The sequence below is a fragment of the Cervus elaphus genome, chromosome 11 (assembly GCF_910594005.1).
Source record: "Cervus elaphus chromosome 11, mCerEla1.1, whole genome shotgun sequence".
In the NCBI taxonomy this organism is placed as follows: domain Eukaryota; kingdom Metazoa; phylum Chordata; class Mammalia; order Artiodactyla; family Cervidae; genus Cervus; species Cervus elaphus.
The window spans coordinates 13,490,318-13,981,778 of NC_057825.1; the positions used below are offsets into that span (position 1 = coordinate 13,490,318).

Sequence of the window (491,461 nt, forward strand, 5' to 3'; positions counted from 1 at the left end):
AAGAGAAGAGACAAGGATCATCACTCATTTGTTCATTCAACAAATGGTAACCTCCTCTCTGCAGAAGCAACCCTTCTCCGTCTAATGCTAAGGGTTTCAACACCAAACCAGCTTTTGTTAACACTGCACTGAAAGAAAAAAAAGTAAGTGGGTTCTACTAAACCTAACAGTATTATCAATAAATATAAATGAGTTTAAGTCATCTATTGAAAGGAATCTCATACATACAGACAATAGAACATTTTTCAGCATTAAAAAGGAAAGCTATTCTGACACACGCTACATTATGCTAAGTGAAATAAGCTAGTCACAACAAGACAAATGCTGTGTGATTCCATTTATATGAGGTACTTAGCGCAGTTAAATTCACAGAGACAGAAAGTAAATGGTGGCTGCCAGGGGCTGGGAGAGGGAGGGATGGGAGTTGTTTAAGGGGCTGAGTTTCAGTTCTACAAGGTGAAGAGTTTTGGAAACTGGTTGCACAGCCATGTGAAGGTACTTGACACTCCTAACTCTATATTTAAGAATGGTTAAAATGGCAAATTTTATGCAATATGTGTTCTACTACAATGAAAAATAAAGACAAAAACTTAAAAAGAGTTTTAGAAGGGTTCACAGGACAAAATCTAACTCTATAAAAGACATACACCTAGCACACTGATTCAAAAAGCCTAAAAATAAACAGACGGGAAAGATACACCAAGCAAATGTAAACAAAAAGAATGCAAGGGCTGCGATCTTGATCTATGACAAGATAGAATTCAGACTCCTGGCACTGAATGAGATGGAGAAGGTGTGACTCAAGCCATCTCTGCAGCAAACAACACACCAGCACTTTCACAGAGCAGAAATTACAGGAAATGCAGAGAGAAATAGAAATGCTAGTAACAGGAGACTGAAACACACCACTTTCAGTCCAACTCTCATCAAAATACAGAAAACATAAACAATGTAATCTATGAAATATATTTTCCATATATATATGGATATATATAGATATATATATCCATGTATAGTGTCCATTTCAAAACTTGCACCCCTAAAAATAGAGAATGTACCTGTTTACACACATAATGAAAACTGACCCTTATTAGGGCAAAAGAACTTGCAAAGCTTCACCCAGTGGTTCCAATGGGATAAAGGATGTATTGATAGAACTTTGAAAATGAAAAAGCACCGAGCCAAATATTAGTTACTGATGCTGTCAATACTATTACTGTGGTTATTATCAGCATTCACTTCTGGGTGGTCTTTCCGCTCACTCCCTGATTCTCCCATAGGTTCTAGAGGAGGAATAAATATGTAATCTTGACTATCTCCATAAGAGCTACCATTTCTTCACTGTTGTCTATGTGCCAGCCACCGGACTGTTCTGCATGCAGCCCTTTGCTAGAAAGAGTTTTCTAATCATTTTATAAAAGTGAGCTCTCTGCTTCCCTCATATCACCCTCAGGGCCCAGAAACTGCTGGGCGCATTCTGAGTCAGTACTTAATGAACACTTAAAAAACTGAAGCGCATTGATCAGGGGCCCCACTTAAAAGTTAGATCCGAGTCTCAAACTTCACTCCAGCACTTACTATTAAGAGCTGTGTGTAGCCTTTCTGAACCTTGGTTTTCTAATATGTAATCCCAGATAGGAGTCTTACCTATACCCACTAGGACTGTTTGGACACTTAAATGTAGTAACACATGTAAAGTTTTCAGCATGTACCTGGTTTACCGGAGGGATTTAATAAATGGTAGTCTGAGGCTGACTAGGGCCTCAAAAGAGATCAATTTAGATGAGGGGTTCTTTTTTCTCAAAATAAATAAATAAATAGAAACATCTTCCAATGCAGTTGAAATTATTTTTTAAAATACCATGGGAGTGATAATAAGTTATATTACATCCTTATTATGGAATACTGTAAGGCAATGAAAAAGGGGCTAGAGGGCCATGATATGTTGAGTTTAAAAAAAAAAGTCCAGTTTCAAAACAGAAACAGAATGGTGCACATCCCTGTTTTTCAAAAAATCACACACACATAGGGAAAAGTCTGGAAGTACATACATCTAATTGTTAAAGGGGAGTATGCAATTCAGGATTTGTAAGAGATGCTTAACTTTTTACCTTCCAGTTTCTTCTGTAATTTCTAACACACACACATACACATACACAAGAAGAAAAAATAAACATATAAAGAAGTTCCCAAATTCTCTTTGGCCTGTATTTTTCATGGGACTTTGAAAGCCGTTGAACTGAGTAGAGGACGTGGTTAATTTTTCTGGCAAGTGTCAGAATTTCCATACCTGGGTTTTCTTTGTGAAAGAGAGACTCGAGAAGGGAGGATGAATGGCTCCAGCATTGCTCACTCCTCAGCACATCCACACAGGTAGTTTCCCTCTCGTCCCTGCCACCACGGCAGGCCTGACATGCAGGGTAGCAGAGAAACCCTTTGATAAATGTCAACCGAAATAGAGCAATCAGCTGAAAGCCATTTGCTGAGCCGTCTGACTGCCCTGGGCTCGAGGTTTTCCTTTATTCATTTATCATGATATACGGCTTTGGCCAACATACACACAGGAGAGAAATTGTTGACATGTGGAACCCAAGTACAGAAAATCTTTCATTTTCCCCCCCGTCTGTTCACCAAATAAGTTTTTGTTTATTTAAAGACTACAGAGGATTTGGCTGTTAAGAACCAAATGCCTTTGGAGTGGAGTTACAACATAATTTATCATTTCCTCTGTTTATTAAAAAATCCTGCATCTTTGAGCAGCACATTTGTAGTGAGTGGGGGATTTCGGCCACTCACGAAAGACTGTTGCAAAGCCCCTGCCATGTGGCTTACCCCCTAAAAAATATCTCCCTTGATTGCTGTTTCTTTCCCTGTCCCTCCCCCTGGCTGACTTCTGACCGTGCAATGGTTACTCGGGGCTGGTGAATGCAGCTGGACTGAGGACAGGTAAGCAGGGCTGGAGACTGTGTTCCCTTCTTTCATCTTTGACCTAACTCTGACCTTGAATCCCACTGGCTGTTGTGCAGCGTGTTCTGCCAGTACAAGCAGAGGGAGAAGCGCAACCTTTATTACCTCTCACAGGGGACAGAGTCTGAGGGGAAGCAAACAGCAGAGAGAATGTGGATGCTACTTGGCAGGAATGTACAGGCCCTGCTGCCTCCAGAGAGGGTTCTGTTCTAAAGGCAGACATCTGGCAGAACTAGAATAGACCTTCTACTTTCCAGCCAAGAGACCATAGACAGCAACACAGTCCAGTGACCATGCACCTCTCAAAGACAGGGGCCGTGTCTCCCCCTCTTTGCAGTCCCAGCACGGAGCATAGTACCTGGAGCAAAGTGGGCGCTCCACCGTTTGTGAAGGCAGCAGGATGCGGTGGGCAGAGCACAGGACTGAGATCAGGCCTCACTGTGACGCCCAGGTCTGCCCGTTGGTAGCTGTGTAATCCCGGGCAAGAGACTGAACCTCTCTGTAAAATGAGGCTGACAATGAAACCCTCTAACACTTTGGGCAAATTATCTGATATCGTCATGTCTTAGTTTTCCTACTTGCAAAATGGGGATAATCTACATCTTGTGAGTTTACTGTGAGGATTAAAAAGATTACCTAGAAGCGTTATGAATCTAGCTCATGACGGCTAGATTATGAATGAATGACTGAATAAATGAACAAACAAAGGGAAAAGAATTACTGGGGGGACAACATAACTTAACCTAGTACACAAAGATGTGCCACAATAAACAACTTGTCCATCAGTAACAGACAGGCCCTGGGGACAGAGATCTCATTACTGAATAAATGCTGAGGACAGAGGCAAGGGTGAAAAATGACAGAAGAACCGTGTTCAGAGTGCAAAGAAAGGAAAAGCAGCCAGCATTTGTTGAGCAGCTTCTATGTGCCATTCATTCACAACACACTGAATACTCACTATGTTCCAGACATTATGCCAACGTGTAAGGAAACTAAAAATATACAGACTAATTATCAAAAAGAATATTAAGGTTCAGATAAAAAAAAGCAGTGGACAGTGCTAGGAGAGCCAACAACAGGCATCCTAGGTTGGGGCAGGGGGGAAAGGACACGCTATCCAAGCTGAGACCCAAGGGTGAACAGGACCGGCCAGCAAGGAGTGGGAGGATGGTAAGGGAAAAGAGCAAGAGCACTGTTCTGGATGCTTTACACACTGTCCTCGGAGATCATGAATCCAGACCGATCCCATCGTTTCCTTTGTGCTTGTTATTCTTTCCAATTTATTTAGGTTTTACTGTTTGGCGAAAATGGGCCTCTAGCAAAGGTATCCAACACGGGTGAAGGCTCACACTGGCTCAAGCAGAGTTCAAAAGTGGGGACAGGGCCTGACTAATTGTCTGAAAAGGAGGCTCCCGAGATGAGGAGCAGACAGTGGCAAGCCTGCCAATGGTCCTGACAGCTTGGTGACGTCACGGTCAAGACAAATCGCCCAAGTGAAGGCCTTCTGTCAGCAACAGAGTGTCTCTAAGGACCACCCATGCCAGAAGGGCCAGAGCAGATACGGTGGTCAGAGGACAGGAGGAAGAGAATAAACAGTGTCCCACTGGAGGGCGGTCAGTCACCAGGACTGACAGCTGCGAGGTGACAACCTTCCGTATGGATGGAATAGAGAAGTGCCGATTTGCCACCCGTGTGGATGGAATAAAGACGTGCCGATCTGCCACCCGTGGGATCCACTGGGAACTGGGCTCTGGAGCACTGCTGCCCCTGCTGGGCTTTCATCCAAGGAGTTCTTTGGTTTTCACGGCCAGATGCCTGTCTAGCTCTGCAACTGTGTCGTCGGCCATTTGGCTGATCTGCAGAAAAACAAAATGAGACAACCTGGTAACTGGGGCTGAGAAGTGGAGGGGGAGAAATGTTTTGGAACTGTGAAGGTTATCTGGGAAATAATAATGGTGACAAAAGCTCATGTGAATTGCATCCCAGCCAGGCACTGAACTAAGAACTTTGTATATATGCTCTTACTGACTCTGGACAGAAGAAATAGACACCATGAGACAGTGTTATGTCCCCATTTCACAGATGAGGAAACTGAGGCAGTTAAAATCATTTGTTCAGGATCCATAGCTGTAAAGTAGCAATGACAAGAATTTAATCCTGGGTAGTCTGACTGCAGAGGCCCCAAACAGTTAACAATTATAACAGTACAGAGAAGTCAGTCTAATCTGTCCCTTAATGAAACTCTATAATTTCCTACACTTCAGACACTCTGCTATATAAGGCCCTCATACCAATTGATAAGGAGAATATTAAGATCCCAATAAACAAGCAGAAAAAAAAAATCTTGAAAAAAGATGAAGTACATCTGGTTAACAAACATGGAAAATTCAATAGACACTGAAGAAATGCAAATTAAACCAAGATATAATTTTGTTATCACAGTTAACAAAATTTGATGTTGCGGTTTTTAATTATAATAGTCAATACCAGAGCTGTGGTGAAATGGATGAACTCACATATCATGGATAGGAATTCAAATTGATGCAAGTGTTCATATCATTTTTAACCCCAAATTCTCTCAACTGGGAAATTATCACATGAATAGAATCTGAGAAAATGTCCTTAAGGTCTACATACGAAGATATTTATCAAAGCTTATAATCAAAAATAAGAAAATTTTAAATGATAGTATATGTAATTGAATACATATAGTCATTAAAAAGGGTTAAGACTGTCTACTTCTCATGGAGAGGGTAAAAATACAAATAACATTCCAGTATACATTTCTGACATGTCTGTTTTATAACAAGCATGGATTGCTTTTGTAATCAGAGAAAAAGAAATAATGTTTCAAGATATTATTTATAACATCATGGAAACATGCCCATGTTACCCTTGAATTCAAGAAAAAAGAGAATACAAAATGTGTATATACATAGTAGAAATCATCTCAAATATATTTAAAATATGCATATTTTTAAAAACTGGAAGAAAACGTGTCAAAATATTACTAGTGATTATCTTTTAGTGATGGGAAGACAGGAAATGTATTATTCATGTTGGTATCTGTCACATTCAGCATAAAACTTAGTCCATAGCAAGAGCTCAGGAAATATTTCCTAAATGAATAATTATTAGTTTTCTGTGCTTTTCTGTATCCTCCACATTTTCTGTAGGAAACATAAACTCCCTCTAAGAACGAAAAAAGAAACAGTACAACTGAGTGAGTGTTGCAAGCCTGCAGTCCCATGTCTAAGAGGCCTCAGGCAGGAAGCTCTGAAGGCGGCAGTGTGGTCCCCAGTTCTGTGTGCTCAGCGCAGCGGCTGTTTGACATCTTTATTTGCAGACCACAGGCCTTGGCCAGGAACCGGGAAATAAATGCCCTGGAAAGGATAGCAACTAAAAAGGATTTGGAGCAATTGGTCCCAGGCAGGGAGACAGCCAGACTCTTGCCATAGCAACAGCTGCACATTTTGGAGGAGGGGAGAGCAAAGCTCTGGGGCTGCCGGGCACTCCGAACAGGACCAGCTCCCAGTGCCTGCCTGGGATCCTCACTCAGCTGGCACAAGCCCCCGAGAGGCTTCCTGTGCCCCCACCCCAAGCAGCCTCCTTGTGTGGGGTGTGGCGTGGTGCCCAGCAGCACTCCGGCACCCGCATGCTGGTAGCCTGAGACAGCCAGGAACGAGGGCTGCAAGGCTCCTCGGGAAAGATGGTGTCTGAGGACAGAGACTGGGACTAAGGGGCGGAAGGGTACCTGGAGGAACCGGCTGGTAACATGGTTCTGGCTTCAGTTCTCAGTGGGGTGACAGGATGCCAGTCATTTCCCCACCCTGAGTCTCAGTTTCCTTATCTCTCCAATGGGGATGTGAGTCCCTCCCTCAGAAAGGAATTGTGAGGGTTAAATAAGATCATGAATATGCAAGTATGTTTAAACTGGTTATTTGCTATGCAAATATTGCTTGTGTTACTCTGATTTTTACTATCACTTTCTGACTTCTTTTTAAATTAATCAATTAATGAAAATATTTACTAACTCTCTGCCATATTACAGGCACAGAGTGCCCTTGGGGACAGTCCACCTTCAAGTTCTTTTCCATCTTAAAATAACAATGATTAACAACAAGGATACAAACAACATCATCTATTTACTAAGGGCCAAACACTGGGCTAAAAACTTTACATGCATCACTTCACATCATGTTCAAAATACAGAAAATACTATTATTATCTCCCTTTGTTGTTGTTCAGTCGCTCAGTCCTGTCCCATTCTTTGCAACCTGATGGACTGCAGCACACCAGGCTTCCCTGTCCTTCACCACATCTCGAAACTTGCTCAAACTCATGCCCATTGAGTCAGTGATGCCATCCAACCATCTCGTCCTCTGTTGCCCACTTCTCCTCCCACCTTCAATCTTTCCCAGCATCAGGCTCTTTTCCAATGAGTCGGCTCTTCCCATCAGGTGGCCAAAGTATTGCAGCTTCAGCATCAGTCCTTCCAATGAATATTCAGGACTGATTACCTTTAGGATTGACTGGTTTGATCTCCTTTTAATATTATTTCACCTGATAGTTGCACAACAGTTCACACTACGCAGAAGTGTTTTGTCCTCTGTGACTTCATTCAGATCCAACAACCTCACATACCTATACCATAAGGCAGATGGGACAGATACTATCTCCATTTTACAGGATAGTAGACCACGGCATGGGATTTTAACTGACCTGCCCAAGATCACATAAAAAGTCAGTGATGTGACTGAGCCAAGAACTCACCCACCCTGGACTGCCAGTGTGGTGCTCCTACTCCCCTCAGGGAGCCCACAGCACCTGGCCTAGCCCTTCTTCAGTCAAAGGAGGCTGTGCTGGACTCATTAAAACCATCCATCCCCATCCCACAGTGAAAGTCACAAGGTTGGGAGAGGAGCAGGATGGACAAATAGGACAAATGACTACTGAAGACCAGCCAGCACACTAGCTGCTTTTAAGTATTCTGTGTCATTTGGTCCTCTTGCCAAATCCTGTGAGACAGGCATTACTGTTTCCCCTTTACAGATGAAGAAACAGGCGCAGGAAGGTGAAGCCATTTGCTGACCTTAAAAGCGGAGACATGAAAGAGCTAGGATTTGAACTCAGGCCAGTCTCCACAGCAGGAGCTCTTTCTATTAGGACCCGCTGCCTCATGAAGATGATAACATCATCAGTGCCATCACTGTCATGGTCATGACTGTCATCAACACTGGCTCCTTATACGTTCAGGACAATGAGAGGCGGAGACTGAAAAGGGGGATGGTAAGAGCCCACCAGACACCCGTAGGGCAGACCTGGGGAGCAGAGCTCAGCACACCCGCAGTGCCGTGGGGTGTGTCTCCCGCCCACTGCCGTGCTCAGCCCAGCCTACCTGCCTGCCTGCCGGCACAGGAGCCCTTCACCCCACGAGCACCCAGCTTCACTTCAGAATGGCTGTGTCTCAGGAAAAGGGAGCAGTGAAAGGATCTTGGCTAGGTTTACTGGGGGTTTCTGCCAAGTGCTTTAATGTTCAGCAGACCCACTTGTAGCAAACTGAAGCAAAGGTGAAACAGCAGGCTGGCAGATGTCAAGAGTCCCAAGTGGGAAGACTCTGGTCCTTCTTCAGCAGAGCTGGCCTGGGTTGGGGGTTGGGAAGGCTGTGGGGGAAGCGATAGGGGTCAGACATGACTGTGTGGAGAGAACATACCACTGAACCCTTTTATTCTTGTATACAAAAGACGAAACACTTTTATAATACAGCTTTTTAAAAAAATCTGACCGCAAAAGAATTTTGGAAAAAAATTTTAAAAAGAAATTTCACTAAGAAAAAAATTACAATTGTTCATAATCCAAGTGACCACCATTAATATTTTGAAGTAAATAAGCTGCCAAACTTTTCACATACATGAAACTTAATAAAAGTGTTTTTGCATCTTACCTTAAAAAGAAAACTCACTGTGGCTGCAAAGTGTTTTTATGTCTATATAAAGAGTCCAGTGAATGGATGTAAAACAAGCTATTTTCCTACTATCAGAAATTTAGACAGTTTTCAGGTTGTTTTTTTCTCTTCCAGCTGCGCCACGCGGCATGTGTGATCTTAGTTCCCTGACCAGGGATGGAACTTTTGTCCCCTGCAGGGGAAGCATGGAGCCCTAACCACTGGACCGCCAGGGAATTCTCCCCAGCTTTCATACATAATACATCAATGGACAACTCTGTAGATAAGATTCTTGATAACTTATTTTGGATAAATCCCTAAGTTGATAAATCAGAAATACATAGGTATATTATCATCTAGAAAGGTTTATGGATTTATAGAAAGAATAAATCTTTTCTGTGGAATGTGGAAGTAAAAGCAATACTTCCAAGGTAAGCAACACTTTAAGTTCACATCAAAAATGCTAGGTTCAAATGTCAAGGATTAGAAAAGGCCAAGAATTTTTAAAATACACATATTCTAAACACCCTGCTAGTGATTTAGACAGTACAAAACAAGAACCTTAAAAATATGCATTTCCCTTGTGCTATAATTCCACACATGAGACTCTATCCTAGGGAAGTCATCTCAACAAAGATCTATGTATAAAAACATTCACTGCAACCTTATTTATAATAACAAAAAAGTTTAAACAAACTAAATGTCCAAAAAGAGGGCTTATGAAAGTGAATTACAGTATAACCACAAGATGGACTATTTTGCAACCATCAGAGTGTGGCTGTTTTTACAAAGAGTTTTTTAAGAAGAAAATGCTAATAATCTTAATGCTAAACAGAAAATAAAAAACTGGATAGAAAGTTGTTTGATCATTTTAAAAACTATGTAGTTAAGTTCCCAAGTTTCCCTGGCAGTCCAGAGGTTAAGACTCGGCACTGCCAATGTAGGGGGTGTGGGTTTGATCCCTGGTCAGGGAACTAAGATATCACATGCTGATCAGCAGGGTCAAACAACTGAAAAATAAATATAACAAATAAAGGATATATTAATAAATAAACTACCAAATATTTTTTAAAAACTAAGTAGTTAAAAAAGGGGGAAAAGGAGAAATATCCCCAAATCCAGGACTATAGGGTGAATTTTCCCCATTTTTAAAGTCTTCTGAAATCTCTACATTTTCTACAATGAACCTACACTGCTTTGATAATCAGAAACAAAATTTAAAAATACATTATAAAAGCTTTTTGATAAAGCAGAAATTAGTTCCTGTCTTGCTTAAACAAATTAATAAATAACAATAAATAAGCACACCCAAAACTCCAGATTGATGCCTTCTATTGGGGAAACAAGAAAAAAATGAAGTGTGCACATGACTCTCTCCTGAATATTTTCTTACCCAAACTTTTAACCATATGACAATAATTAAAGTTATTAACAACAATGGTTAAGAGCTAACATTTAAGTGATAATATCTTAAATAATAAAGATTAATGCACTGGATGTATCATGTAATACTACATATAGCATGACCTTTTTTCTTGTAATATTCCATATATGTTTACAGAGATAACCTGAAGGCCTACACCGAAAATGTGAGGGGAGTGCAAAAGGGTTAAAGGAGGGGTCAATGTGTATGGTGATGGATGGAAACTAAACTTCTGGTGATGAACATACTGTAGTGTATACAGAAGTTGAAAAAGAATGTTGTAGAATAATGTATACATGAAATATACAGTGTTATAAATTAACATTATTTGAATAATATTTTTTCTTAAAGTACAAGAAGACATTTTAAAAAAACAAGTGCAGGTTATGTGATCGTTCTTCCTTTTCCAAGGAGCATGGGCTCTAGTCCCTGAGGCAGAGGCCCAGACTTGCTGAGAGAGTGCCTGAAGGGCATCAGAGGTTACAGGCTCACCACCGGAAAGCAACGAAAAGGCCAAGTGTCTGCTACAGTGATGAAATCCCCTGGGAGATGGATAAGGAGCTGGCCCAGCTGGACTCTTACAAGGCCTAGTGAGTGCTCAGAAGAGGCCAGGCAAGTCTACGAGTCTCTGTGAGCCAATGCAGAGAAAAAGGAGGCCACAGGGCGGGCAGGAGGCGAACCCTGAGGGGCTCAATGTCAGATGCTCGCACTGTGCTTCCAGCATCCCCAGCGCATCCCTTCACAGCGGGAATTCCAAGCCCCTTTTCACAGAAGAAACAGGCTCCAAGAACTTGCCCAAGGTCCCGTGACAGTGAGTGTAGAACCCCTCGCTAACCCGGTGCCACGACAGGGGTGCACTGCCATGCTTCCGCGTCACTACCTCTGCCGTGTTTCCTTGTCTGGGGAGCCTTCCAAAAATACACATTCCTGCGCAGACCTACTCAATCAGAAAACGTAGGAGGCCCAGACATTCATCTAAAATTCTTCCCTGAGTAACTGTTGGGCCTGCTCTATGACTAGCATTCTGTTAGTCTAAGAGGAAGGAATAGTCAATTGAAGGGGTCCTCATGACCCCCTAACGACTCTCCTGGCCTCCCCATCTTCCCTCTTTATGCCCTATCCTGCCCACACTCCTGTTCAATCTTCGTAACATAATGCTTTTATTGTGGATGATGGAGGCTTTGGGAAAGCCCCTTATAATGCTTATAAGCTAAACATTCTGTCTCCCCAATACTGGTAAATCATTTTTCTGTCTTTTTTTTTTTTTAATCTTTCTCTCTTAATTACACTGGTATCACACAAGTTCAGGCCATCATCATTTCCTGGCTGGATTCCTGCAGCAGCCTCCCAACTTCCAGTTATGCCCCTTACAATCTGGTTTCCACCCAGCCACCACAGTCAACCTTCAAACACAAGTGTGATGCTCTGCTGAAAAATAATGCTCTGAAAAAATAATCATTCAAGGGAGTCACTGCATCAGAATCACCTGGGGAGCATTTTAAAATGCAGAACCCTAGGCCCCACCCCTGACTCGCTGACTGAATCTCTGGGAGCAGGGGCCCCATATAACCATATTTTTATTAGCTCCTCAAGTGACTCTAATGCCGCGACAGATTAGATTATTGCTCAAGAAGTATTTACCCCGTCCCCCAGACCTCCATGAACATATATACTTCCCTTCCACAGTGATACTGGGTTTGGCACATGAGATTTGCCTGGCCAGTGGAATGTGAAAAGAGCAGGTGCTTAAAATGTACTTGAGTAGCTTACGCTCTTGCCATCTGCTGTTGCCGTGAAAAGATGCCCTGGGAAGCTTGTTGACTCCAGAAGATTGAGAGAGATGTAGAGCTGACTTTAAGCCCCAAGATCTGAGAAGGTGCATGCTAAGTCACTTCAGTTGTGTCCGACTCTGTGCGATGCTATGGACTGTAGCTCGCCAGCTGTCCATGGGATTCTCCAGGCAAGAATACTGGAGTGTGTTGCCATTTCCTTCTCCAGGGGATCTCCCCGACCCAGGGCTCAAACCTGCATCTCTTACATCTCCTGCATTGGCAGGCGGGTTCTTTACCACTAGAGCCACCTGGGAAGTCCCGATGGCTGAGCCACATCGAGCTCAGCCTAGAAGAGCTACCTCCCAGCTGACCCACAGAGACAGGAATAAGAAAATGCTTGAAATACACATCACTGAATTTCGAGGTAGTATGTTATGCAGCATCAGTGTGGCCACGAATGACCAATAAAGATGCAGAGCCAACACGGGAACCTCTGGACATGTTAAAGTTCAAACTCCTCAGCCTGGTACAGGAGACCCGCAACGAGCTGGCCACTGTCACCTCTGTCCTTTCCCTATGTCATCCTGGGTCCAAGACACAGTCATCTCACTGAACAGTGCCCTTTTCCATCACCACACCTTTGTACATGCTGTTACCCGTTCCCCTTCGTCTCCATTTCGCTCCAGTCGCTCCTTTAAGACTTGTTCAAGTGCCCTCACTCAGCACACTAAAAACAGGGGCAGGTCCTCACTTCTCAGCACCCAGACAACCACGCACAGACAGGAGAGCCCTGGAGTACAGGCCCTGAGAACAGTCTGCTGGTTTGGGTCCTACGGCTACCACTGACCAGCAGGGTGACCTTGGGCAAGTGACCTCCCTCCTGTGAACCTCAGTTTCCTCACCACCCACCCACCTCACTTTGCAGTGACGGGGATAAATTAAGTGTTGTCAAGTGCTCAGGTGAGAGCCTGGAACACAGTAAGGTCAGCAGCTTCCTCTCCCCTCCTCTGTATTCCCAGGGTCCAGCACAGGGCCAGGCCCAGGATAGACTCGGCCAATGCCAATCATGTCAGTGAAAGAACTGGGGGTACTCTGCTTTCGTTTTCTTCACTTCAGATGTGAACAATGATTTTCTGGGTCAGATATGTAAATATGACATCTGTTGGCAACAGTACCTGTTTCTCTATGAGCCTAATGGTGTCCTCAGAGGCCTTGTCCTTTGATTTCTTCACCTTATTTATTGCGTTGGTACGAACCTTCCGTAAAGAGTCTTTGGCCTTGTTCGTGTTCTGTTTAGCCAGCTTCACCAGCATTTCTCTGTGCTCCCGGGTTACTCTGATAAAAGACAAAAAAAAAAGTTCAATAAAATCATCCCATGTACGAACTGCCTGCCAAGAATTCAACATCACTTTATGCACTAGCTCAGCAGTTTGTAACAGTACTCTCCGTCGGTAGAAGATCTTCACATTCCTGACACACGCCCAGGAGGATGCTCAGGGTCAAGGAAGGTTCCTGGTGAGATAACTGAGGACAGCCAGTAAGCGTGCTGCTTAAAATCATGAGCCAGAGAGTCTAGGCAGCCCTGAAGTTAAATCCTGGCCATGCCTCTTACTGGATGCATAACTGACTTCCCTTCCTCAGGGTTCCCATCTGTATAATGGGATTGTCAGTACCTGACTTAAAGGGGTGGTGTGAAGATTATAGGATGGTCTGTGTAACTTGTTTAACATTGACCCTGGCACATTTTAAAACAAAGCAACTATCAGCTGTAATTCCACCCCTTTCTCCCCGACTAAAGAATAAAATGCCAATGAATGAGATGCTACAGAAACAGCATCATCTCTATACCTCTAAATCATCCAAAACAAATAAGTAGTAACCTTCAGAATCTTAACTATTATTATGACAAATTACTTGTGAATCACTTTAGCACTGACCCAGACACAACACATGAGAATACTGTACCATTTAACTTCCTTAAAGTACCCATGAGAGTGTCTGGCATATTAAACATGCTTAATAAATGTCAGTTATTTTAACTACTAATGTCCTTATCATAATAACAACCGTGAGCACACTGAAGGCCTATTATAAATCCCTGGGGCAGGCACTCTAGAACTTTTTGTAAGCTGGCCCTTACAATTGTATGAAGCAGTGATTATTCCTATTTTACACTTAATCATCGCAAAAGCCAACATGTTTGTCCTGTCTTGGCTTCTTGCTCGTGCGCACACTACCACCTGTCAGGACCAGAATGCTGGTTGTACGCCAAGCGTGCCACGATGAAGGTGACAGACCTCTGTCCTGCTCTGAGGGAGCTTAGGTAGGCCGAGAACTAAGTAAAGAGACTTTTACAATAGAGCGTGTCTGTGTTTGGGGAGCGGTCAGTTGGGGGAGGGAAGACTTTCCTGAGGAAACAATATCTGAGTGTGGCTGTCATTAGGTTTGTTCACTGGTATTCTGATTCTTATTCCTTCCGGGAGGAATGCACTTCCTGTCCCCTCTGAAGTTTGGTGTGGCTGCACAACTTGCTTTGGCCAATGAGATGTGAGCAGAATGGGTGTCACCATTATGAGCTCGCATGCACCCTACCACATTTGTTCCTGCTGGCTGCAGTGCAAGTCGAGAGGGAACTTCCATCAGTTTGGGTCCCAGAGAGACAATGGTGAACGGTGCCCCACTTGGCATGAACAAGAAATGTTTCTGTTGTTTGAGCCATGGAAATTTGGGGGACTACTTGTTACCACAGTACTGCTCATCCTATCCTGACTAATAGCTCACAAGGATCTAAAGAATACATGCAAGTTGCCAGTATTGGTAGGGATTTCCAGGAGGAAGAAAAAGCATGCACAAAGGCTTTAGGTTACCAGGAGATTGTGGTCATATGAAGAACCAAATGGAGCAGAGATAACAAAGAAGGGAGTAACAGGAAAAGAGGCTGGCAAGCCGTATCATAGAGGGTCTTTTAAGATCATAAACTCCATTTTAGGGATGGAAAAGTTTGGTATCTTACACAAAGCCAAACCTATGTTGGCCTGCTTCAAAAGCCAATGGTGTCAGTATGAACAAAGTCTCTGCCTCCTGAATTCTGAACTGGACATCACTGGCATATGGTTCCTGACCTTTAAGTCAACATGGTTCTGTCTTGTGAAGGATAATCCCAAATCCTGGGTATAAGTGTTCCATGTGAAACAGTGACAAATAGGAGTTACAGATTTAGTGGCATTTACCTAGTACTTTTTCTCTGATAGGATGAGAAAAAAATGAAAGAATTTTGAGACAGGACAAGCTGTGAAGATAAAGTGGACAGCTGAGTGATAAATAAATTCTTCTGGATCCAGCTATTTGAATTCACAAAAATTCTCAAATTCTCAAAATATTCTCAAAATGAATATAATCCTGACTCCTACCAGTATTAAACCCCTCAATGCTAGGTGAGTGCTTTATGCCCTCACTGAACCTCACAACTCATCAAACCAGATTCTAAAACCCCCATTTTCCAATGAGGAAACTGAGGTACACAGGCATTAAGTAACTAGCCTGTGGGCTTGAGTGACAGAATTGAGATTCAAATCCAGATCTTTGCAGGCTGCATTCTTCCCCCTACTCCAGGCTGCCTACCCTTGCAGTCTATTTCAAATAAATTATGTGCTGCTGCCATTACTTCTGCTTCCAGGCAGAAAGCTTTTTTCAAAGTCAGTAATATGAATCTTGGGACTGAAAAGGACAAAACCACCATGTCAGGAGTTTAGGGATTTGGATCACATCTTGTTACTTTTATGGTTTTTAATTCATTGAACAAAAATCATGCTGACATGTTTAGGTCTCTTTTTTGTTCTGCCAAAGCATATGTCAGTATAAGGAAGGAACAGGAAAATTAAAACTTGATCCGCTGATTCAAAAAACTTAATCCTGCTGAAACACTAGGAGGGGCAGAAAATAAATGAATCTAAGTCTGTAAGAAACCTCTTAAACTTCTTTACAGAGAAGTATTTCAATCTAACATTTCACATATAATTTGAAATAGCTTGCTTTTTAGACAATCTTTAAAAAAATTAAAAAATGTATTTTACTACACTGTTATATTTTACATGGAGGAAAAAAAAAATCCCATGTTCAAAATTATACAAATTGGGACTCAAAAAATCTTGAGAGTAAATGGCTACATAAAGAAAACAAAATCATAATATATGTAATTTGGTCTTAATAAAGTATTTTTTTATATTTATTAATGAAAATGTGACACTATGACACTATTGTCACCAGTTTCCACATATTGTAGTATTTAATTATTGACATTGACAAAAATATGTCAGTTTCAGGATGCAAATACAGAGGCAATAATCTAAGAAAGTGGGGGGGGTACAGTGAGGGTGTGGGGGGGTACAGTGAGGGTGTGGGGGGGTACAGTCAGGGTGCGGGGGAGAAGGGAGGAGAGGGAGGGGATGCCAGGCACAGGAAGTGCTGAGAGGAAGAGAGGCATCTGCATGCTGGTTCAGGGTGATGCTGAGCTGAACGAATCCAAAATACAAGATTGGAAGCAGTCAGGCTCGATTCTGAAGTGCAGTCAGACCTGTTTTATTCCTGTATCTGTCACTCAGAAGCTGACTGTCCTCGGGCAAGCTACTTAATCTCTCTCCACCTCAGTTTCTTCATCTCTGAAGTGAAGATAATGAAAACACCTTGTCCGGGGGGTTGGGAGAAGCAGACACGACGTATGTAAAGTACCAGTAAAGACAGCAGCATATAGTAGTAGCCTTGAATAAATGATAGCATCTATGAATGTTTTAATCAAACACACTTAATTACTTCCTCATGAAACTACGAGGGCACATCTGTTTTAGAAAAGAAACATACTCTATTATGGAAATATTGTAATGCCTTTCCAAACCAGTGATTAATACATCTGATCATCTCCATCTCGCATTCACGGGGTTCTGTGAGCTCAGGCTAGTTGTATTTCAGGCTCTGGGCTCAGTCAGTTGGTTCTGAGCACCCGCTCTGCACTTGGCCTGCATTCACTCATCAAGCATTGGCGGGAGCCCCAGTGCTCGCTGCCAGATCCCGGGCCGGGCTGAGGAGCGCCAGAGACGAGGGAGGCCTGGTCCAACTTCTCCACAGGCTCAGCCCAGCAGTGCAGACAGACTCATAACCACTGCTGAGGAAGGGTACTGCTGGGATGGAGAGACAGGCTTTCTGCAGGAGGAAGGAGGACGTGGAGAGCACAGCTCATCCTGCCGTGAGGTCTGGGAAGTGCCCTAGAGACGCATAGTGACTCACTGGCTGCAGAATAAAGGACAGGCCACTCCAGGCAGAAGCATGGTAGGAGATATGCTGGCAGGAAGGCGTGAGGCTGAAAAGGAGGCATCAAATTCGTTCTGAAGACCTGAGGTTTTCACATTCTTCTTTAGCCATAAAACTCTGGATTCAAAGAAAACCAAGGCAAACACCCCATTTATAAAAGAGAGAGAAACTGAGTTCTCTCCATTAATGAGGGGAAGGGCGCTAGCAGAGAGGAAGGTGCTCCATCCCGCCCTGACATCCCTCCACTTCTGCACCTGCCATGTACGGGCTGAGTAACCTTAGGCAAGTGATTTAAACTCTCTGAGCCCTGGTCCTCTCATCTGGAAATAGGGACTGGAAATAAACAAACAGAAAGCCCCAGCCTCTACCTTTCATAGTGCTTGTGAAGATAAGATAAGATAATATATGGAAAGTGAACAGTACAAAGCATGGTAGGAAATAAACAATCAGACAAGGTAAGCTGCCTTTGTGGCTACTGTTGTTCATGTTTGGTAACTATAGTGTGTATGTGCATGCTCAGTCATGTCTGACTTTTCGTGACCCCATGGACTACCGCCCACCAGGCATCTCTATCCATGGGATTTTCTAGGCAAGAATACTGGAGTGGGTTGCCATTTCCTCCTCCAGAGGATCTTCCCAACCCAGGGATGGAACCTGCATCTCCTGCATTGGCAGTTGAAGTCTTTACCACTGAGCCCCCACGGGAAGCCTGATGGTAACTACAGAAGTATCTTCAAATAATGAAGAGTTTATTCAAGTTTTTATCAAATGAGAAATGACAGGGCAAATAATCGAGGCTCCAGCAAGATGATTTTTTTGAGATCTGATTAGTAATTTAACATTTCATTTTCTGGTATTCATTCATTCACTTAGTTTACAGTTTCATTTAGCACCTATTTACTGGGCACCTGTTGTGTTCCATCCACTATGTCAGAGTGGGTTTACAGTCTGGCAAGGAAGGCAGTCATTAAACAAACACATACACAGTTAATCAATAAGTTACAGTGGTAAGAACCATGATAAAGACATGAAGAGCTCTATGAAAATAGTAAGCAGGGGGCCGACCACACTCTCCCGCGGGACTCCAGAAGAAAATGTGAAGATATTCATGTTAAGGGATATTTAAGTTCAGATGAGTAAGAGTGGAGAAGCTAGGCGAAGGTCATTCCCACCAGAGCAAATGGTCCAAGTAAAATAAAGGCCTTTTTCCAGGTGAGGAGGGTCCCGCTCTTGGGGAACTGAAAAAAGGCAGTGTGGCTGCAGCACAGAAAGCAGAGGAGAAGGACTATACCAGAGAGGAGGCTGGTGAGCCTGGCAAGGGCAAGACTAGCACGCAGGCCCTTCAATGCTGCATTCTGGCTTAGCAGATCCACTGACGGATGAATGGACATGTACACTGGGTAGAAACACACAGTGGAATATGATTCAGCCTTAAAAAGGCAAGAGAATTCTGCTATAACATGTATAAACCTTGAAAAAATTATGCTAAATGAAATAAGCTAGACGCAACAGAACAAATATTATATGATTCTACTTATATGATGTACCTGGTATAGTTAAATTCACAGACACAGGAAGTAACACAGAGATTACCAGGGACCTGGGGGATCTGGGAATGGGGACTATTGCTTTTAATGGGTATAAAGTTTCAGTTTCACAAGATGAAAAGAGTTCTGGAGATTGTACAGTAGTGTAAATGTACTTAATATCACTGAACTGTACATTTAAAAATAACTGAAATGGCAGATTTTTTTTTCCATTTATTTTTATTAGTTGGAGGCTAACTACTTTACAATATTGTAGTGGTTTTTACCATACATTGACATGAATCAGCCATGGATTTACATGTGTTCCCCATCCTGGACCCCCCTCCCACCTCCCTCCCCATCCTATCCCTCTGGGTCATCCCAGTGCACCAGCCCCGAGCACTTGTCTCATGCATCCAACCTGGACTGGCGATCTGTGAAACAGCAGATTTTTAAGGCAAGAATACTGGAGTGGATTGCCATTCCCTTCTCCAGAGGATCTTCCCGACCCAGGGATTGAACCCTGGTCTCCTGCACTGTAGGCAGATTCTTCACCACTTGAGCTATAGGGGAGTCCTATGTATATCTCACCACAATTAAAAAAAAAAAAAAAAGAGCAGACTGCTTCTAAGACCAACAGAGAATATCACAGATGTCTGAGCGAAGCAGAAGTGAGATCAGACTTGGATTTTGTGCAGAAACCAAGGTACCAACCAGTCTAAGCGTAAGGCAAGAGTCTGCCCAGAAGCCTCTTGGCAGACGGACAGAGAGCTCACGACTAGCCTGCAGCAGCCTCCCAGGTGACTGATGAAGAGAGCAGCCTTTTCCGCTGGGGTCAGAGATCCTCCCGGCTTAAGGCAGGGCTTCAGCTGAGCTGGCAGGGTCACACTTTGTTTGTACAAACCCCACCAGGCGGGTCTTCCAGGAACATCCTGGATGGGGGCCTTCCTGCAGAACTCCTTGAGTGTGTTCCCATGAACAATAAGCTGAGGGCCATGCCCCGCCAGCAACTCACACAGCAGATACTGAAATGATACTTCCAATGGCTTCAACGAGAACGGGACATGTGCAAAGACACTCACCAGGGGTACATCAGAGGGAGCTACGCTCGGCGTGGCAACTGTGGTAAAAACCAGTTATAAGATGTCAGACTTCAAAAGGCTCCTTGGTCACTTAGAGGGAACTTAAAAAGGGAGAAAGGATGTGCTTCAGAGCCAGGAAGACCTAAGCTGGCATCCCTGCTTTGCCACTTAATTGTTAGCTTCAGAACCGTGAGCATGCTGTTGGACTTCTCTAGACCCAGTCTCCTCGCATGTAGAGGAGGAGTAAGAATATTACTAAGAGGGCGGGAGCAAGGAGTACATGAGATGACGGTGGCACGGGCTCAGCACACCGCCGGTGTGCACACGCTCAGCACACGCAGCGCAGCCGCTTTCCCATTCCAACTGCAGAATCTCTGCGGCTGGGGGACCACAGGATGTGCGCAGTCGGGGAGAAAGCGGTCAGAGAGGACTGAGTCACTGAGCAGCTGGTGAGTGAGCTGCCGGGGGGCAGGATGGGAAGAGAGGAGAGTGGGCATGGGGGCCGCGGGAGACGGGAGCTGGGCGTCAGAGAAGCACGGGACAGGCTAAGGGAGAAGAAGGGAGACGCACTTCCAGGGAACAAACAGCCCACGTAAACACATCTCTGATGGCTCCACGGAGAGAACCCCTGATGCCCGCCTCCGCGATGGGCTGCCTCCCCACACAGCAGCATCAGCCCGCAATCAGCAGCAGTCGCAGGCCCTGTTTTATTGTTCGCTGGTGGGCGCTGCCCGATGCCGTGGGGCTGCTGGCCCTGAAGGAAATGTTTTTGTTTGTGTAGTACTGCCAGACTTCCTACACTCCTAGGGACACGATTCTCCCTCCCCTCTCTCCTAGCCAGCCCCCAATGCATACTGCACCCCGCCCACAGCTCACCAGCCAGTCTAACAGGCACTAATGTGTCTCATAAAGACATGCGGTGTCCTTCTAGCCCAAAGAAAATCGTACACACACTTTGGAAGGACTTCTACCATCAGCAGTACCATCGATTTTCTCTGGGGAAATATAACTAGGCACCTGCTTTCAAAGGCCTGTCCTGTGACTGAGGCTTGGCTTAGCAGATATGCCACCCTGAAATACAGCCCAGCAGGATGAAAAGAGGGAGGATTTGAGGTCAGGGGCCACAGCTCCACATTCCCAGATGAGTGATCAAGATGCAGTCACTCATTTTTTCCTTCCCTGTCACCCAAAGGTTGGAAACCCAAGTTCAGGGATTCATGGAGGTAACTCTCCCTTCTGCTCTCATGTACAGGATAACACAGCTGTGGTGGCCAAGGCTGACTGATTTCCACCTCCAGCTCTGCCACTTCGAGGCTGGGTAGCTGTGCACGATTAGCTTTTCCTCCCCAGATCACAAGGAAGCATTCACAAAAAACAGTCTCTGAAGCCACACAACCAGAGTTTGAGGCCCCAGATCTATCACTGCTTAGCCATATGGCCCTGGGCAAGTCATTTCACTCCTTTGCCTCAGTGTTCCCATCTGTCAAATGTGTATAATACCACTAAGTTAATGACACTGTTGCAAGGATTAAGAGAGTTACTAAATGTGCTAGTCACGGGGACATGCCCAATAAACACTATCTGTTGTTTTCTTACCTGTAAATGGGGGTGGGGTGGGAGGAGTAATAAAAATGTTATTATTCTTCCACAGTCAGGACCAAATGAGAGATGATGGTTGAAGAATTCTGCATACATGGGTACCGACCATTTTAAAAGCTGTTTGTCACATTAGTAATAAAAATAACAGTGAAGTTTCCTACTGAGAGATCAGAGCAAGTGGCTACAGGTCCAGGGTCTGAGAAAGATGCCCGTCCTTCCCCTCACTCACCATGTGACACTGGGCACAGACAACTCCCTTCCCCTGTGACCCGGCATCCTCAGGTGTGAGTAGGGGAAATAACACACCTACCTCTGAAGACTGTTATGAATGTCGTAGTTCATATACAAATAGCACCCGGGCACAGCAGCGGGCACCCTGGGCCATTACTGTCCTTACTACATCCTAGGTCCTGTCCCCCGAGCTAGGGATACAGCAAGGGACAGAACAGATGAAGCACCCCCAAGTCACACTCGAGTGAAGGAGAGAGAGAGGGCGCCTGCAACTCTGTAAGCCGACACTTAGGTGCTACGAAGAAAAGAAAGCAGGACCAGGAGAGAAGGTGGAGCCTTACTGTGAGGACAGTAGGGGCTCACCCATAACTGCCGCGCCCTCTGGCTGCAGTCCATCTGCTCCCCTTCTACCAGAGTAACAGTGACAAAAACTTGCCACGCTCTTTCCACGTGCCAGGCTCTGAGGGGACGCGTGAGGGGACGCTCACTGAGTGAACATTTGCATCAATCCTGTGATATTACTGGTCTTATTACCTGGTTTCTGAAGATTAGAAAAACGGAGGCTCAGACAGATCAAGTAACCTGCCCAAGGCCACACAGGTTCCTGGAAGACCTGGGATCTGAGCCCAGTGCAGCCTGACTCAAGAATCCCAGGCCCCCCTGCTGGGCTAGACAAACCTAAGCCACTCTTCTCACCAGCAGCAGTGACGCGGACACTCCTTCACCAAGACCTGCTTAGACGGAGTTCACTGCTACTCCTCCAGCTCCTCTCTGAGCCCAAACACAGTGGGGAGAAAGGAGGAGGGGGTCCCTAGAGGTCGGCCATGGCACGGTGATCTGACCTCGGGCGGCCAACTGCCGGGTCTTGTCAGCAGGCGCAGGACACAAAGAGTGGACAACAGAAGGGCGGGGGAGAAGGAACCTGTCCTTTCAGGCGCAGCTCCCGCATAGGTGTTGATGGCGCTTTCTGCTCAGCGCATGCTCCGCTCGATTCCTGACTGCACTTTCTGATGTGTTTCAAACGGAACATCTGTGCAAGGAGGGAGCTCCCATTCCACACACTCGGGGTCTGAATAGTAGAAGGCGCTCCTAAAGAGTCACAGGCTGGGAGAGGAGAAAGGGCGCATCCTATAACTGCACGGAGGCTCGCCAGGCCTGGAAGGGGAGACAAACAATGGACTGGACGTCCACCAGCCGAATAAAGGAATGAGCGGCCCTGCAGAGCAGCAATGCAAGCAGGCGGTGGGCACGAAAAGGGCCAGGGAAGCAGCTGCGGTTGCTCAAGTGTAGCTGATGGCTGCTCCCGCCCAAGTGAGGTCATTCAGGCGGTCTCTTCTGATTTTTTTTTTTTCTTTCACCATCACTAAAGGTCTGTATGTGTGTGAGCTATGTGAGAAAAGGGTATTATCAATATGTCCAAGAATGTGCACATGAGACACAATCTCCCTGGTTCAAGAGCCACAGAGTGATACAGCAGCTAGCGAGAGGGGCTGCAGAGCGAGGAGGAGGGAGGAGGGTCCTGGTCAGCAGCCCGGAAAGCAAGGCGATAGCGCGGCAAGAACAGGGCCGTGGAGACAGACTCGATGTGAGCCGTGACCCTGCTGCTTACTGATCTGTGACCCTGAGCAAGTTACGTAACTTTCCGATCCCCAGTTTCCTCATCTGTGTTACACCCGTCTCAACATGGTGTTTCTCTGAATGCACAGAAACAATGAGATCACCATGAAAAGATGTACAGAAGGTTCTCTTGAGCCGAAAATAAATAAATAAGCAAGTTGTGGCACTGAAGATGGCAGAAACGTAATCTCACTTATGTAAACTAAATACGTGTGTGTGTGTGCACCTTTTAAAATCTGGTACGATATATATTAAACTTACCAACAAGTTACTTCAGGGAAGAATACTTGAGGAGCAATAAAAGAACTTTTTACTTTTCTGTAGGATTTGAATCTTTACATTAATGTGTACTATTTTTATAATTAAAGAGATGAAAGTCATATAGCTAATAAAAGTCTAGTATTCAGAACATATAAAGATTTCCTACACCTCAACATAAAAGTACAAACACAATTTAAAAATGAGCATAAGACCTGAATAGACGTTTTTCTAAAGATGTACAAATGGCAAACAGGCACACAAAAAAATACTCAACATCACTAACATCAGGGAAATGCAAGTCAAAACTACAATGAGACATTACTTCCTACCCACTTAGATGGTAATAATAACAATGACAACAACAACAAGTACTGGCAAAGAGATGGAGCAATTAGAGTCCTTCAATATTACTGAAAAGAATGTGAAATGTGCAGTCCCTGTGGAAAAGTTTGGCAGATTGTCAAAAAGTTAAAGTTATTACTTTAGCAATTGCTAAAGTTATGACTCTAGCAATTCCACTCATGTTTATACCCAAAAGAACTAAAAGCACACTCACAGCAGCATTATTCATAATAGCCAAAAAGTGGAAACAACTCAAATATTCCTCAGCCTGTGAATGGAAAAATAACATGTGGCATATCCACTCAGTGGAATATTATTTGGCAATAAAAAAGAATGAAGTACTGATATGTGCTACAACATGGATGAACCTTGAAAATATTATGCAAGTGAAAAAAGCAAGTCAGAAGAGACCACATACTGTGTGAATTCATTCATATGAAACATTCAGAATAGGGAAATCTATGGAGACAGACTGGTAGTTGCCTAGAGCAATCCTTATGAGGGTGATTTGGGATAAAGTAGGGAGTGATTAGGCTCAGGGTATCTTTGTGAGGTGATGAAAATGTCCTAAAATGAATGTGGTGAAGCTTGCATAACTCTGACTATACTAAAAATCTCTGTAGTATACACTCTATGTGGGTGAATTAGACTGCAATAAAGCTGTTAAAAATGCTGCATGCCTACCTGGTTCTCGTCACTGAACAGTACTTGTCTCCCAGGTGGAAGGCTCAGGGGCAGATAGCATGCCTTGGTCTCCTCAGCTGGGGGACAGCAGTACTGTCAATTCTCATTGAGTGGATTTCTTTCCTTTCTTCACTGGTATCAGACCTGCATCATGAGCTAAAGACTCTCCTTGTCTACCTGCTCCTTCTCCCCTTTATCCTTTCATAAGAGTTTCTCCAAATACCCCTCCAGAAAAGTAAATTTTGCTACTACCCCATTTTACAGATGAGGAAACTGAGACTCAATGAGTTGAAATAACTAGCCTACGGTCACACAACTCATTTTACTGATTCTCTTCTTCAAGTTGTTCTGACCTTGGCTCCTCCAGGTATCAATTCCACTCTCCCTGGATACACAGCAGTTAACTCCTATTAACTCAGCCTAGGGACCCTGCCTCCCTGCCTTATGACCTTGCTCTCCCTACAAAAACTTGGGAATCATCCATGAGAGACTGTACATCAGCATAAGCTGCAAAAAAAAAAAAAAACAAACACTTCAGAAAGAAAATCCAGGCTAGGAGAACCACAACCCAGCGCTTGTAACTGTTACCTGGTGAAACTGCCTGGTCCAGTCGCAAGGAGAACTCTCCTCAATGCTGTCACCTTGGGATAAAGTCTGAGGGAGGAGCCTGGCCTAGGCATAACATTTATCACTGCTGTCAAGGTCAGGAGGAAAAGGAGAAGCCAACTGTGAGGACTCGGGAAGCAGTTCAGTGGGCAGGGGCTGTCAAGAAGAGTCGAAGCCCCTTGGCCTTTCTAGAAACACTAAGCAAGTCTCATACCACAGGCAGGACTAGTCATTGGATTTTCTTCTTTTGGATATACCTTCCAGGAGGTCTTGTTCACCATAATTCATATTCAAAGAACAAACCAAGTGCTCATTAACAATCAAACTACAGTGTTCCTGAGCAACTTAAATTTCAAGATAATTACAACATAATGACTCAACTCCTCCCACCCCTAAAAATGGAGGAAAAGACAGGGAAAAAAAAAAAAAAGAACATGGGGCTGGGGGAGGGGGTTAGTGAGGAAGAAAGGGAAAGAGACTGTTAAAGACTAAAAGAGTAATCAGCAAACAGAAAGAAAGTATCATTGGTTTTGCTCCCAAATAATCAGAAAAGAATGTTTTCAATAACTCCTTAACCAGGAGAATTAGATAACAAATAGTATAAGAAAAGGGAATTAAAGTTTATGACACATAATATTCCATATAATATCCCATTACTCTTCAAAAAATCATAGAAATGATGCCCGTTCTACAAATAAGGAGGCTGAAGCTTCCAACAATTAAATGACTTGCCCAAGATCACTACAGTGGGCACGTTTCAGGGGCACTGTCGGCCAATGGTAGAGAGTCTCCTTTAACGGGCAATCTTTGCCCAGGAATATCCCATCAGTCCGGCAGAAGTCCTCAGAAATGCACTGCAGTGCGTCATCTTCTACGCAATCCTCCTTTTTTCCATTCTTCACCAGTGGCAGACCTGCACCCTCTTTCACAGGATTCTGCCCATAAATTTCTCGCACATATAATTCTGCCCTGGTGTCTGCTTTCAGAGGACCCAAGCAGATAAACCCAGAGAATGACAGAACAGGAACTTGAACCTACGTCTAAGCCCAAACCCCTTGTGCTTCCTTTCCTTTATACCCAGAGATTAACCGATAAATAAATCACGCTGTGAAATCCAACGACTGATTCTCAGGTTTTCTCTTCCGAGATCCATCAGCAACATTCAGTGCAGCTGATGCGTCCTTCCTCGAAGACACTTCCTTTGGTTTCCAGGATCCCACACTCCTCCAGAATTCTCTGGCCACTTATTCTGTCTCTTTGGCTGGTTCCTCCTCACCATCTTGACCCACAAACCTTGATGTGTACTGTGCAGGGCTGTTTCCAAACCCTTCTCTTCACTATCTACATTTATTCTCTAAAATAATCTCATTTAATCTCAAGGCTTCTTCTACATGTTCGTGCCTCCCAGATGTCTCTCTCGAGCCACACCCGTTGTCTGAACTCTCAACTTACATAGCTAACAGCCTACTTGACCTCTCCACTTGGATGTCTATTAGTATTGCAAACTAAACACAGGATAAAACCTGGTCTTCTCTCACACCCAGTCTGTCCTCCCACATCTGCCCTATCTCAGTAAACGGCAACTCTGTCCTTCCAGTTGCTCAGGTCAAAAACCTTGAAGTCATCTTTGAGTTCTTTCTTCCAAATTTACAACCAAGCTGTCAGCAAATCCTGGTAGCTTTTCCTTAAAATATGCCCAGAATCTAACCACTTCTAACCAATCCCATTGCCATACTAGTCCAGGCACCATACCGGGATTACTACAATAGCTCCCAACTGGTCCCTGTCACCCTCACCGTGAGACAGTGTAATTCTCAAAATGGCAGCCAGAACGATCCTTTCAAAACCTAAGTCAGATCATGTCCCTCCCTAGCTCAAAACCCTCCAATGACTTCCCATTTCACTCCAAACAGAAACCAAAATCTTTATAAGGGTCTACAAGAACTATGATGGCTAATTTTATTTATTTATTTTAATTTTTATTGGGGTATAGTTGATTTACAATGCTCTATTAGTTTCAGGTATACAACAGATGGTTAATTTTTTGCATCACAGTGGTCCCAGATAGTTGGTCAAACATTATGCTGAGTGTTTCTCTGAGGATGTCCTGGACGAGTGGAACATTCAAATCTTTAGACTAAGTAAAGCTGACTGCCCTTCCTAGTGTGGGTGGGCCTTACTCAATCACTTGAAGACCTGCAAAAAACAAAAATAATACGGAATTCCCCTAAATAAGAAGGAATTCCTTCTGCCCAACTGCCTTCCAACTGCAACAACGGTTTTTTACCCCCGCCTTTGACTCACACTGAAACGTCAGCACTTCCTGGGTCTCCAGCCCCTGGGCCTTCAGACTGGTAACCACACTGTCAGCTCTCCGGAGCCTCTGTCTCCCAAGACTGCAGATCTTGGGACCTGGTGGCATCGATAATCGCATGGGCCAATTCTTTATAATAAGTCTCTTTATATATAGACCCTTTGGTTCTGCTTCTCTGGAGAACACTGACTAGTAAAGACTTTACGTGATACTGGCCTCCCCACTTCACTCTGGTCTCAGCTCCGACTTCCCTCCCCTCCCGTGTTCTGCTACCACCACTGAGCACTCTTACTGTCTTACTATCTTACACCACCTCAAGGTCTTTGCACTTGCTGCTTCCTCTGCCTTAGTGCTGAATATAAGCATAGTCTGCTCTCTCATGTCCTCAGTTCTCTGCTAAATTATCACCTTTCCCCTGAAGCCTTCAGTGAATACACCACTTAAAACTGCACCAGCCCACTACCACCATCTATAATGTCCTTTATTGCTTTTCATTGCTTTATTTTTCTCCACAGAGAGAAAAATGTGGCCAGCTGACACACACATTGTATGTGTGTGTTACTGTCCATTTTCTCAGTGAAAAATTAAAGTCACTCAATCGTGTCCGACTCTTTGCAACCCCATGGACTATACATTCCATGGAATTCTCCAGGCCAGAATACTGGAGTGGGAAGCCTTTCCCTTCTCCAGGAGATCTTCCCAACCCTGGGACAGAACCCAGTAGAGGTTCCACAAAGGCAGAGGTTGTGTCTGGCTTGCTCACTGCTATAAATCTCTATGTCTAGAACTATGCCTGACACATAGTAGGTGCTCAATAAATATCTGCTGAATAAATTTATAAATATCCTAGAAGTTTCATATTTCAGCATAATGATTTTATATGATCATAAGAGCAGTTAAGAGGTCACCTGGTGCCAGAGGAGGATAGGGACTGACTCGCAACGGGGCACTGGGAACTTTCAGGATGACTGAGCTGGTCTACAGGCTGACTAAGATAGTGGTTACAGGGACACATATTTGTCAAAATTCATTATCATGTACACTTGAAATGGGTCCATTTTTTTGTATGAAAGATATACCTCAATATAGTTGACTAAAAAAAAAAAAAAAAAAAAATCCCCAAATTGTTTATATTCCAGACTGCCTCCACACCAAAAAGTGGTGTACAAATTCACTTTTAGATTATGCATCCTGGTTTGAGCTCTGGCAATTATGCTCCACATGGTGTGGGCTGGTATATAATTAAACTTTAAAATACTAATTGCTGCCCCTTATTACAAAAAGAAAAAGTGCTCTCAGAGGTCCACAGATGTTAAGAATAGACTTTAAAATCAAGCAGACCCATATTTAAATCCTGCACAGCTCTATCTTTATTAGCTAGATGAACTTGAACAAGTTATTCAACCTCTCTTGGGCTTACTTAGCTCATGTACCAAAAAAAAAGGAAATAACAAAATGACCTAAATAATGTAGCATAAGGCCTAGAGTATAGTCTGCACTCAGTTAAGCAGTCACTTTGCTTAGTATTATTATCACCAAGCAGTGAGACAGGAGAGCCACTGAAATATCAATGGGGTTTCCTAAGAGAGTGACATCAAGTTTCGGTCTGTGGGCCATTGGAGGGGTCACTCAGGTGTGTTGCAGATGTTCGCCTGGCCCTGAAGTGCCCATGTCTCCAGGAAGCTCAGCAATATGCAGCACACTAGTGCAAATAAGCACTGTCACAATCAAGGAGCAAAACCTACACCAAGGCGCCACACATTCTGTTCACATCTCCCCCAGTTACAGTCCCCCATCCACCACTTCCCACCTCTAGCAGAAGAACAGGAAGATCCTTAGAAGGTCATTACAATACTGTTAGCAAAAAGGAAAACAATTTAAACCACCAAGATATTCAACAACTGGCAACTATTTAGTGCTATAGATAACAGGCAAACACTATGCAACCCTTAAAAAGAGTAAGAAAGAACTCTCACCAGAGAGCAAATGACACATTAAGTTACAAAAGCAAAGTGCAGAAGAGTGTGTATAATATAATCCCATGTCATCACAAGAAAAATGGAGAAGGATATTTAGACATGTATCTGAAGTTGCATAGAAAAAGTCTGGAACAAGGTGCTAAAAGTTGTGCTCTATGCCAGGGGAGTAGGGGGGAGAATGGATACATGTATATGTATGGCTGAGTCCCTGAAACGATCACAACATTGTTTTTTTATTATTAATTTATTTATTTTTACTTGGAGGGTAACTGCCTTACAATACTGTGTTGGTTTCTGCCATACATCAAAATGATTTAGCCATAGGTTTACATATGCCCCCTCCCTCTTGAACCCCGCTCCCAGCTCCCGCCCCACCTCATCCCTCCAGGTTGTCACAGAGCGCCAGGCTTGAGCTCCCTGCATCATGCAGCAGATTCCCACTGGCTATCTATTCTACATGTGGTAATACACATGTGTCAATGCTCCTCTCTCAGTGCCTCCCACCCTCCCCCCCAGTGGCCACAGGCTGCTCTCTACGACTGCATCTCCACCGCTGCCCTGCAAACAGGTTCATCAGCACCATCTCTCTAGATTCTATCACAACACTGTTGATTGGCTATACTCCAAAACAAAATTTAAAAATAAAAGTGGCCCCCTCTGGAGAACAGAATGGAAGTATTTTAATTTTCTATTTAATCCTACTTAAAGTAAAACCAATGCAGAAACTGACATGAAATAATAAAAGAGGAGGACAATCCAGGAAGGAGGCAGCTTCACCGAGGAATGAGTCGACCCCAGGTACTTTAATCTCTTCGGTGAATTCATGATTCCTAACATTTTTTAAATTTTTTTAAATTTTTTTTATTTTTTGTCTTATTTAAAGTCAGAGATGAACTCAGTGCTCTCAAAGCAAAACAGCTTCATTCTACTTTGTGTGGTTTTCTCATCAATATTTGGTAAAACAACTAGTAAGAGAGTATTTGTTTGGGGGCATAAAGAAGATGTGAATGGGCTAGGGGCCTGACCAAAACAAACTCCTGCTCAAAACTTTTCAGGGTCCCTGATTAAGAAATGAAAAACTGACACACCAAAACAAGCTGCTACCAGGAGGCAAGAACAGGGGAAAAGGTAGTAAGTCAGTCTTGAGTTCCATCCTAGGCAGCCCTATGACAGTGGGCACTGATTCCTGGGAGTTTCGGGTCTCCTATCAGGCAAGTGGGCATAAGAACCATCTCCTGACCTCAGAGTGGTATTATGAGAATGCAGGGAGAAACCCTGAGGCATTCAGCACAGTATCTCCAGGCATTAAATCTGTAGTGTAGGTGGTTAATAAATAGGACCCAGAACTTGATGACATAAAGAACAAAAAGAGAAGAGACTACTTCAGCGAATCTTGATTAACAGGAATGTTCAAAGAATCCATCCAGTTGATTGACTTCTCTAAATGCAAGAAGACCAGCCAGAGAAGAAAACAAAAGCCATATACATTGTCAGTGGGGACGGATGTAACCCAGAGCCTGCGAGGCCCAAGGTCATCTTACTGAAGACAGCCAGGAGGAAAACTTGTACACAGTCACACACAGCTGGATTTGCAAAGGCCATAAAAAGAAAGCTTGGTGATAGGAACCACCCAGGCTCCAAGTCTGACCTGTTATTGCTTTAGGATTTATCTTCTGTCTTCTTCCCAAAAGGATCAGAGGCAGATTGTAGGAAGAGTCAGGTACTCAGCAGACTCATTTAAATAAGAATATGAGAATCAGAGGAGAGTATAGAGGGTGAGGTACCAGCTGAGATCCGTTGCAACTGAAAATAAAACTTAGCTCTGGGCATCCAGACTGAAGGCAGAAAAGCAAACCGGTAGACTGTCATTAGGGGAAGAATCAGATTCAACTGGGAAGATACATTTTTACAGAATTAAACTTGAAACGTTATCATCAGAAACTGATCCTGGGACTTCATGCATTTGATTACCTCCCACCTCCCAGACTCCTAAAATAAGCTTTAGTGTGCTGTTCTCCTCCTCACAGGTTTGCTGTGTGACCTGGAGCCAATGCCTCACCTCTGAGTGTCTCAAAGGGAGGGATGCGCCTGCCTATTTACGAAAAGGAATGAAGGAACCTTTGTCAGCATTAACTGAGTGCTTACTAAACTTCAAAAGCCTTGTGTACATTATCTTACTGAAATCTCCCAACAACTATAAAAGGCAAGCCCTATAAATACGTTACAGATGAGCTCTCTGAGATTCAGAGAGGTAGAAACAGCTGATACTGTCACAAAGCTAAAAAGTAGAAGAATCAGAACTCCATTCCAGGTTTTCATGTTACCAAGGTGCAAATTTAACTGTTAGACTTTTGCACTTCTTTTGTGTATCTCAAGCACCTAACAGGTTCCTAGCATATAGTAGGTAATCAGCATTCTTGTTCCCTTCCTCACTCCTTCCTTTTCTCCTGAAGTAAAATTATGTATGTAAGGAAAATTGTATGTCTACTGAAATATTATTAGTATCTTATATTTATAGAGCTTCTTTTCCTCTAAGGAGATCACACTACTTAATTTGTTTTCTCTACTAATTTCACCAAAGATCTAGCTATCATTGTGTATTATATCATTTATTTTACAAATGAGGAATTAGACGGCAACAATCTGCTAGGGTGATGTGCCCAGAGTCATATGGAAGTCACTGCCAGAACCAAATAAAAACCTTGGTTCTCTTTACATCTAAATCAGCCTTTATCCTCTCACATGACACAACCTCCATAATAAAGAACAGATCATTCATTTTTTATCTGGAAAACTACCAAACGAATAATTCAGTAAGGGGCCCCATGACCTTACCACCTTGTCAAAGGGAAGAAAGTATATAAAAAATGAGGTTTGCAGGAGCAGACGGTTTTGGTCCGTCAACTTTCTCTTGGATTACACCCATTAACCAACATAAAATACTGCAAAATATAATGTAACAGATCCCCATGTCTTTGGAAATTCAAGTTAAACTCACTGATCTTTCAAAACTTATATACAATGCACAAGGGCAGCCATTAACTCGAGTGCTGCAGAGATGCACATGACGTCAGCGAGTTCTTTGAAAGAAACACATGATCCACAGTTGGGCCACTCTAGAAGAATCCAAGTCAGCGACGAACACTTAGGGGCATCAATTCACAGCATCACAACATTCTGGAGCTCCAGAAGGGACCTGGCAGGCCACTGAGAACAACGCCTTCATCTTGTACGTGAAGAACCCGAGGCTCGGGGTGGGGCTTTGCCAAGATTTCACAGACATGAGAGCAAGAACGAAAAAATTAAGCTGCTGACTATATCCATCCCACTTGCGAGTCATGCTTCTGATGGCCGTGAGTACACCTAGCACTTTCCAGAATTACCCACCTATACACTGAGCGCAGAAGAGCGAGCCTGAAATATGGTAACAGAAAAACTCAGAATTCAAATTCTGGCCATGTGATCTTGAGGAAGTCCCTTAACTTCTCTGAATTTTAACTTTTTTCATCTATAAACTGTAGGTAATAGTAAACTCCACAAGTAAGCTGCCAGTAATATAAACAAGGGGCCTGCACAGCCCTGAGTTACACAAAGGCCAACATTAGGTCCACATAAAACCCGAACACCCAGCACAGAGGCTGGCACATAATACATTTGTAGGAAATCTGCTAAGCGAATCAATGAACTAACCAAGCAAACAAGTACCGGACTTGAACTCGGGTCTATTTGCTTCTTACATAGCTCCCAATTCATACGATTTCAAAGCAGAGTGTTATTTCTGACTTACAGAGGCCATTTTCTGGCAAAAAAGCAGGAAAAAAAAAATCTCTGCAGGGAAGTTCTTGGACTCTTCAATGTTGGTATTAATTCTTGATGCTAGCATAGGTACATCATGAGGCTCTAGAATCAACTAAACCTGAGCTTCAGCATAAGCTGTATGACCTCAAAGACACACATTCTCTGAGCCTGAATTTCCACACCTGGGAAAAAAATCTACTTTACAGAGGTTGTGTGACAAATGCAGCAATCTATATAAAGGAATACAGAATGATGTGTGGCACATGATGACAAGTTCACATTCCACTTCCCTTCTAGTTATTGGGAAGCTTCATTCATTCATTTCACTTAGATACCTGCTCTGATGTCACTTCCTTCTTGAACCTGCCTACCTACAAATAAAAGCCACAACACTCACTATCCCCTTAGCCTGCTTATTTTTCTTCATAGTTCTTACCATCCCCCGACATTACGTGTTTGTTTGTTTACTGTGCCTGTTGTTGTTCAGACACTAAGTTGTGTCAGACGTTGTGATCCCACGGACTGCAACACACTAGGCTTCCCTGTCCTCCACCATCTCCTGAAGTGGGCTCAAACTCATGTCCACTAAGTCAGTGATGCTATTCAACCATCTCACCCTCTGACGCCCCTTGCTCTTCCTGCCCTCAGTCTTTCCCAGCATCAGGAAATCTTTTCCAGTGAGTTGGCTCTTCCCATTGGGTAGCCAAGGTACTGGAGCTTCAGCTTCAGCATCAGTCCTTCCAATGAATATTCAGGGTTGATTTCCTTTAGGATTGACTGGATGGATCTCCCTGCAGTCCAATGGACTCTCAAGAGTCTTCTCCAGCACCACAATTCAAAACCATCCATTCTATGAGGCTCAGCCATCTTTATGGTCCAATTCTCATATCCACAGAGAACTACTGGAAAAACCATAGTTTTGACTATACAGACCTTTGTTGGCAAAGTGATATCTCTGCTATTTAACACATTGTTCAGGTTTGCCATAGCTTTCCTTCCAAGGAGCATGTGTCTTTTAAAATCATGACTGCAGTGACCATCCACAGTGATTCTGGAGCCCAAGAAAATAAAATCTGTCACTGGTCAAACCCAGGTCTCCTGCATTGTAGGCAGATTCTTTACCATCTGAGTCACGGGTTTCTTTACTGTGCCTACTTGACTATAAAATAAGCCCCAGGAGGGTGGGGACTTTCTCTTGTTGGTGCTATTTAATGTTCTATCTCAACAAACAGGAAACAGCCTGGCATGTAGTTAAGGCTTAATAAATATTTGTTGAGTGACTGAATGAATTCAACATTTACTTGGGGCTTGCTGGGCTTCCCAAGTGGCGCTAGTCGTAAAGAACCCACCTGCCAAAGCAGGAGATGTAAGAGACGTGGGTTCTATCCCTGGGTGAGGAAGATCCCCTGGAGGAGGGCATGGCAACCCACTCTAGTATTCCTGTCTCAAGAATCCCATGGACAGAGGAGCCTGGTGGGCTATGGTCCATAGGGTCGCAGAGTTGGACACGACTGAAGCAACTTAGCACACACCAAGTCCTGGAATTAGGCTACTGCAGTGGCCTCCCAATGATACTCTCTGGGTCCACTCTGTCCCCCTACATTTCACCTGTTAATCAGCAGCCAGAGAGCTCCTGAAAAGTCAACATCAGATCACTCCTCTGCTGAAGGGCCTCCAATGGCTACCCACCATAACGACAGCACAGCCCACGCTACTCATCAGGGCCTGTAATGCCTAGAGCATGGGCCTCTCACCAATCCAACCCCCACACCACCACTGAGGCACAATGGCTTTCTCGTCATCAAATATGCCGAGGTCTTATTATTTCTTTTCTTTTTTAATTTCAAAATAAACATACACTTTATGCCTTTGAAACTCTTAAGTTCTATATATTTACATAACTAACAATATTCTGTTCTTTCTTATACCTAAAATTCTTCAACAAGTGAGGACTAGTGGGAAAATGACTCTTCCAGAAATCTGGGTTAGAGATTACAAGTGTCGAGGTCCTTTCAGACTCAGGGCCTTTGGACTGTCTGTTCCCTCTGCCAGGGAAGTTCTTCCCCTAGGCTGCCTTGTCCTCATCATTCAACTCTCAGCAGAAATGTGACCTCCTTGTGAAGCTGTCCCTGCCACCATCACTCTCAGCAAGTCACTCTCTATTGGAACACACTGTCCTTTCTTTGCTCACAGCATTTCATTATCTGGAATGACTTTATTTGAGTCCTATCTTCCCACCGGAATGTAAAATACATGAGGACAAGAACTCTGTCAGGCCTACTGCTGCATCTGAATCAATAAACTGGATCCCAAAAGATGCTGGAGCCGGCCAGGATGAGAGATACAGGTAAAGGACGCCATCAGGCTAACAGCATCATGGAGTGTTGGTTTTCTTCCAAAGAGAGCTGCCCCATTACATCAAAATATGTGAATGTCAGCCAGACTTACTTGGGAATGGGTACCCGAATTAGCGTCCCCTCCACTTCTGGGTTCAGATTCATTCCACTTTCTCTTATAGCCTTGATAGCTGCAGCTGTACACTGAAAACCAGATCAAAAGGTAAACAGAATTAGTAAATAATTATTACCAGATGCAAGCCCTCTGTCGATAACTGGCAACCCATCTTGGCAGAACATGGAAACATTTAGTTCTGTTACCAGTAAGATCAGGAAGTTACATTGGTGTAGAGTGCTTTGATCAAGCTGAATAGCAAACTATGTCCACTCCTGGTACCAGTGTATTGCAGGAGGGAAAAAAAAAGCATAGAGGAAAAAATAAAAAGAAAACAGCTCTGCTTCTTTGAAAAGATTTCAATGGTTTGAGGCAACGCAGATCAAAACCACAATAAATCCTCAAGGGAGGGGGGCTGGTCTGTGCAAAGATTGGTGTAAAGACAGCTGAAAGATTTTATACATTAAAAATTCCAGTTGACATTTTACACTCAAAATATACCAGTGCCGACTGGAATGAGTAAATAAATTTAACTCACTCGCATCTATGCTCATACCAACCTCACTCGTGTTTTGGCATGAGCAATGAATCTCTGCTGGTATGCGTGCCAAGAAAGGAAGTATGGAAGATCTCAGTTCAAATCCCCACTCTGCTAACCATGTGACCCTGGGCAACAAGCTTGACCTCTCTGAGCCTCCATGTAGTAATCTGAGACCCTGCAGTACTGTACCTCAGAAAGGATTAAATGAGCTAACATGAGCCATGCATCTTCCTCTGTGTCTGGGTGCCTGTAACACCTGGGCAAGGGGCGCTATTATATAAACATATTCAATAAAGATAACAATGCACAAACCCCCAAAGAATGATGAGCTGATGTCATCACTTAACCAATGCACTGCTGTCTTTTTTTTTTTTTTTTTTTGTGCCTATACCATGAGGAATGTGGATGTCACATCTTAGTTCCCCTGAACAGGGATTGAACCCATGCCCCCTGCAGCGGAAGTGCAAAGTCTTAACCACGGGACTGCCATTAAAGTTCCTCTTTGTTTAAAAAAAATTTATTTCATTGAAATATAGCTCTTTTACAATGTTAACTTCTGCTGTACAGCAACATGACTCCGTCATACATAAAGATCTTCTTTCTCATGTTCTTCTCCACCACGGTTTCTCACAGAACACGGAGGATCATTCTCTGATGCACTGCTGTCCTGACGTCCATCAGGGTCTCTTCTGACACAGCCTTCTCTCTGTTTGGCAAGGTGGCATGCTGGTACACTGACGTCCCAAATTGCCTCATCTCAACCTTAAGCAACATTATAACCACACCTGGTTCACAATCCTACCGCATAAGAGAAGGCAGTGTGGAAAAGAGAACTCCATTGGCATGACAATGTGCCATTCATGAAAACAAGGCCCCTGATTTTCAAAAGAATTTTAGGTTTGACCAGAGCCAATCCACATCGCTCGGCTTCAAGGAGCCAATTCCCAGCCTTGAGTTCCTCCCTAGACTTTCCAGTTTAAATAAATGGGGTTTGTTGCACACCTATTTTATTTTTCCAGGTTGGGTTTTGTTTCAAGGGCGTGCCTAAAAAGCTCATCCATTTCATGGTAAAATGACCTGAATTCTACAGGGACATAAGATGTTATTGTTAGGTCAAAAAGACAAACCAGCATTCCACAAGAAGACAAATCATGCCCTTGGGCTACAGAATTTAACTCTGCAGCCACTGCTTAAAATGATAAATTCTTAAAATGTACCTCTGACCATAGACTACTGGAGCTGGAAGGGATCTCAGACAGAACCAGTACAGTCCCCTCCATCTGGTAAAGGTCACACCCCTACACAGAGACACAGTCCCTGAAAGTCAAGAGCAACAAGTGAAGACCTCGCTCATCACACTTCTGGCTACTGACAGTGTTAAAGAGGAGGCTCAGCTCCTCAACTCTCCATCCAGTGACGTTACTTAGTCTCTATTACCTCCCAGATCCACTAGTTCAATGTATTCAGTAACTATGGCACAGGGAATTTGATTCTTTTTTTTAATAGCCAAAAAGAATTTGGAACTAGGTCTGGTGTATAAAGCATATGGCCAAGGTAAATAAAAGAGCTGGATAAAGAAATGAAATTTTCCTCTACAAGAGAACTACCAACTTCCTTAATAAAAATGAAACACAGATTTCTAAAGTTAAACATAAAGGGAGGGGCTTCCCTGGCAGTCCAGAGGTTTGGACTCTGCACTTCCAATGCAGGAGGCACAGTTTCTATCCCTGGTCGGGAGAACTAAGATCCCACATGCCTCTCTGTGTGGCCAAAATATAAATAAATAGACTAATTAATTAATTAAAAAACAAAAAAAAATTTTTTTAAGGGAGAATCACCACTTTGAAGGACTGACCTGATTTCAAGTCTCCTAACTTTTTCTGAAGCTTTTCATTGAGGGAAAGACTGGTAACTTGGCTGGACCACCCCACCACCACCACCACCACCTCCACTTTCCCTTCATAGTCTGACCCAAGTGTTGCCACACAGCCTTCCTAGGCAAGCATGGGAGCACCCACTGCTGCTTCCAAGCTAGGCAGGAGCTACAGCTCAATATTTACACCTTCCCTGTCCAAGGCTCAGTGCCAAGGATGCAGCGAGTGCTCAGTAAAAGCTTGCTGAATAAGTAGATTAATATGTATATTAAAGCACCAGCTCAAACCTGTTAGAAACATTCTTCATGTTTATACCTTCTCCCAAAAGCCTTATTTTGTACCATTTTATACCTGTTCTGTGTCCTTTTGCATGCAGAAAAAATGTGAACCAAGAGTGATTTCATTTGCAAAAAAAAAACCTACTGAAAGACGTAGTTCTTCTGAAATACTTTAAACATGTACATTTTAGTTTGATACGGAAGAATACAGAAACTCAGGGAATTATAGTCATTTTCCCAACATGACTTCTGACCTACTCATGGTTCAGACAAGAAGGCATGCATTTCTATCACATTTCCATCTCCTAGCCTTTACCCCTCACTGAAGAGATGCCCACCAGCGCCCCAGTGCAAACAGATGCTCTCCAATGGCAACAAGGACTCACTGCTTGTGGCTGCTTGGAGTACTGTGTTGAGAAAGATCACAGATCCCATGTGGTGTTAGGCAGGACCGAGCGCTGTGATCAATTAGCAATGTCTGCTATTACTGCGTGCGTACATGCTCACTCAGTAGTGTTTGACTCTTTGGGACCCCAGGGACTATAGCCTGCCACACTCCTCTGTCCATGGGATTTTTCAGGCAAGAATACTGGAGTGGGTCGCCTTTCCTCCTCCAGGGATTCTTAAACTAATAAATCCAATTCATTCATGTCTACACTCACATCTATATCTATGTGCATGTGTATGCTACAGGACAAAAGATGATGAAATTTTTGTAGACAGGTGAACAAGTCCTTGACAATCTGGGTTCAAGTCAACAGCTGATTTGCAGAGACTCAACAAAAATACTTGTGGAATTAAGGAACAGATGGTGAAAGGAGCACAGGATGTAGAGTCAAACAGACAGACATAAGCTCAAGTCCTGGCTGTAGGGCCACAGTATCAATCTGTGGAAGAATTCTACTTTTCTGAGCCTCAGATGCCTCCTCTAGAAAACGGACTTAAGTCTAACTTCAAAGAATAGCTGTGCTGATCACATGAAACAAAATACAAGAAAGCAATGCCTAGCAGCCCTGTAGACACTCAACACACCTTTCTTCCTTTCACAAGAGCAATAAAGGAGCCTGCAGAATTTTTTTTTTTTTTTTTCATTTGCCTTACTCAAATCATGCTGTGGTCTGTTTTTGTTTTTTTTTTTTAAAAAACTCCCTTCTTTCCCATCATTAACTCTAGCTGCAGGCAAGTTTATGGAAGGTAGTAACTTGTGTGTATCATTTATCAAGTGGGACACATGCTAAACAAATGCAATGCAGTTTTCTGTCCTCAATGCATTTAAAAAGATTATGCATGTAAATCTGCATCATGTCTCTACGGCATGACCCAGAAATGCCCAGGTTTGAAAAGAAAGCCAGCCGCATGTGAAACAGAAAGGAAGTCTATAAACACAGAGAGGATTAGCTCAGCATTTTGAAGCTATAAACCTGGGTGCTCCATGGACAGCGTCGAAGCCAGAGGAAGGAAATGTTTAGTTAGAGCTGTTTGTTTAATATATACACCAGATGAGATAAAGGAATTCAAAAGACAATGTAACTCACACTTCCTCACTCTGTCCTTGTAAGAAGCCTCTCTACTAAGGTTAACTGTAGATGTGGTTTGTTTTTTTTTTTTTTTTCAAAACTCACAGAATTTCAACTTGGAGAAATGGCAAAGATGCCTTGCTTGGAAAATGAAGATATATTCCAATTTCCTAAGAAAAAATTAAGCTGTTAATACCTCCTCCTGCCTCCTAAGATGCTCTGGTGGCCAATCAGGTGCTTCTTCTGTGAATGCCATTTGCTATTTAATAACAGAAGTGGCTGGCTCTGAAAAGCAATCTGCCTGATGAGGTCTTCAAGCTGTGTAATTAGGAGGCTGTTCCCTAAATTGGCCCGCGGTGCCTGTGGGATCAGATGAACAAGGCGGAGAGGCCTCAGTGGTTCAGAGGGGCCAGAAGGGGAAAGAGCTAACAGTTCCCTTTCTGTCCATTTCTCTGCTCCTCAGGAACACCACGAATGAGTGCCTCCCTTCCATCAACCTAATGACAAGTATTCACCCATTTGAAGGAAATTTACTGGGTGCATCCATGTGTCAGGCATGGTGTTTGGTGCTGGACAGAATGAGCAAGTTGGATATGATTCCTACATTCCAAGCTTACGATCTAGTGAAAGGGAGATGGAAAACTAAGGTGTAGATTAGTGCATAACTACTAATAAGCACAATGAAGAAAAAGAACTGTGCTGTATAAAAGTGGTTAATATAGAGGAATAATTGAGATTTTGCGTAGACTAGGAAAGACTTCTCTGAGAAAGTAATATGAAAGCTGTGGTCCAAAATATGGATAGTAATTAGCCAGATGAGAGTGATCCAAGCAAAGGAAACAGCATATGCAAAGGCCCTGAGGATACTAAGGTTTGAGGAACTGAAAGGCTAGTGGGCAGAGCAGTGTGCAAGCGTGACAGCGGCAGGAGACTGGAGAGTCTGCAAGAGACAGGCAGGGGCCATTTCACACAAAGCCTTCTAGGCCACAGTCACCTTCTTCTCAAAGATTACTTGAAGCCACTGATAAACTCAGTGCCCGGGAGTGACATAATCCAATAGATATTAGTGTCTTTACAAGTTCACTCTCGCTAAAGTACGGAGAACACAACAGGGGAGAAGTGAGTAATACCCCCACAAATATGGGCACATCGGCTGCAAGAGCCCCCTGATTTGAAACAGTTTGTTCATAGCAAGGGCTTACTCTTATCTCTAACCCAGTTTTGTCAAATCCAGCAGGTTCAACTTTGGTCTCTGTCTTTGGGCTAGAATTACTGAAAGAGACCATGGGAATAGACAGAGACTTCAGATTCCTTCACCTCACGTGAAGAGATGAGGAAATGGAGACCCAGAGAGTGATGCAACCTACATAGACAGTTGGCAAGAGGTGGGACCAGATTCCAGGTCCTCAGGAGTCCCAATCCAGGTCACTTCTTACTGGATCAGTAAGGAAAAGCCGATTTATCTTCCCCAACCAGACTTAAAATCACAGCCTCCAGGTTGCAACGATCTAATGCAATCCACCTTCCAGCCCTGGAAGCACTGTGCTCTGGGCAATATTCTGCAATGGCCAGTTGAGTCTGAAAGGAATGTGAATTCCTGGAAGGTCTGCTCCAAATAGGGCTTCCCTGGTGGCTCAGACGGTAAAGAACTCACCTGGGTTGGGAAGATCCCCTGGAGGAGGGCATGGCAACCCACTCCAGTATCCCTGCCTGGAGAATCCCCGTGGACAGAGGAGCCTGGCAGGCAACAACAGTCCATGGGGTCACAAAGAGTCAGACACCACTGAGTGAGCAAGCACACACAGCACAGCGCTTCTCCAAATAACAGTGCAAAAGTCACAAACCAGTGGCCCACGGGCCAAACATGGCCCATCAATATATTTTGTCATAGACTTAAAACACACCAATAAAGGGAATTAGTTATCAACATTTAGCAAAGATCTTACATAGAAATTGGGGCTATTGGCTTCTTCTGTAAATAAAAATCTTAGTATCTGGTAGTATCTGATTACCAGGCCAACATTTCTGCCTGGGAAGGATCAGCAGCAACTGGGCAAAAGCTGCTCCTTTCAGACAGGGCACAGGTTCTACAGTTTACCCTTGCCCTTCCAATTACCCCACTGTCGCTATTGTCTGTCTTAGATGGGGCCTGTGTCAGTATTCAAATTACTTGCCTGGGCTCTATAGTGTTTGAGTAAAATAGAAAAGGAATTTAGAAACAGGAAGAGAGCTTTTCGTATCCTTAAATTCCCTTTGTTATACCTTGTCTGTTGTTTCACCCCAAAGTGAAGAGAATACTTCCTCCTGACTTGCTGTAGTCTCCTGCATTACAAGGGAGACCATGGAGAGGGAGCCCTTGAGCAAGGCCACCTTACCTCTGGGAAGCTGGCCATATTCACCAGTATCAGCTGTGGAGACTTCATGGAGATCTGGCCGATCTGGTTGAGAGCAAGCTTCCCATCGGCAGTCACCACAGTGATACTATCAAGGGATCCTAAAAGGAAAATTAAAGAAAGGGTCTTAGAATTCAGAAGGACTTTTAGTAACCTCGCATCTAAGTCTCTATCAATTCAGATTCAACTAATGTTTAGAGAAATATCAATAACCTCAGATATGCAGATGACACCACCCTTATGGCAGAAAGCGAAGAGGAACTAAAGAGCCTCTTGATGAAGGTGAAAGAGGAGAGTGAAAAAGCTGGCTTAAAACTCAACATTCAAAAAACAAAGATCATGGCACCTGGTCCCATCACTTCATGGCAAACAGACGGGGAAACACTGGAAACAGTGACAGACTTCATTTTCTTGGACTCCAGACTTTAAAGAAGCAGTGGTGTCGTGTGATGGGAAGAGCTTTGAAATGTTGACAAAACTAGGTTTAAATTCCTTACCAGCACCAGAGCAGCCAACGATCCTGATTTGCCTGGTCCTGCATGGTTTCCTGTGACACAGGACTTTGACAGCTGGAACTGGAAAGTGTTGGTCACCCTTCCAGCTATGTCACCACTTACTAACATGAAACCTCAGGCAAGTTCATCACAGTCATCTTCTCAGTACCTTGGTTTCCAACTCAATTAAAAAATACTTTACAGGACTAAAGTATAGATTACAACTCAATATAAATAAGCAAATATACAATAGACTCACACAAAAAATAAACATAAAAATAGGTACCTCTTACTAGCCCTTTTCACAACTAGTCTGTAACATTGTATCACTATATCCACTTTACACCAGAGAAGGAAACTTAGGGAAGTAAAATGAGCCAAATCACAGAGCTAACAAAAGGAAAACCCAGCAAGAACCCAGCCCCAACTCAGGTGTGCTTCCGACCAACTCCAATCAAGGCTCTTTCCCTTATCAGCGGAATTTAACTTGAGCTAAACCTTCAGAAATCTCCAGGGAGCTATTAAATTTAGATTCCTGGGTCCCACTCCCCAGAGATCCTGATTCTGTAGCGGCTCAGGAGCCTGTGATCTTGGGGGCACTTGTAGTTTTCTTTCAAGATGACCACATGATTCAGACATGCAGCCAGGTTTGGAACTGTTACCTCGTACCACCTCGATTTTGGCACTTAGACTCCCTTTAGGAACTAAAAAAAAAAAAAAAAAAAACCCACCAATTATTACTACTTCACTGATACCCTGGATCTGATCTTTGTCTATATCTGAATTAGGGGAAACCTTGGGCAAAATTTTCTTGTCAAGAAGGCAAGTATATTGTTACAAGACAATATAAGGGGCATTACTCAAACTCCCTGATTTCCTATGCAAATGAGAACTAGAAGAAAACTTTACCATTCATTTTAAGAATCACTCGAGAATAGCTCATTCTGACACACCAAGTGTGAGAGAGAGAGAGAGAGAGAGTGTGTGTGTGTGTGTGTGTGTGTGTGTTTGGTGGGAAAGGTGTCAGTCTTTTCAACAAATTGGGAGCTGTCCTAGCAAATTGTTAGGCTAATGTAGTTCCACACTATGACCCTAAGATCTGATTTGAAGCACAGTATTCAACTCAATTCAATGCCATCACAAGCTAGAAGGCTGTTGACACCATTGGCTTCAGTCTGGAAAAGTCCATGATTCTGAAGACCAATGACCTGGGTTCAAATACCAACCCTGCCACTTCCTGAACTGTATGACTTTAGGAAGGTCTCCTGAACCATTTGGGCGTCTGTTTCCTGATTTCTAAATGGGGCATTAAAATCATACTTATCTCACTGGGTTGTTATGAGAGTTAAAAGAGTTTATGGAAAGCCCTTATACTGTCCTGGCATATACAAGGGCCCAATACATGCTATTATCATTATGTCTCAACTTTCTCCTATATTTTAACCAAACTAACCTACTTAGAGTTTCTTTAATAACAGTCCGTTCTCTCTTGCCTCAGGATCCTCAGCATATATTTTTCCTTCTACTAAGGATACCCTTCTATTCTCAGATAATTTCTGTTCACTCTTGAACACTCAGCTATGACTGCATCTAATCTCAGAAATCCTGTCTGACCTCTTAGGCTGGATTACAAATTCTTTATGAGCTCCAGGATCCTACACACAAATCTGTAATAATGATGACCCATCTTTACCAAACACTTTCTAGGGCAAGACATGGTTCTAAATGCTTTCTATACTTTATTTGCTTTTATTATCACAATAAACCTGTGAGACAGTTCCATCATTTTACAGATGTGGAAACTGGGGCACAGAAAATAACTGGTCCAAGGTCACAAGAGCCCTTAATGGGGCCTGAATTCAAACCTAGACCTGATCAACTCCAAAGTCATGGTCGTCACCACTCTGCTTTGCTATGTGGTTTTACACGTTGGTTTACTTGTCTATCCCTACACACTAGGATCTAGACTCTTGGAAGATGGGGACAATGTCTTTTCTCTCTGAATCTACAGCACCTATTAAACAGCACAGAATAAGTACTTAATAATACATTGATGAAGAAATAAATGTATGTATGAATGAATGAATGAGAGGACATGAATGAAGAAACAAATAAACCTGTATTTTAGACAACTATTAAAAGCAATCAATTCTGTCTTCAATCTTGGAGACAGAAATTGCTGGTAGACAGACAGAGGTATAAGGGGAAAAATGTCTGCTGGTTCAGGTAGTATTGAAAAGTATTGAAAGTATTGAAAAGTATTGAAAGTATTCCATATCATATGGAATAATGGAATATGGAATAATCTGGCAAAAAAAAAGTAAAATAAAATGAAAGACTGGCTAAGTTCAGCCTGTTTCACCCAGTCTCTTCATGGCCCCAAGTTCTACACAGAACGCTGTACAAACATAACCCTGAAGAGAAAGAAGCAAAGAGGAAATACCAGCGGGAGGCCTTTTGAAAATGGATCTTAATTCAGCCTTCCTGATTTGCCATAAGATCCTCTGCCACAGAAGTCCCAACATGGGCTTTTCACCATGCAATTGTGGTGGTTCCCATTCCCCAAATCCGTATCGACATAATGCATCAAATCCTTTTCCCTCAATCTGTCCCCAGCGAGCATCTCCCTCAGCCTCATTCCTGCCCCTCATTTTTGCAGAGGTTAACATTTAACAAATTACACTCCCAACCTCTTTCCAGGCCCATCATCTTTTTAAGTTCAACAAGAGTGGAGCTTGCTGGCCAATTTGAAGTATCACATTTCTCCCCGAGCTCCTCTCAAACTGCTCTCTGGTTTCGGCTGCAGAATGTTAACAGGCCAGAAAGCACAGGGGAGACAAAGCACTTTATCAGCTTCATACCTAAAATAATAAGCAAGTTTAAAATAAACAGTTGGGAGAGATTGAATGGCACGCTCTACTGTCAGCAAAGGCAGAAATGCCCCAGTCCAGGGTTGACAAATGATAGAATGGTCTTCTGGTTTCACACTGGATCTCATCTCTGATGTTTCTGCTGGTGTTTATAGATGGAGCTGTAGATTTTTCACTTGGTTTTCTTAAGAACAAGTTCATGAAATATTTTCTAGCTTTCTTATGAACTATCCCAACCAAGATGTGAGCGGGAGCAACCCAAGCTCCCACAGATATTTTCCGAGGGGGTCCCGGGCTTGACTCTAGGATGATGACAATTTCCAAAAGGCCAATTTAATAGCAATTGGATTTTTCCTGCCTGCCTGCACCATTAGCTGACAACTCACTTCTTCCATCACATCTGCAAACAGTTCTCCTAGACAGTTCTGACATTTCCCACTTAGAAAAGCCATTTTCAGGAAGTTATTAACCCAAACGGAATCTTCCTGGTCAAGCCCAGGGGTACAGAAATGCCTCAGGTGGGCATGTCTGCAGCCAGTTGGTCCCCAGTAAGGGATAAGAATGGCCAAATTGGACAAAAAATGGACAAATCAGACCAAAGATGTCAGTTACTATGAGACTAAATACCTACAAGTTTTTAGAATACAGTAATAATGAAAGTCCCATTTTCTGACAGTATGATTCCATGAGAGCAAAGATCATGCCTATTTTTGTTTACCGGGAACCAGCACAATGACCAGTTCATAGCAGACAAGTATGTGCTAAATGGATAAATGCAGTGTTAATACATGCTGGGCACTGTACCAGAATCATTACACATGTTACCTCACTTATTTTCATCCCCATCCCAAAGCTAGAAGGCGGGAATTAGACAAGGAAACTGAACACCAGAGAAGTAAAGTAACTGCCAGTGGTCACCAAATAATACGTGAAATCCAGTTCTGCCAAAGCAATGTTCTTGCCACTGTGCCCCTCTCCAAAACACAGGTTCACTCACTAACCTGGGGAGGTCCTTATATTGACAGTCTTATTGAAATTATCCTTGAGTGCTTCTATCACAGATTTCATTTCTTCATCCACTTCTTCCAAGTTGATGATATCCTCAACCAAGGCAGCGTTAAGATTCATTCTAGTTTGGGACTGTCCTTTCCCTTTGGCTAGAAAGTCAACATTCAATGAATTTAAAAGAAAAAACAAAAGCATAAATAGAGACAATAAACAATGAGTTAAGAAAAAGAGAGACACAGAAAATATATTAATTCATTTAAAAATGAATCCTAAAACAAGGCCATGCAAAGTATCTGATGGCTGGTACAGACAGAAAGAACAGCAGTAATTAGCAACATGAAATATCACCAGTGGTAGTGACAATGGCTTATATTTTAGAAAACCAACAATACTGAGAACTGAGTAAAATTCTAGTTTGTATCTAAACCATCATAGTGATGTTTCATAAGCATCTATAATATATATATGCATAGCTCACTCTCGTGAGTAATACAAATATTCTTGCATTCCATTATGTAGGGTGTGGGAAGACGGAAAAGAATAAAAACCTTTAAACAGTACTATCCTATACTTGTTTATTTATTAAATATTCAACATTTATTGAGATCATTCACAACAAGTTTCATTAAACATCTACAATAAGTTAGATCCTGTGCCATCTGTATACCATAATACAATTTGCAATGCAATTTCAAGTACATTCTTCTATTAGAATTCAAAGCAGCCCTCTGACATAGGAAGAACAGATTATTATTGTTCCCATTTTACAGATAAGGAATCTGAGGAACAGCTATTTAAATGTTTTGCCCAAAGTAACCAACCAGTAAGCAGCAGAGTGATTTTTTTTTTGAACATTTATTTGCTTGTGTCATCATCTTGCTTGAAAGCTCTGAAGTTAACAGGCTAACGGCTTAGAATTTTCAGAACTGATGAAAGAGCTGAATTTTCAGATTTAGAAACAGTTTCAAACAGGATAGTAAAAGCAAATTCATACCTAGACATTTTGTGAATGCAGAAAACCAAGGACAAAGAGGCTGGGAAAACAGCCAAAGAGAAAAGACAAATTACCCATAAAGGAACTTATGCTCATCAGTATCAGAAAGTTATATTAAGACTAATTCACAAAAATTCACAAAAATTCAAAAGCCCTAAGTTAATATTAGCAAACCAAATTCAGCAACATACAGATTATGGATCAAGCAATGTATATGCACATCACATATAAGAACAAGGAGGGCTTATACCAAGAATGGAACAGTGGTTTAATATCAGAAAAGGCTATTAATGTTGAGCCACCACATTCATAGATTGAAAAAATTTTTTAAATGCTCGCTCAATAAATGCAGCAAGAGCACCAATAAAAAAAATTAATACCCATTCAAAACAAAAACTCTTAGCAAAACAGGGAGAGAAGATACTTGCTTAAAAGAGAGACTACCAAAAAACAGAGCAAACATAATTCTTGATGTTAACACATAAGAAGTGTTCACTATAAAATCAGGACTAAAGCAAGATGACTACTATCAATAATCACTTTTATTCACATATAGCTGACTGACTTTGTTGTACGGCAGAAACTATCATAATATTGTAAAGCAATTATACTCCAATAAAAAATCACTTTTATTAGAATTATAATAGAATTCCTAGACAATGTAGTTGGAAGGAAAGGAGAGGAGGAGGGAAGAGGGATGGAGGAAGAGAAAAAAGGAATAAAAGGTATGTGGTATATAGATTGGGGAAAGCTATCTTTAAATATAGGTATTTTAATTATCTACATAGAAAATCCAAAAGAATACACAAACAACGGTTCTAATAAAAGAGTTCAGCAGAGTTGCAATATACAAAATCAATGTATAATTATCAAAAGTATTCCTATTCACCAGCAACTAAATAGAACACATAATTTCTAAAAGACATAAACTTAAAGCAATGACTCTTACAAAAAAATAATATAGAATATATTTTTTACCTTAAGGCAGGGGAAAATTTCTTAAACAGGAAAAAAAGAGCACTACTAATAAAAGAAAAATGGCAAACTGGACTACATTAAAATTAAGAACTTCTGTTCATCAGGAAAAAAACACCATGAAAAGGTAATCATTATCAGCAATACATATATATGCAAAAGTCTTGTCTTTAGAATACATTAAAATTCTTAGAAGTCAATTTTTAAAAATCAGGTCAATTTTTTTTAATGGGCAAAAGACTGGAAACAAAGAAGATATCCAAATAACCAGTAAACAAATGAAAGGTGCTCACCATCACTATTCATCAGTGAAAAACAAATTAAAACCATAATGAGATATAACAGCACATTCATTAGAATGACTAAAATTAAAAAGGCTGACCATACCAAGTGTTCACAAGTAGATAGTGGGTAATTAGCAAATAAAAAGCTAAAACACCCTGGGGAGGACAGTAACCTGACATGACCACTCTGGAAAACTGTATGTTCTGAAACTGAACTGAAATTTATACATACATAACCCAAGGCTCAGTAATCCTTCCTCTTGGTACACATCCAGTAGAAAGGCAAACTTATGGGCACCCAAATGCAAGTTCACAGCAGCATTATTTATTTTAGCTCAAAACTGGAAGCAACTCAAATATCCATCGACTATAGAAAACATACATAAATCATGGTACACACATTCATTGGGATACTATAAAAAAAATTAAAATGTACCAACAACTACTACAGACAACAACAAGGACAAATTTCACATGTAGGTTGTTATCAAAAGAAGCCAGGCATGGAAAGAATTCACTCTGAGTTCAAAAACGGCAAAACGAAATCTGTAGTGGTAAAGCCAACAGAGGGGGCTGTCTTTTGAAGGGGGAGACCTGAAAAGGACAATAGCAAAGTTTCCAAAGTACAAGCGACGCTCTATATCTTAATCTGGGTGACAGTTACATAGCTGTGTTCACTTTGTGAAAATTCACTGAGTACTTACAATTTATGTACATACTTTTTCTGTATATATAACTCAAAAGTGGGCTTTAAAAAACATCATATACCAAAAAAAAAAAAAAAAAAACATCATATACCAAAGTGACAAAAAATGATGATAGTCTAGATATAAACCTAATTGAAGAACTGTGTAAGATCTGTATGGAGAAAACCTGACAATATGATTATAGATGTCACAGAGAAGAGAAAAGGCCAAGAAGAAGAAGAAGAAAAAAAAGCTAGTGTATTCTGAAGGGAAAGATCTGTACCACCAGATTTAAGACTTTATGACAGTGATTCAGGCATTAGGGAATTTAGTGCAGGGAGAGATGAGCAGTTCAACACATCAAGAGCTCAGAAACAAACCATATGTATGAAGAAACATAACATATGACAGAGGAGGCATTACAGGTCTGGGAGTCGAGTTTTCCCTCAATGAGGTTAACTTCCTTGGTGGTCCAGTGGTTAAGAGTCTACCTGTCAATGCAGGGGACACAGGTTTGATCCCCGGTCCAGGAAGATCCCGCGTGCCGAGGGGCAACTAAGCCTGTTCCCCACAAATACTGAGACCCTGCTCCCCAATAAGAGAAGCCTCTGCAATGAGAAGCCTGTGCCTCACACTAGAGAGGAGCCCCCAGTCGCCGCCAACTAGAGAAAACCCACTGGAGCAACAAGGACCTAGCACAGCCAAAAATGAATAGATTTTAAAATATTTTCCTTTTTGAAAAAATAAGTGAGGTTGACACACTTATTACTCATTTCAAAAAGAAATATTATTAGATTCCCTATCTCATATCATATTCAGAAATAAATTCCGTTACGGATTAAAGACCCAAATATGAAAAGTAAAAGCCTGCCAAATATTTAGGAGAAAATACGGAAGAAGAGATTGATGACTTTTGGATAGATGAGGGTATGTTAAATAAGACCAAAAAAGCACAAATGATAAAGGAAAGAACTGGAAAATATGACGGCATTAAAACTGATGTTCAATGAAAGACATTATCAAGTAAAAAGGCAAAGTAGATACCCGTAACATATACATATTGACAAAGGATCAGCATTCTTAATATAGAAAGAATCCAATAAATCTAAAGGAAAAAGTCAAACAACCAACTTTTTAAAGAGGCAACCCAAGAAGATAAAATCTGAATATGCAATTAAATATGAAAAGATGCTGCTTGCGGGCTGCAGCTACCATCTGGTCCACTAGACCACTGCAGGGCTGTGGGCACAGGGCCCCGGATTTCAGCTCTGCCACTAACTGGATATGATCATGGGCAAAGGTCTTACACATCAATCTCAGTTTCCTCACTTGCAAAATGGTGAGATACATAGTTCACTGGGTATTTAGAAGAATTTCTTCACTGGGTAATTATAATTCTTTCAATGGGTAATTTATCAGATCAAATTAAATTATTAAATGTACGTGAATTAAAAATATATATACAAAGCAACCTACAGATCAAAAGTTATTACCATTATCACTGTTAACTGAATATAAGTTTTCTATGCATTAATGCTTTTCTGGCAACTTGTTAATTTTCCTGTTAATAGGAAAGGAGAAGGTCTGCGTGAAACCATAAAAGAAAAGCAGTGGGAAAAAATATTCAGCAGCGTATTTCAAGCACCGTCCTTGCACGTGAATTCCCTGACCCACAACTGCAAGTGTTAACAGCAGGTCTGTTTGACAATGTTCTGTCACTCATTCATTCCTTCAACAAAACTTTTTAATATATACTATGTGTCAGGCCCTGTTAGCTCCTAAACGAAAAACATAGATTGAAAAGAAAAAAAAAAAGAGATGGGAGTTTTTCCTTACAGGGTCCAGTATGGAAGACATAACAAACAATAATCAATCCTACAATTAATTAATTAATTAATTAATGAGTGCTTTGCTAAGTACATCAAAGATAAAATAACAGTGTGCACAAGTGCATGTAACAAGGGGACTGACCCAGCCCAAGAGGTCAGGGAAGGCTTTCCTGAGGAAGCGACGTTTAAGCTGAGACCTGAGTTATATCAAAGTCTCATTCTTGGATGACACAAGCCATTAAGATCATCCATCTAAATCCTCGGCTCTCATACGTCCTCACCCAACAAACTTCTGCTTTTAATTTTACTTCCAACACAGATCTTCCTGGGAGGAGAAAATACATTGATTCCTGTCCCAAGTATTCTGGCTTGCTTGGCACTTACACTTCTAATTCTAAATCTAAAACAAAACAGTCGTTTTCTGAGCTGTGGCAACATATGGGGCAGTATGGAAGTGAGAAAACAGACCCCCAGTTCTAATACCGTATCTGTCCCTATGACCTTTCAAGCCTATCAACTGAACCACCTGGGACACCACTTCGTGAGGCACGGGGAGAAATTCAGAACATCTCTGAGATCCCTTCCAGCTCTGATCATTCAAAGGGCTAAATATAAGACAGGGGCGAGGAGGTCACATCTCTACCTTTGGCTTTCTTGGTAGCAAAATGACGGACTGGTACGGCGGCATAGGCCATGTATTGCCCACGGTCATCCTGTCTTCCTCTCACTGTCTGCAGCGTGACTTCTGAAACAGGTCTGGTCAAGGCTGCAAGGGAGCTGCAAAGGGCAGGGTGGACCAAGCGGAAGCACCTTAAACCCAAGGCCATGACTGAAGACAATCCTTGTGAACATCCACTAAAAAGAACAAGACAAAAAGGAGATCTAAGTAAAACAGACTCTACTGTTAGTGCAACTTCAGAAAATAATCTGTACCAGTTAGCAAGCAAATCCTATCAGCAGAGCCTATCGATCCGTTTTGACCTCTGTGCTAGGTCAGGGGTTCCCAACCCGTACCAGTTCGTGGCCTGTTAGGAACTGGCGGCAGGGCAGGAGGTGGGCAGCAGGTGAGCCAGCAGAAGCTTCATCTATATTAACAGCCGCTCCCCAGCCCTCACATTGCCGCCTGAGCTCCGCCTCCTGTCCGATGAACTGCAGCGGTAGATTCTCACAGGAGCATAATAAATGTAATGCGCTTGAATTAACCTGAAACCAACCCCACCCCCTGCCCAGCTCCGGTCAGTGGGAAAACTGTCTTCCACGCAACCAGGCCCTGGTGCCAATAAAGGCTGGGGACCGCTGTACTAGATAACTTAAATACATTATCTCCAGCCCTCCTCCTAACAGCTGTACAAAGATGTATGATTAGCCCCATTTTATAGGACAAAGAAACTAAGGCTCACAGAGATTTAAATATCCAGCTCACAGTCTGTAGGACGCCAAATCGCCACGCTCTTTCCACTACAGCAAATGCCAATTAGTACACAGGGAAGAGAGTTAAGTAAATGCATAGCAGCCTAAATCCTTAATGATGGTAATTAAACCCTTACAGGAAAAAAAAAGCACAAAATCTTGATAAAGTTACACTATAAAGAGTAACGGCAGAGCACTGGAAGAGAATTTTACATGAAATCATTTCAACAGGCATAAAATGACTGGAAAATTCACACAACAGCATTTAATTAAAATTTTCTTTGGTTCCTTATGCACTGATTACCAATTAGAATGCACTTTAATGTGAGTCTGAAGCATAGCTGAGGTTTGAGGTCTTCCATGTTATAGAACTAAAGCTCTGGAAAATGCCACCCTCCTCGGTGTTAACACAAGTTACACACGATCCTTCTGAGGTTTTTGACCGTGGAAAGACGCTAAAGCCTACAGCTACTCCTGTGATAGAACAACAGTTCTAGCTTACGGGCAAATCCGGGCCTTCCCCGTTGGCTCAGTGGTAAAGAATCCGCCTGCTAATGCAGGAGACACAACTTTGATCCCTGGTCTGGGAAGATCCCCTGGAGAAGGAAATGGCAACTCACTCCAGTATTCTTGCCTGGGAAATTCTATGGACAGAGAAACCTGCTGGGTTCCAGTCCATGAGGTTGCAAAGGCTCAGACACAACTGATCAACTAACATATATACACACTTTACAGTCTGAGTAAGAGCATGGGTTTTGCAGCCAGAAGATCTAGAATCCAAGCCCATCTCCACCACTACCCAAATGCCTCTGAACGTCACTGCACCTTGACTTCCTCAACTGTAATAAAATGGAGACAATTATAGTTATTTCTTAGGGTTGGGAAAAATAAATTAATGTAAGTAAAACACATGGCACAGTGTCTAACAGACAACAGGAGTCCCCCCCTAAAGAGCATCTATTGACAGCTATCACCTTTCCTTTCAAAAACTTCCATGCCAGAGTCAGACACAACAAAGAAATCTTTCATGTCATTACTAAAGTACAAGGAAGCCAAGAGTCAGTCATATCTGGATATGAATTTCAACTTGTGGCTATTCATTTCACTTTCTGGGCATCATTTTCCTCATTTGTAAAGTGAGGAAAAAAAAAATCCTGTTTTAAAATAAAATGAAGTAATGAGTGTATTTAACAACCAAGTACAGTGCTGGGAATATGGCACCTGCTGTAATTATTACTTTTTTTTTTTAAGTAAAGCAAATGAGTTGCACAAAGGCAAATAATTTCTCCTGATGGAATTTTTAATAGCAAGAGATGCTAGATTTCAATGATCGGTGTATGTCAGTAAAAACAGATCTATATAAAAAAATAAAAAATGTTTCCTCTTTTAAATCATTATCAATAGCTACTGTTAACAGAGGTCAGGCCCGGCCTGCTTGCTTTACCCATAGTATTCATTTAATCCTCTCAAAAATGCTACAAAGAAAAGTATAATAATCTCCTCTTTATAGATGTAGGAACTCAGGCTCTAAGAGACTGTCATTGACCAAGAGGCTGGAGCTAATACTTTGCTCTGTAGCAGCAGCACTGTTCGCAGATTTTGCCTCTAAGTGAGGTTTCTATATCTAGGTTTTTGCCTAATATAGCCAATGCCTAACCCATACTTATATCCAAATATGGCTGTATAATAAGGTGCTTTTTTTTTTTAATCTACAGGGTCTCAATCTGGCTGTTCCATTTAAGACAGGTTTCCTGGTGTTCCTGTTGCAGGTCATAATACCAATCCACAAAGCAACAGGAAATCAAAATGGGTTAGAAATAAACAACCTTTGACAGAAAACTCAACACCCAAAAGCGGACCCAGTACACGTGAACCGGAAGACGACTCTATAAATAAACCACATTGCTAAAATGCTTAAGACATAGATTTTAAACGGCACAGAAGTCAGGAAACTTCAAAGTGGAAATTCAATAAAGGCAGCCCCTTGGACTCTTTACCTTACGAATATTCATAGCAGCACTCAGTTCAGCACAGAAGTAAAGACAAGGAAAGGAATCACCATGCAAGCCCAAGTATTCTACAACAAAATTAACCTACAGTCGGAAAAAAATGCAGCAGGAAACATCTGACCTTTGGATGAAGTCTTGAACTGAAATGTCAGTTTGCCCACTTACTAGCAGTGTGAACTTGAGGAGATCAACCTCTCTGAGCTACAGTTTCCACTGCACCTTTTTCATGGTGATATTAATGAGCCTTTAAAAAGGTAATTATAACATAATGAAACAATAGCTTATAATTTTATAGTAATAACTATGTGCCAGAAACAGTTCTAAGTGCTGTATTGCATACATTAACTCATTTGAGCCTCATAATAACCCTAGGAGATAAGTACTTATTATTATACCCATTTTATGGATAAAAACACAGAGGCAAAGATAAACAATTTGCTCAAGATTTTAATCCAGGCACTTTTGCTCCACAGTCTGTGCTCTTAAGCACTATCCTATACTGTGTACATAAAACAGTGCAATTACTGGCATTATTTTTCAAACTGTTACATATTAAAAAAAAAAAAAAAAAAAAAACCTGAGGCATGTATTCTTTATCCAAAGCTGAGATTCTCAAAACTTGAATTTTCCCACTTTTCATAGAAGGTGCATTTTAACTTTGGAAAGAACTAGATGAGGAAGACAAAGTCCTGGTTTATCCACCATCCCAGCAACCCCTACAAATTCAGTTGTATATTAGTTTATAACATGTAGATTCTTATAATATGGTTGTGCACACACAGGTTCTTGTTGTATATAAAATACTTTCACATGTATTACCTGATTCCCACAATAACCAGGCAACATGATTCCCACAATAACCAGGCAACATTGTACAAATTGGTAAACTGGTCTTTCATTTCCTGCACCAGGGTCTTCAAAAATACTGTTGAATCTGCTTGGAATGATATTCCCTCACCTCGTTAATGAACTTTTCTTTCAGACTTCAGCTGAAGCACCACTTCCTCAGAGGATGCCTTCCTTGGCTGTTTTCTCTAGCCCAACAGGTCAAATGTCCTATAACCCCCTTTCTTAGTACCATGTGCTTTTTCATGGCACTTACTTTAACAATATCAGTTAATATTTGTGTAATTATTTGATCGGGCATCCTTGGTGGCTCGGTGGTAAAGAATCCGCCTGCCAATGCAGGAAATGCAGGTTTAATCCCTGGGCTGGGAAGATCCCCCAGAGAAGGAAGTGGCAACCCCCTCCAGTATTCTTGCCTGGGCAATCCCATGGACAGAGGAACCTGGCGGGCCACAAGCCATGGAAGTCACAAAAGAGTCGGACATGACTTAGCGACTAAACAATAATTACGGGATCACTGTCTTATTCCCGCCATAAGAACTGACTATAAGTACTACAAGGATTAAACTATGGTTGTCTTGTTCAAGGCTGCATCCCCAGTCCCTGGCACAGTTCTGAACACAGGAGACACTGAATAAATGTGAAGACTACATGAGTGAAAGTCTAGATTGTCCTTCCTCAAAGTCATATTGCTAGCACCAAAACAGAAATCAAAGCCTCAGACAGTAGGTCCTGGGTTCCACTCCCCAACACTGCTTCCATGATCTCTTGGTTAGCCAGATTTTTCACTTAGAGATAAGAGGTCAAGTTCTTCTCTAAATTCAGCAACAAGTGAAGGCATTTACAGTATATGACTATAGGCAGGATCATGTCCCTGGCACAGCCAAAGGATGGGACACTTGAACAGGTGGAGAAACAGCTTTTGTCTAAGGAGGCCTGGTTTCCGATATACCTATCTCATTATTCCCTGCCCATCATCCTTTTTAGGTTCATAACTACAGTGAGTCCCCTACATACAAACTCTGTTCCGAATGTTTGTTCATAAGCCCGATTTTTTAGTAAGTCCAACAAAGTTAGCCTAGGTACCCACCTAACACAACTATATACTACTATACTGCAATAGGTTTATAATACATTCCCATCTTTGAAAGTTCACAACTTGAAGGTTTGTATGCAGGTAACTTACTGTACTTTGTATTCAAAAAGCATCCAGTGGAAGCTGACCTGAGACTTCTATTAAGTCATTTCTTCTACCCAGGTTTCCTTTCCTCAACTATAATACAGAGGATCAGACCAGGTTTTCATTCTAAGTACAAAGCTCCCCAAGATTCTGAGAATGCAATAGGGTGAGTGAAAGAAAAAATGCAACAAACTTAGAGACGACCTGGGAAAGAGCGCTGGTTCCAGCACTTCATAGGTATGTAACCTTAGATAGGTCAACATCTCTGGGCCCCAACCTCACCTGCAGATGACAATACTATTCATCAGGGTTAGAGGGGCGATTCAATGAGCCAAGAGTTGCAGAAGCACTTTATAAACACAAAAGGGCAATTGAAATGACAACTGTCTTGCCACCGGACAGCACAGAGTAATGGTTAAATGGTGAGACTTTTAAATTTGGGCGCCATCACTCAATCCGCCTGTAATGCGGGAGGCCTGGGTTCGATCCCGGGCTTGAGAAGATCCCCTGGAGCAGGGAAAGACTACCCACTCCAGTATTTTGGCCTGGAGAATTCCATGGACTGTATAGTCCGTACAGTCCGTGGGGTCGCAAAGAGTCGGACACGACTGGGCGACTTTCACTTTCACTTCACTCATAGCGACACGACCCTGATTTTATTTCTCCGAGTTTCCATTTCTCCAGCATACCGGATTTAAAAAAAAAAAAAAAAACCTATTCCCACAAGATTGTTCTGAAAATTAAATGTCCCTGCCAGTTAGCAGGCTACTAAATAGCTGCTGCTATTTAGTAAGCCCGGCTCTCATTCTGAAGGTCCCTAGGTGATGAAATGAGCCCCGCCCCCAACCCGTGAGACTCGCTCGGAACGACAGGTCCCGCCCTCAGCCGTAAAGGTCAAGCCGGATTTTAATGGAACGCGTCGGGGACCGTGTTTAGGCCCCCTTAATGTATCCCAGAGATCCCTGAGTAGAGGTCTCCGGGACCCGGACCCCGCGCGCGCCTCCAGGCCGTGCTGAGGCCACTCACCAACTAGCGCCCAGGTTACTAGGAAAAGACTCGCGCGACCACTGCGACGGCTGCGGCAGCGGCGGCGCGGGCGTCGTGACGTCATGGGGCGGCGCAGGCGTAGTGCGTCACGGGCGGCCTGGCAGCTTGCGGCGTTGAGGCGTATACGCCTTGAGAGGGCCGTCGGGCCGCGGAGTCGGGACCTGCTACGGGGGCATGAACAGAGGGGACGACGCCGAGATCGCGAGGTGAGTCTGGCCGGGGCAAGGCCCCGGCACGTAAGCGCCAGCCACGCGAGGGGTTCCCTAGAGGAGGCTGCGGTAACGAGACTGCTTTTCAGGCCCCGCCCCGGATTGTCCCGCCGCTGGCCCGGAAATAACAAGCCGAGTAATGACCCACCGCATCTGGGAATTTCGGGCGAGGAATTGGGAAGCAGGGATTCCAGGCTTGAGCCCACCGTTACCATTAGCTTTTTAAGTACAAGCGCCTTTGCTTCTCTGCTCTTTAGTTTCCCCAGATGACTGTTCGTGGCTTCCAGGATAGTTGTAGGTCAGCGTGGTGCGGAGCAGGGGCGGGGGACTAGGGGAGGTAGGTGAAAAAGCGTTTTGTGAACTCTTAATATAAGAGGTTGTCGCCATTACAAACCCAAAGGATTTTGATTGTCGTATGCCATCCTGATCGCTTACCATACTTAACCGTTCCTAGGAAAGTCCTGTGCTGAGCTGTCACGTATGTTGTCATATTTAAACCTCGTAAAAAACTCTTAAGTTAGGGATAATTCTGCCCCTTGTAGGAAGAAAGAAGAATCTGAGGCTCCGAGTGGAGAAGTGGCTTGCTTCATTCATTCATTCGGTAGCTACTGAGCATCAGCCAGGAGCCAGGCAATGTGCTGAGTGCCGGAGATGGAATCCTCAAAATAGGCAAGGCCCTGCCCTCTAGTAGCTTACATTCTAGTGAGGGAAGGGAAAAGTGAAACAGTGTATTTCACATGTAACTAGTATTGTATGGAAAGAACAAGGTAGTTGTCATAGAGACTAACAAGATGCTCTGCTCTATGAGGGAAAACTTTTCTAAGGGGGGTACATTTATGGGGTGATCATGACTTACTAAAGTCACAGAATAACTGGGTGCAAAAGCCAGGATTTGAGTGCCTATCTTTTGGCCCTATATCCTGCACTCTTCCCACTAAAAATGGTTGCCTGGTGTGATATTAACCCCTGTTGGTATTGTTCCTGTTTTTAGACATGAGAATATCAGAAGGTTCTATTATTCAAGTTTCATCTCAAATGTCATCTCCCATAGAGGTCTTCCCTTTCCGCTAATTCTAAAGTAGTCCTTTCCTAGTCTCCTTGTCAAATCCCCCTGCTTAACTGTGTTTGGAGCACTTAGCACAAGTTACATCTTGACTACTTATTTTGCTTTTGTCTTATCCTGCTCCTCTTTCAAATATAAGCATCTAGAGGGCTTTGTCCCTAGTACCAAGGCACTGCCTGGAAAATAGAGGGTCTGTAAAAAATTTTTTTGAATGAATGATCTGTAAGAAAGGAAAAGGAAAGCAGGGAGAAGACAAAATGTTTCTCCTCTCCAGTTTTCACACCTGGGACTCTATTTATGCCTGTTTTACCTTTCTCCGAGGAAGGAACAAGAACTGTGGCCTGTTCATTTCTATGTTTTCATAGCCGAGGGTTTAGCAGTTAGTAGTGACTTGACAGACAGAACAGAACGGATTGAACATGTGAGTGAGAGAAGAAGAAAAATACCCTCACGTGTAGGTGTATGTGTGTGTTAGTCATGTCCAGCTCCTTTAAGACCCCATGGACTGTAGCCCACCATGCTCCTCTGTCCATGAAATTCTCCAGGCAAGAATACTGGAGCGGGTTGCCATTCCCTTCTCCAGGGGATCTTCCTGACCCTGGGATCAAACTCCAGGTCTCTCATATTACAGATGGATTCTTTACCATCTGAGCCACCAGGGAACCCCTGTGTGGGGGTAGATAGACACATTTAACAAACAATTACCTGAAGGTTACTGTGGACTTACTGTGTGCTAGCCTGTATAAGCTGTACTGAGATAAAAGGTAATGGCAATGTTTGATATGTCAGCTGCTGTTACTAAGATGCAGCACTGATCTCAGAGGCACTCCTAGTTTTATATGACACATTTTCTCTAGCAGGGAGTTCTAAAGTCTGACACAACCTGCCATCTTCCCAGTCCTTTTATTTTTTCTTTCTCTGCCACATTATACATTAAAGCTTGATTTTACATCTGTGGTCTCATTTTTGGTCTTCTCAAGAGTTCTTAAGTTATAAGCAGGACAAGGTGTATTATGTAGAGATGAGGAGACTGAAGCTAAGAGAGAAGTGGCTTCCAATGGAAAAGCCAAAAGTTGAAACCTGGCTTTCTGAGCTCAAGGTTCTTGCTCTTTCCATTACTGTCTCCATCATAACCCTCATCCTCCTTTTGTGACTGTGTGATGAGACATTTCAGGAACTAAACGTGGTAATAATTTAAGGTAAAATTAATTGAATGTTTGTCTAAGTGCCATGCCATGTTCTTAATGTTCTTGGTGTACCACCTCAGTGAATTGGCACAGCTCTTAATTATCCCAATTTTACAGATGAGGAAACTTAGACATCAAGCGGCTAAAACAACTTGCCCAAGGTTGCAGAACTAGTAAATGGGGGGACTGGAGTAACTAAGGAGAAAGTTAGTCTCTTCTTCCCAGTGTCTCCCAAAATATGAAACATTATAAGAGCTAATTGATTACTTACTGTTGTTCTTCCATACCCATACTCTTAAGTGTCAGAAAGACTCTCTTTCTGGTGGTTTCCAAGGCTTATTTTGGGTGACAGTTGTTGAGCTGGTGTATCATGTAGTAACAGAGACTTTGGCCCCCTGCCCAGTCAACCTCTGGCTTCAGAAGAGAAAAACTCATTTCTGCACACAGAACCACGCCTCTTTCACCTAAAATGGAAGCTTTTGCTCTCTAGCTGCTGGAGGAGCTGTCCCAAGGGAACTGGTGCTGGGGCCCTGGTTGTGAAATAACTGAGGGCTTTGAAGGGCTGCCCAGGACGTGCCCTCCTTGAGTAAATGTTTGTTGAATTGAGTTTGAAGCCTCATGTTCACAAAGCATTGCTCCTTTCCTGTCTGAATGTTCACGTTTCCTTTAGTATTTCATAGGGATTGATGGAAGCAGAAACCAAAACTCTTCCCCTGGAGAATGCATCCATCCTTTCAGAGGGCTCCCTACAGGAAGGGCACCGGTTATGGATTGGCAACTTGGACCCCAAAATCACAGAGTAAGTCTAAGATATTTTAACTCATTGCCTACAGAATTGGGATGCTCATGGTGATGATGTTCAGAAGAATTTTCAAGGGCTATTGCATATATTTTGACCCTGATAGTTATGTTTTAATTATCTTTAAAGGGAATGTGATGCTGTTTTAGCCTGTTAACTTGTCATTTTTCTTACATTTGGACTCTTCTACTGCAAAGGCACAAACTTGAATACCCTTTAAACCATATATTACTTCTTTTTCCTGCTTGCCTAAAGATGTTCCCTTAGTTTCAACTATTTTGAATCTTTGTACCCAGTGACGAGGAAGTTATATCCTAAAACCAGCCATGGGCGTACTTTGGTCACCTCAAATGAAGGAACAAGCAGAAATCTCAGTATTTTCACAAAAAGGCAGAGAGATACAATTTGACTCTTAATTCATGTTAAGCAGCCATGGAACCAAGGAAATTCATTAGGGATCTTAGAAATACCCCAGTCCCTTTGGTGTTCATTCATTCATTCATTGAATGATTTGAGTGCCCACTGTGTGCCAAGTGCCATCCTAGGCAATTTTCAAAGTTTTTAAATCTGAGGAGCCACGGCTTGTTAAAGTACAGAACCTATTTGTAGAAGAAAAGCTCGAGAGCTGCTCTGATTAAAGGGAGGACAAGGTGCTCCCAGTGCCTTTTGACAACAGCCACCCTTTCTTGGGCAGTCACTTACAGGGCTCCGTGGACAACTCTTGAAAAACCTCTGGTCTGTTCCATCTCTTTTATCCCACAGCATGATGAAACTGAGGCCCAAGAAACAGAAGTGCCTTGTCCATGGTGACAAAACTGATTGACTTGTTTCAACTCCCCACTCTTTCCATTGTAGATATTGTAGTGGAAAGGAGTCTCTTAGCAGAGAGAATTGAGAGATTTTTCCTTAAGTAGGGACTGGTGGTGGTTGGTGGCAGGAGATCAAAGGGTAAGTGGATTGAGCTGTACAGGGTCAGTGCTTAAAGCAAGCATGAGGTATATCCTCAGTGCTGGAAGTCACTTCCTTGGGAATGGTGTTAAAAGCATAGGGAGAAGAGACAAGGAGTTGTCTCTGCTTGTTTGAGTCTGGGGGTCAGGGGAGGTATATAACAGGGTTGGGATTATGAGAGAGGAAAGAGATGTAAACTGATGCATAAGGATAATGACAGTGTTCGGTTTCTTAAACCTGCTCAAGCTCAAATTGGTTCAGTGTAGGTGTTGTCAGGTCCCTCTAGGAAATATGATGGTATTTAAGATGTGTTGCCCCCTAATTATGGTACCTTGGTCACCAGGGCCCTTCAATACAGACTGTGCATTTATTTTGGCTCTCTTTATGGCTTGCAGCCTTGAGGATGAGTGTGTGAACCTGCCCAAGCTCTCAGTTAATGAGGAAATTAAACAGAGAAGCCGTTTCCATCATCTAAAACCCAAGCTGTGAGAGGACGCTCCCAAGAGTGGTTTCCATTCCCACCTCTGCTTGTCTGAATGGAAATCTGGAGCATGGAAACAATGTCCATTGTTTTGGCTGCGATTCCCTGTAATGATACTCTAGTTCTAATTGTATCCTGCTGCTTGTCAGGAAGGTTCAAATGGGCAACTACCACCTCAGTTTATGTCATAAGTGGGAGTATATGAGTGTTTTCTTTAGTAGGAGCATGAACAGGAACACTGCATCAAAAACTCTTCCCCTGATATCTCTGCTCTTTTTATATCCATTATTCAAGATATCAAGGACCAGACAACAAATCAGGGCCTTGCTGGCTTCTCTTGTGGCTTCCTACCTCTGTATCACCAGAGATCATTTCTACTATCTTTCATCTATGGATTCCTTATCTTAAAACATTTTCTCAATTAAACAAACTGATCTGTTAAAATTTCTTCTTAAAGATGTAACTACCAGTTGTAACTTATCAAATGCTTAGTGTTGCTTCATTGGGTTTACTTAATTACATCAAAGAAACCTAACATGGTAGTAAGGTAGGTCTTATCTTGTAGAAATACGTGATTTTCTTCCAAGTTTTTGAAGTACGTAAACTTCCAGATCCTGTTCCTTTCAAGGTGGGTGATTTTGGACCTAGCCTAATTATTAAAGTACAGTCATTCCCAAACATTGAAGAATGTTGAAACTTGTGTGAGCATGTGGTACCCATCTTATAGTTCAGTCTCTGAAAATATTATTTGAATCCAAATCTCTAAAAATTCTAACGACTCTCGACAATTTTTCAAAGCAGCCTCCAGTTTTTGTAATTAATGGGACACCACCACAGGTCTGTCCTAGCTCCTGCTGTTTTCCCTCTTGACAGACCCTTCTTATCTCTCTCTCCTACACAAGTCCCTACTCTGTCTCATCCCTCTTCCTTCTATCATATACACTGACTTGAATATCCCTCCTACACAAATGTTCTCTCACTTCTTGTTAGAAGACAAGTGATGCTATGTATTTACTGTTATGAGTGGTTGGCAGTTAAGGCAAAAAACCTTTTCCACTCAAGTTTTTCAAAGTTTACTTTGTAATAATTCTGTTTATCCTGCATATGTGTGCCCGGTATTATTTTGCGTCCTGTTCAGGTTACAGTAGGATGTCCATCAGCCTCTTCTCAATAGAAGGTGCATTGCTGACTGACTGAGCACTCTGACATTCTGTTTGCACTGTAGCCACAATACCGACCGCTTTAGGAGCTCGTCCACGCCAGCAGTGTCCGTGTGACGATCTGGACTTACGGGAATGATGACACACTCTTAGTTTTGGAGGTAGCAGGTTGCATGCCTCTGTTCTTTCCACTCCATTCTGATTCCTCTCAACTATACTATGTCTGATCGTTCTTAACCTGTAAAGTGAGAGTGAGGCTGTTCAACTGAATGATCTGAAAATGTCTCCCAGCTCTAATATTTCATTAGTTTCTCTTATTTAAGCTTGTAGAAATCTTGTGATGCAAGTGGAACAGATAAATGTTTCCCTGTTTTGTAAGTAAAGAAAGGTTAGGAGTTGACTCAGTTCACTAAAGCAGTTAGTGATAGAACTAATTTCCCAGCACCTAATTTAGTTCGCTTTGCACAAATATTCCACCAGTCCACATAACTGGACACTCATAACCTAAAGCATCCTATTCTAAGTTTTTCAGTGTAAGGACTTCTTTTAAATGTTATGGGGCACAGTTTAACCGTAAGAGTAAAAATAACAACTTTAAACATCACTACTAGTGCCTTCAGTAGAGAAACTGAACAAGTTAGTCTTTAGACATTATCTATTTTCCATACCATGGTTTCTTCTGAAAGGGTTTATACTGCTTTCTTTTTCAAATACCAAACGTGCTGTATAGAAAGCCAAATTAATAGCCACTGCATTATGCATAAGAAGTATGAAAGAACAAAGACAGCTGAAATTGTAAAAGAAAGAACATTCCTGATGGAGGGTGTATCATAAAAGAATACCAGTAGTGGGTGAGGAGAACATCAGGAAGACCTTTTTGACTAAGACCTTTTGTTAGTCATTCATATTCAACTCTTTGCAACCCCATGGACTATATATAGCCCGCCAGGCTGCTCTGACCATGGAATTCTCCAGGCAAGAATACTGGGGTGGGTAGCTAACCATTCCCTTCTCCAGGGGATCATCCCAACCCAGGGATTGAACCTGGGTCTCCTGCATTGCAGTAGGCATTTTCTTTACCATCTGAGCCACTAGCAAAAGGGGAATTTGAATACTAAATGATAGTGAAAATAGTAGTTGGAGAGAGAGAATGCCATCAGATTGATACAGGATCTGTAAAATTTATTCAGACAAGTTTGAATTTCATGCATCAATGGAAGAGACTCATGTTGGTGTTTGGCAGGAGACTGACATCGTGAAAGAGATGTTTTAATAGGAAAATCAGACACCAGTGGTAGGATGAACAGGAGGGGCAAAAGCAAAGATGCTGATTAGCTACAGACCTTCTATTAATATCACCCAGATAGAGACTGTGACCTTGGAGACCAATGGGTGGAGTCTGAGAGATGAGGGAAGGGACTGAAGAGGAGCTAAGAGCTGAAGACGATCACATTGTTTCTTGCCTGAGAAATGGAAAAGAATCATGTCCACATTGGCCAGTGGAATAGCTGGAGAGGGGCATAGTTTGTGAGGAGGAAGAGGTCAGCCTGGGGTATATTAAGTAAACTTAAAAGCAGAGGAGAGGCACCTGGGTGGAAGTGTCCTTCTGATGCAGACTTTCAGAGCTAAATGCGAGGGATCATAAGTTTACGAGCGTGTAAGAACCGTACTTCCCCCTAAACATACCCCTGATTATCTCAGCTCTTTCCTTATATTTCCTCTGTGACCCATGCTGCTTCTTATGGTTTGGTTTGCATGAAACAGCCTTTACTATTTGCTTATTCAAATTGGAAACAGAGTAAGACCATTTAATAACATAGGGCATAGACTATAGATACCCACCACATAATAATTTCTACAAGTTCGTAGTTTTCTGTAAAACAAATTGGGCATTAAAATCAATCTTCAGTGTCATTTCGTTGACTTCCCAGTACCTACAGCATTGCATTAAATTCCCTCACTTACATGTCTCTCACAACCTGTCCCCCTGCCTGCCTGTCAGCCTCCTCTCTTACTATATAAGAGCTCATACCCTCTGCCGTTGGATTGGTCTCTCTTGCTGTTGTGTCTTCGTGCGGGGTATTCTCTAACCACCACCTTCCCTGTGCAGCAGGTCCTCTCCATCTGTGTGCTCACATACCTGCCTCTGTGTGCAGGCTTCATGCTGTTTTAAAATTGTTTGACTATATATCTCTCTCCTCGAACCAGAATGTCAGGTCTTTGAAGACAGAGACCTAGCTGTGTCCATCTGGATAGTTAGTCCAAGTGCCTAGTACAGTTCTTGACACATTAGAGGTGTCTATCTTAATCCAATTCATACAGATTAATTCCCTCCGTGCCATCAGGCAGGAAGGCCATTTTAAAAACCCATTTCAGACAACACTAATTGCAGTGCAGAAGTATCTGTGGGGCTGGTGTACCAGTTCTTCAGCTCCTGAGGCTGCAGGGCCCACATTTCATTAAGTGAAGCAGGGCTCTGATGAACAGCGGGCCCTCCTGTGCTCCGATAGCAGATGAAAGTGCTTGCAGATGTGAAAGCAAGAGTCTTCAGGCTTTTTTCACTATCAGAGCTTGCAGCCCCCATCTCCAGGAAGCAAAATAGTAAACACTTCATTCCTTTTGTTTCGGTGTTCCGATAATTTCAAGAAATTATCAAACAAGAAAAGAAATCCCGGAGAAGTTGAAAGACACGAACCTAAGCAGATGTTCCTGGAATCTTAAGGTCGCTCTTCTCGGGCAGAACGCATTTGTTAGCTTTTCAAAGAATAATCTGTCAGAGGTTTGTTGGTTTTTTTTTTTCCCTGAGTAAATTAAAATTCATTTCCTAGGAAATGCCGATCGCCTTACCTTCCTGCTATTAAGCAGAATGGAGCTAATGAAAAGATGACTAGCCCACAGTGGCCTTAGGTTGTTTGAAAAAAGAAACAGGTTTGACCCACCATTCATGGCAACTGGTGCTGCATTAAGGTTTGAATGGGTGTAGTAAGTGGAAGATGCAGCTGTGAATGAAAGACCCTGAGAGATTCTCCCAGCCCATCTGTCTGAGCATTTGAGAGATTCACCCTTGCTGTAAGCATGTTCAGAAAATCAAATAAAACCAGAAATTTGCACTTTAGGTGTCTCCCTTGCCCCTAAAGAATCACCTCGTATATTCTCACTGGCAGTATCAAGGTATCGAGATGGGAATTAAGAATTTGGAAACTAGAGGGTTACAGTTCTTTTCTCTTTCAAAACAGGTCTAAAGACCAGATTAACATCCACAATATGCCTTGGGATCCTTGCATCCTGTCCCAAAATAAGACCTGTATTATGTCTTCCCTGCTCCACTGTGTCAGGCACCTGATCCAGGATAATGGGCTTGCTTATTGGTGTGCATTAGTCTCAAATTTAGTGTAGCTTATGATCCATTTCATATCTTTCTGCCTCCCAAAGGAGATTCTTACTCAAGAATAAAATCTTGATGAGTTTCTCCTAGAAAACAATGTGGATATAAATGCGGCTGTAACGACAGCTTTACTGACTCCCTGTGGGGTAGAATTCCCAGTAATAACAGATTTAGCATGTGGGCTGATACCTTTTTAGTATCACAGGGACAGCATTGTTTAGAGAAAGCCTTGACTCCATTTGAATAGCGCGGAGGATGCCAGGAGGAAGGCCAAAGGAAAAGGAAACGGGAGAGCGGTTGGTTTGTCTCACCCTCACATCAGATGACAGGAAGTCGGAATTGAGATTGGCCACAGCAACCTGTTAAGGCCACATCTGTTTGAATAACTTAAAAGCTCTATAGAAACCAAATAAGTTTTAGGGAAAGGAATCCAAGAAGAGGGTGAGGGGCAGAGTGGCAGTCGAGAGCTTGGGGTGTACCTCCTGCCAGGAGTAAATGTCTTCCTTGGCCATATATATTTTCTATTCGGCCACAGATGAATTGTGTTAAAGCAGCAGAGGTTGGGGAGTTACTCACAGTGGGATGATCTATAGGACCGGCCAGATTCCAGGCCTTCCCTGGTAGCTCAGCTGGTAAAGAATCCGCCTGCAGTGCAGGAGAACCCAGTTAGATTCCTGGATCGGGAAGATCTCCTGGAGAAGGGATAGGCTACCCACTCTAGTATTCCTGGGCTTTCCTGGTGGCTCAGACAGTAAAGAATCTGCCTGCAGTTTGGGAGACCTGTGTTGGATCCCTGGGTTGAGAAGATCCCCTGGAGGAGGGCATGGCAACCCACTCCAGTATTCTGGCCTGGAGGATTCCCATGGACAGAGGAACATGGCAGGCTACAGTCCATGGGGGCGCAAAGAATAGGACGCAACTGAGCGACTAGGCACAGGTTCCACTGCTCATGTGAGACTGGCCTCCATCATGTTGCAGTCTCACATGGTCCTGTCGTTCAGTTGCATCAGGGGTGGAAGCTCTTGGCCTCCATCATGTTGTGGTTCTACATGGTCCTTTCATTGAGTCGCATCAGAGGTAGAGACTCTCAAGCACTTATGGAACTGCCACTAGCTGTGGTTTGGTTTTTGGCAGAGTTTGTCTCAAGTGCAAGTAGGAACTCATGATTAACTGTGAGATCCAACGGGGAAGTCTTCGGAATTGTTTTCTTGTTTGTGTGTATGTGTAAGTGTTACTTTGTTTATTTTTGAGGTGGGGTTGGCTTTGGCTTTGGGAGTGTGTGTGTGTGTTTCTGATGGAGTTACAGTTATTCACAGATACTGTGTCATTGCCAAGAAATTAAAAATAAATAAATCAACACTATTTTTGAACTTTTCTCCTAAAAAAAAAAGAAAACAAATGGTGCTTGTGGGCCAGACAGCTGTTTGTTAGGTGTGGTTTTTTTTGTTTGTTTGTTTGGTATTTTTGTGCTGGACAGACGCAGAGCCATGACAATTCTAGTTCCCATTCCAAATAGAGGCAAACAACTCTGGTTGCCAGATAAACTAGCGGTGCAGTTTGGAGGAGAGCCGGCAAGGAGGGGGAGGGGGGTGTGAGGTTTTTGTCCCTGGGGTAAATTATCTCCTGCTTTTATCTCACACTCAGGCTGAGTGGCCGACCAAACTCCCAGAGCGTCTCAGGGGCTGTTCTTTGTCCACAGATACCATCTCCTCAGGCTGCTGCAGAAGTTTGGCACGGTGAAGCAGTTCGACTTCCTCTTCCACAAGTCAGGTGCTCTGGAGGGACAGCCTCGAGGGTACTGTTTCGTCAACTTTGAGACTAAGCAGGTAACTGAACTTCTCCCCCTTTCCCAGTACGTATCCTCTCGTAGTTAATCTGCGCGTCTCTCCTGCTGCTAGAATAGCAGTTCCTTGTGGGCAGGAGCCGTGTCTGACTCACCCCCGTGTGCCGTGCTCTGAGTCCTAAAGGAGACCCTCAGTCAGCCACTGAGTTAGTGACCAGCTCTCAAAGTCTGCGCCTCACCGGCTGGCCGGCTGCAGCGGCTGACCTACTTTTCTGACCACATGCTTTGGGGTGCCCACATTAAGCACATGGATGGCCGCCTCCCTGTTCTCTTTTGTCTTCCTTTCGTGGCTGGCCAACAGAGCCGCCTTTTCTTTCAGAGTTCGGCCCCGTGGTGCAGAAACCCTCCCTGGCTGTGGTGAGCCACCCACAAACTCTCTTTTATTTTGATTTCTTAAAAATGTATCCTCCTCCTCAACGTCTCAGAATAAATGTGGACAAGTTTGAATATATACAAAGAGAGCACCAGCTTCAACCGTGGTGTGTCCATGGAACTACTATTCAAATGTAGTCCTTATAGTGGACATGCGTTGATAAAGGACTTGAATTTGAATGTTACTAAATATAGAGACACTGTTTATAGTTCTGTGACTTTATTCGTCATGTGTGAGAATGTTGCCTAGTTTCTGTTTTTTAAATAATAATTGTATTCGGGTATTTTTCCTATAAAAGTAATACTTGTTTCTTACAGATGAAATATAGATAAATAATTCCATATATCAGTCTAAAACCCAGAAATAATCAGTTTTCAATATTTAGTTGTATATTTTTCTAGTCTCTTCTTTCTTCACATTCACACACACATACGCATAAAATGACAAAAACACATGTGCACAATTTCAAAGAACACATGTACAGCGTTTAACACACATATAGGATTGTGTATCCTATTTACCACTGAAAGTAAATTAAAATTTTTTCCATCATCTAATACATATCAGTATAACATTCTGTATCATATTGTGGTTTCACTGGTATAGCTGTAGATAGATGTAAAAATTCACTGATCTATAATACATTTTATTATTTAGACCTCAGTTTAAAAATTAACCAGCCTCATCTTTGATAACTGCATAATATTTTATTTTGTGAACATGTGATAAGTTACATATCTAACCTCCAAATGTGTAAGCAATGTGGTGAACATCTCTAGCTCTATGTGAATATTTACTGTATTCGTGGAAATGGAGTGGTGTCAACAAAGGCCACGAATTTTTTCCTTAATATGACTGCCAAATTGCCTTCAAGAAATAATGTGTCAGTATGTTCTGAGACTATCTGAGAATGTCATTTGTCCCTACCAGTGCTTTATTAACTTTGGGCAAGTCTAACTTATTTTGACCTCAGTTTTCATCTAAAAATGGAAATTAAAAATACACACTCTCCTTACCTTTTAGGAAGTTGAGTGAGTAGGTGAGGGTTCATATGAAAGCATATTTGGCATTTAATAATACTGTTGGATACATGAATTTTGGAACAAGTTAGAAAGATAGGAAATTATTTTTAAAACTATTTATCACCTGCTGGCATCTTGACTATTGATGCCCCAGAATTGATATTGTCATGTAAATTCTAGCTCACCAAGTGAAACTTAGAAGAAGAATAAAATATCTCCTCTGTCCCTCTAACTTTGTGTGCCATAGTGAGGCACAGATGCCAGTGAGTACCCGTAGTGGGTACTCAGATATCTGTTGAGTGTCATACTGGCAAGACCCAGAGGAATAAGAGAATCACCGGTAAAACCAGACTAGAATGTCTTATGCTGAGGCCTCGGACTCCCCTTGTTCCTCTTCCTGTTCCTTAACGGCCTCTTCACTCCCAGTAAATGTGGGTAACACTTGGCCAAATGCCTCCTGGATACAAATGGAGCAGAGGAGGCTTGGCAGGATGGAAAAGTACAGCCAGGCTTCCTGGGAATGTCCTCGAGTGCCTATTATCCAGCCTCAGGAATTCCTTTCAACCTCGTTGCTCCCGTATCTGATGGGGAAAGGGTCAGGGAACTTCTGGCTCTGAAAGCCAGGTGCAGAGATTGGCTCACACAGATACCTTGCTCATAGCCTCTTTGACTCACTCCTGCTTTTTCCGGCCTGGTTTCCTTCACTCCCATATCCTTTGAAGCCATTACTGTAGCTCACTTTGGATTCAGGGTGTATCAGCCCTGGTCCAGGATATAGTGTCAGAGTTCCTAGGAAGAGTACACTTTCTTGACATAGTAGGTGTTACTCTAACTTACAGAACTGTGTAGAAAGATATCACCCAGTAGAAACAACACTGTTAGTTGACATTGGTTGAGTGCATACCACGTGCTCCATTCTTTACATGTGCTCGTCTACTCCTCTGACCACTGCGGAACAAGCAGTATCCATATTTTGCAGGTGAAAAAGCTAATATCCAGAGAGATTAAATGAGCTGTTAAATATTATACTGTCAGTCAGTGGCAGAGGCAGGATTTAAATTTTTGTTTGACTGAGTTGACAAAGTCTCAGACCCTTTTTATTATTCTGCCTTTTTTTTCCCCCTTGTAATTCCTTTGCCACCTGTTTACCAAAACAGTAAGAAATTCAGCCATCAAAGCTAGTGAGGCATTTGAGTCTTCTACTGACATTAATCCCTTTCCTGAACAGGAAGCAGAACAGGCCATCCAGTGTCTCAATGGCAAGCTGGCCCTGTCTAAGAAGCTGGTGGTGCGCTGGGCACATGCTCAAGTGAAGGTGAGTCTCACAGGCTAGAAAGACCGCATCAGCTCGTCCTAAATGAGTCTTTCAAAAGACAGTTGTCCACTCGCCCATTTGCATCCCAGCCTCTGCACATCTGGAACAACCACACGCTGGTCTCTTCCTTGTATTCACCATGTGTGTTGCCAGATTTTTCTTTTGAGAAACATCTCAGGAGGGATTAAGTTCCTTTGCCATTTCCCTCCACATACCCACAGATTCTGTTTTTGATTGATTTTTCCATGTGACTGATGTGTCTACTCAGACCTCTATCATTTATTTATTTATTTTTTTGGTAGGGGTTGTCCTTTAGAGGAAAAAAATGTATTTATTTTTTAAATTAGTTGCTTTAGGCATTATTAGACTCTTCCCAGCCTCTCAGTTCTGTGGCAAGTTTGAATTGTTTATTCTAAATGCTTGAGAAATGGGTAGTTTGTAAGAGTGCTTAAAGCACTGGTATTTCCTTACTCGAGAGCTTTTGAGAATTATTGGGATTTGCAATGCCTGTATTGACTCCAAGGCCCAAGCAGTGGCGAATTGCCATGTTCATCTCCTAGTTATTCTCTTGGGAAAATATGCTGGAAAAGCTACAACCATTAAAAAAGAAAAAAGAAGAATGGTATTCTGTTTCAGCCAGCACAGGTGAAGCATGCGTTTGCACTGGAGCAATCTACAAAGTTGATTCTCTTCCTCCTGCACTGTAGTCTTAACAGACCTGCCTGCAAAGGTTTGTGACAACCAGATTTGAAGCCTCAGTCTTTATAAATGACCATAATGTTTGATCAGAGACTCCATCCAGCAAGCTCACCAGTAAACAGTCACCGAAATAAAGACATTTGAGTTTAGTTTCGAAGCTCAAAAACAGATCTCAGACACTTTGGATCTTTATGAGTATTTCAGGTAATCACAGAGCCTTCTCAATTTACAACAAGGAGAATTTCTAAATGCTTTTTTATTCAAAAGAAAATCAAGTCTCATTTGCCAGACTGGCTGTCATCTTCTCATCCTGCATCTCATTGAAAAGACATGCAGGAGAAATAAATCATCTTTCATTCTGTCTTTCATTTGAGAATCTCTGTGCCCTGCATGTATTTCTGACCAGAGACTCCTGATTGCTCTTTAACATTGTATTTACCTTTTAAAAGAAGTATATAATTATCTGACATCAAATAAACTGCACTTTTCCTGGAGAATGTTTCTGTATCAGGGCTGAAAGCCGTTACTACTTCTCTTCTCCACATAAACCTGTGAAGAGTTGACTGTTATGGTTATAACTTTGCAGCAATCGAGCAAAACTTTAAAGTGCTTGAAATAAAGTGAAATAACTGTTGGGAGAACTGATATGTGACAGAATCAGAATGTGAGAGGGCATTCCTGCTGTGTAGCTGTACTATCTGTGAATTTAAAGGTTGAAATTCTTTCTCCACCAAATAAGGAGGATTAGTGGGTAGATGAGAAGCCTCATCTAAATTTCTTTTTCTAAGTTTATAACCTTTATGCTAAGCTGTCTGGACTCCTGCATTAATTCTGAATGCAAAGCAGACCTAAGATTGTCTAGAAATAATCTAACAATGGGCTTCCCTGGTGGCTCAGTGGTAAAGAATCTACCTGCCAATGCAGAAGACTCGGATTTGATTCCCTGGGTCGGGAAGATCCCCTGGAGGAGGAAATGGCAACCCTCTCCAGTATTCTTGCCTGGGGACAACCCATGGACAGAGGAGCGTGGTAGGCTATAGTCCATGTGGTCACAAAGAGTCAGACATGACTGAGAGACCTGAACACACATGCTATCAAACGATGCACTGGTGAGATTAGGGTTTCTGAACACATGCATTACAGTAAAGGGCTGGTTTCTGCCTGGGTGGGGTAATTTGCCTTTTTTCTTACTTTCAGAGATACGATCATAACAAGAATGATAAGATCCTTCCAATTAGTCTTGAGCCGTCCTCAAGCACTGAGCCTGCACAGTCTAACCTAAGGTAAGAAGGTGTCCTGTAGGGAGACACAAGTATTGCACGAGCTGGAGCCATCTCTTCATTCTGGCGCTAGAAACCCTTCAGACCCTTTAGAGCGGAGTCTACTAACTTTTGGCATGCTGAGAGATGTCCAGTTAGTCTCCAGAATGTATACATGTCACCTCCTTCCATACCCCCAAGAGTGTGTACCAGCTATTTACACAGTTCATACACACACAAGAGGCTGGGTATACCTACCACATACCAGCTATTATACTTGGCACTGGGAACACAGAGGTAAATCAGATACAGTCCTTGCTATAAAACAAGCATTTTAATAAGACCTTGATTATCTTCAACATTTGTCATTATACACTAATTCCTCCCCAACTATGAGTTCCTTTATACAGAATTTGGGTTTGCAGCACTTTAATTTTATCTACCATTTCAGCAAATGTAACAGTTTTGGTTCCAACATGTACAAATTGTCAGTTACTTCCTTGGAGTTAATTCAAAACAGAAGGAGTTGAGGGTTGAGTAAAGAAGGGGACGTTAGGGGTGAGCAGCAGTAGAGGGCTGACTTTGCACGTAGCCTAGGGAGAGATGTTAACAGGAACAAAAGCTGGGATTTATGGGGCTTACTGCGAAGCAGGCTCTGTGCTAAACACTTCACATGCTGTATGTCACTGAAGTATAAGAATTCTGGTGAAAGTACTTTTGTATTCACTTTATAAAGGAAGAAACTGAACTTTAAGGAGGTATCTTGGCCAACATCACGCAGGTCAAAAATAGCAGAGTACAGATTCAAAGCCAGGTTTACTGAACTTGAGAATTCAGTCTTTCAGTTACTGCTTCCAAGAAGCTCCAGGCTGTCAGTGCAGGACTGCAGTTCTAACACCTGCTCCAAGAAAGGGCAAGACGTGTGAAAGAGCACCAGCCTCTCATATGCATCCAAAGTCAACACGTCATAGAGTCAGGAAAGTGATACCTGTTTGGATATAGGGCTAGGGGAAAAAAAATAAAACTTTTCTGTATATTATCTGCACCAAACAGAAGAGATTTACAAGCATCTCATTAAACTGCAAGGAAGGGTGATCCTGAAATGTTTCCAGGAGTGATAAAATTGATGAAGTTAATTTTATAGTTACCAATTTGTCTAATATCATTGATATTTTCTTAATTTTGTGCTGCTTTATTTTGTACTCCCCCAATTTTCTTAAATTAATAACTTCAATAAGTTCACTAGGAGCTTATTTCAGCTTTCCTATTTTCCCCTTAAGATTAAACCTCCTCAGTTACTATGGTTTCATGAAGGTTTTCATAAATCTTAACTCCTCTTGGGAACAGATGACTGCATTGATGCTTGGTGATCTCCACGGTACTGTGAATGTGTCTTTCATTTTTTTCACTCTTTGTTCTTTTTACTAAATAATCTAGCCTGGTGTTTTCCATTTATCTTTTAATCCAGAGAATCTCAGCTTATGTGTTTTGATTAACATCTATGCCTAATTAGAAAAGGTTGTTTTCCCTGGGACTCATACAGAACAAATGGCTGGCTGTTAATTTTCCATTAATGGAAAAGGTGTGGATTGCATCTCAGTGAGACCTCAGGGTTCTTTTTTATGGCAACTAAGTTTTTAAATTTTATGTTGCCCACGTAAAATCTTGAGTACGTGCAGATGTATGCTTTTTGAGGATTTCCTAAAGGCTATGTGTACGTTTCCCTCCCAAGTTTCTATCCCTGAGTGTAGACTGTTGACAGCGTCAAAGTGGAAACTAAAGGAAGCCATAAGCCAAAAAATACTCTAGTTGAGTGTGTTGCATGCTGACCTAGGGATAGTGGTGTGCTTGATCGGAAGAAAATTCTTCATAGCTTCTGGAGTGTCTCCTCTCCCCTCCTCTCTAATACATGGCTACTCAGCTCCCAGCCTAATGAAGAGGATAAAGCAAGGGCTTTGATGATAAACTGGGCTTGAATCCTGGCTCCACGGTTTGTTAGCTGTGTGAACCTTGGGTGAATCACTACCCCTCTGCATTTGTTTATCTATAAAAAATGGTCAGTATAGTCAAAAGTTAACAGTTTTTCCAGTAGTCATATGTGAGAGTTGAACCATAAAGAAGGCTGAGCACCAAAGAGTTGACATTTTTGAACTGTGGTGCTGGAGAAGACTCTTGAGAGTCCCTTGGACTGCACGGAGATCCAACCAGTCCATCCTAAAGGAAATCAACCCTGAATATTCATTGGAAGGACTGATGGTGTAGCTGAAGCTCCAGTACTTTGGCCACCTGATGGGAAGAACTGACTCATTGGAAAAGACCCTGATGCTGGGGAAAATTTGAGGGCAAGAGGAGAAGGGGTCGATAGAAGATGAGATGGTTGGATAGCATCACTGACTCAGTGGACATGAGTTTGATCAAACTCAGGGAGATAATGATGGAGAGAGAAGTCTGGTGTGCTGAAGTTCATGGGGTCGTAGAGTCAGACACGACTTAGCGACTGAACAACAACAACAAAAATGTGGTTGATAACCCTTGAAATATTGTTGCAAAGGATTAGAAACAGTATAAGTAAAATGCTGGGCACACTTCCTGGCTCATTGTAAGTGCTCTGTAAATGATAGCCTAAACACACATTTGTCAGTAAAAAGGGACTTCGTAGGATTTCCGGGATGTTTTTTCCATTATTATTCAGTGATTCAGAAGGTGGTACTGTATAAGAAAGAGTTCATAGTATGGCTCTGGAGTCCAGCTGTATTCAAATCTCAGCTCTGCCACTTACTAGCTATGGGCACTAACCTTTCTATGCCTTTTTTTCTTTGTCTGCATCTGCAAAATGAAGACTATAACCTACATGAATTATTTCTTCCATTTTTTATTGTGGTAAAATAATATAGCATTTACGCATAATATAGTATTTACCATCTTAACCATTTTTAAGTGTACAGTTCAGTGGTATTAAGTACATTCATAAAGTACATTCATAATCACCACCATCCATCTCCATAATTCTTTCCCTATCGTAACACTGAAGCTCTATACCCATTAAACAATCATTCCCCATTCCCACCTCCCCCAAGTTCCTGGCAACTGTCATTCCACTTTCTGTCTCTGATTTTGACTGCTCTCTCAAGTATTTCATGTAAGTAGAATCATACAATATTTGTCTTTTTTGTGACTGGTTTGTTTCACTTAGCATGGAGTCCTCCAGGTTCTTCCATATTGTAGCATATGTGTACAGCACATTTTGCTTATCTAGTCTTACTTCAGTGGACACTTGGGTTGCTTCCACAGTTTATGTTGTGAATAATGCTACCATGAGCATGGGAGTACACATCTGTCTGTCAGACTCTGCTTTCAATCGCTATACAAATTATCTGAGTGCCTACTGTCTGCAGGTACTAAGGTACTGAACAGTGTTGGTGTCTGAGGTTTAAGTGTAACGGTATACAAAGTATTCCTAACAGTGTCTTACAGAAAAAGCTTAATAGATATTTCACCCTTGATCTCTTTCCTATAATAAGAACAATTATTTTTATGGGTTTTTTTTTCCCCTCCTAAATAAAACTGTATTCCTTTTGTGGTTCTTATTTATTTATTTATTGGCTGCACCCAGCTGCCTGTGGGATTTTCCCTGATCAGGATTGAAACCTGGGCCACTGCAGTGAGAGCCTAGCATCCTAGCCACTAGGTCAGCAGGGAAGTCCTGTTTTCTCTGAAATGTGTGTGTGTCTGTGTTTGAGTGTCTTGTTGCTTCTCTGATACGCCTGAGAGCCACAGAGAAGGTGAAGTACGCAGGTGCCCCCGAGTGCACGCAGGCCCACTCATGCTCTGCTGTCCTTTTTCCAGTGTCACTGCAAAGATCAAAGCCATCGAAGCAAAGCTGAAAATGATGGCAGAAAATCCTGATGCAGAGTATCCAGCAGCGCCTGTTCATTCCTACTTCAAGCCACCAGATAAAAAAAGGACTACTCCTTATTCTCGAACAGCTTGGAAATCTCGAAGATGATGGTTATGAATGACTGCTCTCCACACCTGAGACCCTCTGCCTTTGTACTTGTAGCTGTGAACAGTACTGCCCGACAGAACACAGTCACATGTTAGCGTTTGGTAACATAACATTTTTGGATGTCCTTCTTATGGATGTTTCTTCCCTGAAGTATGTGTGGAATTGAGCATCATCCAGAATAAATAGGATTTTATCCAAAACTGTGACTTGAATGCTGGGATGCTCTAGTTGGCTCGTTTGTTTGGATTTGTAACTCCAGAAACATTATATAGTGTGCCAGAAAGAAAGGCAAACACAAAGAACGTTATCATTCAAATCAGGAAACTTAATTTATTAAGAGCTGTCTTTAAAAAAAAAAAACACACATTTTTCTGTGCTCAGTTGTCTTTACAACATAAAGAAAAAGTAAAAAAACAAGGGAGGGAAGTAAGAAATTTTGAATCATGCTCGAAACTGCTGTTCCAGAATTTTCTATGGAAATCCCTCCAACTGGACTGAAAAGAAAAAGTTCTTGGCAAAAAGAGCTGGTTCTTTGAGCAAATGTTGTGGTAATCTGTTTAAGAATTATGCTTATTGTTTCAAAATCCCAATTAGGAAAACATGGTGTATATCTTTAAAAAGTGTTTGCGTCGACAAAACTGTAGACCAAAATTTAGCATTTTGTACCACAGCGGAAGTCCTGTTTGAAAATCCAACTTGTATTCTATCGTGATCATTTTTTTAAAAAATCTAAATAATCCTGCCTTCTATAATACCAAATGTCATTATTAGTGTGGGACTTTTAAAGTTGCATTTATTGCATGAGATTGTTTTTAATAGCATGAGAATGTTCTGTTTGGAATTATATCATGGTCAATCTAAATAGAAAAGCAGATATCTTTGAAAACTTAAACATTGCTATATTGATTCTCTATCAAACTTATACCTTTATTAATAATTGTGTAGGGGTCTGAGTAGAAGAAATTGTCTTGTGTGGGGTGCGATGGGGACACACAGTGGACACGGAAAGTCAGTGGGCAGATACTGCTCTGGCACCAAGATTGTAATGACCTCATGTTTTATGTGGTTTATAAAGGCTTGAAAGATTGCATGACTTTTAAACAATTCTTCACTTGTAGAACCTACTTCGCCTCAGATATTTTTTGCCACTTTGAACATTTTGAACATAACAACAGAGGAAGAAAAACAACCGATCTGAGAGTCTGTTCCTGTGAGCAGTGTTGGTTGGTCATTTTGGTGCTGGGTGGATAGACTGTTTCGCTGGGCAGCACCACTGCTTCTTTAGCATGTAAATCATTTGTTACTCAAGGTGCCACTCTTAGTGATTGCAACTGTTTACTGTCATTATTCCCAGCAAGAGGAGGCTCTCATTGTAGGAGTTTAAGTCTTCCTATGAGCAGAAATGAATTTAAGACATTTGAACCAAAACTTCAGCATAGCGAAGTGTTATAATTCACAGAAGTGGTTCAGAGAAATTCCTATCACCTCTCCCAAGGCAAAACTTTTCAGATATCTTTCAATGTTATTCTTCCTGCATTTATGAACTCAGTGTAAGATGCAAGTAACTCTCCTTCTGTTTGGGGGATAGTTCAGGGAGGTGGGAGCAATATCTCCCATTTTTCTGGTGACTTCTCTAAGAATATAGAATTCACTGTTTACCCTTGAGGTCCTCGAAGAGTTATGGTGGAATAGGACTTAATGCAAAATAAAATAGTCTTCTATTTTTAATAGGAACTTAGAAAATACCTAACTTTGGATTATCTAGAGTTGTTTCCTTTAGAAACCAGAGCTATTTATTTGTATTTAAAGCAATGTTTATTATTTGTACCGATTCTTACTCCTTTGTGTGAATAAATGCAAGACAGTGTCTGTGGTTGTGTCTTCTTTCGTCCATCTCCTGCACTAAAGACTGCAGCTTTCCGGGAGGCTTGTTCCTCCTGCGGCCATGGGCCAAGGTGTCCAGGCAAGGTGCTGTTTCTGAGTGCCTTCTCTGACCCCAGAGGCAGGTCTCTGCACCCTTTCTGCCTGTCTCCTGTTAGAGATGAGTAAAGAGACTAGCTGTTCTCACTGTACGTCTAATTGTTCCCAAAAAAGTTGTTAACGGAAGGCCCCTGAAGTCGGAAAATGTGTTTGGTCCCTCTTTCAAAGTAGGGTTTCAGAAGAATAAAGGTACGTGTTACAAATATGCTGAAAGCAGTTTGGTTGAAGGTTTGTTAAATATGAGTGTTAACTTGGTAAACTCCTTGTTGTGAGGTTATCAGTACTTTAAAATTATTTTTTGGCTTACTGTTTTGCTAAAATTATGTCACAGTTTTGATTTTTACGAGAGTGAAGAATTGAGGGAAATAATCTCCTTAATCTTAGCTCTTCTTTATCCCTTACAAAATGTAACCCTAATCAGTAGACTTTCTGTAACTGGAATCTCAATATTAGGAGAAAAAAAATCACATGAAAGATTTTTCAAAGCATATCAAAAATCAACAGCAGCAGTTTTGTAAAACCAGATACTCTAGAGCTGTTCCCTTGGCTATTAAGGCAGGTACAGATACTTTCTAAATCACCAAGTATATCTACGTTTTTAATACTACTGTATAAAAGAATAAGATTAATTATTACCTTACAAGTTAATGTTAAATAGTTCCTTTATGTAATTATTATGTTCCTAAAAATGATTTGATTCTACCATATTTATCCTTGATTTCTCTTTTTCTCTCCTGTTCCTTCTACCCAGTCCTTTAACAAATCCTGTCAACTCCACATTGAAAATACTTCTTGAAAAAACTTTAAAAATACACCTCATCTTAAGTCCAATCATTTCACTATTACAGTACCTGCCTAATTATCTCCCTGCTTCCACCCAGTGCCTCCACTTTAACCAAAGCAATCCTTTCCCCATCTGAGCATGTCATTCCCTTCCATGGGCTTTCTGTCACACCTAGAATAAAATCCAAAGACCTAAATGATTTGTCCCTGACAACCTGCCTGACCCTGTAAGCCTCTTATCCCTCTTCTTCACTGTGCTCCAGCCTCAATGGCTTGGCTATTCCTTGAGTACTAGGAGGTCCTACCATGAGGCCTTGGCATTGGATGTTCACAGAGTCCATTCCCTTATTTGTTCAAGTCCCTGTTCAAAGGACCGTGTTCAAGAGACCTCCCTATCTAAAATCAGCCCTGTCACTTCTAACCACTCCCCCTTCATTTTCTAAATAGTCCTTGTCACTACCTAACATCATATACAAAGTTATTTTCTCTCTCTCTTTTTTTTAATTAGAAGGTAAGTTCCCTGGGAGCAGGAACTTCTATTCACTGCTATGTCCCAACATTGAAAACCAGGCCAGGTAGGGACTTACCTGAAGTCCAGTGATTGGGACTTTCAAGTTCCCAATGCAGGGAGCACAAGTTCAGTCACTGGTCAGGGAACTAAGATCCCATATGCCACACGGTGAGGCCAAAAAAAAAAGAAAACAATGCCAGGTATGTAATAGATGCTTAATAAATATTTGTTGATGAAAAATCAGAATCATGGTACTTGAGAACTGAAGGGCCTTGAGAGGCCCTCCCACACAACCCCCTCACTGTCCAGATGGGAAAAGCTCAAACAGATAGACCAAGCAACTTGGCCAGGATCGCGTTGTTAGTGGGAGAGCATCAGATAGAAGCCTGGCCCAGTGTTTGTTGCGTCAGCAAACTGGCCTGTGCCCTCTTTTCGTACAGCCCACAGAGCTAAGAATGGCTTTTACATTTTTAAATGGTTGAGGAAAAAGTCAAGAATACTATTCTGTGACACATGAAAATTAGATGAATTCTGAATTTCAGTGTCCATAAATAAACTTGTATTGGAACATAGCCATGTCTATTCATTTACATATTGTCCGTGGTGATTTTCCCACTACAATTACAGAGTTTAGTGCAACAAAGACTGTATGGCTCACAGAGCCTAAAATATTTACCATCTGGCCCTTCATGGAAAAAATTTGCCAACCCCTGCTCTGAAGTTTATTCCATTCATGGAAATGTCTTTCTAAACCTTTTTGGTGTCAACAGTTCCGGTGTTAAAAGCAAATCAAAGCAGCACAGAGGCAATAAAATGGTGTCAGTTCCTTATCACATCTCTGGACCCATTTACTTCTCATCTTCTGGGATGGAGAACTAGCTGTCCAAGCCTAATAGCATCACTGTACTGGAAAAAAAACTATACAACTGTGGGCTAAATTCCCTCATCCTACAGGTGAGAAAACTAAGCCTCAAAAAGCTTTGGCATTCAGTATGGGCTAAGCAGGTGGCTGGTAAAGAATCCACCTGGCAGTCCAGGAGATGCAGTTTCCATCCCTGGGTCAGGAAGATCCCCTGGAGAAGGAAATGGCAACCCACTCCAGTGTTCTTGCCTGGAAAATCCCGTGGCCAGAAAAGCCTAGTGGGCTACAGTGCATGGCATCGCAGAGAGTCAGATGCGACTGAGCAAAAACACACACATAAGCCTGACTTAGACCTCTAGCCCCAGCTATGCGAGCAGGTTAGTTGGGACTCAGTTCAAGTAACAAAAACCCTACTCCAGCTACCTTCTGGTAGGAAATTTATTGGCTCACGGAACTAAGAAGTCCAGGTGTTCAAATGATATGGTCAGGAATCTGTCTGTCTCTTGATTGTGTTTTCCTTCGGGTTGGTTTCATTCTCAGGCAGGCTCTCCTTAATGGTCTCTGGAGAGAGACTTGAATCCCAAGTTAAAAAACACAGACCTGTCAGAATTTCTTTCTCTCAGGACATGGGGCTACAGCGTCCTTCCTCTGCTTTCAGTCTGACTTGGCTAGGATTCCTGATGCTACAGAATGGCTTATTTTTAATATGCCCTGTGACCTTTCTAAGGTAGAAACAGAATTTAAAATTTTACCTTGAAAAACAAAATTAAGTTTTCCTCCTCTGAAAACAGGCCTCTCTCCCTGCTGAAAAGCTTTCTGGCCGGCAACCTCATCAAAAGGAAAGTGGGTCATTCCTCAAGCATCTACACGTGGCAGGTGGGGAAGGTGTATGGATGGGGAGGCGCGGTCCCATACACCACTGTGTGCCTTGATAAAGGGAAGATTTGGGAGCCGCAGGAGTGCAGAAGGTGGGTTCTTACTCAAGCTGGAAACGGAAGCGGGCTCAGAGATGACTTCCCAGAAGAAGCAACAGCTGAACAGAGCTCTGAAGGCTGCCTACACACAAACCAGGCAGAAGATGTGAGAGAAGTGTTGAAGGAACAACAAAGCCCAGTGAAGTGATCGCTAGAGCTAATCATAAAAGGAATTGAGACACCCGAATATTCAGTGGCTATTCACTGGAAGGACCGAAGCTGAAGCTCCAATTCTTTGGCTACCTGATGCAAAGATCTGACTCATTGGAAAAGACCTGACTCATTGGAAAAGACCTTGATGCTGGGAAAGACTGAGGGCAGGAGGAGAAGGGGGTGACAGAGGATAAGATGGTTGGATGGCATTACTGACTCAATGGACATGAGTTTGGGTGAACTCCAGTATTCTTGCCGGGAAAATCCCATGGACAGAGGAGCCTGGTGGTCTACAGTCCATGGGGTTGCAGAGTCAGTCACGACAGATCATACATGCATGCATGCACATAGAATCATATATAACTTATATGATGGGATATATGATTCTATAAATATACAGCTTAAATATGTAAAGATTATTTAGGAAACTGGATGTGTTGTATTATATATATATAGTAATAAATGTATATAATATATGATCATATATAATATAACAAAGTGACATAATGATTAATAAAGCAACATATAATAATTAACTTTACATTACATGCCCTCTTTCCATCCTTCTTGTCCGTGAAGCTGCCTCAGCACCTCTCCCTTAGATCATTCCAATGTCGTCAGGACTCAGGGAAGGACTCACACCCTTCAGATCTATCCTCAAGCCATTGCTGAAGTCATCTTTCCAAACCCCCAATTTGACCATGTCATCCATATGCTGAAAAGATACGGATGGCCCTTCACAGTTTATGTGCTGAAGTTGAAATGCCTTTGCATATTATACAAGGCTTATCCCAGTCTAGCCTATTTTTAAGCCTTATCTACCTTCTGCTGGAAAAAGATTAGTAAGAGAGATTCATTTCAAGCAGTGTGGCCAGGGAAGAATTCTCTGAGACGATCTCTAGCCCTCTGAGGACACCCTCAAACAGGTTCTCTTTTCTGTTAACTCCTATCTGGTGGTTGAGGAGACTCAGGCTCTATAGAGTTTCTCTCCGACTTTAGGTCTTGCAACCAGTGCGTAACAGACTCCGGTATTAACTGAGGTTACCTGGCTCCAACCCATATTCCCTAACCACTGCACCATGCTGCATCTGCAGGGAAGGATGCTACTTCCCATACAACTGTTGACTCATAGACCCGTAGCTTTGGAGAGGAATCCCAACTCTTCCACTCAGCCTCAGTCCTCTGCAATCTGGATCCTACCCACCTCCCAACATTGCCTCCAGCAAAACACTCACTGGGCACCCATCCTCCATCCTGATCCAACCACTCTTAGTCCTAGCCTGCCTCAGACTTATCCCTTAGGACGCCACTGAAAAGCTACTTCCTCTGGCATGCCATTTCTAATCCCTACCCGCTAAGCCAAATTCAACGTCCCACCTCCTTGCTTCCCTGGCACCTGTGCTCCCCTTTGTGTAGCACCTGTCCTACACTGCAAGTGCTGTCTCTCTTCTTGCCCTGCTGACTGGGCGTGTTATGGTTGACTCTGTTTCCTGTGCCCTGCTGGGAGCCTGGCATCTACTGATGCTAATTTACCCAGTGGACGTCAGAACCAGAAGAGGACTGAGAGACTTTGTGATCACAGCTGCTCACGTGTGCAATACACCCTGAAGTCTCAAATCTCTTCCACACCGATCATCTCATTGACCCACCTGAGGTTATTGTCCCCATAGTCTAGGAAACTGAGGTTCAGATCAGTGAATTGTCCAAGTTCACCCAGCCGGGAAGTAGCTGGGCTGGGATCTGACCTCAGGTCTATCTGACTCCAAGGCTATTGGTGTTTCCATCACTCCCACAATCATGGGATTCAAAGAACACACCCTTCACCAATGAGGACACCAAGGCCAGGAGAGATACATAGGATCATGTGGTCCATACCCCATTCTGTGCTCTTTCCTCAAATAGGAAGTGCCCAGGAAGGTGATGAGGTGAGGATGGGGGCCTGAGCCAGGGAGGGCAGTCCCGCCTATGTCTTTTCCCGTTGCCCCTTCCCATTTATCACAACCTGTATGTTTAAATTTTGTATTTAGTATTTACTCTGAAATGCCTTTCATCTGATTTTTCCCCCCTTACTCACCAATTTAGCTGTCAGAGTAAATAAATGTGAAGTTGGGTCTCCAGCCTCCCCCAGCTCACATTACCTTCCTAGAATTACTCCCCGGCGGGGCGGAACCGCTGCTGGGGGCGCTCCCACAGAATCATCCAGTTACTAATGAAGTCTCTCTTTAAACCCAAATCTTGGACCACGACTCAGGTGGAGGAGGACGGCAAAACTCACCCCTGGGGATGGGATGACCACATCCTGTTTCATGACCAGGAGAAGGACTGAGGTGAGAAGCAGAATTCATTATACACCTAAGATGCTTCTTACAGTGTACATGTAGGATGCTTAGGACATTATACACGAGGGTTACTTACAACATTATACATGTAAGGCGCTTCTACAGGGCCAGGAATAGAGGAAACACTTTCAAAATATTCGTGTTTATTATATGGTTAATTGTCACTAAAATCCTGAGAGGTAAATACTGTTATCTCCCTTTGGCAAGTAAGGAAACTGTGGCTCAGAGAAGCTCAGTGACCTGCTCACAGTCTCCCATAGGAAGGACTTGAGGATCCTGATAGAATGTACTGACTTTGCTCATCCTGATTTTGCCAAGGTCAGTCCTATCCGGACTCTCTTTCCTGCTGGAGTCAGTTGTTGGAGGAGATTTCTCTTCCAAATTAATTTCATTTCTGTCTTCTATGAAGTCAGGCAAGCTCTGGGTTGAAATAATGGTTCTGCAGTTATTCAGGAGAATATTTGATTCTTTGGCTGACTTACACTCTGCCTTTTTCCATAAAAAAATTTTTTGATGTGGCACCTATTAGAATAACAACTGAAAAATGCAGCCAGTCCATAGTTAATGATGGTGGTGATTTAGTCACTAAGTTGTGTCCGACTCTTTGCGACCTCATGGACTGTAGCCTGCCAGGGTCCTCTGTTCATGGGATTCTCCAGGCTAGAATACTAGAGTGGGTTTCCTTCTCTAGGGGATCTTCCTGACCCAGGAATTGAACCGGGGTCTCCTACATTGCAGGCAGATTCTTTACCAACTGAGCTACAAGGGACTATAGTTAAGGATGGCTATTATTTATTGGTTGCTTTCTGTGTGCTAGGCATGATTCTGACACTTTTGCATGGATCATTTGCTTAATTTTCCCAAGTATAAGAAGTGGACTCTGCTATCATCCCCACTTTATGGATGAGAAACTGAGGCTGAAGAGTGGCTGAATAACTTGTCCAGAGTCCTTTAGGTAACAAGGAGCAAGGCCAAGATTGGCACCATGACAGTCTGGCTCTAGAGTATTTGTGTTTCCCTACTGATTTCAATGCCTCTTATTCCAGTTTTGATTTTCTAAGCACCATATCAGAATTACAGAATAGGTAAGTGTCTGAATTCTGGAGTCTGAGTGCTAGAGCCTGAAATGAGGCTCCTGTAAGCTTGTTTCCTCAACTACAAAATAAATAAAATAATATAACCTCCATGCAGGGTTGCTGCAAGGGGTCAAAAGGATAATGCATGTAAAACAGTGCTTGGCACATAAATGCTCTATAAACAGTGTTATTATATTATCACTCAAGGAGCGTGTGTTTCACATTCCTTCTCTTAGGACTGCAACAGCTTGTTTGTCTAGCCTCTGAGTCTTAGCATTCATCCCTCTACCTGGAATATTTTCTTCTCTCCCCTGAATTCATTTCTATTTCATCTACCCTTTCATTTTTTCGTTTTAGCTCAAGTCTCCTCCATACCTCTCCCAACCTCTTGCCTGAAGAGCTAGTGCCATCCTCGTGGCCTCTTCTTTCCCGGAGTCCCTCTGCACTCACACATCTGTACAGCTTTGTATAACTGTCAATGACCTTCTGCTTCCCACAGCTGCCCAGAAAGGGAAGAGAAGGAGACAAAGTTTGCCCAATTATTATTCCCATTTTGCAGATGACAAAGCAAGCTTAGCCCATAACTGGTGACGCCAGGAATCACATCCAGGGCTTTTGGTGGATAAAATGGAAAAGGTGTGTGTGTGCATGTGTGTGCATGTGTGCATGTGTCTGTGCATATATGCATAGAGTGGACATGATCAGGTATGTAGCCTAGAAATTAAGAATATAAGCTCTGATGTCAGATGAATCTGGGTTTTGAGTTCTTGGCCCTGGCCATTTTAGCCATGTGGCACCACTGTGGACATATCACATGATCTCTCTGAACCTCAGTTTCTTCATCAATGAAATGGGTACAATAAGAGACACTACCTAATGGGGTTATTGTGAAAAAAATAGCATGATTGTAAAATGCCTGCCCTGGATTAAAGTACAGAGGAGTAGCAACTGGGTTTATTATGTTCAAAAGAAGATAGTTTAGGAGGAGGTTGTTCGTCTCTGGTCATCTCTGGTTCATCTCTGGTGGATGTTGGAGGGTGCATGAATGTGCACACAGCTCACCAGCTTTCACACTGCAATTGTACTCTCAGTAGAAAAGATTACGGTCCAAAATAGGAACTTTCCACTCTGTATATCTGTATCTGAGAGCAATAAATGGCTGAAAACGCAGCAAGTGGGAGATGCTATTGGCTGGGGTTGGAGCCATTTCTGTGTACCTTGGTGTGTATAAAGGAACAGATATTTGTCTCTTTTGAGACTACAAGAGGTGTGAGTCTGTAGTATTACCCTGGGGAGCAAATGCCTCATCTGCCTGTGCCTATTAGGATGTGTCTGTGTTTTCATGACTGAAGCTGTGCCTACCAGGAATCCTGTGTCTTCAGAGGTGTGTGGTCTGTCTCTGACTATAAATAGTTATCTCACCATCTGTAGGGATACGTGTGTATGTCTGAGAGTATCTGAGTAGAGGACACGGGGTGTCACATGGGTTTGAAGCTCTCGGTGAGAATCTGCCCTCTTAACTATAGATGTGTGTACACGTCTAAGAACAGTTGTGTGGGGTGTTTACATTTGTAAATGAAGACAATTAGGGAAGTGATGGCATGTGCCACTGCTTGGAGGTGGGCTGTGTGGTGCCTGTAGGGCTGGATCTAAGTGTGCATATTTGTTTTTAGAAGATGATGTCTATTTATATGTCCTTCTGAGCTCAATTTGTGTGTAGAGAAAGGGGCCAAGGCTGTGAGTGTCCACTTAATGTGTGTGTACATTGCATGTTAATGTGTGTAAGGCTGTTTTTAAGTCTTTTGTGTCCGGGTCATTGGAGGCTGTGTCTCCTCTCTCAGTGCCAGGGCCTCCTGGCCTCCCCCACCTCTCTCACTATCAGTAGACCCCTAGAGAAGGTGAGATGGGCATTAGACTACTTAGCAAATTCTGCAGGGGAGGGGGATGTCTCAGGCAATCCCTCCCTGGAGAATTCAGGGGAACAACACCCCCTCAACCTCTCCCACCCAACCCAATCCTATTTAGGATGGGATGTAGCCCAAGCCCTTAGGCACTGGTGTGCCCTCTGTTTGTTATGGAGCAGAGCCAGTGTGCAGGTGTATGAGTTATGTGTGCATGTCTTGTGCTCGTGTAAATGAGGCGAACAGGTAATCATTTGCATCAGCATGTACACAAACGTGCCAGGCATGGGATTGCATCAACAGAGTCTGATGTGTGACTTTATATGAAACCCATCTGGGCCCAAGGTGTGAGCATGAGTCCCTCTTGTACCTGTAAGTGGGGTTGTGGCCGAGAGAGCCGTGGGTGCCCCGTCAAGGGGCGCAGGGGGCGGTGATGAGAGCTGGGAGTCTGTGCGCCTGCCGGTGCCTTTTGTATGTCAGCGCGTCCCTCAGTCTCTCCGTCGGCGGTTCAGAGTTTCTGCGTGTCTGTCGGTCTGTGTGTGTGTCTCTGGGTCGCCGCCTCGCTGTGTGTGTCTCGCTCTCCCTTGGCGGGGAGGGGATTGGTCACGCATGACTCATCTTGAACCGAGCGGGGCTCCAGCGGCAGGGCGGCCGCCGCCGCAGCTGGAAGGGGAGGAGGACCAGGAGGAGGGAGAGGAGGAGGAGGAGGAGGAGGGGGCGGGGGCCTCTCCAAGTTTGTCGGGACCTTCTTCCGAGGCAGCGGCGGCGGCAGCCAGGGAGGCCGGGGCTGCGCGCGGGCCGGGGGAGGGGGCTGGGGCCGGGCCCTGGGCGGCGGGGCCGGCGCCTCCGCTCTCCTCCTGCTCGTGGTTCAGCCGTTGCTCCTACTGCGGCCGTGGCCCCTCTCGGCACGGCTCTCCGAGCCGCGCGCCCGCCGAGCCCGCCGCTCCCCGGCCCATGTACTGGAAGCATGAGAACGCCGCCCCGGCGCTGCCCGAGGGCTGCCGGCTGCCGGCCGAGGGCGGCCCCGCCACCGACCAGGTGAGCGAGCGAGCGAGTGGGTGAGCCGCCCGGGCCGGGGTCGGACAGGGACCGGGACCCAGCCGGGCCGGGCCGGGCGACGGGCGGCCGCGGGGAGGAGGGGTGCGGGGGTGCGCCTGGGAGTGTGTGTCTGTGAGTGTGTGAGCGCGCGCGAGCACGAGGAGGGGGGGTCGCGGAAAGCGGGAACACATTATGCAAATGTTGGAGGAATTTCTCAAAAAGCGATTTAGCAAAGACACAGGCGAATCAAGAGGAGGCGAAGCGGGTATTGTCCGTCTGAATAGGCGCTGATAGCGCCGATGCGCCGGGGGTTGGGCCGGCGCAACGCTGAGAATCGCGGCGCGGGGCCGGTCCCGGGAGATCCGAGGGGCTGGAGGGTGCTCTTTCCTCTTCTTGGACGCCTCTCTTTTCTCTTTTGGGCCCCGTTTCGTCCCCGATCTCGCCCCCGTTTTACTCTGTGTTTCCCTCGGACTGGCCCTCGGCAAGCGCCTGAGTCCGCGTCAGCATCGCCGCATCAATTTCGCCGCGCGCGCGGGGCGGACGGGCGGATGCTCCCAGCGCTCAGGGTTTTATTTTCCTCAAGCGCCCCTCCCCAGTCTCTTTTTTATTTTCTTTCTTTCTCTCTTTTCTCCTTTTTGCATTTTGCGCCGAGAGCAGGAGAAGGGAGCGAGGAAGGAGGGTGGGTGGAGGGAGAAAAAATTCGATTTTTAATTACTACCATTAAAAAATCAAATTTGCAATTCTTTGGGCGGCCTGATGGATCTCACTGATTGACAGTTGGAATTGACACTCTGGCTACCTCTTATCTTGGGCATTCACGACAATTTCTAATTGCAGGTAGTTTGTGTGTGTGCGCGTGTTTTTTTTCCCCCTCAGAGGCTTGGATTGCAAGGGAACTAAGCGATTACTTCAAGAGCCACGGGTTAAGTGCAGGGAGAGGGGGAGAGAGAGGGAAAAAATCCAATCCAAATTCAAATTGCTTCATTAGAGAGACACCGCTTTTGTGGGGAAGGGCTTTAAATGCCCACTACAAAGTTAGGACTCATTGTTCCGCGCCGGTTTATATAACAGGCGCGGGGAGGCGCTGGGCTCAGGCTGCGCGGAGCCACAGTGCTGCAGCCGCCGCCGCTTGCGTTCCCTCCCCCCTCCCCCAGGTGATGGCCCAGCCAGGGTCCGGCTGCAAAGCGACCACCCGCTGCCTTGAAGGGACCGCGCCACCCGCCATGGTGAGTTCGTTCGGCCCTGCCTTCGGTCCCCGGTCCCCTGGCGGCCGGGCCCGGGGGAGCTAACGCGGCTTTCCGGCCCCGAACAGCTGCCCCGTGCGTTGGGGGACTGCCGCAGGGCGCCGCCCCTCTCTGAGCTCGGTTTTCTGGCCGGGAAGGCGAGCTTTGACCGCTCCTGGCACCTAGGACGCGCGTGCTAAAAGTTGGAGCCGTCCTTTCCTCTCCAGTAGGCCCTTCCATTCCTGTCCGGTAGCCTGTGGCTTGTCGTTTGGGGAGGATTTCGTTGTGGGTTGGTTCGCTGAGGCCGGGGTCTGTCTCCGAGGCAGCAGCAACGCTGGGCATCCGACTCGGCCCGCAGCTCAGAGTGCGGCTCTCGCTCTCCCCCCACCGCAGGCTCAGTCGGACGCTGAGGCCCTGGCCGGCGCTCTGGACAAGGACGAGGGCCGGGCTTCTCCCTGTACGCCCAGCACGCCTTCCGTCTGCTCACCTCCCTCTGCCGCCTCCTCCGTGCCGTCCGCCGGCAAGAACATCTGCTCCAGCTGCGGCCTGGAGATCCTGGACCGCTATCTGCTCAAGGTGAGACAGGGGCGGGGTGCTGCGTGTGTGTTGGCGGGGTGTGGGCTGTGACCCCGAGGACTGCAGGGGGAGCCACGCCGGCGCCGGGTCCCCTCAATTCGAATCCTTGCTCAGCCCCGGCCAGACTCCAGCGTCTTCGGGCAGATCTTAGCGTCTCTCTGCGCCCCCGGGTTCCCGTCTGAAAAATGGGCAGAGTTGATTTCTACCTCCCTGCGCCTCCATGTTACAGAAGAAAAGTGGGGGAAGTCACATGTTCCTTCAGATCTCCGGCGCCTGTGTCTGCTAAGGGGGCCGGGGAGGCTGGAGCCGGGCGCGCGCAGAGGTCCGCGCTCAGCCGCCCCCCATCTCCGCCCCCTCCCCAGGTCAACAACCTCATCTGGCACGTTCGTTGCCTCGAGTGCTCCGTGTGTCGCACGTCGCTGAGGCAGCAGAACAGCTGCTACATCAAGAACAAGGAAATCTTCTGCAAGATGGACTACTTCAGGTAGGCTGCGCCGCAGGGCCAGCAGTGTCGCCGGGGGCGCGCAGAGGCCGTTTGTCAGCTGCGCTCGGTCTCTGCCTCCGGAGGCCCCCGCGTCCCGAATGCCCCGGCGCCGAGCCGCGCGGGGACCCAGCCCGCCGGCTCTCAGCGCCAAGCACCAGGAGCTCCAGGCCGCGCGCCGGTGCTGGCAGGGGTTCGGGCCGGTGATCCGCCTCCGGTTGCTGAGGCCCACTCGGTTTTGGTCGCGTCTCTGGCTCCCTCTCGGTTCCTGCCTGAACCTCAGGCTCCTGTTCCGACTCCCAGCGCGTCGGTCGAGCTCCGAGGCCCCCGGCCCTGGGTTGTAACCCTACTTCCACTCCAGCAAAGCCGGCGTCTCTATCCGGCAGGACCCTGAGCTGGGTTCCAGACTCTTGTCTCGGCTCTGGTCCCGGCACTTACCCCGGCCGGGTTCGAGGCTGGATTCAGCTCCGGTTCGGCCTCAAGCACTAGCCTCGCATGGGTCTAGGATCCGAACCCACGTTCAAGCTTTCGATCTAACCCCCGACCTCGGTCTCCGGCTCCGCCTCAACTCAGGCCCCGGCATCGCTCGAGTGTAGGATTTCGTGTCTGGGATCCTGCCTGCGCCCTGGGCGCGGGTTCCAGTCCCAGCTCCGTCGCCGTTTCGGCCCCGGCTTCAGCCTCTCCTGGGTCTAGGCTCTGACTTTGGGCTGCCGGGACAGGAAGGAGGAGTGGGGCGCCGCAGCCAGGGCCCCGGAGTAGGATCACCCTGGCCTGCGCCCTCCGCCCCGCGGTGCCGCGTCCGGCAGCTCTCCACAGCAGCCCAACTGGTCCTCCTGCCGCCTCTCCGCCGCTTGCGCGCGCCTGGCTCCTCACCTCGCCTGGCTCGGCCCTGCCCGGGTCATGGTGTCGAGGTCACGGCGAGGTCAGAGGAGCAGCGACTGCCGGCCCGATCCCTAGGGGAAGCGTGAAGCAGGCCTGAACTCGGGTCTATAGAGTCCAGAGAGAGTGGAGTGGGATTGGTTCCTGGGCAGGACGCCTGTTCCCAAGAGCTTTCTTAGGAAGTGGAGAAAGCTACTGCCCTACAACAAGCAGCCCCCATCCCTCCGACATCCTTCCCATCCCTGCCTCGGGAGAGGAGAGGTCACTGATGCAGCCTTCCTGGGAATACCTCAGCCCCAGAAAGATCCTCTAAGTCAGGGGATGCTATGTAAGGCAATGCCGCTTCCCCTGGCCCCTGGATTTGAGTCTCTGGGAACTTGGAAAGAGAGGACCTTGAATCTAGGGGGAGGCTTGTAGTATTTGGGGCTGGGGTGCTCTAAGGACACCTTAGGAAGCCTGGCTGGAGAAATGGACTTTTCTCCATCGGTGCATGGGTGTGAGTGGAAGCGCAGCTAGGGTGTACATGGGCAAGGGCGGCTCTACCAGCTGGCCTGGGACTCCAAGTGCGAGGATGCAGCGTGTCTGTCTGTCCGGATCTGTGCAGTGGCCTGGGTGAATGTGTCAGCTGAGGAGGGCGAGGGGCGTGTGGACAGCGTGGGTGTACCTTTATAGCAAGCACTTGTCTGTCAGTTCATGTGTGAGTGGAGAGTGTGTGTCTCTGTGAATGCTTAGACCGTGCGTGCGCGTGTGTGGGGGTGTGTGTGTTGTCAAGTTGGTCAGGACAAGCTTCCTTCTGGCCTGGGGTCTGGAGGTGAGAGGCTGAAATCCCGTCATTCCCCACCCCACCACACACCCCTCCTCTGAGGGGCATTTCTCCTTTCGGCCTTAATCCAGGCACTGAGGGCTCAAGGGTGTGGAGTGACTGTGGATTTGTGGGTATGGGCTGCAGCCTGTGTGTATGTGAGGGCAGGGTTGTCATTCATTGGTGTGTAACCAGAGTGTGACCTCCCCCTCCACTGTCCTGACTCTTAGCTGGCCAGGGCAGGAAGCAGAGGTTAGGGTCCCTGCTCTAGGCCTGACTCCAGTTGGTAAAGAAACAAGCCAGCTGCCCTTTCAGGGCTCCGTGTGTTCATCAGTGGGCCAGGACGGCCTGGGGAACCCAGCTGGCCTCTTCCCGCAGAGTGAAGCAGGCCTGGCCCCCTCTCCTGGTTCTCCTGGTGGCAGCGGACCCGCCACCCACCCTGTGAGCCACTTTGCCCATGTGTCTGTGCTGCTTCTCCAGCCCCAGCTCATGCCCAAGGCTGGACCAAGCCTCCTTGGTTGATGTGCTTTCCTAGATCTTCAAGGATTAGTCAAAACTCAGATCTTGACCCTACTGTTCAAAGCCTCCATTGCCTTCTTTCCCACGGTAGTGGGACAAAGCATGAAATGTCCAGCTATCATGGAGACACAGAGACCAGACTCCATGAGGCCAACCCTGAATCACTGTGTGACCTCAGGCAAATCACTGCATCTCTCTGCCCTCAGTGTCCTACCAGGGTATCTCTCTGAGCTGCCAAGAAGGCTAGTGAAGGGAGGAAGGCTCAGCAGAGGCTCCCTAAAGGGTAGGTGCTATGGGTGTCACCACTGGCAGGGTGGCAGGGGCATCCTGCCCTGGTGGCATTTCCTCAGACAGCTTGGGGAGCAAGAATGGGGCTGGGCCATTTCTGGGCTGCAGGTTCTGAGCACTAATCCTTTTCTAGTGACAATAGCCCCCAAAGCAAAACTAAAACAGATTTTTGGTTAAGAAAATAGAGCGAATAAAGGCTCACATTCCCTGGGATGAGAGAAGAATTGTGGCTTTTCTGATGATTTCTCCCCCAGCCAGGTCTCCCTGCAGGCATAACTCATCCCTGGCAGCCCCACCTGTAACAAAAATAATGAAACCCACAAAAAGGGAAAGAAAAAAGGCGGAGCACCAGGCAGGGACTATTGTCTGCTCTGAGCAGCAGCCCGGGCTCTGGGTGGCTGCTGCAAGAGAGCTCTTCCTGGAGAGAGCATGGTGGCGTGGAAGGCAGAGCCCCCTCTCTAGATTGGGGCTCAGGGAAGGGCCTAGCACTCAGATTCTCTGGCCGTCTGTTTCCTGAAACCCAAGATCAAGGGTCTGATGGGAAATGGGCTGGAGCACTCACCCCAAAGAGAGGCCAAGACTTCTGAACAGGATGCAGGGAGGGAGGAAGTGGCCAAGACCCCACTGGTAGCTTCCGAGGTCCTCTGACTTCTGGTCTTATTCCCCAGGGAAGGGCTTCCTCTCGGTTCTGTCTGCTATCTTGCCCTTCCCTGACACTGGTCTGTAGACTTCTCTTCTATCTTCTTTGGCAGAGCTGGTAGCACTAGGGGCTCAGGAAGCTAGATGTTAGGAAAGCACTCCAAGCTCACCGGGGCAAAACGCAGGTGGCTGTGCCTGGGTGGGGTAGAGTCTGGAGGGTCATTGCTGCTCCTGGCTTTGTTGGAGGAGATTGGCTTTCCACTGACTATGTGCACTCTCTGAAATCACTGGACCTCTCTGCCTCAGTTTCTCCAACTCACCGTCCAAACAGGGACCTCACCAGCCCTTGTGGCTTCAGTCAGATTCCCACCTCCCCTCACTCCCTGAGTCCTAGAAGAAAAAAAAAATTTTTTTTTCCATTAGGAAAATGTGTGATGCTTTTAACGTCTTCACTTTTTGGGTTAAGACCGTTTTGCTTTCTATTTGCTTCCAAGAAGTAGGGGGGAAAAAGTCCTGTGTGTGTGTGTGTGTTGGGGGGGTGGGAAGATAGTGTTCCTTTCTGGGGGATTCATGTCTCAACAATCAAAACCCCAGACAGGTGACTTCTCTGGTGGTCCAGAGGCTAAGACTCCATGCTTCGAATGCAGGGGACCTGGGTTAGATCCCTGGTCAGGGAGCTAGATCCCACATGCTGCAATTAAGACCCGGTGCAGTCAAATAAATAAATATTTCTTAAAAAATAAACCAACCAGACAGCTTCCTCCCACCCACCAATCTGTGGCTGCTGCCCCACATTGACTGATCTGAAATGCCCCTCTGGCCCCTCCCCTCCTGAAGTGTCATACCAATTGTAGACTGGGGGAGACAATGTCCCGAGAGAATAAAGAATGCGTCCCACCAGTGAGAGAGCAGAAGAGGACAGGACCGAGGATGCTGTCCCAAGACTGTACAGAGCGCTTCTCTAAGCTGGGAACTGTGTTAACCCTTTACATCTCATTGCTTTATCTTATTGAATCCTCCCATCCACCCTGTGAGTAGGTAATTGTCATAACCCCTACATTAATAGGATGGGAAGCAGAGGCCCTGAGTGGTGAGGTCACACAGCTAATAAGTGGCAGAACTTGGATAACCCTCACGGCTGCCTGACTTACCATCCTTATGTCTCAATATTTGGCACTCTTCTTCTGTAGCTGAGACACTCAGCAACCTGCTGCCTCTGCAAGGTGGGGCCCATGGGATGGCAAAGACCACACCCACCCAGCCACCCCTGCTGGCCCTAAGACTCCCTACCCTGGCTGGCTGGCTTCCCTCTGTGCTCTGACTGACTGTCCCTGGGTGGGCCCTGAGAGCACTTGAGCAGGAGTGAACTTCTCAGAGTCCCAGTGACTGGAGGTTCAGGTCACAGGGTCCTTAGCCCTCTTGCCTCCTGACCACGGGCATGGGGCGTAAAGGGTTAACTACCTCTCCTCGCGTTGATGGGGGTGGTGTTCAGAGAGTGCCCGGGGCTGGGCCTGGGAAGGGGGGCTGCCCACCACGGTTCCTGTCCCCCACTTGGCCCTAGTGACTTAGGGCAAGCCTGCCGGCTTCTCTTCCTCGTTTCACCTTGAACCCAAGCTCCGACCACATACTCCAGCGGGGGAATCCCACCCCCTCCCCCGGACCCCGAGGGTCCCCGGGGAGGCTCAGAGCTGGGAAGCGGCCCCCCACCGCGGCTGAGAGCAACCCAGCGGCCGCCAGCTGTTGGGGGACAGATGTTGGGGGAGCTGAGAGAGGCGTTCGGGGAGGGGCTTGGGCTGGGACCTCCGAGGAGCGGGGCGTTTTAACCTCTTAAATGCTGGTTCTGTTGTTTTCGGCTTCTTCTCCCGTGGGTTTGCAAAGCAGGGAAGAAGCAGAAGGCATAGGACCACTCCCCCGCAACTTGTTTGCCTCATAGAATCTCTTCTCTAAGGCCCTCAAGTGAGCGTCCCGAACGCAAAACAAGAGAACACTGGTTTTGAGTGTCAGCGCCTTGTCTCACTAGCTTCTTAACAGTGTCCCCCCGCCCCGCCCTCTGAGCTCCGGTTTCCAGAAAAGGGGTAGCGTAGCAATGGGGACAGGAGTCGTAGTGAAATTCCGATGGGCTCTTCAGTTGAGGCTCATTCACGCAACAAATAACTGCTGGGCTCCTACTCGGTATCCAGGAAAGACAGGCGGAGAGAGCTAGCCTGCTTCCGTCCCTGGCGCACAGTTCCCTCCGCAAAGCCACGAGTACCCAGATGTCTGCGTTCCCCGCTGGCGTGGAGAGAGGGCAAGGCGGTGCGCGGCGCCCACTCCACTCCTTGCAGCAGCTGCCAGGCTGTGCTTCCTACCTCCGACACCTCTCCATTCCCAAAGCGCCTCTGTGCTTTGCGCCTTTGCCCCGCGGCGCGCGCGGGGACCCAGGGAGGGGCGCGCACAACGCAGAGGGGAGGCGGGCAGTGGCCGCGCCCCCTAATCCCTTCGGCGCTCCCTTCGCAGCTCCCTTTCACCCCTTTCTTGAAGTTTCGTTGTCTCTGCCGCCGATTTCGCTGCTTCCGGAATTCGGCGGCACGGGCCTCGCTGTCCGCCTGGGAAAGGAGTCTGTCGGTTTGTCAGAGCCTGGATCCGCAAGCCTCCTGGTGCCCCTTGTTTATGCTACCTTCCACCGGTTGGGGACACGCTTCAGGAGCGGCCCGAAACGCATCCCAAACTGCAAAATGACCCCCATCCCCATCTAGGATTTAAACGCGAGGATGGTTTCATTGACTGGGCGGAGACACGGCGCGCGCAGGGAGATCCTAGAGCTGGGACAGCTCCCGGCATTTGGGGTGATATGAGGAGGGCGATAAAGTTGCTGAAAGGTCGCCTGCGGTTCCCGCCTCAGAGCAAGGGGGTGAGGGCTCTGCGAGCGGCCAACTGAGGCGCAGAACGCGCGCGGCGTCGCGGACTCGTGGAGCGGGAAGATCAGGGATGCTCGAGGAGTCTTGGATGCGTCTTGGCGGAAAACGACGAACCCTGCAGAGGCAAGCGCCAGGATCCGGGAATTTGAACTCTGGTTCTGCGCACCGATCCCGAAACACGGAAACCGCTTCCTAGAGACGGCAATAGCTCTCGCCTGCATCTCAAGGCCGGGGCCTTCCTGTACTGACTCTTTAAGGCTCCCTCTACTCGAGACTGCGGAGGCCCCAGGCCCTGCGCGAGGGAGTTTCCCGGACCTAAGGCTCGGAGTGGGGATGCGACGCAGTCAAACCAGGCCCCTTTCCTGTTCATACCACCGGGTTTCAACTCTACCCATCTCCAGTCCCACTGCTTCCGCAGGTTCTAGGAGATTTTTTTTGCACGTCGGAAGGGACCTCAACCCGTGTTCCACGCTCCGTGTCGTCTTGGACAAGTCACTTGTCTGCCTTGAACCTCTGATTCCACGTGTGCAAATTGGGTGTCAGAGCCCCCACTTCACATGGCTGCGGCGAGGAAAAACCTGGAGCGTAGCGGGGGTTCTGCACCCGGCTGGCCCTTCCTTCTTCCTTTCAGAGGCCAGGAAATTCTCACAGTCCCGAGACGGGCAGCGGAATTCGGAATCGCCCCTTGGGCGGGAGCAGACTAAAAATGGGCAAAACGATTTCCTCTCCTCTTTACTGAAGGATTGGAAACGGAGACCGCGGACTGTGCTGGGGAAGCCGAATTTCCGGGGTGGGAATCCGCTTCTGTCTGTTTGAGGTACTGTTGACTAGGCCCAGGCGCGCAAAGCGGCCTGAGCGAACCCCGCGGCCGCCGACAGGGTCCCCTAGAACACCTTGTCCAAGAGAGCGGCATGGCACTGGGGGGACGTCTATAGTCGGCACTGGCCGAGGCCTCCGCTCCTGTACTCAGTTCAACCCGAGACCGTTTATTCAACCGGCAGTTGCTTGTGTTTGCCAAGGCAGGCGAGGCTATAACCAGAGTGCATTTGCTGGGCTGGTTCCTGCGCGCTCTCAAGGCGCTTCCCAGTGCTCTTTTGGGTGGAATTGTGCCTCTGGGGACACAGAGGCAAATCTTCTAGAGCTTTTCCCAGGAATGCCGGGGTGGAAGGGAGAGCCAAGAAACCCGTCTTTTACAAGTCGATGTGTTCAGTGCTGAGAAGGTGGTGCTGGGAGCCATGGAGCTAGGAGTGGGAGGTCCGCGGTGGGAAGAGGAAACAGTCAGTGCTTAAGCCTGGGGAGTGGGGAGTGCTTCAGAGGGATCATAAGACCTGGGACCACCTTGCTTCGTGGCTGACTCAGGCTCATGCTTGGGTGTGGGGTGAGGGATCTTGAGAAAGGTTAGGGAGGAGATGAGCCAAGAGAGGATGTGGTCTGTTGAGCCCGGTCACCTCCAAGGATCTTGGACCAGATCCTGAGCGTAGAGTGGCGCCACCAGAGGATTTTAAGCTGAGTAGGGTACAGCATAAAGCATCCGTGCTGGCAACTTCCCTGTAGCCACTTTGTGGAGGCTGAGTTGGCCAGGGTGACGCTGGAAACAGACGTAAAGATGGGCAGTGAGAGGTGCATGATGGGAGCAAGGCTAGGAAGGCAGCGCAGGCTGTGGAGAGGAAGAGATGGGTCCCAGAGATACTTAGGAAATGGAACCTACAGTGTCTGATGATTTGTTGGTTGCTGGGTTGAGGAGAAGAAGTGGTTGATTTAGGTTTCTAAGCTTGAGGGGCTGGATAAGTGGGGTCACCATTCCCTAAAAAAGAGTGTGCACCAGAGGGTCAGCGCAGGGTCACTGGGTGAGTCATCTACTTCAAGAAAAGACTTTCCTGGTGCTCCCGGGACAGGCCTTGGGCTGACTTCTAGGACAGGGTAAACCAGACTCTGCTGCTTCTTGGAGGGGCTCCCAGTCCGGTGGCGGTGGAGGCAGCCACACCACAAAGTGGGAGGGTGAAGGGGAAGCAGCAGAATCAAGAAAACTTTGAGAGAGAGTGAGGCATTTGATCTGGGCTTTTCTCTCTTGTTAGGATGACACAGGGCTCCGGAGTCTGAGACTGTAGCTGCTTACTAAACCAATAGCACTAACCATTGCTGTTGTCACCTCGTTCAGCTCAGGGCAAGAAAATGAGAACTCAGAGAAGCTAAACATTGTGTCCAGGGTCACAAAGCCAGTGAGTGCATACCTGTCTATGCTTTCAAGACACTCTCGAATTTCTCTACAACTGGGTTACAGTTTATTCTTCTCAAGAGTCACACTGGCTAGGGCTTCTCTCCTTGCAAGCTGTGTGACCTTGTGCCCATTACTTTACCTCTCTGGTCCCCATTTTCCTCATTTGCAAAAATGAAGATTAATTGGGACAATCAACATAAAACACTTAAAATCTTGCTGGGCAAGTGGTAAGTGCTCATAAATTTGCCAGATTATTACTATTATTACATTTCCCCTATATTTTATTGAGCAGAGTAATGTTATATACAGATTCAGTGATCATGGTAGACTATTTGGAAAACTCAGAAAAGCACCAAGAAGAAAGTAAGAAACCACCCACCAGCTCACCTTCCAGGTGGGACCTGGCTGCAGGGGATGGTGAATCCAGACAAAGGGAAATGCACGCGTGAAGTCCCTCGGGAACCGGGAACCAGGCGTGGCGGAGACTCAGGGGTTTGGATGGCTGGTCTGAGCCTCGCCATCCCTTTTTTCCCCTCCCCCGCCATGTCCCACAGCCGATTCGGAACCAAGTGCGCCCGGTGTGGCCGACAGATCTACGCCAGCGACTGGGTCCGGCGGGCGCGCGGCAATGCCTACCACCTGGCCTGTTTCGCCTGCTTCTCGTGCAAGCGCCAGCTATCCACAGGCGAGGAGTTTGGCTTGGTCGAGGAGAAGGTGCTCTGCCGTATTCACTATGACACCATGATCGAGAACCTCAAGAGGGCCGCGGAGAACGGTACCCAACCCGCCCCTACCCCTCCCCACCCCCAGCCCTCTCTGACCCCCACGCCACCTCAGCACCCCAGGGACTGCTGGCAATTCTCTAGATCCTGGCGCTCCCTTTATCACCTGGGGGCAGCATGGGGGTGGGGCTGCGCACGGACCTTGCCCTTCTGGCTCCACCATTTGTTTGCAAGTCTGAAGTCACACTGCTGGTCCTTGCAAATTGTTTCCTACTCTGTAAAATGGGGCTAACGAAAAGACACGTCAGAGATAGATGAGGCTGGTGTTCTGAAAAGCCGAGAGGCACTCAATGAACCCTAGCGGTGACTCTCATCTCGGGCAGCCTCCTCTGCCTTTGGATAGCTCTGGGTGGCCTGGAGGTTCATCCCCTCTCCTTTGCCAGAACCAGGCTTGGGCCAGTCAGCCAGAGTTGATGCAACCCTCTCCTCCCAACTCCCACCCCAGCAGCTATGAGCCAGTGGTTTGGGGGTGGGGTTTTCCTTCTGGGCTGTAAGGAGAAAAGCCTTTGAGTCTAGAGACCCCAACTTCAGTTTTGCTTTTGGCAGGTTGCCCTGCCATACAAAGTTGCCTTTTCTTTCTGGGCCTCACTCTCCCTAGTGGAAAACGGTTATTGGACTACTGAAAGTGAAAGTTGTTCTGTGTGTCCGACTCTTTGCGACTCCACAGATAGTCCATGGAATTCTCCAGGCCAGAATACTGGAGTGGGTAGCCTTTCCCTTTTCCAGGGGATCTTGGACTAGGAAGATCCCTAAATCTCTTCTGTCTTTGATACTGAGATTTCTGAAGACACTTAGGCTCAGGTCTAAAACCCAGGTCTTCCCGGGTTTGTCGGGGCTAAGTCATAAAGTGTCTGCCCCATTCCCAGTGCCTCTCAGGAAATATGGACCACCCCGCCTCAGTCTCCAGTCAGAGGACTAGTTAGGAATCCCCAGAGTGCTGTTTGCCATGGTCACAGCTCCAGTCAGTCGCTCAGTCATGTCTGACTCTGAGACCACGTGGACTGTAGCCCACCAGGCTTGGTTATCCATGGAATTTTCCAGGCAAGAATACTGGAGTAGATTGCCATTTCCTACTCCAGGGGATCTTCCTGACCCAGGGGTCAAACCCACATCTCCTGCTTTGGCAGGTGTATTCCTTACCACTGCGCCACCTGGGAAGGCTTGGCCACAGCAGGGCCATCACTTTCTCCTGCCAGGATCAGGGCTGAGTGGGTCTGGGTGGGAAGCAAGTGAAGCTGGGGTGCTCTGAATTTACCTTCAAGTAAACTGGGCAAGTCAGTTGTGGAGCTGGGATGGAAGTCCAGGAGTCAGCGTTTCCACCACACCATCAGTCACTCCAGGCTCCTTCCATACCTGGACCAACCAGGACCACTGCTAGCCACAGCCTTGCCAGTTACACTCCAGCTCTCATAGCCAGGCTGACTCCAGACTCCTACCATGCTGGGAACTTGAAAGCTTATGACCTCAGATCTCCTTTACTGACCAGCCTTCAGTTTGGGCTATTGCTTTACTTGTAAAACTTAAACACTCATGTGTCCATTATAGAAAATTTGGAAAGGATGGTTACGCAAAAAGAAGAAAATAAAGACCACTCCAAATGCCACCACCCCTCACATTTTAGTGTATATCTTCCCAGATTTTGTTCTATGTATGTATGTCAGAGTGTTTGTTTTGTTCTTTCTTTCTTTCAACACAGTGTTCCTAGTTAAAAAATTATGAATAGTGGTGGAGTTTCTGGAGATTTCAATTTTCTTCTTTGTGCTTATCTGAATTTTCTGATAAGGAGCATGTACTACCTTTGCATTCAGAAAAATGAGATATTAAAAGAAAGGAATATATTTAGTGTGATTAAAAAAGTAATGTTAAGTGGAAAGAGAATAACACGTTCAGTTAACAAAATTAAACCTTAGAGAAGGTGATGACATGTGATTGTTGGAAAAAACTTCAGAAGCTGCAGAAACATTGAGTCTTCATAATTGCACTGCCTCTTCCTAAGCCTTTGGTGTATATCCTTCCAACCTTTTTGCTTCCATCTTTTTTTTTTTTTCAATTACAAAATTAGGATCACAGTTCTGTAACCTGCCTGCTTCCCATCTCCATCAGTCTTTGGTTTCCCCAGTATGTCAAGGAGGGAGCCCAAACTGGGATGCTAGAGTCAGCCAGCTTTCAGAATACTAGTCGAAAGGTCCAGAGCTGGGACTTCCTTCTCTCTGAACCTCAGTATCCTCCGCCGTACGTAACACGGGGATAATGACACCAATCCTCAGGGTTGTGAGAAGTACAGGGCACCCCCAAAGAGAAGCGTCTGGTACTGAGCAGATGCTCAGAAGTAGAAGCCCCTTCCCCAAAGACAGTTCAAGGGCTTAGAACCCTGGGATCCCCGCTCCCAGCCAACTCCGCTCCTGACACTTCCAGGGACCAGCTCCCCCCACCCCCGTCCTTTCCAGGCTGCCACTAGAAGAGATGGGGACGCGTGGTCAGCCACTTCTGTCGCCCCCAGGGAACGGCCTCACGTTGGAGGGGGCAGTGCCCTCGGAACAGGACAGTCAGCCCAAGCCGGCTAAGCGCGCCCGGACATCGTTCACCGCCGAGCAGTTGCAGGTACAGGGGCTGGCCGCAAGTGGCCGGGAGTGGGCGGGGCCTCGGAGTGGGCGGGGCTTAGAGGACCTCCTGACTCCTCCCCTCTGCCCGACCCGCGGGGGGCGGGGAGGGGCTGTAGCTGCCGGGGGGCGTGGCCTCCGGGCCGGAGCCTCTGATTGGGCCGGGGCCTTGGCGACCTCGGCGGGCTCGTGCCTCACCGCCCCGCGGCGCCTGGCAGGTTATGCAGGCGCAGTTCGCGCAGGACAACAACCCAGACGCGCAGACGCTGCAGAAGCTTGCGGACATGACGGGCCTCAGCCGAAGGGTCATCCAGGTGGGGCCGGGGTGGGCGGGGCCTTCGGGTCTGGGGCGGGGCCTAGGGGCCTGGGGGCGGGCCCTCGAGCGCGTAGCCTGGCTGCTGAGCAGTGGAGTGGGTCGGGGAGCACACGTGGCCGCCCTTCCTCAGGCGGCGACGAGTCAGTCCCGCCTGGGGTCCCCCGGCGGCGCGTCCAGCCTTTTCCCGCGAGGCTGAGGCTGCTGAGGCTGTCGTTCCAGGTGTGGTTTCAAAACTGCCGAGCGCGTCATAAAAAGCACACACCGCAGCATCCCGTGCCACCCTCCGGGGCGCCGCCGTCCCGCCTCCCCTCCGCCCTGTCCGACGACATCCACTACTCCCCGTTCAGCAGCCCCGAGCGGGCTCGCATGGTCACCCTGCACGGCTACATCGAGAGTAAGTGACCGCGACACCCCGGTCGCCCGGCTTGTGGGAGAGCGGGTATAGACGAGCGCTCGTGGGTGGCGGAGGCGTGAGGAGGCCTTGCTGCACCTCGTGAGTGCAGCTGAGGGTTTCTCAGTCACTGGGACCTAGAGGTGGGAGAGAGGAGTTAAGTTCCCCAACTCTGCCGCAGTGGAGCTGGACTCCTCCGTAGAGGCAAGCCATTCAAAAAGTACTATCTCAACACCCACTCTGTGCCAGGGACCGAGGACTAGAAAAAGAACAAGAAGGGTGAAGTCCCTTCCCTGGGGGAGCCTGCATTCTGGTGGGAGAGTCAGGAAATAATACCAGAGAGATGAGCTGTTTGGTTTTCATCGTGGTGATTCCTGTAGTCAGGATTCTGGATGGGAGTGTGTGGAGATGTTGCCTCTCCTCCGGCTGAGAGCAGAAGGGTGGTAGGAGTGAGTGAGACACGAGGAGAGGGGAAATAGGAGTGCAGGCAGCAGAGGAACCGAGTGTAGGCAGAAAGTGCCCTGGCATGAAGGCGTTTGGGTCACAGAAGTGAGCCAGGGTGACAGGAGTACCCACAGCTGAGGCGGAGGGCAAATCACCTGACTTCCTGGAACCTGTTTCCTCATCTGTACGCTGGGACATTAATGATGCTACCTCACAGGGTGGTGATCCGCTCATGTGTTCAGTAAGTGTTTTTTGAGTGCTTTCTGTGCCCTAAGCACTGGGATGCCTGTGTGCTAAGTCTCATCAGTTGTGTCCAACTCTTTGCAACCCCATGGACTGTATTCTGCCAGGCTCCTCTGTCCACGGGACTCTCCAGGCAAGAATACTGGAATGGGTTGCTACTTCCTTTTCCAGGGGATCTTCCTGACCCAGAGATCGAACCCACATGTCTTGTGTCTCCTGCATTGGTAGCTGGGTTCTTTACTCCTAGCTCCACCCTGGGGGACTCCAAGCACTGAGATACAACAGACCAAAGCCTGTGCTCTCCTGAGGCTCAGGTGGCAGGATGGGGAGGAGGGGAGACAATAAACAAAGGAGGGAGGAGAGGTGTGTCAGTGGGGACTGAGCACTGTGGGTGAGGGGTGGCAGGTCATGGTGAAGTGTTCAAAGAGTGGAAATCTGGGGGAGAGACAGAGAGAGGAGCCTTGTGCATGTCTGGAGGATGGACATTTAATGAATTTGCTATTGAGCGGGTGCTTGTCACAGATTTTCTTTCCCTTTGGGGTTGTTTCTATTGATTGTTTCCTCAAAGCTGGGCATGGCCAGAAAGATAGATGGTGACAACATACCCACAAGCTCAAACCCTCTCTTCTCTGGGTTCAAGTAAAAGAGAAAGAGAAGGGAGGTCAGAGAGAGCACAGCTGTGTTGCAAGTCCCTGCCACGTGCCAGGAGCTATCTTGACAGATGTTTCTAAACATCACTGTTCTACTGCACAGATGAGGAAACCAATGGTCCACAGTAAGTTAGTGGGAGCCAGGATTCTTTAATAATGAAATGTGGGCTTTAGTGTCATACTGTGGGGCTTCAGAGCCCATCTCTGTCACTTACAAGCTGTGAGACATTGGGCAAGTGTCTTATTATCCTGGAATACCAGTTTCCTCATCTGTAAAAATGAAGACAATAAGAATCCAATCTCTTTTTTAAAAAGGAGAATACCTATCTCAAAGCAGTATTGTGAGCATCAGATGAGATCATTGACTTAATGTCTTCAGTATTTAGTAAGTCTGGAAAAGTATTAGCTGCTCTTGTGATGGTGGTGGTGGTTCTGGCTTGCAGAGCTGCGAATGCAGAATCCTGCCTTCTGCACCAGGCTGCCAGTTGGAAGTGGCAGTGTCTGCCAGTGTCTCTTTGTTCTGTTCCATTTCTGAACCATCTACTCAGTAGGAGGGACTCTTTTCCCGCTTTCTTTTCTAAACAATGATGTGTTCAAGCTGTAAAGAGCTCACTGACAATCTAGTTCATCTGTTAAAGGTGCCAAGCACCAGGGGCTCTCTAGGTACCAGGAGTCTGGGCCACCAGCCAACATTTGCTGGGAAGTTGGTAACGGATCTAGGTGACCCCATGGAGAGTGGGGCCATGGTCTCCGGAGCTATGTCAGGACTCTGTCCACATAGTTTGTTGGCCAAGCCTAGGGACACCTAGAGAAAGGACTGAAGTGCCCTTTCCTCTTCCCCTCAAGGTGAACCCAGCTTGGGGCAGGAGGCGTCAAGGGTGTTTCAATGTGCTGCCTCCTGCTGCGAGACTGAAGGTCTCCTTAGAAATTTTCTTTGCCATTCACTGAATTCACAGGTTCCTGCATTTCCCAGAGCCTTCAAGCTTGGGCTTCCCTTCTAGCTCAGTTGGTAAAGAATCTGCCTGCAGTGCAGGAGACCCGGGTTTGATTCCTGGGTTGGGAAGATCCCCTGGAGAAGGAAATGGCAACCCACTCCAGTATCCTTGCCTGGAAAATCTCACGGACAGAGGAGCCTGGTGGGCTGCAGTCTGTGGGGTCGCAAAGAGTCAGACACCACTGAGGGACTAATACTTACTTACTTCAAGCTTGGAATCTCATAAAAAAGCTTTGGAACTAGACTCCAGAAATGCAAACATATGCACATAGTTCTCCACATAATCTCAGGCTGTTCATGGGCCCTAAGAACACCCCATATTAAGAATTCCTCCATCTTCCTCAGATGAGGGAACTGTAGCTCAAAAAGGCACAGTGACTTGCCCTGTTACATATTAATCGCAGGTCTCTGTACAGGGCTCCTTCCCCTGCATCCAAAGAGGATGAAGTTCAGAGAAGAGTGAGGCCCTAGGCGTCACTGTGGTGGTAAAGAGGTGGAAGCATGAGAGATTTGGGTCAGACCAAGGATGGCCTTACCCCTCACTGTTTTAGATCTTGGAACAGGGTATAGAGATTCATCCAGCAAAATTTTAAAGAGTATCTACTAGATGTCATACCTTATTCTAGGTCCTGGAAATCCACAAAGATCTAGAATCTAGAAACAATAAAAAATTCCTGCCCTCATTAGAGGTTGCAGTCTAGCTGGCAAAGACTGATAATATCAAATAAACAATAAAAATATACAGTAAGTCAGATGATGGTAAGTGCTAAGGAGGAAAAATAAAGCTGAGAAAACAGGCAGGGAGGGTAGGGGGGAGGTGTTGGTGTTGGGTGGCAGTTGTGAATAGGGTAGTCAGGGAGAGCATCCTAGAGAAGGTGACATATGAGTGCAGAGTCCTCTATGGGAGGGGGGTAAAACCCTGGTGATAGCTGGGAGATAAGAAGGTACAACGCACCAAGGAAGGACTCGAATGGATGGGGTAGAGCCTTGAATTTAGGAATGTACAGCCTTGAATGTATATATTCATTTCTTTCTCTCTCTTTTTAAAACTTTATAACTGTAATATAGTTGATTTACAATTTATGATTTACAATTATAATTTCTGCTGTACAGCAAAATGATTCTATTATATATATATATATATATATATATATATATATATATACACATTGTTTTTTAATATTCTTTCCCATTATGATTTGTCAGAGAATGTTGAATATAGTTCCCTGTGCTATACAGTAGGACCTTGTTTATCCATTCTGTATCTAATAGTTTGCATGTGCTAACCCCAAATTCCCACTCCATTCCTCTCCCACCTCCCTGCTTGGCAACCACAAATCTGTTCTCTATATCTATGAGTCTGTTTCTATTTCATAAAAGTTCATTTGTGTCGTATTTTAGATTCCACACATAAGTGATATCATATGGTGTTTGTCTTTTTCTTTCTGACTTATTATAAGGCTCTCTAGGTTTATTCGTGTTGCTGCAAATGGCATTATTTCCTTCCTTTTTATGGCTGAGTAGTATTCCATTATATATGTGTACCACATTTTCTTTATCCATTAATCTCTTGATGGGCATTTAGGTTGTTTACATGGCTTGGCTATTGTGAACATAGGGGTGCATGTACATATTCATTTATGAGTGTTTATCAGTGAGTTAGACAGTTATCATCAACTACGCTTCCCAGGTGGCACAGTTGGTAAAGAATCTATCTGCTAACGCAGGAGACACAAGAGATGCAGGTTCGATCTCTGGGTCAGGAAGATGCCCCCAGAGAAGGAAATGGCAACTCCAGTATTCTTGTCTGGAAAATTCTATGGAGAGAGAAGCCTCGTGAGCTATAGTCTGTGGGGTCGCAAAGAGTAGGACACAACTGAGCACACACACAATAGGCAGTTATCACACACGGCTTCATTGCTCATGAAGACTTCCAGGGACTTCCCTGGTGGTCCAGTGGTTAGGACTCTGCGCTTCCATTGCAGAGGGCATGGGTTTAATCCCTGATCAGGGAACTAAGATCCCAGAAGCCAAAAGACTTTCACATAGGGTATTGCAACCAACCCTACTGAAATTTTGCCCAGGGGCATCCCACTGGTAAGTGACAGAGGTGAAAATGGCCCCAGGGATCCAGCCTACCGAGCCCAGGGCTGGTGGGATGCTGCACGGAGACTGTGGGATGGGCTCCAAGGCATCCTCTCGTCCACAGGTCAGGTACAGTGCGGGCAGGTGCACTGCCGGCTGCCTTACACCGCGCCCCCGGTCCACCTCAAAGCCGATATGGATGGACCACTCTCCAGCCGGGGGGAGAAGGTAAATGGAGCCTGGCTGGGTGGGGTGGGTCAGAGCCACCCCGCCGGGATTGGGTTTCCGGCAGGATTCTTGTCACTGAGCAGGCACCCTCTGCCCGGCACTCAGGCCCCCCTGTGCCCCACCACACAGTGCCTTGATCTGGTGCCAGTGTGTTCGGCATGTACGGCCAGCCCCCTGGTGGCTCCCCACCATGGCTGGCCTTCTCTTTTTCAGATTTACGGACTTAGTAACTCCGCTCAAACGTTGCAGCTCTGAGCAGGGCTTATATCACACACCACCCTGCCTCCCACCATCTCACAGGTTCCTCCTCCTGCTTCCTCCTTTGTGTTTCTATCTGTTGCGAGTGAATATCCTGAGCTGGTGGGGCCCAGGGACAGCAGGCCAGCTGTAGTGGCCCTTGGTCAACTGGTAAGGCCTCCTTTGTGGAACCCGATCTCTGGTTGTCTCAAGCAGTAGGACTGGACGCCCAGAAGGGTGCTTGGACGTCACCCAGTCCAGTGGCTGAAAGCTCTGTTCTTACTCCCAGGAAGCCATTTGTTTGTTCTTTCTCATAATGAAGGATGGAGATGAAACGGGGTCGGTGGGGAGCCACTCTGGATGAAACTGCAGAGGGAGTAGAGCCCCCACCTCCCCCTCAGCTCCAGGATAGCTCGCAGTGAGCCTTGAAAGCCACTGCTCTCAGACAACCCCTTCTTTTAGAAAATGAGGCCCAGGTAGCTCAAGATCACAGAGCCGGAATGAGAACTTGTGCCTTTGTTCGTTCACAAAATCGGTTCTTCAACCGACATTTGCTAGGTACAGGCTGTGCCCAGGAGCCCCGAGTCAGTTGCCAGGAGCACAGAGATGAAGGAAATGTAGTTCCTGCCCTCGAGGAGGCCAATGGTTAGGACACAGTATGATTCAACTGTGATGCTGGGCCCAAGGGAGCTGGGGGTGGGGGCGCAGCTCAGGAGAGACACAGGAAGGCTTCCTGGAGGAAGGCATGCCTGAGCCTCAGGGTTCGGTAGGGAAGGCATGAGCCGCCACGGCTCTCGGGGAACCCAGAGCGATTCAGAGCTGCTGGCACACAAGCTTGGGAGGAATAAGAGTGAGGGGTGGAGCCCTCAGGTTGCCAGGTGGAGGCGCATGGACCGTGGTGGGCCCTGGAGGTCTCTTTTAGAAGTATCACTGTAGTGGTCCTCGGAAAGACAGGGAGCCCTGGGAGTCAGAGGATGTGCTGGGCTTGGGGAGAAACAGGGCCAGGCCTGAGCGCAGTCTTCTATGCCTCAGCATCATTTGGGCAGCTCCTAGTGAGGCAGATTCCCCAGCCTCACCTGTGGGGAGCTGGGGCAGGCCCCAGGGTGTCATACCCAGCCCCATGATTCTGCAGGCAGCCAGGAGTGGGACCGCCTTTCCAGGACAGCCCCTCTTACTCCACCTCCTGATTAAGCACCTACCTGTGGGGCTGGGCTGAGGGCTGGGCACCATGGGGAAAGTAGATGATGCAGAGGTACAGCCAGCCCGTAGGACCAGTAGGTTTATAAGTAAATAGTAGGACACATGCAGTCCCAAATTCTGGAGACCCCAGTGGTGGGTGACTCCACCCCAGGAACATCCCCTCTGAGACTGTCATACTCACAGGAAGGGCTGCCTTGGGTAAACAGCTTCTTTGTTCATGGCAGGCACTTTACATATGTTGTCTGATGCCCCCGATCACCCTGTGGATATGAGGATGGCATCCTCATGGTAAAGATAAGGCAACAGAGGCTCAGAGAGGTGACCTGACTTGTCCAGGGATGCAGCTAGCCCCTCGGATCTGAAGTCCACCTGGTTCAGTAATCATGTGCTTCCGAGCCGCGCTTCACAGTCTGCACGATGCTCTCTTTGACCTCATCCTTCACAGCCTCCCTGGGAGGATGATTGTGGTTGACTCCAACTCACCCCTGCATGCACGGGCTCAGCCAGAGCAGCAGCTCACCCAGAGACACACAGCAAGTGTGGGTACAGCTGGCCTTGACCCTAGGGCTAGTTGCCCCCCCGGCCTGCAGGAGAGCATTCGTCCTGTCACACCTACACCGGGACTCAGAGGCAAGCTGGCACGGTCCCTGTCCTCAGGGTAGCTTAGAGCAGGAGGTGGGCAGCTACACCCCAGGGCAGTTGAGGATAAGGGATGAACGTGGATCTTTGAGGACCCAGAAGACAGAATGGCCAGCTCCAGGGGAGAGGCAGGGGACGTGAGGAGTCCCTTCCAAGGCATAGAGGTTTGGAAGAACTGGGGGTACAGCAGAGGGCTTAGTGTGGCGGGGGCCCAGGAAAGTGGGGGGAGCCATCAGGGGGGGTTACGTAATGAGGGCCCTGTACCTTCAAGCAAAGGGCCTGGGCATTATCTGGGGTCAGAGGGGATCTTTGGAAGGAATTAGCTCAGGGCTCAGCACTTGGAGATGAGCCCTTGTCTCCTGGTTTCTCAGCTAAGCCTGTGGTTATGTCTGGTTCAGCCTGAAGGATGAGCCAGTCTGGGGGTCTGGCAGCTTTTGGATGGGGAAGGTTTCTGGTCCCTGGGATTGGCTGCCGTGCCACAGTTCTCTCTTGCTGGCCCAGAGCCCCAGCTTCACGTCCAGCAACTCTACAGAAAAACATTTCCCCCTCCTCATGACCTTCCGCCCTCTCACTGTCAGACCTTCCTGCCAGCTCCCAGGAACCTTTTCTGTCCACATCTTGCCAAACCCCTGGGGCCTGGCAGACTGTGTGTGTCCAGGCAGTGCAAAACCCTGTGGGCTTTCTTCCAAATCCCTCCGGGCCTGATCCAGCCTGGTGAGGAGGAGATTCAGGGCCCCCTGGGGCAGCCCCCCCAAACCCACTCATCAAGACCAGCACTGGCCTGGCCCAGAGAACAGTATTCTGAGCATCGGGGTAGCATCCTGTGCCTCTGCCATGTTGTCATTGGATTGCTCATCCCTGTGAGTTTCCAGAACCAACATTTCTTCCCAGTCACGGCTCCTGATCCCACACAGAGCTGGGAAAATTCTTAGAAATCAGGGCCCAGCCGTCATTGTTCAGATAGAGAGATGGAAGCTCATGGACAGGCAGGGTCCTCCCTCTGGAGAGAGCTTCTATTAGGAAGAGCCCAAAGTCAGGTAGGCAACCCAGAGACTAGAGGAGAGCAGTCTAAGGTGGGGGTGAGGTCCAGAGTCAGGCAGACCAAACCCCAGCTCGGCCACCTTCTCCCTTTGGGACTTGGGAACACGGTTTCTCTGAGCCTCAGTTCCAGCATCCACAAAATGGGGGCAATAATTGTTCCTACCATGCAAGGTTGTTGCTGAAAGCAAATGCGATCACATATGTACAGGGCCTAACATGACACCCGGTGTGCAGAAAGTGCTCCATGTGTGTTGGTTATTATTACGATGGCTCTTATGGCGAGCATCACCATTGCTTTCTTCCATCTCCTCCTCATGGAAACCGACCTGGGCCGTTAGCATTCTTGATCGAAAAATGGAACAGCCATATGGCCACGCCCACTGGACGTCCTCTGCCCACCTGAAACCTCCTCCTGGCACCGGACTGTCGAAAGGCAGATCCCATTGGCCAGATAGCCAATAATCCTTGACCTGAAGCTTCGGGGTTGTGTTGGTGGCAGTAGAGGTCAGCCAGGCATCTTAGGTGGGAGACGGGGAGAGGAGGCAGTCTGTCCCTGACCACCCTGTGTGTGTCAGGCACCTGGCGTATCTCAGCCACCTGCCTCTCCAAGTGCTTGGACACATGAAGGGCTTGGCCCATCACCTGGTACTTGGTAGGCACCGTTGGTAACTTTCAGGGTGGTCTGGAGAGAAAGAGGCAGTGGGTCTAATGAGCAGAGCTTATTCTAGAGCCAGGCTGGGGTTGCCGTGCTGGGTCCACCTCTTCTGGGCTGGGTGATCCCAGGCTGTTGAATTTTCACCTCTCTGGCCCCATTGCCTCCCCTGTAAAAAAGAGATGGTGTCAGGGCACCCTGGTGGGGTTAAGGCCAGGCTCTGTGAAATCATGTCCATGTGCACTATACCCAGTGCCAGGAAGTTTGCCCAGGAGGTGCTAGCTGCTGCTCTTGAATCTTGAATTCTGCTCTTGGATCTTCGTGATTCCTCCCCATCTGAGAGAGAGTGGGAGAGAGGTGTGCTCATCCCTGTTTGACAGATGAGGAAACAGGTTCAGAGAGGTGAAGTGAGTTGCCCAAGGTTGCACAGCAAGCAAGTGACTGAGCCAGGATTTGAACTCAGATGTGGGCCCCGGGTCCCCCTCCTTCTCCAGGCCTTTGAGGACCTCTGGGGGGCTGCCAGCTGGTGCCGACCCTGGCTCAGCCCCTTCCCACGTCCTCCTCTTGCAGGTCATCCTTTTTCAGTACTGACGCTGCCGGCACTTCCGCATCTGTCCATGGGCGACCTGCAGCTGTCCCTCAGCCTCTGAAACCCGGAGTCCGAGCCGCTGCCAGGGATCACCCGCTCTGCGTCCACCCCTCGTCTGCCATCCTGCCCGCCGCCAGCTGGGCCCCTGGGCCTGGCCTCCCCGTCTCCTGCTGAGAACCAGAACCTCCACCAGGAGCATGCGGAGCCCTCCTCCAGGAAAGCTAGAGCTCCCTGATACTTGGAGCCAGGGTGAAAACAACAGCCCGTGTTTCCCATTTAGTCAGGAGTCGTCCTCTTCAACTTAAGCTGATCACAATAGCAAAAGGCCGAATTGAATTGCGCGACGCCAACAGCCTTCCAATTTACAGGTTTTCTTTCCTCCCGTGTTGGCCTTTACTACTTCCTTGGAACCATCTCCAAATTCTGAATAGTCAACAACCCCCAGGGTTATCCACTCTGTTGCTTTTGTCTGGAAAACTCTACAGTGTTTATGGGATGTCCCTAAAGGAAAGCTATGTTCTAATTTTATCATTTCCATCTGTCTGGTTATGTCAAGTTAATTCAGAGAGAGAAGAGACACTGACCAACCCTGAGAGGCCCAATAGGGCAAAGATGGAGGCCTGCCCAGACCAAGAGGCAGGGGGATAAGGAGAGGGTGGGGGGAACAAAGACCCCCATTAGTTTGGAGGCCCAGGAGGAGTTGGCATGCTGGGCTGGGAGGGGCAGGAGCCATTTTAAGGAGAGGAAAGAAGAAACTTGGGGTGTGTGTGTTGGGGGCCCCACTTTCCCCATTATCCAGCGTATGTGCGGGTGACGTAGCAGAGGTGGTTTTTGATCTGTGTGGCGACATTTCTGAATGTCTGGACAGGTTACACTTGGGGACGCTTCTTGGCTACTTGTTGACTCCCGATGGGTGGGGGTGCTTGGGCCACATCTTTTTTTTTGGTGGGGGGGCATCTCCTGAAGGGACTGGGGAATGGAGCCCAGGGAAAGGGCAGTCAGAGCATTCATTCTGGACCTATCTCTGCATAGAAGGAGGGTCCCGATGCTAAGTGAGTGTGCCAAGCCCAGGGTTCTAGCTGGCACTTCTGGGCTTCTCCAGCAACCCTGCCCAGAGCCAGCCCCACCTGCTTCTGAGAATGCGGACCAGACAGCTGTGCTCACACCCACCCCGTCCTGCTACTCTTCCCCCCCAAAAACAAAAGGGCTCATGCTACACAAGACCATGATGTATGTTTTCAGGGGACACCCATTTGTCCCAAGCGTATCCTGTAATTTTAGAATTACTTTGTGTCCTGATGCATTTCCCACTAGAGGCTGCTAGTAAGCATGTTTCAGCCCAAGTCATCCTTCCTCCTTTGGTTCACCTGGTATGTTGCTTTGGGAAGGAGACTCTAGGACAGGGAAAGCAAGCTCATGGTACACAGGTATCTGCTGTCTCTGGTTTCACCCGTGGCAGACATCGATAATCGATTGCAGCACTATCTCGCTGAGTCTGGATAAGGGTTCGGAATCCCAATGCTTGAAGCTGGCACTTAAGATGAAAACTTATATGCCATTCTCGCTCTGGGATCTGGAGGAAGGCTGGGCCCGGGTGCAGCCCCTGAAGGGAACCTACTTCTTTTCGCTTTCAAAGACAGTTCCAGCTGATTCAGGGCAAAGAGAAGGCACCCCTCTGAATGTGGGTGGTGCAGCTCAGTTCAGAACTCACCTAGTGAATAATGTGTGCTTAGCCCTGTGCTCGGAGCTGACATTAACAGGAGCAGCTGGGCCCGATCCCTGGTGATTGGGGAACTCTAATCTTTCCTTTGATTTCTGCTCCCAGTGATCGCAGTCCCAAGCACCATCAGGTGGTGAGTGGCCAGCCGAGTCCTGCCCAGGGTCACCTAGTACCCACTCTGCCTTGAGCCTCCCCCCAGGGTCTGTTCCTTGCGTGGATCACGTGGTTGTAGCATGTTGCGGTTCAGACATGTCTCCACTAGCCTGATAGAGCAGCCTGAGAACCTACAGGCCATCAGGACTATTTATTTAAATACAAAGCAAAAGGGGGAAAATACACACACACACACACACACACACACACGGAAAAAAAAAATTGTAAGCACTTTTTTGTAAAACCAATGTCTGTTTTGTTACATACCTTTCATGTTGTGCTTTGTAAATGTCTTATTTGTGTAATAAATAAAGTTAATGCAAGTAGAAGTGCTGGCACTGACCTCCGGAGCACAACACGATTCCATTTCTTTCCTGTTCTCTGGTGAAGGGCTCAGGCTCAGGCCTGGCCCCCAGAGTAGCAGGGCTGCTAGCCAGTGAAACCCCTTTCCAGAAGGTTGGTTCTGTTTCCCAGCTAGGAGGCTGAGCAGGGTAAAGGCATCATGGTGGGTTTCTTCTCTACTCTGTGCTGTGCCGGGAATCAGGCTGGCTGGTGTCCCCCCTCACTCCCGACCACCCTCTGCTGGGCCCCGTGCTGACCTTGCAGGCTCAGAAAAGGGCCCAGGAAAAGCCCTCAGTCAGGCAAATGCTGTAGACAGACGGATCCCTCCCCATGTGCTGTCTGGACTCGGGGAGGGGGGCACTTGAGCTGTATCCTTAGATGAGAAGTTCACGGAGTAAGTTCACAAGAGGAGATGCTGGGAGGCCAGAGACAGAAGCCTAGAGGAGCCTGACTGGGAAATGGGGTGGAGTGAAGGGAATACGGACTGGAGACGGGGGTGACAACTGGCCTGGTCGGGTTCCAGAGCCACCGTGTAATCCGGGGAGCAGGCATCTTGCTGCTGGTTGCTGAATTTTCTTTTAATGGCAGACCGTTTGTGGAAGCCCAGGCTTACCAGGAAGGGAGTGGACTGGCTCTGCCCAGCAGGCCCGCCCCACCCTTGCCCCACCCCCACCTCGTGGCCTGGAACTCATAAGCCTCGGCTCAGGGTGGCCGTGGTCCTCGCCCCTGCAGGGCCGCTCTGTTTAGTTGTTGCATACTCCACCCCTGACCCCACCCCTTCCCTCCCTCTTCACTCCTCCAATCCATTTATCAAATGTTGATTTAGATATATGTGTATCTTTGAACATAGTTTAAGTTTGTGTGTCTTTCTTTACTTGAATGTACTTTCTATTTTCAAAACACACTTTGGAATCCCCTGGTGGCCATCCATCCTATCTCCTGAGGTGACTGTTGCCTTGGAGGGGATAGGTGATCTCTTCCTGTCCCCCCCACCCCTCCATGGCTTAGCTGAACATGCCTAGACCTCCCTTGACCTCCAGCTCTGCACCAGCATGCCACTCATGGGTCCCCAATTCAAACAGCTAGGTTCTTGTCCCTGTAGACCTTGGCAGAGCCCTCCTAGGCCTGACTCCCCTCTCCTGGGCAGCCCCTGGTGAGCCAGGGGGCAAGGCGCAGAGGTGCAGGAGCCAGCAGCCTCTAAGGTGGGAAAGCTAGGCAAAGATCCAGGATGCCTGTGGCCCAAGGATAGCCCTGGAACATGTTACCACTTCCTCTGCTGGTTTTCAGGTGACACATAAGATCCCTGGGGGTGATTCTGAAGAATAATTACTCCGTACACACAGCTAACAAATTAGTTTTTTAAAGCAAGCACATCCCGAATTCCTGCTAAGTGCCAGCTCCTTGTATTGTTTCATTCAATCCACATAGCTACCCTATGTGTTTAAGCATCATCATACCCATTTTACAGATGAGGAATCTGAAACTCAAGAGATGTGAAGTGACTTGCCCAAGGTTGTATGATACCTGTGAGTGAGCTGGGATCCAAACCCAGGTGTGTATGATGCCAACACTGGATTCTTTCTGGGGCACCGTACTGATTCTGTGCTTAGGGCATAAGACCCAGCTAGGGAAGCTTCAGAGAGGGAGCAGCTGTTGTGGGCAACCATTTCTGTGCTTACAAGATACCAGCTATGAACCTGGGCACAGTCATCCTGTCCTACTGCTCTGTGAAATCAAGATTGATCAGGCAGGCTTCTTGTGGCTAAAAAAAAAAAAAAGTAATAAAGCTGGGCTTTATCTTCAGAGGGACTCAGATTCAAATGCTATATGACCGAAGGCAGGTCAAATCTCCCTGAACCTCAAATTCCCTCTCTGTAAAGGTGATGTTAAGCTCTCTTGTACAAATAAGGCTATTAGGAGGAGCTGAGGTAACATACCCATTCTGCCTGCACTTATGAATTGCTCATTCGATTACATGTATCTATCATTACAAGGCAATGACTCTCAAACTTCCATACATGTAAGAGATAGCTGAGAATGCAAATTGCTGGGCCCCAGTCTCAGCGATTCTGATTAGCAGGTACTAGGGTGGGGCTGAGCATCACTAGTTCACAATTTTGCCGAGGTGATTCTGACACAAGCGGAATGAGGGTCCCGTCTCAAGGAATAGTCTAAGGAAATCAGGGCCACTGACTGCAGAAAACCTTTATTCCTAGAGTCAAAAGTCAGGTCCTAGAACTATAGCCTGCCCACCTCTGAGCTAGCCAGGGCCGGGTGCGCAGAAGGAAGCCTGTGATGGAAGAGGCGACAGCACTCACGACTTGGGCTCGGGACCCACGGTCTCATCCCAGCCCTTCCGACACGTCCGGACGATCCACTCGTGCTCGTCATCATCTGTAAGGGAGGAGGGGGAGCCAGTCATGCCTCGCCCTGGGAGCCCCCCAGGCAGGGTTTCAGGACTGGGGTGGTGTCAGAGGTGGACGTTGCTGACCGGATGGAGGCAGGCGCGCATCGTTGGGCTGTTCTGAGCTGGGCCCCTCCCCAGTATGACATCCACTTAGGGCGCCCCTGCGACAGCTGGTCCAGGCCTTATTCTCTGGGTTTTTCATTCTGGACCCTTCAGAGAACCCATGGTTCCTCCAGAGGGCCGACGCTTTCTCTTTGCTCGGGTCCTTTCAGTGGGGAGTGGAGAGGAGAAGCTGGGGGCCCTGCAGGCCCACACGTGTTTATCTCCCTCAACTCAATCCTCGGGATCATGCCTTTCTGTGGACAAACCAACAGGCTCGGAGGACCAGTCGTCTGTCCACAGTCATGGGGTAAGCACGTGGGAGAGCCTAGAACTTGAGCCCTGGGAACTTATCTGCATACAAGGCCTGCGCTGTTTTGAAACCTCAGAGAGAGAGGGAGAGAGAAAGTGGAGGAGGGACCTTAGCACACCACCAGCATCTCTCTGTGCCAGGCCCCTCTGCAGACTGACTCTATTTTCATTTTTCCCCTTTATCCTCTAAACCCACACCCAGCCCCTCCTCTCACCACGACTAGAGACCCACTCCAATGGTGGGATATGTACCCCTAAAAACGCACGTAACTCTGTAAAATATATCCTGCTGTTTTGTGTGCGAATGTGGTTTTAATTTACACAAATGGCATTGTACTGTGAGTTTCATTGTGTCTCACTTTTTTTTTTGTTTTCACTCAACACGACATTTTCAAGATCTGTTGTCGTTGCGATGTGGACATCTCGTTCTTTGCTCCTGACCACTGCCTAATATTCCATGGTGGGCTTCTGGCTACTCATTCTCCCTGGGTGGGCACGAAGGATGCCTCCACCTCTCATACCAGGAATGATGCTGGGACAGATGCTGTGTTCTTGGGCACTTCCCTTGGTGGGTCTGTGGAGACTTTCTCTGGGGCTATATTCCAGGAGGAGGGTCACGGAGTCGTGCACATAACTCCATTCACCAGGACTCTCAGCAAAGCCCGTGTTTGTTTGTTTTTTTTTTCCCCAGCACCGCATTGCCTACCAGTGGTCCCTCCCTTGTTCCTGCCTGCTTCCTGGGGACAAAGAGGACCGGCCCCAATCCCTGACTTCCTGTCTTGCCTCCTGTCCTCACCCTGTGTCTAGCTCAGTGCTTCCCACCTAAGAGATGGGAGGATGGAATTACTCATCCTCCTTGGGTGAGAATCCCATGGACAGAGGAGCCTGGTGGGTTATGGTCCATGGGGTGGCAAAGAGTCGGACACGACTGAGCAACACTTGGGTGACGAATGGCAGAAGCTGGAGATAAAAGACACTCCTTGAGAGCTAAAACGTGGGAAATCCCGCAGAAATCCTGCCCTCCATACTACAGCCTCCTGCCAGGAACTCCCTTCCTCTTCTGATCCAGGACCCAGGGAAACAAGACTTTTTAATCAGCTTACTGTGTGCTCCGAGCTTTACAAATGCCGGGTCTCACTGAGTCTTTTGTGAGACCCCAGTAGGGTACGAGGCTTCCCAGGTGGCGCTAGTGGTAAAAAACCAGCCTGCCAATGCGGGAGACCAAAGAGACATGGGTTAGATCCCTGGGTAGGGAAGAACCCCTGGAGGAAAGCATGGCAACCCACTCCAGTATTCTTGCATGGAAAATCTCACGGACAGAAGAGCCTGATGGGCTACAGTCTATAGACTTGCAAAGATTCGGAGACGACTAAACAACTTAGCTAGGGGAGATTGCCCCATTTTATAAAGAGGACAAGCCTTGCCTTGTATCCACGGCCAGTGGAATTTAAGCCAAGACTCATCAGACCCTGAAGCCTGACTTTCCACCCCAGGGCAGGCCTGAAGGTGCCAGAAGGCGAGTCTGCCCCCGTGGAGCAAGCCTCCTCTGTTCCCCACTCCCACTAGATCTCTGTCTGTGGCCTCAGGACAAAGGCTCGCCGCCTGCAAGCTCTGGCCTGGGAAGACTGCCCTCGACAGCCAGCGGGTCTGTTTCCCCTGGGGAGGCTGCCGGGGAATCCGCGCGTGGCTGCCAACCCCCCGGGGGTGGGGGCGGAGAGAGCGCGGCACACAAGGAGTTAAGCGCTGGTGAAGCCCACTTTTGCCACACCGCAAGCAGCCTGGTTGATAATTACAGTTCTGAAGTCTCCAGGCTATTCGAATCAGCGCAGCTGCAACCTCTTCAGCGGTAACCCTGAAACCAGACCAACGGGGTTTATTGTGCTGAACCAGTCCTCCGGCCCCTCCCTGATCGTTACACATTGACAGCAATGGACTTAACAGCCCTCTTCACTACCCCTTTCACTCTCTACCTGGCCGCTCAGCCACCAATTTGAATCACAGAAGCCTCTCCTCCCAGCAGCTGCTCCCCAACCCTCCCTCCACCTCCCTGGCGCCTCGAGGCGGCTCCCCTGGCCCTGCCACACCAGGGTGAGGCTGCCGAAGCACATTTCATCAATATTTAAAATGGAATTAAACCTGCAGCTTTGATTAATGCCTCCCCGATGCCGGGAGTTGTGATTACTATTTTGCAAATTGCGATTGTTGGAATATGTTAATATGATTGTCTGAGAACATCTTCACCTTCTCGGATAATTTCCACCCCCCCTTTTTTTTTGGTAGGAGGTGAGGGGGAGAGGAGGGGAAAGAAAGATGGGGAAAAAACACCCCACAAACTCTTTAATCAATTGTAAATTATTACCCTCGGCACAATTGCTGGTGGTTCAGAGGAAGGAGAGGGAGATTTCTGGTTTGGTGCATTTATCTTGAAAAGTTTTGGCCCCCACTGGCCCAGTAATTCCACTCTGGGATGTTATCCTAAGGGAATAATCTATTTGTCCCAGTACTATTTAGAATCAAGAAAACTGAAATAAACCACGCTTCTAAAACAAGAGGATGATTATTTTGTTGTACATTCATTCATTTAACAAGTAATTTCTAAACACTGACTATATGCCAGGGATACAGCTATAGTTTGTTGGGGTGGGGGGGGACACCAAGAGCCACATGAGGGGATATTTAGCAGCTACTGAAAAAAATATGATTATGAAGTCCATATAGCAATGTAGGAGAAATGTTTTTGATATGATAAGAAGCAAAAAGAAAAAGGTGGAAGGAGGTAAGAAACAAAATTACATAGTATAATCTGTGTACAAATTATACACAGAGGAAAAATTAAAAATAATAAATTGAATGGGAATAATGGTCAGCTCCTAGCAGTAGGGCTAGAGAGGTTCTTCTGTTTTGGATATTTCCCAAATCTTTTGTTAATATATATCCACAATAGAAAAAACAAAAATAATCACTGGCTTTTTTCCTACCCTTTAATTTAATGCTTTCATAATTTCATGCATCTTAGTAAATGAAGTAAGATATTCCTGCTGCTGCTGCTGCTGCTGCTAAGTCGCTTCAGTCGTGTCCGACTCTGTGCGACCCCATAGACGGAAGCCCACCAGGCTCCTCCGTCCCTGGGATTCTCCAGGCAAGAACACTGGAGTGGGTTGCCATTTCCTTCTCCAATGCATGAAAGTGAAAAGTGAAAGGGAAGTCGCTCAGTCGTGTCCGACTCAGCGATCCCATGGATTGCAGCCTACCAGGCTCCTCCATCCATGGGATTTTCCAGGCAAGAGTACTGAAGTGGGGTGCCATTGCCTTCTCCGAAGATATTCCTAGGTTTCCAGAAACACCAATAGGGTTCTTGAATTTGTAAAAAGTAAAAAGACCCAGCATAAAAATATTGGTAAAAATGCATAACATTTGGCAAATAGGCAAATCTCCTGTGCAGAAGACTTCCAAATAATTTAGGTGGATATTCTGCCCTTGAGGAGACTGGGCATGACTTATTCCCTAGATGTGGCCTGCCTCCAAAAAAGGACTTCCTAAATAGTGACTTCCTCCTAAAAAGGACAGTATAGGAAGGGGGTGGGAGAAAAAAAGGAGTAACTTTTCAGTGAAGAAACCTGACAAACACAACTCATTCAAGTGATCAAGGTCAGTGTCAGCAGTGATGTTGTGTGGATAATGTGTAGCCTTGATTTGATGATGATGGCATTTACCTCCTCCCCTAAACCCATAACCCCAGTCGAACGATGTGAAGCCCATCAGATAAATTCCAGTCACGGGGAATTTTAAAAACACTCCTCAAAAATGTCATCAAAAACAAGGAAAGTCTGAGAGACGTTCACTGTCAAGAGGAACCTAAGGTGATGTGACAACTAAACGTAATGTAGTGTCATGAGCGGGATCCTGGAACAGAATAGAGGCATCACGGAAAGACGGAGGAAATAAGGAGGAAGTATGTTGTTACTAATATATCAACGCGTGCTCAGTCACTCAGTTGTGTCCTACTCTTTGCAACTGCATGGACTGTAGCCTGCCAGGCTCCTCTGTCATGGGATTCTCCAGGCAAGAATACTCCAGTGGGTTGCCATTTCCTCCTCCAAATATGTCAATGTTAGCTCATTAATTGTGATATGTGCACGGTACAATGTAAGATGTTAGTAATAGGGAAACTGGATGTGGGGTATAGTGGGAACACTCTGTACTATTGCTTCAGTAAATTCTGTATATCTGCAATTGTTCTAAAATAAAACGCTTATTTAAAAAAAAATGCCTGAAAATCCAGCATGCTCTGTAAAAGTTGCAATTATTGCATTTTCCAAGAGGAGTGGAAGTCTTTTCACACACCCAACCATCTGGAATAAAGTCCTTCACACCTTTTTCTCTTTCCTGGGTCCTGCACATCACAATTTATGAGCCTACACAAATATGAACAACCAACTAGTGGTTACCAGTGGAGACAGGGAAGGGGGGAGGTGCGATACAGGGGTTAGTGGGGAAGGGTTAGTGTGGGATTATATGAAATCATGTATGAAACCTGAAAATTGTAAAGAATTTAAAGCATCTTTCATTCAATTAAAAAACTGTATGAGTCTATGCTTATTGGCATATTTCCTTATGTATTTTTCCCTCCCACTAGGCATAAACCCAATGCAGGTATATGTCTTATTGACCACTGCACCCAGCATACAGTCGGCAGCCAATATATGCTTTGCCAGGTGAAGTCTCAAGTCAGTCTGTTGCCTTCTGATTTGTCTTTGATTGCTATCAACAAACATTCCTGACACCTATTTCCTGGCATCCAGGTCTCAGCTCAAATGTTGCTTCTCAGTGATCCCTGATCCAGCCACCTTCACTCCCAGTCACTCTATCTCAAGGCTTGCATTCTATCTCCTTCATGGTGTACGGCTCTTGCTGCAATTTTCTTGTTTATTTATGTGTTGTCTGTCTCCCCATCCACACCGTGAGTTCCAGTGAAACCAGGGCCTTATTCACTGTGGCATCGTCAGACCAGTATCTGGCTCACAAGAGTGCTCAGCCCACATCTGTTGGACGAAGGAATGAATGAATCAAAAGCCCAATCCTGTGGCCTGTCGTGTGCCTAGCGCTGGGGACAAGGGGATTGAGACTCAAAGGCTTGATCTAGGCACTCTACTGGTTTAATCTGTCTGCTCTTGGGGCACAAAGATATCTTTCCTTTTCTCCCATTTTTTTAACTGGAGTATAGTGTGTTAGTTTCTGCTGGACAGCAAAGGGAATCAACCAGACATGTACATGTATCTCTTCTTTTTGAATTTCCTTCCCAGTTAGGTGACCACAGAATTCTGGGTAGAGTTCCCTGTGCCGTGCAGTGGGTTCTAATCAGTCATCTACTATATACGTGTGTGACTCTGTCTGTCAGTCTCTCAGTCATGTCTGATTCTTTGCGACCCCATGAACTGTAGCCTGCCAGGCTCCTCTGTCCATGCAATTCTCCAGGCAAGAATACTGGAGTGGGTTGCCATTCCCTTCTCCAGGGGATCTTCCCAAAACCATGTCTCCTGCATTGCAGGCAGATTCTTTACCATCTGAGCCACCAGGGAAGCCCATTACATACATACATAGTAGAGTGTGTATATATATATGTCAATCCCAGTCTCTCAATTTATTCCACCTCTTGGGCCACAAAGATTTCTTTATTCTGGTTCTCAAACTTTGGAAGTGACCCCACTGTTCCCCACATCCCCTCCCCTGCCTGACCCAATGAGTCTCACCCATCACCAGGAGAAAGAGGCATCTTATAGAGACGAAAAGGGGCTGGGAAGAGAGACTCCACATCCGACCATGGGATTCCCTGCTGAGAAGTCTTCCCTGCAAAGGCTCCCCACTCCTTCACCCGGACATTGAGACCTTTCCAGCCAGCCTCCCAGGCCCGCCTCACTCTGTGAAATGCAGCTACCCTGTTGCTCGCAGTTGACGACAGGCATATGCTCAGTGCCCCGTGCCTTTGTACATGCCGTTCCGGGGAGGGGGGACACGCGTCCTTTTGGGAGAGAGAGGCCCAGGGCATGTCCCATTTCTGGACCTTTCTGGATGTAAAAGTGAAGGAAGATCTCAACATGAGTAATAACAATTGTAATATATTTTAAACACAATCACTTAACAAATTAATGCTTTTAACACAAAGAACCAAGTGTAACATAAATGTGCTAGTCTAGAATTTCCATCAAAGAAATAGAAATCCACAGTGCATTAAGGACAGTATGGTCAGGAAATGGAGCTGCCCGCATAAACATGGTTTTCTTTCAGGCCTCACACAGCCCTGACTTCAGACCCTGAAGAACGTGTGTCCTCCAAGGCCTCTTCCCTTGCCCCCTGGGCCCTGCCTAGAGGTCACTTTCTCTGATCCAGGTCGAGGTCATGGTATTGGTCACGGTCACCCCCGCCAGCCAAGGGGAGCCATGATCAATTCACTTCTGGTCTTCAGAACCCAATGCAGGTCAAGCACTTAAGAAGTATTTAATAAATACAGGGTGAATGAATGAATAAAGAAATGTAAATTTGAGGACATAAAAGTAAGAATCACCCTGTGGGATTGAGACAAAGGGGAAAGAATTTCTTCCCCACCCTCAGCAAACGGAGCTGAGCGGGCAAAGCAGACATGCCAAGTGCAGGGCTCAGGCCGCTGGCTCCTTTTCCTTCTCTGTCTGGAGGCCATGGACGGGGCAGCCCCACCGCACGGGGAAGGTGGGTTGTCTGGGCTCATACCTGGGCGCCAGCCACGCTCAGGAAGCGCAAAGCCCTGACTGGCCCGGGGCCGACCTCACAGTGAGGGCAGGCCTGCACAGGCCACCGAGTGCGGCCCAGGTCACCAAGGGTGGCATTCATGCAGCCTGCAGGTCGGTGCAGGGCTAGGGGAAGAAGTGATCGAACAGCAAATGCAAGGCCATCTTGGCTCCCCTGATGGCTGGCAGGGAGACACTCTGGCACCGTGGGTTAGGGGCATGAGCTTGGGACCGCGGCAGCCACTAGCTTGGAGATCTTGGGCAAGTGGCCTCACATCTGGGTGCCATTTCCTCATCTGCAGAGGTGCCTGCCTGGAACGGTCCATGGAGATCATTTCCAAAAAGTGCTTAGTATGTTGCCTATAGGAAATGCCCCCAAACCAAAGACGGCCAGAAACTGTCATTGCAAGGTGGGACTTCAGGCACCTGAGACCGCATAGCATAGGCTGGAAGGAGTCCTGGGTCCTATGTGAGCCCAGTTGCCAGCCTGCTGGGTGATCTTAGGCAAGTCACTGCCCCTTTATGAGTGGGTTTGTCCATACAGGGGGTTTCACCAGACTTCTGGGCAAAGGGCAGAGTGAGGACTGGCTGGGCTGAACAGCCCTAGGTGGGCGCCCAGGAGGTATGGGCTAGGATCATCATTTTGATAGGTCCTTAATTCCCAAACTGGGTACCTTCAAGGGAGCGTTCTTAAGGAACTCAGCACCCCTGGGACTTCTGGTTCCCTACAAGGGGTGCAGGGAGGAATCGGGGAGGAGGTCTTTACACAAGGATCAGCATCATAAGGATCAAGAGCTGCAGCTCAGCTAATGATTCTGTTCAAAGCGAGGGGCAGGCCGGGGCAGGCGGGCCCAGAGAAGGCAAAGGGGTGGATTCAGGTCACCAGGTACCCACAAGCCAGATGTTGCCAGCTCTCGGCACGCCTTTGGGCCAACTGCACTTGCGGTCACCACCGCTCTGCAGCACCCACCTGGTGTGCAGGGGCCTCGGGTGGGGATTGGGAAAGGGAAGAGACCAGGATGAATCAAGGTGTCCAGTCTCGGGAAAGGAGATGAGGGTCACAGTGGCTGAACACCCAGGAGGTGCAGGGCTCTGTGGGAAGAGGGTCACACCTGTCCCCTCCTCAGTGAGTAAACGGGGTTGTCCCCAGTTAGGACGAGGACATGGAGGCTTAGGTGGCGGTGAAAACATTTCCCCACTTCATTCTACCAGCCTGGAGGGGAAAGGCTCAGCATGCTGGTGTGAGCGTCACCCTCACTGAGGCTGGCACAAGCAGAGTGCTTCCCTCACAAGTGTGAGCATCTACCCCAGTGTGAGCGTAAATGTGTTCAAGCATGCATCGGCGTGTGCTGAATGTATAGGTGGCTGTGTCTGAGATGCCTGGTGACAAGAAGAGAGTGCGCCCCTTCGGGGATCCTCAGCCTGTGTGTGGCACGTGGCATGTGCGTGGCAGGCGGTGTCTGAGTACCTGAGTCTGCGGTGTGTGGTCAGACGCTGAGGGAGGCGGGTACATCCCACCCATAGTGACAGCCCAGCATACATCTAGAACACCAGGCCAGGCTCTGGGGCCGGAGCTGGGCCGTGAGAACTGCCCTCTTTCCCCAGGGTCAAGGCCAGTGCATGCTCAGATGTGTTTTGTGAACCGTGGCTTCGGGCTGGGGTGGGAGCCGCATGGCAGACCTGGCGCCCCAGCCGGAGGAGGGGTGCAGGAGCCGAACCCAGAGCCCCAAAGTTCAGCCACACCCTCTGCGCAAACAGGGCTTTGGGAGCTGGAGGGCAGGGCTAGGCCACCGCTGAGCCAGTGCCCGCAATTAAGGCGGTCACCAGTGCCTGACAAGAAAGAGGCTTTGAACTTGGCTGGCAGTGGTGTGGCCAGAGGCCAAGGCCACTGCGTGACCAATATTGACTGAGGGATCGCTGCCCAGGCAGAGCCTGCTACTGGGCAGGAAGGGAGGCCCAGGCCGCTCTTGCTTCCCAGGAAAGGAGCATCTTCTGGGATGGGTGGGTGGAGGTCTTGGGGGTGGGGGTGGGGGCGCGGGTGAGGCCAGGCTGCTTCACCCACTGGGAATAGAGGGGCAGAGCCCGGCACCCACAGGCTCGTCAAGGCCTATTCAAGTGTAAGACACATGGGGAACTTGACTGACTCGGGAACTTGAAAAGGGAAACTGCGACACTGAAATTAATAAATGTGATAATTAATGCATTAGGCCTGAATTAATGATTAAATTTAAAAACCCAAACAATGTTATTACACTTGAAATCAATTTGTGGGCTTGGTTTCCTCAGTTTTCAAGAATTCTCCAGTGTGCACACAAGCTTTCAAGAAATCACAGCCAATTGTTAAAGTCTTGCAGTCAACCAATCCACCAAGCAAAATTTTCAAAATCCTTTTGGGGTTTTAACAGCAAAAAATGATATTTAATGTGGGGGTGTGGATATGTTCTGAAATCATTGGGGTGAGACCTCCAGGGTCAGACCTGGGGCTGGATCAGGCTGTAACTCGGGGGGAGAGTGAATCTGGACAACCGATATGGTGGCCTGGTATCGGGAAGCACGTCTGTGTGCCGGGCACACGCATGCACTCTGCGTGCCTGAGCTCATGTGATCCTCATCCCAGCTTTGTTGCGTATATAGTTGGCGACGGCTCAGGTGGTGTTTCCGCTGCTCCAGTTGGTGGGTAAGGTGGCGCTAGTGGTAAAGAACCGGCCTACCAATGCAGGAGACATGAGACGTGCGTTCAACCCCCGGGTCAGGAAGATCCCTGGAGAAGGGACTGGCAACCCACTCCAGTATTCTTGACTGGAGAATCCCATGGACAGAGAAGCCTCGCAGGCTACAGTCCATGGGTCTGTACGGACACAACTGAAGCGACTTAGCACACACAGAACACTCACAACACAGTCGGTGGGTAAAGGGGAAAAGTGCTCACAGTCATCATGACCCTTGAGAATCTCCAAGGAAGGCCCCAGCCTGGAGAAGGACATCTCACGAAGATGTCACATGTGATTCTGACACAGTTGGGACAGAGTTATTCCTGCTGTTGCGGTCCTGATGGGTAGCTGGCCCGAGTTTATGGGCCATATTGGTAAAAACAAAAATACACATCCTTAAATACTAGCATCAAAAAAAAAAAAAAAAAAAGAAAAAACTAGCCTCAGCCCGTGTGTGGCAGGTGTGCCCAGAACAGGAGACCACTAACTCACATCTTCCCACTCACTCCAGAGCACATGCGTGCTAAGCGGAGGAGGGCGCTAAGTCACAACATCATTTATATTGCCATTCTTCTTGCTTCCGAGCCCCACTTTTATTTTTCAAGCACTCATAATGGCATCTGCATTTACTAAACATGTTAGTGATGTCCAGCTGCTGTGCACGGGCAGTGCTGGGAAGCCAAGGGCAGGGCCCAAGGTCACCGGTCGGCCCTCACTCTGCCCCTCTGTTCCCTTCCACCCCTGCTCTCCAGCTGCGTGTGGACAATGGACTGATGGGGACAGGCCTGGTGGTTGGCCCTGTCCTCCAAGTGGCAGATGCTGAGGGCGGAATTAAGGCTGGGACAGCAGAGATGGCCAGGGGGAATGTTAGGATAAGGATCTACTGAACTCAGCAACAGACGTGAACTCAGTCCTCACGGCAATCTTGCAAAGGCAGTGTTTTTATCCTGATTCAGAGGGGGAAGGTTTGAGGCTCAGAGAGGTGGGGTTATATGTCCAAGCTGACTCTGCTAATGAGGGGCACAGGCTCACACCCAAGTCTATCGCTTGAGCTGCAGCCTTCAGCCACTACACACTCTCCTGGAAAATCCTTGTGCAACTGCCACAGCTTTACTCCTCACTCTCTGAAGGTTGAAGCTCAGCTCCCTGACCTGGCATTCAAGGCTCTCTCCCACCCTGAGTCCCTCTGCTTTGAACGCCCAGCTCAGACGCACTCCTACACACCCGTCAAAGCCCACTCTGTCCATCACTGCCTAAGGGAGGTCCCCCTCGACTACTCCTCTGTACAACACAGTATCTGGTCTCAGGTACTCCGTCTTGAGTACCTGGGCCCCTGCATTTCTCCAAGCCTTTGCTTATGTTTTTCCTTCCCTTCCATGCAGCAAAACCCACCTCTCAAGCTTCAAAGCCTAGCCAAACACCACCTTTTTTAGAACATCAACTTGACTACACGTGGGACACCCCTGCCCTTTGCTCTCTGCTCCCCCAGCACACTGTGCTTCTGGCTCCTGGCACCAGCAAAGCAGGGGCACTCCCAGTTTTTTGCAGAAAGAATCTCGTATCTGATATTCCACATTAAACATGAATATAAACATCATGGAAAATATAGAATTATGTTGGACTTCCATACACTTATTTTTATAGTTTCTGTTATTTTAATTTCTGACCTATATTTTGAGGGGTGGGAGGTTCACTGCAACCTTTTAAACACTTGAGTTCTAGGCTTCTGTCCAGAGAGTGCCCATCCTGGGTCCTAGGATCAACTACTTATGCATCTGCTCCCCACTCCCCTACCCTGCTACCCCTACTCCCCTCCTTGGCATGGAGCCTTAGGGGGACGTGATAGACACTTAGCTGGCCCCCAGGCGGGACCAGTATCTGTAGGGGATCAGTTAAGGCCCGTGTCTGAGGGGATCTTAGACGGTCTGAGGCTTCAGATGAATCAGAAATGATGAGGGTGATGGAACACATCCAAAACATTACCAAAAGCAAGCTAGAGAGATTAGGGACTTCAGGCCTCCAGCCCAGTTTTGAAATTGGCATCAAACGCAGGTGGGAGGAGGCCAGAGGGCACCTTGCCAAGGTCACTCCGGCTCCTCCCTTTGGGGCATGGGGTTAAGGAGACCCTGCCTCTCAACCAGCACCAGCCCCTGGGGTAGAAACCCCAACTGCAATCTCCAGCATACATGAAGCTCCTCATCACGGGCCCCCACATCATCTCAATAAATACCACAACCCTGGAAGGAAGGCCCTAGTTCTACCCCCGTCTTTCCTATGAGGCAACCGGGAGCTCAGAGAAGTGAAGTGACTAGCTCGAGGCCACACAGCGGGACAACGGCAGAGTCAGGGTCTGAGGACAGAGCTGGCAGGCTCCCCAGACCGGCCCGCAGCCCTGCAACGCCTCTCCTGGACCTGAGGTTGAGCAAGGCTTGCAGCCAACTGTCCAGGGCTCCAGCGCGTGGGCTGAGGAAGTGAGATGAGGCTCCTGTCCCCTGGGCTCTGGCCTTGCAGCCACTTCTATTAAAGGAGACAAAACAAACCAGGCTGGTGCTGGCCCCGGGGCGGACTCCGGCCACGGAAGGGGAAGCTGTGTCCTCTGGATGCTTCCAGGAGGCTGCTGCGGGCGGGGGAGGCGGGGGGTAGGGAAAGGGGGGCGGAGGCGGGGGATGTATTGTTGTCAAGAGTCCTGTGGGCACAACGGCTGGAAGGGGAATTTCCAGGGCCTTTGGAATCCCGGTGGGCAGAGAGGAGGGCAGGGAGCGATTCCCGCAGGTCAGGGAGGGGCAGCGGGCTGTCATTCCTAGAGCGAGGCCCGTCACAGGGGGCCGGATCCCACCCTCTGGTGAGGGTGGGGGTGGGGAGGTTCTAGTGTTTTCCTCGGGGGAGAAGGCCCACAGCTTTGCCAGACTCTTGGAGAAGCTCATATTGGTTCAGAGCGTGGCCTCTGGTATCAGGCACACCTGGTTCAAATCCCGACCCCTCCCTTTACTAACCGCACCCATCAGTAAGTAACTTACTCCCTAAGCCTCAGTTTCCCCCTCTGCCAAATCGGGATAGCGATGCATTCCTCAAAGGACCAGGGTTTGGTGAGTCCCTGGCGCAGTGAAGGCATCTGACAACCCAGAATTCCCTTCCTACCCCTTCAGCTGAAAGCAGATGCCGGGATCTGGGGCCCGCGTGGGCATTTTATTTGGCAGTTTCGAGGGTGATATTATCCCTCCACAAAGCCTTCATTATGGTGCCGCTAACAATACCGCAGATAAGGCAGGCACGGCCCTGCGTGCCAGCCTGCAGGTGATTATAACATTTGGGTAAATTGCCTTTTGTCTCGCGGAGAGATACACAGCGGGAGGGGGTGGGGAAGGAGACTCGCTCAGCCGTTTTGCAGAAACCACGGGGGCGGGAAGCAGGGTGTGTGGGGGGGTGGGCAGCCTGGGTTTGCAGGAGCAGCCCCGGCTGGCGGTGGGAAGGTGGGTCCATCCGCAGACAGGCTGTGTGGGGTCGAGTACCTCATCCCCCCCTTGCTGGGTCTCAGCTTTCTCACCTGTCTGGTGGAGGCAGAGGCTTTAAGATGAGAAGAGTCTTGGTTTATTGGTGGCATTGAGAGACTCTTGTTCTTTGGCCAGGTTTTGAGCAATAAAGTGGACAGAGAACTATCTAGCGGAAAAGAGCCACTACTACCATCTTACACTCCTTGGATATTTTAAAATCTCTGGGCCACCAGGAAGGCCCTCGGTTCTTTCTTTCACTAGTAAACTCCAGCTCCTCATTCAGAACCAGCTCAAAGGTCATCCTTAGCCTTGAGTCAGCTAGTCCTGGGTTCAAATTCCAGCCCTGCCACCTGTTACCTGAGTAACAAAGCATTTCACCTCATTTCAGTTCCATCATCTGTAAAATGGAAATAATAAAGACAACTATTTTACAGGGTTACTGTGAGGGTTCAGTGCAGCTCAGTCGCTCAGTCGTGTCTGACTCTGCGACCCCATGAATCGCAGCAGGCCAGGCCTCCCTGTCCATCACAAACTCCCGGAGTTTACTCAAACTCACGTCCATCGAGTTGATGATGCCATCCAGCCATCTCATCTTCTGTCATCCTCCTGCCCCCAATCCCTCCCAGAATCAGGGTCTTTTCCAATGAGTCAACTCTTCGCATGAGGTGGCCAAAGTATTGGAGTTTCAGCTTCAGCATCAGTCCTTCCAATGAACACCCAGGACTGATCTCCTTTAGGATGCACTGGTTAGATCTCCTTGCAGTCCCAGGGACTCTCAAGAGTCTTCTCCAACAAGTTCAAAAGCATCAATTTTTTGGCACTCAGCTTTCTTCACAGTCCAACTCTCACATCCATACATGACCACTGGGAAAACCATGGCCTTGACTAGATGGACCTTTGTTGGCAAAGTAACATCTCTGCTTTTTAATATGCTATCTAGGTTGGTCATAACTTTCCTTCCAAGGAGTGTCTTTTAATTTCATGGCTGCAATCACCATCTGCAGTGATTTTGGAGCCCCCAAAAATAAAGTCTGACACTGTTTCCCCATCTATTTCCCATGAAGTGATGGGACCAGATGCCATGATCTTAGTTTTCTGAATGTTGAGCTTTAAGCCAACCTTTTCACTCTCCTCTTTCACTTTCATCAAGAGGCTTTTTAGTTGCTGTTCACTTTCTGCCATAAGGGTGGTGTCATCTGCATATCTGAGGTTATTGATATTTCTCCCGGCAATCTTGACTCCAGCTTATGCTTCCTCCAGCTCAGCGTTTCTCATGATGTACTCTGCATATAAGTTAAATAAGCAGGGTGACAATATACAGCCTTGACATACTCCTTTTCCTATTTGGAACCAGTCTGATGTTCCATGTCCAGTTTTAACTGTTGCTTCCTGACCTGCACATAGGTTTCTCAAGAGGCAGGTCAGGTGGTCTGGTATTCCCATCTCTTTTAGAATTTTCCACAACTGTGAGAGTTAAGTAAAAGAAAATCAGTTATTGAAAGTGCTCAAACCAGTGCTTGGAACATCATAAGCACTTAGTCATTGATGGTTATTATTATCACTTTGCTTTTCACCTGGACTATGGATACCTTTTTATATCAATATAGCCATTCCTTCACTGCCATTTTGATTGCTGCATTCTATTTTATTGTAAGGATATATTGTTTTTTATTTAATGAATTCCCTCCTGTTGGACATCTGGGATGTTTCTGGTTTTCAACTGTTAATAATAACTGGAGAAACTTTAGAAGACCAAGTGGTCTTTCACTTCCAGGTGCTCACTACACAGCTTTTTAAAAGTTAGGGTGAAAGTGAAAGTCACTCAGTCGTGTCTGACTCTTTGCAACCCCATGGACTATACAGTCCATGGAATTCTCCAGGCCAGAATACTGGAGTGGGTAGCTTTTCCCTTCTCCAGGGGATCTTCCCAACCCAGGGATTAAACTCAGGTCTCCCGGATTGCAGGCAGATTCTTTACCAGCTGAGCCACAAGGGAAGCCCAAGAATACTGGAGTGGGTAACCTATCCCTTCTCCAGCGGATTGTCCAGACCCAGGAATCGAACTGGGGTCTCCTGCATTGCCAGCGAATTCTTTACCAACTGAGCTATCAGGGAAGTCCAAAAATTAGGTTAGGAGCAGATAAACACCAGTCTTTGGGAGCTCCATGCTCAGGACAGAGAGTTTTGGAGTTGGTCAGGCAAAGCGGAAAGAGGCAGAGCTCTGAAGACAGATGAGCCCAAGTGTGAATCCCAAGTCCTGCCAAATTCCCTGGAGAAATTCTTTAGCCACATGGAACCTCACTTTCCTCATTTGTCAAAGAGGGTTCATGCGAATACGCCCCTCTCCTGGAGTTGAGTGTCTGGTGCAGGGTCAACGCTCAGTCAAGGCCAGCTGAGTCACCTCCCTCCGATCTTTATCCTCTCCATCCTCATTCTGGTAGAGCCAGCCATCACCTCCCAAAGTCTCTGAATCACCCATGTGAGGTCACTCTCTGGACCACCACTCACACCCCTTCTTCCCATTGTCCGTTTCACGCAGCAGACATTCCAACGAGGCTTGTGATCTTGATTTTAAATTCTGTCTGGAACCCACAGGTTCAAACGCAAAGGGGCTCTATCTGCAAATAATCGCTGGTATGCGATATTTTTAAGAAGCCCAAGCCATTGTTTCTGATTGAAGGAAAGTTGGTGCTATTTTGAAGAGCAGCACGATTAAGCAGTGGCGTTCTCTCTTTAACTGTTGGGAATTATACGCTGTTTGAAAGATTTGTGAGCTCTAGGACATTTGCCAGATGTGCTTGATTCGACATTTCAGACAACAAAGGGGATAATGTTGGCGGGAATCTTGACGGCATTTCTGATGATCAGGATATTCTCTGAAGATGGTACTGAGACCTTTCGGGGGAAGAATTTCAGCTTTCACATAAACTAATTTGGGATGCTCACTCTCTGTCTTCCACAAAGCAAATTTAGTTCATTGTTAGTTGTATATGTTAAAATGGTTACGAGGGTTTTTTTCCTTTGAATATTAATAATGTGCCTTTCATCTGAGACACGCGCATGGGGTGTCATTAATTGCAGGGAGGGAGGAAGGCTTAGTGGTGCAGTTATTTTGCAAATGATTCCTGCTAGTAACATCGAGGCAGGCAACGGCTCCATGAAGAGACACATGTACACAGCGCCAGCACGACTGGGACGCATCCTTCCAGAGAGGAATGCCGGGGGGCGGGGTGCAGTGGGGGGTCTGCCCACAGTCTGCAAAGGACCCTTTATAAAAAAAGGTAGCATCTCCTTTGGTGACTGTGGTGGTTTTGTCTCCAGACTATCACATGGACCTTTTCATTCATTTAGAGCATCGCTGAGCTCCCACTGGTGCCAGGAACTGTGCTTGGAGCAGGAGCACCTGTGAATGAGATGCGGTCCTGTCTGGGAGCAGAGGTGTTGAGTAAAGAATAAGCTAGGATGGGGACTTCCCTGGTGGTCCAGTGGTTAAGACTTCATGCTCCCAGTGCAAGGGGCCCGGGTTAGATCCCTGATCAGGAAAGTAGGTACCACATGCCACAGCTAGAGATCCCGCATGCCGCAACGAGGATCGAAGATCCCGAGTGCCACAGCCAAATAAACTAATATTAAAGAAAAGAATGAGCTAGGACACAAAGCTGGCAAGCAGAGGAAAAGGATAGGGTTTGGGTAGAGTCGGGTTAGACTCTTGACTCTGTCACCAGCTATGTAACTGGGAGCAAGTTATTAACCTATTTGAGACCTGATCATCTCATTGCAAACTGTGGCTCCGGAAGAATTTCTCCCTTGGGATGGCGTGAAAAGCAGAGAAGATAAACAGGAAAGGTGCCAAGTGAGGGCCTGGCGAGGCGCCTCCATGTCCCGCGTTCCTGCCCGGCGTCGTGGCCCTGAGCTGTGGGTACACAGCTGAAGCTCCGTGCCATTCTTCCAGGGCCACAGGCAAAGACTTCATGGCCTTCTGTTGTGTGCTGAGTATGCAGAGATGAGGACTGTGATGGGGGAGGAGAGGGGGAAGGGCATCTTCGGCTGGGGGAACAGACGAGGTGAGCACAGAGCCGTGTTGATCAGTGGAGGGCAGCTAGTCAGCTTGGCTGGAACACGGGGAGGGGAGAGACAGGAGGGCAGAAGGTAGACTGGGGCGCCGAACAACATAACCAAGAGTCTGCAGACCCCAGAGTTTCAGCTGGATTTAATTTCCCAAGCAAAACCCCCCAAGGAGGCAGAAAGACTTAGAGTATCCAATCACATGTCTTCCCAGTGCCTTCTTTACTCTTAAACACCTAGAGGAATCTTAGCAAACCCCTGGGCACACTCTCTTCTCTCTCCCACAGCCTGGGCCAGTAATCAGTAGAATGATATCAGTCACAACTACCAATCGCTGGACATGTGTCTTGAACTGGGTGCTAAGTACCTTTCATACTTAATCCCATCTTTTCTAACCCCAATTCCAGATTAAGTACTACTATAATGCCCATTTTACAGATGAGGAAACTGAAGCTCCAAGAGGAGACAAGAAGTAAGCTACCCATGGTCACCCAGCTGGCCAGTGGTAGATCCAGGACCAGAGGAAAACCAGAGATGTGGATCCAGACCCTGGGCATTTCTCTACCATCTCTCTGACCTCTTCCTGCTCTCAAGCCTCCTGCAGTAGGGAGCTTCTATCTCGGTCTCTGCTTTATGTCTGCTGCGTTGATTGGAATATTGCCTACACTGAGTTGCTGTCTTTTATGCTTTTATGGTCCCAACAGAAGCAGCATCAGGATGGAGTGAAAAGACCACAGGACTTGTAGGAAGAGAGGAGTGGGTTAGAGTTTCAGCTTCACCATCACTGGTCTATCATTCATCATTCCCTGACCTAGATTCCTAATCTCAGGACACACCCATTCCTGGCTCATTGGATGCATGGGAAGTTCCCAGGAGACGCAGGGCTCAAAAGCTTATGGGCTTTATGGCTGCTGCTGCTACTGCTAAATTGTGTCCGACTCTGTGCGACCCCATAGCTGGCAGCCTACTAGGCTCCTCCATCCCTGGGATTCTCCAGGCAAGAACACTGGAGTGGGTTGCCTTTTCCTTCTCCAATGCAAGAAAGTGAAACGTGAAAGTGAAGTTGCTCAGTCGTGTCAGACTCTTAGCGACCCCATGGACTGCAGCCTAAGACGCTGGGAATTCCCTGGCAGTCCAGCAGTTAGGACTTGGCGCTTTCACTACTGTAAGCTTGGGTTCAGTCCCTGGTGAGGGAACTAAAATTCCTGCAGCTGTGCTCAAACCCGTGCAATTTCAAGCATGGGGCCAGCCAAACAAAAACTCAGGCCTGAGAGCCACTGATTTGAGATCCTGAACGCTTAAGCTTTTACGCTTTTCAAACTTGGCAGTGCAGAAAAATATAATGGCCTGCTTTTTAAAATATTTGTTTATGTATTTGGCTGCTCCAGATCTTAGTTGGGGCATGTGGGATCTAGTTCCCTGACCAGGGATGGAACCTGGGCCCCCTGCATTGGGAGTGAGGAGCCTTAGCCACTGGACCATCAGGGAAATCCCTGTAATGACTTATTTTTATTATTCAAAATAATAATCTGTCTATATGTCCCAGGTGATTGAATTGCATATAATCTTTTGAAGAATCTGAGCGACTTGTAGGCAGGTCCTCTGCCCACCTGTCTGCTTTTCTTTCACAAACATTGAATCACCTCCAACTAGTGGGACCTGTATGAGGCGCAGGGGACATGGTGCTGAATCAGACATGATACATGGTCCCCACACTCAAGAAGCTCCCAGTCCAGTGGGGGAGCCAGGCAAAGAGAGATACTTCTGCTGTTGTGCGCTGAGTGCTGCAAGGCTTGTGGAGGTCCGAGGAGGACATCATACCCAGACAGGGTGGAGGGAGGGGTTGGTCAGGGAAGGCTGCCTGGAACAATGGTTCTGACTCTTAAGGAGGTTGTGAAATCAATTTAGTGCATAGCAACCAGCATTAAAAAAAAATTGAACAGAGAATATCACTGCACATCTCATGTACAAAGAATACATATGTGAGTGTGAGTTTGTGTGCGTTCTGGATCATGATGCAGATCACTCCGGAACCGAGCCAGGGTCCAAAGGTTTGAGAGCCACAGTTGGAGAGAATTCTTGCCTGCCGTGCTCCCCAAAGCCTGGTGCACTGCGGCACTCAAAGACTTTTGGATGAATGGGAGGAGGGATTTAAATTCTAACCTCAATCCAGCAGTTGGGACCGTCCTTTCCAGTTAAGAAAGACACACTCATTGGACTTCCCTGGCAATCCAGTGCTTAAAGATGCCACTTTCCAATGCAGGGGGGGGTGCAGGTTCGATCCCTGGTCAGGGAACTAGGGTCCCACATGCCATGGGGTGTGGTCAAAAATTAAAAGAAAAAGAAGTGCACACTGAGAAAGCCAAGTCTAGCAAACCTGGATCTGTCACGTGTGCTCACAGCCTAGCAGTCGGCAGCTCAGCTGTCCAGGGTTTCCTCTCTGCCTGCGTAGCAGTGGTGGGGAAGTCAGCCCAAGATGGGGGAGGAGCAAGGCAGTTCAGAGCTGCCTGGAGGAGAGTGGAAGGCGACCCTTCTGCTGGTCCCCCAGCCTGTGACCGCCTAGGAAACTGTCCTTGGGTCTGACCCACCCAGGTGGCATGTGCCCCATAATGGCAGTGGCTCAGGCCACTGTTTACTCTGGGATGGCCGCAGTCATGCATCGCAGGCCCACGTGGCCAGCAGTCCTGTGCCCCCAGAATGCCAACAGGAAGCACCGTTTAAGGGGCAGATTGGACTCAAGGGAGAAAGCGCCCCGGGGGGAAGCAGAAGATGGGCAGAAGGTCACCGCAGTCCCCGGCAGGGTGAGGTGAGTTAAGGGTAATGACCAGGTCGCCACCAACAGAGACTCCCTCTTAGTGGTTTCCAGGATACTCCAAACTTGATCCATCCTATAATATCAGGACCAAAATACCCCTTGGCTACCTTTCTCCTCCATCATAGACCATTAAGGTTGGAAGCACCCTAGAAATTATCCAGCCCAACCATCTCATTTTACAGATGAAGAGAAAGGGGCTCAGAGAGGGAAGGTACTGGCCCAGAGTCAGCCAGCAGGTGACCCAGGGAGCTGGGGCCAGAACTCAGAAGCCAAATCTCCAGCCCACCACCCTGGAGACGTGGCTCTGGGGATGCCCCTCTCTACCATCTTGCTGGAAGGATCTCCTATCTCCTCTCCTTTGGCCCCTTTTCTGTATGTAACCAGAAAACTCTAATGGATACATCAATGACTGTTTTGCTTGACCCTAAACTTCCCTGCACCCCAAAAGCCCCCAGAGGAAAAGACCCCTGTGATCTTCCCTCCTGCCCTCTTGGGCCTCCTCTCCTGTTCGTCTTCCCCTGACGCACTGGCGTCTCACGCTCCTGAAGGACCTGCAGCCTCTTCGCTGTGCATCGGTCTCCCCATCTCTAACCCTTCGCACATGCTGTTCTCTCTGTCTTTAACACTCTTCCCAACCCCGCTGCACCTGTCTGCTCTTCTTTAGGTTTCCCATGGGTGGCGGTGGTTCAGTTGCTAAGTCATGTCTGACTCTTGCGACCCCATGGACTGTAGCCTGCCAGGCTCCTCTGTCCATGGGACTTTTCCAGGTAAGAACAGTGGAGTGGGTTGCCATTTCCTTCTGCAGGGAATCTTCCCAACCCAGGGATCGAGCCCGAGCCTCCTACATTGGCAGGCAGACTCTACCAGGATAAAGGACTCTGGGAACCACAATTTCTGTTTCCCAGTCACATCACGCATTTTTATGCCTCTGTGTCTTCGCCCATGCTGTTCCCTCGGCCTGGAATGCCCTTCCCCAACAGTCTTGTTTATGACACTCCTACTCGTTCTTTAGGACCCATCACTTCTGGGACCTTTTTCCTGACTAACACCTCCCCCCATCTGGGCCAGGTGATCAATTCCTCCCTCCCATCCGCCGCCACCATCCCCTCCAGCCGGGCACACATCACATTCTACTGTGATGAGATGTTTCTGTGTCTGTCTCCTCCACTAGTCCGTGTACCAGTTGTATTGTACCACAACTGAAGAAAGATTATGCTAACAGAATTCCCCAGAACCCTGGTTCTAGAGAATGTCTCCCTACTGCCCCATCTCCCAACTACTTTTACAATTAGTCAAACAATTTTGGGAAATGATATACCTATATCTCCCTGGTAGAGACTGACAGTACACATTCTTTCCTTGATTTATCTGTTTCGTACACAGTTAATGAGCACCTACTATGTGCCTGGGTCTGTGTGTGGTGCCAGGGCTGTATCAGTATGCCAGGTTTTAAGGAGATTTTTTTGCTTACTTTTTCCTGTAACTTTGAATCTTATTGATCCAAAGGTTTTTGTTCTCAAGAAGAAATGGCCTCACCAAGTGATACAATGATGGTTCAACTGAATTGGAAGTGGGAACAGCCACCTGGCCACTTTGCTCCTAATGCCACTGAAACAACAGGCAAAGAAGGGGAATACATTTCTGGCTGGAGTGATGGATCTCGATTGCCAGGGGGAACTGGGTTGCTGCTATACAGTTGGGGAAAGGGGATGCTGTATGGAACCCAAGGGGGTTCTCTAGGGCAATTCTTAGTTCTTCCACTGCCAGTAGTAAAAATGAGTGAAAACTAAACCAACCAACTAAACAAGCAAAAAAGGCAGGGCCAGTAGGGATTCAGAACCCTCAAGAATGAAGGTTTGGGTTGCCTTACCAGTTAGAACACCAGATCGACTGAAATGCGGGCGGAGAGCAAATGGAATGTGGAATTTATAATAGAAAAAGGAATTTGTAAATTTGTAACTACAGCCTCATGACCAGTTGAGCTTCCCAGGTGACGCTAGTAGTAAAAAACCCACCAGCTTGCCAATGCCTGAGACGTAAGAGATGCGGGTTTGATCCCTGGGTTGGGAAGATCCCCTGGAGGCAGGCATGGCAACCCACTCCAGTATTCTTGCCTGGAGAATCTTATGGACAGAGGAGCCTGGCAGGCTACAGTCCATAGGGTCACAAAGAATCGGACATGACTGAATTGACTCAGCATGCATGCATGACCAGTTATGGAAAGAGGACTGTATCAACAGTATAGCTTTTCTTCCTTGCTTGTATGTTTATGTGTATCTATATCACTTATTCATCTATGGATTTGCTTTTATTAACTAATTTATTTCTTTCCTCTTTTTTCCTTAATATTTTATAGAAAGATTCTTGGCAATGATGTGTAGGCTGTAGATTAGGCAGGACTGTCAAAGGATAATATCAACCAAAGACAGACACAGTGTCTACTGGGTTTCAGGTCTCCTCTTTTAGAGGAGAAGGTGGGAGTCTCTTTGTATGAATAGGAAGAGTGGTTGGAACTTCTCACACAAAAAAGCACAAACGTGTTATCTTTGCAGCAGAGTAAAGTGTGTCTGGATGCTGAGCAACAAAAAGCAGTGGATGGTGCCAGTTATGAAGCTACTGACTCTCAGCTCCAAACCTACCTCTCCACACCCTGTTTGGCGATGCTGGGACTGGGACCCCATAGAGGTCATGTCTCCTTTGCCAGCTGGTCCCCATCAGGTGCAGCAAGGCAGACGGAGGGGAAGGGAACATGCTCTTTCCTGTTTTGCCTGCTGTTCCGGTCAGTGTCTCAGCAATGGCCTTTCACATCAAATTTCCAGCTCTCCCCACACTCCTAGAATCGGCATTATCACTTTCTCTCCAGAGACCCCACTGGGCAGTGCCCCCTCCTCAGAGGTCTGAATTAGAGCTCCTGGTGGGGGGTGCCTCCAGCAACCTATATTCTAACAACCCAATCTCTTGCCCTGCCCCCCAGTTTTGAGGTGGTAGCTGCTTCTTGCAACTACCTTCTCATACCCCAGTGTCTTTCTTTTGCTTTTTAATTCTCCAATACTTACTTAATCAATTTTTTTTTAATGTTAAATTCTTTGTTTTCTGACTGGACTCTGACTAGGAAAAGTGGAGACAAGAAGACAGGGTCCCTGCTCTCGGGGATCTTAGCCTCTAGCTGGAGAGACAGACGGTAAGCAATTCATGACATAAGTAAGAGTATTTCATTACAATTGAAGTAAGTGTCTAGTGAAGTTGCTCAGTCGTGTCTGACTCTTTGCGACCCCATGGACTGCAGCCTACCAGGCTCCTCCATCCATGGAATTTTCCAGGAAAGAATACTGGAGTGGGTTGCCATTTCCTTCTCCAGGGGATCTTTCCAATCCAGGGATCAAACCCAGGTCTCCTGCACTGCAGGCAGATTCTTTACCATCTAAGCCAGCAGGGAAGCCCAAGTGTCTGGAAGGACAACTACAAAGTGTACCAGCATATTACAGGCCCCGAGAAGCCCTTCAGTAAGTACAACTGTTGAGTTCTACTTAACCCAGCATCTCCTTATTTGATTTCATCAAGAAACTTCAGGAGAGCCTAGTAACATCCAGCAGAATTAGTGTTCTACACAGTATACTCATCCCCTGGAGGAAGAAATGGCAACCCACTCCAGTATTCTTTCTAGAAAATCCCATGAACAGAGGAGACTGGTGGGCTACAGTCCATGGGGTCACAAAGAGTCGGACGTGACTGAGCACGCATGCAGGCATGCACATAATACACTCTGTTCATGGAGGATGGAAGTATTAGAGAAAAGTGCCAGGGACTTGGAGTGCAAGCATTTGCCATGGTCCCCAGGAGCACCCAGTGGGTGAGGGGTATCTCAGGTCCAGGATTCGGCCACAACATCAGCTGACAATTCCCTTTGTACTTATTTCAGCACTGCAAAGTAAATTTTTTATTGTCATTGAATTGTTCTTGTTCAGCTGCTAAGTTGTGTCCGACTCTTTGTGACCCCATGGACTGCAGCACTCCAGGCTTCCCTGTCCTTCACTATCTCCCAGAGTTTTCTCAAACCCATCTCCATTGAGTTGGTGATGCCATCCAAGCATTTCATTGAATTACTGAATAAACATCCCTGTGGGAAGTGGAGACCTTCATCAGCCAACCCAGGCCTTCTGGTCTACCTGGCAGTTTCTTTCACATTACACAGTAGGTTTCTAGACCAGGGTATTTACAGGAACCATCAACCCCTTAAAACTATGTGCAAAATGGTGTGTATGTGTGTGTGTACACATGTATATTTGTGTGTGTGCATATGTGGGCACTTTTCTAGGGGGAGGATTCATAGATTTTGTTATTCCTAGTGGAACTGTGACTCTAGAAAAGAGAAAGGTTAGGAATCATGGTGTTAAAGGAAAATATTCTCATTCTTATTTGTACACTGATCTCCTACAAGTTTGGTCACTGTAAGTCAGTCCTTCTCAGTCTGATCAGCTTGTGTTCACTCACCAAACCGAGGTTCTGGATCCTCCAAGGTACTCCCTTGCTTGAGGAGCAGGCTTCTTGGACCACATGGCATCACTCACTTTCCAGGCCTGTACCTGTGCTGCTCCTCTGGCTGGAAACCGTCTCCCCACACCTTGGGGTCAATGCCCCAACATTTTTTGGATCTCAAGTTGGCTGTTTCCTTCTTGAATCCTTCTCAGGATGTCTGGTTCTGGATTAGGTACCACTTATTTGTGCTCCCACAGCATCACTTCCATCTCTCTGGCACCCCAGCCCCTTCTTTTCTACCCTTACCCTTCATCAAGGGCCACTTTTTCCCATTCATTGTGCTTATTCCATGATGCAATTAACTGTTTATAGTACTTGTCTGCTCTTTGCCAAACAAAGAGTTGAACACAACTGGGTAACTGAACAACAAGAAGCTCCATGAGAAAGGGGTTTGTGACTAGTTTTGCCCTGCTTTGGTGCCCAGACTAAGCAGAGTGTCTGGCATACAGCAGGCACTCATTAGCTGCAGGGAAACATGTAAAGATGGGTACTTGAATCCATTCAGTGCTACATTTACGTGCTGTCACAGTTAGACCTCTAACATCCTCTGCCCTACTCTATGACTAGGTATAGACTTGTCAGCCATGAGAATTCCAAAGAGTGAAACACTCACACGATCAAGTTTTGTTTTTCATCGGCAAAAGCTTCTTTCCCACTAAATGCATGTATGTGTGTGCACACGTGTGCACAAACCTATGTGTGATGAGAGAGGAGAAAACATATGCCACAGGGTTTGGAATAAACATACCTGCATTTCTCAGAAAGCGATAATTATAGTCCTTGACTATCCTCGTGTTTGGGTTATAGAAGCCGTCTCCGCAGTCGTAACAGCCTGGAGGGATCTTTCTAGGTGGGTCCATATTGGTGAGTTGAGAGATACCTTGAAAGGATATCAGGCGGTGGGATGAATTAGGAGACTGGGATTGATATATATATATGTGTGTGTATATATATATATATATTACTATATATACACACTATTGTATATAAAACTCTACCCCTATAAATTAAGCTGCTAACATCAGGGGAGAAGAGGACCCGGGCATTGTCTCCCAGGACTGGGGACACTGGAACTACCAGGAGGAAAAGAAGTCAGTGCACCTTTATGGTCATGACTCCTGCGTGTCATCTCTCTTGGAAGCTGAAGCCTGAGAAAAGGGGATAAGGTTGGAAGAAGGAACTTCCTGGTTTCCTCTTATTCGTGGTCTCTGTAACTCCCTGTCCTCTGGACTGAGGGGGATGCTCCGAGCACAGCGCCATGCTCACGGCTCAGGGTCCCGCCCAGAGCTGTGCTCTGAGGTTGGTTAACCATGATGAGCCGGGACACACGGGTTGAGGGTTACACTCCACGCTGAGCACTTCACAGCCATTCTTTCCCTGAGCCTCCTGCCAAAGCCCATCTCATAGATGCCCAGAGAGGGGAAGGGTAGCCTTAACCCTCCCCACCTCCAACAAAGCCTGCCCCCGAGGCTCAGAGGGGGCCTTCAGAGAGGTATGCAGAGTGACTTTGGAAGGAAGTGGGTATTTAGACAAAGCTTCTTTGCTGGGGCCCCTGAAGGAGAAGGCGAGGCTGCGGGAAATCTGTGCACTGCCTCGAGACAGAGGCCCGGTTTAGCAAAACCTGTGCTGTGTGAGTGCTGAGGGCCCAAAGCCAGGAGCCCTTGGCCTTCAGGTTTCAGTTAGGGTGAAGAGCCTGTGACCAAGTCATCACTACCCCACGAGGAATCATTTACAAGGTTCTGCAGTGGCATCAGACAGGCAGCTCTCTGAAGGCGCAGGCTGTGTCCTCATAGCCCTCTTTCCCCCAGGATCCAGCCGGTGGCTGCCACAGGGCGTGTGCTCAGGAAACGTCTGTGAAGGTCATTGCTTACCTACCCTAAGCGCACCCCATCACCTCCCACTGCGATGTCAGTACTCTTATTCCTGTCTGATAATAACTCTTCACTGAACACCTACTATGCGCCAGACAATGTGCTCGGACACTAGGAACACAGCGCCTTTGCCCTCCAGGAGCTCACAGCCAGCTCGGGAAGACAGACACCTGTGACAGAGCTCAGGTAAGGGATCATGGCTGCTCTGTGATTCGTCACAGGGAGGCCTCACCTGGTCTGGGAATTCAAGGAAGAGCCCCGAGAAAGGGGCATTAAGCTCAGACCTGAAGGATGGGAAGGAGGTATCTGGGTGAAGCGAGAGAGTTAGAGCATTCCAGGCAGGAGGGGGACTGGCAGGGAAGAGCCTGGTCTCTTTGAGGAACAAAGAGCAAGCATCACCAGCGAGGGAGCAGAGAGAACATTCAAGAAGGGCAGTGAGCGAGGGGTGAGGCTGGGGACCTCACGGGAGCTGGAGAATGCTGGTCGTTTTAAAAGCATGGAGCCTCATCTTCGGGATAGTGAGGAGGCACTAGAAGCTGTGTAGGGGAGGGGGGCAGGCGGCCATCAGATCCATGGTTTTCAGAGACGGAAGTGAGCACAGAGGGGAGAATGGCCCAGAGGGGGGCCAGTGTGGATCTCAGGAGTTCAGGTAAAGAAGGGGAGAGGGTGAAGGTCTGGAATAGTGCAGAGAGATAGGATGGCCACCTGACGTGAACAGCCGACTCACTGGAAAAGACCCTGATGCTGGGAAAGATTGAGGGCAGGTGGAGAAGGGGGCGACAGAGGATGAGATGGTTGGGTGGCATCACCAGCTCAATGGACTTGAGTTTGAACAAACTCTGGGAGTTGGTGATGGACAGCGAAGCCTAATGTGCTGCAGTCCATGGGGTTGCAAAGAGTCAGACATGACTTAGCAACTGACCAATAACAACAAAAGAGGATGAAGAAGCTCAGCTTGGCCCATGGAGATGCTCAGTAAGTATCTGTTTAATGAACAAATGAATGGATATATTTTAGAGGCAGAATCCACAGGACCAGGTGATGGATTGCACACTTATGGAGGAAGGAGGAGTCAGGATTAGGCTTATGCGGGGGTGGGGGTGGGGTGGGAGTGATGGTCTCCAGGGCAGCAGTCCTGGGGGTCAGTGGGCTGGTGGGCAGGGTAACGAATTCAGTGCAGACAAGTTGAGAGATGACCCAGTGGAGGTGTTGGGGAAACAGGATGCAGGAATCTGAGACTCACGGATTTTGATTTCAATTAAATGAAGGCAAAAGGAGAAGAGGACAACAGAGGATGGGATGGTTGGATGGCATCACCAACTCAGTGGACACGAGTCTGAGCAAACTCAGGGAGACAGTGAGGGACAGGGAGGCCTGGCATGCTGCTATCCATGGGACCTCGAAGAGTCGGACATGACTGGGCAACTGAAAAACAATAAATGAAGGCTTAAATGTGAATCAACTTGTAGGGAGAAGATTCAGAACGAAAACAGAAGAGGGCCTAAGCCAGAGAGTCATGGCAAACCCCAGAATTAATAACGGGGGAGGGGGAGCTGGCAAAGGAGATGGGATAGGAAGAAAGTGGGAGGGTGAGGTGTCAGGAAAGCCAAGAGAGAGGAGGCGGCTCACCTGGTCACAAAGCCAGGGTCTGCACTCAGGATGTCTGGACCCCAATCCCAAGTGCTTTCTGGAGGTTTCTGTCCTTGGGGACGTTGAGCTCCCCAGGCTCATCCAGCTATTGAGGGGAATGCCCGGACTCCAACCCCGATCTTCCAGCTCTCTGCTCTGTCAGTGCCGCCATACTACCTCTAAGTCAGGATTTTTTTTTTACAGTTTACAAGTCACTTCCCGGTATTTGGCTATATTGTCTGGGCTGTGCCTAAATCTTGCCTCTTGAGGTTCAGCTGACCTCACACGAGTCTCAGAAACACAGAGGACCCCTGAAGCTGCCATTCTCTGGACACAGACTCTAGGCCCCAGTGTCCCCTTCTGTGATGGAACTCAATTTTCCCAGGGAGGCAATGTGATGTAGGGACCTCAGAGAGGAAGACATGGGCTCCGATGCGAGCTCTGCCACTCGAAACATGCTTGAGCTCCACGGTCTCAGCTCCTTCCTCTGTGACATGGGACTAGGAAGCTGACAATGCAGGGTCACCTGGGGATTCAGTGCGACAGAGAGGACAGAAAGCCTCACCCGGCCCCCGGTACACAGAGCACATGGTCCATGACTGCTGCCCCTCGTCAGTGTTGCAGCTGATCTGATAAATAATGGCAGCTGAGGTGTCCCACGCACCTACTGTGCGTGCAAGACACTGCTGCAAACACTTTACACGTGTGATCTTATTTCTAAGACTTGTAAGGTCAATGAAGCTATTGTCCCATTTTACAGGGGGAGAAACTGAGGCTCAGAGAGGTGAATGCCCTGCCCTTGTTCCCTGGCTTGTACAGGGGATCTGAGATTTGAGGACTGGTCTTTCTGGCTCTAGAACTTGGTCACATCCTGTGGTCCTGCTCCTCTCTCCTCTCCTTTGGGGTGGGTTACTTCAAAGGGACTCAACCCACTTCTTTAGACCCATCTTTTATCTCCCTCTCCGTCTGAGTGTGAAGGGAAGTGAGGATGCCTGGGTACCTGCAGGCTTCAAGCCGTGGCAGATCTCGGTGTAAAACCTCCGATCGTAGCTGTCACAGTAATGCCAGTTCTCAGGGTCATACTGCAGGCCGTCTGAGAAGGTGTACGTGCCCTGGAAGATGAGGTGCACACACGTGGGTCTGGGGAAGCCACAGCCCACTTGCCAAGAAGGATGGAAGTCAAGGGAAGGGGTGGTGTTTTCATTGAAGTGATCACTATCACAGCTACTCAAAGCCGTGGTGATTGGGAGGCATGATTCTAAGTCCTGAGTTGTGTGTCTGGTTCACTATGTGACGTTGGGCAGATGACCTCCCCTTGGTGGCCCTCGGTTTCCTCCTCCATCCACTTGGAAAATCATGCTGTATGCTTAACAGAACTGATTCAATGAGATTCAGTGAGATAGTGCATGAAGAGCATTTAGCGTAGGGCTGGCATATAGTAAACACTCAATAAATGTTACTATTATTCTTTTATTATTATCATGGCTAGAAAGGTCAGGGCCCTCAGTCACGGCTCTTTGTCCAAACAAGTACATTCATCTTTTGCTGCCTTGGTGCTAAAGGAAGCCTCAGGATGTACACATTGCATTGGCCTGGGCATCAGGAAACATGGGTGGAAATTCCAATACTATTAATTCACAGGGTGACCTTGGGTAAGTCACATCCCTTTCCTGGGGCTTAGATTCTCCAAGCTAAAAAGCAAGGAGTGTTTCTTAACCTTTTTTTAGGTTATGAGCCAGCCCCTGTACCCACCCATAAGGAAACCCATGAAAGTTATAGATCCTTTCTCTGGGGAAATTTGAGTCCCATATGCACAGAGGCTTTTGTATATAAATCAGGAGATTTCACTGACACCGTGAATTCTATTTGTGGCCCACAAATCCCAGGCTAAGAACTCTTGACTTAGATGACTGATAAGTCATCTGATTGTAATGGTGGAGTTAGCACTTACTGAGTGCTAGGTACTTACTGTGTGCCAGGTACTGAGTAGAGTACTCACACACACTGCCTCATTTATTCTCATAACCAGCCTAAGGAGAAGCCTCATACTCTTGTGGCTGGCAGACTTGCGGTCCCCCAAAGGTGTCCACGTCTAATCATTGAGCCTATGAATGTTAATCTTACATGGCAAAAGAGACTCTGCAGGTGGGATTAAGTTAAGGATCTTGAAGTGGGGAGATTATCCTGGATTATCTATATGGGTCCAGTGTAATCATAGGGGTTCTCTTAAGAGGGAGGCAAGAGGGTCAGAGTGATAGAAGACGAGACGATGACAAAAGCAGAGGGAGAAGAGATGTGATGACGGAAGTGAAGGTCAGAGGGATGCATGGCCATGAGCCAAGGAATGCATGCAGCTTCCACGAGCTGGAAAAGTCAAGGAAATGGTTCCTCCCACATAGCCTCCAGAAGGAAGACGCACTGCTGGCCTGTTTTAGACTTCTGATGTCCAGAACTAAAAGATATCAAGTTTCTGTCATTTGAAGGCACTGAGTTGACAGTAATTTGTTACAGCAGCAATATGATACTAAGACAACTATTGTCCCCAGTGTACAGATAAGAAACAGGAGTCTCAGAAAGGGTAGGTCATGGGCCCAAGGTCACACAGTTGGTTGCATAAGAGGAGTCAGACTCATGATGGCTTCTCCAGGGGCCTTCTGGATAGAGAGGGAGAAGATTCAAGAGCCCTGGAGATCAAGAGGTGGGAGAGGAGGGCAGCAGAGGGGAGGGCAGGGTGCCCGTCGGGGGCTCTTCCCGTCTAAGGCTTTCCCCTCCCCACCTGATTACCTTCACAACCAACCCTTTCTCCCAAACCGCATCAAATCGGCTCCCATTGGGGAAGTACAAGGTTCCTTGGCCATGAAACATGCCATCCTTCATTTCCCCAATGTATTTTGTTTCAGTTGGGAGGATGTATTCGGCATCACCCTCCATCCTGTAAGGACAAAAAGAAGTCACTGAACCCTCATGGCAACTGGAGGATCAGAGGCAGGGGTACAGGACAGCCAGCACCTCAGGGTCCCCAGATGTTATTGTCCCTGCACTATTCTGTTCAGAAACAAAAATGCTCCCCTTAGAGCTCAAAAGTAAGAGGGGCTGTGTGTTGAAGGAAATGCAAGATTTGGTCTGTTTGTTTTCCCTTGCTCTCAAGTAGGGGCTGTCCTGGAGTTCATGCTGCCCATGGAAGACCCCCTCTGGAGGCCCAGAGAGGGGAACAATGTGCTCAAAGCCACACAGCAAGCACTGTGAAGCAGAGACAGGGACCAGGCTTTCTGGGAGCTGATTCCGGGTCTTCTCCACTCCCCACAACCAGCCCACCCCTGCCCACTGCACCCCAAGTAGGAAACCGGGGAAAGTATGCACCTGAGGAAACAAGAATCTGAGTCTCATTTCATCATATGCTAGATGTACCATCTTGGAGACTTACCTAAGCCTCTGTTTTCCTTCCTTCCTTTATTCCAACAAATATTTATAGAACATCCACTATATGCCAGGTGCCTTGCTAAGTCTACTCTTTGGATACAATAACAGTGTATCCAAACACTGTTTGTATACACACAACAGTGATCGAGGTAGATGCAGTCCTTGTCCTTGAGGGGCTCACAGTCTAGTAAGGGACACAGCTGAACAATTACACAATGCGTGACCAGTGCCCTGCAAGGGAAGATAGGCCCCTATGGGAGCAAGGGGCAGGGTACCGCCTGGACCAGATGACCACTTGCTTCATAGGGGAAATGGCTGAGATTAATGCCCAAGATGAATCCAGATACTAATAACAGTTTTCCTAGTAAAGGGCCTGATATATAGTGAGAACTTAAGAAACAAGCTTTCAGTCATTCATTTGTGCCTTCTTTGTTTCTCCCCACTGGCTGGAAATCATCTTTCCTAACTCTAAACTTATTTTTGGTTTTGTTTGTACCCCTGTTGGATGCCTAGCACTTTCTTCCTTGTATCATAATTGTATATTTCATCTCTCCTATGTAATCAAGCCTCTTGAGAGGAAGACCTCGGTATTCTTAGCTTCTAGAAACATGTTTCTTGTTAAACAGGTGCTACTAAGTAAAGAATGAAGGAAACAGAAGAACTAGTGAACTTACTGAGTGGATGACAGAAATTGCCACCGTACACAGGCCCCAAACAGGAGAGCACTGTGGTTAAGCACAGCTTCTGAGCCAGGGAGACCTGGAGTCCAGGCCTGGCTCCACCTCTCTATGCCTTGTATGACCTCTACCTCTCTAAGCCTGAGTTTCTCATCTGTAAAATAGGATAATGACACTTCAGAAAAATTATTGCACTAATGGCTATGAAACTATAGCAGAAGAGCTTAAAAACTAATTTGCTTTTATTTTGCTGCAAGACATAGGAGGAGAGAGAACTCGTCTTCATATCTCTACCTCTTTGCTTAAGATTATATCTGTTATTTCTAAACACAGTCTCCATCTAAACCCATCTCTGAAATTTGGCATCTCCCCTCTTTTTTTTAAATGTAACTTAGATGTATTCTTCATCGACAGATATCTCCAGCCCATCCCAAACAGAATTCATCCTCTCCTCCCCCAGAGCGGCTCCTCCTCAGTGTTCTCAGTCTCCAGGCTCAAAGCCTGGAGCTGGGCTCTGGGCTGGACTGAAAGCATTCTCTGAGTGGGACCAGGAGCCAATCAGTTGCCAGGTCCTGGCAATGAAACCCCCAAACTTCTGCATTTTTTTTTCTCTCCCGCAGCCATATTGCTTCTGCCTTGGCTCAGGGTCCTGCTGCCTTTTACTGGGACAACAGCAATGGGCTCTGATCTGCTCTCCCTACCTCCACTCTCCCTCACTCCCTCCCTCTTCCTTCTCCCCTTCCATTTTTCTTTTATCATTCAAGGCAAAAAGTCTTGGAATTCCCTAGCAGTCCAGTGGTTAGGATTCTGAGCTCTCACTCCTGAGGGTCCAGGATCAATCTCTGGTTGGGGAACTAAGATCCCACAAGCCATGTGGCATAGCCAAAAAAAAAAAAAAGCTAATAAGCCTTCATCTTAAATTCAAAGTAAATTTAAAAGAACAAAAAGAGCTCCTTTATAATAAAGATATCAATCCTTAACAAGGGTATGATGACCATATGTCAAATATTATTCACTCACTCATTCATTCTCTTATTCATTCATGTGGCTAATATTTACTGAGTGCCTACCAGACATGCACTATGAGGAGGGATACAGAGATGAAATAAATTAGACTTCCTAATGTCCAGCACTAGCAAGTGTCTATCCATGGCTCCTCCCACCCACAGAATTGTACAGAGTATTCAAATCTCTCTACACCAGAACACAGACTCCACCCTGTCCAGCTTGGGTTCCCACTCTCCCCTAGACACATCCTACACTCCAGCCAAACTGAACTGCTTGCTCTCTCCTTCACATGTAAGCCCTCTGAGCTATTGCTCATGCTGTTCCCTCTGCCTGTAAACATTCTTCATTTTGCATCTCCACCCACCTAGATCCTACCCAACCTTCAGGGCCCATTTCAAATATTATCTCCTCCACGAAGTCTTCTAGGATTGTTTCAACTAGATGCATCCTCTGCAGGGGCTCAACAGCAAGACTCTATAATAGAAAGATCATGGGCTCTGGAGGCAGACCAAGTTTTCATCTCTACTCTGTCAAATGCCAGCTAGGTGACTTCAGGCATGTTATGGAACTACTTTGTACCTCACTTTTTCAATCTGGATAATGGGGGTATCTATCTCATATGGTTGCTGTGAGGAGGGAAGATTCATGCAAAGCCACCATCTGAAATTATCTTCTCTGTTTGTTGGCAATACGCTAACTAGACGATAAGCTGCATGAGAGCAAGGATCTTGACAGTTTTTATATTCTTATCTTATTTATATTCTTATCTCTGTACCTAATACTGGCAAATAGCAGACACACATATATACATGGAATGGATGTATCTCAGCTCTGCTGTTAATTAGAATATGCGCCCTTGAACAAGTTACTTCACTTCTCGGGATCTCATTTACCTGAACTGTAAAATGGGAATACATTCCTACCTAAAAGAGTTTTCCTTAAGTTTAAACGGGAAACAATTTGAGAAAGTGTCTGATACAAAACTCTTTGCAGGGACAAAAAGACCGCCGTCTTTTTCCAGTCACGGACGTTCAAGGACGTAGTGAATCAAACGAACCCCTTACCTGCCATCTACAAATTCCCCAACATATTGGCTCCCCGTGTACTCCATGGCGCCTGTCTCTAGCTTCCAGTCTTTGGGACACCAGAGTCTCAGTGTATCCTGCCTCACCATGACAACCAGGAGGGATGGGCGGGGCCGAGGAGAAGCCCCGCCCCCAGGCTCCGGGAGCGTCCTGGCTTTGCGCAGGCTCCATGGCTCGCGGTTGGGTAGAGCAGTGCGCTTGCGTGCTGCCGCCGCTGCGCATGCGCAGACGCTAGGTGGCCCTCGGCGGTCGGAAGGGGAGTTCAAGGAGACGGGGGAGACGCGGCAGCGGGCACCTCTTCGGGGTCGCGGCTGCAGCCATCATGCCGGGGATAGTGGAGCTGCCCACTCTGGAGGATCTGAAAGTGCAGGAGGTGAGACTCGTCTGGAGGAAGGCAAGCGGGGCACAGGGCTGCAGCTTCCCTGGCCTAGGCCCAGCCGGGCTTGCACCCAGCGGACCCTGGCCCCGGACCCCGCATCCCAACCCCATGCCCTCAACTTGTACACAGGTTGACCCTCGGGACGTCTCGGGGAGACCCATCCTTCAGTAGCTCGAGAACTCTCCGCTTCCTGGCAGCAACCTGCTTCTCCTTTACGTGAATAATAGTGGTATTTCTTATTAAGCACCAATCAGGGTCCTTTTACTTCATGTCACTTGGTACTCAAACGTCTCTACGAAGTGAGTGTACAGCCCCGGGTGCTAACAGTCGAGGGAGAGAGACAGTCACCTTAAAGTAGCATTGTCGCTGCAGAGTGCATTGGAGTGGAGCTCGAAAGCCGCAGAAAAAGGAGATAGTATTGGAGGCGAATTTGCTAACAGCCTGGGAAAGTGTTTGGTAAAAGAACATTTAAAGCATTCATTTACTCAAGAGCTGTCATGTGAATAATTACCATATGCATATACACTGGAAAACGAGATAGACTCTGACCTCATAGAGTTTATAATCTAATAGGGAAACAGACAGTACAGTTACCGTACAGTGTCGTTAGAGCTATATGAGAAGTGAAGACCGATAATACTAATTATGGCAAACACTAGACTCACACAGGATGCTAACAACAGACATTAATTCATAGACTCCTCCCAGCCAGGTGAGGATATAATTGATCTCTCCATGTTATAGATAAGGTCCTGAGAGAAGTGATTTGCCCATGGTCACACCTCACACCGTAGAGCTACAATATGAACCCAGGTCTGAATTTTAAAGCCATACTTTTAAATGACCATGTTAGGGGCAAAAGCTCAGAAGATCGAGAAGGCTTAGCAGAATTTTGTGTTTTCTGTTTGATGTGACTCTTGGTGGAAAGCAACAATGGCCGAGCCTGGAGAGGTACCTGGGGCTGAGGTAGGGCTGGGTAGCAACTTTGACAGACTGAGCAATTTGGACTTTGGATCCCGTAGGTGAGGTGATGGGGAGATGTGGAAGATTTTTAGGCAAGGAAGTGTCAGAGCAGGACTGGATAATCAGGCTACATTGGAGGAGAAAGAGGAAGATGAAAAATTGCATGCCAAAAATTGTATCACAGGTCCAGTATTAAGTATTTTACCCAGATTACTTCATTTCATCCTATATGCCGGTAAGAATGGCAACTATTATTTTCCTTGGATGAAAGGATTTTTAGCTGTGTTTGGAGACTTTTAAATAAAGTGGGTACTGCCAGCAGTCTGTTTGTTCCTTACCCCATTGTGAATCTGGGTTAAGACTTTGAGTTTCTGTTTCTTCATTGGCACTCTAATTTGGTTCAACAGTCATCTGAGGTTCTGTTTCTTGGACGTGTTCTATTTCTGGAATAAATTTGCCATTAGAGTTCACACAGTTGAATTGAGAAACAGATAATTGCATAAATAATTAAAATGCAGGACATATGATTAAATGCTATGGACGAGGGCAAATATGATTTAAGAAGAGAGTAGGGGACTTCCTGGTGGTCCACTGGTTAGAACTCTGCACTTCCACTACAAAGGTCTTGGGTTCCATCCTTGGTTGGGGAACTGAGATCCCGCCTGCTGGAAGGCAGGGCCAAAAAAAAAAAAAGAGGATTTGAAGTTGTATTTAAATTCTAGGCCTAGCCATTCAGTTACCTTGATTAATCAGTTTTCGCGTTTGCAGACACAGTTATTTTATTTGTTAAATGAAGTGCTTCCAGCTGTCTAATCCTCTGAGGCAGTGAAGGGAACAGAAAACTTCTTGGGCATAATGTGAAACTTGGCTAAATGGCATTTGCAGGATGGTATTTCTAGGCAGAGATGGAGAGAAGAGCTTTCTAAATGAGACAGGATCTGAAAGGTAGGCAGGTGGGACCAAAAGACAGGTCTGGGAACAGTGAGTTCCGGGTGCTAGAGAACAGCCAGTACTTTTTTGAAGTCTGGTGCGTTGAGAAGGCAGAAGGATAGTTGGGATCCAGAAGTCTTTGAATACCTTGTGAGAAACTTAGGCTTTAGTCTGCTGTTCAGCGTGAATCCTTCAAGTGTTTTGTTGCAGATTTAATAGCAGAGTAACATAAGAATTGTCTTTTAGGACAGCAGTTCTGTGAAGAATGATTGAAAGAGAGGAATAAGAAGAGCAAGGGGACCAGTCTTGGTGGCTGTTGAAATAACTGAGGAAGATATTATTGACCCCAATATGATTGGTGACTGTGCTTACAGAGAGGAAAGAACACGTTTATCTAGGATTGATCAGACTTAGCAATGACTTAGATAGCAGAGGCAAGAAAGGTTGAGGAATCAATGTCACATTTGCACCCTGACAATAGGACTGAGGGAGCCAGAAGCGGTGGGTTTGAGAAGCAAGTTAAACCTGTTTTGGACCTCATTGACCTTGGAGTTAATGACACATGCCTATGGTCAACTATTCAGAAGCTTTGGGCAGGAAACTCTTTGGTCACATTGACCATTTTGAATCAAAATAACAGTCAGTATTTATGATGTCTCCTGAGAAATATGGATGCAGGTCAGGAAGCAACAGTTAGAACTAGACATGGAACAGCAGACTAGTTCCAAATTGGGAAAGGAATATGTCAAGGCTGTATATTGTCATCCTGCTTACATGCAGAGTACATCATGTGAAATGCCAGGCTGGATGAAACACAAGATGGAATCAAGATTGCCGGGAGAAATATCAATAACCTCAGATACGTAGCTGACACCACCGTTATGGCAGAAAGCAAAGAAATAAAGAGTCTCTTGATGAAAGTGAAAGAGGAGAGTGAAAAGGTTGGCTTAAAACGCAACATTCAGAAAACTAAGATCATGGTATCCAGTCCCATCACTTCATGGCAAATAGATGGGGAAACAGTGGAAACAGTGAGAGACTTTATTTTGGGGGGCTCCAAAATCACTGCAGATGGTGACTGCAGCCATGAAATTAAAAGATGCTTGCTCCTTGGAAGAAAAGCTATGACCAACCTAGACAGCATATTAAAAAGCAGAGACATTACTTTGCCTTCAAAGGTCCATCTGGTCAAAGCTATGGTTTTTCCAGTAGTCATGTATGGATGTGACAGTTGGGCCGTAAAGAAAGCTGAGTGCCGAAGAATTCATGCTTTTGAACTGTGGTGCTGGAGAATACTCTTGAGAGTCTCTTGGACTACAAGGAGATCCAGCCAGTCAATCCTAAAGGAAATTAGTCCTAAGAATTCATTGGAAGGACTGATGCTGAAGCTGAGACTCTAATACTTTGGCCACCTGATATGGAGGACTGACTCATTGGAAAAGACCCTGATGCTGGGCAAGATTGAGGGCAGGAGGAGAAGAGGACGACAGAGGATGAGATGGTTGCATGGCATCACCGACTCGATGGACATGAGTTTGATCAAGCTCTGGGAGATGGTAAAGGACAGGGAAGCCTGGTGTGCTGCAATCCATGGGGTCGCAAAGAGCCGGACACGACTAAGCGACTGAACTAAACTTATTTACGATGTACTTCTACGCGCTAGGCACTTCATAATATTTTTATGTGTATTGACTCACTTAAGCCTCACAGCAGTTCCATCAGCTGAGTACTGTCATCCTCCATTTTATGTAAAATAAGCAAAATACAAAGCCTAGTATAAATTAAGTACTCCAAAAAGAAAAAAAAGGGTGCAGATAGGGTGTAAGAAAGAGAGAATAGGGCTAGAAGGTTGCTTGTAGATCATGGGACTTGTTCTGCCCCCCTTTCCACACCTGCAGACTGTATAAACCTGGTGTGCAGTGAGGCTGTTGCGGGGATAGATAAGGAAGGGCGTTGAAATTTTGTGTTCTTTTGAGACAAAGGGAGCTGAATGGATCTGAGAGGGTATTCACCGTAAGCAGCTGTGCAGGGATGTGGTTTCTGCTGGAACTCAAATCAGTCTTAGTGAAGAAGCAGGTGAGGGCTGTTGGCGACATCAGTGGTCGTGATGCAGTGGCACGTGGCCTGGTGGGAGGTCGCAGTCTCTTGCCAGCTCTGTGCTTGCCACTGACGTGCCGTGCCATCTTGAGCACGTGGGTCCTCTTCCTCAGGAAATGAGTTCAGTGAGTTCTCAGCCCTGATTTCCCTGTGACGGGGCATCTATTACGTGCTCAGCAGCATGGGCATACCTAGACTGGGATAAGACATTTGTAAGGAAGTAAAGCAAAGAAAGCCATAGACTTTTGGTGGCATGGTAGCTGTGGAAGCATCGGAGTAATTAAATCAGCCGTTTAAAGATGTTCTAAGGCATTCAACAAGGAAATCAGTATAGCTAACTTAATTTAGAAAATATATTAGGCTTTAAAAATAGTTTGTCTTGATTTTTAGTCTCCCAGCTCTCTATAGGTAATATAGCAAGCAAGCATGTACCACTCAACTAACTGAAATAAACTGTCATCAAAAACTGGAATACAAAATTTTAACAGATGTGCAAATGAGCTTATTAGAATTGTCATGGCAAATTTCACTTCCATCCTAAATTCATCTCTGCTTTGATAATTTTAACGGTTGTAATATTAGTGTAGTGTTAGTCGCCCGCTCAGTCATGTCTGACTCTTGGACCTCATAGGCTGTAGCCCTCCAGACTCCTCTGTCCATGGAATTCTCCAGGCAAGAATACTGGAGTGGGTAGCCATTCTCTTCTCCAGGGGATCTTCCCAACCCAGGGATCAAACCCAGGTCTCTTGCATTGCAGGCAGAGTCTTTACCATCTGAGCCACCGGGAAAGCCCATGTAATAGTAGTCACAACCATAACTTTATTCTCTTCCTATAGTGTTTAGATGAATTATCTTTTCTTGTCTTTGGTCTTATTAAAAATAGTAATAACCTAGGCTGTGTGAAATTTGTAAAAAAATGAAATAAAAATTTTATTATTATAAATATTATAAAATATTCTCATGCAAAAATTCTTGATAAATATTTACAAATCAAATCCAGTGGTATCTTAAGGCATAATGCATGAGGACAGACTAGATTTTATTCTAGTACACTGGATCAATTTTAGAAAATCTGTTAATGCTCTACATGACATGTATAGATTAATGAAAAAGAAATCTGAAAATTTCAGTCTTTCCTGGTGGAGGAATCAGCAGTGAAACAAAGCCAGTCATGATTAGAAAGAAACTTCCCTAATGAGGAACATGTAGGCAAGTATATCCCAGACACCAACAGCCCTTATCATACCAAACTATCTAAAAGTTGGGAACAAAGCGGGGAAGCCTGCCGTCATTGCTGTTTGTCTGTATCATTCTGGAAGTTCTGGTCAGAGCATTAAGAGAGGAAAAGAGAAGAGGAAGGAAAAGAAGTGTCAGAGAGGAGGGCTTCCCTGGGGGCTCAGACCGTAAAGAATCCAACTGCAATGTGGGAGACCTGGGTTCGATCCCTGGGTGGGAAAGATCTCCCGGAGGAGGGCATGGCAACCCACTCCAGTATTCTTGCCTGGAGAATCCCCATGGACAGAGGAGCCTGGCAGGCTATGGTCACAAAGAGTCAGACATGACTGAGCGACTAAGCACATCAGAGAAGAAGGGTGGCAGTTTTTATTTGTACATGGAAGCTTTTCTGTTAATCCCCTTGAATTTCCTATCAGAACTGAAGAGAGTTAGTGAACTATGGCTGTAGAGAAGATACATTGTACAGACTAGCAATAACTAACTTGAAAATGTAAGGGAAATATAACCTATCTAGAGAGTATCCAAAATATGAGAACATTGAGAAATAAATAAGAAATATGCAAGATTCCTGTATGGGAAACTAATTTTAACCGAGGGAAATGAGGATGAGCTAACTGGAGAGACATACTGATAACTATGTTCTGGATGAGAAGGCATTGTCCAGATAGTCTTAACCTCTCCTGTAACTATTACATCCCTTGCTGGGGTGAGTGCTATGCACCAGGTGTAAAAGCCAGCGGTGCCCTCAGAGAGCCCCTTCCACACAACCAGCCCCCTGGCTGCACCAGCCTCATCTCCCCACTCCTGGTCCACACTTCCTCCTTCAGCCACACAAACCCAGTCTCTCCATCCCATCCTCTCCAGGCCTCTGTGTCAGGGGTTTCCTTCCCATGGCCAGAAAACCTGCCCCCCGCCCCCCAGTTTCTCTTTCTGCTCTCGTTCGCCAGCTGCCATCACAAGCCAAGTATTTAATGCCTCGTTTTACCCTGTCTTGTTCTCATTTGTGACAGCTCCTTCTGCTTAGCACTGTTTTCAGTGCTTGGTGGACCATGGTAAATATCACCTTAATTAGAATTTAGGGAGGATGGACATCTTTACAGTAGTGGACCTCTGTTGAAAACAAAACCCCTGCCTTCTTGAAGCTTACCTTCCAGTGGTCACAGATCGAGTGACTGCCGGGGCTAGCTTATCTAAGGTGATCAGGGAGAGACTCTCTGGGGAGATAAAATGTGAGCAGAGACCCAGTATTGTAAAAGTGCCCTTTCCAGTCTAATTTGATATATAACTAGACTTAGCACGATTGCAATGCAAACTATCTGGGGAGGGGTGTTCATCTGTAAGAACAGCTGGACCAGTTTTGTAAAGGAGGGCTGGTGAGGAGGAGGGTCTTCCCAGACAACAAACAGTAATTAAAACTGCCGTGGTACTGGTACCGGAAGAGGTGGTACGGAAAAGAGGCCAGCGGGACCCCCTCTGCAGCAGCTGCTAGGCAGGCTCTGGGCTGTATGGTGAGCTGGCTGCGGCTACTCTGTGCTTCTCGAGAAACTGCTGGGCTGCGAGTGAGAAGACTGGGCTAGCTGTGGGAATGGCTGCCTTGAATACACTCTAAACTTCACAAAGTCCACAAATGCAGTACTTTATTCTTAATAATAACTTGCTGGACTATAGGCTCTTACTGGCCTCTTGCGGTCTCTAATCTGTGATTCTGTCATCTTCTGGAAATTTTACATGTCTTTCCACTTTTATTCTTGGAAAGGAGACTCATCCAACGCTCCTCAGGGTTAGTTCCTTCCCTTACATCCCCAAAGCCTCCATCTCCCTGCAGAGTTCCGCTTTCTGTCTCACAAAGGTCTAAGGATTCTTTGGGGGCTGCCGTTCCCTTATGTCTAAAGTGGGAGTTGTTGATATCAGCCTGATGAGATTATCACAAAGGTGTGAAAATCACACGCATGAAAGAGCTCTGTGGTCTTGGAAGTGCCATGGATCCTAAGGGATTGTTACGGGAGTCCCTATCTTTAGTTTTCTGGGCCAAGTCAGAACAAGGCTACCTTCCTGTTCCTTCTGTCTTGATCTCAAGGTGAGGCTGAGGACCTGGTGTTCTGGTCACGAATCTGTGGCCCTTCTCCCCGTCCCTCTCCCCAGGTGAAAGTCAGTTCGTCTGTGCTGAAGGCTGCGGCCCATCACTATGGCGCTCAGTGCGACAAGCCCAACAAGGAGTTCATGCTGTGCCGGTGGGAAGAGAAGGACCCCCGGCGGTGCCTAGAGGAAGGCAAGCTTGTCAACCAGTGTGCCCTGGAGTTCTTCAGGTACGATCTTTTCACCTAAGTGCTGGTGGGTTGAAACATCAAGGTGTGTGTTATCTTGGTGAACTTCCAGCTCAGTTAGGTGGAAGGATAGTTTTACTAATTCTGGTAGGAAATAGAAGGCTTTGCAATCAGATAGACCACTGTAAAGCTCACAATAAATGATACTTATTTTTGTTATTTGTTTGTATTATTTGTTATTATATGTTCTTTTTCTTTTTTAATTTTTTTTGAAGTTGAGTTGATTTACACTGTTAATGTGACATTATACAGTGTTACTGATTTCTGCCGTCCAGCACAGTTATACATATGTGTTCTTTTTTTAATATTCTTTTCTGTTATAGTTTATCACAGAATATTGACTATAGTTCCCTGTGCTGTACAGTAGTATCTTGTTTTTTATCCATCCCATATATAATAACTTGCATTTCTATATCTGTGAGTCTGTTTCATAGATGTGTTCATTTGTGGACACATCTAAAACACTGTATTTCAGATCCTGCATATAAGTGATATCACACAGTATTTGTCTCTGTCTGTCTGACGTCACTTAGTTTAATCTCTAGGTCTCTCTTTGTGTTATTGCAAATGGCATTATTTCATTCTCTTTTATGACTGAGTAGGATTCCATTGTCATCCCACTCCAGTGTTCTTGCCTGGAGAATCCCAGGGATGGCGGAGCCTGGTGGGCTGCCGTCTGTGGGGTCGCACAGAGTCGGACACGACTGAAGTGACTTAGCAGCAGCAGCAGTAGGATTCCATTGTACGGGCTTCCCCGGTGGTACTAGTGGTAAAGCACCCACCTGTCATCGCAGGAGACATAAGGGATGCGGTTCAATCCCTGGGTCTGGAAGATCCCCTGGAAGAGGGCATGGCAGCACACTCCCGCATTCTTGCTTGGAGAATCCCATGGACAGAGGAGCCTGATGAGCTGCAGTCCATGGGGTCACAAAGAGTCGGACACAACTGAAGCAACTTAGCATGCAGGATTCCATTGTATATACACACATACACACTCACGCACCCCACATCTTTATCTGTTCATCTGTTGATGGACATTTAGGTTGTTTTCCATGTCGTGTCTATTGTGAATATTAGCACCTTCTTTAATCTCTGTGAATCACAATTTCCAAACTAGAGTAATACCTGTCATATATGATTGTTGTGAGAAATTTGAAAAGGCACATAAAAGCAACCTAGAACACTGCTTGCTAGCTATCAGGCATTCACTAGTTTGTTATCATTATTATAAGTGCAGGACACACAGTTATGATGGAAAGGAAGGTGTGTTTAGAGTCAAATGTTTAGATAGGCCACTATACTTAGTACTATAAGTAGAAAAATTCCAAATTGTAATTGTAGAAAAATGTTTTAACAACCATATTAGCCAAAACTCAAAGGGACAGAAACTGAATTCATAGGGAGTTGACTCAAGTGTCAAGTCCAGAAATAGGATTGGCATCAGGCAGGGCTGGATCCAAGGGCTTAAATAATTTCATAACTACTTGGTGTCTTTTTGCGTCACCTCTTCTCCCCTCAGTTTCTTAGTTCTGCTATTCTCTATCAAACTCATTTTGAGAGACTTCCTTGCTGTAGCAGAAATGGCCTCCAGCCACTCCAAGCTTCTAGGCTCCTTACTTAGCAGACCCAGATGGAGTGCCAACCAGTAGCATGAGCTGGGGTCCGTGGAACTGAGTCTCGTTGTCCTGGCTGATCAACTTCATGTACGTGTCTCTGAATCAGTTAGGTTTTGAGAGATAAAATACTGTGACTGGTCAGGCCTTGCCTTAAGTGGGGAGTAGACTGACTCATCTGAATCACATTGCCAAGCCATAGGGAGGGGTTGTTCCCCAAAGGAGAATTCGAAGGATGTTCCAGAAGAATGGGGAATGACTGCTGGCTAGACAAACGAACAGATGTCCCCTACAGTGACGTAAGAACTGTTCACACAATAGCTGTTTTCCTTCTTTCTTGCTTTTGCTATCTTTGTCCACATGCAGAGATATCTTTGTACTTAAAGTCATAGTGTGTGTATTCATTGGAAATACTCATTTTTCTCTTGAAACTATTGGAAACATTCTTTCAAGTTGCTCCCTCTTTGTGATCATCATTTTTAATGGCTGTCTAATATTCCACTGATAGATAAACCAGCCATAATGTACCTCATGATTCTGGTTACTAAACATCATTGTCGATTTCCGTTTTTGATTGTTTTGGATAAATCTGCAGTGGTTACATTTGTATAGAGATCATTTTCATTTTTTAATTGATTCATTGGCATATATTTCCCAGCAATGAGATTATTCTTTTAAAGGCTTTGAACATGTTTTATGGCTCTTGAATTACAGTTGCCCTGTCTTTTGAAGTTGGATCAGTTTATGCTGTACTCAGCACTGTACTCTGGTATCCTTCATCAGCATTGCATTTGATTTAAATATTAGATAGGTACAAAATGGTATTTTACTCCTGTTTGAATTTGTATTCATTTGATTGCTAATAAGGTAGAATGTGTATTTATTTGAAAGCTTTTTATTTTCTAAGAACTTTGGCAAAGCATTTTTCCTTTGCCTCAAAGACAGTATATATAAGTGAGAAATGTTTGGATTTCACGAGCTTCCAGTATGCTGAAGTTGCCTGCTGTTACGAGCTAATAGATAATTATCTGTTCATGTAGGTGCCAGGGTAGCAGAATCCAGATCACAGCCCTCAGTACCAGAGTGATGGTTTACACCCTTCTTGGCCTCCCTGGTAGCTCAGACGGTAAAGCGTCTGCCTACAATGCGGGAGACCCGGGTTCGATCCCTGGGTCGGGAAGATCTCCTGGAGAAGGAAATGGCAACCCACTCCAGTATTCTTGCCTGGAAAATCCCATGGACTGAGGATCCTGGTAGGCTACAGTCCATGGGGTCGCAAAGAGTCGGACACGACTGAGCGACTTCACTTTAACTTTCTGCCACAGCATATTGGAGGAGTCCAAAGTTCCAACTGGTCATGCCAGCTCACTACCAAGCGTGATTCTCAAGTCCAGGTTTTGTTCAGTTGCTCAGTCGTGTCTGACTCTTTGCAACCCCATGGACTGCATGCAGCACGCCAGGCTTCCCTGTCCATCACCATCTCCCAGAGCTTACTCAAACTCATGTCCATTATTCAGTGATGCCATCCAGCCATTTCATCCTCTGTCGTCCCCTTCTCCTCCTGCCTTCAGTCTTTCCCAGCATCAGGGTCTTTTCCAGTGAGTCGGCTCTTGGCATCAGGTGGCCAAAGTATTGGAGCTTCAGCTTCAGCATCAGTCCTTGCTGTGAATATTCAGGGTTGATTTCCTTTAGGATGGGCTGGTTTGATCTTTCTGTCCAAGGGACTCTCAAGAGTCTTCTCCAGCACCACAGCTCAAAGGCATCAATTCTTTGGTGCTCAGCCTTTTTTATTATCCTGCTCTCACATCCATATGTGACTACTGGAAAAACCATGGCTTTGATTCTGTGGACCTTTGTAGGCAAAGTAATGTCTCTACTTTTTAATATGCTGTCTAGGTTTGTCATTACTTTTCTTCCAAGGAGCAAGCAGCTCCTTTGATTTCCTGGCTGCAGTCACTGTCCACAGTGATTTTGGAGCCCAGGTAAATAGTGTGTCCCTGTTTCCATTGTTTCCCATCTGTTTGCCATGAAGTGATGGGATCAGATGCCATGATCTTCGTTTTTTGAATGTTGAGTTTTAAGCCAGCTTTTTTATTATCCTCTGTCACCTTCATCAAGAGGCTCTTTAGTTCCTGGTTCCTTTAGTCAAGGTTAGTGGGGTGCAGTTTTGTGTACCGTAGAAGTCTAGGTTAGTGAGACTACAGATAACCCCAAAAAGCTCCCTAGGCTTTGACATTCCTTCTTCCTTCCTGTTATACCTCTTGTCACCCTCCAAAGAGGATTCTCAAAACACCTGGAAGAGTGTAAGAAACTGATATCCATTGGTTGCCTTACAGGAGTGGGACTGAGCAGCGATGAAAAGCCAGTTTTTCTTTTGTATTTTCTTCAGCCACTGCTGAAGTTCTTATATTAAATATGATTCCTGCGTTCACTGTAGCTAGGTTCTTGGAAAATGATGAGTAAGTTCTTCATTATTATTCCAACAGGGGAAGGAGGCACTCTATGCTTCTTCCACTGCCTCAGATAGATAGCCTTTTACATAAAATAACAGTATTTTATCCTTGCCTGAATTTGCATTTATTTGATTACTAGCAACGCTGAATGGTAAGAGAAGGGGAATTTTGCAAAATAATGAAGGCTTATCCCTTTCATACACAAGTTACTTTTTCTTCAACCACTTTTGGTGACCACAAAATGAATTATATTCTATGTTGCTTCTTAAGAGAGCAAATATAGTTTAACTTTCTTATTAATGATAAGAATTAATCTCTGTTTTTTGTTCAGTGCACAAATAGAATGACGTCCTTGAGCTTTGGAGGTGTGGAGGGTGGTCTGCCTCCACACTGATTGACCCCCAGGATCAGAAGATCCTTGTCAATTTGTGAATTTGCTTTTTATAATTCTATCTCCTCCTTTGTCATTGTCTGTCACCTCTGACTTCTGTGAGCACCACGTCTCTGAGTATGCCTCCCTCTCTTCTAAAATTTCAAAGCTGGTAAACTTTAGAATTAGATCTAAGGGGAATAAATAGGTCCCAAGTGAGGAGTTATCTGAGGAAAATATATACACCTTAGACCTTTTTTGGTTTTAAAAATATTTATTTATTAATGTATTTAGCTGTGTCGGGTCTTAGTTGCAGCACGTTGGATCTAGTTCTGAATCCGGGCCCCCTGCATTGGGAGCGTGGAGTCTTAGCCACTAGACTACAGGGGAGTCCCAGGTGACAGTCTTTTGGCAATTCTTTTCATTTGTTTTTGCTGTACAAAGAAATTAGGTCGTATGCCTCAGATCTTTTTTTACGTATTGGTCCTCAACCTGAGGATCTCCAGGTTGCCTTGCAGGTGAGGTAAGAGTACTCTCATACCTTTCAGAAAGCAAGGCTGTGTGTTTGCGGTCTGTATCAAATTTTTCCCCACTTTTTTGTTTTTCATGGTTCTGCAAAGAGCTGCCCCTAACCAAGGGCTTCCCAGCTGGCGCAGTGGAAAAGAAAATGCGTGTCAGTGCAGGAGACCCAGGAGATGCGGGTTTGATCCCTGGGTCAGGAATAGGAAATGGCAACCCTCTCCAGTATTCTTGCCTGGAAAATTCCAATGGACGGAGGAGCCTGGCAGGCTGTGGTCCACGAGGTCGCAAAGAATCAGACATGACTGGGTGCACGCATGCATGTGTGCACGCGCGCGCGCGCACACACACACAAACACACACACGCACACACCTAACCAAGCCCACACACACACACACACACACGCACGCACACGCACACACACACACACACACACTCCTAACCAAGTCCACACACGCACGCACGCACGCACACGCACACACACACACACACACTCCTAACCAAGCCCTCTTTTCCAGGCAGATAAAGCGGCACTGTGCGGAGCCTTTTACGGAGTACTGGACCTGCATTGATTACTCCGGCCTGCAGCTATTTCGTCGCTGTCGCAAACAGCAGGCACAGTTTGACGAGTGTGTGCTGGATAAACTGGGCTGGGTGCGGCCGGACCTGGGGGAGCTGTCAAAGGTAACATGGTTTCCTGCTGGTCTCTCTCTCACTGAGGGTGGGGAAAGGCAGGAGGAGGTCCAGAAAGGGTCTTCTGTGAGTTCAAGTCTGATGTGACAGATCCAAACTGACCAGTCAGCTCAGCTAGGGAGTGATTACCCACAGCCAAGTTTACTTAACAGAAATGCTCCTTTCCATAGATCTGTCAGCATGTGCAGGTTTTTTTTTTTGGTTAATTACTAATAGCTAACTGAAGAACAGAAGGGAGTAGATGAGGATAAAGTGTTTAAGGGGCTCGGTCAGTTGAAAACATTGAGGTTATTATGGGGAAATGGGTTTGAGGTTATGCCTGATTTTTCAGGAGCATACCTGAGATTTTTTTTTTTTTAAGTCATGCCTGTAGTTTTAAAAGCGTGTTTTCCTACTTTCTCCTTTATTTCCTGTCTCAGCTGTGACACCACCATCTGTTGAAACCTCAGAGCTAGGAGAAACCTGAACATCTCTTTTCTTCACTTTGCCCTCTGTCTTCCTTTATCCAGTCCTCAATTCTTTAGATCAGCATCTCCTTGAATATTATTTTGAATCCTCACACTGTCCTTATTTCTTGAATGGGAGTGCTTAGCTGGGCTACAGGAGCTTGTGGGAGGGCAGGGTGGATGACTGTAGGCATGATCTGTGTGGAAAATAAATATGACTTTCCATTAAAAAAAAACCACAACTTTTCACAGGGGCTTCCTATTTGCTCATAAAACTGAGCATCCCCTCTGTATCCTGAGACGCAAGGCCCTTTGTGATCTGAACCATCCCTGCTTCTTAAGCATTGTCTCCCCCATTCCTTCTGGGAAGCATAGGTGGCAAGGCATGGCAGGAAAGACTGGTTTGAAAGGAGACTGAAAGTAGGTTTGAATCTTAGTTTCATGACTTCATTGCTCTGGGATCTTGAGCGAATTGCTAAACATCTCCTCTCCTACCACAGTTATAAGATGGGACCAGTATTAGTCCCTGTTTTTCTGTGGGGATTAAGCTAAGGAGGCTATGTGAAGCCCCAGCATAGTGTCGGCACACAGGCCCATAATTATTAATGTTCGTTCCCTTCCCTTTGTGTGTGGCATCTGTGGATGATAGTTGGGTCTTACGCTTGTTGCCAGAAGTAGAGGAATGGTTTAGCAATTCTATTTTTTTGGTATGTGGCAAATCTTTACTTCAGGTACCTTCTTTTACTTCAGTGAACAACTTATTTATTTTTACTTTGAAAAATTTTTATTGAAATATAGTTGATTTACAGTGCTGGATTAGTTTCAGGCATACAGTAAAGTGATTCAGTTATACATGTATATTAATATATATATTCTTTTTTTAAAAAACATTCTCATCATTATATGCTGTTATAGTGTACTGAGTATAATTCCCTGTGCTAAGCAATAGGTCCTTGTTGGTTGTCTGTTTTATGTATAGTAGTGTATATATTCTGATCCAAAGTGAGCAAATTATTTTTATTTATTTTTTTAAGAAATATATATTTTTATTTACTATTTATTTACTTTGGTTGCGCTGAGTCTTGGTAATGTGGCACATGGGATCTTCCATCGTCTTTCCTGTACACAAGATCGTTTAGTTACGGCACGCAGGATCTAGTTCCCTGACCAGGGATTGGACCTGGGCCCCGGCCTTGGGAGCTCAGAGTATTTTTTTTTTTTTTAGCTTTGACGCCTCCACTGATTTTTTTTTTCCATTTATTTTTATTTGTTGGAGGCTAATTACTTTACAATATTGTAGTGGTTTTTGTCATACATTGACATGAATCAGCCATGGAGTTACATGTATTCCCCATCCCGATCCCCCCTCCCACCTCCCTCTCCACCCGATCCCTCTGGGTCTTCCCAGTGCACCAGGCCTGAGCACTTGTCTCATGCATCCAACCTGGGCTGGTGATCTGTTTCACCCTTGATAGTATACTTGTTTCAATGCTGTTCTCTCAGATCATCCCACCCTCACCTTCTCCCACAGAGTCCAAAAGTCTGTTCTGTATTTCTGTGTCTCTTTTTCTGTTTTGCATATAGGGTTATCGTTACCATCTTTCTAAATTCCATATATATGTGTTAGTATACAGTATTGGTCTTTTTCTTTCTGGCTTACTTCACTCTGTATAATGGGCTCCAGTTTCATCCATCTCATTAGAACTGATTCAAATGAATTCTTTTTAATGGCTGAGTAATATTCCATGGTGTATATGTACCACAGCTTCCTTATCCATTTGTCTGCTGATGGGCATCTAGGTTGCTTCCATGTCCTGGCTATTATAAACAGTGCTGCGATGAACATTGGGGTGCACGTGTCTTTTTCAGATCTGGTTTCCTTGGTGTGTATGCCCAGCAGTGGGATTGATGGGTCATATGGCAGTTCTATTTCCAGTTTTTTAAGAAATCTCCACTCTGTTCTCCATAGCGGCTGTATTAGTTTGCATTCCCACCAACAGTGTAAGAGGGTTCCCTTTTCTCCACACCCTCTCCAGCATTTATTGCTTGTAGACTTTTGGATAGCAGCCATCCTGACTGGCATGTAATGGTACCTCATGGGAGCTCCGAGTCTTATACACTGGACCACCAGGGAAGTCTCCCAAGTTATTTTGAATAGTTGATAATTTTAAGTTGGAAAGTGGTAGAACTTTTACATCTAATAAAGAAAACTGCCTTTTCTCATTTCTGTCTCATGAAAGAATTTACAAATCATGCTGTTAAGAAAGTATATTTATTCCTGAATCTTTGTATTAAATACCTTTTAAAGAAAGCCTTGAAAAGAAAAAGGTATTGTTATCTGAACTCTTTCCAAAGTGTATTTCATTAAGAGGATTACTAGCTTTAGTTATACTTCAGTTCAGTCTCTAGGAAGGGTCATAACGCTGAACAAAGTCTGTACTTCAGCATCACTCACTCATGCGTCTGGGTCCCTGCCCTCCCGCGTGCTCCCAGTGAATTCCTCATCCAATCTCAGCTCAGGGGTCGGGTCTATCTGTGAAGTTTCTGGCTTTCCTAGGTAGGGTTGCGCGCTCTCGCCCATAATTCATCGCCCTGATAATATTAATTTTGAAAATAACTAATGGAGCATCTGCTCCAAACATCAGGCAGTTCACGTGTGTTATTCTAATAACCCTGGGAGCTACTGTTGGCCCCGTTTACAGATGGGAAATTGAAAGTTCAGTCAGATCCCCAAGGTCGTTTACCTAGTAATTAGTTTGACCACGTGCTTCTGCTCCTTCTGTTTTGAGTCTGGTGCAGAAGAGGAAGTTGTTTCATTGTCCTTTCCACAGTAATTTGTCCTTTAAAGGGGCCCTTTTATTTTCTCTAGTTTTATTTCACAGACATCTTGAATTCCTTAAAGGAGCTTCAAATGCCAGCTGGAGGCATTTGGAATACTCTTTCAAGCAACAAGGAACCATTAGTGATCTCTAATTATAGCGGAGAGATGAGAAAACTGTTTTAAAAGCAAATGAAAAACTATTCTGGACTTGTAGTCAGAAAACTGGAGTTCTAGCTCCAGCTCTGACATTTACAGTGTCCTGATCTTAGACAAGCCAGCATCTCTGCTCCTCTTCTATGGACTGGAGATAATTATACCTCGGAGGGTGGTTATAATAAGAATTGTGAGACTGTGTCCATGAAAGCTTTGTTCACAACAAATGGTGTTTGAATTTGTACATCTGTGAAGATTGATCTGGTTGTATCACACGGGGCGGCTTGGGAGACCACTAGATAGTAAGACCGTTAATAACCGTGGCCTTCCGTCTTTCTGCTTCTCTGGGCCCGTTTCCTTATCTTTATAGTGAGAACAGCTTCTCCTGGGTTTCTGATGGAGACTTGTGTGGGCTAATGTGGGTATAAAATTCTGTCCTCCTCTCCCCTTGGACCCCAGTTCTGTGCTCTGCCCTCACCCGGCCTGTGGGCTCAGCACCCCCAGTCTCGCTTTTGCACGCTCTGTCCTGGCCTGCAGACGTGATTAAGTTCTTCCTTGCTCCAGTAACATTTGTTGCCACTGGATTAAAATTCAAACATCTTTGCATATTGTTCATCGCCCTTCATCATCTGGCCCCTGCCTCCCAGCGTCCTGCGACATGTAAAAAGCACAGGCCCTGGAGCAGGCAGATCTGGCTTCAAATCCTGGTGCTTCCAGTGTTGGCCTGGTGACCCCAGGGAGCCTGCAGGTCGACTCTGAGGAGTGTCAGCCTGAGCTGGAATAATGTCGTCTTCAACAACAGGACCAGGCGCACCGCCTGTCCTTCGGCTGTTCTAAGGACGTGCGTCCCTCCCTCTTTGTACTCTTGGTTTACTTGGAAGGTCTTTTCCTTTCTGCCTTCCTGATTGGTTCCTACTCACCCTTCAAGATGGAGCTAAATACTCCCCCTTCAGAAATAGTTGGGGCCCCTGCAGGACAGCAGGTGGGTGGAGGTCCTGCTCCTCCCGCCCCCGCCCCCCTCCCCCATGACTTGCCTGGGAAGCCCCTGGGGATGGCCTGTCTGGCTCCTGCATCGAGGACTGTGTGAATCTTGTTCCCTTTTGTATCCTAACTTCTTCCACATGGAATGGCGCAAAGTAGGCATGCTTCAGTATGTATTCAGGGTGAAGTGTGATGTGCTTAGGGCTTCTATGAGGAGTGGCTGGGGCCACCGGGGCAGAGAGGAGACCCGGAGACCCGGGAGGTGTGTTTGTGGTCACAGCTGCTGCACCTGACTCTCAGCTTCCCTTTTCCTCTTCCTCCCTCCGCAGGTCACCAAAGTGAAAACAGACCGGCCCTTACCAGAGAATCCCTATCACTCAAGAGCAAGGCCAGAGCCCAACCCCGAGGTGGAAGGTGATCTGAAGCCCGCCAGGCACGGCAGCCGTCTCTTTTTCTGGACCATGTGAAGATGGGTCCGTGGCCCCACACCCAGGCACGCACCCAGGCAGCAGGCAGTGAAAACTCTCCCGCCGTTTGCATCAACCGATAGAGGGCTTTTTCCGGGATCACAAACATTAACCAAAACATTAATTTATGTGACTTGGCAGTTATTCTATACCATTTCCTGCCCATTAAAAATTTTAAAGGAAACAGTTGTATTTTATTATGTTTTCTATAACCTTCTGGCCTTTAAAGATGACTTCCCCTTGCTTTTTCTCCTTGTGGTCCTGCCTGTTCCCCCCATCTCTCTCTTTGTTTTAAGTAGGCATCTGCCAGTGCAGTAGGGGAGCCTCGTGGGATCACGGACAGGTGAACGTGTAAAGGAAAGGCTTTGTTACCGCGATGGTGCCTCACGACCTATCTGTGTTCACACATTTTGAAGTCTCCACTTTCTTCCCATCCAACATCTCAGACAAATAGAGTTCCCTGAAGGTCATACAAGGGAAGCGTCCAGGATAGAAGAAGCACAGAAACATTTGCGCTTGTGACTCAGGCCATGGGCGGGGCGCCTGGCTGGGTCTTCTGCAGTCTCGCTCAAAGTTCCTTAAAGAACCAAACTTCCACCACTTCCCCTCGATATCCCATCCTCAAGCGTTATAACCCAGATGTTTTTCCTGATAGACAAGGGAGTTGGAGGCTGAACTCCCAGCTCCAAAGCCAGGAAGTCGGGAGGTCTGAGTGTCAGTTCCAGCCTTGGGTGTGTTTCTTAACCTCTTACAAGAGGTTGAATTTGAGGACAAACTAAAGGGAACATGCTTATCTACCTCCTGGGCAGGTTAGAGCCACAAGTATTTTAAAAGCTCTTTGGTTCAAAGCCGTATTAATGTCTTTATTTTCCCTTTCATTCAATTCCTTTTTCACGACTAGGCTATTTCCTCTCCATCTGACCGAGGGTCACTTTACATCTTCTGCTCATGGCCTTAAATTGCACGTGACTGTGTGTAAGTCTCAGCTCCCCAGGCCTTGCTTTCCCATTTGCAGAGCTCTGGGAAGCAGAACTCCAAGCATTGCGTGATCTGCCTTGCCCCTGCCCCCAGCCCACCGTGACCCTACAGTTGGGATCATTTTATGTAAACCTCACTCTCACCCATTCTGCGAAAGCTCCTTGCCAGCCACTTTTACCTCATTCTCCAATTTAAGAAGAAAAACAATAGGTTCTTATGTTTTTTACAACAGCAAAGGCAACACCCATTAACCTCTTGGAGGCCAAGTTGTTGGAAGTCAGCCTTGGTGGGGGAAGCACCACCATCATGACCACAGACCAACTACAAACCACATGTTGCTTCCTAGGTTCTTTCTGCAAAGGAAGCTGGGACTTGTATAAACAATAACAAATACTCTTTGAGCACTGTGCATCGTGGCCACATGTGTCAATTCCTTCAATGCCCAGAACCCTTTAAAAGAGTTTCTAACATGTGCCATTTCATGGGTGGAGGAGCTCAAGCTTAGGGAAACTTAAGTCCTCATATGTGAAACAGTAGAAGTGGAATACACATGAAGATTGGTTCCAACGGCCACACCCTTGTCCTTCAAAGTCATCAGTGGCTGTCCACCTTGGTTGCACACTGGAATCCCCTGGAGGCCTTTAAATTCTGATATCATGATCCTACCTGGGAGAGATGCTGATTTAGTTGGTCTGCAGTATGCCCAGGCCATGGTGGTTTTGGAAAGCTTTCTAGTTCTAAGGTAAAACCAAAGTCTAGGGCCACTGATTGGTTTTATACATGAAGCAGGTTCAAGAGATTTGGTAGTTAAACGGCTAAACTGAGATTTAAAGCCAGATACATCTGATTCCAAATCCCATACTCCTCTCTTTTTTTTGGTCTGTTCTGGGCTTAATAGCACAGGCAAAGTAGTTGCCTCGTGGGCTTAGTAGGCCTGCAGCATGTAGGATCTTATTCCTCCAACCAGGGACCTCATTCTCTGCATTGGGAGGCAGATTTTTAAACACTGAACCACCAGGGAAATCCCCAAAGCCTATATTTTTAATCTGTATGACTGCATGTACATCACCTGAGGTCTTATTAAATGAAGATTCTAATTCCATAGGCCTGGAGTGGCACCTGAGATTTCTAGTAAGTTTCCTAATGCTAACACTGCTGGTTCATGGACCACACTGGGTAACGAGAGAATAAACCACGCTGTGGAAAGCATCTATGATTAATCTATCTAGCCACAAGGTCTAACACAAGGCCCTCCCTGAAAGTTAATCACCTCTTTATAGAGTCCAGAGCAACAAGTCTTGAACTGTTAATGGCTTCAAATTCAATTCAAGGATGTTTTAACTTTTGCCCAAGTTGGACAGAAGCTCACCATCCCCCTACCTTGCTTTGAATTCCTTGAACAAAGCGACTCACTTCTGGCTTTCCTGTATTCTTGATGGAATTACACCACATCACAGACTTCTAGGACCGAAGAGTCATAATTAAGTAAAGGCAGAATTCCTAAAATCTCGTGCCACAGATGGATTCACAATTTCAGTAAGTAAAAGGTCATGGAACAATTTGAAAGCAGTTGGTGTGAAGACTCTCTGAGCGGGGCTTCAAATAATAGTCAGAAAATCTTCCTGCTGGCTTGGCTTAAGAATAATGAGATGGACTCCTTATACTCCCAAAGGAAATTTATCTGCCCCCTTTGCTCCGCCAGGCCTGTTCCTGTCTTCCCTATCGGAGGGAATGGTGTCTCCATCCTTCCAGTGTCAAAACATGGGCCGCTCCTGTGGCTCCTTCCGCTCACTGCTCTCCGTGTTCCAATCCCACACCAAGTCCTTCTATAACCTCTCGCGTCTGTTACTTCCTCTTTTATCTCCCTGTCACTGTTCCTAGCCTGTTTTTGTTCCCCAGGCTTGGATTATTAACACTGCTGCCAAATTGGTCTCCTGCCACCCTCTCGCTCTCCAGACCACGCTCCAACTTGTGCTGTGCCCCTGCCATTTGAAAACCTTCAATGCTGGGACTTCCCTGGTGGTCCAGTGGCTAAGACTGTATGCTCCCAAAACAGAGGGCCCTGGTTCAATCCCTGGTCAAGGAACTAGATCCCATATGTCATAGCTAAGACCCAGCGCAGCCAAATTAACTAATTAGAAGAAAGAAAACCTTCAGTGCCTCCTAAATGGCTATTAACCAAAACGCAGATCCTTACTGGCATCCTGACATAATCTGGCCTCCATAATCTGGCCCATGTCCCTCACTACTAGCTTATTTCTCCTTATCAGGGACCCTACAGTCTCCCAAATGCCTTTGTTCAAGAGTGTTTTCCTACTTCCAAATATCCACTAATGTTGCCGCCGTGCACTTGCTGGGAAACAGTCCTGCCCCCATCTCTGCCTCTTGAAAGTCGACCCATCTCTCAAGGCGAACACTCACACTGTCTTCCCCAGGAAGTGTCTCTTCCTACAGGCACGAGTGCTCTTTCCTGCCCCTTTGTTCTCAAGACACAATATGGCCTGAGGTTTGAGCGCAAGGCCTCTGAAGCTGGGCTGTCTGGATCTGAATCCAGGCTCTGTTGTCTGATAGTTGTGTGACCCTAGGCAAGTTCCTCAACCTTTCGGTACTTTTCTTTCCTCATCTGTAAAATGGGAGAGACCAGGATAGTACCCACGTCCTGGGATGACTATGAGCATTTAAAGAGGTTTATACGTGGAATGCTTTGTGTTACAGTGTTGGCCAATGTTTGCAATTGTTGGGGCTTCCCTGGCAGCCCAGGGGTTGACTTTGCCTTCAGAGCAGGGGGTGCAGGTTCAATCCCTGACTGGGGGCCAAGATCTCTCATGCCTCCAAGCCAAAAAACTAAAACATAAAACAAACAATATTGTAACAAATTCAATAAAGCTTTTGTAAATGGAAAAAATTTAAGGATCCTTCAAGATTAAAAACTCCTTCTCAAGTAAATGAAAGTCATCATCACAGCACGCTATTTGAGTAACATCTGTTATAGCAGAGTGTATCTTGTTTCTCTTGGTCTTACTACTATAAGATCTGGACTTTTATTTATATTTCCATATTCTAGTGCCCAGCACATGAAAGACATCCCTTGTGGCTCAGCTGGTAAAGAATCTGCCTGCAGTGTAGGAGACCTGGCTTTGATCCCTGGGTTGGGAAGATCCCCTCCAGTATTCTGGCTTGGAGAATTCCATGGACTGTATAGCCCACGGTGTCGCAAAGAGTCGGACACAACTGAGCGACTTTCACTTTCAAGTTTATCTTTCCAAAGAACTTGTAAAGTCCCTCCATGGTATAGAACAATACACACGTGAAGTGTGCAGTGTGTACCCACCGGGCACCTTTGTCCATGAAGTTTTCCAGGCAAGAATACTGGAGAGGGTAGCCATTCCTTCTCCAGGGGATCTTCCCAACCCAGGGATTGAACCTGAGTCTTGTGTCTCCTGCATTGGCAGGCAGGTTCTTTAACACTACGCCACCTGGGAAGCCCCTTAACTTTGTAGAGATAGGAGTAAATCTTTTGAGATTAAATTACCATCTTTGTAGGTATCAAATCCTAACTGATGAGTTGGGTATAATCAAAGATGTATTCTTAGGTTTCAAAATGGATTATGACATATTTGGGCTTTAAATATACCAGTTGTCAGGATTTCCCTGGTAGTCCAGTCCCTGGTAGTTCTGTGGTGTGGCCTGGGCATACAGATTTTGTAACAAATAATATCATTCTTGCTCATTTACACTCAAATATACATCTCTGAGTTGGGAAGATCCCCTGGAGGAGTGGCAACCCACCGCAGTATTCTTGTCTGGAGAATCCCAGGGACAGAGGAGCCTGGTGGGCTACAGTCCATGGGGTCACAAAGAGTGGGACAAGACTGAAGTGACTTAGCACACACATACACATACTTTCTTCAATGGGAGGGAAGGGGTGTAGTAGCAGGTAGAACCCTGGAAATGCATTCATTCATTCTTTAATTCATTCAACACATATTTTACATCTTGTTTTGTGCTAGTTACCATTCTAGGCACGAATGATGAGCTGCGTACACAGGGGCCCTGCTGCCATGGGGCTTCCAAGCCAGTGTGGGAGACAATAAACAGGTAAACACAGGAACAGGTGACTACAGATTGTGATGAGTCCTGTGAGGAACCAATGTGAAGGGTCAACGTGACCAGGAATAGCTCCGGGGTGAGGATTGTTTGGGAAGAGAGGCCATGGAGGGTCTCTCAAAGGAAGTGGTGTTTGAGCTTCCTCCTCCAGGAGCAGCCAGTTGGAGGGCTGATGGAAGTGCGTCCCAACCTTGGGGGACCGCAGGACGGGGCTCCGTGTATTTTAGGAACAGTCTGCCCAGAGTGTGGTTTTGTGGGAATGAGCCCAGTGCAATCACAACTCCCCGCCTCTGCCTTTAATGCAACGGGGACTCTTCCTGTCCTTGGTGTCCCCACAAACTGCAAGACAGAATCCACACTCCTCAAAGTGACAGCTGGTCTGATGTCTGACTCAGAACTTGCCAGCTTTGTCTCCCACCATTGTCCCCCTGCGCTGGATCCACGCCATCTCAGACGTATGCATTGTTCCCCGTGCTGCATCCTCTGCCCCAAGGGTCTCCTCCGCCTCTTCTTGGTGAACCTTTCCCTCAAAATGCAGCTCAAACCTGTCTCCTTGGTGAAGCATCCTTCAAGTTCCCCCAGAGTGAATCACACCTTCCTCCGTGTTCAGATGCATCTTCTGTACATCAGCTGCTGTGCATTTTGGGAGTGAGCCATCTCTCTTGTTTTCCACGTGGCTACCCCTTCAGGCAAAGAGCCTGGTGAATGTCAGTGCCTGATTGTTGAATGAATCTTGCATAGCCATTGGCCTCTCCGAAAAGGAGTAGCCTAGTTAATCCTTAACTGTGTACCCTTCTATGTAAACAGGAGGGTGTTTTCTATTCTAAGAGAGGCTCACGGTTCTACCATAATGATTAGCACCGTTGGAGACAGAAGGCAACACTCGGGTTTTTTGCTTTTGTTTTTATTTTTCAAAAAGAGCCCAGAAATCCCCGTCATGGTGGCAGTAAAAAGTGCCGTCTGTGAACTACAGAGAGGAGGATGCATAAAAGGTCAGATTAGGCTATGGTAATAAGAAATATAATTGCATGCCAGTATTCCCTTAATTTAAGGGTTGAATGCAAATTAAGCAGGCATGCCCTTTTCTGGAAGCCTTGTTTTAATCAATTCTGCTGCTCTGGTGGAAGAGTTGAAGCTAAAAAGAAAATGATAATAATGTCTCTTTCACTTGCCATCTGAAACTAGGGTATTACGTGATTAGACAGTCATTTGATGTACAGGTTTGTTTTATTGTCTGTGGAGCACACAGTACCTTTATGTTGCTGGGTTCCAAGAAGCTGAACTCAAACTAAAGAACTTTAAGAATATCCCCTGGACTCTTTTCTTCCATATCAGTTTGAAGGGGAGCAGGCTGGCTGGAGGAGGTGCCTGGGATGCTGTTCCCGTGCTATCTCTGACCTTGCTCTGCAGCCTTGGCAAAGCACCTTCCCCTCTGAGCCAGTTTCTTTAACTAAAAAATGAAGTCATGGACTAAGATGATATCTGGGCTCTCTTCCATGCCAAGAATTATATGAAACATAGTTTTTCCAGTAGCCAATTTGTTGGGAAAGATGGAGGTGTTTTTTTGTTTTTTGTTTTGTTTTTTGAGATGGAGGTATTTCGATGATAGTCTTAAGGTGGATCTAATGACCTGCACAGTCCATGCTGGACATTTCATTAAAATGAGAAGGGCATTTTGGGCCTTGGTCTTAGATAAATCACGCACTCTCGCCTTTTGAAGAAGATGAGATGGGAGAGATTTGGGGATTTTTGTCATCCACTTCAAAATTGTTTCGTGCAACTTTCTTGTTAATTGAAGCTGAGTTTGTTCAGAGGATTATTACAAAGACTTTGATCTTAGAAATTAAAGGAGGAAACCTTTGGGGATCATCTTCTACTTGAATTGCCTTCTGATTGGGCTAAGCCTGGTGTGAAACCCTCTGCTGTTGTGGGTTCAGGCTGGCTGACATGGAGCTTGCTTGCACCATGGAGGGCTGAGGGCAGGGGAAATAGTTCACCTGTGGGAGTGGGCTGAAGCACTCGGAATATGAGAGTGGACCTGAGCACTGGATGCCAAAAGGGTAGAAATGGGATAAACAGGCAGCACCAAGTCGGAGAGCAGTTGGGAGACATAGAAACATCTGCAAAAAGCGGAACCAGTACTTTGCAGAAGAGAACATCAGAATGGTCAATCAACGGGTAAAAAGATGTTTAACCTCCAAAGTAGTCAGAACAATGCTCATTAAAGTCACATGAGATGCCATTTTATTAGCAAAAATTAGTCGATGATAATATCAAGTATTGACCGAGATGTGGGAAATGGGACCCCACAGGAGTAGAACTGATCCATTGATATATTATGTTTGGAGGACAATTTGCTGCATCTATCAGAGTGTGTGTACTATTCCACACCTGTCAGCATTCATACTCCAGAAGTGCTGACTGAAGTACTCTAAGATGTGTACAAGAATGTTTAAGAATGTTCACTGTGGCGGTGTTTGTAACAATGGACACAGAGAGAGGAACCGCCTACATCAGTAGTAGCAGAGCAGTAGAATGAGAGGCATTAGAATCCTACTATGCAGTCCCGGTAGCCAACAAAAAGATGAAGTGATTCTCCACCGGCCCTGGAAGATTGCTACAAGCTGTGACTCCTTGCAGGGCCTCCCTCACGGCTCAATGGTGAAGAATCCACTTGCCAATGCAGGAGATGCAGGAAACGTGGGTTTGATCCCTGGGTTGGGAAGATCTCCTGGGGAAGGAAATGGCAACCCATGACAGTATTCTTGCCTGGGAAATTCCATGGACAGAGGAGCCTGGCAGGCTACAGTCCATGGGGTCACAATGAGTCAGACATGACTGAAAAACAAACAGCAACATGGCTCCTTGTATGTCAGATTACATGGTGATTATTCGCCTACTGATCTACCTTCCTTTTTGGACTTGAACTCAAAAACCAGAAACTAGGTGTATTTTATGTCTGGCGGAAGCAGAATTATCACCTGGGCCTGACTGGCTCCAGAACCTGGAGTTCTTTACTCTGCTCCATGCTGAGCTATCAGTTTGGAGTTGGTGAATCAGACGATGGAGGTTCAAGGAGGGACAGGAGAGAAAATGCAGAAGGAAGCGACCTCTCCAGAGCCACACTGCTCTGTGCTCATTTGACAAACAGGATCCCAAAGGCTGCTCTAGAGTCTGCTGATCATGAGATGACTCAGTCCCAGTGGGACGGAGAGAAATGAGGATGACAATGATGCCCCCCTTCTGGGCTGGTCTCGTTGACTGGGTAACAAGATGACGGCATCGCCGGCACCATGTCGGTGTCCGGTCACCGTGACCCTCTCAGGTGGCCAGAGGCACCCGGGGCGGGTGTAGGGCAAATTGGAGGGGCAATGGGCCAAGGGTTTCCAGAGGAGAAGGAGAGGGCTGAGGGAACACGGTGCCCCCGAAGCCGGCCCCCAGCGTGGTGCTCCCTGTGAGTCAGCTTTGGGCTATTTGGTGGACCATGGGGCTAATGAAAAGGCCATGTCGCTGGACAAAGGCACCCACCCAGCTCCTGAGCCTGTGGACAGCTTGAACCAGCTGTGTGGCTCTCATCTCCTGGGGAGGGGTCCTGGCTGCTGGTGAACTGGGGACACGGGCACCTTCTCGTGCTGGCTCAGTGGCAGGTCCAGTGACCGGGGATGTAACTGGGGACTGGGCTGCCTCCTGGAGCATCAGAATTGAGGGGAACTTAGAAACCAGCTTCCAGATGGGGCAACGGAGCCCCATAGGTGGGAAGGGCTCAGGGCAAAGTTAGCACTTCTGATGTCCCCACCCTGGATTACCCGTGGGGCAGCAACTGGACACTTCAGATTTGTACAGAGGTGGAGGCGTGGACAGCAGACAGGAAGGGCTCGTAGGCTGGGGCCACAATGTGAGCAAACATAGGAAAAGAGGCCCTTGGTGGAAAGAGTAAGAAGAGGGGTTAACACCTCCTGGGTGCCTACTTTACCGGGCTTGACATTTCTTGGCCTATTTATTTCTCATTTGGTGCCACAAAATAGGGATTCTTGTAATTCCTATTTACTTGTTTATTCTTTCTCATTTTTAAAAAATACTTATTTATTTGGCTGTGCCGGATCTTTAGTTATGGCATTCAAGAGTTAGTTCCCTGACCAGGGATGGAACACAGGCCCCCAGCATTGGGAGCTAGGAGTCTTAGCCATTGAACCATCAGGGGAGTCCCTATTTGTTTATTCTTAAAAAAACAAAACAAAACTGGAGCTCAGAAAGGCCATGACACTGTCCCAAGCCTCACAGTTCATAATTGGCAGAAAATGTTAGTTGCTCAGTCGCGTCTGACTCTTTCTAACCCCATGGACTGTCGCTCTCCAGGTTCCTTTGTCCATGGGGTTTCCCAGGCAAGAATACTGGAGTGGGTTGCTTTTCCCTTCTTCAGGAGATTGTTCCCACCCAGAGATCGAACCCAGGTCTCCTGCATTGCAGGCAGATTCTTTGCCATCAGAGTCACCAGGGACTTTATCCAATTTTGTCTGACTCCAAAACTGTAGGCCTTCACACATGGTACATAGATAAAGCACGTGGAGATGCTTGATGCTTAGTAGACTTGAAAATGTGACTTGACTGTTTCCCGGATTCAGAGCCAAAGTCACATTTTCAAACGCCTACAAAGTACCAAGCACTTCCTGATATATTGTCTACGTACAGGGTATTCACCGGTACTGTTGCTACTATCACCATCGTTCTTATCTCCTCCGATCAGTGGGCAGGGTGAGGATAGGATACCTAAGTTTCAGATGGGGAACTGAGGCCCAGAGAAGTTAGGTGACCGGCCCACAGGAACACAGCCGGCTGGTGACAGAGTGAGGCCTCAGACTCTAAGAGATAAGCAGAAAGGATGGCCCGGCCAGGTCTCAGGAGGTGGGGAGGGATGGGGCAGGGCCAGGCGCAGGGCAGCAGCCCCTTCCTGGCTTCCTGACAGCGCTATTGTTTGAAGCCGGTTCTTGGACATCCAGGAAATGGGCGACATCACTCCCAACAAAGGAGAGGAAGCTGCTTGAATGTTTCAGCTCCACCTCGTGCGCTCGCCCTGGGGCTGGAGATGGGAGCCCCGCCAAGGCTGCCTGACCCCTCAGTTCAGCCAGGCCACCCAACCCCCCCACCCTCGTGTCTGGCCAGCTCCCCCTACTCTCTGCTGATCCAAATCCAAACCCTTCTACCCTCCATCAGCAGACCTGCCTGCTAGACGGCATCATCTGAGAGCTCCACCAGCACCCCTGAGTCCTGTTGGATGGGACATCTTCCCCCACATCCCATGTGGGAGATAGGAGTCTGTGCCTTTAATCCTGGGTCCAGGCCTGGCCCTCCCTCACAGAGCCCCAGCTTCCATCTCGTATGGAGGCAGAACAGGTCAGGTCTGGCTGTATGGGTCACCTCAAAGGGCGGCTTCACCCCTGATGCTCTGGAATTCTGAGTCTAAGCATCTTTCCTGCCTGGACAAGGAGGAAGGGGTGTTGTAGGTGGCACCTGGGGCCCCAGGAGGGGGAGGAAGATCTCCAGGGAGCAGAGCTGTCACTGAGGGTGGGACAAGGCAGCTGGGTGGAGTGGAAATCAAGGATGGTCTTTCTACGGGGCTCTGGGATCAGATGGGCCTGGGTTCTAATGCCAGTTCTGCTACTTCCTGGTGGTGTGACTTTGAGTCAGTCACTCCACCTCTCTGAGCCTTTGTTGCCTCACCCATGAAATGCACACAGTAAAACCTACTCTGTAGAGTGGGTGCAAGAATTAAATGGGGTCACAGGCATACAAGGGGGACCACAGGGCACCAGGCAAGTGCATGATGCCCTTCCCCTCACTTTGATGACTTCTCTGGCAGGCGTTGGAGTGAGAGGGAGAAACAGACACTGCAGCAGTCTAATTAGGAAACTCAAGGCTCTGGTGGAGCTGGGAGAACAAAGACACTGTTCTGTTGCCCAACCTTACAGAGGGTGTGTGAAGCCAGGCCCCTCAGTTGGCAGGGGAGGTCCATGCCTGGCATTTGACAAACCCATAGGTTGGTGTCGCCCAGGGTGGTAATGCCGCTTGAACTTGTCCTGCTATAGAATAGAAACCACAGATTGTATGAGTGAGTGCCCTTGGGGTCATCTGGTTTACCTTACAATCGAGAGTCAGAAGATGACAAGTGCCTCCCTCTCCCCAAGATCACAGAGACAGTCGAGGCTGGACCCCAGGCTTCCCACATCAGGGTTCTGACCCCTGAGATTGGAGTGACAGTGAAAGTGTTAGTTGATCAGTCATGTCTGACTTTTTGCGACCCCATGGATTGTAGCTGGCCAGGCTCCTCTGATCATGAGATTCTCCAGGCAGTAATAGTGGAGTGGGTTGCCATGCCTTCCTCCAGGGGATCTTCTCAACCCAGTAATTGAACCTGTGTCTCATATTTACCTGCATTGGCAAGTGGGTTCTTTACCACTAGCACCACCTGGGAAGCCCCTCCCATGTAGTGGCTTCCTGGAGACCAAAATCCCAGTCCCTGCTTTCAGTTCAAGGGAGCCCTCTCTCAAATACTCTCTGTCCCATCCTGACAGCCCTGTCACACTGAGGGCGGGGGAGGGGAGGACAGAAGAAGATGGGGGGAGCGGTTAGGAGCCCCCCTGCCCAGCCTCCCATTATAGGGAACAAATCTCCAGGAAGCCCAGCGGGTGGCCAGGTCCCAGCGCTGATTGCAGGAGATGGAACAAGGACTCGCTGGTTGCCATGGCGACTTCCTGAATCGCATGGCCTGTTCCTGCTGAGGCTCTGGGAAGTCGAGACATACCTGGGCAGCCCCTGCGCCCAGCTGGGCCTCTCTGAGGGGGAAGACGCCTGGGCATGTGGCACGCTGGCACACATAGAATCTGAACAACATATTTGATGTTCTTTTCTTGGTAGCAAAAAAAAAGACATGAGTTGGAGCAAGCCTGGCGTTGTGCAGTCCGTGGGGGTCACAAAGAGTCGGACATAAATGAGCGATTGAACACCAACCACCTTGAAAACCAGGGTGTATCCCACACTGACAGCCCACCTCCATTTGGACTAGTCACGTGTCAAGAGCTCGGAAGCCACACATGGCCAGCGGCTACTGCCTTGGACAGCACAGCTCTAGACCCTGGAGCCCACACACCGGAAGTGAGTTTCTGGGTCGGGGGTGCTGAGTGTGTAGAGGCACTCAGGGATACCACCTGATGGGGGCTGGGGCAGGGAGAAGGGAACTATAAGGGTCAATGCCCAGGCTTTTTCCGTTGCTCTCTTCGGGTTCAGCCCTTCTCATTCACTGGCTCGGGTGACAGAATTTTATTGAGCACTTACTATGTGTGAGGCTCTGGGCTAGGTATGAGTGAGACGGCCATGGGGTAGTAACTGAGGCACATCCCTGAGCCCACATCACATGGGCCACCTGGATGCAAATCATAGATGCAAATAAAGCCCCCAGGATGGAGGAGGTGGAGGTACAGGTAGGATCTACAGATGGTCTTCCCCAAGGAGACGCAGGCCTTTGGGCTCCACGCCTCCCTGGAGAGGTGCCTCCTTCCCCTGTTCCTCAGCCCCTCGCCCCCCACCACCTAGCTCTGATGCCCTGAGCCTTGGAGCCACTCTTTCCTGATGAATCTCCATTTAGGCCTCCTTCTTACTGGGTTCTACTCCCTAGCAACCCTGTCAAAGGGGCAGTGACTGGTGTCCACTGCTGACCTGCTGGCTGCAGAGGCTGGGCTGGGGCCAGCCTGATGTCTGCAGTCTGAAGGAAGGCCCATCTCTCACCTGGCAGCAGAAAGGTGGGAGCAGGGGCAAGGGAGGCACTATTTTTAGTGGGTTCAAGTCTGGACTCCAGTTGTACCAGCTGGTGACCTTGGGGAAGAGGCTTTGGCCCTCGAGTCTCTTTGGGTTTTGCCTCCATAAATGAGCAAAGTAGTCTATCCTCCAGCATAAGGCGACACAATGGCTCTGAAAACACATGGTCTCAAAGAAGTGTCACACAGGGGCTTCCCTGTTCGTGCAGTGGTTAAGTAGTTAACGGCCACTTCCAATACAGGGGTTCAATCCCCAGTTGGGGAACTAAGATCCCACGTGCTGCAGTGTAGACAAAAAAAAAAAAATGGGTCACGCAGGTCTTGGAAAGGGACCGTTTTTCAAGAAAGACCAACTTGTGTGAGTTTTGCTTAGAAACCCTGACTGAGTTGCCTCCAGCAGCTGGGTACTTGGCAAGGGCTCCTCACAAGTGAAAGCTCTGAAACATGTCTGGAGTAGGGACTTGGGGAGATGAATCTGGCCCAAGGTGAGGGTCTCTTCCTTCACGCTCTCTTCACCCCGTCAATACCGAGCACCAAGGGGCACAGGGATTCAGAGGAGGTTAAATAGCTCTTCTTTACAGAGGGGGAAACCAAGGTCTCCCAGCCAGGAAGCCACAGGGCTGGATGTTACCCCTTGGCCTTCTCATTCAAAGCCATTCCCTCTGGCCACTGCCCAGCATGTCGAGGTGCCCACTGGCTGTTCCGGGAGCCGCTCATGGCAGCAGCTTCGGGGAGAGCCTGGGTTCCCCAGGGCTGGGGTCAGCCCTGCAACTAGACACGCAGGCGGCAGGGGCAGGGAGGCTGGGAGGGAGGGCGCGGCCGGATCCACAGGTTGAAGCCTGTTCCTCGGGGCTTCCGGACTTCGTGCCTTCCCCGCAGCCCCTTCCCCGGCCGCCTCCCTTCCTGGCCTGGTCCTGGGGGTGACCGGTGGGTGGGGAGGGGTATCCGGGCTGCTGTGAAGAGAGTGTCTGCACAGACTGATGGCCTGTCAGCTGGCTGCTGGGACATCCTCAGAGCCTTTGTGTGCAGAGGGGTGGGTGTGGGGTGCTGCAGAAGAGGAGGGGGTGGGGTGGCGAGCAGGGGGTGGGGGGGAGTGGGGTATCTCTGTGGCCTGCTGTCCAGTCCTGGGCCTCTGTTACCCCATCAGTGCAATGGGTCTGTCCAGCTTGGACATGCTGTCATCTCTGTAAACCTCTTTGGGGTTGCAAAGAGTCCGACAGGTCTTAGCGACTGAACAACAACAGTGTAAAGCTGAGCTGATGAGAGCATTTGGATCTGAAATTCTGGAGGCCCTGGGGTTCTCCTGATGGACGGGGGCTGAGTCCCAGTGCTGTCTGAAGGAGGCAATAAGGCCTGGACAGGTGAACCCCTCCAAGCTACAGGGCCTGTCCAGACGGCAAGCACTGCCCTCTCTCTGGTCTGTGCAGGGGAAGTGAAGCTGATGAAAGGGCCGTCAGGGAGGGCAGAAGTTGTCATCTGTCCTGAAAGAAACAGCACCTGCCCCATGCTTGAGTCACACACACACACACACACACACACACACACAATCCTTCTGGGTCATGGCTCCAGAGGGCCCACATCCACAAACAGACACACACCCAGAGTCACACAGACCCGCACCTACAGCCTCCCCTCAGCCACACGGCCACACTCAGCCTCTGTCCCTTAGCCTCGGCGGGCAGCCACACTCAGCTCCGTGATCTCACAGCTCTGCGATCTCACAGGGAACCAAGCAACCACACACACACACACACACACACACACACACGCATGTATGATCACAGCCCGCCGCACTCAGCAGGTGTATCTGCAGATGGACGGGTGCACACACACTCACATACACACACTCATACACGAATAGACAACCACACAGGCGCAGAGCTGACTTGCACAGTCTCGGGTGACCCGGGGGGTGGCCAGCTCCTTGGAGAACCACTCTTCACAGACACACACAACGCGACAGGAGCCTGCTCTGGGTGGGGCCTGGGACGATGAGGAGCCCTCTGTGGGACCCAGATCCCCTCTTTTAAAAAAGGAGCTCCGTGGCCCCTCCCCCATTCTCCGGCACCCCCAGCCCCAGCATCCAAAGCACCGGGCATCCTTTCTCTCAGCGGATACCCGTCTTGCTGAGCGAGGGGGTACAGTTAGCGCCTCCCCCAGGGGAGCAAGCAGAGGCTACGAGGAGGAGGAGCCCGACGGTCCAAGGTCAAAGCCAGGAGATAGCAGAAGCGCGATTCGAACCCGCGGCTCTGGGCTCCCCAAGCCCGCGCTCTCCTCCGCCGCCCGCTCCTCAATCCGCTCGGCCCGGGGCCCTGCCGCGGGCTCCGTGTCCCCCCAACCCCAGCACCCAAGGGCCGCCGGGCCCAAAGCCACGCAGCGCCGCTCGAGGGGGCGCGCGTGGGAGCGCGCGCGGGGGCCCGCGCCTCCGGCCAAGATGTTCCCTCTCGGCGTGATTGACAGGCTCGAGTGCCGAGAAACAAAATTGTTTATGCGCTAATGAATAAGGCCCTGATTGCAAGATCCTGTTTGGAAAATTATAGTGCGGCGGCGGCGGCGGCGGCCACGGCGGCCCAATTACAGCCCGCGCTGCATATTCATTTCGTGTCTCCTTTGCATCGAGATGAACGGGCGGCCCCGCGCCCTGCAAAGGCAGCGCCAAATTTAGTCCCAGGTTCCGCACTCCTCCGCGCCATTGTCTGCCCCGACCACCTGCCTCCTGCCGGCCTGATTGCCGGCCACGCGCCCGCCCCGGAGGCGCGAGGAGGGAGGCCCAGAAAGTTCGCCCAGCCACCCCCAGCCTCGCACCCCTCTCTTCGTCCTCTCTCCTGCGTTCCTCGCCCTCCCCATCTCTCACTCTCTCCTTTTCTCCCTTCCTGTCTATTCTCTCCCCCGGATGCTCTGCCTCTTTCCTCTCTTCCTTCTCTGCCTGTCCGACACATATTCTTGGATTCTAAGTCTCTAACTCTGTGTCTGCGAATCTCATGGACTCTTTTCAGCCCTGTCGCCCCTCCCCCTTCAGTTGCAGAAATTCCCTGGGTTCCTGGGTCCTTAGGAACAATGGAGGCCCTGGAGGTAGGAGGAGCAGCCCACCCGGCCTTGGCTTTGAGGATGGGGTGGCTTGGCCCACCCCAAACCAGGTGCCTGAGGATAGGTACCTCCTGTGCTGTATCTTCGATCTCCCCGGAACATCACCTGCACACAACCCGCAGTGAGGGCACCTGGCCTGGTCAGGCTCTGCACTCACACCTCAGTGCTGCCTTCCTGTCCGACTCTTTGCGACCCTAGGGACTGTAGGCCGCCAGGCTCCTCTGTCCCTGACTTTCTCTAGGTGAGAATACTGGAGTGGGTTGCCATGCTCTCCTCCAGGGAGTCTTCCTGACCCAGGGATGGAATGGAGGCCTCCTGCATTGCAGGAAGATTCTTTACCATCTGAGCCACCAGGCAAGCCCCAGTGCCTTTGCATATGCTGCTCTCTTGCTTGCTCTCCCTCTTGTCCTCCAAGAGTCATCTCAAGTATGGTCATAAGAAGCCTCCTTCTTATCACCATAGGCAACAGGACAGCTCCCTCCCCCAGGCACCCTCATTTCCAGGCCTGTCCCTCTGTTATAGCCGTGGGAAGAGTTACACCTGCATCCTTCTCTGGGGGCTTGACCTCTGCGGCCTGGGGACAAGGGTTGAGGCTTCCTGGTGCCCTAGTGGGTAGCTCAGGGCTGACACTGACCAGACTAACACATCTTTTCTGTAATATGGGTGTATAGTGGGCAAATGTAGGGTGTCAGTGGGCAAATGTAGAGGCTGGGAGGGAGGGCCTGGGGGCTCCAAGCCCACGTGGACCCCACAGGTCACGATCTGCTCTGTCTCAAAGCCCTGGACCTCCAGTCAGCATCAGGCCTGTTTACCCCTTCTCACTGACTAGGGTCATTGCCCCAGTCTGATAAGTGCCTGAGGCTCAGGTGTGGCAGCGAGTCTCGTGATGATGGTGACGGTGGCAGGGGTCTTTGCAGAGGGTGAGGACTGCGTGGGGTGAGGCTGTGCTCCCCATGTCTGTTCCTGGGGTTCCTAGTGACCAACATACTCTTTGATGAGGTGGGAACTGGGGGACTAAGATGTGAGCAAAAATGGACAACCGCATACAAACTGGCCTGGATAAATAATCTCATTGAAGATGCACAAAGTAACACACACACACACACACACACACACACACACACACACTCCCTGAAAAACCTACACCATTTGAGACACAAAGACAGACTGGTCCCAGGGGCTGTGTGTGGGGCAGCACTGCCCTCTGGTGGCCTTTACGATCACGTCTCTGTAAGACCCAGACTGACTTTCTAGAGGCACAGCCGAGCTGTTATGGGGGTCACCCAGACCCAAGGAACTGGGACTCCCAGGGAGGAAGAAGCATTTAAATGCCCCTGAGGGTGAGGGGTTTATTCAGCTCCAGTTCCCTGCTCCTGTCCCCATGTACTCCAGGAGCAGAGCTTGCTAACACAGGACCTATCCAGCAAGGTGAAGAGTAAGGGAGCTCCCCATCATGGGAGGTGTACAAGCTGAGCTAGAGCCCCCAGAAGATTGGTGACCCGATGGCGGCCTTAAGTGGCAGAATGGACAACTTTGGAAGTCATCACCAGCTTGGGATGATATGTCCAGGCTTTTCCCACCCCCACCCAGTCCAGACACCCTCCTGTTCCAGTTATTCAGTAGCTATTAAACTTTGAGAACCCCTCAGCACCCAGAGCAGCAATGTGAGATCATGGATGACTGGGGATGAGGTCACAGGGGTGGCAAGACCACATCTTGGGGAGCTTCAAGGCCAGTTTTGAGAGCATTAGAGGTATCAGTGCTTTGTTTGGGGGCACCAGGGATCCAGGGACAGGCTCAGACAAGGAAGCAACATGATCAGATGGGCATGTGAGAACCAGCTAATGAGACGAAGCTGGGGTGGGAGAGCCAGCTGGTAGGCACAGTGGTGGCCTGGACCAGGGCAGGGGCAGCTGTGGGGTGGTGAGAAGGATGAAGCTGCCAGAGCTGATGAGGAGATTGAGCCAGCAGGTTTTGGTGAGGGATTGGCTGTGGTGGGAGGGAACCGGAGGAAGTGAGCATGATGGTGGAATCACCTTGGGGGATATCAGCACTGGTTGAGGGGTTGGGGGAGAGACGATGAGAATGGTTTGGATCTGGTGAGCCTGAGAGCCTGGGGACATTTAAGTGAGAAGCCCGGGAGGCAGTTGGAATCTGCCACGTCTGGTGACATCCTGGGAGCTGGAAGGTTGTTGACAGGTGGTTGAAAGTAACAAATAGATGAGGTCACTCAGATGGGGCCTTCGTCCTATCTCCATTAGTCAAAAAGAAGGATGCTAAATTGTAAAACATAGCACTTACAGGTATTATAAAATTTTCATCATCACCAAATGGATGCGTTCACAGAAACAGACATTTTCCTCCTGGTCTTCCTTTTGGGGGCTGCTGGTCTGCTGGCACCCTGAGGCTGTCTACCTACCTGCCTGTCTTCTGGGTGGTCCAGCTCCAAGTCCAGGTAAGAGATGGGAGGTCAGAGGCTCAGGGACAGAGGGGAGCAAGAGTCCCCCCCCCCCCAATCCAAGAGGGAACAGTTGGGGAGGTGGGAAGAAAACCAGGAGAGCCTCTCTCCATCAGGGCCAAGGAGACAGAATTCAAGAAAGAGTGTGTGATCAGAGGAGGCGAAGAGGTGAGGACTGAGGACGTGCCCCAGACGTGGCAATGGGGCTTTCACATGGGCTCTGTTGCAATCCCTCACTCAGCAACAAGGCCCCCTCTAGGGGGTCCCTACCCAAGGGAGCCAGCCTGGCATGGGGAAACAGGGGTGCTCTTTGACCTCAAGTCTCCTCCAGACTGAGAAACAGGGTGTAGATGGTGTCCCAGGGTGGGGTTTGATGGGAGCTGCCCTGGGAGGGAGAAAAGTAGACCAATAAATCGGTGGGCCCATTGCAGGCGCGGAGCTGAGCGGCTGAGCAACTGGCTGCAGTCCCTCTTCTGACCGCGAGGGGGCAGCATGAGAACAGGTCACTCCTTGGCCCAGCGTTCGGCATTAAGGACTGTATTTCCCAGATCCTGCAGGGCGATCTGGAGCTCCCCGGGTCTCGGTTTCTTTCCCTGCAAAATGGGGCAGTTGGGCATTATTGGAATGTGAACAGGGATGCAGAGTGCCAAGCCACAAGTGTGCAAATAGGCAGGAGCGTGGGCTTCCTGTCTCAATGCATGAGCAGGTCACTATGTCAGTGCTTAGCTGGGGTCAAGGAGCTGACCTCAGGGGCCACGGCCAGTCAGGCCTGAGTCAGTAGGATGCTACCCACCCACCCTGCTCATCTGCCCACTAGCTACTGTCACCCGCGCCTCAGTCTTCTGCATCTGCTGCTGTGCCCGCTAGACAGGAGAGAGGCAGGTGCTGGGAGAGGCTCAGGTGGGAGGAGGGTTGTGAACTCCATGCTCTTCAGACCGGAAGTACCTCCTTATCCCTATGCCTATACACCACCCACCTGTGGGCAGCCTCCCAGCTGCACCTACACACCTGCCTTGAGTACCTTGAGGCAGTTGGAGCCAACAGCTTGCCTGGGCCCTCCAGGATCTGGAACCCCCTGGAGCCTGGGAGCAGTGCTGGTCTTGTTGGTGATGGTGATGCTGGAGTTGTGTGTGTTTGAACATCCATGGCATGTCTCTGGTCCGGTCTGCCACGTGCAGTGGGTGCTGGTGAGGGCTGGCAGGCTCCGTACAGATAGAATAGACTGTGTACACCGATGTGGGGGCAGGCCTCAGGAGCACAGCCCTTTAGGCTGAGACAAGTGTAAACAGCGGGGCTACAGGAGTGCAGACACACACACACAGGCCTAGATCAGCAAACACGAAACTGTGGACATTGGTAGGTCTGTATAGGCCTAGGGGAGGGAGCATCATCTTTTTCTTGGAAGCCATGATGATGGAGGGTGTCTTGAGGAACATCTTGGGTGATATAGTCAAACATCTCCAGGTCCAGGGAGTCGTGGCACACATAGAAAATTCCGGAGAATGGGAAGATGCAAAGCATGAGCTACACCTGGCAGCCATCAGGCCAATCAGGAGCTGAGCCCAAGCAGGTCAGGGGCTGAGGCTGAGCTGAGGGGTCTCCAGACCTGTGGATGGGATCGTGCAGCCTTAGGGCCGAGCTCTCATCCTTTGGCAGCTCTGGCCTCTACTGAGAGATGGGAGATGTGGGAAGGGCCAGCCCATGCCCTGGGCTAAGAGTTGTGAGGTCTCAGCCTCCCATGCAGGAAATGAACAGACCCAGGCCCAGCGCAGAGAGGGCAGGATCATTAGGGGGTACCTGAGTTCTCCATGGGAATGGGGGCTCCTCGGGACACGCGGGCAGCTGTGACCTTCTGGGAAGCTGGCCAGCCCTGCCCTGCACACGGTCCTTGACCAGAGCCAAGACTGGCTGTGGCCTTGGCCTCCAAAGGTAAAAAGACTCCAGCCAGATCCTGACCACACCGAATTCTAGGAGGGAAGAAATCCAGGCAAAAGGTCAGAAGCCCCCACCGCCCGGTTCCAAGAAGGGGGCTAAGCCAGCTGTGGCCGGGGTCCTTGGAATGTCCCCATTTGGAGCTTGGTGCTTTGTAGCCCATTTCTCACTTGATCCCATCAAACCTCATACCAGGCGAGCCTTGGCACTCCCCATTTGGAACATTAGAAATTGAGACAGAATTCACCTACCATAAAACTCAGCATTTTAAAGTACACAATCTGGTGCTTTTTAGTATATTTGCAGGGTTATGCGAGTTCTTTCTGGTTCTGTCTGGTTCCCGAACATTTTCACTACCCCGTAAGAAACCCTGTACCCTTGACAGTCACTCCCCATCCCCCAGCCCTGGGCAATCACTCATCTAACCATCTTGATGGATTTGCCTTTTCAGGACATCGTGCTCTGAGGGAACCATACCCTGTGTCTGGCTTCTTTCAGTTTTCCAGGCTCTGTGCTTCTGTTTATAAAAGGGGAAACTGTGGCCCAGACAGACACAGTGACCATCCAAAGTCACTTGGCAACCAAGAGTCAGGCCCCTAGACAGTGCCCTTTTAAGGGCCTCAGCTTGGGGGTTGTGGTGTGGGGAGCTGCAGGTAATGGAAAATTTCACACCCCATCTGATGGGCACCATAATTCAGCAGTGACTGTTTTTTGCTGCCTTGAGTGAGGGAGAATGTGGAGTCAGCATTGCCTGATACTAACGCTAGCAAACAATGGTAAAAACAATAACAGCTAACATCTTGAATGCTTCTTTTGTGTCTAGAGATTTTTCTTTTTGGGGAGGGGGGCGGGGTGCACTGCATGGCTTGTGGGATCCTAGTTCTCTGACCGGGAATTGAACATGGATCCCAGCAGTGAAAGCACCGAGTCCTAATCACTGAACCGCCAGGGAATTCCTGAGAAGAGTGAAAGTGAAGTCACTCAGTCGTGTCTGACTCTCTGCAACCCCATGGACTGTAGCCTGCCAGACTCCTCCATCCATGGGATTTTCCAGGCAAGAATACTGGAGTGGGTTGCCATTTCCTTCTCCAGGGGATCTTCCCGACCCAGGGATTGACGCTTTACCCTCTGAGCCATCAGGGAAGCCTAGGGAATTCCTAGAGCTGCCCTAAAGAAGAGATATGTAAGCATCTTCTCCTGTAGTCTTCATGACAGTCCCGAGGCAGGCACTATCGTAATCCCCATTATACAGATGAAGAAACCGCGGCACAGGGAGGTTAAGTAATTCAAGGACACACAGCAAGTTAGTGGCGGAGGTGGGATCGGAATCCACACAGTCTAACTTCACAGCACCTGCTCTTATTACGTGTACTGGTGATCTACCTCTTACAATCTTTTCAGAGAAAAGCGGTAAATACAGATTTTAATGTGACATCTCAACATTTTGAAGGATTCTGAATGTTGGTGACTAACCACAGCTGGTTTTCAATACTGTACAGCCTGGAAAGTTTGGTTTAACACAAAGGGAGGGGAGGGCAGGCACGGCTCTGGCCGAGGCAGGGAGAGCCTGTCCCGGGCATCCTGGGTCCAGCCAGTGGCCACGCTGAGGCAGGCTGCCCTGCACCTGGCCATGTGACCCTGGCCCACACCCTGCCCCTCTCTGAGTCTCCACTTGCCCTCAGCAACCTGGAGAGAGAATGTTCTTTCTCACAGGATGAAGAGCGATAACTCAGCACAGACTCGTGACTCAGTAACTCTTAGCTGTCTCAGAATCAACTGGAGATACCGCAGGCCAGTAATAGCATTTACTGAGAGCTCAGACATTCCAGATATAGTGCAACGTTTTCTCCACGCATTACCTGGTTCAGCCTGAAATTTGTCCTGCTGGTTACAAGCCCAGGGTTGCAAGTCAGGCAGCCTTGCTCAGATCTGTCACTTCTTAGCTATACGACCCTGGGTGGGGGGCTGTTACTCAACCTCTGAATGCCTTTATTTCCTTTCCTGTAAGATGGGGAGAATAAAGCCCACCCTTAAGGCTGCAGTGAGGATTCAGTGAATTAAAACCTAAAACTCATAGTAACTTTGAACATATTTAGTGAGCACTTAATGCAAGTTAGCTTTTCTCCTGGACTACTGTTAATTCCCCTGTTACGTATCGGGAAACAGAGGACAAAGGAAATGGAGAGACTTGTCCAGGGCAGACGTTCTCAGCCAGGGGCCGTTTTACTCTTGGGGGACGTCAGTTAGTATTTGGAGACATTCATGGTTGTCACATCTCAGGGGGTGCTACAGGGATGCTGCTAAACACCCTACGAAGCAGAAGACAGTCCCCCCCAACCTGGTCTTATCCATGAGGGTGTGACCTCTGTCCTTACCCAGGTCAGGCCTCCACAGGGGAAGGGTAGGGGGTCCACCATCCATCCCCTGATGGCAAGAAGGTTGAGGCTGAGAGGCTTAGTCTGATTTCAGTTCAGTTCAATTCAGTCATTCAGTTGTATCCGATTCTCTGCAACCCCATGGATTGCAGCATGCCAGGCCTCCCTGTCCATCACCAACTCCCGGAGTTTACTCAAACTCATGTCCACTGAGTCGGTGATGCCATCCAACTACCTCATCCTCTGTCATCCCCTTCTCCTCCTGCCTTCAATCTTTCCCAGCATCAGGGTCTTTGCAAATGAGTCAGTTCTTCCCATCAGGTGGCCAAAGTATTGGAGTTTCAGTTTCAATATCAGTCCTTCCAATGAATATTCAGGACTGATTTCCTTTAGTCTGATGTAGTAACCCCACTAAAAAGTGGCACCATCAGGGTCTGAGCCCAAGCCTGGAGGGAGGGGGGTGGTGCAAGGTGGTGGCCATGACTATCCTGCTCTGCTGCCCCTCGGGGCATCCTGTCTGAGTCCTGGACAAGAGCGGGCTCCAAAACAAGAGGGTCATGCAACCCAAGGTCAGGAACTGCAGGCCCGGGTCCCAGGTTTGAGGCCTCCCGGCCCTACTTTTGCCCCACAGCCCCTGCCCCTTTGAGATGGCCAGCCGGCAGTCACCACCAAGAGGCAAGGCTCACATGATGCATGGGGGAGCCCCACCCTCAGCAACCCTACCCACTCCAGCCTGCACCTCTGACCCTATCATTTGAAGGTTGATGCCCTGCACAAGAGTGGTATTTTGCCCCCAGAGACTTCCCTGGTGGCTCAGAGGGTAAAGCGTCTACCTGCAATGTGGGAGACCTGGGTTCGATCCCTGGGTCAGGAAGATTCCGTGGAGAAGGAAATGGCAACCCAGGCAAGTATTCTTGCCTAGAGAATCCCATGGATGGAGGAGCCTGGTAGGCTATAGTCCATGGGGTCGCGAAGAGTCGGACACGACTGAGCGACTTCACTTTCTTTCTTTCATTGGTACAAGATGTCTGTAGGGTCTCCAAGGACAGTTCTGAAGAGGCTGGGACTGCTACTGGCCAAAGATCAGCCCTTGAGGTCCCTGGCTGGGCAGCTGCCGGGGAGAAGATGTCCTTGTCTCTCGGGGAGTCTGGCTAGGTGCCCCAGGAGGCTGGCCTGAAGCCTCTGTCCTTGGCTGGCTGGCAGGGGTGGGGGGCTGCAGACAGACCCCTGCAGGATCTGGTGGGCTCATCTGCCGGCCTGAGCCGCTTTCCTGCGCGGCCCCAGAAATGAGGAGCTGCTGGGAGGCAGACCAGGAGACGAGGCAGAGGGCTCAAGGTCATGTGGAAGGATGGCCAGGGTTGGCAGAGCACAGAGTCTAGAATGACCCATTTGTTTGCTGAGGAAAGGCCATTGGAGCTGGGCTTTGAGGGCCAAGAAATGGCAGGAAGACCAGTAGAAAATCTGGAAAATGCCAAGACAAGAATGGGAGAGGGGAATAACCTGTCTGGGGAGCCTGGCTTCTCCTGGTGGGAGCCCTCTGTGGCCGCGGAGGATGGGTAGCCTGGGAGGCAGACACTGCAGAAGGTCCTCAGTTCAGAGACCTAGGGATTATCTGAAAGGGGATGAGGACCCAGGGCAAGGGCAGGAAGAGGGGACCTGAGTTCAAGTCCACAGGACTTCATAATCCAACACATGGCTAGTTCACATGGTGTCAGGCACACGGCAGCCGTGTAGGAAGCTGTCTTATCCAGGAGGGCACGGCCTCTGTTCTGATCCAGGCCCGGCCTCCACAGCCTAGGGGTAGAGGGGTGGTCCACCCTCCACCCAACATTAGAGATGCCGCCGGGGCCGGGACATTGGGAGTGGAACACGTTGGACATAGGGGCCATTTTCCAATCCTTAGACTCGGGCAGTTTCTGTCTCTGATGGAACAGGTGACAAAAAGCAAAAGTGGAAACATGAGAAACAGATCCTGTGGCAGAAAAAAGGCAGAAAGAGACATGCAGAGAGACACAGAGCAAGGGAGAGATGTGGACAGGACCGTTGCAAAGCAGGCAGAGACAGGAGACAGACACAAAGAGAGATGTGGAGGGGGTGGGCCATGGGGACACACCCGAGGAGGGGGCGGAGATGGAAATGGGCGGGCAAGGGAAGCCCTGCAGACAGAGGCAGAGCAGCGTGGGCTGGGTTGCATCCCTGGCCCAGCTGAGCTGTGGACCACGCCTAGGATGCTGGCCCCAGCAGGGTCAAGTCAAGACACTGCAGAGGGCCTTTGCTCGTGTCTTGGGGGTGATGGAGGCTGTCCTCTTCTGTCTGTAGTGCTAAGCCAGCCCCGCCCTCTCTCCACACCTCTTCCCCATCAGGGCTGTCTCTCGCCAGGACAGCCCCCCGCTGAGATTTGAAGATGGAGACAGCCATTGAGTTCCCCGTCTCTTCCACTATGCGTGTACTGAGCATGTGTGCGCTAAGTGGCTTCAGCTGTGTTAGACCCTTTGTGACCCTATGGACGGTACCTCGCCAGGCTCTTCTGTCCATGGGATTCTCTAGGCAAGAATGTTGGGGTGGCTTGCCACCCCCTTCTCTCAGGGGATCTTCCCGACCCAGGAATCGAACCCACGTCTCTTGTGTCTCCTATACTGGCTGGTGGATCCTTTACCTAACTAGTGCCACCTGGGAAGCCCCTTTCTGAGCACCTACGGTTTGTGTTGGAGTCCTGGAGAAGACTTGAGAGTCCCTTGGACAGCAAGGAGATCAAACCTGTCAATCCTAAAGGAAATCAACTGTTTGGAAGGACAGACGCTGAAACTGAAGCACCAAAACTTAGGCCACCTGATGTGAAGAGTCGACTCATTAGAAAAGACCCTGATGCTGGGAAAGACTGAAGGCAAAAGGAGGATGAGATAGTTAGATAGCGTCGCCGACTCCATAGACACGAGTTTGAGCAAACTCTGGGAGATAGTGGAGGAGAGAAGAGCTTCGCGGGCTATAGTCCATGGGGTGGAAAGAGTTAGATGTGACTTAGTGACTCAACAAGGACAACTGTTTGCCACCCACGGTGCCATCATTGTCTCCCCAAACCTCTCAACCACTCTGCCAGGTATGTGAGGCTCAGAGGGGTTAGGCTGCTGCCCTGAGGTCACACAGGAAATGTGCCCTGAGAGAAAATTCAGGTCTGTCTGTCTGATGAGCCAAGGATTTTTTTTTTCCCCACTGGCTTCTTCATCCTCCAACTCTGGGGTTTTAAACACCTCTGCCTCAGAATGTGCTTTAGTTTATTTCCGTATTTTTAGGAATTCTTTTTCCTCCCCTTCTCCCACCTTTGGTTAGAAAGGGAGGGAGCGTGGAGGGGTCAGAGGTGGGTTCAGAAGGGTCTCCTCTGCCTCCCAAGTTTCATCTGGACCCTTTCCTTGAAGCCTGGCCTCTCCCCAGGCACCCTCCTCCCTCCCTGCAATCCCCTGGCCTCTTAGGAAGCTGGAGGAACAATTGCTAATCAGTTTCCGAGAGCTCCAATGGGGGGCGGGAATAAACGGAGGAGCCACATGCACTGGATTGCACTGGATCGCTGAGAGCTGGTCCCCTCCCCACAGGTAGTCCTAACCCTGGCGCCTCGCTCCCCTTCTCAATTCCAGTTTTTCCTCCTTCTGCCCAGTTCTCTCTGGTCTCTTCAGGGTTCGTCCTCGACTTGATGAAGCCACAGGGGTTGAGAGAGGCTCCCCTTCCTTCACTCACCTCCCCAGGATGAGGCCCTCAAAGTGCTCATCACACTTACATCTCCCAGCCTTTGCACACCTTACCCTCCATGGACAGCCCTCCTCTGGCTGGCAAACTCCTACCCATCTTCTAAGATCTAGCTTACGCGTCACCTCCTCTAGGAAGCCCTCCTAGGCCTAGGGCCTGGCCAGGTGGGCAGTCAGTGCTGCTGCGTGATACCTGGGAAGAGCACGGGAAGCGGAGTCCAGTGGGTCTGGTCGTGGCTCTGATTCGTGCGGAGGTGAATACTGACCTGAGCTGCCTCTCGGCCTGCCTTTTTGTCTCCTAGTCCTCCTCCTCCACGTCTCAGCTTCTCTGTTGCCTGCTTGTGCAGACTTCTCTGACCCCTCTGTGCTAAGAATGACTCCCTCAGTGTCCCTGGGCTCCTCTCAGGGCAGGGGCCCTGCCTGCCTGGTAGCCACTATGTCCACATGCTTGTTGCACGACGCCCTCCTGCCTTCACCATGACGTGAACGAATGAATGATTCATGAGGACCTCGGGATGCTCGTCTGTAGGAGAGAGAGAGGAGTTCTGCCCTCCTGGGACAGCTGTGAGCATTGGCTCAGTTCAAAGTTTGCTTTTCCCTGGCTCTCAGTACTCAGCTCTACTATGATTGTAAATATCGACTGGGGGGAATCCATTTCCCCCGAGGCTGTTCTAAGGGGATTCCAGCAGGCCCAGCACCTGAAGGCTGCCTCGGAGAAACCCGAGCGCTGGGGGGAGGATGTGAGGGGGCTGGCAGTGCTCCCCAACCCTTTTGGCACAAGGAACCGGTTTCAGGAAAGACAATTTTTCCATGGATGGGTAGGGGAGGGATGGCTTCGGGATGATTCAAGTGTATTACATGTACTGTGCACTTAATTTTATTGTTATTCCATCAGCTCCGCCTCAGATCATCAGGCATCAGATCCTGTGGGTTGGGGACCCCTGTGCTGAAGGATTGATAGAGTCAGACTGGGGGTACAGGCCCCAGAGCCAGACTGATAACTCTCCCCTCACGGCCCCACATGCCAGATGGAGCCCCAAGTCACAGCTGCCGATGAAGCAAGAGTGGGGTGGAGGGGGCCGTGTGGGGCCAGCAGAAGGGCTGGACGGGGGCCTGTACTCGCTGGTAGAGCAGCCAGTGTGCCCTGCCCCGGGCATCACGCAGAGCCCCTCTGTCTCTCTCCTGTGTTCTGTCTCCCCAGCTAGCCTGTGAGCCGCAGAGCAGACTTAAGGAAAGAGAACGGAGACTTTGGGGAGGCCTATTCAACTCCAGGCTGGGGAGAATCTTATAGAGCCAGGAAGGAGGGGAGAGGGAGCCAGGGTTGGGGGGAGGCTGAGAGCAGAGGAGGGAAGCCCCCTCCCCGCTGACTGCGACAGACAGAGGCAGCCTGGGGCGCATCCCAGTCTGCCGGGGTCCAGCCTCAGCAGGATCCAGGGGGTACCCTCAGGATGAATGACGTCGGAGAGAGAAGACACGTGAGACCCGCCTTGATAGGGCCAAGTCTGCGAGGGAGAGAGAGAGAGAGAGAGTGACCAGATGGGGGTGCAGCAGAGTCTGGCAAATCTTTATTTTTTACCGTAGCTTTTATATTCTAAGTTAGTACATTTTTAAGGGGAAGATAGTTTAATATTACATCAGCTTGTCCTACATGAAACCAGGGTGTTTTCTGCATACTTCTTTGTTTATGAGAGTCTTGTACATTATTTTCTGGCCTTGGGGCCTATTGACATCTTATGACCTAGGTGAATGCAAAACTGTTTTCCTGTAATCTATTCTTTAATGAACACAAAGGTCAGTCCTTTTGCAGAAGTTATCAGTAAAATTTATCTAAAAGGTTTACCACCCAAAGACTCTGCAGCTCCGGTGAGGCAGCCCCTGTTTAGCATTCCTGGTTAAAATTAACAATTCTAAACTCTTATTTTTCTAAATCTTTAACTATAACCACTTTTAGAATAATATTTTTGTGTTCTCTAATAGGGCTTCCTCACCCCCGAAGGGCTCTGTGCCTATTAGGGCCTTTTGTGTGATCAGGTTCTTTATGCTGTTTATGATTAAGGTGTCTTTAGCAGTCATGTGCATTAGCATGCATTTGCCAAGCAGGCTAGAATGCCAGCAAAGGGGTCTAAATTGAAACACTCCTTTCATCCTGGATAATCTTATAGGATACCGCCGTCTGGGGGACATATTGATTAAAGTTCTAAGTTGATTCTGTTTGGAGAGAGATCGGGGAAAGCCTTCTGCCTGTGTCACAGAAATTAGGGAGTAGTCTAATACAGCAAGCATCAGAGAGACAGAGATCATCTTTAAGGTGAGCGCCGGGGCAGCTTTTTGAAATCCCTGAGGTCCTGACCTGCCTTGCCTGTCAGGTCTTCTCCTCATGACCTTGTCATGGGTGGGATCTTGTATGCTGGCTCCCAGCACCAGTCAGCTCTGCATCACTGGCCCCAGTCTTGAGGTCCACGGACCCAGCTGAGTCAGGTACCACCCCACAGGGTCCCCATACCTGATAAGCCTTCTCTCTTTCTCCTGTGGAGGAGGGCGGGGGGCTGAGTCCAGTGGGACAGAAGGAAGAAGGGCTTGGCTGGAGGACTCCAGTTCACACCACTTCCCAGAGATCACACTCCAGGTCTCCTGGGACGCCTCCACCCACCCTTCAAGGCTGAGCTTCAAGGCTGCTACCTCCAGGAAGCCCACCCTGCCCACCCATCCTCTTCTCTCTCTCCTTCCATCAAGTCAGAAGCCTGGGCCCTCATCTCCTCTTCTACCTGATCTCAGGTTTATTCCAGGAGGGGCAGCTTCCCCTGCAGAGGCTGTGAACCCCTGAGAGCAGACCCCTGTCTGAGTCACAGCAACAGGTGATGTGTTTGAGTGCCTCCCACGGCCCCAGTGCCATGAGAACAAGGGCACCCACTCTGCGTCTCTGGATCTCCCCCTCTGGCCTTGTGAAATGGGCAGTGAGGCCATCCCCGCTTTGCCAATAGGAAAACTAAGCTACTTACCCGACAGGTGTCTCAGAGCTAGGCACGGGAGCAGCAAGAATCTTACCTGCCTCACCCTCCAAAATTAAGGCGTGAGTATTCAGAGTTTATAAATGACCTTATAACAAAGTTGCTTAAAATAATGGAAATTGACTGTTTTTCCTGGTCAGAGAACTGACTGAGCTCTGCTGGGATGTTCTTCTGCTCCATGCAGTGTAGCTGAGGACCCTCAGTGGCTGCATTTGGCTGGGAGCCCGGCTGGGGCTTCTCACCCTTGAGGGTCTCTACACATGACCTCTCATCACTCTGCAGTCTTGCCTGAGCACCTTTACAGCGTGGTGCTGGCGTCCATCAGGGGCCATGCCAAGGAGACTAGTTCTAGTGTGGAAGACGCTCTTGGACGTTTGCTCGCATCATCCTTCCTGATGTTTCATTGGCCAGAGTAAGCCATATGTCCGTTACTTGATCTGTTCATTGGGATCACCTGTGTAACTGTCCACCACGGTCGTGTCTCCTTTTGTAGAAATGGCACTAGCTACCACTGTGGATCCTCTCTACCTGTCAGGTCAAGGCAAGCTGAGTTCGTCAAAAGCAGTTTGAAGTGACTTCTGATCCCCTTGCTCTGAACCTAAGACCCAGCCAGAATTGGGACCTGTCTGATGAATGGAATCTGCAGGTGGAACTGTCAAGGAGACACCCAACTCCAACCTCTGTGTGGAGCATCCATGTTACCCCTGGGAGCCTGGGCCTTTGAGAAAAAGACCCCTCCTGAGGGACACCTGTTGCTAAATCAGTGGATGATGGAGTGGTACCTTTTCTTTCCTACCAGGAGTGTAACAGCAGGGGTTTCCCCTCAATGGAGGGCTTTGCTGCTTGGAGAAGGCAGGTGAGAAGAATCTCCCCCTTTTTCCCCACTCCCCATTTGTCCCTTCCTCTTTCTCTTTCCCCATTTCTGATTCAGGAATTTAGGCTAAATGACCTTTAAGATGTTTATTCTTCCATCAGCATCCCTTTGGGACCAGGTTAGGCTTTATTTACTGAATGCCTAGTAGGTAGCAATGGCAACCCACTCCAGTACTCTTGCCTGGAAAATCCCATGGACCGAGGAGCCTGGTAGGCTACAGTCCATGCAGTCGCAAAGAGTCAGACGCGACCGAGCGACTTCACTTAGCAGGTACCTGGGCACTTTATCTGCTCTCTCCCTAGAAGCTCCCTGGATTTCATAGATTGTCCTTTGAGGCTTGGTTCCTGGTCCCTCTCTGAGGTGCATGGTGGTTGTCAGCAGACAGTTCACTGGACATCTCTGGTTTCCCCCCTTAGCATGTGGGAGCCTGCCTATCTTCCCTTGCTCTCATGTTATGCTTACTCTGGTCAAATCTGCATGAGCAGGGCTGCCATGCGTCGCTTCCAAGTGAGGCTTTACAAGTCAATGTGTAAGTCCCCACATTGCCTTTCTTCCCATCTGTAGTGGTCATAGAAGCAACATGTTGAAATGGAGCTTCTGATAGACTATGATCTGGAGTGATTATTAGGTCCAGAGCCCCTGCCCTGGATATGTGGTGAAGTGGGAAATGGACTTTTCTGTTAGGTCACTGAGATTTGGGAAATGTCTGTCACTGCAGCTTAATATAAAGCCTCTGCTGACTGATATACACACTGGGGTTCAATACAAGAGACCATAGGGCTGCTGGAACCACCTAACTAGTTCTCATAACCAACCTTTCAGAAAAATGGCAAGCTCTTTCAAAATCCATTTGATAAATTCCACAGAAGTCAATATGGGTCTTGGTGGCTAATTGGTTATGGAGGCGTATGGGAAATGAAGGAGCCAGTCTCCAAAACCAGAAGGCAATTCCCTCCCTTAATTCACCCCTGAACCAACCAGGAGGAGGATTTCTTCCATTCCAAGCCACTGGGAATATTAGGGATTTATTTTCCCCCTCCCTCTCTTCCTCTCTCTCTTTCCTATCTTCCTCCTTCCCTTCTTTTCCCCTCCTCTCTTTCCTTCCTTTCTTCCTTTTTTAAGCACTGCTTTCCAAAGTTGTGTTAAGCTAGAACTGTTGTTAGTGCGTTCTTCCCCTAGTACAACTCCACTGAAACATTTCAGCAGGCCCCACTTTCTGACCTGGGGAGCCACCTCTCTTGATTGCATACCGATGATTGCTTTATAAAATATTTTTAAACCCTGACAGCTCTCCAGTAGTGAAGCCTGTTGTTAGAAGAGTGCAGTGGCTTTCAACTTCTCTTGACCTTTAAGGAAAAGTATTTTGAAATGTGTTGTTTATTCTCTGTCTCCACCAAGCATGTGGAGAATGCAAGGTGGCATCATGTTGTCACTTACATTTTTTCTGGCTTAGAGCTTCACAGACCTGGCCATGATTCTATTACCTGCAGGTAGAGGGCTGTGCATCTCCTCGTCTCCAAGGGCTGGTATGAGAGTCCAGCCAGGGAAGTAGGAAATCCACCTCTAGGCTTACTGCTGATGGCCCAGATGCATGGTGCATGGAGCCGGGAGCTCAAGACCCAGCATTTCCACGCCATCTTCTTCACCAGTTTATTAAAATGTCATCCTTTTTATGAGCATCCTGGCCAACTTCATCACTTGGCATGAGGCAAAAAGGAGCCCAGAGGGCACAAGGCCAGGCCAGGGCCTCTCAGTGGGTTCGGACCTACCTGGAGGTGATCGCACAAAGACAGGTGGAATGGAAAGAGCTTGGGCTTAGCCCTGGTCACACTGAACTTTGGACTTCAGTTCTGTTACTTAGTCAATGACTTCCTCTTGGTCAGCTTCAGCTCCCTCACCCCTAAAATGGGAGCTATAATGATCATCAACATTCATAGGCCACTAAATGCAAGTTCTCTATTTCAGCTCACTTTTTACAACAGCGCTCTGAGATAATTACTATTATCATCAGCCCAATTTTCAGATGAGGGAAGTGAAGGACCGAGGAGTCATAAGATTTGCCTGAGGTCACAAGGAACAAACTCCAACCCAGTCATGTCGGGGAACACGGTACTTTCCTCCCTGGAGAGTTGCTTGGGAGGATTAAAGTGCTAGAATACACAAGAGGGCTTGATATGCAGGTGTGCTCAGTGAAGATGGCTATTGTTGTCATTCAAAAAGAAACCACCTATTCTAGAAGCAGTTAACCCAGAACTGCACACGAAGCCTTGTGCCCACTCGTTAGGATTGCTCACTCCCCCTTCCAGGAACTCGGGTGCTCCCAAGTGCTCTATCACACCTTGTCTAGGAGGAGGTGGAGACTTTGGATCTGAGCCTTAGGAATAAACACCTCACTTAGCAGACAGGAAGCCGTTGGGAGGATGCACCAGGCAGAGCTAGCAACACTGGCAAAAGCCTAGAGGTGCAAAAGTGTGTGTTTGCAAGTAGAGGCCGGCCGGGGTGGGGGTGGAGGGGTGGTGGTGATGGGGGTGCTGTTGGATTTGATTCAGATGCTTGTTGCTAGGGGATCTTCTCTGCCCCTCTTCCTCCTTCAGCCTCTTCAAAAACCGGACCTCAGGCGCCACCTGGTGGCAGCCTCAGATACCAACAGGGCAGAAACCACCAATGGGAGAAAATGCTACTCACACTTCTGTCCCCTGAACTATCCCTTCCTGCCTCTCTCCTCGGAAATGGACTTGCTATAAAAGCGATAGAACAATCATCAAGGAATTTTTATTTAAGGATTACATTTTCCAGTTATCACAACAAAGCATGGTCATTGTAGAAATATATTTTCCCAAATATACAAAAGTTTAATCAAGAGGGAAATAGTTCCCCTTAGTTCTATTGCTCAGAGTAACCACTATTAAGACACTGACATCTTTTTTTAAAATTTGTTATCCAAACTTTTTATTGAAATATACATAACCTACAGAAAAGCCCAACTCATACAAGTTGATGAATTATAACACAAAGTGAAAATATCAGTGAGACCATCACTAGGTCCAGAAATAGAGCAATACCAGAATCGTAGAAGTCTCTTTTTGTCCCTTTCCAACCACATCCACCAACCTCCTTCCCAACTGTAGCAACTAAGCTGACTTTCAATATCACAAAGTTCTGGAAATTTATGTAAAAATAAAAATACTGCTTTATGGCCAGCTTCTTTTGCCAAAGGATGTGCTGGTGTTGTCAGTCTTTTCCACTCACGTATCGTGGCTCAAATGATCAATTCCCTGCTGCTGCATGAAGTGTCTCAATTCTTTATGTTCATTGGATATTCTTCTATTTGGATATCTTCTTTTGTGAATGACTATCTGTGTCTTTTCCCATTTTTGATCATCTCTTTGTTATATAAAGAATTCTTTATATTTTCAAGATACAAGTCTTGTGGATTTTATATATATTGACTAAGATACTGACACCTTTGAATCCAGAGATTTTTCTCTGCATGTAATTTTCATGTAATCCACATACACTGAGGATTAGTGTGTGTGTGTGTATGTGTGTGTGTGTGTGCATGCACTGTGAGCTAAGTTGCTTCAGTTGTGTCTCTTTGTGACCCTGTGGACCATAGCCCACTAGGCTCCTCTGTCCATGGGACTCTCCAGGGAAGAATACTGGAGTGGGTTGCCATGCCCTCCTCCAGGGGATCGTCTCAACCCAGGGATCGAACCTGCATTTCTTATGTCTCCTGCATTGACAGGCAGGTTCTTTACCACTAGCACAACCTGGGAAGCATATATATTAGGTATAAATACATATACATATATATGGGGCAGTTATGTTTAAACATATGTGGCTTATGTTTTGTGAACAAAGGCTTGGTGTGGGGGTTAGTGTGGGTTTGGGAGCTGGGTGTAAGTATCAGATAATCCTGAGTTTGAATCGTATCTTTGCCTTTACGAGCTGTGTGACTTAGGCAAATAACTTCTCTGGGCAGCAATTTCCTTCACCATCTGTAAAATATGCTGAATAAGGGGACTTATCCCAGGGCTGCTGTGAAGCTTAAATGACACAACATATGCAAAATGCTTAGTACAGGTGCTCAGGCCAGAGAGGTGTCTCACTGATACTAGGTTACCATGGAAAACTTAGCCTGCCTTTCTGATTCATAGCAGAAACCTCTAGAAATGGGAGGAATTTCTGGAACCAGGGGTAGGAAGAGCCTCCAGGTGGATAGAGTTTGCCAAAACTGAGAGGAAAATTTCAACCAAGATCTCATGACTCCAGCATCACAGCTGTTCTCACTTGTCTCTAGCTTCTTGCGGGCCCTGTTTACTCGGAACAGTCTTTAAGCATTGTGATTACCAGGCTTGCACCAGGTTGCTTGATGTTACATCACCAGGATAATGTTTATCCTATATGGCTAAACCTGTGGTTGACATTTGCCATAATTTACCTAAGTATTTTCTTATCGTCAAATGTCTTAGCGGTTTTTCTTTCATTCATTCGTTTGGCTCATTCATTCATTAGTTCATTCATTCATTAATCAATCAAAAAAATAGTTGTTGAATGCCTACTGTCTGCCAGGCACTGACTGGGTGCTGGGATATGGTAAACGAGGGCAGGACACCCTTACCTGTGGCACTGGGACTCTGGTCAGTGAGACAGTCCATCATAAGTAAACAAACAAATAAAACTCTGACTCTAAGACGTGGTGAGTGTGTGAAGGAAAGAGGGGTATTTCTTGATGTATTCGTGTGTTTGGGGAGGTATTTCTGGTCCCCGAGTCTCCGCTGCTCTTTTCTCCTCAGCAGCCATAACTGAAGCTTCTCTGTGAGGGGACCCCAAAGGGCTTGGATTTTCAACCAACACATTTTAGAATTTCCTGAGAAGTCAGAGGTCACCACAGCATTCAGAGCCCTGCCTGGGAGCTCTAATGGGATTTGCCTCTAAGACTTGTGTCTCCACAATTCTAGTCTATTCCCTGGCCCCCTGAAAAGGCTTATGACTTTGGTTGCTATTCAGTCACTCAGTCGTGTCTGACTCTTTGCAACCCCATGGACTGCAGCATGCCAGGCTTCCCTGTCCATCACTAACTCCCAGAGCTTGCTCAAACTCATCTCCAATGAGTCGGTGATGCCATCCTCTGTCTTCCCCTGTTCCTCCTGCCTTCAATCTTTCTCAGCATCAGGGTCTTTTCCAATGAGTCAGTTCTTTGCATGAGGTGGCCAAAATACTGGAGCTTCAAGCTTCAGCATCAGTCCTTCCACTGAATATTAAGGGTTGATTTCCTTTAGGATCCACCAGTTTGATCTCCTTGCAGTCCAGGGGACTCTCACGAGTTTTCTCCAGCACCATAATTTGAAAGCATCAATTATCCCCTCTCCCCACTTTTTTTTTTACAGGATTAATAAATTTTATTTTTTCTTCCAGTTTTATTGTGATATAATTGACATAAGCAGTGTGTAAGTTTGTGTACAACATAATGATCTGATTTACATATATCACAAAGTGATGAGCACAATAATTTACTGAACATCCATCATCCCAGATAGGTACAAAATTAAAGGAACAAAAAAATGTTTTCTTGTGATGAGAACTCAGGATTTACTCTAACAATGTTTATATATAGCATACAATGGTGTTAATTCTATTTAACATGTAATAGGCTACATTCCTAGTACTTATCTACCTTATGACTGGAAGTTTGTACCTTTGACTGCCTTAATCCAGCCTTCCCTCCCCCAAACCCTTTGCCTCCCCAACTCTGTGTTCTGTGCTTAGCGCTCAGTCCTGTCTGACTCTTTGCTACGCCATGGACTGTAGCCTGCCAGGCTCCTCTGTCCATGTGGTAACCACACATCTGTCCTCTTTTCCTCCGAATTTGTTTTTGAAGAATAATTGAGTTACAATTCTATGTTAGTTCCTGGTACACAACACAGTGATTTGATATTTCTATACATTTCAAGCTGATCACCATAACCATTCCCTTCTTAAATTCACTTGTCCTGCACCTTTACCCAGCTCCCTCTCAGTACAGGGCCTCCATTAGCCCTGGGAGCCTTTGAACCCATCAGCAAAGGTGCCCCTTTCTGTGGAACAAAGCCTCAATGGGTGAGGCTTGGTGGGCAGAGAGCAAGTTGGATTTCAACCCCCTTGAGGCCCTCTGGGTGATCTGCATGACTGTACACAGCTGCCATGTCCAGAGCCTCTGGAATGACTACCCCCACCTGCTTTCTTTTTATTTATGTATGTATTTATTTGACTCTGGGTCTTAGTTGTGGTGTGCAGGAGTTTTGATCTTTGTTATGGCCTGTGGGATCTTTAGTTGCAGCATGTGGAATCTAATTACCTGACCAGGGATCAAACCCGGGCCCCCAGCATCAGGAGCTTAGAGTCTTAGCCACTGGACCAACAAGGAAATCCCTTTCCTTCTCTCTACCTGATTCTTACTCTATCTTGAAGACTCAGTTTATATTCCATCTTTTATATGAAGTTTTATCTAACTTTCTAATTCACAGTAAATTCTCCATTCTTTGAACTCCTAAATAATTTTTTTAACTCTTTGGCTCATTTGGCACTTAATTACATACTTCTTTGTGATTTCTCTTCTTTTCCTCTCGTGTCATAATTTCATCTGCAAAGTGCGGCAAAGTTTACTGGTGGGGGCTGTCACAGCCACTGTCCTCAGTATGAGGTGCTATCCCTTCCCAACCCCATTCCCTGAAAAAATGAAATGTGGTTCCCAAAGGTGAGATGGGAAGGTCCTCTCCTTGGATTGGCTTTAAAAATACATGGCAACCCCAAAGGAATTGAGTGCAGGGAGTGGACTAGGTATTTGTGTATTCATGTTCAGATCAGCATCATTCACAATAGACAACATATGGAAACAACCCAAATGTCCACTGTCGGATGAATGGATAAACACGATGTGGTCTATCCATACTATGGAACACTTCTGCCTTACAAAGGTGTGAAATTCTGATAATATTACAACATGGATGAACCCCAAAGGCATTATGCTGAGTGAATAAGCTAGACACGAAGGGATAAATGTTGGATGATTCCACTTATATGAGGCAGTTTATCAAATTCATATAGACAGAAAGGAGAATGGAGGTCCGGGGGCTGTGAGTTAAGAGTTTAATGGGTACAGAGTTTCAGTTGGAGAAGATGAAAAAGTTCAGGAGATAAATGGCGATGTTTGCACAATGTGAATGTGTTAACGCCCTTGGATATACCTAAAAAAAATGGTTAAAATGACACATTTTATGTGTATTTTATTGATACCAAATTTCTTTTTTAATGATATAATATGAAAAGGGGTTAGCTGATGTCCTCAACTAAAACGCGAATATGCAGGTTTCCCCATGGCCTCCCCATTCCATTGCGAGCTCCCTAAGAACAGGGAAAGGTATCCCCCCTCTCAAGTCTGGGGGCTCTCCCAGAACGAGAAAGCGATTTCCTCAAATGAGCAGCTGCTCTTTGAGGGCCTGGACTTGTTATCTCCACCATCAGGCTGAGATTCTTTCTGAGGGTGGAAGTGCTTAGAATGGGTGAGGTTGTGCCTCCTCCATCGGACCAGGAGTTATCCCAGTGAGTGCGTGTGGGGTGGAGGAAAGTGGGTTTCCTGTTTGAAATTATGGTCTCTCCGACCCAGTCCCGGAGCCCTGCAAGCTCCCATAGCTGTTCCATCCTCAAGCTCATCTCCAGCCGGTCGGCTCCAAGTTCTGCGAGCTCAGCTACCCAGCGTGTTCTCCGAGGGGGCGGGCCAAGGCCGCTTCCGCCCTCTTCCAAGATGTCCACCGCCGCCTCTGTGACAGACCTGACCACGTGAGCAGCCTCGCCTATGAGGTCGCCGGGGCTGTGACGGCGATTGTCCCTTCTCGGGCCCCGTCCAGTGGGCGACTGCCCTTGTCAACCGGAGCCTGAGCGATCATGGCAACCGGTTCGGGAGGGGAGCGCGCGGCAGCGGCGGCAGCGACGGCAGTTTGGTCGGGGGCCGGGGCGGCGGAGCGGCGGCGGCGGCGGCTCCGTCACTGGCGTTGGCACCAGCCCTGAGGGCCATGCTGCGGGGCAGTCCCGAGAGGGAGTTGGCGGCCTGGTGGGAGGCGGAGGCCGTGGCCGCGACCAAAGCGCAGGCGGCGAAGGAGCAGGTCCGCGTGGACCCGGGCGCGGCCGGGGAACCGGAGCGCAAGGCGAGGGAGGAGCAGCCCAAGGAGCCGGTCCCGGCGCCACCCTGCGCGGCCGAGGAAGGTGACGCCCGCATTCTTCCGCGGCCGCCGCCAACGCTGCCCGTGTCCCTGACGAAGCCGGAGCCGGCGTCTGGTCTCTGCCCGCACGGGAAGTCTAGGATCAAGGGCCGCAGCTGCAAGCGGAGCTCGGGCCAGTCCGACGAGTACTGCTCTCTGCGGCCGGTCACCGTGGACAGCTCCAAGGCCAGGACCTCCCTGGACGCCCTGAAGATCAGCATCCGCCAGCTCAAGTGGAAGGAGGTGAGGCCCGGCCCGGCCGCGTGGGCACAGGGGGGTGGACTGGAAGACCTCAGAGGAGCCTGCTGGCTCAGACCAGGTCTCAGGGCCAAGCTCCTGCTGTGCGCCACCCTTGGCAGCCTCTAACTGCTGCTCCTTCAAAGCCTAGCCCCCAAGTCACTTCCTCAAGACTGCTCTAGATCCCTCCAGGTCCGGTTAGTTTGTCCTTCCTTCTAGCTCCCCTGCAGCTACCCTTGGCTCCCTGATCTCCAGCATCAGCACTCGCCTCCCCCACATTGTAGATACTTGTTTATATGTCTGCCTCCTCCAGCAGCTTGTGAGTCCCTGAAGCCCTCGATCCCCTCTCTCTTTCATTTCTTCCCTAAGTTTTATTTGTTTAGCATTCACTGGGTGGCCCCTTGCGGAGGCTGAACCGTTTGTACTTTGGAGGCAGATAGACTAGGGTCTCAGCATCCAGTCACTTAGCAGTGTGACCTTGAGCAACTTGCCTCACTTCTTTAGCCTACTTCTTCCTCTGTAAAGTCAGGCTAAGTGTACCTATCTCATAGTTTTCTTAGTATTAGAAGACTCACTCTGTATTATAATAAACCCAAGTCTGCAATAAATGGAAACTCATCTTACCACCCACTCTTCTCTTCCACCATCACCATCACATAACCGTCAGTATTATTGACGACAGTGTAGGTGCTGGGTTTTATGTCTCAAGGCTTGGCATGTAAACAGGCATCAGGAACTGGTGGGCAAAAGGGTGAGTGAAGGAATGGGTTATTTGTCCTTGAACTTATTTTAGATCTGGAAGGGGTTGGGATGAAGTACCAGTGACATCCAGAGATAATCTGTTGTAGTTGACCGAGTGGATAAAGCCATGTGACTTTATTTGCAGCGCCTAATGTTATTTAATGTGCTTTTGGGAGTGTCAGGATGTGGTTTAGGGTAGTGGAACCTGGAGGCTTGGACCCACGTGGTCTGCTGATGGAACAGAATCTGTAATAGGCGACTCAAGGATGTGGGTCCTTAGCAGCCCTGGGCCTTGGCTAGAGAAGACATTCAGGAATGGTATAATGAAGCTGGAACATGCAGAGAGATGGCCACAGACAGGATTAATGAGGTCAGAGGGTTGATGTCCCAGCAGTAGGAGTCATGTGGTTTGGAAGGGAGTTGAGAGTCAGGCAGGGCAGATTTCCAGATAGGGAGGGGTTAGCCATTGACTAGTCTGATTCCAGGTGTCAGGCACCACCCCCCCCCCCCCCCCCCCCCCCCGCCAGCCTTGGGGCTTGGGGATCAGGGGAGGGCTTTTATGCCCATGAAACCTGGAGAAAGTGATGAAGGCTCCCAGTATACTAGCTAGGTGTCTGGGTTTTGGGGTTTTGGGACAGGAAGGTGTGAGATAGGAAGACCAAAAGGAGATAGACATGGAGAGCTTGTCAGTACCATAGTCCTGATGAAGGGAGGATCCAGGGACTGAGACCAGGCCACAGAATGAAGGCAGGCTGATTGGCCCAAGCGTGGCCTGTACTTAGCTTAGCCCTGGGGCGAGGGTCGGAGAGAGAGACACAAAACTGGCCAGATCTCAAGAAATGGAGCCATACAGACTCAGAAGTCAGCAGCCACACATGCTGGTCCAGCTTCAGTCACTCATTCTGTAAGTGTCCCCTGTGGATGCTGGGCCCTGTGAGGCAAAGGTGCTCAAGATGTAACCCTTGCCTTCAAGGACTTCCAAGTTCAGTAAGCGATAAGACACAAGTAAGTAATCACTGCAGTAGTTACAGGGCCTCTGCTGCTGCTCCTGAAATGCTCCTTTCCCAGCTGTTGGCATGGCTTCCTCTATCACTTCAGATCTCTGATCAAATGCCAGCCCCTCAGAGAGGCCTTCACCTGTAGCTCCCCCCGCCCCCCAACTGATGCTTGCTCTTCTTTATTGGTTTTTTCATAGCACTGAACTCTGGTGACACTGGATTTTGTATTGGCTATTGTCTGTTTCCCTCACTAGAATGTAAGCTCCATGAGGGCAAGGGCCTTGTTTTATGTACTGCTGTTTCCTCAGGTGCTCGGCACACAGAAGGTGCTCAATAAATATGTGTTGAATGGATGAACACCTTATGTGATGAGTGTTTCTGTGTCTGTGTAAAGGTGTACCTGCTCTAGGAGGTAGAGGAGCATCATGTCAGGGCCATGTCCTGGAGGAGAGAGCCCTGAGCTGAGTTCTGGGATTTATTATTATTTATTATTGTTATTATTAGGGATCGTTGACTTTGGATCCCTGGCAAAGGGAGTGGGACCGACAGAGCAGCGGTGCATTTGGGGCCTCACACTTAATTCGGTAGGGGCTGGGTCACAGAGTGGGCAGCAGAATGGTGAGAGAGGAGGCAGGAGGGGTGGGCAGGGGTCAGATCATGTGCCACACTATGGGATGTGGACTTTTTTGGAAGCCTGTGTGAGCCACTACCAAACCTTAAGCATCTTCCGTTTATCTACTGTGTGACTTTGGCAAGTGAGTTAAATTCTTTAAGCCTCAGTTTGCCTGTCTGTCAAATGGGAGTGGGTCCAGCTAGGTCCGTGGTTCCCAGTCTCTCTGCTGCTGCAGCCACATAATGGTAATGTTTACTCTGTGTGAGGCGCTCGTGCAGGTGAACGCGATGGGGTGAACGGTTTCCAAGGTGCTACCTGTTACTGTCTCCTCCAGCCCCTACTTTGCCTGTTCTCCTGCTCAGAAAGCATACTGGGGTGTAAGTGGAGATGCTCATTCTAGGATGTTTTAACATAATTTACTCCCAACAGGACTTTACTTTTAGAGGTGTGATTATTTACCTGCCATCACGCTTCCCTGTTTGCCTGTAAGGTCCTGAGGGCAGGAGTGGTTTCTGACTTGTGTCCCTGATGCCCAGCAGGTGGTGGGCGATCCATAAATGAATGAATGGCTGACTTAACCCCAGAGCTGACATCTCATCTTCACACCATAGAATGTGGAGTTCGAAAAGTGCCAGGCTAGGAAAACTTTCAAGTTCCTTCCAGGTTTAAACGATAATTACGGTATTCTTAGTACCTGCAGCAAAGTTGGCTTCATGATAGGTAGCATATATATATATGTATGCTACCTATACCTATATATATATATATAAACTGGATACTAACAAAGTGCAAACACAACCTCCCCAGGCTTGTCTCCCCATCTGTTACAGGGGCGCTGTTGGAAGAGTCCGCCTCTAATGTTCAGCACCGATGTGCTAGGAGCAGGAGCCCTGCTGGGGGCTGGGTTGCGAGGAACTGAACTGCAGTGTCCTTTGTATGTCACGCTGTGCTGTCGCTGCAGGCTGTGGAGTCCCCAGCCAGCTGGCTCTGGCAGGGGTCAGGTGGGCAGCCCAGGCGAGAAACAAGGACGTGAGTACCACCCAGAGTGAAAGGCCTGTGTCTGCTTTGCGAGTAAGTGGTGAGGGCTCCGCCACTGGGCTGCTCAGCAGGGCGGCCCCGAGCCGGTGAGGGCGTTCAGCATTCGCCTGGCTTCAGGGCACAATCCCCTTTCTTCTTCCACTTTTCTCTATTAACAGACACTTAACAACAGCAACCAATAGTGACAGTAATAATGAACAACTATGATGAATCCTTCCACAGCCCTTCCCCTCTGCCAGGCACTCTTCTGGGTACATCACATACAGCCAAGGATTTGATTCTCCCAACAACCCTTTGGGTACAGCGCATGCCATACAGAGGAGCAGCCAAGGCAGGGAGATTTGGTTTTATACACAGGATGGGGTAATGGCGGCTTAGAGAGCAGAGAGAGATGAAGAAGGAGCCAGGTTGGAGGACACTGATGGCCATGCCAAGAAGCTTGTGCTTCTGGCTGAGTATGATCACAGATTCCTGCCTTTTATAGACCATGCTTCCCTTGCCCACACTGTCAGTCTCAAGGGAACCACACCAACTCTTTGAAATGATTCAGTTTTCAGTTGTATCCACTCTGGTCAGGTCTAATGCAATGGTGCCCACCGTGTTTCTCAAAGGACAGTTCATAAATGTTAGCTCTGTACACTTGTAGGTAAGATGAAAGTTTATTTTAAAAGCGCAAAATCATGTTTATAGAGTTACTGTGAAGTTGAGACATGAAAGAGAGACATGGTTCCTCACTCATAGTAGAAGCTCAATAAATATTTACAAAAACACGTGGTTCTCTTCTAATCATGTGAGCTTCTCTCTGCCTCTCCTGTATATTCTTTTTGCAGTTTGGACACCCTCATTAAAGAAAACCTTAGGGAAAAGACACCGTGGGGAATAGATGCCACTGTTTTTGCGAGCTGCCCTCCTTGGAGATGTCAGTTGTGTATATGTATGCGGTGGTGTCATGGACACCAGCTAACGTGAACAAGGGTGCTGAGAGATTTGATAGAGGGACCTTTGTTGATAATAGCTGGCGTAAGCCCTATCCCAAGATCTATTAGGTTTCCCCTGGTGGCACAGTTGGTAACGAATCCGCCTGCAATGTGGGAAACCTGGGTTCAATTCCTGGGTTGGGATAATCCCTGGAGAAGGGAACAGCTACCCACTCCAGTATTCTGGCCTGGAGGATTTCACGAACAGAGGAGCCTGACAGGCTACAGTCTATGGGGTCGCAAAGAGTCGGACACAAGTGAGTGACTTTCACAAGATCTATTACAGTGTGAGCTGTTTGCTTCAAGAGTGTCCAAATCATGCGTTGTTTTTGGAAATGTATTCAGCCTTTCTTTGAAGCATGTATATACTTAGGATATCATCCTACTTACAACTTGTGTGATGTTAGTTACTGTCTATGAAATACCATATTACGTGCTAGGCTTTATGTTCTAAGTGCTTTATGCTCATTAAAACTTGAATAGAACACTTATTATGTATTATTTTATTTAATCCTCACAGCAGCCCTCTGAGTTGGATCCCATTATTTCCTTTTTATTTTCCCCATTGTTTCCAATTTACAGATGAGGAAACCAAGGTTGAGAGGAGGTTAGTTCAGGGGTAGCCCAAGGCCACACAGGTAACAGGTGTCTGAGCCATCCAGGGCCTGTGCTTATAGCCAGTACACAACCCTCTACTGTCTTCTTTGCTAATCCTTTGCTGAAATCCACCCTGCAAGGAGTTATTCTATTATTACTATTCCCAGATAACATTTTTTTTTGGCGGCACCATAAGGCTTGTGGGATGTTAGTTCCCTGACCAGGGATTGAACTTGGGTCCTTGGCAGTGAGAGCATGGAGTCCTAACCATTGGACCGCCAGGTCCTAACCAGTCCTAACCAGTATGCCCCCAAGATAACAACTGAAGAAATAGAATTGGGCGCAGAAGTGGGAGAGTCAGGGTTCAAACAGTCTGCCTTGTTCCCAAGCCCACTTTTCAGTGTGTTGTGTAATCCTCCACTTCTGAACCCTCCTGTTCCTCATCTGACTCATAACTCTCGAATGGCAATAGTGACACTTAGAACCAGGAGGCTGACGTTGCAAATAGGACTTAAAATAAAACACGCTGAAATATATCCTGCCTGGCAGAGGGAGCCTTTGGTGCCTGCACTTTCCAAATCCTATCTCATGGCTGCCCACGGGGGGAAAGAGATTCTGGTGCATTGAGCAGCCAAGTGGCCTTGCTCCTCTGCGGGACCCGAGCCTGCTGCATGAACCGCCGTGTCGCAGACTCTTGGTGGAAGAAGGCAGATTAGAAAATGAAAAATTGGATAGTTTAACCTTCCCCCCCTTCCTCATTTTAATGATAGTCATTGCAATTTACTTTCCGGTTTTTGAAAACAGCCTTATGTTTAAGGACAGTTTATAGCTTACTCCATCCAATGTTCTCCTTCAACAGACATGTTATTTTAATGCCTAGTGCACTAGAATTTTTTTCCTTTGCAAGTTAAACTTGTCACGCCATAAAAATCACAATTCACTACCACTCCTTCTTGAACAATACAATATGTAAAAAAGCCTCATGAATCCACAGTAATGCCTCTCATTTAAAAGACAGTGTATTCCAGGAGCTCATATTCCAGTTCTATAACTAGTACAAATTAAAATTTTAGTTTTTAAGCAGGTATTACAATTGTTAGAGCAGTTTTCTGTGTTACAGAAATATGCTCTCTATTGTAAATAGCCTCGATTTTGGAGGTATTCTGGATTCTGGTTTTCTGTCAGAAGTTGAATGCAAAAATTCAATTATATATTTTCTTTTAAATCTATCCCTTGAAAAGAACATATTATAAAAGTAATCAGCTACTCTTTAAGTGGCTTCTCTAGAGGGAAAGTAGTATGTCCTGGAGCTAGCAGGGACTTTGAAATTCGCACAGATGAGTTAAAACCCTTGCTTACTAATTCCTTGTGTGACCAACCAGGTTGGGTCCTGCATACAGAACCACTCTGAGTATCACATTCTTCAGCTGTGTCAATGGGCCATAGTGATTCTTGCTGAGTTTTTGTGAGATTAAATGAGGGGAAGTATGTAAATTGCCTTAACCCAATGCTTGGCACATTGTTTGTATTCAGTTAATGGTACTTTTCCTTTTATTGGGTAACTATAGACATTGGTCATTTGATTTTATATATGTATTTTAAACTAGAAGACAACTAGTATTGCATTTCATCTTCATATATACGTTACTGGTTAAACACACTTCACAGCTCATTTGAATCATTTAACAAATACTCTGAGACCTACATTGTGCCAGGCTATATTTGAGTTCTTGGGATCTAGCAGATAACAAACACATGCAGAGACCTCTGTGTGGTAAGGGGCAGGTACATTTTGCACGAATATCAATGTGATGTAGTTTAGGTTTAAAAAAAATTTTTTTTAAGTTTTTTTTTTTTTGATGTGGACCATTTTTTAAAGTCATTATTGAGTTTATTACAGACTTTAAGTTTGTTAAAACGTCTATTTTATGGTTTGGCTTTTTGGTCACGAGGCCTGTGGGATGCTGGCTCCCTGACCAGGGATCAGACATGCACCCCCTGGATTGGAAGGCAAAATCTGAACCCCTGGACCACCAGGGAGGTCCCTAAAATTTTTTAGTTAACACTGATTTAAAATTCTTTTCCTTTGAAGTCAGTTGTACTTTTAAAGTTTCATGGGTTTAACTGAATATTTTAAGGCTTCCATTTTGAATCTGGTGCCAGCCTCATACTCTGGTATATTAACCATGTATGTCAACACTGGAAACCTATTTTAGCTATTTGAGTGACATCAGTGCTTAACTTTTGTGGTCATAAAACAAATAAGGAGGTTGTTGATTGAACAGAGAAGCAAATTCCCTGGGCTAATGTCTTTACTTCTTCCTTCCGTCCCTAAGCAGCCCTCCCCACTGACCCTGGAAAGACCGTGCCAGACATGGGCTTGAATCTTGGCTCTGTGACCCTGGACGAGTTCCTTTGCCTCTCTGAGCCAGAGGTTCCTCATCTCTAAGAAAGAGCATAAAATATGTGGTAGGCTTGTGAGGATTAATTCTGAAAATCTTGAAAGTGCCTGGGACTTTCAAATAAGAGTACCTGTTAATTGGCTTTCCCTCTGATGAATTTCCATGACATTTTAATTCAGTTTGATAATACAAAATTGATGGCGTCAACAGGCGGATAACCCTGGTATTGTTTGATTCATTTTGAACCCTCCTTTCCACTGGGTTGCTCCTCTGCAGCCCAGTCATTCCCTGAGATCCCTCCACAAAGGCTGTGGTTTTGCCAGAGAGAACGATGATGTTGTTTCTCTGCTCCAGATGGACTGACATCTCTCATTCTGCATCACGTCATATCGGGTCCTGCCTTCACAGCTGCCTTGGCCACCATTTGTGTGCATGTTTGTTTCTCTGGGTGTTTGGGAGCCGTCATTCAGTAATTTTTATAAATGCTTCCTAAGTCCTAGCTAGCAGCCATTTGCCGATGGCTCCTTCTTGTCACCCATCTGCTTCTGTGTCATCTGAGTAAAACCTTCGCATCCTTAATGGAGCTGAACAAATAGGGTGGTTTGTCTAGTGTGCATCCCTAAGTACAGTGTTACTTTTCAAAGGAGCCCTTCAGTCCCTCTGCCTACAACTCTTGCAGAGGCCAGTTTTCGTATTCTGTTCTTTATGATCACAGGGAGATTTTATTTCTCTTTGTGTTAGAACTGTGATTATTGGAATTTTTAAAAGCAACAATCTAAAAACTTCTGGACATCTTCCATTATTTGCAAGTACCTTGTGTTCAAATTCTAAAAACAGTATGTACTTATGAAAATTTATATAATTTCCAAGTATATAAAGTAAAACCCCCAAGTGCTCCCCGCCCCCATTTCCTGCCCTTTCTGTCTCCCATCCTGTCTCTTCTCCTTAGGGTAACATCAAGATTATAGTCTGCTATGCATTTTTCCAGATATTTTTTCATATTCCTCTGTGTATCAGGACCACTCAATTGTGCTGGAGAATCAACTGAAGTACAACAGAAGTTTCCTTCTTGCTCATACTTAGGGGTTCGATGTGGTTTGGTGGGGATGTGGGGACAAGGGTCTCCTGCCATCCTGGTTATCCAGAGACCTGGGCTTCCAGCTCAGCACCTGCTTCAGTGAGTCACTGATAGGAAGGGAACAAGATAAATGCTGCACCAGCTTTTAAGCCTTCCACTTGGAAGTGATTGCACTCATTTGTCAAAGCAAAATCCATAGCCTGGTGAACTTCAGTGGGGCTGGGATGTACAGTCCTACCATGAGTGCAAAGAGGAGAATCAGAACATCCTGCTAATGACCACCAACTAGACATCATATGTAGAGACACAAGTATTTTATATATATATATAAACAATTTTCATGTTATTTTAAATGCCACCGTCATACAGTGTGTATGTTATCTGGCAAGTGCTTCTTCAGCAGTACTTTGTGGACATCATTCTCTGTTAGTACATACGGGTTCATTTCATTTTGCTAACAACCAAAGAGCCCATCTGATGGATGTACCAGCATCAAATGTATTGATGGATGTGTTTCTATGTTTTGTTTGCTATTACAAAGGATGGTGCAGTAAACATCCCTCTTCAGACATCAAGTGTTTACTTGTGCAAATGCTTCTGTAGGACTTGTTGGGTCAAAGGTTATGTGCACTTTGTATTTTGATAGTTACTGTCAAGTTGCCACCAGTCGTGTTTGAGAGTGCTTGTCTTCTTGTATTGTCTCCAATGCTGTATCTGTTAATCTGCTAATTTTTGCCAAATTAATAGGTAAAAATGTGAGTTTTTAATTTACATTTTTGTGATTGTCATCAGGGTTGGGATTTTTGTGTAAAGTTTTTAGTCATTTGTACTGTTTCATCTGTGAAATACCTACATGTATATTTTTTGTTCATTTATCTTTTGGGTTGTTTATGTTGATATTTTGTATGTTTATGTTTTTCTTATTGGTTTGTAAATATTATGAGTAGTTACTTTTTTTCTCATTTGTATTGTAAATATTTCCCCTCCTGTTGACATTTAGACATCTAATACTCATTTGCCTTGCATGATTTACATTATTATAATTTAAAACATTTTTGTCTCGCTATTCACTAAAAGCAATTTCTATTGGTGACTTGTTAGCTTAAGAAGGCAGAGGAAACACACTATTTCATCCTCAAGTGCTATTAAGTTCCTAGAGAATTGGGAGGCAGTGTGGAGGGCGTTAAGAGTCTTACCTTTCTTGAAACTAGATATTTTGGGGGGAACTGTCACATACATTTATCTCAGTTGAATTTTACTTTGTGCAATAAGCATGGTAGACTCCTTATTTCTGTTTCACAGATGTCAGTGTGGGGTGGAGTTAGGTTTGAGTTTGAATCCCCACCACTATTAGTCTGTCACACAGGGCACTGTGATACTTGTCCCATTTTAATAACGTACGTAACCATATTCCAAAGTCAGTATGCAGTAAGTATGTCATCTGTTTCAGCTCTCCCCTTCTTCAAGGTGTTAAGTCACACCTGCTCGGAATTCGAGGGCAGAGTCCTGGCTCTGAGGCCAGGTCTTGTCAGTGGATCATACTGTTTCTCTAAGTGGAGTATGATTTCCTGGCCCTTGGAAGCAAGACCACTGAAAGTTAGTGTTTACTGAAATCGTTCAGTGCAGGACTGGGCTTTGAGCCTGGTTGTTAGTTTTATTTAAAACCACATTTATCACTTATGTAAATCATCCTTGTACATGGCTTAAAATATTAAAAATTTGCAAAAAATAGGAAAAAACCCATTTATCATCCCACTACTGAGATGCAATGACTTTTTATTTTGAAGAATTTGACTCCAGTATTTCTCCCAGGCATACATTTTTATATTTTATAAAGCTGATAAAATTATGTTAATGTTTGACAAAGCTAATATTATTTTATGTTAGTATTAATACCCACATTATAAACATTTTTCACAGTATACAAACTTGTCATAAATGTCATTTTAATTGTATAAAATATCTCATTCAGTGAAATGTATTTCATTATTTATTTCCATATTATTAAATGTTTAGATTGATTTTTCTGTGAAAAAATTTATGGTTTAGTTTTTTCCCCTTTATTTCACATTATTTTAAGACAACTTTCCAGAAATGAAATAATTAGGTTAAAAGGCATATACATCTTAAGGCCTTTGGAATGTATTGCCAAACTGCTTTCCAAAAAAGTTGTAGCAGTTAATACTCAATAGTGTATGAGAGTTCCTATAAGTGCTCAAGTTTGAAGAATATAATGACAAATATTGGGGAAAGAGTGAAATAAATGAATCTTCTCTTTGTCTTTACCAAATCTAATTCTAATAATCAGTGCCTAGCTCAAAGCAGGGCATTTTGACATGGCTCTTTTGGTGTAGTCATTATGTCTAAATCAAAATAGCCATATCAAAATATAAGCCACTTTTAACTTTTCAAATAATGTATTCAGCGGACATGCTTGATTTTCTACCCATCACTGACTCTCTCCTTGATCTGATTTTTTATCCCATCCCTGTTCTTCTACCCGTGAGGTAAGGCTTGAACATTTCATGTACAGTTGGGCAGTGAAACTGCTGGAAGTCTCCTTAGGCATTTCTTAGGTTTTGTCAAAAATATCTCTTGTGTGAAAAAAGGCTATATTAAGAGACAGTTAAAATGTCATGTCATCATTAGCCATTAGGAAAGTGAATATCAAAACCCAATGAAATACCACTTTGTATGCACTAGTACGTCTGTAATAAAAAAGACAGAATAAGTGTTGGTGAGAAGGTGGAGAAATTAGAACCTTTGTACACTGCTCGTGGGAAAGTAAAATGATGCAGTCATTTGAAGAACAATTTTGCAGTTCCTCAAAGTGTTAAACATGAAATTGCCCCATGCTAGCAATTCACTCCTAGGTGTACACCCAAGAGAACTGATAACATAGGTCCACGCAAACACTTGTACACTAATGTTCATAGCATCATTATTCACAACAGACAAAAAGTGGAAACAACCAAAGGTCCGTCAGCTGAAGGATAAATAAAATGTGAAATATCCATACAGTGAAATAGTATTTGACCATAAAAAGGAATGAAATACTGATACATGCCACAGCATGGATAAGCTTTATAAACATGTTAGGTGAATGAAGTCAGTCACAGAAGGTCATATATACATGATTCCATTTGTATGAATGTTGAGAATAGGGAAAGTAGATTGGTGACTGCCTAGAGCTGAGGATGAGGGAGGCTTTTGGTGGGAGGAGTGAGGAGTGACTTAGGGGGTACAGGATTTCTTTTGGGGGTGATGAAAATGTCCTTAAATGTGTTGACTGATGGTTGCACGACTATGACTATACTGAAAAGTGTTGAATTGTACAGTTTAAATGAGTGAACTGTATGCTCTGTGAATTATATTTCAATAAAGCTGTTGAAAAAATGCTGTGTGCTGATCCAGTTCTCATCATTGAACAGTACTTGTCTTCTCAGTAGTGAATGGAAATATGCTTCAGGAACTCAATTTGGTCCAGTGCCTCCTGTTGTTAATTCCACATGTTAGTTCTGTGTTGCAATGTTGCCTATTAATAGTACATGGACTCCTTGGATACCTGTATCTGGCAGAATCCTGCCCTGGTGACATAAAGTAGTGGCAGTTGTAACAGCACCCCAGACTTTCATCATAGGAAGGAGTTTTGTTTTTTGGGGGATTTCAAACATTGGCCTGAAGAATACAGTTTGGTCTGCTTATGGAGGCTCCGTTATGAAGCCTTTCAGTGATGTAGTATTGCATGGCAATTAAAAGTATGGGCTTTCGAGCCACATTGTTACTGTTTTGAACAACTGTGTTCAGTAACTGTTGTTATTGTTTTGTTACACTGTGTAACCCTGGAAAAATTTTACTCTGAGCCTCAGTTTATCTGTGGAATATGCATAATACAGTCACGCCTCAGGGAGTTGTTTGTTGCCAGAGTAAAAAGATATAATCATGTAAAGTAAGTAAGTGAAGTTGCTCAGTCATTCCTGACTCTTGCAACCCCATGGACTGTAGCCTGCCAGGCTCTTCTGTCCATGGGATTTTCCAGGCAAGAATACTGGAGTGGGTTGCCGTTTCCTTCTCTAAGGAATCATGTAAAGTACTTCGCCTATAAATACCTGGTACAGTTGACTATTTTTAGTTCACATTTGGCCCTAAGCTTCTCTAGACTCACTTCACATATCCCATGCCTTGAACTTTATCTTCTACCAACACCATACTGATGACATCTTGAACTTTCATGCTGGGCCATTTCCCTTTGTTCGTATTTTTCCTTTTCCTTAGAATGTCCCTGTCCTTTCTTTGGCTAACTCTTATACATTCTTCAAGTATCTCATTGTACCTTAGTTTTCTATTTCATGGCTTTCTGCTGTTTCTTTCTTTTCTTTGACTTTTTGAAGTTTATTCTGTTGTTTTTTTTTTTCCCCCCGACATTAGGTTAGATGCTTATCCTACCATCTTCTAATAAAAGCATTCAAGACTACAAACTTGCCTTTAAGTGCTACTTTAGCTGCACCCACAAGTTTTGCTATGTAGCATTAAAAAAAATCACCCTTTAGTTCTGTATATTTTAAATTTTCATGAAAATTTTTTCTTTGACCCAACGGGTTATTTGGATTGTGGCTTTCTGAGTTTCTAACATATGAGGTTATTTCTTCTTACTTTATTATTAATTTCTAACTTAATGGCAGTATGGTTAAAGGATGTTCTTTCTTTTTTCTTTCTTTCCTCCCTCTTCATGTCTTCTATCTTTACTTTTTTGTTTTACTTTTTTTTCCTTTATAGCCTAATACATGGTTATGGTCTATATGTGATTAAAAGGAGTGTGTATTCTTTAGTTACTAAATGCAGTATTTTATATATGTACATTACATTAGCTTGTGTATTGCGCTGTACAAATTTTGTAGCCTTAATATTTTTGTCTGACCTATTAATTAGTTGAAGAGTTATGTTATTAATAACATTTCCCTCTGTGATTATAGATTGCATATCTTTTTAAATTCATTTTTTTTCTTTTTCCATTTCCCCCCCATACTAGTCTGGAAGTTATACAATCTGTTTTTATTCTTCTAGGGGTTATCTTAGAAAGCTTAATATGTGTATAATTTTGCAAAGTAACTTTACTCTCCTTTTAATAACACAGGGATCTTAGGATGCTTTCATTGTGGTTGCATTTCTCCTGACTTATGTGCTTTTATTGCCCAATATTTTACTTCTATTATACTGTCTTTTTTTTTAACTTCACAAAGTAGACATTAACCTTATTTTACCTAGTCTCAGTGTATGTTAAACCCACACATTTACCATTTTCTTTGTTTATTATTCTATTTTACAACTCAGACCTTCTGGGATTATTTTCTTTCTCCTGAAGGTAATCTTTTAGAAGTTCTTTTAGTGAGGGACTGGGCTTCCCTGGTGGCTCAGCTGGTAAAGAATCTGCCTGCAATGTGGGAGACCTGGGTTTGATCCCTGGGTTGGGAAGATCCCCTGGAGAATGGAATGGCTATCCACTCCGGTATTCTGGCCTGGGGAATTCCATGAACTGTATAATCAATGGGGTTGCAAAGAGTCTGACACGACTGAGTGACTTTCACTCACTTAGTGAGGGACTATTTGTAATAGACCAACATTTTTTGTTTGTTCAAAATTACATCTTCATTTTGCCCTCACTCGAGAGAGCGTTGCTGCACACGCATTGCTAAGGTGATATTTATATGACCTCAGCCTTTTGAGGATATGCCACTGTTCTGTTGATTAGTTCCTAAGTTGTGTCTGACTCTTCTGAGACCCCATGGACTAGAGCCTGCCAGGTTCCTCTGTCCATGGGATTTCCCAGGCAAGAATACTGGAGTGGTTTGCCATTTGCTTCCTCAGGGGATTTTCCTGACTCAGGGATCGAACCTGCGTCTCCTACATTGGTAGGTGGTTTCTTCACCACTTAGCCACCAGGGAAGTCCACATGCCATTGTTAATCATTTCCATTTTTGCTGTTGAGAAGTCACCCCTCAGTCCGTTTTTTTGTTTGTTTTGTTCGTAAAGTCTCTTTTTCTTTCTGCCTTCTTCTAAAATCCTCTTTCTGTCTTTGGTGTCTTCAGCGTCATTAAGACTTCTTAGGACTTATTTTTTGGGATTTATTGAGATTCTAGTTTATTTGTTGAGATTCTTGTTTCTGAGGTTTATTATCTTTTATTAATTCTAGAAAATTCTCATCTGTTTTCTCAGTTGGTATTGTCTCTCACCCAGTCTTTCTCTTCTTTCTTCCTGGAGTTCTGAGTTAGGTATTTGTTAGACCTTTTATTTATTTATTCATTTTAATGGTGAGCTCGGGCTTCCCAGGTTACACAGTGGTAAAGAATTTGCCTGCCGATGCAGGAGACACAAGAGGCGTGGGTCTGATCCCTGGGTCGGGAAGATCCCCTGGAGTAGGAAATGGCAATCCACTCCAGTATTCTTGCCTGGAAAATCCCATGGACAGAGGAGCCTGGTGGACTCCAGTCCCTGGGGTCACAAAGAGTTGGACACGACTGAGCATGCACACACACGAATGTTCCTTGGAATTTTAATCTCTGATAATTCTTTGAGGTTTGGGTTGAAAGTGAGGATTTCCATCTTTTGCAGCTGCCCCAAAGGGCTCTACTAACCTAGAACACTTAAAACCAAAGTTCAAGTCTTAGGTTTTTCCAGTTATCAGTGTAATTGAGTTCTGACTGCAGGCTTGCATGAGGAAGGTGTTATAGTGGCAGTCTGAGAGGAGACTTCTGTCCTTCTGTTTCCCCTTCCCCCAGCCACAGCTAAGACAAGGCAGGCCTTCTTCTAGTTAATCCTCTGAGGATACAGCCTTTCAGAAGGTCTGGCTTGATATGGAGTTTCCAATGTGACCCCCATCTTGCCAGCAGATATTCAGGGGCCAGACCACATGCGGAGGTTAGACCATTGCCTATTGCCTAAATACAGGGGAGAACATAATTCCACTTATGTTTTTAAAAGTTCATTCTGGCTGCCCTACAGAGAATGGGTTAGAATTCCAGAGTGGAGGCAGAGGCCAGTTCGGATGCTATTGTAGACCACAGGGAAGAGACAGTGCTACCTGGGCCTGGATGGTATCAGGGGTAGGGGGGTGGGGGGGGTGGTTATTGATTGAGATGGTCTGTCTCTTCCCCTAGACTGTAAGACATTCAGTAACATGGAGCATGTCTTATTCATCTTCGAGTCCTTCATGCCTGGCACAGAGAAGGCATTCAGCAACAGTTAACTGAATTGAACTGTGTAATCAGGAAGGATTCTAGTTCTGTTTTTTTGGACTGCCTTCTCTAAAGGGTGACTACCTTCTTTAAAGAGAAATGACATAAAGGCATTACAGGCAGTGAACTCGTCCTGTCTCTGGCATTGTGAAGCTCAAGTCAGAAATAGAGAGCCAGCTATTTGTAAGCCCCTGCCAGTCATCAGTTTTGGCCGGGTTTTCTTTCCATGATAGCATGGTTTTCTTTTAGCCTCTGCACTTGTTCTTTCTTAAGGAATCTCAGAGTCTCATTGAAACTACCTACATAAAGCCTTACCATCTTACAGATTTTTTTTTTTCCTAGGCATGTTGCAAATATGTTTCTCAAATGGTATATTATAACTGTGAAGCCTTCTGACTCCTAAGATGTTCTTTCTGGGAAAAAGTGTTCTAAGGAACAAAAGTGTATCTAAGGAACAAAAGGAGAGGCAACTGGTCCCTGCTGGGCGACAGTTTCATAAGCTTCAGCTGGCCACTTAGGCCCTGGTGTTCTCAGAGTTTAGGCATTACCATTCCATTAGAAGGGCTTCCCAGGGGGTGCTAGTGGTAAAGAATCTGCCTGCCAATACAGGAGACAAAAGAGACGCAGCTTCGATCCCTGGGTTGGGAAGATTCCCTGGAGAAGGGCTTGGCAACCCACTCTAGTATTCTTGCCCGGAGAATCCCATGATCGGAGAAGCCTGGTGAGCTACTGTCCATGGGGTCACAAAGAGTCAGACACGTGCAGCACACACGCATTCCATTAGATTTCTAGAAAGTACAGTGAAATAAAGCATACGTATATGATTTTAAATTCTGAGACCTTGAGGATTTTCATTTAAACAAGTATATGTTGTCTGTTTGCTGAGCCTCAAGCCCTGTGCAAGGTACTGGCTCTAAAAACAGAAACACCATCCCAGACCTGGAACCAGGATCGCTTCTGGCCCACAAAGTACCTTTTGTGTGAATTAGAGAAAGGTGCCCTCTCCTCAAGAAAAAAACATATTAGTCAATATATTACATCTGTTTCAACAACACATTTGTTGTTGAAAATCCAGCAAATGGATTATTAAGGACAAGTGGATATTATCTATTAAATAGTATGTACATGGTATCATAATGAAGTACTTACCAATTTAAACTTAGGATTCAGAAATGAAGTGAAAGTGAAAGTCGCTCAGTCGTGTCCAACTCTTGGTCCATGGAATTCCCCAGGGCTAAATACTGGAGTGGGTAGCCTTTCCCTACTCCAGGGGATCTTTCCAACCCAGGGATTGAACCCAGGTCTCCCACATTGCAGGCAGATTCTTTACCAGCTGAGCCATAAGGGAAGCTGGCACAGTACACATCAGATGATTGAACTACAATATGAAATTTCAGATGTAGCTAGTGTGCTAATACCAGTGAGGGACCTTTTTTAAAAGTTGAAAGTAGGGACTTCCCCAGTGGTCCAGTGATGAGGACTCTGCTTCCACTGCATGGGGCCAGGCTTCTCTTCCTGGTTGGGGAAGCAAGACCCCACGTGCCATGTGCCATGACCAAAAAGAATTTTAAAGGTGAAAGGAATCACCACTTATACATTAGAAGTAAAAACAGATCTTATTTAGAAGTACAGTCTGTTGTAGGTTTTATTAGATCAACAAAGTATTTTGATAATCTAGTTTGTCAAAGGGAAAACGGTATACATTGTCTTGTTAACATGAGACGCTTGACGATCACATGCCAGAAAATTCTCATCATAAATATAAATTGGCCCAAACTAAATCATCAGATTTAGTCTGTCTGTTTACCAAACCAGAATATTTCTGAATTTCGAGTTTAAATCAACAGATAGTTTCATTACAATAAAATGTAAGTATTATAGCTTATAGTTGTTATCAATAGTCCATTTGTTGTAAATATAAAATGTGAAAAGTACTGTATTCCGGATACTAAAGATGCCTGCCTGTGGACAGCATCACCACATCCTTGGGCACGGCTTAGATGCCGCACATGGTGGCCTTGGGAGGCCCAGTCTTGGGGATGCAGACATAGCCAATGATTCCAACGCGAGACGCTAAGAGTTCTGTTAGAAGTGTGCACAAAGGTGCTGGGAGACAGAGGGAGGCGGGATGAGGTGAAATGGGAGGTATTGGCAAAGGCCGCTGTGTGTGAGAGGCACTCAGGTGAGTAAGGGGCTTAGTCTTTTGGACATATTTTGACTGTTAGAAGCCTCGCAGCCTTCTTTCTGGGTTCCTGCTACATTCCGTTTAGGTGAGGTAGCCTAGCCAAGCTCCAGATTGGCGAGGCGTTTCTCTTTTTAGATGCACTGTGTTCACCTCTCCTCTTGCCTAGTGTCTCCTCCGGGCTTCTGTCTCCAGGTCTCTGCTTTCACAGCACGAATCAACTTTATTTTATGACTTGTTAAATTTTCTTTCTTTCCCACCATATTTTAAATTCAACTAGTGAAAGGGCTTCCCTTGTAGCTCAGTCAGTAAAGACTCTGCCTGCAGTGCAGGAGACCTGGGTTCGATCCCTGGGTCAGGAAGATCCCTTGCAGAAGGAAACGGCACCCCACTCCAGTATTCTTGCCTGGAAAATCCCATGGACAGAGGTGCCTGGTGGGCTGCAGTGCATGGAGTCACAAAGAGTCGGGAACGACTGAACGACTAACACTTAACTTTCTTAGTGAAAGGGCCATATCTGTCCTGTTTGTTATTGGGTCCTCACACTCCAGTGCACAATGCCCAGAAAATAAGCTTTTCATAGACATTGGCTGAAATGATTTTTTTCACCCATTCCTCAAACATTGTTTGAACTCTTTATTTTGTGCCGTGGACTCCATTGAGCCCTGGGTGAGCAAAGAAATGACCCCCCATGGGCCCCTCCTGTCAGGGAGCTCACTGTCTGGTTACTGCGCCCCCGTGGAGGAAGAGCAGTGTGAATGGGGGTGGGGGGCACAGCTGACTCAGATGCAGGGTCGGCCAGGGTCTCCCAGAGCAGGGGTCTCTGAGCTGAGTCTGGAGGGAAGAGAGGGGTGAGCAAGGTTTTGGGGGTGGAGGCGGGCTGAGGGTTCAGCCTGCACGGTGGCAGGCGAGAACACTTCACAGCAAACATCTCACTCGGGCTGGAATACAGGATCTGAGGAAGGGAGGGCAAAGGACGCTGTGACCTGAGAGGTAGGCGGGAGCCACGTCCTCATGGTCCCATCTGCACGCTGAGAGCTGGGAGCTGGGAGCCACTGGAGGGCCTTCAGCATGTCTGTGTGAGAGAGAGAGACAAAAGCTACGAGTCTAGCCAAGTCTAGATCAGAGCCCTCTGGTGTGGACGGCATATTTAGGTGTGGTGAACTGGAAGCCGGGAAAACCTCCCCAGGGGCAGAGAGAGGCGCTTCCTGGTTAAGTCGCAGCCTCTGGTGAGGGGCCGGGGCCTGGTCGGCGGCTGAGGAACTGTGTGACTGGCCAGCCCGGCCCTCACCGCAGGGTGACAGCAGAATTACCGCCGTGCTTTAGGGGGCCTCCCAGCCGCCCCCTGAGGCCAGTCAGGGAGACGTCATTAGCTCCACTTTACAGATGAGGAAGCTGAGGCCGCGACCCACACCCAGGTCTCTGTGGACTCCAAGGCCAGTGCGCTGTTCTGCGCCCCAGGCCAGGGGGTGTCAGGGGGAGCCGACAGCCATGCTGGAAGAGGATTGGCTCCCTGGAGCCTCCCTCCCCTGGGGACCACCGCCCTCCTTACAGGGGTGGGGGCTCAGGCGTTCAGCCACGGGGACATCTCCGGTGACCCTCCAGGCAACGGTGCCCGCTCCAGGCAGCGAGAGTTGGAGGCGCCCTGGGACCCGCGGAGCTGTCTTCACCAAAGCAGTGGGGAGAGATTTGTGGGCTCCTCACACCTCAGCGCCTGGGTACCACGCTGCTATTTAATAAAGGCCTCGTTGCTTGATGGGCCATTGAGTAAACAGTGATATATTTCAACCTCGTTGAGGAGGAAGATGCAGCATTAAATCAAATTCAGGCCGTGTGGAGATAAAGGAAGAGGCGACACCCAGGCATGGCTCTCCTGAGGAGAAAGGGAAGCGGACAAGCGTCATCCAGGGTCCGCCCGGGGCCAGGCGCCCAGTGGGAGCTGCCTTACCGGAAGCAGCGGGCAAGTGGACCTCGAGGTGGCTCTGGAACCCCAGCCCTGGTCTGACCTGAGGCGACTGCTCCTCCCACTGCACCCGCCTCCACCAGACAAGCACTGATCCACTTTTGTGCAAAGGACGAACAGTGTGGAGGTCAGAAGCCTCTACCCGTGTACACCTGCACCACCCAAAGGCAGGAGCTTGTCTGTTCACCCTGGCACACACGGCCCGGGGAGTCTGGCGTGTCCTTGCCACCCGGGGCAGGGTGTCCCTGGCCTTTCCACACCCTCCCTCTGCCCTCCCTTTTGTCTGGCCCTGCCAGAGGTCCCTTGTTTTATTATTTATTTGTTATTTATTAACAAACATTTGCTAAGGCTGAGCCAGACAGACCACCACTCTATTAAGTCACGTATTCCTCAGAATAACTCCACAGAGAGTGTGTTATTAGCTCCCAAAGCAGCCAGGTAAAATGAGGCTCAGAGAAGTTCATGACCTTGTCCATCTCATAAGTGGTAAGGCCTGGAATTTGAACTCAAGTGTTTGGATTCTGAATCCATAACCCCTCCCAGATGAAAGCCAAGGCTTGTGGTTTCTTACTGTCTTGCTGCTTCGGCTCTTCTTATTCAACTCCTTATTGATGACACCAAATTAGCAGCATTTTACTGAGCCTTCTGGTGTGGAGATGGATCTTGTTTTGACAGCAGTCACAAAATTTATGCTGAGAAGACACTACTTAAATCCAGAAGGAAGAGCTGGTAGAAATCCGTAGAAAATCTGGAAGAGAGGGAGACCATTTTATTTGGCTGACTGATGGATCTCTAGAGAGTTTTTATTTACTTTTTATCCATCTGTTTTCTTTTTGAAAGGCTAAATTACTTCCAGGAGCTCCACCCAGTTCCTAAAAATGTCCAGAAGATTGCAATTTGTAAACTGCCAGCATGTTGGGTTTTTGGTTTTCCAAAGCCATGACTCAGCGTTATCTCAAGCTCCGCCTGACCGAACGAAGCACCTGGGGCATTGTTAACCTTTGATTTCCCAGTAGGGGTAGGACTGGGGTGAATCTTTTTTTTTTAAACAAGCCCCTGTGGACTGATTCTTCTGATCAGACTAGACTAGCCTGGGAAACACTGAGTATCATTGCTGGGAACTAGCTCCCTCTGTGGACTGTCCCTTTTAGATTTGAAGCACAGCTGGTCACATTGTATTTACAGTGAAAAGAACGTGAATTTTGGAGTCAGAAAGCACAGGATTCAAAACCCCAGTCTGATCCACTGATAAATTGTGTTGTCTCGGGCACTTAACTGAACATTCGCCCCTTGGGATATCTGTTGCTTCTTCTGCCTGGAAACAGGAGATTGTTTCCCTTTTTCTCCCACCTCTTTTCAACTCCTGTCCTCTTATTCTTTTTTTTCCCCCAATGTACACACACACACACACACACACACACACACACACACACACACATTTAATTTATTTCTTATTGGAGTGTAGTTGATTTACAATGTTGTGTTAGTTTCTGCTGTATAACAAAGTGGATCATTTATACATCTATCCACTCTTTTTTAGATTCTTTCTCATTTAGATCATTACAGAGTATTGAGAAGAGTTCCCTGTGTAGGTCCTTATTAGTTATCTGTTTTATTTTTTAATTTAAAAATGTATTTATTTATTGACTGTGCTGGGTCTTTGCTGCTGCGAGGGCTTTCCTCTAGTTGTGGCGAGCAGGGGCTGCTCTTTCGTTGTGGCGCATGGGATTCTCACTGCCGCGGCCTCTCTTACTGTGGCGCTCAGACTCCAGGGCAGGCGAGCTTCAGTAGTTGCAGCACGTGGGCTCAGTAGTTGTGGCTCTTAGGCTCTAGAACACAGACTCAATAGTTGTGGGGCACAGGCCTGGTTGCTCTGCAGTGTGTTGGATCTTCCTGGACCAGGGATTGAACCCATGTCTCCTGCATTGACAGGCAGATTCTTTACCACTGAGCCACCAGGGAAGCCCTATCTATTTTATATATAGTAGAATATATGTGTCAGCCTCCATCTCCCATTTTATCCCTCCCCCTACTTTCTCCACTGGTAACCATAAGTTTGTTTTCTATGACTATTTTTGTTTTGTAAATAACTTCACTTGCACCATTTTTTTACATTCCACACACAAATGATATCATATGATATTTGTCTTTCTCCCTCTGATTTACTTTACTCAGTATGACAATCTCTAGGTGCGTGCATGTTGCTGCATATGGCATTATGTCATTCTTTTTTTAATGGCTGAGTGATATTCTATTGTATATGTGTACCACATCTTTATGCATTCCTGTCAATGGACATTTAGATTGCTTCCATGTCTTGGCTTTTGTAAACAGTGCTGCAATGAACATAGGGATGCATGTATCTTTTTAAGTTATGGTTTTCTTTGAATGTATGCCTAGGAGTGGGATTCCAGGATTATGTTGTTTAGTCTAAGCTGTGTCCTACTCTTTGCAACCCCATGGACTTAGCCCACCAGGCTCCTCAGTCCATGGAATTCTCCAGGCAAGAATACTGGAGTGGGTTGCCATTTCTTTCTCCGTTGCAGGATTATATGGTAGCTCTTATTTTTAGTTTTTTTTTTTTTAATTTTATTTTAAGGAAACTCCATACTGTTCTCTATAGCTGCTGCACCAATTTACATTTCCACCAACAGTGTAGGAGGTTTCCCTTTTCTTCACATCCTCTCCAGCATTTATTGTTTGTAGATTTTTTAAAATCATGGCCATTTGTCCTCTTATTCATCAGCTCTCCAGCACATGCCTTGATTTTCCTCTGTGCTGGGTCACTCATAATTATTTTTGTAATAATTTTTAAGTGTCTAGCATTGCCCATTTGACCCTAAGGTCCGTGAAAGCAGGAACCACAACTTTCATGTTTATTAATTGTGAATATCATGTTTGCTATTTATCATTTTATTTTTATGACTCTCATGTTTATCATTGCACAGCACCTAGCATAGGGTGGTGTGAATGCTTTCCTGTTCTGTGAAAATGGAAAAATATGATCTCTCCACTGGGGTATTACGAGATTAAAATGAAATAGTGAGCATGAGAGCAACTGGCATACAGTAGGCATCTCATAAATGTTAGTCTTTGCCTTCCTTTGGAGAGCCCAGTTAGGATTACCATACTGAATACAACAGATTATAACCAAGGCTTTAGAGCTGTTTGCTTGACACTCTGTCCTAAAAAGTCTCTAGTATTCTTATTTTTAAGGTTTTTAGAATCTAGTCTTCTTTCCCCACAAAGTCCAAAGACGCTTCCACCAGACTTTGTTCTGGTGCCCCGTTTCAAGGTCTCTAATAATTTCACCTGATTTCCTGTGGGTAGCGTATCTTTAAGGTTTCTTTATTCAGCTCAGTGCTGAGAATGAGAATGATATGGTGGTAGATAGAATTGGATATTTTAAAAGGATCGTGGGTGGTAGCATGGGTTTCAAAGGCGGCCCTATGGAATCTCTTTTCTTGGAATTCTTTAGACAAGAATTAAGAGCATTGACTTGTGAAGGTTACTCCTAACCCTTTGGCTGTGAAATCCGGGCTGGTATTATTAGGTGAACCACATGCAGAATTTTATTTTTTTCCCTACCCGTAAGGGATAATCCTCATATTCTAATACTTTCAAGTATTGGAATAAAGTATTAATAAAGTATTCCAATACTTTAAAGCACAGGAGAAGGGCTTTCTACTATCAGGCCTTCCTCCCACGCACTGGCCAGTGCTGGGATGACCAGCTGGTCTGCTTGCCTGGGAATAAGAGGGCTTCAGGGTGATGGACTTCCGTGTTTAAAGTCAGGATAGTCCTGGGAAAGCTGGGATGAGCTGGTTGGCTCTCCACCTCAGTGCAGAGGAGCTTGCTGATGGAGTAACAGCGAGGTAAGCATTAGCATGCCTTCCTGTTGTTTTAGAAAATACAGGTGCCACAAGAAGTTAAAACTGCCTTTTGAAAATTTTTGTGAAAGTTTTTGAAAGTTTAACTTTTAAAGCTACTAAACTAGATATAGGTGGTCTTATATCATAGTAATATTATGTGGTATTAATATTAATAAATAATAATAATAATTTAAAAACTCAGTGACAATCATTTAGAAACAAATGGTGTGTGTGTGTGTATTGTACTATAAAACCCAATCCTGGGAGGGAGGGATAAATTGGGAGATTGGATTGACATACAAGCACTAACATACATAAAATAGATAACTAATAAGGATCTACTGTATAGCACAGGAAACTCTACTCAATACTCTGTAATGGCCTAGATGGGAAAAGAATAAATGAGTGGATATATGTGTATGTATAACTGATTCACTTTTCTGGACAGCTGAAACCAACACAACATTGTAAATCAACTATACTCCAATAAAAATTAAAAACAAAAAAACAAACAAAAACCCAGTCCTGTATGTTTTGCACCTGAATTTCAGGCTACAGCTTTGAAATGCTGCCATTTTCTAGTCTTGATCATCTTCGTTGGCGTTTTGTGAATAGTTCATCTTTGAGCTATTTTTTTCAGGTTAATCTCAACAGTAGAACTGATATTATCTTTGGTGAATCTTGAAAATAGTTCCACTTTAAAAGAAAGGCCTTAACTCACATAAATGTATTTGTTGTTGTTTAGTTGCTAAGTCATGTCTGACTCTTTGCAGCCCCATGGACTGTAGCCCGCCAAGCTCCTCTGTCCATGGGATTTTCCCAGCAAGAATACTGGAGTGGGTTGCCATTCACTTCTCCAGGGAATCTTCCCAACCCAGAGATCGAACCTGCTCCTGCTGCATTGGCAGATGGATTCTTTACCACTGTATGACCAGGGAAGCCTCGATAAAGCAGTTACCACCATTAATACGGTGCTTCTTCCCTGGGAGGGACTTCCCAGGTGGCTCAGTGGTAAAGAATCTGCCTGCCAATGCAGGAGGTGCAGGTTCAATCTCTGGGTCAGGAAAATCCCCTGGAGAAAGATATGGAAACCCACTCTAATATTTCTTGCCTGAAAAACCTCAGAGACAGTGGAGCCTGGCAGGCCACAATCCTCAAGTCAGACATGACTGAGCAACTGAGCACGCGTGTACCTTCCCTGTGTCTGGGCTTCAGGCTCCTGGTGTGCTTTTCAGCATTCAGATTTCTAGGAGCTCACCTCTGCTAAATCATCATCTCTTTTGAGAAGATCCTGCATAATCCTGATATGGAACCACTTATTTAGAGTTCAAAAAAAATATTCAAAGAGGAAACACAAATGTCCAGTAAATGTTTGCAAAAATATTCGATCTCACTAGTATAATCATGAAGATGAGATACCATTTCACATCAATTAGACTGGCAAAAATATTTAGCAGTAGCTTACAGAATTGAAAATGTGTTCACTCTGTGATCAAAACAATTCCACTTCTAGAGAAATTCTTGTTCATGTACACAAAGAGATGCAATGAGGATGTTTACTGCAGTGTTCTTTGTAATAAGGAAAAATTGGAAATCACCTCTATTCCATCAACTGTGGGATCCATAAATCAATTTGTGATGAGGGTTGAATTGTGTCCCCCTCAAAAGATATGTCCAAGTTCTAACTGGTATCTGTGAATATGACCTTATTTGGGAATAGAGTCTTTGAAGATCTAATTAAATTAAGGATCCTGAGATGAGATGATCTCGGATTAATGGGGCCTAAATTCAATGATGAGTGTCCTTGCAAGAAACAGAAGAGAAAAAGACACAGAGACACATGGTGAAGGCCATATGGAGACAAAGGCAGGACCTGGAGTGATGCATGTGCAGAGCAAGGGACCCCAGGGGTTGCCAGATCCTCCAGGAGCGGGAGGGAGACATGGGGCAGCCTCTCTCTCAGAGTCCTGTGCACGGACCAACCGTGCCAGCACTTTGATTATGGGCTTCCGGGAACCAGGACGGTGAGAATATGAATTTCTCTTGCTTAAGCTGTGTTGGCCCTGGGAGAATAATGAAATGGAAAGGTTTCCCCAACCACAGGGATACCTGGATGAAGGGTATAGTTAGAGTTTCTCCCTCAACCAGGAGAATGGAATCAAGGAGTCAGTAATCTTCCACTGTGCAGCTGAAGTATTTCTGTCCTGATCTGAGGCTGAAAGAGCCCTTGGAAACCGAGTAGCCCAACTCCCCCCATTTTAAACGTGAGGCTGCACAGACAGAGGAAGTGACTTTCCCAGGATCCTGGAGCTCATAAGGGGCAGAACTTGGATTTGAACCCAGGTCTGTCTGACTCCAAATCCTGTGTTCTTTCTGCTTCAGTTGTTCCCAGGCCTCTCACATCATCCTGCCAATACGGGCTTGGAATGGATGTCCATTCCAAGACATCCATTGGAATGGATTCAAGACTGTTGCTAGAATCAAAGGACTGGCACTACGGCGTTGGTCTCCCAGGCTCTACCAGCATGGCAGGGGGAAGGTTAACTCCTCTGACCCTCAGATTCCTCTTTCTGACAGACAGTGAGACTAACCTTGCTCCCAGAGCACCTAAATCTCTGCATTGTAGGGCTCAAATAAGATAAAATATGTGAAATTGATAAATGTAAATCACTACATAAGTAGTAGATAGCACTGTTGTCTAGCCTCAGACTAGGAAAGCAAAAACAGAAAATTTAAAAAAAAAAAAAAAAAACAGAAAATGTGATAGGCAGAATCCTAAAATAGCCCCTAAGGATTTTCCCACATGTATAGTCTTCTCCCCTTTGAGTGTGGGCAGGACCTGTGTAGGCTGAGTGCAGAAGAATTGATGCTTTTGAACTGCAGTGTTGGAGAAGACTCTTGAGAGTCCCTTGGACTGCAAGGAGATCAAACTAGTCAATCCTAAAGGAAATCAACCTTGAATATTCATTTGAAGGACTGATGCTGAGGCTGAAGTTCAAGTATTTTGTTTGGCCACCTGATGTGAAGAGCTGGCTCATTGGAAAAGCACCCTGATGCTGGGAAAGACTGAAGGCAGGAGGAGAAGGGGAATGACAGAGGATGAGATGGTTGGATGGCATCACTGACATAATGGACATGAGTTTGAGCAAATTCGGGGAGATAGTGAAGGACAGGGAAGCCTGGTGTGCTGCAGTCCATGGGGTCACAAAGAGTTGGACACAACTTAGTGACTGAGCAGCAACAACAGGGCCTGCGTAGATGATGAGATATCACTTCCATGATTATGTGACATTATACAGCAAAAGGAAATTGTCCCTTGGTGGGCCTGACCTAATCAGGTGAGCCCTTGAAAGAGACAGTTTTCTCTGGCTGGTTGCAGAAGAGGAATCAGACAGATGTGATTTGGCTTGTTTGAAGAAATTGAACAAGCACATTCTTGGCTGCCTGTGAGGGGCATTATGGCAAAAAGACTGTGGGCAGTCACCAGTGCTGAATGTGGTCCCTCAGTAACAGCTAGAAGGAAAATGAGGACCTCTGCCCTCCAGTTGCAATGAGATGAATTCTTCCAGTGAGCATGGAAAACAACCCTGAGCCAAGACAAGAATCACCAACCCTGGCCACACCTTGATTTTAGCCTGTGATGACCCAGGCAGAGGATCCAGTTAAAGTCACGGTGGACCTCTGACCTACAGAACTCTGAGCCAATAAATGACTATGGTATGAAGTCACTAGGATTGTATTTGTATTTTTGTGCAGCAATAAAAAACTAGTAAGGGAGAGGAAAAGATTTTCCCTGAGTCATAGAGCCATTGAGTGCACATGTCTATGTATCCCTCCAGGAAACTCTGAGCTCCTCTAAGATTGATACTATATCTTGTCTCTGGAGTCAGACTGGCTGGGTTTGGTACCTGGCCCTGCCACTTGTGAGGCTGAAAACAGAAGTAAGTTGTTTTACTTCTCTGTGCCTCATTGTCTGCATCTGTAAAATGGGTGTGATAATAGTACTTGTGCCCCAAGGTTGTAAGGTGTGTTAAATGACTCTGTGAAGTGTAGAACCATCCCTGGCACACAGAAAATACTCAGCACATGTAGTGGTGATGGTTTTGTTAGACCCAAGAAGAGCCGACTCATTGAAAAAGACCCTGATGCTGGAAAAGATTGAATGCAAGAGGAGAAGGGGATGACAGAGAATGAGATGGCTGGATGGCATCACCGACTCAACAGACATGAATTTGAGCAAACTCCGGGAGATGGTGAAGGACAGGGAAGCCTAGCGCGCTGCAGTCCATGAGGTCACAAAGAGTGAGACATGACCTAGGACCTGAGTGACAACATTAACAACACAGCACTTAGCCCAGTAGCTAGCATGTAATAGGCACTAAATTAATGTTTGTTGAGTAGATGGATGGATAAATTAGAATCTCAGTCTCCTGATCTTAATCTAATAATATTTCTACTAATCATTATTTGCAATAAGATACAAAGCTAATTTTACTGGCCCAGTTTCTTCAGAGTGCACTGAGAAAGCACTTGTTTCATAACACTGTGAAAATACAGAGGTGTTTAAACTGGTACCAGAGTGCTTAAAAACCTGTGCTCTGCTGAAGCCGACTGAGAGCCATAAGTAGGCTGGCTTTGTCTTAATAGACCTTGTCGCTTGATCGGGGTGACATGCACTTAATGCAATTGCCTAATTATCTGGTCATCAGGGAAATAGCAGCTGTCACTGCCAACTTATCTGGGCCATCAATCAGTTTGTTCTGAGTTCATTAAGTAAATTAAAAGGTATGGCTTAAATACTTAAGGAGAGGAATAACAACTTTCATCTCTAGGAGCTAGTGAAAGCAGGACTTTTTTGCCACCACTATTGGCCATGTTGAGCTGTGAAAAATGAGATTTGGAAGCTGACAATACAACTCAACATTCAGAAGCAAAAGAAGATAACCAAAATTTGATACAAGATCCTCAGATATCCCCCTACCCATTACATTTGGATTGTAATTGTTGATAATTCCTTTTTAAAGAAATTGATTTATTTTTGGCTGCACTGGGTCTCTGTTGCTCTGCACAGTCTGTCTCTAGCTGTGGCGAGCGGGGGCTACTCTCCAGCTGCTATGTGTGGGTTTCTCATTGCGGTGGCTTCTCTTGTAGCAGAGCACAGGCTCTAGGGTGCGTGGGCTTCAGTAGTTGAGGCGCAGGGGCCTAGCTGTCCCCCGGCGTGTGGGATCTTCCCGGACCAGCGATCAAACCCGTGTCCCCTGCACTGACAGGCAGATTCTTAACCACTGGACCACCAGGAAAGTCCTGATAATTCCTTTTAAAATTCTAATCATAAGGTAGACTCTAGCTGTGAGCTAGCGCATCATTCTTGAACTGGCCACTTTGAGGGTGTACATTTCCGCCCCTGTTTACTTGCAGAGAGATAGGCATGTCAGTTAGTATTAAGCCCTGGGCTGGAGAAATGAATGACCAAAGTCTGCCTGCACCTGCTATAGGCTGAGCAGTTTCACATCAAAATTCGTTCTGAGGCTTATAGATTCTGGTTCCATTTAATTTCCCTTCTGTTGTTAAGACTCCATAGTCATACTTTATTCCTCCACACTCAACTTCATGCCATCTGTTCCTCCAGCATCTGTTATTTGCCACTCCCTCCCAGGCACTGGGCTCGGCACCCAGAATTCAGAGAAAATTAAGTTGTTGTTCCCGACCTGGAGAGACTTCTAACCATGCTCTGCTTTTGCACACAGGGCTCCTTTTCCAGCCTAGACTATGTTCCTGGCTTCTTGGCTTGACAAATTCCAGCTCATCTTTTAATAACTCACACCTTGCTTCATGCTCCCATAGCCCTTTGACCCAAATGGGGAAACAGCCATCTGCTGGAATGTTTGCCACTTTGCATTGTGATGTATTTACAAGTCTCCATCCCAAGGAGAGAGACTGTGCCTCATTCTTCTCAGAATTCCCAATGCTTGACATTGAGTTGATGCATAAATTGCACTGGTACTTGAATGAAAGACTAAGTTAATAAAAGAGGATAACTAGTCTTATGAAAGGTGTATAGAAGAGGAGAAGTAGAGATGGAGCTAGAGAATAAACGTGCTTTTCTAATATCTCTTTTGCCAGTAGGGGGAGAGATGTGCTTATAATAAATATCCCGTCATGTAAGCCTTTAGGATCTGTGATTCTGAAAGGCCAAAGAGAGGCTTTCTAGGTGATCTCTCAAATTTATAAGGAGGTATTTTATTTCATGTAAGAGTGGATATGACCTTGATTAATTTGAATCATGTGACCATATGGCAGTTTATTTTCTATTTTTCCCTTGAATACTTTGTCATTCTCTCTTCCTTTTTCAGGGAGTGTGGGGAGGAGGGGTTGAGGGTATTGGCAATTATTTATTCACAGATTCAAACCTACAGGCCACACAGTTCCGCCCCCTCTGAACACCTTTTAATGAACTATCAGGGCTGAGGGTCTAGTTATTTGTCCCTGTGCCCCTGTGGAGGCCTGCGGGGAGGGGTCCCCTTCCCGATCTGCTTCTGGCCCTTTGCTCCCCTTTCTCAGCATCCACTCCAGAAGCGCACTCAGTCTTTCTCCAGTACTGTCTTCTCTAACCCACAAGTCTGAGCCTCTTGCTTTGACTTCCGTCCACCCCTGCTCCTGTATTTCTAATCCCTTGTTGTGTTCCAGTGAGGTGTCCCGTCATCCCCTCAAGCTCGCTAATTCTAAAAGCTAGCTGTTTCTCTCCCGGGTGTTCTCCCATTCCCACTCACTCTATTTCATCAGTGCCCTATTAGACGCTGAAACCAGGAGGTGAGGGTTAGGACAGGCACGGGTGCCCAGGCGGCAGGCGCTGTGAATCAGGACTTTGGCAGAGGCAGGTCAGCACCCTGGAGAGCTCCCAGTGGGGCCCGCTGCCAGACCCTGGTACCGCCCCTGCGCCTTCCCTGCGTACATCCGCCTCGTATATACTTCCTAGTCACTGGAATCCTGTGCTTGTTAGAGGAACCTTATTCATTTCTTCCAGGCTTAATTCTCTGGGGACTGACGACTTAAAGGGGCTGGGTCCTGTCCTTGCTCTATCGCTTACTGGATGCCGTGCCAGAGACTGAGTTGTCTAATTGCTCTGAGCCTCAGTTTCCGCGTCTGTAAAGTAGAATGGCAATGTAGCTACCTACTTCAGAGTGCTGTTGTGAGGGTGAATTGAGACAGCACATATAAAGTACACAGCACATAATATAAACTCAAGGAATAATAGTGATGATGTTTATTATTATAGAAATTATTGGAAACATTGTGTTCTTTTTAGTAAGGTGTTTGTTAGTTCACTTAGTTGTGTCTGACTCTTTGTGATCCCATGAATCACAGCACGCCATGCCTCCCTGTCCATCACAAACTCCTGGAGTTTACCCAAACTCACATCCATCAAGTCGGTGATGCCATCCAGTCATCTCATCCTCTGTCGTCCCCTTCTCCTCCTGCCCCCAATCCCTTCCAGCATCAGGGTCTTTTCCAATGAGTCAACTCTTCGCATGACGTGGCCAAAGTATTGGAGTTTCAGCTTCAGCATCAGTCCTTCCAATGAATACCCAGGACTGATCTCCTCTAGGATGGACTGGTTGGATCGCCTTGCAGTCCAAGGGACTCTCAAGAGTCTTCTCCAACACCACAGTTCAAAAGCATCAATTTTTCGGCGCTCAGCTTTCTTCACAGTCCAACTCTCACATTCCTACATGACCACTGGAAAAACCATAGCCTTGACTAGACGGACCTTTGTTGGCAAAGTAATGTCTCTGCTTTTTAATATGCTATCTAGGTTGGTCATAACTTTCCTTCCAAGGAGTAAGCATCTTTTAATTTCATGGCTGCAATCACCACCTGCAGTGATTTTGGAGCCCCCAAAATAAAGTCTGACACTGTTTGCACTGTTTCCCCATCTATTTCCCATGAAGTGATGGGACCAGATGCCATGATCTTAGTTTTCTGAATGTTGAGCTTTAAGCCAACTTTTTCACTCTCCTCTTTCACTCTGATCAAGAGGTTTTTTAGTTCCTCTTTACGTTCTGCCATAAGGATGGTGTCATCTGCATATCTGAGTAGTGGTATGATTTGAGGTTCTCATGGCAGTGGTATGTCTAAGAGAATTGACAGACTGGTTTTGTGGGTCAGGAGGAGCAGATGCGTTTAGTGGGGCAAGTCCTCTGGGAAACTTCTTCTTTGTCCCTTGGGTACTTTATTAAGGCAGCACTGGGTACTTCAGGGTTGGCCCAAGTCATAGTCAGTTGTTGGAAAAGAAGAGCAGACCCTTGCAGATCTCCATAATAGGTAATACCCTGCTTGTGCCAAGTGGGGAAACAGGCCCAAGAGATCCAGTGATGCCCAAGCGGCCACAGACAGGATCTCCCAGGCTGTCGGTTGCTCTTCACCAGGTCTTTGCATACCGTGTTGCTTCCTCCCATGGGAAGTCCTTTCCCTGTCTCGTCTTCTTGCCAACTTCTCTCTTTCTCACCGAGAGTCAGCTCTCTGAACCTCAGTGACCTCTTCCGTGACTTGGGGTGCACTGCTGTTCACCAGGTTGTGTGGAGACGGATGCTGACAACTTGGGGACAGAGCTTGGCTCTGACACAGGCGCACAGTAGATGCGTAAGATGAGGCCGCAGGCATCACAGCAATCTGTTCACGTGTGTGACTCAGCTTCTGTACTACAAGCTCCCTGAAGGTGAGGACTGCATCCTTTGTCCTCTTTTTTCACCTCTCCAGCTCTGTCTCCTGACATTAACCCTCTGCCCCTATAATGTGGGATCTCTCAGCATTCCTTGAACATGCCACCCGCCTCAAAGGCATGACTTGCTTGTATGTTGAATGAATTGGTGTTGCAGCTAAACATGGTGCATTTAGACCGAATTTCTGGAGGGCATTGCCATCATGGAAACCATTCACCTGGCCTGGGTAGCAGGTCAACTAGGGATGAGCTGTCAGGAATGACTTCGGGAAAAGTTGTTTGGTATCCCTAGTTGGGGGGACTTTCCCAGTGGCTCAGCAGTAAAGAATATGTCTGCAATACAGGAGATGAAGGTTCGATTCCTGATTCAGGAAGATCCCTTGGAAAAGGAAATGGCAACCCACTCCATTATTCTTGCCTGGGAAATCCCATGGACAGAGGAGCCTGGCAGGCTACAGTCCATGGGGTCACAAAGGAGTCAGACACACCTTAGCTATTAAACAACAACAATCCCCAGTAGGAGGAAGGGCTGCTGAAACAGAAACCTGATTCGCTTTGTTTCCATTCCAGTTAATAAGCCCATTTGAAGTTTTGATGTGGGAGAGACTGGGTAATTTGAGGCCTTGTGGTGAATTGAGATCATTTACTCACAGTGAGGGAGGGAGTAGAGAGCAGGGAGATTACTGTTGAGATTTTTGCAAAGCATAATGGAGTTAATTTATAATTTATAATTGATATTAGAGCTCTTTTCCATAGGCTGAATTATGATGGGATGGAGTAAGAGTCGTTAAATGTGTTATTTTGTTGTTTGTGTCACCCTGATGAATTGGAAAGTGGGAAAAAAACATAGTGCTAAATTGGTATCTAATCTTTTCAGAGCTATTTGCTAAATAAACTGGAATTTTAATTAAAACTGCAAGCCAAGAGGTAAATCACTTTAGAAGTTTGCAAAGTTTTTCTTTTCCCTTTGCCTAATATAATTACCACTAATAAAGCTTCTTTACGGGTGGGAAATCAGACACCAGAATAAATAACTGAAGGAGGTTGCTACAGGGCACAGAAATTATGAAAGGGGCAAGGTTATCTTCCCCACCTGCTAACATGGGCTTTTTTTTTTCTGTGGTTAAATTATTTGGTAACCATTTTGATCTCATTAAAAGTAGTAAGATCAGAAACAGACGCAAAGGTGGACGACAGCTCTTGCTGCAGTTCTTCCAGCTTTAATTCATATGAGCCAATTATAATGAATGGATTTAATAAAAAATACAACATGCTTTGGCGATTAACTCAGCAAATAACGCACTGCACGCTTATCAGGAGTATCGTATTTGCAACAACAAAGAAGTGAACAGGAAAAGAAACTCCATAGATCACAAGAATTGCTCCTTTCCAGCAAAAGGTTGTTAATTACTTGCCCTCTCACTATATTTATTGGCTCTATTAGAAGATGAGGAATTACTGTCTTCCTGGGAAATCCACTGGAGCCAGGTGGCGCCTTTGCTACAGGGGAAGTCTCCTTAGAATGCTGCTTATCCCTGCAGGATCCTCTCCAGTCTCCAGTGACCAGAAACTCGGAGGGAGTGGATAGAAGAGTCAGCCCACATGCACAGAAGACATGGCTCCTTCAAAGTGCGGGGGCTGGGACTTCCCTGGTGGTCCAGCAGTTAGGACTTCGCCTTCCAATGCTGGAGCTGTGGGTTCGATCTCCCTTCAGGGAACTAAGATCCCGCATGCCTCACAGTCCAAAAACAAAAACACAAAACAGAAACAGTATTGTAGTAAATTCAATAAAGACTTTAAAAATGGTTCACGTCAAAAAAACAAAAAAGCAAAGTGAAGGGGGCTGTCAGAGCAGTTCTTTCTCTTCAGCTACTGAGGGGCTTTCCCCTTCCTCCTCTTCTCCCCCTCCCTCCTGTGCCCTCCCCCTGTGCCTACTCCCAGCATATCCTTTTTCTCTTTGCCAGGTCATTTCCCACCCTTTCCCCCTCCCTGTCCACCACTCCAGCCCCTTTCTCCCAGCCTTGGCTGCTTCTTGGGTCTGGCTTCCTCCAGTTCCTGTCTTCCCTCCATTCGGATTTTAGCCGGTCCACACAGCCTTGCTTAAGCACGTCCCTGGTTCTCTTCCACCTGCAGAATCAACTTCAAGCTCCTCTGCCTGTTCTGTGAGCCCCTCACCATCCATCGGACCACGTGGATGCCTCTAGCTTAGTCTGTCTACTGACCCTGGGCTGCGGGCACCCCTTGCTCTTCCAGGAGCCCTGCCTGGCCCGCACTCTCCCCTCAGCCCATTTCTTTCTCTTCATCTCTTCTTGGCAGACACCGGCTTCACATCCAGCTCAAATGACCCCTCCTTGGCTAAACTTCCCTCACCTGGAGCTGGAGCAGTGGCTCTCCTGGCCTTGGACATAGCATGTTGTCACACAGAACTGTTCATCTGTTAAGGATCTGCCTCTACCCCTAGGCTGGCTCCCTACATCCCTGAAGCTATGTCTGATTCACTATTGTTTTTCAAGAAGTGCATTTATGCAGGGCCAGCCTCTGCTTTCTCTACCATCCGGGGAAAAAAATCTGGGACCATTCCTCTCTGCCCTTCTCGCTGAGGGACTTCATTAGGTGAAGAACAATCTAAGATGCCCTCTCTCAATATTCTAAATTGGACTAATTTAGCTCCTACTATGTGCCAGGCTGTTCACGAACATCCTTTCACTTGTGGGGTTGTGTTTCATCTTTCCAACACCTTCTGAGAGAGGGAGGGTTTGCTAGTCCTCTTTTTTCAGATGATGAAACTAAGGCACTTGGTAGTTGCCAGGCCTGTGATTTGAATCCAGGTTCCTCAACTTGAGTCAAGCAGCTTTTGTGCATGTATAGGTTTGCCATAATGGCACCCCACTCCAGTACTCTTGCCTGGAAAATCCCATGGACGGAGGAGCCTGGTAGGCTGCAGTCCATGGTGTTTCAAAGAGTCAGACAAGACTGAGCGACTTCACTTTCACTTTTCACTTTCATGCATTGGAGAAGGAAATGGCAACCCACTCCAGTGTTCTTGCCTGGAGAATCCCAGGGATGGGGGAGCCTGGTGGGCTGCCGTCTATGGGGTCGCACAGAGTCAGACACGACTGAAGCGACTTAGCAGCAGCAGGTTTGCCCTAGAGCTAGATGCACACACAGGAAGACCTGCATGGCTGTCACTGCCCTGAGCTAACTTCTGCACGTTCAACCTTGGGCTCATCCTAGAGAACACCCTCGTCCACCAGCTCCTTGGGTGATATCTTACCAGTCCATAGGTGATGGGAGGCAAAGGGTGATGGGAGAGAATGGAAGAAAAGAAAGAAACTAGTTTTTATTTTTTAAACATGTGTGTGTGCACCAGGCATTGTGTGCCAGTGAGTGTGTGCTCAGTCAGTCATACGTGTCCGACTCTTTGTGACCCTATGGACTGTGGCCTGCCAGGCTCTTCTGTCCATGGGCTTCTCTGGGCAAGAATACTGGAGTGGATTGCCATTTATTCCTCCAAGGGATCTTTCTGACCCAGGGATCTGACACACATCTCCTGCACTGCAGGCGAATTCTTTACTATTGAGCCACCTGGGAAGCCCCATTGTGTGTGAGGCACAGTGCTAAACACATTATTAATCCATCTAATAACCCAATCATGTTCCCATGATTGTTCCCACTGAAGAAACACGCTTGGAATTGCCCCACCTGCAGATTTTCCCTGCAGCCCATCCCAGGATGCTGCCTTAAGGAAGCTCGCAGGTCCCTCACCAGCATGGGGAGGCCTTTTCTCATGAACCACGTTTTCCACTGGCCAGAGGAAGCCTGGAACAGATTTCGGTGAGGCAGCAGTGAGAGGTGACGTGAAGCAAGATCTTAATTCCCTGACCAGGAATTGAACCTGGATAGCCTGGATGAAAACCAGGAATCCTAGCCACCAAAGTGGCAAGGGCTAGAGGCTAGAAGCTAATTTTCCCTGGATCTTTGCCCCCACTGAAAAATGTATCACAGAGGCAGAAACTGTAAACACAGGTACAAAGTTTATTACTAGAGACGTAGCACAACAAGTGGGAGAGCACATAAGAGAGACAGTTTGTTCAGTTGAGATAGAAGCAAGGCAGAGAGGTACACCCGGAGAGAAAGTGTGTGGGCGTCCCCCCTAGTGGGGAGAAGCACAGCAAAGCGGTGGTTACGTCATTTATATAAGTCAGTTCTTCCGGGTCTTTGTCTTCCTTCAGGACAATTATCTGGTTTTTTTTTCCACACCTGACCTACTCTGGGACCCTCCCCTGGGCTGCGCACACACCCTTCAGCCACAGTGGATCTCCAAGTGAAGGTATCTCGAAGGAGCAAGACTCATTATAGCCTGGAGTTATCCCCTAACTTTTGACTCCAAGGAGCCTTTGTGCACATGTGTAGTGTCTCCTTTATCCTTTACTCAGGGTTTTTCCTCTTTTGTTCTTGATTATTCCCTTGAACTGTTTACAGGAGACAAAAACTGACTATTTACCCTGTTTCTGTTGTTACTTCCATTTCTGAGAGCAAACAGGGGGCTGGTTGTAAATTCCTCAACTGGAGCCCACCTAGCTCTCGCCTCAGGAAGTGCAAAGAGGAGGCTGGCTGATTGTACGTGTCCAACCTGGAGGTATCTCAGAACCTCCTGGGGGCCCCTCAGTGGGTGGCCCCTCAGCTGGGTCTCTTCTTGTCTGTCTGGGAGGAGAATGATGCTGCTAGCTGGGATTCCAGCAGTAGGGAAGAAGGGTGAACCAGCCTCCTTCTCCCACGCTCAAGAGGGGCTCCCCTTCTTTAGATTCACTCACAGATAGAATTGTATTCCATCTGGGCACACCCTTCAAATTTGGTGGATTTCCACCAGAGTTATCTATGTCACCTTGCTTTCTCCATTGAAGAAAAGAGTGCTGGGTTTTCAGCCCATCCTTGAAGGGCAGTTGCTCAGTCCTTTCCTTGTCTTTGGGGCTTCCCTGATACCTGAGTAGATAAAGAATTTGCCTGCAAAGCAGGAGACCCCAGTTCAATTCCTGAGTTGGAAAAATCCCCTGGAGAAGGGATAGACTACCCACTCCAGTATTCTTGGGCTTCCCTGGTGGCTCAGCTGGTAAAGAATCCACCTGCAATGCAGGACATCTGGGTTTGATCCCTGGGTTGGGAAGATCGCCGGGAGAAGGGAATGGCAACCCACTCCAGTATTCTGACCTGGAGAATTCCATGGACTAATAGTCCATGGGGTCATAAAGAGTCAGACACGACTGAGCAACTTTCACTTCACTTCACTTCCTTGTCTTTGTCTGATTCTTTGCGACCCCATGGTCTGTGGCCTGGCAGGCGGCTCCTCTGTCCATGGGATTCTCCAGGCCAGAATACTGGAGTGGGTTGCCCTTCCCTTCTCCAGGGGATCTTCCCAACCCAGGGATCAAACCCAGGTCTCCTGCATTGCAGGCAAATTCCTTACTGGCTGAGACACCAGGGAAGCCCTCATGCTCACTTTCCTGATCCTCACTGGCCTTCTGTGGACTCCTCTGTGCTCCATCCTTCCGTGAAGTGTCAGCCACACTCGTTCACTAGCAGACGTGTGTGCTCATTTGTTTGTTTTGGCTGTGCCAGGCAGTTTGCAGGATCTTAGTTCCCCAACCAGGGATTCAACCCAGGCCTATGCCAAGTGAAAGTACTGAGTCCTAACCACTGGATTGCCAGGGAATCCCCCTAATTTTTCATAGTTAATCCATCTATCCAACCATCCAACTTAGTGGAGTGAAAAGAGCACAATCCTTGGAAATAGACCCAACATGGCTGTAAATTCTGGGACTGAATTTTTTTAAAATTAGCAATAGGATTGTGTTTTTTCATGTAAAAATGGAGGTATATATGTAAGATGCCTGGCACATAACTAAGCGTTCAATAAATAGCATTATATTCATTTTAAGGGTATATGAGCCTTAAATCACTTCATTCTCAGAATGCTTTCTTTCTCTTGGACCCTGTTCTAGAACTGGCATAGTATATCCATCGTCTACTGCTGTGTAACCAGTTTCCCCTCAGTTCAGCAGCTTACCACAGCAGCTTCTGAGGGTTAAGAATCCTAGCATGGCTCAGCTGGGGGTTCTGGCTCAGAGCCTCTCAGGAAGCTGTGGTCAAGCTGTTGGCCAGGACCACAGTCTCTGAAGACTTGACTGAGGTGGAAAGATCCATTTCCAAGCTCACTCTCGTGGCCGTTGGCGGGGGGCTTTGACCCTTACCTCTCCCTGGGCCTTCTCAAAGTGAGTGATAATGAGAGAAAAGGATAGGAGAGAGAGGAAGAGAGAGGGAGACAGAGACAGACTGAGAGAGAGAGGAGGGCACAGTCTTTATATTGAGATGCCCTTCAGAAGTTTCATTCCCTTACTTCCTCTGTCTCTGTCGGTCTCACAGATCAAGCCTGTGACAGTGTGAGTGGAGACGACACAGGGTATGAATTCCAGGAGGCAGGGATTCGTGGAGACCATCTTAGAGGCTGCCTCCCACCGATGGGTAGGTAGGGGAGAGAGTAGAAAGAATAGAAGTCTCTACCCTGAAGCCTCCTGTCTCACGGGGAGGCAGTCACGTAGACATAAACACCCTGCAAGGCAGCGGCTGGACCACAGGCATCCACGGAGCACAGACGAATCTATCAACTCTGTCTGAGGGCGTCGTGGAAGGTTTCCCAAGTGCCAAGTCCACCGCGGTGTTGGTGTTCTTATCCAAGAGCTGTCCTAATGATGCTTGATATTTGGTGGGCCTCTCTTTTAATTGAAGTTGCTCATCGGGGTGATTTCCTTGGACATTAAAAATAATAACTATCCCATATAACAGCAATTGCCTGTTTACAGAGTGCTTTCCCATGCATTACCTCAGTCTACATAATAGCCCTGAGAGGCAGACAGGTTTTATTGCAGCCGTTTTCCTCCATTGTAGACGAGCTGCTGAGGCTTAGAGAGGCAAGATCAGTGTGTCAAGGTCTCTGGGAGGGTTGTGATGGGTCAGGACTTGAGCCAGGGTCTTCCTAGTACGAGCGTGTTGCTCTGGCTGCTATACCTTCCTTGTATCACCCTTCTCCAAATGCTTGGGGCCCCTCTTTTTTTTTTAAGATTTTTTTTATGTGGACCATTTTAAAAGTCTTTATTGAATTTGTTGCAATATTTATGTCTTTTTATTTGGCCCCGAGGCATGTGGGATCTCTGACCAAGCTCTCTGACCAAGGATCAAACCTGCACCCCCTGCACTGGAAGGTGAAGTCTTAACCGCTGAACTGCCAGGGAAGTCCCGGGACCCCTCATTTTAAAGCAGCAGTTTGGGTCATTTCCTTCGAAGATGCTTTTTACACATATGCTTGCCCATATCAAAGCTTATTTGGTACTTTTATGTCCAGTCCCTTGAAAGGTTTTCTGTTCATGAAGAGGCTTTATGGAGAAAATCATTCACAAAGTATAGAAACATGAATTGTGCTTTCATCAGCAGTCTCTGTGAAATTTCAATTTTACAGAATCCCTCGGGGGGCTTGAACTTCCTCTCTGGGCCATTAGAAGATTGACCGGAACATCAGTCCCTCAAATGCAAATATGCTCAAAGGACATAACGGTTTCAGTTCTTATTAGAACCTGGCTATTTTGCAAGCATTTTTTTTTTAAAGCCCTTCTGGGCAAAAGGGTAAAGGATTTGGGTCCACACAGGCATATGCACTGAGGGAGGAACTTCCCTTATGGCAAAGACGGTAGCATGTGGGCTGAGAGTAGGTTAGTTACTATAGTCCACGACTGACTAGTTACCACCACAGCGATCAGCTCAAGACCAGTTGTGTGCAGTGGTTAAGAGCCTGGGCCTTGCGATCAGGCAGGACTGGATTTGCTCCTGACTCTGCCTCTAGTTGGAGAAGGAAATGGCAACCCACTAGAGTACTCTTATCTGGGAAATCCCATGGACAGAGGAGCCTGGCAGGCTATGCTCCATACGTTCGCAAAAGAGCCGGACATGACTGAGAGACTGAACAACCACAATAGCAACTGGTCCTACTAGCCCTTGTCCGTGGGAGAGTTATTTAATCTCTCCAAGCTTTGGTTTCTTCATCTGTAAGTAGGATTTATAGGAGCCCCCTTCTCATGAGGTTGTTGTGAGGATTAAATGAGGTGATGTATGTAAAGACTCTTAACATAGACTTGGAAATAAGCCTCACATAACAGCTCTCTTTCATGATGATGGTGATGACAGAGTCTTTGAGTAGCTGCTGTTCACAAGTCCTTTTATTCACGTGTTCATTCATGAAACGAGCTGCAGATGTTGCTAACAATGGTGTCTGTGAACAAACAGGGGTTTCAAGGAGTCTTTAAATTCTCCTAAAATCACATGGAAAATTTTGTGCCTGTGTGTGTTTTTCTAGAGAGAATCTCAAAGTGCTCCTTGACCCCACAAAAGTTAAAAATAGTCTCAGGCTTGGTCCAGTGGTTAAGACTCTGAGCTTCCAACGCAGGGGGGCGCAGGTTTGATCCCTGGTCGGGGAGCTAAGATCCCACAAGCTTCGTGGTGTGGCCAAATTAAAAAAAAAAAGAGATACACCAGATTAGAAAGGTGCTTTCATCTTCAAAGAGTCCACAGAATGTGAAGGCAGACAGACTTAACAGGCAAGCTGCTGCTGAATGACCTGTGAAGGGTGTAAGTGATGGAGGCCACACAGAGGGGAGAGCAGGTGAGACAGCTTCCTGGAGGGTCAAGCTGAGTCAGAAGATCCCAAGCAGAAACTCAGGCCACAAAACAGAAAAGTGCTGTATGTTGTTGTTCAATTGCTAAGTTGTGTGCAACTTTGTGACCCCATGGACTGCAGCATGCCAGGCTTTTATCCTTCACTATCTATCTCCTGGAGTTTGCTCAAATTCATGTCCACTGAATCAGTGATGCCATCTAACCATCTCATCCTCTGTCGCCCCCTTCTCCTTTTGCCTGCAATCTTTCTCAGCATCAGGGTCTTTTCCAGTGAGTCAGGTGGCCAAAGTATTGGAGCTTCAGCTTCAGCATCAGTCTTTCCAATGAATATTCAGGGTTGATTTCCTGTAGGATTGACTGGTTTGATCTCCTTGCTGTCCAAGGGCCTCTCAAGTCTTCTCCAGTGCCACAATTTGAAAGCATCAATTCTTCAGGGCTTAGCCTTCTTTATGGTACAACTTTCACATCCGCACAGGACTACCGTGAGAACCCCACGAACAGCATGAAAAGGAAAAAGTGCCACATACTTAAAGTCAAAGTCTGGCACGAACAGTGCAAATGCCCAAGGTGTATGTGGCCCAACTTGAGGCAAGCAAGTTGGCAGAGGGGAGTTTGGACAGCATCTTTGAGTCCAGGCTTGGAGCTTAGGCGTGGGAAGAGTTGTAAGCAAAGGGGTGACATGGTCAGAGCTAAAAAAAAAAATCCCTCTGTGTGTCAGGCAGACCTCTCAGGAGAGAGGAGGTCTTGGTGGGAGTGGGGAGGGAGGAAGGTTAGGGAGGAGGCCAGTGTAGCCCTCATCCTGGTGTGAAAGAAGGCCCTGAAGTAAGGCAGTGGGGATTAAAGGAGAGGAAACGTAAATAAATGAGGAGAGGGACTTCCCTGGTGGTCCAGTGGCTAAGACTCTGTGCTCCCAATGAAGGGGATCTGGGTTCAATCCCTGGTTGGAGAACTAGATTCTGCATGCTGCAACTGAGACCCATTGCCGCCAAATGAATAAATAAATATTTTAAAAAGATAAATGAGATAAACATGAAGACTTGCTGACCGGTGGGATTTGGGGGAGGCAGAGGGCATTGAGAGGGTTTTCAGAATTATGCTTCTCATTTTTCTGTGGGCCTAGGGTCCACTGGACGCCTGGTTAGACATCACTGGAGACCTGAGAGAATATGTCCCATTGTTCTGGTGCTAGAAACTCACAGTGTTATGCGGGGGTCAGGGTTACACATGAAATACTTAACAAGGCAGACCAGTTATAAGCATCAGTTCAGTTCAGTTGCTCAGTCGTGTCCGACTCTTTGCGACCCCATGGACCACAGCATGCCAGGCCTCCCTGTCCATCACCAACTCCTGGAGTTTACCCAAACTCATGTCCATTGAGTCGGTGATGCCATCCAACCATCTCATCCTCTGTCGTCCCGTTCTCCTCCTGCCTTCATTCTTTCCCAGCATCAGGGTCTTTTCACATGAGTCAGCTCTTCACATCAGGTGGCCAAAGTACTGGAGCTTCAGCTTCAACAGCAGTCCTTCCATTGTAAGCATGGTGCCTGCTGAATCCATCAGCATGGAGATCATTGCGGGCTGATGTGTCTCTGAAGCTCTCCATGTTATCACGTCCAAGTTCCCATCTTGGTTGACCTCCCAGCCACATTCACACTGTTCCCCTTAGCTGTTTAGGTCTCATGCTCGCTCGCTCTCTCTCTCTCAGGCCCTCTTACTTACTCTGCTCAGCGGGTTCATCCTCCTCCCCCAGGACCTCCCTCCTGCTCCACTGCGCCCTGGCGTCCAGGCCCACGTGGGTGGCCTCTGCCCCAGTCTTCAGCCTGGCCTCACACGCCTTTCCTCTCGCCCTCTGTGCTCCAGCCACACTCACCTTCCCGCAGACTTTCCAGTGTCCTGCCCTAGGCTTTCACACACTTGTCCTCTCTGCCTGGAACGCTCTTCCTCCCCATCCTCTAACCGATCTTCCTCCCAGCCTCAGCTCTAATAGCCCTGTCTCAGGAATAGGACAACCATTTAATTTGTTGCTCAAACTGAGATATACCTGAAAGCAAAAAGAGGTGCTATTAATGATGACACTCGGTCAGCCAGGCGTTGGCTGGTGGACACGGGGCCTCCCGACTCAGGGTGCGCGTCTCCAGCTCCCCAGATCTGCTCAGTCCCCTGTGCTCTCTTGCTCTCTAGGGATCATCTCGAAGCCTTGAGCAGAGTTTGTAGCGATACACTGGTGTGACTTTGATTCAGCCCTTCCACTGCAGTTTTCTTGTCTGGAGAATCCCACGGACAGAGGAGCCTGGCAGACTGCAGTCCATGGGGTTGAGAAGAGTCGGACACGACTGAGCGACTAACACTTTCAAAAACACTTTCTCCCCACGGACTGACTGTGTGCCTGAGGAAGACAGACGTGTTCCTGTGTGTGTTTGGCATCTGAGGCACTTTGTGCCACTAAGTAGGTGCTTAACACTTAGTGGGTAAAACAACTAATGATGAACTCAGATTTGTATTGTTCTGTGGTGCCTACAAGCGTTTTCGTTTCCATTATCTTGTTTAGTCCCTGTTGGGACCTGGTGGTTTTCTCGTCTCCGTCTCCCAGGGACACAGAACAGAGGTCCTGGTTGCTTAAGCTCTTACAGTTGGTAAGTGAGCAGAGACAAGTCTAGGCTTCTCAGGCTTTCTGACCCCCCAAATCCACTGCTTTTTCCAAAAGGGTTTGAAGAAGAGAAAAGGGAAGATAATTCCCAGGTTTAGAACCCAGATAACCTGGAGGATGGTGATGAACTTGAGAAAAATGGGGAGTGGGGAGTCTGAGAAGCGCTTGTCAGTTTTCCTTTGCCTGTGACGATCCACGCAGCGTTCCAGGCTCCAGAGAGTCCTAGTAGAGCTACGAATGGCCCCTTAGCCTGGGGTGCATAGGGTGGGGCGTAAGCAGATGATTTTGTTGTCATTTTATTATAAAATATACATAACATAAAACTGACCATCCTGAGCACCTTTCAGTGTACAGTCCAGTGGTGTTAAATACATTCACAGTGTTCTTCATTCATCACTACCAGCCAGCTCCATGACTCTTTTCATCTTCCCAAATTGAAACTCTGTACACATCGAGCAATAATTCCCATTTTTCCCTCCCCCTAGCTCATGTGATGGGCTTGCCTGGTGGCTCAGTGATAAAGAATCTGCCTACAGTGCAGGAGACTCAGGTTCGATCTCTGGGTCAGTTAGATCCCCCGGAGAAGGAAATGGCATTCCAGTATTCTTGCCTGGAGAATCCCATGGACAGAGGAGCCTGGTGGGCTACAGTCCACAGGGTTCCCAAAAAAGCTGGACATGACTTAGCGACTAAACAACAACAAAGCTCCTGGAAACTACCCTTCTACTTTCTGCTGCTGTGAATTTGACTGCTCTAGCTGCCTCACTACCCTAAAGAAAATCAACCCTGAATATTCACTGGAAGGACTGATGCTGAAGCTGAAGCTCCAATACTTTGGCCACCTGATGCAAAGAGCCAACTCATTGGAAAAGACCCTGATGTTGGGAAAGATTGAAGGCAGGAGGAGACGGGGACGAAAGAGGATGAGATGGTTGGATGGCATCACTGACTCAGTGGATGTGAGTTTGAGCAAACTCCTGGAGGTGGTGAAGGACAGGGAAGCCTGGCGTGCTACAGTCCATGGGGTCGCACAGAGTCAGACACGACTGAGCGACTGAGCAACAACAAGCTACCTCACAAAAGTGGAGTCAAGCAGTGTTTGTCCTTTTGCGTTTGGCTCGCTTGACAGTGTAATGTCTTCAGGGTTCATCCATGTTGTAGCAAGTGTCAAAACTTCATTCCTTCTCAAGGCTGAGTAATATTACAGTGTGCCTGTATTCCACACTGTGTTTATCCACTGATGGATAGTTAATGGACACTTGGGCTGTTTCTACTTTTTGATTGTTTGAATAGTGTTGCTATCACATTTGCTGTACCAATATCTGTTTGAGTCCCTGATTTCAATTCTTTTTGGGTATATATTCAGAAGAGAAATTGCTGAATCATGCGGTAATTTTTGTTTCCCCAGCCGTTTTTTACATTCCCACTGTGCAAGGGTTTCAATTTCTCTACATCCTCATCAACACGTATTTCCTTTGTATTATTATTTTTATAATAGTCTTCCTAATGGGTGTGAAGTGGTTTTGATTTGCATTTTCCTAATAATTAGTGATGTTGAACATCTTTTCATGTGCTTATTTGCCATCTGTATATCTTCTCTTGAATAGACATAGAGAAATGTCTATTCAGGTCCTTTGCCCGTTTTTTAAATTGGGTTGTTTGTGTTGAGTTGTAGGAGTCTTTAAAAATATATTCTAAATATTAATCCCTTACCAGATTTATGATTTTCAAATATTTTCTCCCATTCCACGGGCTGCCCTTTTATTCTGTTGACAGTGTCCTTTGATGCAAAAGTTTTAATTTTGATGAAGTTAAGTCTTCTCTGATGGCTCAGACAGTAAAGAATCTTCCTGCAATGCTGGAGACCTGGGTTCGATCCCTGGGTTGGGAAGATCCCCTGGAGGGGGAAATGGCAACCCACTCCAGTATTCTTGCCTGGAGAATCACATGGACAGAGGAGCCTGGCGATCTACAGTCCATGGGATAGCAGAGTTGGACATGACTGAGCGACTAACATTTTTTTTCACTTTTCACTTTATTTATTTTTTCTTTTGTTGCCTATGCTTTTATTTATTTATTTATTTTTCATTTATTTTTATTAGTTGGAGGCTAATTACTTTACAATATTGTAGTGGTTTTTGCCATACATTGACATGAATCAGCCATGGATTTACATGTGTTCCCCATCCCAATCCCCCCTCCCGCCTCCCTCCCCATCCCATCCCTCTGGGTCTTCCCAGTGCACCAGCCCTGAGCACTAGTCTCATGCATCCAACCTGGGCTGGTGATCTGTTTCACCCTTGATAGTATACTTGTTTCAATGCTATTCTCTCAGAACATCCCACCCTCACCTTCTCCCACAGAGTCCAAAAGTCTGTTTTATACATCTGTGTTTCTTTTTCTGTTTTGCATATAGGTTTATCATTACCATCTTTTTAAATTCCATATATATGCGTTAGTATACTGTATTGGTGTTTATCTTTCTGGCTTACTTCACTCTGTATAATGGGCTCCAGTTTCATCCATCTCATTAGAACTGATTTGAATGAATTCTTTTTAATGGCTGAGTAATATTCCATGGTGTATATGTACCATAATTTCCTTATCCATTCATCTGCTGATGGGCATCTAGGTTGCTTCCATGTCCTGGCTATTATAAACAGTGCTGTGATGAACATTGGGGTGCACAGGTCTCTTTCAAATCTGGTTTCCTCGGTGTGTATGCCCAGGAGTGGGATTGCTGGGTCATATGGCAGGTCTATTTCCAGTTTTTTAAGGAATCTCCACACTGTTCTCCATAGTGGCTGTACTAGTTTGCATTCCCACCAACAGTGTAAGAGGGTTCCCTTTTCTCCACACCCTCTCCAGCATTTATTGCTTGTAGACTTTTGGAGAGCAGCCATCCTGACTGGCGTGTAATGGTACCTCATTGTGGTTTTGATTTGCATTTCTCTGATAATGAGTGATGTTGAGCATCTTTTCATGTGTTTGTTAGCCATCTGTATGTCTTCTTTGGAGAAATGTCTGTTTAGTTCTTTGGCCCATTTTTTGATTGGGTCATTTATTTTTCTGGAATTGAGCTGCAGGAGTTGCTTGTATATTTTTGAGATTAATCCTTTGTTGCTTCGTTTGCTATTGCCTATGCTTTTAGTGTCATGTCTAAGAAATCATTCCCAAGTCCAATGTCATGAAACTTATCACCTCTATTTTCTTCTAAGAGTTTCATTTCTTTAGCTCTTATGATTAGGTCTTTGATCCACTTTGAGTTTAATTTTTATCTATGGTGTAAGATAAGGGTCCAACTTCACCTTTTTGTATGTAGATATCTGGCTTTCCCAACACCAATTCTTGAAAAGACTCTCCTTCTGCAAATAAATAGTCTAGTCATCTTTGTCAAAAATCATTTCACCGTATATGGGAGGGTTTTTTCCTGGGTTCTCTGTCTTATTCCATTGGTCTATATGCCTGTCTTTATGCTAGTACCACACTGTTTTTAATTTACTTTTATTATTTTTAGTTTAGAGATGCTTTAGGTTCACAGCAAAACTGAGCATTTACCCATATAATCACTGCCCTCACGTATGCACTATCAAAATCCCACACCAAAGCGATAGGTTTGTTAAAATCAATGAACCTTTGTTGCAGATCATTATCACCCGAAGTCCATAGTTTATGTTAATGTTCACTTGTGGTGATGTACATTCTGTGGCTTTAGACAAAGGTATGGTGGCGTGAATGTACCATTATGGTATGAGATAGTGTAGTTTCACTGCCCTAAAAATCTTCTGTGCTTTAGTTATTCATCCCTCCCAAGACTAACCCCTGGCAACCACTGATCCTTTTACTGTCTCCGTAGTTGTGCCTTTTCCAGAAAGTCATATAACTGGAATCATACTGTATATAGCCTTTCCAGATGGGCTTCTTTCACTTAATAATATGCATTTAAGGGTCCTCCATGTCTTTTAATGGCTCAATAGCTCATTTCTTTTTAGCAGTGAAGAAAAGTCCATTGCCTGACTGTACCATGGCTTATTTATCCACTTACTTACTGAAGGACACCTTGGTTGTTTCCAGGCCTTAGCAATTATGAATTAAGCTGCTATAAACACTTACATGGAGGGCTTTTTTGTGGACATAATTTTTCAACTAACTTGAATAATACCAAGGAGCATAATGGCTGGATCATACAATAAGAGTATGTTTAGGTTTGTAAGAAAATTCCAAACTGTCTTCCAAAGTGGCTGTACCATTTTGCATTCCTATCAGCAATGGATGAGTGTTCCTGTTGCTCCTCACCCCTGTCAGCACTTGGTGTTGTAGTGTTTTGGATTTTGGGCATTTTAAGGTGTGCAGTTTTATCTCTTTGTTTTATGTGCTGTTTTGATCACTATAGCTCTGTTGTAAGTTTTGGCATCAGAAAGTGTGATACCTCCAAAATTGTTTTGGCTATTTGTGATTCCTTGATATTTCATGTGAATTTTAAGATGGCTTTTTCTATTTCTGCAAAAAAAAAAGTCACTGGAATTTTGGTAGGGATTTCATTGAATCTGAGGATCACGTTGAGTAGTGTTGACATCTTAATAATATGAAGATTATTATTTCATATATTTCATATTTCATTATTATTTCATATTATTTCATCCTTGAACATGGGATATCTTTCCACTTATCTGTGTCTGCCATTTCTTTTGGCAACATTTTGTAGTTTTTAGTGTACAAGTCTCTGCTTACTTGGTTAATATCTAATTATTTTATTCTTTTTGATGCTGTTGTAAATTGAATTGTTTTCTTAATTTTCTTTTTGGATTGTTCATGGTCAGTATATAGAAAAACAACTGATTTTTTGTGTATTGATTTTGTATCTAGTAACTTTGTTGAGTTCATTTATTGTGTGTGTGTATGTGTGTGTATGTATATGAAATCTTTAGGATTTTCTACATATAAGATCATATCATCTGCAAACAGATAATTTTACTTCTTCCCTTCCAATTTGGATGTCTCATTTCTTTTTCTTGCCTATTGCTCTGGTTAGAATTTCCAATACCATGTTGAATAGAAAGTGGCAAAAGTGAGTCTCCTTGTCTCCTTCCTGATATCAGAAGAAAAAAGCTTTCAGTTTCACCATTGAGCATGATGTTAGCTGTTTAAGCAGTTTTTTAAAGGATCTTAAAAAGACATGGGATTATGAGATGCTGGTTTGGTGGTTTAGTTGCTAAGTCGTGTCAGACTCTTGCAACCCCATGGACTGTAGCCCACCAGGCTCCTCTGTCCATGAGATTCTCCAGGCAAGAATACTGGAGTGGGTTGCGATTTTCTTCTCCAGGGGATCTTCTAGACCCAGGGACTGAACACAGGTCTCCTGCACTGCAGGCAGATTCTTTACCAACTGAGCTACCAGGGAAGCCTGAGAGATGAGATGCTGGGACCTACTTAATATTGTGTTTCTCTGTTTTCTCAGCACTGAGCAAAGTGCCTGGCACATAGAAGTTATTGAATAAATTTATTTAGAAAAAGACAGTTTCTCAAAACTTAATGAGCTAAGGGGTCTCTGAATGAAAGGTTGAACTTAGAAATCATGACAGTGTCAAGGATTGAAAGGCGATCCTAAGGGTGATAAGGATTCCTAGGTTATCCACTGATGCGGAGCAGGTGTTGATCCCACAGGGTGGGCAGCAAAGCCATTTGGATCTTAGTAAATGTTGCTTGGATAGTATGCTTTATAGAGGAACCTCCTCGTTAAGTTATTTTTCCCTCTTCTATATTAGTACTTAACAGTTGGAAGACAATAACATATGTTGTATCTCCTTGTATTTATGACTGCTGAATTAATAACTTCAATTCACTGGATACAAAGAAAATGAGTGAAATGCTATAAATTATAGATGGAAGTTGTTAATGCTAATAGAGTGTGTAACATATGCCTCACTTTGGCACAGTTTTGAGACAATGTGAATGATGTAAAGGGCTTGAGTCTGTTTGCCTTCATTTTAATTTGGAATCATTGGGAGGCATTGAGTCACTGCCATTTCACTGGTAACACCATGTTCTTTCACTGGAGCTTCACCCTCTTAGCTTTGAGCGGATAAAAGTTCTGATTAACTATAGTCTTAGGACGGGAAAATTGGATGATTTTACTTAATATGCTGATATTTCTCTTCATTTGGACTTCTAACAAGTAGGTTCTAAATATGAACTAACATCTCCTCGCTCTTTTCCCTTAAGGAGGGTCGAGTGATACATTTAAAAAATGCATTGTGTAAATGCAGAGCTTGTTGTTAACTGGGGGAGGAAATAAGGTGTAGAAAGAGCAGACCCTTTGTTCTTAGCAAGGGATTTTCTGGTTGCAAGTAATTGAAACCCTCTAGCTTGCGCAAAGGGGATGCATTCTAAGGGTATGAGACTGCCTCACAGAATCCAAGGACAGAAGGGACAGTGGGGCTCAGAAGGGCCTAGGCCCAGGATCTAGAAGCCCTGGGAACTGAGGCCACTCGGTCTGTGTCGCCAGGGCCACATGGCCTCGTCTCTGCTTTTCTCTTTGCACCTGCTTCTTTCTCCTCTCTTCGTAGACTGGCTGCCTTTGCTTCTCTGAACACGGCCACGCACAGCTGCCCGGCTGTGGCATTTGATCACTTTCAGTTCAAGGGCCGGCAGGGGCTGCTGGGCATCTCTGATTTCCATATTCCTGGAAGAGAGAATCTGGTTATCTCATCGTGAGTCAGAGGACTATTCCTGGTTTGTTCATTTATTCATTCAAAAAGTCTTTGTTGAATGCCAGGAACAGTTTTAGGCACCCGGGAATACATCCTGCCCTTGGGGACTGTGTATGTGTGTGTGTTGAGAAACAGAGAGAGAGAGAGGTTGTGGGAACTTGTTTTAGGGGCACCAGTTTGCACATTGCAGCTTTCAGTGAAAGGGAAGTATGGTTTGGAATTCAGATAGACCTGGATTCGGATCCTCCTATTACCAAGCTCTGTGCAGCCTTGAGCATGTTACCTTACCTCTCCCAGCCCCGATTTTCTCATCAGTGAAATGGTATCATCCTTTCTAGAATGGTTATGGGGATTCTAATGAATGGGTACCTGTAAAATCACTTGCAGAGTGCTGGCCATGCTGAATCAGAACCCTGCCTCTCAATGGTCATGACCCTGAGAAATTTGCTTAGCCAGACTGAGTCTGTTCCCTCTCCTGTAAGACGGGAAAGAACATCAGCAACTTCACAGGCTTGTTACAAGGATTCAATCATGTGATGTGCGCCAGGGCACGGGGCATCAGTACAGAAGAGACACTCAGGGCGGTAGTTAATCACATTTCCCCTCTTTCTTCCAGTTCCCATTTGGCCGACGCTTGCCTTGTGACATCTACTGGCACGGAGTTTCATTTCACGACAATGACATATTCTCCGGTCAAGTGAACAAGTTTCCAGGTATCTACTGTTATTGCTGGCATTTAAAAATGTGTCTAGGGCTGAGCCTCAGGGTACACTCTTGGACAAAAATATGCCAGTGTTTTGACATCAAACTGGAGGGCTCTTAATTGGGAATGGCTGCCACTGTGCTGTGATCTTGGGAGGGAAGATGATCAGGACTTAACCCACCAAGGGCTTAAAGACTGGAAGTTCCAAAATGTGAAGAGATCGGCTCTTCTGGTCTAATTCCACTGGTGGAAGAACGTGACTTTCACTTTGGGGTTTTTGATATAACATGGGTGTGCCATGAAGGGATGATATTTTCAAAATGAAAAAAAAAAAAAAAAAACCATCTCTAAACTCACCATAGTTTCTGGAACATTTCAATGACTCGGTGAATGTGGACTCTGAATACCTCTATATGTGTGGCTTTCCCTGGTAGATCATGAGCTCCTGGGAGGGGCCATGACTCCCATACCTCTGTAGATGCCCGTGGCTCCTGCAGCCTTTCTAGACACACCTGAGGTGCTCTGTAACTGCTTTCTCACTGACTGATTGAAACTCAGAGGCAGCCCCAGTTTTATGCCCATCGCAGGGAACGAGAAAGCCTGACATTAAAGCAGTAAAATGAACCATTTCCCCTACAGAGTTAGTCTAACATTAATAAAAGCTTCATGTTGCACTAAAATACATAAACAAACCCATTTAAATTTCTAATTAATTTGCAGGAGACAGAGGTACTAAAATTCTGGGACTTTGTCCCAGAAATGGGATTCACATTTGCCATTTCCTTTAAGTGTCACGTTTGGAGGTACTGTTTTAAAATCGAAATGCAGCATCTCCATACTGGGAACAGGAGGTTTGGACAGCCTCTGTCTTTATACCCTGAGGGCATTATCTAGTGAGATGATTATCTAGTGAAACTGCACGGGAGACTTGGTGCTAGACAAGTGTCACGGCCGACACTCTTAAGAGACCTCCCCACTCCATTCCCAGCCACCCTATCATATAACTTTTCCTTTTCCTTTTAATCTCTACCACCTTTTTCTGCCCTGATTACTATTCATTATTTCCATTGGTTAAGTGAAGAGGGAGGGGTTAAGGTAAGTGGGAGTGTGTAAGGAGAAATGAACATTTGGTTAATCAGCGTATGATTTCAGCGAAAGAGGTGCCACTCATTTTCAGAAATTTTTACATAAGACACAAACCATACAGAATATGATAACAGATAAATTTTTAAAAGAACAGGGACTTGACTGGCAGCCCAGTGATTAAGACTTTGCCTTCTAATGCAAGGCGTGCGGGTTAGATCCCTGGTTGGGGAGCTAAGATTCTCACATGCCTCACAACCAAAAAAACCAAAACATAAAAACATAAGCAATACTGTAATAAATTCAATAAAGACTTTTAAAATGGTTCATATTAAAAAAACAAAAAAGAAGAGAGAGAACATCACCCTGAATCCCATTCCTCATTGAACGAAACCATGAGGTGAATATTTCCATTTATTGTTGTTTAGTTGCTAAATTGTGTCTGACTCTTTTCTATATTTATTTCCTCCCAAACCTTAATCATGTTTGTGTATCATTTTTACATAGTTGCCTGACTATAAGATGTTTGCTCTAGTGTTTCATTTATGCTTATTTTTAAGAGGAGAATCAACTGATCTTTTTCTTCGGCAGTCCATGCCACATTGTTAAGAAAACACCTCTCATCCCAACATCTATACGTTATACAGTGGCAAGTTATGCTATGTCCACTGGGGAGGGTTTCAACTAAGCCAACAGACTATTATAGGCCCCTTGGCTCAGATTCACTTGGAAGGACACAGGACAGGAAGCACAGCTTGCCAGCCAGTCAATGTCATGCATTTCCTTTTAGTTGAGTCTTTACAAGGGTTCCAGAGCTAAGTCTTTGGCTCCTCCTGTGAAAGCTCAGGTGCAAGGAGACACGATCCATGTTGGTGGCTGTGGATCTGCTTTGACTCAGAAACCCTGTAGGAGCCAGTAGCCCACGCGGCTCCTCCATAGCATAGGTTCCAAGGTCCCCGCCAGGGTCACGCTAAGTTACAAGATTCATTACACTCAGGAAAGCCCGGAGCTATGGCTCCTGACCAGGTATTTATGCGAGATGCCAGTAAATGATCATTTTAACCATATGCTCTGTTGTCTAGTCACAGAGCTAACTTTCCCCCTTTATCAGTTTTCTGGGGAACAGAGCTAGAAAATTAACTCCAGATCAGATCGGTTCTTGTAGGAGACAGGGTTTTGTCCGAGGACGAGGAGGACTCTTGCAGCCAGGGTTGTTACACGGTTTTAATGGGATAGCTATTATTTTCTCTGGCTGGCTGCTCATAAAAGATGACTTTTGGGGGACTTCCCTGGTGGTCCAGTGGTTAAGAATCCTTCCAATTCGGGGGATGAAGGTTCAATCCCTGGTTGGGGAACTAAGATCCCACATGCCATGGGGTAACTGAGCCCGTGCAGTCTAGAGCCCATGTCGCACAAGAGAGAAGCCCATGAGCTGTGATAAAGAGGCTACATGCTGCACCCGGCACAGCCAAATAAAATAAATAAATAGATAAATATTTTTTTGAAAAAAAGATGACACTTTAATGCCACTACCAGGACTTAACTGTGATATTGGGAGAACAAAATTTGGAAGAAAGCAACTCTTTGAATGAGGGCAGAGTTCCCAAGACATGAATCATCAGATGAGCTTCATTGACATTTTGCCCATTTGCTCTTGCTTCGTCTGATGGCTGAGAGCAGGAAGGAAGGAGTCGCTATAGCTTGACATTTCGGATGCAGATAGAAATACAGGAAAAATTGCCTTCAGAGGACGAGTTTCATTAAAGGTGATATAAGAACATTCATTCTAAAGAAGCACGCTCGCCCCATCTCATATTCCAAGTGCCAGTGATAGGAACATACAATTATCCTCTTTACTAACGCCAGCTAATTAGCTTTAATGACAAAGAAGGCTCTGGAACCTCTAGGCAGCGAACCAGTGCTGCCACACCCTCTGCCCTGTGAAAGACAGCATCCTTAGCGACGATTCCAGAACTGTACTTGAGTTGGTGTCCACACTTATCTTCCGTCTCTGATACATCCCATTATTCCAAAGCTGCATTTCATATGCACTGTGTATTACTTAGAGCAAGTTCCAGTGGACGTGCCAGGCAAGGATAAGCACTTCACATGCTGAACAAACTGAAAACTTTTGGATACACATATGGAAGTAATTTATTTTGTTCATGTCAGCACGTTAGATTTTAGCCACTTTTCTATGGGCAATTTCCTTCAAGATATGTTACTGTATCTTAACTGATGAATTAAGACTTTCACTAAAAATAATCTGATTTAGATAGATCTTTGCCTTAAGAAAGCCCAGAACTGTCAATTCTCGACTTTACAAGCAACGGGTTTTGTTTTTTCTTTTGCTGAGTTGCCGGCTCTGGAACATGTGACAGCACATGGCAGGTGGCGCCTGAGAGCCCACCATGAGGAGGGGACTTTGTCAGAGAGGGAGGGGGCCCGAGGGAGGGATCTCTGGGGCAGCCATCTGCTAATTTCTGGTCTGGGCTAGGGATATAAAGATAAGGACAAAAGCGCTTAAAGAGAGAAGTCAAATACAAGATAAGCGCTATGCCAGAGGAAGCTTGGGGTGCTGTGAGAATAAGGAGCAAGGGCACATGACCTGACCCAGATTTGCCTGGGGGGCAGGTGGGGCAAGAGATCCTGGAGAAGAGGATTGCAAGTGTGAACATGAACCTCTAGGGCTGGATGGGCCTGACCCCCATGCTAGACAAGGGCGCAGAGGTGGTGCAAAGGTATAGAGTGATTTGCACATTGCTCGTGCAGTGAAGGGCAAGCGGCCCGTGGTCGTTAGAAAGGGTCAAGTGTGATGGGGCAGTGGGGAGGTGAGAGGCAGGGACCAAGGTCACGGGGAGTCACTGAGAAATTTCCAAGCTAGAGAGTGACATGGGCCGGTGTGCAGTTGGAAAGATATTCCAGAGGGGATGCACTGGAGGTGGGGGTGGCAGGGTCGGGGCATGGGGAGGCTGAGAGGAAACAGCTAAGAGGCTACTGTATTTTTCAGAATCTGAAAGTGTTGTTTGCTGCTTGATGGTTATAGTGTGTTTTTGCCAAGAATTATTGTTATAAACAATACTTGGATTGAGTAGTACTCCCAACATAGCTCACATTATGTTTTGTTTTTAATTTGAGTTAACTAGATCCATGTAGACAGGCTGGAGGATCAGACTGTTACACTTCTGTGTAGCTCCAGTGGGCAGAGACCCCCCACCCCCCACTCCCACCGCCCCAGGCTGTGAGACTGCAGTGATGCAGACAGCAGAACCCAGGCTCAGAAGCAATGGCAGGAGGCAAGCTTTTGGGTGAGAAGCTCTAGCCTGAGTGAGGGGTATTTCTCACCTGGTAGGGGAATGGCTACAACAAGGACATCTAAGAACAGACCTTCCTGAGAAGCCCAGGTGGACAGTCAGCCTCAAGAGAACCTGGTAGGACAGCAGGAGCCCAGTCCCAGGGCTCAAGTCACAGGAGGACTTCAGCCTTTGCAGCGGAGGTTTAGGGGCAACATGGGAGGAGGAACATGGGAGACATTGGGCAAAGGCATCGCTGAGGCAGCCCCTCAGTCACCAGGAGCCAAGAACAGGTGACCAACACTTGAGGACAAGCAATGTACCTCAGAGAAATAGCTAAAATCCTCCTTATGTGGCCCTCCCTGGTGGTACAGTGGTTAAGAATCTGCCTGCCAATGCAGGGGACACGGTTTCTATCCCTGGTCTGGGAAGATTCCACATGCCTCGAGCAACTAAGCCCATGCACCACAACTCCTGAAGCCTGTGCACCTAGAACCCATGCTCCACAAGAGAAGTCACTTGAATGAGAAGCCCAGGGACCACAACAAAGAGTGGCCCCCACTCGCCATAACTAGAGAAAGCCCGTGAGCAGCAACAAAGACCCAGCACAACCAAAATGAATGAATAAGTAAATTAACTAATTAAAAAATATCTTCCTTATCTAGTTGGAGTACGAAGGAAGGGTCCCAGTGTTAGCAAAGGGGAGCTGGTGGTGAGACCCAGAGCTTCTACCTCAGGTCGGAATGGGTCCCCGCGCCTTGGGCAGGGGTCATAGGTAGGGATCAGGTGCTACAGCTGCCTAGAGAAGGGAGGCAGAGTCTGGAGCCAGTAGGGTCTGGCAATGACCTCCCTCTGTACATGTTTACTCTGGGAACATACGCTCTGGCCCAGCTAGAAACCCAGCTACTCTTGTCAGCATCTTCCTGAGCGAAGGCAGAGCCTGTATCTGACTCTGAGCTGCGGCCCCAGGTAGGGTCGCTAGCAGCTTCCTCCTGGGGCCTAGCGGGGGCTCAGAGACACTTTCCCAAAGCACCGGGTGGAAACGCAGCTTAGAGATGGCAGAGGACCAAAGGGGTCAGCGGTAAGTGGATTGAGGGAGTCTACACTGCTCTCTTCTGGAGACAGGCATTCAGGCAGGGTGAGCCGTCTACAGCCTGCGGGTCAGAAGCATCTGGGAAAAGTAACATCCATGGCTTGTTGGGATGGCTTCTTAAGTTGGATGTTGTTTAGAGAACTACCTGGAGACAGATCCAAGTGTAAACTCAGAAAACGGATATGTTAGCTGGTGTGGGGGGTAGGCGATCCACATGACAAAAGGAGCCATCACAGATTTCAAATGAGTGTTTGTTCAGTTTGCTGGACACTGATTTTCATAAAACTTCTCTGGAGCATTTGAACCATACTCCTGTACTCACAGCCTTCCTATTTGTGTTGTGTGAGTCCTTCCACAGGCTAAGGGATTTCTGCAAGCAGACATTCCCTGCTGTCACATGGCCATTAAAATGGGGAAAACACCCCAGCACTATTTGGCCCATCATGTATTTGCTGTAAGGCGCTGTATTATAGGCAGCTTCCCAGGTGGGAAACCCCCGTGCCAATGCAGGAGACGTAGAGACATGGGTTTGATTCCTGGGTTGGGAAGATCTGGTGGACCAGGGCACGGCAACCCACTCCAGTACTCTTGCCTGGAGAATCTCATGGACAGAGGAGCCTGGAGGGTTACAGTCCACAGGGTCACAAAGAGTCAAACACAACTGAAACGACTTAGCACATATGCACACTGTATTACAGTCTGTTATAAAGGTTTTTAGTTTAAAACTAAAACTTGAAATCCAACTATAAAATGCCTCCAAAGAAGTAGGAATTTCGTGTACTTTGTGTTCAGCTCCCATGTTTATAACTCAAAACTTCTAATTTTGTGGGGGAAATAAAAGGAAATAGCTCTAATTTTCTGAACTCATACTGATCTCTTAAGAAGTTCCGAAAGTATCCTCAGTGTTTTCTCTAATATCAGAGAATCCATGTCAGGCACAGTTTATTAGTACCTTTAAAGCTCCTTTATTTCTTATTTAATCCTTCCCTATCTCCTTCTAAACAAGAAGTAAGAACCTGACATCTTCAAGCTGTGCTCTTTTAGATTTTTATTGCTCTTTTTAATATGCTAAGGGAAGCAAGAAGTAGATTATTAAAACCTTCATTCTCAAGCATTCACCCTTGGCTTCCTGAACATGGGAGTTTAGAGAAACCTCATGCATTCTGACTTTGCCCATTGGAATGTAGTAATTTGGACATGCCAAGTTGACGTGGAACTTTGTACTTTCTAGTAAAAATTACTTTGCTGGCAAATTTCAAGTCATTAATGGAATTGTGTAGCCTCTTTTGGGGTGAAGGCCATTTTTAGTGTCCTTTATTTTTTTTTGAGCAGTGATATTTGCTTTAGGAAGTAAGCATGCTAAAGTTTAATTTTTACCTATTTGCCTAAAATTTGCTAAGATATATACTAAGTTCCTTTTCTTGTCAGCATTTCTAAAGATGTTACAAGGAAAAAAAATCTACCATTCTTTTAAAATGTTTTATAAGTGAGACTTTTCTATTCCCTCTGGGCAAATTAATGAGATCTGATCAATGTCAGTGTCAGTACTTAAATAACTGAAGAACTCCTACGGTTTCCATTTTTTCCCCTTAAATTATGCTGTAATATCCTCTCTACTTCCTGTCCTTATTTCAAGGAGACAGATTTTCTGCTGAAAGGTGTATATATTTTTCTACTTTATGCCTTTAATACTCATGAAAGATTAAAACAAAGCAACTTAATTAAGCTTCTCATAATGTAGCCAGAGTCCACTAGATAATATTCTCCAGGGTATAAGATGGAAAGAATCTCAGAGGTATGTGTGGTGGCCCCAAATTAAAGAGGATATTAAGTTTTAAGTGCAAGATATAAATTCTTCTCTTTATTCGTTATCTAGGGGGCTGGCAAAGAATGGAATAATAAACTAGGTGGAAACTCATTCTTTCAAATTGATGCTTCATTTTTACAAGGAGAAAAAAAAGATCTGTCTATTCCCTCAAGTTTTTCATTAATTTGGCAGGTCTTTCCAAACCATGAATCACCACTGTGGGGAACTACTCATACCTTTTTTTAAAATCCCGTCTGAAAAAGTGAATGTGTCGGGTGGGTGGTTTTAAAAGTCCCCAGTAATGGCTGTTTTATAGCTAGTGGCCCACTGTTGTTGAAACCCCACAACTTCTCTTCTCCCCAGGCATGACGGAGATGGTGCGGAAAATTACACTGAGCAGAGCTGTGAGAATCATGCAGAATCTCTTTCCAGAGGAGTACAACTTCTACCCTCGCTCATGGATTCTGCCTGACGAGTTCCAGCTCTTTGTGGCTCAGGTAGGTAGTACCCCATCCCCATGACCTGTGAATTCTATGACGGCTGCAACTGGATCCTGGGTCACGTGTGCTGGGAGCTGGGGCCAGGGATCCCTAGGAAGCTGAGACTGGCCCGGGGCGGGGGTGGTGTTTTAACAGGACATAGCAGATATTGCAGCGATCAGGGCAGCTTGCAGAGTTGAATGGATAGGATGACAGGTAAACTGAAGAAGTGGGTCCTGACACCAGGAGAAAGGCCTGAGGATGGTTATCAGGAGCTAAATCATGGAGTCAGGGCATTTGAAGAGCCAGGGAGACATAGCGGAAGCAGGCAGGTGAGCCTACAAGCGGACTGGGACTGTTTGGGTGAATCCCAAAAGTGTGGTCTCCCCAGCAGCTCGTGGCGTGAAACATGGGAGGTCAGGCTCTGTTTCAAGGCCAGGGACTAGGTCTGACCAATGGAGGGGGAAACCTTTTAAATGTCCTGCTTTAATCTTGTTCCAGAATCAATTTTCCTGTGACCCATCCCATATCCAAACACTAAAAAAAAAAACCAACTTGAAGTGGTAATTTTGAAAAAGAAGGTTTCCATGGAATGGTGGTTACAGGGGTTTGTAGACATTTCTTAAAATTCTTCAAATTATTAACTTAAAATAGGAGCGTTTGTTGTATGCAAATTAAATTGCGGTTAATTAAGAAATTAAATTTTGGGTGGTCCCCATCCTCACCCCTAAATTTCCCACTTCTGTTGATCTGCTCAGACAATTGTCACTATGTGGAATACCTTTCTGTCCCATTTCTACAACTCTGTATTTAAGTATTCTGCAAGGCTGAGTTTAAATGAGATACCAACTATGTCTTCAAAACCAGATAAGTGAGAGGAGCATTGCTGTCACCCCCAAAAGTCCCTCTTTGTCTTTTTTCCGTTAATCCCCCAAACCCCTAGTCCAGGTAACCACTGATCTGCATTCTAGGTTAGTATTGCCTGTTCAAGAAATTTATATAAATGGGATCATACAGTATGTACTATTTTTTTTGTTGAGAATTATGTTTTTGAGATTCATCCATGTTTGTTGTATCAGTAGTTAGTATTTTTTATTGCTGAATAGTGTTACATGATGAATATAGACCAACTTGTTTATCTATTCACCAATGAATGTTCATCTGGGTTTTTTCCAGTTTGGAGATATTATAAATAAAGCTGCCATGACTAATCATATACAAGTCATTGTGTGGATTTATGTTTTCATTTCCCTTGGGTAAAACCTAAGAGTGGAATTACTGGATCATATGGTATGTGTGTGTTTAACTTTGTGAGAAATTGCAAAATTATTTTCCAAAGTGGCTGGACCACTCTACACTCTCTCAAGCAGTGTGTGAATTCCATTTGTTCTGTGTCATTGCCTGTACTTGGTATAGTTAGTCTTTTGAATTTTAGACACTCAGGTACATGTATAATTGTATCTCTTTATGGTTTTAATTTACACCTCCCCAATGACTAGATATTGACCATCTTTGTGCTGTGCTTTTGGGCCATGTGAATTATCTTCCTTTTTAGGTGTGTATTCAAACTTCTGCTCATTTTGTTAGCATTTTATTTTTAAATTGTAGGTTCTTTCCATACAATTATTTTTGTATATGTATTGTGATGTGTATTAATATGTTGTGAATATTTTCTCACACTTGGCTTTTCAGTCTTAACCTTGAATTTTCTCTTTTTACTTCTGTCTTTGGAAAAGCAAATGTTAATTTTTAAAATTTATTTATTTTTAATTGGAGGATAATTACGTTACAATATTGTATTGGTTTCTGCCAAACATCAACACAAATCAACCATAGGTATACATATCTCCGGGTTTCCCAGGTGGCTCAGTGGTAAAGAATCCACCTGCCAATGCAGGAGACGCAGGAGTTGTGGGTTCAATCCCTGGGTCGAGAAGATCCCCTGGAGGAGGAAATGGCAACCCGCTCCAATATCCTTGCTGGGAGAGTCCCATGGTCTGAGGAGCCCGGCAGGCTGCAGTCCATGCGGTCACGAGGAGTCAGGCATGACTGAGCAGACAGGCAGTTGCATATGGCCCCTCCCTTCTGAACCTCCCTCCCAACTCCCACTCCATTCCATCCCTCTAGGTTGTCACAGAGCACTGGATTTGAGCTCCCTGTTTTTAATTTTTGTAACACAGAATGTATCAGTTCTTTTCTTCTATAGTTTGTGCTTCTTGTGTGATGCCTAAGACACTCTTGCCTAACTAAAGGTTGTGAAAACTTTATGTTTTGTTTTTTCTAGAAGCTTTATACTTTTAATCTTACATTTATGCCTGTGATCCATTTCAAGTTAGTTTTTGCATACAGCATGAGATTAAAATTGAAGTTTACTTTTCCCATATGGATATTCAATTGCTTCATCATTCTTTGCTGAAAGGATTGTCATTTTCCACATTGAATTAGCATCTCTGTAGTGGTATGACCTTCTCAGTACAGTCTGCCGGGAGACACAGGATGTCAAGATGTCTTAATTCTGGTGATGTTAATTTTGGTCACTTAGTTAAGGTAGTATCTACTAAGTTTCTCTCTTGTACAGTTACTATTTTTCCTTTGTAATCATTAAGTATCTTGTGGGCAGATATTTTGAGACTGTGCAGATAGCCTATTTGTCTCATACTTAAAAAAAAAACAGCCCTAATTAAGGTACAGTTAAACTGCAAATATTTAAAGTGTGCAGTTTGATATGTTTTGATATATGTAAAAATGTGTAAAACCATCATCACAACCAAGATAATGAACACATCCATCACCCCAAACTGTTTTGTCATGTCCTATTGTAATCCTTTCGTTCTTCTCCTCCCTGCCCTCTACCTCCCATCACCAGGCAACCGTGGGTGTGTTTTCCGTCAAGATTAGTTTGTACTTTCTAGAATTTTCTATAAATGGAATCATACAGAGATACTTTTCTGTATGTGTTTTGGGGGTGGGAGGATCTGGCTTTTTTTCACTCAGCCTAATTAGTTTGAGATTCATCCTGTTATAGTTTCATCAATAATTAATTCCTTCTTATTAATCGAAAGTGAAAGTGTTAGGCCTTCGGTCATATCTGACTCTTTGCAACCCCATGAATGGTAGCCCACCAGGCTCTCTGTCCATGGGATTCTCCAGGCAAGAATACTGGAGTGGGTAGCTGTTCCCTTCTCCAGGAGATCTTCCTGACCCAGGGATCAAACCTGGCTCTCCTGCAATGCAGGCAGATCCTTTACCATCTGAGCCACCAGGGAAGCCCTCTTGTTAGTAAAGAGTATTCTATTAAATGTATTTACCACAGTTTGTTTATACCTTCAATTGCTGCTGAATATTTTTATTGATTCTAGGTGTTGGATGTTACAGAATGTTACAAATAAATATAGTATGAACATTCCTGTATAAGTGTTTGTGTAGACATATGTTTTAATTTCTTTTGAATAAAAGGTTAGGAATAGAATGTCTGGATCACAGAGTAGGTGTCCATTTAATTTGAAAGAAATTACCCATTGTTTTCTAAAGAAGATTGTGCCATTTTGTATTCCCAACAGCAACATATGATAATTCTAATTCTTCCACGTCCTTGCAAACACTTGGTAATAGTCAGTCTTTTTAATTTCAGCCGCCTTGACAGGTGTGCATTGGTTTCTCATTAGTTTTAATTTGTATTTCCCTAATTATTAATGATTCTGTGCATGTGTTCATGTGCTTATTTGTAATCCAAATATATACTTTGATGAAATATCTATTCACATCTTTCACTCATTTTAAGAACTGAGTTATTTTTACTATTAAATTTTGAGAGTTCTTTGTATATTTTGAACACATGTGTTTATCAGCTTTACCAATTACAAGTACTTTCTCTCAGTTTGTGCCTTGTCTTTTCATCCTTTTAACAGCATCTTTTGAAAAGCAAGTTCTAAAATCTGATGAATCAGTTGATTGACTTTTTCCCTTATGGATCATACTTTTGGTGTCATGTATCAGGAATCTTTATCTAACCCAAGTTCACAAAGATATTCTCTTATGTTTTGTCTCCAAGTTTATAGTTTTAAGTTTAGGTCTATGATTTGTTTCGAGTTAGTTTTTTAATATGATGTGAGATATGTATTCACTTTTTTTTTTAACATGAAATATCCAACAGCTTCAGAAACATTTGATGAAAATACTAACCTTTCCCCCCATTGCTTTTGTACGTAGGTTGAAAAGTTGCTCAAGTATGTGTGGCTATATTTCCAAATTCTCTATTCTGTTCTATCAATGTGTTTGTCGATCTTTAAAGCCAATACCTCACTGTCAAACAAAGATGTTGCAAAAAAGAAAAAATAAAACTACAGACCAATATTCCTCATGAATATAGATTCAGACATACCAAATGAAATTTCAATAAGTCAGAGTCAATCATATATAAAAAGGATAATATGTCATGACGAAGTAGAATTTGCCTTAGGAATGCACGCTTTGTTTAACATTTACAAATCAATTTCTTTAACAGACATAGACTATTCATATTATCTACTCTTGAATAAGCATTGACAGTTTGTATCTTTCAAGGAATTTGTCCTTTTTTTCTGTTTTCGCTTTTATTGTCATAAAGTCATCATCATATTACCTTTTATCCTTTTACTGTCTGCAGAATTTTTACTGATGTTAGTTCTAATTCCTAACATTTGTAATCTATGTTCTTTCTTTTTCCTCATCAGTGTGGGTAGAAATATATCAGTTTTATTTACTTCCTTTGTTAGCTTGTAGTTTTAATTCTTTTTTTTTTTTATTTTGGTGGTTCCTTTAGGATTTATGGTATATATCTTTAACTTATGACAATCTATTTTTTAAGTGATACTATGTCATTTTACTTATAGTATGAGAACATTATAATACTATACTCCCACCTTCCCATTCCTGGCTTTTATGCTTTAATGTCATACATTTTACCTTTACATATATTATGGACCCAACAATAAATTATTATTATTTTTGTTTTAACAATCTATTGTATTTTAAAGAGATTTAAAAAACAACAAGAAAAAAATCATATATGTACTCATATGGTTACCATTTCCAGTGGTTTTTATTCCTTTATGTTCAGTTCAGTTCAGTCACTCAGTCGTGTCCAACTCTTTGTGACCCCATGGACTGCAGCACGCCAGGCCTCCCTGTCCATCACCAACTCCTGGAGTTTACTCAAATTCATGTCCACTGAGTCGGTGATGCCATCCAGCCATCTCATCCTCTGTCATCCCCTTTTCCTCCTGCCTTCAATCTTTCCCAGCATCAGGGTCTTTTCAAATGGGTCAGTTCTTTGCATCAGGTGGCCAAAGTATTGGTGTTTGTAGATTCACATTTCTGTTTGGTATAATTTTTCTTTAGTCTAAAGAGTTTCCCTTAGTACTTTTTGTGTTAAGGAATCTTTTGGTGATGAATCCTTACAATATTTGTGTTTGTTAAAGTTTATTTTGCTTTTGACTTTGAGAGATATTTTCTCTAGGTATAGAATTCTTGGTTGACATTTTATTCTTTCAGTGCTTCTGTCTTCTTGCTTGTATTGCTTCTGACAAGAAATCTTTTTTCATTTTTATCTTTGATCTTCTGTATATAATGTGTCCTTTTTCTCTGGTTTTCATTGGTTTTTCTCTGCATTATGACTCACACTTCCTTGCCTTTTTTTGTGCCTGATAACTTTTAGCTGGATGCCAGATGTGGTGAATCTTACCTTATTGGGATGTTGGATATTTTTGTATTCTCATAAATATTCTTGAACTTTGTTGCGGGATCCAGTTAAGTTACATGGAAATAGGTTTGGCGTCTTGTTTTCAAAGTTTGCTAGGCAGGACTGGAGTAGTGCTCCATCTCAGGCTAGTTATTCCTCATCACTGAGGCAAGAATCCTATGTGGACTCCACTCAGTACTCTGTGCATCATGGTGTTTTCCAGTCTGGTCAGTAGAAACAGACACTATTCCAGGTTCTGTGTGGTTCCAGGCACTGTTACCTCGAATCCTCTCTCCCTGGCCTCAGGTGGTTTCCACTCTTGCAGGCACTGATCTGTATTCAGCTAAATACACAAGGGAGACCCTTGGTGGATCCCCAGATCTCGGTGGATCTCTCTTTGTGCAGAAGTCTCTCCAGTACTCTTCCTTGAGAACTCTGGCTGCCTTAACTTCCCTGACTCATAGTTTCATTTCCTCAACTCAGACTGTCTGCTGGACTCCACTGGAGTTCTCTCTCTTTGTGCTACAGCTCAGAATCTCTCACAAGACAGTAAACTGAGACAATCACATCGTTTGACGCCCATCTCTCAGGAATCTTCTTTGTTGCTTGGTTTCCCAGTGCCTTGAAAATCATTGTTTAATGTATTTTCTCCTTTTTTTTTTTTTTTTTTTTGGTTGTTTCAGGTGGAAGAAGCTAAAGGTGCTTAGAAGAGGATAGTTCTCTAAAATAAAGGAGGATTTCTTTGTCTTCTAAAATAACACAGATTTAGAATCTGCTGATTTGGGGTCTGGCACAGGCAGAGTAAGACTATAACAGCCGCCCCCGGCCCCACACACACCATTGCTGTTTAATGGAAAGCCCTGCCCCATGGTCACTTATTCCTCACACGGTCCCAGGCAAGTCCCTCCTCTTTTCAGTCCCATTTCTCCATCTGCTGCTGTGTGGGGAAGTGCCTCTATAACTTCGGAATGATGATGGCATTCAGTGAATATTTGATGATGAAATGCTTTTTTGGTGGCAAACCTGGTAAAACTCCTAGCATTCTTATCTTAAAATCGCATTTGTTTTAACACAAAGCAATGTATTCATATTAAGAATTCAAATAATATAGGATATATAAAAGTGGAAAAATGTCCCTCCCCTTAGAAATTACTGGACATGTAGTCTGTAACCTTCCAGCTTTTCCTGTGTATAAACACACGCTGTAACACACACAGCCTTGTTTCTGTAACACGTGGGATTGCAGTATATATTCTCTTCTCTAGCCTGCCTTTTCCCCACTGAATATGTTTGAGGCATCTTCCCATGTTACTACCACATAGTATTCCATTGTACGAATGCACCCTAACTTTTAAAAGCATTCCCCTGTTGATGAATGTGATGTAGTTCTCATATTTTTGGGTTCAACCTGAGGGAAACACCCTCCTACAGGTATTTTTATACACCTGCACCAGCATTTCCTTCAAATAGAAATCTCAAAATGGTATTGCTGTGTTAAAGGGTATGTACACTGACATTTTGAGTACATCATGAGAAACGCTGGGCTGGAAGAAGCACAAGCTGGAATCAAGATTGCCGGGAGAAATATCAATAACCTCAGATATGCAGACGACACCACCCTTATGGCAGAAAGTGAAGAGGAACTAAAAAAGCCTCTTGATGAAAGTGAAAGAGGAGAGAGAAAAAGTTGGCTTAAAGCTTAACATTCAGAAAACAAAGATCATGGCATCTGGTCCCATCACTTCATGGGAAGTAGATGGGGAGACAGTGGAAACAGTGTCAGACTTTATTTTTTTGGGCTTCAAAATCACTGCAGATGGTGACTGCAGCCATGAAATTAAAAGACGCTTACTCCTTGGAAGGAAAGTTATGACCAATCTAGATAGTATATTAAAAAGCAGAGACATTACTTTGCCAACAAAGGTCCATCTAGTCAAGGCTATGGTTTTTCCAGTGGTCATGTATGGATGTGAGAATTGAACTGTGAAGAAAGCTGAGTGCTGAAAAATTGATGCTTTCGAACTGTGGTGTTGGAGAAGACTCTTGAGAGTCCCTTGGACTGCAAGGAGATCAAACTAGTCCATCCTAAAGGAGATCAGTCCTGGGTGTTCATTGGAAGGACTGATGCTGAAGCTGAAACTCCAATACTTTGGCCACGTCATGCGAAGAGTTGACTCATTGGAAAAGACCCTGTTGCTGGGAGGGATTGGGGGCAGGAGGAGAAGGGGATGACAGAGGATGAGATGGCTGGATGGCATCACCGACTCGATGGACATGAGTTTGAGTAAACTCCGGGAGTTTGTGATGGACAGGGAGGCCTGGTGTGCTGCGATTCATGGGGTCGCAAAGAGTCGGACACGACTGAGCGGCTGAACTCAACTGAACACTGACATCTGGGGCTTCCCAGGTGGCTCTATGGTTAAGAACCCGCCTACCAATGCAGGAGACCTGTGTTCAATCCCTTGGTCAGGAAGATCCCCTGGAGGAGGGTGTGGCAACCCACTCAGTATTCTTGCCTGGAGAATCCCATGGACAGAGGAGCCTGGCGGGCTACAGTCTATGAGGTCACAGAGATTCGGACATGCCTGAAGTGACTTAGCATGCATGCACGCACACTTACATCTGTGACGTGTAGAGTCAAACATGAGGCTTCATTAACTGCACACTTAATTGTGAGTGTAAACAGTGTCTTCCCAGTGCCTAGGAAGTGAGTCGTGAGAGGTGTGATTGTGTGCGGGGTGTTGCTTTGGGATTCCTGCCAACAACAGGAAGAGGTGTGCGTAGTTGTAAAGCCTTCTAAAACCTGGCAATTTGTGGGTATTTTATTTCTCCCACTAATTAGGGTTAAATTAACTTTGTTCATGAGAGGGGTGAGATCCATACCTCCCCCTCCCCAGCCTTGCCCTGCAATCCGTTTGCAAAACCAGTACCCAAATACCATCAGCAAGCGGCACTAGGCAGAAGAAAGTAGGATTCTAAGTGGAAATTTTTGGGAAATCTAGAGGAGGATGCTGGCTTTCTTTCCAATTTGCGCAGATGGCCAATAAAAAAAAAAAATCCTTGGAGTTTATTTTGCATATGGTCTTCCATCTGGGTATTTGAGAAAAGTACAGTTTTGTTATCACAACAGCATTTATTATGGCAAAGGAGTTTGCATTTCGCCGCAGAAGAATTTTTCAGCAAATCAAGCCCCCAAACCTGTTCAATAGTGTTTTGCAGTTTCTTGGAGGGAGCCAGAGAATATGGGGTCCTTCCATTTTCCTCTCTGGCTCCATCCTCAGTTAGCTTTTATTGATTCAGCTCCTCGAGGCAGAATGAAATGCATTCTTTGCAAAAAAATCCCCCAGAGAACAATGTTCTCCGTTGGGTTTAGGAACTCAGAAAATGTGGAGTTGTAAGTGGGTCAGAGTCAAGGCGGAAAGAAAACCTGCAATGTGGAGCTTATATTCCTTGTCCTGATTCCATGCTTATCAAAGAAACTTCTGGTGAGTTGATGACTTGAATCATTTTTCTTCATACACACGAGATGCTGATATGGCTGACTTTGGGCCACCTGATGGTTTACCCAAAGGATGAAGCTTGAACTCCGGCACCTGCCGTGTAGAGCCCCTCCCACCTCTGCCTCCTTAGCTTGCCCCATTTCTGACCTCTTCCTCGGTCTCCTTCCATATTTGACTTTAAAACAAAAATTACTTATTTATTTTTGACTGCGCTGGGTCTTTGTTGCTAAACGCAGGCTTTCTCTAGATACGGTGAGCAGGGGCTACTCTCTAGTTGTGGTGTGTGGGCTTCTCATTGCAGTGGCTTCTCTTCTTGCTCGGGCTGTTGCAAGCTGACTTAAGTGGTTGTGGTGCACTAGCTTAATTGCCCTGCAGCGTGTGGAATCTTCCTGGACCGGGGGTGGAACCTGTGTCTCCTGCATTGGCAGGCAGATTCCTAACCACTGGACCATCAGGGAAGTCCCATATTCAACTTGTGTGGGCCCTCAGCAGCACCCTAGCCTCAGCTTTCTCTGTCCTCCCTGCGCCTGGAACACTTGCTCCCACCTCCAAGGCTGCCTTCTTTCACTGACATGTTTTGCTAAATCTTCAGACCCCTGCTTACCTTTTACCTTCTCTATAAAGCCTACTCCGTGCCCCCCCGCCCCCACAGCTGTGGGTATACTTTTGTTTTCCTCCTTTTTATGGTCCTTACGCCTGTCACGCTGCTTAGTGACCACACGTCTAATTATCTTTATCTCCTGCTCTAAGGACCACAGGAGCGACGAGTAACTGGATTCATCTTATTTACATTTGTGTCCCTGTTGCCTGTCCCAGGGCCTGCGCACAGCTGGAACTCAAGTATATTTGCTAAATTGAACTGCAGATTAATGTGCAGACACTCTGGTTTAAAAGTTTTGTCTCTTGTGACTTTAGTCATCAAAAGTTAGCTTCTCTGCAGCCAAGGGTATCAGCATGACCCAGCCTGTCAACTTCACAGGAGGGCAGGCCTGACTTGAGCCGTGAAGAACTCACCAAAATGATGCCAGCCAGTGAGGGCGTCGGGTGGTCGGTGATGCCCCTGTGATGTCCCAACCTCCACCCACATCCAGAGCTCTCACGTATCCTTAACAAGCTTGAGAGCTGACACGGAGGCCAGAATGCCTTCTGCTGGTGCAGCACGGCATCCTGGGAGGCTGAAGCAGTGGCCCAGGGTCATGTGTAACCAGTGAAAGATGAAAGACGGAAGCCAGGGGACTCCAGCTGTCAGAAGAAGGCAGATGATTCAGGGCTGCTAGCAGAGACTCTGTAGGAGCCTTGTCTTCACCTCCCCATCTGCTTCAAGTTTTATTTTCTTTGTTGCCCAGAATAGAACTTCACCTCCTGCTTAGATCTGTCCTGCTGTTCTTGTGCCCCCTCACTTAACAGCTCAATTTGTTTATTGGAGAAATGGTATCATCCGAAACTCAAGATGCTGCTCCTCTCTGGACGAACATCCTCAGGTCCTGCTCACCAGGAAGTCCTTGTGAACAGCCCAGGGGACAACTGGCATCTGTGCAGGGCTTTGCTGTTTACCAAGTGCCTTTTATAGACTTGATCTTTTTTCCTCCTCACTAAATTTGGGGAGGTATTGCTACCTCCGATTTACAGATAGGAAATAGAGATTCAAAATTGAAGGTACTTGCTCATGGCTGTACCACGACTCTACAATTGTTAGTACCCTCAGATCTCTGACTTGGTTTAGTTCAAACATTTCCTGAGACCGGCTAGGTATGCTGGGAATACAAAACAAGTTAGATGTATCCTTGCCTTTGTGATTTCTGGTATAGGAGGGTGATCACTCATTCATTCATTCAGACATTTTTGGGGGTCCAGATCTCATTTTCTTTCCACTGCATCATGTTCTTACTCATCATCTTATTGATGAGGGAGCTGAAAATCAGGGGGTAGGTAAGTTGCTCAGAGTCACATGGCCTACAGGTATGTGTAGCCATGACTGAGACCTATGTCTTCTGACTGTCCCAGTTTCCTTTAATGAACAAATATTTAATGATTCTCTTTTATGGGTCCAGCACTGATGGACTGGAGAGTCAAAGCTGAAAACTGAGGGTCTCTGCTTAAAAGGGAGGGTTCTGCTTAACAGAAGAGATAGATGGTCCAAGCTGATAAAGACTGTGATGGAATTAAGTGCAAGGTGTTATGGGAACCAGAGTAACACGCAGTGGGAAAGATGGGGAAATGGAGGACATCAGGAAACGCTCCTATGTGATCTCTTAATGTGGGATGAAATGCTGGACCAGAGTCAGGACACCTGGGCTCAATTCTTGGCTCCCCTCTTTATTTTTCTTCCCCCTTCCAGCTTTATTGAGATGTAATTGACATATAACATTGTGTAAGTTTAAGATGTACGACACGATGATTTGGTTCACATATATATTGTGAAATGATGGCCACAATAAGGTTAGTTAGCATATCCATCACCTCCCATAATTACAATTTTTTTTTTGTGGTAAGAATATTTAACATCTACTCTCTTAGCAATTTTCAGGTATATAATACAGTACTGTTAACTATAGTCACCACTCTGTACATTAGCTCCCCAGAACTTTCTCATCTTATAACTGGAAGTTTGCACCTTTTGACCAACATCTGCCCATTTTCCTCATCCCCCAGCCCCTGGCAACCATTATTTTATTCTCTGTTTCTATAAATTTGACTTTTTAAAATACTCCACATTTAAGTGCCATCATCCAATATTTGTCTTTCTCGCTATCCAAATGAGATAACACAGTATTTGTGTTATCTCACTTAGCATAATGCCCTCAAGGTCCATCCAGGTTGTTGCAAATGGAAGGATTTCCTTCTTTTTCGTGGCTGAACAATATTCCTCTGTGTGTTTGGGGGTGTGTGTGCGTGTGTATGTACAAAACTCTAACAAGGATACATATCTATACCTATATATCAGATTTTCTTTATCTGTTCACTTATTGAGTGACATTTAAGGCTGTTTTCATATGTTGGTTATTGTGACTAATGCTACAGTGAGCATGGTGATGCATATAACCTTTCGAGATACTGATTCTAATTCATTCAGATATATACTCAGGAGTTGGGATAGCTGAATCATATGGTAGTTCTTTTTTTTAATTTTTTGAGGAACCTCTAAAAAAATCAACTTACATTCTTACCCAGAGGTGTGAGGTGGCCTCTCATTGTGGTTTCGATTTATATTTCCTTGATGATTAGTGATGCTGAGCAGCTTCTCATATTCCTTTTGGCCACATGTATGACATTTGTTTGGAAAAATGTCTGTTCAAATCCTCTGTCCTTTTAAAAATTGGATTATTTGGGTTTTTTGGGTTTTTTTGCTATTGAGTTCTATGAGTTCCTTATGTAATTTGGATATTCACCCCTCATCTGATATATGGCATGCAAATGTTTCCTCCCGTTTCCTAGGCTGCCTTTTCATTTTATTATTCTTCTCTGCTGTGCGGAAGCATTCTAGTTTGCTATATTTCCACTTGTTGATTTTTGCTTCTGGTACTTGTGCTTTTGGTGTCATATCCTGGGGCCACCCCTTAACTGGTTCTGGGAATCTGGCCAAATCATCTGTCTCCTCGTCTCCGAGGCTTCTGTGCTTCCTCTGCAAGAGGAGATGTCAGCATCTCTGGGTCCCTTCCAGTTTGAATCTTCTCTGATTCAGTGAGTGTGGCTTTCCTGGACATCCATGAAACTCCCTGCTGGAGTTAACATTCTGCACAAATTTTTGCTGCCCGGGTTTCAGTTGGCCTTATGTAGTCAGTCATCTTCTCGCTAATGCCGGCTCATTGTAGCCTGGGGTGTGAAGTGCAGCTGATGAAGGTGGACCTACAGTTGCTTCTGGACCTGCCCTTCAAGGCTGGCTGAGCCCCGCCCCTGGCCCCCAGCCCCTGGCCCCCAGCCCCCGGCCCCCAGGGCAGTGACAGTCCCCTTACCTGCACCCACCTCCTCCTAGGAGAGTGACTGAAGCTGTGTCTGCACCTTCCTTCCAGAGTCATCCTGTGGTCTGGGCAAATATTGGCTAAGCCAAGACATCCTTCCTTTTGGTTCCCTCCAATGCCCATTCAGAAAGATTCACACCCACCCAGGCTCTCCGCCATCGTGGGTATTTCTTTGGCTGGGGATTCCCTTCTTAAGCTTGTCTACTTGACAAATTCTTACTGAGTTTCCCTGTGTCAGAGGTGATGTCAACAAATCTATGAAGACTTTTTCTGCTAAATCCTTTCCCCCTCCCTTCCCCCTTCCCTGCTGCTCTGACCCGGGGACCGTCCCTCTGAGCCTTAATTCTACCTCAGTGTTGGGACCCCAAACTCAGCATTTTCTTTCAGTGATCCTGGTTGAGAGTGAGGCAAAGGTTTGGGGTCAGTATGGAACTAGGTTAAAACTCTTCTTTCATCACTTTCTCCATATACACCTTGGATAAGTCAGTCCCTCTGAGCCTCGGTTTCCTCGCCTTGGTGGACCAGAGGAATGCTATGAGAACGCTGTACCCCTCGGTGAATGGACCTTGACTTATCTGCTGCCCCTGTTAGACTGGGGGCCCCGGGGAGCTGGAACCTGGTTACGTTCATCTCCATCTCCCCAAAATCCAGCACAAAGAGGACCTGCAGGCATTTGAAATGAATGAATGCTGAAAAAGGTTTTGCAGTCTTCAGATGGAAATTTAAGCTGGAACCAGGAATGCTTAGTTAGATAAAGCATTCTGGCTGTTTCTGGCTTATGGGAACTGTGGAAATGGACTTATTTTAATTTTTAATGAAAAATCTAGTCTTGAGACTAATTATCTCATTATTCAATGATAGATCATTTAGGAGAGGGAAAGAGCTAAGATTTCTCTCTGACAGAATGGCATCCCAGCTTGGCTTAACTTTCTTTTTCCCTTTAGCTTCCCCACCACCCCTCCCCCTCCCAAGACAGCCCTGTGCATTAATACTGTTTAAGAGTAGAAGCTCTATTTAATTTTCTAAACTTCAATCAGGCCCCCAGTGCATTTAGTGTTTTAAATCACAACTGTTATAATCTTGCTGCTTTGCAATACTGATCCATTATGTGAGATTTTGCAATGCGTATGATCATTTGCTCGCCATTGCCTTAATGTGTTTTATTTTCCCCCTCTAATGGCAAGCTTTACAGAAAGAAAAAAAAAAAAAAAAAGTGAAAGAGGTAAACATTTTTCCGGGAGTCTATTTTAAAGGTCAAGAAAACCCTGCTTCCCAAAGCGAGTAAAAGGTCATCTCTCACCCTTCAATTTCTGTCCTTTCATTTCTTTCTGCAAAAGTTCTGGGTGATGTCCCCTTCATCACTTGAGCCGAGTCTAATTTTCTACAAGAAAGTGGTGGAGTCAGTCTTGACTTCAGAGCCTGTTTCGAAGGGAAATTATGAAAATTGCTCTTGCCTGTACCTTCTTTCCTCATCTCCAAAGAAATGAAAAAAAAAAAAAAATCTCTCCTGCTCTTTTGCTCCACTTCGTTTCTGTATAATTGCTTCTTGGAGGAGCCCTAATGAAAGGAGAGGCAAAGGAGAGATTCGCCTTTAAAGGGGCTGTAATCGAATTCTCTGGCCTTGTTAATAAAATCACTCTTGTCCTTTCCTGTCACCCAAACATGCCCCCCTGCTTCCCCTCTCCTTCTGAAATTACCCCCTACATTTTCTAGGAGCATCAGAAGAGTAAGATACAAGCATTTCTTTGGCTGAGATGGATCTAACAACAGTGTTTCTCTATCCTCTTGGACCTAATGGCACCTTTCTATTTTTGTTTAATGTCTTATTTTGATCAATTTCAGGCTTACTAGGAAATTGTAAGAATGATACAAAGAATTTTCATACATCCTTCACTCGACCCCAAATGTTAACATTTTCCCACATTTACTTTCCCTCTCTCTCCCTCTCCTCTTTGAGAAGAAGTTGCATATCTGATGTCGCTTTATCTCTAAACTCTTGTGCGTGACTTTCCTCGATAAAAGAGTGTTTTCTTACATGACCTCAGTGTAACTATCAACACTATGAAATGAACATTAAACCGACACTATCAGCTAGTCTAATCACATCCAGAATTTATGCGGGTTTGGACCATCATCCCACTGATGTGTAGCACCAGAAAGTCCCTCATCACACGTTCCATCTCTCTGTTGTATCTGGTTGGCCTCCCGAAAGCTGGAAGAGCTTCTTTGTGTCTCTGTGTGTTTCATGACATGGGCATTTTTGACGAGTACAGGTTAGTTACTGAGCAGGCTGCCCCTCCATCTGGGTTTGTCTGGGGCTTCCTCGTGGTTACACTGGGGATGTGCATGTTCAGCAGGGCCAGTGCAGAAGCAGTGCTGTGTTTTTGCAGGGGTGTCCTCTCTGGGGGTGCATGATGTCAGCATGTCTTATTACTGGTGATGTTAACTTCAATCATTTGGTTAAGGCGGTGTCTGCCAGATTTCCACTGAAAATTTACTCTTTTCCCCCTTTCTAATAATGTAAGTATCTTGTGGGAAGATGCTTTAAGACTACCTACGATGCTATTACTCCTCAAACTTTCACATCTAGTTTTAACCTCTGTTAATGATCCTTACTTGAATCAGTTACTGTGATTGTTGCCAGATGGTGATTATCTAATTCCATCATTCCTTCAACACTTGTTAGTGGAGTTCCTACTGTAGGGAAGAACTTGACCTTCTCATTTATTCAGCTACGTATGCAGCCTATTAGTGTGGACTTGTGGAGTCTTATTTTATTGAATGGATTGCAGTCCTTTACTATTGTTGTTTATTTCGATGTTCAAATTATCCAAGATTTGGCCAGTGGACTCCTGTGTCCTTTCAGCAGTCCCTGTGACTCCCTCTCTCTCTTTTTTGGGGGGTTGTGCTGAGTCTTTATTGCAGCACGCAGGCTTCTCTAGTTGCAGTGCGCAGGCTTAGTTGCCCTGCAGCATGTCAAATCTTAGTTCCCCGTCCAGGGATTGAACCTGCATCTGCTGCATTGGAAGGTGGATTCTTTACCACTGCCCCACCAGGGAAGTCCCTTCCTGTGGCTCTTTTGAGCACTTTTTAACTGTTGCCCCAAAAAGATGTTCTAGGCTTTCCTTCTATTTCCCCTACAGCAGTCTTGAAATCATCCAGATCTCCGAGAAGCCAGCCCTAGTTTCTTCTGGTGGGTGCTAAGTGTGCTTGCTGTTACAGCGTAGTTATTCCAACACCATTTTCTTTTTATAAAAAATATTTTGTGACATTCCCTTTAGTATCCTGAAATGAAATATAATCAACCTACACACATAGAAAAAAACCAATCAAACTCCCCCTAAATAATTCTCTAAAACAGAAAATAAGGAAAAGTTCTAGATGGCATACATTTTAATAAGTAAATACTTTGGCACCATTACACTGAACGACATAATGAAGTGATCAAATGCTTGGATCTACCTGTAATGAATACATTTGGATATAAGAAAAGAAGACAATTTGATTAAACATACCTGCTCTCTCCCCCGCTGTCCCTCTGTGTTTGTATATATATACACACATATATATCAGTTCAATTTAGTCGCTCAGTCGTATCTGACTCTTTGTGACCCCATGGACTCGCTCTCTCTCTCTCTCATATATATATATGTATATATATAATGTATATATACGTATATATGGGACTTCCCAGATGGCACAGTGGTAAAGAATCTGCCTGCCAATGCAGGAGACACAGGACACTTGGGTTCGATTCCTGAGTCAGGAAGATCCCCTGGAGTAGGAAATGGCAACCCACTCCAGTGATTCCAGTATTCTTGCCTGGAGAATCCCACGGACAGAGAAGCTTGGTGGGCCACAATCCACAGGGTCGCAAAGAGCTGGACACAACTGAGTGACCAAGCACACAAACATGCATATGTATATTTGAGATTTCCTATTTTTTGACATTTCAAGCTATTTTTCATATGGAATCATTGCACATTGTGTGGGTAACTCAGATACCATAAGCCACCATGTCATCAATAAATAATGAACAACCCTTGACAAAATCCCAGGGGAAAGAATAAAAGAGGGCAAAGTATAATTTTCCCTTTGTTTGCATGAACGTTGCATCCCTGGAAAATTCTGATGCTCCATTTAAATCGTGTGGGAAATTCTCTGGGTTTGATGTGACCTGGGGCAGGGGTCTCAGCTCTCTTCGTGTTCGCTGTAAACAGACCTTTCCCTTCCCAACTGCCGGTGCACTGCAGTGGGCCTGCCCCTGCCCACTGTATGCCCGCAACACTCTGCACTCCCTGTGATAAGCAAACACGCTCCTGGAAATTCCCCAAACCCTCCCCAGGTGGCAGCACCAGCCTCATCGAGAACTGTGGATCCGTCTCTGTGGAACAGAGACACTTTCATCCCTCTTCCTTCAAACACAAATCCTGTTATATAGCTTGAAGGTGTTTAATTTTTTGAACAGTTTCCAGAATTACATCTACATTACCGTTTTCCTGATTCCCAGCTTGAAATGAGGATGACCCTGATCGGATCCTCTGCCTGGGTAGGGAAGCGGCCTCAGCTCACTGCCTCGGGCAGCCAGATCCAGCATGCAGGAGGGTGTCAGTGGGCGGGAGGAGGGTCTGTGCCCTCTGCGGGCACAGCCCCGTCCTGCTGGCAGTCTCGTCATAACTCTTGTTCATCAGAGAGTGCGGAGGGAGAATGCTGGTAGCCCCCAGGCAGACAGAGACCTCCCTTGTACAGGTGAGGAAACAGGCCCAGAGAGGGAAAGCGACTTGGCCAAGTCACACAGCACGTCAGAGATACTGGTTAGGCCTAGAGTTGAAGAAACTGGTACCAAAGAACCACAGGGATCGGAAAGGACCTGAGAAAACATTGCCGCTGCACCTGTCTGGGTGAATCCCCTCCGTGCCTGGACAGGTTATCATCTTCAGAAATGGGCTATTTGATATTTTTCTAGGCGGTTCATGCCACCTTGTGACTGTTCTAGGTTTTAAAACATTCCTAAATTTAGACCTTTTCTTTTTAATAAGTATTAAAGGATTATTTCCAGTTTTGTTTTACTTCTGGAGCGTCTTTCTTTCTTTGGTTGCATCAGGCCTTAGTTGCAGCAACTCGGTAGCTATGGCACACGGGCTTAGTTGCCCGTGGGATCTTCCAGGATCAGGGGTCAAACTCATGTCCCCTTCATCAGAAGGTGTATTCTTAACCACTGGACCACCAGAGAAGTCTCGTGAGTTGAGACTTTTCTACCTCCCTGCCCCCACTGGATGCAGTTTGCCCCTCGTGATCCCATGGAACACGTATGTTCCCCGTAGACCCTATGACAGCCTTTCTGAAATTTCAAAATGGTACCCTTGTCTCCTGAGCTCTCGGTCTCTGGCGTTGTACTCAGCACTGAGATTATTGTGGTGAACATGCTGGATGTAGTTCTTGTCCTCACGTCACTTTTAGTGTAGTAGGAAAGCAGTCCCTACACAAGTAGGGACAGACGGACTGAGGCTGAATACCCCCGCTCCCCTTTCCAAAGTGGTCTCGTGGAAGAGCTTGCATTCTGGAGCTGGCCACACCTGCAGTGATACCGTTCACAGCTACACGTGTGGCCTTGAATTATTTCCATGAGATTCAGCCAATGACTGCCCTGGAGGGCTATTGGTCGATGAACACGAGATAGAGGGTTAAATAAGAATGCCGCACGGCACCTGGGAGCAGATGCTCGAGAAATGGTCACTTCTTTCTCTTATTCTTTCCCTTCCCACTGTGTGACATGCTTGAAGCAACTTCTAGATCTTTAGACAGGGCTTAATGCTTGGAATAAAATGACTTATCAGAGTAAAGCCACTCAGACTTATCTCTGCTGCTCCTGACCTTTATTAGATAACCGTGGGGTACTTCCAGAATGATACGGGCAAAACACTGACCAAGAGATGATGCCTATTTGGATTCAAGTTGAAGGGAAAAAAGCAGATGGACACTCAGATTAACTGTTGTATGTTTAATGTTATAATACTTACTGACTCATGTCACCCTTGATTAATGTCCCCACATCACCATATCTTATACATTGAAATTATAGTCAGGGGACTTCCCTGGTGGTCCATTGGCTAAGACTCCACACTTCCAATGCAGGAGACCGGGTTTCCATCCCTGGTCAGGGAACTAGATGCCACATGCCACAACTAGGACCTGGTGCAGCCAAATAATAATAATAAAAAAAGTACAGTCCGTCCATATTATTAATCTGAATATATGTGAGCTGCTCCGGTGTTCTCCAAGTACGCTATAATTTTTAAAGTGTTCCCTGGTCACCAGAGTCTGGGAAATCCTGGACCAGAGAGGCTTATTCTAATCCCCATTTGATGGATGAAGATATTTATGCTCTAGTGTTAGAAACCCTACTATTTCTTAGACATAACTCTCTGGGCTGTTTAGTTTATGGGATTGTATCCCGAGATCCTGAAAAGCTGTTGTGTTGAGGTTGCAGGGTAGCTGTCCTGACTTCATGGGTCATAGGTGAGGCCTCCCCTGGAGAGGGCAGTCTTTCCAAGGTCAACGTCAGGGGATCTGTTGACCGAGCCTCCGAGGAACCTGGCTGTGCTCCTGGGTCACGAGAAGACGTTGTCTTCTGCCAGCTGAGGGCCCGTGGAAGAGCCCTGTCATGCTGGGATGAGTGTCTGTAAACAGAATGATCTGGGAGCTCATCTCTGTGTTTATTTCCCTCCTGCTCTCCCCGACTCATTAATAAAGTCTTTGAGAGGCTGGTGGCATCTGGGCTTCAGGGGAGCTGAGGAGGGTTAGAGCCCACGCTTGGTTCAGAGCACCAAGGGGGATCAAACTCCCCTCCTGTCCGTGGTGGGGTCGGTGACTTGTGAGATATCCCCAAGGGGAAGGTGGATTTGGGGGAACAGTCAGGGGAGCTTGTTCTTGCCTCCACCACCCCTCTATGGCTCATGAAGGAAGCAGGGAAGTTTCCCACCCAGGTCAGGAAGGGGGCCAACAGTGCCGGGAGCCCATCCAAGAGCTTAGCCAAAGGTCCTATCATCCAGGCCATCTGCTATACACTGAAGTAAAGCGGGGAGGGAAATGGTATTTGTTTAAGGAAGAGTGGCCTGCAGAGCTGGCCTCCAGGGGCACAGTAGGAGTTTCTTTGTAAAACTCCGCCCAGCTTGCCTTCCAACTATCAGGCTCACTTAGAATGCCACAGCGCTGCAGAGTGATCAAAGGTGTGTAAAAGTAATTCCTTACTTGTCAACACCTTCACACCTCTCCTTGAAATTTAAACCCGTGGCTGAAATCCTGGGGCTTGCAGGGAGGTCTCCTTCTCACTCTCCTGGTGTGAATGATTGGGCCTTCCTGGGCAGGCACTTGGCTGCCGGGCCAAGTTTTCAGAGGAAACTGGTTTCTTGGTTGGTGGGTTTCCATTCAGCACCCTTCCAGTGGAGATCAGAGCCGTCACCTGGCAGCATCAGCCCCACACTGCTGTCCGTGTCCAACCGGTCACCCCGGGCCTGTTGGACCCAGAGACAGACTGTGCTGTTGGGACTTCGGGAAGCAAGCGCCAGGCTCATGGCCCTGGTCCCTGGAGGCTTCTCAGGCTTCCCTGCCTCCCCACCCTTGCTGTTTACTGTTTTTCCCTCCTGATGTTTTGACATCACTTCCTGACTGTGATTCACAGGGCACTTGACTTCTCTGAACCGCAGACCTTTTATTTAGCAATACACAATCATGCATGTACACAAAAGATACTAAAGACTAAAACAAACAAACAAAAAATATTTGGGGTGAAATGGGTGAAGGTGGTCAAAAGTACAAGCTTCCAGTTGTGAAATAAGTTAGTCCCAGGGATATAATGTACAGCATGGTGACTGCAGTGAATAATACTGTATTTTATACTTATTTTTTAATGTATTTTTTAAACTTTTTATTTTGTATTGGCGTGTAGCCGATTAACAAACATATGTTGTGACAGTTTCAGATGAATGGTGAAGGGACTCAGCCATGTATTGTATATTTAGAAGTTGCTGAGAGAGTATATCTTAAAAGTTTCATCCCAAGGGGGAAAAATTTTTTAATTATGTAAGGTGGAAGGTGTTAGCTAGACTTATTGTGGTGATCATCTTGCAATATATGCAAATATCAAGTCATTGTGTGGTGGCTCAGACAGTAAAGAATCTGCCTGCAATGCAAGAGACCTGGGTTCAGTCCCTGGGTTGGGAAGATCCCCTAGAGGAGGGCATGGCAACCCACTCCAGTATTCTTGCCTGGAAAATTCCATGGACAGAGGAGCCTGGCAGGGTTTAGTCCATGGGGTGGCAAAGTGTCGGATACCACTGAATGACTAACACTTAACTTATGCTGTACTACCTGGAAGCTAACACACTGTTGTGCGTGCGTGCTAAGTCGCTTCAGTCGTGTGAGTTCATTACCACTAGCACCACCTGGGAAGCCCAATATAATGTTGCATGTGATTATATTTTAATTTTTAAAAAGCTTATAACCTATGGTGTTTCCAGTAGTCATGTATGGATGTAAGAGTTGGACTGTAAGAAAACTGAGTGCTGAATAATTGATGCTTTTGAACTGTGATATTGGAGAAGACTCTTGAGAGTCTTTTGGACTGCAAGGAGATCCAACCAGTCCATCCTAAAGGAAACCAGTCCTGAATATTCATTGGAAGGACTGATGCTGAAGCTGAAACTCCAATACTTTGGCCACCTGATGCAAAGAACTGACCCATTGGAAAAGACCCTGATGCTGGGAAAGATTGAAGGCAGGAGGAGAAGGGGATGACAGAGGTTGAGATTGTTGGATAGCATCACCGACATGATGGACTTGAGTTTGAGTAGGCTCTGGGAGTTGGTGATGGACAGGGAGGCCTGGCATGCTGCAGTCTATGGGGTCACAAACAGTCAGACACGACTGAGCGACTGAACTGAACTGAAGAAGTGATAGCTCATAAACTGGAAATTTGATCGTCCTACCCTCTTAAAAATAGTAATAGCGAATACTTGCATAGCACTTAGGGCTTCTTCGGTGGCATAGTGGTAGAGAATCTGCCTGCAGTGCAGGAGACTCAGGAGATGTGAGTTTGATCCATGGGTCAGGAAGATCCCCTGGAGGAGGGAATGGCAACCCCCTCCAGTATTCTTGCCAGGAAAATCCAGTAGACAGAGGAGCCTGGCAGTGTGCTGTCCATGGAGTCACAAAAAGTCAGACACAATTGAGCCCGCACATGCATTTGGCACTTAGTATATGCCCAGCATCGTATTTTAAGACACCTTTACATACATGAACTCATTCAGTCCTCAAGACATCCCCATGATATGGATGGGGTCAATATATTATCCCCATCATATTCTTGAGGCAAATAAGGCAGAGAACTTAGATGTTTTGCCCAAGAACACAAAGAAAAAGATAAAAAAATAAACCAAAAATAAAAATCAATATCCATAGATTTCTCATAGCACTGTTGTGAATTAGGTAAAATAATTGATGTAAGGCATATAGTAAGTGCTCATAAATGGTCGTTTGTTGTTGTTCTTTAGTTGCTAAGTCATGTCCAACTCTTTGCAACCCCATGGACTATAGCCCACCAGGCTTCTCTGTCCATGGGATTCTCCAGGCAAGAATACTGGAGTGGGTTGCCACTTCCTTCTCCAGGGGATCTTCCCAACCCAGGGATTGAAACCGTGTCTCCTGCACTGCAGGCAGATTCTTTACCACTGAGCCACCTGGAAAGCCCAATATGGTAGTCATTCATATATTATTATTAATTATATTTTAAAATGTTAAGTGGCGAGCTTTCCTCTAGGAACTGATATATGAATCCTGCAAGATGGTACAGTTTAGCAGAAAGAAGTATAGCCTTTGGAGATGTGAACCCATACCTGGGTTAAGATCCTGACCCCCCCCCCCCCCCAGGGTATAACCTCTTTGACTTTGGGGAAATAACTTACCCTTCCAGTCCGAGTTTCCTCACCTGCAGTAGGGAGGCGACAATAGCATTAGTATTAGTTTGGACCGTATGAAATTGCCGCTATCCTAATATGGCTGTTTTTGACCTATAAAAATAGCGATTTCCTTACCCCTTAATGCCTGACTCATGGGGTTGCTTGTAAGGATTGAAAAGCATAGACGGGACCACTCAGGACGGAGCCTGGATTGCCGGGCCTCAGGTGACTTAGGAAGCTTTTCCAGTATCACAGGTGAGGAATGCAAGAGGCGTTGAGGTCTGAATGATGTGTAAAGGAGTCAGAGTTGGGGGACTGCATGGGATGGGCAATGTGGTGGAAGGCAGGTGCTAGGGTGACTCCCAGGTTTCCGGCTTGGGGACATGGTACCACTTACTGATGCAGGAAGCACAGGAGGCGTAGATGTGAGGAGAGACACAAAGGGTTAGTATTGGCCACATGGAATTTGTGATGCCTGTGGAGATGTCTAATTCTATGGGGCTGGAGCCCAGGGACAGAGAGCCAGGAGTCCCCCGCATCCAGGGCACAGCGGAGATCACCCAGGGTGAGCATTTGAAGTTCTGTTTCCTGTGATCCCGGACCAGACAGAATAGCACTGAACAAAGTGAGAAGGTGAGTCGGGTTCCAAAGAGCTTCTCTTCTGGGTGGGGACAGGATAGGAAAACCTAGAGAGGCAGGAGTCACGTTCTCTGCCCTGGAGGAATGAACGGTTGAGTTAACTCAGCCTCTTTTTTGAGGGTCTTGAAGTGTGTAGGGGAGACCTCTGGTTACAAAATCTAAAAGTGAAAATACCATTGCCCATTTGTAGGATTGGATCTCAGGGATACATCCTGATGAGTCTGGCCTGAAGCTTGGCGCTAATCAGTCCTGCAAACAGCAGTGCTGTTTTAGCCTGAAGAGCTGAAACATCGGAGGGAGGGCATCTGGCCTCAGTGTTGCAAAAGGTGTCATTGATCTTCTTGTATTTTTTTAAAGTTCAGTGTAAAGCGTGGGGAGAATGCCAGGGGCAGACATAAGGACTGTGGCGCTGGGAAGAGGAAAAGCTAGGGCTGGTGGCCTGAGGCACTTCTGACGATAACCTTGTCCCGTCTGTATCTGGAAGTAAGCTCAAGATTATTCAGTCCATTCATTAGCAGGAAACCCTCAGTACTGGAGAAATGTGTTTAGCTTGCAGGGGGCGCTTACTCAGCAACCCAGGGTGGTGTGTTCCAGGTGGGACCAGCTGGAATGCTTCTGGAATCGCAGGAGGAAACTGTGGGGAAGAGAGGAAATGGGGAGGGGTGAGGCTAGTGAGGCCAGGGGTGGCCCACACAGCAGCATGGGAATGTGAGGCTGCTGTCCAAGGGGACCAGCCAACGGCTGAGGGCAGAGACAGGTCACCAGGGGCAGCGCAGTGCACAGCGCAGGCAATCGTTCAGACTCCAGCCCCGGAGGTCAGGGATGAGTCCGGAATCAGAAGGGTCATCCGAAAAGGGAGGCAGAAAAATAACATCGAAGTCAAGTGAAATAACAAAAAATGATACTGTGTTAAGTGCAAAGGCGAGACACTGTTTAATTCTTCCAGTAGTCGTAGGATGCAGGCCCTATTCTTCCAGGTTTACGGGTAAGGATGCTGGATGCAGACAGGTTGAGGAGCTCGGCCAGGGCTGTCCAGCTCAGCGGTGGCTCGGAGACGGGAGCCGCCTGGCTCTGTCACTCCCCACAGACACTCCCCATAGATCTGGGCTCTGCCGCCCCCCACAGACACTCAAGCCCCAGGGACCCAGCGGAGGTGAAGGTCAGCTGTAGCCTGGGGGCCCCTGTGGGCTCAGGGACCCCCAAGTCCCATAGGCTCATCCTCAGCCAGCCTGGTTAGAGGTCCCTGTGCTGGGGGGATGAGTGTGGCGGGGAGCTGGTGGGGAGGCCAGGCAGTGAGCCGGCTGTCCTCGTGTTCACCCCCACTGCCCCCCACTCAGCTCCAGCAGTAAGGAGTAGGATGTTGAGGGCAGACCCGAGAGGAAAACGGTCAGTTTCATGAAATGACTGGTTCCTTTCTATTAAGCAGGTTTTATAGTCCCAGGTGTGTTCTATCCAGAGTGGCTTTCTGATTGCTCGCTAATGATGGATAGATTACGGCCCACATAAAGTTGCTGTTCACTAAAAGTGGGATCCATTAAATTGTGTTGACAACAAACTGGGTTTGGGGCAAAGCTGATGGAGAGGCTCCTGTCTTGTGAGCAGAAGTGCTATATCCTCCTTTGCAGCCTGGGGATGCTGTGTCTGCCTCCCAGGTAAATGGGACACCATCCTCAGAAGAAAGGGCAGGGAAGCCAGGGCTGCTGTCTCTGCCTTCCCGCTGGGCGACTGCTGGCTTCGGGCTTGACTCTCTGGTCCCCAATTTTCTCGTTCTCCCCAGGATGGAGATCTGAGGAGGCTTCAATAAGGTGATCTCTCTGGAAAGCACTGAAATTTATTATTACACCAAACAAACGTGATGTTACTATTCAGAGCAAAGAGAGAAGACTTACTCCTAAGGTCTCTCTCTCTCTTTTTTTGACTTTTTATTTTGTTTTGGAGTATGGCCAATTAATAAACAACCTTGGGATAGTTTCAGGTAAACAGCGAAGGGACTCAGCCACACATATACCCAAGGTCCCTTCTGCAAGACCTCATCAGGTGCTGAATCCATTAGGGTAGAAAGAACTTTGGGTTGAAATTTGGAGGCTTTCTGTTTTAGTTCTGCCTCAAGCACTAGCTGTGTGGCCTGGGGCAAGTCTCTGATTTCTTTGCTTGTAAAGTGTGTGTGTGTGTGTGTGTGTGTGAGATGGTTCCTCTCTCGGGGTGGAGGCTGGGTGTGAAGGCTCAAGGGGCCTCTGGGCTGTGGAAAAGGCCTCTTCTTACCATGGGGGCCCCAGCAAGGCCCTGTCAGCTGGGCTGACACTTTGTCAATGACACACAATGTTACTCTGCATTCCCAAAACTCTCTCTTTCCTCACTCTACCTATTAAACCAAACATTGAACTGCTTGGAGTTTTCCCAAAGAATGGGGTTGTCACGGAAAGATCTCAGACTTTAGACTTGGCTGTGTGACGCTGGCCCTGGGTCTCCACCTCTCTGAGCCTCTGTTTCCTTGCAGGCTGTGAGGATTCAGGAGATCTTGGCTATAAGCGCAGAGCACAGGGCATGGGTTCTATAAATGGTTGTTTTCTCTTTTTTTTCTTTCTTTCTTACTAGAATAATCTTGTTTCTACCAGGAGAAGTTGGTTTATCTGGCAATCTGTCAACTAGATACCTATTAACTAATGTCCCTGGGGCTCATAAATGCCACTGTAATCAAGCTTCCTAGTAATTTCACTTCAGAAAATGTTTACTGAGCACCCACTGTGCTACATTCTGGGAATAGTGAGGAAAATAAGGCTTGATCTTGATCCTCAATGAGCTCATGGGAGAGAGAACATAACAATAAATAATAATAATAGCCCACCATATGCTAGCCCGGGCAAGTCACATGCTTTAACTCGTGGAATCCTCACAACTGCCCCATGGCAGAAGCACTGCTCTTATTCCCATTTTCCAGCTGAGCAAACTGAGGCACAGAGAGGTAAAAAACCTGTCGAGGGTCCCACAGCAAGGGAAGGGCAGCATTGGGCTCTAGAGCGCTGCAGGCAGAGTCTGTGTTCTTAGCTCCCACAATAGACTCAAAGATGCAACTGTCAAATACCATAGCTCCAGACTTACAAGTCACACAGGCAGTTGCGTTACAGCGTGATGGAGATGTGCTGGAGACGGGTTAGAGGCCACAAGCATGGGAGCGCAGAGGACAGACCCAAGGGGCCATTCTGCCCAGAGGCTACTAGGGCAGGAAAGGATTCTCAGAGGGATCCTTTGAGCTGGGCCTTTGGTGCTGAGCAGGAGCCCTGCCATTGAAGAAGGGGGAGGAAGACTTAGAGGTAAGGGTTAGAGGTGTGGAGGAGGGATGGGTAGAGCAGGAGGGGCGGGTAGGGAGGCTGCTGCCCAGGAAGGAGGGTCTTTTAAGCCACTCCTTTTAAGGAGTTTCACAGGAATGGTCAGCTGTACATCCCTGAGAATAAGTCATGTTATTTCTTTTAAGCTGTTCAAGTAAACCCCAAACACTCATCAATGATCAAAACCAACAGGCTTTTCTTTTGGCGGTTGTTGTTTTGTTTTACCAATTAGGGTTTTCTTAATTCAGTCAGTTCAGGCGCTCAGTCGTGTCCAACATTTTGTGACCCCATGGACTGCAGCACGCCAGGCCTCCATGTCCATCACCAACTCCCAGAGCTTGCTCAAACTCATGTCCATCCAGTCGGTGATGCCACCCAACCATCTCATCATCTGTCATCCGCTTCTCCTCCAGCCTTCATTCTTTCCCAGCATCAGGGTCTTTTCCAATGAGTCGGTTCTTTGCATCAGGTGGCCAAAGTATTAGAGTTTCAGCTTCAGCATCAGTCCTTCCAGTGAATATTCAGGACTGATTTCCTTTAGGATGGACTGGTTTGATCTCCTGGCAGTCCAAGGAACTCTCAAGAGTCTTCTCCAACATCACAGTTCAAAAGCCATCAATTCTTTGGCGCTCAGCTTTCTTTTTAGTCTGACTCTCACATCCATACATGACTACTAGAAAAGCCATAGCTTTGACTGGACGGACCTTTGTCAGCAAAGTAATGTCTCTGCTTTTTAATGTGTTGTCTAGGTTGGTCATAGCTTTTCTTCCAAGGAGCAAGCATCTTTTAATTTCATGGCTGCAGTCACCATCTGCAGTGATTTTGGAGCGCAAGAAAATAAAGTCTGTCACTGTTTCCACTGTTTCCCCATCTATTTGCCATGAAGTGATGGGACTGGATGCCAGGATCTTAGTTTTCTGAATGTTGAGTTTTAAGCCAACTTTTTCACTCTCCTCTTTCACTTTCATCAAGAAGCTCTTTAGTTCTTCTTCACTTTCTGCCATAACGGTGGTGTCATCTGCATATCTGAGGTTATTGATATTTCTCCTGGCAATCTTGATTCCAGCTTGTGCTTCATCCAGTCTGGCATTTTGCATAATGTACTCTGCATATAAGTTAAATAAGGAGGGTGACAATATACAGCCTTGGCGTACTCCTTGCCCAATCTGAAACAGTCTGTTGTTTCATGTCTGGTTCTAACTGTTGCTTCTTGACCTGCATACAGATTTCTCAGGAGGCAGGTAAGGTGGTCTGGTATCACCATCTCTTTAAGAATTTTCCACAGTATGTTGATTGGACCTCTTCAAAAGCCAGGGAGTGGGGAGGTGTTTGACAGGTGCAGTGAGAGTTACCTCCTGCCAATAACCACTAGACTGAGCAGTTTCTTTGGATTCTCTTCCTCCAGTTCAAGATGTTCCCCATCTGAAATTAAAATGGGAGTCTCAGGCCAGCCGGACAGCAGTTCTTATTTTTGCTAATGCCAAGGAGAGTTGCTGTATCAATATTAATCATCTGCATGAGATATTGAACAATGTGGTCCTGTCCTGATGAGTAGCGAGGGGCTTGTGGGAGGAGGTGATAGAAAATCTTAAACTGGCTTTGTGGCTGCAGGTGCTCAATGGATAAGTCAGTCAATGAGGTGAACTCCTCACCCACCTCTCCACCAGGACCCACTCCTCTTTCTGAGTTCCCCGTAAATCTGTAAGTGGTACCAACCCTCCGCCCCTTCACCTGCATCCAGCCACCAGCTGCCCCCGAATCCACCTCTGTCCCATTTCTGCATCCCGATCCCATCACTACTGCCCAGCTCAGCCCCTTGGGCCTTGGATAGCCCCATATGTTCCTGCATCTAATCTTGTCTGCGTCAAAGCGTTCCCCCTCAGATGCCAGAGTGATGTGGGTGCCAGGTCACCCAGCAGTTTAAAACCCACTGGTTGCTACAGATCAGGTAGAAACACAAGGTGTTTGGGGTCTTTTCTGCCTGTTCCAGCCTTCTGTTCCCAGGGGCATCTCTCCCCTCCATACTTGCCCTGTGTAACCTCATCCATCGCGGAGGCTTCCACATCATCAGGGGGCCTGATGACCCCAGACCTCTCCCCTTCCTCCTAACTCCACTGCTGGCATCGGTTCAGGCTCATCCTCTCTGTTCCCGCCCCCCTCCATGTCTGTCCCCTCGTCCAACCAGAGGGCTTTTCCCCACAGAACCCGCAGAATTCAGTTGTGTAATTAGGTTCTCAAAAGCCTTGAGTGGCTCGCCATCATCACTTCAGGACATTGTCCAAACTCCCCTCAAATGATATTCAAGACCGTCCCCAGTCAGGCCCCGCCTCCTCCCCGGGCTTGGTCGTCTCCCATCGCCCTTCTTCACACACATCCCACGCTGCATTCTAGAAATGGGCCCAGGAGCCTGACTGCATTTAGATCCCAGTTCCACGTCTAATTGGCTGTGTGACCTTTGCCAAGTTACTTAACCTCTCTGGGCCTCTGTTTACATATCTGTAAAATAAGAGTTGTTGAGGGTTAAATGAGATGATACAGGTAAAGTACTTAGAACAGTACCTGACCATAGTAAGTCCCCGTAGGTGTGTGCTAATGTTATTGCCCTGATGATCTGGCCCCTGAAAGTCTCACGAGTGGGGTTTCCAGGGCACTCCCCACTCCACCCGCTGGTTGTTCTCCAGCCACCGGAATGAATCCTGCTCTCTCCTGCCTTCTCAAAACCCCACTGCTACAGCACTCTACCTGTTCTTCCCCCGGGCCTCACCTGGCTACCTTCCACCATGCCCCTTCCTGCCTGGCCCTCAGTAACCTAGCTGCAGACCGCCGCCTTCTCCCCTGACTCAGAAATTGCCTGGTACATGGTACACTGGGAGGAGGAATTTGCACCCCTCCTTCCCCCCTCCCCCCCACCCCTGCCCCTGGCCACGTGAGGATGGATTGGCTAAGACCGGAAGGGGCTGCTCCCTGCTCCCGCCCGGCATGTACTGTATAACATCTGCTTGTCTACCGGAGGCTTGTTTTTTGCTGCCAAGCTGCTCCTTGTGCCCGCAACACCAGGGGTCTCGGTTGCTAAGATTGTATGCAAATCCACCCGAGTGACAGAGGACCGCTCTCACTGGCTTTGACGTCCCCGCTATCGCAGACACAGTATTTCTTCAGCAGTTGCCCCCTTACCTGCCCCCTCACTGCTAATAATGTTTTGTGGCTTGGTATTCCCATGGCTGAATTTCTCGAAATAGTTTAGCTTGCGTCCCCCCCGCTGCCCAGCCACCTCCCTCGAGTGCATCACAAGTCTCCCATCCTGGGGTGCTCCTGCTCCCGTAGATCATCCTGGTACGCTGATCACCGCAGCCCCGCATCAGCCCTGCTCCTCTGATTCACATCACTCGTGTGTTTGTAGCACAGCCTTCTGCTGGGTGATGTCAAGATAAATCATTGTTCAGAACCTGTTAGCTGGCAGGAGCCAGGGACCTCAGCATGACCCTCTTTATTGTATAGATGAGTACAACAAAGTCTAGGAGGTCAGGTGACTTTCTTATGGTCACACAGTCAGATGTTTCCTAACTAAACTGAGACTGGAATCCAGATTTTCTGTTTTTCACTTAGGTACTCTTTCTAACTTACCAAAAACTATTTTTTTTTAAAGAAAAATTTTAACTCAAAGTGGTAAAACATACATAACATAAAATTTACTGTCTTAGCCAGTTTAAAGTGTGCAGTTCAATGGTGTTAAGTATATTCAGATTATTGAATAGCTATAACCATCATCTATCTACAGAACTTTTTGTGATCCCAAACTGAAACTCTGTATACATCACACAGTCACTTCGCATTCCTCCCCCTTCCCAGTCTTTGGTAACCACCTTTCAACTTTCTGTCTGAATTTGATTGCTCCCGATACCTGATGCAGGTGGCACTAGTGGTAAAGAACCCGGTTGCCCGCAGGAGACATAAGAGACTTGGGTTCCATCCCTGAGTCGGGAAGATCCCCTGGAAGAGGGCATGGCAACCCACTCCAGTATCCTTGCCTGGAGAATCCCATAGACAGAGGAGCCTGGTGGGCTACATGGGGTCATAAAGGGTTGGACACGACTGAAGCCCTTTATCATGCATAGCATACAGGTACCTCTTATGAGTGGAACCATATAGTGTTTTCTCCTTTAGTGTGATGGAGTATTTCACTTGGCATAATGTCTTCAAGTTTCATTGTAGTGAATGTCAGAATTTCCTTCCTGTTTGTAGCTGAGTAATACTCGATTGTATGTACATACCACATTTTGTTTATCCATTCATCTGTTGATGGGCACTCAGGTTTCTCCCACATTTTGTCTAGTGATAATAAAGCTGCTATGAACATGGGCGTACAAACATCTGTTTGCCAAGAGCTATTCCTTATGAAAATATATTCAGAGACACTTGCTGCTACTGGTATTTTTTTTTAAATGGTAAATTTGGAAAAGAACAACAGCAACAAAAAACCACCTTGAAGAATATAAAAGTCACTGATTTTACCTGGTATGTATCTCCTGTATTTCATACTTATGTTTCCCATAATTCTAAAAGTTTCATATAGACAGAATTTTAACTGAGGGAGAATTTTTTAACAATCTGTGTATTAAGGAGAACACTTGAAGTGTTTTTAAGGGACAGACAGCGTGAGAACTGAGTACAACCTTGGCTAACCGTGGCGTTCTAGAGATTTCATTCATTCAAAGTATGAGCTGACCTTGACAGTAGCGCAGAGGGAAATTTTTGTGGTGGTGCTTCTTTAAGACTGTGTGCATGGGCCCTAAGTTGCTCCAGTCATATCTGACTCTGTGATCCTGTAGACTGTAACCCGCCAGGCTCCTCTGTCCATGGGATTTTCCAGGCAAGAATACTGGTTGCCATTTCCTTCGCCAGGGGATCTTCTCGACGCAGGGAGCGACCCTTAGCATCTTGTAGAGTGCTTTTGTTGTTGTTATTCAGTAGCTAAGTTGTGTCTGATTCTTTCTGATCCCATGGACTGCAGCACGCCAGTCTTCCCTGTCCATCACCACCTCCCAGAGTTTACTTAAACTCATGTCCATTGAGTCGGTGATACCATCCAACCATCTCATCCTCTGTTGTCCCCTTCTCCTGCCCTTAATCTTTCCCAGCATCAGGGTCTTTTCTAATGAGTTAGTTCTTTGCACCAGGTGGCCAAATGACTAAGAAGAGTCAAATTTTGAATGGGGGGGCCGGGGGGCGAGTCTTTCCTGGTCACATTTCTTAAATATCCACTAGGGGGCAGTAAAAGACATAAAAATTTTCAATAGTGCCAACGAGTGCCTGGCAATCTGGCAACTTCATCCTCTGCACACCTCTCTCAGCACCCTGTGCATACAGTTACAAGATAATGAATTTCACATGCAAGGGCATGTTTGGGTGAAACTGGTGATACCATCAGCTGTAGCCCAAGTGCAAGTTTTTCTCATATTCTGGCTAGCATTAATGTGTAAAACTTCATTCAGTATGTAGGGTCCAGATTGCATTTTTATTTAATTCACGTTAGCCCAGTGATTCTCAAACAAGTGAACACCAGAATTACCCGTCATGCTTTTTCTCAAGTACATATATGCCCAGGTCTCATCCCAGATCTGAATTTCTGGGCCTGGGGCCTAGTTATGTAGACTATCTTTAGATTCTGGTCCATGACTTCTTGCTAAGAACCAATGCGTTCATTCTTTAATAACTTTAATAACTGTGGGGAAGAGGTCACCTTTGAGTAAAACCTCTGAGGAAAGTGAATGTGACTTCTAGAATTTTTTTCTCGTTTTAAAATAGAAGTTACTGAAGGGGTCTGGTGGCTTGGGGAATGACACTCAGAACAGCTATGAAGCTTTCCCATAAATGGTGCCTATATTGGAGCAAGCCAGGAGCCCAGACAGAAGATCTGGAACTGAGGCAGGCCTGGCAAACTCAGGATCTATGATGACAGTTCCAAGAAGGCCAAGCTCAGAGGCCAAACTCTTCAGTTTGTGGCCAGAGCTCAGATTCTGTCTGCCATATTAAGAGAATCTTTCCAAGAGCATTCAGGGGAAAAGAGGCCTTTTTCATCTTGTCAGAGGTAAAGATGGCACAGGGGACTTGCCGTGAGGTCAGAAGGCTTCCGTTCTCATCCTGGGTGTGTGCTAAGTGGCTTCAGTAGTATCCGGCTCTGTGCGACCCCGTGGACTGTATCCCGCCAGGCTCCTCTGCCCATGGGATTCTCCAGGCAAGAATACTGGAGTGGGTTGCCATTTCCTACTCCAGGGGATCTTTCCGAACCAGGAACAGAACCCGCATCTCTCAGTTCTTCTACATTGGCTGGGGTGTTCTTTAGCAGTAGCGCCACCTGGGACGCCCCAGTTCTCATCCTAACCATCCCCATAGCCAGTTAGGGGACCCAAGGCCACTCATGTCACCTCTCTGAGCTGCCACTGCTCTGTTTGAATTATGAGAGGATTGGGTGCCATTGATCTCCCAGGATCCTTCCAGTTCTAAAGGTTCCATGATCCTGTTGGTATTAATAATCTTGATTCGTATGGTACTGCTCTGGCAGAACAGAAGAAATATTCAGTAATGCAGTGAATGACAGAGACTATTGACCATGTAGTTTAATTTATTTAAGGCATATACAGTGAATTCAAAGGAGAAAATATTGTGGCCAATAATATATTGAACTGTTAGTATCTTCAGCACAGCAAAAGCTTTCCAGAGGGAAAAATTACCCATCAGTGCAAACCTGACATTTTTCACTTCTTGATCCATAACTGCCGTTTCTCCAGTACGCTTATATTTACTGTAAAGGGCCAAACGTATGAACGCTTCAGATGAATATTAAATAACTACCTAAGCCTCAAGGTCACTGTTGCAAGGGAGGCTCGGTGGAGGGCCCTGGGAGGCCGGCATTGATCTCCCGTGAAGTTCCATTCTCGGATCCTGCTGACGAGGGGAAACAATGGATGTGGACCATTATTAAGGCTTTAAGTGTTTCCTCCATTGTTAACGATCTTTTACAAGCCCGGAGTAACTGATAGTGCCCAAGGAATTGGCAAAAGCTTCACTTAGAAATATAGGCTGGTCAGAGAGATAAGTAAAGCCCAGAGCACAGATGTCCTGGGTTGGGCTTACGCAGCAAAGGTGTGCGGCCAGGCGAGTCTGATGTCGGGCACGCCGGCTCAGCTCCGAGTCAAGGTTCATCAAGGAAGGAAAGCTCGCTCTCGAGCTCTTTCAAGCCAGAAGCTGCAGAGAGAGTGGCTCCCTCTTTCAAATTCACCAATAAGGGGCTGCTCTGGCAGTCCAGTGTTAACACTTCACCTCCAGTGCAGGGGAGACGGGTTTGATTCCTGACCAGGGAGTGCAGATCCCACATGCCTTGCAGCTAAAAAACCCGAAGGATCAAATAGAGGCAGGGGACTTACCTGGTGGCTCAGTGGGAACGCATCTGCCTGCCAATGCAGAAGACATGGGTTCAGTCCCTGATCTGGAAGATCCCACGTACCTCAGAGAACTAAGCCCATGTGCCACAACTGCAGAACCCACACGCTGCAACTCCTGAAGCCTTCATGCCCTTGAACCAGTGCTCCGCAGCAAGAGAGGCCACCACAGTGAGAAGCCCACAGACTTCAACAAAGAACAGCCCTGATTGCCGCAACTCGAGAAAAGCCCATGCAGCAACGAAGACCCAGCAAAGCCACAAACAAATAAAAACCCAGAGGCAATAGTGTGACAATTTCAATAAAGACTAAAGATGGTCCACATTAAAAAAAAAAAAAAACCACATTGAAAATTTAAAAACAACAACAACGAAAAACCAGATCCACCTTTAAATTTCCTCCAGTTCCCCTCTCCTGATGAAAACCTCTCAAGGATCAGACAAGTGTCTGGGGGAAACCGTCTGTGCCGGTCAAGTGCCCCGGGTAATTATGTGGGTGTCCTGCTGACCTGGAGCTGGGAGGAGAGCAGATCTTTAGATGACAGGATCTACTTTCAAAAGATCTCAACAGATCAAAGGACTGAGTGAGTCTACCAGATGAACCTAATGAGAGACACAGAAGCTGAAACGAACAGTTTCCGCGCGTGAGCTCTCTGTAGCGGCGTGTTCCGCCCTGTGCACATTGCAGTTTATTTCCTCTTTACAGTGATCCGGGGAGGAAGGTTTTTATATCCCCATTTTTAAAACGAGGAGACTGAGGCGTGGAAGTACAGAGAACGGTGCACACACCTCAGAGCCCTTGATCTAGGTTCCAATCCCGGTTCTGCCCCTCAGTCTGCCAGAAAGTTACTTCATTTTTTAAAAAACAGCAATGCTATAATCACTTTAAATACAGACTTTGGAGTTTCTTATAAAGTTTAAAAAAAAAAAAAAAAACACCAACCAGCAACACCTAGGCTTTATGGCTGCCTTTCATGTGTCAGCTTCAGTGGGCCTCACCCTTGCATGTATTATCTCATTTAATCCTCAGAACAGTCTTGCTCCTATTTTACAGATGGAGAAGACACAGATAATTGACATAACTTGCCCGGGGTCACACAGGAAGCAGCAGGGCGGGGATATGAGCCCAGACATTCTGACTTCCAGGCCTGCGCTCCCTGTTTCCTATATTACGAAAAGGGAACAATCATATGTTCTGTAAAGTGCCTCAAATAGTCCCCACACATAGTGAAGTGAAGTGAAAGTTACTCAGTCATGTCTGACTCTTTGCGACCCCATGGACTATACAGTCCATGGCATTCTCCAGGTCAGAATACCGGAGTGGGTAGCCTTTCCCTTCTCCAGGGGGTCTTCCCAACCCAGGGATCGAACCCAGGTCCCCCGCATTGCAGGTGGGTTCTTTACCAGCTGAGCCACTAGGGAAGCCCGAGAATACTGGAGTGGGTAGCCTATCCCTTCTCCAGCAAATCCTCCCAACCCAGGGATCGAACACAGGTCCCCTGCACTGCAGGTGGATTCTTTACCAACTGAGCCATCAGGACTTGCTCAGGGTGATAGCTAATAACCGGCCAAGACCTGGGGTGGGAACCCCGGTCTCCTGATTGCAAATTGGCTGCACTGTGGAGGGCAAGATCGGGGCAATTTGGGGGTCACTGTCTCAGTTCCTGGCACAGTGTTACCTCGCTGGCAGGTGCTGGGTGAGTCCTTACGTAGGTGGGGTCATTCTGTCCCTCATTCACCATTTGCCAAAGTCCTGCTGTGTCTCGGGGACCAGAGAGGACAGGAGCATGGCGCTAACCATCCTTTTTCTCCCCCAGGTTCGGATGGTGAAAGATGGGGACCCCTCCTGGAAGCCCACTTTTATTGTGAAGCCTGACAGTGGTTGTCAGGGAGACGGGATCTACCTCATCAAAGACCCCAGTGACATCCGCCTGTCGGCGACGCTCCAGAGCAGGCCGGCGGTGGTCCAGGAGTACATCTGCAAGCCCCTGCTCATCGACAAACTCAAGTTTGATATCCGTCTGTACGTCCTACTAAAGTCTCTAGAGCCCTTAGAGATCTACATAGCCAAAGACGGACTCTCTCGGTTTTGTACGGAGCCATACCAGGAGCCCAGCCCCAAAAACCTGCACCACATCTTCATGCATTTGACCAACTACTCCCTGAACATCCACAGTGGGAACTTCATCCATTCGGACAGTACTAGCACAGGCAGCAAAAGGACTTTTTCTAGCATTCTCTATAGGTTGTCCTCCAAGGGGGTTGACATCAAGAAAGTCTGGTCCGATATCATCTCCTTGGTGATCAAGACCGTCATTGCCCTGACCCCAGAACTCAAAGTGTTCTACCAGTCGGACATCCCCGCAGGGAGGCCAGGCCCCACCTGCTTCCAGGTAACCAGCGCCAGTTCCCAACTGGAGTTCTTGGCCTTGACCGGGCCCTTGGGGGGCTCCCTGGTCTCCTGTGGGGTGAGGGATGGGGGCAGGGTGGTCAGAGGGGTGGAGGGATGGTTGCCCGCATGGGCTTTGGTGTGAAGCAGGGTCCAACTTCCTGTTGTGTAACTTGGGGCAAGTTACTTCCATTTTCTCACCTGTAAAATGAGACTAAGACTAAACCTCCCTTAAAGGATGCTTGTAAGAGTCAAACGAGCATTATGGAAAGCCGCAGTGCCTCCCATTCATTCTTTCTTCCTGCAGTTTTCACCACCTGCTTAGCAGGGGCCAGGCACTGTTTGAGGTACTAATGAGACCGGAAGTCAGGTCCCTGCTGGCTGATGCAGAGAATCTGTACTCAAGCAATTCGTGTAGGGACTTCCCTGGTGGTCCAGTGGTCAGGACTCCACGCTTCCGGTGCACCGGGCCTGGGTTTGCGACCTCGTAGGGGAACTAGGATCCAACATGCTGTGTAGAATGGCCAGAAAAAAGAAAAAAATCGATTAGTATAAAGTGTCACAAGTGCTGGAATAGAGGAAACATACCAGGTGCTGTGAGATTGTGGGGCCATCTAACATTTTCTGAGTGGGAACAAGGGTGGTCTGGGAAGACTTCCCAGAAGTAGGGCCTGGAGTAAGAGTTAGATGGAGCAGGCGAGACTGGAGGGGGCTGGGGAGACAAAGCCTCCTGGGGGAGAGTGGAGAGACTGGCGGGAAGAGGTGGAGACAGACTGACTCCCGGCTGGCTTAGGTGCTTGGGTGGATGGAGAGAAGCCACCGTGAAGGGGCCAGGCTTGTGGGCAGGGGTCAGGGGTTGGACTTGAACATGGCTTTGAAGGGCCTGTGTGACACCCAAGTGGGGAGGTTAGGTGGACGTTGGGCATCTGATCCTGGAGTACAGGAGAGAGAGGGCTGGGCGGGAGAGAGATTGGGAGCATCAGCGTTCAGATAGTCACAGGGCTGAGACACTGCAGGGTGAGCAGAGGCCAGAGAAGACCCCCTTGGGCACCGCCATTCAGTAAGGGACAGGGTGATGTGTGGATCACTGAATCAGCCACTGGGCAGGGAGGAGATGGACACGGGGGTGGTGCATCCTTCCAGGTCATTTGGCCATGAAGGTGGTGGGGGGAGACCCGGAGTCCAGGTGCTTGATGGGCACACAGTTTCCTGCAGATAAATCAGGCTAGGGATCAGATGATACAAAATACCACCTCTGGGACCCACTCGATCTAATCTTGAAGCAGTTAGTATATAAGAAAGAATACGTAGAACATGTGTGTAAGCTACGAAACAGAAGCACGAAACCATCATCTCCAACCTACCTCCCAACCCAAGGTCTCCAATTATAGTGCTGCTCCCTGATCCCATTCCTCACCCCAAGGTAACCATCATCCCGAATGTTCTTGTTACCATTTCCTTCCTTTAAAAAAACCTTTTATTATATGTGAATATATCCCTAAGGAGCATATCGTTTTGCTTGTTTCTGAGCATCATAAAAACACTGCGATCACGTACATAGTCTTCTGCAATTTTCTTTCTGACTCTGTGTGGAGGTAGGTCGTTGTTTCCATTTCATTTGCACGGCTGTACATCCCATTGTAAATACGCACACTTTGTTTATCGGTTCTTCTATCATTGAACGTTTGAGTTGTTTCTAGTCCTTTAAAGGCTGCGGCAGGAGAGACGAGGGTAGCGTGGAACAGGAAGGGGGAGGGGGAGGCAGCGAGGCGGCATCTCTGACAACAGAGGATGCTGGTTTGGCAGCAGGAGAGGAGGCTGGTCCCAGGGTACAGCCCCAGATCCAGAGAGGCTACCCTGATAGTGGGAACCAGTCAGCAGGATTTCTGGGAAGGCTGGTGGAAGCCTTTGGAGAGAGGCATTCAGGCAGTGGTCAGTTTTGGTGGAGGGCGGGGGGGTGGTGGTGGTGGTGGAGGTAATTGTCATCCGAAATCTGTCCTTAGGCACTTGGACCCCAGGCAGGATGTCCAGCTCAGCCATCAGGCTTAGGGCATTAGAAAAGGGAAGTGGGCACAGCTTAGAGGCAGGACGAGAGAAAACAAGTCCTGGCTTGAGCCACTGGAAGGTTGGGGTGAAGCAGAGAGTTGCAACGTGGAGGCATCCAGGGGTCATCCCAGGGGACTGCGTGGTCACATCTGTTCAACAGTGACAGCTATTCCGGGAGCGTCATGTGGGCCCTCGTACGTGGCCAAGCCGCAGAGCCCTGGCACAGTGAGGGTGGAGGGCCAGGGCCGTGGTTTTTCTGCCTGTCTTGCTGTGGACCAGCGGCATGGGGCGGCCACGGGGTGGAACCAGGGCCCCAGCTGGAGGGTAGACAGAGAGGGAGCCGCTGGTTTGGACAGAGTGCAGCTGGCACATGGAGCCGCAGGCCTGTAAGCGTTTTCCATTGCTCGACCACGCTGAGTGCTGCCAGGCCTGGGGTCGGGCGAGGAGCACAGGGCTGGAAGCAACCCTCCAGGAGGAGTTCATCCTCTTCCCCCTGGGGGCCCCATGGGCATGTTTCCTCACCACCTGGAGCCTCTGTTTCTTTCTCTCTGAATCACCTACACTCACCTCCTTACCTGCCATCTTGGGAGCAGTGTGAAGTAATGAGGGTGAAATGCTTTGATGGTGATGGTTTAGTTGCTAAGTCATGTCCAACTCTTGCAACCCCAGGGACTGTAGCCCATCAGGCTTCTCTGTCCATGGGGTTCTCCAGGCAAGAATACTGGGGTGGGTTGCCATTTCCTTCTCCAGGGGATCTTCCCGATCCAGGGATCCAACCCACGTCTCCTGAATTGCATGTGGATTCGTTACCGACTAAGCCACCAGGGAAGCCCACAAAGCATTAGATACTTGAAATCTGTTTTAATGTACATTTCAGATTCACAGTGACTGAGAAAACAGTATCTTTTTCTCCTGGGAGTCCTCTCTTGCTTTCTTTATCCTTATCACTTGTTAAGTTTATCACTTGTAAGTTTAGGTCTCAAACACCTGAACTAACTTGGAACCCAAAGATTTAGGGACAACACATGGTTCTGACATTGACTGGCTGTATGACATTATATAAGTTGCTTGACTTTTCTGTGCCTCCATTTCCTCACCTACATCACAGGGCTGTCGTCTAACTCACATGAGATCAAGGTGATAAAGGGCTTTGCAAACTATAACGTTTTGTGCATATATAATGCATTTTTCCTTTGTCATGGATGCCCCTTTTGCTTGTAGCCAGGCCTGGCCCAGACTGCAGCATTCCAGAACATACACTCTAAGCCAGCGAAATTACATTTATCTTAAACACGTGACCGTGACCCCTTTCCAATCACAGCCGCAATAACTACTTGGGGAATTGTGATGGCCTGGAGCAGGGGCTGGCATGGCTGGGCTGTGGGCAGGTTTCCTGTAATCTGTTGCCTAGGAACGTGGCTGCCCTGTCATTCGGGTCTGTCCCCTGTCATTGCCCAGACAGCCCCCAGCAACATTTCCCCCGTCAGTCTTCTGGAGGGCAGCTCTGTGACCCCGGCTTAGAGAGTCAGGCCTGTCTGGGTGTAGACGATTCATGTGGCAGAAATGCACTCACCGAGGAGAGCTTTCCAGCTCAGCTTTCGTGAACTTTTCTATCCCAGTTCCACAGCTGGGTTTCTGTCTTCCTCTCGCACTGGGTCCACTTCTTTTCTTGGCTGTGATCCTCTTCCTTCAGTGTCCGGAGGAGGCACCTTCCCTAAGTGCTAAGGTGCTTCTTCTGTCCCTTCTTTGCTCTTCTGATCTCCCCCACCACCAGCCCCAGACACCTCACAGGAAGGAGGGGAAGGAGCAGCTCAGTGCTCACACATGGACTTGGGTTTTGTTCTCGGGCGCCCTGGATTTGCACTAAGCCCAGCTCCTGCTTCCAGCAACTCCAGCTGGAGAGCTTGGCAAGTTCCCCTTTCTCTGCCTCAGTTTCCTTATCTGCAAATAGAATATTGGTCCCTGCCTCACAGAGCTAGTGTGAGACTGCGTGAGAGAAAGCTGTGTTGAAGAGTACCCAGCAGGTGGCAATCACTTAATAAATAATGTCATATTGTTTGCTATCGGTCATGACAGTTGTTCTCAAACTGGTCTACGAAGAAGTGCCTTGAACTTAGGGAGAAACCAGGAAGCAAGTCACATTTCCAACTTAATGGAATACTGGTGTTCCAAGGAGCACGGTTTGAGAAACAGGTCCTGACCCCCGTTGCCTCCCAGCCTGGCCCCAGCCTCGCTTCCCTGTTCCTCCCCGATCCATGTGAGTCTGCCAAACACAGGTGACTCCTGTCTCTTGGACATCCTCTGTGTTTCCCCCATTCCACCCTTTCTTTCTCTCCTGGCTTGGTCTCTTCTCCCACGCTCTCTCCTCTTCTCCCTCTCTTGTAAAATCTAGTGCCGGCAGGGTAGTGCTCGAATCCCACCTTCTCCATAAAGCCTTCCTCGACCACTTTTGACATGTAAGCTTTTTTTTTTTTCCTTCTTTAAGACACATATGCTGGTCACCCACTGACACAAGCCCTGAGCTAGCTGTGGGCGTGTGGTGTGGGCGAGGTTGCAGTCCTGCCCCTAAGAGGCACGCAGTGTAGTGGGGAAGACTGCCATGTGGGAGTCGTGAGCACCATGGGGGGAAATGTGCAGGATTATGGGAGAGCACAGACCAGGCAGCTTGTCTGCACCTCCTGCGTTGAAAGTGCGGCGTCTTAACCACCGGACCACCAGGGAAATCCCAGTGTGACCACTTCTAACCAACACCGCTGCTTCCATCCCAGTCCAGACAGCCATCATCTTGTACTTGTATCACTGCAATTGCCTCCTAATTGATGTTCGTTTCCCCACCCTTGCTGCTTGTAGCCTATTTTTCTCACTGTAGCTAAAGTGATTCTTCTAAAACATGTCAGATCAAATTACTTCCCTGTGTAAAGTCTCTGATGGCTTTCTTATTGCACTTAAAATCCTGGCTCCTTACCATGGCTTGCAAGATGCTACATGATCTATCCCTTGCCATGCTGTCTGACCTCATCTCCTGTCTCCCTCTCTCTCACTCCTTGCTGTTCGTCAGAAGTGGCCTGTGTTGTTGCTGTTCCTTCTGCCTGGGACGCTCGTCTTCAGCTCTTCAAATGACTTATTTGCTCACTTCACTCAGTCCCTGTTCATACATCACCTCCTGAGTCTTTGGCTTCTGGTCGTGATAGAGTAACAAAGACTGGACTTAACCTTCTTTTGAAAACAACTAGAATACCAGACAAAATAGATGAAAGAAGTGTTTTCAGATTTTGTACAACAGACAGCTCGGCATCGTAATCCCCAAGGAAAGAGGGGAACAAAAGCTGAGATGCGCCTACGGTTGCCTCAGCTTTCTGTCTGGAGGCACTCTCCAAGACATGGGCGGGGGTGAGGGGGCACCTAAACAGAGTCCTGTGATCTCAGTGAGTTGAGGAGAGGGAGATAAGCATTTAGTAATGCCAAGGTGGCTGGAATTCTGTGGGTAGAATTCTTTAAAGGAGGGACCCTACAGGAACCTGCATGGGAATCGTTGTACACCTTTGCTGAGTGCTGGGCTATTCATGTACGGAGGGTTAATCCACAGAGTTGGGCAAAGAATGACCAGGGAACTGAGAAGATGAACCAGAGCTCACACAGAGCAGGGAGATGTCCAAGCTCCGAAGAGTCAGTGTGGAGGGTGCTTGGTGGTTACTGGACACATTCAAGGGAGACTGCAGAGAAGTTCTGTCCTAATGGACTGAATCTTCCCTGGGATGAAAGTTACTCTAAACTCAACCTAGTAAAGCTTAAATAATAGGTCTGAAAGGTATCAACATAATCTGCAAACAACTGACTACCTAAAAACTTCAGTTCGGTTCAGTCGCTCAGTCATGTCAGACTCTTTGTGACCCCCTGGACTGCAGCACACCAGGTTTTCCTGTCCATCATCAACTCCCAGAGCTTGCTCAAACTCAGGTCCATCAAGTCAGTGATGCCATCCAACCATCCCATCCTCCGTCATCCTCTTCTCCTCCTGCCTTCAATCTTTCCCAGCATCAGTGTCTTTTCAAATGAGTCAGTTCTTTGCATCAGGTGGCCAAAGTATTAGAGTTTCAGCATCAGTCCTTCCAATGAATATTCAGGACTGATTTCCTTTAGGATTGACTGGTTTGATCTCCTGGCAGTCCAAGGAACTCTCAAGAGTCTTCTCCAACACTGCCGTTCAAAAGCATCAGTTCTTTTTCTCTCAGCTTTCTTTATAGTCCAGTTCTCACATCCATACATGACTACTGGAAAAACCATCACTTTGACTAGATGGACCTTTGCCGGCAAAGTAATATCTCTGCTTTTTAATATACTGTCTAGGTTGGTCATAGGTTTTCTTCCAAGGAGCAAGCATCTTTTAATTTCATGACCGCAGTCACCACCTGCAGTGATTTTGGAGCCCAAGAAAATAAAGTCTGTCACTGTTTCCATTGTTTCCCCACCTATTTGTCATGAAGTGATGGGACCGGATGCCAGGATCTTAGTTTTCTGAATGTTGAGCTGTAAGCCAACTTTTTCACTCTCCTCTTTCACTTTTATCAAGAGGCTCTTTAGTTCCTCTTCACTTTCTGTCATAAGGGTGGTATCATCTGCGTATCTGAGGTTATTGATATTTTTCCCGGCAATCTTGATTCCAGCTTGTGCTTCATCCAGCCTGGCATTTCACATGATGCACTCTGCATAGAAGTTAAATAAGCAGGGTGACAATATGCAGCCTTGACATACTCCTTGCCCAATTTGGAACCAGTCTATTGTTCCATGTCCAGTTCTAGCTGTTGCTTCTTGACCTGCATACAGATTTCTCAGGAGGCAGGTAAGGTGGTCTGGCCTAAAAACTTAGCACTTTTTAAAAAGAAGACAAAATCCAGATACTGAGCATTAAATGTCCATTATCCAATAAAAAGCCACGAGATATTCCCCAAGGCAGGAAAAGTTAACCCATACCTAGTGGGAAAATCAATAGGAACAGTCCCATAAATATTAGAAATAATGAAACTAATAGAAAAAGGATGTTAAAACAGCTATTACAACTATGTACAAAAGTTTAAAGGAAAATAGTTATTGTAGAGAGAAATGAAGCTATGAAAAAGAACCAAATGGAATTTCTAGGGACCAAATGGAAGAAAATGCAATATCTGTATTGAAAATTTCACTGGATAGGATTAACAGCAAATTAGATACTGTAGAAGAAATGCTCAGCAAACTTGAAGACATAGCAATAGAATTTATTCAAAATGAAACACAGAGAGGAAAGTGACAGGAACAATAAATGAACAGACCCTCAGTTACCTATGGTACAATATCAGATGGTCTAACATCTGTGTAATTGGAGTTTCCTGAGCAGAGGAGACAAGGAAGATACAGAAAAATATTTGAAGAAATGGCCACACATACACTAATGTGTACACACACACACCAAGATTTATCTAAATCAAATCAGTGACAATAAGAAAATCTTAAAAGCAGCTAGAGTGAAAAGACACATTATGTTCAGAGGAATGAAGAATAATTGAAAACCTCTCATCAGAAACAGTGCAAACCAGAAGACAACAGAATGACAAATCTCACTTTCTTAGAAAGGCCTTTCCTGACCACCAAGCCTTTCTCTCCATCCACTGTATACACTCTATGTTCTTACCTTGTCATAGATATTTATGTGCTTGTGGTCTCTCTCCTAGAATGTAAGCTCCAAGAGGGCAGGAGTTAACACAAACCTTGTCTTCTCCACTGCTTTATCCCCAGTGCCTGCAATACTAATTAGTGTTTGGTAGCTGCTCAATAAGTATTTGATAAATAAAGTTGTCCTCCAAGTAGAAGACTATAAGGGCAGAGAGCAGGAAAGCATTCTAGAACTACTAATGTTGTTTAGTTGCTAAGTCGTGTCCAGCTCTTTTGCGATGCTGTGGACTGTACCTGCCAGGCTCCTTTGTCAAGGGATTTCCCAGGCAAGACTACTGGAGTGGGTTGCCATTTCCTTCTCCAGGGCATCTTCCCGACCCAGGGATTGAACGGGGGTCTCCTGTGTTGGCAGACAGATTCTTTACCACTTGAAAAGCCCAGAATTACTAACAGTTCAGCACAATTAGAGCCCAAGGCATGCAGCGTTGAGTCAGAGCAAAGAAAGCTAGAGTTTGACACAGATGCTGGTCATAGAGGAATTTGCAGGACATGCTCTGGAACTTGGGCTTCCTCCTGTAAGCCGGGATTTTAGGTAAAGCGGTCCTAACATTTTATTTGCATTTTAGAAAAATTACTCTGGTAACCTTTCATGCCAGGTGATTAGAGAGGTAAGTTTGAGAGCAGGGAAATGAATGGGGGCAGGTATTAAAGTAGTCCAGGTGAAAGATGGTGAGGGTTTGGTCTAGACTAGGAACAGGGAGATTGGGCCAGGTCTAGAAAGACTGTTTTGGAGGTAGAATGTACAGAGACTGTGAGCAGCTAGATGTGAAGGAAGGAGAGATTTCTGGCTGACTACTGCTGGCTCAAAGTCCCTCACAGGCTACAGTTAACATATTGTCGAGGACTTTAGTCATCTTGAGGCTACGGGGGCAAGATTCCCTCCCCAGCTCACTCACATGGCTGTTGGCAGGCCTCACATCCCCCTTGCTATTGGCTGGGACATCAGTTCCAGAGGCCATCTCGGCCTCTCCATCCAGCAGCTCACAACATGGAAGCTGGCTTCCCTTAGTGTTTAGGGAACAAGAGAGTAAGATAATGCATGTTAAGATGCAAGCCGCAGTCTTTTTAAATAACCTAATATTTGAAAGGATATCCCATCATTTCTGCCCTATTTTGTTTGTTAGAAAAACATTACTAGGTGCAGCGCACTCTCAGGCGAAGGGGCTTACAAAAGGGCATGAATACAGCACGTGGTATCATTGGGACTGTCTTAGAGTCTGCTGATCACAGATAGTGAGTTTGGGTATGTTGCCAAGTTGGGAATACTCTGGATGCAGCTGGATGTGTAGTTCCGGGGCTCAAGAGATAATTCCTTCTCATTGGAATGTAGGTTGGAGGCTTTACCTGAGTTTACAATGAATAGCTCAGGGCCCTTTTCTCTCCAACTTGCTTTGGAAGCTTCCGGAGGTGAGGGATGAAGGACAAGATATCTTTGAGTCCCCAGGGCACCCTGTAAGAAGCAACACATCATTGCTGACTGAATGACTTGGAGGGTAGAGAGTATCACATAACTGAAAAGTTCTCTCTCTCTCCATTTGACATTTCCTGCTCTGCCACCAAGCTGGAGAGAAGTTTTCCTGTTTCTAAGCTGCAGGTTTCTAATGTGCAAAGTGGATGTTAGATTAGATTAGTAGTGTTGTTGTTCAGTCTGACTCATTGCAACCCCATGGACTGTAGCCCACCAGGCTCCTCTGTCCATAGAATTCGCCAGGCAAGAATATTGGAGTGGGTTGCCATTTCCTTCTCCAGGAGATCTTCCCAACCCAGGGATTGAACTCAGGTCTCCTGTATTTCAGGCAGATTCTTTACCACTAAGCCACAAGGGAAGCCAGGATCAGTAGTATATATATGTATATATACTACTAATCTGGTATAGATAGATAGATAGATAGATGTGTAGATATAAACATATATTTTTACCATAGGAACCCCAGGATGTAAAAAAGATAAAAGTTGATCTGATCTGGTCTCCCCAGTGCTTCCCCCTCAAAATAATCTCATGTTGAAAAACGCTGAACCAAATAAATTCCTGATTTTCGGCCAGCTCTGACATTCTGGGATCTTATGAAAAGACAAACTCTAAGCTCCTCCAAGTTTTGTGATTCTGTTTCTTGAGGCCCACTGCTGCTCCATTTTTCATTAAACTTTGGGGGGAAATTCATCTTTCCTTGAACTCTTGAAGAACTATAAAGATGACTTTCACTAAATACTATGTGAAATACTAAATACTTAATACTAAATACTAAGTACCATGCAAAACATTTTACATCCCATTATCTTTACTTGCCCCTGTCTCCCTAACTAGAGTGTAAGCTCCATGAGGGTAAGGACTTTGTCTAGTCCACTCCTGTATTTCTGGACGCTGGAAGAGCCTCTAGGGCACCGGAGGCATTCAGTGTTTAATGAATGAGTGGACTAAGGTAGGCACTATTACGCCCATTTTACAGATGAGGAAACTGGGGCTTGGAGCTGCTAAGTCACTTGCCGGTAGTGACTTGCTAAGTCACTTCACTTCACAAACTGAAGGCAGAACTAAGATTTGAAATGAGTTCCTCTGGACTCCAAAGCTAATAGTGCCAATTCTTATTGATGGGATCAGTAGGAAACCATAAAGGGAGCCAGCATATATTGAGTACTTTCTTTAAGATGAGCATAACTCTAGGGATTTTTTTTGCTTCCATTGTCAACTACTCTACAAGGTAGCTGTGGTTATGCCCAACTTTTTCAGATGAGTTATGTGAGGCTCACAGAGGCTTAGAATTGTGTAGCAAATATGAGAGACTGAACTGGATTGAAGCCCAAGTCTGGCTCCAAATCACTCCCACACAAGACTCAACACAGTCAACTACATGTGCCAAAGTTTAGGCTCTGGAAAGTTTTATGCAACTGCTGGGTGCAGGTCCCTGTGGCTGGTAAAGTTCTGCCACTCCTCTTCTCCAGCTTTCCTATAGCTGTGGATTCGTGAAATCCTTGTGCACTGAGCTGAGACGAATCCACCAGGCTGAGAAAGGACAAGTCCAAGCTTCTAAGATGTAGCAAAAAGTAAGCGTCCGTGACACAGGATGATAAATGCTAACACTGCCTCCCATTGTTCTCGTAGGCTCATCAACATCAGGTCTCAGACCAGGTCTGAAGTTAGACTGATGATGTCACCAGAGTCTCTTACAGGCCTCATCACTCATATCCACTTGTCATATATTATTAAGCAGATCTATAATACATGTAACATTTTCTCCTGAATTTCCATTCCTTTCTTCTTATGACCAGGGAAAGAAAAATAGAGTGAGGATGACTTTTCCCAACTTTTCATCCTTATTGTCCTTTCTTGAAGAATAACCTCATCTTGAATTATGCACCCTGCCCCCCACCCCCAAATGGTCATTTGGGCTCTGAGTTCATTAATAAGGATGAAACTACACTTTAATAATTATCATTTAACTAATGCATATTCTAGATAGACAAGTAGATGGATTTCCCCTCATATTTTCTTCTTGAGTCTGCAGAGGAGGCGATGCAGCTGTATCTTTGTTCTCTCCCCTCCTTTATTCTCCATGTTACTTTTTGAAGCTTTGGGATGGTATCACTCATATTAGGAGTTTTCTTCTACCTTATCACCTCCTAGAGAGATAATGACAGTCCTCCCGAGAATCTGGCATCCTCAGAGTCCACGTCTGAATCCAATTAGAAACTGCAATCTCAAGGGTGAGGAGATGTTATCTAGATAAAGGGCTGTTTCAGGCAGAGGGAATGAAATGCACAGGGTGACTTACCCCAAGCAGGGGACTCCTGAGGAATTGAAAGAGGCCAGAAGACAAAGCCACACCTGAGGCAGAATGCCAAGTTCAAGAGCGGGTGGTTGGCCAATTCGCAAGGGCGCTAAAGCTGGCCATGGGTGCATGCTGGCTCCAGGGGCGTGTGGGCTGTGCCGTCACAGAGGGTCCCACACTCCAAAGGGCTCCATGCTTGGTTTAATGCTCTGTTTCAGCATCATGAAATTTGTTAATACTTTTTGAGCAAGAGACCCTGCATTTCCATCTTGCACCGGGTCCCACAAACTACATAGCCAGTTCTGCAGTTCTGAAATCCAGCTCTGTCATTTACGAGAGGAGCAGTCTCAAGGAAACCCACTGGCCTTTCCAAGACTCACTTTCTGCTTCTGTGAAACACAGGGCATGATCCCTACTTCAAATACGCTGTTGTGAGAACGAATCAAGATTGTGAATTATTCGTGCATTGTATGATAATTGGTGCCTAGTGGGCACCTAATAAATATTCCCTTCTTCTTGGGTAGGAGGGTCTATCAGAATTATCCAGGGGATTTGTTATTGAAAATACACTGGCTGCGTTCCACCCTGAAAGGCTCTGACTCATAGGTGTGGGCTAGGGATAAGCGGTGGTTTTAAAAGGGGTCCCTAAGTGATGCTGATATATACCCAAGGTTAAGAAACATAGTCTCGGGTTTTTTAGAGATCCATCTAAGAAGCAACTTAAAAGAGGAGAACAGAAGGAGAGGGAGAAATGGATGGACTATTACTGATTCTTCACATAATAAAAAACCTGTTAAAGAAGAGCGAGGTCATCATCTTACAGCCCTTCACATGACACCGATGGTGCTGAAATGAACCATGGGACCTCATCCCATTACCAAGGCCCCTATAAAATTTTCTGCTGTCCATTTGGCCTGACAAGTCCATCCAGAGGAAGAGGGGCTATGGATGAGAGAAGCCAGGGTCAAGGCCCAGGTTGGGGGTGGAGTTGGAATTTATTTTCACCTTAATACCCCTAATACAGTACCTGATTCCTGAAAAGACACTGTAACTAATTCTGAATTACGTTTATCCTGCCCCAGATTTTAGGCTTTGACATTCTTCTCATGAAAAATCTGAAGCCTATACTACTTGAAGTAAATGCAAATCCCAGCATGAGAATCGAACACGAGCAAGAAGTAAGTATTTTGAGTATCTCATTGAATATATTACCAGGCAAACTGAACCTTCCCACTCTTCTCGCTGCTCCCTTGGCTAAACAAGATTCGACATTGCCCGATTTGCCCGGCCAAGTTCTGTTCCTGCCTAAATAACTTCAGTTTTGTTGAGCTCAGAACATCGTCTATTAATATAAGACCTATCCAACCTATGGTGACTTCCCCGCATGCCCTTCTCCAGCTCTGAAGATCTGCAAATGGAGAAGCAGCTGAGCCTTTCCATCAGTTTTGACATGAACTAATTAGTCAGCCTCAGGAGATGAACTAATTGAAATTCTATGAATATGATTTAGCCATGTCGACATGCTTGAGTCCCTAAGATAAATAGTACATTGAGCAGTGCTTACCTCCCCCCCCCCCCATTTAAGAATGCATTAAAAAAGACTGGAAGGAAATACACCTATTATTAATCCTGGGTTTTGGGTGAGGGTGGATTATGAGGGTTCTTTTCTTCACCTCTTCCATATTTTCAAATATTCTACAATGAGCATATATAATTTTGACAATGAGAAAAACCCAGTGCTATTTTTCCCCCTTCGTGTATTTTGTTGATTTGGAAAAGGAAACTGACATTTTAAAGGTAGACTGAAGGGGGCCTTCAAACAATTCTGGCAGTACAACCACTGGGGCTGGTGCTTGTGGTCAGTTGGTGCTGAATCCCTGTCTCTACCATAACATGGAATCCTTACCCTTCAAGCTCTCTCCAGGGGTGTTTGAGAACGTCCCCAGTCTTGTTGATGAAGAAGTGAAAGTGGCCGTGATCAGAGACACTCTGCGTCTCATGGACCCACTTAAAAAGAAAAGAGAGAGCCAGTAAGTATTTTTTATATCATTTATTTCTATCAATTCTGTTTCCCATGTCCTAAGCAGGTAAGTCAAGTTCTCAAAACATGTTACCATCGTGAGTGAGATTTCTACCTTTAACAATCTAATAAATCATATTTTCATCTACGAGTATCACCCTCCAGATATGGTGACTCAGGGTCAAGATATGGAGACACACTTGCAGTTAGACCAGCAGATGAATTTCTAGCCAATCATTATCTGAGTCTGGAAAGTCTTTTCTGAAAACCCACTCTCCCCCAGTGACAGACTCTCCCCTCCCTCACCATTGCCCACATGGTGCTTCTCTGTAAAACCCTCGAGCATAGGCAAAGAGTACAAAATGCTGGAGAAGGGGGCCACAGGGAACTTGGACGTGTGTAGCAAGGATCACTTTCTTTTCATTTTCTTCATGATGTTAACACTCTTGCAACATAAACTTTTTGTTTCAAAATCTGCAGAACCAATTGTCGAACCTGTGGCAGTTCTATAATATTTACAACCTTGTAATACCTGTTCGTCCCACCCACCCAGTAACATCTAACTGGAATATTGATGGCAGTATGTGCCCAGCCCTTCCCTCCATGGAATCACCCCTGAAGTGAAAGACATGATGTCACTTGGGTATTTTGTTGGTTTTGTTTTCACCAAATTCCTGGCTTTCGCAAAGTGAGGGTTGAGTAAATATGACTGTGCCTGTTTTAGGCAGAAAAACCAAAGACAAGCATTTCTAACAGCACTCCTGGTACCCCTGACATATCAGTTGGACCCAAACACCCCCAGACAAGTAAAGCGTTTGTCAGCTGTGGTTTAGGAACGTGAGGAACCCTGACTCCCCTGAGCAAGTGGTACTTCGCAGGCTCCTCTTACTGCTGCCCCTCACCAACTGGGCTCAAGCCCAAATACTGTCAGAATCACACTCCAGTAGTGCTTCTCCCCTTGGCCGCACATCAGAACCATCTGGAGAGCTCTCGTAAATACCAGTGCAAGTGCCCCCACTTCTAGAGATGCTGCTTTTTTTTTTTTTTAATACTGAGATGCTGCTTTTAATCAGCCTGGGCTGGAGGCCTGACCACGGAAACACTGTAGGTTCCCCAGGTGAGTCTATCTCGCAGCCAAGGCTGGGCACCGCCGCCCTGCCGGAAATGTCACTCTGAAGGAGTCTTTGTCATGTTCTGAGTCAGGCTGGATGGTGTCTGCTTGGTTGAGTTCTCTTCCAGAGCATTCTTTGCTGTGCAAGGCACGGATCCAAGGCCATTAAGGCTCGCTGAGAACGCTCACCTGTGGTTCACGTGGGCCGATCCCGCCAGGTGTGGCCTCCACCGACGAGGGCTTCAAAGTGGTGGCGGGTCAGGTCTGCGGAACCCCTCACGGGACCAGCTCACAGCAGCAGCTCACAGCAGCTGGATGATGGGTCTACTCGTACACACATGCAGCTGCCTTTTTTAGCCATCCTTGAGGAAAAGCAGTGGATTAATTGCAGTTTGGTCAGATTCATTGCAATGTAATTCATTTCTCAAAAATCTACTTTCTAACGGTTATTGATCTCACTGGAAGAGATTAGGTCTTGAGTGACTGGGTTGCACTGCATGGAGATTTTGTCAGCTATCATGCCAGGATGGCTCAGGGGGATAGATTTTTAAAGAGGACCTTGACACGTTAACCCTCTGATTCCTTTGGTGGGAACAAGTTCAAAGGCTATTGTGTGGCCTAAGCCTTCTTAACCTCTGCCACCAAAACCAGGAAGAGAGGAAAGCGGACTGCTGTAGTTCACATTAGATGGCCTCAAAACGTGATCAGCTTTCATTTTCTGGTTCTAGTTGTTTGGGTTTTTTTTCCCACCCGCACCTGGCATTTGATGTGATCCATATGAACTGCAGATTTAAAAGTTAAAAGCAATTTAAATGGGCCCAGGACCATTGGGAGGGATGGGAAAGGCATTTTACGACTTATCAAGTCATAAGTAGCAGCACCTCATTTTTAATTTAAAAAGCATTGACTTTTCTTTTTTTTTTTTTTTTAACTGATAACCAAGAACAGTTAGAGCTTCAAGAACCTGACTTCAATCTTAACAGAAAAATGCTTTCATCTCACCCTTTCCCTACCTACAATATAAGGGTGTATGTTAATAGCTAAATGGCATTTACTGATATTTTTCCTTAATTATACCTTTTTAAAAAAAAAACAAAAATGAGCAACGATTGTCCATGAAAGCATTTTGTAATCTGTAAAGTGTGTTATATGTAAGGAATTATTATCAGCATTTTGATAACTTTGCCATACAGACCAAGGGCTTTTCTGGTGACTCAGACTATAAAGAATTTGCCTGCAATGAGGGAGACTGGGGTTCGATCCCTGGGTAGGGAAGATCCCTTGGAGAAGGAAATGGCAACCCACTCCAGTATTGGGAGCCTGGTGGGCTACAGTCCATGGGATCACAGAGTTGGACACGACTGAGGGACTAACGCTTTCATACAAACCAAAAGGATGAAATTATTCTCAACCCCAAATGTTTCAGAATAACTTGGAAAAGCACCGTATTTGTGCCCATAGATAAGGCACAGCATTGTAGTGCTGAATTGTGGGTTCAAATCTGGGACCGGGTCATGCCAACTGCAGGAAGTGATGTCGCAAAGACTTCTAGGCCAGCAGTTAACTTTAGGAGCCGGAGTTTCTTGTGTTTGAGTAGGATCCAACCTAAATATTTAAAAAACAAATGGTTTCCTTGCCTTGCTCTTCAACTCCTTAGCAAAAGAGAGTTTGATGTGTCCCTCATCAGTTCATTGAATACACTTTGCCAGGAAGACTGTTGAAGGTAGTTTTCAGTTTTCCTGCACAGATTGAAGCAAAAAGGCTTAAACTGCTCTAGAAAGATGCAGAGGGGGCCTTGGAAGGGTATCAGACCCCTGTGTCTGTGTGTCCTGCATCTTCACACACCCCAGGAGTAGGGGAGGCATGTAGGCTGGGGTCAGTATATTGATGGGGCAGAAAGCAGTCCTCATGCCTTCCACGGAGAGAGGGACCTGTGACCCTACTGAGTGGGTAGAGTGGATAGAACTTTCTCCTGAGCCGAAGAGACTAAGGTTCAAATCTTGACGTTGGAGATGTGGAGAGCTATTCTGAACCTTGGTATCCTTTTCTATAAAATGGAGATAATGATGTTTAAGTGAAGCAACGTGCAAGAGTGTGTGTATGCTCAGTCGTTTCGGAGTCTTTGTGACCCCATTGACTGTAGCCCACCAGGCTCCTCTGTCCATGGAATTTTCCAGGCAAGACTACTGGAGTGGGTTGCCTTTCCCTTCTCCAGGGAATCTTTCCCACCCAGGGATTGAACCCAAGTCTCCTGCATCATCTCCTGCATTGCAGGCGTATTCCTTACCGCTGAGCCACCTTACTATATAGTAGGCACTTAATAATCCTTAGTTTACTACTCACCAATAAACTTATCTACTATAATTTGAACAAACAAAAAGTGCTTACAACTCTCTTTTCTGGTATACTTAAAGCAGACTTTTGAGTTCAAAACCAATGACATAGCCTAAAACCAAAGCTGCTGGACCTCTGTAACTAGACTTGACATTGGAGCTGACTGCAATGGAAAATTTTGTTTCCATGTAGCATGATGTCACTCACCCAGACAAATTTATTTGTTGGGTTAGGAGAAAATATACCTTTGGCCCCTGAAGGAACAAAATAGCTGTCATATGAGAGCTGTCTTGAACTATGATGACTTTTTGTAATATCTGATGACTATTGATTTACTTAATAGGATTCTTTGGAGGCACTGCAGGGGCAGGGGAAGGGCGATTGATGGGACAGGATTCTAGAACCCTAATATATCTCTGCATACACATATGGAGGTAAAATCCACACAATATAAAACTAGCCATACAAAAGTATACAATTCGGTGGCATTTAGCACATTCATAATGTTGTACAACCAGCACCCCTTTCCAGCTCCAAAATATTTTGTCACCCCAAAAGGTAACCCATGATCAATTAGGCACTCACTCCCCATTCCCACCTCTGCCAACCTGTTTTCTATCTCTGGATTTACCTTTTCTGGTTACTTCATATAAATGGAGTTTTTTGTGGCTGGCTTCTTTCACTTAGCGTGTTTTTGGTTCACCCATGTTATAATATGTATCAGTACTTTATTCCTTCTTATGCCCCAATAATAGGGGCATAATAGGTTCCAGTCCATGGATATACCACATTTTATTATCCATTCGTCACTTGATGGACATTTCTGCAGGAGTCATTTCTTTTTTAACCAGGGGGGAGCTCGGATGACCTATTTTATACTTTGGGATTCTCTAGATTTCCTTTGAGAGGGAAGGATCTTTTCTGCTTCAAGAAGTTTCTAAAGCCCCTGGTTTAATGCAGCCCCATCATTTTATTGATAGAGGCACAGGACTGGCAGGGACCTTAGAAACCAGCATGCCCGTCAGCTCCCGGGCTCAGGAACATCCCTCCTGAGCATCCGTGACAGAGGAGCAGCTCGTGTCCCGACGAGGCACTGGACTTGGCGTCAGCCAGGTCTGGGATGAAGTCCTTAATCTCTGATCAGTGCACGATGAGCTTGGCCAAGTCGCTTTATTCTCTGATCTCGTCTTTGAAACGATCAAGGGCTCAAGGGCTCCCCTTGGCTGGACTGTCACTGGCATCATGTGAAATGACACATGGCCTTCATGGCATCTGAGGGTACTAGACAAATGCTAGTTCTCAGGGTCACCATGTGGTCAATCAGAGTCTGTTTGAAAGTTATGCTGATAGTGACACATAAGTCACAGCTCTTGAAGCAAGCCAGTTTGAGTTGTGTATGTAATGATTCCGCCTGTCTGAATTGTACAAAACAAAACTAAGATGAAGAAGATCCATCACTTGCCAGGGGAGGAAATCAGGAAAACCAACAGAAGCTGTCCTCTTTTCTCACGGTATTTGGGGAGCCTAAGGTTTTCTTTTGAAACACTTCTATCAGAAGCAGAAGAGGATAAATTGCTTCTCTAGATTATTTTATAAACAAAGTGATTATTCCACCAACTGATTAATTTTTGGAAGTTGGGTTTACCCCTGGTGGAGTCATTTTACTAGTATTTTGCTCCTTTTCCTGGATGTAGATGTTTCTAGTAACGATTTTCCTTTCTTAGGAATCACTACCCTTTAGGACCCCCAGAGTAATATAAATAAAGCTGGGGACAGGCTTGGAGTAATCTGAAGGGATTCCTTGATGCCATGCAGTGGCTCCCCCCGGGAGCCGGAGGTAGCTGGGAGCCACTTGCCTCTTATTCAAAAGTGTACAGTTGGAACATGACTGTGTAAGTCACAGAAGCCCCTTTTCCCACAGCAGCGTTTCATGGTCCTCTTACCTTACCTCCTCTTACCTCCAGCTTCACTTACCTCCTATCACCATGACAACCAGGTTTATATGAAGGGTGGAGTCAGCCTGCCAGTACAGCTTCATCCCTAATTCAGAGAGGTTCATCTTCTGAAGGCTTCACTGGGAGATCTGTCTTCACTTCTTACCTTGACTCTCAAGTATCCAAGTATCCCTTGGATCTTCTGACATGTTTAGAACCCACACACTAGGTGAATCCTCAAATTAGGTTATTTCTATGTAGAATCTAGAATAAAGGTGAAACATTCTAACATAACATTCTCTTCTTAGGGCTTCCCAGGTGGCGCTAGTGGTAAAGAAGCCGCCTGCCAATGCAGGAGACATAAAGAGATGCTAGTTTGATACCTCAGTGCGGAAGGTCCCCTGGAGGAGGGCGCAGCAACCTGCCGCAGGATTCTTGCCTGGAGAACCCCATGGACAGAGGAGCCTGGCGGGCTGCCGTCCACACTGTCACACAGAGTCGGACACGACTGAAGCGACTTAGCACACACGCATTCTAAGAGAACAGAGATCAAGGAATCTCCCAGTGGTTCGGTTTCACAGCTGAGGGCTTGTAGTCTGATCAAGGACTGTAACTCCGTCCTGTCCTGGGGAAGAGTATCAAAAATACATTAACCAGAAATTCCTTCAAGCCCAGATCTCTACCCCTTAAATTGGCAGTACGTCCCGACTGAAATCCCCTCAGTGATAGACAAGAAGGGTTTCTAAGCTATTTGGACTAAACATGCCTTTGTCAATGTAGAACAGTATCTTTCTTACTTTTCAGAGTAGTCTTCTGGAAGCATTCTTTCAGGAGAATCGTCCAACCACCCTGTCAAATGGCCCATCTACATGCACACAACTGACATTTCGTTGAAATTCTAGGGCTTTGTTGACCCCTAATGATTTCTTTGTAGCAAAACCCTACAGAAAAGCACATCCTGACCCCAATAACCTCTGAAGATTTCACATAAATCAGAGTCACAGAGAGATGAATATTTGCACACTCGTTGGGGTTTGATTTTACACCCTGTATCAGGATCACATACACAGATACTGGTTATTTAGAGCGTTTATTGAGCACTGACTGTGTGCCAGGGAAAAGACTGACAGTGAAGTGAGAGTGTCCGACTCTTTGAGACCCCACGGACTGTAGCCCACCAGGCTCCCCCATCCAGGGGATTTCCCAGGCAGGAATACTGGAGTGGGATGCCATTCCCTCCTCCAGGGGATCTTCATGACCCAGAGATCGAACCTGGGTCTCCCGCACTGCAGGTAGATTTCTTTACCGTCTGAGCCACCGGGGAAAGCCCCAGGGAGAAAACTATGGAAGTGAATTAGCTCACAGGTCTGTAAGGGAGGCAAGACCCACAGATATCTATGAGGTGGAAAGTTACAAGGTGCCTGAAATGTAAAGATAAAGTAATGAGGGAAGAAAATGTAGGGAAAGATAATTTCCTGATGAGAAGAGTTTAAAAAAAAAATCGACATGGAAGAGTTGGCGAGGAAACTGAGGTTTAAAGGATGAGTAATATTTGGAACACACACACACGGATGGAAGGATCCCCCTGGTGGAGGAAACAAAGGCACGGGGTCTGTTGGGGGAAATGTGCGAGTTAAATCAGCTGGCCAGGCAGAGGCATGAAGTGGATGAGTAGAGAGGAGGGGCTGCTGGGGAGGTAGATGCAGATCCAGAGGCCAGAGGTGGGTGACCTGGGGTGACAGGCTGAGCAAATCCAAGCTTGTCTTCAACCTGATTCAGAAACACGAAGGCCTCCGGAGGGTCCATGGTCCCCATAATGACACAAAATTTCATGTCCGTGTCTATTTTTCCCGGAGAAAAGGTCAAAAACTTTTCGTCATATTTTCAAAAAGCTAAGAACCCATCAGTCCTACTGTCACTGGACGCTCCGGCGCGATTTGCCCCCAGGGTTCGGGGTGTCATGGTTTCAGGATCCGTCTCACCCACCGTACCTGGCTAGGCTTCACATTTCAGATGGCCATCAGCAAATTAGAAAAACACGTGTGTGTTTTTCAGTAAGGATGGACAGGAACTGACTAATGATACGTGCGTTATGTTGTGTGCAAGAAATAAAACCAGACAGCTCTCTCCCATCCATAAACGTTTAAGCATTAAGTCAGCAATAACCAGTAGAAAGCCTCTTTTGCCTGCAGCATGTTGAGCAGGAGCCGTTCCCGGGGCTTATGGGGAAGGCGGGTTTCCTGGGCCGACGTGAGAGGGCCGTTTCGGGGACCATTAGACAGGAGCCGGGCCCCTCCGCCAGTGGGCAGGCTGCTCCTCCCTGTCGCCCTGGGCGCCGAGCAGATGGGAACCAAGACGAGCATATGGCCCGTCAGTCAGCACTTTTGGGGAAACAGCAGAGTGGAATTCTGCGTGGGCCCTTCCAGAGTTATTCCAGGTAGTGACTGGCGAGCAAGTGTGTTTGGAAATTTCCTCACGAGCTGCGCCAGTGAGCCTTAAATGTTCATGGGCTCTTAAATGAGGCGTCGTTGGCTTTTTGGAAAGAGGCCTTGCTGTCTGGGCTCAGGATGGAGGTTTAGGTACCAGGTCCACATACTGGACTCCCCTGAACCCAGTTTCCTCATCAAAATAAACAAAAAAACCCCCAAGCCCCAAACCAAAAACAAGCAAAAAAGCAAACAACAACAAATAAATAAGGGAAGAGAAGGGAATAATAGTAGCGGCTCTGCCTCTGTTACAAGGGACTGTTTGTAGAGTGCTTATGGCACAGTGGTATTTACCTTTATTCCTGTTTTGTCCTCACAATGACCATATGCTGTAGGTGTTTCTGTTTTAAGAGGACAGACACTGAGGCCTGGGGAGGGTGAGTGACAGGCCCAAGACCACACCACTTAAAAGCGACAGCCTGAGATTTAAAGCCAAGTGTGTTTAGATCTTGCCTTGAGAGAGTGGAGGTGACGGTATTAAGCGCACTAAGGAAATGTGCACCCACAAGACATTGCCCTTATCTGACTGGGTTTGTGTCTTCACCCAAACTTTAAGGCAGGGACGCATCCCTTTAGCTTCAATCACTGAACATAAGCAGGTGCTCATTAGAGACTGATCAGGTCCATGGGAGGGAGCTCTGTGGCCAGCTAGGTGGCTACTTCATATTCACTAATCTCCAATCAATGAAGATTCACAATGAATGAAATGTAAGCCAATGCAGAGAACACCAGCTTAAAGCAGGATCTACACATGACACAAAATAAAACAGAACCAGACTATTTGTTTGCAGTAGGGCGTCCCAGACTGGGAACATGCTAGAAGTTCAGAAGAGGGCAGGATGAGCCACAGATGAGGTGGAATCATATGAAATTACAGGTATTAGATCTTTTTTTCTGACTTACAACCTTTGACACTTTCCTATTCAACTAATAGCTGGCCTGGAGTGGTCAAGGCAGCCATGGTGAATGAGGTGGGCCTTACATTTTCTTGGGCTTGATTGGGTGAGAAAGATGTAAATAAGCTTGGGGGAGGGAAGGATGGAGGCAGGAAGCTGAGCGTAGGAGGCAAGGTCTGGGAGGACCATCAATCAGGCCTCCAAAATGGCACTTGGGGTTGGAAAGGACAGATCTTGCTTCTGTGACAGATGCTTCTTGAAATGTTTCTTATTATAAAAGTAATATGTGCTCATTATAGAAAAAAAGGAAATACCAAAGTGCATAGCATGAAATAAAAATCTCCCTCAAATTCAACCACCCAGAGCTAATCATGATTAACTTTTTATTTCATAAAAATGGTATCATTTTCTTCTGTCCATATTGTTTTATAGCTGAGGCCATACTCTCTATATAATTTTCGTATACTGTTTTTATTTTTCTCCATTTTATGCAACAGTAATTTCCCCTTCTTATTAAGAGCTCGGTAAACATCATTTTCATCAATGGCTGGGTCAGAGTCTGCCTCCATATGGAGCAATGTTTGGTTTATTTCCAGCATCTTGTGCTTAAACCTCTGTGTGCTATTTATTTTACTTTTAAAATTATTTATTTGTTATTTTATTTTTGTCTGCGCCGAGTCTTCACTGCTGCGCGCTGGCTTTCTCTAGTTGCAGCAAGTGGGGGCTGTTCTTCAGTGTTACGCGCAGGCTTCTCATGTGGTGGCCTCTCTTATTGCAGAGCACCGGCTCTAAGGCACATGGGCTTCAGTAGTTGCAGTGCACAGACCACGTCCCACGCGTTGGCAGATTCCCAACCGTTGGACCACCAGGGACATCCTCTGTGTGCTATTTAGAAGTCCGTCTTAGGCTGGAGAGAGCCCCTCAGGAAGCGGAACTGGAGCGGCACTGCTGTTTTTAATGCCCTGGTGGGAGAGCAGAGGGGTAGGAACCGGAGCCCTGGAGTTGGCGCTTGGGGGTGAGTCCTGTCACTGCCATCTGCAGCCAGAAACGGTACAGAGTTTCCTCTGCACTCTGCACTTTGCTCTTTCTCATCCATTTCAGGGTGTTTGCAGTTGGATGTTTTTAAATCTGCAAAGCAAGGAGTTCTTTATTTGGAGGGAGAGAAGATGCTGCTTATTCCTAAGAGAGTATTTGTCGTGGGAAATATCCAATCTGAACGTAGTATTTAAATAATAAGTATATTATTTATATATGCAACCTAGGGAGGTGGTTTTTTTTTTTTTTTTTTTTTTTAATGTGTGGAGAAGATGGTAAAATAAGTGGGAATTGATCCCAACAGCGACAGGTTGATCTTCGGCTGCCAGGCTGGATTTGATTTCCCTCTGATTATCTGCTAGATTAAAAGAAAGGAAAGCTCGAAATCAAAGCCAGTTTTAGCTGTCATTGGAAAGCCACTGGTTATTACACCAAATGCTGGGCAGCATGCTCCAGCTGCTTTCTTTCCTCTCCTTTTTACTCAGTTTCCATTTTTTTTTCCTTCCCTTTTTAAGCAGTAGAAGAGACCCTTGTAACTCTCATCACAGAGGCTAATGTGAGAGGCTGGGGAGAGGGTGGAAATCCAACAGTTCAGAGAGCTAGGATCCGGCCCCTGCGCTGCTCGCATCCTAGCCGAGTGGAGCAAGGTGGGGGACTGCCTTTTCAGGGTGTGCGCTTCCTGTTGGGGCGAGGTTGGAGGCTGCCTGTTCAGGGGAGCCTTCATTTGCTCAGAGAGGCTCGCTTTCTTCCTCCAGTCTGTCCAGGCCTGGGCAGCGCCCGAGGTCAGCCTGGAGAAGCTGCGGAGGCCTGCGTGAATGAACGCGTGCGCGCATGCGTGGATGGATGAGCGTGGAGGGAGCGCTCTGCGTGGGCCCTGGGCTAGAGGCTGGGTCAGGATGAGCCTCTCTGAGATGCAGGATGCTTGGGAGTAGGAGCTCAGCGAGGTGGGCGGGATGGAGCTGGCGCGAGAGGCCTCAGCAGGGAAAACGCGTTCCCATGAGGGCCTGAAGGCAGGCCAGAGCACCGGCCTCTCAAAGCGCAGCAAAAGCTCCAGAACTCCAGCCATGTGGTTTGTAAAACGCTCTAAGCTGGAAACAATCTATCCACCGACAGAGAAGCACACACATGACGGGTATTCATTCACTGGAATGCTGTGCATCAATGGAAATGCGTGAAGGATGTACTTCCAGTGCCTTGATACGTTGAGAAAAAGAAGCAAATCGTAAAAGAATATCTAGAGTATGGTTCCAACTCAAAACAGGAAAGACTAAACTTTATTATTTTTTTTATTATATTTTAATAAAAACCAAAGATTCTACTTTCTTAACAGAGAAATATTAAATGCTATGTAATCATAGTAATCTGCCTGGATGCATAAACTTTATTTCATAGAGATGTAACCCTACATGGCAAAAATATGAAGGAAAGCAAAGAAGAAGGATCAGAGAGTTTAAGATGGGTGCTTCTGGGCGTAGGTGGGAGAGGGACCTGTGAGGGATACAGGTGGGCCATTGAGATCCTGGCTGTGTTCAGTCTCTTAACCCAGGTGAAGTCCGTGTGGTAGGATTATATCGGGTAAGCAGCGATGGGGTCAGGAGACAGATGCTGCAGGGTCTAATGGGGCAGACCAAGCATTTTGCCTTTCATCCTAATGAAAAGCTTTTCATTTTTTGATTGAAGTATAGTTGATTTAAAATAATGTATTAGTTTCAGGTATACATCAAAGTGATTCGGACATACATATATATGTATGTATGTACTTTATTTGGATTCTTTTCCATTAGAGTTTATTACAGAATGCAGAATATAGTTCCCTGTGCTATACAGTGCATCCTTGTTCATCTAATTTTTAAAATAATTTTATCTATTTTCTGGCTGCGCTGGGTCTTCGTTGCTGTGCTCTGGCTTTCTCTAGTTGCGGAGAGTGTGGGCTACTCTTCGTTGCAGCGGCTTCTCTTGTTGCGGATCACGGGCTCTAGGGTGCCAACTTTGCTGTTGCAGCCCCCGGGCTCTGGAGCACAGGCTCAATAGCTGTGGCACACGGACTTAGTTGCTCCGAGGTATGTGGAATCTTCCCGGATCAGGGATCGAACCCACGTCTTCTGCACTGGCAGGCGGATTCTTTCCCACTGAGCTACCAGGGAAGCCTCTGTTCATCTGTTTTATCCATAGTAGTGTGCATCTGTTCATCTCAACCACGGACAGGTTTTAAACGCAGGGTGACATGGTGAGATTTGTGCTTTCAAAAGGTCGCTTGGGCTGCGGAGTGGGGCTAGGGAGGATGTCGGGGGTAGCTAAGAGGTGTGAGAGATGGTGGTTGTGTGGATTAGGGTGGCTGTGGAAGAGGCAGAGAGAAATATCCTATTTAAGAGGACTTAAGAATGGACGGGTAAGATTCGGGGATGCATTATGTGTGAGAGGTGAGGGTGAAGGAGGAGTCAAAAAAGGGGGCTGTTTGAGCAACTGGGTGGCTGTTGGTGGCAGAAAGCCCTGGAGATGCAGCATGTAGGGGGAAGTGATGCCAGGTCATGAGACCTCCTGCATCTCCAGTAAACTGTCTGCTGGGTAGCTGGGTACAGGGCCTGGGGTCTTCTGAGCGGGTAGGGCCCATTATGGGGATAGCTGTTCCCTAGAGTAGACCGGGACATCCATATGGGTGCACCCAACTCTGTCAAGTGATTTCAGCAGCAACTATGTGAAGTGGGCTGAGCCGGGGCAGGAGGTCTGGGTTCGGACCCTGACTCTGCTGGTCTTTCTGACCTTCTTTAACTCTGTTCCCAGCATCCTGCTCACAGAGCTCAGCCCCGCTTGTTGGCTTAGTTGCCAGGCATAGGACCATCCTGTCTTCAGGGCACCTTTTGCAAACCATCACGCTGTCTTAATTTAATTTTCCGCTTTTGGAGCGCTGCAGGTGCCTTGGTGTCCCTCACAAGCCCTGGACCCTGTGCCCTGGCGAGAAGGGTGGTGGAGGAAGTAAGCTTGGGGGTTGGGGGTGGGTGGACAAGGAGGATCTCTCTGCAGCACTGCTTTGCAGGGCTCCCCATCAGCCTCCTCCTATTCTGCTCATTGTTGTCACCAGCATCACCTCCCCACCCCCATACCTGTTCAGTGTTCTGCAGAGTCGTTTCAGAGTCTGTGGTCCATGCAAAGTAGGAAGGATATGAGCCATGATCCCATTTTTTGTTGTTCTTGTTGTTGTTCAGTTGCTCAGTCATGTCTGACTCTTTGCGACCCCGTGGACTGCAGCATGCCAGGCTCCCCTGTCCTTCACCGTCTCCCAGAGCTTGCTCAAACTCATGTCCATTGAGTCAGTGATGTCATCCAACCATTTCATCCTCTGTCATTCCCTTCTCCTCCTGCCTTCAGTCTTTCCCAGCATCAGGGTCTTTTCTAACTTTCCCGTTTTACAGGTGAGGGAAACAAGACTCATAGAAGCAATGGGACATTCCACAGGCCTGGGGCTCTTGGATGCTCCACATGAGAGTAGGTTACCAGTGATGGGAACGCTTGCGTGTTTGTGCAGATCCACCAGTCAAGGCCTCAGATGGGTTATGTTTCTGCTCATCATGACCCGTTTAGGTGCTGTAACAGATACTGACCAGAATCTGTCCTCAGAGGCCTGATTAGGAAGTGGTTCTGGACATCCTCTGCCAGGAGCAGAGAGTGAAGGAGAATAAAACAGCCCAGGGGACAGTTTTACCATTTGTAGCTTGAAAAGTGGTCATGTGGAGAGGGGATAAGCTCTCTGAGGACCGTAGTGGTCAGAACCAGGAAACATGGCTGAAATTGGCAGAGAGATTTAAGCTCAAGGAAATGGGGGGAAAAAATCACCACCTCCTTACTTTGCCTGAAATGATAAATGTTGACTCAAAGTAGTAGTGAGTAGTGAGGAATGAGTTCTATGTAGCTGGAAATATTCAAGCCAAGACTGAGTGGCCATGTGTATGGAAGAAGCACAGATATGGGTTCAGTGCCTGATGCTGTGACCTTGGGTAGGTCACCCATCCCCTCTGGATCCCAGTTTCCTCATCTGCATGGCAGGATCATGGTGCAGGCTGGCTGTGAGGGTCCAGTAAGGACCAGAGAAGCCTCCTGTGTGCACTCATTCCACAAGTGTGTGATATCTGTTGTCTGGCTTAATCATCACCAGTTTGCATGCTGGCTTACCCCTTAACATTTGTGGGGCCTGAGAAAGGGAACACCTGGTGGTCCCAGCCCCCTGCCAGGCCTCCTCCTCTTCCTACTCATGACTCCCCCCTGCAAGGGCTGGGCAGGTCCTCCAGTTCCCACATGCAAGCTCTGTCCACACCAGCCCTGCCCCACCAGGCTCTCCTGGCGTCTCCTTGTCTAGGGAGCAGGACACCAGAAAAACCATTTGCCCTTGGAAGGGTGGACTCCAGCCACTTAGGAAGACACTTCCTGGTACCCAGAGTCAGTGTCCAGAGGGGGTGGGGTATGGGTCCCAGATGAGCGTGTCTCCTTGGCCTTGAGGACTCTGTGCGCCCTGGGAAGGGGGTCTGCCTGAGCTGGGCTGCAACAGGACCCTCTCAAGCGTAGAGCCAGGACAGGGGCCCAGCGGCCAGGTCTTCTAAGTGCAGTATTTTCTGCAATATTCCTAAGTGGTGGTACTTAGTGATCTTGCATATGCTGGGCTATGAGCCATTCTGGGTTCTCAGCGACAGGTTGAGAGGAAGGGGACAAAGTCAGGAAACAGGGAGAGTGGGCAGGGGGCAGGGGAGGTGTGGGGCAGGGCCAGCAGCCCCAGTTGTAAGCTGGGTCAGGGTTCTCATTCCCATGATCATGGAAGGATCTGTGGGCAGGGTGTCACTATAGGAGTTCCGCGTCGATGGCGGAGGAGCCCCCTAATTCTGGGCTGTCAGCCCATTTGAGGAAGAAGTGAGAGCATGAGTACCTCCCCTTGGGGGTGGGGCTGGTGCTGGAGGTCAGGGAGGGTGCCAAGGACAGGCCTCGGCCATCTCGCCTGGAGCTTTAGACACAACTTCAGCCCTGTTAGAATAGCCAGCATGGCGGCAGGGATGGCACAGCTGGGCATCAGATCCTGGGTTTGAGTCAGCAAGACCACCCCAGATCCCCTTCTGGAGCTTTGGCATCTGTCCTCCTTGCTGAGGCCAGCACAGGCCGAGAGGCTGTCTGGAGGCAGAGTCCTTGGATGCGGGACCTCAGAACTGAGTAGGGGCAGAGGGCGGAGACTGCGTGGGCACCTGAATCACCAGAGGTGGGAGGTTGTTAAAGTCCAGGTAGGGGCTTCCCTGGCAATCCAGTGGTAGGACTCCACACTTCCACTGGAGGGAGCATAAGTCCCTTTGATCCCTGGTCCAGGAACTAAGATCCTGCATGCTGCAGCGTGGCCAAAAAAGAATACCACCACAAACCAAAAGGCCCAGATGGCTGAGTCCCAGCACCAGAGTTTCTGATTCATTTGCATTTCTAGCAGGATCCCAGGTAATGTCAACAGTGTTAGTCCAGGCACAAAAGGACACTTTGAGAACCACTTGCCTGCCAGCCCCAGATCCTGGGTCTGTCCCAAACCACTTGAGGACTCAGGGCAGTGGCCCCTTCGCCCCTGCTGGGGTTTGGCACCATGGGGGAGACGGTGGGCAGTCAGTAGGACTCATCCTTATGCAGAAGACCTGGATGATGCCCCTGGTGAAGGCAGCCACTGGAGATAATTTGCCAATAACACAGAGACAAGATACCCCCAGCTCTGCTAATAGGTATCACGTATATTGCATGTGATCCCAGGACCAGAAAAGCAAAACAGGGCCACTTCATAAATGCATGTTTTTATTAATCTATTTCCCTTCCCTGCCTTTCTGTGAGGGTTTCTCAAGACAAGTGAAATATTAAATGATTGTAAAACTAACCTTTAAGGCACAATCAAACCCTTTTAAAACAGTTCTTCTAATGAGGGACCATGTTGCATTATTATTATTTTTCTTTTTTCCATCTCTTCATTCTCTTCCAGCTGGTTTGCAGGCAAAGTCCTCAATGATTTCTTAATTTTGACTCAGGCTCTCTCTACAGCCGAACAAGTGGTGGGGAAAATTTCCTCTCTAGGCAACGGCAACATTTCTGTCTCATTTGTTTGGTTTCGCTCTGTAACATGACAGCTTGTGGGGCTGCTAATTCGAACTTAGGCCCTTCTAGGAATGCGACGTTCGTGAACAGTAAATATATCAGGTTGCAGATTTTAGCCATTTAATTATTGAAAATGGGAAAGCTTCCTTGCCTCATGAATATTTTAATGTGGAGCAATAGACAAATTGTTTTTCACGCCCAAATTTCATTGTATTTTGGAACCACTTCAGATTTCAGCCTTATCCGATTGCCCTGAAGCTGTGAGCTCAATTTTTCTTCAGGGAATTTGGTAGCAGCGTTACTTTGTTCCAAATCATGAAGAAGTCTGAGACATTTATAGGGAACAGGTCTTCTCAGCATCATTTAGTTTGTCCTTGGATCTGTAAATGTCCTTGCTGGAAATAGAACCTGAAGCAATACTTTCTGTAAAGCAGATGTAGCCTTGCGTGGTAGGAATGGAAGACAAAGGATTCTGGAATCTCGAGGGCCTGAGTTTGAATCTTGCCTTTCCTCTTGCTCACTGTGAAATGTCGGGCAGTTACTTCTCCAGGCCTCGATGTCTTCATCTGTAAAATGTGAATGATAATAACTACTCAGCAGGATGATTTTGATTGTTACATGAATTAAAGTACTTAAATACATAGTATAATGACTGGACATATTATGTATTCAATAAGTGATAGTTACTTTATACTTATCCTTATTGTTATTCTGTGAAGTGCCTATTGCAGTACTGAGCATGTAGGCATTCAGTAAATGCCGTTATTCTTTCTTTTACATTAATATTTATTTATTGGCTGTGCTGGGTCTTCACCTCTGCACTGGGGCTTTCTCTAGTTGCAGCTAGCAGAGGCTACTTTCTAACTGTGGTGCACGGACTGCTCAACTGTGGTGGCTTCGCTTGTTGCAGAGCACAGGCTCTAGGCATGCAGGCTTTAGCAGTAGTCTCGCACAGGCTTAGTTGCTCTGCATCATGTGGAATCTTCCCAGACTTTGGAAAGGGATTGAACCCATGTTCCCTGCATTGGCAGGTGGATTCTTAACCACTGGACCACTAGGGAAAACTGATAAATGGTCATTATTATTATTAGCATTATTATAATTCTCACAGGTGGACATAGATTAAAAATACAATCTTCCACCATGCAAAGCATATGTGTCTTGTTTTTTAAGATATTTGAGCCAACAGGAATTTATATAAGTAAATGGACAGCCTAATGGAGTTCAGCAAGATTAAAGAAAATTGATGGTGCTCATATAAATAGTTTAAGATAATCCCTGATGCAAAATGTTTGTTCAATTTGTGCCTCAAAATAAAAATGGGTCCCCTAGGTTTTCAGGAATTCCTCTTTGTTGTGCATGGGTTTGGGAACCTTAAATAAGAACAGTCTTCCCATGGAAGGGCAGCTCTGATGTGGGAGGTGACCTGGACTGGGGATGGGAAGTGGGGGGAATCAAGGTCCTGGGCCTCACTCTGAGCTTGACCTCAGGCAAGTCCCCACACTTCTCTGGGCTATGGTCTGTTCATCTCTAGAGTCTCTCTGATGCAAAAATGCTGCACTTCTCTAAGAGCATGTAATTTATTCCCTTTAAAAAGAGATTTAAAAAAAGGGAGATTTCATCCTTTAAAAACCCTCAGACTCTGCACATTTTGCCCATTGCTTTTAAACCACTAGGTATTAGGTGCCAGATATTTGAGGGTGGCTTAATTGGAAGTTGTGTTTATCATCTGGAGTGTATGTGCACGCACTAAATGTGGTTTTGACAGCCTCTCTCCATCCAGCTACTTGCTTCCAACCGGAATGATTTGCTTCTCCACTGCATTCAGAAGAGACACTTTAGTCCTGGTTACGAACGTTAATTAGTTTGAAGAAGAGAAACAGGATTGTGTTTCTAAAAATAGTGTTGCTACTGAAGGCCATTTTTGGTGCTGTTATAATCTGGGTGCTTTCTTGAGGATGACAGTAGCTGGCTCTGCTTTTATTCTCTGCCCAAATTCAATGTTAGCATCTTTGAAATTGGAGAACCAGTGCTCCTAATCGGGGGGGGTACAATGATGCACGTCTCTGTGCTGAGCTCTCATAGAAGTGGCCCAGTGTCTCCCACGGTTTAAATCTTAAATCTACTAGTTGTTCGTTGGCACCCATTACACTGGTCTCAGAAGCCTGTAAACATGGCCTGTGATACTCACAACAGTGTGAATGCATGGTGTCCATGAGGTGGACATAGAAGTGTCGCTGTGGGCCGCACAGCATAGAAAAGGGAAGGAAGGCTGGAGTGGGGGACCTGAGTCCTAGTCTTGGCTCTGGTACCGACTTGCTTCTTACGGGTGGAGCCTCTGGATTGTAAGGAAATTTAGCGTGGCTCCTCTGTCCAGCTCTGTCATCCGGCCTTTTTTCATTCCTTCACGGAGAAGCTTGGGCTTGATTGCTGAGGACTGTTTCTGTTCCAACATTCTGTTCACTCAATTATTAATAAAATTAAGTCTCAGGCTTGTTATTTAGGTAGGCATTTTGGTAGAATTCCGACAGCAGGTAAATCTCTGGATGAGTTTCAAATTCTACATGGCCCCAAAAAGTGTGCTTAGTTTTTGAGCTTGGTTATTCCACTCATGAGGTTTATTGTTGGCTTTTTTTTTTTTTTTTTTGGAGTGGATATCCATAAACTGGTTCTTGGCTCTTTCGTAGTAGTTGAGAAATGCTTTGGGATTTTAATTTTTATTGAAGTACAGTTGATTTGGGGAGTGGAAGAGACCCTGATGCTGGGAAAGGTTGAGGGTAGGAGGAGAAGGGGACAACAGAGGATGAGATGGCTATTTGGTGTCATTGACTCAATGGACATGAGTTTGAGCAAACTCCGAGAGATGGTGAAGGACAGGGAAGTGTTCTACAGTCTATGGGGTTGCAAAGAGGCAGACACAACTTAGCAACTGAACAACAACATAGTTGATTTACAATGTTTTGTTAGTTTCAAGTATACAGCCAAGTGATTTAGTTATCCATATATATATATTTCAGATTCTTTTCCATTATAGGTTATTACAAGGTACTGAATACAATTCCCTGTGCTATACAATAGGTTTGTGTCAGTTATCTATTTTTTATATAGTACTGTGTGTCTGTTAATCTCAAACTCCTAATTTATCCCCCCGCCCTTTCCCCTTTGGTAACTCTAAATTTGTTTTCTGAGTCTGTGGGTCTGTTTCTGTTTCGTATATAAGTTCATGAGTATCATTTTTAAAGATTCCACATGTAGGTGATACCATATGGTATTTGTCTTTCTCTGACTTACTTCACTTAGTATGATTATCTCTAGCTCCATCCATGTTGAGGCTAATGGCATTATTTCATTTTTGTGTGTGTGGTTGAGTAATAGTCCATTGTGTGTTTATACACCATGTGCGTGTTCGGTTGCTTCAGTTGTGTCCAACTCTTTGAGACCCCATGAACTGTAGCCCGCCAGGCTTCTCTGTCCATAAGATTCTCTAGGCAAGAATACTGGAGTGGGTTGCCGTGCCCTCCTCCAGGGGATCTTCCCCATCCAGAGATCAAACCTCCATCTCCTTCCTCTCCTGCATTGCAGGCAGATTCTTTACCACTGAGCCACCGGGGAGGCATTTATATACCACATCATCTTTATTCATTCATCTATCAACGGACAATCAGGTTGCTTCCATGCCTTGGCTATTGTAGATAGTGTTGGTATGAACATTGGGGTACATAAATCTTTTCAAATTAGCATTTTCATTTTTTTCCAGATGCAGTCCAGGAGTAGGATTGCTAATCATATGGTAGCTCTATTTTTAGCTTTTAAGGAACTTCTGTGGTGGCTGCACCAGCTTACATTCCCACCATCAGTGTAGGAAGGTTCCCTTTTCTCCACATCCTCTCCAGCGTTTATTATCTGTAGGCTTTTTGATGATGGCCATGAGAAGTGTATTGGCTAATTTTCTATTCCAGGCTCTCAGTAGCGTTCAAGTTGCTTTATGTGTTATCTCAGAATTGGTGGGGGCTTGACATTTTCGTGATTTACGATGCCATCATCTGAGGTTGTGTTTCCTCTTTCAGTTTGTTTCACATTTGAGTTACTTTTGGTGATATCACCCTATTCTCCCATTCTTCCTTAAACTACATGTCCCAATCTGAATTAAAGAAATTACATTTGTATGGCAAATAATGTCTTGGGCTATTTATCACCTGTGTGCTGACATTTAAGCTATTTTTTTCTTTAGGAAAGATCTCAGTCTTTTTCTGAGCTTCATCTATAAAATGAGGATTATAATCATGAGAACCTGTGAAGGAGGCCCAATCAGCAGCCTCCTTTCTCCCTAAGTTATGAATTAATTGAGAGTAAGACAGAGGACTAAAGAAGGACCAAAATATCACCTCCATCAAGAAGAGGTGATGTTGAGAGGGTGTCTTATGTCCATGGGCAAATGAGCCCCCTGATATCAGATCCAGAGTGAGACTCATGCAAACAGCTGTCCCCCTATCCCCACACAGAACTGGGGAACCAGGTCCAGTTCCCTGATAAGCAGCAGAACCTGTGCTCCCGGGAGGGAGAAGGGACTGAGCTACTTTCACCCAGTTTCTCCCTCCAAATCCACCAATCCAAAAGGCATTTCACTTCTCCAGTGGGGTAGAGCAAGGGCAGGGCCAAGAGAGGCCAACAATATTATCTGAAGTCACTCCTGTCACACGGAGAGTGGGTGGGAGGAATAGTGACTACCCAGCTTCCCCTCCTTCCCCACCCCCCAGATAAGCCCAGTCACGTTTACCTCACAGGAAGCAGAGTAGCAGGGGTTAAAAGAACAGTCTTTGGAGGCTGATAGACCCAGGTTTCCAACACCAGCCTCCTTTCACAGGCTGTGTGATCCTAGATGAATTCCTCCGCCTTGCTAAAACTCACCTGTAAAACAGGAGTGATAATAAAGGTCATTGTGCAAGGTAAGTGAGATACTCCATTAGAATGTAAGTCACATGATAAGTGCTCAGTAAGAGTAGAAAGTCAAAAGAGAAAATGTATATAAACGTCCTTTGTAAATTATACAATTTTATATAAAGAAGTGTGATCATTGATGGTGGTGTTATTAGTATAATACTGAATTCCACTTTCTGTACAATACTGTTTGCACCTCCCGATTTAGGCTGATTGAAATAGGCTGTGGTACTGGGCGGCTTGTTATGCATCTCTTTTCTATCAGCTGTTAATACAAAGCAGAATCCACACACCAGAAAGAAAGAAGAAATTGAATTAACGAGAAGCTCCCATGCAGCCGAATGACCAGTCCTCTGATTTCAGCTATTTTTGTAGATTCTTCTGGAAGCTGTCATGTAATTCTGTAGCAGTCATTAGAAAGTATTCACTCCATTTAATTTTTTGCTGAAAAATCATTAGTGGGAATTTGACACAGGCCTGGAGTGTTCTCAAGCCCATATTCCACCACCAGGCTTCGAGGGACAACTCCCTTTGACTTGAGCCCTTGAAGTTCACTCAGGAGAAAACCAGGGTGGGGGTCAGGGGGGCTGTTGTAGTTTCGCTCTGCCTCCTCTTCGTCCTTCTCCGTCATCATCCTCCACATCACATTTATTCAGTGTTACGTGGCCAGCTTCTTTTTTTTTGTCTAATTTTGGCTATGTATGGTTTTTATTATCTGCACTTTGTTATCATTGTTGTTCAGTCACTAAGTCACATCCGACTCTTTGCGACCCCATGGACTGCAGCACATCAGGCTTCCCTGTCCTCCACCATTTCTTCGAGTTTGCTCAAACTCTTGTCCATTGAGTTGGTGATGCCATCCAACCAGCTCATCCTCTGTCGTCCCCTTCTCCTCCTGCCTTCAATCTTTCCCAGCATCAGGGTCTTTTCTTTTCTAATGAGTCGGCTCTTCATATCAGGTAGCCAAAGGTTTGGAGCTTCAGCTTCAGCATCAGTCCTTCCAATGAATATTCAGGACTGATTTCCTTTAGGATGGACTGGTTTAATCTCCCTGCAGTCCAAGGGACTCTCAAGAGTCTTCTCCAGCTCTACAATTCTGCACTTTACTGGTATCATATTTGCCCGCTGACTTGGGCAGAGTCAGGACTGGAAAGGTTTGATTCATTCCAGAGCCTGTGGTCTCTTCATCGGGAGCCTTGGTGACAACCTGAAACCTGGAAGGAGGCTTTGGAGGGACCCTTGCTGCTTCTGTGTACCGCCACTGGGCAGGAACCAGCAGAGCACCCGCCCCTTTTCCTGGCAACTGTTATTGCTAAGGTCTGGAGAAGGGAAGGACTAACCACTCCAGTATTCTTGCCTGGAAAATTCCACAGACAGAGGAGCCTGGTGAACTACAGTCCACGGGGTTGCAAGGAGTCGGACATGACTGAGCGACTAACACTTTCACTTTTCATTATTGCTAAGGTCAAAAGCAGCCTCATTTTTGGTTTTGCTTAGTTTTTTAAATAGCATTTGTTTTTCTGCATGGAGCCGGGAGCACGTGAGCAGCGCTGCGGGGAGTGAGCTGTCGGGAAGGCCTGAGTCCCGCACTCTCCTCAGGGCAGCCCCTTTCCGTCTGCTGCGGTGAAGGAAGCACGTGCTCTGGCCCCAGGTGTGAGGGTGAATCACTGGAGTTTTGTTCAATTATGAAAAAAATGTACAAGCCGCTACCCTTTGCCAGGCCCAGGGTGGAAATGAAACGACAGAATCCATCTCGTGTGGCTGAGTGTCGTGGGCCACAATGGCTGGTGCCTGCGGAGTCTTGGGGAGGGCAGCTGTGATGCGGTTATCAGTACTGACCAGTTCGGGGCCTTAGGAGCTCCCCAGGGGCAGGAAGGACACTTATGGTGATTCCTGTATTGCTTGGTGAGAGCAGCATCTCAGGCACAGGCTGAGAAGTGGCTGACCAGATGGGAGAAGTGGAGAATGGGCTGGAGAAGCGTTGGTAGCTCTGTCAGACTGGGAAGAACTGAAGGCCTGGGCCATCCAGCCTGGGGCACAGCAGGCTTGGGGAAGACTAGTGACCATCCCCACCTGTGGGAAGTCCTTTCAGGGGTGTGCGTGCATGCTAAGTCACTTTAGTCGTGTCCAACTCTTTGCAACACTTTGGACCGTAGCCCACCAGGCTCCTCTTGCCCATGGGATTCTTCAGGAAAGAATACTGGAGTGGGTTGCTATGCCCTTCTCCAGGGGCTCTTCATGACCCAGGGATCAAACCCGTGTCTCTTATGTCTCCTGCCACTGGCAGGCAGGTTCTTTACCACTGGTGCCACCTGGGAAACCCCCATTCAGGGGGAAGCCACATTTATTCCATAGGGCTCCAGGGGGAAGAGCTAAGATTAACAGAATATACCAGAGGGCAGACTTTGGACACATCTTAACAGAAGCTTTCTGATAATCAGGGTTCTCTAAAGCGGAACAGGGCTGCTCGGGATCCTGCTGTTTCTCACAGAAGGGCCCATGCAGAGCCAGGTCAGGGAGGAAGTAGAGGAGAGAGTCTAGGCTTTGGTGGCCGAGACCCAGACTGGAATCAAGCTTGCCCACTTGCTGTGTGACCCCAGGCAGATCTCTTGCCTCATCTGAATCTCCTTTTCGTGTAGTGATCCAGTGACAAGTGTGAAGGTGCCTTATGAACTGTGACACATCGTGCAAAATGTTAATTACGCTCATGTGGTTTCACTGCAGTTACTGGTGAGCGTGTCCTACTCATCTCCTAATGATGAAATGTGTGTTGATTGAATTAATTAATGAGCCAATGACTTTCTGCCTAAAACTGGCCCTTAACTTGAATTTGCATCCCATCTGTAAAGCTTAGTACATAGTAGGCTCCAACTTAACAATGTGTTGAGTGAATAAATGAGTGAAGGAGAGATTAAATACATTAACTACTGCTATTGGTCTCATTTAATTCTAAGCACAGTCTTGTGAGATGGCCCCGGAAGACAGAGAATCAGACTCAGGATTGTGATGGTGATGGTGGCATTGGATGGGAAGTTGGCCCCGCTGGCCTGTGGGTCACTCTCATCTGTGAGAGTTTGCATTTCTGGGCCAGCTACAGTCTTGCTGAGAAATGTTTCACCCTGGGACTACGGCATGTCTACTTGGACCCCAGAGAGCCAGTCCTCAGCTTGCATTTTTAGATCCCATTCCTGCTCCTGTACCACACTGTGTCTGCATTAACTCCCTGCAGACAGCGGAGTGGAGGGGGGTGCTCAGAAAGCAGTGCTGCGCTGGGTCCTGGGCGACCCTGCAGTATCACCCACTCAGGAATGGTCCAACCCACACCAAAGGATGCAGCACCCCCACCGCTTGGCAGTTAGAGTCAGGGTGTGGATTCTGCGATCCTGAGCATCTCTGTGGGGACCAGTGGCTCTGCCTCTTCCTGGCTCTATGGCTTTGGGCAAGTTGCCCTCCAAGCCTCAGTTTCCATATCTGTAAACCAGGGCCATGCCTACTTCATATATAGTTACTGTGAGGATCAATGTTAAATGCTTGTTTAGTCCAGCGTCAAGCAATGGCAGGGCTCAGAGAATGCCATAGCATCACCAGCAATAACGTGAGCGCTCAAGTTCTCAGACATGGTCAGTTGCTACCATGTGTAATTACTATAACTTGCCAAACTATGGAAACACACAAAAACCATTTTCTCCCTGAGTGTAATATCGAGGTCCACAATTTGGGGACAAACATTAAATAAATGAAGATGGGAGTTTAAGTCAATGATGGGAGAGAGAAAAGCATAATTTCCTTTTCTCAGTATAGGCAAACCTTGAAGCTATTGTAGGTTTGGTTCCAGACCACTAAAATAAAGTGCATATTGCAATAAAGTGAGTCACATGAATGTTTTAGTTTCCCAGGGCATATAAAAGATACCTTTACATTACACTGTAATCTAGTAAGTGTGCCAATAGCATTATGCCTTTAAAAACAATGCTTAGACCTTAGTTAAAAATATTCTTTATTGCTGAAAAAAATCTAACCATCCGCCCAGCCTTTAGGGAGTTGTAGTGGTAACATCTAAGATTACTGATCACAGGTCATCACAACAAATACAATCATGATGAAAAAGTTTGAACTACTGTGAGAATTACCAAAATGTAACACAGAGATGCGAGGTGAGCATATGCTATTGGAAAATGGCACTGATAGACTTGCTCAAGGCAGGGTTGCTACAAAACTTCAATTTGGGAAAAACACAGTATCTGTGAAAGGCAATAACATGAAGTGTGCCTGTTCAGACAGCTGCCCCAGAATCATTACTCTAGTTCTGCCACTGCCTCGTCCAAATGAGCTACCTTCAGGAAGAGACTACAGCTATCTTGGCCTCAATTTTCTCATCTGTAAAATGGGGGGGGGGGGTTGGTAATTGTAGCTACTTCATTGGGTAATTGAGAGGATTCAGTGAGCTTAATATACTATACTTAATTATTTAAAAATTTTAAGACTTTTTATTTTTGAAAAGTTATAGATTTACAGGAAGTGTTTGTATGCTAAGTCGCTTCAGTCATGTCTGACTCTTTGTAGCCCCATGGATTGTAGCCTCCAGATGAGAATACTGGAGTGGGTTGCCATGCCCTCCTCCAGGGGATCTTTCTGAGCCAGGGATCAGCTGGAGTCTCTTAGGTCTCCTGCATTTGCAGGCGGGTTCTTTACCACTAGCGCCACCTGGGAAGCCCAACGGGAAGTTGCAAAAATAATAATACAGAGAGGTCCTGTGTACAAAATGTTCCACTCACTGGTACCATTTCATGTAACTATAGTACATGTCAAAAACAGGAACTTAACATTGGTTCAATTCATAAACCTTTTTCTTTTTTTTTTTAATGTTCAAATAAAACTTTATTTAGGGACACAGACTTGAATTATATATTATTTTATTTTATTTTTGGCCACACTGAATGGCTTGTGGAATCTTAGTTTCCCGACCAGGGATTGAACCCAGGCCCTCGGCAGTGAGAGCACAGAGTCCTAACCACTGGACCAGCAGGGAATTTCCAAAATTATATGTAATTTTAAAATATCATGAAATATTATTCTTAAGTTTTTTTTCAACCATTAAAGAATGTAAAACCATTAGCCTGTGAGTCATGCAATAGCAGGCCGAGGTCTATCTGAGTTTATATGTTTACTATATCTGTGTGTGTATGTATCTATCTACTTATTACCCACCTGTCTTTCTACACTTTTTAATACCTACGGACTAAATAAGATAATTACATGGAACAGGACTTGGTACATACTAGTCGTTCCATAAATGTCAGTTTGAGTACCGTATATGAAACGGACTGGCTCAGTGCCTGGCTGTAAAGGTAGGCACTCAGTAAGCAGGAGCCTGCCTTGTTCTTTTTCAGTTTACGCTCTCCTTCATCTTCTACAAGCATCATACCAGCATAATGAGGCTTTATAGCTATCGAGCTGTTCTTATTAAAGGAACATGCTGTGAGGGGAAAACACCTTGGGTCTTTGTCCAGTGGGGACCATGTGCAGCTGAACTCAGCTGAGGTGGTAAGAGACCACGGAGAGCAGGTAACTTCTGTTGGGCCCTCCTGTTATTCCTTACTCAGAGGCCCCACTCTAGTGTTCCAATATTGGAAGTCTGCACATCCCGTGGCTGAGGCAGAGGCAGGCTGCCGGAGGGATGGGTCGTTTCAGAGGATGTTTCTTGTTGTGCCCCCACTGGCGGAGGCAGGGAGCACCTCCAGACAACTCGTTCCACTTATATTTTCCTTTTCACTGACACGGAGTCCGGGGCATCTAGCAAATAGCAGCATGTATAAAGCGTTGATACCCAGGTGGTATCAGATTAAAAATTCCAGATATGTATCTTTCTGATGCTTGAGACTTATCTCTTTAAACTAAAAAACTTTTTCAGTTTTAACTGTTTGGAATTTGTCTTTCCAAAATGCCTGCTTCCTGAAATTTAAAAACAAAACAAAACATAATTTGACTTTTTTTTTTTTTTGGTATCTTAGAGTTACGTGAACTGGTTCCTTTGAACTGGTTCTCAAAAACCAGGACAGAACAAAACTCTCATTGTTAGTGCTGGCGTAAATTTATTCCTGCTACCATTTCAAGTGGTCAATGGTTTGTGACAACCAGCTTGGAAAATTCCTGAGATCTGAGCTACCCCCCACAAGGGGGCAGTGTGCAGGCGCTATGCCTCAGACCTAAACTTCAGCTCTGGGATTGTTTGGTTTTTGTCCTGTTTTCTTTTTTTTTTTCCCCCCACTTGAGAGCTGGGTTACCCAGGACTGGCTACTTAACTGGGGTTTCTTCATATGAACCATGGTAAAAATGACCAGTCCATGGTGATGATGAGGACTCAACAAGGGGACCTAGGTCATGGGTCCCAAACTTCAGTGCTCTGGGGACCAAGACAGTGACATGATGACCACAGCATACGAATGGGCAGTTGGGACAACACGTGAAACAGTGGTTCTCAAGCTGAGCTGGTGAACTTAAATGTGCCCGGGCTCCATCTCAGACCAGTTAAACCAGAATGTCTGGGGGAGGCAGTAAGCGGAATGTTGTAATTTCTAAAAATTCCACAGGGAGATCAATCCACATGTCAGGACTTGCTCACCATGGTATTAATTGTGGACCATTTTCTTTAAAGCAGAGATCCCCAGTCTCCAGGATCTAATGGCTGATGATCTGAAGTGGAACTGATATGACAGTAATAGAAATAAAGTGCACAGTAAATGTCATGTGCTTGAATCATCCCCAGACCATCCGCCCCTGCCCCCAGCCCTAGTCCGTGGAAAAACTGTCTTCCATAAAATTGGTCTCTGGTCCCAAAAAAGGTTGGGGATTGTTGCTTTAAAGGACTTAGATGTTGACTTTTAAAATAATTTCCCTCTCCAATATTATCCTAAACGAAAATATTATACCTAGGGTAAGTTTGGGAAAACTGTACATAGTTTGATAGTGATGGAGGAGGTGGGATGTGTAGGAAGCAGAGGGGATACAGTAGAATGGTTGGCAGTGGTTGAATTATACAGGGCCTTGAATGCCAGGCCAAGGAGGTTTTGATTTGCGTTGTGGGCAGAGGGGAGGACCCTGGAGACACGTCAGGGAAGGGACAGCAGAAGCTGTGATGAGAGTCATCTCTGACTGGTCCATTAGACAGACCAGCTGAAATCACTCATCCTTCAGCACAATCCCCCTCCCTCCCCGCCCCTCCACTTTGTGTTCCTGCTCTTCCTCCATTTGCATAATTTACCTTTACTTATTATGGCTTTCATCATTTTCATTATCACAGCACGAACTGGCAGGGCTGGTCTGATGCAGTGTGGAATTAACTGATGGGACCTCAGAAGACCTCCTTAGTTCCTATTATTAACCCGAGTATCTTTCAGGGAAAATTTTATTAAAAAGAGATCATCTGGGGTTTGTTTTCAGCTGCATTTTCCAGAGGGGGCATGGCCCACGATTGCCCTTGCCTGTGACTTCTGTCTGTATGCACACTTGGAAAAGCAGGTGTCACTCAGAGCTCAGAGAGCAAGTTTCTAATTAGCTGCTTGTTAAACCACAGGCCTCCAGATTGGGCTACTAAAATTGCTGGTTTTTCCATGAGGAAACCCTGATGGTAATTTTTTTTCTCCGCCTTGAACACAAAGCATATCCGGTTCTTTGCTGCTGCCACCTTTTTCTGAGATCCTTGTCAAATTGTTGTTATTGTTACTGTTACGTGTAACTATTACTATTTATGGCACCAGGGGCGGAACTGGGTGCTCTGCAAATATTATTGTCTTGTTGAATTCTCAGAGGATCTTTGCAGACACTGTTTTCCCAGAAGAGGAAATTCTGGTCTCTGAGAGCTGAGTCACCGCCCGAGGTCATGCAGCCAGAACAGGTCAGGCTCAGCCCTAGGCTGGGCCCTTGGCCATGTTCTATGCTATAACCTCTTCTCTGTATTCTTGCTACCCACTTGCCTGTGTTTCACTGGCCATCTTTTATGACGTGGGAATTTGTATTTTAGTCCAGTAGCATCTGGAAAATAATGAAAATAATTTTTAAATGTAGCTTTAAAATATAGTACAGAGGTAGATTAAATACCACTAATACTTCCCCCAGACTATTGTCATTCCATTTGGGTTCACTCACAGGAACAAATTCAACATTTCCCTACTACAGCAATGCAGTTCCAAATGCTAAAACTACCCCACGGGCAAGAGTTTAGTTCTTCTATGATTATTCATGGTGTAACCAGCCTTCCTAGGCCATATTTATAATTTCATTAATTTGGTCAGAGTTTGTTCCTCCTTGCAGGAAAATGGTAATTGCAAGAGTCACTTTTGATTTGGAATTTCAAAAACATCATATTAACTTGATTTTTTAAATAAAAACTCTCTCACTCTTAGCTGTTTACATTTTTATAATATGAGGATAGATTTGTATTCTTTGATCAGACGTGAAAAAAAGAGATGGGTGTGACTGTAGAATCAAGTATTCATTTATTCAGCCAACATTTTTTGAACACCTTTTGTGTGCCAGATACTGTTTCAGGGGAGGGGATAGAGCCGTGAAGCAGCCCCGTGAGGTCCCCTCTCATGGAGCCCATTTTCCAAAGGAGGGGCAGACATTCAATAAACACACAGAGGAGAAGTCGAGAAAAAATGCTGTGGTGCCAATGAGCATGGTCATGGGATGGTAATGGGCACAAAGAGATGGGGTCCTTCTCTGAGGTGCTCTCTGTGTTGGGGGGAGACAGGCATTTCCACACATGGATACAAACTTTAGTTTCTGGGCATTTGGGGGTATAACGTACAATTTTGACTATTTTGGGGCAATATGGAGATCTATGAGATGTAGCCATTTGTCATTTTACTGAGGCGTAAGTGTTGGAGAAGACTCTTCAGAGTCCCTTGGACTGCACCAATCCATCCTAAAGGAAATCAGTACTGAATACTCATTGGAAGGACTGATGCTGAAGCTGAAACTCCAATACTTTGGCCACCTGATGTGAAGAACTGACTCATTTGAAAAGACCCTGATGCTGGGAAAGATTGAAGGCAAGAGGAGAAGGGGACGACAGAGGATGAGACAGTTGGATGGCATCACCGACTCAATGGACATGAGTTTGAGTAAACTCTAGGAGTTGGTGATGGACAGGGAGGCCTGGCGTGCTGCAGTCCATGGGGTTGCAAAGAGTCGGACACGACTGAGCAACTGATCTCTGAAGTTATCTTTTGAGCTTCCCTGCTGGCTCTGTTGGAGAAGGCAATGGCACCCCACTCCGGTACTCTTGCCTGGAAAATTCCATGGATGGAGGAGCCTGGTAGGCTGTAGTCCATCGGGTCACTACGAGTCGGACACGACTGAGCGACTTCACTTTACTTTTCACTTTCACACATCGGAGAAGGAAATGGCAACCCTCTCAAGTGTTCTTGCCTTGAGAATCCCTGGAACGGGGGAGCCTGGTGGGCTGCCGTCTATGGGGTCACACAGGGTCGGACATGACTGAAATGACTTAGCAGTAGCAGCTAGCTCTGTGGTAAGGAATCCACCTGCCAATGCAGAAGCCAAAGGAGACATGAATTTGATCCCTGGGTTGGGAGGATTCCCTGGAGGAGGAAATGGCAACCCCCTCCAGTGTTCTTGCCTGAGATAACTCCATGGACGGAAGAACCGATGTGCTGTTGATGTGCTTAGTCTCAGTTGTCAAGTGGGCCTCAGGAAGCGTCACTACACACAAAGCTAGTGGAGGTGATGGAATTCCAGTTGAGCTATTTCAGATCCTAAAAATGATGCTGTGAAAGTGCTGTACTCAATATGCCAGCAGATTTGGAAAACTCAGCAGTGGCCACAGGACTGGAAAAGGTCAGTTTTCATTCCAATCCCTAAGAAATACAATGCCAAAGAATGTTCAAACTACTGCACAATTGCACTCATCTCACACGCTAGTAAAGTAATGCTCAAAATTCTCCAAGCCAGGCTTCAACAATACGTGAACTGTGAACTTCCAGATGTTCAAGCTGGATTTAGAAAAGGCAGAGGAACTAGAGATCAAATTGCCAAAATCTGTTGGACAATTGAAAAAGCAAGAGAGTTCCAGAAAAGCATCTATTTCTGCTTTATTGACTATGCCAAAGTCTTTGACTGTGTGGACCACAACAAACTGTAGAAAATTCTGAAAGAGATGGGAATACCAGACCACCTGACCTGCCTCTTGAGAAATCGGTATGCAGGTCAGGAAGCAACAGTTAGAACTGGACATGGAACATCAGACTGGTTCCAAATAGGAAAAGGAGTATGTCAAGGCTGTATATTGTCACCCTGCTTATTTAACTTATATGCAGAGTACATCATGTGAAATGCTGGGCTGGCTGAAGCACAAACTGGAATCAAGATTGCTGGGAGAAATATCAGTAACCTCAGATATGCAGATGATACCACCCTTATGGCAAAAAGTGAAGAACTAAAGAGACTCTTGATGAAAGTGAAAGAGGAGAGTGAAAAAGTTGGCTTAAAGCTCAACATTCAGAAAATGAAGATCATGGCATCCAGTCCCATCACTTCATGGCAAGTAGATGGGGAAACAGTGGAAACAGTGTCAGACTTTATTTTGGGGGGCTCCAAAATCACTGCAGATGGTGATTGCAGCCATGAAATTAAAAGACACTTACTCCTTGGAAGGAAAGTTATGACCAACCTAAACAGCATATTAAAAAGCAGAGACATTACTTTGCCAACAAAGGTCCATCTAGTCAAGGCTATGGTTTTTCCAGTAGTCATGTATGGATGTGAGAGTTGGACTATAAAGAAAGCTGAGCGCCAAAGAATTGATGCTTTTGAACTGTGGTGTTGGATAAGACTCTTGAGAATTCCTTGGACTGCAAGGAGATCCAACCAGTCCATCCTAAAGGAAATCAGTCTTGGGTGTTCATTGGAAGGACTGATGTTGAAGCTGAAACTCCAATACTTTGGCCACCTGATGCGAAGAGCTGACTCATTTGAAAAGACCCTGAGGCTGAGAAAGATTGAAGGTGGGAGGAGAAAAGGATGACAGTGGATGAGATGGTTGGATGGCATCACTGACTTGATGGACATGAGTTTGAGTAACCTCCAGGAGTTGGTAGGGAGGCCTGGCATGCTGGGGTCCATGGGGTTGCAAAGAGTTGGACATGACTGAGTGACTGAACTGAACGGAAGTCCCCTCTATACAAACGAGTTCTGTTCTGAGAGCGAGTTTGTAAGTCCAAGAAGATAGCTTAGGTACCCAATTAACACGACTGGCTGTGTAGTACTGTACTGTAATAGGTTTAGAATACGTTTCACACACACACAATAAAAAAACCCCAAAATAAAGCATTTTTAAGTTTACAGTATAGAACCTTGCAAAGTACAGTAGTCCCACACAACAGCTGGCATACAGGCACTGGCATCTAGTGAACAGGCAAGACGTGTTACTGACCGGAGGAGAGAGAGGAAGTGGGAGATGGTAGAGCTGAAGGATCGTCAGCAATAGGAGATGAAGGGCAAGCTGCAGTTTCACTCACGCCCTGACATGAATGCACATCCACATCTTTGAAAGTTCATAACCTGAGGGTTCGTATGGACGGGACTTACTGTACTACTAGGCCTTCCCTGGTGGCTCAGCTGGTAAGGAATCTGCCTCCAGCGCAGGAGACCTGGGTTTAATCCCTGGGTTGGGAAGATCCCCTAGAGGAGGGCATGGCAACCCACTCCAGTATTCTTGCCTGGAGAATCCCCATGGACAGAGGAGCCTGACAGTCCATGAAGTCGCCAAGAGTTGGACACAACTGCACGAATAAGCAGACCACAGCACTGTACTACTAACAATTAGGCAGAAATGAACCAGCTGCTCATTGGTCAGCTGGACTCATTCACTAGTTAAATGACTTGTTAATTCATGCCTGCCTCAGAGAAAGGGTGATTCAAGGTCATGCAAGGTGCCATCCCCATGTTATCTCATTTCATCCCAACCACAGTCACATGGTCAGGATTATCATCTCCACTCCCTCGACCTTACTAGCCAGGACTGCCAACGCCAAGGGCTCACTGTCATCCATCCTGAGGTCTGTAGCACAGGCATGAGAGGCTATGGGAACACAAGCAGTTCAGATGCTGCGGGTCCTCAGATGTACCTTCTCGAAGGAGGGGGCGTTAGATGGGGTCTTGCAGAAGGAGAGGTGTTCGTCAGGCAGAGAATGGGAGGCAGCAGGCAGGGGGAGCCGTGTGTGCAGCGGCAGGAAGCATGAGAGCCACAGAACATTCAGGCACAGCAGAGACCAGGAGCGTGGGTGGAGCGGGAAGTTGGCAGGAGATGAATCTGGAAACGGGGGTGGGCAGCAGCAGAGGAAAGGCCGGAGCGTGTTCAGAGGTGAGGCTGACAGGATTCCTGCTGGCTGCAGTGGAGGAGGGAGGGAGCGAGGAGTCAAGGATGCTCTGGGGTTTTGGCCTGAGCCACTGGGTGGAGCCTGGGAAGACAGGGGCGCTGATCTGTATCACATGAATACCCTTCCCGGAACAGTCCCCAGGACGGGCCGGACAGTGAGGGCTGGAAGGCTGCAGGGCCAGTTGACAAATAAGAAATGGCATTTGGCAGTGGAGCTGGAGAAAGGGGAATCAACCATAGAGACCCTGCCAGGCTCGACTCAGCAGGCTGGAGGAGTCCCTGGGATCTGATGTGTGAAGGTGGAGGACTCACTCATGCCAGGGTTGAGAGTGAAACGATGCATTTAGGTCAGGGATGCAGCTGGGAGAATAGATTTCAGGGGAAGGAAAGAAGTTGGGAAAGACATTTGGGACAGGTCAACTTTTTTTTTTTGGTTCAATTTTTTCAAAAAGATTTATTTATTTATGGCTGCACTGGGTCTTCATTGCCACCCAAGGGCTTTCTCTAGGGGCAGCAAGCAGGGGCAACTCTCATCACGGTCCGTGGGCTCCTCATGGTGTCTTCTCTTGTTGCAGAGCACGGGCCCTAGAATTCAGGCTCAACAGTTGTGAAACACCGCTTATGGGATTTTCCCGGACCAGGGATCAAGCCCATGTCCCTTGCATCGAAAGGTGGATTCTTAACCACTGGACCACCAGGGAAGCCCTCAATTTTTATTGGAGTATAGTTGATTTACAATATCATGTTAGTCGGAACAGGTTGACTTTAAGTTACGTGGGAGACATGCAGATCAAACCAGTCTAGAGGCTGTCGAAGAGGTGAGACAAGAGACATTTTAACACGGGCTGGGAAGCCAGACCACGGGCATGCAAACTCCACTTAGATGAGTGGCCAAGGCGAGGTACTCAGCCTTAGTTGCTTCTGTGTTTAAAGTGGGGACATTTGCAGCATCTACACTACAGATGGAGGGGATCGCATGAGAGAGACACCCACGCGAGATCAGCAGGGTGCCTGCCACGCTGTCAGTGCTCAGTAAATGTTGGCTATCATCATCCTTGTCATCGTCACTCCTGATTTCATGGCCATCGGCTCACTGGGGAAGTGGGGGCCATCGCAGGAGGTGGGATCCGCCAGGCAGAGGGTGGAGAGCAAGAGAGGAGAGTAAGGGGGAAAAAACAGCTTCCACCTCCATTTCTTCAAGAAGCTAGTGCAAAGGGCATGTTCTGGGATCCGGGGCTCACTTTTGTCATGGATGTGGCTTGACTTGAAAGTTTCTCAAAATTAACTGCAATTAGAAGGTAAGGAGTAAGCCACGGTTTGAATCGGCAATCCTGTGGTTCCCTTTTCATGAGAGCTCTTCTGAACTCACGAGTAAGATAATGACAGGCTCAGCACAGTAAAAATGTTTTAATGGGGAGAAGTGAGTGTGAACGTCAGAATCTTAAATGCATTAATTTTCAACATTATGAGATTAATTGGCTCCCAAATATAGCCTGCTCCTGCTGTAATTGGGGTTCTGGGGAGCTTCCAGCTTTCCTGTTACCTTTAGCCAACATTTCAGGTTCGACGGTGAATCATGTTTTAAGAGGTTAGTCATCTAATTAAAATTATATTTCCGGTTTATATGAAATAGAAGAAGAAGGGATCAGCAGATATTTATGGAGGCTGTTGCTCCGTACCTTGTGGTGATACAGGATATCCAGAGAGGGGTAAGGCCTGGCTCTGGTCCTCAGGCAGCCCAGGGTTTGCCACTGGAGGCAGCCTGGAAACACTGAAATCAACTCAACGAGATAAACGGTGGTGATAAGCTGCTGTCAGGGCTCAGAGGGGGAAAGTGACTCCCTCTGCCAGGTGAGTCCACAAGCATCCCCGGAGAAGGTGACATTTGAGGGAGGCCTGGAAGAATGCCGGGGAGAAAAGGGGAGGATGCCAATCTAACCGGGACCAGTTTGGTAGCATCGCAGTCATCCAGGGAGCACCGAGGAGGTCTGAACCAGACACTGACCCCTGGGGACAGTTTGGGGAAGCATTAACCTCTCCTATGATGGCTGATGAGGAGTGGGCATGTGGAGAGGGATAAATCAGGAAGAGGGAGGAGGCCATGGATCACAGATGGGTAGAACTCCAAGGGAGGGAGGGAGGGAAAGAGATGGGGGTGGGGCAAGGGACGAGGCTGCAGGTTTCCCACGAGCGTGCAGTTTCATGTAATTTAGAAATAGGATTTATGACCGTCAATCAAACACATACTCAGAAAATCTAACACAGCTATTACAAGTTCTTTGCTGGTAAGCTGTGCTTTGAGGCTGGATTAAACAATTGACCTGTGTCATTGCTGAAAACCACGAAGATGAGCTGGGTTGTCAGGTCCTGGTGAGGAAGGCAGGCAAGCCGGGCTGCTTGGGAGGCTGCAGGAGGGAAAGCGAATGTCCCTTCGCTGTTTAGGTGGCGCAAGAGATGTGCCCACCTCTCGTCCCCACAAGCTCACCTCTCTGCCTCCCTCTGCCTGCTGTTCCTCCCTGTGCGGAGCAGAAGTCAAGGCCGGGCCGATGAACTGCTTTTCAGAGCTGTCAGCACGTCTGCGAGGTACCTGGCCTGCAGCGCACAGGCTGGGCTGGTGCAGGAAGAGGGGGACGCCCAGGAGTACCAGGGCTTTCTTTGGGGTTTGACCTATGGCTGGAGATTTGTCTTGATTTTTATTTTCCTATTATAAAACTAAAAAAAAAATTATTATGAAATATTTTAAGCATTCAGTAAACAATATAGTACATATTTACATACTCCTTTTCAAGGTTCTGTGGATGTGAACAATGCTGTCTTATCTACTTCAGATCTCTCTTTTTAAAAAAAAAAAAATCATTTCCAGATACACCATCCCTTCTCTTCCCCCTCCCTATTGCCGCCAGGAACCACTTGGTGTTTTGTTTTTTTTTTAACTTTTGCTACTAAATATATGTATTTGTAAACAGTATATATGTATGGTTATTTTGTCTGTCAATTTTTATATACATGATATAATATTGTACTTGTATCCTTTAGCGACCAGCCTTTTTGTTTAACATTATGTTTCTGATATTTATCCAGTATGATTAATTTGGATCTATGCTGGATCCATGTGATTTAGCTGCTGCGTAATATTTCATTTAATAAGCCACAGTTTATCTATCCCTTCCTTGTTTTACTCTCACTGAGGAAAAGCCAGGTCGCTTCTCACCTTTGCTGTTACAAGCAGTGTTGCAGTGAATGCGCCTGCACACAAGCAGGCATTTCTATGGGATCGTTTCCTAGAAGTGGGAAAGAGCACCTTCCTTGGTTTGCGTTATTTTCTAACATCAGACTTTATCTGTTTGGTTTGCTGCTATAGCTGCTGCATTTTTAGCAGTGCCTGGTAAGTAGTCAATAAACATCTGTTTAAAGAATGAATATTGATAGATTACTCCCCAAAATGATAGTGCTAACTTACACCCCCACCCAGTTTATAGGAGTATTTCCATTTCCAACATTCTTGCCAACACTTGTTTATTAGCCTTATTAACACTTGCCAATCTGATACATATTAAGTGGTGTCAAATTGTTTTAATTTGCATCCCTGTGATTATTAATGGGATTGATGATCTTATCATAGATTTTTGGCCATTTGGATTGCTTCCCCTAGGCATTACCTATTCATATTCTTTGCCGTTCCTGTTTGCTTACTGATTTGTAGAAATGCTTTGTTTAGCTGGGATTAAAACTCCTTGATGGTTATATGGGTTATATTTAAGCTCACTCAAGCTGTAATTTGCCTTTTACCTTATTTGTGTTTGCCTTTTAATAAACAGAAGCTTATTCAATTGTATGTAGTAGAGTTTTTCAGTCTTATTGTTTGCTAAGAATGGTAGTTTTATTTCTTCTAATTCCTTTCTAATCCTAATACTTTTTGCTTCTCTTTAAAGGTCTTTTTGCTCTAATGATTATGGAAAAGCTTCTCTTGCTTCTGATTGTAAAGGGACTGCTTCTAATACTCCACCACTGAGTATGATGAGTGGTCTGTTTTGGTAGACATCTTTTATCAGGTTATTTCATACCATCCTTGAAAACCTAGGATAAACGCTGGTAATGGTATATTATTTTTTCATTTGGATTTGTTCTCAGATATCTTTTTGGTTCTTTTCTTAAAGCTATTATTTCTTTCTTAATCATTTTTCCCCCCTTAGGATTTGGTTTTCTTTTTTTTGTTTGTTTTTTCCATTTATTTTTATTAGTTGGAGGCTAATTACTTTACAATATTGTAGTGGTTTTTGCCATACATTGACATGAATCAGCCATGGATTTACATGTGTTCCCCATCCCGATCCCCCCTCCCACCTCCCTCCCCATCCCATCCCTCTGGGTCTTCCCAGTGCACCAGCCCCGAGCACTTGTCTCATGCATCCAGCCTGGACTGGTGATCTGTTTCACCCTTGATAGTATACTTGTTTCAATGCTATTCTCTCAGAACATCCCACCGTTGCCTTCTCCCATAGAGTCCAAAAGTCTGTTCTATACATCTGTGAGGATTTGGTTTTCTTTACTTGAAATTTTGATTATTTTAAATGTACTTGTTTCAAGATCTTATGGTTTGCCTTGTCTTTTTTTTTCGCCACAGGGAGCCATCTCTATGTGTGTTTCACACTGAGCCTGTCTTTTGTGTCCATTGGCTTACATTTATCAAGCAACTATTATATGGAGAAGGCAATGGCACCCCATTCCAGTACTCTTGCCTGGAAAATCCCATGGAGAGAGGAGCCTGGTAGGCTGCAGTCCATGGGGTCGCTGAGTCAGACATGACTGAGTGACTTCACTTTCACTTTTCACTTTCATTCATTGGAGAAGGAAATGGCAACCCACTCCAGTGTTCTTGCCTGGAGACTACCAGGGATGGTGGAGCCTGGTGGGCTGCTATCTATGGGGTCGCACAGGGTCGAACATGACTGACGCGACTTAGCAGCAGCAGCAGCATATGCTAGTAGGGTAGGATGGGGAAATGACAAGTCCCTGGACTCCAAGAATCTGTCACACGATTAGTGCTCACTGTTTGGGAATTCCTTGCCTAGCAGGGATCCAGGAATCCAGGGTTTGGAGTCAGATGAATTCTGGCTCCAGCAATTATTAACTATGTCACCATCAGCAGGTTACTTAAAGCATCCAGTTAACCTCACCTACTGAAGTGAGCTAGTAACAGCTGTCTGCTTCATAGAGTGCATCAGAATATGCGTGCCATACAATCCAGAGCACGGTGTCTGGCACATAGTGAGAGCCAATCAAGAAGAGCTGTCATTGCCTGTGTCCATCTCCCCATTTGATCCTCACAGTTGCATAATGAGATGGGTTATTATTACCGTCTGACATGTTATAGGAACACGTGGACACATTTAGTAGAATATTAGTAACATGCTGATTTTTAAATTAATGTATGTAAAAGAGCTTTGGTAAACATAAACCACCATGCAGATGGAAGGGAATGTCATTCTCTGAGATGGTTTAAACCCAAATTCTTATCGGTATTTAGAGATGTTGTTACAGGGATTTAAAATCATGTAGAAAACCCAGAGAAACAGCCTAAGGTGTTTGAAAAGGAGAGACACCTGAAAATATCGTTTAATAATAATATCAGAGAAAGGACTGCAAGTATCATTTAAAAATAATACTTGAAAAAATAATATTTAGGTGTTACCAGTATATTTTTAAATGTCTATAAGATGACATAGTAAATATTTTGAAAGTTATTTGCATATAGTGCCAATTCATTTTAAAAAAATACATGGTTTAAGTGCACAGAATGTATGGGAAGGGAACACATTAAGAATAACGGCCAAGTAAGGTCATACATAATTTTAATTTTTTTTCTTCAAGCTTTTCTGTATTTTTCAAGTTTCTACAATGAGTCTGCTCTGGAAAGGAAAGAGGGAGCCAGGGCCTGCCTGTCAGACCTGTGAGAGGGCAGCTTGGGTTCAAGTCTCAGACAGTTTGGGGCTGGTGGGACTTCCTACTTGCAGGCATGCGCTGGAACGGGAGTGGGGCTTAGAAACCCAGCGGGTGGGCCCTCAGAGGGCAGAAGAAAAGTGGAATCTCATTTCCTTTCTTTCCAAACCCAACCTGATACTAATGGTCTGGATTATACATCCTCCTGTGAGCCTTCAAGGGCTGGGCTGCTTTGATTCCTGCAGTTTGCTGAGCAGTACCTGCACAGGTAGTCCTAGGTGAGAGAGGCCTCACTCTAAATCCCACGTGAGGTTTCCTTCTTCCTGAGCCGCCATGGTGTTGTTCCTCTCGCCAGCCTCTTATCTCTTATCTAGAGCAGGGAGGGTCTAACTGCATTGACCGAACCACCTTTTGTGTAGATATCTGTTGGAGGGCAATTGGTTCAGTCTCAGTTCAGATCAGTTCAGTTGCTCAGTGATATCTGACTCTTTGCGACCCCATGGACTGCAGCACTCCAGGCTTCCCTGTCCATCATCAATTCCCGGAGCTTGCTCAAACTCATGTCCATCAAGTTGGTGATGCCATCCAACCATCTCATCCTCTGTTGTTCCCTTTTCCTCCTGCCTTCAATCTTTCCCAGCATCAGGGTCTTTTCCAATGAGTCAGTTCTTTGCATCTGGTGGCCAAAGTATTGGAGTTTCAGCTTCAGCATCAGTCCTTCCAATGAATATTCAGGACTGATTTCCTTTAGGATGGACTGGTTTGATCTCCTAGCAGTCCAAGGGACTCAAGGGACTCTTCTCCAACACCACAGTTCAAAAGCTTCAGTTTCTTCGGCACTCAGCTTTCTTTATGGTCCAACTCTCACATCCATACATGACTACTGGAAAAAAACCATAGCCTTGACTAGATGGACCTTTGTTGGCAAAGTAATGTCTTTGCTTTTTAATATGCTGTCTAGGTTGATCATAGCTTTTCTTCCAAGAAGCAAGCATCCTTTAATTTCATGACTGCAGTCACCATCTGTAGTGATTTTGGAGCCTCCAAAAATAAAATTTGTCACTGTTTCCACTGTTTCCCCATCTACTTGCCATGAAGTGATGGGACCGGATGCCATGATCTTAGTTTTCTGAATGTTGAGTTTTAAGCTGACTTTTTCATTCTCCTCTTTCACTTTTATCAAGAGGCTCTTTAGTTCTTCTTTGCTTTTTGCCATAAGGATGGTGTCATCTACATATATGAGGTTATTTGATATTTCTCCTGGCAATCTTGATTCCAGCTTGTGTTTCATCCAGCCCGGCATTTCTCATGATGTACTCTGCATATAAGCTAAATAAGCAGGATGAGAATATGTAGCCTTGACGTACTCCTTTCCTGATTTGGAACCAGTCTGATGTTCCATGTCCAGTTCTAACTGTTGCTTCTTGACCTGCATACAGATTTCTCAGGAGACAGGTCAGGTGGTCTGGTATTCCCATTTCTTTCAGAATTTTCCAGTTTGTTGTGGTCCACACAGTCAAAGGCTTTGGATAGTCAATAAAGCAGAAGTAGATGTTTTTCTGGAACTCTCTTGCTTTTCTATGATCCAAGGGATGTTGACAATTTGATCTCTGGTTCCTCTGCCTTCTAAATCCAGCTTGACATCTGAAAGTTCATGGTTCACATGCTGTTGAAGCTGGAGAATTTTGGGCATTACTTTGAAAGCTAATAAGTGTGAGATGAATGCAATTGTGCAGTAGTTTGAGTATTCTTTGGCATTGGCTTTCTTTGGGATTGGAATGAAAACTGACCTTTTCCAGTCCTGTGGCCACTACTGAGTTTTCCAAATTTGCTGGCATATTGAGTGTAGCACTTTCACGGCATCATCTTTTAGGATTTGAAATAGCTCAACTGGAATTCCATCACATCCACTAGCTTTGTTTGTAGTGACGCTTCCTAAGGCCCACTTGACTTTGCATGTCTGGCTCTAGGTGAGTGATCACACCATCGTGATTATCTGGGTTATGAAGATCTTTTTTGTATAGTTCTTCTGTGTATTCTTGCCATGTCTTCTTAAGATCTTCTGCTTCTGTTAGGTCCATACCATTTCTGTCCTTTATTGTGCCCATCTTTGCATGTAATGTTCCCTTGGTAGCTCTAATTTTCTTGAAGAGATCTCTAGTCTTTCCTATTCTATTGTTTTCCTCTATTTCTTTGCAATGATTGCTGAGGAAGGCATGTTTATCTCTCCTGGCTATTCTTTGGAACTCTGCATTCAGATGGGTATATCTTTCCTTTTCTTCGTTGCCTTTCACTTCTCTTCTTTTCTCAGTTATTTGTAAGGCCTCCTCAGACAACCATTTTGCCTTTTTGCATTTCTTTTTCTGGGGGATGGTCTTGATCCTTGTCTCCTGTACAGTGTCACGAGCCTCCATCCATAGTTCTTCAGGCACTCTGTCTATCAGATCTAGACCCTTGAATCTATTTGTCACTTTCACTATGTAATTGTGAGGGATTTGATTTAGGTCATACCTGAATGGTGTAGTGGTTTTCCCTACTTTCTTCAATTTAAGTCTGAATTTTATAATAAGGAGTTCATGATCTGAGCCGTAGTCAGCTCCTGGTCTTGTTTTTGCTGACTGTACAGAGCTTCTCCACCTTTGGGTGCAAAGAAATGTAATCAGTCTGATTTCAGTGTTGACCATCTGGTGATGTCCCTGTGCAAGAGTCGTCTCTTGTGTTGTTGGAAGAGGGTGTTTGCTATGACCAGTGCGTTCTCTTGGCAAAACTCTGTTAGCCTTTGCCCTGCTTCATTTTGTACTCCAAGGCCAAGCTTGCCTGTTACTCCAGGTATCTCTTGACTTCCTACTTTTTCTTTCCAGTCCCCTATAATGAAAAGGACATCTTTTTTGGGTGTTAGTTCTAGAAGGTCTTGTAGGTCTCGATAGAACAGTTCAGTGTCAGCCAGTCACTAATCATACAAGCTACTACCCGGGACTGCTTTTCTAGGAACAACCGGTAGGGTCAGTGTACCTTGAGTCTTGGGAGATCTGATGCTCTGTCCAGGTCTGGGCAGCTGGTTCTCAGCCAGCTCTTACTGAGGGCCCGGCACTGTGCTCTGTGCATTACAGGCTTGGTTTCTTAAAGCTCTTTTCTCAGTTCATCCTGGTACCTGAGCCAGAAACCTTGGAGTTTCCCAGGAACTCTCAAGGAGTCCTCTTGAGTTCACCTCCTAGAGAGGTCTTAATTCTCATCCAGGCTACTGTGCTCTCTAGTTTGGCTAACTCTTTCCCCTTCACCCAGTCTTTTCTTCATCCATGTCACTCAGCCCAAGTGATCCTTTCCAAACTCAGATCTAACTGGATTAGGCTTCTGCTTCAAAACCTATAGCTTTTCAATTTCTCATGGGCTACAGATAAAACCATTTTAAATGCCTTCCAGTGATCGAATCTAGGCCAGTGTTTCTCAAAGTAAGGCCCTTGGACCGCCAGGTTTCTCTGAAGGACTGTTATCATCATTATAATACTAAGACATTCTTTGCCTTTCATCGTGTTGACTTTTGCAGCGAAAGTGTAAAAGCAGTGGTGAGTAAAACTGCTGGCTCCTTAGCACCACTGAAGACAGTGGAGCCAAACTGTATTAGTAGATTTTGTGTTCTTCACTTCCTCCCGCTCACAGTTTAAAACAAACACACCCAAGAAAACAGGATCACTTAAGCAAGTCCTTGATGAAACAGTACAGATGATGAATTTAATTAAATCTCCGCCCTTGAGTATGCTTCTTTTTAATGTTCCCTGTGGCAAAATGGCAAGTCGGCTTAAAGCGCTTCTGCTATGTGTGATTGTTTGGGTTGCAAGCTGAACTAGCCCCTTTTGTTGTGGCATGATTGGAAAGTTCTTTTTTCATGGAAGGAACGATTGGCAGGCAAACTACAGCTATCCCGATTTGGGCATCTGGCAGACATTTTCTTGAAACTAAATGAAGTGAGTTTCTCTTTTCAAGGAAACCAACCAACAGCAATTTGCCACCAGTGATAAAATTAGAATGTTTACACAAAAAATTAGAATTTTAGGAAATTTGTATCTGCCACCATGACGAGCTTAACAGCTTTGCAAAGTTTAAAGATTTTTCTCTGATGAGATCAGTGGTGCTATTAATGAAAGCAATTTTCTGGTTTCCTATAAGGAAGTGCTCAGCTTTGGAAGATCTGTATAAATCAGTATTCAAACATCCAGCACATGATGGGATAAAATTCTGCATAAGCAAAATATCCACTGGAAGGGTTGGAGAGGTCAATAGGTTTTCCTAACCTGGTTTGAAAAGTTCATTGATCTGATTCTGGCTTTTTTTCTTTTTTTTTTTTTTTTGCAACTGATGGTTAAGAAAGCACCACTTGACAAGATTTTGGTAGATGCCAGATTCCCATCATGTATTTCAGCCCCAAACATATCACAGCAGACAACATAGACACAGAGAGGAGAATCCAACTGTCTTTCCTTAAAGCCAGACATTGGAGCTGTTTGCAAAAACACATTAACACAGGGCTACTCTTTTACTACATGTTTAGTGATGTTTTGGGAAAAATATTTTTTGCAAAAAATTTTATTAACATTAATTTATGTCATGAATTTATTATTGTTATTTTTAATAATTTTATTTCCTTATTTATTGACTCTGCTGGGTCTCCTGGCTGTGTTGCGCAGGTTTTTTCTCTAGTTGCAGTGAGTAGAGGCTACTCTCTAGCTGAGGTGCACCCGCTTCTCATTGCCGTGGCTTCTCTTGTTGCAAAGCACAGGCTCCAGGCTCAGGGGCTTCATTAGTTGTGGCTCCTGGGCTCTAGAGCACAGGCTCAGTAGCTGTGGCGCATGGGCTTAGCTGCTCTGTGGCATGTGGGGTCTTCCTGGACCAGGGATCGAACCTGTGTCTCCTGCATTCTCAGGCAGATTCAGAGCCACCAGGGAAGCCCCCTGTTGTTATTTTTAAATGTATATATTTTAAAGTTGTCTGTTTTAATTTCTATTATGGTAATTTGATAGATGGTAAGTGTAAAGGACTCCTGAGATCCCCAAATTTGAGAACCACTGATCTAGATCCGAGAGCCAGAGATCCAGGTCTTCAGCCTCTTCTTTCATCATTTCTAATATCTCCTGAGCTCCCTCCAACCTGTCTTCTTTCCATAATTCCATCAGTGTTTCCAGTCTGACTAGGTTCTGCCACAGGGCCTTTGAACATTCAGTTCCTTCTGCCTAAAATAATTTGTTCCCTATTCTTCAATATTCTCTTGTTAACCTCTACTCACTCTCAGCATCACAGCTCAGGACGGCCTTCTCTTTCCCTGTAGTCATTGTATCCATTCGATTCCCTCCCTTTCATAGGCTCCATGTTAATATATTTCATCTGTTTTCTTTTACTCTTACCTTCAGACTTAAATTCTTATTATGTCCCTCCTCTGTCATTTCCTCTTTGTGCCTATTTTACAAGTACCACCTCCTCTGCTGTCTGTTGTATTGTATTAATCACCACCTGTCTGATGCAAGAGAGAGGAAAAACTAACCGACATTTCAATGCCAAGGGAGCCAATTGATCAATCTTTTCCTTGAGATTTCATACATTTTTAAGAGGGTTCTCACATCCCTCTTTACATGCTCCGGTGTAATTTACTCTGTGGTTTTTTTCAGCTTGAGAAGAAAAGCATCTGCATTTTGTCATTAATGAGGCCGATTTTCCTGTCTCTTGTAGTTGCAAATTCCTGAAGTATGTGCTTTTTTTTGTGTGTGTATCTGCCAGACTTCCTATTTTAATGGTACATCATCTTTTCTCTGAGCTCCAACCCCTTGAAGTGTAAACTCAGACCTCACCTCTCCACAGGATCAGTGGGAATTAGCTTTATTATTCGATTTTTCTTAGCAAAGAAAAAAAAAGTGGGTTATCTAGATCTATCAGCCTGCCATCCTGCTCTGAAAGGTTTGACAAGATTTTCTTTTTGAACTGCTAAGAAGGCCTTTGTAACAGCGTAGGCTCTCTGTGCTGTCGGTGAGGAAGGGCTGGGAGGGAAGCTTCTAGAGGGTAATGATGCTGGCCAAGCCTCTTTTCCTCCCGGGACCTGGTTTCCCCATTTGTGAAATGCACAGGCTGCGGGTGTTGGCTACAGCACATCTTGCCCTAGGACTGTGCCATCCAAGTGCATCCTGGGAACCCGGTACCTTCCCCGGCCGTGCTCGCTGCCGAGGAGGGAGGAGGATGCCGGAGGAAAGAAGCCTGGGTTTGCAGGGAAGAGCACGGTGTCCTTGGAAACCAAACATTTAAATCTCCGAAAAGATCAGGTGCAATATGGAATCGTATTCGTTTTATAGCGATAATACAGCTGACCCTAGAACCACGTGGGTTTGAACTTCGAGGGTTCACTTAGAGGTGAATTTTTTTCAGTAGTAAATCCTCCAGTACTACACGATCCATGTTGGTTGAATCTGGGGATGGGGGGAAACCTCAGATATGGAGGAGCCTACTATACTGAGGACCGACTCTAAGTCAAACGTGGATTTTCCAACCCTGGGAGGGTGGGCACCCCTAACCCCCGAGTTGTTCAAGGGTCAATGGTATATATATGTGTGTATCTGTTTATTTATTTTATATACACATCTGTGCCAAGTCCCTTGCTACCTACCAGCTGGGCTGGAGTGGAGGCAAATAAGCGTATTGAAGGTCAGCTCTCAAGAACTCACAGGGTTGTAGTGGAAAGGAACATCCAGCTCACCAGACCCCACATCTCAATATACAGGGCACAGGCTGTAAGGAGAGAAGGCAGGGCCCTCCAAGTGTGCTGGCGTCACTGAGGAATGATGCGCAGGGGGTTGGCCCCAGAATTTCTCTGCTGAGAGTGCAATGGGGCCGGTGGAACCCTCTGGAAAATGGGCAGCTGGACTGAAGGGTGACTGTGGTGCTAGTCCAATGGGATAAGGCCCTCTAACACAGGGATCCCTGACCCCTGGGCAGCAGACCGGTTACTGGTCCATGGCTTGGTAGGAACCAGGCTACACGGCAGGAGGTGAGCAGCCAGTGAGCAAGTGAAGTTTCATCCGTATTTATAGTCGCTCCCCATCACTCTCATTACTGTTGGAGCTCCGCCTCCTGTCAGATCAGGGATGGTGTTAGATTCTCATAGGAGTGTAAACCCTGCTGTGAACTGCGCTTGAATCATCCCCAAACCATCACCTTCATCCCAGTCCGTGGGAATATTGTCTTCCCTGAAACTGGTCCCTGGTGCCAAAATCACTGGGGACCAATGCTCTAAGAGGACCCTCTGCCGTGTTTGGAAGCCCATTTCCAACATTCACGAAATTGTTTACAGTTCACGGGCATTTTAGTTCTATCTAGAGTGGGGGGCGGGGGTGACTGTTATAGGCTGGAAAGGCAGGGCTGAGATGGTGAGGGAGCTCCAGACTTGAGAACGTATGACTCTCCTTCCAACAAGAAGCCTAGTAAGAGGGCAGCTAATTTTAGCCTTTTGGCACTTAGCTTCCTCGGTGTCTATCTGGAGAGGTTGCATGCCCACAAGGGGCTCTGAGGCCGGCAATGGGCTAGTGCCGTTAGCACGTGCTCCCTGCCCCAAGCACATTAGTCATTACGGAGCGCCCTCTGTGTTTGACAAATGGGACAGCTGCCACTCAGGCAATTTCCTAGCGAATGACTGAGCCAGGTGGAGTGGGAAGATAGCCGGCCTTAACCAACAGGGAAAGCTAATACTAATCATTAGGTCTTTGAACCTTGCCATGTTACCAATTAATGGTAAAATAAAGTGAAATGAGCAATTTGATGGATTCCAACCCACTGGCTGTGCTTCTCTGCTTGAGTGCCTCCCATCTCCTTACTGTGTCAAGCTGAGTACAAATTCAATTACGAGGAAGAAGGGCGGTGTGGGATTGTAATACTTTTAACGTGGATGGCTGCCGTCTGCTGGGGGCATTAAATGAGCACTTGCTATGTACCAGAGTCTGTGCTAGGAAGTAGGCATTTCTGTCTGCATTTATCTTCACAACTGGCCTGGGAGGTGTGGACGGTGCAATAGCTCCGTCTTAAGAGATGCAAACATCAGGCAGAGAGAAATGTAGTGACCGCCAGGACCAGCTGGCTGAGTGACAGACCTGGGACGCGAACCCAGGCTTGCTGACCACACAGTCCAGGCTCTGACTCCCTCCCTGCTGTCCATTGTGCACCACGTGGCTTCCACGCTCGTGTCTCCTTTCACCCCATCAGGCTGCTCTGCAGGGTGCAGAGCGGTGTTCATTCTGAATTCACCCAGGAGTGGGGAGAGGCCGGTTGCCGGCTGGAGCCCACTCGAGGGGTCACAGGCTGAGCCCATTTCCTCTTGATATAAGTGCCCTCTCCACTTCCTGGAAAGTCTGGTTGTGTCCACCTTGGGGTAAGTTGCCTGGGCCCTTGAGGGCTGAGGTGTCCACATCTTGGCACGCCTCTAACTCATAATAAGCAGGGTTGTGACAGCAGTTAGGAGCCCTGGTGCTTCTGATCCTCTGCCTGGGATTCTGTTCCTGCTGGCCAGCTGGCTGGCCCTGGTCAGCCACTTCCTCTGCAGCTGGGGGCCTTGAGGGCCAGTGCTCTCTGCTTCTGGTTGATGTGGGATTGAGTTTTATTTTTCAGCACCCATAAACTTTATCTTGGGCTTCCAGGCGGCGCTAGTGATAATGAACTAGCCTGCCAATGCAGGAGACATTAGAGACGCGGATTTGATCCCTGGGTTGGATCCCCTGGAGATCCAGGGGATCTGGAGAAGGGAATGGCAAATCACTCCAGTATTCTTGCCTGGAGAATTCCAGGGACAGAGGAACCTGGGGGGGCTTAAGTCCATGCGGTCGCAAAGAGTGGGGAACGACTGAAGCAACTTAGCACACACGCATAAATGTTATCTTTGGAGATGTGGAACATGCCTTTATAATTGTATAACTGAGAAAATGAACCAGTTTGTATATGTACTTCCTCCAAATGATCACTCAGGGCTATTTTCTTAAGTTCTCAACCTATTTGAGTAAAAAAGCTCCTAAGGGCAAAGCATCTTGAATATCTAAACGCTTTTCTCTCGCCCCTTGAGCCCAGTTACTGCTACGGAACGTTTTACTCCACGGTCTGGAAACTGCAGCGACATGGTGCACCTCAGAGTTTCATCCTGGTCCACTGGGACCACTGCCTACTTCTCCCTTTGCCTTGAACTTGCTGTGTGGCCAGCGTTGGTTTCCCTGGATATCAGTGTTCTCAGGTGACGGAATTAGATCCGGTCCCCTCTGAGGAACACTCCTAGAGCTCAAAGTCTCTGATTTGCTATTTCTCGCCCTCCCCTTGCTCTCGTCTGGGGAGTGCAGACGTCCCTGTAAGTGAATTCTTTTCACAGGACAGGTAGTCAGCCCACTAAGCTCCAAAATTCAATAGTTTAGTCACGTAAAATTGGAAATCTTTTCAGAGGCTTACACACATTTGTTTTCTTAACAACTGTAGATGGTTAAACATGCTCTTGATGAATTAGGAGTGTCATTTTGCACTGAAACTGTATGTAGGACCTTACTGCCCAAGAGAATGGCCACCCTCCCGCTTCTCCCGCAAATGCCTTAAGGAGCAAAGTCAGGTCACAGCTGGAGACGAGCACAGGGTGGTCCTCAGAGCTGGCCTCGTGTTTGTCCAGAGCATCTTCTTCCTGTCTGTCTCCTTCTAATGAATTGCCGCCCTGAGACCTCGTCTGTGTTGCACAGGACCAGCTCGGAGAGCCCACTAATCACTGTGTAAGGAGTGAGTGAATCAGTTCGTAGCCCCATAAATGGCTCTGCTTTGTAGCACTGGTGTCTGACTTGAGTATTTTGTCCACCTCTCCCCACCCCATCTTTCATACACACTACTTGTCTGGGAGGGAAGCTACAAACGCCCCTGGCGTTCCTAAAATAAAACGCATAAATTTTATGGAAACTCTCTGCAGTTCTGGGCCCTTTGGGGCTTGCTTCATGTTTGGAGGCTATGTTTTGATAGTTGAAATTGCCTGAAAGTGCATGTTCTACTTAAAATCGCAGAAGTTGTCTCTAGTAGGTTAAAGTTGTTGTTTTTTTTTCTGTCCAAATGAGAAGACATAAGTTTATTTTATACTAGTGTGACAGATGCACGTTGTATGTATACATAAAATCGAATAAAAGTTTTTAAGATAATCTATCATGACTACAAAGAAATAGCATCACATTTTCTGGAAATTGTAGTGCTTACCAGGGAGGGGCCGGTTGAGACATGGCTCTGAAACAGAATTCCTTTTTTTCTATTTCTTTTTAGTTTTTTTCATTTTATTTTTTTAAATTTTTAATTGGAGGAGAATTGCTTTACAGTGTTGTGCTGGTTTCTGCCAAACAACAAGGTGAATCAGCCCTAAGTACTCATGCCCCTTCCTCTTACCTCCCTCCTCCCACCGCCTCACTCCACCCCACCCCACCCCTCTAGGTTGTTGCAGAGCGTGGGGTTGAGCTCCCTGTGTTATACAACAGCTTCCTACTATCTGTTTTACATATGGCAGTGTATATGTGAAACAGAATTCTTGATCTTTCTAAATCGCAGACACCATGTGTCCCATACCCCTTTCCAACCCCCCACCCCACCCTCCATGGTTCTTGATCATCCAATGCGAACCTTGAAGTTTGTGGTCCCTGGCGCATCCCCGCTGAAATCACTTGGCTGCATATTCAATAAAACAGAGTCTCCAGGTTTGCGACTGGAAACCTGCGTTTTACCAAGCTCCTTGGGTGATTTCCTAAGCACACTAAAGTCTGAGGGTTGTTGGCCACCACAGTGAGATCCAAACCCAACTCCACGGCATAGACAAGCCCCTCCGAGACCAGGAGGCCATCTCCCACCGCCTCCGGTCGTCCCGACTGCAGCACCGCATGATGGTAACTGACACCCAGCGCTGCCGCTGCTCTTCCGGCTTTCAGACCTTTCTCTGCCCGGCGAACTCCTCCACCTCGATCTCTGCCCTGTTCACAACCACATCCCGCAGAAGTCTCCCCTGTCTTCTCCTGGCTTAAAAAATCTCCCGTTTTCTGCGTTCTTACAGCACTTACTTTTGGTTTTGTTTTGGTTTTTTTTTTTTTTTTTTCCAAAACTATCAATCTACATGTTCTTTTCACCCATAAACTATGAACTTCCTGGGGGCACAGAAAAGGTCTCATACTTAGCAGGAATTCCATCAGTGCTTTTTTGAGACTTATGATCCAAAAGGCTGGATCAGAGTTCAGGGGGAGGATTGGCAGTTTGTGGAGATCATGGTGATGACATTTGTTGAACAAAAATTGTCCCGGTTGTGACCGAAAGGTATGCGTGGGTGGGGGTGGGGGTGGGGTCCAGCTGCTCGCCGCTGGAAAGCTAGTAAACAGGCCAGGTTGGTGGAAACGGAAGTTTGCTTTATTACAGATGCCGACAATTGCGGGGGAGGGTGGTGGACATCTGTCCACAGGCTGACTCCCCTCTTCCCCCGACAAGCAGGGGGTGAGAGTATTAGAGTGTGTATGTGGGGGCCGGGGTGGGGGGGCGGGGAGTGGAATTGCACGCAGAAACAGCACCGTCATCTCTAACAGTCATCTTCAAATTGATCATGAGTGGTCTGACCAGCCTCATCTTGAATGTTTTAGGTACAGTTACTCTTCAGTTCCAGGGTCCATTGTTCCCATTTCTTTGTGATTATTTCTCAGAACTGTGGCAGCTGGAGTCCTGGGTGCAGGCTGGTCATCATGCAGTTAACTTCTGCACCTGGTGTTTTGGTGTCTGTAAGACAGCTCACAGGATATGGCTCAGGATATTATCTATAGCCGTTGAGAAAGAACCAAAGGTCCTTGACTGTGCTTAATGACTGCATTATTATTATTTAGTCTCTTTTGACTGTTTTCCTTTGTTTCCCCATTTCTCCCTTTTCTGATTAAACTTATTCTATGGCTAAAGTTTTCCAGAGGGAAAAGGCAGGCAGAGGACATGGCGGGGGGCAAGGACCACAGGGTCCTGCTCCGTTTCACCTTGAAGGTCAAATTTTAGGGAAAGGTATAAAGAGAGACAATAAAAGTGACAATTTTAAAAAATCTATCATCTATCTATTTATTATCTCTGTATCTATACTATCATCTATATATTATCCATTTGTCTACCTATTATCTATGTCTCTATTACCTACCTATTGTCTATCTGTCATCTGTGTAGCTATGTATCTGCCCAGAGAGACACCCAGAGCACGTGGTCTCTGTCAGACACTGCTGAGAGCCCTCTAAGCACTATTTCAATTAACTTCTACAGCAGTGCTGAAGGGTGAGGCACTCATGTTCTCCCCACTAGGTGGGTGAGACATCGGAGGCTTTGGGTCATACCATACTGTGCTACAGTCTAGTCGTGCTGATAGGGTCCAGAGCCCAGTCTGTCTGGTCCCGAAGCTCCTGCTCCAACCTGGAGGAGAAGGGACCACTGGAGGGAGACACCAGGCTGCAGGAAGATGCCATCCACTGAACAACTCTAAGACATGGCAGACACTGCTTCTACTGCCCACCCTGACCACTCCACCCCAAGCCACAGATTCCTGGCCTGTGCACTGGTGATGGGGGGCCCCTCAGAGGGGTGGGATGGGGGCTCCTCTCTGTAACATCCTTAGCCTGGCACCTGGCATTTGGCTGATGCTCAGTTAGATGCCAGGTGTTGTTCCTTCTGTGAGGTGATGCTAAGAATGAAAGGAATCAATGAATGTATTTCCTTAGTAAACTGGATGGCATTGAACAGAAGGGAGATGTTATTCCCAGATTCTAAGCCAAAGATTTATCTGCCAGTGGGGCCCAGGGAGCCCAGTGGAGAGAGCGCATGGACAGCAGTGAGAGTTTCGGAGTGCCTGGCTCCCTCTGCCCAACGCCTCGTGCTGGGAATGGGATGCGGGCAGTGGACCCCAGCCCTGGGCCCCTCTGAAGCCCAGTTGCTTCACATCTAAAAAATCGTGGCTACTTCCTGGCAGGCATGTGTGAAAGGGCGCTTCAAAGTATGTGTCGGGATCCCCTGAAGGCTTCTAAAGATGAAAAAACCCCTCAAGAGACAAAGTCACTGCAGAGCCTTCACATGGGTAAACTGGTATCTTTCTGAGAGGAACACAGAACCGGGGAGCGATGGATATGGCAGGATTCTCAGAGCTCCCGCGGCACAAGAAAAATGGAAAAGAGAGATGAATGCTTTATCTTCTTAAGAGCCAGCCGTCTTTCATCCTGAGATTAGAGGCCCTGGATGCCAGGCTCCCTCCCCTCAATGGGTGACGATCTTCAACAAAGAAGGAGGTTGGGGGAGGGGAGCAGAGAATTCATTCATTCCACAGGCTTGCCCTGAGCTGACCCTGCAGCTCCAAGCCCTGGACTGGGCTCCATGAACAGACTCAGAAGACCAGTCCCTGACACTGAGGCTCCCAGGCAGTCCGAGAAGAGTCTCGGTACAGGAAGCTGTGGGCACCTTGGAATGAAGCAGCTCGTTCTGCCTGAGAGTGTCCGGAGGGCTTCCTGGAGGAGGAAGACTTGGAATTTGAAGACTGAATAGGTGTTTATGAGAGGAGGAGAAGAGGACAGCCAGGTAGAAGGGAGGGCAGAGCAGAAGCCCTGAGTCATGAACATGCCTGGCGTGTCCAGAACACGGTGAAGACGATCGTGGGGATAAGGCTGATGGGGGAGCCAGGAGGCTGGCGTGTACTGTCTCCAGGCTGAGTCCTGGGCTGCAGGCTGAGCCCTGTCTCCCAGGCTGAGCCTTGGGCTCCAAGCAGCCGACCTGCAGGGAAGGATAGAGACTCACTTTCTCTGGTTCAAAAATACTTTTTTTTTCTAATCTCCAGCCCTGGGGGGAAGCCACAAAACCTCTTTTGTCACGTTATTCCGTACCTCGGTCTTTCCTTCAGAAATGTCACAGCAGAAGATTGGAAATGAAATTGTGCTGGTGATGTTAGAGATGCAGCAAAAAGAGGCTTTCAGAGAAAGCCAGCCACCCGGGTCTCACTCCTTCAGCAAAGCCTGGTCTCCTCACTGTGATGGGAGAAAATTCCTGTCATTAGATATAATCCGATAGAATTGGATTAAAACAGGGTGAAAAAAAAATCAGTATTTTGCCACGTGTTTCATTATATAGAGCCCCCTTACCTGCTTACGAGCTTTCCCTGGTGGCTCAGATGGTAAAGAATCTGCCTGCAAAGCAGGAGACCGGGATTCGGGAAGATCCCGAGTGGGTGGCATGGCAACCCACTCCAGTATTCTTGCCTAGAGCCTGGCAGGCTACAGTCCATGGGGTTGCAAAGAGTCAGAAACAACTGAGTGACTAACACTTTGACTTCTTTCACCTGCTTACAGACATTTTGGTGAGTTCCGCTCCTTCCACCTTGTAATGAATGACAGTCTCAGGGAGAGCTGGAGGAAGCCTCCAGAAGGAATTTTAGATGATAAATGTAGCCAGGCTTGACGATTTTGCTCAGGTTTAAAAAAAAAAAAAATGGCTTGCTATCCCCACAGGTATTTCTGCAGGAAATTGCCTGAGCCTGTGTTTTTTTGCTTTCCTCTTTCTGGAAGGGCCCAATTTCACTCTGACCCCTGCCTTTCCCTCAGGGCTCTCCCCAAAGCTATTCCCTCCAGCTGCCATCTTCCTTTTCATTTTCAAACATCTTGTCCTCTGCTGCGGAACCCTCAGCTGCCCCTTCCCCCACCTGCATCTTGATTTGCCAAGTGTTGGGGTTTTTTTTTTTTTTTTTTCCCTCTGAAAGGCTGCCTCTCAGCAACTTCTAACTCTGAATTTACATCATGATGAAAACAAGCCAGCAAACAGCACACTGCAGGGTAGGGAACTCAGGAAATGGAGGCAAAAACCAGGCTTGGTCTCTGCCCCGCCTTGTAAATCAGCAGCTTTATGGAGCCAGGAAGGGGAGGAGACCCTCGAGGGTCCAATTCAATGGCATCACTGGGCACCGAGCACCTACTAGATGCGAGACTCTGTGTCCAGCACTGGGAGCCTGAGTTAGATGCCAACCTCAGACGAGTTGGGGTTAGGGTTAGAGTTAGGGATGTCTGGGAGAGCTTTGTGGAAAACCAACGGCTACCCTAGCACGAAAGTGAAGGAAGAATTCTCTCCCTTGAGGACGAAAACCAGAGTGTCACTTCCCAAGAGCTAAAGGAGGCTGTGAGACCGTGGATAGAGAGCTTGGGTTGAAGCCAAACAGACCGGGTTGAGCCCTGAGTAACTAAAGTAATGCTAAAAACCAAATTTGGGGGGAAAAATGAAAAAAAGAAAAAGAAAAGCCCCCCACCTCCAACCCCAACTTCTACCAATAAAGTTACTGCTTCTCTGGACTGTGTCTACTAGCAAGTGAACCTTTAATATTTTCTTGTCAGGTACAAGCTCTTTGAATTCTGCCAGTTCTTAAGGGACGGTGTGGCTTAAGCTTTCCTCCACGTGGCTGTGCTGTCCTCCTGTTCATTCTGGGTGACTGGAAACTATTCCAGGGGGTTGTTTCACCACCATTTACCCCATCATTGGATGTTTCTGTGGTGTTTGACGTTGTCCTTCTTTGACTAAGACCCGGCTCTGGAATGACTGAGTCAAGGGGAATGCTTATCTCTGAAGGTCTTGCCCCAAAGTGCCATTTTGCTTTTGCAAAGGGCTGTCGCCACTCTTTGTCACTGTTCATGCCTGTGTGCCCCTTCCCCTGCAAAGCATTAGGTGCTGCCTTTATAAAACCAGCTGCCAATTTAGGGTGCAGAAGGTCATTTTAAAGCATGTTTAAAACCAAGTAATCTGGCTGTTAATGAGTATGAACATGTTTCCTGGTAACTGTCAGTGTTTACTATTTATATTTTATTTTATGGAACTTGGACAGTTATTTTCCTATGTTTCTTGTCCACTTTGCCATTGGGATTTTGAGGTTTGATACAAATACACACAGATATGCACTCAGTGCAGTTAACCCTTTGCCCTGAATCCTAAACACTGTTATGTGGATGTGACCTGGCAGAGGGGATTACAGTCCCCCGTTGACAAACCCATAGCAATGGGGACCTACTTGGGGCACTGATAAAGCCTCTTGGTGTCATTTGGGGGGCCCTGAAGAGCTCCGACACCATGCTCTTTTATGTCTTGATGCAGAAAGAATTCAGCGAGAGGCAAAGTGATAGATAAGAAGTGATTTATTACAATAGGATGCTTGTGAGGCTTATAAACGGGCAGGTGAGGGGGTGCCACACCCTGAGAACTTACTGAGCTACAGTTTTATAATTAAAGGAAAAGCAGGGAGGGGAGAAGAACTTCTTTTCTTTCTTGAGTTGACATCATGCCTTCATCATCAGCTTCTTCTCCAGGTTGAGCAGGGAAGTTTTCTTGTCCCTAGACGGTCAAGCTAGATCCACAAATTATCATTTTTTATGTGTGTACAGAGCATGTCCTAGGGATCTTTAACTTACTGAGCCCGCTGGGCAGGATGTGGGTGTCATGCCACCCTTGTTTTATTGCTTTGGAACGTGTCCCATGCTTCTGTTGCATGGTCTTATTGCTAAGCAAGCCGGCTTGGTTTTGTGGTTAAGCAAACCTGCTTTCTTGAGTAATCGTTAACCTACAAGGGTCTCCCATATTTTTAACTTACAGTCTCTTAGTCGGATTAACTATTTAATCATCTACTCTGTCCCTTTACTCTATCCCTATTGCTAATTTCTGAAAATCCTCTGGCAGCCCCTGCCATCATCTGATAGTGACGCAGAAAGTCTCAAACTTGCAATAAGCCAACAAGGCCTTTCTGCTGACTCCAGGGGAACTGAAATGTCCCTGTGGGCTTTAATGTCCACTGGCCCAAGGGCAGCTTGTTTCCAAGGCCAGCCTGTTTCCAAGGTGATTACTCCTCTAATGTAGCATCTTGCAAACTTGAGGACTCCTGGACCCCAAGAATACTTTGAGGAACCCCAGTGAGACATGCCCCATTAGAAACTCAACAGTTGAGGTGATTCCCTAGCTCCAAGGCTACAGGTAGTTAGCCTAGATGCATGCAAAGGAAACTAGGGACAGCAACATGCCTGTTTTACTTTTTTGAAGAAGAATATCAGTAAATGAATACAGAAGGGTAAAATGCTTCCACAGTCCTCAGGGATCTTGCTAGAAATGCTGGTCCATGGGAGATTTCCTCAGGGTTTGCGGTACCCTGGTCAGTACAGATACACAGCTGTTCCCACGCAGCTGGTTCGGCCTAACTGGTTGGGTTCCTGAAATCTCCTCTGGAACTAGGAGGTGAAATTGAAGAACCACCGCAGCAGCAGCTAAAGCTTAAGGAGTGCTATCTGCCAGGGTGCATGCTAAACTCCTCAAAGATATTATCTCAGAGTAGTGGAATCACAGATGTGTGACGGTATCTGGCTTCCCTGGTTCCTCCAAGGGCTCCAAGCCGGTTCTCCAGAGGGGACCACCAGCCCCTCTTATTCATGTCTCAGCTCTCCCACCTTCTAACTGAAGAGGCAGCCCTGCACATCTAAAGCTTAGGCTTACTCCCTTTATCTGGCCCCAGGCATCATTACAGGACTCTACCCTTCTCAGCTGTCTGCTTTTCTCCCACTCTCTGTTTCATCTCCTGTTCCCACTTTGTCTCAACATCCCTACTGCGATGACTGAAGCTGAAATTCTCAAGGTGCTGAACAAGTACACAGAAATAAATCAGCAGGTGCCAGCATTTCCCCTAAGGGGAACTCAACCCTGGGGAGGGATTACTGAGGTTTAATTTTCACAACAGCTGTGCTTCTGAAAGGGTGTGTAAATCAGTCCAGGGGTAATTGAAAGGCACTGGGAAAAGTAATTGTTACTTAGAGGAAGCCTATGGCGAGCTCTTTTGTAAAACAAATCTTACTGATCCTTCAAGGTCCGGCTCTGATGTCACCTCTTCCTTGAAGCTCTCTCTGATTACCCCCTCTCTCCCCTGTCTGGATTAATTACGCCTTCATCTGAGCGATGTTTGGGTATTGGTGATGCCTCAGCCTAGTACGTGATCCAGTCTGCCTTGTGATATAAATAGATCTTGGCACAAAAAAGATGTGAAATGAATGTTTGTTGAGTCAATGAAAGAAGGAACCTGTAAATTAGGCTCAACTCCTTGACGGAAAGAAGTATATCTGATTTACTTCTTTTTTTTTTTTTTGCATAGAAATAGCAAGGGTCTTCTACTCGGAGCTCCCTCTTGCACTGGTCAGCAGATATGTGGATGAGTAAGCAACTAAAAACCAGTTAACCTCTTAATTTTCCCTTACGTAAACCCCTCTGTTAGCAACAAAGAGATGATATATTTTTTTAACTTTATTTATTGACTTTTGGCTGCACTGGGTTCTCATGGCTGTGCATAGGCTTTCTCTAGTTGCAGTGAGCGGGGGCTACTCTCTAGTTGTGGTGCAAGGGCTTCTCATTGGGGTAGCTTTGGGTTGCAGACAATGAGCTTTAGGGTGTGTGGGCTTAGTTGCCTTGTGGCAAGTGGGACCTTCCTTCCTGGGCCAGGGATCGAGCCCATCGAACCCATGTCCCCTGTGTTGACAGGTGGATTCTTCACTCCTGGACCACCAGGGAAGTCCCAACAGAGAGGTAACATTTTAAGATTAGTTGGCAGGAGTCAAAGTAAATCAAAAGCGTGAGGATGCCCTCTAGGCAGTTCACACTTTAACTGGGTGTCTTGTTCTCCCTACCTTCCCCAGGAAAGGGGTCCCTGACCCTTTGTAGTGGGTGAGGGTCTCTTCCCCTCTTTGAGAGCATTTCCTCTCCTATGATGGGGCTGTTCATATTCACATCAGGCAGGAGGTTGAAATGACCGTGGTTCTCTTTGGTGGCATAAACTTGGGGCCTCAGTCTTAGCTACTGGTGTTTGTGTCAAAGTAGACCCATCACAGTTTCCAGAGGGAAATCTTGGACTTGGCCACAGATTCCCTCCTCAGCCCACTGCTGTTGAGATGGTGTGGCCATCTCTTCAAGAAAAGTCTTCTGGGCTTCCCTGGTGGCCCAGTGGTTAAGAATCTGCCTGCCAGTGCAGGGGACACAGGTTCGATCCCTGATCCAGGAAGATCCCACATGCCATGGGCAACTAAACCTGTGTGCCACAACTACAGAGGCTGCATGCTCTGGACCTTGTGCTCTGTAGCAAGAGAACCCACCACAACGAGAAGCCCACGCACCATGAACAGAGAAAGTCCTCTCACAGCAGCAAAGACTCAGTGCAGTCAATAAATAAATGCAGCATTTAAAAGATTTTTAAAAAGAACAAGTCTTCTTAGATACATCAACTTAAGAAAAGGATATCAACCCTGCTCTTTGGTTTGATTGACTATGGAAGAAAATAGCTTGGGTCCAAATTAGCAAGATAGGCCATCTGCATCCCAGTGATTTATTGCCTAGTGACATCCATAGTAGTTTACTTGGAGAATATGGGTCTTAGATCACGGGATCAAGCCAAACCATCAGAAGACTTTGGTCTCATACATCATTGTTCCGGCAACCTTTCTCAGTCGACTCTGTTTTTGGTGCTTTCCCTGCAGTGGGAGACTTTATAAGAAGCATTGATTTTAAACTTACATTATATATGTTAGCATTGCTGAAATGTCACTGAAGCATCACACCCTACATCACTTGCTGTCTCACCATGGGGAATATTACTCTCCAGCATCAGTTCCAGGAAAAGCAGGCCTTCCCCTTGAGCAACTGGGACATCTTCTGTATTATAACATCTTGTTGTTTATGTGCCTCTTTCAACTATTCTGCTTCCCTCTTTCCTTTGGCTTTCAGGACACTGGGAGCCAAATTTGTGACCACCCCACCCCTGCCAGCACCTGTGCGGACCCTGGGAGCCTGTGTCTGTCTGTGCTGACGTCATCCTTAACATTATTTTTTATGCTACCCAGGCTCTTCATCTACCGCTACTTACATATGGGTCCCTATCCAAAGCATTTTCTCTATCTATCTCTGTAAGTCACTTCCTAGACTCTTTTTAAAAGACATGTATGTGTTTCTTTAAAAATACACACACACACAATATTTTAAAGTGTTTCAAAGGGATGAAGCCACCCAAGTGTCCATCCACCGACAAATAGGTCACCAAAATGTGGCATATTTCTACGGTGGGATGTTAGCCTTAAGAAGGAAGGAGACTGTACAGTAGGCTATAGCATGAATGAAACTTGAGGACATTATGCTTGGTGAAATAAGCCAGACACAAAAGGGGATATACTGTCTGATTCCACTTATATGAGGTACTTAGCGTAGCCCAAATCTTAGACAGTAAGTAGAGTGGTGGTTGCCAGGGAGATGGGGAGAGTAGGGTGTAGAGTTTCAGATTTACAAAAGGAAAAGAGTTACGGGGACGGATGGTAGTGATGGCTGCTCAGAAGTGTGACTGTACTTGATACCACTGGGTTGTACACTTAAAGATGGTTAAGAGGGTAAATATTATGTGTGTTCTAATACAGTGTAAAAACCCACACTGTTTTAAGGTCTTTCAAAGAGATGAAATCTCTGAAGTTTTAATTGCTATCTTTAAAGTTGTCTAATATTGATTTTACTAAGAAACACAAAAAAGGGTACCCTTAAATTTATAATATAAGCCCCCATTTTCTCCATCATTTAGTCTAACTTGTGATCTCTGTAAAATATGCCAATTTTAACTGACACTTTTTAATTGACACATACCATTTACAGAGAAAAGTGCATCATTTATGAGCGTGCTGCTCCATGAATTATCATAAAGTAAACTCTTTGGGGTAATTAAATCCAGGAGGAGCAATGCAAGACTGGCAGAACCTGGGTGCTCCTGACAGGTCCCTCCCAATCACTGCCCACTGCCTCCTCCTCGCAGGTAACTACCATCCTGATTTCTCACCTCATCTGTCCTCTTTGCCTGTCTCTGGACTTTACATGTAAATACAGCCAGACAATATAAATTCTTCTGTCTCTGGCTTCTCTCACTCAACATTACATTGGTGATATTCATATATGTTTTTGCATGTAGAAGAAATTAATTTTTACTGTCGTATGGGATACTTACTGTACCACAATATGTGTCTACATTCTAGAACTGATGGGTTATTTCCAGCATTTGGCCTGTCATTTCACGTCCTTCTAGGGGAACAAGATGGGTCATAGAAGAAATCAAGTTAAGTGAGTGAATGAACAAATGGGTGTTTTTTAAATTATTGATTTTTGGTTGTGCTAGGCTTTGCTGCTGCAGTGAGCAGGGGCTACTCTTCATTGTGATGCACAGGCTTCTCACTGCAGTGACTTCTCTAGTTGCAGAACACAGTCTCTAGACACCTGTGCTTCAGTAGTTGCAACTTGAGGGCTCTAGAGTGTGGGCTCAGTAGTTGTGTGCACAGGCTTAGCTGCTCCGTGGCATGTGGATCTTCCCAGACCAGGGATCAAACCCATGTCCCCTGCATTGGCAGACAGATTCTTATCCACTGCACCACCAGGGAAGTCCAGGAACGTGGGCTTTCCCCGCCTCCACTCTGATGCTTTCCATCACTCTGTGCAGGGCTGTGCCCTGTAGCATCCCCTTTCTCTGGTAGGCCTCTCGGAGTCTCACCCTGAACATTCAGTCCTCAACCAGGGATGCTCAGGGTACCCCCAACCCCCACCCCACACACAGACTCATTCCTCTCCAGATGCCTCAACTCCCCAGATGCTGATCCTGCTTCAGCAGCTCAGAGGGAGGCTCTCTCTTAATACGTCTCTGGCCTGTGGTCTATAAAGTGCCTACAGGCTGAAGACGGGGTACCTGGGCTTCCCCTCCTGTTTGTCTTTGTTCAAGCTGCCTTGAGCAAAGTGTCTTGAAATACTTTCCTCAAAAAACGTGCCTAGTTTCATAGTCATCTAGGTCAGGGTAAGTTTGCTATCGCTTTGTCATGGCCCAAAGTATCCTCATCTTTTTAATGGCCTCATATTATTCCATTACGTGACATTGAAAGCCGCTCAGTCATGTCCGACTCTTTACTATATGGTCCATGGAATTCTCCAGGCCAGAATACTGGAGTGGGTAGCCTTTCCCTTCTCCAGGGATCTTCCCAACCCAGGGATCAAACCCAGATCTCCCACATTGCAGGTGGATTCTTTACCAGCTGAGCCACTTAACTCCAGTGGATTTTTAAAGTACAATTTATTTCCTGTAAAGCAATGAGAAATTTAAGATGTAGAGATTATATTCATTCTCACCCCTTTCTCAGACTTGCTTCACCAGGTTCTATGGATTGCTTTTCTTTCTTTCTTTCTTTTTTTTTTTATTATGGTAAAACATACATAACACAAAAGTTATCATTTTAACGATTGTTAAAGTGTACAGTTCAGTGTCATTTAAGTATATTCACCATGCTATTTAACCATCAGTTCTAGGAGATTTTAAAGGCGAGTGTATTTATTGAAGTTAAAATTGACTCCTGGCCCACACGAGAGTATTTGAATCAAATGTGATTGAATCCTGTCACCGGAAAGAACATTTATGAATTTGTTGGAATGCTTTTGACTACGGGTAACTGAAAACCTGACTTAATTTGGCATACGTAACAAGGAAATGTATTACCTTCCATGACAAGATGTCAAAAAGTTAAAAGTGTTAGTAGCTCTGAAGTTGGTTAGTGTGGGGGCTTCAGGATGTCACTGAACCCCAAGGGGTTTTCCGTCCTTTTGTTCTTCCATCCCCAGCTTGGTGGCTTTGCCCCCAGATTTGTTCCCCTCCTAGCCTCAGGATGGCCGCAGCTGTCTCAGGTATCATATCCCCAAACAGCAGCATCTCGAGACAGGAAAGGGGACGACATCTGTTCATGTGTCTTTAAGGAGTGAAGGGAGACTTCCCTGGTGGCCCAGTGGTTAAGAATCCATCTTGCAGTGCAGAGGATAAAGGTTTCATCCCTGGTAGGGGGACTGAGATCTTACATGCATCAGAACAACTAACCTGCTCATCGCAACTGGAGAGTCTATGAGCCCCAAGGAAGATCCTGCGTGCCACAGTTAAGCCCTGATAGAGTCAAATAAATAAATGTACATAAAATAGATAATCAGCAAAGAACTGCCTTAAAAATTGTTTTAAAGGAGCAAAAGAACCTTCATCAGAAGCCCCCTAATAGACATCCCGTTAGCCAGACATGCCATTCACCAGAACTGGGTCACGGTCCCAAGCTGCATCAGTAATAAAGAATCTGCCTGCCAATGCAGGAGCCACAAGAGACATAGGTTTGATCCCTGGGTCAGGAAGATCCCCTGGAGGAGGAAATGGCAACCCACTCCAGTATTCTTGCCGGGAGAATCCCATGGACAGAGGAGCCTGGCGGGCTACAGGCCATGGGGTCGCAAAGAGTCAGACAAGGCTGAGCGACTGAGCACAGCCAAGCTTCAGCCGTATGGTAAAGGGGATGGACCCGCCAAGGTCGCTTAGACCAGTCAGAGCTCTCTCTCCGTTAGGCCGGGGCTGGGGTCAGCCTTCTCTGGAGCACATGGCCAGTAGGGAGAGCAGGGCTACTCCAGCAAGATGTGAGTTCTGGTAGGAAGAGGGAAGGGAGGGAATAGGCCATCAATCACGTCGAACTTCCCAACCCGAAAATAAGTCTGCCCAGGTTCTAAGTAAGAAACACATACCTGGTGAGAAATTAGTTTTGTCTGAATAAAGTAATAAGAATCTTAACTGGAGATCGAGTTTCCTAACAATTTTTCCAGCTGTCTGACTGTCATCAGTTACAGATCAAACTCTAACACAGTTAGCTGTCTTCAGGGCTCACGTGAGTTCACGATGCTTTCAGCTGTGGTGTTATTCTTCTGTTCTTATTTCTGGCCATCTTTCTAGGCTCAGCTCAGAAAGCATTTCCTCTGACATCCCCCTCTGAATCCAAGAATCAAAATGAATTTTCCCTTTTTCCATACTCCCCCCCTCCTTTCTGCTTTGTATAACCACTGTCTATCTAGGCTTTTGTTTTTCTTTCTTTGTTTGTTTAAAAAATGATAAAAGCAATAATAATTCTTCTTTGTCAATAATTTAAACAGTATATAAACTGTGTAAGTTGAAAAGGCAAATCTTCCCATTCAGCTTTTCTCTCAATCTCAACCCTACTTTCCAGTAATGAATCCTGTAATCAATCAGTTTGCTTTTATCCTTCCAAACTTTTTAATGTGATATTTAACCTCTATTTGAATTCATTCTGTTGTTGTAATCATTACAAAAATGGAATCAGGCTCTGAACTATAATGTACACATGGCATTCTATGACTTGTTCTTTTTACTTTTTAATATAGTGATCCAGAGCTAGACATTGTTTCTCTGGCCTGAGTTTTATACCAGTTTGGGGCCTTATCATACTTTTTATGGCCAATACCCTGCTTTTGGGTGCTTAACTTATTTCCACTTTTCCACATTTCAAACAGTACTTCCAGGAATCCCTGTGTGTGTGCGCGCTTATGTCTTTGTCTATACATACCAAGATTTCTGCAGGCTAGATTGCTAGAAAGAAAATTTCTGGTTCAAAGAGTATGTGATTTTTAAATTTTGATAGCTATTGCCAAATTTTATGAGGGTGTTTTGGAACCAGCTGCTGTTGGTATAAGATGAGTAATTTCCAGACTTTAAGACTTTATAAACCAATAAATTTTTTTTAAAAAATTGTGGAGACAACATAAAGAAAATAGGCAACATTTTATTTTTCCAGCTAAGGACATTACAAAAATTAAGTGCCAATCTTTAGTCTGAACCATGTGAAATGGACATTTTTGTATGTCAAAATCATCTAATATTTGCAACTGAATATGGTCTAACTTAATGCCGTCAGCATGATTTCATAAAAGAAGGGACCCACATGTTCATTCACACACACACACCTTATTCGTTTTCTCATTTCACCCATCATATGGGCGAACGTTTAGTCTCACATCCAGGGGTCACCTGCATAGAGTCATTGACCAGCGGCTCCCTCCCACCACCGCCGCCAGTGTCTATCCAGTCTGTCACTAGGAAAGAGGACCTGTTCACACGAGGAGGAGCATGGTGGGGTGGGCATGTAGATGAAACGACATCTGTTCCTGTCCTTGGTCCTTTGTGTTGATTTTAAGAGGCTATGGAGAAGGAGGTGAGAGGCAGAGCTGATGTATCTGGGTGAGAGGACGGGTATGATACCTGGCACAAAGCGGGGGACCCCAGGATATCCCCTGGCCCCTGAAATATTCTCTGTCAGGCCCTTTACAGGACCAGTTTGCCAACCCTCAGAATAGGGCCTCGAGCATCACAAGGGAATTCCCTGAGCCCTTACTACCTGCGAGGCTTGGACTCAAAGTTGAAGAAGACATAGTCCATGGCTTCAAGGAGCTTAGCCCTCCTCATCTCTCCACGGAAGGCCTGGAAGTTTAGGAAACATACAGGACCAGTCCTTTGGCTCAGCACTCACATGACAGCCCAGCTCAGAAGCGAGGCCCCTCTCCCGGCAGCCTTGTGGACCGTGGAAGCGGCCCCTTGGGAGCCTGTGTGAGGAGGAAGCACGGGGGACTGCCTGGTGATGAGCGCTCGGCCCCAGTTGTGGGTGCTCCTGAGGTCTTCACGAGGAACTCTCTGGAAAGCCTGAGCGATGTGCTGGGTGGGCGCAGGGCAGGCCACGCTCTGGCTCCGTCACTGGACGTTACTGGTGGAGGGCGGCTGAGGTGGTAAGCACAGGGGCTTCCCATTTCATCTGACAGTCCTTCCTGTAAACTAAGCCCCGTGACCATATTGTTTCTGTCTCGTCTAGTTAATTTGGCCACAGACAATACATTAACGAATAGATGTAGCTGAGTTTCAATAAAACTTTATTTATAAAAACTGATGGCTGGCACTTCCCTGGCGGGCCAGTGGTTAAGACTTCCACTGCAGGGATTGCAGGTTTGATAACTGATCAGGGAACTAAGATCCTGCATGCTGCGATGCTGCCAAAAGAAAAGAACAAAGCCAGATGACAAGTCATTTTTGACCCAACGGCCATAGTTTGCAGACTCCTACCCTATATATAATATCAGGGAAAGAACAAAAGCAGCCTGTCTTAGAATCAAATGCTACCTTGGTCCCTTTCAAGCTGTGTCCTCCACGTAAGTATACAAACTTTTTCTATAAAAAAAAAAATTTATTTATTTTTGGCTGCGTCAGGTCTTAGTCTCAGCACACGAGACCTCTCATTGTGGTGTGTGGACTGTCTCTAGTTGCGGTGCACGGGCTTCAGAGCTCGTGGGCTCTGTGCTTTCAGCACGTGGGCTCTCTAGTTGGGGCAGTCGGGCTTAATTGCTCCATGGCATGTGGCATCTTAGTTCCCTGACCAGGGATCAAACCCGAGTCCCCTACATTGGAAGGCAGATTCTTAACCATTGGACCACGAGGAAAGTCCTGATTATACCGCCTTTTTGAGCTTTAGTTCTCCAAATATGGGCTTCCCAGGTGGTGCTAGTGGTAAAGAACCCCAAATATAAAGTGGGGATGATAGTTGTCAGGATCGCTTTCGGGATTGCTGTAGAGTTACATGAGATAGTGCGTGCAGAACATAGGCGCATAGATGGAGGAGGGGCTCCAGCACTGCTAGTTTTCACGGAGCACAAAGCCATCCAGAGCCCCAGAGCCCAGCTTCCTTCCCTCAGGCCTGCCCAAGGAACAACACGAAAGAGTAGGAGACAAGATTTTTTAAGGGCTGACAGAATGAAATGCATGGGACTTTGATTTTATTTCAACACAAGTTCTGGGCAGAGACGAAATGTCCCTGGCCCTCCTTGCACACAGCCTTCAGGTGTCAGTTGAGTAGCATCTTGGTTTTATTACATCCATCACAAGGAGCTTAAGGCTTCCAAAAACACAGTCCTAGACAGATGTCAGGCCTGTCTGGGGATTAGAAATATCCTTTTCCATTAAGCATAAATTAACTTAATCACCAGGTATGAAAGATACGCAACATAAACAGCATTCCCTGCAGCTTTCATTAAAATTAAAAATCTATTTAAAATTTACCTTGTGTTTTCTAGGACCCAAACCCCTTCAAAGAGATAATCTCTGCTGTAAATTTTTACACTGACAGAGTGGCAAGATGAATGGGCCGGGGACAGTGATGTACTATGTAATTTAACTTTGCCTCCTGGTCTTCTTTTCACCAACGGATGTATCTGTACGTCTTAAAGAAATAATTAGTCTCGGTAAGATCTGGCCTTTGACCATTTTCAGAAGCAGTCAGGCTGTTCCCTAATAAAATGAAACTCGGAGTCGAGATGACTAGCAGCAAGGTTCTTCAAATCTTATTGTTCTGATCCATGCCGTAGAAAGTGCTCTTAGGAAAAAACAAACAGAAAGAGAGGTATCAGCAACGCATCACCTGGAGATCAGAGACAGAACCCCCTCCTTGACTTGACCTCTGTTTCTCTGGAGTGGAGAATGGAAACAGTGACCAGGGTCATTGCATTCCTTATTAACATTGCGGGAAAGACCCCCGTGAAGGAAACCCAGCTGAGTCAGAGTGGTGTTGTAGACCGAGCGTTGAAGGCAGACAAACCTGTCTTCAGATACTGGTTCTTTTTTTCAGACTCTGATCTTGAACAAGTCATATATTTCCTCTGAGTCTCAAGGTCCTAGCTGTAAAAGGGGGTGAATAATGCTCACCTTCTAAGATCATTGTGAAGGTTGGAGATAACGTTAGTGCCTAGAACTCATCACCTCCCAGGTGCTTGCTAAATGCTTAATATTATTTATACGTGTAGTTGTTGAATATCTGAATCATGCCAGATTCGAGACAGAGTGCTGAGGATGCAGAAAGTCATAAAATACAGCCAACGCTCTTAAGGTGCTCACAGACCCAAGAAGGGATTGAGACACAGAAATAAGAGAATCGCAGCTGAGGGTGACAAGTCCAACAGGTACAGGTGTGACACAGAGAAGGGAGTGGTGACATCTGCCAAGTTTTAATGACATAGAGAGGCTGGCATGATATCTCGGCAGAGAGGGGCCTTCTGAGCAGAAAAATGTAATCAAAGTGTTAGTTGCTCAGTCGTGTCCGACTCTTTGCGACCCCATGGACTGTAGCCCGGCAGGCTCCTCTGTCTGTGGAGTTCTCCAAGCAAGAATACTGGAATGGGTAGCCATTCCCTTCTCCAGCAGATCTTCCTGGCCCAGAGATAGAACCTGGGTCTCCTGCATCGCAGGCAGATTCTTTACCATCTGAGCCACCAGGGAAGCCCAGCAGGGATGGCTTAGGCAAAGACAAAGGCATGTAGAGAGGGGTCTCATAAGTTGGAGGATTATAGGCAGAATGGTTTTCCAGACAGGGAGGAGTAGGGAGGGAGAACCATGAGGACAGAGTGTCCCTTGATGCGGGCACATCCTCTAGGGAGCTGGATTCGAAGTGCACTGAATACTCCTCAGCTGGGCCGGGCAGGGACCACAGGGTGCCCAACACCCCACAGAGGTGTGTAAAACATTCAGACCAGAAGGTGTATCTTCTAGAAGGAACTCCAACTCTTGCTTCAGTGGAGTTGCAGATCGGAGAGGAAACAGGTGGTAGAGCTGAATAAGCACTGGAAGAGGGGGTCCAGATGGCCAGACCCCAGTCCCTGGGCCACCTTCCGGCCTGTGACCTCACCTACTTCTCCCAGGTGGAGGAGTGCTGTGTCTTCCTCAGATGTCTGTTGAGTAAATGCTCAGACGTCCCATCTGAGCATCTTTATCTTGCCTCCCTCGCAGTGTCGCCAAGGACCAGGGGTAGTACAGAGGTGAACACACTTGGCAAAGTCTCAGGGTTTATTCAGATATAGGTGTGTGATCATCACTGTAATCGTGAAAGAGTTGTACACCAATTAGAACCTGCACCAATGTTGAAAAACCAGTTTCCTCACCCATTAAAAAAATGTCTACATGATTACCACTGACTCTGTCATTGAACAAACCCAGCACATGCCCTTTAAAAATACAAAGAAATGCAAACCGCATAGTTACATTTAATGATTTGCCTTTTTAGTATTGCAAAAATGACTTATTAGTCAAAACAATGATTATATTTGAGACTATTAAAGGTATCTGTGTTGTTTCCTATGTAATCTAAAAAATGTTAATTTATGGGGGAAAAAAAACCCCACTGAACTTGTACCTACCTACAAAACAAGCATTATCTTAAAAACAATGTTTCCCCACGCATTTTCAACTGTCTTGACAGCTCAGCTCAAAACATCAGTTTCTCTCCAAACCCACAACCCTTTGTTTTAACGTTAAATGTTTTCTAAAGAAAACCGCCGCTGTCCCAGGCTAGATTTGGTGTTTGGTTGGAAGCTGGAGTGATAGTGCACTGTTTTCCAAACTTTTAGACTCAGCTGATGAGGAAGCTGTGAAGGAGTTGAAAAGCTTCTAAAAAGCACTGTACAAAATACAGGGATGGTTACTGCAGAGGCAGAATGTTAGAGGACTATTATTCTGAGGATGAGAATTGAAACCAAGCCACACTGCTCACAGCGGATAAATAACCTACTTTGGCCGAACTGACGGTTAAGTGATCTCAGATGTGCCTTGAGAGAGAGTGTCCAAATATGAGACTTACCCAAGGTCATGTGCACAAAGCAAGCAGATTGGTTGCCCCATGGACCTACTGTTGGGGCTTCTTAAACTACCAGCATTCAGAATCTACAGAGGATAGGAGACCACAGTTCTACGATGTCGTCCTGCACTTGACCCTGTATTGTGCAGACCAACTAGTTCCCCACCCTGGGCCTCAGTTTCCTTACCCACCCTGGGCCTCAGTTTCCTAGTCCGTAAGTTGAGTAGTCATCTCTGCCCTGCTTCCAGCCTTGCTGTAAGGATCCAGTGAGGTGATGAGTACAAACAGAAGCTTGGAGTCCCAGAAAGGATCTTTAAGGTGTGTCTTTAGCATTCCCCACCCCCACCCTGGCAACCCTACGTGCCCCTTTCCTTCTCTACGCCCTCCAGATTTCTCTTGTTTGGAAACATCACTGGCTCTGCTTCTGCAGAGCCATCCCAGTTGGGCTCATCCCGGGGTTTCCCTAAGTCCCGGGAAACAGGGTCCAGAGAAGCCCACTCCAGCTCCGGCTCTGTTCCTTTATGTGTATATACATATATAATTTTATTTATTTTTGAATGTGCTGGGTCTTTGTCGTTGCACAGGCTTTTCTCTAGTTGAGATGGGCAGGGGCTACTCTTCAATGCAGTGTGAGGGCTTCTTACTTCAGTGGCTTCTCTTGTCGTGGAGCAGGGGCTCTAAGCACATGGGCTTCAGTAGCGGCAGCATGTGGACCCAGTAGTTGGGGCTCCCAGGCTCTAGAGCACAGACTCAGTCCTGGTGGCGCATGGGCTTAGTTGCTCTGCAGCCTGTGGGATCTTCCCCAGATCAGGGATTGAACCCACATCTCCTGCATTGGCTGGACGACTCTTTACCACTGAGCCACCAGGGAAGCCCCCCTGTTCCTTTCTAATTGAGCAGTTCTGGGCAAGTCTTTTCCCCACACTGGGCTTCATTTTCTGGGATCTGAAAATGAAGATTTGGCTGAAGTGATCTCTGAAGTCGCTTCCTACAGAAAACGAAGTCCCTGAGCACGTACAGTTCAGCCACAGCTGGTCCTTCTCAATACAGTGAAACCTGGGCTGCTGGAGACCCTCTGGGAAATGAGACTTTGATCCCCATATTTTCTGATTGGTCTTGTGTTTAATGCTTTAAGCACTAAACCCTTTCCCTTTTATTGGGAATATTAGCTTCTTAAATACATTTAGGCGAATTTGACTTTTTACTTGAATGATGATTTCGCAAACTGGTTTTAGATTGTTCTGTGATGCATTGGTGCCCCTGAAGAGCCCCGAGATGTCTTGCATCAGCTCCAGAGAGTTTTTCTGCTTCCTCCTCCATTTTCAGGCTGGCAGCTGTCACTTCATGTACGGCAGATTGTGTGGCTGTGGCATCCTGGCTCATCCCTTCTATGAATATTAATTTTCTGGCTAAGCAGTACTGTGTGACCATCTGAGAATCAGAGCGCCATGTGTGTTAGAAGTGTGGGTAAAGTAAGAGTACATAGGTTTGGAGTGAGGCCCCAGGAGGCCCTCCTTCCACTTACAGGGCAGAACTTTAGGTCTTAAACTTGGAGATCTTGATTTTGGCTCCTCACTTGCCTCCTAGTTGTGTTCTGAGTACCTGGAGGAGGGGGTTGGGTGCCTGACTTCTGATGGGGAGATTTCTCTTCTGCCTGGTATTCTCATGGTGATGGCCTGGGTCAGCCCATACCCCAAATCTCTCCTCTCTCACTGCTCCATCCCCATCTCTTGAGTTCCAGGACTGGGCTCTTTCCTCCCATGCTCAGTTTGTTTATACAGGTGGTTTCCTTTGGGTGGAATCCAGGCTTTCCTCTCTTGCTCTCTGCCACCTAGAAGGCTCTAACCAAGCCTTTCATCTCTCAGTCACCTGAGAGCCTCAGGAGCCTGCCCTGCACCCCCAGGGAGCAGAGTGCCCTCACGGTCCCTGTGCCCACCTCTCCATCCACACTTACACCGTGTGGAATGAACTCTCTGAGGGTAGGTCACGCCTCCACCCAACATGAGCTCCTCCAGAGCTAGAACTCCCTTGTTCAGCTTTGTATCTAGTACCCGTCTCAGTGCCTGGCACATGTGACGTACTTGAGTAGGGTTGGAAGAATGAATGAACAAGCAAACGGACAAACGAATGAATGAATAAACTGACTGCCTGCTATGGGCTGAATTGTGTCACACCCTCCCCCCACAAACTTGTGTTGACGTTGTAACCCCCAGTAACTGAAAATATGACCTTATTCCGAGCACAGGGGCATTGGATAATGAAGTTAAAATGAGATCATTATGGTGGCTGTAGTCTGTATACAGAGTCTGTATACATACGGCTGGCGTCTGTGTACAGAGAGGAAATTTCAGGCACAGGCACACACAGAAGAGAAAACGATATGAGGACACAGGTAGTTGACAGCCATCTACAAGCCACAGAGAAAAGCCTGGAACCCCAGCTCCTAGGTGACAAGCCACATCTCTACTTGGTGGTCCTTATAATGGATGTTCCGAGTACTTGAAGGGACCTGTGACTGGATGGACAGGCAAATGTAGAGATAAGTAGATAAAACCACTGCTGACATGAAGAATGACTTTATCAGTCACTTCAATATTTTATGAATTTCCACGCAATAACATCAGAATGGGAGATGGATGTTTTTTCTTTGCTCACGAAACACGAGCATGTGGCAGGCTCTTTCACGAGCATGAAATCTTACACTTGGTGAGCTAGGGTAGCGGTTTCTAACTTGGACCCGTGAAAGCCCGAGGGAGTGCCATTTTGATGTAGGTCTGCATTGGCACTGCCCTCACCTGCATATCTGTCCCCTGCCTCACCCACTTCAGAAGAGAGAAACAAAGAGTCTGATGAAATGTAGGAACTGGGACGAGCTCTCAGGCGACGTACTCTAGGCTGCGGAATTTACAGATGGGAAAACTGAGGTGGTTAGAGGGGAACGGACTTCCCTGGGACTCAGGCTAGCCTGGGAATCTGAGTCACCCGCGCCTCCTGCTCATCCTTCCACCCACCAGAAGTTTTCTTGTCCCTCCTCTTAAGTGGTCCATGTGCCCTCTGCTTGGATGCTTGGCATCCGTCTCACCTGCCCAGATGGCCCTTTTCTTTGTTCTCCCTCTTCTTTTCCTCCTTTCTCCTTCCCGTGGCATGTTTGGTTATCCCTTTTATACAGATGACACCACGGAACCTCACAAAGGTTAAGTAACTTATCAGTGTCACAGGGTTACTCACTGGCAGCGTGGTGATGATGGTTTTATCCCCAGCCATCTCACTCCCAAACTTTCCACCACACCATGCCTCTTCTTAATGGATCTTTATCCCTAGGCCTTCGACATTTTATCCCAATTATGTAGAACATATTTTAAAATATCCATTTGGTTAGAAGTAATAAATTTTTCATGGCAAACCAGCGTGCGTGTGAGAATCCCTAGAGGAATCTGCAGTAAGATTTAGCAGATTTCAAAGGTCTGACTTATCCTTAGAAGGTTACTTCGGAATGGAAATGAGTGAGCTGACGCTCAAGATGTGGCCAGGGCTGACTCGTGGAGTTGGCTGGAAGGCATCTTGAATGATTTGTCACTAACTGACTAAAGGGGGTGGTCTTTAGTTAATGGAAAACCAGATGATCTTCTATCCTATGTTGGTTTTTGCATGTATACTTACTCTCACCTGTGGATAACTGTTCAGTAAGACCATGCGTGCATGTGTGCTAAGTTGCTTCAGTCCATGGGATTCTCCAGGCAAGAACATTGGAGTGGGTTGCCATGCCTTCCTGCTTCAGGGGATCTTCTCGACCCAGGGATCGAACCCATGTCTCTTATGTCTCCTGCACTGGCAGGTGGGTTCTTTACCACTAGCACCACCTGGGAAGCCCTTGGAAACCTCTATTTGTTGTAGATTTTGCCATGAGCTCTGGGATGGTAGGAAGAACTTCTTATTCCTCCCTGGATCCCATCACCTAGCACAGTCCTACTATCTGGAACGTACTCCATAAATAACTGTAAAATAACCAGTGAATTTTCCTTTCATTTTGGAACCATGGACATTTTAGAAGAAATACTCTCTTCTTTTGGCCATTGCTCTGAGGACGGCCTGTGGGCTGGCACTGGATCTCCTTCCATTTCCCCTTTTGGAAGTGTTCTGTGTACCAGATTCCTAACAAGGCCCAGCCCACGTGCTTACCGGCAAGCTGAACATCAATCCTCATCCTGTTATGAGTTGATTTCTATGCTTAGTCTTGGGAACCACACCAGCTTTTGCCTTCTAGGAGCTCCCAGCCGAGTGGGCGACTTGACAAATAATTCAAATACAAAAAGACCGAAGTAAGTGTTAAATGAGACGCTGGTGATGAGCTTGGGAGGAAGGGTGATTGATTCTGCCTGGAGGAATCCAGGGAGGGTTCATGGGAAGACAGATATTAAGGAAAATTTATTACATAAATGATTCTGAGCAGCTGACATCCCAAGTTCATAATCTGCGGAAGAAACTCAAAAATAGAGTTCACTGTTTCCAATTCTGGTTGTTTAGGGTGCTGACTCAGACCCAGATTCATAGCATTGAGAAGACAAGTCTAAAAAATAATTAAAGATACAAATCTCAATGACTATTTCCCATTATTGGGAAAGTGACTGTGGGTCACTTGAAAATATTGCTTAATCTCTTCACTTCTAGTTTCACACACTCCTATGTGAAATATTTTTAAACCCATATTTGTGTTGAAATTAATAGAAAAATGTGTCATCCTATTTTATTGTGATCTCAGTAGTTAACTTCAGGGCAAACAAAAGATTATAGATAGAAAAGCTTTGAATTGGAGACTATGAATTTATTCCTTAGTAACTTACTAGGGTCATAGACTAAAGTCAGATTATCTATTGAAGGCCTTAAAAATGTTAATAATTGTTGACTCAGAAATTTCACTTCTGGGTCTTTATATGGTGAGAACAATTTATTGTGCTCTTCTAAGTAGTGAAAAATCTGAAACGATCTAAATGTCCATTAACTTGGGGGATAGTTGTTCAATCATTAAAGATATCTATAAATAATTTTGGTGATATGGCAAAATGCTAATAATAAAATGTTAAATATGAAATCAGGCTACAAAATTGTATGCATAGTAAGATCTCAACTATGTGAAAAAATTATATTCATAGAAGGGAAGAAAATTTACCAAAATATTAAAAATGATCATTTCTAGATGGTGAGATTATGTATGAGAGTTTTTTTCTCTTACCTACATATTTCTACATTATTTGTGTCTTTTACAAAGAGATATGATTTTTCAATAATAACACCAACAATATTTGAAAGGACCCCCACAGCCTGACCCAGTGGGTAGGAACATACATCAGAGGAACGTATATTCTGAGGTCTGGGGCCCTGGGCAGCATGGTACAGAGAGTTAGCAAAGCTTTTCAAATGAAAAAGCACAACCAGACTTGGATTCATTGGGGTCCATGGCTATGGGTCTATGATGGCCAGAGGAGCATGGAAGGCCAGGCATAGGCAACCAATCATAATGACCTCCTGGTTTCATGAGCTCAGATCATTCACAGCTAGACCCAGATAGCACGAAGGAGTGTGGACAATGGTGTCTGCCGCCCTGGTGGAGGAAGGTGGTAAGGAAGGTGGAGGAAGCAGGTAAGGACTTGGCAGGACTAAGTTGTAGAGGCAGGAATGGGCTTCCCTGGTGACTCAGAGGTAAAGGATTCGCCTGCCAACACAGGAGACACAGGTTCAATCCATGATCCAGGAAGATCCTACATACCATGGAGCAACTAAGACCATGTGCCATGTGCCACAACTATTGGGCCCAGGAGCCGCAACTACTGAAGCCCGCGCGCCCTCGAGCCTGTGTTCTGCAACAAAGAGAAGCCAGCACAATGAGAAGCCTGTACCCTGCAATGAAGAGTAGCCCCAGCTCACCACAACTAGAGAAAAGTTCATGCAGCAGTGAGGATCCGGCACAGCCAACAATAAATAAATAAATAAAATTTTTAAAAAGTAGGCAGGGACAACGGTCGGGGCATCCAACTAGTGGGAAACTAGCAAATGAAACTGACCTCCTCTATGCGGATGGGGCTGGGAGCTGCTAGAGCTTAAGGTTCAGCTTAGGCCTGAGGATTCCAGGCTGACAGCAGAAACAAGACTGTGGCTCGTGTGTCCGAGGATCCAGGTGCTGGCCAGGTCTGAGCCAGCCAGTGGAGCCTCAGGACTACGGGACTCCAGCTTCGAGGGGCTGGCGGATGTGTCTAATTGAGCAGAGTATCAAACACATAATAATGTATGAGCCGAGCTGTTGTAGATATCCCTTTGATGATCATTATGAAATGTGAAAGTATTCTTAGCTGTGAGCATCTTCTTCAAAGAGAGCATGCTGTTTCCAAAGAGAGCACTGTCATGAATGTGGGAATTCCAGCCACTTGTGTTTCATTTCAGACTTTGTGTGTGAAGCTGAGTTGGGCTGTGTGCTTTGCCCATGTCGGATTTGGTGGCCCTGCGCTATGCTGAAAAACCTGCAAAACCCTTGCTATAAAGTGACGGAATGGATATCTTTCCATTTGAAGCAAAGAAGAAAAAAATGCACCTCAGTATTTCCTTTAAATATTTTACATTTACCTAATCCTTTCAATTACACTGTGGCTTCTGTTCTCCATGACAGATTTAGGAAGTATAGACATGGCCAACCCAGAGAAGTTGGTCATTGTCCTAAGCCAGCCACGGTCTGTACCTGGGTGTGTGTGTGTGTGTGTACAAAATGAGTGTTTTATAACATTTTATAAAAAATATATATGCATAACCTCATATTTTATATATTTTCATATATATATATATATATGTATATATATACAAAGTATCACTTAATCTTCACAACAACTTTGCAAGGGCAATTTTATCTATATTTTTATGTCATCTAGTCACTCAGTCATGTCCGACTCTTTGTGACTCCATGGACTGTAGCCCACCAGCCTCCTCTGTCCATGGGATTCTCCAGGCAAGAATACTCAAGTGGGTTGCCAGTTCCTTCTCCAGGGGATCTTCCCAATCCAGGAATCTATATTTTAAAGATGACAAAATAGAAAGTCAAAAAGCGAAGTGACGTGCCCAAAGTCACAGCATTTCAGCGTCACTGTTGGGATCTGAACCCGACTAGGGTGAGTGTCTCTTCCTCTTCTGGCTGTGCTCCCACTGCACTGGGGTCCATGCGGCTACCCGCACAGGCCCTCCCGGCCCCTCACTGAGTCCAGGCATTTCCCTTCCCACAGATGAGAAGCTTGAGTCACTCCTGTTGGGAATGATTAGAAAAAGGTCTGGGCATTGGGAAGCCAAGCGGGACCAAGGAGAGGAGCAAGGCGGCCCGGAACGGTAGCAGTTCCAGCTGCGGTGGAGACGAGGGCGCTGAGGGACCGTGCAGGGGACTCTGGACACCCACACACGTGTCAGGAGGATGCCCTGGTGAGGGGGCGATGGGGTGGGCTCTTTGGCCTGGAGGTAGGAGGTGGGGCTGAAGTCCCCCTGCGCTAATTACGGACGAGAATGTGGGGGCAGGCATGTTGGAAAATTGCTGAGTATCTAAGCACCTAACTGAAGGCGGGAACATTCCAAGCTTTTCACACTCACAGCTTCCTGTGGCTCTGCTAGGATCCAGAAGGTAGAATTCAACAACTCTTGGATATTCAGTTAGAGATGTCTGAAGCTTTAGGTGCTGGAACACACACACACACACACACACACACACACACACACAGAAACATAACACAGAAATGAGGCTCCACGTAAACACTGCTTCACAGCAAAGCCAAAAAGATTCCAGGCATCTTGTTCAAAAAGGAAGGGAGAAAGATCCTGAAAACCATCTAGGGGACAAAGTGTGACAACTTCTTGTTCCTAAATTTAAGATATAGAAGCTCAACTTAATGGGTATTATTTAGTCCTCACCCTTTATTATTTTCTTTCGATGAACAGAGGATTTTCATAAAGGTCTTTGATCAGTTTGTTCCCACCCTTGGTCCTCCTAACTTCTCTTCTCCACCATGAATTCACCCATCTTAAATATTTTAGGAATCTGCCCTTGAGGTTTGGGGAACAGAAGAGGTTTCTGTGTCTCGGCACTGTCCACAGCCTTCGGGAGCTCTCTCCTTGTACCAGTCATGAGCTCCTTGCAGGCAGACACTGTGCCTTATCGATTTTGGATGCCCTGTGCCAGGGTTCAGCACAGAGGAGGTGCCACGTGCCAACCTGCTCGGTGCCAACTTAAGGATGTTTAGGACCTACGGTTTTGTTCAAACCATTTTCACAAACATGGTCTCCAGGTCCTCACTGTTCTCTCCCCACGGATGTTTGCAGGCCAGGTCAGGGGAGGCCCTCCAAGCCCCCCAGCACCTACTCTGTAGGAGTTACTTGTATTTGTCTCATGCAAAATGGTTTGCAAAAACTAGTTCATTATGCTTTCTTATTGCAGCTTTCCAGATATCTATATGGACAGAAAAAACAGATTCTCTCCAGTTTCTGAAAGAATGTCTTCATTGAAGCTTCAGCTTTCGAAGCTTTCCATAGTCAGGTACTGGCCAGTTGAGTGGACATAGCTGGAGTTGCCTGTGTCTCCCATACCTATAGCCATGTCTCCCAGTAGAGGGTGGTCCATCTGGCACGGGCAGAGGAGTTGGCGTAGCAGGGGTTGAGATGGAATCAGAACTATCCCTGATTCTCCCTTTATGAGCAGGAAACAACACAGCAGAGTGGGGGAAAGACCGGTTTTGGTGACACAGAGACTTGATTTGAACCCCTCTCTTGCCATTTATCTGCTGTGTGACTTTGGACAAGTTCCTTATCCTCTCTGAGTCTGGAGGTCCTCATCTGTCAAATGGAGATACTAGGACCCAACTCCTGGGATCCCTTTGAGAGTTCAAAGTAATTTTTTGTAAAAATATGATGACAGCTATGTTAAACCTTATATACCGCACACACGTACATTTACACACTCACATGGAGATGGATAGACAGACAGACAGAGGAGAAATCCTGAGAAGAAAACACCACTGTGTTAACAGTGGCTAGCGGTGTGTGGGTGGAAACAAAGAGTGAATTTTTTTCCCCTTTCTCTGCTTTTCCGTGTCTTTAAATATTTTTTCCCATGAACATATATTGACTTTATAATTAGAAAGATAGAAAGAAAACCAAGAAGCATAAAACCGGGGGGAAAAAGAAATAATATGCATTAAGTACCAGGCATAAGTTGGCACCCAGTAAATGGTAGCTATTTTTACTAATTAGTCATTATGCCTAATAATAATAATTAGGAGTAATGATTTCCTCTGGGACCAGAGGTTGTGAATTAGTCTGTTGGTGGCTAATGACTCACAGTGAAGGGGAGTTCTGGGTTCACTTCCAGCCGGGGCCACCCCTCACTTGTCTCCCTGATCTTTCTGCCGACACGCTGGGCTCCTGGGCTCCACAAGCCTGCTGATGCTGCGTCCTTCCACCTGAACAGCTGAGCCTCGAGCTCCTGTGCCCAAGCTCAAGGGCAGACGGCAGAGGTGTTCCCCATGGGACTCTCCACGGAGGGGCTCATTCCAGGAGAGCAGCAGTGTCTGTGGTAGGACGCTGCCGTCCCTGTGTTGATAGCAGGTCGTCTGTCTAGGGAGACAGTAAGAGTGAGAGGTTCACCTCTGTTTTGTCTGTTTGAATAGCAGAGAAGGTTCTTGGTAAACACATTGCCCAGCATTTAAAACTAACTTGATGCTGCTTGTTGGGAGATTATACAAAGTAAAAACGCGCCCCTCTCTCTTCAATTGGGCTTCCCTGGTGGCTCAGTAGTAAAGAATCCACCTGCCCAATGTAGGAGCCTTGGGTTCGATCCCTGGTCGGGAAGATCCCCTGGAGAAGGAAATGGCAACCCACTCTGGTATTCTTGCCTGGAAAATCCCATAGACAGAGGAGCCTGACGGGCTACAGTCTATGGGGTTGCAAAAGTGTTGGACATGATTTAGTGACTAAACAACAACTGCTCTCTTCAATTATCAGTATAGTGATGAAAATGTTCCAGATTTAACCCAAATGAGAGTTTAAGACTAAATGATCAAGTTCTTCAGGGTCCAGTAGGTTCAACCAGAGAGAAATTCTGCATTGAGGACAGAAAAAGCGAAATCCCAAACTACCTGTGTGGCTGTGGGTAGGTCAGTCAACCTCTCTGAACCTGTGTCCTCAGGTATAAAATGAGAGATGGGCACAGTTGCTTCCTGATGTCCCTGGAAGTGCTCAATTCCACGACATGCTGATTATAAATGCAGTCGGTTCTGAGATGAAGGCGGACTTGGAGGTTTTCTCTGCTCAGCGGGCCAGCTGCCAAAATGTGATGTGGGTAAGGCAGGACAGGACAGGAATTCTCTCTGGGGCGGACACTTACTGGTGTGGCCCCCAGAGGTGACACATGATGGCAGGACTTCAGCTAGAGGCTCCTAGAACAATGGAAACAGCAGATCCTGCATGAGTCCTTACCATCTTTATTCTGAGACTGAGCTGCTAGGGGTTAAATGCCCACCGTGTGCCAGGCACTGTGGCAGGTAGTACGGTAATGGGTGTCTCTAACCTTTGGGCACCTGCAGGACCAGCCGTGCCTGGTTTCACAGGTGAAGCAGCTGAGGCTCCAGTGGTTGGCTTCCCTTCCTCACTAGTCGTTTTCTGCTCACCTACTGTGTGCTCGGGCCACGGCCTTGGGAACCAAGAGAGCAAGATGACCTCCCCACTCAGGACTGGTGGTTTAGGAACAGCTATGGACAAGTAAATGGTTGATCATAGTCCCATGTGAAAAGGGCTCCACAAGAGGCGGAAGTGGGGTGTTGTAAAGCATGGTGAAGGGCGAGGTGGGGAATGGCATTCCAGGCAGCGGCCACAGCACGTGCAGAGGCCCTCGGCCAGCAGGCGGCAGGTGGACGTGGCCAGCGGTGCTGTCTGCCTGGAGTTTACATAGGAACGTGGTGGGACATGGGCGGGAGCAGGACACAGAGCCAGAACGTGAAAGGACTTGACCAGGCCAGAGAGCGAAGGCTCTGACCTGCGGGCCGAGAGCGGCTGGCCATTCACGCATTCCTGCACTCAGCCAGTATTTGCTGAGCGCCAGCTCTGTGCCAGGACCGAGGAGTCATTAGTGAAGAAGCATCGAAAATCCCCACCTGTGCGCAACTGACATAGTTTACTGGGGTGAAAGGGCAGGAAGCAGACAATAAACAAAATAAATGAGTACAGTTTCTATTCTGGTAGATGGTGATGAGTGCTGTGGAGAATGAAGCAAGGAAGGGACTCGGGGCACTGGGGAAGTGCGGGTTAAAGCTGTGAGCAGGGAGGTCGGGAAGGCCTGTCTGAGGAGGGGCTGTCACCACAAGCACTGGAAGGAAAGGAGGGGGAGATCCAGGGTAGGGTCTCGGGGGACATGCTCAGATCTGCAACTTAGCTGTGACACGGAGGGTGTGTCAGCAGGGAAGGTTAGAAGCTAGGAGACTGGCGAAGGGGCTTTTGGAATTCAGGCGACCCGCCGATGAGGTGACAGGTCATGGTGGCTTGGATTACGGAGCAAGCAGTGGGGATGGGCAGAGTGGGTGAATCAAGGTGATGGGACAAGGCCGGACTACTCAATGTGGGGGTGAGGGACAATGGACCTCTCTCTGGCTTCCGACCCAGGCATGGGCCTCTGCATTTGGACAAAGCTGGAGGCTCAGGTGTGGGGTGCTGCTGCTGCTAAGTCGCTTCAGTAGTGTCCGACTCTGTGCGACCCCATAGACTGCAGCCCACCAGGCTCCCCCGTCCCTGGGATTCTCCAGGCAAGAACACTGGAGTGGGTTGCCATTTCCTTCTCCAATGCAGGAAAGTGAAAAGTGAAAGTGAAGTCGCTCAGTCGTGTCCGACCCTCCGCGACCCCATGGACTGCAGCCTACCAGGCTCCCCGTCCATGGGATTCTCCAGGCAAGAGTATTGGAGTGGGTTGCCATTGCCTTCTCCGCAGGTTTGGGGTAGAAGACCCCAAAAGATGAGCCTCAGTTGTCCACACACACCCATGTTCACAGAAGCACTATTCATGATAGCCAAAAAGTGGAAGTCACCCAGGTATCCACTGACAGATGACTGGATAAGCAACATGTGGTCTATACACACAATAGAATATTATTTAACCTTTAAAAGGAGGGAAATTCTGACACAAGCTGTCACACAGAGGAGTCTTGTGAACATTGTGCTGAGTGAAATAAACCAGGTATGAAAAGACAGATGCTGCCTAATTCCACTTATAAGAGGTCCCTAGAGGAGTCAGGTTCATAGAGACAGAAAGCAGAATGGTAGTTGCCAGGAATGAGAGTGGAGGGGGGTGGGAGATGGGGAGTTAGTATTTAATGGGTACAGAGTTTTAGTTTGGGAAGATGAAAAAGTTCTAGAGATGGACAGTGGTGATGGTTCCATGATAATATGAATGTACTTCATGGTACTATATCCATACATTTGTAAATTTTATGAAAATACTAAAAAATATTTTTTAAAGCAGTTTGCCCCAAATCCCACAACCAGCAAGCCTAGCCCCCTTCCAAGGGTCCTCTCATACCCTTACCTCTTATCCTGAGCTCTCTGCCTCTAGCTGTTTCCCATCTCCTAGACTGGCTGGGGTCACCAGAGAAAGTTCCTTAAATCTCTGGGCCTGTTTTCCCTCAGGAGAGGAAAAACACGGTGTAGTTGTGAGGATTAGATGAGCTCATACACATCACAGACCTGGCAGAGAGAAAATTCTCCTTACATCTCATTACATTTTATTACTGTTCTTATGTCAGCATGCCCTGACTTTGGTAAAACAGCACAGACTGGAATCCATGGTCCAGCGCTTGTGAGTTATGTGACCTTGGATCACAAACCACTTAACTTGCCTGAGCCTCAGTGTCCACCTATAAAGAAAGGTGAGAGTTCCTACCGGACTGGGAGGAAAAGTGAGAGTGTTAGTCACTCAGTCATGTCTGACCCCACGGACTGTAGCCTGTAAGTCTCCTCTGTCCCTGGGATTCTCCAGGTGAGAATACTAGAGTGGCTGGCCAGTCCTTTCTCCAGGGGATCTTCCCAACCCAGGGATTGAACCTGTGTCTCCTGCATTGCAGGTGAATTCTTTACCATCTGAGCCACCAAGGAAGCCCAACCAGGGCAACACTCAATCACACCTGGATGCCATAGCCTCTAATAAACAGAGGTTATTACTGTGTGGACCTGAGATGACAGTTAGGCAAGGGAAAAATGAACAGTGACATGACTTGTAAATTTAACATTTTTTCTTGATTTCCGCACTATTTTGTAGGTAGAAACAGCACCTCCCTTCTGGTAGCCTAGCTGTTCGCAGAATCCTGAAATCACACCTTTGTGTTGGTTTCACTAACACGTCAGTCTCTTGATTTGTCTTACAAAAGAGACCCATTCAACCACGTCTCAGTAATAGTCATGGGGCCACTGGTCTGGGCCTGGCCCTGAGCTATTGCCACAGAGCCAGCAGTGAGTCAGAGAGGGGCCCCAGCTGCAAAGAGCTGACCCGGGCTGTAGGAAGGGCCAAGGACATTGTCCCAGCAAATTGCAAGAGCAGTTGGCAAACCTGCATTCTTACCGTCCGTGAAAACCCAAGTGCCAGGAAACCTTGGATAAATCATTTCCTACCTCCAGAGCTCAGTCTTTTATCTACTTACAAAATGAGGACCTTGAACTTGCCAGTCTCTGACTTGAAGCTATTTCCTTTCGAAATGCCTTGATTCTGTTGCCCCAGTGCTCCCTTTGGGAACAGCGTGCAGGATATTCAAGGAAATTGGACCAGAGTCACAGCCTTCTGTGATCAATCAGACAACCTGGTCTTGGGAGTTTAGTGACCAGCCAGGATGGGCCTGACCCATGGATGCTGGGGCCCCAGCAGCAGGTTAGTGAGGAAGGGGAGAATGTCAAGAAGAGCCTCGGATGCAGAGATCCTGAGTAGAGATGGGAGGCCAAAGCTGCGAGGATTAGAGGCAGAGACTCCTCTGCCGGGGAAGCTCTGAGCTAACTGGGAGCTGGGCACGGCTTGTGGACCACTTGTGTGTCTCATCTGGGGGAGCCACCTGCTTGGAGGGTCTCAGGGAGTCTGCTTCGTTGCCCTTCGACCTGCAGGACTGCATCCAGCACATTCCTGATTGCTGTCTGCCTTCTGGTCCTCCCTGTATCTCATGCCATGGTGCCATCTGCTCATTTCACATGGGACACCACACCTGAGCTTTCTTCTCTCAGGCTGGAATGGAGTCAAAACCAGCAAAACTGTGTTCAGGGCCTGGGCATCTTTGGTATGTGCACCGTCATAGTGTTACCCAGTCAAATTCTCAGTAACCAACCCAAGTAGGGGGAAGATAAACAGCACGTTATCCTTCAGCCTTGGCCACCATCCATATGCATGGACCCGAGGAACCCGACCCCCTTGCAGAAGTAGGTGTGACCTTCAGAGGGACCAGAGTCTGAGCGCTTAGTACCTCCTGCCCGTCTACCCCCGATCATTTCCCTATAGGCCAGAGCAGAGGTGGCCCCAGGCCTGGAATGGCATAGGACACCGCTCCGGCTGCCCACGCGCAATCCATGTTCTTGAAGAGTCTGATGGGCTTCTGCCACTTAAGAAATTGGTCACATTTAGAAATATTCAGCTTCAGTGAACATGTCATGGCTCTGTCTAGGAAAGCGTACTATTATCTCTGGAGCTCGCCCGAAAGAATCGGCTTGTTCCTGAAACAGATGTTTTGTAAAACCTACTGTGACAGCCTCATCAGAGCTGGCAATGGGCCAATGCTTGGTTACCAGCCTCACAAGGGCACATACCTCCCAGCCGGCTTCCTGTCCATGCCACCCCCTCCCCGACCCCCCTGCCCACCTCACCCCCAGGCACCTAGGCCAGAGGAGAGACTCCCTGTGGCTCCTCCTTCTGGTTCTTGGGTTCTGAAGCTAAACATTTTACAAGGCTGGGATTATTGTAGACAGAGGCAGCCAGCCAGGTGTGCCCTGGGGAGAAGTGTCCAAGATAATGACTCAGAATATATTTCATTTGGTCCAACCACCATTTATCGAGGACCTCCGGTGCACCAGGCACTGTTCTCGTTGCTTTCAGGAACATTACTTCACAGTAACTGTTCAAGGTCACCCATTTCAGAGATGAGGAAACTGAGACCTCGTCCTGATTTCCTAGGGTTGCTGTAATAAGTTTGTCACCCACTTGGTGGCTTGAATCAACACAAACGTGCTCTCTCACAGTTCTGGAGGGAAGAAGTCTCAAATCTGAGGATACCAGCAGGTCTGTGCTCTCTCCTAAGGCCCGAAGGGAGAGTCTTTTCTTGCTCTTTCCAGATCTGAGTGGCGTTTCTTGGTTTGTGACAGTATCACTCCAATCTCTGCCTTTGTCTTCACACAGCAGCATCTTCTCTGTGTGTCTATGTCAAATGTCCCCCTGCCTTTCTCTTCAAATATCTGCCACTAGACTTACAGCCTACTCTAGATCCAGGATAATCTCAAGATCCTTAGCTTGATTATAATTGCAAAGACCCTTTTCTAAATAAGGTCACATTGACAGATTCCAGGGGTGTATTGCCACTATTTGGCTCGCTGCAGACCTCTAGCTATTATCTGGTTGTGTCTCCAAGGCCACTCAGTGAGAAAGGGTTGCTGTGGGGAGTAGACCCCGGCTGGCTGGCTCTGAGGGACCCTCAGTCAGTGTCTCCCTCCCCAGACACTGTGAGGCAGGTCTCTGGTCTTAAGAAACCTGCAACTGGGTGGGAAGGAGCTTTGCATGTTGATTATGAGGGAGTCCCATCGATCCGGATGACCTTGGGCAAGTTATGTCAACACTCTTGTGTCTCAAAGGGAAAGTGAGCCATGTGGAAGATGGGCATCATAGTAAGAATAGCAATACTCTCCAAAGGCTGTGGTGGGGCCAAATGAGAGGGGCCTGAAATCAGTAAGATCCCAGGCACCCTGACTCCCTAGGCTCTGCCCATAACCACCATGCTCCATGCTTCCACCTGTAGGAACTCCTCAAATATTCGAATCAGAGATCCTCAATGAAAGAAGGACAGTGGGAGGTTTCTGTTTAGGGTCCCAGAAGCCAGGGTGAAGAAGAAGTGGAAGCCGAAGCTGACTTTAGGGTTTTGAACTTGGCTCGCTGGGAGGATGAAGTTGCCAATAATAATATGGAAACAGCAAGAAGCTGGTTGAGGCAGGGGATGGGAGATAGGTAGGGAATAAACTCTATTGCACTTAGATGCAAGGGGGACATCTGGGTAGATTTGACTGGCAGGTGTTGGACTTAGAAAGGTGACTTTTATTTGGTTTTTGTTTTTATTTTATTTATTCGTTTTCTTGGCTGTGCTGGGTCTTCCTTGCTGGACTCGGGCTTTCTCTAGTTGTGGTAAGCGGGGGGCTACCCTCTAGATGCGGTGCTCGGGCTTCTCACTGCAGTGATGTCTCTTGTTGCAGAGCACAGGCTCTAGGCACGTAGGCTTCAGTGGCTGCGGCGCGAGGAGTTAGTGGCTCCACGGTGTGTGGGATCATCCCCGACGAGGGGTCGAACCAGTGTCCCCTGAATTGGCAGGGGAATTCTTAACCGCTGGACCACAGGGAAGTCCAGAAGGTGACTTTTAAAAGCTACACAGAGCTTAAGAGTGAGGGAAAGAACAGAACATGTTTGCCAAGTTCAAGTGCTGTCAGAGATTAAATCATTTTGTGGGAAGGGGCAGAGAGCAAACTAGAAAAGAGAAAATGAAAGTCATGTTCACACGCATTGGTTCGTGGTCACAGCACTCCATTTTCCTGCCTGTAAAATGGGCATGCTGCATTTTCTTCCCAAGCTGTTGCTCGGGTTGCATTAGATCACGGATGGGACATCGCTGCGGAGATTGCACACCAAACCGTTAGCAAAGGGCAGCAGGCGAGGGCCTTAGTCACGTCCCCTGATCCCAAGCACGACGGGAGAGGCACAGGGGCAAGCTTCCTAGCTCTGTGTCATGGCTGGGGAAGTAATAACTGCTCGTTCACTAAGTTTGAACTGGCTCTGATGGTGGACTCTAAATCTATTCATCATCACCCAAGGAACCGTATGATAAAAACTAGAATTTCTGCAGTCCCTGGCGAGGGGAGTACTTTTGCCACCGGTTTCTGATTTTTGAAAAAGCAGGCAGAACTCTTCTCTCGTGGACCTCGCGGAGTGCTTCTGCTGTGCCGTCCCCATGCCTGGGCGCCACCGCCCATGAGTCCTACTCGCCCTCCAGCTCCTGTGTCTGCGGGATGGGGGTCCGTCCAGCATTGTTGCCATGACGACCAAGAAAGAGGCCAGCCCTGACTTCGGCTCTTAGTTTCAGGGAAACTAAGTAACAGACTCTCTTCTGTTTTCTTTCTTGGAGGGGGTTCCCCACCATGTTCCCGTTGACATGGAAACCTTTCCCTCCCACCAGGTGAGGTTGTCAAGTGGGGAGATTAATTTATTTGAACAGGCGCCTGGAGAGACCACTGTGAAAGGGGAAAGTGTCAGGATGCGATGGTTCTGGCCACTGTGACATGATGAGTACCCTGCTCCTCGGTGAAGGGTGGTGGGTGGGCACCGTGGCCTTCAGACCCCAGTCTGTATGTGTCCAAGTCGCTGGGATTTTTAAGCTGCCTTGTATACGTGTGGCATTTTATGAGCTTCTTTATATTCGGTTTCCATTTAGTGCTCACTATGACCCTGTGCATTGATATTATTGTCCCCTTTTGCAAATGAGAAAGCTGATGCTCAGAAAGGTTAAGTACCTTTCCCAAGGTCACCCAGCTGGCAAGTGGCTGTGTTGGAGCTCAAACCCAGACCTGCTTGCTACGTAATCCCTACAACTGTTGCCCCTCTGACACCCCACCATAACCTTGTACTTGAACTTACATGATCTCTTCGGGGTCTCTAGAGCCATCAGGGAGACATCATCTAAAAAACGTACCATGATAACGAAACATTTAGTACTTCTGTGAGAAACACCGCTGCAAACTGTCTGGATGCCTGCTTGGGGAATTAGGCAATGACAAGAGAAATTAAATACCTTAATGGATTTTGACAACAACTTTCTGTTGGGGGAATTCAAATTGCATGAAGAAAAAAAAAGTAGACTTTCTCTCTGGACCTGATTACTAATATGCATGCCTAATTTATTAGCTGCATTTTTAAAAATATAGTTTTGTTAGGACTGAAGTTCTTGGAGGAAAAAAGGGTTGAGGGTTGGAGGAAGCAAGTTTCATCTTCTTGGAGGAGGTTGGACTTGAGCTGACCTGATGTCCATGATTTTTTTTTTAGTTTATATGAATTTTTAAAAGTATTTTATTAATTAATTGATTTGGCTGCATTGTGTCTTAGTTGCAGCACATGGGATCTTCATTGCATCATGTGGATCCCTTGTTGCATTGCATGTCCTCTCTAGTTGTAGCAGTGAGTTCAGTAGTTACGGCACATGGGCTTAGTTGTCCCACGGCATGTGGCATCTTAGTTCCAGGACCAGGGATCGAACCTACATCCCCTGAATTGCAAGGTGGATTCTTAATCACTGGACCACTAGGATAGTCCCTGTCCATGATTTTTGAGGGGGGATGTTCACTGAATACGAGTCAAGTGAATGATAACAATTACCATCACTTTCTCACTTACTAAGCCCTGGCCGAGATGCTAGCCCCTCATTTTACATCCCCCCATTGAATCTGTCCACACCCCTGCAAGCGAGGTTCTACTGTCTGTCTCCATTTTACAGAACAGAAATGGAGGCTGGACAATAGAGCCATTTCCCCAAAGCCATAGGCTTAGTAAGGTGTGGAACCAGGATGACTAATATTCTTGTTATCACAAATTATTACTGTTGCATTATTGCCCTAAGAGTGGCTTCAGAGAACCCGAAGCTGAAAATGACACCCAGAGTTCACCCTGCCTGTTTTCTTGCCTCCAGGCAAAATTACAGCAAATTCTTCATGTTATTTGTCTAAAAGAATACGGTTCTTGCACAGTCATTTATCAGCATGTCTTTTTTTTTTTTTTTTTTTTCATCACCTATTAGATGTAGAGTACTGGGAATAAACATGGATTCTATTTTTGGCAAACTCAGTCTCAGGGGGAAAAAAGCCACAGACTTCAATGGCCATCGTATAAGTCCAGAAGATGACACATTTCACAAGACGGCTGCCAGTGAAGTGCTGTGGGGAATCCAGAGGAGAGTATTTCAGGTAGGAGGGATCAGGGAAGCAAGCTTTGCAGGAGGAGCAGGATTGGGGCCTGGCTGCTGGTGAGCAGGGTTTAGCAGGACACAGGTTCCCGGACTCGGGGGCCACACATATCTCCACGTGTAACTGAGATCACCCAGGGAGACTCGGCGGGCAGGAAGCAGGTCAAGGACAGAGGCTAAGCAGGCCATCTACCACAAAGGGTCCTCAGAAGAAGAAAAGCACAGGATGGAAAAACACTTGGGAGAATGCAGGGGCTTAGAACGAGAGTTGCAGAAAGAGAGTGACTGACTGCATCGAACACTATGAAGAAACTGAATTAAGGAAAGGTCAGGGGGTTAGGAGGAGAAGGCAATGGCACCCCACTCCAGTACTCTTGCCTGGAAAATCCCATGGATGGAGGAGCCTGGTAGGCTGCAGTCCATGGGGTCGCGAAGAGTCGGACACAGCTGAGCGACTTCACTTTCACTTTTCACTTTCATGCATTGGAGAAGGAAATGGCAACCCACTCCAGTGTTCTTGCCTGGAGAATCCCAGGGACGGGGGAGCCTGGTGGGCTGCTGTCTATGGGGTCTCACAGAGTCGGACACGACTGAAGTGACTTAGCAGCAGCAGCAGCAGGGGGTTAGGGGTACGTGGAGGTCCCTGGTAACTTTTGAGAGGGCAGTCTGTTTGGAGCAGTAACAGCAGAAGCCAGCTGCTCACCCTGAGGCCAGGAGGGGCTCAGCACAGAGTGACTTTCTCCAGGTCATGCTCCACCCAGCAAGGGCTGTGATTCCAGTCCTAGTGGAGGGCTTGAGAACCCCCCAGAGCTGCCCAACTTCGCTGGAAGCCTGGGAAAAAAACAGACTCTTGGGAGTCACACAGACCCAGATCACCAACTGATAACCATGTGGGGGGGCTGAGGGCGTGACCTTGAGTACGCTTTATTTTTCCTGAGCTCAACTTCATCTGATAGATAGATAACAAGAGCTATTACTTCTTGAGTGCTTACGGCACACTGGGCATGCTTCTAAATGCTCTACATATATTAGCCCATTTAATCATCACAACAGGTAGAATTTTCATCCCCATTATAGGAATAAAGACACCAAAGCACAAAGAGGTTAAGACATTTTCCCAAGGTCATCAGCTAGTTATGGACAGGGCAAGGATTCTGGCCCAAGCATGATTCCAGAGTTTATGTTAATATATCTGTCCTAAGGTCTCAGCATGGCTTAGGCAGGATGATCAAGGCACAAGAAAGTTCCTGGCTCAATTAATTACTCCCTTTTCCTGACCAACCACAAATCTGAAGTCAGGGAGGCCTGGCCTGAGAGAGGCCTATGGGACCAGCTCCATGAGTCCTCACTGACCCTAGTGAAAACTGCATGCAGAGGAACACACACAGAATTGTCTTGCGAAGTTGGTTGCAAATGCCATGAGCCCCTGGGGCAGGGTCGAGCGAGAATGGTTTTGCTTTCAACACCCGCTCAGCAGAGATTGGCCAGCTGCCGCCCTGCAAGTCTGTGACAAGTGAAATTCACAAAGCGAACAGATTTCATCTGAAATCTGGAGGAAAAAGGATATTTGATCAGGATATGCCTACTGAATCCCTGAATAAGGGTTCACTGGGTGTACACTGTATACAAAAGGGAATTAGGATTACATTGGAAAGGAACTGGATTTGGATGAAATTGAATGCCAAGAAGAATTAGAGTCTGGGCCAAGGATGACTTCTTCACATGAGTTTTCCCACTTATTGTCTGGACTCACGCAGCCCTATACTTTGGTGCAGAGCTGTGTTTAAGCATTAAAATGCTTTGTGTCGCAGATAGGCTCTGAGTGTGTAATTAAAAGGATCCCTTCATTAGCAGAACTACACGACGCAAGCTCAAGTTGGCCTTTTCTGCTAATTTTGGAGGTGGTAAAACAGAGGCTAATACAACCACTAATTACAACCGTCATACAGACAGTGCCTCGCTGTCGCTTCCAGGAAATCTTTGTTCTCCCCAAACGTAGACAGGATCTTCCCAGTCACTGGGAGAGAAAAAGTGGGAGAAAGATTCATTCTGGCAACCAGAAGGAGGGGTGTGGCAGAGCAGGGGTTAAAAATGTGACCTCAGGAGTTAGGCTGCTGGGTTCCAGTCCCAGCTCCATCACTTAATCAGCTGACTCGACCTCTCAAAGCTTCAGCATCCTTAGATGTTGACTGGGGCTGAATAGCATGGTCGTGGGTCCTCACTGAGAGGATGACTATATTCACTGCCAGTTATTTTGAACACCTACTGTGTGTCAGGAACTGTGTGGGGGCTACAGTCACAAACTGTAGGTGCCATCCTCCTGGGCTTTTAGCCTGGGGTGAGAGAAACAGTCATCAAAGAGACAGTTGCACAAATAACCACGTAGGTGTAATTGCGATAATGACTCTGAAGAAAAAATAATGGTGACGATGATGACAACGATGATGATGCTGTACAAAGCCTATAACGTTCTATGTCAAGGCATGGTTGATTTAACTCTGGAAATTATGGGAAGTTTTTTGGAAAGGGTGATCCAGAATCTCAGATTTGAAAGATGAGTGTTTCTCATGTGGATAATTTGGGAAAAAGCCTTTACAAAAAGAGGGAAGGATGCCTCCAGGTGGTGCTAGTGGTAAAGAACCCGCCTGCCAATGCAGGAGAGATAAGAGATGCAGGTTCAATCCCTGGGTTGGAAAGATCCCCTCAAGGAGGGCATGGCCACCCACTCCAGTATTTTTGCCTGGAGAATCCCATGGACAGAGGCACCTGGAGGGCTTTGGTCTATAGAGTTGCAAAGAGTCGGACATGACTGAGCAACTTAGCATGCATGGATGTGAAATTTGGATGATGAGGCAGGTGAAGCAGGTGGTGATCAGACCCGCAAGGCCCAGAGCTCTCTGGCCGAGAGTAAGGCCCCGTCCAGAGCGCCTAGGCAGCTCGTGTGGGCCAGGCTTATCATCTGAAAACTGTTTCTCCGGGATCCAGTGGAAAGCTAAGCACAAGTCCAGTCATTCACAAAGACAGTGGCCAACTATTTAGTGGGTTTAAAGAGGGATTCTGCAGCCCTTGGGGCAAAATGATTCTCCTCCATGCCTGCCAGTGTGGTTGGGCAAGTCTGAAGCTTCTCATTCAGAATCAGAGTTTGGGCCGCTCTGGTGTTTTAGCTCAACAGTGGTGTAGGGTTGTTGGGTTTTTTTTTTTTTCCCCTCTCTCTTTCTTCTTCTTTCTTCAAGGTTCTGAGCAGGAAGTCAGGAGAACCGGGCCTGCCTTTGCTACTACCTTTCACTTGATGCCACCCCTCAAGCAAAGGACTTTGCCTGGACTTTCCAATATTATTTCAAAAGGAAACTGAGATGAGAGGATCACCAGGGTCCCTTCTATTCCTCAGCTTAACTTTTGCTTTATGTGGGGAGCAGCGAACATTTCTGTGTTCATGATTCGGTGACAATGGTCATTGAGAGCCAGGCTCTCAGATGAAGAGCCGTTGCCCAGGGAGGCCCGGGAAAATGAGACTCACTTATGTAGGAGGGATGTATCTAGGTTCAGACCAGAGGGCAGGGGCAGCTGGACCCCGGGCCACCTGCAGTGAGATCCCGCAGACGGCCTCTGGGCAGTCTGAGGACCACAAGGACAGGCCAGTGTCTAGTTACCTGGGTTGGGGGTGGGGCAGAATGTCCAAAAGTGGTTAAAGAAATGCTCTATCCCCCTGTATTCCTGGAGGTATGTGTGGACCTCTCCCACTGAGGCTGGGGACTCGACAGTGAGCCTCCCAGATGATGACACATGGGAGATAAAGAGGCTGGTGATTATAATCAAAGTGGCGTGCATCCATTTTCTCTATAATTACATTGGTCCTATAGGTTAGGTGGCTTCCCAGGTGGCGCTAGTGGTAAAGAACCCACCTGCCAATGCAGGAGGCATAAGAGTCGAGGGTTTGATCCCTGGGTTGGGAAGATTCCCCTAGAGGAGGAAATGGCAACCCACTCCAGTATTCTTGCCTGGAGAATCCCATGGACAGAGGAGCCTGGTGGGCTATAGTCCTTGGGGTCACAAAGAGTCTGACACAACCTAAGCGACTTAGCATGCACACATAAGTTAGGTGCCACTTTTAGGTACCATTATTTTTCCCGTTTTGTATAAGAGGATACTGAAGCTTTGTGATTATATGACTTGCCTAAAATGACAGAATTGGGATTCCAACGGTGCCTCGTACTATCCCCAGAGCCCACGCCCCGATTCCCCAGACCTGTGTCCATGGGGCAGAGCTGCCTGGCAGCATCTCCCCCTCTCCTTGGCCTGAGTGACCGTGCATTTCACTGACTCTTACTGCCCATGCCCAAGACAAAGAAAGCCAGAGGGACCAGGGCAAAGACGCCTGCTCTGTGCAGAGGGGCAGAGCAGAGAGAGCCCTGTTGGAAAAGAATCAGATTGGGGGTGGGGGTGGTCCCTGTAAAATGAGCTGTCAAATCCTCTATCTGGAAAATGAGGGGCTGACCCTAAAGGCACTTCCAGCTTGGAAATAGCCCAAGTTCTGAGTCTGTGGGAAAGCGGGTATTAGACTGAGTCTACTTGTCTGTTCTTTTGTTAATTCATTGCCTGGCCCGGCAGGAGAATGCCCCTGTAGCACCCCAGCCTGGTGCCTCCGAGAATCCATCCCAAGCAGGGACGAGGACCTAGTCCTCTGCCGTTGCCACTGGGGGCCTCTGTTCATTCACCACACGACAAAACAGTGCATCAGTGACTTGTGTGGGCCTGTGACTGTAAAACAGGGGTTGATTTGTTGGACAGTCCAGACAGAACAGCCCCATTCTGATAAGACGCTGGTTGTCACATACACTGCGGTCAGTTACAAGCAGACAGACCCACCCACCTACCCACCCCGCTGCAGCAGAATCATCTGGAGGTCTAATCATCTGTGTGTTTGATTCTAAAGAATGCAACAAGTTTGAACTAGGCTTAGACTAAGTGCCCCCGCCCCCGACCCAGTCACTCTCCCTCCTAAGTAAGTGACCTCCATCGAAAGGGAGGAGAAAATAAGATTTCATCACTGCACTGAGTTGTAACATGATGGAGTGGAAATGGCCTGGGCTTTGAACTCAAGCAGATCCTTATTCAAATATCACTCAGCCATTTAACAGCTGAGTGACCTTTGAAAAGTAGCCTAATCTCTCTGAAGCTCATTTCTGAACAGCAAAATGGAGCCACTTATTATTATACCTAATTCATAAGGATGATTGCCAGGGTCAAATGAGATGTTACAAATAATCCACCTGACTCTCAGGTACTCAGTGCCTGATAACTCCCCGGGTGTGGAAGCAGCATAGCGCAAGAGTTAGAAACAAGGACACTGCCACCTGCGTGCCTGGGTCTCTATCTGGGGTTTACAACTTATTAGTTTCTCTCTTTGTGCTGTGGTTTCTGCATCTGTAAAATGGGAATAACAATACCTTCTGCATAGGATTTTATCAAGATTAAATGATTTAGGATAGCAGTCCCTGGCACATAACCGGTATCATCACTGTTGTGTTTTGTTGTCGATGTTACACTGTGCTATGGAGGAAAGTGATTGGGGGGTCCAAAAGTGGCCAGGTGAGCATTCTGAGGAACGTTGCATAAAGGGAAGCCAGTGGGAATAGACCCAGCATGGATCTAGGTCTTACAGGAACTGGAACATCAGCCAGATCTCTCATTAAGTCCCTCTCCTCATCAGTCTGAAACACATGCCTCACCCATCTATCGCCTTCTCTTCAAATAGGATAGCATCACCATCAAGCAAATTGAGCCTCTGTGATGGAAGCGATTTATCAAATGACAGAGCCAGGCTACATGGTAGTTATGTTTATTTTTAGTAACTTCAGCCTCCAACTCTTTAAATTAGTTGCCGGGCTAATTTAAGGGATTTCTTTGATGCATGGCTGGCAGTTTCTCCCGGAGTGTCAATGTGCATTTGAAACCCCCAAGGGGCTGAGGGGACATGACTTGGCCAAGCGGTGGGGAACGGAACCTGCCTACCTCCTTTTGCCAGTTCAGCCTCGCTGCCCACCAGGTTCTCCTGCCAAGCCACAGGATTGCCCGGGAACATGATCCAGGGCCTTCCCTCCCTTTCTGTCCCCTGTGATCAAATGCCAAATCCATCTTCTTTCACCTGGACCAGTGATTCTTAGACTTCACTCCTCATCACACTCACCCACAGGGTTTGCTGAGACAGTTTCTGAGGCCATAGGTCTGGGGTGGGGGCAAGTACATGCATTTCTAACAAGGTCTCAGGTGATGCCGTTGCTGCTCGTCCAGGGACCATGCTTTTAGAATCACTGACCTTGAATGTTCCAATGGCTTCCTTACATCGTCAACCCCCTGCTGCCTTGATTCAGCATGCATACCTCTGGCAGACTCGTTCTTCTCTGAACTTCTGATTTGCCACTCTTCTCCCCCAAATCCACCACAACCTTGTCATCTCCTACAGTGCCAAGTCCAAGCTTGCTAGTCTTAAAATGCAAGATCCTATAAAGACCCAGACCCATGCTGGCTTCCTGATCATATTCTCACCTGCTCCCTTTCATGTGTATGACTAAGACCCCCTAAACTGACCTCCTTCCATGTGCTCCGGGTCCCATCTCTGGATGCTCACCTAGCCACTCTCACCTAGCTCAGACGTTGTTTGCGGATGGGTTTGCCTTCCCTCTCTGGGTTACACGCTTCTGGGTAGCAAGGTGGACTGTGTCAACCTTACCTGTGTAACCCAGGCCTGTGGGACAGGTAAGAACTAGGGAAATGGTTCATAAATGAATAAATGATTGAAGAGATGCTTCACTAAAAAAAAAAAGGGAATTATTTCTCTGAGAGCACTCAAGCATCTTCTCTGAAACTAGCCCTTTTATTATTTACCTTCCTATTTTGTTAATTTACAAGAATATACATATATATATATATATATATATATATATAGTTTAAACATCAGAAACATTGGTTTTATTTAAATCAAATTAGCACTAGAGTTATATAGTGAGCTTCCCTGGTGGCTTAGAGGTTAAAGTGCCTGCCTGCAATACGGTAGACCTGGGTTTGATCCCTGGATCAGGAAGATCCCCTGGAGAAGGAAATGGCAACCCACTCCAGTAATCTTGCCTGGAGAATCCCATGGACAGAGGAGCCTGGTGGGCTACAGTCCATGGGGTCGCAAAGAGTCAGACATGACTGAGCGACTTCAGTTTCAGTTTATATAGTGAGCAAAGCCTCAGGTGTGTACTGAGACAGTCCTGAGTACAAATTCCTTTTTTTGGAAGTAATCTGTTTTTTTCAAAGAGTTCTGTTTATTTATTTGGCCACACCACACGGCCTGTGAGATCTTAATTCCCCAGCCAGGGATTGAACCAACACACCCTGCATTGGAAGGCAGAGTCTTATCCACTGGATTTCGGGGCAAGTCCTTGAGGACAAATTCTGATTCCTCTATTGATTTATGGAATTGGGCAAGACTGGGCAGTATCGAGGTTCTTTGGGCCTCAGGTTCCTAATCTTTAAAATGGGACTAATTTCTAGCTACCTTGTAGAACTGTCTTGAGAAACCAATGAAATCAATATATCAAGTAAGCTGCCTGACACCGAGTGTGTGTAGTGTGTTCAGTTGCTCAGTCATGTCTGACTTTGAGATCCTGTGGACTGTAGCCTGCTAGGCTCCTCTGTCCATGGAATTTCCCAGGGAAGAATACTGGAGCGGGTTGCCATTTCCTCCTCCAGGTGATCTTCCCAACCCCTCTTGCATTGGCAGGCAGATTCTTTACCACTAGCGCCACTTGGGAAGCCCCAGGAGTGGGTCTCCGATAAATACTAGTGATTTTCTTTTCAGACAGAATGGCGGTAGGGGGTTTTTCACAGGAGTTTTATTAAAGCAAAACTCCATTTTATTTGAAAAACCATAACAGATGAAACATTCCAGGATTCTTTCCCCTATTTTAATGAATCAAAGATACACCAAATTCAATTGTTTTTAAATGCCCCAAAGGACTAGTAAGCTTGATTTATATTTTCTTTACCAGTCACTTCTATTTCATAAGTCTGACTTTTCCATTAAAATGCTATTAACTAAAATCAGAATTTTACAGTATTTGTGATACCTTGGATCTCCACATGATAATTGGAATTATCTGGAGCAAAATACTATTTCTCCATGTTTTATTTCTTCCTCTGTATCAGTTGTATCTTTACTGCCTTCTTCCAGTTGAGTAAAACCCCTTCCACCTGAATTTGTGGTTTCAAGTTCATGAAAATATCTGTGGCTTTGAGGGCCCTTTTCATCTTGAGGTTATTAATTGCGATTCAGGAAGGAAGGGCAATGGTAATCACCCAGTAAGTGCAGCAACCCTTGAAGGAAATGTGAGAAGCTGTCACGGAGAAAGCAGACTCCTTCTGGGCAGCTCTAGAGGTGGGATGGGAGGCAGGCTACAGACACTGGAGGGAGACAGCCCCTGACATGCAGTCCAGGAAATCATCCCAGCCTGAGCCGTGCCCTGGAGGTGGTGGGGTCCCCCTCAGCAGGCAACCCAAGGTCCGGTCACCACCCCGGATGAATGATCTGCCAGTCAGATGACCTACCAGTGCTAATGTCCTGTCTACCTGGGACTCATTTTTTTCCTCTAAAATGACGTCGTTGTGAAAATGCTCTGGAACTAGATAGAGGTGGTGGTTTGCATGACATTGTGCCTTGTATGCTTTAAAATGGTGAATCTGGGGACTTCCCTGGTGGTCCAGTGGTTAAGACTCCATGCTTTCAAGGCATGGGGGTGCAGTTTTGATTCCTGGTTGGGAAATAAGAGCCAGCATGTCTTGAAATAGAGCAAGAAAAATTTAAAAATAAAATGGTGAATTTTATGTTATGTGCATTAGACCACAATAAAAGAAAATAGATGACATCATTGGACAGAATGATCTCAAAGCTGTCTTTAGCTGTAACGTATAATGCTTCTGGGAGGGAGCACATGGCTTGGGGGACGTATGTCACCAGACTCTTATTTAACAAAGACAAATCATGTAGATAATATCTGAGGGGGGAATGGCCGATTAAATTCTGGTTCAGACATAATATGGAATATTACATGGGCTTCCCAGGTGGCGCTAGTGGTAAAAAACCTGCCTGCCGATGCAAGAGACAGAAGAGACGGGTGTTCGATCCCTGGGTCGGGAAGATCCCCTGGAGGAGGGCTTGGCAACCCACTCCAGTATTCTTGCCTGGAGAATCCCATGGACAGAGGAGCCTGGTGGGCTATAGTCCATGGGATCACACAGAGTTGGATACAACTGAATTGACTTAGCACATGCCTATGTCCATGAGAGGTTACGCTCATGAAAACACACTTAAGGCCACAGGAAAACATGATATAATGGTAAAGTGTAAGAAAAAGGATTTAAACTACCCATAGTGTGATCCTAACTTATAAATACAGATTAAAAAATTAAAACATTAGTGTTTATCCCTGAATTGTGGGATTGCAAATGATTCTGATTCCTTTTATCCTTTTATACAGTTTTCAACATGCCTACAAAGAGCATAATGATTATTATAATAAAAAAAAAAAAACTACTTAAAAACAAAAAATAAATAAAGAACAGTCCTCTGGGTTTTGTAACCCTCAGTGTGAACCAGGATGTGCTTTGGAAAAACAGGGCAGCAAAATGGGAAGTGCCCTGGTCAGGAGAACTTAAGTGTAACTCCAGTTCACCCAGGGCAAAGAGCCCCTGCACCCTACTGGGCCTCAGTTTCTCCATCTAGAACAGGGGTATAGAAACCACTGCGGACTGCACATGTTCCATGAAGAGCAAATGAGATCGCCAAAGTGGGACGGTTCTGTTGATTGAAGAGTTCTGAGTCCGTTTTCTTTGTCATGGAGTGCATTCAAACCGTACATTTCCTTCAACAAAATCTCCTTTAACAAAAACTTAATGAGTGCTTATAAAGTCAGTGATTGCCACTTATCCAGGAATTTGAGAGCTCATTTCCGGTAACGCGGCTGCTTTTTGTTCTCATCTTTCTTCTTATAACCTTAATGTGAAAACATTTTATTTCGCCTGAAGAGTAACCACCTGACTTTTATTTACAGTCTTAAATTCAAGGAGGTGATGATAAAAACCAGTTTAGCTGAAGGGAAATTGCACCTACCCCACCCCCATCCCATCCCACTCCCCGCCCCCATCCCGCCCCCCGGGAGCGAGTGCTTCTCTGGAGGAATCAGGTCCCTCCCCTTTGTAGGAAGGGGCATTTGTTTCCTTGAACCATCCACACCGTTGAACTTTAGAAGGGGTTTTGAGCTGCTCTGGTTCTGCCTGTCCTGGCTTTGAGACCCACTTTGAAGGAACCATAACTTACAGGACCTTTTAGTCACACCTGGGAGTTCTCTTTCAGACTTGGGCTCCTTGAACCAGCATGAACAAAAGTCCGTTGTGGCAGAGTTGTCAAGTACACTGTTTCTCTATCGGACCGCTTTCCTATTTAAACGAGCCTATGGGGTAGATACAAAGCATCATAAGCTTGATATTTTATTTGATGCTTACCTTGCTATTAAAGGTGGCTCAGATGGTAAACAATCTGCCTGCAATGCGGGAGACCTGGGTTTGATCCCTGGGTCAGGAAGATCCCCTGGAGAAGGCAATGGCAACCCACTCCAGTATTCTTGCCTGGAGAATTCCATGGACAGAAGAGCCTGGCAGGCTAGAGTCCATGGAATGGCAAAGAGTCGGACACGACTTGAGTGACTGATACTTTCACTTGCTATTAAAAGCACGCTTTCCCAATGCAATGAACTCAATGAAACATTTCCCAAGCACCTAATATGTATCAAGTCCTATAGAAATAGGGTTGAATAAGATGTGGTCCTTGCCTTCAACGAGCTCACAAGATAGTGAGAGGGATTGGCACATAAGCAAATACAGTGCAGTTGACTCGAGAAATGCAGACATCCAAGGGACCTGAAAGACGATCTTCAATGTGGTCACGGGAACAGATGAGCTGGTTCTGAAAGTGGAGCAGAAATGTGCCAGGCAGCCAGGGCCAAGGAAGACTTCAAAGGCTGAGTCAGAAAGCAGGTACAAAGATACCAAGATAGCCCGACTTGGTGACTGATGGCATGCTTGGAAGTGGGAGCTCTGAGAATGAGGCCATTTAATAAAGAAGAGTAGAAAATGGCCTTGGTATTGATCTCTGTGCTGTGGGATGCGGCTCTTCTTTTCCTGGATCTCTTAGCCAGTTGGGCAGTATTTATTGGCTGTGTACACCGTGCTCAGGGTGTTACTGAGACCAAGCTCATACTGCTCGCCACACGACAGGCCAATAAATAGAGAGACAAGTTGTTGGGGCAAGGAATAGCAACTTTATTCAAGAAATCAGCAGACCGAGAAGATGGTGGACCGGCATCACAAAGAGCCATCTTCCCTGAGTTAGAATTCAGGCTCCATTTATACTAAAAGGGGAGTGGCTGAAGTCCTGGTTCTGGTCAGACTCCAGAGGGGATGTGTTAATTTCTTCCTTCCTGCAGTCATTCAGAGGTGGGCCTAGTCAGGAGGTTTCATGTGAACTAAACAAGGGTATTTTAGCTTGACGCTCATTCCACGGGAGACAGCCTTCCCAGAGACAGACCGTTATGTGTCATTTAAGCTTATCGGCAACATCCCTTTAGTGATGGACTTGCAGCAAAAACAACAGAACACAAAGGCTAAAGTAAAAGTAACAGATTCGACATGGAGTCAGATTTGTTCTTCCCCACTACAAGGGTTCTGTCTCCGGAATGGACACACAGGTGGAAAGGGTTATGCACCCCCCCCCCACCCTCACCCCATCAGCTACGGGCAGGACAGGAGACAGGGAAGGAAGAGGAGCTGCAGGTGCAGAGATGGGCACTGTCTGTGGAAGGGGGCCGGGTGGCCAGCAAGCACGAGTCTCTGCCTCCAGGCCAGGCCAGAGGGTAGCAGGCTGGGGCGGCGGCAGCGGTCAAGGCCTTGAAAGGTACAGCGTGTCCAGGGCAGTGACAAGAAATGAGGAGGGCAGAGAGGAAACCGGGAAGGGGCTTGCGTGCCAGAGGGAGGCTATGGACTTGATCACACAGGCGCTCAGGAACCTCAAAGATGACCAGTGTCAGAAGTGGGCATCTCTGCCAGGTCTGTTTTAGAAGGCGGCCTCGGATACCCTGTGGAGGATGAATCTGTGGAGGATGGGAAAGGCCAGAGGCCGGAGGCCCTGTTGCCAGAGTCCAGGAGAGGACAGACACGGCTAGGGCAGTGGGGACAGTGGACTGGGTTCCAGGAAACACTAAGGAGGCCGAGAAGGCAGAGGGAGAAGGAAGGGCTGGTGTTTGTTCTGATATTCTTTCTGCTTGGGTCACTGGCAGATGGTGGTGACCTTCGAGGAGACGGGGAATGTGGATTTCAGGGGAGGGGAAATAGCCATGTCAGTGGGAGGTACCTGGGGGCCATCCTGGAGGGTAAACAGGTGATCATTGGGTCTACAGGTGAGAACATTCCAGCTAGAGGGGCATATCTGAGTGTGAGTGGCTGTGAACTTTCTTGACTCTCAGGAAAATTTCAGGATGAAATATCCAGGCAGGAATCACAAAATCACAACACTCTAATAATTTCTTTTTTTTTGTACGAGTTCCAAATAAGAAAATAGTTAAGCCAGAAAACGTAATTGTGCCTATTCCTAGAATTGGGTAACTGATGTATCTTTGCAAATTGTTCATTGAACTGTGCCTATGGCTTCCTGCCAGCCCTCAATGAGATTTTTATATTTCCTAATTATTCAATTACTACCCATAAGTAGGAATTCGAAACCAAACCCAGACTCCTTCATAATTGAGTATTCTCCTGAATCATGAGTACAGGAAAGGAGGTTGTCCATATTGGGAAACTAAGATGGTAGAACAGAGGAAATGTATGTCTCTTGCCCTGTGGCTCTGTCCTGGGCTCAATTTTTCAGTCATGTGAGCTTGGGCAGGTCACTTTTATTTTTTAACTTTTAAAAAAATGTATTTATTTTTAACTGAGGGATAATTACAGTATTGGGTTGGTTTCTGCCATATGGCAACATGAATTAGGTATCAGGTATATACCATAGATATATACAGGTATGACTCTTTGGGCAGGTCACTTCTTTGAGGTCAATTTCTGGTTTATACATATAAGAATAATAATAGCGACTTCCCTGGTGGTCCATTGGCTAAGACTCTGGGCTCCCAGTGCAGGGGGCCCAGGTTCCATCTCTGGTCAGGGAACTAGATCCCACATGCTGCAACTAAGACCCAGCACAGCCTAATTAATTAAATAAAAGAATAGTAATAAAACACCCCCCCCCACCGCCATTGCTGTAAATCTAAAGGAAAGGAGAATTTACAAGAGAAAGTGTTCTGTGTGCAAACCCACTCTAAATGTTGGTTCTATCATTAACTACTTGTTTGTTACAGGTCTCAGCTGCTGGGGAAGCCGTTAGCCTCAAAAGAAAATCCTCCACACAGCGATCTGGCCAGCGCCTCACAGAGCAACGCCAACCCCGATGCCCACCTGCCCTCCATCTGCCTCAAGCAGGTGTTCCCCAAGTACGCAAAGCAGTTCAACTACCTGCGCCTGGTGGACAGGATGGCAAACCTGTTTATCCGCTTCCTGGGGATCAAGGGGACGATGAAGTTGGGACCAACAGGCTTCCGTACCTTCATCAGGTCAGTGAGACCAGCCCCCTCTGGCTGGGGTTCAGGCAGCCTGGAGACCAGCCCGACATCTGGCTGGCCCCTTCTCCCTGACTGCCCCTGGGAGAATCTGTGATGCCAGATTGGGCCCCGCTGGGCTGGGATTGGCCCAGCAGCTGGCACTGGGCCTGGCATATAGCACACTCTTGTTCGCTGAACGAATTAACGAATGCTACAGATGTGACAGCATTCACAACCTTGAGCTTGTGGTTAAAAAACAATTCTGTGCTACCCTGAGCAGGATCCTGAGACCAGAGATGAACAATTGCCCCTTGGACTCAGACAGATCTCATGCTTCCTAAACTGGGTGAAGTCCTCCCAGGGGTGCATGGCTGAGTGCTGAGCGTTTATGAAGCCACAGCAGAGAAGCAAGGCCTATCTTTCCAAAGTGTCATTTTCAGGAGAGAAAAGTTAAATAATTCAGCTGATTAATAATTTAATACATTTATTCTAGCATAAAAATAATGTAGTTATATTATGAAGTATAATACAAAATTTGCATAAAGCACAAGACAAAGAAACTGTGTTTTTGCCACATCCTACAAAATAGGCCATTGCCACCTAACCTCCTAAGATTATTCATTAACTTGCCTCTACCCTCTAGGGCACTTTGAGGGCCATACAGGAGCACTTATTAGCTGTGTGACTTTGGGTAAGTTAATGATGGTCTCTGAACTTCGATGGTCCTAGAAAATGGGGATGAAGCTACCAGGCCCTAGGATTGTATGTGATACATCTCAGAGAAACTACCTGCTAGTGTTCAGTGCTGCTGTTGTTTCTCTCATCATTGGTTTTAATATTTCTATCTAGTAACTCAAAGTCACCCTCTTCATAGTTTTATTCATGAAGGCAAATAATTAGAAGTCTGGAATTGGAAACCACTTTGTCATGTGCTTTTCTGTAAATGAATTTTATAAATTCTAACTCTAGCCCTCTGATACTCCTGATAGGATAGCATGTGGACGTATCAGCAGGAATTTTTGCCATCTCAATAAACCTGAAGTCATATTCGCACAGTGATTCTGAAAAGGACTTTGTGTTAGTTTCAGGTGGAAAGAAAGCTCAGTGGAAAGAACACAGGCTTTGGGGTTTGGCTTCAGAGCCAAGCACATTACTTAATAGCTATGTGGCTTTGAGCAAATCCCTTGTCTTCTCTGAGTCTCAGTTCCCTCATCTGTAAAATGGTAATCATCTCTCCCGCCTCACAGGGTTGTTATGAGGTTGGGATGTATTATATCATAAAGGATCTGGCCCACTGCCTGGTTTACAGGAGCTGTTTGTGAAATGGGAGGCTTGTGGTTATTTCCATGAGGCAGAGGGAATTTTCAAGAAAGTCAACAGGCATGTACTGCTATTTCCCTGAGAAAACTACCTAACGTGATACTCTCTGACTCATTTAGGAACTACATTTGACTTGTAGGAATAGATACCCATCTACAGGTGGTTTAAATAGTGAGACTAATTTTCTCTCATTTAACAGGAAGCATGGCAGTGGGGCTTCTAGGGCTGGATAATGACTCTGAAATATGATCAACTCCCCAATTTCTGTCTTTCTGCTTACCCATCCTGAGCATATGCTTCAAGCTTCAGAGTTGCCTTATGGTTACAAGATGGCTGCTCAAAATCCAGCCACTATGGTCGAATACCAGGCAGGAAAAAGGAAGAAGGAAGGAAGAGCAAAAGACATCAGTCAGATGCTTCCTTTTATTTCCTAGTGTCAATACAATTCTATTAAGCTGTGAGAGAGCAGCGGAGATTTGAAAAGATTACATTACTACAAGAATCACATCTCAGTTGCCTGGGGGATGGGGTGGGGGGAGGGTCAGGCCAGAAGGATAAACAAGCCAGGGGGTGGGATCTACAAGGATGAGGAGGGCAGAACTGTGGCAAAAATAAAGGTTGTTGGGGAACAGTACCACTAGAGCTTTTGGTTTTTCTAGAGAAGCTAGAAATACCATTTTTTATGTAAAGTCTCAATGCATGTATATACAGAATGTCGGTGATTCAGAAAATTATTTGGGGTTCAGTCAAAGCGTGACTGCCCATCGAGTCCTCCAGTGTGTGACCTGTGAGAAGCTGAGGCATATATTAAGAGCACTGCTATTCTTATATACAATCTGGAAAAGGAAATTCTTGAAAAGATTTGAGAACCATTCTAGCAAAGAAGGTTCTTAAAAGGCAGTCAGACGGGAACTGGATGATATCAGGGATATTGCTAGAACTCTGTCTCTGTGTGAGAGGCTTTATGATTCTTCCATCCCTTTGTTCTCTCTAATTAAGAGTGTTTGCATGAAAAACTTGAATACGTGATGTTAGCAACTAGTAGGTCCTGTAGCCATCTTTCCCAATCTGTGGCCGAGTACCATTAGTGGGAGCTGTGGTGACCGTGACAAGTGACGATGTTTCCAGGGGCAGAAGAGGCAGCTGGAGCAGAAGGACCCAGACAGCGAGCCCCTCTCCCTGCCCTCGGCACCTCCCCCGGCAAGTGTCCTGGGTGATTAAGGATGAAGGAAGACACGAAGAACACATTGCACGACGGTTAATACATTTCTCCTTTAAAAATGTACTAAGACATCCCAACAGCAACTTTGTCGTAAAAGGTGATCTTCTCTGCTTTCAGATTTGTATCTGAATATATTCCGTCTTGCCAGCCAAATTTGACAGCGAGCGTTTTCTCTTGCTAACAACTATTCTCTCTCTCTTTTCCACTTGGGTTTAAATTTCGCTTCATTATGAATTGATGATATTTGTGCCATATGTTAAATCGAACCAAGTGCCCTTCTCCAGAGCACCATGCTAGAGACATATTTGCTGGCTAGAGAACCTCCTCTCTGAGCTCCCACACAAATGGCAGAAGTTGAACTTGGCTTTCATCGGTCCTACCCACTCTTCCTCTCCAAGTTCCTGGAAGAGAACTGGAGGGAACAAAATAATAAACATTGCGATTGAATTTATTTCCAGTGACCATCTCTCATAATGTGTTGCATAGATCAGCAGTTTTAGGAGTGAATTATGCTAATGCAAGTCTGGCCATATTCTATTTTTCTTTTCCACCAAGAAATGAGAAATAATGAACTGTCGTCCTCTTGTCTAGAGTTAACTCTATCTAACCAGCTTGTCATGTCATTTCCTCAGGAGACACATAACAGTAGCAAGTATCACCATGAATTAAGCACCTTTTTTTTTTTTTTTTAATTTCATGATAATTGCTGAGGTGTGGAGACATCTCTTTTTCTGAGAAATGGAAATGATCTGCTCCTTCAGTTTGACAGCTTTCTCTGAGGGAAATGCATTTTTGTTATTTTCCTCCCATCGCGTTCCTCATTTGGGGAGCTTTCTGTGTAATTCGCTAAGAACACGTTTCCCAGACGTATCCTCCATCGGAATCTGACATCAGTTGGCACAGGCTGCAGTTTCCATTTCCGCAGCCCGAAGATGAAGCGGTTTGCCAAAACCGGAGTTTATTTCTAGAAAATGGAGGCAGCTTCTCCACACCTCGAGTGTTCGCTTCACGCCCGGCCATTCTGCCTGGAGACCCCCCACTCCGCTCCTCTGTGGTTTCTAATCCCAGGCACCTTCTAAATTAGAAAACGGCTTTCTCTTTTGCCTTTTTTTTCCCTCCTTCCGCTGCCTTTTCTCGTAAGGAGATATTAATATGCTTCCTAATGTGTAGCTGTGGTGGGGGTGGGGGGGGGCCGGTTTCTTCTCTGAGAGGCAGCAGGCTGTGTGAGAATGTTCTGGAACAGAAGTGTCAAGGGGCCCTGCCTCCCTCTCTGTCATTAACTCCTCAGTGACTTTGAAAATTTCCTCTGTTCCTGTGATGATTTCTTTCCAGTAATATCATGAGATGTTATGCCTGGGATATCAATAGCCTTTAAAAATAGATAAGTTATAAACCAAAGTTGTCTTTCCCAATCCCCACCAGCCAAGATGTTTAGATAGTGTTTATTTTTTTCTTATTTAAACAAATACTGATTATTTGTTAACTTTCACCTTACAGAAAGCTCTCCAGGAAAAAATAAGCATCTTTTCTTTCACAGAGAAGGATGAACACAAAAGAAATTCTATAAATAGGATTTTATGGAGTGGAAAAAGTTGGTTTCTAAATTTCCCATGAGATGTCAGTAGTTGTTGAGAGGAAATGGGGATGATAATTTCAAATCTTTCTAATCTTAGACTCCTAATGAACTTGAACGATTTGTGATTCTCATTCTGTGCACCCATGTTCTTCTGATTCTGGAAAGAAACGAAGAAACAAAAAAAGACCCCAAAATCCTTTCTGGAAACTGGCTGTACATCATGGAGGAAGGCTGAAAGCTGTCATGTGTGCCAGGCACTGAGCTAGTCCTTAAAATAACTTTGTATGGTGAGTCACGATATCGTCATACAAATAAGGAAATTTAGATGCAGAGAGTATCAATGACCTGCTCAAGGTCACATAGCAAAGTCAAGATTCAAACTCATGTGCACTTGACTCCAAAGCTCATTTTTCCCACGTACATTTCTAGCCCATCCTTTCTTAGGAATCTTTCTGGCTTCTCATGTTACCATATTTCTTGGACTCCACTTCCACTGAAGAATTCATCCCACCTCTCATTAGTAATTTGAGGATCTGCCTCCCAGGGCATAAGGGGAAATGGTTCAAATGATCAAGAGCTACCAAGGCCTCAGGTTTTTATCCCAGACTGTGAGATGACGTCTGCCATCCAAGAGCATATCCAAGACTCATCTGGATCCAAGCTTTGTGTCACTCACTGGGCCCAGAATACCACTTACACATAGTAGACACAAAATAAATTCTGTATTGAATGGATGGATGGATGAAAAGTTCACTCCAAAGTCTTAAACCTTAGAGACATTCCCTGCTTGAGTCCATTGGTGACCGCAGGGACAAACCTAGGAAAACTTAGTGACCCTGATTGTCTTACTCCACCCCCCAGCCTTATATCCCAAAGCATCCCAACAGTGCCTCTCTAGAGGCTCCAGCCTTTCTGGGCTACTTGAGAATCTGTCTCTGGAATCTTGGTTCTTCCTGCAGCTCTGGGCTGGGCCACTTCCCCACTTCTTCCCAAAGTTCCCAAGTCCACAGCCCTATCCTCCAGGGGAGCCCGGATGTGAATCCCAGCTATGTGGTCTTGGGCAGGTCATGTCCGTTCTCTTGAGTCTCAGCTTACCCAGCATTGAAATGGGTCCAAGAACACCTCCCTCATAAAACGTTAGAAAGCTCCAGAGAACTAATGAGCAGGAAAGAGCCTGGCACTCAGATGGTGCCCAAGAAAGTGCCTACAGAATCAGAATTCTCACAAGCATTTCATGTCAACTGCAGCCAGCGTGGATACCTCCCTTTCCTGCCCCAGTCCAGATGTTATCATCAACTGTATTTGCAGGTATCACTAGGGAGAACAAGTTACCTTGGAAAGGGGATAGATGGAGAATCATCTTTGGTAAATTACAGCTCCTACTCGAGGTTTGACACTTCTATTTTCTGCCTGTCAGGAAAAAAATAACTGTATACTAGTGGTCAGTCTTGTTTCCCTTTTTATACTCCATTAACCCACAGGCAGAGCGCCTGTCCTGTGGGGAACAGGTAGAAGCAGAGGACATGGAGATGATAATTAGTGAAAACCCATAGCTGCTTCTAATGAAGCTTGGGAAATGAACAGCATGGGTTGTTAGAATACCTTGGGAGGGACTGGAGCGGGTCCCCGGCAGGACCCAATAGAGAGAGCCATCTCGGTGACAGGTGACGTGAAAAGCTCTGCGTCCACTGACATGTTGTTACTGGGGCTCAATAACTGCGCCGATGTGCTTTGAAGTCTGCCACGGTGACTTGTGATGGAGATACAGAGCGGAGCCCAGGAGGAAGCAGGATGTGAATTGATGGCCTGAGAAATACAGGCGGGGAAGAAAGGGGAGAGGGGCCAGAGAGATGGAGGGAGGGAAGGTGGGAGGCTGGGAGGATGCTGGCATATAAGGAGCACCAGCCTCATCTGGGCACCGTGCTGGGCACCCACCCAGTCACGCCAGGGGTGTGCATGGGTTTGGAGAGGGGCCCCTGAAATGCCCAAGTCCTGCTTGCCAATCAACCCCCAGCCTCTCGGGTTCCTGAGGGAACTATTCACGCAAGAGATGATGACAAATGGGAAACCAAAGAACCACTTTATCATTAGCTGGGGTGACGGACGTGGACACGTTTGAAAGGTTGAAAGCAGCATGGAATGTAGTTCAGCCCAACAGACAGCTGGCCCCGGGGTGTAACTTTCAGGATTCCTAGGGCAAATCCAGCCTGGGTGGGGATTCCCCTCCCAGCACGACCCGCTTCAAAAGGTGGTGCCTCTGGACCAGCTGAGTTCTGCCTCCGTTCCAGCAGACCCCTCATCCTCATACCCAGATGCTCTGACTGGCTAGCCCCGTTTCTCCAGAGTGGACAGGGCCCCTCACTGAAAGGTCAGCCTCAGGTAGCCTCTGACAGGGCTGAGAAGGTTCTGGCTTTGGCAGAGAAAGAGGGAAACTAGAGAGAGAGAGATGAGGAAGGAAATCAGCAGTTGTCATGGCCCCAGCCATGTGCCAGGCCCCAGGATGCACAACCTCATGTCTTCTTCACACCGGCCGAGTGGGCGGGTGTTATCCTCTTCATTTAAGAGACCAGCCAATACAGGCACCAAAGTGAATGGTCCACAGTCACACAGCTAGAAGAAGCCGCAGGGCCAGGATTTTAACCCTGGTCTGTCTGATGCCCAAATCATGCTCTTTGCAGCGTGCCTGCCCACAGTAACTGTGGTAAAGAGGGCCTGGTTAACAGGTCAGGAGGCTGAGGCTCAAGAAGGGGAGCTAGTTTAATCAGGGCCATTTGCTCCTAAGTGGCAGAGCCAGATTCAACTCAAGACTTGTCATCCTAAAGTCCCTGCTCTTCCCAGCCCTTTAAAGCCCTTCTGAACCACATTACGGGAACCTGTAGAGGCAGTGAACGGTTTGCTGCCATTCACCCTTCGCTAGTTCCTGCTGTGGGGGTGGAGGTAGGGGTCGGGTGGCATCCGGGGGGGAGCAGAGCCCAAACAAAGGCACTAAGGCCAGGCAGGACGGGCGGCTCGGGTCTGGCAGTGACGTGTCCTCTCCTGTCTCGGGCAGGAACTGCAAGCTCAGCAGCAGCAGCTTGTCCATGGCCGCGGTGGACATCCTCTACATTGACATCACGAGGAGGTGGAACTCCATGACCATGGACCAGCGGGATTCAGGTACCTGATCACCAGCCTCCCTCCTGTCCTGCGGGGAGACAGACAGGGATGGGCGGTATCTTTTCTGTTCCTTCTTGTTAAGGGTCAGGGTGGGGGAGGAAGACAATCGTCTTATTGCTGCCAAACCAAGCTTGGGTGTGTTTGCCCGTGCGCAGTAAAGCCAATCTGCTGACTCAGGTGGGGGCAAAGGAAAGTGCCGTGTTTACCGCAGGCCAAGCGAGGGGTCCAGGCAGCTCAAAAGGTCTGAACTCCCCAGTGGTTTCCAGGGAAAGGCTTTTAAAGGTAGGGTGAGGGAGAGGGTGGCAGGGTCCATGAACAGCTCGTGGACATTCTTCTGATTGGTTGGCTGTGAGGTAATCAGGAGTCCACATCATCAACCTTCTGGTTCCAACCTGTCTGGGGTCTCTGTGCTTGTGGGTGGCATGCAGTTAACTTTTTCCAGTTGGCGGGGGTTTCAGAATCTGCAAAACAGCTCAATGGATTTGGCTCAGAATATTATCTATATAGCCCTTCCTAGGAGGAACCAAAGGTCCTTGACTTTGTTTAATGGCTTCACTATTATTAGTTAGTCTTGCTTGATTGTTTTCCTTTGTTTCTGCATTTTCTCACTTCTCTGATTAATTTTATTCTTTGGAACTTGGGGGAAGACCTAGGCAACTAAAGTTTTCCTACAAACAAAAAGCAGGCAGAGGATATAGGGTGGGGTGGGGGCCTGTCCTGGGAAGTCTTGGTTATGGCACCAGCTTTGGACGTGACTAAACAGATTGAACTGAGTCTGAATACAGAAGCATGGTTCTGACTTCTGCTACCAAGGCCGTTGTTGTTCAGTCGCTCAGTGGTGTCCAACTTGTCCAACTCTTTGCGACCCCATGGACTGCAGCACACCAGGCTTCCCTGCCCTTTACCATCTCCTGGAGTTTGCTCAAACCCATGTCCATTGAGTCAATGATGCCATCCAACCATCTCATCCTCAGTCAACCCCTTCTCCTCCTGCCCTCAGTCTTTCCCAGCCTCAGGGTCTTTTCTAATGAGTTGGCTCTTCACATCAGGTGGTCAAAGTATTTTAACTTCAGCAAGGCCCTGCCCACCCAAAGTCTTAATTCCACCACTGGAATCCTTTGACTAAAGCTTTGATTCCATTAATATTGGAAACAGTTAGTTATTCGTTGGTTGGTTCCTCGGTGCACAGTTCTCGGACATAAGCTGGGCCAGGCCCCTGATAGACTGGAGTGAACAGCACTTGGTTCTGACCCAGAAGGGAGGGGCTATAGAGTTGGGAGGCAGATGAGAACACAGCAGTAAGTAGGGTCTGCATGCTAGGATGGAGGAAGCACAGAGAAGCTATCCGGAAGCGCAGCAGAAGAGCTTCTTAGCAAGGGGGGCCCAAGGAAGACTTCTTGCAGAAGACGGAGTAGGATCAGCTGAGGGACAGGGTGGGACAGTCCCCTCCTGCAGGGGTGTTGCCAGGCCTAGACAGAGACACAGATAAAAGGCTCAAGTCACCCCAAGTAGCCTGGAGGGTCTGCAGCAAGGAAGGAAGGGAGAAGGGGCGAATATGGGGTTGCAGGCGCTGTCGAGGCCTTGAAGTCCACACCAAAGAGCTTGATCTTGATCCCCTAGAGCAGGGGTCCCCAACCTCCGGGATCTACTGCATGGTGATCTGAGGTGGAGCTGATGTAATAATAACAGAAATGAAATGCACCATAAATATTATGCACGTGAGTCATCCTGAAACCACCCCCCACTTCATCCTTGGAAAAATTGTCTTCCATGAAATCAGTACCAGGTGCCAAAAACACTGGGGACCATTGCCCTAGAGGATGTGGGGCCAATGAAGGATTCAGTAAGAAGAATCTGCCCTTTGGTGGGTGAATTTCTGATCTTTTTCCTCCCAGAGGGTTTTTTTCCTAAAAAGTCATAATAACCATACCTGACATTTGTATAGCTCATCACAAAATTACAGTGGGCTCTCATGCATATTCCCTCATTAAACGTCCCTGTGAACCAGTGCAGTAGGTATTACTGCTCACATTTCACAGCTTAGTGACCTACAGCTCAGGTGATGGCAAGCCCCCCCGCCCCCCGTGGCTGCCTCCTTGCAAAAGGGACAAATGGCAGGTGGGGGGCAGGTGGCAGGCAGGGGAGGGGTGGCCTCAGGGAGCAGTTTTCTCCTGCAATAGGGCAGCGAGGACATGAAATCAGAGGGGTTTGGGGGGGCAGGTTGGGAGACCCAGACTAGAACTGATGATGCCACTTCATATGATATAAACTTGAGAAGTCATTTCGCCTCATCCTGTCCATTTCCTTCTCCGTAAACAGTGCCCACATCACCTGTTCTCCGGGGTGCCCTGTGTCGGAGGGTCTCAAGGCCTGTGGGCTCCACTTGGGGGAGAACCCTGGGCGCTCCCTGCCAGCTCCTGCCCCACACCCCACATCTGCCCTGGCCACAGCTCCCTGACCACAAGGACCAGCAGCCCTTGCCACGGGTAGCAGTGCTGGGGCATCATTTGCTAATTGGCTTCATGTTTGATAATGATGCTTCCTGCCGCCAGCCATTTCCCACAGTCAGAGCACGCTGCCCGGTACTTGACCCACGCAGTGCAGGCAGGACTCCTGAGGGTAGACCTGATTCTCTCTTTCATACAGAGAAGGAGTTTGAGGTTCAGAAGCATGGCCGGTGGGTAAGGCTTTAACACCAAGCTGCCGTCATCTCCTTCTGGTTGCTTCCTCCTCCTGCTAATTGGTCCTGGAGTAAGAGGACCACCCAGCTCCCTACCACTTCCCCTTCTTAAATTCAAAAGCAAGACTCAGGGAATACTAACACCCACGGCCTGCTCCCATGGCATCTCCATCGTCGGAGTTCCCTCCCAGCCTTCCCCGGCATCCAGGAGAGGCTGGAGATGGAGTGTCTTAGAAGCAGGCAGTTGAATTATCTCGAGGACGGAGGGCGCTCCTGTGACAGTTGAGCTGCCTGCTTTCTGCTGACGCCTTCAGAAAGTAAAGGAGTGTTTGCTCTGTGAGCTGAATGTGGTCGTTATCACAGCAGCCTGTGGAGGGGGCCAGATGAGGGGGTGGGGTGGCAGTGGAATTATTAAATATTGAAATTGATCAGGAGTAGCAGCAGGAAGCTATTTATCATGTTTTATTGCTTCAAACTAGCATTACCATCTGGCCCATTGTTAATTCTGAGTAGCTTTTCATGTTTTGTTTGCCTCTCAAATTGTTCCCCGTAAGCGGAATCCACAGGGGCTGCCCACAATAACAGGCTCGGGTGAGGTTTTTCTGGGGTCTGCCGGGTCTCTCCGTCTGCTGACCAAGCTGAGGAGGTGGAAAAAAATACTTATTTTTAGAACATACTGATGCGCGAATCCGGGGCTGGGACCTTCCAGGTCCTTCCGCCCTGCCTCAGCCCCCAGATGTGCGGAACAACAATCCTTAGTAGGAACTGCAGTTTTAAGATCACCTCCAGGGTGCAAACATCAGTGCTAATGCTCACACCAGACCTTTGAGGTGTGTAATCAGATCATGGTTTAAGGGCTTCCCTGTTGGCTCAGAAGGTAAAGCATCTGCCTGCAACGCAGGAGACCCAGGTTCAATCCCTGGGTCAGGAAGATCCCCTGGAGAAGGAAATGGCAACCCACTCCAGTACTCTTGCCTGGAAAATCCCATGGATGGAAGAGCCTGGTAGGCTACAGTCCCTGGGGTCCCAAAGAGTCACACACGACTGAGTGACTTCACTTTCAGTTTACAGAGGAGGGTCCTGAGGTTCCAAGAACAAAGGTGACTCGTCTGAAATCCCATAGCCAGTGAGTCGTAGAAGCCAGATTTGAACTCAAGCCTTCTGCCTCCCGATCCCCAACCCTGGGCCACACACAGTGGTGCTTGTTCATTGCAGTGACAGGGGAGAAGGTGAAGCTTGTGCGGCAGTAAGTGAAAGGTCAACTCACGGAGCCCAGGGAAGACAGAACTCGGGTGGGAGGTGGTACCAGGTCCATGCCCTTGTCTCCCCTTCCTTCAGCCTCAGAGGTTATACGCCTGTGTCCATCACTCCTGAAAGGAAATAACAGGGTCTGGAGGCAGGGTGTGGGGGAGCATACAGGCAGTGGGCTAGACAGGAAAGCCAGAAATGAGAAGCTGGTCTGTGCCCATGGACTCAGGGGCCACTGCTGTTTCAGCTGTTGCAGTCTGGGGCCCAGGTGCCCCCTAAGAAGGTCACTCTAGCACCTCCTTTTCTCAAGGAGAAGGGACTTCTGAAGTCAGCCACATTCTCAGGACCATGCAGGAAGCTACCGGATGTCCAAAGAAGACCTTTGTGATTGAGTGGTGCTTCTTCCTCTTGGCAGAGGTCAGCAGAGACACCAGGGAGTCCTCCTTCCTTCCTTCCCTCCGTCGGTCAGGGCCGAGGGATTCCCAGGCCCTGGGTTCTAGCACAGGCCTGGCTGGAGGTGTGAGTGCTGTGTGGGAAAGGGGCAGCTCTACCTGCCCCAGAGCTGCTACTGTGGGGCTGACAAGAAAGAAGTCAGAAGGCAGGTAGAACATGAGATCTCCGTCCCAAAGGGCTGCACTTACTCATTTTCATTCATTCAACAAGCAGGCAATGAACATGTTACCATGTATCCCGCACTACAGGAATAGAAAGACATTATTTTATGGACACTATTCTCAAGGGGATAAAAAACAAAAACAATAGAGATTGTGTACTGAACATTTACTATGTGATAGGAACCAAAAGTGCCTGTTGTGAATGGTTTCATTTAACTCTCACACAGCCCTGTGAGATAAGGGTGGTTATTCCCTCTTGATCGATGAGAAATCTGAGGCTCAGAGGGGTGACTTTAAGCCAGCATGTCAAGTCTTACAGTGGGGAGCCTGGGATCTGAATCAAGAGCAGTCAGCCTTGGGAGCTCAGGCACGGCCCTTCCGTGATACCCTGCGTCTCCAGCCACACAGATGCAAAGGGTGCAGCTGTAACAGGGTGGGGCCAGAGCTCCCATGGGGGAAGCCACAAAGGAGGGGGGCGTGAGGGTGAAGTGAGAACACAAGCAGAGCGCTTAGCAGCCCAGAAAAGGCGCTCAATACCCGCTCTGTATCCCCAAGGGCCTGGCACGTCGCCCAGAGCATGCAAATGCATTTCACTGGGTGCCCGGTGAATGTTCGGTGAGCAGACAAGTGCCAAGATGAAAATTATCCCTGTCCCCAAAGCAGGGTGTTCCAAGGATGAGAAGCATGGCTTATACTAGCAGTGGTCTATAGGGGTCTCCCTCTGCTTTCCTACTGTCCGGCATAAAGATGCCAGCCCTGTTGGAATAAGACCATCGCCCCACAGCCAGACCCCAGTGTGTTCAGGTGCTCATGGCCATCCCTTTCTGGAAGCCAGTCGAGACCCTCCATCTGCCCTGATGGGACTCTGGTACCCACCAAGGGGCTTAAACAGATTCCTGATGCTTGAGGCCTTTATAGACCTTTGACCTGCCTGAGGAGAACCTGCTATTGAAATGGAGAAGAAAAATGGTGTTTGAAAAGATTAGAGAGGGGGGAACAAAAAAACCTAGTAAGAAAAAGCATACATGTTATGAAATCTAAATCTCAGACCATCCTTTTAAATAGGCTTGTTATTGATTGATTTTTAATTGGACCCCAGGTGCACAAAATTGGGTTAATGATAATCCTTGGTTCATGAGACACTTCCATGGAGAACCATGCACATAGCCTGCTGTATTTAGTTAGCTTCTTGAATTAGTTCTTTTTAAGAATGACATAAGCATCCACACACTCTCATAACCCAAAGCAAAAGCTAGGACTTGATGATAACGTGCATCTCACGTGTGGTTCTTCCCTCTCATCTCCCCTCCCCGCCCCCAACCAAACCAGCTCATTTCCTGGCTCTCTCTACCTGAGGAGTCCTCATCTGGATCCCATGCCCATGGCTCCCTAAATAGACTGTCTTCCTCTCTGTTAGAATGCCAATGACTGTTTAGGATCTCAGTGGAATTTCATAAGAGGCAGTCTCCCACTCTCCAGCAGGCCAATGTAATTGTCAATTAAAAAAAAATTTTTTTTTCAGTTTCCAATTCTAGAACCTCTAGCAGAACACAGAAATCTAAATAAGGATGTTATCAGCAAAAACGGGGTGTGGTAGCCCTCCCATTGCCCAGAGTCGAATAAAGAAACATGTTTGTCAGTGAAGATGCAGTTCTGTTATGTTACGGAAATTGCACTCACGAATGCCTCCTTATCACTGGGACTTTGCTCTTACCTCTTCCCAGAGTGGAATTCACTCCTCTGTGGCGAGAGACAAGGACAGCATCAAGATTAGGCAATAAAAGGCAGTATCACTGGCAGCATCTATGTGAGACAAACATTTCACTTGCAAAGGGAACATTTGAGCTCAGCATCTGGGTATCTGGTTCATCTAACCCACAACTAGAGGTTTCAGAACAGCTTTGTTCACTTAGCAGCCAGATGTTTGACTATTTTAAGATATAAGCTAGGGGACTTCCTAGGGACTTCCCTGTGGTGCAGTGCCCAAAGCTCTGCACTTCCACTGCAGGGGCCCCGGGTTTGATCCTGAGTCAGGGAACTAAGATCCCACATGCTGCAAGGCAAAAAAAAAAAAAAAAGAAGGAAGGAAGAAAGAAAGAAAATTAAACTGAATAAAAATGAAAATACAATATATCAACTTAAAAAATTACATGAGAAAAGTCACAAATTAAAAAAAAAAAAATAATGCTAGAGGTCCCTCCCAGTAAGCAATGGAAACATGATGGCAAAGCAAGAAGAATGGATTGGAGTCTTTCCCACCGGCCTTCCTCACCCATGTGAGCACACATGTGACACATGCGTGCACAGCGCACACCTGGCCTGTGGAGGGAAATCAAAGGGTGGCATAGTTAATGTCTCTTATGTGCTGTGGACTCTTGGACCAAGATAGGAAACATTTCTTCCACTGTTTGGAGAACTCCTAAACTCTGTGCGGGCCTTTGTGGGGCTGCCTGGGTTTGACCAGCGGTATAGCCAAAGCTGGGCTCCCCAAGGTGGTAAAGAACCTGCCTGCCAATGCAGGAGATGCTAGAGACGCAGGTTTGACCCCTGGGCTGGGAAGATCCCCTGGAGGAGGGCATGGCAACCCATTCCAGGATTCTTGACTAAAGAATCCCATGGACAGAGGAGCCTGGCCGGGTGCAGTCCATGGGGTTGCAAAAAATCGGACAGGACTGAAGCTACTGAGCGCGCTCGCGCGCATAACTAGAGCCGAGGGCTCTGGCATCAGACGTACCTGGCTTCAAGTCTGAGCCTGATAAGTTGCAAACTAGGCGATGTCCACAGGTTATGTAACGTCCTCTGAGCCTCCCAGTCATCTCCTGAAAAGTGGAGATAATAAAGGTGCCCGCCTCACAAAGACAAGGATGTGGATGAAACGGGACAAAGCAGAAAGTGCTCAGAGCAGGCACTCAGGAGGAAACGCTCACTAAGCAGGGGCTGCCTCCCTTGTGACCACCTGGCTCTGACGGCACCCGTCTCCCGGGACGTGCTTCCTGGGCATCGTCTTGTGCCAAACGCTCTGCAGGTGCTGGGAACAGACAGGAAGAAATGCTCGCCTGGAGACGCTCGCAGGCGCGAGAGGGATGGGACGTGGTGGTAACAGACTTTCCCTCGGAGCCGATGGACTGCCAGGCCCTTCCTTTCTTTCCCTCCAAGAGGGCCCTCAGCCGCCTTTGGCCTGGGCTACTGCTGCCGACACCCTGGAGCCCGGCTGCTGCCTGCTCACCCTCCCTGGCCCTTCCTCTTGCGTGGTACTGATGTGGGGGTGGGGGGTGGCTAGGAGGAGGAACCCGTGCGTTCAACTCAAGGCAAGTGCGGGCAGGGTAGATACTGTGAAGCTGGGGACCTTGAGCAGGAAATACAGGCCTGCCACGTCAGGGCCCCCGGGCCTGGGGAGCCAGGACCACTTTATCTTAGTCCCCGAAGAACAGCTTTCCCTGCTCCTTTGCCCATCTGCTCTCCCTCTGGTGGGCGCTCCTGCCATCCGCTGGCTGCAGCGACCTCCAGCCCACCTCCTGCATCACCCCTCAACCCAGAGCCCACCATCAACTGCCTGCAGTCAACTCCCTTCCGCATGTGCAGCCACCCTTCTCATCACTAGCCTCACAGGCATTTGCTCCAGCCAAGCTGTTCCTCCATCGGGGCACTCGCCTCTGCCTGAGGCCCCCTCCCCTCACACCCCACTGCCCAGCCTTCCTCTCCAGGAGCCCCCCTCAGGCTGGACCAATCCCCCCTTTCCATCAGCTGCAATAGCCTCCCATCCAGTTCCATCAGATCCACAATGTGGATCACAGCTCGAATTACACACTGCGGAACCAGTGTGTGGCCTCTGGCCCTTGAGCTAGACTCATCACCGTGGCGCCAAGTTGTTCCTGCCTTGAGGAAGCCTAGCGCTGCGCCTGGCGCATAGTAGGTGCTCCGCACACGTGGGGGATGGCCGAGGGGCGGGGCCCTGGGGATCCGCTGACAGCTGCGGGTGTCTGAGTCTCGTCCCTGTCTCTCACCAGATTTCCTCAGTCGACTTATGCAAATCATCTGCCTCCTCTACTTTCCCCCAGCTGGAATGAGCCCCAACTGAGATGTATGTGGTTAACGACGTACTGAAATATTTAAAAGTATTTTTACTTGGAGGGTTTAGCGAAGCCTGACTTATACATATACATGGACGGCCCCCTCCCTCCATAGGACGGGAGGCAGGTTTCATGCGGTGCTGTGTCTGGCACGGGCGACGTTCTTCAGCCTTGAAATTATCTCAGAGTCAGATGGGCCTCCCTGGATGTGTGCCCTCCACGCTTACAAAATAGTCGGCGTCAGAATTATTTTTAATAAAAGCAGGCGAGCCAACAGAAATGCCAGCGAGCCCTCCCAGTGCAGACGCTTATCTGGGGCTGCTGCCGTACACGCCGCACCTTCTGTGCTGACTTTCTCCTCCGCGAGTGTCGCCTGGAGACTGCCATCACCCCCACAGCCCCTGCCTCCGAGCACCTGATCTTCATGGTCCTCTCCATCACCTCCAGGGCCAGGGGACAGGATCTCTGCCATTGTCTGGTCCTACCCCCCCACCTCCAAAGAGACAAAAGGGAAAAAGCAGGATGATGATTTCTTAATACAGCCATCTCCTTTTCTTGTACTTGTTGCTTACCATCCCAGATCCTGCAGAAACAACAGCAGCGGGATGGAGGCTATGGGAAAAGCAGGAGCCAAGGAGGCACCCAGACAGTTTGGTTTCCTCTACCTCCCATCTAGGAGTCCGGGGTGGGGGGTGCTAGCACATCAGCTGCAGGAACCACAGTTTCCTTTAAACGGGTCAGTGACATCCACCTTGGTTTGTTGTAAGGACTGAATTAGAAAGTGTTCGCCTGACTCTCTCTCTCTTTTTTTTTTTACTTTATTTTAACCACTGTTGTCATTCTTGATGTGCATGCGTGCTTTTCACATTTCAAAACTGTTTTCCAATCTGCTTGTGCCCTGAAAGCTCACACTCCCCCTGAGCGTGGTCTTGTTCCCAAGACGCTACTCACAGAGGGGGAAACTGAGGCTCAGAGTGGTAAAGAAGGGTCAGGGTACAGAGCAGGAACCAGTAAGATGCTGAAAAGGAGTTGCCTTGTTCATGATCTTAGTGGGAAACTTTCTAGTGTCTCACCATTAAGTATCACGTTCACTGCAGGTTTTTTGTACACATTCTTTATCAAGTTGAAGACATCCTCTCTGTTCCCACCTTACTCAGTTTGTGTGATGAATGAGTGTTGGATTTTTGTCAAGTGCTTTTCTTGCCTCTATGCATAGGCTCATATGATTTTTCTTCTTTAACCTTTAGTTGATGTGATTTGTTGTTGTTCAGTCGCTAAGTCAGGTCTGACTCTTTGCAACCCCACGGACTGCGGTATATCAGGCTTCCCTGTCCTTCACCGTCTCCCAGAGTTTGCTCAAGTTCGTGTCCATTGAGCTGGTGATGCTATCTAACCATCTCATCCTCTGTCATTCGCTTCTCCTCCTACCTTCAATCTTTCCCAGCATCAGGGTCTTTTCTAATGAGTTGGCTCTTCACATCAGATGGCCAAAGTATTGGAGTTTCAGCGTCAGTCCTTGCCATGAATATTCAGGGTTGATTTGCTTTAGGACTGACTGGTTCGATCTCCTTGCAGTCTGTCTTCTCCAGCACCGCAACTCGAAAGCATTAGTTCTTCACTGATGTGTTAGATGACATTAATTGATTTTTGAATGTGAACCAGCCTTAGTTTTCTTCATATGTATCTTCCATATGTTCTGTTAAGGGCTTCCCTGGTACCTCAGCTGGTAAAGAATCTTCCTGCAATGCAGGAGACCCTGGTTCGATTCCTGGGTCAGGAAGATCCCCTGGAGAAGGAAAAGGCTACCCGCTCCAGTATTCTTGGGCTTCCCTAGTGGCTCAGCTGGTAAAGAATCCGCCTGCAATTTGGGAGACCTGGGTTCAATCCCTGGATTGGAAAGATCCCCTGGAGAAGGGAAAGGCTATCCACTCCAGTATTCTGGCCTAGAGAATTCCATGTACTATACCCATGAGGTCGCAAAGACTGAGCGACTTTCATTTTCACTTTTCATATGTTCTGTTAGATTTATACCTATTTTATTTGGGTGTTACTGTAAATGATGTAATGGTGTAATGTAAATGATGATATGATTTTTTCTTTTGTTTTTTTTTTAATTTTTAGTCATGCTGCTCAGCATGCGGTACCCTAGTTCCTCGACCAGAGATTGAATTTACACCCCCTACAGTGGAAGTAAGGAGTCATAACCCCTGAACACCAGGGAAGTCCTTGACGTTGTTTTTCATTTCAAATTCCAAGTGTTCATTGGTGGAATATAGGAAGTGAAAGTGAGAAGTCACTCAGTCGTGTCCGACTCTTTGTGACCCCATGGGCTGTATATAGGCCAGAATATGGGAGTGGATAGTCTTTCCCCCCTCCAGGGGATCTTCCCAGGGAATTGAACCCAGGTCTCCTGCATTGCAGGTGGATTAGTTACCAGCTGAGCCACAAGGAAGCCCAAGGAATATAGGAAAGCAGTTGACTATTATGTAATTACTTTGTACCCTACAACCTCACTATAAGCATTTAGTTCCAGAAGTTTGGTCAGCTCATTGGGATTTTCTATTAATGCATTGACAGTTGTGTAATTTGAGAGTAAAGGCACTTTTATTTCTGCCTTTCCGATCGGTCTACCTTTTCTTTTCCACTCTTGTCTTGTTTTGTCTTGTCTTACAGTATTAACTGAGTCTCCCAGGACAGTGTTGAATAGGACTGGTGAGAGGGGACATCCGCGTCATGTTTCCAGTCTTAGGGAGAAAGTGTGTAGTTTCTCAGCATCAAGAATGAAGTTAGCTATATTTGGTAGCTGTTTTTTACCAAATGAATGTGGTTCCCCTTTGTTCCTAGTTTGCATAGATGCTTAGGTTTGTTGTTTTATTTATTTTTTTGTCATGAATAAATGTTGTATTTTGTCAAATGCTTTTCCTGCATCTATTGATAGAATCATGTGATTTTATTGATAGAATCATATGATTTTTCTTCTTTAGCCTATTGATGTGATAGATTACATCACTTGATTTTTGACTGTTGAAGCAGCCTTGCATACCTGGAATAAATCTCATTGTTTGTCATATTGAGGATTTTTGCATCTATGTTTATTGGAGATATTAGTTCATAGTTTTCCTTTCTAGTAATGCCATTATCTAGTATTGGGGTAATGTTGACCTCATAAAATATGTTAGGACATATTCCCTCTGCTTCAGTAAGAGATAGTAGAGAATTGGTATCATTTCTTTCTTAAATGTTTGGTAGAATTTATCAGTGGAACCATCAGGGCCTTGTTCTTTCTTTTTTTAGAAGGTTATTAATTATTGATTTAATTTATTTAATAGATATAAGCCTATTCAGATTATCTGGTTCTCTTTGAGTGAGTTTTGGTGAATTGTGTCTTTCAAGAAATTGGTCCATTTCATCTAAGTTCAAATTTGTGGGCACAAAATTATTCATAATATTTCTTAATTATCTTTTTAATGACTATGGGATCAGTAGTGCTAACCCCCTTTCATTTCTGATATTAGTAATTTCTAATTGCTAACTAGTAGTTTAGTAATCTTTTTTTCTTGCTTAGCTTGGCTAGAGGTTTATCAGTTTCATTGATCTTTTCATAGCAACAGGTTTTGGCTTAATTGATTTTTATTGATTTCTTATTTTTAATTTCATTGACTTCTGCTCTAATTTTTATTACTTATTTTATTCTGCTTACTTTGGATTTAATTTACTCTTCTTTTTCTAATTTCCTAAGATGGGAGCTTAGATAATTGATTTAAAATCTTTCATTTTGGCTAACATATGCATTAAATGCTGTAAATATCCCTCTATGCACTACCTGCACTGCATCCCTCAAAATCAATAAGTTCTACTTTCATTTTCACTTAGTTAAAAATGTTTTTTAATTTCTCTTGAGACTTATTTTTTGACCCATATATTGTTTAGACATGTGCCATTTAATCTCCAAATATTTGGGGACTTTTCAGCTATCTCTACGTTATTGATCTTTAGTTTAATTTCACTGTGGTATGAGGGCATACTTTGTATGATTTCTATTCTTTTAAATTTGTTAAGGTGTGTTTTATGGCTGAGAATGTAGTCTATCTTGGTTAATGTTCTGTGCGAACTGAAAAGAATGTGTATTCTGCTGTTGTTGAATAAAGTATTTTATACATGTCAGTTAGATCCAGTTGATTGATGGTGCTCTTCAGTTCAACTATATCCTTACCAATTTTCTGCCTGCTGGATCTGTCAATTACTGATAGAGGGGTGTTGAAATCTCTAACTATAATAGTGGATTTGTCTATTTTCCCTTGCAGTTCTAATCTGTTTTACCTCACATATTTTGACACTCTGTTTTTAGCTACATACATGTTAAGGATTATGTCTTTTTGGAGAACTGACCCCTTTCTCATTAATAATGCCCACCTTAATCCCTGATAATTTTCTCTGTTCTGCGGTCTTCAATGTCTGAAATTAATATAGTTGCTCCAACTTTCTTTGAGTTAGTGCTAGCATGATATATCTTTCTCCATCTCCTTAGTTTTTATTTGTATCTTTTTGTTCAAAGAGGGTTTCTTGTAAACAAAATACAGTTGAATTTTGCTTTTCTTATCCACTCTTAACAATCTGTGTCATTTAATTAATGTATTTAAACCATTCACATTTAAGGTGATTATTGCTATAGTGAGATTACTATATATCATCAGTTCACTTCAGTCTCTCGGTTGTGTCGGACTCTTTGCGACCCCATTAACTGCAGCATGCCAGGCCTCCCTGTCCATCACCAACTCCCGGAGTTTACCCAAACTCAAGTCCATTGAGTCGGTGATGCCATCTAACCATCTCATCCTCTGTCATCCCCTTCTCCTCCTGCCTTCAATATTTCCCAACATCAGGGTTTTTTCAGATGAGTCAGCTCTTCGCATTAGATTGCCAAAATATTGGAGTTTCACCTTCAACATCAGTCCTTCCAATGAACACCCAAGACTGATTTCCTTTAGGATGGACTGGTTGGATCTCCTTGCAGGCCAAAGGACTCTCAAGAGTCTTCTCCAACACCACAGTTCAAAAGTATCAATTCTTCAGTGCTCAGCTTTCTTTATAGTCCAATTCTCACATCCATACATGACTACTGGAAAAACCATAGCCTTGACTAGACTGACCTTTGTTGACAAAGTAATGTCTCTACTTTTTAATATGCTATCTAGGTTGGTCATAACTCTCCTTCCAAGGAGTAAGTGTCCTTTAATTTCATGGCTGCAATCACCATCTGCAGTGATTTTGGAGTCCAAAAAAATAAAGTCAGCCACTGTTTCCACTGTTTCCCCATCTATTTGCCATGAAGTGATGGGACCGGATGCCATGATCTTCATTTTCTGAATGTTGAGCTTTAAGCCAACTTTTTCACTCTCCTCTTTCACTTTCATCAAGAGGCTCTTTAGTTCTTCTTCACTTTCTGCCATAAGGGTGGTGTCATCTGCATATCTGAGGTTATTGATATTTCTCCTCACAATCTTGATTCCAGCTTGTGCTTCATCCAGCCCAGCGTTTCTCATGATGTACTCTGCATATAAGTTGAATAAGCAGGGTGACAATATACAGCCTTGATGTACTCCTTTTCCTATTTGGAACCAGTCTGTTGTTCCATGTCCATGTTGTTCCAGTCTGTTGCTTCCTGACCTGTATACAGGTTTCTTAAGAGGCAGGTCAGGTGGTCCGGTAACTACATACAATGTTTGTAACCATTTCTGTTTATTTCCCTTGTTCCTTGTTGTCTTTACCTCTTTTTTTGCCTTTTCTGGGTGTCCCTGATAGCTCAGTTGGTAAAGAATTCACCTGCACTGCAGGAGACCCTGGTTTGATTCCTAGGTTGGGAAGATCTGCTAAAGAAGGAATTGGCTACCCAGTCCAGTATTCTTGGGCTTCGCTTGTGGCTCAGCTGGTAAAGAATCCACCCGCAATGTGGGAGACCTGTGTTTGATCACTGGGTTGGTCAGATCCCCTGGAGAAGGGAAAGGCTACCCACTCTAGTATTCTGGCCTGGAGAATTCCGTGGACTGAATAGCCCATGGGATCACAAAGAGTCAGACACGAATGAGCGACTTTCACTTTCACTAGTTTTAACTGAGCATTTTATATGATTCTATTTTCTCTCTTAATATATCAATTATACTTCTTTTTTTAAAAAAAAGTTAGTGGTTGTCCTAGAATTTGCTGTGTACTTTTTCATCTAATAAGTCCATTTTCAAACAGTGCTATATGCCACTTCCCAGAGAGTGCAGGTTCCTTGTAAAAGGGCATTCACAATTCCTCCCTCCCTTCCCTAATAACGTTGCTGTTACTCATTTCATTTCTTCTTAAGCTGTAATCAACCAACACATTGTTGCTATTATTACTTTGAACAGTTTTCTGTTAGATCAGTTAAGATTAAGAAAAGTAAAAAGGATTTATTCTACTCTCATTTATTCCTTTTCTGATGCTCTTCTCTTTATGTAGATTTGAGTTCTGACCTAGATCATTTTCTTTCTCTGAACAGCTTCTGTTAACATTGCTTGCAAAGCAAGTCTGTGGGCAACAAATTCCTTCAGTTTTTGTTTATCTGAGAAAGTCTTTATTTCTCCTTCACCTTTGAAGGATAATTTCCGTGGATACAGAATTCTAAGTTTATGGGATTTTTCTTTCAACATTTAAAATGTTTCACTCCACTTTCTTCTTACATGGTTTCTGATAAGAGGCTAATGTAATTTTTTTTTTCTTATTCCTCTATAGGTAAGATGTTTTCCCCTTCTGGCTTCTGTCAAGGTTTCCTCTTTGCCTCTGGTTTTCTGCAGTTTGAATATAATATGTATAGGTATAAATTTCTTTGGTATTTCTCCTGTGTGTCCCTCTCCGAGTGTCTTGGATCGCTGGTTTGGGTGCCTCATTAATTTTGGAAAATTCTCAGCCATTATAGCTTCAAATATTTCTTCTGTTCCTTTCTTTTTTCTCTTTCTGGTGTTTTCATTGTATTTCAAGCCTTTTGTATTGTTCCACTGTTTCAGGACTTTCTCCCTTTTTTCATTTCAAAAGTGGAACTGCCAGGTTACATTATAATTCTATTTTTAATTTTTTGTGGACCCTCCATACTGTTTTTCACAATGGCTGCACCATTTTACATTCCCTACAAGAGGGCATATGGATTCCCTCTTCTCCACATTCTCACCAACATTCATTATTTCTTGTCTTTTTGATAATAGCTATTCTAATAGACATGAGGTAATGACTCATTGTGATTTTGATTTTCATTTCCCTGATGATTAATAATGTTGAGCATCTTTTCAGTTACCTGTTGGCCATCTATATGTCTTCTCTGAACAAATGTCTTTTCAGATATTCTGCCCAGCTTAAAATCTGATTGGCTTTTTGACCATTGAGTCATATGTGTTCTTATATATTTTTAATATTAACCCCTTACTAGGTATATAATTTGCAATTATTTCTTCCCATTCAGTAGGTTGCCTTTTCATTCTGTTGGTGGTTTCCTTTGCTGTGCAGAAACATTTTAGTTTGGTGTGGTTCGACTTGTTCATTTTTGCTTTTGTTACTTTTGCTTTTGGTGTGGAGATTTAAAAAAAAAAAGAATCCTTACAAAGGCCTATGTCAAGGAGCTTACTGCCTGTTTTTTTCTAGGGGTTTAATGGTTTCAGGTCTTAAGTTCAAGTCTTTTTCATGTTGAGTTAATTTTTTGTGTATGGTATTAGATGGTGGCCCAGTTTCATTCTTTTACATGTGGCTGTACAATTTTTGCAACACCATTTATTGAAGAAACTGTCCTTTCCCTATTGTATATCCTTGACTTCTTTATTGTAAATTAATTGACCATATATGCATGGGTTTATTTCTGGGCTCTCTGTTCTACTGATATATGTGTCTGTCTTTATCCCAGTGAGTGTGTGTTCAATTGCATAGAACTCTTTGCAACTCTATGAACTATAACCCACCAGGTTTCTCTGTCTATGGAATTTCCAGGCAAGAATGCTGGAGTGGGTTGCCACTTTCTACTCCTGGGGATATTCCTGACCCAGTGATCAAACCCAGTCTCTCGTATCTCCTGGCAGGCAGATTCTTTACCACTGTGCCATCTGGGAAGTCTTTTTTATCCCAATACCACACTGTTTTCACTACTATAGCTTTGTAATATAGTTTGAAATCAGGAAATGTGATGCCTTCAGTTTTGTCCTTCTTTCTCAAGGTTGCTTTGGTTATTTGGAGTCTTTTTTGGTTCTGTACAAATTTTAGGATTGTTTGTTCTATTTCTGTGAAAAATACCCTTAGAATTTTTATAGGGATTGCATTGGATCTGTATGTTGTTTTCAGAAGTATGAACATTTTGACAATGTTAATTATTCCAATCCATGAGTACAGAATATTTTTGCATTTATTTGTCTTTAATTTCTTTTGTTGATATCTTACAGTTTTCAATATATGGGTCTTTCAAATCCTTAGTTAAATTTCATCCTGAATATTTTATTCTTTTTGATGAGATTGTAAATGAGATTGTTTTCTTGATTTCTCTTTCTGATAGTTATTAGTATATAGAAAGCAACAGATTTTTGTGTATTGATTTTATATCTTGCAACTTTACTGAATTCATTTATTTTTTCTCACAGTTTTTTTTATGGATTCATTATGGTTTTCTAAATATAATATCATGTCATCTGCAAATAGTGACAGTTTTGCTTTTTCCTTTCCAATTTGGATTCCTTTTATTTCTTTTTCTTGCCTAATTTCTCTGGATAGGACAATTCCTATTTTGTTCCTATTATATTAAATTAAACTGATAAGAGTGGACATCTTTGTCTTGCTGCTGGTCTTAGAGGAAGAACTTTAAGCTTCTCACCATTGAGCATGATATTAGCTGAGGGTTTGTCATAATTATGACCTTTATTATGCTGGGATACCTTCACTCTATACCTGATTTGCTGAGAATTTTTATCAAAAATGAATGTTGAACTTTGTCAAATGCTTTTTATGCATCTATTGAGATGATCATATGCTTTTAATCCTTCATTTTATTAATGTGGGTACAGTAAGTCCCCTACATATGAATGAGTTCTGTTCCAAGAATGTGTTCATAAGTTCAATTTTTTTGTTAAGTCCAACAAAGCTAGCCTAGGTACCCAACTAACCCAGGCAGCTCTATAGTACTATACTGTAATAGGTTTATAATACTCTTCACACAAATAATACATACAAAACAAATACAAGAAAATAAAGCATTTTTAATCTTACAGTACAGTACCTTAAAAAGTACAGTAGTACAGTACAACAGCTGGTATACAGGAGTTGCATCAAGTGAAAAGGCAAGAAGAGTTACTTACTGGAGGAGGAAGAAGAGGTGGGAGATGGTAGAGCTGAAGGATCGTCAGCAATAGGAGATGGAGGGCAAGCTACAATTTCACTCATGTCAGATGATGATGGAATGCAAGTTCACATCTTTGAAAGCTTGCAACTTGAAGGTTCATATGTAGGGGACTTACTGTATATCACATTGACTGATTTGCAGTTGATGAACAAGTCCTTGTATACCTAGAATAAATCATCCTTGTATACCTAAAATAAATCCCATTTAATCATGGTGGATGTGAGAGTTGGACTGTGTAGAAAGCTGAGTGCTGAAAAATTGATGCTTTTGAACTGTGGTGTTGGAGAAGACTCTTGAGAGTCTCTTGAACTGCAAGGAGATCCAACCAGTCCATCCTAAAGGAGATCAGTCCTGGGTGTTCATTGGAAGGACTGATGCTGAAGCTGAAACTCCAGTACTTTGGCCACCTCATGCAAAGAGTTGACTCATTGGAAAAGACCCTGATGCTGGGAGGGATTGGGGGCGGGAGGAGAAGGGGATGACAGAGGATGAGATGGCTGGATGGCATCACCGACTCAATGGGCATGAGTTTGAGTAAACTCTGGGAGTTGGTGATGGACAGGGAGGCCTGGCGTGCTGCGATTCATGGGGTCACAAAGAGTCAGACACGACTGAGCGACTGAACTGAACTGAACAGATGATCCTTTTAATATATTGTTTAATTTAGTTTGATAATTTGTTGTGGATTTTTGCATCTATGTTCATCAAGAATATTGATCCATACTTTTTTCTCGTGGCATCATTGTCTGATTTTGGTATCAAGGTAATGCTGACCTCATAAAATGAGTTTGGAAGAATTCCCTCATCTTCTATTTTTTAAAGAGTGTGAGAAGGATTGGTATTAATTCTTTGAGTGTTTGGTAGAGTTGACCAGTGAAGCCATCTGGTCCTGGGCTTTTGTTTGTTGGGAGGTTTTTTTATTGATTCAGTTTTCTTACTTAATTGGCCTGTTCAGGTTATCTCATTTTGACTAAGTTTTGGTAGGTTGGTTCTGTGAATTTATCCATTTCTTCTAGGTTGTCCAAGACAACCTAGATATTCTGGGGTTTTTTTGCCCATTCTTTGTTCTTTGCATTTCAGTTTGTGACATTTCTATTAACATATCTTCAGGCTCACTGATCTTTCCTTAGCTCTGTCTAATCTATTTCTGAGTCCACTGAGGGTTTCACCTCTATTATGGTGTTTTTAATTTCTAGCATTTCCTTTTGATTGTTTCTTAAAGTATTCATCTCTCTTCTTACCTCACCCATCTGTTATGGAATGTACTTTTTCCATCAGAGCCCTTAAAATATTAATCATCATTATTTTATATTCTCCATTGAATAATTCCAATTCTGTGTCATATCTGAATCTGATTTTGATGCTTACTTTGTCTCTTCAGGCCACTTTTTTTCCTCATCTTTTAGCAGATCTTGTAATTTGGGGTTGAAAGCTGAATGTGATATATCAGGTACTAAGAACTGAGACAATCAGGCTGTAAGTGTGAGGTTTTGTTAACTTGGCTGGGAGCTGGGCTGTAATTAATGTTTGCTGCAGCTGTAGGTGCCAGAGGCTTCAGTTTCCTTGGTTTTATTTTCTACTTCCAATTGTCTTTGGGTTTCCCTAAAAACTCCTTCTTAAATTGCTTTGCAGCTCTTTGTTGTATCCATTGTTGTTATATTGGAGTCCCGTTGATGTGGTGGTAGGATGTTGGGGACAGAGAGCATTTGATAACCTGTTTAAATCTCAGTTTCTTAACAGGCTTGAGTCCTTGAACTGTGAAGTCTTTTTTTTTTCTCCCCTTTTGTGAGACAGGAAGGCTGGCCAGGCCAAAGTTGTCTAATTGCCCTTCCCTTGGGTCAGGTAAGCCTCAGGTAAAGCCAGGCAGGCTTTTGTTACGAAGAACACTCTGGGCATATGTCAGAATGATTACTTTCTCCTCACCCCTGCCTGAAGCATGAGAGATTTTTCTCCTATAGTCACCTTAAGAACCTGGTTAGGTTCTAGATGTCAGGGATACCGTAAGACTGAGCTCCCAAGAATTTCTAACTCTCAATCTAGTCTGTCCAGCACTTCTTCAGTTACCAATTAAGTGTTCCTATCAGTTACCGGCTCTAGCAACTTCTGCTCCCAGCAAGCTGATCTCAGCTGTGATTCTCCATGTTCACTCTCTGTCCAGTTTTTAGGTTGGCAGTTGGCCCTGTGACCTCATTTCTCTGATGGATGTAAGAAAAGCCATCCATTTCTGGTTTGCTCATCTTTTTTCCTGTTGTAAGGATGGGAGTGATTTCCAAGCTCTCTTTGTGTCAGAGCTGTATCTGGAAGTCCTTTCTAACCATTTTATACTTTGCACACCAACCTGTTTTGCAAAGAAAAGAGAGATGAAGCTCAGAGAGGTTAAGAAATGTGCCCAGGGTCACCCAGCTAATGGGTGATAGAGCCAAAATTCTTTCTTCCACTCCAATGGTCTTTAAGAAACTGTACCAATCCCAAGCATTCCAGAGGTATTTACCATACAGGCCCATTCCGAAGTTTTTCACGAAATTCCTGGTGAAATCTGGGCTTAATCATTTAACCTGAGAGTGAAGTAAGAACTTCATGAGTCATCTAGTCAGTTCTCCGCCTCTAAACAAGAAAATTAACCCAAGATAAAATCTTATCCAGCCCAGAGTTCATCATCTCTCACACGGAGCCAACTTCAGTATTCACTAATAGCATCCTTTAATGTGTGCTCATCTTACTGTGCAGAATCAGAGTCTTTAAAACCAGAGAGGCCTTAGAGATCAACTATTCAACCCCCTTGCTTTACAGATGAGGGACGCTGAGACTGTGAACTCCCTGCTGTCCATTGGCTTTCTACCTCCTTATCTTGCTCTTTGTCCTAGATATTTCTAGGAATAATTTAGACACACTTCTTTTTGAAATAGTCAATGCGTAGTCACGTGCTAAAACTTGTGTTCTGCTCCATCTTTTGCCCCATGGGAGAGGTGAGAAGGCAGACACCATGCCCCTGGGGGGCCCTCCATCTCACTGCAAGACTTAGGAGACTTCTAGTGATCAGGTATCCTTGACCTCCATCAGTCTTCTCTGAGGTCTGGATAAACCAGTGGTTCTCAATTGGAGCTGATATCCCCTGTCACCTGGAGACATGTGGCCATGTCTGGAGACACCTTTGCTTGCCACAACTGGGGAAGGAAGGAGGGAAGGTGCTATTGGCATCTAGTGGGTGGAGGCCAGGGATGCTCTAGACACTGTTATGCATAGGACACTCCCCCTCCCCCAACAAAGAACTTTCTGGCCCCAAATCTTAAAAAGCTGGCAAGGTCGAGAAGTCCTGGGGTGGAGTGTGTTCACTCAGGATCTTCACAGTAACTCTTTGTGTGCGTGAAACGGCCACATTTTCCCTTCAGCTTTCCTAAAAGACAGCTCCTGGGGCATGGAAGCACTTCCCCGGGGGCCCCACTGCGGTCACGTGATGTAGCTGCCAATCAACTCAGGGCGAGGGCTAGCAGCCTCCCAGGAAGGGTGTGCTCCCAAAGTGCTCTGCAAGACCTTACATGACTGAGGTGCTTTCTTCTTGGTAGCAGGTGGGTGTCTCTGCCCACACTTCCCCGCTGATCACGTATGCGGAGGGAGGAGGAAGCCTTATATAAGCGCAGCCTCACGCAACCTTCTGTCATTTTGGCACTCCAGGGCCTGGGGAACCCCTCCCTCCTAAAGTCTTGAGGGAATGTGGCTCTCTTCCGAACAGGCCCGGTAGGGACGCTAGCCACCTGCAGGGTAAAATCTGTGCTCTGTAGCCTTTGGGATGGGCCTGGCCAACCTCCTGTCCATCTTCTGCAACCCCAGCGCCCCAGCCCCACTCTCCTCTCACACGCCACACATGGTGCTTCTCAGCGGCCAGGCCAAAGTGCTTCCTTCTGCGCCTCTGCTCTGCTCCTGCTTGCCTCCCTGCCTGCAGCCTACCTTCCCTAACTTGACTGCCTGAGCAATGCCCCCCGGGCATGACCCTCCTTTGTGAAGCTTCCAGGTCCCTCGCCCTGCCAGTCATACTGTCTTCTCTGTTGTCGGTTCTTGGCACACCACCCCCCTGCAGGTCTTACTTTCAGTTCAGTTCAGTCACTCAGTCGCGTCCGACTCTTCGTGACCCCATGAACCGCAGCACACCAGGCCTCCCTGTCCATCACCAACTCCCAGAGTCCACCCAAACCCATGTCCATTGAGTTGGTGATGCCATCCAACCATCTCATCCTCTCTTGTCCCTTTCTCTTCCTGCCCTCAATCTTTGCCAGCATCAGGGTCTTTTCCAATGAGTCAGCTCTTCGCATCAGGTGGCCAAAGTATTGGAGTTTCAGCTTCAACATCTGTCCTTCCAATGAACACCCAAGACTGATCTCCTTTAAGATGGACTGGTTGGATCTCCTTGCAGTCCAAGGGACTCTGAAGAGTCTTCTCCAACACCACAGTTCAAAAGCATCAATTCTTCAGCTCTCAGCTTTCTTTATAGTCCAACTCTCACATCCACACATGACCACTGGAAAAACCATAGCCTTGACTAGATGGACCTTTCTTTGTTGGCAAAGTAATGTCTCTGCTTTTTAATATGCTGTCTAGGTTGGTCATAACTTTCCTTCCAAGATCATAAATGTTAGTGTCTGTCTGTGTCCCCTCCCCACTTGCCTTCATGCATGCTTCATACATGCTTCATACTGGGGGCCTAGGGCCTAGCACAGCAAAAGGTTATTGAAGGAGTGAGTGAGTGAATGAATGAACAAGTGCTTGGATGGAATGTCTCTACTTCCTATTCTCAGAGTGGCTACGTCCGAGCCCCCTAATGATCCCCTGTTGCTCACTTGGTTACTTGAGACACAGGACACATTGACTTCAGGTCTACCTTGTCCCCTGCCATGGATGCTGTGTGGTCTTGAGCATACGTGTTCTCTACACTGGGGCTTCCCTGGTGACTCAGATGGTAAAGAATCCGCCTGCAATGCAGGAGACCAGGTTCGATCCCTGGGTTGGGAAGATTCCCTGGAGAAGGAAATGTCTACCCACTCGAGTATTCCTGCCTGAAGAATCCCATGGACAGAGGAGCCTGGTGGGCTACAGTCCATGGAGTTGCGAAGAGTCAGACACAACTGAGCGACTAACAGTTTAACTTTCACTTTCATTCTGGGTACACCCACGGTAGCCAGCGGCAATGTGGTACCCTGTCCTAGGCATGATCTCTGGTCGAGGAAGTAATAAAATCGTAACCAAGTTCACAACTCTCCCTAATTCTCCATTTGCTGTGGCCCCAACTGGCCCCCAAACGGCACCGTTCTGAGCTCCAGTGCAGTGAAAGAAATATTTTCGTGCACTAATAAAATTACCTTTTCCAAAGAAGGCAATTTGCATGTTAATGTTTTGGGTAATTCTCTGCAGCTCCAGTGCCCTCGGGGCTGCAATTTCTCTCTGACAAAGTGACAAAAATAAACTCCCGCATAAAAGAGCATTTCTCTTCTCTCTCATTTGTGCCCTAAAGTGACAGTCTTAATAGAAGTCAAGTTGAAACCCACTTCTCTGTCTTATTTTTGACACTGATCTGCCTCCTATCATCTCTCCAAGTGACAGGCCGGGTCCTTGGAGCTCCTTGGTGGTGCTGCATCTTGAGGACAGGCCTTGGTCCTGGGGATTAGGGAAGAGGGCTGCATTTGGTGGGTGAGTTAGGGTGACCTATTGTTGTTTAGTCACTCAGTCATGTTCACCTCTGTGACCCCATGGACTGTAGCCCACCAGGCTTCTCTGTCCGTGCGATTTCCCAGGCAGGAATACTGGAGTGGGTTGCCATTTCCTTCCCCAGGGGATCTTCCCAACCCAGGGATTGCACCCATGTCTCCTGCATTGGCAGGCATACTCTTTACCACTGAACCACCCACCAGGGGTGACCTAACGTCTCCCAGGTCACCTATTATCTGGAAATAAAGAGCAACTACAATGGGATGGAGATTCTGAGCCTCTGCCGTCCAGGACCACAGCACACTGTTTCCCTGCCAGCCTTGGCCCCTTTCATCATCTAAAGATAATAAGGAAAGAAGCTCAGATTTGTGGGGTGTCTTCCAAGTGCCAGACTGGGCCCCCTTAACATCTAAGTTCTCTCACTGAACTGACCCAAGAGCCAGACAGGGTAGGCAGAAAATGAGCTCTGAGAGTGAAGTGAATGAGCAGAGGTCACCTATTGCCATTGACCTTAGATGTGTGTGGCGTAAAGCCTGGATTTCTTCTGCACTGAATAGATGCTAAAAGTGTGCTCATAAACTTAGCCCCTGTGCCGCAGCTACTCATGCCCACATGCTTTAGAGCCTGTGCTCCACAACAAGAGAAGCCACCGCAATGAGAAGCCTGCGCACCGCAATGAAGACCCAGCGCAGCCAAAAATAACTAACTAAATACAATTATTTTTTTAAAAAATATGCTCACAGCATCAGTGACCCAAGCAGCAGGAAGGGAGGAGAGGACAGCCATTTACCAAACACCCACCATGTACCATATGCTATGCCTATAGATTTCTTTTTTTTTTTTTTGAGCAGTAGAATGATTTATTTTTCATTTGTTTAATTAAAAATTTTTAATTAAAAAAATACACTTTTAAAGGTTACTTTTCATTCACAGTTATTTCAAAATATTGGCTATATTCCCCATGGCGTACAATCCATCCTACCTTACACCTAATAGCTTGCATGTGCCCCCAGCCAACCGTTATATTGGCCTTCCCCCCACACACACTGGTAACCACTAGTTTGTACTCTATATCTGCAAGTCTGCTCCTTTTTTGTTATACTTACTAGTTTGTTGTATTTTTTAGATTCCTCATATAAGTGACATCATGCGGTTATTTGTCTTTTTCTGTCTGACTTATTTTACTTAGCACAATGCCCTCCAAGTCCATCCATGTTGCTTTAAATGGTAAAATTTCATTCTTTTTTTGTGGCTGAGTAATATTCTACTGTGAGTGTGTGTGTGTGTGTGTGTATCTTCTTTACCATTCATCTGTTGCTTGCATATCTTTATACTAATTGATTTCATTCCGTTAGTCAGCTCATGGCCAGGGAGCACCGACCTCTTGCCAGGCACCCGTGGTGACAGCAGGGCTAAGAGACCAGTAGGACAGACCCCCCGCCAGGCCCCAGACCCCTGACAGCATGGCAGCAAAGACAGATGGACGTTAGCACAGAAACACAGAAATAAACACCTACTTACCTGCTACCATGAGTTCCAGGAAGTAAGTTTTAAAGAGGATAGCAGAGAAGACAGGGAGAGCTGTCAGGAAAGGTAACATTGGAGCTGAGATCTAAGCGCTCCCCAGGGAGAGGCGGCGGGAAAGAGGGTTTCATCAGAGCAGGGGGTTCTCCGGCTCCCGGGGCAGCCCAGCTGCAGAGGCAGGCAAGAGCTGGATCCTACCTGGATCTTACCGTGTGCTGACAGCACGTTAAGGGTGTAGATTTGTTCTGAACGTTGTTGAGGAGCTTAAAGCAGGGGGAATACACAGCTTGACTCATGTTTCTGAAAGGTCATTCTGGATGCAGTGTTAGAAGCTGGGACACCAGCCAGCTGGGAGGCTGCGTGGGGGTTCAGAAGAGTGATGGTCTTGCAGGCAGAGGGTGGGGAGGATGAGGGAGGTGGGGAGCAGGATGGAAAGTACTTGGGGTGCAGGGGGGAGGCAGGCACTGTGGGAGAAGGGTTCAACGATGGCTCTCAGAATTCCGGCTGGAGCAACCAGGAGGGTGAAGATAATTTATTTAAATGGGATCGAGATCAGGAAAAGAAGACCCGGAGATCCATTTCTAACAGGCTCTCTGAGATGTTGATGAGACACCCCACTGGGCAAAAAAAAAAGTAGTAGGCCTGGAAATAACTATTCAATGGCATTGATTTCACAGAGGATATTTAAAGCCTAGGGATTGAATGACAGGGAAAGACAAGAGCTGAGCCCAGGTGGAGAGCCCTGCAGGACCCCACACGCAGGAGAGACAGTGAAGCCTGGGAGAGCCTGAGCCCGGAGTTCCCAGAGACAGACAAAGAAAAGCAGGGGAGAGGGTGTTCAAGGAGGGGCTCCTAAAACCATTAGCTGGCACTTCTAGGGTTGGGCGGGGGGGGACCGCTCTGAAGAGCTCTGATACCGTAGTCCTTATGTCTCAGCACAGAAAGAATTCAGTGAGAGGCAAAGTGATGGATGAGAAGTAATTTATTACAATAGGATGCTTATGAGGCTTGCAGGCAGGCTAGCGAGAGAGTGCCACACCCCGAGAACTTACTGAGCTACAGTTTTATAATCAAAGGAAAACTGGGGGTGGAGGGTGGGCGGGTGGAGAAGACCACTTTCTTCCTTATTCTTGAGTAGATGCCGTGCTTCCATCATCAGCTCCTTCTCCAGGCTGGGCAGGGAGTTTTTGTCCCTACATGGTCAAGCTGGGACTGTAACAATTATTTCAGGTCTCTGTACAGAGAGTACCTTTCCATCCTAGGGGTCGTTAACTTACGGAGCTCACTGGGCAGGATGTGGGTCTCATGCCACCGTCGTTTTATTGTTTGGGGGCATGTCTCATGCTTCTGTTACCTGGTTTTGTGGCTAAGCCAGCCTGCTTGGTTTTGTGGTTAAGCAAACCTGCTTTCCTGAGTAATCCTTAACTTACAGGGGTGTCCCATAGTTTCTCTACTTACAATCCCCCTAGGGGAATTAACCGTGTAATCACCTACTTTGTCGCCTTACTCTGTCCCTGTCACTTCCACGTGGACAAATGCAGAGAGTGAGCGAGCTAAGAAGACGGGGAGGGAAGGTGGCCAGTCATTTGGCGACGGCAGCTTGGTGGCGAGGTAGGGAACCAGCCACCTGAGACTCCGGAGGGGAAGCTGTGGAGACTGTGCCTGCACCAGCATCCCTTGGGAAATTTGGCTGAGCATGGAGCAGAGATGGAAAGGTGACTTGTGGACGCAATGTCAAAGCAGGCTTTTAATGCAAGACCGGGGCTGTTTGCTGGCCAGTGGGCACAATTCGGGAGGGAGACCCTGATGATCTGGGGCCACTGGACCCTGACTCCACACTATGTGCCCCTCCTCCCTTAGGCTCTGCCACGTTCCTACCTCTCACAGGCATCATCTGCTTCTTCCTTTGCCTTCTAACCCTTCCTTCTCCTGGTCCCACCCACTCCCTCCCCTCCCCTCCCCTCTCCTCCCCTCTCCTCCTTCCTTTCCTTCAGATGAGGGGTGAGGGCTTGCCTGGCTCCATATCCCCCTGATTGGTGGTCAGCAAAAGTCTGTGAAATTGAATTGCTCTGGTTGCTGCCTTACAAATCCTCTCAGAGCAAGGCCATGGTGGGGAAGAAGAGTTAGATTTGCTCTCTGGAAAAGTAGAGCCAGTGCAGAAGCTTTGCATATTCACCCCAGTGGCAGAGAGCACACAGTGAGACAGGGCCTCCTTGGGAGGTGATGAGACCCCTCCAGTCACCGGAAGTGCCCAAGTAGGGGCTAGATGACCACCATCAGCAATGTCAGGGTGGGCATCCTCGACTCAGCACCTCACGGGGAAGCTGCAGGAAGCCAGAGAGACAGCACCAGAAACCATGCTATTCCTGCTGGCCCATGACTTATGGCCCCTTCCCTGCCTCTCAGGGTGACCCCGGGGTCAGGAGGGCAGATCCTCAGAGCTGGGCTCACATCCCACCGCCACCTCCAGACTGTGGGGCTCCAGGTGAATGTCTGTATCTCCTGCACCCCAGAAGCTGTAGCATCCAACTAGTAAACAGCCAAGACAAAAGCAAAATTTCGCTATATCACTGAACACAGAGGAACAACCACAGGGTGAAATGCAGATCAGAAATGCACCTGCCACCAGGGTTTTTTTTAAAGAGGTCTGCTTTTTAAAAAATTTATTTTTGTTTTTATTTCTTTATTTTAAAGTTATTATTTATCTTTTGACCACACTGCATGGCATGTGGGATTTTAGCTCCCCAACCAGAGATTGAACCCATGCCCTCTGCATTGGCAGCATGGAGTCTTAACCACTGGACCACCAGGGAAGTCCCTAGATTTTGTTTGGGGGTGAGGTAGAGGCACCTCATAAAGAGCTCACCCCAGTGCCTGATACATACAGAGCTTGTGCTCTATGCCAACTACTCTTATTACTTCTCACCGAGTAGTGTTGTGATCCTCTAAGGGCTTGGATTCTGTGATCTCTGAAGTCCTTTCCAAGCCAGAGATCGTGATCCCTTGCTGAGAGATGAATGTTGGACCTCAGGAGGTCCATGGGTGCCATTAATCCCAGCAGAAGCATCTGGAAGAGCAGCAAGGAGGTGGCAGGAAGCGGTGACCAGCCCTGCAGCCCATCTCCCCAGACGATGACTCAGGAGTTCGCATCTGCCTCATGGTGGAATCAGGGGTGACCCTGGCTGGGGCTGGAGCAGGACCTTCAGGCCACTCTGCGCCCGCCAGCGGTATGACCTGTGATTAATGAAATGATGGAATAACTGCTTTCATCTTTGCTTATGTTTGTTATGTGGGTGCTGCAGGCTTCTGGGGGTAATGATTTTTCTCCAAGGTCTATTTATGGTTCACTCCTGACACTTAGTAATTTTTCCATCTAGCCAAGGACAAAGGTGATGGTGACTCGCGGCTGTAATGCTTAGATACAAGAACTCTGTGCTTGAGACTTCTGTTCCCCAGCTATAGGGGAATGGCTGTCTCCTCTGTCCCTTAAAGGCTGAGCCTTGAGGAAGTTTCCATCTGTTTTGGGATGAGGTGGTGTAGACCAGCAGTGGGGGACCCAGTACTGCCACTCTGAACAGCGCGAACTGGGGCACAGGAAATGTGACCTTGGCAAGTGGCTGGGCCTCTCTGGATTCAGCCCTCTAAACTACGCAGTGTGAATATCAGCAGGACCAGCCTCTCAGGGTTGTTGTGACATTGAAGGGACACGTGCAGGGAAAATGCACAGCGTGAGTCCTGGCGGCAGAACATCTTCAATAAACGTGGTTTGAGATTTTAATTATTATAATGGAATTTTTAAAGATATTCTTTTTAAAAAAATATATTTAGTTATTTTATTTTTGGCTGTTCTGGGTCTTCGTTTCTGTGCGGGGTTTTCTCTGGTTGTGGAGAGCAGGGTGTTGCTCTCTAGTTGCAGTGCGCAGGCTTCTCGTTTCAGTGACCTCTCTTGTTGTGGAGCACAGGCTCTAGGCACGCAGGGTCAGTAGTTGTGGCGTATGGGATCTTCCTGGATCAGGGATCGAACCCGTGTCTCTTACATTGGCAGGCAGATTCTTTACCACTGACCCAGCAGGGAAGCCCAATTATTATTTTTCCAAACATTCAGAAGCTGCCATCCCTCCTAACGCTTCTGGAATCCTAGGAAATGGCCCGATCCTCTGCCCATTTTACAGAAGGGGAAAGTGAGGCCCAGAGAAGGGGAGTAATTGGCCCAAAGCCACGCCACGTGGAGGGCAGAGACCAAGTGAGAATCTGGGTCCTCTAACCCCGCAGCATAATTTTTCCTCCTGTAATCCCAGTTAATCAGCTCATTGATTCCCCGAACACTTACTGAAAGCCTGCTCTGTGACAGCTAGAGATGGGGGGCGCAGGCTCCCCAGCCTCAGGGCAGCCTAGTGTGGAGACCAGCGGTCGGTTAGTGCAATAAAAGAAGCAAATGAAACCAGCGTCATGATAGCGCTCCAGGCAGCGGGAGGTGAAAGGGCAGGCATTAAAGCGGCGAGATGACTGGTATTTTTTAAGCGCTGTATTGGGCTTTTTCTAGGGGGTGCTTGGTAAAAGCCACTCTTTACAGAATAGAAACCAAGCCCTCCGGAGGAGAACTGGCTCCCGAAAGACTAGACAGCTAGCACGTGGCAGAGCGGGGACCAGACCAGCCCAATCAGTCATTCCTCCACGGAGCCAGATGCCATCTCTCGGGAAAGGCCCAGTTTTCATCTCCTGTAGTGGAGCCCTTTGAGACCCCAGCCTCAGGCCTGGGGGAAGGACCATGGTAATGCCTAGGGTGACAGACTGCAGCTACAGATCAGAGCAGAATGCAAGCCACCCCAGGAACAGAGGGAAGACAGATCTTCGTGATTAACCACCTTGGAGTTGGTGCAGCCTTCACATAGCTCTTCTGGGGCGCGTTCTGCTGCAGAGAGAGGAACCACTAAAGTAATTCTAGTCAAGATCACTCAGCTTTATTTCCCACCACCGATTCCAAACAGAAAGCTTGTATACTTGCACATTTAAAAAAATCACTATGAGACAGAAACCTCTCTTCCAGGTGAGCAATGAGAAAGAGATTTAAAGGTTCTAGTGAGAGAAAGAATCAGCAAATAGCTGTCCTAACCCAGCACACCAATATTTTGAAATAAAATTACTAGCAAGGAAGCACAGGTATATTTGAGAGGGAAAAAAATATATCTCATATTCAGTCTGGGGTAATATCTCTGGCTGTCGACAATGATTTGGATTTAATTATATCATATATGCAAATGTGCTCTATAAACTATAAAATAATACATAAATGTCACATGTTAAGAAAGAACACGGTGTCAGAAAAAGAACTGTGGGTTTGAGTCAGCTAGGGTTTAAATGCCGCCTTGTCCACTTAAGGGGACCTAGACAAGCCACTTGGCCTTTCTGGGTCTCAGCTGTAAGTGGGGAGTCCTCTTCCGAAAGCGATTCAGAGAACCAGGTGAGAAAGTGGATATTTTTGTAAACTGGCAGGTGCTCTACACACGGACCGCATCATTCTTGTTTCCATCCTTAAGCCCCAGAATAGATGATGAGATTATCAGTGCAGCCGCAGCACTGTCCTTAAGTCCAGTGATCAAGAGCCCCTCCCTGGGCGTGGAGAGGAGCAGGCTGGGGGCCAGGAGCCGGTGGGCCCTCTCTCACCAGGCTGATGGACAAAATGAGGCCACGGTCTGTCAGGGGCTGCATCCAATATGCAAGTGGCAGTCTCGGCAAGAGCCACGCGGATGGCTACGCTGGAAGGTTCCAAAGGCTGCTTTCTCCAGCGAGATCCATGAACCCAAATGAAGTTTAGAAAAACACTCAGCAGCTCATCTTCAGGCATAGTGGGCAGGAGGCGAAAGCCTGTTTGCAAAGCCTGGGGGACAGTTCTGCACCTTCTTGCTGACATCCAGCAGAAATGGGAGTGGTGGGAGGTGGGCTCCCTCATTCACTGCAAGGCAGCGTCGTTTCTTCCTTCTAAGTGACTGGAATTAACACCCCGTTCTGGCCATCTCTTTGACAGCTCTTGAAGCCTCAGCAGAGTCAAAAAGTTATGGGAACAGTCCTAGGCTCAGGCGCCTTACCAGCTATATGACTTTGACAAGTCTCTTGAATATAAAACAAGATTGATGGTAACACTTGTTCCCTGAGATTTCTGAGAGATTCGTTCAGTTAAATAATGCAAGTGCAGCCCTTTGCCCAGGGCCTGCACATAATGAAGGCTCAATGAATATGAAGTGCTATTGTTTCCTTTCATCCCTTTTACTGTAATGGGTCACTGAAGCAATGTTACCAAAGAGATACTTCCAGCTCCGCATCAGAGCTGTAAGGAGTGATCCGGCAGGGCTGGTGGAGGAGCAGGGGAGAGCGGTACGGTTTCTTACATTTAGCTCAAGTAATCTCGAAGACCTGGTAAATGGTAGGAGACACTGCAAGTACTGGGTGCACCTCAGCAGAACCAAGCTATAGACCAGGGTGCTGTGGACTAAAGCGTGCCCTACCCCCCACTTTCAATCATATGTTGGAACCCTAACCCCTAGTATGATTGTTTTTGGAGTTGGGGCCCCTGAGGAAGTAATTAAGGTTAAATGAAGTCGTAGGGTGAGGCCCTGATCCAGTAGGACTGCTGTCCTTATAAGAAGAGATGCCAGATTGCTGGCTCTCTCTCTCTTTCTCTCTCTCTCTCTCTCTCTCTCTCTGCCTTGGGAAGGCACAGAGAGAAGGCGGCTGTCTGCAAGCCAGGAAGAGAGCCCTCACTAGAACTAAACCACGTTAGCGCTCTGATCTCAGACTTTCCACCTTCAGAACTGTTGAGAGAATAAACGTCTGTTGTCTGAGCCACCCCAGCTATGGTGCTGTGTTATGGTATTTGGCAGCCCAAGCAGATGAAGATGGTGGAGACAGGTGGGCAGTGGGATTTCGGAGGAGAGAGCTTGTTCTCTGCACCCCCAGAGGCTCTTGATCACCCATGGCAGGGCTAGTCCAGCACTAGGTTTCGCAAAAGACCATGCTCTCAACTTCTTCACTCCACTGCCTTCTCAAGAGCCCTTCAAGAGACAGCCAAGAGGGAATGTTCGTCCCAAAGCTTCCTGATCACCCTTGAGTGTCGGAACCCCAGCACTGCAGTTACAAGCAGTATCTGGGCCTCATCACCAACAGAGAGCCCCCAGGGGACGGGAACAGGAACCTGCATTTTCGGCAAGGTCCCCAGGTTATTTTACAAATAAAATGTTAGCAAACCACAGGCCTTGAGGGGAAGGCCAGTCCCCTCGGCCTGCTGTTAGAGCCCCTTCTTCGTGAGGACTCCTGACTCGCCCTCACGCCCCCATCCACCCCATTGGCCCCCCAGAGACATAGGCACGACCCCCAGACTCTATCCAGAACCTCATTACCTCTCATCACCCGCCCCCTCTCCTGCTGCCTGGCCCAACTTGCTATCCGCCCTCGCCTGGACCAGCACAGTAACCCCCTAATGCATCTCCCCGATTTTCTCCTCCTGTGCCCCTGCCACTTGCTGTCAACACAGGACCCACCCTGACCGTGTCACCTGGAAACTTCCCAGTGGCCACCTGTCTTCCCCAGCATGAGATCCGAAGTCCCACCTTGGTCCACAGGGCCTTTATGGCCTGGCCCACCGGAACCTTTCAGGCCATCAGTACAGACAGAGAAGGCCAGGGCCCGGCAGAGGGCAATAGAGCTTGTCCCCCCCACACCACTTAGTGGTCAAGCCATGATGCTAGAAGAAACCGGGGATGTGTGGTTTCTCAGAAACCAAGAGAGGACTTAATGCAAAGTTGGAACAAGTTCATGCTTTTCCAGCTCCCTCATTAGTCTTTTAAAAATAACTGATTGCGAATCTGCTTTCAATCAGAGTGTCTTAAAAGGCAGACATTTTTAGCCCAAAGTCAAGCTTCTCTCAGTTCAGGGGCCAGCACTTGTGCAAGCAGATGGGCTTTCAGAGTGGAGAAAGAACAGACTGCATCCGGCAGTGGGAGGAGGTGAGGCAGGGACAGGTTCTCAAAGTGGGGTCCCGACTAGGTGCCTTGTCACCACCTGGGGACGTGTTCAAAGTGCAGGTTCTCAGACCTTCAGAGCCAAGAACCCTGGGGTGGAGCCACGGTCTGTATTCCAACACGGCTTCTGAACAGCATCAGCAGAGCCTGAGGCCTGGGTTCAAGTCCCAGCCCTGCTGCTTACCTTGAGAGCAAGTTATGTGACCTGAGGGCAAGTTATTTGATCTCTCTGGGCCTCGGTTTCCTCATCTGCACAGTGGGACTCGTAGTGAGGGTCAGAGCACTGGCAGAGTGTACGTGACCCATGCAGGAGTCAGTAATGTCCATTCCCCTTCATCCTCGTACATATACTTTATACATGTATAATTTTTTATCAAAGCAGAACATGTATGCAGAAGATTTGCACTCTAATTTTTCAAAGCAATGACTTCAAATAGTAGCAACGTCTTCATAATTAGAAGCAGCTGTCCCAGCATCACCTTTTTCCACTCTCTAGATTTTCCAGTTGCATATTTTTTAATTGCACACATGTGTACTATAGAAAATCCGAAAATGTAGACAAGCAAAAAGAAAACCGAGGAGAGCACAGTCAACCCCATATCTCATTTTATCAATAATGAGATATCGATAACGATTTCTCAATGATTTAGCCATACTTTTTTCTCCCCAGAGAGGTCTTAATTGTATTTTGGGGGGTGTGTTATTGCTCTAATCATAGTCTGCCTCCAATTAAGGGAAGAAAACGGGTGTTTGTTGAGTAAAAGGTGCTCAGCCTTCACTGTTCAGAGTGCGTGCTCCAGAGACAGCAGCCTGGGTACCACTAGGAAGCTTGGCAGAAATGCAGGGTGTTGGGCCCGATGCCGGAATCTGCATTTTTTGACAAGACTGTAGTTAAAGTGGGGGACGGGGGTTGTAGACCCCTGAGCTATGAAACTTGCAGTCACGCACTGTTCTTCCAGTCCTGGATAAGAGACTTGAGCTAGCACGTAAATGCGTGCGGCTTCCTTTACAAACGGAAAGTCTTGCCGCAAAGCACTGCCAGCTGAACTAAACAATGTGATTGATGAGGAAGGTGATTTACATTCTGGCCCGAGCTCCTTATCTTGTCAGGGACCAGGGACATGCCGTTCCTGGACCCGGCACCCGTCTGCCGACCACACTTGGAGCAGCGGCGCTTGTGAAGTTGGGGGCTGGGACTGCCCCGGGTTTCTCTGGTTTTAGATCCCAGCCTCTTCAGCCTGCGTGTCCTGGACCCTCCCACTGACTGTGACACACACCCACACATGCAGGCACACCCTAGGAGAGCCCTGGCCCAGAGTCAGTGATTAGAAAACGTCTGTCTCTTCATACAGGCTCAGGCCTCATCCCCTGCGTCTCGGTCGGTACCAGGCCTCTGTTTACATTAAAAGGGTTACTGTTCTTTCTATCAGCTCCTGTCAAGACCAAGCAGGGGACTTGCAGAACGTCTGGAGTCAAGAGAAGCTGAGTTAAAAAAAAAAAAGCTTTGATGGACTTAGAAGATTAGAAACGAAAAACAAAACAGCAACGTCTTCGCTCAGCTCAAGTTTCCAACACAAAAAGATCTCACAGATCCCAGGGTCCATATATCATCCAGTATTTACGAACTCCAGGCCAGGCCTCCACCTACAGTGACAGAGCAGGCAACTAATATGTCTGAGAAGGAAGCAAGGCCCCTGGGAAGGTGTGGATCAGCCGAGTAGGAGCTGGCTTCTCTAAAAATCCCATGTGGCAATTGATCCAGCCTTAGAGCCATCTTCCCCAAAGAGCCCAGGGAGGCCCATGATTTTGGATCATGGAGCTCATTTTCACTAGAATGTTGGGAAGACTCAGAACCTTTTGCGGGGCACAACTTGGTTAAGAGAATTGGGAGTCAGAGTGTGAATTTCCAAGCCACAATTCTCTGGCTGTGTGACCTTAGGGAAGTTACTCAACGTCTCTGATTGTTAGTTTCCGTATCTGTAAAATGGGACATCATAATAGAGACCTTGCAAAGGCATGTCTGTGAAGCGCCTAGCACTGACTCTTTCATTCATTCACTCATGTAGTCAGTCCCTCTCTATCAAGCATCTTCTGGGGACCTGGCACTGGGGGGACCGAGGTGAGCTGGAGCCCACAGTCCAGCAGGGAAGCTAGAGATTGTCAGTGAACCGCTCTAATAAAACCCTGAACTAGCAGCCAAAGGTGCTACCAAGAAAAAGGCAAGAAGCCTCTACTAGGGGCTGGATCTAACCTGGGACTCAGAGGAGGTTTTGCTGAGTAAGTGATTTTTCAGCTCAAATCCCAAGAATGAGTAGGAGTTTATGAGGCAAAGTAGAAGAACCTTCCAGGCGCAGAATGGGGTCTCCTATTAATACCTTTCAGAATACAGTTTTGAGTATAGAGAAGGGGTCAGGTATGTTTTACTTTTTGAGGTAAAATTTACACGTAGCAAAATGCTCAGATTTTAACTTAAGGTACAATTTGTGGATTTCAAGAAACATACACGCTCATGTAACTGACATGCCTATGAGGGCTTTCCCCAGGTGGCTCAGATGATAAAGAATCTGCCTGCAGTGTAAGTGACCCAGTTTTGATCCCCGGGTGGGGAAGATCCCCGGGAGAAAGGAATGGCTACCCACTCTGGTATTCTTGCCTGGGAAATCCCAGGGACAGAGGAGCCTGGCAGGCTATAGTCCATGGGGTCACCAAGAGTCGGACACGACTGAGCACCTAGCACTCTCCATGAGGATATAGAATGGCCATCACGTTGGACTCATCTTCACACCCTCTCCCTTATTATAAAAATTTGGGGCTGGGTTTTAATGGGAACATTTGATGGCGATGCAAGGGGATAAAGGCGTTGGGCTAGGTTTAAATCCCAGACCTACCACTGGACTTTGCCCAAGCTCCAGTTCTCTAAAACTCAGTTTCCCCATGTGTAAAACTGGGTTATTGAACCTTCTTCACAGGGTTGCTTAAAGGGTGAATCTGCAAGTGGTTATGAATGCCCAGCTGGCCGGACGCTGGTCAGGCACGCTGAGACGGCCCTGCTTCCTCTCCAAAAGGGAACAGGGGTGGGCAGAGAGCCTGCTGGTTGGCGTTGGGAAGCCAGGGCACCTGCGCACACGCACCATACCCCACCCTAACGCCGGTCTCTTGTCCACAGGGATGTGCCTGCAGGCCTTTGTGGAGGCCTTCTTTTACCTGGCTCAGAGGAAGTTCAAGATGCTGCCGCTCCACGAGCAGGTGGCCTCACTGATCGACCTGTGTGAATACCACCTGTCCTTGCAGGACGAGAAGCGCCTGGTGTGTGGCCGCAGTGGCATATCGTCAGGGAGCAGGCTCCAGCCCAGCGCCACCCCGCAGGAGGCCGCGCCCGCAGCCCCGCCAGCCGAGGGCCGGCCCCAGCCCTGCACAGACGGCGCCCACAAGGTCTCCCACTCCAGACACAGTCTGTCCTGAGGGCCGCTCTGTCTTCCCGGAAGAAGGTTGAGCCTGAAAGACGCCACCCCCGGGCTTCCTGCTGGTGGAAAGATGGCAGGATGCTAAGTCCCAGCCCGAGATCCTGCTCTTCGTCTCCACGTTCTGCTGAGCTGCGCTTGGCGAGCCCGCCTGATTCTCGCCCGCTCTCCTCCCCAGCACCTCTTGGTGGCCCACCTGCTCGTGAGCCATCAGCGGACATATGATATGCAAAATGTGGCAGATGGCCTCTTCTCTTCTGGGCTCGTGGGAAGCCACACCTGGGGATAAAAAGCTGCTGTGTTTGGGGCAGGGTGGGGGCACCAACAACCCCAAGATGGAGAGCCATGGAGAGGAAAGAACTCGAGGCATTGGAGTCTGGGGTCTGCCCCCGGGCCCCTTCCCCCACCCAGAGAGAATATGGTTAGAGCTTAGGAACATCATGTTTGACTTCCTACCACCCCGTTCTGTGAAAATGAATTGGAAATACCCAGGAGGCCTGCGCGCTCTCCCACCCCAATCATGTGCTGCGTGGGTGCAGTTAACAGACCGACCTGGCTGATTTCACGAGCTTGTCTGTTGCCAGCAGTGTTCCGTGTGTTACTCATTAAGATACAGATTTCACTGAGAGGTAGCTGAGGAAGGCTCCCAGGAGTCTCAGAGCTGGCTGGAGCCTGCGAGCCACCTTCTGTCCCATTTGGTTTGACCCCACAGCAGGCGTTCCCCGGTCATGTGTTTTCTGATCAGAGCTCTCTGCGGGTGGGGTGATCACCGTGTGTGCCCAGAGTGTGCGGGGAGCCTGGGGAAGGTGGGGGCTTCAGAGGGAAGGAATGTGTCGGTAAGCCCTGCGTAACGGTCAGAGCAAGTCAGAGCTTGACGTTAGAAGTGTCGGGGAAAGGGGAGTCACACTCTCCCTTCAACGAGACCCTTCCCTTGTCTCCATTCATATCCCCAGACATCCCCCCCTCTCAGGGGGAAGCTTCAGAGGCAGCCGAAGGGAGCACTTTGGAAAACGGCCACAGGCAAGTCAGGGTCCAGGGCCCGCTGACCACAGGCAGCCGAGAAGCTGCCATTGTACAGCCAATCTCCCCAGAGTGCTGTTGGGTTTGGGGTTAATCTCCCCCTTTATCAAGGACCCTGGAGGGCCCTGGAAGGAGCTCACCATCAGGCTCTGAGGGAGGAGGATGAGGGTCTTGGACGGCATTCGTTAGCATGGTGCCTGGCACACAGTGGGACTCAGAAAATGCTCACAAATGTAGGGACTGGGGAAGGTCATGGGTGTCAGTGTCAGAGAAGTGTCTGAGAACAGCACAGACATCTTCCTTCCCCCGCTTTTCCTCGTCCTCCTTACACTCCTCCCAGTCTCTGAGCCAAATCCCCTTCACTCCAACCAGTGGGAGCAGTTGCGTCAAAGTCCAGCACAGAGCCTGGTCCCTCGTAGGTGCTCAAAAAGCGTCTGTTGAAATGCACGGCTGGGAGTCATCCACTTTGGAATATTTTTCAACCCAAAGGGAAGGCTGTTAATCTAAGATCGCTCCAGCTGTTGGCCAGTTTAGGGGGTGGGGTCGGGGTCTGTTGATCCTTGCCTGACCTTCCCTCTAGCCAGACACCCATTCCCTCAAGGTGTGAAGTCTTCCTCCCCCACCCCCACAGGGTGGCTCCCATGCGTTGCCCTTATCCCATTGTTTCTCCCGTCCTGCTCCTGGAAGCCCAGGTCAGACCCAGGTCTGCAGCCTATCCCCACCCCAGGGGACCCCGGCAGTCCCCGAGCCCTGCAGGGCACATGCTGGGAGACTCATTCTTTCTATAAAGAAAATAAATGCCTCTATTTTCCCAGCAAAAAGCAGGAGGTGGCCACAGGTGGGAGGGACAGGAGGTACCTGATGAGCAGCAAGTGCTTCCCAAGTGGGAACATTTTAGAGGTGTCATCAGCTCTATTTTCCAGTTGTCCGGGGCAGTTTTGTAAGGCCGTTCCCATTTTCAGAGAAGGGAAAACAAGGCCTGGGAGGTCACGTGGTAAGTCAGGCCTTGGTCCAGGTCTGTTAGTCAACTCCAGAGCCCCATCCCCTCTGTGTACCCAGGTGAGTATGAACCCAGCTCCAAACAGAGCCCTGGTGGGTCCTTCCCGCCTGTGGGCCCCCAGGGCTCTGCACACTGCCATGCCATCTGGGGTCACAGGTCAGGGCCATCAGCGTTCCTAAACTGTCCACTGTGAGAAAACGAGTTTGAAAACCCTGCGTCCGCTCTCCCAGAGCCCTGTGACCACAGCAGATGGATTTCACAGCGAACGACCCAAGTAAATGGTCCCCGCAAGCTTATCAGCAGCTGGCAGCAGCAAAGCATCTTTTAGACAAAGTTCTAACTTGACATCATTTCTTGAAGTCGGTTTCCAGAAAGCATGCACTTGCCAAAATGGGATACCATCATCAGCTTCCAAACCAACCAAACACATTGAATTTTTTAGAAAAAAAATAATCAGTCGGCTGAATTCTAGGGGACTTCCCTATTGGTTCGGTGGTTAAGAATCTGCCTGCCAGTGCAGGGGACATGGGTTCGATCCCTGCTCGGGGAAGATTTCACGTGCCACAGGGCAACTAAGCTCATTCACCACAACTCCCAGGCCTGCACTCTAGAGCCCATGCCCTGCAGCAGGAGAAACCCTCACACCAAAACTAGAGAGTAGCCCCTGCTCACCACAACTAGAGAGAGCCCACACACAGCAACAAAGACCCAGCACAGCCAAAAATACATAAATCAATTAAAAAAAAATTTTTTTTAAAGGCTGAATTCCACCAGCATTGTTTGGGGTGAAATGTGAATATCAGCTCCTAGGATGAGGACCGTCCTCCCTTCACCCCTCCTCGCCTCTCACCTGGAGGCGTGGTTGCTGGGTGGTCTCCCAGGGTCACAGTCTAGAAGGAGCCCCTCCAGGGCAGGACAGGGCCTGAGAAAGCCCCGTGGCCCTCGGTGAGCATTGGGGAACCAAGGCTGCCGTAGTACAGGAGGCCAGCGAGTGACAGCGGGCCCTGTGTTTTCTCGACGCCACTGATCAGGAAGAACCAGAGGCTGCTCTGTTACTGGAATGAGTGATCGGAGACTTCCCCCACCGCCTCGTGCCTAATAGGAAGTCCCACTGTGTTTATCCCCTTCAGTAATTGGCTGCTCCTTTGTAGCGGGTAATTGGAGTGATCACAAGAGCAGACGTCTCCTTCCTCCTGGAAGAGAGATGCTCCGTGGGGAGCTGAATCCCTGTTCTCTGCCCATAGGATCGGCCCATCCCCAAGAAGGGCCCACAGATACTGTCTGGACCTCTTGCCCCCTACCCTCTCCTGCCCTTTCTTCCCCTCCTGCTAGTGCCCCACCTCACACACTGTCTGGCCACACTGACCCTGTCACTGTCCACTGGCTGGGTCCTTGCATGGCCTGCAGCCAGAGCGGTTCGATGAATAGATGAGATCAGGTTCAGCCTCATCCATCTTGGGCTGTATGCATCCCTGGACCACTGCCCGCCCCCCTCCTTTCCTGCCGTGCCGTTTCTGGTGTATCTGGAAAGCACCCTTCCCTCTTCAGGGCTGGCCTTGCCTGCTCCCCTCCTTCCTTCCTCCCAGGGGTTGTCCTTGGCCTCTCTGCCTTTACCGTCAGGCGCTCCATCCCCACAGCCCAGGCAGAATGCAGCTTGCAGCAGGGGCTTGTGAAGGATGCAGGTGGACTGTTAGCAGTGCTGGTCCCAACGGACCCCTCCCCAGCTGCGGAGGCAGGACCTCCTGGAGACAGGCGCCTCCATCCCCAGAACTCCCAAATCCCTCTTGTTTGTCCTCCGTCTGCTCTCCCAGCTCAGACCTCATTATCTCTGGCCTACGCTGCATCAGTCTTGCATCCCTATCAGTTCAGGAAGAACTCAGAACCGAAATGCTGATTGCACGATCCCTTAATTGTCAACCCTCCTCTTTTCCCAGATAAAGCCCAAGCTCCTTGATCTTCAAGTCCCCTCCTCCCTTTCCACCCTAAATCCACACTCAGCACCCACGTCTCCGGAGCAGCCTCTGCTCCCACAGCCCTTTGTGTCTGTTGTTACCACTCTGGAGAGAAGGTGCTGGTTCCTGACCCCTGGGAGGGGGGGCACAGGGCCCGCATCTGCTCCATGCGCTCCAGGCTTAGCTGTCCCCTCTGCTGGACCCTCCCTCTGCCCAGTGGAAACTTGTTGTTGTTCAGTTGCTCGGTCATGTCTTTGCGACCCCATGGACTGCAGCACGTCAGGCTTCCCTGTCCTTCACCAACTCCCAGAGCTTGCTCAAACTCATATTCGTCGAGTCAGTGATTCCATCCAACCATCTCATCCTCTGTCGTCCCCTTCTCTTCCTGCCCTCAATCTTTCCCAGCATCAAGGTCTTTTCCAATGAGTCAGTTCTTCACATCAGGTGGCCAAAGCATTGGAGTTTCAGCTTCCGCATCCGTCCTTCCAATGAATATTCAGGGTGGAATTCCTTTAGGATTGATTGGTTTCATCTCCTTGCAGTCCAAGGGACTCTCAAGAGTCTTCCCCAGCCACCGCAGTTGGAAGGCATCAATTCTTCAGCACTCAGCCTTTTTTATTGTCCAGCTTCCACAAGTAAGTGGAAACTCACTTATCTTTCAAAGTCCAGCTCACGTGTCTCCACTGCCATCCCTCAAGCAATGAGCCACCCCCTCCTCCTCCTTGTGAGAACCGGGAAGTCCTTTGTGATCGTACTTGTGTGTGGTGTCAGTGTTCGCGTCTGCCAAGCTGTGAGCTCTTTCACGGTCAGGCGGGTGATAGCTTGACACTGGTCCCTCAAGCACCGGACTGGGGCCTTCAGGTGCTGGAATGACGTGTTATCCCCAGACTGGCTTCTGGTTTCCTGCAAAGTGTGAAAGGATAAAGGGGGAAGGTTCCTCCTTGAATGCTGTAATCCATCAGGATAAATGAAGTCGGGACACTCAGCTCCCCTCCTGCTCTACCCTCTTTCATTTTCCTTGCATATTTGAAGACACAAGGGCTGAAAAATGGTCTCTGCTGCTCCTCCGACACCTGGAATTTGCCTTGTGATTGGCAGACTATTACTTTAAAAATAGCTTAAACATTTTTTTTTCTTTCATTTCTTGATAAATACCCTAAACTCCCCAGTCCCAGCATTGAGAACCAGGCTTGACTGTCTGGCATTTGAGTCCCTTCCCTTAAAACTCAAAGATGATGTGATTCCCCCATCAGTGGCTCAGAGCTCTCCTTCTCTCCCAGCAAGGTGCATTTTAACCTAAAATCCACCTCACCCTGATTGATATTTTTGCCAGTCTCCCACTGAGTCTGACAGATATGGGAGACATTTTTCCATATGGTATATGAATTTCTCCCTCATGAAATAAGTTCGAATTTTTTGGTGTGTGTTCCCAGGGGCAAAGGAGCTTTGCAGAACAGGCAATACAGTCAATTACCTCCATCTCTGGCAACCAAAAGTCTTGCTTTTCCTGTAACTAGGAAATCCACGGAGCACACAGCTTCCACACGCATACATGTGCACGCCCACAGATACACTGAGGGCCTTTGAGCTTTGGTAGAAAATGGCAAAATTTCTGATGTCTTTTTGCTCATTTCTGGCAAATTGCTTCTGAGCCTTATTCAGAGAGCAGACGGAAGGGGGTCTTTGCAGCCCTAGAGTGACATAACACGCTCACCAGGAGGCTGGTGGGGAATGTTTCCTCCGACGCGGAGGCGGTTGCTAAGAGTCCAACCAGGATGGTGGTTTCAGGCCATGGGGACATTGCCTACCCCTCACTGTGTCCCCCCCCCCTTGCCCTGTCCCCCCAGCCCCCTCCCAGGCTGCAGAAACAAGGCAAGGAGCTGGGCAATGAAAAGAGCCAGCCATGGGTATTTCCCTTCAGAATCCTTAGCATCAGAACAGGGAAAACAAGAATCCCGGCAGGGACCCTGAGAGGGTCTTTGGCTGCGTCTGTGGCTCTCTGGCTATGTGACCATGACCATGGACCGGTAATTCCAGCCCCTTGCCCGCTTCCTGGCCTGTACCATGGATGTGGGTCATAACCAATGAAAAGAGCCTGGCGTGGACTTGGCACCAGGCAGGGTCTTAATAAATGTCCATTGAACAAAGGACCGATCTCGATAGGCTTGAACTAGACAGAAGCCAGAGATCACTTCTGCCCACGCCAAAGGGCCCTGACAGGCCCGGCTCCTCCAGGTCTGGCAGGCAGCCGGCGTGTTAGCGCCTCCTCCCTCCGTGGGGGCTCCACTGCTGGGCTGCAGCTTCTGCCTCTTAAAAGCCTTTAAAAAATTCTTTATTAAATTTTCATGGCGCATAAAGTCAAGGTTCTGTTACTTGGCCTCAGTTGTCTTGGAAACTTCGTAAAAGGCAATAATAAAACCTAGCGGAGGGCTGCTGCACATAGGCCCCTTGTAGAAACGACTGCCGAGCACCAGCCATTTCTTCTGCATCATCATTTGTGACAGCAAACCCAGCGAGGTGGACAGGGCTTGTTCATTTGGGGTCAGTTGAGGAGAAAGGTGATCCTTTTTCACTTTTTTCCCACCCCTAATGGTTATTGTTTGCCTGGGGGTGGGGGCTGGGGGGTGGGGGGAGCTAAATCTTGCCTCAAGGAACCTGTGAGATTCTGGGGGAGATGGAGAAAGGAGTTTGGAAAGCTCCTAGCACTTGATCCACCGGGGACAGTCTCCCGAGGGAGGGAGTGACGGGTCCCTAGAGTATGGCCACCTCTTAGAGACTCTGGCAGAGCAACGGCCCTGGGGGAGAAGGCGGCCCCTTCCAGCTTTGTGGGTGCAGTGGCCACTGCACACAGCCCCAGGCTGGGTAGGGGTGCAGAGCAAGGTCTGCCTCCTCTCACGGGGAGGCTTGAGGCAGGGCAGCTCCCTGGAGAATGGAGGGTCCAGACTTCTGCTAAGAGGCCTTCTGGGGCTGCTGACACCCCCGGGGGCCCCATCCTGGCCTCACCCCTGCGCTTGACCCTGTGGGAGCAGCCTAGGTCTGCTCAGAACTCTTCCCAGCCTCTGGACCATTTGGTAGGATGAGAAAGGCACAGAGCCTTGAGTGATAAAGTGGAATCTCTGCCCCCTAGCAACTACACCCAGTGGCATCAGAGAGGTGTCATTTCCCACAGCCCCTCCGCAGTGCCGGGGTGGGGGGCACTCAGGAGGGCTCCGTCCCCACCCCGGGAACCCCTAAGGTTCTCTATTTTATGAAACATTCAGACCCTGCACATGCCTCATGCTCCGACTCTGTGCCAACCCCTTGGTCCTAGCGCCTGTGCCACCACAGATTCGGCCGTGGGGTAGAGCTGCCACCCTGCTCCCTGCTGGAAAAACTCAGGTTTGCCACCTGCGGTACCCCCGCCAGGTGGGGAAGCCCCCCAGCTGCACGTAATGTTAGCACAGCCTTGGCCCTCGGCAGCCGGCCTGGGCACACCTTCCAGGGGCCTTTTCCACACTTCTGCCTCCCCCAGATGCCCTGGGCGTGTGGTGGTGCCCGTCAGGGCTCAGACCCAACTCTGTCTTAAACCCCGGCAGCTCCAGCTTTCTCGATAAGTCCTGGGTTTTGTTAAAAGATTCTATCCGCCACCACAGCCTTTCCAACATGTCAATTTCACAGACGGGGCACCAGAAGCCCACCGAGGGGAAGCGCCTTGCCCGAATGCCCAGCAAGGGAGGGATGCGCGCTCAGGCCTCCTCAGCAAGGCGACCCGAAAAGCAGAAGCCAGCCTCAGCCTCTGGTTCAAAGATTTTAAAGTAGATTCCACAGTAGCCAAGAGCAGTTCCACTAATTCCGGGTTTGTTTGTTTTTCTTTTTTGTTTGTTCTTTGCTTGTTGTGGTGTTTTATATATTGCGGCCGCATGTAAGGAAAAAGCTGCAAATGCCATCATCATCATCACTTCCAATTTTTCAACTGAGATGAAGCTGGGGGTCTGGGAGAAGCACCTGGCTTGAAGTCATGACCACAGCAACCTCCTGCCCCGGGCCCCTGAGCCCAGCCTTGGCTTCTGCTGCTGCTCCAGCCACCTGGACCCTGGAAGGCACGCATCGGGTTGGCAGCAGTGACCAGTCACTGGGGGGGTCCACCCCGGGGTCTGAGGCAGGAACTGGATCTTCCTCCCTCATGCACCAGAGAATGGTTTTGGAGGCCTTGGAGGCCGGCGCTGGGTTTGTTTCTCACTCAGCTCCAGTCATCAGGCACCGGCCATTTGATCTGCTTGGACGTTCAACTTCAATAGCTCCTCCCCAGGCGCTTAAGTAGATCTGCTGTGAGCCATTTCCAGGGCCAGCGGCTGTGGCATCAGTGGGTCACTGGGTCTATCCCTGATGGTCCTGGAGAAAAATATAGCCCACACCGGCAGGTCAGAAGTCTGTGGGCATGGCTGAAATGCCAGGTGCAAGCAGCTACTTCCTTGAAGCCTCATGTCTTAGCTTTAAAAGTCCTGTAACTATTGCCTTGGGCTCCATATATACCCATACTTTAGTCAGGACGCTGACTCATATGATGCTAAGCTAAATCCCAAATCACAGCGGCTTCACCCTGAGGTTTATTCTTGCCTGTGCAAATCTCACCGGGTCAAGGATGACACGTCTTTGGACAGGGTCCCAGCTTCTTCCTGCCTGGGCTCTTTCCCCTCAAGGATGGTTTCCCAGTTGCCTCTGAGAAGAAGAGAAGACAGGAGGATTGCAGGAGTGGGTTGTGCAGGGAGCGCTGACCTCACTTCTACCCACATGCACTCGACCAGAACTTGGTCACCTGGCCCTACCCTAAGTGCAGGGGATACTGGGCAATGTGTTCTTCCTGTGTATCCACGATGAAAAAAATGAAATGGGACTCAGTGGACGCATAGTATGGTTTTTCCTCAATTCATATTTGTTTTAATATAAAAATGCTTTTCTCTCCTTCCATCTTCAAATAAAATTGCTACTTCAAGAAAACAACTGTGTTTCTCCTACAGCTGCACGAGTGTCTCATCTTGCCCCTGTCACGGACTTTCCATTTGGGAAACACAATGTGATGGAGGGCACGTGGGTTCCTGAGACTGCAGGGGATTCTGGGAATATCTTGGATCTTCCCACCAAGAATTCCAATCCTAGGTTCTGTAGCTTGGCTGAAGCTCAGCCCCAAGTTCCTGGGGAAAACTTCCCATCCCCTGGAAAACTCAGTCCAAAGCAGGTCACTGAAATTTCCCCTTGGGAGGGTTAGGAGCCAGGACTGGAGAATAGATAAGGAACCCAGACAGAGGGTGTGTCTTTCTCAGGCAGGAGTAAACCACACAGTCCAAGATTCTGGGGTCCTCAGTTCTAGGGACAGGTGGTCCAGCAAGCCAACTCCAGCTATAGGCCTGTCGAGCTAAGGGCCAGATTACCCCATCCTCCCCAATGCAGCATGTTGTCAAAATGCTAACAGCCCATTGGTGGGTGAAAAAACATGGCATCACTCATTATAGATTTAATCTGTTTCTCTCTTGAATGAGGTTGAGAAGCTTTCTTCTGTGTTTCAAAGTCATTACTATTTCCTTTGCTACAAACTGGCTGTTCTTCCTTTTTGCCGATTTTCCTATTGGTCTTTTTCTGTTGATTTGTAGCATCACTTTACAGATGAAAAGAGTTAGCCTTTTGTCATTTTCTTTTTTTTTTTTTTTTTGAAAAATATGTGTTCTATATGGGCCGTTTTTCGGCAGCCAACTGTCTCTCTGCCTCCAACACATTTTCCACTGACTGCCAGAGTGGCCTTTCCGAAATGCCAATCTGACTGTGTCACCCTCCTTCCTAGAGATGCACAACAGCTTCCTGCCACCTGGATCCAGCTCAGACTCCCCACCTGGTTTGGGGGACCTGCCCATTTGAGGCCCAGCTTTCCACAGTCCCACCAACGGGACCATCAGGTGCAGCCATAAGGGAAATGAACTGCACAAGGGGCAATGACATCTGCAGAAGGGCCTCGGGGGCGCCCCCTGGAGGTGAACGGCGGGACAGCCTGACAAGCGGCTGCCCCCTTCCCGTTAAGTTCAGGAACCTTAGTTCAGGGCTTCCCCAGTGGCTCAGAGGTAAAAAAAATCCACCTGCAAGGCACGAGATGTGAGTTCGATCCCTGGGTCAGGAAGATCCCCTGGAGCAGGAAATGGCAGCACACTCCAGTATTCTTGCCTGGAAAATACCATGGACAGAGGAGCCTGGCGGGCTGCAGTTCATGGGGTCGCAGAGTCAGACACGACTGAGCGACTAAACAATACATTTTGGCCATTTCTCAAAGCCCATCTCTTCCACTCCTCCAGGGCTACATCCAGGATCTTCCTTCTGCCCCTGACACACTTCCTCTCCTGTGATGGTGAGCTTCCTCCTTTGCAAAGTTGACCTCACTGTCACAGTTTGGCTGGCGGGGGTGGCGGGGTGGCGGGGGGTGGCCAGCACTGGTGTGTCTGTTTAGCCCACTGCATGTTGCTTTTCTTTCTGGAGTAAAGCTGTGAGCATTCACGTCTGGATCCCATCCCCGGTCAGTGGAGGTGCTCGGGAAATGCTTGTGTAATAAATGAGGGACTGAGTGAAGGCAGACCTTTTATTTTTTTGAAATTTTTAAAACATTGAGGTGTAGTTGATGTATACAAGTGCATACAATACAATATTATATAAGCTGCAGGTATAGAGATTCACAATTTTTCAAGGTTTTACTCCATTTATACTTATTATAAGATATTGGCTATATTCCCTGTGTTGTAGAATATATTCTTGTAGCTTATTTTATACATAATAATTTGTACCTCTTTCTCTCTGCCCCTGTCTTGCCCATCCCCCACCTCTCCCCCTACTGAAAACCACTAGTTTGTTGTCTGTATTTGCAAGTCTGTGAAGGTGGGGCCTCTGCCTGCCAAATCCAGTGGACATAAGGCATGAGAGGTGAAGACCCAGCCTCCCCTCAGGCTTCTCAGCTTAATGTAAACTTGTGCACTTACCCAACAGGATGCCCTTTTGTACAAATATTCATGAAACACTTTGAAAAATATAAATTTTTTTAAAAAGCAGCAAAATGGCTCTTCCCAGGTAATTATAGTCACCCCTGCAAGTCTGCACTGAGACCATTTTATTTAGTAGGTCTAGGGCTCTTTCCAGATTATAAATGAAAGCCCTTTAAGGGGTAGGTTATTGTCCCTCCTCTAAATCCCCTGGAGGGGGGGCACTGCAGGAGGATACGGTGGGCACAGACACCGCTGCCACGGGGCCCGCCCAGGGGAGCAGGGGCCCAGGGACCCTTCCTGGTCTGTAGGGGCCAGTGGGACGTACGCTGTAAAGCAGGTCCTTCCTCCTAAACCCCAGATCCTTGCCCTCTTCTGTCTGGGCCAGCCCTCAACCCCTCCTCCAATGAGGAAGGTGCCCCCGCTCCATCCCCTGCCCCCCACCCCCAGGCGCCTGCAAGACCTCCTGTCGCTCCGCCCACCTCCAGGCCTCCGCCTGCCTTCAGTCCTTCTCCGGGAAGGTTACTGGTCCTCCCAGCTGCACTTCCCTGCCTGGCTCCTGTGGCCCCTCTGGGTTCCCGCAGCCCGCACCCCATGAGGATCTCTAGCTCTTCCAGCCCCGATAGGGCCCCTCTAACCTGGGAAAGGCCTGCTTAGCCAACTCACTCCTCTCTCTTTCCTGCTCCTTCCTCCCAGTCATTAACTCCTGAGCACCTTCCCTGGGCCAGCCCCATGCCTGCCCCAGGGGAGGTGAGGAGAGGAGAAACACCAACGTGGCCCTGCCCAACTGCACCTGACGTTTGGAAAGGGGTTAACTAAGAGCAGGGGTTAACTGTGACTTGAAAGATAACTCAACTTAGGATTCGGATGGTAGACTACGAAGTAAGTGGAGAGGCTGATTGGCAGGCTGTGCAGGAGTCCTGGTAGCAGCAGCCCAGGTGATAAAGGGCACAGCTTCAAGAGGCTTGCAGGAGGCAGAATTGATGGCACTTCTCATGGCATCTTTTAATGCCATCTCCCTTCCATCCAGGAGGGCAGGGCCTTGACCATCCCATTGGCAGCCCTGGTGGCACCCAGCACGCAACTCAGTACGTAGTAGGTGGGGTGTTCTGGGAATGAATGGAGGAAGGAAGGAGAGGTGAGAGAGGGGATAGTAATCAAATGAAAGGATTGAACGGGTGGAGAACTGATGCTCTGCATCATGGGGCAGTGTGTTACCTGGCGAACTGGTGACAGCCCCGGTGAGGGACACAGCCCAGCAGCGGGGCCAGTGGGGAGACCCCGGACTGTCTGCCCAAGCCCCAGGGCAACTGGAAAACCCCATCCCCTCCCACCTTGCTCACAAAGACCTGTTTTCCCAACTTGTCATTTCCCCACACACCCACAGACAGGAGCACGCGCCTCCCCAGTAAATAAATCTGGGCCACTTTTCAGCATCGTTTAACGTCCCCGGGAAGGTTGGATCACGTGGCATCCAGCAGCAGCCCATTAGCTGACAGGCTGAAGCATATCATATTGAATTCCACGGCCCGCGGAGCCCGCGAGACCCCGTGCTGCTCGGAAATCTGCGCTGATTTATTACAATGCAATCGTGCTGCTCATTTCCTATAATGAACACGTTGCCCCTGCCTCTTGCCAGGACCGCTTCCCCACACCTCCAATGGGGGTGGGAGGACCTTGAACTCACTCCCTGTCTACAGCTTGAACGGAAGAGGGGATGACTGGGAAGGGGGAGGTTGTGGCGGGCGGGGGGTGGGGGGCGGCAAGGGCCAGTGCTGGGGGCTGACCTTGGGTGCTGCTTGCAGAGAGTCCTTGAGGCATTGTACTGTCCGCCTGTCCCCCACACTTCTTACCCCTGTCCTGTGTCTCCCCGCTCATCTACCCCTGCCCCCGGGTCTCCTGGCCCTTGGCCACTGCTGCAGCAGCACCCATGGACAGGCCAGCCAGGGACTCAGCCCCTGACGCCCACAGCCTGGCCAGAGCCTGGTACATCTGCCTCTGTCCCACCTTCTGGGACCCCACAGGCCTGGGCGTCTGCCTTCAGCAGGTGCCATGCGCACCAGTCAGAGCTCTGCTCAGACTAAACTGCGGCACATCCCTTATGATCAGCCGCTCAAGATGGCAGCTCTCTTGCCCTCTGTGCACCCCCTGCTTGACCAAACCCTGCTTCCCCCACACCCTATCACCTGAGCATCTTTACCCCCTAGTGATTGTTCTAGTCCTTAGGCCACAGAGCAGCTCCACCTGCTATTATTAAAGGGAACCATCTGCCCTCAAGATGGTCATTAACCTGAGGCACTGTGAGGCATGGGCTCCAGCCACTGGTTTCCCTGGTGACTGATGAGCCAACCCACAGTCAGTTTCCCTATAAATGGCAGCCTCCTTCTCCCCTGAGTGGCCAGGATGGCCGCCACACCCTGCCTGTGCTCACTATGGGGTGTTGTTTCGGACGTGTAAGATCCCCTATCCGATAAACCATTGATATCTCTGTGGCTGTATGCAGGCGCTTTCTTCAGTCTCAAGGCTCGGCAACGTGTAGGCTTGCAGGCCTGCAGCAAGCAGCGCAATAATTGGTAAGTCAGCCAGGAAGGCAAGGGCTTCCCAGGTGGCACAGTGGTAAAGAATCTGCCTGCAATGCTGGAGACATAGGAGACAAGGGTTTGATCCCTGGGTCAGGAAGATCCCCTGGAGGAGGAACTGGCAACCCACTCCAGTACTTTTGCCTGGGAAGTCCCACGGACAGAGGAGCCTGGCAGGCTACAGTCCATGGGGTCACAGAGAGTCGGACACAACCGAGTGGCTGAGCATGTTCTAGGAAGTGGAGGAAACTCCCATGAGCACCGAGAGTTGTGGAAATGAGGATGGGGAACCAACAGTTGTGGAGTCATCGGGGGTGGGGGCTGTCCCCCAGTACATGGGGCCCTGTGACCCCTGACCACCCTGAGAGATATCTTTCCCTCCCACCATGTTGATGACATTCCGGTAACCTCAGTCTCTTTCCAGTTTAAACGTAGTAGCCCCGGGCTCCTGGCTCATCTGACCACATGGGGATGGGTGGTGAGTACAGACAAAATGCCCGGACCTAGATTGTCTATCAAATACCTGGGTGTTCTCTAGTTGGGTAAGACAAGATACCTCTCACCCCCACCCCTAAACAGCTACAGACACAGGCTTTAGGGACATTAACTCAGAGATGGTAACTGGACATGGCTAGTTACCCAGAATGGACTGGTTGGGGCCCGTGGCAACAGCAAAATAATAGAGTAGCCTGGGGCTTCCGGTCTCAGCCACAGGAGGGGGCAAAGTTATACGCAGCCTACGGTGTGTTACAACAAGTGAGACACATTACAAAAGGCCTATTCAAGTGGTTGAGCAATGCAAAGCCCACTATTGGGGATCTAGAACAGTTGTGTGCACCATTCGGGACCACCATGGACATCGAGAGTGACCAAGGGGCCACCTTGAAGTTGAGAAATGGGCTGATAAGATTGCCCCAGGCTGGTGTTTCTGCTCTTCCTACAGCCCCACTATTGTGGGGTTAATTGAAAACATGATGGACCATGTAATCATGGAGATGGGAGCCACTCTCAGCCGTGGACCAGGAACCATCACTGAGCATCCCAGCAGTTATCATCCCAGGGTCTACGCCATGTTCACCCAGAGGCAGCTAGTCACCATCTGAGCTCAGCTATTGGTCAGGACAGTCAGTCATCTTTGCCCTTGTGAAGGGAGCACTTTATGAGCTGGTCCTGGGGCTGGCAGGTAAGTCCCTGGTGGTTAGGGTTCCCTACCCTGTGGGGAACAGGACAGGTTCCCCCTACTGGAGAAAGCATTGTATTAGCCCTGCAGTCGGTTGTTACGTGATATGATGCTGCAGGACAGAAGCTACAGGCAGGGGTGACGTCATCTCAGGATGTGATCACTGCTCGTATTTTGCTCAATGATCACCCTCTCCCATGTATCGTGCCTGTTAAACATCTTCGATTTCCAGGCTGGGTGGAGAGAGTCTGTTCATGGACTGGGCAACAATGGTGGCCTCTCTGCAAAAGGAGTCTGATTGCTGGCTTTACAGTGGCAGGCCGTGGTCGTCCTCCTCTGGACTGCCATGAAAAATTGACCGGATAAGTGCCTGGCTTACTCTTGATCCTCATTAGCGCTGGTATCTGGCTCGTATTTGTGGGCTCTGGTTGCAGTGCACCTCTGCATACCGAATCTCCGCGATATCTCTAAGGAGCGGCCGACCAAAAAATTGTAAGGGTTGTGCGGGGTACGTAGGGAAGGGGTGTGTGGTCAGGCCACTCAAGATGGCAGCTCACTTGCTGTCTCTGCGTTCCCAGCTCGACCAGGCCCTGCCTCTCCTGCCCCCTATCACCTGTGCACCTTTAGCCCCTAGTGATTGTTCTAGTCCTTAGGCCAGAACGGCTCCACCTGCTAGCTCATTGACGGGAAATATCTGCCCTCATGATGGTCATTAACCTGAGGGGCAGTGAGGGACATGCCCCAGCTGCTGGTTTCTCCGGTGACTGAGTCAATCTGACGTCAATTCCTCCCTATAAATGGCAGCCTAGTCCTCCCCCGAGGAGCCAAGATTGCTACCATGTCCTGCCTGCCATCTGCTGCACACCGTGGGGTGTTGTTCCAGGACCCTTTGTTTTGGACTGGTCCGATAAGTCATTGATATCTCTGTGGCTCTTTCCAGACTCTTTTTCTTCGGCCCAGAGGCCAGGCATCTACAAGCTTTGTAGGCCTGCGGGGTGCAGTCCAACACATACCCACACTGATATACAGACCACCTGGACAGAACCACATTCAAACACACTCCTGGATATCGGCTCCCATCCCAACACGTAGGCTACACAGACCCATGCCACACCCATCAGTTTGTGTTCTTGACTCTCCCACCCGTACACACGGAGACTCACATATACACTTCTACACGCATTTTGAATTTTCAAGCAGCAGATAAAATTTTGTTATTAAATTCCTACTTTCATTGCTCTGTGGTCAAGAAATATGACCTTTCCTCTTATGAACCTACTTTGTGCCTAGCATGGTGTTAGGTGCTAAGTGTACAAAGTTGAATGAATTTGGATGCTACAGCCTAATAACAGAAAACAAATTCACTTTGACAATCTGATGTAACATCTGATACAGCAGAATCCCAGCACCTATATTTTCTTAATGTTTTATGTATTTTTCTCTACTTAGATTGATTTCTTTTGTTTCTATCACCTAAACACTACTAGACCAAAAAAATATTTTCATTGCTATAATCACTTGCTTTTCTTGAATTACTAGTGTGAATGGGCATATTTTCTTCTCTTTACTATCCATTTGTATTCCTTCTTTGTGACTTGCCATTTCATATCCTCTGCCAACTTTTCTGCTAGTATGATTGTTTAACTCTCCAGATTTCCAGTTATTTGTCTTTTGCAATATTCTTGGATAATTCTTCAGGCTGATATGCTAGCAAGGACCACGACTTTGACTTTTAAGCACATGTGTTCTGTTTCACTCTTAGCAATAATATGCTTTAATCCCAAGTTTGTTTTCAAGTCACTCCTTTTTCTCGGCACATTCCCATTTATAGAGGAAGCATCATTTTAGGTATTTCAGCATCATTCAGAACCTACGGAGAGGTTTCTACAGGCTGACACATTAAGACCTGCTGTATTGTGCAGAGCAAAGTAAGACTTGCTGTTGCCAGTGGAGATGACAGTTCAGGAAGGAATCTCCCTGGGAATTTGCCCTCGAGGTTGGCGTTTTCATCTGTTCCTCCATTCAGGCTGTGCCTGCCCCGCCCCCCACCCCCCAACCACAACTGGGCACAAGGGTCTGGGAGCAGCTCCCTCTCCCCCTCCTCTGAGCAGCCTACACCTGCCACAGGCGTCTGTTGGAACACTTGTTAAACTTTAGATTCCATGAAACTAGAGCTACAGATGCAAATTTGTGATTTCTAAAATGTGCACATGTATATGTGTTTGAATGTATACTTGTATATATACACACAGTATATTTGTTTCCTAGCTCTGTCTGCTGGAAAGGTCAAGAAGAAAGGACATTCTAGCAGCTCTCGGATCTTGGTCTGTAATTGCATTCCCCAGAGTTCCACAGAGAAATGACTAATCCCGAGCTGGGGCAGGGCAGGTACAAGATGAGCCTGGAACATGTGGTGAAGCTAGAAAGTAAGGGAATGTTCAAAAACCACATTGAAGGCATGTCACAGGACAGGGGCACCAGCTTGGAGGGGCTCCCAGTGGCCAAACTGGGGAGTGTTTGAGCACCAAAACAATCAAGTTGAGTAATGAACTGTAAGCCCTGAAAAACAGACACGTGAGTCCACACTGACTTGGGAAGAAGGGAAGATCTTTGCTGACAGTAAATGTCTGAAACAACCACTGAAGAGGAAGTTTTAGAATTGGAAAGTCATCTTTTGCAACCATCCCGGTAAAGACTGGATCGTTCCATCATTAAGCGTTGTTGAATTTTGGTAATGAGCAAGATATTTGTATGGTGTCAGACTATCTCCCCACAGACTGCATGTTGGTTGCAAGCAAAACTTAAAAAATACCCAGTAAATATACAGTGGAGAAATTGGATCACACCCTGATGAGGTGATCAAAATTAACATTACCAGGGAGGGATAGACAGGCGTCAGGTGTCTCCACATGCCTTACTCTAAGAAGGAACTCCATATGCTCTCTGCAGTCTTTTGGCCAAGAACGAATAACCAGAAACTAGTCACAAGGAAACATCAGACAAATGCAAAATGCTATTTTTAAAAGGACGTGTGGGGAGGAATGGTTGGTTTTATTCTTCTGATGTCAATGCCGTAAAAGATAAAGAACACCATAGAGGCGCTCTAGATTAAACGAGGCTGAAGAGACATGACAGCTAAATGCAATCTCTGACCCCCAGACTGGATCCTGTGCTGGAGGGGAAAAAATAGTATAAAAGGATATTATCGGGTCTACTGAGAACATTGGAATGTGAACGTTAGATGAGAGAAAATTCTGTACCGATGTTAAATTGAGGTGGGTGACTATATTGTGATTATGTAAGAGAATATCTCTAATCTTACTAAATATTCACTGAAGTTTTTAGAAGTAAAGGGCTGGGACAAATGTAACTTATCATCAGGAGTTCTGGGCGGGGGGGAACCCTCTGTGTGTGTGTGTGTGAAGAGAAAGAGGGTGGGAAATGATAAATGAGGAACAACAAAACAAATGTTAATAGGATAATCTATTAAAAGACACATGGGTGTTCTCTATACTGCTGGTTTTAGAAAAACTTGCTCTAGGTTTGAAATTCTTTCCAAATCCAAAGTTTTCTTTTAAAACTTAAGACCCTAGGCCTTGAAATTTTAGACAATGTGCAAAAATAATCATGAGGAAGGAAAAAAAAAATCTGCATGCACAGAAATGAGGTCTTTCAGAAGCCTTGATAAACTAACAACAGATAGCCATAGAGGGATTTGTGGATGACAGAGTTCCTTTTAACTTTGCGTGCTTCTGTTATGTTTTGTCATTTTTTTTTAAAAACGGGAGTCAATAAAAATTGTGAAAAACATTGAAATAAAAAAAAGATGATTGGGCCTCCTAAATCCATAACCAGTTTCATTGCCCTTGAGATACTGTGCAGCTCTGTCAATTATATTATTAAAAAAACTGACCATAATACATGTGATATTTGTCCTTAGAAACCAAAATAAACTGTCTGGTGGAATACACTTGATTATTGCCTATGGATGAACTAGTCTTGTGTTTCTATTAGTAAAATCTTCAGCATCTGTGATTGCCTCTCTAAGTGTGGCTCTTTGAATTCTCCTCTGAATTGGTTATGACAGCTGGCTGGATCCCTCCTTAATTAATGAGTTGTGCATGTTCAGTGGTGTCCAACTCTTTGCGACCCCATGGGATGTAGCCCACTAGACTCCTCTGTCCATGGAATTTTCCAGGTGAGAATACTAGAGTGGGTTTCCATTTCCTGCTCCAGGGGGGTCTTCCTGACCCAGGGATCAAATCCATTGCATTGACAGGCGGATTCTTTACCAGTGAGCCACCAGGGAAATCAATTAATGAGTTAAAAACACTAAATATATGTTCAACTTATGTTTGTGTGAAAGTTATGCTTTACCTATTTAAAAAATTTTCCTTTAACACAAGTGTTTGTTACTTTTATAATTCAGGTAAAGCCTGGAAACATTATGAAAGTATTCCAGAGACTCCCCAGAGATCTAACTCAGATCTGCAGGGAGGTCTCCCTTCCGGTTGGCAGCGTTGACTCCCCGATGAGTGTGAAGCCAAACTTCACACATCAGCCAAGCGGGGACACCCCGGGAACCCACCCCAGCCTTCCCAGGAACTCTGCCTCAGGGGAGTGGGGTCCCCAGTCCCCTCAGTACCAGAGTCACTGGCTGACCAGGAGGGCATGGCCAAAATCAAACTACCATCCTAGGGAAAAAGAGCTATTTATGTTTCTGATTGGCGAGGCCTCTCAGAAGGCAATACATCCTAGGCTAATTTGCTTTCTGGATGTTTCAAGGATATATGAAAAAGATGCCAATGGAGAGTCACAAAAATAGCAGTAAATGTTAAACATTTATGTTGAATCCACAAATGTTTTAATACAAATTCAGTAACAGCAAAATATAATTGTACGGTTCATTGGAGCGGAGGTGTGCTCTGGAAACGGGCTGTTTCCTGCACACCCACCATCTATCTTGTGCGTACAACCTCACCAGATTGTCCAGATTTGAGGTCTCCTGTCCACCTGCCTCTTATACCCACAGGCCCAGCCTGTTGACAGGCACCAACTGCTATCTGGAAAAGCAGTTTCAGTTTTGTGTACTTACTGTGTATTCAGCCACTTGACTGAACCAGGAGCACTTTTTGGTTGCTTCCCAGGGAAATTCTAAGATGACCCTATCTTTTGCCTTCTCTTTCCCAATAGTTATAATTATTTTCTCTCCTGCCTTTTTGCCTTGAAATGTAGCAGAATCCTGCATCTAAATCTGTTTCTCACCTCACTGGGAAGGGCTGTTATGTTTTACTCTTAAGGATGATGTTGACTATTGACTTGAGATATTTTAGTTTTTAAATGTGTCTTTATTACAAAAGCAAAAGTATGGTCAGGAAAAAAAAAGACTTAAAAAATAATGATTAAGCCCCAAGATGGTGAGAAGGAATAAAAAGTCATTCATTTTCTCATTTATCTCTAGGTCAGTGTTTTGTTAACACTTTGGTATATGTCCTTAATAATAATTAGGATTTTATTAAAATAATAATTATTGCTCCCAGAGCACATGGCACTTATTTATTATGTGTCAATCATGGTGCTGAGTATACAAGTGACAAGCATTATTTCAGCAAATCGTTCCACAGTACCTCTCTATAGTATAGATACGATTACCACCACATCACAGTCAATCCTAAAGGAAATCAACTCATTTCCTTGTACTCACTGGAAGGACTGATGTTGATACTTTGGCTTCCTGACGTGAAGAGCTGACTCATTGGAAAAGACCCTGATGCTGGGATAGACTGACAGCAGGAGGAGAAGGGGGTGACAGAGGATGAGATAATTGGATGGCATCTTGATTCAATGGACATGAGTTTGAGCAAACTCTGGGAGACAGTGAAGAACAGGAAAGCCTGGCATACTGCAGTCCGTGGGATCTCAAAGAGTCGGACATGACTGAGCAATTGAACAATGGTTCAGGACACAGACTGAGGATATTTCCAATTTACCTAAGATCATAGGCTAATCAACAGCCATGAAGAGCACCCAGGTCTCCTTTATGCCTGAGCTCCGGCTCTTATCTACATTACTATCTCCTAATACAAAACTTTTTTGAAAATAGATTTTTAAAACTAAGCTAGAATCCTTCTGAACATATTATTCTTTATCAGCTTTTACACCTAATATATTATTAACATCTTCAATGTTATTTATTATTCCTCTACAGATTTAATGGCTGCATAGAGTTTCGTTATATGGATATATTTTATTTATTCTTAAATGGCTCCATATCAAAACAAGAAATAAAGGCCAGTCATGAAATATTTAAACAATAGTAAGAACATAAAGTAGAAAATGCAAGTTTTCCTTTCCATCCTGCTGAGCCCCACTTCTCAGAGGAAGTTACCATTAAGAGTATGTGTTTGCTTTCCCATAGTTCTTCTACGTAACTTATTACAGGTGATGTAAGTTCAGTTCAGTTCAATGACTCAGTCATGTCCAACTAATTTTCTCTAAAAGAATGGGTATACCAATCTACTGCTTGACTTGCATACATAATATATCATGAATATCATTCCAAATCTATTCATCATTTTTTAATATTTTATCTATCTTTTAAAAATATTTTTTAAATTACACTATAATTGATTTACAATATTGTTCATTTCAGGCATACAGCAAAGTGAGACAGTTTTACATGTGTGTGCATATATATAAAGAGTGTTGTTCAATTGCTAAGTTATGTCCAACTCTTTGTGAGTCTATATACATAGATTCTTTTTTAGATTCTTTTTCATCATTGGTTATTACAAGATATGCAATATAGCTCTCTGTGCTATATAGTAAATATATATACTGTATATATATATATGTGTGTGTATATATATATATATATATACTGTATACTTTAGCCATTCATCTCTTGACAAGTACTTAGATAGCTTCCATGTCTTGGTTTTTGTAAATATTGCTGTTATGAACATTGGGGAGCATGTATCTTTTTTTAAAATTGAAGTATAGCCTTTATTTTTGGGCTTCCCTGGTAGCTCAGATGGTAAAGAATCTGCCTGCAATGTGGGAGACCTGGGATAGATCCCTGGGTTGGAAAGATCCCCTGGAGGAGGGCTTGGCAACCCACTCTGGTATTCTTCCCTGGAGAATCCCATGGCCAGAGGAGCCTGGCGTACTACAGTCCATGGGGTCGCAAAAAGTTGGACACAACTGAGCGACTGCGTGCTGGGTTATATTATTGTTGTTCAGTTGCTAAGTCATACCCAACTTTTTGTGACCCTGCGGACTGCGGCACACCATGCTTCCTTGTCCTTCACCATCTCCTGGAGTTTGCTCAAATTCATATCCATTGAGTCAGTGATGTTGTCTAATCATCTCATGCTCTGTTGCCCTCCTCTCCTTTTGCCGTCAGTCTTTCCCATCAGCAGGGTCTTTTCCAATGAGTTGGCTCTTCACATCAGGTGGCCAAAATACTGGAGCTTCAGCATCATCAGTCCTTCCAAAATATATCCAGGGTTGATTTCCTTTAGGATTGATTGATTTGATCTCCTTGCAGTCCAAGGGATTCTCGAGAGGCTTCTCCAGCACCACAATTCAAAAGCATCAGTTCTTTGGTGCTCAGCCTCCTTTATGGTTGAAATCTCACATCCATATATGATTACTGGAAAAATCATAGCTTTGACTATAGGGATCTTTGTTGGCAAAGTGATGTCTTTCCTTTTTAATATACTATCTAGGTTTGTCAGTTTCCTTCCAAGGAGCAAGTGTCTTTTAATTTCATGACAGCAGTCACCGTCCACAGTGATTTTGGAGCCCAAGAAAATAAAATCTGCCACTGTTTCCACTTTTCCCCTATTTGCCATGAAGTGATGGGACCAGATGCCATAATCTTAGCTTTTTGAATGTTGAGTTTTAAGCCAGCTCGTTCACTCTCCTCTTTCACCCTCATCAAGAGGCCTAGTTGCTCTTCACTTCTGCCATTAGAGTGGTATCTGTATAGCTGAGGTTGTTAATATTTCTCCTGGCAATTTTGATTCCAACTTGTGATTCATCCAGCCTGGCATTTCACATGACGTACTCTGCATGGAAGTTAAATAAACAGGATGACATTATACAGCCTTGTCATTCCCCTTTCTCAATTTTGAACCAGTTGTTCTATGTAATGTTCTAATGGTTGCTTCTTGACCTGCATACAGGTTTCTCAGGAAACAAGTAAGGTGGTCTGGTATTCCCTTCTCTTTAAGAATTTTCCACAGTTTGTTATGATATACACAGTCAAAAGCTTTAGCATAGTCAGTGAAGCAAAAGTAGGTATATTTCTGGATTCCCTTACTTTCTCTACGATCCAGCGAATGTTGGCAATTTGATCTTTGCTTCCTCTGCCTTTTCTAAACCCAGCTTGTACATCTGCAAGTTTTTGGTTCACATACTGCTGAAGCCTAGCTTGAAAGGGAAAGATATATCCAACTGAATGTAGAGTTACAGAGAATAGCAAGGAGAAATAAGGTCTTCATCAATGAACAATGCAAAGAACTAGAGGGAAACAACAGAATGGAAAAGACTAGAGATCTCTTCAAGAAAACTGGAGATATCAAGGGAACATTTCATGCAAGGGTGGGCACAATATTGGACAGAAACAGTAAGGACCTAACAGAAGCAGAAGACGCTAAGAAGAGGTGGCAAGAATACAAAGAACTATACAAAAAGTCTTAATGACCCAGATAACCCCAATGATGTGGTTACTCACCTAGAACCAGACATCCTGGAGTGTGAAGTTAAGTAGGCCTTAGGAAGCATTACTATGAACAAAGCTCGTGCAGCTGATGGAATTCCAGCTAAGCTCTTTTAAATCCTAAAAGATGATGCTATTAAAGTACTGCACTCAATATGTCAGCAAATTTGGAAAACTCAGCAATGGTCACAGGATTGGAAAAGGCCAATTTTCATTCCACTTCCAAAGAAAGGGCAATACCAAAGAATATTCAAACTACTATACAATTGTGCTCATTTCACATGCTCATTTTGGTTATATACATATAAAATATCTTCAAAATATAGTTTCTTTTTCAGATTCTTTTCCATTATAGATTATTACAAGTTATAGAATATAGCTCCCTGTGCTATATAGTAAGTCCTTGTTGCTTATCTATTTTATAGATAGTAGTGTATATCTGCTAATCCCAAACTCCTGATTTATCCCTCCTCTCTTCCCCCTTAGTAACCATAAGGTAGTTTTCAATGTCTGTGAATCTGTTTTATAAATAAGTTCATCTGTATCATTTTTTTTAGATGCAACATATAAGTGGCACCATATATTTGTCTTTCTCTGACTTCACTTGGTATGAATGTGGGTCTATCCATATTGCTGAAAATAGCATTATTTCATTCTTTTTCATGGCAGAGTAATAGTCCAATGTTTGTGTGTGTGTGTGTGTATATATATATATATATATATACACACACATATCACATCTTCTTTATCCATTCATCTGTTTATGGACATTTAGGTTGCTTATATGTCTTGGCTGTTATAAACAGTGCTTTTATGAACATTGGGAGCATGTATCTTATCACATTAGAATTATCTTTTTTGGATATATGTCCAGGAGTTGGATTACTGGATCGTATGGTAACTCTATTTCTAGTTTTTTAGGAAACCTCCATACTGTTCTCCATAGCGGCTGCACCAACTTACATTCCCACCAACAGTGTAGGAGGGTCCCCTCTGCCCCGTACCCTCTCCAGCATTTGTTACTTGTGTACTTTTTGGTGAAAGCCATTCTGACCAATGTGAGGGGATATCTCATTGTAGTTTTGATTTGCACTTCTAATAATTAGCAATGTTGAGCATCTTTTCATGTGTCTATTGGCCATCTGTATGTCTTCTTTGGAGAAATGTCTACTTCTGGATCTTATGACCATTTTTGATTGGGCTGGTTTCTTTGTTTTTGATATTGAGTTGTATGAGCTGTTTGTATATTTTGGAAATTAATCCCTTGTCAGTCACATCATTTGCAGATATTTTCTCCCATTCCACAGGTTGTCTTTTCATTTTGTTTATGGTTTCCTTTGCTGTACAAGAGCTTGCTAGTTTGGTTAGGTCCCATTCATTTATTTTTGCTTTTATTTCTATTGCCTTGGGAGATTGACGTAAGAAAACACCACTATGATTTATGTCAGAGAATGTTTTACCTATGTTCTCTTCTAAGAGTTTTATAGTGTCACATCTTATATTTAAGTCTTTAGGTCTTTAAGTCTTTATTTTTGTATATGGTCTGAGTGTGTGTTCTAACTTTATTGATTTATGTAGAGCTGTCCAGCCTTCCCAACAGCATTTGCTGAAGAGACTTTCTCTCATTGTATATTCTTGCCTCCTTTGTCCAAGATTAATTGACTGTAGTTATGTGGGTTTATTTCTGGATTCTGTTCCATGGAGCCATATGTCTGTTTTTGCGCCAATACCATGCTGTTTTGATTACTGTAGCTTTGTAATATTGGCTGAAGACTAGGTCTCACTCCCACTTTCTATTTCTGGAAGAATACTTCATCTTTGTATTCTGTTACTCCTGTTAGGTATTTTATCTTTGGTTATACAAAAAATCTAGTAACAGCTCTTTTGTGATCTGGGTTTTTGTTTTTTTTTTTTTAACATCCTATTCTTGTTTTATCTCCCTAAGGATATTATGTTTTGGTGGAGGGTTGTTTTTTAATGCGCTTCTCTTTCCTACATTGTCTCTTTCTCGTTTCTTTTCTTTGGCTGGTTGATTTGGACTTTTCCTTGAAACTTTTTTTTTTAAGCTATTATATTTGCAAATAGGGGAGTTTGTTAGGACCAGTGAAGCAAAGGCCTGGGGAAATTCGTATCTAGTTTCTTTTACTTGTTGGAAGCTCTGCTCTCCGAGGGGTCCTGGCTGGCTGTGCTCTTTGCGTGTGTGTGTGTGTGTGTGTGTGTGTGTGTGTGTGTGTGTGTGTGTGTGTGTGTGTGTGTGTGTGTGTGTGTGTGTGTGTGTGTGTGTGTGTGTGTAAAGGCCCAGGACACACTGATCAGTGAGTGTCGTGTGTGTGTGTGTGTGTAAAGGCCCAGGACACACTGATCAGTGAGTGTCGTTGTAGGATGTTGGAACAGTGATACAGCCTTTACATTGAGAGATATGTGGAGGTCTTTTCTCCGAAGCCAGTTTTTCCAATGAAGAATGTTCCAGTCATCTATCTGGGGAACAGATGCCTGTTCCTGGGCATTCTGGGAGCCTTGCAGGTGCTGGTGGGCTGGGCACTCGAGGGCAGCTCACTTCATCCCTCCCTGCTCCTTATAGACCTGTACCTCTCAGAGCTCTGTTCTGCCTGGTGTCCCCACATCCGGAGCCTACCTGGCTCGATTCCTCCAGGGGATGTCCAGCTCCTTACAAGGTGAGGTGGCAAAGAGGACTTTTCCCTGGCTGTGCAGAACACAGGGAGAAGGCTGGAGTCTGGTTCCCCCATTTCCAACCTGGTATCCTTGCTTGAGGGTTTCCCAGGTGGCTCAGTGGCAAAGAACCCACCTGCAATGCGTGGATTTGATCTCTGGGTTGGGAAGATCTCCTGGAGAAGGAAATGGCAACCCACGCCAGTATTCTTGACCGGGACACCCCACGGACAGAGGATCCTGGTGAGCTACAGTCCATGGGGCTGCAGAGTCAGACATGACTTAGTGACTAAACAACGACCCTTGCTTGGCCCCCCCATCACGCTGGGCCCCACAGGGCTAATCAGTTCATTTCTGGTTCATCTCTTCCTCTGCTAATTTAGTCAACCACCTTTCATCAACTTTCAGCTGCCAAAGCCTTTCACGTTCTTTTAAATACTGCTGCCTCCTTCCACGTTAATTCTGACCTTATGAGTGACAATCTTTTTGGTCCTTTCCTATCAGTATAGTGGTGCTTGCAAAGGAAAAGAGATGAATGCATGTCATCAATATACCTTGTTTAATTAGAAGACTATTTCTCTTAAAAACTTAATCTTACTGATTCAAGATTTTTTAAACTTTCTGATAGAATAACCAAGTAAACATTTTTTTAGTGATCTCTAGTTTTATTGCTTCAAGGTACAAAATGTGGCCCAAACTGTTTCTCTGGCCGACTTTCTGAGGTTGTCCTATCTCGACGTATGCAGTCAGCTTTGGGTAATGTTCCAAGTATGTTCGAAAGAAGGTATGTTCTCTCTAGGGT

The 491,461-nt window shown here is 46.5% G+C and overlaps 6 protein-coding genes and 1 long non-coding RNA gene across 14 annotated transcripts; 4 read left to right on the forward strand and 3 right to left on the reverse strand.

The window, feature by feature from the left end:
• Positions 1 to 4,218: 4,218 nt before the first annotated feature.
• On the reverse strand, positions 4,219 to 58,257 carry MRRF (mitochondrial ribosome recycling factor). Its single transcript, XM_043916930.1, has 7 exons — positions 58,115 to 58,257; positions 52,287 to 52,498; positions 46,869 to 47,024; positions 42,486 to 42,604; positions 35,898 to 35,989; positions 13,282 to 13,441; positions 4,219 to 4,823 (listed from the first exon to the last, which is right to left on the reverse strand). Exons 2-7 carry the CDS (start codon positions 52,468 to 52,470, stop codon positions 4,746 to 4,748), a joined length of 789 nt encoding a protein of 262 aa, XP_043772865.1. The 5' UTR covers positions 52,471 to 52,498; positions 58,115 to 58,257; the 3' UTR covers positions 4,219 to 4,745.
• RBM18 (RNA binding motif protein 18) lies at positions 58,204 to 79,751 on the forward strand. The gene is made up of 6 exons (XM_043916933.1): positions 58,204 to 58,341; positions 61,265 to 61,393; positions 69,067 to 69,193; positions 71,834 to 71,920; positions 73,817 to 73,902; positions 77,725 to 79,751. The coding sequence occupies exons 2-6, from the start codon at positions 61,281 to 61,283 to the stop codon at positions 77,882 to 77,884; spliced, it is 573 nt and encodes a 190-aa protein (XP_043772868.1). The 5' UTR covers positions 58,204 to 58,341; positions 61,265 to 61,280; the 3' UTR covers positions 77,885 to 79,751.
• A 9,442-nt stretch (positions 79,752 to 89,193) lies between these two features.
• LHX6 (LIM homeobox 6) lies at positions 89,194 to 115,329 on the forward strand. 3 transcript variants are annotated; one of them, XM_043916927.1, is made up of 10 exons: positions 89,195 to 89,501; positions 90,656 to 90,727; positions 91,118 to 91,300; positions 91,663 to 91,784; positions 100,578 to 100,798; positions 103,306 to 103,406; positions 103,624 to 103,719; positions 103,941 to 104,115; positions 108,653 to 108,756; positions 113,096 to 115,329. In XM_043916927.1, exons 1-10 carry the CDS (start codon positions 89,418 to 89,420, stop codon positions 113,114 to 113,116), a joined length of 1,179 nt encoding a protein of 392 aa, XP_043772862.1. In that variant the 5' UTR covers positions 89,195 to 89,417; the 3' UTR covers positions 113,117 to 115,329. The 3 variants fall into 3 exon arrangements, with proteins under 3 accessions (XP_043772863.1, XP_043772862.1, XP_043772864.1); XM_043916928.1 differs by lacking the exon at positions 108,653 to 108,756 and having other exon boundaries at positions 89,194 to 89,501; XM_043916929.1 differs by lacking the exons at positions 89,195 to 89,501; positions 108,653 to 108,756 and adding an exon at positions 89,786 to 89,851.
• A 2,187-nt stretch (positions 115,330 to 117,516) lies between these two features.
• On the reverse strand, positions 117,517 to 152,326 carry MORN5 (MORN repeat containing 5). 2 transcript variants are annotated; one of them, XM_043916931.1, is made up of 5 exons: positions 152,196 to 152,326; positions 148,811 to 148,958; positions 147,027 to 147,138; positions 143,275 to 143,406; positions 117,517 to 117,723 (listed from the first exon to the last, which is right to left on the reverse strand). In XM_043916931.1, exons 1-5 carry the CDS (start codon positions 152,303 to 152,305, stop codon positions 117,644 to 117,646), a joined length of 582 nt encoding a protein of 193 aa, XP_043772866.1. In that variant the 5' UTR covers positions 152,306 to 152,326; the 3' UTR covers positions 117,517 to 117,643. The 2 variants fall into 2 exon arrangements, with proteins under 2 accessions (XP_043772866.1, XP_043772867.1); XM_043916932.1 differs by lacking the exon at positions 147,027 to 147,138.
• A 109-nt stretch (positions 152,327 to 152,435) lies between these two features.
• On the forward strand, positions 152,436 to 170,846 carry NDUFA8 (NADH:ubiquinone oxidoreductase subunit A8). Its single transcript, XM_043917084.1, has 4 exons — positions 152,436 to 152,589; positions 159,964 to 160,127; positions 165,620 to 165,785; positions 170,525 to 170,846. Exons 1-4 carry the CDS (start codon positions 152,539 to 152,541, stop codon positions 170,660 to 170,662), a joined length of 519 nt encoding a protein of 172 aa, XP_043773019.1. The 5' UTR covers positions 152,436 to 152,538; the 3' UTR covers positions 170,663 to 170,846.
• A 38,068-nt stretch (positions 170,847 to 208,914) lies between these two features.
• Positions 208,915 to 465,109, forward strand: TTLL11 (tubulin tyrosine ligase like 11). Of its 5 annotated transcripts, XM_043916940.1 has the most exons (9): positions 208,915 to 209,506; positions 260,607 to 260,703; positions 268,333 to 268,466; positions 304,803 to 305,378; positions 317,976 to 318,071; positions 318,808 to 318,923; positions 420,328 to 420,579; positions 427,735 to 427,841; positions 464,247 to 465,109. In XM_043916940.1, the coding sequence occupies exons 1-9, from the start codon at positions 209,078 to 209,080 to the stop codon at positions 464,540 to 464,542; spliced, it is 2,103 nt and encodes a 700-aa protein (XP_043772875.1). In that variant the 5' UTR covers positions 208,915 to 209,077; the 3' UTR covers positions 464,543 to 465,109. The 5 variants fall into 5 exon arrangements, with proteins under 5 accessions (XP_043772875.1, XP_043772876.1, XP_043772877.1 ...); XM_043916941.1 differs by lacking the exon at positions 304,803 to 305,378; XM_043916943.1 differs by lacking the exons at positions 208,915 to 209,506; positions 260,607 to 260,703; positions 268,333 to 268,466; ... (1 more) ...; positions 317,976 to 318,071; positions 318,808 to 318,923 and adding exons at positions 400,605 to 400,609; positions 410,517 to 410,520.
• On the reverse strand, positions 431,025 to 434,186 carry LOC122702936. Its single transcript, XR_006343369.1, has 4 exons — positions 434,098 to 434,186; positions 432,411 to 432,464; positions 431,789 to 431,891; positions 431,025 to 431,159 (listed from the first exon to the last, which is right to left on the reverse strand). It is a non-coding gene; the product is annotated as an uncharacterized LOC122702936 (long non-coding RNA).
• Positions 465,110 to 491,461: the final 26,352 nt, after the last annotated feature.

Coding starts and splice junctions, on each gene's coding strand:
- MRRF (XM_043916930.1), bottom strand. CDS start 52,470: ATGGCCTTGGGTTTAAGGTGCTTCCGCTTGGTCCACCCTGCCCTTTGC. Junction 47,025..52,286: donor TGCTACCAAGAAAGCCAAAG/GTAGAGATGTGA, acceptor TTGACTTTCTAG/CCAAAGGGAAAGGACAGTCC. Junction 42,605..46,868: donor CAATATAAGGACCTCCCCAG/GTTAGTGAGTGA, acceptor TTTTCCTTTTAG/GATCCCTTGATAGTATCACT.
- RBM18 (XM_043916933.1), top strand. CDS start 61,281: ATGGAAGCAGAAACCAAAACTCTTCCCCTGGAGAATGCATCCATCCTT. Junction 61,394..69,066: donor TTGGACCCCAAAATCACAGA/GTAAGTCTAAGA, acceptor CTTTGTCCACAG/ATACCATCTCCTCAGGCTGC. Junction 69,194..71,833: donor TCAACTTTGAGACTAAGCAG/GTAACTGAACTT, acceptor TTTCCTGAACAG/GAAGCAGAACAGGCCATCCA.
- LHX6 (XM_043916927.1), top strand. CDS start 89,418: ATGTACTGGAAGCATGAGAACGCCGCCCCGGCGCTGCCCGAGGGCTGC. Junction 103,720..103,940: donor TCAGCCGAAGGGTCATCCAG/GTGGGGCCGGGG, acceptor CTGTCGTTCCAG/GTGTGGTTTCAAAACTGCCG. Junction 108,757..113,095: donor TCTCCAGCCGGGGGGAGAAG/GTAAATGGAGCC, acceptor CTCCTCTTGCAG/GTCATCCTTTTTCAGTACTG.
- MORN5 (XM_043916931.1), bottom strand. CDS start 152,305: ATGGTGAGGCAGGATACACTGAGACTCTGGTGTCCCAAAGACTGGAAG. Junction 147,139..148,810: donor AGAAAGGGTTGGTTGTGAAG/GTAATCAGGTGG, acceptor CTCATCTTCCAG/GGCACGTACACCTTCTCAGA. Junction 117,724..143,274: donor TCGCTTTCTGAGAAATGCAG/GTATGTTTATTC, acceptor CCTCCCTTACAG/ATGATGACGAGCACGAGTGG.
- NDUFA8 (XM_043917084.1), top strand. CDS start 152,539: ATGCCGGGGATAGTGGAGCTGCCCACTCTGGAGGATCTGAAAGTGCAG. Junction 152,590..159,963: donor AGGATCTGAAAGTGCAGGAG/GTGAGACTCGTC, acceptor CCCTCTCCCCAG/GTGAAAGTCAGTTCGTCTGT. Junction 165,786..170,524: donor ACCTGGGGGAGCTGTCAAAG/GTAACATGGTTT, acceptor CTCCCTCCGCAG/GTCACCAAAGTGAAAACAGA.
- TTLL11 (XM_043916940.1), top strand. CDS start 209,078: ATGCTGCGGGGCAGTCCCGAGAGGGAGTTGGCGGCCTGGTGGGAGGCG. Junction 209,507..260,606: donor GCCAGCTCAAGTGGAAGGAG/GTGAGGCCCGGC, acceptor TCTTTCTTCCAG/TTCCCATTTGGCCGACGCTT. Junction 260,704..268,332: donor TCAAGTGAACAAGTTTCCAG/GTATCTACTGTT, acceptor TCTTCTCCCCAG/GCATGACGGAGATGGTGCGG.